Below are 531,102 nucleotides of genomic sequence, written 5' to 3'. Positions count from 1 at the left end.
TTGGTTGGTTAGTTATGTTTTGTTTTTTTAAGAGTTCCTGATTCCTGCAAGATTCAGCCAAGACCCCAGGCCTTTAGTATGGACTAAATTGGCACAGGTTTGCAAAGTGAGGGAGAGGGTACAAAAAGTCTCCCTCCTGGCATCCCAGCATAGGGGCTAGTCAGTCATTGAGCTCCCTGGGCCTAATCCTGCAAGGTCCTGAGTGCTCTCGACTCCCATTGGAGTTGAAGGCAATTTAGTACCTTTTGCAGGTGACGCTATGTAAAGGACATTCTGCTTAAAGGCAGGGGTGTGACTGCCCCCTTCTGTGGCCGTCAGCAGAGATGACCTAATACATGGGTACTGCATGCATTCCCATAGGCACTGTGCCTTTTGGATGCAAAGTCAGTAACCAGACCTAGGGATCATCCCGTTCTTTGTAAAGTTACCTGTTTTCAAAAACCCTCCACTATATATGATCCCACCCCACCAGCACAGAGTTTGATTCAACCCTGCTGGTGTGTAGAGTTGCAAATTGCCCCTCTCTGAGATAGCAGGGACTGCTGCCTCCCAGGGGGAACTCACCCAGAGGGGAAAGCTGTCAGTGTTTTCATTGCTCCGCTTGTGCAGCACCTAGCATAATGGGGCCCCAATCTTGGTTACATACACATAAAAATGGCCAGTGGTCCATCTAGCTCAGTATCCTGCCTTCTGACCGTGGCCAATGGCAGATCCGTAATGAACAGAACAGGGCAATTACTGAGTCACCCAGTCTCAGCTTCTGGCAGTCAGAGGCTTAGGGACATCCAGAGCATGGTGTTGCCACTCTGAACTTCTTGGCTAATAGCCATTGGTGGGTCTATCCTCCATGAACTTTTCTGAACCCAGTTATACTTTTGGCCTTCACCACATTCCCTGGTAAAGAGTTCCACAGGTTGACTGTACGTTGTATGAAGAAGTACTTCCTTTTTTTTGTTTTAAACCTGCTGCCTATTAATTGCATCGGGTGACCCCTGGTTCGTGTGTTATGCAAAGAGATAAATAACACTTCCTTATTCACTTTCTCCACACCGGTCATGATTGCATAGATCTCTATCATATCCCTCCCCCACCCTTAATCATCTCCTTTCCAAGCTGAACAGTCCCAGTCTTTGTAATCTTGCCTCATACGGAAGCTGTTCCATACCCCTCTTCATTTTTGTTGCCCTTCTCTGTACTTTTTCCAATTATGTATCTTTTTTGAGATGGGAAGATCAGAACTGCATGGAGCATTCAACGGATAGTCGTATCACGGATTTATATAGTGGCATTATAGCCACTATATAACTATCCACAATGACTCCAAGATCTCTCTCTTGAGTGGTAACAGCTAATTTAGACCCCATCATTTCGTACGTGTAGTTGGGATGATTATGTTTTCCAACGTGCATCGCTTTGCATTTACCAACATTGAATTTCATCTTCCGTTTGATTCCCTGTTTTGTTGGTTGGTCTCTAGGAACTCCGATAATAAACATGAATAATAATCATAATTAATATCTTCTTTGGGGGCTCCATCAGGGATGGCAGCTTTAATTTCCACAGGAGCTCCAGAGCAAAGCCAGTGGCAGAGGCAACTGGGGGATGGCTACATCAGTACAGCCAATCGCCAGCAATGCCCACTTTGGAGACTGCATCAACTGGCTACAGCTCTTCCAGTGACATGGGAATTACAGGGGCCATTTGCTGCTACAAACTCTTCTCCAGGTGGACTTCTCTTCATTCGGGTTTCCAGTGCCTCCTTCCAGCACAAACCCTGTAACAGGGAAGCCCAAGGATTACAAATGCTAATCACTCAGGAGAACTCAAAATTCAGAGATAAGCATGTTAAATTAATGGAGATATCCTATCTCCTAGAACTGGAAGGGACCTTGAAAGGTCATCGAGTCCAGCCCCCTGCCTTCACTAGCAGGACCAAGTACTGATTTTGCCCCAGATCCCTAAGTGGCCCCCACAAGGATTGAACTCACAACCCTGGGTTTAGCAGGCCAATGCTAAAACCACTGAGCTATCCCTCCCCCCTTTTGTTGCTTTACAATGAGATGTAACATCAAAAAAGAAAGGAGAGTGCACAGGCCATTATCACATCGTGCTTCTACGGGATAATGTTACACTTAGCGTAGATGTTTTCTTTGTGCAGGATAGTTGATTTATACTATCTACAGGCCCAATCCACTCCACGTATAGAACTCCCACTGTCTCCAGTGGGAGTTGTGAGCTCAGAGCCACTCCTGGGTCAAGGCCTATACAAATCCAGTGCCACTAAATTGCTGCACTACTGGGATGAAGGTACCAGCCAGACAGGCTAATAGTTCATAGCGCACTCCATAACAAAGTGGGAAATTTTTAACAAGGATTAACCCTGATTGATGCATCACAGGATCTTATGATTTATTTATTTTTGTCATTATTGGTGAGGGACAAAAAGACAATCCCTCTGCAAGAATCAAGAATGGGAACAAACTCAGGGTAATAATAAAAACATTAATAGCAATTCCTAGGACCTGATTCTGTGAGGCCTTTATGATCTAATTCTGGCATTGTATTAGTGACAGTGATTCTTATGAGGAGTTTGTGATGCAGTTTGGATGAAAAGCACAGTACAAAATAAAACCTGAATTGTATGTCTACATTGCAAAGCAGAATCCGTTATCCCCTATGTATGTATACCCAGGTTTGCCTCAGTTATACTGTTGTCAATGGAAATTTGACTCTTTGCAAGAGAGGACAGAATCAAGCCTTTCCTGCATTGTAACCATACCATTGCTGCTGTCATGCATGATTCTGCATAGCGACGTTGTTCCAGTGTCCGGAATGACATACTCATGCACTATATCAGGGGTCGGCAACCTTTCAGAAGTGGTATGCCAAGTCTTCACTTATTCACTTTAACTTAAGATTTCGCATACCGGTAATACATGTTAACGTTTTTTAGACGGTCTCTCTCTATAAGTCTATATTATATAACTAAACTATTGTTGTATGTAAAGTAAACAAGGTTTTCAAAATGTTTAAGAAGCTTAATTTAAAATTAAATTAAAATGCTGATCTTACGCCACCGGCCCACTCATCCCGCTGCCGGCCTGGGGGTCCGTTCACCTAGTTCGGCAGCGGGCTGAGTGGGGCCTGCGGGACCCTGGCTGGCAAGGGGCCGGCAGCCGGGACCCCAGACCGGCAGCGGGCTGAGTGGGGCCAGCAGCCGGGACCCCAAACCAGGGGTGCAGGTGGGAATGTGTGTGTTATGGGGGGGGAGGTTGCAGGAGCTCCCATTTGGTGCTCAGGGTGGGAGTGGGGATGTGGGGGGATGCAAGAGTCAGGGCACGGGGTGTGGGGGGGCTGGGGATGTGTGGGGAGTGCAGGAGTCAGAATGGGGGCTGGAGGTGTGTGAGGGGGTGCAGGGGTCAGGGCAGAGGGCTGGGTGTGTGTGAGGGGGTGCAGGGGTCAGGGCAGAGGACTGGGTGGGGGGGTTCAGGGGTCAGGGCTGAAAGCTGAGTGTGGGGGGGCTCAGGGGTCAGGGCAGAAGCCTGGGTGTGTGTGGGGGGGTCTTCAGGGGTCAAGGCAGAGGGCTGCGGTGCTCGGCTCGTGGGGGTGCTCACGGCAGGCGGCTGGAGGGGATATGCCCCTCCCCACCACTTCTTTGCCTCCTCCCCGGAGCAGCAAGCATGCTGCAGCTCCGCTCCCCATCCCCCTGGCAAGGGTGATCAGCTGATCGGCGCAGGGAAGGAGAGGAGGAGGGGCAGGAAAGCACCACGCTGGGGGAAGAAGCAGGGGATGGGGGAGCTTGGCTGCTGGCAGGACCAAGCTTCTGCCTCCTGCCCCTGCAGGAGAGAGTGGGGGGGTCTGAGTGGGGCCGGGACCCCGGCAGGCAGCCATGTGCCATTAAAAATCGGCTTGCATGCTGTCTTTGGCACCTGTGCCGCAGGTTTCCAACCCCTGCACTATATTTTGCCACACTGCTGCTCCATATATGTTGATGCCAAAACTAACAGGAGTACTTGTGGCACCTTAGAGATTAACAAATATATTTGAGCATAAGTTTTCGTGGGCTACAGCCCACGTCATCGGATGCATAGAATGGAACATATAGTGAGGAGATGAGATATACATATATATGCAGAGAACATGAAAAGGTGGGAGTTCCCCTACCAACTCTAAGAGGCTAATTAATTAAGATGAGCTATTGTCAGCAGGAGAAAAAAAACTTCTGTAGTGATAATCAAGATGGCCCATTTAAGACAGATGCCAAAACTGTGATCAATCCACCAGCTTGATAAAAATAGAAGTTGACACGTATAAAGGCTGTTGGTCTTAAGGTACTTAATTCATGTGTTTAAGTTTGTCTGAATAACATGACAGTTGTGCTACAAACAAGGCAAGTTTGAGTTGAAGTTTCCCACTATACAGTGCCCATTGTCCATGGCTGTTACAGATGTATGAGTAAAGAACACAGATGTTTCATTACATGAGTGCTGGAATGCTTGTCAAAATACTAATAAGCCTGGGCATTATCGGTAGTAGGGCTGGGCCAATAATGTAAAAGAAGTGCCCAGTAACATTCGTTTGCATAAACCCCACAAATTCGCTTCAGCATTTACGACCCTTTCTCGTCCCTTTTCATGTCAACATTTTATTTGCGAGAATAAACTATGAACGAGTGTTGCGAACCCTCTTGTGCGTATTTGTTATTATTTATATTGCAGTAGCACAAGTCCCAGCCAGGAGCCCATTGTGCTAGCTTAGCTTAGCTTAACATCTCCTCTGCCTAGTGGCAAATGGGGCAAGCAATTTTTCTGACTGCTGTCTGTCCAGAGAAAGATGTTTGACTCCATTTTAAGTAGTTTCCGTGGTGGGTGCATTCTTTTTGATTGTCCTGTGATAGGTCATTCTTTGTCCTCCACACCTTCTCTTCCCTCCAGGTGGAATCCAACCTACGACATATCTTGTGCTTCTGCCATGAGGTAGTAGGGTGACCAGACAGCAAGTGTGAAAAATCAGGACAGGGGGTGGGGGTAATAGGAGGCTATATAAGAAAAAGACCCAAAAATCAGGACTGTCCCTATAAAATCGGGACATCTGATCACCTACGAGGTAGCCTGATGACATGGCCAAACCACCATAGCCATCCCTGTGTGATTATTGAGTCCCTAGTCTGCTGACCCATGCAGTGCAACACTACCATTTCGGTTGCACAATCTCGCCAATTAATTCCGAAGATACTTCTCAAACAACACTGGTCAAATGCACTCAGCCTCCTGTTGTGAACTTCCACCATCTGCTATGTTTCTGAGGTGTACAGTAATGTTAGAAGGATGATCAGAAGAACATTGTGCTAGGCGGTGTACAAACAGAAAAAAGACAGGTCTTTGTGCCAAAGACTATTTTGCATGAGCATTCAGGGAACGTACACATGGCCATTTTGAGAGTTATTTATGGGTCTGGGAGGAGTTGGATCAAGAAACAATGTGACTCAGGTAATCATATGCACCTTGCAAACAGCAAATTCCAAATAGCAAACACCCAAAGCAGTAGTCTTGGCAGCTAGGTTGTGAGCATTCAGGTAAACCATTCATCAAATAATTTGGAATGAGGAACGTCTCTGTAAAAATCAGAGTCTTTGCAGACAATTCACACACAAAAATAAGGGAGTTGAGTTTTCAAATTAGTTGTTCACTGCATATAATTCGCTGCTTCCTAACTGAATGCCAGGCATAAAAACGAAGTTAAGGGAAAGAATCAGTGTGGTGAGGCTTTGACAGAAAAATGTAATTAGCAGTTCCCAGCATACGTGTTGGAGCTATATTGCAGGAACAGATCTGTCATTAAAAGACAAAACAAAAATACAAAATTTGTATCAGTCCCCTTTCCCCTTCTCTCTCATATCAAAATATAGCAATTAGCAAAAATAGACACTCAACGGTTATCCTATCTACCAAAGATAAGCCAGCTATGCCCGTACCCACAGGATGACACACTGTTATGTCTACATAGCAAAGAAGAACCTGCAGCTGGCGCGTGCCAGCTGACTTGGGCTGCGGGGCAGTTTCGTTGCTGTGTTAACTTTCAGGTTGGGGTGGATGGATCCCAGAGCTCGGGCTCCAACCCAAGCCCGGAAGCCTACGCAGCAATGAAACAGTCCGAGCCTGACTCGGCTGGTACAGGTTTTTCTTTGCTGTGTCGACAAACCCCCACACATGCATACGTAGTCTGACTGAAATGCTCAGGACCACAATGATGGGACCCATCCTTCTTCCTCCAAAATATTACAGATTGGGGCCAAACATCCACCTCCTCCCAAATAATATTCCTGCAGACAATCAGCATTTCACATTCACTGCTCATCTTCCAAAAGTTTGGCTACAGGTGCAGCTCCCCAGACATAGCCTAGGAGTGACTCCAGGCAAAATAAACAAATAGGAAACCAAAGATTAAGAAAATCCTTCAATACAGAATAAATGTCCCTGATAATGACAATGGCACCTGGTTACAAACGTTTTGCATAGGCTGGTAGTTACAACTTAGTAGCTCTTTTAGCTCTAATGAGCTGTTGGAACTGACTCCACAGGAATTATTACAAGTGAAAGATCTCAGCTCAGAATTTATGTACAGAATGATTAATTGTCCCTGCCAGTGTCATTTTCCGGCCTGAGAAATAGTTGGGCAGTGGCCAAATGTTTTATCCGCACTGGGATGGATTCAGGCCAAATATGGCTCAGATGTCTCAAAAAGAGGGACCCAGGGCCAGTTTTGGCGCACAGGAGTTTCTGGTGGAGTTGAAAAGGCAACTGGGAGCAGGCAGTTGGGAGGGTGGGCATTTGAGACTTGTCTACACTTGTCTTCACTAAAACAGTTCCTGCCGGTGTTAGATCAGTGGGAGCCCTAGCATAGATATATCTCCCATGAACATCCTGTGTTAACCTACTTTTCAGCTGGCTTAACTAACAGTGGTATAAGTCCTGGAACCACAAGAGAGTTCTCTGCAGTAGGCTCCCACCAGTCTCTCTCATTATTCTGCCGAGCAAATCATAGCACTGATGGGAATAATTTTATAACATGTTGACATGACTTGGGGTGTTGTGCCCACATTGGCTGATCCATTCCGTCCTTCCTCTCGCTGGCCTGGGCTCTGATCCCGATCTCACTCAGACCAATGGCAAAACTCTTGCCAATGTCAGTGGGAGCAAGATTGAGGCCTTCTTCTTCTGTCTCTGTGCCAGGCCTGCCCGTTGTATAGTGTCTAGCCAAGTTTACCTTTGCCCACCTACTGACCACTTGCCTGGTGCCCGGCCCATTAGAAACGTCTCCAGATTGTCATCCTCTGTGCCCATGAGACATAAGAATGCTTAGCAGCAGCGGAGCTGTGCTTCCCTTGGCCACATTCCTCATGTCCTGCCAAAGTCATTTACATCCTTCAAAGAGCAGGAATCTTTTCTTGACACTTGGCTTCATTTGCAAAGTAAAGCCAGCTCTGCTGCTGTCCTAAAGGCTAGATAGAAGCGAACATGACTCTACTGCCTCTTGGAAAACAGATGGTTCAGCTGTTGCCCATTTTTGCAAACACAGGGAGAGGATGCTGTGTCTGGCTTAATGCTTGGGCTGATTTGTAACAGTGACATGGAACTGGCTACTTTCTTCTTCTTCTCAACTGCCACCTTTCCCATGCATATATCAGTGCAGACGTAGCCAAAGTGCAGCTATCTGCAACCCTCATCTGTGTAAGGTACATTACTGCCGTTTATGAGCATCTCAGTCTTTAATGTATTTATCCTCAACCCCCCTATGCAGGAGGGAACTGAGACCCTCCCCATTTTACAGGTGGGAAACTGAGGCAGAGAAACTAAGTGCTGTAAGAAAGGTAGGATGATCCAGTGGTTAGGGCACTAGCCTAGGGCCTGGGAGAGTCAGGTTCTATTCCCTGCTCCACCACAGACATCCTGTGTGACCATGGGCAAGTCACTTAGGCGGAATAACATATGCAAAAGCTCTTAAGTGATTTGGAGCCTAAGCACCATTTGTAAAAGTGACTTGAGCACTTAGGAGCCAAAGTGACTTCTGAAAATGGGATCTACGCTCCTGCCCTTAAGTTATTTAGATGCTTTTGCAAATTTTACCCTCTGTGCCTCAGTTCCCAGTCTGCTAAATATGTTACAGATTGGGAGGCGCTCAGATATGATAGTAATGGGGGCCAAAAAGTACCTGAGATCAATATTACTGATCCAGTACTGCTTTTCCATCTGATGCCCCAGTATCATAGTTAGGGATGCCTGAAAGTTCTGTTTTTAATTCCATACCTCACTATATTACTGTGACATTTTGCAGGGTACGATCTGGACCGATGAACAGCTGTGTCCCCATAGTTCTCTCACTTCTTTTCACTCCCGGGCTGCTCACACACAGCCTCCAGCATGTAAGTTATTCCAGTTATATTGAATGAGTGCTTTAGCCAGTCACACCTGAATTACACAGCAGAACAACACCAGCAAATTACTAGTCCCAAACTCTCCCCAAAAATGTACGTCTCATACCAGCCAGCTCTCTCCTGGACAATACAAGCTCATCTAAAGTCCATCATTTTATTAGTAGAAAATGACATGCACAAATCCTGTTACGCCAAATGGAGTTTCCCAAACACTTCAATCCAAACACATTGATTTAGATAAAATGGTAAAAGAAGTGTATTAACTACAGAAGGATAGATTTTAAGTGATTACAAGTGATGAGGCACAAAAGTCAGAATTGATTACAAGAAAATAAAAGTAAAACACGACTACTGCCTAACTTAATGAGCTAAGCAAATCCAAAGTGTTGTTGATGCCGTGGGTAGAGAGAAAGGGAGAGATAATTTGAGACATTTTCTTCAGCTGAGGTTGAGGAGACAGAAGGTCTGTGTGGATGAGAACACCACTCTATTTCTTTGTCAAGATGTAGATTTTTCACCCACACCCTCCTTCCTGCCAAAAAATGGCCACTTAACCAGATGATGGTCCATTTGATTTTGTTGACACCTGGCTGAGACATCAGCTAATCTTTTGCCTCTGAGAAACTGGATTGTGACTGCTCCCCAGACTTGGAACCTGTCTTAGTAATGTCATACAGTAGAATCTTATATCTTTACATACAATATTGCCACACATATTTTACCAGGACAATAATGTTCAGCAAATTATCAATTTCAAATGATACCTCACAAGGCATACTTTGTACGAAATTCATTATAGTCCGTAAAAGGGGTGAACATAGGGGTACAGACTGTCATAGTTAGAATTTCTTTTTTAAACTACGGAACATAATAGAATTGGTTCTCTGTTTAATGGCATTTAAGAGTCCAGCGTAATGAGTAGGGCCTGGATGGAGGAGAAAAGTCGAATGAGTGGAGATACTACCTAAGCCGTTCTTTTGCTCAAAGTGAACGTTCTTGACGTTGTTCGGTGATTCATGATTAACTCATTCAGGACACTGAGTAACTGGGGAAAGTTCTCTCTAAGAAATATGCATGTCATTGATGATTCAGAAGCTGGCAGGAGTGACACCAGAACACTAATTGTTTTAAGTGTCTTTTTGGCATTTTTATGAGACGGTCAACCATCCCTCTCCATGCCCCCTTGTGCACATGGCCCTGCAGGTACATGGCCCTCTACTCCCCTGGCTGGCTATTGGAAGCCATCACTCGCAGAATATTTTAAACTGCAATTTCCTGTGAAGGGTCTAATTTATGAAGTCTCTTACAGCATACTGATTACTCTTTAGCCCAGGGATCGGCAACCTTTGGCACGCAGCCCATCAGGGTAAGCCCCTGGCGTGGGCCAAGGGATGTGCTGGCCGCCACTTCCCGCAGCCCCCATTGGCCTGGAACGGTGAACCATGGCCAGTGGGAGCCACGATCGGCCAAACCTGCGGACGCGGCAGGTAAACAAACCGGCCCGGCCCGCCAGGGGCTTACCCTGATGGGCCACGTACCAAAGGTTGCTGATCCCTGCTTTAGCCCCTCAAGTGCCCCCTTGTGTCCCCTTGATTCAGAGGTCTCACAGCCCTCCTCTGAGGCCTGTGTATGCCATTTCCCATAGATTCTCCCTCTTCGGGCAGGAGTCTCAAAGCCCTCCTTCTGTGATCTGTGATGTTAACTCAGGCTAATGCCAGCCCTCAAGCAGGTTCCCCGAGCTGGCCCCCTTTAATTCTGTCCCTTCCCCCTAGGCAGGAAGGCCTCCTTAGAGTTGTCTGTCTGCTCGCTCTCTAATGGCTTCTCTTTTATCCCTGGGCCTGGGTCTGATTTAGCCACATGATCTACCTCCCATCTGGCTGCAATGACTTTCGCCACTTGGGGCAGAAAACGAGTGAGGCTCAAGTGGTGCTTAAAGGGCCCAGTCACCCTGTGACAATGTGAAGTTTATTATTCTAAAAAAACATTGCCACAAACGTTTTGTCACTTTTTTTTTATTGTGACAACATGGTCACCCTATGTGGAGACAACAGCATCAGCGTAAAGCCAGAGTTACTCCATTGATGTCAGTGGAGTGGGGCCGGATTTACATCAGTGCAGTAGAAAGCAGAATCCATCATAGAATCATAGAATATCAGGGTTGAAGGGACCTCAGGAGGTCATCTAGTCCAACCCCCTGCTCAAAGCAGGACCAACACCAACTAAATCATCCCAGCCAGGGCTTTGTCAAGCATGACCTTAAAAATCTCTAAGGAAGGCAATTCCATCACCTTCCTAGGTAACCCATTCCAGTGCTTCACCATCCTTCTAGTGAAATTTTTTCCCCTAATATCCAACCTAGACCTCCCCCACTGCAACTTGAGACCATTGCTCCTTGTTCTGTCATCTGCCACCACTGAGAGCAGTCTAGATCCAGTCTAGATCTGTCAGGCCAGGGCATCCTCCAGGCAGTTCTTCTGGCAGCAGAATGCAGCTGAAAGCACTAGCCAGTGCACTCCAGTGCAATGAGACAAGGAATATATTCCTTCTCCTCACTGGGGTTCTGCTTTCACCCTGCGAACAGGCGGCTCTGATGCCGGGGCTAACGAAAACAGGGCTTTTAGAGCCCTAGACTGGTTGGTGCCACATTATCGGCTTCTAATGTGGAGCCGGCCAAGTATCTGAGGCGGCCTAATGCTCCTGGAGGACTATTTGATTTCGGCACGTCTGGCCTGTTCCTTCGCCGTGCAGGAGTCTGCAAGCCCAGAGCTTTCTTTCCAACTGCCTGTTCCAAAGCAATTACCACGAAGCTGTGCAGTGACGTCAGAGACGTGGGGGAAATGTAGAACCCACGATTATAATCAATGGGAAATAGATTTTTGTCTTTTTAAATTAGCCAGGGGCCTGCTGTACCTTGGTTCTCAGACCTCTGGGCTTTTTTTGTTTTCCTGTAGCAACTCTCCACTGAAGCGACACTTTCCAGAGACTGGGGGCTAGATTCTGCCCCCAGCACAAGCCCGAGTCATCCTGAAGTTAGTCAGGATTTGCACCGGAGTCAGTGCAATCCGAATCCAGCCCGGTGTGTTAAGGGCGTATTTCTGCGGTGGGGCAGCACTGTCTTTATTGTACATGGCTGCATGTGAACAGCACACTAACATAACTGTTTAAACAGCAGCAGCTGCACATGAATATCGCCGGGCCCTGCTGCAGAGATGCTAGAAATCCTCGTATATTTCAACGGCGGAACGGAGCATGTCTGCAAAAGAGCGAGGAAAAAGGGAGGCTGCTAGTTGACCCTCCCCATGTTTTTTTCAATGAGCAAAACGATCTGCTCAGGAGTGAGTTTGCTGAGCCCGCCGCCCTCAGCAACACTAGACACTGTTCCCCATTGGTGCTCCTCCCGCCCCTCCAGCAGACAACGCTGGGACAAGGAAAACACATTGTTGTGTGCTCCTCCTGGGCTGAAAACTGGAGGAGACACATTCTCTTTCCCACGCAATTCCCTGACACAGCTGCACAGCCCTAGCTGGTGATAGTCATCTCATGGTTGACACGACAAGCCCAGTACAATGGCAACTACCCAGGTGCACAGGACAGCTGTATCCTTTGGAAAATGAGGGGAATCCACCAGGATCCAGGAGGCTTTAACAGCCTGGAGTACAGTGAGGAGAAGGGATGCTGCCCAGCTTTAGAGAATATTGCATAGCCCCTTTACGGGCTGAGTGAAATTCACCTGTGCAAAGGTCAGCACAAGGCACAGGTACAAGTCCTCAAAATAGGGCTGTGTGGTGCATAGACCTTGTGCAGGCTTTCCGCGTGGGGTGAATTGCACTCCCTGTGCAAACTGTAACCCCAGCAGACATCATTGTTAACTGGAATCGTGCAGGAAGAATAAAATGTGGCTAGAGATAAATCTCCTAAAGGAGGAGATGTGGGGAAATTTCTTTCAAGCCATCTCATAAAACAGTCTATCCATTTTGGATAACCCGAGAGCAGGAGCACTGATGTGGGACACTCCAGAAAGCCCGGCTCTGCCTTGCACCAGACTAGGGTTACCATATTTTAATTTAAAAAAAGGAGGACACTCCACGGGGCCCTGGCCCTGCCCCAATCCGCCCCTTCCCTGCCCCAACTCCACCCCAACTCCGCCCCTTCCCCAAAGTCCCCGCCCCAACTCTGCCCCCTCCCCTGAACGCTCCACCCCCTGCTCCTCCCCCTCCCCTGCTTCCCGTGAATCAAATGTTCGCGGGAAGCCTGAAACAGGGAGGCAGCAGGTAAGCTGGGACTGGGGCAGGGCGTTGCACGGCCCCTCCGGCCGAGTGGCTCCCTCTGGCGGTTGGCCGGCCCAGGCCAAGAGGCTCTGGCCCCGGCGTCTCCCGCCCGGCTCAGCTCAGGCCCTGGGGCGCCGGCCCTGGTTCCGGCCAAGCGGCTCCGGCCCGCCCTGGCCCCGGTGGCCCCAGCGGCCCCGGCCGAGCACTGCCGACCCCAGCGGCTCCGGCCCCCGGCCGAGCACCGCCGGCCCCAGCGGCTCCAGCCCCCGGCCGAGCACCGCCAGCCCCAGCGGCTCCGGCCGGGACCCAAGCCCCATGACCCCTCCCTCCCTATTTTCCTGGACATGTCCGGCTTTTTGGGATTTCCTCCTGGACGGGGATTTGAGGCCCAAAAAGCCGGACATGTCCGGGAAAATCCCTGCCCAAGGCAGAAGCTCTGCAGCCTGAATGCAGTCCAAGCCTGGATCCAAAGGTGCAGCCGTCTCCGCTAGCAGGACTGGAAGGTTCTCTTTTAGCAAATAATTTGGCAGCTGCACCTGAATGGCTGGGAGCTCCCTGAGGGGGTGGTGGAACCCAGCCGGTGCAGAGTGCCAGCGTATAAGCCACTTACACAGGGCCGGCTCCAGGCACCAGACGAGAAAACACGTGCCTGGGGCGGCACATTGTAAGGGGTGGCGTTCTGGCCAATCTTGGGGTGGCCAGCCCAGCCCTGCAGGGGCACAGACCCCGGCTCAGGGGGAGCAGGAACCAGCGATCCCTGCCGCTCATCGTGCCACCGGGCTCCCCGGGACGCGCCACTCCCCACCACCTGCACCGGCCTCCACCTCCCGCACCACTCTGAACCCGGCCCAGCCAAGCCACCTTTAAAGGAGCGGCTGATCCAGCACCTCCTGCAGCCCCTGGGCACCGGAAGGAGGGAGGGAGGGTTCTGCGGCAGCTGGCAGACAGCTGAGGGGTGGGCCCCACTGATCCCAGCGCCGTTTGCACTGTGCCGAGCCCCGCTGCAATGCCGGACCCGTGCGGAGGTCGCAGACCCCAGCCAGCGCTACCTGTGTCAGCCCCCTCGGAGCCTGCCAGGCTGGGAGAGGCACCCCAAGGCCGGAGGGGGGAGCCCCTCTCGCCCGGCTGCGAACGGGCTGCAGCGCCTGGCTGCCCATGAGCGGAGGGAGTGGGCGGGTGCCGCCCTTCACCCCCTGCGAGCCGCCTTGACCGCCCTCCACGCGCTCCCTGAGGCTGCCAGTTTATTTTTATTTTTTGCTTCGGCAGTCCGGCCGCCTTTTTTTTTTTTTTTTTTTTTTTGCCTGGGGCGGCAAAAAAGCTAGAGCCGGCCCTGCACTTACGTCCCATCCAAGCCCCAGGATGAGGATTTAAGTTAGACTTAAGTGGGGTATAAACCTTGGGGGAGATTGTCTCACCTCCACCCCCAAAACCTAAGCCGCCGTACAGTGCCTCCCCTCACAAGTCCCAGTGCCGAAGCCACGCAAGGGAGTCTCTCACGTGTCTGGAGCGTCTGGGCTGCTCCAGATAGCAGAGCAGCCCACAAGCAGCTCCTGGGAGGATGCTGGAAATTAGAGCATGTCAGGGGCTGCTCCACTTTAAGATGGGGCTATTTCAGCTCCTAGAGCGGCTCCGAATCCTGAGGACACCAAGATGGCTGAAAAGTCTTTGCCCAGTCACCCCTTCACCCCAGCCTACACTGGGGTAAATGGCACCCGGTGAGTGGATGTGGCTTTTTTTACTTATCCTGCCATGCTTACAAGTTACCTGGTGTTGGTTATAAATAAAAATACCAACATTTAAAAAAAAAAAGATGGAAGGTTTTTAGGTACCCGATTTGGCTTGCCTTACTCTGCTTTCTCTGGAGAACTTAAACTCTCCATTATCCCGGCGTAACTCTTTTTTTATTACTATTTGTAAAAAGCATGCGTGACTTATGCTAGGTCCTAACATAAATAACGACACATGAGTCCCTGGAGCCTTTGTCTACTACATGTGCTGAGTTGTTAATGTTTGAATCGAGCACTCCCGTTTGTTCGGTTTTAATTTCAGAACATCTGCAGAATGGACTATGGGCCAGATTTTGCTCTGGGTTACACAGGTGCCACCCCCTCTCCCCACACTGATGGAATTATTCCAGATTTACACTGGTGTTGCTGTCTGCTGAATGCGGCCTGATGGGTTTTGCTGCAGTAGGAACATCTGCCCGTAGCTTCTACACTCCACAATGGAACCAGTTCTGTTCCTACTAATGGCCAACCTCCCAACGCTGCAGAGGGAACGCTCAGAGCTTGGTTTCGAAGGCTGGTGGCCCCTTGGACTTCACCCCACCCCTTTGGCTGAGTTGTGTCCCCAGCATCAGGGGAATCAGGAATTTTAAAGCTCTAGAAATAAAAACTCCCCTTTGAATTAATATTATCAATAGGCAAGATAACAACAATGGCCCCAGACACTGGAGACTGCAGCAGTGTCACTGCGGAATTACAGACCGCTACCACAGGAATAATGGAGTCCTTTTAAAAGAGAGCAGGTCGGCAGCTGAATCATCGGCTAACACCCTCTGCTGTCGAAAGCGGAGCATGGCTTTCTAGCTCAGCACTAGAAGAAGCTTCTCTAAGCACAGGCCTGTAACAACAGCTACTAGCTCAGGCCCCGCTCCTGCAATGAGCATCATAGATAGGTGGCCTTGGGGCTTGGCTCAACGGTCTTTCTCCACTACGGGATCAGAGCCCAATACGTTGACCGTATGTGTGCCAGCGCCGAATTTGTGCCGTCGGGTGCTGCATTTTAAGCAGACAGAAGAGAACGGAAGCAACAGGGCTGAGGCAACTTTCCTCCTTTCGCTGCTTGGTTATCAATCATTGATGATAAGTCAGTCACAAGATAACTAAATATTCTCCTCTCCTAATGGCTTCTTTGCCTTTCTACTTCATCAAATCTTCTTTCTCGGCTCCTGCACAAACCCCATTAATCTGTCAAAAACACTCATCCTTTTCCCCACCCTTTTTGATTTACTTCTTTTTTACGGCCTTAAAATCAACTTCCAGTCACATGGCAGGGCGCGTCGGTCTTGTTCTGTTTCTGGTTGAATTGTGAATCCGTAAGCTCAGTAGTTAGACATGCGGATTGATATCTTGTTGAAAAATCCTCAGATTATGGCCAAATGACATTAAGGTTAAATGGATAAACTTAGAAATGCCAAACCAAGGTTGCTTCTGCATCCTTAACTCTCTAGTTGGAGCAATGTATTGCATGGGCCTCTTACCAGTGTATCTGACTCCATTATCATGGTATCTTAATGCCTCCCAAGTATTTATCACTATCAAAGTAATAACATAATTCTGCAGTGCCACATGTATGCAGTCAGCTGTTGTTTTGATTTCTGTGTACTGCACTGTTAAATCTCAAAGGAGTCTGCTGTCGGCAGAGGCAGGCTTTTTGCATTCAGTGCCGACTCATATCTATGGACTGATTCTAGTCTCGCTTATCCCAGTTTTACCCTGACGTATATTCTACTGACTTGACAAAACTCATGATATCAAACAGATGTAACTGACAGCAGAGCCAGGCCTACTGTGTGTTTCTCACAGAGACTTTACTTGTGTTCTTTCTTGACTCGTTCTTCGGGCCTAATCCAAACACACTGAAGTCAACTAAAAGACTCTCACAATCTGATCCCTACATTAGGTCTCTAAGTCATTCTCACAGAAAGCTGATTGTGGAAAGACATCGCCTGCGTGGCTACTAGATGTACCATATATTCTGCAATAGAGATACACACTAGAGGAGGAATGTTCCTTTGGTCGCGGGGTGGGTGGAAAGGGATGTATAAAAGGGAGCAGAGGGAGAGTTTCTCTTTACTCCTGCTGGGCTCAGTGGCTTGGGAAGGCTTTGTCATAGAAATGGGAGGCCAAAATCCAACCAACCCAACCAAACCCTTTAAGAAGGCCTCCACACCATCCCCAGACAGCTGTGTTCCTAGTTCTCCTAGGGGTCTACGAGGCAGGCAGGTTTTCTGCCTTTCCCTGAGGCATCAGGTTGGGAAGGAGCAGTTTAACCAAATCCAAAAAGCCCTTACCTCAGACCTGTGAGTCAGTAACCAAACAGATAGTATCTAAAACCCAGCTCAGGCTAGGATCATGGGACCTGCAACTTCTCTCAGTCAGCATGACTTCTAATCTCCTCTCTCTCTTGCCTTGCTCAGTTTCCTTTCCCTGTTTTTATATATAGCCCCAAGGCGGGGCAGGGTGTTTCTTGACTTTGCCCAAGCAGTTTTGGCCAGAAGCTCTAACCTGTTCCTTTAAAGGGGTAGCACACAATGTCCAGTTTGAACTGGTCCGTATGAGTTTATATAGAATCTCATGTGTGCAGATGCCTAGATCCTGGGATAGGAGCAGATGAAACACCCCAGTAAATAAATACATTAAATCAAGTCACAGCTGCTTCTTGCAGAGAGGTGTACACACAGCTGGGATTATGGTGCTAAAGCCTCCAAGGCCACAGTGAGTATGTCTCCACTGCCAGAAAAAACCCATGGCACCAAGACTCAGGTCTTGAGTCACAGGGCTAAAAATAGCCGTGTAGACCTTAGTTCTGGGGCCCGGGCTCGGAGACCCCTCACAGTTCCACCCCAAGCCCGAACATCGACACTGCAGTTTTACAGCCCCATGGCCCAGTCCCACGAGCCCAAGTCAGCTGACCCAGGCCATGTTGCGGGGGTTTTATTGCAGTGTAGACCTACCTACCTACCTACCTACCCAGTGAATTGGGCTGCAAGAAAATGTCACGTGAACCTCTCTGGGCTTTGAGAAACTTGTTCTAGTTCCTATGGCAGGAATGGGCTATTGTAGCCCCAGACCATTCCAGCCCCCACCTCTCCAGCCAGTACTGGAGGACCCTGGATGGAAAGTGGATTGCTGCTGCTTTCCTCCAATACAACCTCCTCGCGGTCAGATTTTCTGCCACTGGGGCCTGGGTTTAGATGTTCCCTAACTTCTGTTAGTCTTAAAGGTGCCACAGGACCCTCTGTTGCTTTTTACAGATTCAGACTGACACGGCTACCCCTCTGATACTTGGATTAAAACCGTGGTTATGATGAAGGTCCTGCCAACACTACACAAGTCCCCTGACTTTTTTGTCCCCTTTAGTCCCCTTATGTCCACAAGGCCATATTCTCATGCAGTTCACAACAAACAGGTTTACTCCTCATGGGTGGCCAGGCTGGCTCCGTGAAGGGACAGTCTAATATGAGCCTCAGCAGGGAATGCTGGAAGTGTTGAGATGAAGGGAAGGACAGCCAGGTGGCAGCAAAGACTTACAGTCACTTTTGCCTGACGTTTCCCTTGCTAGTGGCAGATATGCTGTGAGAGTATCAGAAATAGGATGAAATTTAATAGTGAAAAGTGTAAGGTGATGCACTTGGGGACGAATAATAACAATTTTAGTTACAAGATGGGGACGCATTGGTTAGAAGTAACGGAAGAGGAGAAGGACCTAGGGGTCCTTGTGGACCGCAGGATGACTATGAGTCGGCAATGTGACGTGGCGGTGAAAAAAGCCAATGCGGTCTTGGGATGCATTAGGCGAGGTATATCTAGTAGAGATAGGGAGGTCCTGCTTCCGTTGTATAAGGCGCTGGTGAGACCTCATTTGGAGTACTGTGTGCAGTTCTGGTCTCCAATGTTTAAAAAAGATGAACTCAAACTGGAACGGGTGCAGAGAAGGGCGACTAAGATGATCAGAGGAATGGAAAACCTGTCGTATGAAAAGAGATTAGAGGAGCTTGGGTTGTTTAGTCTGACAAAGCGAAGGCTGAGGGGGGATATGATTGCTATCTTTAAATATATCAGAGGGGTTAATACAAGGGAGGGAGAGGAATTATTCCAGTTTAGTACTAATGTGGACACGAGAACAAATGGATACAAACTGGCCGGGGGGAAGTTTAGGCTTGAAATTAGACGAAGGTTTCTGACCATCAGAGGGGTGAAATATTGGAACGGCCTTCCGAGGGAAACGGTGGGGGCGACGGACCTGTCTGGTTTTAAGATTAAGTTGGATAAGTTTATGGAGGGAATGGTTTAATGATAAAACATAGTAGCCAAGGAAAACCAAGCAATGGTACATGAACAGCATAATGGCCAACAAGGGTCAGGCTAGAGACTCTTGCCTATATGCTCGGGGTATTACTGATCGCCATATTTGGGGTCGGGAAGGAATTTTCCTCCAGGGTAGATTGGCTGAGCCTCTGGAGGTTTTTCGCCTTCCTCCGCAGCATGGGGCAGGGATCACTAGCAGGAGGGTCTCAGCCGATTGAAGTCACTAAAACACAGGATTGGGGACTTCAACGGTAGAGTCCAGGGAAGGGTCTTGCGGCCTGCAGCATGCAGGGGGTCAGACCAGATGATCATAATGGTCCCTTCTGACCTTAATGTCTATGAGTCTATGAGTCTATGAGAGAGGCAGCAAGCTCATTAAAGAGTTAAACACAACAGAAGGGCCCTGCTGTCTCTTTTCCTCTCCCCTTTTGTGGCTCTATTTTTGTCAGCAGCTCAATCACTTCATTCACCCTGCTCTTGTCGGGTGCGCCGTCAGAGACCACGGCGTCAAGAGAGAAGGCGCCAGACACATTCATAAATTAAAGTGCAGACAAGGGGCCAATAATGCTGTGTCACTGAAGTCAAGCTGAGCTTCGCCATTGACTTCAATAAGAACTAGATCAATCCCCAAGTCACTGGGATGTATACACCCAAGAGTCCTGAAGGGTCTTTTAGAATGAACTGGTTGATCAGCTATCTAAAGATACGCAATCTCTCATTAAAATCCACTTCTGTGCTTTGAAAAGGCACTCGAGGTGATCTTGAGAATTACAGACCCCCATGAGCATTACTTCTGTCCTGTCTACATTAATTTTAATTCTCATTTCAACCAGAGTTATCAGATTTCTAGATCAGGGTATCAAATATGCCACCCCGGGCCAGTTCCTGCCCACTTGATGTGGCTCCACAGGACATATTCAGATTGATCAGAATCTTGGCTTTCACTGAAAAAGCAAAGTAAGTTTCCAGCCCTCATGGTTGATCTCTCCGCACACCCCCCAGTGACAGCAGTGGAAAATGCTGTGGGCTAAGGGGAATATAGAGTCTTACATGTATATCCCAGTCCCTGGGGATAATTTAAGACAGAATTTGGCCCTCAGCACCAAGCGTTTGAGACACCCTGCTCTGCATGAACATGAAATGACAGACTTTGCCAAAAAAAATCATGCTTCACTAATCTATAAGAGTTCTTTAAGCCTGTCAACAAAATAGTGGCTAAAGGAGAACAGGTTGATATAAAATTTCTTTGGATTTTCAAAAAGGCTCCAAGAAGAGGCTATCAAGGAAACGAACTAGTCCTTGGCTGAGGCAAAGTTCTGTCATGGATCAGAAACTGGCTAAGAGACAGAAAACAAAGAGTAGGAATAAATGAAACGGTCAGTTTTCATCCTGGCAAAAGATCAACAGCAGGCAGCTCCAGGGCTCTGTACCCAGGACTGGTGTTGCTTAATATATCCATTATAATCTGGGAGAGTGATCGGAGAGGTGGCAAAATGTGCAGAAGACACATACATTTCAGTTGGTTAAGGGAGGCTGTGTGGCACTTCGGAGAAATACACAACTTGTAAACGGAGTAAATTTGAGCTGGAGTTCTTAAGAGACAATAGAGTCATTTAGAGAAAAACTGCAATTAAAGCCTCCCCGTTAACAATTTAAGGCCCAGACCAGCAAAGCACTGTGGTCCTACCAAATTCACAGCCATGAAAAATGCATCATGGACCATGAAATCTGGTCTTCTGTGCTTTTACCCTATACTATATAGATTTCACGGGGGAGATCAACATTTCTCAAATTGGGGGTCCTGACCCAAAAGGGAGTTGCAGGGAGGGTCATGGTATTGCCACCTTTACTTCTGCGCTGCTGCCTGCAGAGCTGGGTGGCTGGAGAGCGGCGGCTGTTGGCCAGGTGCCCAGCTCTGAAGGCAGCGCCCCACCAGCAGAAGCACAGAAGTAAGGGTGGCAATACCATACCATGCCATCCTTACTTCTGCGCTGCTGCTGGCAGCGCCTCTGCCTTCAGAGCTGGGCTCCCAGCCAGCAGTCACCGCTCTCCAGCTGCCCAGCTCTGAAGGCAGTGCTGCCGCCAGCAGCAGCGCAGAAGTAAGTGTAGCAGTACCACAATCCACCCCCCTATCCACACACACACACACACACTCCTTTTTGGATTAGGACACCTACACTTATAACACCATGAAATTTCAGATTTAAATAGCTGAAATCATTAAATTTACAATTTTTAAAATCCTATGACTGGGAAATTGACCAAAATGGACTGTGAATTTGGTAGGGCCCCAGCTTTAGCGCTACGGCTAGATCAGCAGAGCCACCTAATGTAGTCGCAGTGTATGTCGACAGGAGGAGTTCTTCAGGTATATTGACACCACCTCCCTGAGCAACATTAGCATGGCTGACCGAAGCCCTCGTCCCTAAGCTGCTTCTGCCCCGGGGGGTTGGGCTGGCATAGCTACATCAGCAAAGACAGCCTTTCTCAACATTTTCCCCAAATTGGGCCCCCACAAGGTTTCAAAGCGTCACATGGCAGGTCCTCAGGGCTGGCTGGGCTCAGCTGCCAGCTCTGAGCATAGTAACCTCTGGGATCACAGCGCCGCTCAAGTTTGGCCCAGCCGCCACGATGATGGGGGAGGGACAAACAGGTCAAATTCGAGTGAGTGGCGCTGCAACCCCATGCATCAGGTCACACCACCACTCACAAATTTGGCCCAGCTGGCCCCCCAGCACAATGCCCGCAGCAGGAAGCCAAGCTGAGCCCAGCCAGCCCCCAGGGGACTGGAGCTGAAGGAGGTACCTCTAGAGAGTGAGTGTAGGGTGGGCACTAAGCCCCCCCAGGCACAGAACCTGACCCCCCCACACACCTGTTTATTGGGTTGAGACAGGCCATTCCCCCCCATCCCCCCCATGTACTGGGTCACAACAAGCCATTTCTCCCCCACCCCTATTACTCCTTCAACATTTACAGACAGACCCTGAGTACAAGAAGGTTGTGAACCACTGAGCTGGAGGGGTGGGGGGTTTTTCACACCCTTAAATGGCAGAGCTAGTCCAACAAAACTTTGTAGTACAGACTTGGCCTCAAGCATGTGTTTAACATGTAAGCCCTATTGAAGCCATCTGTACCACTCGCATACTCAAGGTTAAGCCTGTCCTTAAGTACTTTGCTGGCCCATGATTCTAGCCCTTTGCAATGGAGTGAATTAATCCTTCTGGAATATCCCTATTAAGCCACTCCCGCTCTCCTTATGTTTCCTTCCTGCAGGGGCCAAAGTGACACCCATTGGAAAGCCAAGCCCCCATTGTTATCCCCTGCACATGCCGGGAATGAAATGAGCTTAGTCACCTATTATTTCTTCCCTCAGCTCAGTTTTCCAGCCCGCATTTACTGAACTGCTCGAACACTGGATGTTCTGTTCGGAACGGATTTTTAAAAGGTTTCAAGGTCAGCCACTCGCTCTCTTTGGTTGCGGAAGCTATTTACGGCAGACCTGTGGTGGGACAAAAAGCCAGTACTTTTCAATTGCTGCTGGAGATTCTATGTGGTACATTCACCAGCTCTTACAAAAAAAACAGGAACCAAAACATGAAGGCAGAGGAAACACACAAGACAGCACGATGGATGCAGCAGCTATTATGGGAAGAATAGCCACCACTTAGTAGAACAGCGATTTGCATTTCTCCCACACCCTCCATCCAAGGATCTCAAATGTTAATTATTTAAGCCTCCAACATACATCATTAGCCCTGTTTTCCAAATGTGAGATTCAGACAAATTAATTCAAGGATTTGCCTAAGGTTGCAAAGCTCATCAGTGGTCAAATCCAAGTCTCTGACTATCTGGCCTATGCTTAAAAGCACAGGCCCATCCTATCCCCTCCTAAAAGCATGTGCAAATCCTTCCTGGACATGACTCCAGGAATAGCTACAGAGACATCTTTGGCTTATTCCTATTGGGATTTCCCCCCCCCCCCGTGAAGCTGTGCTGACTTTTGACTACTGAGAGCAGCAGGGTCTGCAGCGATATGGAAGTGAATAGGTAAAATTGACACAAATGTGCCCTCAGAGTCAACTTATGGCAGTGGGGGAAATCAGTGCAAGCACAGCCTAGCCTGAAGGCTACCGGCCATTGTCAACGGTCATGTTGTTACTGAGTGGAGAACAAGAGTAGGGAGCATGGCAAAACAAAGGTCTAATACACCCCTTACAAAGATGCTGTGCCTAGATCATTGAGGAACATAGGACTAGAAAGGACTTCCTAGTTCATGGAGTCCAGCCCCTGGCTATTTCAGGCAATCCCTTCATCTATCCCATTCATAAGTTTATCAAGCTGCATCTTACAACTAGTTAGGTGTAGTTCTGACTAAAGAGAGAGGTTGTCACAACCAGGATTTCTGTGACAAAACCCAGCCTATTGCGATTTGTGTTGTTTAAGCCATAGAAAACTACCCCTTTGTATGAAAATATTCTTAGACAGATTTATGCAGCCATCAAATGTAAAGATTCACCACATTGTATCAACACGAGGCATGGCAAACAACGTAATGAAACACTGGTGTGTCTCCTTAAATACATTTAAACTGTTAAGGGCAGCTATTCCTATGTCCTTCTAATGGAAAAGTGTAATTAAAATACTGTGGCAGGATTTTCCTTTCCTGAAAAAAGGAAATTAAGATTATACTTGTGGGGACAAAGCCATGACTTCCTATGACAAATAGGCAGCTTTAAGCATGACAGACTGCACATTAGGAATGAAGAGGTTCACAGGTCAAATGTGAGGCCCCAAATCCTGCAGATTTATGCAGGGAGGAGGGGGTTAAAACATGTGCCTGGTTGCAGGATCAAGGCCTCAAAACTTTAATTTAAGATTGTTACCTTATGAACAAGCATGTAGAGCCTAAGTGTCCTTTCCCACCCAGGAGTTCCTTCCCTGATAGTCAGAGGATTAATCCCTGTTTGGGGCGACTCATACCCATCCAGGTCTGTTTATCATCTCTTAATTGGGCCTTCATTTTGAGGCTAGATGAATCATTTGAACGGTCACTGGTATTATGGTTGCACCTAGTAACTCCAATTAAAAGTCAGGACCCCACTGTGCACTTTCCCTTAACATTCACACAATATGCATTGCCTATTCTGAATGCGGAAAACCCTGTACACAATACAGAAGATGCATTAGCTACGGAGAGCCAGTGCTAGGCATAAGTAGACTAAGCAATTGCTTAGGGCCCCAAACAGCTCAAGGGGCCCCCCACATCGGTTGTGGGGGGGGGCTAAAATATTCCTGCTTAGGGCCCCCAATGGACTAGCACCACCTCTGATTGACAGCCACATGTTTTAATGCTCAAGAATTTTGCCTCACCTTCCAAGACAAACCAAAGAAATATCCACAATGGTGAGTGATTCAAAGAAGCTAAGGAGACACCTGGTAAAGCTCTTGACCATCCAGGAGCTACACACACGTAGCTATCCTACGTCCCAATCCTGCCAAGAGCTCTTTGCAGGGCATCCCCTTTGCAGGATCGGGGCAATAGGTTAAGTCATCTTTTGCAAGTTGCAATTTTGTCTGGAATATTGGCTGTATTTTGTTGTGAAGCGCAGCTAAGGAAAGATCAGACACACGTCAGATTAAGGCACACTTTACAAAATGTTTACTAACCCAGGCACAAGACCAAGTCACCCATCCTTATTACGTATCCCTCACCCTAGATGAGTAGAATTTTTGTGAGGCTGGTGTAAGTTGTATGGGCCTGATAGTCTGCAGTTCCCTTTGAGGTCACAAATTGCAGGTGCTTCTGCTCCATCTGAAGAGGGGAGGGAAATTGGCCCAAAATAAAGAAATAGATAAATAAATCACACGATACTTCCCAACTTAAGAGTGACAGCGCTTGACCAAAGATGAGGCCTTACGTGAGCAGACACTATGTCATGCATGCTTGAGTCTCAAGGCTCTCATTAATGCCCATGACAGATGGGCAGCTATAACCCTAAGCAGAATAATCCCTAACCCTGTACAGTTATTAGTTCTGCAAACTGAAATCAGTGACTAATGTCTGAATAAACCAGGCATTCTATTTCTCAAGGAAAGCCTTTATTTTCATTCCTCACACTCATAGTTGTACAACAATCACCACTGTAGGAACAACACTTTGTTGCATACAAATATTCCCAAGAGCACAGAAGAGGTCCATTTCAGTGACAGCAGCTGCATTTATTGGATGCTGGCTCTTTGCAGACACAGCCCTTGGCACAATTATTGCATCCAGTTGGGCAACAGGAGCAGCAGCCTAAACAAAATAAAAATAAGAGAGAGCTTATTGACAGCAACAAGATGTTGCATTCTCTAGAATCTCAGGAAATGCAACATATGAAAGATGTCTTGATTGTGGTGGTGTCCCCCCCCCCCCTTGTGATCTGTATCTAGGAAAGAATACTGTACATGGCATATTTCTCCCTGTTCTATACTAAAAGATTAACCTATTTACATTTAAAAGAACATCTTAATATAGGTTCCAAGGGCCTTTGAGAATCAAGTCCTATAAAGGTCTAGTTCTGCTCTCGGCCATTCCTTTGCAAGGACCCAATTCAATAAGCACATGCTTAAGTACTGGGCTGTCTGGGGTCCTATAACCAGAGTATCTATTGACTTCAGAATAGTTTCTCTGCTTTTAAACTGGAGTAACAGAGCAGAATGTGGCCCTGAAACTTTGGGCTATCCCACACCACACTGGAAACAACCTGATTACATCTCACTGGGTCCCCAATGCTTCAGCAATACCATTTCCAACGAAATTACAGTTTATGTGTTATGAAAGTGTCAAAATACTTCAAAAAAAAAAATCTACTCACTTTTTTTGCAAGATCCACATCTACAATTTTTGCATTTGCAACTGCCAGGACAGCCACATGAGCCGCCTTGGGGGATAAAGAGAAAGGAGAGCACGTCAACATTGTTCAACTAGAACACGGGTCAGACACCAAAAGGAGAATTTTATCAACAATCATGTTCAGGTTATACAAAGTTCCAAAGCTCCATCCTAACCAGTGGCTCAATTTTCATTGTTTTTTCCTGTTACCTGGATCTTTCCAAAAAAAAAATAAAAAAGTTACCTGAAGAATCTTCTCACTCTGAGGAAAAAAAGGGTATTTTAAAACATACTCGGCCCACTTACTGGACATTTAAATATAGCCCACCTTGCTACGGTAAGACCAGGTGACATTTAAGTCTGGGAGTTTGGTTTCCACGATCTATTTTATGGCCCAGAGGGAAAAGCCAGAGTCACTCCAAGATCTAGAGATTCTTCCCCCTGCCCATGCTGATTGCATGCAATGCCGGGGGCTGTTTCCCAGTGAGGGGAAAGCAGAGGCCCTCCCCAGTGCTTAATTTGTAATGCAAGAGGTGCAGGAGCTCAAGCAATTTTTTTTGCATCCATAACTGATGCAGCAAGACCACAGGTGCCAGAAACTGCCCAGCCTGAACCCCCCCTGGCAGCTGTGTAGCCCGGGAGCAGGGAGGAGTCACTCACCGGAAGCACAAGGACAGCCCTGGGGATCCATCGCTAGCTTGGCTCCTTCAGTAGCTGCTCAGTCAGAGGGAGACTCGGGGATCAGAGCAGAGTTTGGTTCAGGAGCTGCTGTTGCCTCTTATTTATCCCGGCGGAGGGGTGAGGGCGAGCGCAAAACCTCCGCGAGCCCTGCACACGGTCCTCGAAACACCAAAGGGGGCCGCTGTCTGCAAACTCCTCCACCGAGTGCATTGCACGGTGCTGTATCCGCACAGACCGACCAGGGCGCTGTGTGCAAACCCCCCCAAGTGCATTGCACGGTGCTGTGTGCAAACCCTCCTCCCCCACCCAGTGCATTGCACGGTGCTGTATCCGCACAGACCGACCAGGGCGCTGTGTGCAAACCCCCCAAGTGCATTGCACGGTGCTGTGTGCAAACCCTCCTCCCCCACCCAGTGCATTGCACGATCGTGTGTCCGCACAGACCGACCAGGGCGCTGTGTGCAATCTCCCCGTGCATTGCACGGTGCTGTGTGCAAACCCCCCCAGTGCATTGCACGGTGCTGTGACGGCACAGACCTAGCAGGGCGCTTTGTGCACCCCCCCGTGCATTGCACTGTCCCGCACCTCTCTCCCGGGGCACGCGGACCCCCCCGCACCGCCCCTCCTTTCAGGCTTAGCCCGTCCCACCCAGGGCACGGAAGCAGGAGCCTCCCCCCTGACCTGTCCCGGGGCGGAAGCTGCGGCCCGAGCCCCCGCAGCGGGTCTGTGGGTCCGTGCGCAAAGCCGGGGCTCGGCCGCCCAGCGTGACTCAGGCGCTCCCGGGCCCGTGCGGCGCTGGACTCCCCCTGCCGGGGAGCGGGGACACGACCCTTCCCCACGTCCCCCGGGGCTAGCCGGGCACCGCGCCCCCTGGGCACTAGGAACCCGCCTGGCGACCCCTGCTGGTTCCTTGGCCTCCCTCTGGGAGCTGCACCGTCTCCTGCCATCAGTGTCGCTGCTGCAGAATCTGCCCCCCCCCCCAGCACTGCAGTGACCCCCACGCACCCCCCGCCTCGTGCTGAGAGCGGGGCTTCTCCTCTCCCTGGGGCGGGTGCTGCCAGCGGGATAGCGGCCTCCTCTGTGAAGCCCTAGAGCAGCGACCTGCCCTAGCCTAGGACACTGGGGGAAAGGGGGAGAGCAGTCCCTTAAAAGCAGGGTTGGCCTCATCTTTTCAAAGTTAGGGCCTTGATTCCCTTAAGATACATGAAGTTGATTACGCTCATGGCAGTCGGTGCTGGGATTGTAATAGGACTCACTGGAAGGCCACCCCAGGAAAATGGCTGAAACCCCACTGTACCACACCCCTCTCCCCCGCAGACTGAGGGCTAACCCAAGGAACTTCCCTGGCTGGAAGTTGAAGCGAGACACAATCAGACTGGAAATAAGGCACGTGTTTGTAACAGCGCAGGTTAACCCCCCTTGGAACAATTCGTTCCCATGGATCTGGGTGGATTCACCATCACCGACAGCTTTTTAATATCAAGATTGGATTTTTTGGGGTGAAATAGGCTCTGGTTCAAAGGGAATTATTTTGGGGCAGTTCTATGGCCTGTTACACACACTAGGTCAATCACAGGGGTCCCTGCAGGCCTTGGAGGTGACAAGTCATTCTGAACATGGATATCAGCTGTCAACTGCAGCTCCATCTGCTGCTTCCTCCTCCCCTTGCCTACTTTCAGGCTCTCCTCCCCCCACCGCAGGCAGCATGAAGGGTCTCAGCCTACGTGAGACTAAGGCCTGCTCTCGCTGACCCACTACCCCATCTTCAGTTTTCCTTGTTCGTTCTCAGGGGACGCCACTAACAGGTCTGTTGCTGGGGCAAGAAGAACCTGCAGGGAAAGGCAAAGAAAACCCTAGAGCATGGGAGAACCACTGAGGAAATTCCTTTACCCCAGTGGTACAGCAGGTTGGGTGCAGGCAGGGAGACAGCCAGAAGTTGTTCAGGAGGGGTGGAATGGGGAAACTATCCCTCTGCTCTGGGAAGTGAGGGGATGATCGAGCCTGGCACTGCCATTAGAAAGATGCTTGATTATGACAGGTCTCTGTGGCAGATGAGTGGGAATCTGTTACAGCTGGGCACGCCAATGTGGACACCTCATACCATGCAGGGAGAATCACCAGATGCAGTAGCTTCAAGCAGGACCTGGTCACATGCAGAAATATCAACTCAGTTTTAGCAAAGCCCTTTAGAAAAAGAAGATCTGGCTTCTGTTACATCCATACAACCCCACTGCATCCCCCAGTGTTTGTACAGCAGAAGCGGTTGGATGCAGATGATCAGACAGACTTCAGTGGGATCACCTGGGTACAGATGAGGCCAGACTGTAACCTTGTGTTTACTGCCCACATAGTAATTACAATTAAAGGCATGCATTTAAGGCACTCTGAAGAGGCCTAGTGCTGGATAAGGGTAAAGAAATATTGCACCATAGCAGCAACAAATCCTTTATCAAAACAGCCAAGTCTCAGGGGGTTTCCTCCAGCTCTATTCCCCTAAGTGAGCCTGGTCACCGTTCAGAGCAACTGCACCCATATTCCTCCTCTGTCCCCTCTCAAGGGCACCTACCCTAGGCTCCCAACTCCTCAGCTCTCACCTCTTGGGTGGAGGCCCATCTCGCACTCTCTCCTGAGTTGGATTTTTCTAGGCTGTATAGTTCCCTGTCTACCCTATGATAGCCTCAGCAAGCCAGGCTGCCTAGTGTCTGCATTTTGCAGCCTCCAAAGATGATGAGCAGCCCTCATGTATAGCAGTTATATGTTACCATGCAGCTCTAAGCAAAGAGATTAGTTTTTAAGTACTACAAGGAAACCATAAAAGTTCCTATACGCACGCTAACAACTTGCTACAAGCTCCTGGAGCATAGGAAACCTACCTCCTGGGTGGAGTAGGACCTGGCCTAGTGGTTGTGGCAGCAGTTCAGAGCAATGGCAAGTGTAGATCCAGGTACTGATCCCATAGTAAAGCCAGAGTCAGAGCCAGGAAGACAGTGACTACACTGACACATCCAGGAGTAAAGAGCTAGAGCAGGGCAAATACAGATATAGATAGGATATACAATGACCCATCTCTATACTGCTGCCACTGCTGGGCTTAAGTAGCAGGCTGCCGGCTCCCCTGCCCAGTCAGGAAGCACAACCATTTGTAAAAGGCCCATTGGGCCCAGCTGAGTTTACTAGGTTGCCTAGCAACTAGGCTGGGCAGTGGCTGTGCACCTCACACTTACCAGAAGTCATCCATCAGTCTGATGCGGCCGCAGTAGACCAAAGCCCTGCTAGGAAGGTTTGGGGCTCCCTGTGACAGAAGATCCTGCTGTTGGCCGGACAAGAAAGAAGGCCCTGAAAAGGTGGGTAAGGTATTATCTTTTATTGGACCAACTTCTGTCAGTGAGAGAGACAAGCTTTCAAGCTTACACAGAGCTCTTCTTCAGGTCTGGGAAACGAACTCAAAGTGTCACTGCTCAATACAAGGTTTGAACAGATGGTTTAGCACAAGCAGTTAACATATTTCAAGGCACTATTCAATAGGTGTTTACTTATGCTAACCAATCTATTCAAATCTTGTATTCAACAGACACACTTTGAGTTCCTTTCCCAGACCTGAAGAAGAGCTCTGTGTAAGCTCAAAAGCTTGTGTCTGACAGAAGTTGGTCCAATAAAAGATAATATCTCACCCACCTTGTCTCTCTAATATCCTGGGACCAACAGGGCTACAATACTGAATGCAAAGAAGGCCCTGCGTCAGTTTTAAGTCAGGCTTTTCATCCAAAAGTCCTTTCTTTCTCTATTTGTCTCTGGAAAATCCAGTTTGAACTACTATATTTGAGTGTCTCCAGTGGGGAGGTGTTACACCCTCAGTGAATTTGTCTAATTGTCCCCCATTCTTAGTTCCTGCAGGAGCTGTGGTCACCCTCCCCCATGGAATTACATCCAGTCCCTGGTTCACAGTGATTCATAAACATAACAGAGTAAGATCTCCCAAAGAGGTCAATTTCCTGTCACAAGCCTTACAACAGCTGGGTCCCAGTGAGAACAGCACTAAGCTTCAGAAAAGGTGGCCACAAAGCTTCTAAAATCCACAGACACTGGGGAAAAATGATCTCCTTGGGAGCCGTCCCAATTAATGGATTTTCTGGATTCAAATGAGCATCTTGTATTACCTGGAAATAAATTGCTCCAGCCAATTACACCCTTTGTCAGCGTTCTGACAGATGAACAGGGAACCCGACCCTTATGCTTGTATTACTGAGTCCCTCGTGATTAGGGTTACCACCTGGCAGGGCCAGTATTTGACTGGTCTGGACAGTTTTTTATGACATTGCCAGTTGGCAGAAAAATAATTTAATCTGCTGGATTTTTTTTACATGGGTCTAAAAATTTGCATTATTATCACAATACACTGGGATACCCAATGTTAAAAGTTTCTGTCCCGCTAACGATGTGGTAGTGCTCCCAGTTCTGCAGTTTAAGAAAATGATGTCATCAATCTAGCTCTCTAGATGCGATAAGTGGCTGTTGAAAGGGAAGGGAGATTGCGGAGTGGCCTTGTGGTTGGGGTTGCATGGTTGGCCGGGATGATGAAGGAAAAGCCACGACCGACATCAAATATAAAACATTTTCAAAAAGTGCCCGGATACGGAGTGTTGCCATTTTGGGGCACCAATCCTGCAACACCTCGGGCTAATTTTCCAGGGCACTGAGCATCCCCTGCTCCCACTGACTGATATTCAGCTCGAACGTTGCCCTTCTTAATTTCCTCCTATTGCCCTCTGGATGCTCCCTGTTTACTGTGCTCAATAATCCCTTTCCTTCCTTGGGGTTTACACCCTTCAGATATTAGCAGCATTTCCTCATGCCCACCCACCCCACTTTAGCCACCCCTTAGCCCAGTTCTATGTATTGAACCACATTTCCAGTCAATCCTCAGAAACCAGACCCTCTCCAGCCTCCTGATCATTTTTGTTCCTCTTCTCAGAGCTCCCTCCAATTCTTTCTTATCTTTCCAGTAACGAGAAGCTCTGGCCTGAACACAATATTCTACATGCCATTGCCTTAATGCTGTGAGGTAGGAAGCTATCATCTCCATGTCCAGTGACAGGTATCCCAGTATTGCATTCATGCCTTACTGCACTGCCAGCTCATATCTAGCATACTCACCCGGAGGGAGCCCCTGGGAGGCTGTAATCTTGAAAGAGCCCGAGGGCTGATAATGGGCAGCATGTTAGCCAGAAGCTAGCCTTTGAGAGGAAGGATGGTGAAGTGGTTAAGGGTGCCACTTGGGAGATCTAGGTTTAGTTTTCTGCTCTGCCACAGATATCCTTAGGCTTGGTCTAAACTGTAAGGCATCTTGCGTCAACCTGTCAGTGTCCACACTACAACGTTGTTCCCGCTGATGTCAGTCACCCACTACACTGACCTAATAACTCCCCCTCCACGAGAGGCATAGTGCTTAGGTCGATGTAGTTAGGGTGACGCAGTGTCTGTGTTGACACTGCGTTACGTACATCGCCTGTTAGCTGTCAGCCCTGCGCAGGGCTCACAGCTGGAGCCTGGCCACCCCAGGGATGACAGCCTGACCCACACATCCCTGGGTGGGGGGCTCCCATGTCCCACAATGCCCCACACAGTTAAGTTGGCGGAAGTGCTCCTGGGGAGGACATGTACCACCAGCGGGGGTCGGGAGCATAGTGTGGACATGAACCACTGCAGTAATTACAGTGGTGGCTGTACATCCACCTAACTTAGGTTGACTTAATTTTTTTAGTGTAGACAGGTTCTTAGTCACTTAGTCTCTCTGGGCTTCAGTTTCCCATCTGTACAGGGGGGATAATAGCACAGCCCCCCCAGGGATGTTGTGAGGATAAATAGACTAGAAATGCCAGAGAGTTGAGTGTTAGACCTCACTTTGCTTGGCCAGCCAGGCTATGGAATTGCCGAGCAGCAAGAATTAGGACATGGATTCTGGTCAGGTGCAATGGGAGGACGTATTAAAATCTAGCAGTTTAGAAGGGAGTGCGAAAGCAACAATAAACAATGTGACTTCCCAAGGGACTCCTAGTGCCCTGGAGGGGACAAGGAAGCCCTGGCTTCCCTCCACATGTGGAGTCCAAAATGACACGGGCCTTCTTTGCTGCCACGTCACAGCTCAAACTCTATTTATCTTAGTACTTTTATGGCCCCCATTACTGGAGCACCTGAGCACTGCACACTCTTTAGCTGGCCATTTTCTAGAGTGGTAGATTTTAATCTTTCCTCCCAGGGCATTCTCGTCACTAGATTTTTTAGTTCCCCAGTTTGCCATCCTGAAATCTCATATCCTTGTTCTGCCCTGCTCCCTCCTCCAATTCCTTGCAGTTGCACATGGTCACTCGTTCTCAGCTAGCTCCCCTCTCGTTCTCGTAGTCATTTCTCCCACCTGTTGTTAAAAAACAGCCCCAGGAATGGCTTTTCCTCTGGCTAGGGTAACCACTTTCCATCTCATTCTCTTTTAGAAGAGTCCCACTGCAGACAAACGGGTACCCGTGCCACCCCCCGGGAGGCTGCAAGCTCCAGACAAGCACCCAGGAAGCCAGCAAGCCCTGATACGACGATCGAAGGGCCAGTGAGCCCCTGCTCTTTCCCAAACAGTTAAAGGTTTGCAGTCTCTAACGAGCCCCTGGTTTTTAATTAGTGAGACTGTAGCTAACTCAGCTATTTTCCCTTAATCTTTGTATGTCCATGTCTACTATTGTGGCTGGTTGTATTTGTATTGTTGCATTCTGGGCAGCTTGCCCACAGGGCCCCATGTGAATAGAGTGCCTACAGGACATACATACAGAGCAACGCCTACAGCAACCTAGTCTGGGACACCCTGGCCTAGTGCATCGAGCTGGAAAACTAGTCAGATCAGTTACCCCTGGAGAGTTGGGGATTCTATCTAGACTGTAAAGCAAAGGCTATCAAACTGTGGGGGAGGTCAAGACCCCTCCAGGTTTTGAGCCAGCCCTGTCACTAACTGGTTATAAATGCATTTGGAAGTAGCAGTGTAAACAGGCCCCAAGTTGATGTAAGATATGTGTTAAGACAGGGATGGGTAAACTATGGCCTACGGGCCAGATCTGGTCTTTGGATGTAGTCTGCGGGATTGCCACCCCCATGGCACCGCAGGCCCCGCGTCGCTCCCAGAAGTGACCAGCCCTATGTCCCGCAGCCCCTGGGGAAGGAGGAGGGCAGAGGGCTCCATATGTTGCCCTCACCTGCCGAGCACCACCCCCCCAGCTCCCATTGGCTGGGAACAGGGAACTGTGGGAGCTTCCGGGTGGTACCTGCAGGCGAGGGCAGAGCCCTCTACCCCCACATCTCCGCCACCCCCTGCTGCACACCACTGCCACCCACGCCACTCCAGGTAAGTGGTGCTGGGCCAGAGCCTGCACCCCAAACCCCTCCTGCACCCCAACCCTGAGCCCCCCCACACCTCCTGCCCTGAGCCCCCTCCCACACCCCCTCCCTCACCCCAACCCCAGCCCTACATTCATGGCCCCACATGCATTTTCCCCACCCAGATGTGGCTCTCAGGCCAAAAAGTTTGCCCACCCCTGTGTTAAGAAATCAGGATGAAGGTATGTTACAGCAGCTTAGACTCCACTCCTCCCATACTTAAACTCTCAGCCTTGGACTCGCTTCTGAATTTGGCACAATGGATTGAGGGTCAGCGTTGTGCAGATCTAGGCCCGGTGTTCTAGAAACAGGGATTCCCAGGCTGCTTCCCCTTGCTACCAAGAGGCAAAAATAACTCTCAGAGCCAACACTACAGAAATATTGGGTTTGAAAACGTTTTTCCTTTTGCCTGGAGCTCTGCCTGGCAAAAGCCAAGCCAAGCCAGTGCAGGAAGCTTTAGTCTCCAGGCTCTTGTTAATGCTCCCACGAGATGTGCTGCTAACACCCTGTGCAAGAACTAAACTCTGAACAGCTGGAAATCACTGAATTGAATGAACATGCGGAATAAATCAGACATTACATTTGTCAAATCATGGCCTTTATTTTCATTCAACTTCAAATCAACATCTCTGAGAAAGGTACAAAATAGTCTCTGCTATATTACAAACAAAATTAGTTTCCCCTTTCATACAGAATATTTACAGAACAGAATCCAGCCACTTTAGGGGCAGCAGCTGCATTTCTTGGATGCTGGATCTTTGCAGACACAGCCCTTGGCACAGTTATTGCATCCAGCGGGGCAACACGAGCAACAGCCTGAAAAAATAAAAATCAAGACAAAAATTATTGGAGATGCCAGACAAAAAAACCAAACAGCCCTCCCCCCTAAGAATCTTAGGAAGGAGCAAAACGATGCTGTGAACTGGACCTTATGAAATGGTAAAGCATCTCAGTTGTACTGTTAATACATAGTCCTCACAAAGACTTCACATAAAAGTCAAGATTGGATGATCCTGGGTCATTTCCCACCTTAATATAGGTCAGAATCCCTTATCTGACTCAGTTTTGTTAACACTCTGAGCGTATGACAAAGAAACTACTGGTTGGCATAGGAAAGAATAGACGTTTACAAATTATACTTCTGGAAAGGACACTGGTTCCACCTTTCAGGCCCACACTTTTAAAGCAAGTATACAGCTTAACACAACAGATGCCCTGCTCCTGCAAAGCACCTGCTTATCTTAAAGCATACGCTTAAATCCATCCCCATTCAGCAAAGCACTTGCAGCCTGATCCAAGATCCCACTGAAATGAAAGGCAAGACTCACGTTCCCTTTGATGGGTTTTGCAGCAGGCCCATAAAGCACAGCCCTAACTCCCACAGATGAAAAGTTGAGCACACGCTTCATTGTTTTGCTAAAATCAGGGCCAGAAATTCTAGCTTCTCTATTCCAGCTTCCATTCTGCGGCCATGGAAGCCAGTGACACAACCCTCATTCATCTCAGTCTGAGCAAGGCAGGCAACTCCTTTGTGGACAAAGCATTTTCAAAGGAGGGGAAAATACTCACTCTTTTGGCAAGAGGTGCAGCTGCAGTTTTTGCATTTGCAGGAGCCAGCACAGGTACACGAGCCACCTTGTGGATAAAGAGAGAGAGAGGAGGGAAATGAGCATCACAGCTGGACTAAAAACAAGAGGACAATGAGCAGGCAAAGGGAGAATTGTATCAGCAGCATGAAAACAACCAACAGCAACAGGGCAAGTCAATAGACAGACCGTGGGCCAAATTTGGATCCCCAGGCGTTTAACAGACCATAAATCTTTTTATTAATTTATTGTTATTATTATATTCTTTTCTCTTGAGTCTGGACCTTGACTATACCTTGACCAAGAAATTTGGACCGCGACAAAAAATAATTGATTACCCCCAGCAACAGGTTTCATCTCAGTCAATCGCTTCCCACTGCTCTGCTAAGGATAAATTACCGCCAGGTTATCCCTTGGTTTGATTTTTTCTGTTACACGGATCTTACAAAATTCACTGCAGAATCTTTTTCCCACTCCACGAAAATATATTTGAAAGTTGCCTAAAAACCGATTCCCACCGCCAGAAAAGGATATTTACAAGCCAGCCCAGGGCGCTAAGGTAAACACAAGTGACATTGAAACCAGGGAGCTTGGTTTGCAGGATCAAGTCACCCTGATTTCACAAAATCAACAAGGAGTCTGGTGGCACCGTAAAGACTAACCCATTTATTTGGGCATCAGCTTTCGTGGGTGAAAACCTCACTTCTGCAGAGTTCACAGCAGCCCCGAGGGGAAAGCCAGAGTCGCCCCCCGTGCACAGATCTTCCCCCCTACCCCTGCTGGTTCCAGGCAAGGCGGGTGGCTGGGTCCCAGCGAGGGGAAAGCCCAGCCCTGTACGAACCCCCCACCGCAGGGGCTGGGGGTCTCTGCAGCGGGGAGGCGTCACTCACCGGTAGCACAAGGACAGTCCTGGGGATCCATCGCTCACTGGGTTGCGGCGGCGGCGGCGGCAGCTGCTCAGTCACGGGAAGGCTCGGGAGAGAGGTGAGGTTTGGAGCGGGGCTGTCGCTGCCTCCTATTTATCCCGGCGGAGGCGTGAGAGCGAGCGCAAAACCCCCGCCCCCGCCTGCCCTGCACACGGGCCCCGAAACGGTAAACAACGCTGGGCGCTGCCGGCGGGTCCTATCACCGCACAGACCCCGCGCCGCGTGCAAACCCGCCCGTCCCGAGTGCATTGTGCAATGCTTCGGGGGTGCCCCCGCGCCGCGTGCAAAGCCCGCCCGAGTGCATTGTGCAATGCTTCGGGGGTACTAGCCCCGCACACACCAGGGCGCCGTGTGCAAACTGCAAACATCACACACATACACTGCATTGCCTGGTGCTATCCCCGCACAGACCCTGCGCCGCGTGCAAAGCCCGTCTGAGTGCATTGAGCAATGCTGGGGGTGCTAGCCCCGCACACACCAGGGCGTCCTGTGCAAACTGCAAATATCACACACACACACACTGCATTGCCTGGTGCATCCCCGCACAGACCCTGCGCCGCGTGCAAAGCCCGTCTGAGTGCATTGAGCAATGCTGGGGGTGCTAGCCCCGCACACACCAGGGCGCCGTGTGCAAACTGCAAACATCACACACACACACATACACTGCATTGCCTGGTGCTATCCCCGCACAGACCCTGCGCCGCGTGCAAAGCCCGTCTGAGTGCATTGAGCAATGCTGGGGGTGCTAGCCCCGCACACACCAGGGCGCCCTGTGCAAACTGCAAATATCACACACACACATACACTGCATTGCCTGGTGCATCCCCTCACAGACCCCACTTTCTTGAAATCCTGGGCAGAGTCTAAAGGCCCCTCCCCCAGCCTTGCGGGAGGGACCACTGGCCCCCGGGGAGCCAACTGAATGTGGGGGACAACTAATGAATAACAGGGTCGGGAGTGATGGTCACAGGTTCAAAACTAGGGATCCAGAGGGGGACACCGAGCAGAGAACCCTGGACACCACCCACAGCCCCTCAAAGCTGCCTAGGGAGCCAGCAGACGCCGCCCAGAGGAACTCTGCCAGATGTGTGACACCAGCGAGGAGCGGAAACAGGCCCCACAGTCGCAGAGCACCCCCTCATCTAGCATCCTCCCTCTGGTGAAGACGGCCACTTTGGCCAGGGCCAGGAGGTTGATGAGGTCTCACGAGTTCATGGGACCAGGGACAGGGTGTGAGAAGATAAACAGGTGTGGGGGAAAGTGCAACCATAGGGGCTGCAACCTGGCGCATTCGAGATACGTGTGTGCTGGGTTCTCCCTCATGCTGCAAAAGGAGCAGGTGTCGGGGATGGGGGTGAACCGTGCCAGGTACATGCCTGTGCTCACAGCTCCATGGAGGAGCCGCCAACCGATATCCCCGGCAGGCCGTGGTGGAAGAGAGGCTGCCCACCGGGGTTCCTCACCCTCCACAGGTGATAGATAGATAGTCCTGCCGTTTGGTATTAGGGCAGGACACGCAGGTGAGGAAGTGGAATGTGTGGAGCATAAATGTGTAGAGTTGTTTCCTCGGCGCGGATCGGAAGCTAACTGGCTGCAGGGCGCGCAGCCGGCTTGTATTGTGGAAGGGAGGGGGCTGGGAGGGGCCTGATGAAAAGGCCTAGAGGGCCTGGGGTGAGGCGTGGGTGGGGAGCACCCTCTCGCAGTACCTGCTCAAGGAAAACCCAAGAGGTGGGCGACCAGGCTGCCCCCACCTCCTGGAGCACGCGCGGGGGGTCAGGAGGGTGGAGAGCCCCATGCGCCGACCGAGCGTTCAGGGATCCACCCAGTCCCTCCGTCGTAGTCCAGGAGGTCTCCGATTCTGGTGGTTTCTGCCAGGACCAGCCTCCGGCGCAGCGAGGGGGACTCCGCCACCTGCATACGTAAGTTGGGGTTGTGTAGTAGGGGCTCCGTGAGGAGGTCCGCCCCCTTGGTGGCCACAAAGGACCTGGTCGCCAAGAACAGCTTCCATGTCTGGAGGGGGTCCTGGTAGAAGACTGGCAGCTCGGAGAGGTCTTGCGGAAGACCCCTCGGGTGGAGAAAAAGGAGCAGCCGGTCGTATCGGAGCCCTCGGAGGGGTGGAGGAAGGCGTGCAGCAACGTGCTCTGTGCCGACTACCCGCACCGTAAAAGAGTCTTTGCAGGGCTTGGAGGCGGAAGACATGGCCCTGGTTACAGAGGCAGACCAGGCCCTGTCCTCCCTCCTCCAGGGGAAGACTCAGGACCCTTTAGATACCCAGCACAGTCCCAGCCAGAAGAACTCCAGAGCTGCCCTCTGGAGCCGGGCCAGTATCCCCGGGACCCCTCACAGACCAGGGCGCTGTGTGGAAACGCCTGCATCCCCAGCGTATTGCACGGTGCTATCCCCCTCCCAGACCCTGGCACTGAGTGCAAAGCCCTCCGCAGTGCATTGCACGGTGCTATTCCCGCATAGACTAGGGCGCTACTGAAAGCACCTGTGTCCTGGGGTGCATTGTACGGTGCGATTCCAGCGTAGACCCCAGGGCGCTGAGTGCAACCCTCTCCCGCTCCTCTCCCTCTCCGAGTGCGGTGCACAGTGCGATTCCAGCATAGACCCCAAGGCGCTGCATGCAACACTTATCCTTAGTGTGATGGTTATTTTATTTCCTTCATCGGGACCATGGTACTAGAGGGCCTGGGGGGCAACTGTTCCAATAGCACGCATCGATCAGGGCCAGCTCTAGGGTTCACACAGGTGCTGGGAATGGGGGGGGGCTGCCCCACCCCCTGGCTTGACGTGGTTTCCATCAATACAGGGTTTACAATTTATTCAGTGGCTCTCAGCACCCCCTCTATACAAATCGTTCCAGCCCCTCTGATTTTGTGCTGGCCGAAGCTGTGTCTGCGCTAGGAAATGGGCCTGTCTGTGATCGCTTTACCTGGGCTGCCTGGGGGCTGTAACACAGCCCAGACTCTCCCCCGAACTATGCTCTGTGGGCCTGTGTCATCCTGACCTGAACCCTGCCCCCCGCATGCCAGGTGTGCCAAGCGGAGAACGGAGTGGCCACACACACGTAGAATTCTGCGTTAGCTCTTTGCAGCACCTTTATGTCCCCTGTATGCCACACCCTGGTAGCAATGGGAAAGTGCTAGTGGCAGCAGGGATCAGGAGTTTTCACCATCATGTCATCTCCCACTCCAGCAGGGTTACATGGCAGGATGGTGAAAACACCAGGGTCCCGTTTGCACTACAGCTTCCAGTGTTGCCTCACTGGTGGTGAAACATGGCTACCAGGCGTGCTAATGTGCACTCAAGTGCCCTCCCCCTTCCCTGTGGCAATGTGAGCCAAAGGGTGCAAAACGACAGATGCTTCTTTGGCCACAGATCCAATTGGCCGAAGCCGATCAGCCATTAACTCAGAAGCAAATCCACAAGTTTTCGGTCACACATTTATCCCAGTTCTCATAAATTGCAAAAATAGCTATACAAGGTTATGAGCAAACCAGTAGATCTTTTACATGTCAGCAGCTGGGGTGTTTATGTTTACTCTGTTTGCATCATTCAGGACTTTCTCTGCATTCAAAAACATTGGGCAGTGATCAACAGACATTTCCTCACAGTCTGTCATTTCAAGACTGTCTCCACATCCACAGGTATACAATTTTCCTACAGAGAAATGAATCACACATGTTAGCCAGGAACCGAGTGTAAGAGTGTGCATAGGGCAGGAAGGGGAGGATTGAGGATAGAGGGTAGAGTCTGTGTCACATTCAGCCCTGTTGCAAATGGGCTTTTATTCCTCTGAAATCAATAAAGACTGGACTGTGATATCTTTACCCGCATTGAGTAGTACCCTACTCCTCAAACACTTATAGAGTAAGATGCTATTTGACTCTTTGAGAGCACGTGTGAATCACTTGCTATGGACCCCTACCCAGAAAAACACTGAAGCACATGAGACTTTGAGAACAAGAGTAATCCCATTGATTTTAAGAGTTTATAATTCATATTACAGTAGTATGAAGAACTCCCAGCTGAGATCAGGACCCCGTTGTGCTAGGTGTTGTACATCCACATATAAGAGACAATCCCTGTCTGTTAGAGACAAGACAGAGAAAGGGTGGGAGGGAAAACAGGCACAGAGGGGAGAAGTGACTTATCCAAGGACATACAGCAGGTTAGTGGCAGAGCTAGGAATAGCACCTGCTTCTCCTGACTTTTAGTCCAGAGCTCCCGTCACCTAGGCCACACCGACAATGAACATGTTCAGCATGCGCCTCAGTGCTTCGCTGGATCAGGGCCACAACCAGTTCACTTGTCTCACGTGGCCTCATTTGGAAATTGTAATTAATATACCCCACGATTCCTTTTTGCAAATACCTGTACTGAGCAAAAGGAGAACTGGTACACAAAATACACTTGTACCTGGAACTATGATTCACCCTTTGTCATGCATCCAAATGATCTGTACTATGCCCCAGCTTTTAAATAATCCTTTAGAGGAACCCCTTCTGTGTGCCAGCCCCCTACAGGGTCTCACTCTTCCTTAAGGGTAGGCTGTGTGGTCTCAATGCCTTTGAGCTGAGCCTCTGGGCTCCCGCACTCCTGTTTCACACCATGAGCTCTGTCCAGTGAGCCTAACAGAGACTTTTACTGTCTTCAGGGACCAATGCACCTCGGCAAGTATTGGTAGAACCCTGCATGGATATAAAATTTGTATCCGCATCTGATCTGCAAACATGGTCCCCAGATATAAAGCATATATCCACAGATTTGCAGGGCTCGAAGTATTGCAGTGACACCCGGCAGCTTTTTCAAAACAGAGCAAGGTTTATTAGACAACTGGAACACAGCATTGGGAAGTCCTTAGGTTAAGACATAGTCCATGCTCACCGAGCCAGCATAATCAGCCAGCCACGATGCTGTGAAATCCATTTCTGGCCCTGCCTCTCTGTGTCAGTCCCAGGTGAGAGGCCACTGTCGAACTCCTGCAGACCCATGCTGAGTTCACATGTTCTGTTTGCCGGAGATTCCTGTGGATAGGTGTCAGTTGCTCAGTCCATTGTCTTTGTGGACCCTCCATTGATGTGGGTTGGTTGCAGCCAGCCCTTTAATAACCCATTAATTCAAACCCAGTGAGCCAACACCATATCTCTCCTGCCCTGCCCCAAGAGCAGATTTAACACTTCTGCAATGGGTAACAATGCAAAGTACAGAGGGAAACTGAGGCACGCATAAGAAGCATAAAAATATTACAGAAAGTTTCTACTTCATCACACCTTGTCTACAAAGCTCTCTGCAGTTGAATGAGGAGCTTGCGTGTTACAGCAAGGTGAGTGTGACATCATTAAATAAGCACATGGGTAATCTGACCAAAGGTGTTTAACAGCCACATACAGTAGCTTTAAGCAAACCCAGGTAAGTAAGAGTGTCTACAGCAGTGCTCACTGAGTGCATATTTGCCGACGAACATCACTTCGTTCTGCTTGGACTGGAGATAGAAAAAAAAAATCAAAGTGTTTGGTTAGTTACCCAAACAGTGATTGCACTTCACAACACAGAGGACATGAAAAAAGACACTCTGTACCAGGGATTACATCACTCCAAACAGTTTCATGGAGATTAACAGGAAACCAGACCCTTTCTCCCAAAGTCAGAGTATTGCGCCATCCCATAACAGGAAGGAGTAACGGAGAAAACCCAGCTGTATACTTGCTATGTCTGAATTGCCATCAGAAGTCCAAGGGGCTTCGCCTAAATGCCAGACATCAGACAAGAAGGGAACGGAGAGAAAGGGTGGGAAAGAATCTTAACTCCTGGAGGTGGAAACTCCATTTTTCCAGGAACAAATCACCATAACTCCCAAACATGCTAGTGTAACACAAGGGGTGTAGGTTACACTAGTTAGGATAAACATGTATTAGGGATATCGACCGTTGGGCTTCAGGGCGTAAGGCAGACACTGCCTGCCTGGGATTATTCAGAGTTAGTGTTTAATAGTTATATTCAGGACCCTGTGTGTACTGTGTGGTGCAATGTCACAAACTGCTTCTGTATTCCTCACTCATGGTCCAGCAAGAGCACTGGGTCCTCAGCTTCCACCTCTCTTGTGTCTCTCTCCTTTCAGATCAGAGTTTTTCCAGGCACAGTCCCCTGCCTATACTGTGAATGCCCAAGCAAGTCAGATGGGTAAACAGGTCTACTCTGCTTTGTCTCCAGAGGCTATACACAGTGTAATCGCCTATAGTTATACGCCGCTCTTTCTAAACAAGCACATTTATTCTTAAGGTGAAAGCATGACAGAGAAAAGACTTTAAAGCAATAAAAGAACCTACATGCATGCCAGTAAGCTTACCAGAAATCACCCCCAACTTCAACTAGGGCTCTGGTAAGAGTCAGTGCTTCAAATCCCACCATGGGGGGTTTCTGTGGTTACAAGTTCATAACAGCTGTTAGCTCAGAACAAGTGCCCCCGTGAATAGGTCAAGTCCTTCCAATTCTTCTCAGGAAGGATCGGGGCCTCCCTTGGACAGACGGTCCTGTCCATTTGCTGGATCAGAAAGAAGGCCCCGAGTCAGTTTAAACTCGGGTTATTTGTCCCAAAGTCCTTTCTTTGTCTGTTGGTCTCTAGAGAATCCATGTGAACCAGTATATGTGAGTGTGTCTGGGGTGGGTACCTCTTGGGAGGTGAATTTGCCCAATGACTCCCCACTGTTCTGAGCTCCTGGGGGCTGTGGTCCCTCTCCCCCAGGGAATTAAACATAGCCCCGGCACACAATGAAACATAAACTTAATGTAGTAAGATCTCCCAAAGACTTTACACAAAATTGCTGAATCTGTCACACAATGATCCCAAATTCTGCAGCCAGGACCTCTCCATACATAATACACATGGTTAATGTGCTACAAAACTCCATATACAATATAACTACCATCACTATTTGTCCCCATAGGTGTAAGGTCCCAGGTCGCTTTTGGAGTGGAGGTGTTGTGCCTTGTGTGGGAAAATGCTGGATTGATCCAAGTGTCACTGAATGCTGCCAGAAACTGTGTCAAACTGGGTGACATTTGTTGTCAGTAGCTACCGGTGTGGTGCTCTGCTCTTGTTCAATGATGATAACAGTCGGCTGCGTGCGTGTTCCCTCTGTGTGCTGCCCCAGTTCTGCGCAGATCGCTGACACAGCAGACCCCGAGAGAACCCCCAAAGACCACAGACTCTAGTAAGGTACGAAGGAACCCGAGCCAGGTTTATTGTCAAACGAAACACAGTAATAGTTTCCCATAGACTCTACAAGACATACTACAAATTTGTGCCCCCTGGCAATGGACCGGCTCAGTCAGTGGCGGGACTTTCCACTGCCCCCTAGGCCAGACAAAGATGTGCACACCTACTTTTATAGTTACAGGACAGATTACTCATCCCTACTGATTTATTGAGGTACAGCCCTTTGGCTCATTAGGGTGCTGTCTCCTCCTTTGATCATGTTGTTTCAAACAAACAGATCTATCCATCATGCTGTCCTTTTGACCCTGTCTTTAAGATGCACCTGCCTGTTCCTTGTTATCTCTGTGGAGTGTCCTCGTATTGGGATGTCCAGGTGCCATCTTGGCACAAGTTCCTCTTATTAGCACTTATATGTGGTTGCACCTGCTTCTAGCAGCCCTCTTCTTGCCAGCTTCTGTGAGTGGGACCTGCCTCTGGTTCACAGCCCAGCTTTTGCTTAGCAATGCCTGGAAGTACTTTGGGTCAGGCTTCAGGCCTCAGACTGGGCCTTTGATACAAGAGTTTATGCTTCAGGGCCTCGTCTTTCTACAACATTGACGATTGATTTAATGACTGTAAGGTCACAATAAGCCCGCTGATGTGCCCCCTCCCCACGGCTGTAACAGACATTGCAGTTTTTAAGCTAAAGGCTGGGGAAACCGACAGATGCGGAGGAGCACGTTGTTCTGACAGACACATCCCTTAGGGGAGGCTCTGTTAATGGAGATTGTCTATGTCCTAGTAAGGAGGAGAGGATGGAAGATAATAAAATGCAGGTAGGAGCTGATGAGAAACAGTCAAATGAAAAAAAGTCTCTTTCAATTACATCATGAGCCCAGGCTCCAGCCCGAGGGGAACATCTACCCTGTTAGTTTTAGCCCCACAGCACGAGCCCTGCATGCCTGAGTCAGTTGACCCAGGCTCTGAGATTTGCTGCTGCAGGGCTTGGGGTTTTTTGCAGTGTAGACGTACCCTCACAAATCAGTCTGCCTTGGGTCAGCAAGCACTCAGGACCCGCGTCCTAGGACCCTGCTAAGGGGGATGGGTCAGAACCCGAGTCCCGCAGTGGCTTGGCTGAACCATGTAACAAGCGCTCCATTGCCAACTGCAAAAATCCACTTCTACCTTCCCTGAGCATATGCACCAGCCACTCCCTAGCCTGTGTAACCCTTCAGTGCTAAAATATACACAGCCACCCTGCACTCCTGTTCAGACCTCTATAGGCGTCACCCTGCTACTTCTTCCCTGTTTTTAAAGACAGTAAACAAGCATCGTTCTTCCCTCTCATTCATCCTCAGAGTAACTCTTTCATTGCCAGACTGCATCCACTCTCTTTCTTGTCTCTTTTCAGATAACGATACTGACATCCATTGTCAAGTGCTTTCAGATCTATTGATGAAAATCACTACATAAGAGCTAAGTGGTTATTGTTATTATTCAGCACCAGAGGGCAAGCACCAGTTCCCTCTCCTTCCCATTCACTGAGCTTTAGGGATACAAGAAATAATCCCAATACAATGTTTAAAAATCTCTGTAACATTCCTAAACTAGTTTTCCAGGGGCATACATGGCTTATGTAGACTACATGATAGTGGGGTGTGGTGGAAAGGTTTAATGGGCAATCTTTAGTGAGGGAAGGAATGAGTTAGGTATGTCATCCCAAAAGAAATGCCCATAAAACCTTTATAACACATCACACCGTCATGTAGCCCCAGTCACGTCAATGCTCTGTGCTCTGCCCTTTTGAAAATCATTCCATTCCTGTAGGTGCCTGTATATGGATTTAAAAGCCTAATTTTTAAGGTCCTACTTTTTAAAACCTTGGGCACAGTTTTTCTAATCTGTGTAAAAGCAAGAATAAAATACAATAAACAATTGTTTTAAAGTGGTGATTAAGAATTATTAGAGTGGTGACTGAGTAGTAAACATAATAGCTAAAGTCTTGATCCTGCACGGACTTAAGCATATGCATAAATTTATGCACTGAGTACCCCTAATGTAATCAGTGAACCTACTCAGTGTGTAAAGTTAAGCATGTGCATAGGTCTGTGCAGGATTGAAGTTTAAAGTTGCAAAATGCTTTCCATGATCATACCTACTTTGACCCCTCCCTAATTTTCTAAAGGAAAAGCATCTTTCAGAATAAAATTCCCATGCTTGGTATCTATAAAAAATTATTATTTTTGTTGCTGGAAATGGGATGGAAAATCTTTAAATTCCTTCTGCTCTTCATGAGATAAGAAATAATGTTATCCATTTTTGACCCGAGTGCTGAGCCAAAATTCAGGGTCTACTGGATTGTTTGAGTTAAGAGGAGAACCTGATGACGAAGTTAGGTACCTTCCATGTAATCCTGCTTACTTCCAAAGAATGTACGAAGTCCTGTTTCCCGGAACACAGCAGTAATCAAACAGCAGGGAACAGTCCTTTTGCTCACCATCCCAAGCCTCTTTCTAGCCAGCCCTTAGCCTGAAAGCTCTCTCTCTAGGCTTTTCCTTAGAGTCACATTCCCAGTGCTTCTTCTGGCTGTATCTTTGGCTTTCTGCTGCTTTTCTTCCTGTTTCCTCCTGCTTCACTGACATGCACAAATACATACAGTAGAACCTCAGAGTTACAAACACCTCGGGAATAGAGGTTGTTCGTAACTCTGAACAAAAGGTTCTTTCAAAAGTTTACAACTGAATATTGACTTAATACAGCTTTGAAACTTTACTATGCAGAAGAAAAATGCTGCTTTCTCCTTTTTTTGAAGTAGTTTACATTTAACACAGCACTGTACTGTGGGGTATTTGCTTTTTTTCCCTCTTTCTCTGCTGCTGCCTGATTGTGTACGTCCAGTTCCAAATGAGGTGTGTGGTTGACTGGTCAGTTCGTAACTCTGGTGTTCATAACTCTGAGGTTCCCCGGTATCACTTCAATCCAATCAATCCCCCACCTCTGAGTTTACCGGGTCACTGTAGAACCCACCTTCAGCTGCCTGGTTCAGCTTTTACTCCAGCCCTACATATGGCTTTGTTTTGGATGGAGACCAAGATTGTTTCAGTTTCCTGGTTCCATACAGGAGCTGAATTGTTTCTTACATTTGTCCCAAAATGGTTGGTTACACCAACCAATTTCAATGAGGTTTAACTTAAGATAAAACAATTAATAAAGATTCTTTTTTCATTTAAAAATCCTCTATGACAGGGGTCAGCAACCTTTCAGAAGCAATGTGCCAAGCCTTCATTTATTCACTCTAATGTAAGGTTTTGCGTGCCAGTCATACATTTTAACGTTTTTAGAAGGTCTCGTTCTATAAGTCTATAATATATAACTAAACTATTGTTGTATGTAAAGTAAATAAGGTTTTTAAAATGTTTAAGAAGCTTCATTTAAAATTAAATTAAAATGCAGAGCCCTCCGGACCGGTGGCCAGGACCTGGGCAGTGAGAGTGCCAGTGAAAATCAGCTTGCGTGCCGCCTTCAGCACGTGTGCCATAGGTTGCCTACCCCTGCTCTAGGAATACTTTTTAGTTGGGGTTACATTAAAAACGGCTGGAGTTTGAAAATTGATATGGTCTTACTCTGCAGTGAGGGTTTAGAAAGGAATATAGTCAGCAGCCCATTCTGTGTCCAAGATTTAGGGAGATGCTATGCGGTGACACTAGCTGATGTTACTTGGAAGCTAGAGAGAACTACAGTATCTGTTTGTGTCCAGGAACCTCAACAAAGAATCCCTTTTATCATCATCACTACTGAATCCCGCTTCTTCCTTACTGTGAGAAACACTCAAAGGACTCAGGTTTCAGAGCGGTAGCCATGTTAGTCTGTATCAGCAAAAAACAAGGAGTCCTTGTGATGCCTCTTAACAAGGCTGGACTGTAGGAACCTGTTGGGTTGTTGGCTGGATACCAGCTAAGGGAGGAACAACTGAGCTGCAGATGGAAGACAACCATGCAAATATCAAAACTCAAGATCCACTGAGGCTGAAAACAGCAAAGCTTGGAGTGGCTGAGGATAAATAAGACGAATCAGAGAAAGGTTCTCCAGAGAATAAATAAGACTGATATAGTGGAGGAGGGACATGTACTGACCGAGTGCTTTTAGCGTTGACCCGCATAGAGGAGGTGTTTATGGAGTCCTGCCCATGAGACTGCTGACACGTGGCACAGGATGACCATGGCATCATGTGATGATGGGGGGGATGAGCATTGGGTTACAGTTCTGCAATTACAGAGTAAATGGCTCCTGCTCAGTTGCACAACTCCACCCCACTTCCCAATTTTGAGTCAGGTAGGTAGGGGTAAGGTCACATATCTGGAATGTGCTGGAGTGCGCCTACTTCTATCAATGGGGCTGTGCCTCCACCCACGAGAAGCGTTCACACAAGGCAGAACAGCACAAGATGTAGAAAGCTGTGACTAGGGAATATGGGAGAAATACAACTTAAGACCATAAGAACGGCCCCACTGGGTCAGACCAAAGGTCCATCTAGCCCAGTATCCTGTCTACCGACAGTGGCCAGTGCCAGGTGTCCCATAGGGAATGAACAGAACAGGGAATCATCCAGTGATCCACCCCCCGTCGCCCATTCCCAGCTTCTGGCAAACAGAGGCTAGGGACACCATTCCTGCCCAGCCTGGCTAATAGCCATTGATGGACCTATCCTCCATGAACTTACCTTGTTCTTTTTTGAAGCCTATTATAGTCTTGGCCTTCACAACATCCTCTGGCAAGGAGTTCCACAGGTTGACTGTGCATTGTGTGAAGAAATACTTCCTTTTGTTTGTTTTAAACCTGCTGCCTATACAAGATCATCAGGACCCCATTATGGATCAAACAGCTCAACTCTAGATCACGGCTTGTGATAGATGACCACGATGAGGGAGCATTACGGCAGGTGTTCAGCATGGACGGAGGTATACACACTAGCCTCTGCCATGTACATATTATACTCAGAGCATAACCCCTCTTTAGCACAATTATTGCTTTGCACAGGGCCTGATCCTTCAAGTGCTTTCAGCTCTCCACTGAAGCGAGCAGGAGTTGAGAATGCCTAGCAGCTTCCAGATTGTCTCTGGGCTGGTGTGGTGATGTCCTACTGGGACTAGTCTGCATGGAAAATAAAGCAAGCAGAAGGGAAAAGAGAATACTGTGATTCTTACAGGTAACATAACCAGAATGCGGATAGGGCAAATGCTGATAAAGGCATTCAACTTCCATGGACTGCAATGGGAGTTTTACCCAAGTAGACCCTTAAAGCCTCAAGAGTTAGCATCGAGTTGCAGTGAGCACTTGTAATTAGGATCTTGCCTTTGGCCCTGGGGGAATTTTGTCCCAGGAAGGGCTACAGGATGTGACCTTAACAGTGCTAGAAAAACATTTAAAGAAGGAAAATTCCCCCCATCTTGAATGGTAGGTTTTAATACGTAACAGAAATCGAAAGTGTCTTGCTACTAGGGAGAGGAGCAGTCATTTGTTTTGAAAGAGCTGGGAAATACGTGACACTGAGCTTTATGTACAAGCTATTTTGCATCTTGTATGCTGTTTTGCAGGGGACTTGTTGTGTGCCAGGTGGGGAGGAGTGCAACAGGTGAGAGACATGTGCTGTCCAAGAATGAAGTGACCAGCAAGAGATTTTAAGGTACATATATACATGTAATTTTATTGGTTTAAGTAGCTTATGCTCACATCACAAATACTGTCCGTATTTGGACAAATATACAAAAAGCACAATAAGGTTATTTTCATGTCACCAAATATACAGATCATTGTCAGGAAGGGAAGTTGCATTCATTATTTGCAGCAGCTGCATTTGGTGGATGGTTGTCCTTTGCAGATACATCCTTGAGCACACTTGGCGCATCCAGGTGGGCAACAGGAACAACAGCCTGACAAGGAATAAAACAACAAAGCAGTGTCAGAATTTGCCCAAGCCAAACAGTGACCCTACCCTGGAGCCGTGTGTGGCGCAGGCTGAGACAGATCAAATAAGCATCCACAGCCAAGGCTACATAAGAACCCCTATGGGAGTTTTGCATTGAGGGTAAATGATAACCTAACCATATTCTAACACTTGGAGACCCCAATCCCATAGTTCTTATTCAAGTTAAACTCCCATTGATTTCAACGGGAATTTTATCTAAACAAGGAATACGGCGTTGAGCCCTTAACTATTGCATTCACTGTGGGAAACGATAGAGCAATATGGGGAATCACTGCTATTTCTGCCTTCCGTTCCTCTTCCCATGTGTGCCGAAACCCCTCTCTATTCTTTTCTCACCCTCTCCAGTTTAGTCTATTCATCCCCCACCTTTCTATTCCAGATCCCCAATTTAAAACAGCCACCTCCTAGGGTATATTCTGGCTTTAGCATCTTCTCTCCAACCCTCTTCTATCTTGCAGGTACCTTTCATGGCTACACATACTTTGGTCTTTGCAAGGCAAGAGATGTGGACTAATATTTTGAGCAGTTTATCAGCCCCCCTTTCTGCACTTCACTGTGGAAGAGGGGAAGGAATTACTAGGACTTGCAGGGAGCATGGAAGTGACCACAAAAAGAGGCCGACATGGCTCTCATGTCAGTTTCCCTCGTGAAGCCAGCTCCCTTCTGCAGCCGCTGAAGAGACCACACCGCAGGGAGAGCTGAATGGATAAACTGGTCGCGCTGACAGCGCCCTATGGTCTGTAACAATTAAAGAAGGAATTTGTTTGATGTTAGTTTGGAAAAGATTTTTGAAAGGGGCCAAATTCATACCCGGTGGGGTGTGTGTGTGTGTGTGTGGGGGGACACACACACACAAGGACTCATTTGGCTTACTGTATCAAGCAATGGGTTCTGTTAAAAAAAGTTAGAACTGCACATTTTATATATACAGGGACTGTAAAGATTATAAAATGCTACCTGCTAGGTTGGTTACTGAGATCTGTTGAGCTACTCACTTTTTCTGCACGATGTGCACTTACAGTTTGTGCATTTGCAGTTGTTACCACAGGTGCAGGTGCCACCTAAAATGAACAAACAAGGGGAAAATATCCCATGAAAACACATTGGGGAGAAGCCAGACAGTTCTCAAAAGTTATATTCCAGGACCCGAACCATCTTTATAAATAGCCACATGTTCACACTGCCTTTGAAACTTGACCATCAGCCCCAGAGAACTCAGACAGCAGGTGCAGTTTTAATTCTTTTGTCTAAGGGAAGTTTAGCAACAAGTCTCCGGGACGAATCTATTCCCGATGCGCAACGGATGGCAGACGTGGCCCCAGTACCACTGAAAGTAAATAGAAAAGACTCGTTTTTTTAAATGCAGGGTGCTACACTTTTGCTTCCAACTCTGATCTCTAGTTCAAGGAGCAAAACAAGAAGTTGTTAGTAATTTCTGACAGTTCGTGGGCCTCCAGAGGGTAATTGGACACCTTACAAGAGAGTTTATAGGCTCGAGAATAAACAACGCGGCAGATAACGAAGGGGTCGGAGAGGTTAAGCACACCGGAAAGCCAGGCGCTTAGCAAGGAGAATACAGCCCGCGGGGAGAGGAGACGCCCGCCTGTCCTGGTCGGACAACGCTGAAAATCCTCCCCGGTCCCTCCAACAGTGCGCAGAAGGGAGCTCCTGCCCCGGGTGAGACCCCGGCTCTGGCAGGTACCGTGGGAGCAGGGGGCGGAGGGGATGGGGAGCGGGTCACTCACCGATCGCACAGGGACAGTCCTGGGGGTCCATTGCTCGCTTGGCTGCAGCCGCCGGCTTTGCAGAGACGCGGGGAGCCCGAAGGAGAAGTTGCTCAGGGGCGGCGGCCGCGGCCCCTTATTTATCCAGGCCCAGGAGAGGGAGCGGGTGCAAAACCCCCGCCCCTGCCGGCCCCGACCATTGCGCACGGCTGGGCTCCGGCCCCTGCCCGGGGCACTGCTGAGCCAGGCGCCTCGGCACGGGGGCCGGTCTCCGCTCCGCACGTGGGGCTGGCGGGGCACCGCGCGGGCCGGCGAGAGACCGCCCCGCCCCGCCTCCTCCCTCCAGCCCGCCCGCAGCCAGAGCCAGGTGCGCGCAGCCCAGCGCGAGAAACCCGGGCAGGGATGAGCCCCGCCTGCCCGCTCACCGCATGCGGGGAGATAGGAGCGCTGAGCTCCGTCCAGAACGTGTCTGTATGAGCGCAGAGCACTGTGTGCACTCATCACAGCAGTGACATACAGCTCCACATGCACCAGGGGCTCTAGGCTCCTTCCAGAGCGTGTCTGTATGAGCGCAGAGCTCTGTGTGCACTCATCACAGCAGTGACATACAGCTCCACATGCACCAGGGGCTCTAGGCTCCTTCCAGAGCGTGTCTGTATGAGCGCAGTGCTCTGTGTGCACTCATCACAGCAGTGACACACAGCTCCACATGCACCTGGGGCTCTGGGCTCCTTCCAGGGCGTGTCTGTATGAGCGCAGAGCTCTGTGTGCACTCATCACAGCAGTGACACACAGCTCCACATGCACCTGGGGCTCTGGGCTCCTTCCAGGGCGTGTCTGTATGAGCGCAGAGCTCTGTGTGCACTCATCACAGCAGTGACACACACAGCTCCACATGCACCAGGGGCTCTGGGTTCCTTCCAGAGCGTGTCTGTATGAGCGCAGAGCTCTGTGTGCACTCATCACAGCAGTGACACACACAGCTCCACATGCACCTGGGGCTCTGGGCTCCTTCCAGAGCGTGTCTGTATGAGCACAGAGCTCTGTGTGCACTCATCACAGCAGTGACACACAGCTCCACATGCACCTGGGGCTCTGGGCTCCTTCCAGGGCGTGTCTGTATGAGCGCAGAGCTCTGTGTGCACTCATCACAGCAGTGACACACACAGCTCCACATGCACCAGGGGCTCTGGGCTCCTTCCAGAGCGTTTCTGTATGAGCGCAGAGCACTGTGTGCACTCATCACAGCAGTGACACACACAGCTCCACATGCACCAGGGGCTCCGAGCTCCTTCCAGAGCGTGTCTGTATGAGCGCAGAGCACTGCGTGCACTCATCACAGCAGTGACACACACAGCTCCACATGCACCAGGGGCTCCGAGCTCCTTCCAGAGCGTGTCTGTATGAGCGCAGAGCACTGTGTGCACTCATCACAGCAGTGATACAGCCTGTCTCCCTTTACTCCTTCCTCAGAGCTGCCTCAGGTTAGTGGACTCTGAGCTCATGGCAGTCATGTGTTCGGATCAGCAGCAGGCAATAGCACAGAAAACCATGTGTACTCAGTCCGGGAATGAATGGCCCAGCCTGCTCCACTGGCCACTTACGCCTTAACCCAGGTTAGGGAAGCTTTATGCTCCTTCCAGTGCTACATTGGTCAGATGTCCATAACTCTCCACAGTGTGTTCACGTGGAAGTGTCAGCAGCCGTCAGCCCAGAGAAAATGCAGTCAATGCAGGACTGATCAGAGCCATCCTGCACCCTACCCTGGCAGTGCACAGCTGAATGTTAGGTATGTCACCTCTAAAGTGTGCAACCCTGTTCATCTTGCAGTCACATGGCTTTGAAGGGGACTGGGCATGTGAGCTAGGGGCTAGAGCAGGGGGGTTGTTCTGTATCTGCTCCATCACATTCCTTTTAGTTTATTCTGGAAACAACATAATTTTTTTTAAGAGAGTCAGGAAAACCAGATTCTCTTCCTGGTCTGCTCAACTTATTGTGTGGCTCAGTTTCCCCACCTGTAGAATGGGTGGTCTTAGGCGTTGTTAATGTGTTGCAAAGGGCTTTGGGAATCTTGGATGGAAGGTGCTGAATAAATGACTTGCTTTTTAAACAGGAGCAGTTTAGGCTGAATTGAAAAGCACACGTCCAAGATATATTTTCAATGTGGGAAAATCCTCCAGCAGTAAACACATTTGTTTTGTTTCCTTCCTAGACCCTAATGGTGACCTGCTGCTTTTGGCCAACATTTTCAAAAGGGAGTGGTGATTTCCTATGCCTTCATTTTTGGGGACCCTATTTAAGATGCCTGGAAGGCACCTGATTTTCAGAAAGTGCTAAGCACCTGCCCTCTGAGAACCAGGCCCCTTTAAGGTGCCTCGAAATGGATACCCCAAATCACTAATTGCTTTTGAAAATCTTGGCCTTAGTCTTGTCGAAGCTGGGCAGAACAAGATTTTGTATCCGTCAGCGCTCCCTCAAGGTCGAGGAGGATCTTTCGCAGGTTTTATTTTTGATGGGTCCTTTGGTGACTGAGGAGTCCGATTCTTGAGCCATTGCAGGAGGTGTTGGAAGTCAGGGTTGGGACACAGTTGCTGCGTGACAATTCTTTCCTTTCTTTTCTGGTGTTTTTCTGTGACCAAGGCAAGGCGATTTTCCTCAACAGTGGACGTTCCCTCTCTGACAAGTCTTTGCCAGTTATCCCTGTCCTGGGCTACTGTCTCCCAGTGTGTGGTGTGGATGCCACGTCTCTTGATGTTTATCTTGAGGGTGTCTTTAAAGCATTTCTTTTGGCCTCCCCGTTTCCTTTCTCCTTCAGTGAGTTGGGCGTGCAGCAGTTGTTTTGGTAAGTGTACATCAGGCATGCGCACACAGTACCCGCTCCACCTCAGCTGGTGCTGGATAATCAGGGCCTCAACACTGAAGATGTTGGCCTCTGTGAGGATACTGACATTAGTGTGATGATCCTCCCACTTTATGTTGAGGATCTTCTAAAGAAAGCACTGATGCTGACATGCCAGGTTTTTCAGGTGTTTTCTATAGGTCACCCCAACTCTCCTCTACGGCTGTGAGACTTGGATTACGCCCGCTTTATAAACTAAAAGTCTAGAGTGTGTTCTGATGTTGTGATTGTTGAGCACCCGGCGAGACAGTCTGCCAAAGGCAAGGCTGGTGCAGCGGATCTGTGCTGAATCTCGACGCCTATGTCTGCCCTCTGTGAGAGATGGCTGTCAAGATAGGCAAAGTCTTCTACATTTTCCAGTTCTTCTCTGTCAATGTAGATTTTCCTTGCTGGGTCTGATTATTAACAGGGGACTGGCTGGTGGAGATCTTTTGTTTTGCCGATGTTCAGAGTTAGCCCTAGGCTTTTGTAAGCTCCAGAGAAGCAATTAAGGGCTGTTTGTAGATATATACCACTATAAAACACTACTCTAATACCACTGTTGGTGTCACTAGGCATAGCTACCAGGTAACTCGGGGGAATGGAAGGCCATAAGTGCCGATGAAACCCCCCTGCTCTGGGTCTAAGTGAGCCACAGTAACTCCATCTTGTGAACTTTAACCAGCCTCCATGCTAACAGCCTAAATGCTGAAGCAGAATATGTAACGGCCAGCTTTTTAGCAGACAGCTGCAGTTTTGCTCACACTAGCACAAGCAGTTGTGATAAGGATGGGGAAAGGGAGAGGGAGAAGCCTACTACGTCTTAGCTTGCAAGGCCAAAGATAAGCATGCGGACGAGAACTTTTCTAACACACCACAATGTACTGCCTGCTGTAACTGCTGTTGGGAAGGGAGGGGTAAAGGGAACAGAACAAAGGCTTGCACACACACAGCTTGGAATATAAAATGGGAAACTTGCTTGTATTTGTTGCGCTTCTGATTTGAGACATGCTGGTCTCCTGAGTGCCTTTTCGAGATCTCGAAAAAACTTGGTTTGCTTCTCCACCCTGGTGTGTCTATTGGTGCGATGCACACCGGGCAACGAACCCCTGTTGCCCCCTCGGGCCCTCTGGGCCGGCAACACCACTATAAATCACATAATCATATCTAGAATTTACAGTGTTGTTTTTCAAAGCATTATATGAACCTTAACTAAAAAAGCCGCACAATAGTCCTTGTAAGGCAGGCAAGTGTGGTTATCCCCCCTTTTGTAGAAGGGGCAGGCAAGAGGCAATTATGGCAGAGTGTTTTAACCTGGGAGCCGAAGGTTAGGCACCTGTATGAAAATGACCCAATTTTCAGAGCTACTCAGCCCCTGCAGCTCCCATTGACTCTACAGGGACTTGGTACTTCTGAAAATTGGGTCACTTCTAGGTGCTTAAATATAGAATTAGCAGCCTAACTATAGGACCTCGGGTTTGAAAATTGTGGCCTAAGTGACTCTTGCCCTAGGCTAGACAACGAATTAATGTCAGAACCAGGCTCAGAGTGAGAAGCACCTATATCTATCTCCCAGGCCCATGCTCTCTCCTCCAGACCATGCTGCCGCTTACGTACAAATTAGCTGATGAAGGGAAAAAATGGCTGTGCTGTTTGTCCTGCAGGTTCAAGCAACTCTTCTGTGTTTGATCCCTTTTAATTACGTGGTATTATACACCTACAATATAATTTAGCACCTAGTGGGCAGGCAAATGTGCTTTCTTCGCACACGGCTCCCTAGAGGAGTGATGAGTAAGCCAGCGGCATTACAATCACCTCCTTCATTCGTTCGCTCCCTCACCTAGCCCGCTCATTTGCAAAGCAGCCAGAGGCGCTTTCACACACGTAGGGGTTTTGGTCAGGAAGCTCCTTCGCACTGATTGTTGTTACATTGAGCTGTCGCTTCAAGTTCCTCACTTGTGCAACTCCACTGGAGGTGACGACGGATGGTAAGAATGCCAGCAGAGACTGGGCGCTGATGGTACTTTTACTACCAGGTTGTCTAGGCTTGTTCTGAGCTTGTTAGACGACACAGTAGTAAAAATGATGGTGGCCTGTTTATACTCCTACTCCCGTGGGTGGAACGGTACCAGTGCTAGTGCATTGGTGGGAAATTTTTAAGTAAAAGCTCAGTATAGACACAGCCTGAGGGGCCAATTCTGTTCTCAGTTTCACTGATGGCACCCCAGCCTCCTGCACTGCAAGGGAGATAGAGATGGAATTGCATCATCCAGTCTAACTTCCCTCGTTTTATGGCTCTATGAACCCCACTCGATTCAGTAGGGTTTTGCTGGAGGAAATGGTAGCAGAATTTGGCCCAGTATGTTTACAGAAGGAGAAAATGCTCCTAAGACTGTAGAACTGGCTGTTCTCTCTGAGGGCCTAATCCAAAGCCCACTGCCTTTAATGCAGTGGTCCCCAAACTTTTCAGGGTCTTGCCCCCCTTTCTTCCTGTCCATATCCTCCCCCCAGCTGTGGCTGTGGCTGGGGGGACGCAGACAAGGGTAAGGGGGCCAAGGCTGGGGTGGGGCTGGGGCTGGAAACGGGGCCAGAGCTGGGAACAGAGCCGCGGCCAGGGGTTGAGGCTGGGAAGGGGGCGGGCGGGAGCGGAACTGCAGCCGGGCCATGGTGCGGGCTGGTAGCTTGACCTGCCAGGTGCAGAGCCGAGGCTGGGGCCAGGAGCCGGGGCTGCGGGTGGGGCCGGAGCAGAGCTGGGGGTGAGGCGGGACTGAGTGGCCCTTTGTGAGGGCTGGCCCAGGCCCCACCATGCCCATGCCCCCGAACATTCCTCTGTGCCCCCCAAGGGGAGCATGCCCCACAGTTTGGGGACCTCTGTTTTAATGGACTTTGGATCAGAGCCCAAGCTTGCAGGAGCATACGAAGAGGAAAAGAGGTGCCAGATGCATGTGAGGCAGGGAATGGACGCCACTTCACCCGGGAGGAAAAGTGGTGTGTGAAAATGCACATGTGAAGATGCACAGGCTGCTAGCAGGAGATGGTATGTGAGGGTCAACAAGAGCGAGGCTAGAGTAAAAGGATGGTAGGCTCATAGGAAACCATCACATCCCCACCCCTGACACCAGCAGTGCGAGCACCGTATGTTACTGCCCCAGGGAAGTTCAAGATGCCTGCAGCTGCTATAAAGAGAGGGTGGCTGGCTGTTTACCAGTTACCCACAAAGCATCTGAAGACAGATTGTAGTGTCCAAACCACTATGTAGCCCTGAGGGACGTTAGGTCATATAGACATTAAGCTGCTAGGACATTGGTGTGTGACCCTATGCCCTATGCAGTATCCATAGTACCAAGCATGTGCCAAGGAGATTACTGGCGCCAAACGCACTAATCACCCATGATGCTGACAGCTGGCTATTGGCCAGAGATACTGTGCACTGGGTGGGGAGAAGGAAACCTGACTGCACAAACCAACATGCCTAGAACCACGGGATGGAAAATGCATCAAGGACTCAGTGCGGGTGGCACTGCCGAAGCACAGGCCACAGGATGATTAAAAGTTACCCCATATATTCAAACATGAGTCCACCTGGGGATATCGACTCATGTGCCTCCCAGCAAAGGCAACGTTGTAAGGCACCCGCTTATCTATCTGTCTGGCATGTATACGGCACCCATAGCCCTCAGTACCATCACCCCACTGAACAATGAGTAATGAACCACAGCTCCTTGGTCCTGGCTAAGGCTGTGCATGTTACAGCTGCCAGCAGGGCCGGCTCTAGGATTTTTGCCGCCCTAAGCAAAATCAATTTTGGCCGCCCCCCGCCCCCTGTTTTTTTCTTACCCCACCCCCGGCCCCACCTCAACTCCGCCCCTTCCCCAAATCCCCAGCCCTGCCTCCTCCCCCCAGGCTCTCAAGCCTGGGAGGGAGGGTGAGCAGCGGCGCGCGAATCAGCTGTTTCACACGCCGCGGCCGCTCGGGATCTCCCCCTCCCTTCCAGGTTTGAGAGCCTGGGAGGGAGGGGGAGCAGCAGCACGTGAATCAGCTGTTTCACGCGCCGCAGCCACTCGGGATCTCCCCCTCCCTCCCAGGCTTGAGAGCCTGGGAGGGAGGGGGAGCAGCGGCGCGCGAATTGGTGCGCGAGCGGCGGCAGCAGTGGAGGTGAGCTAGGGCGGCAGGGGCACATTTTTAGGGGTGGCAGGGGCGGCATTCTGGCGCCGGCCATGCCGCCCCTAAAAATGTGCTGCCCCAAGCACCAGCTTGTTTTGCTGGTGCCTAGAGCCGGCCCTGGCTGCCAGCACGTCAAAGAATGACTCCCCGGGCAACCAGTCTGCTCCTGGCATAGCAACTGTCACAGTGGTCAAACCATTCCAACGATACTCCACGTGCCCCAGTGCCATGTACTCAGGCAGATGCATTCAGTAACACTGAAGGACATAAATCCACACCGTGTAGTGGTCAAAGCATAGGGGTTTATTACACACAGCGCTGGCGGAGTGTCACCTGGCTTATTAGGCTCAAAGACACTGTCAATTAATTGATTACAATAGAAGATATAGATTTTCCATGGGCGGGGGAAGGTGACGGGGTAGGCAGTTCCACACCCCGGGATAGGTTTTGCAGCAAGACAAGATAGCACAATAGTTAAAAGGTTACACAATGTCTCCGCCCATGGTCTTAAGTTAGCAAGTTAACATTTAATTAATACTCTGATAAAATGTTATTAGTATAAAATATATATGTTGGATTCTGATTTGGGGTCCATAGGAATGGAGCAAGTCCTTTGATTGTCCGACAGGTACATGTCTAGGGGATAAAGCAAAGAAACAGTGAAAGGATATGGTAATACAGATTGTCTTCTTTATGTCTTAAGGCAGAGCATTGGTCCCTTGGAAGGGAGGTGGAAGGATGCCATATTATTATGGTGACGTGCCAATTTTCATAAACTCAAGGTTGGATCTGTGGGTAGACTGTTTTCCCTTTAGGAGAAACACAATAGGAACAGGAATCCTTTGTTCAATTTGAAACATTGGGCGAAACATAATTATTCAGTTATTGCCTCAACATCTGGCATTTTTACTGACCAAGCATATCTTAGCAAAAGCAATGTTGTCTTGTTTATTCTGCTTTCTCTTAGCTGATCACTATTAGCTAGGCCTCTGGTCTCTTAACCAAACTCTGGACTTTGGGTCTGGAGAAGAGCTGGCACAATCCATATACCAGGTTGTTCTATAAAATGCACATGGATTTTAACCCTTCAAACACCGTTGCAGAAAGGTAACTGATTGGAAAAGTCAGCTCCACTCAGTGATTATGATGCCTAATTGTGACCCAAGTCCATAGCTACATCCCATGTATGAGAACGGCACCAGTTTTCACTGGTTCCAATAAGAGCTCAATGGCTAGGCATGGGAACAGTCGGTATGTGGGTCACTCACAAGCCCAACGTAATGAGAGTGTAGTCCTCGCCCCCGCCAGACACAAGGAAAACACACACATGCATCAAACCAGCAAACAGCTGGATCATAACAGTGCAAGGATGGAAACGTGTCTCATCTGAGTCAATGGACACAGCAACATACACCACTTGGCATATTGCGTAAATGTACACAAAGGTGCAAGTGCTCGGGAAACACATCACACTCCTCAGACCTACGTAACACTCAGGCACCAAGTGAGTGGTGTTCTGTCCTAGAAAAGAGACGGCGTTACAAGCACACGGAGCAGTTTCCCGTCACTCTCCTTTGACGGCACGGGACTGCGCTGCTGGAGATAGTGGTGGCAGAGGACAAGACACAAGGAGGAAAACACCTGAGGGTAACAAAAGACCCACTCAGAGCCAGCAGCTCTTTACTGAGTAATGGGGCCCAGTACCAAAAAGAGCATGAGACCAAAAGCGACAGCACTAGTCATCACTAGAAGACTTGCAAGCCATGTCCCAGGAAGGGAGGAATAAAGTTCATGGCAGCATTGCTGGCCATATACATGCGTCGCTAGGAGCGTTACCATTACAAAGAGATGGTCGAGGGGGCACATATCAAAGGCTGGTGTAATGAGGTGTACAAACCCACATTGGACCAGACCAGAAAGGGGTTAACAATCTGTCCCAGAAACAGAAAATTAAATCAGCCCTGCCCTGCAACACCTGCCAGAGACATCAAGCCTGGAGGGAGAGCTCTCTAGCTGTATTTAATAATGAGGGCAGAACAGAAAATAAAAGGCTTCCGAAAGCTGACAGCAAGGATTATAAACCTGCAAGAAGGGTCTTGAGACTCATAGCTACTTAGCTTCTCTGGGAAAGGCTCAGCTCAGGGACAGACTGACCAGTCAGTTAGTGAGTGGAAGAGAGTGTCCAGGTCTCCTTGAGGAAAGTGAAGGCAAGATATGAACTAGATGGTTTATATCCTCTGGCACTGACCCCAGCCCATACCCAAGTGGGGCATGAGCACCTTCTTGATTGCTTTGCTTGATTTTGGGTAAAGAGGGTTTTCCCCCTCCTACAACACGATCTACATGTGTGATCTTTTTGGCTCCAGCTGAAGCCAACATCTATCTAGTCAGAGGAAATGGAAAAATTGGTTAAAAGAGCAGGCTGATAGATCCTTGTGCAATGAAAATTTTGGTATGGTTGCCTCTTTGATCTGAGCAGGTATCCAAAATCTGGGGGCCTGCAGGTTGTTTCTGGTAGGAGGAGAAATTGATGATGGAGGCAGGTGTCTTTGGTGCAATCCTATTTTCTTACAAAAAATGTACAAAGTGCCATTTACCTGAATGCAGCACGAATCCAACAGTAGGAGATAGTTCCAAGCCTCTTTTAGCCAGCACTCTGCCCAAAAAAATACTCTCTTTAGGCTTTCTCAAGGTTGCACTTCCAGTTCTTGCTCAGGCTGCGATCACTCCTTCCTTGCTGCCTTCTTTCTCAGCTTCTCTGGTCTTTCTGCTGTCTTTCTCCCAGACAAACACAAACTAACAGCCTGTGAAAGCCCTCCACCCACATGCACCTTTGCTTTGGGTGGGGACATGTGCCCGTATGCAGTTTGGAGGTCCCTATTTTTTCAGCTACCTGGTTCCATAAAGGAGCTTAAAGGCTTCTTACAACAATATTAAATGAAGGCCAGTAGTTACACCCAATCCTTAACATACCATTCAGGGTCTCTGCCAAGCCCTGTGGTGTCCTATACTCTAAAAGGCAGAATGTGTGTGTGTGTGTTGTGATGTGCCACTCATATCATACTGATCTATTTGGAAAACCAAGGGCCAGACTCTGATCCCATACCAGTGTAGCCCCACTGATTTGAACGGAATTTTTCCTGACTTACATCAATATAAGTGAGATAAGGTCCAAGATCTATACGGGTATTTAGCTACGTCTACAGACTGAGCGCCTGATTCACCACTGAGTTATTCCAGTTTAACCACAGTGGTACTCACGGAAATCAATGGAGTTACTCCAATTTTATGCTGGATTAATGCAGTAGTGAATCAGATCTTGAATGTGCATGCATAGACCATGCTGCATTGGGGAACCATAAAGCAGAAGGCATTTCCTACGAGCAGCAACTGAGTAAGTATTGAAAGTAAGGAAATGTACCTAGTTTCTGTGACGCTGGCAGTCCAGGCGCCAGCTCGTGCCAAGGCCCATAGGCTTCAATTGAACACTGACGAATGTATAGCTGGAAACCAGTCTGGATCACCTGGGAGTTAGTATTGTTAAAACTGGTATTGGATTTATAAAAATGTGTTTAGACTTTATGAAATGTTTGTAGGATGCTGCATGTCTTAATCTTATAACATCTGTACCCTGTGTTATAAGGCAATATTTAAGTATTTGCTTTGTAACTAACAGTGTTTGCTCTAAAACTGTAAATGCCTACAGTCAGGAGAGAAGCATTACCAAGTGTGTAATGCTAGTTTACCATAAGAGGTGTCATCTCCTCTCCAAGAAAAGAAGGCCCATAGACGCCAGACAAGCCATTTTGGAACATCAGCGGACAAAAGACTTTGTTGATTGCTCCCAACACACCAATGAAGAGATGGGACAAACACATGTCCCATCACCTTGAACTCTGGGGGAAGGGAATAAAAATCCTTGTTAAGAAGAAATTATAGCTATGATGCTGAAACTCTGAGGGGTGAAGATTTCTAAGCATAAGCAAGAGTTCCCCAGTGCTTGGCCTGGGTTAGGCCTAAAGGCTTGCATATTACAGCAGCTTCTATTACCCTTTTGGAATGTAAGATTGTAACTCATTTGTTCGTGGATGTTTACCTGATTTAACCTTCTAAATAAGTCTCATTTCTTTTTCTTAGTTAATATCTCTTTAGTTAATTTATTATATGATTGGCCTACAAGCATTGCCTTTGGTAGAGGAGCTGAGGTGCAATTGGCCTAGGATAAGTGACTGGACCTTCTGGGAGTAACTTGAATGTTGTTGTGATTTTTGAGGTAAGGGACCATCTATCGCAAAGGCAAGCTTGCCTGAGTGGCAAGATAGACTGGAGTGCCCAAGGGGACTGTCTGTGATTCTATGGTTAGGCTGTTATAGCACATTTGATACGTGGTTAGTGAAATCTAAGTATAGAACTCACAACCAGTTTTGGGTTTGTGCCCTCCTACTTCACAGTCTGCCCTGAGGTTGGTCTTTATACTTGTGAGCCACTCTATACTGCTTGACAGTTGCTATAAAAGATCTTATGACCAATCTAGGGATTCAGGACTTTGTTTCTAATATCTATATTGAGGGGTGATCAGAGCCATGAACCCACAGAAAAGCTTCCTGTCTAAAAGTGTGACGCAGACTTGCATTCAGTTAGCCCGGATATTAAGTAGGCATCATTCCAGCAGATTGGCTGTGTGGCTCATCTAATCAGCACTGGGAAGGGCATTGAATCACCTAGCTCAGAAGCATTACTAGAGATCAGTACATTATAGTAAAGAGACAAGGTGGGGGGAGGTGAGATATTTTATTGAACTGTTGGTGAAAGAGACACACTTTGGAGCTTACACAGAGCTCTTCTTCAGGTCTGGGAAAAGTACTCTGTGTAAGCGCCAAAGCGTGTCTCTTTCACCAACAGACATTGGTCCAGTAAAAGAGATCACCTCCCCCACCTTCTCTCTCTAATACCCTGAGACCAAAGCAGCCACCCCCACACTGCAAACAAAACTAAAGTAAAGGCTGTTAATCACTGTACAGAATTTGACAGCAAGAACTGCTGATAAGGAAAAGGCAGTGACAACCCGGCACTGAACAATGGCAGCTACAGTACTGAGAATCAGAAATCCACATATAGTGTAAGCTACCTTTGAGTGCAAGTTCTTGTTCTATACACGGCACCCTTCCCCGTTTGTACACTGCCAGGAAATAATCCAGAGAGAACCAGGGATTTCCATGAACACCAGACTGACAAGGCAGTGCACAAGTCATGACCAACGTTTCTGCAATTATAGAAAGCTCCACAAGGATTAACACAAGTACTGTTCTCCCAACAAAGGTGGTAGCCTGCATTAGCTCTGTCCAAGCCATGTTGTGGGGGTAGACTACAACCCACACTCAGAATAACACGTGGCTGTATCCTACAGAAAAAGATCATTACCATGTGATTACCATTCAGATGTTGCAAGAGGCAGGAAAGTAGGCCACACCTGTAGGATACCAATGGAGAGGTACTCCATAAACAATTGCTTGTCTGCTTGATTACCCTAACCCTCCGCCACCGTCAGTCATGTACTAGGATGTGGGAAGAGGCCTGGTGAGGCACCAGTGGTCAGTTGTGCTGCACATACCCCATGAACAGGGGTATGAGACAGTAGGAAACATGACATACAATAATCACACCACAGCCCTTACCTGTAAGACGCAGTGATAAACAGGGGATATGAAAGAATATGGAACAATAGCTGGGGCCAGGCACAATGTCTCATGTGGCGCTTAGGGCAAAATCCTGTGCCATTAGAGTGTGATCAGAAATATCTATAGGAACCATTAAAATATTACGTTGTTATGAACCACTACAGACTATGGCATGGCCTGCATTCCCTGCACACTGGCTGTTGAGTGTGCTGCAATACAACCACAGCACAGCTCCAGGCCCAGGCAAGGGTTCATGAACAGACATATTGCACCAGTGATATATCAGCAAACAGTACTAACGAGCTAGGGGGAAGGATAATCGTGTGGCTAAAGCACTAGAGGTCCAATCCAGCATCCATTGCGGCCAATGGAAAGACTCTCATTGATTGTAAAGGGCATTGGATCAAGACCTAGGAGATCTGGCTTCTGTTCTTGATTCTGCTGTGAATTTGACTGGGACAAAGAACTGGCCACGTCCAGTTCCGTTTGTAGCCCTTACCTCAGGGCCTTGTTTAGTCACAAAAAGGGAATGTGGAACAATAACAAAAAGCCACAGTCCCATTCTTCACTGAGATTGTGAGGCTCTCTGGCCTTCTCTTGCTTAATGGGCTGGATCTTCTCCAGCCTCGGGGGTGGTCTTCAGTGCTTGCCTGTCCTCTCGCAGACTTCTGCTGCTGCCACAGAAGAATCCACTCCCAACCCTCTCCTGGTCCTAGGCTCCCTCAGAGAGGGGGGCCCTCCTTTGTATTCCCCAGCTAGGAATAATCAGACCCAAATCACTTGATGCTATTATCTAGCTGGTTCAGATGATTCTAAGCCCCTGCCTGTTGGGCCCCTTTCCAGAACACATCAGCTGCTCCCTGGCTTTTAAAGGGACAGACGACCCCATTATAGTGACCCTGGGCAAATCATAGCCACTCCGTGCCTCAGTTTCCCTACTTTGAATCAAGATTGATATACCTCCTGGGGTGCTGTGAGCACATCTATGTGAACAGTGGTGGAAATTATCTGAGAACTTTTTTGTAAATTCTGAAGCATATTGTGACAGGTTCCCCCCGGGTGCCACTTGGAACTGGGGTACCACTGAGCCCTCTGACAAACCAGCCTGGGCTCCCTCTCACACTGTGCTGCTGTGACAAGTTGCAAAGCCCTCCAAGCTTACACTTTCACCAGCATTCACACAGGTAGGGACACACCCAGCTGCAGTCACACGCAGGCTCCCTAACCACCAGCCTCCCAGCCTAGAACCCCAGAGCAGTACCGTCCTTCCCTGGTGAAATCTGGCCAGTTTAACACCCAGTCTGCCTCTCCCTCAATGTGAAGAGGACCATGTATACTTGTGGTAACCAAGCTGAGATTTTCCCCAGACACCTTAGTCAAATGCACACTGGTTTGGATTAAAACATAAAATAAGTTTAACTACTAAAAGATAGATTTTAAGTGATGATAAGTGATAGAAATAGATCAAAGTAGATTACTTAATAAATAAACAAAACTGCAAACTGAGCTTAACCCACTAGATAAGTAGGATATGAATTAGCAAACTCTCACCCTGAGTGATAAACAGGCTGGCAGATTCTTAAGGCACAAGCTGCCTTGGCTTTGCATCTTGGGTTTCCCAGGTTTTCATACCCAGGCTAGCAATCCCTTAGCCTGGGACCATCAGGTCCCCCCCTGTTCAGTCTTTATTCCTCAGGTATTTCCAGGTGTGTTGTTGTAGGGAGAATGAGGTACCAACATGATGTAATTTTCCTCCTTTTATATCTTCTCCCCCATGCTGGAAAGCTCTCTTGCTGTGACCTGGGTCAAACAGTTCCCATTGTGTAGTAATATCTTTGAGAGGTTTCTATTGTACACAGTTCTTGGGGTAATCCTTGTGCTTGTGTGCATTTCCTCAATAAGCCATTAACATTGTTTGGCCTTTTTACTGTTGTACCTGAAAGGCTGCTTGTGGGTGTTTTCAACCTTACAACATGTTTCAGTAACACATACATAGCCAAACTTCATAACTTCATATATGACGATAGCACATACAATCCAACGAGATATTAATGTCTAGCGGATCAAGACTTTTAGAATGATACCTCACAAGGTGTACTTTGTACAAAACATATCCTAATTACATGACAATGGTGAATACTAGGGTGCCAGGGTGTCACACATATATCCTGATGGATACATCCCATGTATGCCTACAAGTTTTATACAACTAATAAATCTATAGCATTTCTATGGCAATTATGAAAGCCCCAGGAAATTCTTTTTATTCTTGTAATTTTTCACTTTACCTTCCAGGAATTACATTTTATTTTGTTTTGTCCCCTCTGGGGGTGTGGCAGGGCTGGGGAGGGGATGAAACAAAAGAAAATGAAATTTCTGAAATTCCCGGTGAGGAGGGGAGGCCCTGGGGTGGGGGAGGGAGCTGGAGAGTGAGATCATCCCACAGCGCTGGGTGGGGCTCCCCACTCCAGGCGTTGTGACTTGGTGCATGGGGTTGCTGCGCTGCTCAAGTTTGGCCAAGCCACCGGTCCATCATGACGATGGAGGGGCAGCCAGGCCAAACCTGAGTGGTGCTGCGACCCTGTGTGTCAGGTCTTTTGTTTGTTTTTTATGTATTTATCATTTTCTTTCATGTTATTTCACATTTGTGAAAAACATGGGGCTCCAGCAATCATGACTGAAGTATCACCAAGAGCCTCTTTTCTGACTGCTGTGCAGATTAACTAGAATGAGTCTGTGAGTCATACCCTGGAAAGGCTCCACTGGAAAGGACGCTGCTAACTGCTGTGTCAGGGCTAACACATAAACGGCTGCATGTTGTGACTGTTTGCTCACACTTACATATGATAGCTGCATGCACTGAACAAGCATGTATGACACTGATGCCCGGATGTCTACAAGATACCTGGCATCTTGTGGAACGCTGAAATGCACTAAGAACCATGATTCACTGGGACATGCCCTTGCCCTGAGCCACCCTGATCACTGTTGGACATGTTACTGCACAGCCACTTGATGGGTTACAAGCCCTGCTGGCAACCTGTTTTCACATAACAGAGACATCATTGTTAAGAGGAGTTTCCTAGAGTACATGTTAAAGGACGCTATTATTTTGGATGTGATGCATACAAATATGTGATCATGCCACAAGCAACCCAAAGCCATCAGCTACGCAATGGTGACAACAGACACAGTCTGTGAACAGTATTGCATGAGGAAACTTATCAAGGGAAGGCTGGCAAACCACCACCAGCCACTCGTAGGTAGATCTGAGGGACACGTAGTCAGACAATGAACCATGTGCACTTACCTGCTGCAAAGCTATTCAGAAGAGCATGGCTGGAATACTGCCTTGTCAAACTAGGATTAAAATGTACCAGTCCAGATACAAAATCTACTCACTACAATTCTGATATTTTGCCTGCATGCCCAATAAATAAATAAATAACTTGTCCAAGGCAAAAATAGGCAAGCAGAATTTTCTAACCCTTCCATTCTGTATCTGTGGTGGACATGCATGGATAAAGATACAAGGTGATTGAATGATTGACTTACTGATTGCATACCCATCATCACAAAGTATCTGGGCAGAACAGCAAAAGAAATACAAATTAAACTGTCATCATAATGAATCCATGGTGATCTGCTCAATAATTCTGTGCAGCTCTGTACTGATGGTCTGTATATATCACACCAGTTCTGTTTGCCTGCACTGCGCATTCAGTCTGTATGGACAGGTTACTCTTGTAATCACTACTGAGATAGCATGCTGGACCTGATAGCACTATTACTTTCAAGTAGCCATAATCTCATCATGGGCAATATTCTCTGGGAGGCATTTTGTTACCTAGACAATAGTCACTCTTGACCATAGTTTGGTTATTGGAGGAGGCTGAACAGATGCCTAGATGCAGTGACTGGAACACATTACTGGTAGTATGGATTATAGCTGAGGCCTGGCCTGCAATGAATAATTAACACATGGAGGGAGGCGTGATTTTTTGGAAGACAGAACTAGGGACATAAATGAATCATCAGTTTGAAAACAGAATGTTTGTGCTAAATAAATAGGTCAGCAGGCTAAGAAGGCAGAATGTCTGAGCCAACTGAGATAAGTGGGAGAACATGTGCAGGGCACTATTTACTATGAACTAGATAACAAGGGACAAAATAAGTTAGGAATGTAGAGATGAGGTAAAGAGGAAGTTGAAACATGGACAGTGCCTGCTGTACAGGGATTGGTTCCTGCAAAGTAACCCAGCCAGTCCAAGATGCAACCTATAGGAAATGCAATGAGATGTGTAATGTATATAAAGGGAGACGCTGTGACGTACCCTGCATCCATCTCCCCTGCACTTGAGTCTGATCAACTCAGAGTAGCACTGCTGTATGCCAAATAAAGCTACCTAAGTGACAAAGGCTGGAGTCAAACTGAGTTCTTAGGAAGCCGAGTGGAAATAGGTCTCAGCTCCACCTTCTGTTAGCCATATTACTTCCTCCAGTCATATGCTCACATCCTTCTGTCAACGCACACTACAGACAATAGATAGGTCTGAAGTCCAACTCAGCATGTATGTTCTTGAGGATTGATAAAGACCCGCTCACATTTCATACCATTGAGGCACACACCATCATATCACCACTCTTATGTGACACCCTGTGGGACCCCTTCAGTATGTTAATGAAGTACTGTTTCATTGTCCATCAGCACCAACACCTTGCTGGATATATTCATTTGCATGCCCTATTTCATGAAAGACTCATCTTCATTAGAGGTATGACTCACGTCTGACCTCTAGAACCAAGATTGCATCTGAGTAGCGGGATCACATATTGACCGTGCAAACTTGTCTATAAGAGGAAATATTAATGGATGAATTCACAGGCTATGTGGATCCCACAGAAACACAGAATATTGCTTAGGGCCTGATCCAAAACTCATTGAAGCCAATGAGTCTTTCCATTGACCTCAGTGGGCTTTAGATTAGGCCTTTAGATATTAATATTTATTATTACGGATATAGAACCATGGGTTCACATGCTACAGTATAGTAGGACAAATATTTTGTGCCAGAGAAATAACAGTCTCTGCCTCAAAGAGCCTATTTTGAAGGCTACATGCCAGGGCACTCCAAAATAAACAGAACAATGTGAGAAACAGAATGACAAGGGAACGTGCATTTGGCATGTGACACAGAATATGTGACTTTGAAGAGGAGCTCTGTAAATGATACTTGGGAGGTGGTTTCAGTCATAGAGAGGGGCATGGAACGACGTGGCAAGACTGTCTGAAATGACAAGATGGCGATCGATACAGCAATGACTTAGTTATGGTTCTTGCAATGACAATTGCCAGGTGGACAACACCCAATGCACAACCATGTAATAAGTGATGCATGAGCACCAGTGATTGTGGGAGAGATGATAAAAGTCTCCATTGTGGACTAAGGCTTGTGGCCTTAGTGAGGTTCCATGGAGACAGATACTCCTGCTTGAACTACAGTGTCATTTACCGATGTCTAAGATAGACGAGACGTTAAGGGCCTGATCCAACTCCAACTGAAATCAGTTGCTTTATGGGAGCTGGACTGTGCCCTTATAGCCGATTTTTTCAGAAGTCCTATGCACTCACAGCCCCGGTTGATTTCAACCAGAGTTGTGGGTGCTCAGCCCTTCTGAAAAGCAGAGCCCAGTGCTACTGACATACTCTGGCACCCATCCAACAGTGAATAATGAAACTGCTATTGCTGTCATCATTAATCCTTATTGTGTCAGCTCTTCTGTAACATGCACAAGCTATCGATATAGGTGATCTCTGGACGTTAACACACACAGCCAATGCTTTTCGCATACACCTCTAGCTTGATATAATGCTGTCCTCGGGAGCCAAAAAATCTTACCGCGTTATAGGTGAAACCACATTATATCGAACTTGCTTTGATCCACCGGAGTGCGCAGCCCCGCCCCCCTCCTCCCGGAGCACTGCTTTATATCCGAATTCGTGTTATATCGGGTCGCGTTATATCGAGGTAGAGGTGTATTATTGTAAACAATAAACATTCATCCTGCCTACACAGATATCACCATAATCAACCTCCACACTCCCTTAGGTGTGGAATGCATCTCAGTGTGAGGACGCTCTATGAATCCTCTCGGGACATTCCTCTGGAGATACTTCCTACCATGTACATCATGTACAGATGACATAACTTCGATTCTAGCTGGAATGAGCTATGCCATATGTGCTTTTGACTGGTATGCTCCCCAGTGGGTTGGCTGTGGCCTGGTGGCTATCAGCCATAAAACTAAAGGCCAGAATGATGCAACCAGGCTAGCATGTGAGCAAGTAAAAGTGAAGGATGCACCTATTGTAGGACCATCTAATTGTCACACAAACCACCTTGGTGCATAGCATCCCAAAGCTATATTCTTACCAATACATGTTTTTTGCACTTTAGGTGATACTAACAAAACTTGAGCATATGGCCCATCAATTACTGGAGCACCGACACTAGGGCCCAGACCCTCAAAGGTAATTAAACCCTAACTTCCATTGAAATCTGTGGGAATTAGGCACCTAAATACCTCTGAAGATCTGGGCCTAAGGGCTTGTCTACATGCAGAAGTGGCACTGATATAGGAGTTACTGGTATAGTGCCACTGGAAAAACTATTTCCGCAGAGTTTGTTCACACCTGCCGTTTGGACCAGCACATGTCGCAAGGCTTGCATCCACGCAGCTGTACGCATGGTGCACTGTGTCCCCCACAATGCCTGCAGGCCCATTGCATCATGGTATTCTGGGATACCTGCTGTGCATTGTGGGAGTGTTGACTAGGGAGATTGGCTCAACTCATCCTTGCCCTACAGCTTGTCTAGTCATTTACAGCAGTGCAAAATGGGTGTAAAACACCATCAAGTCTGAACGGTAGCACGGTACATCCACTTTGGAGCGAATGACGAGATAAGATACAGGGCAACGATGAACTGGCCGATCTTGCTAGCAACACACACACACACACAAGTCTACACATGACAGATAGAAAGGAATTTGGGTACAGATGAACATGTCTTGATCACATTTATCATGTGCAAACAGAATAAAGTTCAGACCAGTGATATATATGCTGGTGGTTTAAAAGGGCCAATTTCACAAAGCTGAAAACAATTATGAGACAAATCAGGTTGGAGGAAGAATTTAATCAGAAAAAAAATGTGAATGATAAAGTGTTCTTAACAATTCCAAATTACTAGCTGCCCAAACCCCACAATCGAGAAAGAAGGCTGTATTGGTTTTAAAAAATGATTTGGTTTAGTTAGTTTGTTTGTTAGTTTAGTTAGTTTGTTAGTCTCTAAAGTGCAACAAGTACTCCTGTTCTTTTTGCGGATACAGACTAACACGGCTGCTACTCTGAAACTTGGTTTAGATGGGAAGAGTGGGCAGCTATAAAAAAATAAAATATAACAAGTGGAAAAAGGGGAAGTTGATAGTCATTGTAGCGGGGTGGACACCTGCTCCTGCCCTGAAGGGTAAAAGCAGCCCTGGAAAGGGCTTCAGCTCTAAAAGATGGGCTGATTGGGGAAGCAGCCGCAGCTGGGCCACGCCCCAATCAGGCCTTAGCTGGCCCTATATAAGAGGCTGGGAGCCAGGAGCTCAACAGTCTCTCTCTTGCTGTAGAGGGAGAAGGGCCTGGTTGCAGGGAGATAGAGACAGGGTACCTGAGTGGCGCAGGGCTGGGGAAAGGCAGAGGAGCTGGGAAGCTCCAGCCTGGAAAGCCCCAGGCTGCGGCCTAGCAGAAGGCCAAGGGGTACAGGGGGTTGCAGAGGGCAGCCCAGGGGTAGGCAATGGCAGCAGGTCCAAACCCAACCTTGCCTGTGATGAGTGGTGTATACTGCAGTCTGCCCCAGGGCGTGGGGCTAGATGGTGACTGGCAGTAGCCTTACACTGAGGTGGGGTTAGTGGGTGGGGGTTCCCCTGGGTGGGGAGACCCAGAATGTGGGGGTACTGCCAGGGGGGCAGCAACCCAGAGAAAGGGGCACTGGGGTCCTGGGAGGGACACGGGGGTCAGAGTGAGGTAAGGTGGATCACCAGCCTGCAGAGGGCGCTCCTGGCTGGAAAATGAGCTAATTCCCGAGGACGACCAGCAGGAGGTGCTGCAGGAGTGAGTCCAAACTCCTTACAGTCATGGAAATAAATCAGATGCTAGGAATTGTAGGAAATTGATAAGGGAAGCAAAGGAACAAAAGGAGAAATTTATGGCCAGCAGAGTTAAGAACAATAAGGAGGAGTTTTTTTAAGCATATTGGAACAAAAAGGATCCTAACAATTGTAGTGGTCCATTACTAGATGGAAATAGTAGAATTAACAATAATAATGCAAAAAAGGCAGAAGTGTTCAATAAATATTTCTGTTCTGTATTTGGGGAAAAAAACAGATGATGTAGTCATATCCTATAACACTCTTTCCACTCAACTACTATCTCTGGAAGATGTTAAACAGCAGCTACTAAAGTTAGACATTTTTTAAATCAGCAGGTCTGGATAACAACATGCATCCAAGTTTCAAAAGAACTGGCAGAGAAGCTCAACGGACCATTAATGTTAGTTTTCAGTAAGTCTTGGAACACCATGGCAGTTCCAAAGACTGGAAGAAAGCTCCTGTTGTGCCAATATTTGAAAAAGGTAAACAGGATGACCTAGGTAATGATAAGCCTGTAAACCTGATGTCAATCCTGGGCAAAACAATGGGAGCAGCTGATACGGGGCTTGATTAATAAAGAATGAAAGGACAGTAATATAATATATGCCAATCACATGGATTTATGAAAAATAGATCCTGTCAAATTAAGCTGATATCTTTTTCTGGAGAGGGTACAAGCTGGTTGATAAAGTTAACAGTGTTGAGGTGTTATACTTAGACTTTGTAAGGCTTTTGATTTGGTACCACATGATATTTTGGTTAAAAAACTAGAAAAATATAAAATGAACATGGCACACATTAAATGGATTAAAAACTGTCTAACTGATAGGTCTCAGAATATAACGGTGAATGGGGGAATCATCACTGAATGGGTGTGTTTCTAAGGGGGTTCTATAGGGATTCATTCTTGGCCCTGTGCTATTTAACATTTTTATTAATGACCTGGAAGAAAACAAAATCATCACTGATCAAGTTTGCAGAAAACACAAAAATTGGGTGAGTGGTAAATAAAGAAGAGAATAGGTCAGTGCTACAGAACAATCTGGATTGTTTAGTAAGGTGGGCACAAGCAAACTATATGCGATTTAATATGGCTAACTGTATGCATGCAGGAACAAAGAATGAAGACCATACTTACATGACAGGGGATTCTATTCTGGGAAGCAGTAGCTCTGAAAAAGATTTGGGGGTCATGGTGGATAATCAGCTGAACATGCGCTCCCAGTGCGACGCTGTGCCCAAAGGGCTGATGCGATCGGTGGATGCATAAACAGGGGAATCTCAAGCAGGAGGAAAGTGGTTATTTCACCTCTGTATTTGGCACTGGTGTGACTGCTGCTGTAATACCGTCCAGTTCAAAAAGGATGTTGATAAATTGGAGAAGGTTCAGAGAAGAGCCATGAGAATGATTACAGGATTAAAAACATGCTTACAGTGATAGACTCAGGGAGCTCAATCTATTTAGTTTAACAAAGAGAAGGTTAAGGGGTGACTTGATTACAGTCTAGAAGTACCGACTTGGGGGAACAAACATTTGATAAAGGGCTCTTCAGTCTAGCAGAGAAAGGTGTAACACAATCCAATGGCTGGACATTGAAACTAGCCAATTCAGAATGGAAATAAGATGTAAATTTTTAACGGTGAGATTAATTAACCATTGGAACAATTTACCAAGGTCACGGGGGATCCTCTACCACTGGCAATTTTAAAACCAAGATTGGATATTTTTCTAAAAGATCTGCCCTAAGAATTATTTTGGAGAAGTTCCGGGGCCTGTGTTACACAGGAGGTCGGATGAGATTATCACAATGGTCCCTTCTGGCCTTGGAATCTACGAATCTATGACCCCCTTAGGCATGATTCATAGCAGAGGTTGGAGCTGTAAAGAGAGGATCTATTATTAAGGCTTCTTGATTTTTACAATGTAATTTAAATAATGTGAACACTGAAGAATTATTCTTGAAACTAGATGGGCAGGTAATACCTAAAATGCAATGTTTCAAGCATCAGGAAAATGGCGACGTGGAGAATGAAATTAGAGCGAAGATAATAAATGCCTGGCTCAAATGGAGAGAGAGAAGTGGTGTAGTATGTAACAGTAAGATATCACTAAGATTAAAAGGGAAAGTCTATAAAATGGTGGTCTGTCCAATTTTAATATGGCACTGAGCATTGGGCAGCAAAGAAGAAGAAAAAAAAAGTGAATGTTGAGATGGACGAATGGTATAAGCAAGAAAGATCACATGAGGAATGTGTATGTTAGAGACATGCTCACAGTAACACCCATACATGAAAAAATGAGGGAGTGCAGGCTCAGATGGTTTGGTTATGGTCTGGCACATTCCTCACAATGATGTGTGTAAGAGTCCAACAAATGAAGACTGAAGGAAAAAGACAGAGGCTGACTTAAGAAGAAGTGGTGGGATGTCATAAGGGAAGACATGTTAGCATGTGGCATTATAGAGGATGTGACGTTGAACAGAGCACTTTGGAGGAAGAGGACTTGTAGAGCAGACCCCTCTGATGGGATTGACTCAAGGAAGAAGGTACTAGTGAATATTCGCTAGCAAATTAGGAAGTATTATTATTAAAACTAAACTACACTTACTCAATGCATGAGCAAGCCACACAAGTGGTTGTTTCACTCCCCCACTAAGTCTCAAAACCCAGTAATTCACAATGGGTCTCCCAGTCCTTAGTGCAAATTAGCAATATTTTACTGTACGAAGGATATAATCAATGATTTGTTCATAAATAACAGTTCAGGGTGCAACATAATACAACATACTATTTTGATTTTATTTGGGTTACTAAGTACTTGCAGTGTGAACCAACAGGTTGCACGCAGGCTTGTGAATCACGTAAGTCCCGGGTTCTAGTCCCAGCTCTATCACTGACATGTTCTACAACCCTGGGCAAGTCACTTTACCTTTCCTGCAGTTCAGTTTGCAAACCGAAGATCAGGGTGCTTATCCCCCTACAAAAGTACTTAGAGAGCAATAGTAATTATTATTCTCTTTTAGGAGGAGAAAGCAAATTCACACTCGGTGTCAGTGGAGTTAGTTATGTCAGGGATGAACTGATTACTTGATCTAGAGGGAAAACATTGAACTTTTTTTCTCTAGGCCTCAGAGACTTGCCTCATCTCTTGTGATGCTACAAAAGGGGGTCAATACCTTTTCTGCAGTAATGGCATTTTGTGTGTGCGCCTAGGGTGTGTATAGTGAAACAACTAAACAACTGAGATGGGCCTCGCTAAAGCTATACTGTCATTAGCACTTTCTGGGTTGGGTGGTGTGGGTTTGGACATGTCTCGCTGATTAAAGTATTTATTTTTCCTTTGATGTGTGCATGTAACTCTCATGTTAATGGGAGTTACATCAGTGCCGGATGAGGGGAGAATTTAATTCCTCCCCCATATGGAAAGGAGGTGGAGTGAGGCTGGAAAAGCAGCTAGTAGACAAAACGTAGACCTGGAATTTACCTTGTATTACATCTTTATGAACTTCCATCCCCACCAGCTGCCATTTCAGTCTCCAGTCACTGGCTTGGCATCAGTTGAGGGTGGATTGATGCTAGGTCAGCCACAAAATATTTCCAGGTGGCCGAAGAAACTAGTGTTGGGGAAGGGACTACCAAAAAGAAAAGGTTTGTTCCTGACTGTCTCTCCTTTCACTCCCTATTCCTTTGCTGCTTGACTTCCCTTACTCTTAAATCATCTATCCAGCTTAGTCCTTGAATTCCCCTTCCACATCGGGTTGCTTGAATCTCTCTTCTACCTCCCACTGCCGAGAGCCCTCTTCTGGTGCTTGAATCTCCTTCCCTAGATTCTCTGAGAAATCCTGTTCGCTTGAATCCCCAATCCCACCCACTGCCCAGCTTCTCCACTGACAGGAACATAGGGGGAAGAGGGACTTCCCCTCCTTTCTACTCTGAGGATCTATCGCCATTGGTGGGAAGTCTCAACTGCATTCGCCCCATGTGTCTCTCTGAGTGTGGGAGCCAGGGCTGGCAGTGTCCTGATGTGATTCCTCATGTGCTATCTATCTAGGTTTTGTATACTGGTACTCATAACAGTAGAGTCTGAGCACCTCATTACTTCTGGCATCACGCTGGGGACAGGCGCAGTAGAGAATGGGCAGGCTGGTAGGGTCTTGTGGCAGCAGGTGCTTTCTGACTGGCAGGCTAGTGGTGACTTACGGACTGCCCTTCCACCACTGCATGACACTCCAGTCTGATTGGGGGTTTAGCCTCAGCCACCGTATGCTTATAAAACTGACATTCTCCTTATGTAGGATTTTTACTTTCCGCTCTTCCCTTCTGTTCTTCTCTTTCCCCTCCTCTCTTGCAGACTCCCATGTTCAGACTTCAAAACTCATCCATTAAAGTTGTCACCTGACTGAAAGGTGACCTGAAGCTTCCCAGTATCGTTACACTGGATGCATTTATTTATTTTTCCTATTTATTAATTTTCATAATATATGCAGCCTGTAAAAAGCCCAAACAATTCAATAAAACTTTACAATGTTGAGAAGATGCTTGTTTGAGCTTGTAAAACACCAACGTAAAAAAGACTCCAAATTTGCATGCAATATACTTTGTGCTGTCTTCATTACTCTGCACTTTCAATGTAATAAAAAAAAGTGCATACAATATACTCCATGATGTCTTCATTACTCTGCAATTGTAAAATGACCAAAGCTCTTACAAACTATGACCCTGATCATGTGTCCATGGAAGTTGATGGAGATTTTGCCACTGCCTTCAATGAGAGCAGGATCAGAGCCCTAAATATACAAATCAGTGGGAACCCTTCATTCCTTCACTCTAGCTTAAGTTGTTGAACAGAACAAGGGAAACTAACTAGTTACTAGACAGTCTCAGGCAAGAACATATTACAAAGAACACTGAGGTGCATAGTTAGTGTCTTTCACTTTCCCACACTCCTCTCAACCCAGGTGGTTATTCCTGAGAAGATCTCTCCTTTGAGGCCAGTGATTATTAGTTTTACATTTATTTAGCCATCGGTCACCAAGATATGTGGGCACGTTACAAGGCTTAAGATCTCAACAGAGACCAAATGTCAAGATCCCTTGCTCCTTGCCAGTCAAAAAGGAAAGCATGGGTTTTTATGGTCGGGAGTTTTTCAACAACTTTTTTTTTTGGGGGGGGGCTGAAAAATGCCTATTCATTGAAACTGAAATTGTTCACGAAACGGGGACGGTTTCAACGCATCTCCTGAGTTGAAAAATTTTTGAGAAAAAAGTTTAGAAAACATCAAATTAGCCCTTATTTGGTGTCTTTGCCCAGGAACAATAATTACTGGTCAGGCAGAGTTCTCATACCTGTTCTATTGGTAAGCTTATCAGAATTGGATTTTTATGGTCTTATAATTTTGTTGGATAATGTTGAGGTTTATTTTTAAGCATTTTCACAGTTGTGGGAAAGTATGAGGTGGTCATACAATAATTACTTAATGAGAGTAGACGTTGAGATTCAAAAAGATAAAGCTTTATAACCGTTAAAACACAAATTGTCAATATCACATGTCAAGCTACACAAAGTAAATATCCTTAAATCAAACTGTAATAAGCTCATAAGCAGCATTTTTCTTACTCTGCCTATCTATAAATGTCAATTATCATCCATGGAAATATTTTTTCATTGGTTTGTGAGTACGGTGAAATCAACATTTACTGATAAAAATCTAATCCCCAGATTAATACAAGGCAACTCACTTATTAGAAGACACTAAACAGCCATTAGATGGTAACAACTTCCATAACGTAGCTCTGATATCCAGGGTCTGAATGGAAACAGTGACCTAGAGGTGAAAGACTTAATAACCTATTACCACTCACCTGATCCTGCAAGGCCCTTTTTAAGATTACTATATTAAATCTTTGCTAAAGTGATATAGGACCATCAGCCATTAGCCATTCCCAATGAAGTCCCTTGCAATAACCACATAGTTGGGTCCCTTGTGACTCTAATGACAACGCGTAGCTGGTCAGTGCGTTTTTCAACAAGTACGAAAGTTGAAACATGTTTCAATAAAGAGGAGAAGATAGCCATATCAATATAAGGAGACAATTTGTGTATAAGAAATCTTGGAATTCTAGCTTTCATGCAAGAATTTTTTGAGATAGATAGGAACGTGCTGGATTGGTTCCTGCAACAGATGTGGCTTTAGAGATGTTTTCACTAAAATCTGGGACATTGTGTGTGACAGATAGGGCAATTTCCCACAGTATCCTTGGGAGACCTTACTGAATTAAGTTTAAGTATCTTTGGAGTCCATTGTATTAAACGCAAAGGTTATGCACTATTATGGGTCTGAATGATCAAAGGACTATACTGAACAATGTGGCAGTCAAGAATGGTCTTTTATGACAATACGTATGTAGTGACTTTCCTGGGAAATATCTAGAGGGAGGTGAATGCAAATTTCCCACCTCTGCTTATGCAAAAAACTCGGCCTTTTGAAACTATGCCTGGAGGAGCAGGTGATTGTCTATTATTTCCTGTTCCAGAAAGCTGGAGATCAAAGGCCAAAGCTGTATTAAAGAAACATGTCAAGCTGCCCAGTCAGTGTGCCTGTTTTCACCTGAGGCTGTTATGACTCTGTAACCACAGAAGAACCTCTTGCTGAGGTTGGAAGGACTGACTCCTACTAGAGCCCTTGTTGGAGAGGTAGGCAGAGGTGTGTGTGTGTGTGTGTGTGTGTGTGTGTGTGTGTGTGTGTGTGTGTGTGTGTGTGTGAGAGAGAGAGAGAGAGAGAGAGAGAGAGAGAGAGATGTGGTAAGTTTATTAGTATGCCTGTAGGTTCTTTTATTGTTTTATGATGTTTTCTCTGTAATGCTTTCACATTAAGAATAAATGTGCTTGCTTATAAAGGGCGGTGTGATAACTTATAACTGCTGGCAATCACCACTGTTCATAGTCTTTGGAGAGAAAGAAAAGCTCAGACACTGGCCTCTTTAGGCAGTCTGGCTTGCTGGGGATATCACAGTGTAGCCGGGGAACTGTGAAGCCTGGAAAAACCCAGATCAGGAGGGAGAGAGACACAACGGGGCTCTGCCCAAGAGAGGTGACGGGTGAGGATGGGTGACAGCCTGTGCCCTCATGGCATTATGGATGGAGAGTATAGATGCAGTTGCCCTGAACTGTGACACTGTGTAGGCTTGAAACAGAGGAGGGGAGTGAGAGCATAGATATAGGGTCCAATCCTACAACCTCCTTTGATGAACTGGTATCCCTGAGCATGTAAGGTGCTGAGCTCCTCCTGTGAAATGCTGAACCCTCACCTCTGATTGAAACACCAACCCAACTGGCACCTTTATTGGCAGTCTCAGCCCTGGTAACCTCTGGAGATTGTCCCTCCAGATCAGGGTTGAAGCAATGGCCAAGCTTTCTTGGAAAGCTCTCGCTATTGTTACTGATATTGCAAGTGCTGGCATGTGCTATACATACTGTGATATACGCCCAAGTAGTTTAATTAGTCATGGTCCTTTATTTGCCTGCCAGTTTGTTAATTAATACATTTGCTAATATCTACATGTGCTCACAGAGTTTTTGATAAGCTAATTTTAGAAATCAAAAGAAATAAAATATAGGTGACAAGATCATCCACTTATTTCAATCACAAGAACAGGAACACACTAGTGTAAAATAGCAAAGCAGCACTATATGGGAAAGAACACTCCCACCACAGAGTGATAACATGAGATAATTCCAATTCCACTTTGAAATCTTCTGACACAGGTTACAGCATTACAAGTTGCTATATCCTTTGGAAATCATCACCACAGTACCCCAAGTGCATTGGAAGCCCAGGTTGTCCACTCTTAAGATTTGGTCCTGGGTGGTACACTTGTCACTGTTGTAAAGTCTACAATAGAGGTAGTACAAGCACCATGAACCGTGGTGTGAATTCATGAAGGACACTGAGCCGTTTAAAAATCTCATTACATTGGTTCAGTTGCTTCCGAGGTATAGGCTTGCACTATATTAGCAATGACTTTGCTTTTGCTGTGGGATATTCTGTTACAAAGCTACAGTGAACCCCTTTTCTCTAAGCTGATGCCTAAAGGCTTCTCTAGGGATTTAAAAGGAAGTAAAAGTAGGGGAGAAAGGTCCCTAGATAGACGCTGTGATTTAGAACAGTTCAATAGCTGATAACATTTCATATGAAAACCTTTTTAAAAAATGAAATCAATGCCTAATAGATTAGAAGACTGAGCTCTGGAATTGAATTAACAAATTTATTTTTTTTAAATGGGACAAAAATCAGTTGCTTTGAGAGACACTTAAAAAAACCCTTTTATTCAAAGATGTCTTGTATGAGAAACACATGTAGAATCTTTACCCTCACCTTTTTCCTATGTAGCATGTCCCTCTAACATTTTGTTTGTAGATCTATGAAAAGATTTTAAAATTATTTTATTTTCAGCAAACAATGGATGGTATGTATTTTGTAGGCTGTTCTCTCTTAATGCAATTAATTACCGGATCACATGGCTGTGACCGTCTCCCTCTTCTGGCTTACCTACAAGGCAGATAAAAGCCTGCTACAACTGCTAGCCGGTATAGATTCTCTCTTAGTTCCATTGTTTCTCATGTGTGAGGGGAGCTGTGTCTTTGCGGCCCACGTTCCCAATTTTCCCCCCAGATGCTGCATGAGTGCTAGCTAACTAAAGATGCTGATATCTGTATGGAGGCAGCCAATGGATTTGAATGCACCTACTTATATACCAAAACCTGCTTGAATGCAATAAATAATAATGCAATAATGCAAAACCATTTTAGGTTCCAGAGTGGTATTTCAACTACTCACACCTGAGAAAACGTCAGGATGGTGTCATATTTATAAATAACTAGCTGACATTTATTTTCATGGGAAAAAATAAAGAATAAAAAACTAAGACCCCAGTCTTACAACTGGATCTGAGTGGGAATAGGGGTCTGCCTGCCCAGATCCAGATGCAAGCTTAGAGCCTAGCAGAACTGTGATTGATACTGCACTTAAGATAGCCACGTGCATTTAGCTGACTGCTCTTATATGTATACAGGATCACACTTTTTAAACCCAGGGAAATAAATTCAAAAATGACAGAAAAGAAAAATTACGGTTTGGATTTTAAAAGCCACAAAGCCTGGAAATTCTAAATTACAACTCTATGAGCAACCATAATTCATCCAGATTATATACATTAACGTCTAAAAGTTAACATCCTAGAACAGTGACACAAAATAATATATATGTTAGGCCATATTTTATATAATGAGAGAGAGAGCGAGAACACACTATAACCTTGAATTTCTATGTGTTTAAAATAGTACCTATCTGTAATATTACATTAGCATAGCTTTTTCCTTTTAATAGCTCCACTTGATTGGCTTCACACCACCCTGAAAGAACATACTCCAAATTTCCAGGGCTTGGACTAATGATTTTGTTGTTACATTCCCTGAAAGGACAGTAGTAGTTTCTGGACTTTTGAAACAACCTGTTGATGATTAGAGTTTATGCTGACATTATGCCCATAGACTGTTATGCAAACCCTTACTCACACGAGGCATCTCACTGGCTACAACAGTTTGCAAGACTGGACTTGAAAGTTGTACTTATCCACAACAGTTACAAAAAAGGAAAACTTCTCTTTAATATGCTACATACAGCACATGCCTCATTATTAGACAACATAGTGACACATTTAGATAGTTTCCAGAAGACTTCATAAAAACTATTCAAAAAGCAAAAGCTTGTTTCCACATTTAGAGTCGCATGATTTCACCTAAACTTGAACCAAAGCCAGGCCTGCAATGTGCAACCCAGTTTGTATTGTTTGTTTTGTTGTTTTTCACATGAATGCTCCCTTTGAGATCTTATCATTCAAATTCAGAACAGTACAGCTACTGTTGACCAGTGTCCTACAAACACAAAATTACAGGGTTTTATAATTCAGTCCATAAAATTAGCAACCAGGGGGTTATATGCTACCTATTTCTAGATGCGAATCAAGAAGTACTAACTGGCTTTTCTAAAAGCAACTTAACTTTTTCATGCAAGTGATTTGAAAGTCTTTTTAGAGAAAGGAAGAAAAATTGAGTAGGAACAAAGACTTTTCCCAGTGGACCAGACCACTAGTTTATCGAGCTCGGTACAGTGCTTCTTGCAGAAGCCAACAGATGATACTTGTGACAAAGATGAAAACCTTCCATAATGCACCTCGTCAGTTGTACAATGCAGATGGAGGAAATTTTCCTTCTTGATCTCTGCAGACAACTGACTCGTACCCTAAAGCCTGAGAGTTGAATACCCTTATAATTATGTCAGCTACAAAAGTTATTCATGGTAATTATATTGTTCTGTTCTTTTTAAAACCTAACCATGTTATTGTTCAAAGCATTTCAGATCACTTCTAACATCCTTATAAAGACTGCTCTTCATAGCCCAACCTTACTGGATGGCCTGATTTTTCCTGCCAGCCAACCCCATAACCTGGCTTTGCTTAACAGACCTTTGCCTCCTAGCTCTGCTTCAGAAATATTCCTTGATATTTTGCTGCAGAGAGTAGATTGGACTCCAGCTCTTCTGCCTGTGCATTTTAATTAAGCTTCTTGATAAATCAGTTATTTTTTCTACCCCAATTTGTCTCTGGACCCTCAAACATTTTTTACTTCAAATCCAGTACACAATGTGAATACCTGCACCAACATAATACTCACCCTTATGTGTTCAGGTGCCTTGTTTCAATCCTGTCCCAAGAACACATGCTCATGTTCTGTATTGACTGTTGGTAGGCGAACAACAACTGTCAGTAAAAAATGGCAACATCATGTTGAAACGTTCTCAAATATGGCTCTGAAAGGTGGGTTAGCTAAGGAATAGATGGTTTGATGGCTAAAGCACAGAACTGGGCATTGTTAAAGCTTGTACTATTCCCAGCTGTACCACCAAGTTGCTGTGTGACCTTGGGAAAATCATTTAGGCCCCATTTCAGCAAAGCAGCAAAGCACATGCTTTAAGAAATGTTTAGGGATGGGATTACTCACATATTTAAAGTTAAGCACTTGCTTCAGTGCTTCACTGAATCTGGACCAAATAGCTGTGTGTGGTAGTTTTTCTGTCTGTAAAATATGGATAATACTTTCCTAGCACATAGGGACATTGTGAGACTTAAGTCAATGAGGGTGAAATTTACCCTGGTACAGATGGTTGGAGTAAGGCCCTCCACTCCACCGAAAACCTGCATAGAGACATCTGGCTGATGAGCAGGGATCCTAGGTTTCTGTGATTAAAAAACCCAAAATTCTCCAATAAAAAAACATAAAAATCCACGATTATAATGAAATGGGCCGTGGGGGCTCGAGTGGTCAGCCCCGGACGACTGGGGCTTGGGCTGTCAGCCCAGGCGGCAGTAGTAAAAACTAAAGATTCTCTGTAAAAATGCAAATTCTGTGTTTTTTCCTGGCAAATGCATTTATAGGATCCCTGCTGACAAGTGCTCCTGCTGTGGCAAGAGTCCCTATATCGGCTTTATATATGAAAGGTCACTTTGTGGATGGACTCAGGGAGGGCCACTGATTCATGTTAATACTACCTTAACCTGGGCAACTGTTTGTGGAGGGAGGGGCTGTGTTTGCTACTGCAGTCCAATAGGCTTGAGGGAACAGCAACCACAGGGTGCACTGCAGGGAGCCGTCCATCCTGGCCCTGGGTTGGGGTTGGATTTCACCTCTCCACTTCTATGTATTTGGGCTTTATGTGAGCAAGTGAATTTCCCCCAATGTCTGTAAAGTTATTTGAGGGCCGCAGTAGGGAGGAGCCCCAGAAGGGCAAAGTACTATTATTAATCTATATAACTCTTCAGATTTATACTGAGTACTTGCCCTATGGAATTTAGATGTGTATGTTTTTCCTAATGCTAGACATTATGGATTCGGTAAAAATCGACATATAGCCTCATAAACAGAACTAGCATAATTGCAAAATTGCTTTGAAGTTGCTCTTTCCCAGGCTATATGATATATTTTAATACACGATCTGTTTCTACTCCCTTTTTTCTTGGCTTGAAATTTTCTTGGTAAAGAAAGATGGAGTGCCAGTAAAAAGGTGAATACTGTTAGTAAATGTTACCCTGTGAGGAGGTTTTGTTAACCTATTTTACTGATGGGAAACAGACAGGGGGTCAGTGATTTGCCCCAGGTTATACACTGTCAGGATTAGAATGCAAGAGCCCAGGGCACTGGCTCTGAACGGTCACCCCACTGGCCCTGGCTGCCAGCCTCGGCATCATGATGCTCTAGATTGGATTAGGATATGGCTATTGGGAAGAATGCTATGGACGTTACCAGGAGATTGTCCTGAAATCGGTACCTGAGTAATTTGGAAGAGCAGAGCTGGCTCTATTGTCCTAACTCCATTTCTCACTCTTAATTCCCCTCTCCATCATACACTTCCCCAACTCTGCCCATTCTTCCTTTGGCAGCTTTCTCCACCAGTCCGCTTCCCTTGCCAACTGACCCACCCCACTGCCAATTGCCCCACCTGCTGCTTTCCTTGCCAACTGCCCCCACCCCTCTGCCAATTACCCCACCTCCTGCTTTCCTTGCCAACTGCCCCCACCCCACTGCCAACTGCTCCACCTGCCGCTTCCCTTACCAACTGCCCCCACCCCTCTGCTAACTGCCCCCACCTGCTGCTTCCCTGGGCAACTGCCCCCACCCCACTGCCAAGTACCCACTTCCTGCTTTCCTTGCCAACTGCCCTCACCCCTCTGCCAACTGCCCCACCTCCTGCTTTCCTGGTCATCTGCCACTACCCTCTGCCAACAGCCCCACCTGCCGCTTCCCTTACCAACTGCCCCCACCCCTCTGCTAACTGCTCCCACCTGCTGCTTCCCTTGGCAACTGCCCCACCCCATTGCCAAGTACCCACCTCCTGCTTTCCTGGTCATCTGCCCCCACCCCTCTGCCAACTGCCCCACCTCCTGCTTTCCTTGCCAACTGCCCCCACCCCTCTGCCAACTGTCCCACCTCCTGCTTTCCTTGCTACCTGCCCCCACCCCATCTCCTGCTTTCCTTGCCAATTGCCCCACCCCTCTGCCAACTGTCCCACCTCCTGCTTTCCTTGCCAACTGCCCCCACCCCTCTGCCAACTGCCCCACCTCCTGCTTTCCTTGCCAACTGCCCCCACCCCTCTGCCAACTGTCCCACCTCCTGCTTTCCTTGCTAACTGCCCCCACCCCATCTCCTGCTTTCCTTGCCAATTGCCCCACCCCTCTGCCAACTGTCCCACCTCCTGCTTTCCTTGCCAACTGCCCCCACCCCTCTGCCAACTGCCCCACCTCCTGCTTTCCTTGCCAACTGCCCCCACCCCTCTGCCAACTGTCCCACCTCCTGCTTTCCTTGCTAACTGCCCCCACCCCATCTCCTGCTTTCCTTGCCAACTGCCCCCACCCCTCTGCCAACTGTCCCACCTCCTGCTTTCCTTGCTAACTGCCCCCACCCTCTGCCAACTGCCCCACCTCCTGCTTTCCTTGCTAACTGCCCCCACCCTCTGCCAACTGCCCCCACCCTCTGCCAACTGCCCCACCTCCTGCTTTCCTTGCCAACTGCCCCCACCCTCTGCCAACTGCTCCACCTGCTGCTTTCCTTACCAACTGCCCCCACCCCTCTGCCAACTGCCCCACCTCCTGCTTTCCTTGCTAACTGCCCCCACCTGCTGCTTCCCTGGGCAACTGCCCCCACCCCACTGCCAAGTACCCACTTCCTGCTTTCCTTGCCAACTGCCCTCACCCCTCTGCCAACTGCCCCACCTCCTGCTTTCCTGGTCATCTGCCACTACCCTCTGCCAACAGCCCCACCTGCCGCTTCCCTTACCAACTGCCCCCACCCCTCTGCTAACTGCTCCCACCTGCTGCTTCCCTTGGCAACTGCCCCACCCCATTGCCAAGTACCCACCTCCTGCTTTCCTGGTCATCTGCCCCCACCCCTCTGCCAACTGCCCCACCTCCTGCTTTCCTTGCCAACTGCCCCCACCCCTCTGCCAACTGCCCCTGCTTTCCTTGCTAACTGCCCCCAACCTCTGCCAACTGCCCCACCTCCTGCTTTCCTTGCCAACTGCCCCACCTCCTGCTTTCCTTGCCAACTGCCCCCACCCCTCTGCCAACTGTCCCACCTCCTGCTTTCCTTGCCAACTGCCCCCACCCTCTGCCAACTGTCCCACCTCCTGCTTTCCTTGCCAACTGCCCCCACCCCTCTGCCAACTGCCCCTGCTTTCCTTGCTAACTGCCCCCAACCTCTGCCAACTGCCCCACCTCCTGCTTTCCTTGCCAACTGCCCCACCTCCTGCTTTCCTTGCCAACTGCCCCCACCCCTCTGCCAACTGTCCCACCTCCTGCTTTCCTTGCCAACTGCCCCCACCCTCTGCCAACTGTCCCACCTCCTGCTTTCCTTGCCAACTGCCCCCACCCTCTGCCAACTGCCCCCACCCCTCTGCCAACTGTCCCACCTGCTGCTTTCCCAGTCAACTCCCCCCGGCCATTTCCCTTGTCAGTGCCCGCCCGGTGCCTCCACAGCCAAATGCCCCTTTCCCTCCCCCCCCGCCAGCTCCCCCCGCAGCCCGGCTCGCCCCGCGGCTGACGCTGCGGCGTCGCCTCGGCGCCTTCCCTCGCCGGAGCGGGGCGGAGGCAGCGCTAGGCCCGGCGCGCTGGCCCGGCTGCTGCCCCGCCGCGATGCTGGTGCCCGTGTTCACCCTGAAGCTCAACCACAGGATCCTGCCCCGCATGGTGGCGCTGGGCAAGTACGATGGGACCCACCCGTGCCTGGCGGCCGCCACCCAAGCGGGCAAGGTAACCGCCCACGGGCCGCCTCCGCTCCGGTCGGCACGGAGCCGCCACCCGCTCCCCGCCACGGGCCCCCCCCCCGAGACTGCCCCCGCCACCGGGCCCCCCCCGAGACTGCCCCGCTCCCCGCCACCGGGACCCCCCCCCGAGACTGCCCCCGCTCCCCGCCACCGGGACCCCCCCCCCGAGACTGCCCCCGCTCCCCGCCACCGGGACCCCCCTCCCGAGACTGCCCCGCTCCCCGCCACCGGGACCCCCCTCCCGAGACTGCCCCGCTCCCCGCCACCGGGACCCCCCTCCCGAGACTGCCCCCGCTCCCCGCCACCGGGACCCCCCTCCCGAGACTGCCCCCGCTCCCCGCCACCGGGACCCCCCCCCCGAGACTGCCCCCGCTCCCCGCCACCGGGCCCCCCCCCGAGACTGCCCCCGCTCCCTGCCACCGGGACCTCCTGAACTCCCCGCGAGACTGTCCCCACCACCGGGACCCCCCCCGAGACTGCCCCCGCTCCCCGCCACCGGGACCCCCCCCCCCGAGACTGCCCCCGCTCCCTGCCACAGACCCCCCTGAACCCTCCCCCCAGATTGCTCTGCTCCCTGCCACAGGACCCCCCCCCCCCCAAGACTAACCCCGCTCCCTGCCATGGGATCCCCCCGAACCACCCCTGGGACTGCTGCCATTTCCTGCCAGGGGGACACCCCCCCAAGACTGCCCCTTCTTCTCCCCCATGGGGACCCCCAGGTAGACAGCCCTGCACACTGGAACCCACCGAGACTGCACCCGCTACCTGCCACAGGGACCCCCTGAGACTGCCCCCAGTCCCTGCACACGGGGACCCCCAGGGGGACAGCCCCACTTCCTGCATATGGGAACCCCCTCGAGACTACCACCACTTCCTGCCACGGGGACTCCCCTGAGACTCTCCCAAGCCCTGACACAGGGACCACCTCCCCATGGACATGGGGACCCCTTTGAGACTGCCCCCACTCTCTGCCATGTGGACCCCCATGGAGACAGACACAGAGACACCCACCTCCTGAGACATCCCCGAGTCCCTTCCATGGAGAAACCCCTGGATAGAGGGACCCCTGAACAGAGGGACCCCTCCATGGAGACAGCCATAGACACGGCCACCCTACCCTATGGATACTGCCCCCAGTCCCTGCCAGAGACACCCATAGACACGGAGACCCCCACCCACTTCGGCATCCCCAGTCCCTGCCACGGGGACACTGCCTCGCTGAGGCACCCCGAGGCACAGGGACCACACCCCCTAGGCACAGAGTCTCCCCGTTCCCCTGGCATCTGTTGACTTCAGTGGGATCTGTGGGTGTTCATGACTGGTGAAAATCAGACCATTAATTCATACCCACAGTAAACCTTGCAAAGCTTGCATTGGTCGGAGCAACAAACACAAACCCATTTCTTTCCATGCCAATGGCAACAGGCACAAATATGGTGTCAGCTGCCACACCTTCCCTCACAACCCTTCGCTGTGAAATGACTTTTCATTGTTTGTCATACACAGTAACTTCCAGGGGAGAAAAACCCAAACTGAACAATGCTCCTAAATGAAAACGCCTAATCTGAAAATGATTTTTGGCTCATGTCTGCCAGGGTTTTAGTGTCAGCTAAAAGCCTTGTTTTTCATGCACATGAATCTTACAAGCCTCCCTTTTCTTCTCCCTGATGTGTCCCTAGTGGCTTTGGCTTGCCTTTTACAGAAAGAAGGATGAGATGTTGCTTTCATACAGCTTGTACTGCAGAGCAGCGCTGCTTGTGGATGAGTCTGGCATTGCATAAGCCAGCTCAGCAAAAATACATGACACACACACACCTCTTTCCTCTTCTAGTCCCTTTAAAGCAGTGGTTCTTAACCTTTACTGCAGCCTGCACCCCTTTGGTTCTCAAAATATGTTCTCGCACCCCTTATCAAAAATCAAAATATGTTCTTGCACCCTTAAACCTAAAAAATATGTTCTCACACCCCTTAAACCTAGATATATTTTTTGTTTGTATATTACATTAATCGTTAAAAATGTATAATGTTAATAAATACATAGGTTTGATGAAACAAAGTAGTTGTATTTATGTGCCTGTGCTTAATTTGTGTTTTCAATGATTTACCTTCTAAAAAAAATCTGCCATGTCTCGCACCCCCAGAAAGGGCATCTCGCACCTCCAGGGGGTGCATGCACCCAGGGTTAAGAACCACTGCTTTAAAGGATGTCACTTGAGGACCAGGGAGCTGATCCTGTAATCAGTAAAGCCAATGAGAATTTTGGCTTTAACTTCAGTGGGAGCAGGATTGGGCCTGGAAAGATTTGCCATTTGCTGTGGTTGATTTTATCGTACCTCCTGGTTGCTGAAAATTGACTCATTCTTAGAAGATGGAAATGTGAAACCATAAAATAAATAAATTATGCTCAAAACCACCTCTTTTCTAGGAGCCTGTACAGTATTATACAGGCTGATAGCCAGAAGCTCCTATTTACCATTAATATATTTGGCTTTTGTATCTTGGCAATAACACTGCAGCCCTAGAATTATTGTCTACACTAGAATTATTGATCTAAAATTTCCCACTGTTGCATTCTGCTGGGGTTTAACCATTGTATCGTCTGCAGCATTAGATGAAACACTGGTTAAAACACCAGTGATTGGTCTGCATTAGCTCTCCCAGCCATTGCTGCCTCCAGTGGAGCTGCCACAGTGAGGAGATTGAGTTGTGCACGTAAAGGCTAGTGTTGACCCCCTCCCCCAAGAGCATGATTCTGCAATGTGCTTAATATCTGCACCCCCCATTGCCTGAACTGAGGGTGCTGAGCACCAAATGGAATATGTTTAGCACATAGCAGGATCGGGCCATAAAACAGTTAAATCAATGTACCTAGGTCACTTTAGTTCATTTGGCATCTTAGCGATATATTAAAGATTTGCGCTAATGTATGTTGTTAGATTAGACTCTAGATTCTGGAAGGTCATGGGACTGTTTTCTCACATTTTAACTTGTTTGTTTTACCCCATAATAATTCAATATTTTGATTGCTTCTGATGTTTCATTTTTTGTATTTTAACAAGTTATAAAATATGTACATTTAAATCAGTGAAGCTTTTTTTCAGTTCTGGTATGGCTAAAAGCAGACCTACCTTCAGTTGCTTATATCAAGATTTTTGGGTCCTGATTTTCTGTAACTTTCTCCAGTGTCTGTATCAGTTAGTGCTCCTAGCTTTTTTGAAATAGCAGCTGCAGAATGAAATTGTCACTGATGTCCACAGGATTCTTAAGGGCCCTGCAAAGGGCTAGAGTCTTGTTAATTTCATTGCGCTGCTGCTGCCCGAAAGCCATTAGCTGCAGCAGAGGCACTGAAGCTGTCTGCAAACATAGAAAGACAACACTGGAGACTTAATTTTTTAAAATGAAAGGTAACATTATGCAAAAATGAATGACAAGTCCCCACACCACTCATCAAAGAAAGTTTATACTTTTCTATTGGTAAGCAGGCAACTGTAATTTTTCAAGTTATGTGTTTTGTTATACTGTTCTCAGTTACTGTAATGGACATTAGCATCCTCACTGACTTAACTCTGGAGATGTTGCAGTGTTAAAGGAAATGCATGTTTGTTGTAAATCCTCAGATGACTACTTTGCAACACTGGAAAACCTTATTAAGTGCAAGCTCTACAACAGTTTTAAACCCAACAAAGGAAGTTTAACACAGTTATGTTAGAATAAAACATAGGCTGAAATACAAACCTACAAAAGCATAGAAATGTTGCACTTAGGCTGCTGCAATTTGCACACGGTTCACCCCTGTAGTTCCCAGGCTTTCTGTTAGTATTATTATTTATTTGCATTATGGGAGTGACGAGGGTCCAATCAAGAACAGGGACTCATTATACTAGGCACTGTACAGTAAATGGTCCCTTCCCCAAAGACCTTGCAATCTAAATAGACATGGGTCTATTTAGAAAAAGGATAGGGGAAAGGAATATAATATATTTTAACAAATAGGCAGGAACTTGTTGAGAATTTGAAAGTGGAAGGCAGCTTGGGTGAAAGTGATCATGAAATCACAGAGTTCACAATTCTAAGGAAGGGTAAAAGGGAGTACAGCAAAATAGAGACAATGGATTTCAGGAAGGCGGATTTTGGTAAGCTCATGAGAGCTGATAGGTAAGGTCCCATGGGAATCAAGACTGAGGGGAAAAACAACTGAGGAGAGTTGGCAGTTTTCCAAAGGGACACTATTAAGGGCCCAAAAACAAGCTATTCCACTGGGTAGGAAAGATTGAAAATGTGGCAAAAGACCACCTTGGCTTAACCACGAGATCTTGCATGATCTAAAAAATAAAAAGGAGTCATATAAAAAATGGAAACTAGGACAAATGACAAAGGATGAATATAGGCAAACAACACAGGAATGCAGGGGCAAGATTAGAAAAGCAAAGGCACAAAATGAGCTCAAACTAGCCACAGGAATAAAGGGAAGCAAGAAGACTTTTTATCAATACATTAGAAGCAAGAGGAAGACCAAGGACAGGGTAGGCCTACTGCTCAGTGAGGAGGGAGAAACAGTAACAGGAAACCTTGAAATGGCAGAGATGCTTAATGACTTCTTTGTTTCGGTCTTCACTGAGAAGTCTGAAGGAATGCCTAACCTACTGAATGCTAATGGGAAGGGGGTAGGTTTAGCAGATAACATTAAAAAAAAAGAACAAGTTAAAAAGCACTTAGAAAAGTTAGATGCCTGCAAGTCACCAGGGCCTGATGAAATGCATCCTAGAATACTCAAGGAGCTAATAGAGGAGATATCTGAGCCTCTAGCTATAATCTTTGGAAAATCATGGGAGACAGGAGAGATTCCAGAAGGCTGGAAAAGGGCAAATATAGTGCCCATCTATAAAAAAGAAATAAAAACAACCCAGGAAACTACAGTTAGTTTAACTTCTGTGCCAGGGAAGATAATGGAGCAAGTAATTAAGGAAATCATCTGCAAACACTTGGAAGGTGGAAAGGTGATAGGGAATAGCCAGCATGGATTTGTAAAGAACAAATCATGTCAAACCAATCTGATAGCTTTCTTTGATAGGATAACGAGTCTTGTGGATAAGGGAGAAGCGGTGGATGTGGTATACCTAAACTTTGGTAAGGCATTTGATACGGTCTTGCATGATATTCTTATCGATAAACTAGGCAAATACAACTTAGATGGGGCTACTATAAGGTGGGTGCATAACTGGCTGGATAATCGTACTCAGAAAGTAGTTATAAATGGTTCCCAGTCCTGCTGGACAGGTATAACAAGTGGGGTTCAGCAGGGGTCTGTTTTGGGACCAGCTCTGTTCAATATCTTCATCAACGACTTAGATATTGGCATAGAAAGTATGCTTATTACGTTTGCAGACGATACCAAACTGGGAGGGATTGCAACTGCTTTGGAGGATAGGGTCATAATTCAAAATGATCTGGACAAATTGGAGAAATGGTCTGAGGTAAACAGGATGAAGTTTAATAAAGACAAATGCAAAGTGCTCCACTTAGGAAGGAACAATCAGTTTCACACATACAGAATGGGAAGAGACTGCCTAGGAAGGAGTACAGCAGAAAGAGATCTAGGGTTATAGTGGACCACAAGCTAAATATGAGTCAACAGTGTGATGCTGTTGCAAAAAAAGCAAACATGATTCTGGGATGCATTAACAGGTGTGTTGTGAGCAAGACACGAGAAGTCATTCTTCCGCTCTACTCTGCGCTGGTTAGGCCTCAATTGGAGTATTGTGTCCAGTTCTGGGCACCGCACTTCAAGAAAGATGTGCAGAAATTGGAGAGGGTCCAGAGAAGAGCAACAAGAATGATTAAAGATCTAGAGAACATGACCTATGAAGGAAGGTTGAAAGAATTGGGTTTGTTTAGTTTGGAAAAGAGAAGACTGAGAGGGGACATGATAGCAGTTTTCAGGTATCTAAAAGGGTGTCATAAGGAGGAGGGAGAAATCTTGTTCATCTTAGCCCCTAAGGATAGAACAAGAAACAATGGGCTTAAACTGCAGCAAGGGAGGTTTAGGTTGGACATTAGGAAAAAGTTCCTAACTGTCAGGGTGGTTAAACACTGGAATAAATTGCCTAGGGAAGTTGTGGAATCTCCATCTCTGGAGATATTTAAGAGTAGGTTAGATAAATGTCTATCAGGGATGGTCTAGACAGTATTTGGACCTTCCATGAGGGCAGGGGACTGGACTCGATGACCTCTCGAGGTCCCTTCCAGTCCTAGAATCTGTGAATCTATGAATAACATACAAACAGAGTGATGGCCTTTTTTTCCTTCCTTTTTTGAAAGGGATGGGGATTGGTCGGTATTTTATTATTAAAAAAACTGTAGCAAAGGCATTCTAATGTGTGAGTAGGAGTATAATAACTTTGTCTTCATAGTTCTGCTTTTAAATCGATCAGTTCCATTTGCAAACCAAGATTCCAGGCCCTGAATCAGATCTGCTTGAGTGAACCCTTTTGCACACGTAGAGGGCCCTGGATTACAGTGGGTCTTGACACAGGCACAGTGCTTTGGCTGTATGGATCCAATTGCAGGATTGTGGCGTAAAACTTCATTTGGGTTTTAACACAAGAAACGTTGGGGGTAAACACTGCTTCTAGGCATTTGTGTTAATTGGGCTTGGATTAATTATACTATTAAAGCATTTAACCTTGAAGAAGATAAGTACAGAAAAAGGAGGCTAATGATTTTCCAATCTCATGTGATATTGCGCTACTTGCGTATAGCACATAAATTACTATAATAGCCCTGTTTTTGCTAATACCATTACCAGGAGAGATGGGGCATAACTTTCTTAATATTTTAAAAATAATCATTCTAAATACTAGAGAGACAAGGTGGGTGAGAGAAACAGGCTTTTGAGCCACACAGAACTCTTCAGATGTGAAGAAGAGCTCTGTGTGGCTCAAAAACCTCTCTCTCACCAAGTTGGTCCAGTAAAAGATACTACCTCACCCACCTTGTCTCTCTAGTATCCTGGGACCAACATGGCTACAACTACACTGCATACAACATTCTTAATACTAATCAGTCTCAGTTTTCAAAACTGCTTCTGAATATACATGGTGGCTAGCAGGATTTCGAACAATCTTTGAAATGTACATTTTGTTTTTACAGGTTTTTATTCATAATCCTCATGCCCGTGGCCAGCATGTAAGTGCAAATCGCATGATGCAAAGCAGCCAGGATTCAGATATTTCCCTTCTCAACATTAACCAGGGGGTCAGCTGCCTAACAGCCGGAGTGCTGAATCCCCAGCTCGGCTATGATTGTCTTCTAGTTGGAACACAGACTAACTTGTTGGCTTACGATGTGTACAACAACTCGGATTTGTTTTACAGAGAGGCAAGTTAATTTCACTCATAGTCTTCATGTCTTTCTTTCCTATAAACCAGTTTAGGAGTCATAAATTCTAAGTTAATTTATTCAATTGCCGTGCTTTGCTTTTTGCACATCAGTGATCTAATTAGATTCAGGACTTTCTGAGCAGAGGACTTGCATGTTTTGAAAATCAGTATTAAATTTTTAAGAGGACAGTCTAATGCTAATGTGACACATTGTCTGAGAGCGAGTGAGAGAGTTTTTTTTTTTTTATAATATGCTATACCAGTTGCAAGTCAAAACTTAAAAGCCTTTGAAAATATTCAGAGCTGAAATAAAATCATTAGAATAGAATTATATATTCCAATCTGATATCCTAACTAAGTCTGCTTGGAACAGTATTTTGGAAAAGCCGTGAGTTTATCATTGACTCACAGATTTTGTAGGAAACATTTACAACATTACATTATTCTGGGCATACTATTCTTTATTTTTCAGTTAAATATCTAAAACTAGTTCATTAAATATTTCACCATTTTCTTTGTTTCTTTTAAAAATAGGAACAGGATAATAAAAATTATAGATTTAAAAAAAGACTAACAGGGTGTGCAGGTGGGGAAAGGAGTTTGTACATATAAGGTTAACGACCAGCCTGAGTAATTGCAGACTGACTGACCTTATTGTAACCTTCATCCTAGCCAACGTGAGTAACTGGGTTGACCTACCTTAGTACTGTAACCTCTCCCCATTGTTTGTTACTCTCACTTGTCTCGTCTTATAGTTAGGCCCCAATCCTGCCCTTGAATCTGTATGGCCACAGGGGTCAACCCATGGAGATTTGATTACAAGGTCAGGGCCTCCTATGGCCTCCATCCCCCAATGAGATGCTAGGAGTGAAAGGGTTTGCTCGTGCGCAAGTCTCATTCAAGTCTACAGGCCTTTGCACATGCCTGGGGGAACACTTGCACAGATCTCATTGTCAGATTGGGACTTCAGATTATAAATTCTTTGGGGGCAGTGAGCATGTCTTTGCTAAGCACTTCACAGGTAACATTCTTTTGGGTATGATAAAACAAGAGATACTAAAAATGTAACAGTTCAGGTTACTTTCTCTTACTCCACTACAGTGGATGTAAACAGAGCCAATTTCGTAAGAGTACATGCTCAGTAGGTTATAAAGAGTGTTAAACGTTATGAAAAACCCTAAAAGTTGCATTTTTATCATGAAGCCGTAGATGTGACGTACATACAACCTTCATCGTGTACAATTAAATACAGCACAGATTTTGCTGTTTATGTTTGAAGTTTGCAGTTGGTTATCTCGATTTTGTTTAATTTCTGGTTATTGCTTCAACCTTTTAGGCTACAAATACTTTATAGTAACTGATGAATAACTTCTGAGTTATTACATGCAGTATTAATTTAATGTAATGCTGGATGCTTTCTCTTTGCGTGTACAGTATGCATATGTATATCTGAATCTTTGCTATGTTTCTATATTCCTTTAATGTTTCTCTGCAGGTTACAGATGGAGCTAATGCGATAGTGCTTGGAATGCTAGGAGATATTTCATCTCCTCTTGCTATTATTGGTGGAAACTGTGCTCTGCAGGGCTTTGATCATGAAGGAAATGATCTTTTTTGGACGGTAAAGATACACACAGTCCTTTTGATGCTGCTACAAGAGTATTTTTGATAGATCAAAATTATGTTTAATAAAATCAATATGAATTTGATTTTTGAATAGCTCAGAAATCTTTCTTAATTTAAGATTCATGATAAACTATGTGTATTTGTAATTTATTCAGTAAATACAACAATTTGAGCCTGAACCAACCATATTCTAATAGTCTTTGTTCTCTTGGCAACTCAGAACATAAAAGTAGCTGTCATAGGCTAAACTAGCATAAGTATTGATGACTCCTTTCTTTTAATTTTAGGTTACTGGGGACAATGTTCGTTCATTAGCATTATGTGATTTCGATGGTGATGGGAAAAAAGAGGTTGGTTTATTTGTGGATGGTTCTTCTGTGAATTCAGCTGTAATATTGTCCTGCGGTGAATTTATGTTGAAAGAAAATAACTGAGTTATCATATTTGACTCCTTTCTGTTGCTGGTTAGATTTAACTCTGCTTGGAGCTATAGTTCTTTCTTAGGCCCCGATCCTGCAAACACTTATGCACGTATTAAACTTCACTGTGACTTCAATGCAACTAGTCATAGTGACATAAGTCTGCAGGATTTGGAGCCTTGCTTTGGATGTGTTGATCGCTAATCATAATTCTGAAGCAGTTCTTTGCAGTTTACAGTGTGTATTTTCTCTCAAATCCAATTAAATATACGTAAAAAATACATAAAGCAGACAGATTGCTGGACCCCCTAATGACTGATATATTTAGATATAGTTTAAATGGCAAAGAAACCGTTAGTTAGAACCCATGTTATTCATTATAGTGGACAATTATAAAAGTGTATTACAAATAATCTCATTTATGGTTGAACTTGTTTTTGATGTAGCCATTCTCAAATCCAATCACAGTGTCAGTGCATCTTTTCAATAATGACACCATGGTTAACTGTTACCCACTGCATTGGTGTAAGACTGAAAATAATTTTAACAAGCTTCTTGCTGTTGGGACCTTGTAAGACAAGGGTAAGGAAAACTGTTATGCCCAGCTGGTGCAATTGACAGTGTGTGCATAGGCTATTGCATCAGTGTGCAAACTTCTAGTTTCTAAAAAACGGCGTTTCTGTCTCTTACTGATCTTTGAATTTTATAATGATCACTTCTTCTTTCCTCCTTATTACCTGGGAAAACCTCATTTTTAGTGGGCTAAGGACTTGTACCATGGACCTGTGCATACTACAGATGTACTCCAAGTTTCTTCTGCTTTCCCATGATGCAGTCTTACAGATATACAGACCCTTCACCCATAGGGGTCTCACTGACGTAATCTATTTGCAGGATTGGTGTCACAGTCTCACTTCTCTTCCTCCATCTTATTTGCGGGACCTGAGCAGGCTGATGGACAAGTAAAGCCATGTACTAAGCAATGCTGGAGCTGATTCTAGGCTAGCAAGGTCCAGTGGAGACGGGCGCCAGAGAGGGGGTTAGAACTGCATTGTATTCTTGGTTCTGCCACTGATTCACTGTGTGACCTTGGACAAGTCACTCAACTTCTCAGTTTCTATAACCTGAAGGTGATGACATTTGCCCATATTTGTAAAATGGTTTTCCACATTGCCTTCTTTAACACTCCCTGTTCCAACAAGTCGGGTGCAGGAAAGGAACTGAGAAAACTGAGTGCATGAGCAGTAAGAACCAGGGCCCAAGTCAACATTGTCCTGCACCTCATGCAATCATTTACACTAAATCAGAACAGTAGCATTTTGCACCCACTTTTGCACTGGTGTAAAGCACTAAGGTGCAGGGCAACAATGAACTGGACCCTGGAATTAGCTGATTTGGGGTCAGCATAGAACAAGAGGCCTTTGAATGCGGGATGAGCAGTGCTATTAAATAAAATGGCATTCATCTGTCTGCTCATATGAGCGTGGTTAACGCTTGGCATTGCAGGTCATGATCTATTAGAATCCACATGGCTCTTAGAGAGTTGCAACTGAGCTGCAGATTCCCTACCCCAATACAGTGGATATAATTTCTCTTATGTATGTAACGACAGTTATGAATGCTAATACTGAGTTGTGGACAGTGAGACCAGAATATATCCTGGCAGTACTAGAGTGCTTTCCCTCATCCTTGCCTTAGGTATTTTAGTATGTGTTCTTAGAGTTTACACTGCCAAAACAGATGTAAATAATACTTGAACAAAAAGAGAGTCTGTGGCACCTTTTGGTCCCAAAGCACTTCACAAACTTTTCATATCACCACTAAATACTCTTGAAACCTGGGCCTAGTGTATTTGTTTACTCAGTAAAAACTTTCTGCTTGCCTCTGAATTCTTGTCTGTCTTTGTTTTTTGTTACTGTGAGTTAAATAAACTATTTTAAGATTCTTTCTTTCTTTTTAGCTTCTTGTTGGGTCTGAGGATTTTGACATCAGGGTTTTTAAAGAAGATGAGATTGTGGCAGAAATGTCCGAAACAGAGGTAAATTATTTCTAAGCAGTGTTTATTGTATGCTCAGATGGAGTACAAAATATTGCCCACCATAAATTTACAGTGGCTTAGCTTTACTATGATGACCAGTTGAGTTAATTATTTAATCTTACCGATTTTATTAGCATTTTAAAAGTTACAATTTAATAATGGATTTAAGCCATCTGGAGTGTGATTTTTGCTGTGCTGTTTTACAGATAGTCTGCCAGGTTTTAAAAAGAAAATATTGTTTGTCAGAAAATTAGGGCTCCATCCAACCACCCTGAAGTCACTGGAATGATCCCATTGACGTCAATTGGCTATGGATCAGACCCTCAGTCAGAAGCTGTAAACAAGAGAGCTCATTCAGTTACAATATTTTCCCCAAAAATCGTAGGATAGGTAGGGTCAGATCATGGCTAAGAAGTCAGTGCCTGTATCTCTTGGGCAAGAAGTTCAGTAGTTAATAAGACAACCTCAGTATTTTATGTTGGTATTGTCTCAGATTAGTGGCGCAAGATTTTTCTAGAATGCATTGACAGAAACACGAGTAAGCAGCTTGTGGATGCACAAATACAGATTAAGCAAGGTTACATTTAAAAAAAAATTCATGCTGTATGGACATAACTGAAGGTTGTTTGTTGTAACCAGGTCAGATAAGAGTGACATGCAGCAGTTAAAAAACATGGCTGCACCTGTAGCATAGACAGAGTCTAAATTACAGTTGTGGGACAGGAAGGCTTTTAGGGAGGGAATGTGTATGGGTAGAAAGTAAAAGGGTGTGGGGTTTTCACTCTTCAGTTTAGTGGCAGAGAGAGGATCCCCACTATTAGGGATTTGTTGCTTTTAGGGGGGAAAAGCGCCTTGTTGTTGAATTTAGGAATATTCTTAATTCTACCACTTGCAGTGGAGTGGGAAGGACACCCTAGAGACTTCCCTCCTTGAAAATCTGAGGAGAACTGTATTGTGTGAGGAAACTCGTTGCTGGAGTTAGGGATAAAAGGCTTAGCTACTAAACCACTTATGAAAGAGCTATTAAAGCTAAAGAAGAACAGTTTTGTTAGGTGAGGGTGGCTAGAATTAGAATTTAACAGGATATCCTGGCCTGGAATATTTTATGCCATTTGTACTTTTGAAGCAGTTAGATATGGCTGCTAGGTTAGCTGTTTTCAGCACTTCCCAGTGCAGCAAGACCATGATTTAGCTAGCAAAGCTGTGTAGCATTCAGCAGAGAATATCTGTTAAAATGCCTAAAGCTGGTCAATACCTGAAGCCAGGTATTTAATGCAAAGTTATGTTCTGGAGTAATATTGTGATTTATAGTTAAAGGGGAAGTTGTACAGAGTTAAGAGTAGATCAAGCTCATACATGATTTATTTCTTAACCTACATGTTTTAAAGCCATGCTTACAGATTCTTTAAGAAGCTTGTTCATATCTTATAGTTCTAAATTAAAGGGACACTCAACATTCCACAAACTCTTCCTTGGAGGAAGGTAAATTCCGTGCAACATGTTTGCATGATGGCTTTTATATAGTGTACTCATTTTAAAAGACTGCAGTGTTCTGTTTTTTTAAATATTATTTGTGGTCCATAACAAACCAATATGTAACCTTTTGGTGATGAGTATATGGAGTAGGAGTAGACGGGTTTTGTCTAACCAGAGCAAGTCAAAATGACACCATGTTATAAACACCAGTGACCACAGGCATTTTCTCACTGACACAAAACTTTCGCCAAAGACTCTTAGTAAGAAGGATGAGCCCATAATGATTTTAAACTAATCTTTGGTATACCTAGTGTAGTAATATTCTTTAAGGGGGAAAGTTATCCCCAATTAAATAATGTGTAAAACAGCTAATTTGGTACAGAAATTGCATGCGTTCTATTATCAGTTACTTTAAACTCTAGAGGTAGAGATGCATTCTAACTCTTACATATTCTTTTTTCAGACTATCACTGCACTGAGCCCCATGTATGGCAGTCGATTTGGCTATGCCCTATCCAATGGTACAGTAGGCGTTTATGACAAGACAGCCCGCTACTGGAGGATTAAAGTTAGTACAATCAGATACGTTCTAAAGAAAGAAATTGGAATGTTATTGCTGCAATTTTCAAAGTCAACTTGCAGATTTGGGTGCCTGGTTCTTGTTAATTTTAATGGGAATTGGGTGTCCAAATCTCTTGGTTTTGGAAATCTCAGCCTATGTGTACTGTGGAACTGGTTTTTTTATATGTATAAAATGTCACTATACAAAATTAGTAGCACATCAATTAACGTCTGCCCTGCTTGGCCAATTGCTATTGGACTACCCATTAGGGCTGCAATCATATGGGGGATTTTGAGTTCCTTGTTCATACTGGATTCATTCAGTGGAGATACTGTTGACAAATATTTCGGAGGTACAGCCATTTTACATGGCATTTGTGAGGGACTTGCAGCGTTTTCTATAACTACATCAGTGCTGCTGGCAGGTGTGCTGGTGATCAGGAAGTAAGCATGTTTGTATTACTATTCTGCTCACAAAGGAGGTGAGAAGTCTCACATAATAGCTTCAGTATGATTTGTGTATTGGTTACAATGCCCAAAGATAAGGCTTTGGGAAAGGCCAGATAACAGAATGCTGCTGTTCCCAAGACTTCTCTGAACACAGGTTGGTCTCCTATCTTAGGATTCCACCCACCTTGCACAACTTGACATGAGATTGTTTCAATACAAATGTGTTTCTGTTTGGACTGCTGTTGATTTGACCAAATGAAATGTGTTTTAACAAGAATACAGCAAACTAAATGATAATGGACAGGTGGAAATACCTACTAGTTCATCTAGTCCATTTCCCAGAGATCAGCACAGGATTGTTCCCTGCACAGTAGGTTTCCAAGTGCTCTAGCCAGTGTAGTTTTAAATGTCTGAAGTAATGGGGCTTCCCCAAGTTTCGTTGAGGGACTGTTCCACAGCCTAATAGATCTTGCTGCTAGGAAGATCCTTTCCGGATACTCAGTTTAAATTTTCTTATTGCCACTGACTGGAGCAGTTGTGATATTAAAAAATCATGTGGAAATGATTTCCTTTGTGCTAAGGGTATTTCCCAACTGCAAACAAGATTTATAAGAATTCTGGGACTGTAACTCTTGTCTCAGAGAATCAGGCTCTTGTACGGTCCACTGTTTTTGTGGGAGGAGGTGGGCATTGATCATCTTGGATGGAAACGTATTGGAGGGAAAGATGACATCCTTGGAGAACACTGGCCTGTATCTGTAATGCAGGTGCTCAGATTTCAGAGGTACATGATTTATAGGTACAGATGCCCTGACACTCTTTTAGGAGACATCTTGTTACTCCTGTATATAATCTATATAGATACGTACTCCAGTACCAATAGCAATAGCTTCATGCATTTGTTCTTTGTTTTTTCCCCAGTCTAAAAATCATGCAATGAGCATACATGCATTTGACCTTAACTCTGATGGAGTATGTGAATTGATTACTGGATGGTCCAATGGGAAGGTGAGTTCAAATGGAGAGAAAATGAGTAGCTGTGAATTGAGAGATTGCATTTGGACAAAGCTGTTTAGTTGTACAAGGCTGAACAGAGAAACTATTCAAAAGACTAGACTGAGCTCTGAAGAAATATTACAATGAGCCTAGCTCAGCTTCTGAATCCCCTGTCAAATACTCCATCATTTACAGGAAGAACAGTCCTCTGAATATTTTCAAAATCAATCCCTACGGTGTAGTAGGTTGTTTCTGTAGTAGTGGAGATTGCAGAGTTCTTCTGAGGGGCTACTTCCACTTCCAGCCCTGTATATTGAGAACACCCTAGTATCCTTCTCCCATGTTTCCTGGATGTTCTTAAATGACAAATGAAGGAAACGTATTAGATAATAGAGAAGGTAGCGTCAATCTTATTACAGCTCCATAATAAATCCATCATACATTGGATAATATAATTAATATGTAACTCATTATGTAAAACTCAATTCCGTTCCCTTTCAACCCAGTTTCTTAGCATTGTCGTTTGCTAGAAATGGCTGATTTAGCTGCCAGGTCTCCCATGGACACCATTTGCCAATGTTTTCTTGTAAATCTACACTCCTTTCACAATGTCTTCTTTCATTATCTCAGGAGAATTTGATTTCATTCGCCTCAGGTTAGCAACCTAGAGCCCCAGGATTCATTGGAACCTTTGATGTGGAGCTGCTAGACTTTATACAACATTGTTGTATAGGAAACCTCAACACACGTATTCCTCCTTTGTCTAGTCTTTCATTTACAGTATCCTCACTGGTCATTGATTTGAAAGACTCCAGCTCCTAGAAAAACATTGCTGTGTCCTGTGCCTTGGAAGAGCAAAGCTACGCAGAACTGAAAAATCCCCCCATGGAATGATCATTAAAGGTCATGATATTTGTGCATAAAAGTAACACATTTCATCAGACAAAGACTATGAATAAGGCTGGAGACTGTAAATGGTGCCTTAAGGTTACTTATAGTTTGGTCCTGTCATTGCTGCTTCAGTAGTGTGTATCACCTTGACAGCACAGGCTTGCAATTCCCCTCTTTCTTTCTCTTTTTACGTTGCTCAGGGGAAAGCGTCTCTGAGGAGCAGCTCACTTTTACGTGTGTATCTGGATCTGTCATTTCATTGCTAGTTAATTTTTGGTGGTGTTTTCTTTATCTGATCAACGGAGCTGCAAGTTCACCTGCAGTTCCATAAGTGCAGCGGGATTCCTCAGTTAATGTCCCAGAGAGCTGCATAATTTATCCAGTGAGGTTAGCTTTCATTTTCATCCCGTGTCTTGGGAATGTTCTTCTTTTCCAGGTTGACGCACGCAGTGACCGAACTGGGGAGGTCATCTTTAAGGACAACTTTGCTTCCTCAATTGCAGGAGTGGTAGAGGGGGATTATAGAATGGATGGTAACACCCAGTTAATCTGCTGTTCAGTTGATGGTGAAGGTAAGAGCATGAAAATTCCTTTGCAGCATCAGTGTATTAGTTTAAGCTAAGCAGAAATGCCAAGAGCATTACCCACAAAGTATTAATACTAATACATTCTGTTGTTACAATACCTGCTAAATGCCTTTTGAGTTTGCATGGTTTCAGAGTAGCAGCCGTGTTAGTCTGTATCCGCAAAAAGAAGAACAGGAGTACTTGTGGCACCTTAGAGACTAACAAATTTATTAGAGCATAAGCTTTCGTGGACTGTAGTCCACGAAAGCTTATGCTCTAATAAATTTGTTAGTCTCTAAGGTGCCACAAGTACTCCTGTTCTTCTTTTTGAGTTTGCATGTATTTTTGCCTGTCAAATCTGTCATTGTCCTTTGCAAAATCCAGGGACTAGAAGGGTCAAGCTTTCCAAAAACAAGATTTTGAATACTGCCTCCTGGACGATAAACAATCAAACCTGTTTTCTATATGATGACCAGTGGGCCTACAAAGTTCAGTTGCTTAGCAGAAGTGATCTTCCACTAAGAGTGAAGCAGAATATTCTGCTTCATATATGCAGGGATACTTCAAGCCATGCTGCTAAAATTGAATGGCGAGGGAAAAAATAAATATGTGTGGGATCTCTTCAGCTTCTTCAAGATAGATAAAAAAGATCTGAAAGAGGTTTATTTTTTAAAAATATGTATGTTTTTGCTTGTTTTTTAATTAGCAATTTAGGAAATAACAACCTTGTGTTTTATGGAAGACCGTGTGGTTGACTGGAGATCTTGTAAACTTATATCGTCAGATTCTAAGGAAGTGAAACTTAGTTGAGATGGGAGGTATTTTTTATTCAAACTACTTAAATACATTTTCTCAAACTGAATATACAGATAAGCATGGGGGTCAAAGGAAAGGCTCACAGGTGACTGTCTTAACCATCTGAAACCCGCTCAGCAGTAACACGTGAGCCTGGCACAACCTATTTGGAACACAAGTCCAAACATATTAGAGAAAGTAGCACAGCATAGCACTCTTTATGCCTACTCCTGAGTGCTTTTACCAGACGTCATTAGGAGAACCCCCTGCTTATGTTTGGGCATGTAAGCCTTTTTGCTGGGGAGTAAAGAACCAATGAATAGGGCCATATTAATAAGGGCAACTCATCTTAAATAAGCCCTATAGGTTAACATCATAGGCCTTGATCCCGCTCTTTGAGGCATGGGCTGCTGTCTTGCTTGCATGTATTTAAATATACACAATACATGGCAATGTGGGAGCCTTTATTTTCATTGCAGCCTCTTGGCACTACTGTAGTTCAGATACTAAATGATGATAATCCTGCAATCAGGTGCATGTGCGCAGAACCTTACACCCTCACAGGGCTTTATGCAAGTCATTGGGGCTCTGCATGGGCACAAGGTCCAGCCATGTTGAGCCAGTTACAAGATCACGGCCATTGTTCTTCTGTCTTTCAGTGTTCCCTCTCTCCCTCCCTCCTTCATCTGAATTGAATTGTTGACCACAAAGGAAATAATGGGGTGTGTGTGTTTCTCTTTCTCATTGGGGCGGTGTGCCTTTAAACTCAGAATCACATGGAGTTTTTCAGCTTCCTCATACCTTTTTCTTGGCGCTGCACAGTCAGGCAGAACATTCAACAGGAGCGCTGAGGATTTCATCTTCTCTTACACACAGAACTAACAGAAAGGACAGGGAACAGACCTGTTGTAAAATGAAAGGCCTTTGCAAGCAGTTCTGTGGTTCCTAGCTTGCTACTTGAACTCTCCTGCCTCAGTATCCCCTCCCAGATTCTTGGGTGCAGGGACTCCCTCTGGATCCTGCCTGGCTGGACCCAACCCTCCGTTCATCCTGACCATTATGAAACAAATCTTAGCCCTGAAGCTAAGTCTCCCTGAGCAAAAAAATAGCAGCTAGGTTAGGAGGGTTGGCTAGCTCGAATAGATGGAAATGGCGAGTTGCAGTCATACCAAGACAATAACAAGAACACTTGGCCCCTGTAAAATTCCCAGACAGAAGCTTGGTCAGGATGGAGTAATGTTGAGAGTTGCTTGTAAGTAACTTAAACCTCACCTAAACTAAACTAACTATAAAATAAACTAAAAGAATTCAGAAAAAGAGATCTACATTGTTCTGTTACTCATTCTGATCAGTGAGAGTCAGCTTTAAGGAGGCAGGAGACACTTTCATGGAAGTCTCCAAATGCACTAGAAGTCATCAGTGTCCCTTTAAATGTCCAGCCACGTTGTCATGGTAAGTATAGTGGGCCATGTCCTCAGGTGGTGTAAATCAGCATAACTCCATTTACTTCAGTGGAGCTACCCCCATTTATGCCATCTGAGGGGCTGGCCCGATATTATTTCTACAGTCGATCTGTTAGTAGTGATTCATGCTGCAAAAGTGGAAGTCTAGAGATTGCTGCTAAAGACTTGCTTGAAATGCTCTGTGCTTTACGTTTGTGCAGTGCGTGGCTACCTGCCAGGAAGCCAGGAGATGAAAGGAAACTTGATGGATACCAGTGTGGAACAGGATCTGATTCGGGAGCTTAGTCAAAAGAAACAAAATCTGCTGCTGGAATTACGAAACTATGAGGAAAACTCAAAGGTACTTCTCAAAACAAGATGTAGGGCCTGACTCTGGTCTCTCCCCCAGACCCATAGGCTGTTAGAAGAATTAGAGTGCAGTGACAATGTACAATAGAGACATCGGATGCAACAGGCCTGCTCCTAGCGTGTATTCAGCGCCAGCTCTTCTTACTTTAATACCTAACGTTTTCCCTACTTTTTTACTCTACTGACTACATTGGCTCTGCAGAGCTAGTGGAGAGGGAGCTGGATTCTCTTCTGGCTCAGGCAATTGAATGATTAACTTAAGTTCTGATTGCAGGATCTTTATTGTTGGTAATGCATGGGTGAGAAGAAGAGGGCACAGAGGTGATTGGGTGGGAATCTGACAAACGGCTGTGGTTGGGAACATGGGCAGAGTTCAGTGGATCAGGGCAACCTTGACAAATGGGGGATACGTCGCAAAGGACAGAGTTATGTTGAGCTTTGAGAACAGGCAGAAGGAAGAGTAGATCCATGCTGTAGGTGTAATGGTTAAGGCCTGGATTCAGCAAGTATGTGCTGATGAAGTATGTGCTGCTGTCCCATGGGACTTAAGTATGTGCTTAAAGTTTAGGGTTGTCCCAAGCAACCCCTCTCATGCTTTCCTAAAGAGAATCACATTTGGCAACAAGGCATTGTAGAAGTCAGATTCAGCCAAGAGAGTTTGAGGAGAAGCCTAATCAAAACATTCTTCACAGATGTTTAAAATGTCTGAAGGCTGCTGTAATAAATCCCTTCCCATGGTGGAGGGCTCGTGGCTGTATCTTCAGAACTGCTTTAATGAAAACCTTGCTCTTGTGATACTGAGCTGGAAGTGTGTGTTTTGCAGCAGGCTGATCTGAGCGCTCAGGTGAACGAAGCTGACGGGCAGAGGGGAGTGATTCCAGCTAACACCCAGCTGCAGACAGCCCTGTCCGTGAACCTGGGCTCTGACAGTCAGGCTGCCCACGTAGAGTTGTGTATTTCCACATCTAATGGTGAGAAATAATTTGCAGCTGCTGATGATGGTTTCTTGTAACCTCACATGCAAATGTTTTGGTGCATTTAGCCAGTGGTTTGCCTGTCCCCTAGTTGGTCTGTCATTCTCAATTTCTTCTGTCTGGGTGCCTTCCTTTCACAGAGTTTTGAATCAACCAATGTTCCATCCATCTGAATAGGTTCTTCTGTGACCCTCATCACCACGGTATCCAGAAGTCTTGTTAGCTCCTTACGGCCTGTTCCTTCTTCCATGCAATTGATACCTGAAGTGAAGTAAATTGGTCTTGTTGATCCCTGCCGCCTCCTCATGTCACCTTTAGGAGTGGCTGGAGAATAATGCAGCGTGTGCCAACCTGAGGTTGAGCAAACTGCCAAATCTAGGTCTCGGCATGGAGGCTAAATGTCTGTAATCCAATATCTTCTCCCCCACTCTGACAGAAAACCCTCCCCTACTTAATTTTGAAAGTGAAGCAGAGTTATTGCCAGTGGAGAACTATTAATTAATCAACCACTTTCTCCCCTTTCCTAAGACACAATGATCCGAGCCGTGCTGATCTTTGCTGAAGGGATATTTGAAGGCGAGAGCCATGTGGTTCATCCCAGCCTCCAGAACCTCTCGGGTCGCATTCAGGTTCCCCTTACTCCTCCCAAAGATGTCCCTGTGGATTTACACATCAAAGCCTTTGTGGGTTACAGAAGCAGGTGAGGTTTGCAGTATAGTACAGCGTCAAGCCCCATTTCTGACGTCAGCAGCGTTTGGTGTGAAACGGAGCAGTGATGTAGCCTCAGTAGCTTTCTGTGCCCTTGCGTTGTAGAAGGTCTGTGACAAGTACAGTCATTAATTTCTTCAGACCTAGTTCCTGTGCATTCTGACTCCTATTTAAAAGAGAATTGAAATGCTTCTTTAGAAACACAAATGAGATGCCTGATTTCCAGAGGTGCTAAACACCTGCAGCTCCCAATGACTTCAGCTGAAGCCGTGAGTGCTCAGCACGTTTGAAAATGGAGGCTTAATTTGCATCAAGGGTTAGATATTAGGAAAAACCATCTGACTCTAGGGGTCGTTAAATGCTGAGATGGGCTTCCAAGGGACGTTGTGGAATCCTTGTCATTGGAGGTTTTTAAGAGCAGGTTGGACAAACACCTGACAGGGATGGTCTAGGTTTACTTGGTCTTGCCTCAGCTGAGGGGGCTGGACTTGACCTCTCAAGGTCCCTTCCTGCCCTACATTTCTGTGATTGCATATGGGCTATACTCTGTCAGCTGCTGACTGTCCTCAACTCCTTTTGACTTCAGCACAAGTCCTGGATCCATGTTTGAGCGCAGAATTTGTCCAAATCACTATAAAAATAAAATGCATCTGAAGTAACATTTGAGAATCATTTTGTCTTTTCGTTTGCCTGCCAAGACCAGAGTTCAAGGTTCTATTTCCCCTGCTCCAGCTAGTGGTATCTCTACCAAAAGCGTAAGGCATGTTTGGACTAGAGCTTCCTTTACTGTTTCAGGGGCCATCAATCCACTGCAGGAGCAATGCAGAGAACTGAATTCAGGGGGTTCCATTCATCTTTAATGTTACTTATAATAAGTCTTAATTGTATTTGTTAATAAAAAGTCTCCAGTTTTATATCTTCTGTGTATAGTCCTAATGAATGTTATATTCATTGCAGGGATTGTGGTGACAGAATCTGTGATGTAAAATGAATGATCCTGAATTTGTTAATGAAAGGGTGCAATAGACAAATCACTGGTCTGTTGGTAAATTTCTCTCTCTCTTTTTCCTTTGGATTCCTTCCAGCACACAGTTCCATGTCTTTGAACTGACAAGACAGCTACCCCGCTTTTCAATGTATGCTTTGAGCAGCCCCGACTCGGCCACTGAACCTCTAAGCTTTGTTAACTTTACCATCAGCGAGAGGGTACAAAGGGTGAGTTTATGCTCTACATCTTATTTTCTGGTCCTGAGCACAGTTGCTGCTTTTGTATAAGGTGGAGAGTTTGTAATTAACTTGGGAATCCCTAGAGCAAAGGGAAATAATGTAATTTACTCCACCACTATCAATAAGAGTCTGTGTTTAACAGCTTACAGATTGAGTTCATGCTTCTTCTTTTTAAATGCTGGCATAGCAGAAACATTCCCAGAGTTTCTATGCATCTGCAGGAAATAGCTGCTTAAGCCCAGAAGTTCTAGTAGTTACTCGTCCCTTCATTGTACTTTATCTAGTAGAACTTGGCCAGCTTGCACTAATGGAAGGGCCACGGAGTGAATGACTGAATTTTGTAAATTAGCAAACGGGGAAAAGTGCAATAAAGTATCTAGATAATTAATCTTACTTCATGGGTTCAATTCAGCTCAAATTCATAATGGATCAGAAAATGTTCTGTAGTGTGTCTTGGAAATATGATGGGATGGCAGCTCGCTATAGCCTGCGCTGAAAATTGGCCAGTTCTTGGGAGTGGCTTAGTGAGGCTCTCTGGAGCATACGTAACTTTTATTGCATAGAAATTCCTGGGACAAAAATATTTCTAACTTGGTGGTTGATGGCCGATTGATCAGATGTAATACTCTTCTCCAAGGAAAACTTTCTGGCCCTGCCCCTCTGAGCTCCATCTATCTTAGGTACTTCTATGGCTTCTGTTACGTGAGCGTCTCACAATGTGTAATGTATTTATTCTCACATCACCCCTGTGAGGTAGGGCAGTGCTTTTATCCCCATTTTACAGATGGGGACCTGTGGTACAGAGAGGCTAAGTGGCTTGCCCAAGGTCACACAGGAAGTATGGGACAGAGCAGGGATTTGAACCCTGGCCTTCCAAGTCCTAGCTACTGTCTTAAGCACTGAACAATCCTTCCTCTGTCAATTTCTTCTTATGTATTATTTATATTAGTGTAGCGCCTAAGAACCTTGGTCATGGACCCAATGTGCTGGGTGCTGTACAGACACAGAACAAAAAGATGGTGCCTGCCCCGAAGGGCTTATGTGACTTTCTTACATACTTGATTCTCTTATTCATAATATTATACAAAATCATGCTTCGAACAGCCCAGGTATAACATAGCAAATTGTCCCCATTCCACTAGGTGGGAGAGAGCAAAATTAATCGTGAGTCATCCTGTCCTGTCCAGTGGGGGTGCTGTGATCCTAATAAACTCCCAGTTGGGTTCTGTTTTCTAATAGAGACACTTCATTCCACGACCCAGAGTAGGATTGTGCATATGATCACAAGATGCTCTGAGCTGGGTGCTTTGCAGCTCTTGTCTTGTCTAGTGTATCCCATAATGTCCACTAGAGCAAATAAATTGAAGACAGTTTCTCCATGGGAAGGATAATGTTATGAATTTATTTTTCTAGGTTGTCATGTGGTTGAACCAGAGCTTTCTGTTACCAGAGGATGCAGAGCTCCAAAGTGCACCTTTTCAAGTCTGTTTCACTTCCCTGCGTGATGCAGGACAGCTGTGCATAAAAATCAAACCCAATGGGGAGGTAATTTTTACTCTTACCGTACTCTATTTAGCTCTAATCTTATCAAAGAGCAGTGGAACTGGGAGGAAGTGCCCACATGAGAAAGTGAACAGGGAGCCAAGGTACAAAGCGGAGGAGGGACCAAGCCATTAATATTTCCACTAGCTTTACGCTATTTCTGTCCCGCTAAGAATGGTTATATTTAGTCCAGGATTGCAGGAGACCGGACTATATGACCTCTTGAGGTCACTTCCAGTCCTACGATTCTTTGCTCCTCTGATTATTATAGCATCAAAGTGTCTCATGGTTTTATGTGACTGCACAGGCAGATGAAATGCTAGTGTTTTAAGCAGGATATTGTCCTCAATGGTAGTGCCCACTTTCCTATCTGGGAGTAAAATTCCAAGCTCAGCCAGTGATATGGACAATACAGCGTGGTGGCCCTTCAATTATGGTGAAATTCACTGTGGTGCAGAGAGGCAGAACAGAGGCTCTCCACCACTTAAGCCCTATTTTGAGGGCTTAGATGGGATGTAACTAGTGCATGATCCTTGTGCTGGCCCTCTGCATAGCGATGCATTTCTCCCTTAGGTCCTGATCCAGAGTCCCCTGAAGTCAGTGGAAAGATTCCCATATACTTCAGATCTAGCCCACAGTGCTTAATTCTAGCAAAATGTAGTATCAGCTTAATAGGCCTTCCAGTGGAAATCTTGCAGTATTAACTGTTTTGAGCATTAGGTTGAATATGCTGCAAAAGGGGTCCTATTTAATGGTTGTGAAGGGAGAATTTTGAAGAGAGGGGAAATCTGAAACTTACTGTTTTTATACCTGTTAGATTTCTATCAGCACGGATGATATAGATCTAGCCGGTGACATTATCCAGTCAATGGCCTCCTTCTTGGCAATTGAAGACTTGCAGGTGGAAGCAGATTTCCCTGCGTACTTTGAGGAGTTGCGGAAAGTGCTAGTTAAGGTGAGGAGGCACCAAGCATGTCTAAATGGGGGTTGATTTGATGGTGGCTTCAGGATTTGATGCCTTTTTCTCTCTTTCTGTGTCTAAACTTTCTGTGGCTTTCTGCCATTTAAACCTGCAACCATGGCTTACTGTGCTGTGAATTAGAGAGGGTGATAGCCCCCCTTTTCCAAAATGTCTTGTTATCCAAAACAGGGTCGGGTCCCCTCCTAGCTGTTGATGATTAGGGCAATTCCCTCATTCTGTAAACGGGCCAGGAAATTCAAAGTCCATTGAAGTTGATGGTGTGAATCAGGGAGGTCAATAGGCCCTGAAAGTGTCATCTAGCCTTCCTCTTCCTGGGTAAGGATCCAGGTGGAGGGATAGGAAGCTGTTCCCTATTAACTTGGTGCAGTCTCTACCTTTCAAAGCGAAACTCTCCGATTTGCACGGACTTCACAAAGTGCTTGGGTGTCTTTACTCTTAATAGGTGGATGAATTTCATACAGTCCATCAGAAACTCACTGCCGACATGGCGGACCACTCCAACCTTATCCGCAGCATGTTGGTTCGAGCAGAAGATTCACGCCTCATGGGAGACATGTGAGCTGCCATTGCATTTCTGTATAATTCTCTGGCTCTGGTGGCCAGTCATAGCTTTTTGGTAGAGAAGAGCACCTTTAGATAGAAACAGCTGCGTGGATCAAGGCTGCATTAAATCTAGGTGCATATTATTTACACATGATCATTGTGTTCCTGACCTATTCTTTAGGCTGGGAACCCGCAGGTGGATGACTCAGTGCTGGGCGGGCAGTGTGAATCAGCTGTGAGGTAGTGTTGTCAAGCTCTCAGCTGGGCCAGAGGGAGTCCGTTGTGTGAAGAGGAAGGGAGTAGTAGCTGGGCAGGGTGGGGAAGGACTCTGAGCAGGAGGTTGAGGAAGAGTTTGTTCCCTGTATTTTCAGGGCATTAATCTTTTGCTCTGAACAGCTCTGTCCTCCTGAAGCTAAGGGCTAATGTCCACATCACAACTGTCTATTGCAAGCAGTCGACGGATCTAATGCAGCTAATGATCAGCAAGACTAACTCTTCTGGGGAAACTAACTCCTTTTCCCAGAGCTTCCAGTCACTAAGAACATACATAAGAGCAGCCACAGACTGGGTCAGACCAAAGGTCCATCTAGCCCAGTATCCTGTCTTCCGACAGTGGCCAATGCCAGGTGCCCCAGCGGGAATGAACAGAACAGGGAATCATCAAGTGATCCATCCCGTCACTCATTCCCAGCTTCTGGCAAACAGAAGCTAAGGACACCATCCCTGCCCATCCTGGCTAATACCCCTTGATGGACCTATCCTCCATGAACTTATCTAGTTCTTTTTTTAACGCTGTTAGTCTTGGCCTTCAACATCCTCTGGAAAGGATTCCACGGGTTGACTGTGCGTTGTGTGGAAAAAATACTTCCTTTTGTTTGTTTTAAACCTGCTGCCTGTTAATTTAATTTGGTGGCCCCTAGTTCTTGTGTTATGAGGAGTAAGTAACACTTCCTTATTTACTTTTTCCCCACCAGTCATGATTTTATAGCTCTCCATCATATCCCCCCTTAGTCGTCTCTTTTCCAAGCTGAAAAGTCCCAGTTTTAGTAATCTCTCCTCATATGGCAGCCATTCCATACCCCTAATAATTTTTGTTGCCCTTTTCTGAACCTTTTCCAAGTCCAATATATCCAGTATTGAGGAGCCCAATGCTAATGGGGGGAGGGATGTGAAAAAGAGAGAGAGAGAATAGAGTAAATATATTGAGTGACTTTGTTTTCCTGGTGTAAGTAATGAGGAATAACATATATGACTAGCAGTGGAGTTATATTGGATACCCATCTATCTCTGATGCATTCAGCCTTCTAGCTTCAGACAACTTGAGAACAGCAGGTAGCCACAGTAACCATAGTAACTAAATATTATTGCTTTTTTACATTAACAAAACATGAATTGTCGCCTGGTTTCCTTGTCCCTTGAGTCTCCTTTGTCTCTATTGTTCATTTTCACAGGAGAAATATGAAGAAACGGTACATGGAACTCTATGATCTTAACAGAGATTTACTTAATGAGTATAAAATTCGCTGCACCAACCACACCGAGCTATTAAACAATCTCAAATCCGTAAATCAAGCTATCCAGCGAGCGGGGCAGCTGCGTGGTAAGTCCAGGGCAGGGTTCTACTTTGGGGACTCCATTTTTGGCTCAACAAGCCAGGGTAGAGAATGGCACATCAAAGAGCAAATGCAGGATTGTTAGAGCTTGTCTTGAAGGCCAGATACATTTTGCTGTATGGTCCAGGACTTAATAGTGGGAATCTTGCTTCAATTTTCAGCTACAGAGGAATATGAAATCTCTCCATACTTGTTTAAACTGTAGTGTTACTCTCATTTTTAAAAGACAAATACAAATTATCTCTACAAGGTATAAGATATATACCCTAATCTCAAGGGTCCCAGGAAATGCTGTTCAAAAGTAGGTAGACTTTGGCCCAGACCCTGCGTGGCATTGGGATCAGCCTGCGCAGAGCAGCTTCCAAATTAGCACCTCTCTTTCTGTTGCCCATGAAACTTGAAACTTCCAAGTATGGCTAAGTACAGAAAACATAGGGGGGCTAAACCATAAATACAGTCTGAAAATCAGTCCAAATTCTCTTTCTAAACCCTATCGTACATTTATTTTTAAGCTTTGTCCAACTTGGTAAGTCATCAGCCCTATCACTATTGACACGTGCAAACTCAAATTCGATAGCATATGTTCTGAAAACATGGAGGTTGGTGAGAAATTGCTGGGCTGAGGACAGAAATTCAATATCAACCCTAATTTGTGTTTTTCTAGTTACTTGGCTGGAAGAAGCACCAAGTGCAGTCCCTTAGTATTTCCATCACACGAATTACTTGCTAATGAACTGACCCTGAGTTGCTGGGCACCCTAGATTCTTAGGAAAGTCAGGGAGTTATGGGCTCAGCATGACTTTGGGGCAACAGTTCAAAGCACTTATCAGCATTTTGAATCGTGTAAGACTTACTGCTTTTATTAAAACCATTTTTACAATGTAACATTAAAAGTTACATTTGAATTCTTCACTTCTGGCCCAGAAGTTTAAAGGAGGACACTCTCAGGTTAAATCAGACTATTGTAAAGTTTACCTACATTACTAGCAACACCTTAAATTATTAAAACTGACCTTTAAATATATTTTAGCTTTTGCTGTTGTGTGGTTTCTTTCTGCTTTTCTCCTTGTACATGCACAAGCACAATGTTCCAGTTCTTGCTTGCAAATAGGGAGATACTTATTTAAGCTATTCGGGGAAGGAACTGTTTTACTGCATGTTTGTATGGTGCCTGCCACGATGGGGCCCCAGCCACGTTGGGGCTCCAAGGCACTTTTGTAATACAAATAATAGCCCCCCCCCCCTTGATGTGGAATTAAGAAAAAGGGAAAGTAGTCCTACTGTTTTTTTTTATTTAAAAAAAAACCAAATGACAATTAATTTTTTTACAAAATCTAAATTCTGAGAGACCAGCTCTGACCTGTAAATGTCTATTTAATGTCTCATTCAGTTAAATACGTTAGTGCTGATTCTGTGTTTTTTTTTCTTTCCAGTTGGGAAACCCAAGACGCAGGTGATCACTGCGTGCCGGGATGCCATTAGAAACAACAACCTAAATATGCTCTTCAGGATAATGCGAGTGGGGACTGCATCCTCGTAAAAGGGGAATAGTGACTGCCTGGCGATGATACTTCCTTACAACAGGTGATCCTAGACCAATGAACAGATGTCATAGGAGCAGATCCCCTGTAGTACTTTGTTTCCGACTGTTCCCCAAGTAAGCCGTTGGGAGACAAAGGCAGGGAACTTGATGTGTAGCAATGTATAAGGTACCAATACTGAGAAGCAGTTAAATCAGCCTGCAGCCCCACTATAGAATGAAGTAAATGGAAAGATAGTCCGCTTTTATTTTAAAGTAAGCCATCAGTTGGGACATGCTACTTTGGAGGCTAAAGGATAGGAAAATCTATGGAGAAAGGCTCAGAGTTTTAAAGTGCAGATGTGGTATTTATGTAAGTCACTCAAGACACTTGTATAGTCCTGGAATAGTTATTTTTCTTACTGTAACTTTTATTTATGGAATTTAATATATTTTGCAGTTATGGTATCAGCTTTTCCATTAAAACACAGAACTGTAACACTTTCGCAGTGTGTGTGTTCAGTTGAAGAGATGCAGAGTTATTTTTGTTACTTATTTTATGTTAATGAAACACATTTCAGGTTTTGCTCTATAATTGTCAGGTATTTTGATCACAGAATCTACCAAGCAAGAGGCATGTCTATTAATACACCACCCTTTCAGCTCAAAAACCTTGAGTTCAGAGTGGGTCTAAACCAAAACCTTGGCTCCTAAGGCACCCTTCCTTTGGGGTATTCGAGATCCATAACTGATTTGTGCAGTTTGCTCCTACCCCTAGTTATCAGCTGCTGACCTGTGCAGCACAGAGCTGCTCTATGTCAGTGAATCCCTGGTTTCAGCCACTCCTTTCAGGACAGGTCTCACTGGGAAGGCCAGGTGGGAGAGGTGAAGGGAGGAGTCACTGCAGGCAGAAGTCCCAACTACAGCACCCCTTGCTGGCTTTATAAAAAACAAGGAAATTAACCAGTTCCTAGGTTCCATGAAGCTAGGAATTGGTAAGTTTTCTAAAGTTAACACTTGAGCCTCGCTTTGCTTGGTGGAAATTCCACCTCCAACTATTCATTCTCTGCAACTGCTGGATAAAAGAGCACATGCTGAGTGGGTGGGAGGCAGCAAGAAAGTAGCATGTATTTTATGAAGGAGCAAACTGATCCTTGGTAGCAGCACGTGCAGGAATAAAAAGGGGAGCAGGGAGAAGTATCTAGGTACAAGAGGTAGGGAGAAAAATCTCTTGGACTCTGGCACAAAGAACTGTCAGAAGAAACAGTATTTTGGGCCAGTATTAAAGGTGGGTTTAAATAATGCAGTAGGATGGTGGATTGGAGTGTAAATTTTTATGCCAAAGCTGATTTTTCCTATGAGCTAAACCAGTTAATTGATGTGCTTGACCTGAATTGCATCCTCAGGATTTGTTTCCTCATGCTGCTTCAGCAAGCCCCTTCCCTATGTAATTATCAGTACCTGCATACAACAGGGCAGGGAGAGAGGTGTCCCTTATCTCTGTGGGGTTATATGCGCACATGGAAGGGGATTCTTGGATAGCTCCTCTATAACTAACAGGCTTCTTATGCAAGCTCTGAAATAGAGACAATGGTGCATCATCCACCATGGAGAGGCTAGGGAGCCCATAGCTGGCTAAAAAGGAAATTAATTCTTGAAATCTGTTTTAATCCTGAGAACGGCCCCTATCATTGATACAGCCCCCTCAGTATGAATTGTGCTGGCAAACACAAATCTGCCATTTCTGATTAACAGGGTCTAATGAGCCACCCATTCCATTCTGGGTTGGTGAATTTTAAAACTTTATTATGGAGCAATCTCTAGGGTTAATAAGCCTTGGGATCTCCGCCAGCCACTGTATTTGGAGGAAAAGATTCCCATAGCTCCAGTCTCACTTCTCTTGTTCTACTTGCCAATTCCTCATGCTTGATTAGTTTTATAGTGAGTGCAGTTTGTTCAACAGCTAGACAGTGGCTTAGCCCATGTTGTTGTAGCCGGACATGCTGATTATCAAAGCTACATACCATGCACTTTCACGCCATCCTGTCTCCATTTTTGTATCTGTGGGCAAGCTGTATTCCCATAGCATTGTCAGTTCCTCAGTACTAACAGTCCAGATCTGTAACTTGGCCAATTCCCCACCTGTATTTGGTACGAACACAGGAGATTTGATACTTGCTGTAGGAACATATTTTGAACTCCTCTTGCCTAACATCTCTTATCCTAAAGGATGAGCCAAGTTATGCAGCACCGAAATAAAGCGATTCAGCTGGCATGCCGAAGTAGGCAACAGTTCAAGATAAGAAGAGCAGAGTTCAGTGGAACCTGCAGTGACCCCCAGGAATTCATAATGCTAGAATGACACTCTGGTCACTACATGCACGTGTGTGTGAACCTATTAACTGTACTGTGGCTTTGTAACTGCACAAGGGACTAGCGCTTCTCCACACCCCAACCTACATTCCACCCCCTATATGAGAGAACTCTTGGGGAAAACCTGGCAAGCTTGTCTTTAGAGCACAAATGTCCTCTCCCCCCCCCTTCTCCCCTCCCCGAAACCTGATGAGAAATTGCACCAGAACCAGTGCCCTCTTAACAGGAACATCTACGCACGAGTGATTTTTCAGTGTCTCCAGTTAAGTTTCAGCTTGGGGGAAGTAATTAGAACTGACAATTGACAAAAGGCGGTTCAGTTCCGGTCCTGACTTCTCCAAGTCTGAGGATGCTGTGTTATCTTATTCCTCGTTTCAATCAGGAAGAGATGTAAAATCAGACGCCCACTGTGATGTGTGTATGAATGAGGATTTTTTTTTTTAAGTCTCCTTCAATCTAGGCTATAGCTACTTTGCTCTGTCTTGCTCCATAACAAAGTGGTCCTTTTGTTGTCAGCTACTTGACAAAACTGCTTCCATCTAATACAAATGAAATTGCTGCATTGCCAATGCTTGAATTACCCAGAAGCCTGGTTGTATGTTTCTAGTGTCAAATGCTGGACTCTTGTCTCTTCTGCAGTAGAGGAATCTGGTGAGGAGGCTGAATGTCCTCTTAGAATCATTAGTCTGAGCAATTTAAATGTTGCATAATGGTTTATTGCCTGGTATGTATCCCTTCACTGCAGCTCACAGCATGTCCCACTTTGTTCATGTAACTGCTAGTCACTAGCATCTTTTGTTCTTCCTCTGTGTCACTCTTCCTACTCCTTCTGGGGCATGGGTACGTTTCACATTGATGGTATCTTTCTTCTGAGGATCAGTGCATTTTACAAGCAGGGCCAATTTGAACTACCTTGCCAGAATTTCAGTATTAGAAAACAGAGCCTGTAGCGAGGGATATTTGCTGTATAGTCTTTGTCAAGATTAAACAAAATGTTTTTTTTTTTTATTTAAACATTAGCTAATGTGATTTAAAATACCACTTAGAAAATCCGGTATACAGTAAATGCCAAGTGCCTGCCTCCTGCATTTCAAGTAATCTTGGGACTTGTTCTTTCCACCCCAAGGCCCAGCTTAGAGGGAGCAAAGGGAGCTGTTGATTTTTTTTAGCTCCCTCAGTGCCAGTTGTTTCTAAAGTTACTTTATGCCATACAGCTGAGACGCACCGATATTTCATAGAGCACAGAGGTTAGTTTATCTAGTACAGCCCGTGGAGGCTTGTTTCCTCCACTGCAGTATCTAGGCTGGTTTCACACAGGTTCAGCTTCTAGCCCGTCCTTTGAGAGGCTATTCCACAGACTGCTGGAGCTCAGCCTTAGGAGAAAGTAGTTGTTACACAGAATAATCAGCTTTTCCATAAAATCAACCTTTCACTTCTATTTCCAATGCCTGGCTGCCCTCTAAACATTTCCTTGTACTCTTGGTGCTTGCAGGCCTCACATCCTTGTAGGCCATTACGTGCTTCTCCCTTATATTTTAAGCCACCTGATCAACTTTCCTTTTATGCATGGAAAATTGCACTGCACAGTAGTTTCAGCTTTGGCATCTCAAAGACTGGACAGAATCTATTTCTCAAGGATAACTATAGACCAGGAAGTGATACCCAACACAGAAGAAATGCAGCTTGGCTTGGCATTTAACCTAAAGTACCCATTCAAGATTTGGAAAGCGTCCTGACCTCCATTAGGATTTGTTTCTAGTTTTATACTCATCACAACTGGCTTAAAACAGCACCATGGTTTAAATGTTCAAACCAGCTAAGAAAGCCTTTTGGATTATTTTTTTCTAAAAGATCTGCTATAGGAATTATTTGGGGAAAGTTCTCTTGCCTGTGTTATACAGGGGGACATACTATATGATCACAATGGTCCTTTCTGGCCTTGGAATCTATGAAACCAGTCTCTACCTTGCACAGAGAAACCAGATCATGAAAGCAAGTTAGTTAGTTATACGAAGCTCTGGCTAAAGCTAGATCATGTGCAGAGAGCAACCGGCTCGCTGTGCTCCAGCACTTCGCCATTTCTGAGCCCAATAACAGTCCTGGGTTACATACCCCGAGGAAGTCGCAGATCTCCACAGAAACTGGGGGGTAGCAGGCTCCCTCCCTATGCTGCTTCATCCCACACCGAGTCGGTATGCGAAGGCATGGACGTGCATGTTTCTCTCCCATCCCCTTGCAAGCCCAGGGGCTATATTCCAAGGCTTAGATGGATTTGCAAAGGCATTAATTGCAGCAAAAGCACAGGTGTGTAAGTCAGTTACTACTGAAGGTGCAAAACACCTTCTAGGCAATGCAAAATAAGCTCAGCACCAGCGTGTGCAAAGCAGTAGTTAGTCAGCTGTACCGAACTCAGCCACACTGTTCCTTCCTGAGAGCCAGCACGTTCTGTGACAGCACCAGTGAGTGGGCGGATAATGCCTGACTGCTTCAGCAACGTGGTACGCCTTGCAAAGTCAGAACTGCACCTCGCGCGGGGACAGCAGGTCACGCCAATCTGCTTTTAAGATTTTATTTTAAAAAACTTAAAAGCATGTACTGCTCCTGTCATGGCTGAGCAACCAGTGTCCGAACTAGCCTCCTGCAACCCCAGGGGCCTGGGGTGACTAGATGGAACAAGCTGCGCAGAATGCAAAATTAGGTATTCAGCTACGAGAGTGATGGAGACCACGCCCCTCCCCAGCTAGAATTAGGCTGCAGCTTGAAGGGTGATGGTGAGAAGACACACTGGGGATGGCAACCCCACCTACTGTATTTGCCAAGGAGACAAGAAGGGGGGATAGGCCCTTAACTATGTTTTTTCCACCAGCCCACATTATTTTAACCCCTGCTTATATCCTCCCACTCCCCTTTCCCTGCTCACTAAAATCCTACAGGTTTGTTCTTTGTACCAGTACAAGTAGAGTGAGGCTGAAGGCTCCCCCTCAACTATCATCTCTCCCCACCTCGTCCCTTCCCAGATATACAAAGTTTCACTTTTTTCGTGGGGGGGGGGGAACTATGTTTTTGGCAGACATTTTCACAAGCTTCTCTCCTGTACCCACCAGCTCCTAGACAATACAGCAGTTATGTGGCAGGACGCTTTGCATGTACTATTTCTCACTGCAGAGGGAACAATCAGGCCCCAGAAGAGAGATGGCTTGCACATCGGGGAAGTCAGGAAGCCCTGGTTTGGAATAAAGCCTGGTTCTTTCCTCCTGATGATCAGTTGAAGGCTTTGGAGTATAAATTTATGCAGTGCTCACAGCAGTCACCAATTTGGGGTTACATAAAGTCTTGATGTGTCTCATGGCAAGATGTACATTCATTGCAGGGCTCTTCAGGAGAGCTGGGCTGGAACGCTCTGCAAAGAACTATTCAAGAGTGGAGTGTTACGGATCCAAGTAAGACTCCCTCTAGTGGAGCAGCACCAGAATGGGAGAGTGAGTAAGAGTTAAGATTGGACAGCAGAACAGTGCTTCCATTTGTTAGTTATTAAAAAAACAACAACCTATGAAAGTCACTTGGACTTCAACACCAGCATGACAGCTCGTATGCTGTCAGGTGAATCAAATCTAGGCTTAGCAAATGGCGCCAACTGATCCATGCATTACAGATGCACCTACTAAGAAGCCAGTCCAGGAGCCTATTCAAAACCCATTACTGTATCACTAAGCCATTCCCTCTCAGAAGATGACCATGCCCAGTGCCGTCACTCATAGTAGACAAAAGAGAAGTCCCAGAATCCAGCTCTGCTCTGTTTTTTTGGACGCTCCAAGCTACGATGGTTAACATACTTCACAAATTTCAAAGTCTCTTTGTCTCTGTAAACCAAGGCCAAGCAGTTGTTCTCTGGATTCACCGTCAGCAGCTAGAACAGACAAGGGAGATCTTGTTTTGGTGTTTTTGGAGGGGGAAAGCAGGAGTTATTTTCACAAAAACAAATTTTCAAGATCTTATTCACATCAGAACCAGCGCCAAAATAAGTTATATTACAGCAAACAGCGGGAGAATATCGTGAGAGCTTTTATGCTGAATACTGCCACCAATGGCAGGACTCCAGCAGAAGCCTGAGAATAAACAACACAGCCTGCTGCATATTAAGACCCATCAGCTTAGGTTCTTTATTAGACAGTTGTCACTTGCCTCATCTAAAAGGGGCCTAGCACTGACCCAATATTACCATTGTTAGTATGGAAGCACTCAGGGGCCTCAAACAGGACTGGGGACCCTGTTGTGTTAGGCGCTGTACAGAAACAAAGGCAGAGATAGAGTGTAAGCTCTTTGGGGCTGGGACCAAGACAAGCAACCCTGAGAAAACATGGCAAGTGCGCAGTTTTTACAGACACACACATTTCGGGCCCAGCTGTGCACAATAATCACGGCCTACAGCCAAGATGGGGCGTATTTCATTGCTCCCCAATCCTGGAACTGCTTCGATGTTCTCCACCTCCCCAGTGTAGGTTAGAGCAACCTCCGTGCTGCTCTAGCACTATGCCCCTAGGAACAGGTCTGCTGGCCAGGGCTTAAGTAGCATGGTGTGTTCAACTCTTACCTCTTCATCTTCACCCTTGGCAATGTAGGATGTAAAGCCACCATACTCTGCATCCCAATCTGAAAAGGTGAAATAGAAGAGAGAGACTTAGAAAGCACAGGGCACTCTTGTACTCCCACGGACCCACTTAGATCAGTAGCATCTCCACCCTGCTCTCCAAAATTCTTGGATACCATACTACCTCCAGTTACCTATGGCCAGTGTTGTCATGCAGAGACATGGGCTTGAATCAGTATCCCTCACTACCCACCAGGATCCCACACACCCAGGGGATTACTGGCCCAGGGAGTCAGAGGATCCATTGGGAAGTAACCTAACGCTACTGTGTGGTAGTACAGAGCCAACTACTGTGGGACTGACCTACGTCAGCAGTCCGAATCCTGCTGCGAATGACTATTAGCAGGGACGCCAGGCAACATCACTTAGAACTGGGAGAAAAGTAGGAAGGAGCCTTCTATTTAGAGAACAGCATGAAAGGTTTGGTGGCTTCAAAACTGCTGAAAATTTAACAGATGAGGCTAGATGATTCCTAACAGAAGTCCCTTTTCTTTCCCCTTGGCAGCAAGGAAAGGGAAGGCTTGGATCTCCCCCCACATACCTTCGCAGCTGCAGAAGAACAGCATGTCCAGGGCAAACTCTGTGATTTGGGTGTCATGGACTAGAGTGTAGTGGCCATTTGTCCAGTGCCTCAGCTCCCCTATGCACATGGGGACACTTGAGCCTAGGTAGGAAAGCAAGAGTCTAACCAGCCTGAGAGGATACAGCAGCTGCACAAGAACTAACATCTACCGCCCCAAAGGAGAAGGCAGGCAAACAAGCTCTGCATCTTTATTTAGCCTCTGAAATACCTCCTCTGTAAAGCAGATAGATTTGGGTCCGGAAGCCCCGGTGGGAGATGAGGAGAGGAAAAGGCCATGGCCACCATCAGTTTCATTCCCAGTTCCCAGCAGGCATGTGCCTTGTTTGAGGGGGGCCGGGAGCTGCCATGTGATAAACCCAGGCAGGGCTAACATATGGAGTCCAGCAATGCTCTTACCAGCCTCTGAAAAATGGAAGCGCTCCAGGTGGCTTTCCTGTCTGTGGGGCTTTCAACTCGAAACTTCAAACCCAGCATCCTCTGTGCTCTGCACGGGCACCCAGGCGCTTCAACAGGAATAGGGTGTTGCCCCAGACTCCCCTCCCTGCACTGGGGTAATACTTAGCCGGCCCAGGGATGTGCAGATCAAGTTGGGGAAAGTGCTTTGGGATCCCTCAGGATGTGGAGAGACCTTCCGATTCTGAGGGTTTGGCAGCCCCAATTTATCATTCGCACCCTCCCTCCCCTACACCCCATGGCCTCTTGCTTCCTCAGTCAATCACAATGTTTCACAATAGCCAGAATGAATGGGAGTGGTTAAAAACACAGAAGGGGAGGAATGGAAGTAGTGGAGGCCATGGGCTAGGAGTGTAAGAGAGGAAACTGATTTCCATCACCACCAGTGCCCACCAGGAACCTTAGGTAATTTAGGGTGCAACAGGGTCTTTCAGAGAACAAATGTACTTGTAAGAGACTAGGAAAATGTGGGTGTAAAACCACATTACAAGTGGCCAAGGGTTCAGGACAGGTGTGGTTCCTGAAGCTATTTAACTCTTTCTAAACAGTTTGACTAGATTTCAACTTGATGAGGTGACTTTACAATTCTGTTACTCAATGTGTCACCTGCAGAAAGTCATTAACTCAGGCCAAATGCTTTCAGAAGCAGCCACTGATTTTGGGTGTCCAACTTCAGACATCTTGAGCCTGATTGACACAAGTGCTGAGCCTCACCACTTCCAATGAAGTCAATGGGAGCTGTGGGTGCTCAGCACCTCTGGAAATCAGGCTTAAGGTGGGCACTCAAAATCAGAGGCCATTCTTAAGCTGACTGTAGCCTGGGGTGACGTCAATGGGAGTTCTGCCATTGACGTCAATGGGGACCAGGTTTTCACTCTAGTTCTTTTAGCTCCAGCCCTGCTGGCTTTACTTACTGTTCTTTGTATCACTTTCTTTGGTTTGGGGGTCATTTTCAGGCTGATCTACTTGGTCAGCACAGCCGTTGGCCTTTTGACTGCTTTCTCCTTGCTTGGGTTTGGAAGAGCTGTGTCCAGTGCAATCTGCAGCTCTTCCTTCTTCTCCCTCCTCATCCTCATCATCAGAGGAAGCCAGGAAGTGCAGCTTTAGGCCTGTGAAGTTGGAGAGCAGCAGGAACAAGGCCTCGGAGTGGAATAACTTGAGGCACTTCCTCAGGACATCCGGAAGGCTCCCCTCCTCAGCCTTCTCATAACATCTGGAGGAGAGTGGGGATGTGATGAGCAGATAGCTGGTAAGGCTCCAACATTCAGACTAAGGAGACTAGCTGGTAGGCACCTCCCCAGCAGAACATGGCTGACCTAGTTAACCAGCAGGAGGCAGCAGCACAGACACAACACTACCTTTTATTGGGGGGTCCTCGGCTGCTCCATTTGATGTCTTCTTTCTGCAGAGCTTCACACACAAGCTGAAATTTCTCTCCCTAGGAGCCAAACACATTGCAGAACCCTTTAACACACATCTGCTCCACAACCTTTCCTGGTGCATTAATAATAGCCGCTCAATGCTGTTGTGCAAGGCATCCAGCTTTAGTTCTCTGAACTGCATTTGTCCCCCCCAGCCCAGCCGGGGCTAGATGAATCCGGGGGCTGGGGTGGTGGTTGTGATCCTCCACTGCCCTGCAGCTTGTATTATCAATTACACCTGTGCAGAACGGGCATGAAATGCTACTAGATTAGCATCCTCTGCGCCAATACAAGTGAGCGCATTCCCCACTTTACACAGGTATATGTGACTGCACAAAGGGCCAGGCAGGGTGAATCAGACCCAGGACCCACAGCCTCCATAGGGATGCCAAGTCACAGAGCATAGCCTCTACTGGTCATGTATTTCACAAGTGGTGTAGCAACCCTTCCTCCCGCCCAGTGCTTCTTGCCCAGGAGACTAGCCTATATGACACAGGGACTCAGGGTAGGGATTCCACCAAAAACAGGGCTAGGGGACAGGCGGCAGAGCAGGGACGAGAGAAGGGACCACGAGGAGGTGGAGCAGTGTTTGTGGTTCAGTCAGGGTGTCCCTGTGCAGAGGAGGGGCTACAATCTATATAACTTCACCAGGATAAATCGGGGGTGGGTGGGGGGGAAAGGGTTGCAGCCGGCATTTCCTCCATTCCTGCCTGAAGCCACTAAGAGGAGGAAGAAAGACCAGCTGGATCTCGGCTTCTCAGCTGCACAAATGACCCACCGCATTCACTACCAGTTCGTGTTCCACGCAATGCCCACCAGCACCACAACTGGGGAACAAGCCCACACACAGCACATGATCCTGGACCCACCTTCAGGAAGTTCTTCAGGAGAAGCTCTGATCGCTCCTCAAATTCCTCCTGGATCTGGGCTTGGGAATCCATGTCCAAGTAAACTGGGTTGATCCACTCATACAAGATTTCATGCTGAAATAGAAACGACATCTCAGTTTGAATGCTGGATTTGAGATTACACAGATAATGGGACTTCCCCCGCACAATGGCGTAGGGCTGGACCATCCCCTTACTGCCCACGGCATTTGCTGCAGACATTTGCAATGGGCACAGAATTCCTTACACAAAGCTCTCACTAGACCTACCCCCACCACCAAAATAGAACTCTCCAGCCTTCTCCCCAAACCAGTCGCTACTAATACAACCGTGCACTTTTCATCCTTGGTCTCAAAGCCAATGAATGGATGGGAGAGAGGAGGAAGTTAACAGTTCAGTTTTAAGCATCCAAGAGATTGCTGAAAACAGTGAGGAAAAGAGGGAGTTGTAAAATTCTAGGAACCCACTGCCTCAACTGTGTGCCTTCTAAGTATCCCACAGACATGAAAGAGGCTGGGCGGGGGCGAGCAGATCTCTGCTTTTTGCTTACATCGTATGGGAGATGTGGACTCCGGGGCAGGAGGGATTCAATGTAGCGGGGAGGCCTTGCCACCGACGGGCCATGAAACCAACCACTCACAGACAAGCGGCACTTCCCTTTGGTCAGAACTTCAGACACCTGAAATGAAAAGGTGAGAATCGCATTACAATTAGCATCTAGTATGTGTGTATTATGGCAATGCCTAACGGCCCCAACTCAGCTCAAAGCCTCATTGTGCGAGGTGTTGTACATGCACCTAGTAAGAGAAGTCCCTGCCCCCAAAGAGTTTACAGTCTAGGCAGACAAAGGTCTGGAGACAGGAAGGATTATTGTCTGCAATTTAGATGGGGGAAACGAGGTAAGTTTAAGTGTCTTGCTCAAGTCTGTAGCAGGACCATGAATTGAACCCCAGTCTTCTGCGGCCCAGTCCAGAGCCTTAACCCCTCAACTATCTTTAGAGCCCCTACTCCCGGGGCAGAGCAGGAGCCAACAAGAACTACGGGATACGTTTTTTGCTGCTTGGTTTGCTAGATTATTATTTACCATGATCTGCAAAACGCAGCTGTGATGTGGCTAGCCAGGAAACACAAAAAAGGGTGCCCAGGACAGGTACTATGGGAAGCAGTCACAGTTCATGAGCAATAGCCACACGCTAATTTACATATGTTTGTTTTTACCTTTAAAAATATACTGTAGAACCCTCTCTCATCAGGATGCAGTTGTTCCACTTGCTAAGGGCGAAGTCACCTCTGTGCAAAAGACCCAGGCATTTAATAGACTTTAATAGGCTCCCTGCACTGGGGTGAATTCCAGACTGGTCAGTGGAAGTCAGGGGCTTCTGTATTGTGATGCGAGGACGGATTAGTGCAAAATTTGACAAGAGCTAGTCACCTCCATGTGGCTCAGGGTGAAATTAACTATAGGTGTTAATTCCACATTTCAGGATATATAGTGACCTAGGGGGCTTTGAGTAATTTGGGGTGGTGGCAATAACTCCCCAAAGCATTTGATAGAAAACAAAGATGCCACCAATATGCTAAGTGTGCTGGGTCACTGCTGTGCTAGGAGATGCTCTTGTATGCCAGCTCACTTCCAAACGATGAAAAAAAGGAAGCTTGGACCAAGATTCAGAGATGTGTTTGGCAGTAACCGCAAAATGCTCCTTGCTGGATGTTTGAGAAAAGGGATTTTTGCTGGCTTCTGCTGTGAGGGGTTTGTATCATGCTGACCCTCACTCAGCCATCCAATGGCAACACAAAGGCACTTAGATTCATCAATGAAAGGGTCAAATGCAGAGATTCAACGATTGCAAGTACTCCAGGGGATAAGTGGTGAACTCTGTGTCTGGAAGCCTTTGACAAAAGCACTCCCAATACAGTCAGCTGGTTTTTTAAAGCCTATATTAACAGTGTCAATGACTGAATGCAGGACTTTGAATGTTGCTAAACACGGGGCTAAGTTTCAGTTAGCAGGAGGCAGTCACAAGGCTAAGCTATGAATTCACATGGCTTTACATGTCTACAATAAGTTGCCAACGGATAACAGCTCGGGGAATGACCAGTAGGGCTTTCTGTTATTTATCTCACTTGTATCTTAAACAAAACCCTATGCCACATCGCTGAGCCCACGGCTGGCCTATTCTCCTTGCTGGTTCCCCTTCGACTCCTGGCTGCTGCGCGCTCCACCCCGGGGTATTTTCTGGTGTCCGTGAGATGGTTTTATTTAGAACTCACAGAAAGAACATGACGGCGGACACTGGAGCCCGGATGTTATTCAGAGCCCTTGTCCTGCTCTGTGGTTGTACAGCACCTAGCACAATGGGGCCTCCGTTCTGATTGGGGCTCCTTAGGGTGTTACCACAATACACACAATGGATGCTTACAGCAATCACACTTGGTTGAAGAAAGAAGAGCAGCTCCTTGCCTGGTGGAAAGAGACAGGAGACACTTCGAAGAAGACCAGGGAATTCCATGAAGGGACTAACGACTTGACGACCCGCTGCGGCTGAAAGTGGCCTGAGCAAGAAAAGACCGCACATGCTCTTTACAGTCAGACATGAAATCCCCCTCTGCCCCCACAAGCCCCTTTGTGCTGGTTCCAGAACCACTTGGGACTGGTAAGTCCTGCAGGCCACATAGGAGGGAGCTTCAGAGTAAGAAGCTGGCCTGGGAGGCCTAAATGCCCACCAGAGTGGGCATCTCCTCCTGCCTGGATCTCAGTCACTGAACAGTCCAGTCCACAGAGGGTACTGGGCAGAAGCGTGGCTACTGGCATCACCCCCATCACCTCCCTCTGAAGCTACGAGTCAGAAACAAAAGGTTGCCCTCTTCATCTACACACTTCATGCCCCCCCCCGCCATCTGCTTCACCCCCCAAAGGCTAGTCCTCAAATTGAGCCATCACCAGTAGCACAATCCCGAGTGACAGCTTCACTTGTCTCACTCTGAGACATCGGTCACTGCAACACACCAGCCTCCACCTGAACGAAGCTGCTTCTCCTCACCCTTAACGGTGGCTGCTGTGAAGACACACAGAAGCGAAGTGTTCCAAATTCGTCCCTATAACTGACATCCTCAGACATACAGAGCCAGGGGACCATGAGCCTACCGTCTGTGCTGTACAGGTCCAGAGTGCCCCCGTCGCTCTTCTCCCACGGCGGAACCAGGTACAGGATGAAGGCAATTCTCCGTCCCTCCAGCTCGTCGTCATGGCACAGCAGGGCATCTGCAATCACAAGTTTTAGCAGGCTTGCATAGGGCTTGCAGAATTCATTCATTTCAGTGGCCATTCCCCATCCCTGCACCTTTGAAAGAAAATCCACCCCCTTCCCTGGGGCTGCACCCTCACCTGGCCACAAGCCCATCTGATTCACAGACCTCGTAGGTGTAATTTCCTTGGACTCCATTACGATGACATCAGCTGAACCAGTCCATCAAAGTGCGTAGCTACAGGGCCCTTCTGCCACCTTCCTCTCCTCTCGCTACTGCCCAGGGAGAGGAAATTGCTCAGCTTCCCTGAATGATTCAAACACTGTCTCTTAAAGCCACAGTGGCATCAAAATGCACTTTGAGCGAGTTCCCCGCTGGCAAGAAATGCTGTCCTGACAGTGCTGGTGACTGAAGGTCTACTCAGCCAGGACAGCATGGGCAGTACCAGCGCAAGCTTCCTTCTCGCCACGCCATCGATTTGACTCAATCTTAGTCCAGGAGAACCACTTCTAGGGGGAGTCTGGTGTCTGACCCACTCAGTCCTGGGCCAGCACGGGGACCCACATGACAAGATAAGATATTAGTGACAAACACCAGAAAAACCTTAACTTCCAGAATTTGAACTCCTAGCCATCCTGGGGCCATTGGACTGGCCACAAACACTGGATTTCTTCAAAGACGGGTGGTGGTGGGGGGAAGCTCTTGAGTTCACTGGGCCCAGTTTAAACTATTAACAGCAAAAATACCCAGGTATGTCACTTCTTCCATTTTTTGACTTGCTTCTTGCCTGAATCTTTGCTTTACTGGAGGACAGCTTCCAGGAGCAGGAGTTCCCAGGGAGCTTTGAAACTGGGGTCCCCTTGGCAATGTAATGCTCTCCACCCCCTGCTCACTCACCTGTATACTCATACTTAGCACAGGACAGGTCAATGGTTGGTTCCAGCTCCACCTGGGTAACTGCAGCCAGCCACTCCCGGAACTCTTCAAACAGAACTTTCCTGAGAAGACAAGCACACAGCAAATGGGACATGCAGCACCTCAGCATTAAAGGTTTCCTAGGTTGAAGTGCTGCAGCATGGAGTACATGGTCATAGAATTCCTGCCAGGAGCCCTGCATTCGTGGGCAACCCTACAACAAACCTCCAGGAGTGCAGCCCCTGTGCTGCTGAGAAACATTGACAGCAACAAAGCAGTGAGGATGGAATTAGTCAGTAAGGAAAGAGATGAAAGTTTCAGACTTCTAAACAGCAATTTTACAGTGCTAAAAAATAAGTGTTTGGGGGGAACGGAGGGTGAGAGGATTGAAATGCTAATGGGGAAGCAATCAAGGAGGAACCTGAGATGATCATTAGAACTAGGTGGATGGGGGAATCTATGCAATTTCTTCCCCCTTCCCCCAAAACAGTAAAGCATATCGTATACAGCTTGAGTTAACTGGCCACACAGTTTGGAGATAAACGGGGGTTTCGTTAAGAGACGATGTTCGATTTAACAAGAAAAACCAAACCAAACCAAACAGATGCATCAGGCAGGTTAGATATGGTGGATGGTTACATTAACATGGCAAAATATAATTAAAATGATCCCATACACAGAAGTGACATGCCACTTTACCCCATCTAAAGGATTTGTGTGGGCCCTGGACATTTTGTAAGTTTCTGAGTACACAAATGTCAGTTATGAAAGCAGGCTGGGGTGGGGGACGACCCTCAATTAGCAAGTTAAATTATTTTTTATTCGACCACTGGGAAGTAGAGAGGGGACAGCCTCCTTTGACAGATATGGCAATTTCCTGAAATATCTTTGCGAGATCTTATTGAATTAAGTTTAAATAGCTTTGGAGTGATGTATTATTGTAGGATAGTATGTAACTTCTCTAGAGGAGAGACGTAGCCAGTGTAAACCCTGGGAAGTGTTATGAGCTTCGAAGGTCTATTTTAAACAATGTGCCAGACAAGAACACACTTTTAGGATAATAAAGCTAAGTGGGTTTCGCAGAAAATCTCTAGGGAGAGGCATATGCAAATATGTCCCCTCTGGTTATGCAAGAACTCAGCCTTTTGAAGCTTCACCCTGAGGAAGGCACCTTTGTCTCCTGCTCACCTGTTAGACAAGAACAAGATCCAAGGCCCAAACCGTATAAAGAAAAGCATGAATGATTCACAGGGGTTCTTGTTTGGACCTAACAGCTGTTATGAACTTGTAACCACAGGAAACCCCTTTGGTGGGATTTGAAGGACTGCTCACCTGCCACAGCCCTCAGAGTTGGGAGGTGATCTCTGGTAAGCTTATTAGCAAAAATGTTTTTAATATGTTTTAATACGTTAATAACTTTTCTCTGTAATGCTTTCACCTTAACAATAAATGCTTAGAAAGGGCTGTGTGGTAGCTTATAACTGTGGGCAACTACACTGTTTATAGCCTCTTAGGAGAAAGCAAAGCAGCCGTTTAGGCAGTCTGATTTGCTGGGGATATCACAGTATAGGCAGGGAACTGTGCAGCCTGGGAAAACCCCAGTCAGGAGGGAGAGAGATGCAGTTCTCTGCCCAAGTGAAGTGACAGCTGAGGAGCCGGGAGCTTAGTGGGTGCCCTTGTGGTACCACGAGGAGGCAATACAGGTGCAGTTGCCCTGAACTGTGACACCTCTTCCTGACCTGAAATGGCCAGAAGTAAATTGTCTCTAACGCCAAATCCACCCTTGGCCTCTCCGAGACTGGTACTAATTTGTTATCTTGTGAGCAATCTCAGGAATGATTTTTGTGGTGTGGGAGGCCATTGTCCAGCCATCTAATGCCAAAGACTTTCCATTAATATAGACTCGGGATGGATCTGAACAGGAACCCTTGAGTTTAAAGCCCCTTGGGCTATTAAACCCCTCTGTCAGAAGAGAAGTTGATAATAGAAATGCTGCAAACTCTTCACTACAGCATTGCTCCGGGCTAAGCTCTCACTTCGGTGTCACTTCAAAGAGGGATTTCAGCTTTCAATCTATGTCTTAGATTTTCCCTTCAAAGCTCCATTCACTGACCTGTCCAGCATCAAATCCAATATTTCCTTAGCAACTGCCTGCTGTTATAGCCACCTCTACAAAAGAGTGAGATAATCAAACTGGCAAAGCCAGTGCTGGATCTGTTAAGGCAAACTATCACGTTAGATTCATTCATTAACATATACCTTACAAGGCGAGGGATGCACAACTTCTCTGCTTTGCCTTAACTGTACTCTCCTGTAACACGTGTCTCTTTAATAGGGTATTACACGAACAGCTAATTGAAATTTTTTGAACAAAATGTTGTGTCATGGAAAAAAATTGCCTTTTCCCAAAAAGGAAATTTTAATGAAAAGCTCACAAAAATTTTGACAATATTGATAATTTTTTTTTTTTTTAACTGTGCCTTTTTTTTCTGGTATTTTTTCCTGAAATGTTTACTGTAAACATTATAAAAATAGTTATAGAAAGTTTTTGGTAAACAAAAAATTCTAGCAATAGTCTTTTAAAAAACGGTCCCAATCCACTTAAAAATATATCAGAAAAATAATCACGAAACATTTACATAAGAGAGTCCATTTTGAACAACCCTGAAACAGGATTTTTCACAATTTTTTCACAAAATTATTTTCATTTTCTGGCCATGTCCCTTTTCTAGAAAAGGGTGCCTGATCATTTGCCATGATTTACAGGAGCTATTTTACCTTAATGCCGAGATGTGAGGCTCTTTTCTCTTCGTCAGATCATCAGACTATGGACATGCATGGAAAATAAGAAGAATTATTTCATTTAGACTGTGCTCTAAGTTACAGTTGAAATGATAACTAAGGACAGCACTTAAAATAAATATTTCTAGGACCATCATCAGTGTAACTTTTCTGGGAACAGGAGTGCAGAATGGATAGCAGAGGGCCCTCGCAGGCAAAAGTGGAATTAAATAACCCAAAAGTTATTAGGCACAATGCCACCATCACCGATGCAAGTTAAAGGTCTCAGGGCACCAGTCCAAGACTGTGTAGCAAGGTTGAGTCACTGACATGCCAAAGAAGTGTCTGCACTTGGGAGGAGAGTATCTGTATTCTAGAGCTACCACACCTCCAAAGAACCTTGATGTTCAGCATTGTACAGGACATAGACATAGGAATTTCTCATTCAGATGACAGAGATGGAGTGACAGCCAATTTTCCGAGGGCCAGGGGTGGAGAAACCAGAAAAGAACTACTACTGTCTAGTATTTAGGTTTAAACCTGCATTCTCCTGCAGTTCTGCAGAATTAGAGCTGCAGATGGACTCATCAGTAAATACTATTTCATGTTCATATGGGTATAGACAGACTAGCAACACAGCACATAAACAACCCAAGAAGAATAATCTTCCTTAGACTGCTTTACAATTATAAACTTCAGAGTGCAATAGGAGGGAGCTGGTAACATGATCAGAGCAGAAGACTGGGAACCCCTAAAGGGGTTTCACTCCCAGCTTTGCCATTAACTTGAGATCCCCTACAGACCACAGAGACAATCATGGCACATATGTAGGCTTGGCAGAATTCAAATTTTTAAAAAATAATTTTAACAGATAATATTGATCAGGGGTTCTCAAACTGGGGGTCAGGATCCCTCAGGGGGTCACGAGGTTATTACATGGGGGGGTCGCGAGCTGTCAACCTCCACCCCAAGCCCCACTTAGCCTCCAACATTTATAATAGTGTTACAAATTAAAAACACTTTTCATATATTTAAGGGGGGGAGGGTCGCATTCAGAGGCTTGCTATGTGAAAGAGGTCACCAGTAAAAAAGTTTGAGAGCCACTGATATTGATTGTAAAGATTTTTTTCAATGTTTATTCATTTGAATTTTCCCAATTGCAGGAAACTGAATGGGACTGGACAATAATTATTTAATGACAATAGACATTGATATTCAAAAACTTAAAGCTTTATAACCATTAAAACACAAGTTGTCAATGTCACTTGTCAAAATATACCAAATAAATATCCTTAAGTCAAACTCTAATAAGTTGTCAAGCAGCATTTTTCTTACTTTGCCTATCTGTACATTTCTATTATTATTGGAAATATTTTTGTTGTTTTTTTGTGTATGATGAAATTGAAATTTACTGATAAAAATCGAATCCTTCCAAGCCTAGACGTGTGAGCGAGATATAGCCACGTTTTCCAAAAGCCGTCACTGATTTTGGGTGCCTAACTCAAAGCGGCTTGGTTCTGATTTTCAGAGATGATGAACACCCCAGACTTCAGTTCAAGTCAGTAAGAGCTGCGCATTCTCAGCACTTCTGAAAACAAGGTTTAAAGTATCTCAAATCCGGCATCTAAAACCGGAGCCACTCAACAGTCAGTGGCAGCTTTTGAAAATATCGGCCCTAGAATGGGGTCTTGCTCATCATGTCACAGCGCGGCCCGCTGTTCCGTGGGGGCAGCCACACGTTCTGCAGGGGCGGTCGGAGGCTCAGCTCCTGTCTGGAAGCACTCAAAGAGGCTCTGGAAATGCCCCGCGCCCCTCTCCGATTTGTGCCACTGGGATGAAGACGCCGAGAGCCTGTCCCGGAGCAGCACCTGTTTGAACTTGTACAAATCGTTGCACTTGGGGTGGAAATCCAGGTCCAGGAGCTCCCGCTGCAGCCCGTCCAGGAAGCCCGGGCACGGGAGGAAGCCGGGGATCACGCCGTGACAGAAGGGAGCAGGATCCACCGCGATGGCCTCTGAGGGCGGGAAATGAGACACGGTGAAGCCCGGGACGCGGCCCCGGCGCTCGCCCCTGCCCTGCCCAGCCCCGGGCCGGGCTCCTCAGCGAGGGGGGCCCGGCCCGGCTCCCAGCCCGGCCCGGCTCCCCGGCCCCGGTACCGTGGGTGAGCGGCTCCCTGCGGCCCCAGGCGGCCCCCGCCTTCTCCTTCAGCGCCGGCTCCCGGATGGCCGCCGCGAACTCCCCGCGCACCTCCCGTTTGCCCCGCTTCTTGCCCGGCTCCCCCTGAGCGGGGTCCCGGGCCCGCGTCCCGCTCATGGTGAAACTGTCCCCGCTCCGGCACGCGGGGCTACAGCACGCCCGAGGAGGCGCCTACAACTCCCATCATCCCTCGCGCAGCCAGCGGAGCCAATCGGCGTGAGCCGGGAAGGGCAGGGCAAAGCTCTGAGAGGCCTGGGGGTGGGGCAGGGCAAGGCTACAGCAGCCAATGGGGACGCGTAGGGCTCCTGCCTTGGGAGCGGGTTTAGCGGCTAGAAGGGCGGGCGGCGGAAGACGAACCGTTGTCGCTCTCTATGGTCCAGGCGCTCTGTGCTCCCGTCTCTATGGTTCCCCTTTCCGGCGCGCGGGCAGGCGGTTCCGGCGCAGCCATTGGCGGTGTGTGAGGCCTGGCGGGGATGTTAATGGTGGAAGCTGCTCCCGCCGCTGAGTAGCAGTGACCCAGCCCCTCCCCCCCGCCCGCCGCGCTACCATGTCGGTGGTGCCGCCCAACCGTTCGCAGACCGGCTGGCCCCGCGGGGTGAACCAGTTCGGGAACAAATACATCCAGCAGACCAAGCCGCTCACGCTGGAGCGGACCATCAACCTGTGAGTGCCCGGCCCCGCGCCCCATCCCCCGGCCCCCGCGGGACCAGGCCGCCCCCCGTGAGTGCCCGGCCCCGCGCCCCATTCCCCGGCCCCCGCGGGACCAGGCCGCCCCCCTGTGAGTGCCCGGCCCCCGCGCCCCATTCCCCGGCCCCCGCGGGACCAGGCCGCCCCCCTGTGAGTGCCCGGCCCTCGGGGGCAAGACCCCCCCCTTCCTCCCTGGGGGAGACACCCCTTCTCTCTCTGTGAGAGACCCGCCCCGTAGATCTCCCCCGGGAGAAAATCCCCTCAGTCCCCGGGAGCTGCAGACGCTGGAAAAAGGCATCAACTCTTCCTCCCCATCCCCCTGTTTATACCTCAGCCCCACCTCCCCCTGGGGGGACCCCCCGGCCCGCAGGAAGGAGGTCCCGCCTAACCCCATCCGCTCACGCTGGGGAGGACTGAACTCTGAGTAACTGGGAAGGCCTCTTAGTCTGGAGGAGACCGTTAGTCTGGACTATCCACCTCTGAGTAGCTGGAGGTGTAGCTATAGTGCTGCTATCTAGTGAAATTGAAGAACACTGTTACTTTCGGAGCCCTGCACATCTGTTCTACTTAGGTTTTTGTACTGCATCTACCACTGTAGTATCCGAGCTTGAGTATGGGACATAGACGTTTGTACCCCGCGTGTATTCACTGTTTAGTGTTTACTGACTGTACAGTAAAAATATTTAATATTTGGACTACTGGGAGCTGCAGGATGCAGCATGGTTTACACTGAGTATCAAAGATGCAAGTGCTAATGTGCAATAAAAATAATTTCTTTATGTAATGCCTTAGTGGGCCATATTCTGAAGCAAGCCTTGCTTTACAATGGACAGCACATTCTGGTACTTTCCTCTTTGATAGGGAGATTTGTGAAGTTGCAGTAACAGCAAATAACAAATGTAATAGTCAATACTCAACAGTTAACAATTACAAACTCAAAAAGACAGTCATGCATCACTTTTTATATTGTCGAGTTTATCCTCACAGCCCAAAGGGATCAGACTCATTTTAAAAAGTGAAAATGTTAATGTTCGGGGTTTCCTTCTGGAGGAAAAAAATATCAGCAGGAAGCTGTAATTCTTTGGAATTTGTGTTATCAGTTCAGGTGGAATTTTTTTTGGACCCAGGTTAAAGAATGACACATTTATAAAGTGAACAGCATTGCTGTATGGTAAATATAACCTTATTTTAGAGACTGAATTGGAATTTAAGATTCTTGGAATAAATTAAGTGTGAGAAGAAAGTAGTGATGAAATCCTAAAGCTACAGATAAAGAGGAGAAAATGCAAGAAAATGGTAATGCGGGTAATAAAGACACCAGTGATCAGAAACAAGGGACCTGGATTTGAGAGGATGTTCATTAAGAGCTTCTAAAACTAGAGTTGCTTATAGAATAGTAGTATGCATGAGAGCAGGCTATGGTATTCAGAGTGCTAGCCTTTGTGGTTTCTGTGCGGGGGGGAATTCCAAAGTAGCACTGAATTTGGGAAGCTGTCTTTAAGATTAAGGTTGTAGAAAAGAAGAACCTAAAAAAGAGAGATTTCAAGTTGAATGTTTATAATCACATTAATAGTCATTACATTGAACTTATTTATAAATGTATATTGGCATATTTCATCAAAGCACCTGCATACCACCAATCAATAAAATCAAGTACAAATCATCAAAATATAATGGAACATCCCCTGCTTATTAACAAACCTATTCCCTGTTATTAGAATGAGTGTTCAAAAGTCTGTTAAACAGATTTTTAAATCACAAGTTTAAAATCTCTCCTAACTCAGGCAGGTGCTGAGATCCAGTTGGTCACAGAGGTATGGGCTCTTTACTTGAGTCTCTTACTGCCATTTGCAGAAAGCTTCAAACCTTGGACCAGCTACTGTGTGTGACCCAGAAGTTAACTCTTGTGGTGGGAGAGGGACAGTCTACAGTCTCTCACATAAGTGGAGCCCAAATAATTTAATTAGAATATTTCATCATAAATATTTTGAAATCTGTGATTGCTAACTGTGCAACTACAGTAGCTGACCCTCAAGTTAAGTACTATGCACTTGTGCATGTGAGATCTGGATTAGTCTTCATGATATAGTAATATGTGGTGTTTTTTTTGTTTGTTTTTCCCCTCCTAGGTATCCACTTACAAATTATACATTTGGCACAAAGGAGCCCCTTTATGAGAAGGACAGTTCAGTGGCAGCCCGGTTTCAGCGCATGAGGGAAGAATTTGACAAGATTGGAATGAGGCGGACTGTAGAGGGTGTTCTGATTGTACACGAGCATAGGCTGCCCCATGTGTTACTGTTGCAGCTAGGTACAACGTTCTTCAAACTGTAAGTGTATATTGTTGGAACTTGACATTGCAGTAACATTTAGTAGAATCACAAAGCATTACCAAATAACAGATTAGTCATACAGCAAGTATACAAGCTGCTCAGCTGTACTCATTGAGCATGGATTGAAGTGTGAGATCCAGCTGTTGCAAATGTTTATATGGGGAAACATTCTGAATCCTCTCTTTCCTGCAGAAAGTTGATGATGATGTGCTATTAAGTGTGCTGACTTTTAGTCTTCACTGTAGTACACATTATCAACAGGCGATGTTCTTAGAATTCATCACCAATAATCATTATTGCCCTTGAATGAAGGGACACGATGAAGGGAAATCATGTATAAACACACTCACTTAACATGTTAAATCATTGAGGCTGAATTTTAAAAATCTAGCTGCCTATAGATCATCCTGTTTCCTTGCTATGCTTTTCTTGATATGGAAAGAGAAAGTAGACTAATTCTTGTAAATTTCACAAAATTCTGAATTAGAGAATTCCCAACGGAAAAGACCTGTTGGGTTATCCAGACCACCAGACTAGTGTAGGATTATCTCCCCACAATGGGTTACCTTCTAGTTTTTGTACACTCCTACAAGTGGTGTTTTTGGGGTTAAAACAAATGAAGGCACAATTCCTACAGCCAAACCTACCCGTTTCCTTTTTTTGCATTTTTCTAAAATCATTAGGCCCTTTCTGTTAAATTTTGTAGCTAAACTGTGTCCTTTTCAAAAGTCCTTGTAGGAACAATGCACGTTATTGTTTATCACGTCTTACTGAAAATAAGTCATTGTAGCCATGAAAAAACTAATTGGAGGTGATCGCTTCAAAAAATCATAGTGACCATGCACGCTACCCTGTTTAGTTTTGAAGTTGTAATAAATCCAGCAAGGTGAAATTTGGAAGTTCAGACTTTTTTTTTTTTTTTTTCCTATTTCCTCTGTCAAGACTTGAAAGTGAGTTTGTAAATCCCTAAAACTGAAGAACTGAGACTCCCTTAAACTTACCTGTGAATATATTTATAAATAAAATAAAAGATATAACATTAGCGCTCATCATTAATTTTTCCACAGACCAGGTGGTGAACTCAATCCAGGAGAAGATGAGGTAGAAGGTCTCAAACGTTTAATGACAGAGGTATATTTTCTTCATTTTTCTTTTGTTGTTAATTTTCTCCAATGCAATTGAATGTTGAATCGTTCTTGAACGTTTTTGGACAAAACATTATAAATAGCCTTTTTGCCATTCCTAGCCTTTTGAGTGCTTCAGTGATTCCCAGCTAACTTCTTTCTGGTAGTTCATATAGTGTGATCTACTACTTCATTTGTATATTTGTATTATGATAGTGCCAGAGAGCAGTGGTGGATTAGCCACTGGGCGAACAGGGCCCGTGCCCAGGGGCCCCAGCCAATTGGGGGTCCTGGAAAAATGGGCAACCTGCTCTGCCCGCCTGGTGCTCCTGTGGGAACAGGTCCAGGCGTGGGGGCTTGCCTCACTCTAACCACTCGGCGCTCCTGCTGGGGAGTGGGGCAAGCCCCCGTCCTGCGACCCCGTCCCTGGCTGGAGTGGTGAGCGGAGCGGGGCAAGCCCCGTCCTGCGACCCCGTCCCTGGCTGGAGTGGCAAGCGGAGCAGGGAAAGCCCCGCCCCTGGCAGAAGCTGGGCGGGCGGAGCAGGGGGCCTCCACTTGCTCCTGGCCCGGGGCCTCAGAAAACTGCAATCTGCCTCTGCCAGAGAAAAGTAGAGTTGTCCAGTGGTTAGAGCACTAGCCTAGGACTTGAGGGACCAGGGTTCAATTCCCTGTTCACCGCAGACTTTCCTGTGTGACCTGGCACAACCTTAGACAAGTCTTCCCTTAGCCTCTCTGTGCCTCAGTTTCCCATATGTAAAATGAGGTTAACACTTCTCTACCTCACAGGGGTATTGTGAGAATAAATCAGATTATGGTGCTCAGATACAGTGGTGGTGATAGACCCAGTCAATGATAAGGGCCTCATTGTGGATAACTCTGCATCCAATTCAATTGTCCTCTGCTATCCTGAACTAGTTGCTTAATTTGTACACCAGGGACAATCCATTACTTAGACAACTCCTGCGAGTTCTGATTAAATGGCTTTATATTCTAGCTCTTGGGGTCAATTACACTCAATTGCATTTGTGAACCATATTTTCAAAAAATGTTTCTAAAGGCTGATCTACAATGAAAAGTTACATCAGCATAGCTGCTTCTCTCAGGGGTATACAAAATCCCACCCTGAGAGATGTAGTTAAGCCTAGTTGTATACCTTGTCTGGAACATGAGGACGACTTACATCAGTACATCGGTTAGTACATACGTATTCTAACTCTAATATAAGACTACTTTAGCTTGGCTCTGAATTGCATTAAACCCTTATTACAGCATCCCTTAATGCTTCCAGTATCTGGTTCCTAAGAGTACTAGCAATGGAGCATGTAGAGGTTTTCTGACTGCAACTGGATTTTGACAGATACTGGGACGTCAGGATGGAGTTCAGCAAGACTGGGTGATTGATGACTGCATTGGTAACTGGTGGAGACCAAACTTTGAACCTCCACAGGTGAGTGTCCATGCCTGCATAAATTTTGATGATTAAAAATAATTAGCAAGGTGTGTTTCTGCAAAAAACTGAGTCCATTTACTAATCAACTTTTTTGGGCAGCCATGGCATATCAGGTTTCCTTTGTTGTGTTTTTTTTTTTTTTTTGTTTGCTTGAAGATTTGTTCCTTTTGCTGGCTGCACTAGAGACTCCAACTACAGCTGGGCCTTTAGTTTTTCAGAGTGTGGTGTAATTAGTACATCTATCCTGTAAAGAAGATAAGTTCCCTTTAAACTTTTATTTTTAATTGTTTAGTGATGATAACGTGCTTGGCAATGTGGTTCAATTTCTCTTGCTGTCCTTGATTGTTCTTACCTGTTTCCTAGTTCAATGTGGTAATCTTATTTTGAGACTGCCAACACTTTCTAGACTCTGAAAATTTAACTCTGGGGGCTTAATGTCTTTCTTAATGTTTTATAATATTGTTTTTTTTTTTTTTTTTTTTAAGTGAATAAAGGTGTATCAGATGTAGTTCCTTTTCATCATGTGGTGGTGTCCTTCTCTGTGACTCATTCACGATTCTTTAAGAAGCACTTACAGATCACTGTGTACTTTCAGAGTGCTGTACAAACTAATTAAACTTTTTTTTTCTCCCTCAGTATCCCTATATTCCAGCTCATATTACAAAACCTAAAGAGCACAAAAAGCTCTTCTTGGTTCAGCTGCAGGAAAAGGGTAAGCATTTGTAGCAGAGATTCTAATCAGTGTTCTATTTTTTTTGTGTGAAACTACTGAGACAACAGTTTCACATTTCATATTGAAAACAAATGTGGTGTTAAACTGATTTTAATGGAAACAAGCTTGTCATCTGTAAAGCAAGGCCCATAAACAAAGTTTAATAAGTGTTCTGCTAAAGTGAATGGGGTGAGAGAAATAAAGGATCTCATGCCCCGAATGCAAAATAATTAAAATATAGTAAAAGAAAATGACTAGTCAGTATTCTTTAAAACTTGGCAGCAAGCATGTACTGTTTATTTTTTTTTGTATTTAATTTAAATTATTTTAATAGATTATAAGAAGATTTTAGGCCTTAACATAAGTTGACAAAGTGGGTGATGTAATATCTTTTATTGGACCAATATCTGTGGGTGAAAGAGAGAAGCTTTCAATCTTCCACTTTCAAATTTAATTTTAAATAGGATATTTATATATAATTTAATATCCAATTATTTTTTTTAATCCATTCTGATTTGGAGTCCTCATAAACTGGGATCCTTTGCCAGGATAATAGGTGGGATAGGCGTGCATATGTACAAAGTCTCAGCATAAGAGCTCCACTTCTAATTGTATAAAATAAGCCCATTGGAACATTGTCGTTTGGATGACAGTGAAGTGATTTTGTATTTAAAGGGGGGAGGGACCCTAAGTGAAACCTTAGTTCGAAATCGTTAGTATTAACAATGGAAAAGTTGTTTCAATCTTGGATTCATTTTTAGCTTTGTTTGCGGTCCCAAAAAATTATAAGCTGGTAGCTGCACCGTTGTTTGAGCTCTATGACAATGCCCCAGGATATGGACCTATCATTTCCAGCCTTCCTCAGCTTTTGAGCAGGTATAGTATGCAGCAGATTCACAGTATAAGCAACTACTATGTGGACTAATAAATTTCTCAGCGTTTTTTATAATATATTTTAGGTGCATCACTGCCATTCAGATAAGAAATGTGCATTCCTTAGCCTTCTCCTTTACTGAAAATAGTTTCTACCTCATCAGGCTTGAGAGCTCAGTGATCTTACTCTTCGTGTCACCTGTGGTGTCGCTGAGCATCTAACTCAAGTAACTTGCCATGCAACCCACAGGTTAATTTGTCAACTGTCAGTGAAAGAGGTTCTATTCTTTACCAGTCACATCCACCTGCTTGCATGGAAAAATCTCTGAGATGTCAGAACTGGTAGCATCCTAAAAGGCTTGTACCAGTCTTACTCTATTTTTATCTCCCAATTTATCTGCTGTCAGCCTTTGCAACTGCTGATGTAATTTTCCTATATAAAGACCACAAAGGAAGTCTCTTCCAAAAAAACTAACAAAATGCTGATCTTTAAGCAGGCACGGGTTGTATTACAGTTAGTTACTACTCTTTCAATAGCTTAACCAGAGCTGAAGTCTCAAATCTCTAAACCTGGATCCTAAGCAGTTAAAAGCAAGGACATCTGAAAATTGAGATCAATACATACTTGACACAGTACAAATTATTTCTCGCATAATGGTCTCTGTTCACTCTGCAAACTTCAGTTTTAAGAGTTTATAATTCTTATGTGTAGCTTCTTGTTCATGCCTGACTCCTGACATATGCAGTGTTTGTCCAATAGCAATTTTCTTCCACACTATAAGACTTGCCCTCCTCCTCTCCCCCCGATGGAAACAAAACTCACATTGCCATTTCTCTGCCAGAGAAGCTATTTTGAAGGTTCAAGAAAAATTAGTTCTGTAGGATTGGATCCCTTAGTATACTTGTGTGTAAAGCTGAGATTAGTGTCTACCTGGTGTAGACAATTACTGGTTGAAGTACAAATACTTGTTGACTGGAAATCTCATCTTTGGTTTCTGTCAGGTGTGTGTTTGTTTAGCTCAGAAATAAAATATTGCGTGCACAACTGATTTAATCACTTTCTACATATAAATGATGAAAATAAATCTCTTGCATGGTGCAACTATTTTTTATTTTAGATTCAATTTTATTTACAACTGAATTCCCATATACTTGAAGAGTGTGATAGAAGAAGCCGTCTCTGTGAGCACAGCTTTAAGATGTAGAGGGAAGAATACATGTGACGCAAGGATTTTTTTTATGTCTCTTTTTTTCCTGAAAACCGCTAAACTTTCTATTGTCTGAATAGCAAAGTGAATCTCAACTGTTTAGATAGTGGGATGGCGAATGTGATTCAGTGTTTTAATCACTTTTCATTGTAATAGTCACCAGTTTTTTTGTACAACATTAAACAAACTAAATTGGATTGTTTGTCTATTTCTTATATAATAGCTATTTGGAATATCTTACTGAAGGTGGGTAAAAAATTAAGGCTAATGCTTTCTTCCAGGTACAGGGGAGGGCAACAGTAGATCTAGATAATGGAGGGGGGAGGGGAGAAACATTTCAGGGTGGACCTAGTATGTTAACTGAGCAATCAAGCTTGTGCTTTCCTGAGCAGAGAGCATGTGGGGAAACTAACCTGAGAGTCTGAAACCTTTAAGAAAAAATAGTACTCAAAGTCAAGGTATGAGTGACTTAAAAAACAGTAGCCCAGTAATCTGCCTTATGATTAGAATGGAAATGCTAAGTGGCAAGGTGGGCCATTGCTATAAGTGAAACTGACCTTGACTGGTGTGGGAACTTGACTGCTCATTACTGGTGATCTCAATGGAGTTATCTAGAACACAACTGATTTCAGTCAGAAAACCTTTCATGGGACTGTCCTATATTAACTAATGGGATCCAGGTAAAATATGAAAATACCCTAAAGAGCCTTAAAGGAGCACTTTTCTGATTGGTCATGGGGGCAGGGCTATAGAACTGAATTTAGATTGGTAACTGCATTGAAATATTTATCTGCCCAATCCCTGGGAGCTGTCTCCTTACTGAGCAGAGCTCCTATAGTTTAACTGTATACCTGTTCCTTCTTAGAAAGGATCCTTGAGACTCGGGGATCTCGTTTTCTCAGTTTACCTCAATCTACTGCCAGTATTAAACATATCCAAACAACTAGGATTTCTCTTTTTGGGTGTGTCACCTTTTAAAAAATAATCTATCTTCTAAAAATTGGGGAAAAGGGTACACTAGGAAATCACTGGACATGTATTATTTTAATGGTACCATATCCATCCATAGTATGGACTAATGGCTAATTTACACTATGTCTGAGCTACACTAGAAACAAATAAGACAATTTAAACAAAACTGCCTTAAAATATATTGTGCTGAAATGTTGGAGGGAGGAGATAGGGGGACTCCCTTGTAGGAACTTTATTTAAAAAAATAAACAAAAACTGACTACAGACTTGACGCCTAAAGCTAGGCTCCTGAATAAATGGTTTTATTTTTGGAGGTGTAGAGCACTCACAAAAGTCCATAGGAACTGCAGCTGCTTAGAATCTCAAGTCACTTCTATTTAGGAATTTAATTTTAGGCATGCAGGTTTGAAAACTGCCCTTGGCTTCCTGCCCCATCATGAACCTGTGTTAGGAGGTCTCTTCTCTGTCTCACTTTTCCTTAAGTTACTACTGTACTTACTCTTCCACATCTAAACACTCTAAGGAGAGGCAGCATTTTGGGAGAAACCCCCAGTTGGGGTATTAAACTTAGATTAATTCTAAATTCTGTTTTGGCTGTATTGCTCCCTAAGACAGAAGCTGGTTGCTATTGTAGTTGTCCCCAGAAGAATTAGCTAACAGTCTGTGTCCCAGTTTCTAGCTTTGGATAACCTACTGGCCTGCGCTCCAGCTCCAGGCTCCGCTCCAAAGCCAAATGCTACAGGTGAGAAATATGCACCTTCTGCTAACCTGACAACTTTGGAGGATCTGTCTTGTGATGATGAGCAGGGGAACTGAGTCCTGCACGCTGTGGGAGTTACAGTTGAGGGTATTTTGTGTGGATGTTTGATGCAGGGTGAGGGAATATGAACACAAAGTGGAAAGAGTATCTAGTAACTTCTGTAACAAGGAGAGAGAGAAATCTTTGACCCTTTGAAAAGCCCAAGCCCAGTATGAACTTAATGTAATAACGAGCTTCAATTTCTGATTCAACATTTTTGAGGAATGATTTACCATACAAAAACAAGGGAGATAAACTTGGGCCTAAAATAAGGGGTAGGTGATTAAACATTCTATGCTTATTGGAATTAGTATTGTACATTTGCTGTCTGAGAGGGTTTACAGAATGCCTGTTGCAATTTTTAATTCACACTTTTTACCATTCTAGACCTGAAAAGGAGTGTAAGTTGTCATGTAGCTGCTAAGGAAAATCTATTGCTGGACTGTAATAAGCAAAAAAGAGAACTGGAAAAGCCAAAGCTGCATGCCAAATAAATTCTTACAAATGGCATTTAAAAATAAATACTGAGTGTTCAAGTCAAGAATTGCCATGATGGATACATGTAATTAAGTTTGACATAACAGCTTAAGAATGGTAGGCATTTTAATATTACATGAGCCTCACAGTGGTACAGAAAATGAGACTACTTAGTTTTAAATACTTGGACGATGTGGTATGATGATCTGCTAATTTAAAGGAACAACCAATTATTTTTTCCATTATGGTGGAGGCTAACCAATATTGACTGCAAAAATAAAATTGCAAAATGGACTACTGCTTTAGTGCCACCATGTGGCAAAAAACATAAACCCAGTTCCTCCAAATTAGCAATTAGGTGACCATTTTAAAAGCTACGAAAACAACACATAAACCTTGCACGTGGGAGTTAAAAATAAGCTAGGGCTGTGAAGCGATTAAAAAAAATTAATCACAATTAATAGCACTGTTAAACAATAATAAAATGCCATTTAAATATTTTGGAAGTTTTCTACATTTTAAATATATTGATTTCAATTACAACACAGTGTACAGTGCTCACTTTATAGTTATTTTTGATTACAAATATGTAAAAAACAAATAGTATTTTTCAATTCACCTAATACAAGTAGTATAGTGCAATCTCTATCATGAGAGTTGAACTTACAATTGTAGAATTATGTACAAAAAAAACTGCATTAAATAATAAAACAATGTAAAACTTTAGCATATACAAGTCCACTCAGTCTGCCTTCTTGTTCAGCCAATCGCTCACATGAACAAGTTTGTTTACATTTGCAGACGATAATGCTGCCCGCTTGTTTCCTATGTCACCTGAAAGTAGGAACAGGCATTCGCATGGCACTGTGGTAGCCAGTATCGCAAGATATTTACATGCCAAATGCACTAAAGATTCATATGTCCCTTAATGCTTCAACCACCATTCCAGAGGACATGCATCCATGCTGATGATGGGTTCTGTTCAATAACAATCCAAAGCAGTGCGGACAGTCACATTCATTTTCATTATGTGAGTCAGATGCCACCAGCAGAAGACTGATTTTCTTTTTTGGTGGTTCAGGTTCTATAGTTTCTGCATCGGAGTGTTGTTTTTCTAAGACTTCTGAAAGCATGCACTGCACCTCGTTCCTCTCAGATTTTGGAAGACGCTTCAGATTCTTAAACCTTGGGTCGAGTGCTGTAGCTATCTTTAGAAATCTCACAGTGGTACGTTCTTTGCATTTTGTCAAATCTGCAGCAAAAGCATTGTTAAAATGAACAACAGGTCCGAGACTGCTATAACATGAAATATATGGTAAAATGCGGGTAAAAGAGAGCAGGAGTCATACAATTCTCCCCCAAGGAGTTCAGTCACAAATTTAATTAATGCATTATTTTTTTTAATGAACATCATCAGCATGGAAGCATGTCCTTTGGAATGGTGGCCGAAGCATGAAGGGGCATATGAATGTTAAGCATATCTGGCACATAAATACCTTGCAATGCCAGCTAAAGAAGTGCCATGTGAACACCTGTTCTCAGTTTCAGGTGACATTATAAATAAGAAGCAGACAGCATTATCTCCTGTAAATGTACACAAACCTGTTTGTCTTAGTGATTGGCTGAAGAAGAAGTAGAACTGAGTGGACTTGTAGGCTCTAAAGTTTTACATTTTTTTGTTTTTTGAGTGCAGTTATATAACAAAAAAAAATCTACATTTGTAAGTTGCACTTTCACAATAAAAGAGATTGCACTACTGTACTTGTATGAGGTGAGTTGAGAAATACTATTTATTTTATCATTTTTACTGTGTAAATATTTGTAATAAAAATAATGTAAAGTGAGCACTGTACATTTTATATTCTGTGTTGTAATTGAAATCAGTATATTTGAAAATATATAAAATTATCCAAAAAGATTTAATAAATTTCAGTTGGTATTCTATTGTTTAACAGTGCAATTAAAACTGCAGTTAATCGCTATTAATTTTTTAATCATGATTAATTTTTTGAGTTAAGCATGAGTTAACTGTGATTAATCGACAGTCAGCTGGTGGTGGTTTGGCCTATGTGAAATGACTTGGATATCCGTCTAGTTCACAACGGAGATTTCACTCGTTTCAATGATGTTTCATAGGACAGCGACTAATTAGGACAGCAATTTCCTCACCCCTATTAGTGGTTCCTTCAGGGCCAGGTTGAGGCACGCTGGTACGGCTGTATGTGGAAAAACCACTGTCACGTTTAGTGGAAAAACTTCAATTCTCCATGGCTGTCATGCCAGCACCTTGACACACATATTTATTTTTAAGCAGTGGTTCTCGACCAGGGATACACATACCACTCGGGGTATGCAGCAGTCTTCCAGGGGGCATGTCAACTCATCTGCATATTTGCCTAGTTTTACAACAGGCAGCATAAAAAGCAATAGCAAAGTCAGTACAAACTAAAATTTCATACGGACAATTGCATCTGAAGAAGTGAGGTTCTTACCCACGAAAGCTTATGCTCCCAATACTTCTGTTAGTCTCAAAGATGCCACAGGACCCTCTGTTGCTTTATACGGACAATGACTTGTTTATACTGCTCTATATACTATGTCAATGTTTCTCAACCTGGGATGGGGTTAGGGGGTGGCAAGCAGGGCAATTATCTGGGGCCCCACACTACAGTGGGCCTCGTGGAGCTAAATTATGTGCTTCAGCCCCATATGGTAGGGCTCTGGCTTTAGCTTCATCCCTGGGCAGAAGACTTAGCTTTGCCACCTGGGGCTGAAATCAGACTCCTGAAAGGGGTACAGTAGTCTGGAAAGGTTGAGAACCAGTACTTTAAAGGGTGTTAAGTGGGAAGGATTGTGAAATAACTCTATTTGCTCTCAGCAAGTCCAGATTTTTTGTAACAGCATCTCCACACTGATGGTCAGCAAATAGGTAGATTTGATCCTGATTTCTTGATGGTTTGGATTATTATTTTTTATACATTATTATACCTCTAATGTATAAAGAAGTGTTGAAGCACACTAATTAGAGAGGGAGAGACTAGGTCTGGCTTCCCTGCCTTTGCCATACCTGCTAACCTCCAAAGGACTCAGGGCCAGACTTCCAAAGGTATCTGGGTGCCTAAAGATGCCCTAAAGGGGGCATAGGGAGATTTTCAAAACTACCCGGGTGCCAGTTAGGTGCCCAGGTTCTTTTGGATAACCCCGCTCGGTGCCCATCTGCATCTTTAGGCACCTAAAGACCTTTCAAAAGCGGACCCTGAGTTCACCCTAGTGTGGAAAACCTCCAAGTCTTTCACATCCTCATTTTCCCTTCCAGACCCGGCCCATCCTCTCTCCCTTCTCGGCCGTGGCGCGGCCCCAGTGCGTTGCATTACCCCGCGTTGTACACAGGCTGCAGCTTCTCTCCGGAGCCAGCCCCGACGGGGAACGGGGCTAATCCACCGCCGCCGCGGCACCCCGGTGTGCGGAGGAGGGACGGGGGAGACTTTCCTTGGCCGTTTGCTGTTCGGCGCCTCAAAGCGCATCCGCCTCCCCCCCCGCTACACTTCACACCCGCGGCCCCTCCGGCCCCTCCAGCCGGGGGCGGTGCTGGGCGATCGGCGGGCGCGGCAGGCCCAGGGGGAGGCGCCCGCCCAGGCCCGGCGCAGGCAGGAAGGAGGAGCCCGCGGAGGGCCAGCGAGTCGGGGCCCGTAGCTGCGGCCGCGGGAGTGTGAGCGGGAGCCGGGAGGGAGCGTTAGGCCGCGGGCCGGGCCGAGCCGAGCCGAGCCGGGGGCGCGGGGGACAGGCCCGGCTCAGGGAAGCGGAGGGGGCCGCTGGAGGCCCGTGGCCGCGATGCCGCTGCTCTTCCTGGAGCGCTTCCCCTGGCCCAGCCTCCGCACCTACACGGGGCTCAGCGCGCTGGGGCTGCTCGGCAGCGTCGTCAGCGCCTACCGCGCCCTCAGCCAGGGCCCCGCCGGCGAGTCTGCGCCCGGAGCCGGGCCCCAGCCCCTGGACGTCGCCTACTACCTGCTGTCGGACAGCCTCTGCGTCTGGGTGAGAGCCGGGCCGGGCCGGGAGAGGGGCGGGCAGTGGGGGGAGAGGGGCCCGGGGGCGGGCAGTGAGGCTGGGGGGCCGGGAGAGGGGCCCGGGGTGGGGAGGCCGGGAGTGGGGGCAGTGAGGGGGGGGCGGGAGAGGGGAGTGGGGGCAGTGAGGCGGGGGGGGCGGGAGAGGGGCGTGGGGGCAGTGAGGCGGGGGGGGCGGGAGAGGGGCGTGGGGGCAGTGAGGCGGGGGGGGACACTGAGGCTGGGGGGGTGGGAGAGGGGGCAGTGAGGCTGGGGGGGTGGGAGAGGGGGCAGTGAGGCTGGGGGGGTGGGAGAGGGGGCAGTGAGGCTGGGGGGAGTGGGAGAGGGGCCCGGGGGGGCAGTGAAGCTGGAGGGGCGGGAGTGGGGGGAGAGGGGCCTGGGGAGGACTGGGAGTGGGGGCAGTGAGGCTGGGGGGGGGCGGGAATGGTGGGAGATGGGCCTTGGCGGGAGCAGTGAGGCTGGGGTCCCAGAAAGGGGCCCTGGATCTGGCTAGGGGCGTGGGGGGAAAAGGGGCCTGGGGATGGGTAGTGGTTTGGGGACACAGAAGGTCCTGTAGGACAGGTAGCTGGGCTGGAGTGTGGTTGGGGGGAGGGAGCGCTGAGGGTGGGTAGCTGAGCTGGGGAGGGCTAAGTATTCCTGAAGGAATGAGTGATGTTGGGGGGCTTGCTTTGTGGGAGGGTGACCTGCAGATCCTAGGGGTGCAATTGCCTTGATGCCCCAGGGATGAGGCCCCAGGCTTGACTTCCAGCTCCCTCTGGGGATAACAGAGTCCCCCAGACTTGGAGGATATAGTTCCCTCCCCCAACTAGAAGACTCTTGTGTAAATAGCACAGCCATGGTTCAAACATACCCTACTGTAGTTCACTGGTCACTGGATTGAATCTGGACTAGGTCTGTAGTGACTGATAGCTGAAGAAGTGGGCTTGTAGTCCACGAAAGCTTATGCTCTAATAAATTTGTTAGTCTCTAAGGTGCCACAAGTACTCCTGTTCTTTTTGCGGATACAGACTAACACGGCTTCTACTCTGAAATGTGTGATGAGGCTGGCCATTGGTTTGTCTGAAGTGAGTCTGCTGGTCTGAGTCTGGTTTCCAAGGTCCAGTTATAGAGGTTAGACTCAGTCACTGAACAGAAGTCCTCTTTATCAGTTTCTGAGCCCAGTAGTGTGATTTACACCAGGATTTAAACTGCATTTAAATTACATGTTAAATAGGTGCAAGTTTGCACTGGTAAACTTTAGTTTTAGACCTTGCATTCATTAGAGAAATTGTTCAACATTTCTTGCGGCTACTAACACCATTTTGGCTTCATCAGCATTCACAATTTTGGGAGCTGTAGAGTAGGCGGAGTGCCGTTTTGAGTGCTGGTTTGGGTCTAAACACTAGTGGTCTGTCTGCTGTCAGCTTCCCGTGTTGCTAAAACAGGTGGACTTGAGCCAATGCTAGCAACATTAAGAAACTTCTATACAGCATTGGGCCTTGCATGCTGGAGGCTGGAAGAAAACTTGCCTAGAATTTAGTCCCAATGTCTACATTACAAAAAATTGCTTCCCTGGTTAGGCTCCCTTGTTAGCTTCAGCAGAGAGGACAAAGAGTGTGAACACTCCACAGGAATTTAACTCACTTTGCCCTTAGAACTGGTCCCTCCAGGTCAGTATTGAGTCAGATTGGGAGAGGCAATCTGGACACCATGTTCATAGTGCATCTGTTGTGTTGCTAAGCAGAGATTTCTCTATATGGCTGTCTGTTTGGCAGATTTCAGTTTATAAATGAAAAAAGGAGTTAAAGCCAGTTACTCTTATGTTTTAATGTTAAAAACATACTTTGCTCTTTTGCCCTGGACCCAATTTTTAATTTTTTAATTTTGGGCCCTGATCAAGAAATCATGGTTTACTAGTCTTTACTGATCTTTTAAAGGATTTTGTATGTATTTTTTGAAATTGGCTTTGTTCTCTCTCTCTCTCTCTCTCTCGATCCTCCAGGCTCTGCAGACTGTGTTAATTTACATGAACTTGGTGTAAAACGAAACAAAAGTCAGATTGTAGACTGTCTTTGTGGTCACTAAGATAGTAATATGTTAATTGTCGCAGCGTACCTGTGTGTGTATACCACAGTTTGTACTTGGATAAAGTATATGCTTTGTGCTCAATTTAATATTTTAATGTCTTTCTTTAGGTGGGAGGGATAGCTCAGTGGTTTGAGCATTGGCCTGCTAAACCCAGGGTTGTGAGTTCAATCCTTGAGGGGATCACTTGTGGATCTGGGGCAAAATCAGTACTTGGTCCTGCTAATGAAGGCAGGGGGCTGGACTTGATGACCTTTCAAGGTCCCTTCCAGTTCTAGGAGATGGGATATCTCCATTATTTTTTTTTTACATTTCTCTTTTTACACGAAAATTATTTTTAAAGTTAAATTTTTAAAGGGATGTTGTCAATTTAGGTATCCGGACACTACAAAACAATAGTGTTTACTATGCCTGTGACGCTTTGGGATTAGCCAATGAGACAATTCAAAACATTAAACATGATACTCAGTAATAAATGTTTGTAAGAGAGGATTATGTCTTTTGCCCAAAATTTTGAAACAAAGATTTTGCAAAACCTAAGGTGAGTAGAAATGTTTCCATAATCTTAAAAAGAAAAAAATCACCTGCAGTGTCAGAAACCAAAACATGCAGCATGAGAACCTGAAAATGGAAGTGACTATAAATGACTACAATTTATTATTATTATTTGTATTGCCATAGTACTTAGGAGACCTAGTCATTGACCAGGACCCCACTGTGTGAGGTGCTGTACAACCAGAATAAAAAGACTATCCCTACTTCATTGATTTTCGTTGTCCGTGCCTACTGAGATTAAAAAAACCTCAACGAAGAACATAAATAGTGACTGGGTATATTAGATTTTTAAATTCCTTTGTGTTTAATAATCCAAGGTGGTGGTACCAATCTGTAGGTAAACAATATATGATTTTTAAATTGACTATGGGTAAATTTTCAAAAGTGCAAAAGACATTTAAAGGCTCTTGAGTCCCTTTAGAAAATGGGATTTAGGTTCCCAAGTTGGTGAGGCGCTTTGAAAAATTGTACCGTGTCCCTTTAAGTGCTGTGTTATTGGAATGTATCCTCTCATCATTTCTCACTTCTTGTGTCCTATATAGTTCAAAAGTTAATCAAAAGGACTAGTTAGCAAAAAAACGAGAAACCAGTTTAAGCGATACAGTATTTTCTACTCATTACGATTTTCATTGAAATGGCTGTCAAGAGCTATAATCCCAGAGAGATTTAACTGGCGCAGTTCCAGAAAGCAGATAGGTTTTATTTATTAGCTTTTCAGGCCTGGTATGAATGATGTCACTGTGAACATGTTCAGACTGGAGTATTCTGACTTGTATTCAGCAATTTAAATATCAAGGTGAGATAGATTTAGAAAATTTCAGCACAGACCAACCTAGAGCCTAATTTTGCTTGATGTCTGTGTTATGCAAAGCATTACCTGTGACAAGTGTGTAGTTAGACTTGCATGTTGGCAACAGGCATAACCAAGCTTTTATGGCTTCTGTAAAATGTTTTTTTGGAAACTAAAATATACATTTGTAATTTAGGAGGGAAACAACTTGATCATTTTAAAAATAATTCCTTGTAAAGGACCCTGTCAACTTAAATTTGGCCCCAAATTTAAAATTTGCTAGCATATTTTTATCAACCCTGAGACTAATGGAAATATTTCACAATTTAAAAAAAAAGTTCAAATGAAAACAGTGTATTTTAAACAAATAAGTATTCTCCCGTGTGTTTGGGTGGCAAATATTCCCAAAGTAAGGACTTGGAAATGACACTGACTATAAGCAAAAGGGAAACTGACTTTATTGATTTTTATTGTCTGGGCTGAGAGAAAAGCAAAAAGTCAGAGCATAAACAGTGAAAAGTAAATGGATTTTAAAAATGATAACTTTGAATAATCTATTAAGGTGTTTATAGTAAGATATAAATTTGTTTGCAGCATATATGATTTTTAAATTGACAGTGTCCCTTTTAAGTACTAAGTATCAGATGGGTAGCCATGTTAGTCTGTATCCACAAAAACAACAAGGAGTCTGGTGGCACCTTAAAGACTAACAAATTTATTTGGGCATAAGATTTCATGGGTAAAAAACCCACTTCTTCATCAGTTATTGGGAGTGGACCACATCCACCCTGACTAAATTGGCCTTCATCATTGGTTCTCCAGTTGTAAGGTAACTCCCTTCTCTTCATGTGCCAATATGTATTTATGCCTGTATTTGTAATTTTCACTCCATGCATCTGAAGAAGTGGGTTTTTACCCAGAAAAGCTTATGCCGAAATAAATCTGTTAGTCTTTAAGGTGCCACCAGACTCCTCGTTGCCTTTTAAGTACTGTATTTTTAAAATGTTAAAGTTTATGAATTTTATTCTAGAAAATGTTCACAATAATTTGTACTAATTGGTAAATCTGATGCAGTTTTAAAAGTTTTTGATATGTTGAACCAGTCCAGTTAAATGATGATTGCTAATCTAAACTACGCTCTTAGATTTAAAAATGTTTTGAACGACTCATTAATCATTTCTGAATGCCACTGACCTGATGATGTGGGGCATCATAAATCAGCTGTTGCTAAAGCGTAAAGCCAGTGGAAACCAGAAAGTAAAATTTACTGGGAACAAAAATGAATTTGACTAGTCAGTTTTTATTGTCTAAGCTGAGATGGATAAAATAAGTAAACTAAATAAATAGTGAAAAGAAAATCAAATTCTGACATTATTTCATTTTTAATGATGTAAGGTATTAATGATAACTTGGGTAAATAAATCTGTTTCCTTGCAAATGTAGGTGTGGTAGCTTGGTTATCTGCATAATGATGCTGTTGCTCGTAATGACACAGATCAGCGTTTCCACAAATGAAATGATAATGACATGTATTCTACTGTACTGTGCCTAGAAGTTAGGCTTAGGAAGGGGCATATTTTACAGACTAACTGAAACAAATACTGTACTGCACAATAACAAGGGGGTGAGATATAGTGCTCTCTTTTATGACTAGGACTAAAATATGTTTAATTTCTTTTTAGGTACTGGTAAATACTGCCTGCTGTTTCCTGATGTTGATTGCTAAACTAATCCAGTGTGCGGTGTTTGGTCCTCTTCGTGTTAGTGAGAAGCAGGTAAGTAAAACATATGAGGTTTCTAGACGAATTGCCTTGCTCTCAGATACTTGTTTTCTTAATCTGTCTCTTATTTATCTTCACATGGGGTTTTTTTTGTAAGTGAATGGTTTTAATATCCCATCTGGGAATATTGAGAGGTGCACAGATTAACATTTAGCACCCTAACAGTTTTTTAGAGATACAAATGTAGCTCTTATGATTTACAACGATTTTTTTAAAAGTAAGATTGATTTTGCCCATCTTTCCATCAAAATTGCTTCCCTTTTTAACCCCGAGCTTAGAAGGTGATTTGTCCATGATTTGGAGATATCCCCTTTTGATATTTTGAAAATGCACATTCAATAAAATGTATGGAAGTTTAAAATAAACCAAGAAGCCCTTTGCAGTTCTCTTATGGGTAAACTACTCAGTTCATATATAAGCATCCATAAATCTTCTGGCTTGTTTCTGAAGAAGAACTTTAATTTTGGTGAGCTGCTATTTTATTTTAAAAGGACACCTATCAACTAAGAAATTACACTTCCATCAAAAATTTTGTTCCTGTGCGTACAAGTGCTCTTAATTTTAAAGGGAATTAGAGGAAAACAATTCTCTATTTTTGATTTTAGTTTACTTTGTGCACTTCACAGTACTTTTTTACATAGTCAATTTCACTGTTTTAGTACTGGTCAGCTACAACTCTTGCCTCATGCTCTGGCATGATGACATAATTCTCATGTACCTTCAGCCTCTGCAAGAAGAGGAGGTGTCCCATCAGTGTCAGTCGGCAGACACGTGCACAGAGAGGGCAGGAGAGCTGAGCCCAAGTCATTTGTTACTGGCCCTAGGCTTGCCCCTCTTCTAAACATCAGCAAGGAAGCACGAAAAACATTTTTTAAAGGATTTTTAAAAAGATTTCAGGACATACTATTTAAAACCTGTTCTATCAGAAAATAGTTATTTTGAAAATTAATTTTCAAAAATCAAGTTGACTGTGTCCCTTCAAAATATGTTTTCTTTCTCTCTCTCTCTCTCTCTCTCTCTATATATACACACACGCATGCAGTCACTGAAAAAAATTAAGCCATAGAAGTTTTAATGTAACAGGCATGCAGTGCAAATGGGGCACTATTATTTACTTGTTCACAGATCTCTTGCAATCTATCATATTGGTGATTCACAAACCTAAAGACCTCTGACTGCAGTGCCTATGCTTTAAAGGTGAGGCACTCTCCCAGAGCTTTGCGCTAGATTTTTTTCAGTTGTCCGTGGTGACCATATGGACATGGAATTCAAAGCAGTGTCAATGCTAGTTTCTACTGTGTTCACTGTCCCTTTAAAAATTGAAATGTACTTTGATAGCTTCCTTTGAAAGACAGGCTATATATGTTGGTAGGTCAAAAATGCGATCACCCTGAAGGAATTATTAGCCTTCTTGCTGATGATTTCATTGTGTTTTTATAAAGAGGATTGATTTTTTTTTCTATAAAGCCTCCCCATGCCCTGCAAATTGTACAGTGGCTTTTATCCTGCAGTAACTAACCAGTGTACTGTCTTTCTTTCTGATTGCATGTGTGTGGGAATGATTTTCCTGTCCCACTGTTGCTCATCTCCTCCCTTCTTGCATGTAGCCATTATGTTGGAGACCAAGCGTCTTATACATTGAGTGTTTTTAGAGGGTTAGATTTTTGTGACTTTTATCACATTGCTATGATACTGAGGATCCAGTTGAGATAAAGGCCCCATTGTGTTAAGCACTGTACAAATACATAGTTAAAAAAAACCTTTATCTACAATGCTGCACTGTCTTGTTGCAGTGGTACAAAAGGAAGATCATTTAGTCAATACACCTTAAGAGAAATGGGTGTCTAGTGGAGGCTAGGTAGATGACAGGCAGCATGGATAAAAATGGATGATAACCTATGTTAAGGCTTAAATTTACTATAATCTATTTAAATCACTTAAAATAATTAAAAACATATTAGAACATGTTTGTCACCAAGTTTTAAAGAAAGTCAAACCATTGAGCTGGTGGGAGTGACTGGCTAAAAGCCTGGAACCAAAGTTTGTTGACATGCTAAAGCATCTTTGACTGACAGCAGTAGCCTCTTTTGCAGGTGCAGAGAGAATATTTTCTTCGTTTCAGTGTATTCAGGTTCAGTTCAGTGACAGATTCATTCAAGTTAAGAAATCAATTGGGAATTGGAAACACAGGAAAGCTTGTTTTCTTCTTCCAATCTATGAACAAAAAGTAGGTATGAGAGGATGAGATCTACCAGTTCTAAAATCTTGAAGGGCATGGTGACCAGAAACAATCATTCAGTTTTCTAATTAAAGATAAATAGTTTACATAGAGAGAGAACCTGTTTAATAAATCAGTTTTAGATGCAAAACATGTTTTGATAAACGTGTTTCTTATGTATCCAGCACAGTTAAGGTAGTTTTATTTAATTAAAAAAATGTTGTTTTTGTGCATTTTTAATTGTATTTGACTTTCCATTCAAATAGAGCTTGACACAAATCCCAAGTTCAAAAAAAAAAATCACAATTTTCTAACATAATTTAAAAATATAAAAATTAACTATCTAGATAAATGTGAGTTAAGTAATTTAATTGCTTAAATTAATGTTTTTATAGTGTATCCTCCTGGTTAGCAAAAAGAAGCACCAAATTTAATGTAAAGGCTGTATTTGTTTGCAAATAAGCATGTTTTAATGGCTACCAACCAATGGGAATCAGCCTTCTTAAAAAGTACAGATGCAAATCATTAAAATTGGTGACTTAAATCCATCCCCCTTGATGGCAGGAATTTCTAATATTTCTCATGTTTGTGTTATTTATATCCTGTTATTTTAAAAATAATACAAACTATCCCCATCTAGCTGTCCCTATAGCTGGCCTATCACATTTTCATACTTCTGTTTCCTTCATCTTCCCTCCTGCCTATTATCTGTTGCACTCATCTTTTGCTTCTTAGCTCAACTGAGACCATAAGCTCCCTGGAGCAGGGACTGTCCTTTTCCTCTCTCCAATATCTAGCACAATGGGACTTGTAAGTACTGTCCTAAAGCACGTGCTAAATGATAGTAGCAGGTAATGCAAGTGACTGTGAGTTGGGGTTTCTACTCCCCATTCTACCACTGACTTGCTGTGTAGCAAGTTTCCTACTTGTGAAATGCGGATACTTCCCTGTCTCATGGGTGCGTCATGAGGATTAAATAATTGTGAGACATGTCGAAGAATTGCACATGATGAAGAAACTGCATAAGTTGAAAATTATTATAGGGTTTTTTTATTAATAAAATAGCCAGGGTGGATAATTTTGTATTTGAGCTTTGTGTAACTACTTTGATTACCTACAGAAATAAATATCTTCCTTTTTAGCATCTGAAGGACAAATTCTGGAATTTCATCTTCTACAAGTTTATCTTTATTTTTGGTGTGCTGAATGTTCAGACAGTGGAAGAGGTGGTCATGTGGTGCCTCTGGTTCTCTGGGCTTGTGTTTCTCCACCTCATGGTTCAGCTGTGCAAGGATCGATTTGAATATGTAAGTTTTTCCTAATGCCTGTGTGTTGGGAGATGAGTTCTGCTCCCAGTGCCAGCACTGACTCATTGTGTGGCCTTGGTTGTGTCACTTAAGGCTTGATTTTTCAGAGATGTTGAGCACTCATATCTCCCACTGACTTCAAACTGAGCTGCGAATCCTTAGCACCTCTGAATATCAGGCCCTTAACCTCCCTGCTACAGTTCTCCTATCTTAAATGATCATCCCATGTTAAATGATATTTATCCTTTTTCATAAAATGCTGAAAGATCCTCAGATGTAAAGCTCCGTGTGTTCTTGCCTTGCCTAGAATTACTGCTATAAATCTCCTTTTTTAAAAAGTGTCCTCCTCAAATTGCCTTAGCTAAGAATTCTAGAAAATCGCCCTCAGTTTGATGCCCAGTTAGGTAGTTTTCTGAGGGTAGTTTGAAATTTTTTTTGATCTCTCAAAGTGAAATTACAAAGAATAGAGCAAAAGGAATTGGATTTCACTGCGTATTTATAGTTTCTGTGCAGTTTTCATGCTTTGAAATAGTTATGATCCTTGTGCCTCTATCAAGAACTGATGGCACACAATGCATCTTTATATGTACCGTATATTATAAACTGTATCCCAAACGATATCTGTATTAGAGAGTTAAATAGTGAGTCACAGAGGGGGAGAGGAGGAAAGACAGTCTTCATCTGGGAAATTAAATGAGATGGAGGATTGCAGAGAGGCCGTACCAGGTGGCTGGAGCTGTAGAGGACATGGCTTTTGCACCAATAGCAATGAGACTATGGAGAGCTAAGATGGTTCTAAACAAGGATAGGGAGCAGAGTAGTGAGAAACAATGCCCTTGAGTAAGTTATTGGAGTGCACATTTGATAGGGGTCTTAAAATGAATGAAGTGTCAGTTCAGTTTTAGTTAAATAAACAAATTGAGCCTTACGCACACTGTTGTAATCTGATCCCTCGAACTGGGCCAGGTCTGTTTATTATGCTGGACATATGACTAGCGATATAATGTAGATTACAAAATTAAAAGCTTTCACATGGTAGTGTGTGTGCCACAATATATGTTTCCTGACAAGCACTTTAATTCTCTTTTTTTATGGACTATTATTGAGATTAGAAAAATCAGCTTTGTACTTGAGTAATTGTAGACACTTAAATATCTATAAAGTACGTGCTGCTTTCTTTGCTTCAGTGTCATTAAATAAAAGCCTGAGCCAGACTGAATTCGCTGGTTTACCCCAAACTCTGTATTTTAAGGCCTCTTGTACTCCCCATTTTTTTCCCATTTCACCACCCAGGAAGGGTTGCCTTTCCAGCAGTTTGATAGTGGCCTTGAGTGAAATGAGATTGAGTGGGGTGGAATAACTAAACCAGAGATCAACAGGAAGGTTATCTAGCAGTTCTTGGTGTACTGAAGTTATCTTCTAGAAGGCTAAGAGAGAGCAGACTGTAAAGGTAGAAATGCTTATTGTGTTTGAGCGAGAGTTCTTAAGAAAGGAGCTCTGGTACTGGGACTTCCTTTCTTGTTGAAGGAAAACATTAGTCTGGATTATAATACTTTTCTTGATAAATGTGTGATTATGAAGCTGACTCCAACTCAAATGGGGAAAGAAGAATGAATTTAGCAACTGAATGCATGAAATATGTGAGCCAACTTAATAATTAACCAAACACCCCAGACTGAGAGTTTCATCCTTAAATTAAGATAACTTTATTTTTGGTATAATCTATAAGCAAAGCATATAAGAATTTTCAGTTAAAATTATATGTAATATAGGAAATATTGTTCAGTCTTCTGATCAAAAGGTGAGCATGGTCTACCAATACCTGGATGGGGAGAGATTTCTGATGGCTCTTTAATCTAGGAGAAAAAGGTATAACAAGATCCAGTGTTGGGAGTTGAAGTTAGACAAATTCAAACTAGAAATAAGGCACAATTTTTTAACAGCGAGGGTAACTAATCATTGGAACAACTTACCTATGGTAGTAGTGTATTCTCCATCCCTTGACATCTTTAAATCAAGACTAGATATCTTTCTAAAACATACCCTCCAGTAGGGTTGCCAACTTCCTAGTCGCACAAAACCGAACACCCTAGCCCTGCCCCCGCTCACTACATTCTCCCTCCTTTGGTGGCTTGCTCTCCCCCCTCACTCACTTTCACTGGGCTGGGGCAGGGAGTTGGGGTGCAGGAGGGGGTGAGGGCTCTAACTGGGGGTGCAGACTCTGCGGTGGGGCCAGAAATGAGGGGTTCAGGGTGTGGGAGGGGACTTCAGGCTGGGGCAGGGAGTTGGGGTGCAGGAGGGAATGAGGGCTCCTGCTGGGGGTGTGGGCTCTGGGGTGGAGCTGGGGATAAGGGGTTTGAGGTGCAGGATGGGGCTCTAGGCTGGGGGGTTGGGGCTGAGGGATTTGGAGTGTAGGAGCAGGCTGTGGGTTGAGGCAGGGGGTTGTGGTGCAGGAGGGGAGGAGGGCTCTGGGGTGAGGCCGGGGATGAGGGGTTCAGGATGTGGGAGGGGGCTCTGGGAAGGGGGTTGGGGTGCAGGGGGGGCTGAGGGCTCTGGGGTGGGGCCAGAGATGAGAGGTTTGGGGTGCAGGAGGGTGCTCAGGGTTTGGGGGGGCAGGCTCAGGGCTGGGGCAGGGGGTTGGGGTTCAGAGTTGGGGTGTGGGCTTACCTTAGGTGGCTCCCGGTCAGCGGCGCAGCCTGTCCTGGCTCTGTGCTATGCGCATCCCAGAAACAATCAGCAGCTCCAGGTCCTAGGCAGGGGGACCAGGAGGCTCCACGTGCTGTTCTCACCTGCAGGCACCGCCCCAGCTCCGAGTGCGGAGCCGGTGCTCAGGGAGAGGGCAGTGCGCAGAGCCCCATGGCCCCCCTGCCTAGGAGCCAGACCTGCTGCTGGCCGCTTCCAGGGTGCAGCGCGGTGCCAGCCAGGACAGGTAGGGACTAGCCTGCCTTAGCACCGTAGCACCGCTGACCAGACTTTTAATGGTCCAGTCGGCAGTACTGACCGAAGTCACCAGGGTCCCTTTTTGACCGGGTGTTCCGGTCGAAAAGCGGACGCCTGGTCACCCTACCCTCCAGCTCAAACAGAAGTTATGGGCTTGATGCAGAAATGGCTCGGTGAGGTTCCGCAGCCTAAGTTATGCAGGAGGTCACTCTAGACAATGGTCCCTTCTGGCTTTAAAATCTGTGAATATAAATGAAAGCTAGAGTCACAAGGCCTTAGGGAGTGTATGTGCGCGTTTTGGTTTTTTTCTTTCTCCCTGCCCTCATAGCTGCTTGGGTTAGCTGGTTGAGGTTGCAACATTGGTTATATTCAGGAAGTAATTAGGATCAATTGAATATGTGTGGGTGAAGGCAACAGGGAGAGGACCAGTTTGTTAACACTGTTTTGTATTTGTGTTTTAGCTTTCCTTCTCTCCCACCACCCCAATGAGCAGCCACGTCCGAGTCCTGACTCTGCTGATTGCCATGTTACTCTCCTGTTGTGGTCTAGCAGTTATCTGTGGCGTTATTGGCTATACGCATGGAATGCACACTCTAGCTTTCATGGCAGCAGAGGTGAGACGCACTTTGTATGCAAGTTGATTTGCACTTTGGTTTTCCTCTTAACTTTGGTTTATTTGGGGGCTTCTGCAGTTTGGTTTTTGAAAGTCTCCAGCCAGAAAGAATTAAAAGAATTAAAATAAGTACTATCCTATTGCAAAGTAGCCAACAGATCTGTGTTTATCCTGGTTTTAAACTTAGGACTGCAAATCGTCTTTGCTTGAAGAGGTGATAGCTATGATAAATCCATACAATGCTGCTTACTTTCGGCACAGCTGAAATCAAGACATCTGTATATGAGAAAAACCAATGGGCACGCTTCATGAGAAATACAGGAAGAATTAGGTGAAGTGTCTATTAGAATGTATTTATTTTTCCTGTTCAATGTGGACTAGAATAGTTATCTAAATCAATTTCTCCAATGTAGTACAGGTTGAACCTCTCTAGTCCGACACCCTCGGGACCTGACCGGTGCCGAATCAGAGAATTTGCCGAACTACAGGAGTGCCAGCGGGTCTCCATAGGCGCAGGAAGTAAGGGTGTAGGGGGTGCTACAGCACCCCCAGGCTTTGCGCCCAGCGTGGCCCCCCGCCTGGGGGCCTTGCTGCCACCTGGGGTCCTGGCCACCAGCCCCACGCCAGTTGGTAAGTGCAGGGCTACCAGCGTGTGAGAGGCACTAGGTGAGGAGCGCAGAGGGGGGAGCTTGGCGCCGGTGGATGCTCTGCATCCATTATTTTTTCCCTGTGGGTGCTCCAGCCCAGGGGCACCCACAGAGTTGGCGCCTGTGCCACAGAGTGTTGGACCAGGGAATGCCAGATTAGAGAGGTTCAACCTGTATTTCTCCATTTATTCTTTACTTATTAGGGGTGGGACAAGTATATATTTTCCTTAGTTCATGTACCACGTAGTGGTTATCTGGACCATCTTAATATTAAATCAATCCAAGCTGGAAGTAGGAGGCTCTAATACTGCCTGACATAGTGGAGCGAGGAAACAATTGGGGATTTCTGGGGGATAGTTGGAGACACCTAGTTAGAGCAGAGGCAGCTACTGCAGGGCTGTGGGCATTTCGGTATTTGACACTTGTATTAAAGTTTCAGCTAAGATTGACCTGAACACAAAAATGAGCCAGACAGCGTGCAGAGTGAAATGGAACTGAAGATTTGTTGCAGTAATGTTTCTGATAGCTGAGCTCTTTCTAACATTGCCTCTCATATTCTAATAGGCACCTCAGCTAATTCTTCCTCTTTCCCAAGAAGCACGCTCATTAGTTTTTCTCATACACAGATGTATTGATTTCAACTGTGCCGAAAGTAGGCAGCAGTGAAAGGATTTATCATTGCTACCACCTCTTAAAGCAAAGATGATTTGCAGCCCTAAGTTTAACACTGAGATAAACACATATGTATCTGTCTCATACCAATGTATTTTTAAAAACAAGTTCTGAAAAATCAGATGTCAAATGAATTGATATAGCTCTTAGGCATCTGATTAACAAACCAGGGGCACTGTCCTGCCAGGACTTACTTGCATGAGTAGAGTGTTCGATTTCAGTGGGCCTGCACTCATGTGAGTGAAATTACTCATGCGTGTCTGCAAGTTGAGCCTCAGGAGATGCACTCGTGTTCTTTTCTGTATGCCTCCTATCATTGACATCCAGCGGTGATCCTCGCACTTAAAGGAAAAAGTAGTAAAACTGCAGCGAAAGGCTTTTGAAATGTTTTCCTGCTGACAGTCCATCTGATGCTCTTTAAAACGGACACTGCCAACTATATTGCATTTGAGTATATGTAATTATATTGGATTTTTAAAAGTACCCTATTAGTCTCTTTCCTGACTTTGCAAACATTGATTTAGCTTTATTCTCCTGTGTTTTCAATACAGTGATGTGAATGTGATTCTCGGGTTTTAGCCAGGCTTCTTCCTTCTCTTTGTGTTGCCTAGCCCCTCCTCTTCTCAGCAGGATGACAGAGATGTGTTTTGGGAGGGATGTGAATGTGGTAAGGGAAGTAGGTTGTGTTCTGAAAGGGCCTGGCAAGTATAGCTCAGTGGTTTGCGCATTGGCCTGCTAAACCCAGGGTTGTGAGTACAATCCTGGAGGGGGCCATTTAGGGATTTGAGACAAAAATCTGTCTGGGGATTGGTCCTGCTTTGAGCAGGGGGTTGGACTAGATGCCTCTTGAGGTCCCTTCCAACCCTGATATTCTATGATCTATAAAGGGCAGTATGTTGCTTCTGAAAAAACATTTCAAATGCTAAAGTGCAATGCTCCAGATACACAACCAAGCATATCCTGTGAAATGAGTCCATTTTTTCCCATGACTTTTTTTTTCTTCAGTTAAAGGAAATTTAATTTAAAAAAAAATTACATAAATGCAACACAGGGTTGAAATTTTAAAATATGAAAGGCAGGACATTCAGGTGTTGTTTGGACAGCAACCGTAGTTTGGTCATATTGCATGTGAATAGTAAAACATTCAAGTTAACACCCTGTCTGATACATTTGGAATACATTTCTAGGATTATTTTTTTTACAATAATACAGCCATTTGTCTGACTGAAATCTTCATATTTTATGATCAGCAAATCAAGCAATATATACAGGTCAGACTGAAAGCAAGTAATGTCAACAAATCGCTCAGTACTGTCTCATGTTCTAATCAGGACCCAACTTTCATAAAAAGTTACGTCAGCCACACAATCTGCTCCTGTCACATGACAATTAAACCTTCCTACGTTGCTGATGCAATCACATACCAAACTACAGAAACAGAAAAATTACTGTACTTTGTTCCCAAGAGGTCTTCTAGTTACAGGGAAAATTTCTGAGCAAGCCAATGAGCAAAAGTAAATGTAACACAAATTAAATCCTTCTGGTGAAACAGAATGATTATAAGATCTGCTGGATGGATAAACTGTTGAGCACAGATTTATGTCAAAGCCAGGACATGGCATGAAATGCCTGATAAGGAAAACATCTGTCAAGGGAAAATCTGAAGAGTTTAGGCCCTATATTTTAGCTACTGTAAGAATTGTAATACGATGGGCTGTGTGCTATGGAGTCTAAATATCTTGTTTTAATTCACCACTTTGTTGTAAAGATATTTGTACTCTTCAGTGCTCAGGCAGCAAGGACAGCAAAATTAATCCAATTGGCCAATTGAGAGTTGGGTTAAGTGATCCGTGTATTGTATGTAGAATCCATAAACACACACTGATCTTTCAGGATGAGAGAGGCTACATTGAAAACAAAATATTATATAGTTGGTTAATGCAAATCTGTAATTGAAATTTTAAATGTAGAGAAGGACATTTACATTCCCCTGGCAGCTGTAACAGCCCAAAACAAAATATACTCCCCTTACTTCTACCTCTGGGAAAAGGATGAAAGAACAAATACATTAGTTATGTTGCTTAATGCACTACTGGAAGGCACTCAGATTCTACAATGAGGAGTGTGGTACAAGATGTAATTCTATGCAGCTTCTTGTATCTACTGTTACATAACACTAGAGACAGAAATTATTCCTGCAGTGATTATGTCCGCCTCAACAAAAGGAATGAAAATGACTTAGAGGTGCTTTCTTAGTCCCACTTGAAACTTCTAGCTACTAATAAGCATCAGTGGGTTTCCTTGAGCTTCATACTTAGTTCCTACCCACAGTGGGATGAGAACTATGCTATGTATGGCTGCAGGGAGCTAGCAAAGTTCTGATCCCAGCATAGACAGGGCTTTAGAACATTAAGGTTTAAGGAGGCAGTATGGCCTATAAGACAGGGGTGGAGAGTTGGGAGTCAGGAGACCTTGGTTCTATTCCTGGCTCTACCACTGGTTCACTGTTACCCTTGTCTAGTCGCTTCCACTCCCTGCCTCAGTAGCCCTATCTGTAAAACGGGGAGGAATTATATTAATGATTGACCTTTTTTTCTTTACAGTCTCTACTTGTGACAGTGAGAACTGCTCATGTGATTTTACGGTAAGTAGCATATGTTTTAGGTGATACCCATGCCGAGATGTTGGTGCAGATAGGTGCTTCACTTCGAAGGTGGTGCTTAGTTATTTTGTTTGTTTGCAAATGGGACTTTTTGAGAGGGACAGAGATTATTTCTTGTAGATCATATTTTTCAGTAAAGATCAGTAATACAGTAGTGAGCATACAACTAAGGAACTTGTTAATAATGGTGTATCTGAAGCATGGACTCAAATATAACCACACAGGGCTTAAAGTAGGCTGAGATATCCCAAGACCAAGGGCTAAATTCTGATTGCCTTGCTTATCATGAATAGCGCTGTTGAAATCACTGAGATTAATTAGTCAGGTGAATAAGAAAGACCTAAGTGTGATGGAAAGAGGAGAAACAGCAGCAGGAGAGGGAAAAAATTGTAAACAATGTTGTTAGAATCAAATTCAGTTTCTAAACTTTTTTATAAATAACTTTGACGTCTCTTACAGTTATGTAATTCATCTCTGGGATCTCAACCATGAAGGAACCTGGGAGGGCAAGGGAACGTATGTGTATTATACAGATTTTGTCATGGAGCTAACCTTGCTTTCGCTGGACCTGATGCATCATATTCACATGCTGGTATGTAACATTGAAGTCAGTGCTAAGTAAACAGAATTGTCTTAATATAAAGTGACCTGGCCACGCACATTTTTAATTTGTAATGGACTGAACGTTACACAGAAGGTGTTTAAGTAAAGAGATGGAAATGTAATGTTGCTCTGTAGGCATTGTTTCTACCTATATCATTTAACTCCGTGGAAGCCATTTTGTTTTAGTGTTTTAGCTCTCTGTATAATTATGTTTCGCAGATGTTTCACTTCAAATTGATATGTACTTGAGTAATGTCAGGCTTGATTTATGAAGAAAAATAAATTATTTCCATCCCCAACAAGAGACATCAAATTGGTCAGGAGTGAATGTAATGTTTTTGTTGTTGTAAATACTTTACTATTTAAGTAGTGTTAACAATGTAAACTGGAGGTGGTTCTTGTGATTGTATTTGAACATGGAACACAAAATAACCTGGGCTTATATTGGTTTATCTCTGTATTTAGATCTTTCTTCCTGCTCTTAAGAGCCTGATCCAATTCCCATGGTCACAAATCATCTTCTAACTGAAGCTTTCCTCCCTCCCCAGGTTGTAAAGACTGGGTAAATGTTTCTCTGAAAACATAAATTACAGGCAAAATTTTCATGTCTGAGGGTGGAACAGCTGATAATGGTTTGGGTTTTTCTGGAACAGCCAGATTGGAATTTTCTGAGCCCTTCAGACTGGAACGCTCTACTTTGCTAGCCATAGTGACTTGTACGATGTATATTATGTTTGCTGCTATTTTTCAGCTCTTCTCTTTAGCGTCTTGGTATTCACTTCTGAGCACCGTTTTGTTTTGTTTTAAAGCTGTTTGGCAATATCTGGTTGTCAATGGCCAGCCTGGTGATTTTTATGCAGCTGCGTTATTTGTTCCATGAGGTTCAGCGTAGAATCCGTCGTCACAAGAACTACCTGCGTGTGGTTGGAAACATGGAAGCCAGGTGAGCAAATGATGAGTGAGTTTAAAGTGCCGAGTTGGATCCTGAAGAGCCTCCTGATAAACAAATGGGTTTGAGGAGGTTGCCTTATTTACCACGGGTTAATATAAAGGGCTTGTGAAAGACAAATTTGCTAATCCAGCTGTTAAGTCTTCTCACTTACACTATGTCATCATACTGATTCTTTGTTTCCCCCTCCCCTCTGTTACAAGTAGACCCCTCTTAGTGCTTGTCTACGCCTAAAACGCTACAGGGGCACAGCGCTGCCGCTGCAGCGGGTCAGTATAGACACTACCTACGCTGAGAGGAGGGATTCTTCCATTGACATGGGTAATCTACCTCCTCAAGAAGCAGTAGCTAGGTCGACGAAAGAATTCTTCTGTCTACCTAGCGCTGTCTACACGAGGACCTAGATCAGCTTAACTATGATGCTTGGAGGGGAGGGAGAGGGGAAAGATTTACACCCCTGATCAATGTCGTTCAACTGACCTAATTTTCTAGTGTAGGCCAGGCCTTAGGCCTAACAGAAATCTGAGATTGATTTTGTTATAGCAGTGGGAGCAGTAACCAAATTACAGTGAAACCATGGTGTTTTTTAAAACACTGGAATCAGGAGTGGAGCAAGAGCTTCAAAGTTTTAACTCTCAGTTATCAAATTTTGGTCTTGTCTATGCTAGAAATGCACTGGTTTAACTAAAATGTTTTAAAAGTAATCCAGTTAAACTCCTAACATTGACACTCTGAAACCCAATTTAAGCAAAGTTAAACTGTTTAGTTTGTGTCAGTAAGTTACTGATTTAGGCTAAATCAAAATCTTAAATAGCTCTGCTCAATCTTAACTGTGAAGTAACTAATACTACCCCATAAAGTTGGTAATTTACCAATTAAAGCTAAATTGATTTAAACAAGGTGTGAACTGGTTTAAGAACTTCTGTTGTGGAGGTTTGCACTAATCCGGTTTTAAATTAATGTAAAATCCGGTTTTAAATCAACATAGTTCCAGGCAGGGGTGAAAGTAACCGAGGACACTTACCAGTACGGGGCAAGGCGGCTCTGGCCTCTGGAAGGGGTGGGGCCTTGGGCGGAAGGGGTGGGGCCTCGGGCTGCCTGGGGCTCCTGTTTGTTGATTGAAAGGGTCCGGGGCTCCGGACACCACTGCTGCGGTAGTGGCAGCGGCGTCTGGAGCCCCGGGCCCTTTTAAATCGCTGGCCCCAGGGCAACTGCTCCCTTTGGCCCCCCCGGCCTGTCAGCAGCCAGGGCGGACAAAAGGGGCAGGGGTTAAAGTGCTGCAGAGTCCCGCTGCTGTCGGTGGGGGCGCAGCAACGTCAAAGAGCTGCCGCGGCAAAGGACCATCCTTTAAAGTGCTGCCCCTTTCTTCTCCCCCCCCCCCCTCCCCCCGGTCGGCGGTCCTGCCGGTTCGGACCCTACCAGCAGGGCTGTCGACGGGAGGCAAAAGAGGCTGGGACATTTAAAGGGCGGCAGCGCTTTAATGTGGGCTGAGTGTGGGCCGGTGCAGGTTCTCACCGGTACGGAGCACTGGCCCCTACTGCCTCACTTTCACCCCTGGTTCCAGGGCTAACGCATGTTCAGAGAGAAGCCTGATGCTCCATCCTTAACCCACACTATTACCAATAGAAAAAGTGCCTGTAGGATGTTAAATCACCAAAGATTACATGAGCTCTTCACAATGGTCTTCCTTATTTTCGTTTGTGGGTTTCAATAAAATTCTTAGTTTGTTTTTATCGGTGATTTTTGTAGGCTTAATTTTTTTGAAAGAATTTTTGAATTGAGGTGGTATTGAGTCTAAAAGTGTTTCAGATACTCCTTCCTTATAGTCAGTGTCTCCTCACTATGGACCTAAATGACTCTGATTGCTTCTGGGGTGTTCTAGTTTGTGGTGATGGACTGGACCCTTAGTCTATACAGTGTTTTGTGTCAATATGACTGCTTTGTGAGAGCACTAGTATATTGCCAGAATCTTTATGAAACTGCCAATTTAAATTTGCACCATGCCTATCTGTGGATTGTCACTTAACATCTTCAAAACAGCATATTCTACACTCATTTTATTGAAAAGCTTTCCTATGGCACTCATCACCTTAGCCTCTGCGCTTGGCTGCTAGAACTCTATGCAGACAACTAGTTTCTATCTTAAACTTTTTTTAAAGTGTATATGGGGCATTGTAAAATTGCCTGAAACAACAAATGATTACACCAGATAAGAGAAGGACTTCCACTTTGATGTAAACAGCTGAATTTGGTTTTAAAAAGTATAACTTATTCTTAAGTCAAGACTCTGCATGCTATACCTTGTGTGTCCTCAGCCTGACAATGAGTCTTGGAGGAGTAGCAAGGAGGTCCTTGGACACCTTCCCTTTTCATAACTAGATTGGACAGGGGTCTCAAAACCAATGCAATGAACTCCAGAACTTTCTTCTCTTCTAACTGTGGTCGTGTTATGGAAAAAGCTGCAAACTACTGCTCTACATCAACCCATAGTGAATGGCTAGTGCAGTGAATGAGGGTTTCTAATGGAAGATCTTTTAGGTGTGTAGCTGTGCTGGGGTTGGTGTGATCATTGTTTTGTCTGTTCCCATTGTAGGTTTGCAGTTGCAACTCCTGAAGAGCTAGCTGTCAATAATGATGACTGCGCCATTTGCTGGGACTCCATGCAGACTGCCCGTAAACTCCCATGTGGGCACCTCTTCCACAAGTATGTATCTGGCGAATTGATTGCAGAAAGTACCTTGCTGTATATAGATGCTTGGTTTGAGCAAGCTCAGCTTTTTTCCTCTGTCTCCACCTTCGTTTCCTCCAAGAAGATTTATTATTTTTTGGGTGGTAAATAAAAAAACAGAGAAAACACCTTACCCTTGTGCTTAAAACAAACAAAGCAGGAGTTGGGTAGGGAGGCTGGGGCTTTCTGAAGTACCTGTTGACTAACTTGAAGGGTCAGTTAAATGTTTTGTCCATGTGTTGTATGATCACGTTTCTTTTACTAATAGCTCCTTCCCTGGCTCTCTCCTGGCTGTTAGTTATCAAATCAGAGGTTATGATCGGGGGCTAATTTGTTGTTATTCACTGCAAACCTTTTCATAAATATTTATTTGCATTCCATGAAGCCTCTAATGAGATAATTTGTCGCTGATGCAGAAACTCCTTTTACAAAGCTACAGAACCCTATGAATATTTAATCACCAGCCATGCACTTGAGAAGCAGAGGCTCTCTCTTCAGAAAGTTGTTTTCCATGTATTTAAAATGGTATCTTTGCATTCTTTCTGAACTCAGGTTACTCTGAGCTGCATGGTGCCAGCTAATTAGTGTGAAAGGCAACATGTTAAATTGGATGACTTAAACTCAGGTGTAAAAACCTGATCTAATAAATTAACCTTGATACCTTCTAAGAATTAATTATCTCTTCTCATCATTGTCCTTTTTTTGCTACTAGCAAGCTAAACATGAAGCTTTCGTTCTTGTTCTTAGATATGTGGGAGTGCATAGCTCTTTATTTTTAGAGTTGGGAGGTGGTGGAATAGCTTTTGTTTGCACAAAATCATAACCTGTGTCCGCATATTCATAGATTCATAGATTCTAGGACTGGAAGGGACCTCGAGAGGTCATCGAGTCCAGTCCCCTGCCCGCATGGCAGGACCAAATACTGCCTAGACCATCCCTAATAGACATTTATCTAACCTACTCTTAAATATCTCCAGAGACGGAGATTCCACAACCTCCCTAGGCAATTTGTTCCAGTGTTTAACCACCCTGACAGTTAGGAACTTTTTCCTAATGTCCAATCTAGACCTCCCTTGCTGCAGTTTAAACCCATTGTTTCTGGTTCTATCCTTAGAGGCTAAGGTGAACAAGTTCTCTCCCTCCTCCTTATGACACCCTTTTATATACCTGAAAACTGCTATCATGTCCCCTCTCAGTCTTCTCTTTTCCAAACTAAACAAACCCAATTCTTTCAGCCTTCCTTCATAGGTCATGTTCTCAAGACCTTTAATCATTCTTGTTGCTCTTCTTTGGACCCTTTCCAGTTTCTCCACATCTTTTTTAAAATGCGGCGCCCAGAACTGGACACAATACTCCAGCTGAGGCCTAACCAGAGCAGAGTAGAGCGGAAGAATGACTTCTCGTGTCTTGCTCACAACACACCTGTTAATGCATCCCAGAATCATGTTTGCTTTTTTTGCAACAGCATCACACTGTTGACTCATATTTAGCTTGTGGTCCACTATAACCCCTAGATCCCTTTCTGCCGTACTCCTTCCTAGACAGTCTTTTCCCATTCTGTATGTGTGAAATTGATTTTTCCTTCCTAAGTGGAGCACTTTGCATTTGTCTTTGTTAAACTTCATCCTGTTTAACTCAGACCATTTCTCCAATTTGTCCAGATCATTTTGAATTATGACCCTGTCCTCCAAAGCAGTTGCAATCCCTCCCAGTTTGGTATCATCCGCAAACTTAATAAGCGTACTTTCTATGCCAATATCTAAGTCGTTGATGAAGATATTGAACAGAGCCGGTCCCAAAACAGACCCCTGCGGTACCCCACTCGTTACGCCTTTCCAGCAGGATTGGGAACCATTAATAACAACTCTCTGAGTACGGTTATCCAGCCAGTTATGCACCCACCTTATAGTAGCCCCATCTAATTTGTATTTGCCTAGTTTATCGATAAGAATATCATGCGAGACCGTATCAAATGCCTTACTAAAGTCTAGGTATACCACATCCACCGCTTCACCCTTATCCACAAGGCTCGTTATCCTATCAAAGAAAGCTATCAGATTGGTTTGACATGATTTGTTCTTCACAAATCCATGCTGGCTATTCCCTATCACCTTACCACCTTCCAAGTGTTGGCAGACGATTTCCTTAATTACTTGCTCCATTATCTTCCCTGGCACAGAAGTTAAACTAACTGGTCTGTAGTTACCTGGGTTGTTTTTATTTCCCTTTTTATAGATGGGCACTATATTTGCCCTTTTCCAGTCTTCTGGAATCTCTCCCGTCTCCCATGACTTTCCAAAGATAATAGCTAGAGGCTCAGATACCTCCTCTATTAGCTCCTTGAGTATTCTAGGATGCATTTCATCAGGCCCGGGTGACTTGCAGGCATCTAACTTTTCTAAGTGATGTTTAACTTGTTCTTTTTTTATTTTATCCGCTAAACCTACCCCCTTCCCATTAGCATTCACTATGTTAGGCATTCCTTCAGACTTCTCGGTGAAGACCGAAACAAAGAAGTCATTAAGCATCTCTGCCATTTCCAAGTTTCCTGTTACTGTTTCTCCCTCTTCACTAAGCAGTGGGCCTACCCTGTCTTTGGTCTTCCTCTTGCTTCTAATGTATTGATAAAAAGTCTTCTTGTTTCCTTTTATTCCCGTAGCTAGTTTGAGCTCATTTTGTGCCTTTGCCTTTCTAATCTTGCCCCTGCATTCCTGTGTTGTTTGCCTATATTCATCCTTTGTAATCTGTCCTAGTTTCCATTTTTTATATGACTCCTTTTTATTTTTTAGATCGTGCAAGATCTCGTGGTTAAGCCAAGGTGGTCTTTTGCCACATTTTCTATCTTTCCTAACCAGCGGAATAGCTTGCTTTTGGGCCCTTAATAGTGTCCCTTTGAAAAACTGCCAACTCTCCTCAGTTGTTTTTCCCCTCAGTCTTGATTCCCATGGGACCTTACCTATCAGCTCTCTGAGCTTCCCAAAATCTGCCTTCCTGAAATCCATTGTCTCTATTTTGCTGTTCTCCCTTCTACCCTTCCTTAGAATTGCAAAGTCTATGATTTCATGATCACTTTCACCCAGGCTGCCTTCTACTTTCACATTCTCAACGAGTTCCTCCCTATTTGTTAAAATCAAGTCTAGAACAGCTTCCCCCCTAGTAGCTTTTTCAACCTTCTGAAATAAAAAGTTGTCTCCAATGCAGTCCAAGAATTTGTTGGATAGTCTGTTCCCCGCTGTGTTATTTTCCCAACATAAATATGTGCAAGATGTACAAAAAAGAGATGGTAGCCCAGATTCACATGGTTAAGATCAGCCTTGTGCCTTTAAGCTGGGTTTTCAAAGGAGTCAAATCGTGTTAGCCCAAATCCTATTGAATTTCACTAGGAGTTATATACCTAACTCCTTTATGCTCCTTTGAAAATCCCATCTTTAATTTTTACTAGAACTTTGTTTGAATTCACTGTCTTACAATATCCAGCACTTGTTTGCTACAGTAAGTGATGACTTTATATCATTGGCACCACTAACATGCTTCTTGGTACATTCTTCTGAGGAGTAAGCTGATGTATTTGGCTAGATTTTCATTATATCTACTTTAGTGTTACTAGTGTGCTCATCGCCATCATATCTAGATATTTATTCATACATCTTCATCATATGTAGATGGACAGCTTGATCCACTGGAATAGGGCCTTGCACTGAGTCTAGTGGGTTATATTCTTGACTTTGCCATTGATTTGTAGTTTGACATTGAACAAGTCTTCTTTCACCTGAGTTTCACTGTCTGTAAAATGGGGGTGACACATACTGAGACTCCTGTAAAGTGCATTGAGAGCTTCTGATTAAGTGTATTATATGAGCACTAAGTATATGTTTTAAGAAAATGTATTGAATTTCTGCAACAGAACACAATTTTGAATTCTGTGTGATTTCTCATTGCGGTCTAGGCAGTCTGAATCAGAAAGCAGACAAAGAGCTTAGTGGATCCCTGTAAGTCCTGGGACCCCAAGAGTTGTAGATGTAAATGAATCTAGAAAATAAATGCATTATTGCTTGCATCAATAAATCTTAGTCTATAAAATTCTCACAGTAATAGGCCCCTGGTCAATAATATAAGTAAGGTTAACTGTCTCAAGAAAAATTTGAACAGTTCTTTGGAATGATAACTCCAGACCAGCCTGGCTAAAAAGGCCTTGAAGATTTACCATCACAGCCACAAAATTTACTCACCTGCTCTTTATAATGATGATCATTTGACTTCCCCTTCCAAACTAAAATTTACTTGCTCTGGGCTACTTGGGCAAGTAAATCTGTTCAAGGCTTCTCTAGACATGAAGAGGGTCTGTCTGGAAGCGTGGGTATAAAAGCAAGGTAGGAACACTTTCACTTGGGTTTCTTCAGCTGGAAACAGATCAAGTGATGTGGTCATCAGAAGCTAATCACATAGTCTATCACTTCAGGTAACTGTAAAATATAACAGCAATCAGACATATTAATGTGTTGCAGAGAATATTGTGAGGTGTGATTGTTACACTGCAGCTTCTCTGTGCACCTGTGATCTTGATATCTCAGACAAATGGTGTATGCTCACTATGGTTTTCTGTTGCCTGGTTTCTTGTCAGCTCATGCCTGCGTTCCTGGCTTGAACAGGATACATCCTGCCCCACCTGCAGAATGTCTCTCAATATCACTGACAACCACCGAGTTAGGGAGGACCACCAGAGGGAGAACCTAGATGAGAACTTGGTACCTGTGGCAGTAGCAGAAGGCAGACCTCGCTTGAACCAGCACAATCACTTCTTCCACTTCGATGGTTAGTTAACCAGGTTTTACAATTGATATTATCCAGAAAAACAGAAGAGCAGCAGCCTTCTATAACTGGATCCTCAGTGTGGTCCAGTATAAACTTAAACTGTACAAAAATTTCCTCTCCCTTTCAGCTTTCTCAGACAGACAGTTCCTTCTCCTAGTTACAGGTGAATATCGGTTCGTAGGGTATGTCTGTATTGCAGTCAGAGGTGTGACTGCAGCATGTTGTGACATGTAACAATAACCATGAAGCCACAGCAAGCAGCACAAGCTAGCTGCTCGAATATGTACCCAGGGTCCCAGGCGGGCTTCACTGTGACGCTATTGCTAGCTAAAAGCTAGCTCAGGTATGTCTACGCTTGCTTTTGTCACACCTCTGAAGAGGTTTGAACATACGCTTCTAAGACCATCCAAAGCTATAGAGACTTCTGAAAGCTCCCTTCCTCCTGTATGTAACTCAAGGAAAAGGGAGTAGCCACTTAGTTCTACCAGGTTAACAAGTCTAGAACTGTTGTTTGTTCCATAAATTCTCATTCCCATTGGCAGAGCAGGAAATGTTTGGGGTTGTCTGCCTACCCAAATTGTTTGCTAATCAGTGGCCGCTTTTGAAAGACCGTTACATCTTACCAGGCATGTGTTGAAGGCTTTCTCCAAAATTATACTAACCATCTAGTCCCCATTTATCAGCCAAAAGTTGAAAGAGCCTTGCAAGACCTGAGTCTCATGAAATCCTATAGAGGCCTAAGAAAGTTTGGTCTTAGCTAAAAGCATACGTTGAAAATAGAATTGATCAGGTGGTCCTGGTGGCTTCATTAATATATCTTATGATATATGCACAAAGCACATGGACTTCTCAGTGGTCCTGGGTCATGCTGTTCCCTCAGCATGCTGGTACAAAAGCTGTTTCTGGTGCAGAAAAAGCTCATTAGTGCAAAGGTTCTTCCAAATTTTTGTTAGCTTTGACACCAGCATATGCCTTCTTTCCCCCGCTGACGGGGAATTTTGCCACATGTGGGGAATTTTAAAGCCTTTTCAGTTAATTGTGTGTCCACATTGGCAGGCAGCTGCGATTGGGCCTGCTCATAGCAGGCATTCTAACTTAGAGGCTGCACTGTCACACAATGAACCTTTATTTATCCGTTCTGTTTTCGTAATCTCCCATCTTTCAAATCAAGAAAACCAAGAGAAGAAAGGCTGGTCCCTGTTGGGTGCATCCAGGCACTTCACTGCGGACAGCGCCCTGCACAGTTTCCATTTTCTGGGTTGATTTTGACTCTCCTAAGGACACTTGCAAGTAGAAGCTCCCCTCCCCCACATTCTCATATGAGAGACCACTGAGGTTGCTGTGGAGACAGCAACTGCTATCTCTTGGAGCAAGGCATGGACTGAGTATCAGAGAAATAAGCAATGAGGAAGGGAATGGGAATGAGGATTTATCCCTTTTCCATACTCAAGGCGGCCTGATCCTGTAATTGCCACAGGAAGAGGTGGAAGATCACTCAGCGCGATTGCTGCAGGCTCTTGCACGGCAGTATGATTGTGAAACAATAGGGGCCAAAGGTAGCTCTTTATAAGCCGGCATGTTTTTATTGAAATTGGTGGGGTTGCACCCACTTACACCAGAGCTGAATTTGACCTTAGAGTTTTCCCTTTGGCTTTGAGCAGGTATTTTTACTCCACAACTTAGAACTTACCTGTAGGTTACTGGTGCTGTAACTGAGTTCATGTCCTGTTGATTCCCTGATAGCCCCCAAACTATTAAACATTCCCTCCTCCTCCTCCCGCCCCGCTCCGGACCGGGTTTTGTTTAAAAGTAAAAATATTGTGACAGATCAGCTGCAGATCAGTAGTGGCTGGTTTAGTGAAACGTTAATATCTACATTTCAAACAAATAGTGACGGTTATGGTGAGAGGGATATGTTTGTCTTTGCTCCTACTTTCTCCCCATTTGGGAGACATGCTTAGAATGGAATCCATTATAGAATTCACCTTATTCATTTTGTGTAATTAGAGATGATGGAATTAATCACACATGGAAAAGCCCAGATTGCTGAAAACCTCTTTTATTCCTGCCTGACCTTCCTTTTGGTTTCTTGCTCTCAGGCTCTCGTATCGCTAGCTGGTTGCCCAGTTTTTCAGTGGAAGTGATGCACACTACTAATATCCTGGGTATTGCGCAAGCGAGCAACTCACAGCTCAATGCTATGGTAAGACCGATTAATAGATTCTACTCCTATGCCTGCCAGTCTGTGTTGGAGTGAAAGGGATGTATGTGGACTGAGAGTGAGTGGGGACATTGAAATCTCTAGCAGGTGCCAAGCTCAAGGCTTCACCACAGAGACGCCCTAGCTTAAGTGGGTGCAGCTCTGTTGTCGTCTGGAGCTGGGTTTGCATGTTAGCAGTGCTAATGTGTGAAAATAAATGGACAGTGGAGGAAACTGAAGTGAGGGGAGACCATAACTCAGTGTTAACATTGTGCACTGCTTGCAACAGATGTAGTGGATGAGGATAGATAGATGGGTGTGACTTCAGAGATTGGGACATAAAGCTGCTTCTCTCAGCTTGCTTGGTGTTGCCTTCTTATGGCCCTCTCCAGTACTTCATTCCACACACAGTTCATAGTAACAAAGGTTCTGATTCTGCATCCTGAGTGTTTTGCCATTGACGTCAGTGGTAGCAAAATCAGGCCTTAAACTGACAAAACTGTCTCTGCAGTAGTGTTGTAGTCGTGTTCGTCCTTCTCAGAGAGAGACCGTCTCTGTATGTTTCTTTTCTTTTAGAACTATAGTTCTCATCACTGTTATTAATGGTACTGAGCACTTACATAGAGCTTTGTGTTCAAACACGTACAAATGAGATGGTGCTCTCTTAGTACAGCAGAACCTTGCTAATTCACATTGAGGACTGGGACACTGATTATAAATTACCAGATTTTGTTGATTAGTGCATAAATGATAGCACATGATAGAAAAGGTCAAGGAAATTGCATCACAAAATGTGTTTAGTTCATTTAATCGAACAATCATTTAATCTGAATTATGTATGATGCCCAATTTCATAGCATATTAGCAATTGTTCATCAATGTATCTTGTAAAAAGAATGACATCTACCTGCTACAAGACCTGACGGCAGTGCCACCTCTGCTATTGAATCAGTGTGGGGTGAGACCACAGTTTTTGAATATTTTTGGGTTTGCAGACTATCGACTGTAATAACTTTATTCAAGTTAAATGTGCACAGAGTATTTAAGCAGACGCCAGCTATTCTTTTTTTCTGAACAGGATGACACAGGATGGAAGTTATATTTAGGATGACTAATAATGTCTAAGGGTCATGCATATTTGAATATATTTCAGTATTGTACTTTAAATTGCCTAATGTAAGGAAAAAGACCAGTGTATTAGTAAACCCAAGGATTATGCATTTTAAATTGGAAACTAAGCAAAATTCTGCTTCGTGGGGGAGGGATAGCTCAGTGGTTTGAGCATTGGCCTACTAAACCCAGGGTTGTGAGTTCAATGCTTGAGGGGGCCATTTAGGGATCGGGGCAAAATTGGTACTTGGTCCTGCTAGTGAAGGCAGGGGGCTGGACTTGATGAGCTTTCAGGGTCCCTTCCAGTTCTATGAGATAGGTATATCTCCATATATTATTAATAAAAAGGGAAGTTGTTGTTACGTGTACTGTACCTCTGTTGTTGCTTTGTGAGCTATTTGAAAGTGCCATCCAGTATGTGCCTAGTTTTCTCCCCACTATCCAACATACCATTTGCCATGTTTTTTCTTTCTTTCTGAGCATTGGAAAGGTTTACTGATCCTGAAAGCACTTGTACTGGTCATGTCATGGTTTTTTTTAGCCCTGGCATTTATCAAGACTTTTTGGACCTTTAAAAGCACATTATTTTGTTTGCCCTCTTGCCTTTCTTTGTTGTATATCATTTAAACAGCTTGAAATCCAATGAATTGTTAGTTGCTCATGCTTTAATCCATTTGAAAGCTGTTTTCTCAGGTTTTCAGATGATGATAGAACATCCGTTTCTAGCCTGAACAGCTTGAGAGAGAGAGAGTAGACTATTTAAAACTGACACTACTAGTCCCTTGGGTTATCAATGCCATGTTGGTGTTAATTTGGGATCGAGTATAGTAAATCTTAAACATTGAGTTAATTTTCAGTCACTGAAAGATTAAAATATTGATGGTATAAACACTCATGAAAAAATACCTTGATTAAAAGAGTATATGGGAGGTTTTTTTCGAAGCCTGTATTCTTTCAAGGGCTAAGTTTCATAATGAAATCCAGGCTCCATATGAGTCAATTGGAGATTTGCCGATGACTGTAGTGGCATCAGAATCTCACCTCATTCTGTAAGTAATTGTCAGCCTGGTCTCATCTTTCTGCATCAGGATGTAAGTTATTACCGGCCTCTCTAGTGTGTTATTCCTGTAACTTTTCTTGCTGCATTTCCCAAAGTGGTGACAGCTACAGCTTCTCATCTCTTGTTCCTGGGAACATGGGACATGCACAAGGTTGCCGTCAAACAGTACAGTTGTTCTGATGTTTTTCTGAGAGCGAGAGAGACCCAGAACTGGTGTTTCCAATTTGCTCTTGCAGTTATTGTCATTGCATGCACATTTACCGCAACTGGAATGGAATTGCTGTCACTACAGGTTCAAACTAGGCATATGTATGCCCGGTTCTGAAAATCTGTGCCTTCGACCTTCCATTATGACTTTTTTTTAGGCACTTCGCATGCAGATTTTCACATTATAAATTTTGCTTTTTACAGGCTCATCAGATTCAAGAGATGTTCCCTCAGGTTCCTTACCATATAGTTCTACAGGATCTGCAGCTGACACGCTCAGTAGAAATAACAACTGACAACATATTAGAGGGGCGCATCCAGGTACCTTTCCCAACACAGGTCAGTCATGAGATCATGTTCTGACAGGACCATACTTTACCAGTTGTCTAGATTCATCACCTGGCTGAGAATGTTAAGAACAAACTAGGAAAATGTAACATTAATTCTTCAGTTCTTCCTTGTTTATTATCCACTAGCAGTATCAAATGTTGGGTTAATGCAATATCATTGTTCAGATTTCTCCTGCATAAAAGTCAGGAAATTCCTACTGCCAGCCTAACTCAGGCGCCCTTGCACAGAATATAGCATTTAGTATTAAAGATAGGATTTAATTTGAATGTCTTACTGTACTGTGTAAAATTGACTGGCATCCTGATCCTGTGGGTTTTGTGACTGCGATTATCTCAACTTCTGTGCCTATAAAATCTCAAATGTATTGTTGTATTAACCCAGGTTTTTCATGGAATTTCCTTGCTTTTTTAAAGCTACAGATACACCATTTTTTCGCTCTCATATAGCAAAAATACCGTATATGTGCTAAAAACACACATAAGAAATTCATCTTCAATGGTAATTTGCTCAGAATGTTACAAAGCACCTCCTTGGTCACGTTGCTGTAGCATCATAACATTTGCAGCTGCTTTCTCTGCTGGTGTATGATTGAGCTATCTCATTGGAGGGGCGGGGGTATTACAAAGAAAGCAAAATAATGTCCAGGTCTTATCACTTATTGTGGACTGCAATAAAGCAATCTGGGAGCCCCGTTTCTGTTAGTACGAATATCTAATTCTGGTGCTGCACACATCAGATACTGGTGGGTTACCTGGTATGTACCTTCCATCAGTGTGTGTGGGGAAGTGGCTGTCCTTCTGTCTCTTTCATTCTCAGATGTGTATTCTCTTTCTTGCTAACTTATCTTATTTTAAAGAAAGCATAACATGTTATGGGGTGTAAGGCAGATCTTGAATTTATTCTTAGAACTTGCCTTGTATTTATCTATGCATTTCATGTAGCTTATTAAATCTGTGGTGCTTGTATTGCAGCGTCCAGATAGTGTTAGACCTGCTACAAACAGTCCAGTGGAAAGGCATAATTCGGATCAGGAGGAAGCAGAAACCGCTACCCAGGTAAGCTGGCACAAAAAGCACAGGAGCACGATAGTAAAAGGAAACCAGATTAACGGAGAAATGAACTCAAAACTGCATAGGGTACCAGTAAATTCTGCCGGTGGGTATTCCAATGCCTGGGCTGCTGGTGCACATTGGTGACACCTGTACAGAAAATGTCAGGCTTCCGTTCTAAAGCACAGTAGTCTTATGTGACTGGGACAGGATGGTTTTTCAAGGAGTTCTTCATCTTGTTTCATGTCTGAGGAAGGAAGGCTGTTGGGGAGTTGCAGAGCAGGGTTTCTCGCTATCCCTGGATTCTTTAGAGTGATCACTTAAAGGGGATGGTGGGAGCTCCACTCTTTATTTTCTCTGAGACTTTGGGGATGTTGTCCCTTTAATGAGTGGATTTTTTTTCAGGTATGGGTTTTTTTTCATGTGGTTGTGGAGGGGCAGGGAGTGAGATAGATCTAGGGGGCATGGGGTGCCTATGAGTGAATGGGGTACAAATGCAGGGGGAGAGAAAGGGGAGGAAGGTAGTTAATTCTCTTCCTTTTGCTGACTTTCCCCAGAAGCAGAAGGAAAAACATCTTTCCCTCTTTAAGGAGTTAATAGAATGGTGCAAGTCGGCTAAACTAAAACTTGGAGGAAAGATTGGAGTTTCTTATTTGATTGGTTTTTAAGATTCTGTTTTTCCCTGATCTGAAGTGGTTTTACCTTCCTCTGTAGTTGGATTTAGAAGGGAATGAATCATCAGATACAGAATCTTCTGGCCCCTGGCAGTTTTTAATAACCTGAATAGCCCAGCTGTGGCTAATTTAAAGGCAAGGTGCAGCAGTTTGCCATTAGTAGACCCTGAGGTAGCATAGGGTTTTATTTATATTTAAAGCCCTGAAGTAGAAGATAGAACAGGGTCAGTATAGGCATGAGTTTCAAGTGGGAGGAAAAATCACAGAGGTGGAAAATCTGGAGTTGGCTATAAAGTACTTGATTATTCTTGAGTGACTTAAGGAAACCTCATCCCATGTTTCTTTTGGGTTATTCTGATTTCTTTTGGTGTGTTAGTAAAATCTTTTTAAAGGATTGTCCTCTCATGTTCAGGAGCATCATTTTACAAATTTGCTCTAGCTTTGAATGTTTTGTGTTAAACTTGAACCTTTTTGTTTTCTGTACTGACAGTCTGGATCTGTGTATGCAGATCTTCTGTCTTGCTAACTGTAGTAGGTCCTAGCCGGGGCTCGACCCTTCCGGGCAGGAGGGGAGCCACACCGACTCACTACTCTGGGAATAAGCAGTCAGTTAGTCCTGAAACTCCGGCTCTTTGGTGCAGAGTCGGAGCAACCACAGTTAAAGCTCAGGAGCCCAGGCCCTGGATCAGGGCGGGGCAAACACAGTTAGCTCAGACCCTTGCTTGCTGGGCTGAGCGGGCAAATAGTTCAGAGCCCAGGCCCTGGATCAGGGCGGGGCAAACACAGTTAGGCTCAGGTCCTTATGGCAGGGGCTGAGCGGGTAAATAGTTCAAAGCCCAGGCCCTGGATCAGGGCGGGGCAAACACAGTTAAGCTCAGGCCCTTGTTTGCAGGGGCTGAGCGAGCAAATAGTTCAGAGGCCAGGCCCTGGATCAGGGCGGGGCAAACACAGTTAAGCTCAGGCCCTTGTTGCAGGGAGCTGAGCGAGCAAATAGTTCAGAGCCCAGGCCCTGGATCAGGGCGGGGCAAACACAGTTAGCTCAGGCCCTTGTTGCAGGGAGCTGAGCGAGCAAATAGTTCAGAGCCCAGGCCCTGGATCAGGGCGGGGCAAACACAGTTAGCTCAGGCCCTTGTTGCAGGGAGCTGAGCGAGCAAATAGTTCAGAGCCCAGGCCCTGGATCAGGGCGGGGCAAACACAGTTAGCTCAGGCCCTTGTTGCAGGGAGCTGAGCGAGCAAATAGTTCAGAGCCCAGGCCCTGGATCAGGGCGGGGCAAACACAGTTAAGCTCAGGCCCTTGTTGCAGGGGCTGAGCGAGCAAATAGTTCAGAGGCCAGGCCCTGGATCAGGGCGGGCCAACACAGGTAAGCTCAGGCCCTTGTTTGCAGGGGCTGAGCGAGCAAACAGTTCAAAGCCCAGGCAAGGCACGCCTAGGCTTGCTGTAGCCGAGTGTCGGGTGAGGGGGATGCCTGCCACCCGTGAGTGGGGGTGGCAGGGGGGAACGCAGGCCCACCCACTCCACTGCGTTCCAGCCCGGGGCCCTAACAGCGGTTGCTGCCGCTGCTGGTCAGTGGGGTATCCAGACCGCAACACACTGACATAGGCTCACACTCAGTTGCAGCCGGACCGGGGTCGGCTACCCCCGGGCTACTTCCGTGATCCCCCTCACAGCCTACCTCGGTCGTTGCGCCGGGATCGGGCCAGTCCACCTGCATGGGCTCCTCTCTGCCCGGGCTCGGCGGCAAGTCTGGTAGCTCTGCCGGGAAGTCCGGCCAATGGTCCTCAGGCGGCTCCTCTGGATAGCAGCAGGGGCTGAGGGGTTCGGGTCCAGTCTCACCCTCAGGGTTAGCGGGGTTCGGTTCCCAGGGGTTCTCCCAGTGGCGGGCGTGAACGGGCTCCGGCGGCTCCTCCTCGTAGCGGGCCCGGGGTAGCTCAGGCCAGCTAGGGTCTTCGACGGTCTCCCGACCGGGAGCTCCCGGCCGCACGTCTGCTCCCTGTGGTGGCTGGCCGCCAACTGAGCTCTGGCGGCCGGCCTTTATACTTCCTGTCCCGCCCCTTGACTTCCGGGGGGCGGGGACAGGCGGTGGTGGTCCCACCCACTCTGGTGCCGGCACGTGGGCTCCCTCTTCTGGGCAGGAGGGGAGCCACACCGACTCACTACACTAACCCACCTGAAAAGCTTTAACAGTTGCATGTATATGCGATGCTTTTGAAAGTGCAAGTTCAAAAAGTGGCACACTTCTTGGTTTGATTTAAAATACAGAACTTTACTCCAATTCAAACACTTTAATCTGAGCATATTGATTTGGGGGAGGATGTGTCGGCTCACTTGCAGAGTTAGTAATGGGCTTGGGATAATGATCTAGGGACCTTTTCTCCTGTAGGTGACTGGATGTGAATTTCATCCCAGGTCTATCGTGACTGAAAGTTATCAGCGATGGCTGTGGGAAGTGAGTTGGTGGTCTCCAGCCTCTTCCTACTGGACAGGCATCCACAGTGCAAAATGAGCACTTCTGACAATCTTATTAGAGGCCAAAACCAGTAAATGGGCCACGGAGATTGAATTTCCCTCCCAACTTCCATATGTGTTTCCATCAGGTCAGGCTTGAATCACGTTGGGGTAGTGTGAAGGAAGCTTTCCGTGCTGCTACTCAGCCTGTATCTGTTCTGTGCTTATGGAGAAGTTTAGTCTCCGGGCCGTCAAGCCAGCCCCTTCTCTTCACATTAAATTTACCAAAACAATCGGGACCGTTCTCATTAGGACAAGAAGAAAAGGGCTTAATCTGGAGCAAGGGTGATTTGGATTTCTAACCATAAGGATAGCTAAGCACTGGAATAGATTGCCAAGGGAGGTTGTGACTCCCTGTCCTTGGAGATTTTTAAGAACAGGTTAGACTCCTGTCAGGGATGGTCTAGGTTTACTTAATCCTGCCTCAGCACAAGGGACTGGTCTAGATAACCTCTTGAGGCAACATTTCTATGATTCTGTTATACCAGTTCCATGTTAATTCTTTCGTGGCTCAAAGTGGTAGGCCCAGAGAGAATAGCCATGTCTTGCAGGGATTTCTTGATTATGTTCATCCCCTTTTAGCTGTGGTTTCTTGCTTGATGGGGTAACTTGTACATTATGGGTGCAGTCCCTTCTCTCTCTACATCTTGCCAGAAGCACACATTACCATATGTGTCTCCGTACAGACACAGAAATGCTTGTGGTTCTTACGAGGTTCACGTTGTGTTTAAAAGGCTGCTTAAGTGCAGAGGGAATGTAATATGCCAACTCACATACCCAGCGGTATCCTAGGGGTGGGACTCAGACCTCCAACAAGTATTTAAATTTAAAGACAAACTCTGTGGCACAGAGCACCATGGGGAAACGCCCAACGAGAGACAGCAGCCTGTTAGTCTGCCTCCTCCCTGATGCTATTGGGTTACGGCTTTAGAGTGATTTCTGCAAACTCTCTAGCTCTGATGGTGCTACCCTCTGCCTGGGCCTTCCTTCATCACACACCCTTCTCTTCCTTATCCAAATACTGCCTCTGTAACCTCTCTGACAATGACTCGCCTTCCCTCACCAGCCCTCAGAATTTCCATTTATTGGATGTCCTGTTTTTTAAGGGCACTAAAATACACTTGAAAACAAGCAACCTCCTGACTTAGAGAAGTGTAAGCCTTCCTCTCCCCGTGCAGTACATCGTAACTTGCTTTGCATTAGGTCCTTTAGGCAGGGGTGTATGTCGCTTTTAAAAATCTTGGCTTAGTGATTTTGAGTGCCCAACTTGAAATACTTCAAAGGAGATTTTCAGATAATGCTGAGCACCTGCCCTCTGTAAATCAGATCCTTTCAGATGCATCAAGCTGTGCACCCAAAATCGCTCGCTCCCCCAGAAAATCTTGGCCAGGCCTTTATCCTCTCTGTAAGGCGACGTGCTGGCTTCATTTGTGGGGTCATATCAAAATGGCAAGTGAGATCAGCAGTGCAAACAATGGTCCTCTCCCTTTCTTTCTCCTTCCTCACCATTGTGTAGTTTTTCCCTCTTGGGTTTTTCTCCACTCTTGGCCCAACAAAAAAGTGTTGAAGTGTCTCATGTCTCCCTGACTCTAGTCAGCTCCTTCAAGCTTATACTTCCATTCACATTAAAATCCACTGACCTAGTTTAAGAAAATGAATGCAGTCTTTGCTTCTCCGAAGGTAAGTGTCCTCTCTAAAGAGATTGTCATAGATCCTTAGGAGCTGACTTAATAGTGAGATTTCAGGGTAAAGCTGAAAACCCTCTGATGGCACAGTTGACATGCCTTGAGAAGTGAATGTACTGGTAATGCTTAGATCCTGTGGTAATGAGTGCTACAGAGAACCCTGGCAGGCATCACAAATTCTCCTAGTGCAATTAACAATTTTTTCTCTTGAAACCTGTAAGAGGAATTGATTCTAAAGTGTGGAAGTGGTTTAATTTGAGCGCTGGTCTGATCTTTTGGCTTGTCATAACCTTTATTGTGTTTTGGGATATTGTGCTCTCTCATACTACAATAGCTGAGATTTTAGTTAGGTTACCAGCTTCCTTCAAGAACAGTTGTCGGTCCCCAGCTCGAAGAATAGACTTTTGATGTTGATGGTCTTGCCTGTCTCAGCTTTCATTTTTTGAGTAACAGGGAGAAGGTTTTGGCATGGTATTCTTCTACCCTTGGGCACTTTCATTTTCCCTCCCCTTTTTTAAGTCTTGCTTTAGTCTTCAGTATGGCATAGATTCTTAGTCTCACTGGCTGATGACTTCCTAGCCATGGGTAAAGGTCAAAAAGACAGGAGGTGGGGGTCCATACTGATTTTTCTAGGTCTGCTCTCATCTTTTGAGACTGTTGGCTGTGAGTTTGTGGTGACTCTCCTGTGGACCCTGGTTGAGGTGAATGAGATCATTCTAGGGTGCTTCCATTCTTTCATCTTAGAGATCCAAGAAAGTGAGGTTGCTCACTTGCTCCAAGGCTTTCTGAGGGGTCCACGGAGTTCTGTTACATCACTCCTCCATCTCGATGTGTATGCAAGGACTGCTAATGATATAAACCCCTCCATACTGTTAAATGGCCCAAGAAGGCCATGTCTTGGTTTTCATAAAGAGGGTATTTAAGGTTGCTGCAGTAATTGTTGACGTTTCATGTTTGATAGGCCTCTGTTGACAACAGATTGGTTGATGCATTGCTGCTTATGCTCCGAAGGTATTGGTATCAACAAGAAGGGTGCACTGATTTGTCCCCTGTGATTTAAAAATGACTTGTTTTGCTCACCAGCTGTTGAAATCTATGCGTTCCACAGTTTACAGCTTACATGTCCAAACTGTGGAAATTTATACTGTCAGCAGGCTGCCATCAGCACAACTGGATGTTGAAATAGATGCAGTTGATGATTTGGAGTCATAGCAGCTAGGCTGTAGAAACCGCCATGAACAATGTTTTACCTCTCTGATGCATTTCAGTTGTCAGGGCAGTCTGCCTGGATGGCAAGTGATACCAAAGCTCTTAGGCTGTTGGCTCAGGTAATGCATTTCTTGAAGTTTACCATGGTTAGCACTAGCTAGCAACTTCCTTTTTTATGCTGACCTGATATGATAGGACATGATCAGTATAGGCTGATTACTTCACTTAAAGCAGTTTAGCTGTGTCATTGTTCATCAACTCAGTTATCACGTGAGCTTTGGTAGGCCGTCTGTCAAGGGGGGTGAAGTACTGAATGCTTTGTTAGCAGTGACAGTCGAGGCAGGTTCCTTGACTACTTCGCTCAGTTGGAAAAGCTGGAAAACTCTCCCAAATGCATGAGAATTCAAACCACAGCCTCTGCAGAAATCCTGCAAGTCAGGCTGTGGACAACCCAGTCCTAAGCTTACGGGGCTTTATGTACCCTCTGCAGTCCTGTTCACAGCGGCGTCATCAGAATGGTGATTCTAAACTTTACTGTTGTGCCAGCATGCAAGAATGAGCTCACTAGAGGATCCTGCTTTCAGAGAGCTCTTATTACAAGCAACTAATTTTTTATGTCTCCAAGACTGTCATCAAATATGGTACAACAACTTTGTGCCGTGCCCTCAAATTCCAGTGGGAAGCAGTGGAGTCCTTCATGCCACATTTTGAGATGAAGGTTGGATTCCGGAATGTGTGGTGCTCAGTAGCTCTCATCACAGTTGTATCTAAGTGCTTCCCATGTAAATTAAATCTCCAGGCTGAGACCCTAGCAGACTTCATGGAGATTTCTGTTGTTCTCCCCTCTCTGAGCAAGGAGACTCTTTGGAGAATACATTCCATCATCATACTGGAAATGCTGTGTCAGAGGAGTACCTGGAAAGTGGTCAGCCTCTATATTAATCTGATCTCAGGAAGCTCATTCCACAACGTCACCTCATAGAGAGCTTTATCTCCAGCTCTCATGCCCTTATTCCTGGACATTGTAATCGGAGTCTTTCCAGAGGTGTCTTGGCAGGGTTGTAGATCAAGATGTAGTTGCTGATGTACCTGGGTCCTTTCGCATTAGAGACTTTGAAGATTGGGGCCAATATATGCCACCATCACTAAGAGTACGTCTAGACTACCCGCCGGATCAGCGGGTAGCGATCGATCTATCGGAGATCGATAGACCGCGTCTCATCTAGACGCGATCTGTCGATCCCTGAACGCGCTCCCGTCGACTCCGGAACTCCACCAGGGCAAGAGGCGGAAGTGGAGTCGACGGGGGAGCCGCGGCCATCGATCCCGCGCCGTGAGGACGGGAGGTAAGTCGATATAAGATACCTCTACTTCAAAAAGAAGAACAGGAGTACTTGTGGCACCTTAGAGACTAACAAATTTATTAGAGCATAAGCTTTCGTGGACTACAGCCCACTTCTTCGGATGCATCCGAAGAAGTGGGCTGTAGTCCACGAAAGCTTATGCTCTAATAAATTTGTTAGTCTCTAAGGTGCCACAAGTACTCCTGTTCTTCTTTTTGCGGATACAGACTAACACGGCTGTTACTCTGAAACTCTACTTCAACTACACTGTTTCCGTAGCTGAAGTTGCGTATCTTACATTGACACCCCCCTCCCCCAAGTGTAGACCAGCCCTTAACATAACAAACTGTGCAAGGTATTGCAAGTAAAAGAATTACTCAGTCAACTTATTGTTAGCTTTGAATTCAGTTTAAGTCGTCCCAACCTTTTCTTCTTGTATTGCTCATTATAAAAAGCATTTTGGTGGTAAGAAAAATTCTGGGGTTGAATTTATTGTATCTTAAGGCTCTGTCCTGCAAGGTGTGGTGAGTGCTTCCTTCAAAGAGTGGCTGCTTAGCTTAAATCATTGAGAGTGGAGAGTGTTAAACAATTTGCAGAATTAGGGTCCCTGTGATGATTTTCCTGTTTATCTGGAATAGTTCTTTCTGGGGGAAAACAGAAATAGTTCTGTCTGGAGAGATAGTGTAGCCTAGTAGGTAGAGCACTGGATTGGACTCAGGGGAGTGTGTTCTATTCCCAGCTCTGTTGGGTGACATTAGATAAGTCAGTTCACCGCTCTGTGCCTCAGTTTTTCCATCTGTAAAATGGGGGATAATGACACTAAACTATGAAAAGCACTATGTAAGAGCTAAGTGGTGCTGTTATTGTAGACTCGTAGACTTTAAGGCCAGAAGGAACCTTCATGATCATCTAGTGATTCTAGTCTGATCTGCACGTTGCAGGCCACAGATCCTCACCCACTCACTCCTGCAATAGACCCATAATCTCTGGTTGAGTTACTGAAGTCCTCACATCATGATTTTAAAGACTTAGAGTTGCAGAGAATCCACCATTTACACTAGTTTAAACCTGCAAGTGACCCATGCCCCACGCTACAGAGGAAGGAGAAAACCCCCCAGGTTCTCTGCCAATCTGACCTGGGGGGAAATTCCTTCCCGACCCCAAATATGGCGACCAGTTGGACCCTGAGCATGTGGGCAAGACCTACCAGCCAGACACCCAGGAAAGAATTCTCTGTAGTGATTCAGAGCCCTCCCCATCTAGTGTCCCATCATCAGCCGTTGGAGATGTTTGCTACCAACAGTCACAGATTGGCTACATGCCGTTGTAGGCAACCTCATCATACCTTCCCCACCATAAACTTATCAAGCTCAGTCTTGAAGCCAGTTAGGTCTTTTGCCCCCACTGTTCCCTTTGGAATGCTGTTCCAGAACTTCAATCCTCTATGATTAGAAACCTTCCTCTAATTATGATCCCCCCACTCCATGGTGGAATGCAAGATTTCTCAGTTTGCAGTATTTCAGGGATTGAGATTATTGCTGATTTCAAGAAATATAGTAAAATGCCTTTATCATCAGAAGAGTGACTGTAAAAAAGAGCTTAATGTTGCTATTATTCAGTTAACAAGTCAAAATAATATTTAAATGCTGTCTCCAGTTGATGTTTGATCGTCTAGCTTTGTCATTTGTGCCTATATAGTTCGGTGAATAATTACAATAGAATTTCTTGGTAACTTGGATGCATTAATCAAGCGTTTGATAAATGATAGCAGATACAGGTAGCTTCACTGAGGTGCATTTGCTCTTCCATGTTCAACGTACTAAGCAGATCCAGCTCACTCTGCAGTAAACAGAACATATAACGGTTTCTAACTTAGCTAGCACTGGAAATTTACATAGACCTTTACAACAGGATGTGGGTATGATATGCTAAATAGAACGCCAAGACTGCAATTCCTGCCCTGAGGAGCTTACAAGTTAAAGGCACACCCGGTACAATTCAGGTAACAGAGTAGAGGGAAGATCTGATTCTGAAGATACGCAGGAAATAGAGATGCAACAACAAACTACTAGTGGTAGATGGGCTAGAGTTCCTTTTATAACCTTTATCACACTCTTGTGGGTCAGTTACAAAACGGGGGCCTGATTCTGCAGATTTTCTCCTGGAAAACTGTTGAAGTCAGTGGCAGTTTGTGTGTATATGGTCTATAGGCTCTAAGAATTCTAAGGCCTGGACTACACTAACCCCCCAATTCGAACTAAGGTACGCAACTTCAGCTACGTGAATAACGTAGCTGAAGTCGACGTACCTTAGTTTGAACTTACCGCGGTCCAGACGCGGCAGGCAGGCTCCCCTGTCGACTCCGCGTACTCCTCGCGCCGAGCAGGATTACCGGCATCGACGGGGAGCACTTCTGGGTTCGATTTATCGCGTCCAGACAAGACGCGATAAATCGAACCCAGAAGTTCGATTGCCTGCCGCCGAACCAGCGCGTAAGTATAGATAAGCCCTAAATCTAAAGGCATGAGCCTGAGACCCAAGGAACTGGTGAATGCTAGTACTCATGAAATAGTGTTTTAGCAAGAGTGAATTGCTGTTGGGGGTGGTCCACAAACAATGTATGAAGTACATTGCTGTGCCTTAGCTAGAGATTTTCTGTAAACTCTTTTTGCCTTTGATATTTTTTTTGCTTCTGTGCTGTAAAGTGGGTCAGACGAGACCCTTCATTACAGCACCTTTTGTGTTTGGCTTTTTAATCATCTGTAAAAAGCTGTGATTTGAGGGTCGGTTGTTTTGTTTATTTTTAAATAGGGCAAGAGGTGCCACATTTTTGCGTTTGGAAATGAAACCAATCTCATAGCTAGTCTGTGACCTGAATCCACAACCAAAATAATGATCTGACAGCTTAGAGGTGCTGCAGCTTTATAGAATTCTGACGCTTTTTAAATATGTTTTCACTTGACCTGCTGCAGATTTTGACTGGAATTTGTGAAGAAGCCTAAGGGAATTAGCTACCTAAGTTGGGTGCCCTTTTCCCTTAAATTCCTTGAAAACCCCTGCACTTATTAATAGCTCCAAAAGGCTGTAGCTTGCTCTGATATAGAAACCCCCTGTTATCAAGTTTTACACTCTCCTATAAATTCCTTCTTTGCTTTCTTATCTTTATCCTAGACGGAGAGAGTGCCACTTGAACTCAGTCCGAGACTGGAAGAGATGGTGGAGTTCAGTGAAATGGAAGCAGAGCCCAGTGAGACAGAAGATTTTGAGGCCAGAGGAAGTCGCTTCTCCAAGTCAGCTGATGAAAGGCAGCGTATGTTAGTTCAGCGGAAGGAAGACCTGCTGCAGCAAGCTCGCAAGTACGTTCAATCCCTGACGCACAGTACTGCTCACTTAATGAGAGTGGTACCTTGTCAAGTGGAGTTTGTCTGGACTGTAACCACTGACCGCCCCCCCCCCCCATCTTTATGTGTTTATGCACAATACAGTGAGAGCAACAGCTGTATCTGCTGCAGCGGGATCAGGACTCTGTCTAATACAGCATCATTATCAAAAACTCAGTTGTGAAGTGATGACTTAGGCCTATTTCTCAACAAGATGTGAATATAAACTCCTAACCTAGGGCCTTATCCAGAGCCCCTTGAAATCAGTGGAACGACTTCCAGTGACTTCAGTGGGCTTTGGATCAGGCCCTTCATAAAGAAGAGACCCCAGTATTGTTTACAAGTCTGCTGAGTCCAGTAAACTATCATCTTGCGTCCTAGCAGAGGCTGTGGCTGCATACGTACATTACTATGCCTGACACCCCATGTCACACACGGTTGTTTTCAAGTATCGAGCAAGTTTCTGTTTCTGCTAAACACCGAGCGACATAGGTCAATTATGGTACCGCTTACAAAAAACTCTACACGTCGTTCAACCCCACTCCCCTCCCTTGCCCCACAAAATATAGTGACAGGTTGTAAACTGATTCTTTTGGCTGCTAATAAATGTTTGCCTATTGAACTTTTTTTTTAAATACATTCTGTTCATATTAGTGAAGATTGATAAATTCTGATAAATGCCAGGTGAGCATCAGTTGTTGATGCCCAGTGAGACCGAGTACCATACAACAAGATTATTATTATTATTATTTATTATTATTATTATTATTATTTTTTAGTGTTCGGTTCATTTCTATTGATCTAGTTTCTGTGCCAACCTTTTACAAGCACTAAACATGAAACGGGCCTGCAAGAAGTGTATGCATGTTATTTGCAGGTGCAGCCCTTTTTGTCAGCGAACAGACCCCGTTGTGTTTTTTAAATACCCCTTTTTGTGTTCAAATGGAACATAGCCTGAAGACTTGTAGGTGCATTTGAAGAGTCTCTTGAGAAATTTGTTCTCAAATATACCTGTCCCCAGACACATCTTCCTTCGAATCCTAACTTTTGCTCAGAGAGGCAAATTATTTTTTCTTTCCTATTTAAAACTACTAGTTCATTTCTTGTATCTTTAAATCTGTGGGATTCAAAGCTGTTGCTTTTAACACTAATTTTAAAATGCAGCAGGATGTCATCTCTGGAAGCTGCTTTCTTGTATATTTTTGATAATCTAACACTTTACATCTTTAAAGCACCTTCCATCCAAAGCTCTCCTAGAACTCTCACATGTTAGCGAACTGATCCTTGTGAGATAGGTACTACCACCATTTTACTGAAGGGGACATGGAGAGACAGAGAGGTTAAGTCACTTGCCCCAAGCCACACAGTGAATTGGTGTGAGACATTGGAATAGAACCTGGATCTTCAGACTCCCAGTTTCGTGCTTTAACCATAAAGTGCATGGTAGATGCTATAGTCCTCTTCCTGGTAAGCATAGCAAGAGTCTGAGTTTACGCTGCTTGTGGATCTGCAGATGAGGTATTTTTCCACTTTCCCTAACCCTAAACCCGCCCTTGCTTTTCTGAATGGTAAACCCTGAACGGCCACTTTTCAGAGCCAAAAGAAACCAGTCTGTTCTTTTCACCATCTTTTCCCTTTATCCTCGTAGGCGTTATTTAAACAAAACCTCCGACGAGGACTCCATCTCCGAGAGCCCCTTTCCGTCTGAGGGTGCTGCCTCTGACCCCGTCACCGTGCGCCGCAGAATGTTAGCCGCTGCTGCCGAACGGAGACTGCAAATGCAACAGACCTCGTAGTGCCCTCTGCTGCTGCCACCACCACCGCCTCACGAGCAATGTTTAAATAAATAAATAATAAACCCTGCACTCTTCAGACCAGCAGGAAGTCTCTCTTCCGAGCTCAGCGAGCTGTGCTGACGAGTGAGCTGGCTGCGTCTCTGCTGTATAAAGCATGTGGTCTAATAGTGTTTGGACAGCTGACCGATTAACCTTTCGTTTGGTAATATTTTCTATGTGACACTTCTCCCCTTCACAAACAAATGCAGTTTTTAAAGCTTGGGCGTGATTTCTGCTGCTAGCATAAGGTGCAGGCCCGCGGCAGAGGCAAGGGAAAGGCTGCAGCCTAGATTAACAGCTATATGCATAGGTCACTGAAGGTGCTTGCTTGAGATCATCCAAGGGGAGTATTAGAAGAAAGAATTGAAGTGTTGAGATTCACAGGGAACCCCATCTTAAGTCAGCAGGCAGCCACGGCCAAGTTACTGTACATATCAAGAATGAGTTAAAAATGTTACATAGGCCTGCTCGGACCTCGATAAATGCTGGAATGTGGGAAAGCGAATTCTTAGAGTGGCTGGTCAGAGTTGTCTAGCTACGAAACTTAAAAGTAAAGCATGGGTTGTACAGTGAGGTGTTAGTTCATGTTGGTCTCAGTAAAACAATTTCTTTGACCCCTTCTGAGCTCCTTCTCACTTCCCATTTCTAGCTCTGCTCACTCCCTGGAGTTTTTATTTTTCTATGCATTTCATTGCCAGCGGCAGATGGGTGGCTGAGAAGAATAAAGCTAAAAAGGGGTCACAAGGCAAATAGATTAGACATTTGAAATCAGTGTTACAATATGTTGGTGGAATGTAGTTGAAACCTACAAGTTTGGTCTCTCAAGTGACATGCAAAGAAGGGTCCATACACGGATGGATCGGACTTTATTGAAGAGATGAGTGATAGCTACAGTATCTTGCTTTTTATTTTTTTAACCCTGCATTGTGTAGTAATATACCCATTAGTTTAATCGAATGTACAGACACAAGAAGAATCAAGGCTGCTGGACTTCAGGTTAGCTGTGAACAAATCCCCCAACTTTTCTCAAAAAATTTAAAGACCTTTTGACTTTAGACACATTTGAAACCTACAATCCTAGGTTATATAGCTCAGTTTTACATGGCAGTGGCTTAATTTTAAATGTTTTGATGAGTGTCTTCTAGTATCACTGTCCTTTGGAAGGAGCCCAGTATTATCTAGAATTATTGGTAATTTTTTTTTTTTTTTTACTGCCGGTTTTTAGGACATTTAAGGGAATTTAATGAAAGGATGAATTGCAGAAATGTTTTGGTGAAGATAATTTATTTTGATAAATCTCTTTGGAATGCCTTACCTCGCAATGCTGTTAGTAAACTTTAAAATATTTGTGTGTAAGAGAGATTCGGTTTTGCTCAGAGCACAGCTGATTGTTTTATTGTGTAAAAAAAAAATTAAAAAAAAACCCCCACCCTTCTTGATCAGTGTTGGAAATTGTCCTGAAGTTTCTTTAATGCAACTTTCCTTATTCCCAGTGCATCACTGTTATACAGGTAGCCCGGTTTAGGTCTTGTGTAGCAGTTAAAGTAAGGTCACCTCCATTGCTAAAAGGAGAGGGAACATATTTGCTCAACTCCAGGCTTTTGGAGAATTTCTCATGATTTCAGCTGTGCAGAAGCTATTGGTGCTAGAACCCATGAGTGTTACAAATGTGAAAGTGATGGAGGAGGATTAGTGTGTTGTCCAGGGAGGCTGCATAGAATGCAGCTTTTGAACCTCATGTTAGTCTGAGCTCAATTAAAGGATATTTTGTGTTTTAAGATTTGATGTCTTCTCTCAAATGGCAGAGATTCCCAGGTTCAAATGGTGACACAAGTCAGGTGCAAGGAAAATCTCAGGTTCTTCAGTCTTCTGTTGCAAGCTGATATGAGAGGAAGAGCTCGTTCTATCTGCCTTTGGGGAGCTGGAGTTCCTTGTAACCAGGCAGAAGGGTTTCCCATATATGCTGTGGGTCTGCAGAGACATCGTCATCTGATTTATTGCCGGTCTCCATACCTCTACCTCACAGGAAAAGGACAGCCAATCAGAACTCCTGCATGCGCTGAGGGCCATGCTCCTTACCCTGCTATATACTAAGGCCTGGGAGCACTACTGCAGAGTCCATCCCTTATTTCTTAGTCAGCTGGGAAGCCGCTGCTCTCTGACAGCTCTGCATTTCCCTGCATCAGCCTGTCAATTGCTTAGTACAGTTTGCCTGCTAGGGACAATTGTTATAATATATAATGTACAAAATTCCTCTTGTAATTTACCTCTGTGGAACTCATCCTATACATGATCCTCGTACATTCACACTGGCATGAAAAGGTAAACGGGTGGTGCCAATAAATTGTACTTGAACAAGCCCATCTCTCAGCCTGCTGAGGCCCCAGTGTGGGACACTGAGTGACCTGAGATGAGGGGGGACGCAAATTAGTCAAACGGGGAAGCTAAAATGGTGTGGGGCTCCTTCCTCTAATGTAAATAACTTCTAATCACAATGTCATAATTCTTTGTGAGGTAAATAATTTTCAACAACTGAGGGGATACCCCAATGAGTAGCCGCCCCTCAAAACGAGGGACATTTGAGATATGAACAAAACCCGGGGGCTGTTTCTCCCTCTTGGTGCTTTCATCTCGACCCCTTTCTGTTCACCAGGGATGGTGCTTCCTTTATCCCACTGTCCAAAAGTGCCGCTCTCCCAGCCATCCCCTGGGTGGCAGCCTCACATTGGAGCACTCCTTCCAAGTGACCTACTTCAGCAATAATTGGCTTGTTCATGGCTGGAGGAGGAAGACGAGTGTTGCCTCTTTTACTGTGGTTCTCTTTCCCTTGAATGGAGTCCATCCAAGGAGAAGACCTTGTGCTGGCCAACTTTGCCATGGCCAGGAAGAACTACTATGTGTGTTTTCCTGAAATCTACTGTAAACACCAAGGATCGTGGAGAGATAACGGAACCTTCTGAACAAGACTCGCTGCTGTGGGAAAGAACTTCCTTTGCTGACGACTGTTCTCTTTCTCAGCTATGCCCATGTTAGGGCCAGTGTAAAGTTAAGGTCCTGGCTGTTTATATATCCTGCTCTACAGCTACTTCATCAAACTCCTTGGCAGCAGGGTGGGCCCAGCTGGTTTGGAATCTGTTCTTGGCAAATGTTCCTGCTGGGTTGGGGGGCACCAGCCATGGGCAGGGAGTGCCAGCCTCATACCCCTGCTTCTACCAATTGCTGGTGAGAAGCTAGCAGGAGAGTATGTGGAGCTGCCAAAGGAGAGTCCCGAGTGGGCAGCAGTGTGCTCCCTTGCTGCAGGCCAGAAGGTTTTGTTGCCACTGCATGCAAGCCCTGCGCTGTGTAGTGGTTACTTGCCTTGGCATGACCCAGGGGGAACATTGTACAGTCCAAAGCAGTGGGACTAGCAATCCCAACAGTTCCCATACTGTTTTTCCTGCCTAATGCAGCAATTTAACACTGATCAATAATCCTTTGCTACAGTGTGTATGGCTGGCTGTAGCTGATACCTCCGTAAGATCTCATGGGGAGATCTCAGCGTGCTCTGCCTGGGAGGCTGTTAGCCCCGTTTCAGGCAGAGGAACAGCCTGTGGTTAGTTTCGATGGTGTTCTATAGCTGATGTGTCTTTCTTCCACTACTTGGCATTAGTATGCCTGGCTGCAGAGCTGGGTATAGTAGATTAATAAAAGTTGTGGGATATTTAGAATCAGATACGAGAGAGCCAAGTCATATGCCTTTGTCTAGCCCCTCCCTGGGGGGAGTTCAGGGCCGTTCCCTTACCCTACATTTACAAGTGGCTTGTCCAGCCTTGTTTTAGATGCGTCAACCAATGGGGCTCTTCCACCACATCCCTTGGCATTGCACAGCTTCACAGATCTCTCTGGCAAGAAGCTTTCCCATGATGCCATCAGTAATTGCCCTGTAGGCTGGTGAACAGATTCAGCACAAAACCCCCCAGCGTCCGGCAGTCACGCTCCCTGCCCAAGGGAAACTCTTGCAGTCGCAGGACTGGCTCACGCAACACCGAGAAACATTTTCCATCCTGTTTCTAGCTTAGTTCCTAAGCCAGATCTGCAGGGCTGGGTTCAGAGTGGAGCATGTGCTCCAGGAACAACAGGTGACCTGTGTGTGCCACAGTGGTTAACTCCTCATTTGCTAGGCACAGAGTAGTGCCTCTGTATTCTGCATGCCTCTCTCCTAACCCAGTAGGTTTCCAATAAACTCAGCTAGTATTAACTCTCCCTCTATACCTTTGAGGCCCCATCACCAAGACAGAGAACACCCATGCCAACATAGTCAAGGGAAGCTGACAGTGGACTTTACTCCCTTGGCTGCTACCCCGAGTCTCAATAATGGCCCAGTTTCCTTGCAGAGCCCAAAGTTCGGTAGTGCAGCCATGCGCTGCTCTAACGTCAGTCAAGTGCAGGAGCTCCTTCCCTGGAGGGGAGAACGAGAAGGAGATTCTACAAAGTGGCTCTTGCTAAATCTAGAGAGGCTCTTTATAAGGAAAAGAGAATCCAAGGGGAAAACGTCCGTCTCTGAACCCAAATCCCCCAAGATAGTTTCTCCGCCAGTTCAGATTCGGTAAGAATGCTGGGACTTCCCGCCAGACTTCTTCCTGGAGCAGCTTTTTAATGGCCAAGTCGCAAAGCCCGTGGAAATGCTGACATTTCATTAGCTATTGCCACAGTACAGATGTGCCTCTGCAATTGCTGTCATTTAATCACAGGGCTGTTCTTGGCCAATGAGCAGAGACCCATTCAGCTTCGTAGCTTGCTGAGAGGTAGTGATATGAAACAGACACGTGGAATAAAAGCCCCATTGAGCCCTGACAAGCCCCGTGTTGCCATGGCAGTAAAACTGAAGTGTAGGCTGTGTGTGAATCGGCTCCTCCCAGCAAAAGTCATCCCTCTCTCATGTCCAGTACCCCTCAACACCCCTATGCTACCTCCCAAGGCAGCCTTGCAGCTGAGAGACCATGGACTTTGGTGGATGGGAAACCTGCGTGATGTGCCCCTTAAGAAGATGCTAAGTGAACACAGAAGGAGCAAAGGGCTTGATGCTTCCTTGGTGAGGATGCTTCATGAGCTCTCTGCAGGGAGGAGCCCAGGATCACAGAGGGATAGTAAATACCTTGGGCCTGAGTCGGGCCTGAAAGGAGATGGGCTCTTCTAAGCTTACTGGAGCTGTGTGATGGACAGATTGATAGAGGCACTGGTGGATGTATCACTTTCCCAGGGCATCTGGATTGCACTGTCCCCAGGCTGCAGATTGTCCCAGATGTTGGAGAACTATGGAAGTTTGCTTGGTTGAAGAAACCCCATAGAAGATCATGGATTTGGTCCTAGTTGGTGCTAATTTTACGTCCAGCTTCATCTGTGTCAGATAATCGCAGTTGAGCCCTGTGCTTAAAGTGTAGTGAAGAAGTCAAGGAATTAATCTCTGAACTTGTTTTAGAACTAGAGAGAGCAGCCCAATTCTGCTCTTGGTTCCAGTGGTGTAAATCCAGACTGATTTCAACGGAGGGTGTTTGGCACATCACATTTTTTTTTTGTATTACATTTCTCCAGCTAATGAATGTTTGGGCAGCACTTTGAAGCTGGAGACCAATTCTGCCCTCTTATGGTGCAGATCCTTTCGCTGGAGATGCTCCCGTGCAAGTGACAGCAGGATAAGGACAGTCGAGTTCTATAAATGCAAAGTATAATGGCATAATATGTTTCTCTTTCTTCCCTGTCTCATTTCCTTCTCACAGAGGGATATGATCTGGCAGAGTTTTATTTTTTTTCAGGCATTTTCTTTTACACCACCTGTAACAGTGTAACTGGACTCTGAGTCGGGAGTCCTGTACGCTATTTCTGGCTCTGCCACTGGTCTGCTGGGTGACCTTGGGCAACTCACTTCGCCTATCTGTGCCTCTGTTTCCCCACACATCCTTTAGATTGTGAACTCTGCAGGGCGCAGGAATTGTCTTACTCTGTGTATATCTAATAATCCAGCACCTCTGCCCAGCTCTACTGCTGTGCTTTATCACTCTAGGTCCCTTTCCTCTCTCAAACACAGCTCCTTTCCATCTCCTTGTTGTCTGGCCAGACTCTGGACATCTTGATTCTTTCCTTGATTTTGGGCTCCTTCATTAGTCTCAATTACCCAACCACTGTGGGATACACAAGAGTCACGAAGCAACTGCATGTTTGAAGTGGGCATGTCCCATTACTTGCACTGAAAGAGGCCCTGCCTGCAATGATGTCACATGCCACCTCTGCATGTCCTTCGTAGGATGTGAGTGGCTAGAAAAATGTTGGTGCAGAGAGGGTTAAGTTTGTGTCTGCCCCCTCCCCCCCACCCCCTATCACTGTGTGTGATCAGAATAACCCCACAGAGCATTGCATTCCCACACCCAACCTGGCTGATTAACGTATCCAGTTACTGCACATGCTCAGAAATGCTCCAGAATATCAGTTTGTTGAGCTGAAATGTGCAACAGTGACATGAAGCTATCAGCTTTCCTTAAAGGACAATAGCCACTTATCATTTCAAAAGGGATTGCTATGATCTGCGTTCCTGCAGTGGCTAAGGATGCCAAATGAGATCGAAGCCCCATCCTGCTGTGGTTACTGAGAATAAGATCCAGTCCCTTCTGCAAAAAGTTTACAATCTAAACACATAAAGGAAGAATTATTATTTCCAGGTACAACCACAGCGAGAGTAAGTGACTTGCCCAAGGTCTTACGGGAAGTCTGTGGCAGAGTTAAGACTTGAACCCTCATTTTCCGAGTCTCTGGCAAGTGCCTTAACCACAAAACCATCCTTTAGTGTCTCAGTCAGCAATCCTCCTCCTTCATCATCATCGTCTTCTAAGGCTGAGCAGCAATGCCAAGAACTATGATCAGGCTTCATCCAGTAACGATTCAGGAGTTATGGTGCAAGCAATAAATAAATAATGACAATAGCGTTGTGATACCTAGTGATGGTTCTCCAATGAACCTGACAGTGAGTTTGGAAGGGAGAAGGGGGGGAAGATGTGCAAAGGTAGAGTCAGGCATGAAGTGGGAATTTTAACAGAAGGAAATAAGCCTAGGTCTTTGGAGCTCAAGTCCATTGTCAGGAAGTTTGCCTGTAGCAGGGAAAGATGCTTAGAGAGTTTAATCTTTGGCATCCGAACACTGGGTCTGAAGCATGAGACACTCTCATTCCTCTTCTGTCATTGGATATGTCTTCCTGTGGATTTGATTTGAGACTTGAATTTTGGTCTACAATATGGCCAGTGATACGGTACCTTAACTTTCCTAGTCTTTGGAAATACACATAGGCAGATTCTCTTTGATGCTTTTTGAGCTGCTCTGGCAGTGCAAAGGGGCTGGACCTGGACAGCTGAGAATTCCTCAATGTGTGGTTCCCCGCGCAGTCAGGCCCCAGTATAGAGTTATGGCTTGAGTATGGTGCACACTGGCAATCCAGCATAGACACCACTCTCCGCTACAATCAGACTTTGGTTGATTGGCCAATTGCAGGCCTGCCTTTCTTCTCCCGTTGGCGTAGTTAATCCACCTGCACAAGAGGCAGTAGCCCTCCCGTCAACATAGCGCTGTCTACGCCAGTGGTTAGGTTGGTATAATTGTGTTGCTCAAGGGTGTGGATTTTCACACTCGTGAGTGATACCAATGTAAGTTTATGATGTAGCCCCCTACTCCCAGTTTCCAGATACTTCTAGAGTCCCATCACTGCTGCTACTCACAAAAAGCCTTTCTACTTCTGCTTGCACCAGGTTTGAGAGCAATGTTTCTCAACCACTGGGGTGGAGGCGTCTCATGAAATCCAAAATGGTGGCGGAAGGTGCCAGGCATTGAAAATTTTATTACATTCTAAAGCAAATCTCGCTTCCTGCACCCCTTACCCTTCCAGGTCAAATATTCTCTGCCAGCCTCTTGAAACACAAACAAATGATATGGGCTTAGTGTTGCTATCAGGGATAGATTTTTTTTTTTTTTTACTCCTACTTTTCCAGTAAATGTAAGGGGGTTGTGAACATTTTTTACTTCGAAAAAGGGGTCACCTACCTGAAAAGTTTGAGAAATTCTGGTCTAGAGTAAGACCGCTGTCTGAGGCCATGTCTACACTACGGGGACTATAGCAGCCTGGAGATGGTGCTGTAGCTCTGCTGGCATAGTGTAGACAGACTACAGCACCAGAAAGAGTTTTCCCATTGCTGTAGGAATTCCGTCTCCCCAAGTGACAGTAGGTAGCTAGAAGCATTCTGCTGTCAACCTAGCTGTGTTTACACTGGGGTTAGGTTGGCATAGCGACACTCCTGAACAACATAGCGATGCTGACCTAAATTTTAAGAATAGATGAGCCCTGAGTGTTTTGAGATTCTCCAGTGTGTTTAGCCAGTTGTGTATCAGAGTACAGATACCCTGGGCTGCTTATTTCTGTTTGGAGCAAGTTTTGCCTTACCAGAATGGTCACGTCCGTGGTTTCAGCCCGTGTACAAATGTGCTGTGTATGCTTTTACTTCAGGAGATTCTTTCTGGATGTTCTTCAGACATAAAGACTTGTACAAGTTGAAGAGTATTCCTTGTTCCATGTGGCGGGGTTTTAGTCCCCGTTAGGATGGAAACATATTGTTAGATTTTGGATCTCACTTTGGAGAATGAGCTTTCAGGAACATCTTCACAAAGACCATTTTTTTCACTCTATTAGGACATAACCCTGAGAAGTTAATGGAATTTGGAGTTTAAATATGGTGATAACTGTTCATATGCACGGGTTTAACTGACGGCTACATTTGGGGTTGGGAAGAAAATTTCCCATTCAGGCTAAACCCCCAAAGTCCCTGCAAGTAATACCCCTCGACCTCAATATAACGCTGTCCTTGGGAGCCAAAAAATCTTACCGCGTTATCACTTCTGACCAAACCATTCTGAAGCATCCACACACGCAACTGTGGTTGGACCCTGGCCTTCTGGTTCTCTGGATGCACCTTCGTGCTTGCCCCCTACTGCTGCTGGGAATAAGGGCTTGAGGGTCATTTCATAGACTCCCAGGACTGGAAGGGACCTCGAGAGGTCATCTAGTCCAGTCCCCTGCAAAGTGAGGCTCTGGTGTTGTGGTATGGAGAAAGCAGGGCCAGAGGAACTGATGGAGCGACAAGACTTGTGACTCCACATTCACACTGTGGAGACAGGGTGCTAGATTGCACCGTTCAATAAATATGTCAATTCTCTGCAGGGCTGAGGGATTCTAGTGGCTACGTTCACTTCAATACTCAGAAAGGTTTTGTTTGCTTCTGAAACCATGTCAGAGAAGTATAGAATTTATGGCCAGAAGGGACCACCAGGTCATCTCATTCGACCTCCTGTATATCATCCTCCACCTCCCTGCACCAACCAACATGTGCCACATAGGAGTGCTGGGATGAGGCAACAGATCTTTATTACTTGTCTCCACTAGCTTGATGTGTGTCAGGCTTACACAGATTAATACTCCTCTCATATAACAGGAGTGAAGTATTGGCTAACTCTAGTGATTCCTGTTGCACACCGGTCCCCTGGCCCTGCTCTACAGACCTTATCCCAGGGATTGTCAAATGACTCTTCTGAAACACGCTGGAGATAACTTGTCTATACATGGATATAAGGCATCATACTCATGTCACAAGCTCAAGGAAACTGGCCAGCAGTTTGCTGAAACACCGTAATACTTGTTAATTATTGTTACTACCTGATCTTGTGGACAGAGCCTCAGAACGTTGGCTTCCTAGTAACAATCTGTATCTAATCTGGTAAAGAGAGAAAGGTAGAGTGTTTAAAAAGCAGAATAGTCCATACACTGTCCCAGTGGGCTCCTCTCCTAGGCATAGAAAATGAACCCAGGCCTTCCCAAATGGAAGCAGTTCTTTTGAAATGGGATGCCAAGGAAAGGGCTTATCCTGGAAAAAATTAATGTGCATTTGGTTAATCTGTTTCACTCCTGCTTATAGAGGTAACCCTTGCCTATTTCTCTGGGCTGATTGGGTTATTTTTACTTTGGATTCAGAAAATGAGAAGAGCTTTCAGCGTTGATTATTAAATTCTGGGTTCTGGTAAAAAAGACTATTCCTTTTCATCTTCTTTTTCCGATGCTGGTGCCGCTCCTGGAAGAGGTCAGACTCCAAGTGCACCTCTACCTCGATATAACGCGACCCGATATAACACGAATTCGGATATAACGCGGTAAAGCAGCACTCCGGGGGGCGGGGCTGTGCACTCCGGTGGATCAAAGCAAGTTCAATATAACGCGGTTTCACCTGTAACGCGGTAAGATTTTTTTTGGCTCTCGAGGACAGCGTTATATCGAGATAGAGGTGTATGTTAAAAGCTTGGGTTAAAGTGGTATTTAAACAAAACGAAGTCATTTTTCTGTCTTTTTCCCTCTGAGCTCCCCCAAGGCCAGCAGGTTGCAGTTATACACACCTTTACATCACCAAGGTCGGTCTGGTGGGTAGAAACTTTACCTCATTTTCTATGCAGCAGGGGAGAGCAGCATGTTCCATAAAAAAAAAATCATACTCCTACAAATGGATAAGACCTTCATTTCTGCAGCAGCAATTTCCTGGTTTGTGGCCAAATAATGCCTAGCTAGCAATTTGCTCAATGGATTTCACCTTTTTTCCTCTTTGCAAATTTTCTGCAAGGAGCTTAACAACTGTCATAAATGGATCCATTCTTCAACAAATAATTTCTAAATAAAATTCTTGGGTTTTGGACTATTCCTGAGAGGCTTAAGAGAATTCAACATTTGAGATTCAAACTTTGCTGGCTAGTTGTAGCTAGACATATAGGTCATGAAGTATTGTTTCTGTTCCCTGATTGGATGAGCGTAACTCTTGGAATCACAGGTCCCCAATGCAAATAATAGCATTTATGCATTGAAAATTGGCTCTCTGTGAATAGTCTCTAAACATTTTCTTAGAATTCACTTTTTAGTGGATGTTTCTGCTGATGAACTCATTTGCTAGAATATTTGTGGGGGGTGAACAGAAGAGGGATGCAAATGTAGTCAGTTATTTCTAATTTTCAATCTGAGCCAGTATCTGCCAAATGTTTTTTGAGCTTTTATGTTCAGATTGTCTATTGTCTTTTGTCCTGCTTTAGTTGATTTTGCCAAGTATTGAGGGAGAATAGATATTTAGGCCCCAGCTGTGTAAACACTTAACCATGTGTTTAACTTTAAGCATGTGAGTCATCCCCAGATGCTTCAAGTTACACATGTGGGAGAACACTTGTTGGATTGGGACTGTAACTGCCATCGCACCTGCGCTTGGTGAGCCCTGCAGTTCCGGGTCAACTCATGTCGGTGGGCTGGGGTGGGAAAAGGCCTGTACATTACTTCCTTAGGGGACACACTGGTGACTCCAGACAGGGCCGGCTCTAGGTTTTTTGCTGTCCCAAGCAAAAAAAAATGTTGGCTGCCTCCCCCACCCACTTGCACCCTCCTGCTGTCCCAGCCCTGGGTCACTGGTAACTCGCTCCCAGGGCAGGTCATTCAGCAGGAATTTTGGATGTGCACAGAGCACAGACTGGTTTGGTTCCCATATGGTTACAGAACTGCAGTAAAGTGGAACAATTTTCAGCTTGTGTGATTGGAGGATATCTGGATGCATATTATAAGACTGTCCTACATAAATGAGGAAAAGTTGAGGTGCCTTATTATTCTTTTGTTCCATTCTTTGTTTCTATGGGGAATTTGCCAATGCAATATCACTGTCTTCCTTTTAAACAAATAAAACTAAAACTTAAAATAATAATAATAATAATAATAATAAAAAAAGGCAGTGGCTGTTGAAAATAGCAATTCCAGTCCTAATAACCACTGGGAAGCATTTCTTGCTCAATTTATTCTACTTTTTCCTACAGCAAGTTACAGTGGATCAGTATATTTGATTTGGGAGAAATGAAGTAACAGCTGCCCAAATTGAGCTTGAGCATTCCTGAATTTTGAGGGTGTTCAAATCTGGAAGGCAGGCGCTGGATTCCCTTTCTGAATATTCGCTAAATCTGGAAAAGAAAAGTCAATTTCTGCTTCCATGGCTCAGAAGGGTAAATCCTACGTGCCTGGTACTGTATCTAAAGCTGCCCAGTCTAGTAGAGCCTCCACTCCCTTACTTTTCATTTTAAATTCTAGTGGGATCCACGTACCTGCCTTGCTAGGCTTCAGATAGAGAGGGGCACTGTCCATTTAGTCCACCCAATTCTTTCTTTGGGGGAAAGCCCAGGGCTGGGGCAGCAGGCGGTGCGGGGGAGGGGGGAAGAGCCCAGGGCTGGGACAGCAGGGGGTGCGGGTGGCGGGATGGGGCCAGGGCTGGGGCGGCAGGGGGTGCGGGTGGGGGGATGGGGCCAGGGCTGGGGCGGCAGGGGGTGCGGGTGGGGGGATGGGGCCAGGGCTGGGGCGGCAGGGGGTGCGGGTGGGGGGATGGGGCCAGGGCTGGGGCGGCAGGGGGTGCGGATGGGGGGATGAGCCCAGGGCTGGGGGGGCAAGGGGGTGCGGGTGGAGGGAAAGCCCAGGGCTGGGGGGGCAGGAGATGCAGGTGTGGGGCAGCAGGGGGTGCGGGTGGGGGAGAGTCCAGGGCTGGGGCAACACAGAGGTGTGGGGGGAGCCCAGGGCGGTGGCGGCAAAAAACCTAGAGCTGGCTCTGTTTCTACCATTCACAGCAAGCTGCAGATTTCAGTTCCATGCTCCTTCCCCCTCCCTTTCCAGTTGCTAGTGGCCAAGGGAATGCTGGGAAATGTAGTTCTTTCCCTGCTCCAGGGCTGGCTCTATAGGCAGGGAGCTAACCAAGGAACTACAGCTCCCAGGGCCCCCTGTTGGTTCTCAGCTCCCATGTTGGATTCTTGTGCCCCTGCAAATTTGCCGCCCCAAGCACCTGCTGGCTTTGCTGGTGCCTAGAGCCGGCCCTGACTCCAGAGCTGTCAGCCTGGCACCTTTCACAACCAAAAGCTCTGATGAAAAACAAATTTTAGTGGATTATCCAGTTTCTGTGATTAATTTTTAAAATGTAATTATTAATTATTATTACTAATAAATTCCTAGCTTTTCCATAGTGCCTTTTAAGCCCTAGATCTCAAAGCATCTTACACAGGAGGTGTATGTATCAACACCCCCATTTTACAGGGCATTAAAATGTTCCACCCACTTCAATGCTGCTGAAAGGCATGTGGTTGACAGCCTTCTGAGACTCAAGGTGTCGCTTTCTCCAGCACGCCGGCACAGCAACGGTGCTGACAGTGACAGCTTCCTCCCTCCACTTTCCAGCCTCTGTTCCTCAAACCTGACCTGGAGGCCCTCCCGGAGGGAGCAGAAGACAGTTCAGATTCTATGTATTCCATCCTGGGCTGCTGTGCATGCCCAAGACGGCCAATGAGATTGCAATGAGTGTCGCTGACGGTGGTATTTCATGGGATACTCGCTCAAGCCCACCAAATCCATTTCACATAGGCTACCAGCAACCATCAGATGGCAACGACATCCAGATGCTTCTGCCCTGGGCATTGATCGTGCAAGGTGTATTGCGTGGGGAGATCCCTGTGCCTGCGCAGAGCCACGCTGAAGCCAATAGCGATGTGCACAGGTGCAGTGGGCTGTCTATATGCGATGTAACTTGCAAGACCAGGCCTTGGGCTGGGAACGATTAGCTTAAAGCCAAAAGGCCTGTGATTCCCAATCTCCTGAGCCACATAGGGCCCAGATGTTCTAGTGCCCAGCTTTCGCAATTGGGGCCAGACTTCCAAAAGCATCCAATAGGCTGAGTTCTCGTCACAGCCTAGCCACTGATCCCAGGACCTAAATGGGAGCTGAGGTTTTCCTAAAAAAAATCTGTCTCCAAGGTCCTTCGATAGCTTTTTGCAATAACACAAGAGGTGCAATCATTTGAAGTGGTGCCGATTTGGAAGGGGCTGGAGGCCATGTGCCCCCTCCCCTGGGTTTTTACACTGGCTCAAAGTTCCATACGCCACAGAGCCAAGGGGGGTGTGGATGGGTGAGTGGCATGGTCGGACCACTTTTAAGCAGTGGTCCTGCACTAAATCTGTACTTCTGCTGCCAGGGAGTTCCAAAGCATGGCTGCTGAAATTGGATGCAGCTGTCCTGTCATACCGATGGAGGGGCGACTGAGCCAAGTTTCAGTGAGTGGCCTTGCAACCTGCCACAGGGAGAGTCTGTTCCTGGACGGTGGAAGACCCCGGGTTCCTCTGTGTGTGTGTGTGTGGAGGGGTGGGGGAAGGGGAATGGGATGACTTACTTGGGACCGGAACTGGGTCCCTGCTGGGAGTGGGAGCGGGGGATAGGGACCAGAATTTGTCCCCTTCCCCCACATCCCCAAGAACTATCTGAATTGGCACAACCGTGTTCTTTTTTCTTTTCTCCCCCCCTTAAAGAAAAATAATAATAAAATAACTGTAGTCTGAAAACCAGAAGGTGAAAGACCAGGATTACAGACAAACATTCTCTTTATTGAGCTACACATGAATTTTCCATTAGTCAGAGAAAGAGATTGGCAGTGTCTAATATATCACAGAAACCTCACTGATTGGTAATAGAAAGGCTTAGAAAGACCTGGCGTTTTATATATATATATATTTAGTTTCCTCTTTATTTATTCATTTTATTTTAAACAGGTGTGACTGGTTTTCTTCAGCAAAGGTAACTCTGAAAAGTGAAACTGTGACGATGTCTGATTACTAATCAAAGTAGAAATGACGAAGGATTGGTCATGAAAACGGTGGCTTTAATGTAAACACTACATTTGATTTTGTTGTTTTTTTTTAAATTTTTTTTTTGTGATTTTGTGTGTGTGTGTGTGTGTGTTAAACTTTTTAAACATTTTCTTTCTTTCTTTTTTTGTTTTTGGGTTTTTTTGTATTTTTTTTTTGTATTTTTTGGGGTTTTTTTGTTTGTTTTTGCAGCACAAACATCCCCACATGAGAGAGAGAGAGAACACACCATTCACTAAAAGGAAGGATCAGAGGAGGAAAAAAGCAGCACAAAAAAGCATTCACTGGAAAGAGTTAAAAAAATAAATCAGAACAAAACAAAAACCCAAACAAAAATAATCCTTCTAAGGTCCCCCAAACCAACCCCCAAAACAATAAAAGAAAGAAGAGGAAGCCTATCTGTATGTAATACACAGTATTCTTCAGAGCAAAAAAGTCAAGAGAGGGAAAATCTCTGGATAATTTGGCCGCTACAGGCCAGTGACTGCTGTGCTTTTTGATACAAACCTGGAGCGTGAAAGAGACAATTCAGAATAAAGAGTCGTTATTAAACTAGGGAAAAAGAATAAATAAATATAAAGTAGAAAGACATCCCCTGCTGGATACCTGACCCACAGTCATGGTCTTGCATTGTAGTCTTATCACTCCAGGCTAATAAAGACCCCCTCCTTTTCTCTTTTTAAAGAGGCAGGGCACAAATAAACACAAAAAGGGAAATTAAATGAAAACAAACGCAAATTCATTCCTGTTAAAATGAGGAATGGAGAAGAGGAGAATACCTCTTAGCACGGTTGCAAAAGATTTTTCTTTTCTTTTTTTAAATAAAGGGGGGAAGGGGAAACGGGAAAGGAATATTTTCTCCTTTTTTTTTTCTTTTTCTTTTTTTTTTTTTAGCTACAAAGCACATGAAAAAAAACATTTTTTTCATTTTTCATTTTTTTCTTCTTTTTTAATCTTTTAGCTTCTAAATGTAAAGACTCAGCTAAAACCAGATCTACAGCAGTCTACAGAAACACACAGCCATCATTCCATGTTCAGAACATTATACATTGACCCAGTAAGGAAGGCTGTGTCTTATGCAAAAGGCCAAAAGGTCATGCTACCGGTAAGGAGAACGCCAACAGGAGAGTCGGTGAAGTGGTCTGGAGAGAGAGAGAGAAGGGAGCCCAGGCTTGAATACATTAAAAATCAATCAAGAAATCAATTAAATCATAGGGGGAATCCCTCACTGCCAAGTAAAACAGTATCACAATGGTTAATGTCCCTAACCCTGTTTGAAAATAAATTGCATCTCCCCTCCCTTGCCCAAAGCCCACCTGAAAGTGAGGTTGGCACTGACACACGGGTTGAATTTGATGGGCAAATACATCCCCCCCCCCCCCCCCCCGTGTGTGTGTGTGTGTGTTGGGGTGTGACTGCCACTAGGGGCCCTCCTCTTTCTCACAGAACCTGCGCTGGTAAAAAGCCTGAAGCTCCCCATCTTGTGCTTTAACTTGGGGAAGTTACATTCCACAAGTGAAGAGCTTGTTACATAAAGGATGCTTTCCTGCTGCGTCCCGGTTAAAAAAAGTCCTAAAATATTGTGGCTTGGGTTTGGTTTTTTTGTCCTTTTTTTTTTTTTTTTTTATTATTTGTCTTTTTTTTTTCATTGGTTTTTGAAACCCACAAGAGCTGAACAGAACCGAGAGGCCCTGAAAGCCCAGCCCAGATGACCCAGACTGCAGTGCAGCACCAGCTGACTTACAGCAGTACCTAAAAAATCCAAGAAACTGGAATGGGGAGAAAGAAAGAAGAAAAAAAATTCCCCTTCCCCTCTACCCCTGAAGTCCCTCCCCACAAAGAAGAGTTAAAAAAATAACATTACCGCTCTTTGTTTTAAGAAAACAATCCCCTTTAAAACTCATAGGATACCTTAGGTTCAAAATGCGGGCAGACCATTTAGCAAACGTCAGAATAATTTATCTTGGCTTATTTAATTGATTTGATTTCTATGACTAGTGACAATACCAAGGAGGGCTGAAGCCTGTCAGAGAAATCAGTTCTGTCCACAGCTCTTTGAGACAAACTAAAAAGATTGTTGTTGTGGTTTTTTTTTAATATATATATATATATATTTATATATATATAATTTGTCATTATGCCTTTTTATTTACCAGCTTGCATTATTAGTATAATGATTTTGTTTTTTGTCGTTTGATTCGGTTTTTGTTTTGTTTTGCGCTTTTTTTCTTTTTTTTAAATTTTTTCCTCACGCCGTGATCATACCAAAGGAGTTGCTTTGCTATACAAGACGAGAAGGTGTCAGTACAAGCCACAGCCTCGGAGGTTGTTGGCAATGATGATATCGGTGACAGCGTCGAAGACCACCTGGATGTTGTTCGTGTCCGTCGCACAAGTCATGTGACAGTAAATCTCCTTGTTGGGGGAGCGGTTTTTGCTTTCAAATTGTGCTTGGATATATGCCGCTGCATCCTCATAAGTGTTAGGGCCTGCGGGCAGACAAACAGGAAAAGAAAGAGAATCCCGTCAGAGAGCTTGCAGGCATGAGCACGCTCTTGGGCAGTCGTTCTCAACCTATTTACTATTGTGGGCTGCCTATGCAGCTCTCTGTGTTATGTGCATTCACACAACATATATACTACCGGTATGGCCCGGAGGATGTCACATGGACCGCAGCTGTGTGCTGATTGGGTCGCAAGAGACAGGTTGAGAACCACTGCTCTAGGGAGATCAGGAAGAAAAGGGCTGGGAGAGGGGTTGGTGTATTATCCCTTAAAGGGATAAAGGGGAAAAGATGGGGTTGTGATACATGAAGAAGGCATTTTGTACTGCTTGTAGTTCACATTAGAAAATCAGGTCTCATCTACCCACTCTCTTTTTCCCCAGAAGAGTCTATAGATAGCTGGAGAGCTAATGGGATAATAACATTGCAAGTGAAACATGAGCAACGGAGAAGAAAAGGGATTTCAAAACTCTTTGGGTCAGATCCTCAGCTCGTGTAAATTGGCTAGCTCCATTGACTTATTTACACTAGTTGAAGATCTTGCTCGTTGTTCTTGTTTTTAAACACTTATTTAACTCAAACACCTGCGTGAACAGCTGGGAGGAAGAAGCCTCCCTCTTAAAGATTCAGTATTCTACAGCCCTTTCATGGAAGTTCCCACTCCAGTTCTCTGCATCACCAGGAGACTTCCAGAAAACCTAGGGAAGATGAGACTTGATGGTCCTGATATTTCTGAGGTGAAAAATAAGCAGAAAAATTAAAAAGCAAACAAACTAGCCAAGCTTCAAGGCTGCCTTTATCCTTTGCAAAGACACCCAAAAGGGCCCAACCTGATGTTTGTTATTTTGCTGGTCACATCAAAGATTAATGCACTGAAAATATCTTGGAAGCTCTGATATTTGTATCTCCAAGTGGGAGTCACATTCTCAATGGGGGAGAACAAACAAAGAGATGGTGCGAGAGGAAAAGTATCAGAAAGTTAGTGCTCACACCTGCTTTGTACCACACTAACTTTAATGGAGTCATTTCTAATTGACAGCAGCGGTAGGGACAGCAGGGTCAGGTACAGTGATTTCATGAGAACTGCTAATCAGTGCGCATCGGTACAAACCTGGAAAATGAAGGCCAGGTCTACACTACAAACCGACATTGGCATAACTACATCACTCGGGGGTATGAAAAATGTACACCCCCGAGCGACGCAGATCTGCTCACCTAACCCCTGGTGTAGACAGAGGGCTTCCCCATCAACAGAACTACCGCCTCTGCGGGAGATGGGTTAACTACGCTTCACTAAAACCGCTACAGTGCAGTTTTTTAAGTGTAGACCTGCCCTAAGCACCAATAGTGCTTGACTCAGCCAAAGCTCCACCCAGCCCCCAGGTTACTACAGTCCAAGCTATGCTGTGGAATCTCACTATTTTGCCCCGGTTAATGCATTGGGAAAAGAAACTGGGCCCACGGAGATCATCTTGCAACATGTTGGTCCTTTCCACAAGTGTTACAATGGGAAAAAATGATGACGGTTGAGTCCGTGTAACTACTGCTACAAGCTGAAATGAAAATGTATTTCAAGGCTTAAATGTGAGCTTGATTTTCTGCATTCCACCTGCAACTCATATTCCTACAGCAAACCTGGGAGCTGCATTCCCCATGCTCCTTCTATTCCTGTAGTGGTTATAGAGACATAAGGCTACAGGAAAAGTAAAGAACCACGAGGCACCAAACTCAGGTTTGGACACTAGGCCCATCTGCACAAAGTTTTCGTAATAGGGATAATGGTGCTGGCCTTAGAGTCTACGCTTCATAAACCTAGCAGCAATTTCTTACCCTGTCTATGCCTCCACCAGGAACATTATACCTTAATTAGATGGGTCTCATCTTACCGCGACAAAAGCATCATTGTTCTGAACAAGTGAGCAGAAGCTCACTTTATATCAATAAAATAAAAGTTTATTGAAATCGGTGGTGGTTCCTTAACACTTTTGTGAATCTGGCCTAGGCATTCATTATACTCACAGTTACATCACTATACAGCCAGAGTAAATCCCTTAATGTTCATAGACTTCCTCCAGGGTTACACCTGTGCACTGAGAGTGGCACTCAGCTGTAGGACTCCCACAGAAGTATCTAGCATTTCCAGCAATACCCAGTAAGTGGATTATTAAGGTCAGTGCTATTACAATGGACACTATAATAACCTGTGAGAAATGGAGGATGCCTATGAATCACATCAGTAGCATTTCACAGGGCATCAGGCACTTCTAATAATCACCCTACAACACTGACCACCAGAGCCAGTTTCTCCTCCCTTGGTACAATGGAATTACTCCTGATTTACATTGCTGAAACTGAGATCGGAATCAGGCTTGTAACATTAATCAAATAGATTGGGGGGAACAGACTTGACAGGAGCAACCAGATGCAAAACCAACGCACACTCGGCTAAGCACTGACTAATAAACATTAACTACAAGATGGTTGCAGAGTAGTGTTCCGTTTTGATGGACAGCCCTGCCTATCCTGCACAAAGAGGAAAGCAGGAAGAATTGAATGGCTCGGGGCATTGGCAAGGGAGTGATGATGGAGACTTTCATCTCCAGTTTGCTTGTTTAAATCCAACCCAGCTTTGCAACAACTGAAGAAAGATGCTGCCATTGTGGAATGAGCAGATGGTCTCTAGTAGCTACAGAGGGTCCTGTGGCACCTTTAAGACTAACAGAAGTATTGGGAGCATAAGCTTTTGTGGGTAAGAACCTCACTTCTTCAGATGCATCTGAAGAAGTGAGGTTCTTACCCACGAAAGCTTATGCTCCCAATACTTCTGTTAGTCTTAAAGGTGCCACAGGACCCTCTGTTGTTTTTTACAGATTCAGACTAACACGGCTACCCCTCTGATACTCTAGTAGCTAGTTAACCACCCTCTCTAATGAGCAGACACAACTGGGAGCCCAAGGACTGATGGTGACACATGGAGACTGATCTACTTTGTCACTCCTAGCAGTGGTCTTTTCTGGTCAGCATTGGCAGGATAGATTGCTGTGCAGCTCTGGCCTGTACTTTCCCACAGTTCAGGAGGGTTGAGATTTGGGGTTTAGGTTTCTTACAGAGTTGGGGCCAACTACAAAATTTTAATCAGGATCCCAACTTTTCCAAAGAGGGGAGACACCCAGTTTTCAGACTGGGCCTGTCTCTACGTCGGGGCTTCACTCTCCAGAGCTGTCAAGGCTGCATCATTCAGCAGCATTGACATTCACTAAAATGTGGCTAAGAAGAAAAATAAATTGAACAGGAAGTTTGGCCAGACATGGAGCTGATGTGTGAAGATGGCTCAGAGTGACGCTTCTGCTCACTTGTTCAGAACAATGATGCTTTTGTCACGGTGAGATGAGACCCATCTAATTAAGGTATAATGTTCCTGGTGGAGGCATAGACAGGGTAAGAAATTGCTGCTAGGTTTATGAAGCGTAGACTCTAAGGCCAGCACTATTATTCCTATTACAAACCAAGAAGAAGGAAGTTTCCACAAACCACACATGCAGCAGAGACCTGCTACTACTGCTTTCTCAGGACCTTCCAGGGACATCCTGTTGTGGCTCCTGGCTCATGTGAGTACGTTGGAGGCAGTGAATGGTGTAGCCAAGGAATGAAACACCTGCACACAAGAAGCCAGATTCTAGCCTCTGTTCTAGCTGCTTAGTGGCACTATGGCCTATCTGGGAATTTCCTGGTATAGCACCAAGCAGGCAGAGTGGGTCTAAGCCAGGGTGATTGAGACCCCCCCTTCCCTTCTCATAGTGGTGTGTGTGTGTGTCCTGGCTAGATCTCAGCTAAATGGGAGGGGAGCCTGCTCTAAACCATCTGCCCTCCTAGCCTTCTGGGCAGGGGCTTTGGCTGGGATGCCCCTGTGCTCCTCTATTGTTGGCTGTCGTCATGGACACTTGAAGCTGTGGGCAAATGGTCAGAAGTCAGAGCAGCCCAACCTATGCCTGACCCTGGAATCTGGGGGCTGCAATAGTGGCGTATAGACTGGACTAGCTATACCAGGCTAACAGAGAACCCCAAGTCTGTTCCTGTCTGGAATGCACGTAGGACAGACCCTGCCCAGCTGTGAGGTATAAGGAATCGGCAGTGAGAGCAGGCGACAGGGGTTAAAGTAAACTGAAATAAGAGGGGGATCTTTGCTTTTAGCAGCTTCCCCACTCCGGGCTCCCCTTTACGTCTAATCTCTGAGTAAAAACAACAAGGGAAAAACCACTGTCCCTGATACCACCTTCTGGCACTGTGAGATAGCAGTGACAGGTACCAGTGCAGCTCCTTCCCCATGGGCACCTTCCTTGGCATCTTCCTGCTTCCTACTAACTCAGTCCAGTGCAGGGTAACTCTCTTCCCTCCCTCTAGCCTTTCTGGGAGGTGGCCCTTTAAATCCAGCAGAGCCAAGCAGCCGTAGCCCTAAGGTGGCCATTTTCCAACCTGCAGCTGCTCCCTGCATCTCCTTTTTTTCAGAGCGGGTAAGTGCCTGTTACGTTGCCCCTCGCTCCTGATTGCAGATGGCACATTGCAACATCTATCTATCTGTCTGGACTTGGGCTGCCAAACTCAGCCATATTTGAATACTCGCCCATGTAAAGTCACCAGGTGTCCTGTTTTTCCCATAGACAATCCCATTTTCTGGTAGTCAGTCGTGGAAATTTGGAGCCTTATAACAGGACTCTTCAGTGTCTTATTTTGTACTCAGCACCCTCTCCAGCAGGGGGCACTGCTGTGGCTGCGGGAAGCCACACCCTCCAGGTCCTGCCATTGGGAGAACAGCGACAGCTGTGATTCCGGGCATGGGCACCACCCTGACCGGGGGCTGCTGGATCACACCAGCAGCATTACTGTCAGGCTGGCAGGTGGTGGCATCACCCAAGCTGACAAGAGTGAGGCCCTGCCTGTGGTAGACCCAGCCCAGGAGTGAGGGGAGAGGACACGTGTGGACTCCCCACTGGGGAAGAAGCACCAGTCTCCTTTCTAGGCGGGGGTAGGGGAAATAGCCCCTTGACTACGGTGAGACAGAGCTCCACCCTCCATCGGCAGCCTGGTCCCACCCAAGTGACAAGTCTCACCTCTTCCCCAGCCGGTCTTCAGTGACAGGCTTCTGGGGGTGCATTTTGAGAACCTAGTCACCTTACCCAAGCCAAGGGGTGGGTGGAGGCCAGCGTTGTCTTGGGCCCATTTTGAGGTCCCACGCCACATGCTGCTGCAACAGTTTGTACTGTGTAAATAAAATGTCCAGAAAGGCCTGTGTTCACTAAGGGGCCTATCTGGCTCCTACAGCCTATTAGACAGGGCAGGACTCAAAGTCTTTGTCAAATGTTGGCTTGATGGTCAGAAGAGAGCAGAGGATCAGTTTTTACAGCTGAAAAATACATGTTATTACAGTAAGCAGCTTATGATGGTGAGAGCGTCGAGGCCTGGCCCCTTACTGAAATGCCCTGAGCCAGTCATCTTCTGAAGAGCTGCTATTATCTGGAGATTTATTTTCCTTTTCAAGCTCTCTTTCTCTGGCTCCATTCCTTTATTTTAATGCTATTTCTTGGAGGAGCCAAGATCCCCATGTTAGCTCACATCTAAAGGAGAGAAGGCGGTTGGCTTAAGCCTCAGAGGGACGGTACATAGTCTGCTGTGCTGTATCCTAAACAGGAGGTTGCCATTTTCTTGGGAAGGGGAACACAGCTGGGGCCCAATGAGCCTGTTGGCTGCCTGCATCCAAATCCCAGGGAAGCCCATATGAGGGGATGATCAGTTCTCAGGTATGTTGGGAGCTGTAATCAGCAGTCGCATACAAGATCATGTGGATTATTGTGCTCTGTCAAATGGAGCATTGATCTGATTTGGACAAAAATTTGGCACCCATGGAAAAGCCTCTATGCCAGCCAGAGCTCTCCTTCAAGGCCAAACTTAACTCAGGAGGGGTCTGTCTTTCCTAAAGCTCTTCCATTGCCTTCTCTTTCCTCATCTGCTCCCCCACTCTACTGGCCCTGCTCCACTCTGCTCAGCATCTCCTTTGAGCACCCGGCCCATCCTCTGGAGAAGTGCAGTGCTGGGGAGGGGTGAGAGAGGAGAGAAGGGGGAGGCTATTTAGAAAGAAGCTGAAGTCACTTCTCCTTCCAGCTGAGGAAGGGCTGTGGGGGATGGGTTAGCAAACGATGCACAAGAGGATTGTTGAACAGGTGCAGCTGATTATCGCCTCCAATCCATCCCTGGGTTTCCTCAGGACCAGTGGAACTACTCTCTTGGGAGGATTAATCCTGACTCTGTTACTTGTATTTGATTTGTTTCAGCCTTGTTACCATTCATCTATGGGATAAGTACGCGCTGAGACACGGCAGGGTGTGCGCTGGTGCACACACCCAACAGGTGAGCGATGATACGTGGGTGCAGCTCATGGGTCAGCGCACCCACGGCACCATCCCTGGACTGCTGTAAAACGAGCACCCTGTAAAATGGCTGGTGCGTGCGGGCAGGCGCCAGGTGTCGCCTCTGCTGCCCACCCATTGGCCCTTGACATGCGCCCCCTCTGGCTGTCCTCTCTCTGCTTTGCCCCTTCACCCCCTGCCCCAGCCCTGCCGTGCCTCCATATCCCCCTGGATGGGGCGCGTCCTGCTCCCAGGGCTGTGTGGAGAACCAGCCCCTGCTCGGAGTGCTCAGCTCACCAGCAGCCTGGCCGACAGGTTCCTTCCCTCCCCCACTGCCTCCGGCTGGGCTGGTGTTCTGGGAAAGCCCAAGACCCTCTGGCCTGGGGCGCTGGCCAGGAGGAGCTGAACCCTGCATGTACCAAAGCCCTGCACAGCGCTGGCAAGGGGAAGCCTCTCCACCCCTCAGCTAAGCTCTGGGGGGGGTGGGGGCAGCGATTTCCAGCCTGTTCCTGCCCCAAACCTGCAGGCTTCACAGCAGCCCCCTAGGCAGGGGCTTAGCACCCTCTTCACTCTCCCCACACCTGGGGTCGTGCCCCCAGGGAGCGTGGGGCTGCTCCATCCCTAGGCACCCTCCCGTGCTGAGCCACCTCTCTGGCCCGGTTGGCTGTAGCCCCTGCAGTCGGGTTCCCTGGGGCCTGGTGCACAATACATCCTTAGGGCTTAACCCCTTCTTGCCTGCGCTTTAGCCGGGGGACAGGAGGTGGCTGGGTTATGTCGGTGGCCAGCAGCAGCCTGCAGGTCTTAACTGCCTTTCGTCAGTGTGCGGCCGGGAAGGGACAAGCTGCTTCCAGCCATGGGGGAGCAAGGGTGGGGTGGGGGTGCAGAAGATGAGCTCTGCAAAGACACAGGCCAGGTCATCCCTTCCCCCACCTGCAGTTGGAAGCAGCTCCCATCCCTTCCCTCCTGCACAGTGCCAAAAGGCTGCTGCTGGCCATATTCTGGTGTGAATCCTGGCAGAAATCTGTGGAGGGGGGGCATGTGACCCTGCGTGCCCCTCCACAGGATGCCTCGGGAAGATGTGGCACCAGGTATCAGGATCGGTGGATGCGTCCCGGGATCTCAGACAGACATGGAGGGCAGAGAGCGCCTGGCAGGGAGGGTTGGATCAGTTAGTCACCTCCCCATGTGAGAGAGGTTTTCGGGAATGTGTGTGTGTGTGTGAGTGTGTCACCTCTCCCTGTGTGAACCCTAAAGCCTTAAAGATAAGAAGGTAAATAAAAAGAAATCCAGCTCCGCAGTATTTCTTTTTAACAAGGGCACAGTCAACTTGATGTCAATTTGTGTGTTTGTACTGCATAGTTCTGATTGATTGCCATTGAACTCATTTGAATCTGAGTAATGTTCCCAGGTGTCCCATATTCACCATCGGGAAATATGCTCACCCTACTGATAGGCCTAATGGCTGATGAAACCCAGCTGGGGGAGGAGCTTGGCTAGGCTTACAAACGGAGGGAGTTGGTGATAAGAGAAAAGGGCTGCAGGAAGGTGATCTGTAATCACCCCCTAGAGAGAGGGGGGGAGTTGGCTAGGGACAAGGAGGAGTTCTAAGGGGACAGTAAGCCCTGGTATCTTGCCTTGGACTACAGACTCTAGCAGGAAGTTGAGAGGGGTGAAGTAGCCACAGGAAGTGGAGGAAGCTGCAGGGATAAACCCAGAAATGGGCCAGAAGATGAGAAGAGAAGAGGTAGGGAAGAGCTCAGGGACACAGCAACAGGGCCGGAGCTTGAGCAGACTCTGGTCGCTGGTTATAGGGTCCCTGGGCTGGAACCCAGAGTAGTGGGTGGGCCTCAGTTCCCCTACTGGCCACTGGGAAAGTGGCCTAAACTTCAAATTGGGTCAGAAGATTGACAAAACCACAGATAGACAATTTGTCCAGTGGGACTTTGATACCCCAGAAGGGGAGGACTATTGTGACCTGGCTGGAGGCCCAAGGTATGAAGAGGAAGCATCTCGAGTTCAGAGAGAGACCATGGAGCGAGCAACTAATGGAGAGGGCATCAGACCAGGTGAGAGCTGATCCCCAGATGTAGCCACAACACGGTGCCCCAGCAGTGTAGAAACCTGTTTCAGAAGGCTATGGAGGATTATTTGATAGCTAGCAGTCCATTCCATTCTTGCTTATTCCTGACTAGGACAAAGGGAGACCCTGTTGGTGAGCACTAGGCAGCATTGGCTGTGTTAGTCTTGGAGTCAGAGAGAATGACCAGAGGGTCTGTCTGTGTCAAGCAGCCTTATTAAAGAATCTCCTTCATGGTCACTAAAGCCGAGCTCTAGAAGAGAGATTTCAGAGGTGTGCGAAATATTCACAACACATTTTGAAGCCTTCAGAATCTTGAGCAGTTTTGCCTCTTGTTGCAAATTCAGAATTGTTTCTTGGTTTCCAAGATCTTTTCATGCTATGTTTTCTAAGCCAAGCTGTTTTCCCTGGGCAAACCTGGGATTTTGTGATTTCACAGCTTTTTGCCTGCAGAATGCCTTTCTCCTGAAATTTCACAAAACCTAACAATTTTCAAGGGAATAAATATGTGAGAAACAAATTAGCGCAAAATTTTGTAAAAACATCCCTGCACTTGCTAAGAACCACTGGGCCCAATCCTGCAGCCTTTCCTCACATGAGTAAGGGCTGTAGGCTAGAAACCTTACCAAAGACACGAAATAACACAGTTTAAGAAGTATGCAGTGTTATTGTAGCCATGTTGATCTCAGGATGTTAGAGACAAGGTGGGTGAGGGAATAGCTTTTATTGGACCAGCTTCTGTTGGTGAGAGACCAACTTTCATGCTTACCCAGAGGTCTTCTTCAGGTTGGTTTAAGAAGTGCAGCCATAGGGCTCAGTGTATAACTGGTTCTTCCACAGACTGTGAGTGTTTCAATGAATGACTTGAGCCCCTTATTATCCTAATGCCATAGTGGTCCATTGAGCTGTCAGTCATATGGGTTAAGTTTCTCCCCCCTTAATTTATTAAAGAGAAATAGGATTTTGCCATTAATAAATCATTAAGAAGAGGGATAACATATTTTGTTCTGGTTTGTGACTGAATTGCAGAGAAGACTTTTTTATTTTCATGATTCACAATCATGTCCTCTGCAAAATTCAAATGTTGTCCTCATTATTCAAGAAGGGGAATGATTGGCCAATTGGACTGCTCGATTGGCTGACCATTCCTAACTATATAATTGTGGGTGGAAGCCTCATGTTCTCTCTGCTCTGGGGCTGTTCCATTTTAACTATTGGAATGTTCTACATTAAAGGCTTTTGTCTTCTTTCTGTCATCCGCATAGTGTGGGAGTTATGTACTTACCCTGCATTCTGCCCTTTAATGTACATGGACCTGTATGTACGGATTTGGTTGAGGGCGAGGGTAGCATATGATTTAGCTGAATGACGTGTAAAAGTGTAGTGAGAAAGTCCCTCTGCAGCACACACATAGGCTCAAGAGCGTAAAATAATCTTGCCAAAGTCTGTTGTGCTTCTCACTCCTTGAACTGGCTCATTCTCCATCTGTTTGGATGGTAACATAACTAACATTGGATTTTTGCTAAAGATGCCAATTCTGGGGCAAACCATTCACTTCGGCACCATGGCCTGGATGGATGAGCATGGGACTTGCAGTCAGAAAGTCCTGCGTTCTCTGCTTTTGTTTTGCTATGGAGTCTTGGGCAAGAGACCAGAAGGGCCACGTGGTCTAATAGAGTAGGCGGGACAAGCAGCTGGGGAAATATGCCTTCTAGACCCAGCTCCACCACTGACTTATTGTGTGTCTTGGGGAAACTGAAGCACAGAGAAGTGCCCAATCTGTAAAATGGAGGTAATCATACTTATCTCACTGGGGTGATGTTGATTATTTAAAGATTGTATGTTGCTCTAAACATGCATGTCAAGTTCTCTCTGTACATGTATCAATCTGAGATCTCTCTATATACGAGACCTAATGTGGGGGGCAGATTCTCCAACATCTGCCTTCTTATGAGGTTATTACACCTTACATCTAGTACTGGCCACTGTTGGAAGCCCGATACTGGTCTAGATGGACCACATGTCTGATCCAGTCTGGTAACTCCTATGCTCCTGTCGGAGAGACGGGGCTGCCGTAACTACGCTGTATGGTTGTCACAGCCATTACTTCTGTTAGAAAAACACTAACTTTTAGGGGTTTTTTCACTCTAAAAATCATTGGTCCTTTTCATCCCAGCCATCCTGCTACTGGAGCAAGACTCCATCATGAACCTCTAGACAATGTAGCTGCCTATCATTTTAATGCAGTCTGGTTTTTTTGTTGTTTTTGAAGGGTTTAAATTGTTTGGTAAACGTTACTCAATGGGGTTCAATAGTTTATATTGTATTGTAAAGGATATTTATTTGACTTTTTCTCATAATTTCCCACAACAAACAACTTAATATCCATTAAACCAGTGTTTCTCAAACTGGGGTCGCCGCTTGTGTAGGGAAAGCCCCTGGCGGGCCAGACCGGTTTGTTTATCTGCCCCGTCCGTAGGTCCGGCCGATCGCGGCTCCCACTGGCCGTGGTTTGCTGCTGCAGGCCAATGGGAGCTGCTGGAAGCGGTGGCCAGTATGTCCCTCGGCCCGTGCCGCTTCCAGCAGCTCCCATTGGCCTGAAGCAGCGAATCGCGGCCAGTGGGAGCCGCAATCGGCCGGACCTGCGGACAGGGCAGGTAAACAAACTGGCCTGACCCGCCAGGGGCTTTCCCTACACCAGCGATGACCCCAGTTTGAGAAACACTGCATTAAACTATTATGTGCCATGAATTTCCCTTAAAAACAAAAAATGACCTTTTGTCACTTTTTGCTCTGACAACCAACCAGCTGTAGCCAAAGCAAACACCAGAAGATGGATTGCTCTGAAGACCCCACCCTCTTGAAGAAGGGGCCATACTGTCAGTAGGTAACTCAGGCCCCAGTCCTGCAAACACCTACACATAGATTCATAGATTCTAGAACTGGAAGGGACCTCGAGAGGTCATCGAGTCCAGTCCCCTGCCCACATGGCAGGACCAAATACTGTCTAGACCATCCCTGATAGACATTTATCTAACCTACTCTTAAATATCTTCAGAGATGGAGATTCCACAACCTCCCTAGGCAATTTATTCCAGTGTTTAACCACCCTGACAGTTAGGAACTTTTTCCTAATGTTCAACCTAGACCTCCCTTGCTGCAGTTTAAGCCCATTGCTTCTTGTCTCTATCCTTAGAGGCTAAGGTGAACAAGTTTTCTCCCTCCTCCTTATGACACCCTTTTAAATACCTGAAAACTGCTATCATGTCCCCTCTCAGTCTTCTCTTTTCCAAACTAAACAAACCCAATTCTTTCAGCCTTCCTTCATAGGTCATGTTCTCAAGACCTTTAATCATTCTTGTTGCTCTTCTCTGGACCCTTTCCAATTTCTCCACATCTTTCTTGAAATGCGGTGCCCAGAACTGGACACAATACTCCAGCTGAGGCCTAACCAGAGCAGAGTAGAGCGGAAGAATGACTTCTCGTGTCTTGCTCACAACACACCTGTTAATGCATCCCAGAATCATGTTTGCTTTTTTTGCAACAGCATCCCACTGTTGACTCATATTTAGCTTGTGTTCCACTATAACCCCTAGATCCCTTTCTGCCATACTTCTTCCTAGACAGTCTCTTCCCATTCTGTATGTGTGAAACTGAGCGTTCCTTCCTAAGTGGAGCACTTTGCATTTGTCTTTGTTAAACTTCATCCTGTTTAACTCAGACCATTTCTCCAATTTGTCCAGATCATTTTGAATTATGACCCTATCCTCCAAAGCAGTTGCAATCCCTCCCAGTTTGGTATCATCCGCAAACTTAATAAGCGTACTTTATATGCCAATATCTAAGTCGTTAATGAAGATATTGAACAGAGCTGGTCCCAAAACAGACCCCTGCGGAACCCCACTCATTATGCCTTTCCAGCAGGATTGGGAACCATTAATAACAACTCTCTGAGTACGGTTATCCAGCCAGTTATTCACCCACCTTATAGTAGCCCCATCTAAATTGTATTTGCCTAGTTTATCAATAAGAATATCATGCAAGACCGTATCAAATGCCTTACTAAAGTCTAGGTATACCACATCCACCACTTCTCCCTTATCCACAAGACTCGTTATCCTATCAAAGAAAGCTATCAGATTGGTTTGACATGATTTGTTCTTTATACATGTAGTGAACTTTACAACCCTGAGTTGTTCCATTGATATCAGTGGGATGACTCACAGTAGTAAAGTTAGGCATGTGTATAAGTCTGACTGGGATGATATGTCAGGGTTGCCTGCTATAGCAGGGGACTAGTCTCAATGACTTAGGAGGTCCCCATGCTCCTATACGTGTAAGTGTTTGCAGGACTGAGACCTTACAATCATTGGCTGGTGATTTCCTCCAAAGTTAAACCTACTAAACATATCAGAAGTAGATCCATGAGCAGAGTTTGATCATGAGCTTATAAGAAAGGAGAAAATACATTCTTAATATTACTACAATTAACGTTGTTCTATTGTTCCATTAGTTATTGGTGGCGTTTTGTATTTTGGTGCTTCATAAGTTCATATGGTGTCTTGAGGTTTGCGTGTCCCATTGACAGCATAGGACCATTCAGTGTCACCCCCACAAGAACTGTCCGTAAGACACCCATCGATACTAACCCTCTCAAGGCACCATCTAACTTTAGGGCACATCAAGTGTCACTTCTCATCTGCACCCCAGTGTTGCAAGATTACGTCTTTCGTCTTTTGCTTCCTGACTGGTAGGCTGGGCTGTCCGAGTCATGACACATACCTGTATATTCAGGGAAGCAGATGGTCAGGGCTGATTTCTTGATCTTCTCGGCAAATAGGTCTTTCTTGTTGAGGAAGAGAATGATGGAGGTATCGATGAAGAATTTGTTGTTACAGATGGAGTCGAAGAGCATGAGAGACTCATGCATGCGGTTCTACACCGGGAAGCAGGTCAGAAAGGAAAAGAAAGAGACAGGCAGGGGGGGAGAGAGAGAGAGAAAGAGTTAGGTTTAGGAAAGGAGACCATTTACCAAACCAAACTCTGGGGAGTGGTTAGAAAGCAGGTTTTCAAACACAGGACACTCAAATAACACAAGACAGTTACAAAAGACATGGAGACAGTTTTATTCTCGTCAGATCAAATCCACTTGCAGTTACTTAGTATTCAAAAGAACAGAATCCTAGTAGAGCGCACAGGACAGCAACAGAGCCTCCCATGATGACATTGCCTCCCATTTGCCATTCTTGATTGGACCAAAGGTCTGCTTCTAGCCGTCACCAATACCTGAAGCTTCAAAGAAAGATGAAAAGCCCCCATAATGTATCTGACCACCTGTACAGTGCAGAACATGGGGGTGGAGGCGCATACTTCCTGAATCTTGCAGTTATCCATGGGTGCCCAGAAGCACGACATTTCATTAGTCTCATCTAAGTCTGCAGAATTACAAATTGTTGTTATTGGTCATAAAGTGATCTATCTTGCTTTCAAATTCAGGGGAACTAGAAAATGGTCAGGACTGGAGAATAAAGCAGACGGCAGGCTCTTCCTCACCCCCATCAAATCAACCTATTTATTGAAATCATAACCATGTCCTTCCTCAGATACCCAGGCCCCACATTGCATGGCCTGTCTTTTCTGCTGGGTGGAATGGCGTAGCCCTCACCTCCTATGAGGCAGAGAAAACAGAAGCTTCCATGCTCAGTTATGCATCTTGCTGCCCACCACTATGCAGTGGTGAGTAAACGTTTTCAAGAGTTTGCTGTTTTCCCCCACCTCAAATGAGGACAAAAAGTCAAAATCTCAAATATCTGTGAACTGAAAAACTGGGCTTTTTGGTCTTGGGTCAGTTGTAACTTTTTTGATTCTTTTTTAAATGTTTCATTTTGATTTTGACCTTTTTTTGTCTTTTTTTGAACCCTTTTGGTCCAGTCTGACTAGCTTACATTTTTGTTTAAAATGAAAAGTTGTTCTGAACCAGATTTTTTTCATTTAGAAAATGTTGAAACAAAACATTTGAACAACTTGGACACTTTTTTTTTTTTTTTTTTTTTTTTTTTTTTTTTTTTTTTTTTTTTGAGATGGAAAATTTGTCAAACCCAATCCTGTTTCCAGAGCAGTTTTGGTTGTGATGAATCAGTTTTTTTTCAATGAAAAAAATCTGTCAAAAACTTCCCAGTGAGCTCTATTGGTGACTGCTCAATTGCCTATCTCAGCTGAGCAGCAGCTGGTCTGGCATTCGCTCTGCAGGGCAGCATATGTTTTCGGTTGCATGGGGAGAAAAGGGTACAGTGGTGAAACTCACTACTGTAGGAACGCCAGATCAGGGACTACTGAGGCTCCAGGATGGAGTGGAAATTGAGGTATGTATTGAAGTAGCCCTGTGCTCCCACAGTGTACACAGTACCTATGTATCAGCCAGTAGATACCAGCCAGCCAAATAGCATCAGACACATGGTATTACTCCTCCATAACCACTCTGGGCTATATTCATGCTAAATAAACCTCATGGTGATGCTCCTACTTTTCAAAGGAGCAGAGTTGTTTGTGTCCGCGCTATCCTATGCCCTTGTCCCCCTTGAAAGTCTTCAGTCTGTCTCTGAAAATCTCCTAGTAACAGCAGGCATTGCTAAGAGTCCTGGCCTTAAAGGATTCAACATACTGAAGATGTAAAAAGAACCAAACTTCTGTTCATTGGCCAGTATCACAGCCCTCCTGATATCACTCTGTTGTGGGTTCCCTGAGAGACGGTGCTCGTATCGGGAAGCTCTTCCGTGCCAGGACTCTGACTGTGAGGGGTATTTACACAAACAATTTGACTGTGCCAGTCTGGGGTGTGAATCTACCCCACACGAGCCTGCCATTGTCTAGCTGTTTGTGTGCACCCTGCTGACGCGTGCTAACAGTTCGTTCGAGAACTTTGAGCTAGCCCCATTAACGAACTGTATCAGCCGCGTGCACACGAACAGTTGGATCACGTCGGGTTAGTGTGGAGTAGATTCACCCCCAGCTTGTCGCAGTCTTATTGTTCGTGTAGATAAGCCCTAAGAGAGATTTTGGGTGAGTCTCTTTGTATTGGATGCAACTCCTAACGCTGCGTTTGGTGGCTTTTCGGCAGCTTCTTAATTAAATGTCCCTCTCGTAATCTGGTGAGGGTCACATGAGGTCTGTTTTTTTTTTTTAATGATGCTATAGGACTTGTCATCAGAAAGGGATGAAAAGAAAAAAAGACCAGATGAGGTTGAGCTAGTGTGAATTAGCTGCCAGAAGCCACAGAATGGAGTGTTTTCACTTTTTCACTGCTTCAGTTGCATTCCATCAAGTTCAATGGCTTGAGATGCGTAGTTTATATGAACAATTATATACACAAGTCATTAAAGCATGGCCTGCTGGGACCGCAGCAAAGACCAGAATATACGGTAACACAGGCCCTTTCAGCAGTAAGAAGATTTTTTTTTCTCTGCATAAACTTACCTTAAAAAAAAAAAAAATCAAAATGCCATTTGCTATCATTCTTCTAACTATCATAGGCCAGATTTTAGACACTGGCCACAAATTTTGTGTCCATAAATTGCCAGTACAAGTTTGCCTCTTTGATTATTGTACCGACAAAACCACAAGCGCAAAAACAGGGCCCCAGTTAAGGCTAAGATGAAAATGTTGTCCTCTGTCCAAGTCATACAGTGCAATAGTTACAGCTGCTCAGCAATGAATTCTATTACATTGTGGAATAGTCTCCCAAGAGAGCTGATGGCATTTTTACTGCCTAAGTCATTTAAATTGAAACTAGACACAACACTATTAAATGTACCACTTGGAACAAACCTGGACTGGAGGGACGTGGAACCGGATGTCACTGAGTTAAGAAAACCGAGATATGGAGGTTTTTTTTTTTTTTATCCCTTTAACATTTTACAAGAGAAGAGCAATGAGATTGACACATACACTGGTCTGAGAATCGACCTCTCGGTTGTTTGTGTCCTGGGTGTTATGAGAGTAATTTATGAATTTGACGGAGCTAGAAAAATAACCTTGTCAATTGCAGACCCCAGAGCTCTGTAACCTATTCCCTAGGTTGATCAGTAAGAATCCTACCTTTGCCATCTTCAGGTCACAAAGCAAGATTCACTGTTCAGTAAAACATTTCCCAAAGAACAAGAGCAGAAGCAAGTCTGGGATCATGTTCAAAGGAAGGAGCTAGTTATTATTTCAGAAACTATGATGGAGAATTGACTGGCCCTTCTGGATAGATCCAATTGTTTTGTATAACCTCCACACTGTATGTAGTTATTACTTGGAAAATTCTCTAGAAATGCTGCTAGATAGATGGAGGACTGATCAATATACCTGCATGGGCAGGAAGATGGTAGGTCTTTTCCATCTCTAACTTCTGTGATTCTACAAAACATACAAAGCAGCTGCATGAAAGTGAAGACATATAGACCTTATGGAGTTTCCAAAATGTATCAAATGAACCAAACTAATACTTACAATGTGTTGATTGAAAAGACTTTAGGATTAAAAATACACCAATTGCATCAGAAAGAGAGCTCTGGATAAAGGAAATCTATGTATGAAGAACATCAATGAGAGAAAACCAGAGCTCAATGACCCTATGTACACATTAGCCCAATATAATGCCATTACCATTCTCCTGGAGTCAAATAACATTAGCACAGTGCTTTGAAGATGTACCTTACTACATAGGCATTATTATTATTTTATTTACTTCTAAACATTACTATGGCAGTAATCACTGTAGTATTAAGTAGCAGAGGGGTAGCAGTGTTAGTCTGGATCTGTAAAAAGTAACAGAGTCCTGTGGCACCTTTAAGACTAACAGACGTATTGGAGCATAAGCTTTCGTGGGTGAATACCCACTTCATCGGATGCACTGTAGTATTGTTACTGTATTGTGCTTTACTTCCATCCCCACCAGAGAGATCGTTGTCAGCATTCTCTGAAGCTAGCAGACTACATTATGAATTTAAATATCCATGTAGGTTAGATATTTATTTTTTTGTTAGGGCAGAGATTTGTTTCAACGGGAGAGGGGATGTTGTGTCATACAGACATTCATCACCTGTTGCTGTGCTCTGTTAAAGGGGCAAATGTTTTTACCCGAGTGAAGTTAAATAAATAAATAAATAACAAGGCTCTCCTTACTGCCATCTATTAAACGTGAATTGAAAAGGAAATAAATAGCCCTGACTGAAAAGTATTCATGTAGAAATTTTCTGATGGGGGAGGGGGGAAATACATTTTTCATGCCAAACTTTGTTCACTGTGGGATCAACGCTATAGCTGGTGTTCACTGAAGTATGGTGTTCCTGTAACATACATTCTGAAAGTCCTGCTTTCTAACGTGGTCAGGTATTCCACAATACACTAGACTGAGGATCTGATCCTGAAAATCCTCCATGCACAGAACTGTGATTGACTTTAGGAGCATGTGGCCTTCTTGCAAGACCGGTCCCTAAATCTTTCCTTTGGAAATACACGGAAACCCCTCAAAAGTGTTAAAATATAAAGCAGTTCTTGAGCAGGTGACTAACATTTTTCATTGAATTTAGCTGCAACCAGTCAGAATGCACTTATTTGCATATATGTGGTTGCCCAACTCTGTGGAAGTAAATAACAGAATCTCGCTGACTGTCACATGGCTCTTTTCAGCTAACCACGAGCCAGGTTTGTCATCATGGATGTAAATATTATTCATTAGCCAATGAATTTATTATGCAGCATCACTACATAACATTGGAAGCCACTCTAAGCGAATTTTAGTTTAAGAACTATTAAGAAAGTCAATGCCAGCTCTTTCCCACAATAGTGCCCTCATTCTCATAGATGCATTCCTTTTTAAAAACTCAAACCTATAACCTAAGCCACTGAGTGGGGACTGGGGGAAGAGAGCAAGTGAGCACTGTTATCTTTTAAGTAATCGGAGACATTCGGAAATAGTGATAAGTAACTGGACAGATAGGCAGGCAAGACATTTTATCCATTGATTAATTCAGCCACAAAATTTGGCTCTGTATAACTCTGATGGCATTTTCTTAGTTCATGAGGTCGGCAAGAGTTGTTAACAAAATGAGCACTTTCTTCTCTGTAGCTGGACGTTAATCTTTATGTATTGGGGGGGGGTGGGATAGCTCAGTGGTTTGAGCATTGGCCTGCTAAACCCAGGGTTGTGAGTTCAATCCTTGAGGGGGCCACTTAGGGATCTGGGGCAAAATCAGTACTTGGTCCTGCTAGTGAAGGCAGGGGGCTGGACTCGATGACCTTTCAAGGTCCCTTCCAGTTCTAGGAGATAGGATATCTCCATTAATTTTTTTTTTTTTTTTTTTTTTAACCTAGCAGGATTGAGCAGCTAACATTAGTGTCCTATTGCAGGACAATGGAGAAACACCAATTAACATGTCATATTGTGGCCCACGAGGTCCGGTTGCATGGCAAGAGCAGTGCAAAGGGCCTTACAACTGGCCTAAATGGGCAGCTGAAGATTCCCCCAGCATGGGCTACCCTGGCTGTATGGCAGCCTCTCTCAGTTGTTTCCCTGTCCCCTTTAGCATACGGGATGGGAAAAGGCCTTGTGGGGGCAGGAATATACTACATAATGGCCTTAGGCTTTAAGTCAGGGGGACAGGGAGCTGCCCTATTGGGCAGCTTTAAGTCTCCGTTGTACAGCTGGCATGGCACAAAGTGGATTTACCCTGTGCTAAGGTTCTGGCTCACTATGTCTGCTCCGCCTGCCGCTCATGAGAGCCCTGGAGGCTTTAATAATCGGGCTCTGGTCCTGCTCTGACACAGCGACTGGCTGGCTTGAGACTCTCAAGATGGCCTGATTAACCAATTTAGAGTCCACACACTCTGGAGACTTAATGGCATCACACGAACAGGCTCTGTCTTGTGAGAGGCCTAATTAAACCACATAGATTAATACAGATCCTTTACTGCCTTACTGAGAACCCTGTAGATAATTAAACCACAAAGAATTAAAAAAAAAATTGAGTTGACTTGTCCTTATGTCTGCTCACAACCTTTTGGTCATGTTTGTTTCTACCCTGCATTTCACTGAACTTGGACCCTGAGACCAGCTCGGTTTGTTTCACTCCGTTTCTAGTCCACTTCACTTTCTGTTCTCCTGCACTAGCTCAAAAGCTGTTGTGTTTAGTGCTCCCAACATTTCAGGGTAAAGTTTAAATCCAAAAAGTCTAGTTTCATTGATGTATTTTTAAAACATCAGTTAAACATTTCTACTCCTATTAGCTGTTGTTAATAATCCTATAATAATAAAATAGAAAACCTTACTTCCCCTCTCCTGCAATTTCCTTTGAAAGTAGCCAGAATTATGCAATGAGCACTGGAAGTCTGAGTAATAGGTGCAAATAGTTCCACGTTCAGCCTCATTTAACATCATGAAAATGAATGTATGGGGCCAAATTCATCCCTGATGTAAGTCCATTGTCTAATACAATTACATCAGGGATCACTGGTTTGGCCCATGCTGCCTTTCTATCCTTAATGCTTTTTCTTCTCACTCCCCATCCCTGTAGTAACATTCTGAGTAGCGCGTTACCTGATGTTTGTACAGGAGCACTTCAAAAATTACAATGGTAATTACAGTGCAATCAGAGAATGCCGCGTACAGTACTTATTGGGCCATAGTGTCACCGATGAAGGGAAAAACCTGTGTTAGGCCCAGGAAGCGCCAAGAATTTTAACTCCTGGAGTTCCTCCGAATCGTCCCATCAAAGTATGAGTTAGTGGGAAGGGTGGGGGGAGCTGGCCCTCCAAACCTTTGATGTCTCAAGATCTCTGGGGTTTCCCCAGAGAATTTAGGATCATCAAGGATGACCGTGAATTTGTATTTCTCCTTGCTCCCCGCTAGATCTTTCCCCATGGCGGTAGGTTTCCTTCAGGAGCCCTGCCATCAGTCTTTATCTTACTCCAGCCAGAGTATGGTACCCTCCTATGTTCCTGCTATAATTTGTGAGTTAATTTCAGGTGGGGTCTTGTAGAAATGATAGCTTCAGCATCTAAATTCTCAGCACTTTTATACAACTCCTCTGTTCTACAAGCTCTAAAGCCTTTTTCCCTGCTTTTGCGAGGCTGTTAATTTTGTTGCCATCCATTCTCAGTAGGTACATAAAGACCATTGAAATAGATATAATTAAGGGACAGCTTTTCAAAAATTCATGTACGAAAATTTGAATGCAGTTGGACGCTATATTTGCATGTTGCATACCGTCATTGCTGATAGAGAACTGGATAAATTCATGGAGGTTAAGTCCATTAATGGCTATTAGCCAGGATGGGTAAGGAATGGTGTTCCTAGCCTCTGTTTGTCAGAGGGTGGAGATGGATGGCAGGAGAGAGATCACTTGATCATTGCCTGTAAGGTTCACTCCCTCTGGGGCACCTGGCATTGGCTACTGTCAGCAGACAGGATACTGGGCTAGATGGACCTTTGGTCTGACCCGGTACGGCCATTCTTATGTTCTTATATAATTCAGTAGTCGCATGCTTAAATGGCTAACTTATATGTACAGCTACAGAAACTGATTATGCACATTTGGGAAACAACTGGTGGGGTCATTTTTGGTGTTGATCCATGGCCAGCTGGGACTTCTGTTACCTTGATCGCCTAGTAAAACATCACCACTTCCAGGGAGTGTCTTAAACATGGCCACATGTGTTTCCTGTGAAATATACGAAGAGAGAGTTGCTTGGTAAAAGTGCACATGGGGGTAGCTGTTGTGTTATGATTTCAATGGAATAGCAAACGCTGCTATTACTGATCACAACAGATTTTGGAACAAATGTTATTTCCACCCTAGGAAATACAAAATCTAGTGGAACTTATAGGAGCTTTGCTAAGTTGATGAGTAATGACTGACTGCCAAAGCACACATTTTGTATTTACTGTAATGTCTTTGGGAACATGGGATGTGTCATACAAGATCAGCTCAAGTTTAGTATTCTGCCTCTGGCACTAGCCAGGGTAGTGTCAGGAGGCAATATACCGGCGCAGACCAAAGTAAGGTAATAGCAGGAATCCCATTAAAAAAAACCTTCTCTCATATAGAAATAAATCTCTAGTAAAAATCTTCCTACTAATTAATAATATTAAAACATAGCTTTTATATTTCACCAGTAGGTCTCAAAGTACTTTACAAAGGAGGTCAGTATCATTATCCCCATTTTACACATGGGGAAACTGAGGCACAGAGAAGGGAAGTGACTGGCTCAAGTTCGCCCAGCAGGCCAATGGCAATGCTGGGAATAGAACCGAACTCTTCCAACTCTCAGTACAGTATCCACTAGGCCACACTGCTTCTATCTATGCCACTGTGGGGCAACCAGCTGGTCAGTGCCATAATATGTACGTATATGCAGGGCAAAAAGTTGCTGCTATTAATAATACTGATCCTTTGTTATACATTTTGGTAGACCCTGCTGCACATTACTGATTCTCAGTTACTACAAGCCAGCTGTTCACCTTGCCTCTGGGACTGTTTAGGGGCCTGCTTGGCCCCTGTTGAAATTAGAGCAGCCACAGGGCTGCTCTAACTTATGCTTGGTCTGCTCTGGCTCCGTAGCCTTATGTAGACAGCAGAGAATAGCCAGGCTGTGTGTGTATTTCTTAACGAAAAGATGACCCAGTTACACATTTAGGAGTTGTTTTAGTAATGAATAATTCTACGAAGGGTGGATTGAATGTGAATGTCACATGCAGTATTTAGCAGATGTCTGATTTCATCTTACTAACCCTGTAACCCTGGGATTGCTCTGTAGTTCTCTAACAAAGACCAGCTGTAAATGCAGAGCAGTAATTTTTCCATGCTCCAGAAAATCCATCTCCAGCAAAAAAAAAAAAAATGCCAAAAGCATTTGGTGCTTCTTCCTGGAAGCCTACTCCAACTGCCACCACTCACCTCATTTTGACTGGTTTCTTCAGGCTTCCATAACACATGTGCCATATGATTTTTCCTGGTCCCTTTTGGAGTCCCAGTTTGTTTAAGGGATATCACTCATGGAGGAGGAATAGATGAGGCAATAAACAGCATTTGTGGGGAATTAAGCCCCCAAGTGAAACTGAAATGACAATAGCGTTTGATGACTTCAGGCATTGGCATAAATAGCTCTGGAACTTTATTGCTATTATAGGACATGATTTAAAAAAAAAAAAATCACAACAGAAACAAAAATGTTTTTTTTCTTTGGGAGGCCTTGACAGTTTCCTCATAGGTCAGGTTTTGATCCTTTTTGTTGCTCTACCCTGGACTCTGTCCAATTTCTCCACATCTTTCCTACCGTGTGGTGTCCAAAACTGTACACGGTACTCCGGCTGAGGCCTCACCAGCGCTGAGTAGAGCAGGACAATTATCTCCCGTGTCTTATGTATGTCACTCCTGTTAATACACCCCAGACTGATATTAGCTTTTTTTTTTTTTTTTTTTTTGCAACTGCGCCACATTGTTGACTCATATTCAGTCTGTGATCCACTATAGCCCCCAGATCCTTTTCAGCCACACTACAACGAAGCCAGTTATTCCCCACTTTGTAGTGGTGCATTTGTTTTTTTCCTTCCTAACTGTGGTGCTTTGCACTTGTCTCTATTGAATCTCATCTTGTTGATTTCAGACCAATTCTCCAATTTGTCAAGGTGGTTTTAAATTTTAATCCAGTCCTCCAAAGTGCTTGCAACCCTGCCCAGCTTGGTGTCATCCACAAATTTTATAAGCATGTTCTCAGCTTCATTATCCAAGTCAGTAATGAAAATGTTGACTACCAGACCCCAGAACAGACATCTGTGGGTCCCCACTAGATAAGCCTTCCCAGTTTGACAGCAAACCATTGATAACTCTTTTAGTAGGTCTTTCAACCATTTGTACAGACACCGTATAGAAATTTCATCTAGATCCCATTTCCCCAATTTGTTTATGAGAATGTCATGTAGGACTGTGCCTTACTGAAATCAAGGCACATATATATCATGTCTACTGCTTCCACCCTATCCACTAGGCCAGTAACCCTGTCAGAGAAGGAAACTAGGTTGGTTTGGAATGATTTGTTCTTAACAAATCCATGCTGGCTGTTCCTTATAACCCTATTATCCCCTGGGTGCGTACAAACTGATTGTTTAATGTTGTATAAAGAGGATGGTGGTCAATTGTTCTCCATGCTCACTGAGGATAGGACAAGAAATAATTGGCTTAGTTTGCAGCAAGGGAGATTTAAGTTAGAAATTAGGAAAACTTTTTGACTATAAGGATAGTTGAGCTCTGGAATAAATTACCTACAGATACTGTGGAATATCCCCACTACTGGAGGTTTTTATGAACAGGTTAGCCAAACACCTGTCAGGGATGGTCTAGGTTTACTGGGTCCCCCCTCAGGCTGGGGGTGGAACTTGATGACCTCTTGAGGTCCCTTCTAGCCCTACATTTCTATCATTCTGTGGTTATCTGTTTAAAGTGACATGATTGGATATGGGTACTGGCAATAAGGTTAAAGTTCAGTCTTTCTACGCTGCAACTTGTGGAAATCCTTCTCTTTGTGTCATCCAAATTGTAAAAGGCCTTTGATCTAAATTCACAAAACTGATTTCAAGGGTTATTTTCAAAAGAGAGAAATACTCTACCTACTCTGTTGTGACGGTAGGAAATATCCTGATTTACTGAAGTTAAACAAAGTTAGATACCTGTTTAGCATCCTTGAGACCATGTCAATAAATGTGTTTCACCTCTGTGGCTGCAAATACAAATATCCACCATAAAAGTGTGGATCATACTTAAGACAGAATTAAGAATATAAGTGGGAAGTTTCCCATTCCTAAGTTCACAAATGAATTATTTAAGGAAAATGAAGTGGCTGAAATGAATTGATTAAAAGCTAATGACTGCTAACAACTTTTATAATACCAGCATAGACACACACTATTTATTTGGAAAACAACCGTATTTCTTCCCAACCAAAAATCATGCCATTATATTTAAATGGATTTTCATGCATACAAGTACACTGGATATTGAGTAGTACCAGGGACCACTACAAAATGACAAGCTTTGACCAAAGGTGTAAGAGAGCCAGAAAATCACACTGAAAATAGAAGACCACATAACCAAATTATAGACTTAGGAACACAAAGGCTATTACACCCTGTCCATCAAACTATGATCTACAGAGCATCAGCTAACAAATACGCTGCTTTCTGTATGATGATTTATAATAACGTTCTGTTTATTTTATGGGATGGACACGCAGCCCCTTGTCATGAGCAGTTAGAGCCAATCATGACATGGAAACCCAGGGGAATTATTGAGCCAAGAAAACAGCACCTATGTTGAAATCTCCACTTGGATCAGCTAAAGGCATTTTCCGAAAGATCAGACATTGGAACAAAGCTCAGGAAGTTAAAGTTTCCATGGCAATATTTAACTCCACCACATTGCCCTCGGTGTGTATGAGTATACCATGAACAGAATACACAAGGACTGCAAACCAAGGTGCATGTACACACTGTAGGTGAAGCCTTGTCTACACATAAACTTGCATTGGTTTCATTAAACTGGTTTAGTTAAACTGATGCAAATCCCTTCCTGGACACTCTTATTTTGCTTTGAGAGCCCTACTTTGGTTAGCTCCAGCCTGTTCCTAATCAACGTAAGCTAACCCGAAATAAGTGTCTGCACAGGATTTTGCACCAGTTTACATAAACCAGTTTAAAATCACTTCTTAAATTAAACTGGTTCAACTGTGTGTGTAATAGTCATCATCATAATACTTAGCTCTGATAGTGCTTTTCATCAGTAGCTTAACAAAGAGGGTCAGGATCATATCTCGATTTTACAGATGGGGAAACTGAGGCACAGAGCACCAAAGTGACTTGTCCTAGGTCACCCCGCAGGCCTGGGTACTGAATCATGTAGATGAAGAGTTAATATTGCCATGGGGGGCTTAACTTTTGAATTTCTTGAAGTGTGTGTCTTCAAATTATCCATGTTAATGCTGCACTAATATAAGGGTGGTTTTTTTTGCATTTAATATACATGCTTATTTCAAACTTTCAGGTCCTTGTGCAAGACAACAGCTGATACCTGGCTCACCATGTAAGTAATACACACAAATACCCCCAAATTCTGACAACTACCACCCACTCAGGTGCTTACAATCTTACTGACATGACCACACAGTGTTAAAATATTTTTGTAAGGAAACAGCCTTCAATTTCAAGCTTCCACAGAGTGATTGAAAACAAGGGTAAGTTCAAGAGAAAAAGATCTGATATACATTATTTTTACAAAATACCTTTTGTCAGCATCCTCTTAGAGCTCCATATTTCCAAGAGCACGGAGATCTGGCAAACATTTGTAGCAGCTCAGTGATGGGTCCATCAGTGTCATGGCAGTAGCTCCAGTTTTGTGTGTGTTTATTGTTAATTCAGAGATTTCTAGGGCCTCAAAGGGAGACACAATAAAACCCTCTCACACTAGAAAAGAGCTGGCACTTTATTAACATTTTGTAACTAATAAATACATTACTGACAGCCAATAAATTATGACAAACGCTAACAATCTATTAACCAAATGGACAGTCACTCCCCGTACAAAATTACAGTTAATACAATTTGGGCCATTGAACATGCAAGAAAAAAGATTCAGCAAGGAATCGACAAAAGAAAAATCTTAGCAGATGTCCGTGTTCCTTAACAAAACAAAAGGCCAAGGCGCTGCTGTGGGGGAGGGGAGGCGGTGGGGAAGTTGGAGGACAGTTATGGGACACAGTTGCCTGTGACTAGAAACAAATGGGGTGATGTGAAAGCTGCTATTCCGCTATTTAGTTGGAGGGGAAAATGGAATGGGTGGGAGGGAGGGAAAGGAAAATGGCAGAGTTTACCTCAGTCAGGGGAGTGTTAGGTGCAAGGGCCTAGATTACAGAGGGAGACACAGGCGGTAACGAATGAGGAATACATTAGGTAAAGAACAAACTTTTCAATGTAGTAAATGGCCTGTCTTTAAATATCCTGATTTGTTTCCAAAATTAGCCTGTAAGGGGTGACTTAAATTGCCAGATCTACATTAAGGTTTGAGGGGGGGAATCTGTAAGGTTTGTTTTGCGGTGTCTCCAAACCCCCAGTTGTCCGCCCCATTTGCATCATCTGCCCATGACAGTGCTGCATTGTGGGAATAAATTGGTGACGCTCCCATTGCCCTGAGGGCTGGGCACAACAGTTGTGGGAGAGACCTGTGACAAATCAGGCCTGCCCTATGAAATGCAGGATCGATTGTTGTCCTTGCCTCCGGGAGTCCTCTCAGCCCTACGTTATTGCCATAGAAGGTGTGCTGTGGGGGACCACTGTTGTCCCAGGTTAAAGCGTAAAATGGACAGCAAGAACCAGTGTGCTGTCCAGTTGGTCAGTGCTGTCCAGTCAGCGTGGCACTGGAAATGCTGATTAGTCTGGTTACCAAGGCAGCAGTGAAAGTCTCATTGTCACCCCCCTGTGGGGGATTGTTGGCACAGTGTCACTTGTTAACATCACGTGTCAGTCGGGTGTTGGCCGTAAACCTACTTTCTAGAGGCACTTGGGGGGGTGGGGGGGAGGAGAGGGGATATGGCAGCAAACCTCCACCTTCCCTGATCACCGCTCTCCGCCTCCCATTTCCGTGAGGTGGAGTGGCTTTGAAATGCATTCACCCTTCCGCATTGCCATGTCCCCTTGGATCTCTCACAATGTCATGCTGCCTAGTTTGGCTGTGGGACCTACAGCGCTAAGCCGCCATGACAGGCCATCCCGTACACCACCTCTCTGGTAGTCACATGAAGTCAGTAGCTCCTCTAGGTCACCCCTTAAGGCCATGGAGTTGCACTGTCTATTCTTGTGCCTGTTTCTGACATCTCTCCTGGCAGGGAAGAGTGTGACATGCCCTCCCCCTACAGTCCTCTGACTCGTCCCCTAAGTGGGAGCTGCCCATCCTCCCCCTGAATCTCAAGGACATCAGATGGTTTTTGAGGTTCCTGTCTTTGGAGGATTAACATGCAATGCAAAGGGTAAAAGCCTTCTTACTGCAGAGCTCACATTGCGGGGGAAGCTGGCTCAATGCAAACAATCAACCCTCCTGTCAGCTCAAACTCCAGATTCTTCCCAAATCCTTCTACCCCAGAATGCAGGGTGCTGGCTGAGAGGTTTCTTTCCCACTTTGATCACCAAAACATCAGCAGTCACAGCTGAGAGACCGTAGCGCTTCAGGGCAGGTACTATGATGTCCTTCTGTTGCTGCTGGAATGTGTCAATAGTTCTCTGACCTGCCTTCAGCTATTTCCCTCAGCATGACTGGGTTTTCTTTTGAGTCCTCCCTGGGGGAAATTGGAGAGAAACACACAAGGCCACCTTCTGACAAGGAGCGCCACTCGGCCTCCAAATCTGCAACCTTAGCATGTCTGATGGACATGTGCAAAGGCAGGTCGTGGGCATGCAAAATGGAGGTCTCACTATTAGAAGCCACGTTTGAGGATGTATCCCAGTGCTGGAGTTGGAGAAGTGACACAGCTGTGTCCCTACAACATACTCGGGTCCATTAGTGGCCATGTGTCTTTGGAGGTATGCTACAGTGCCAGGTCCGTTCTTGTGGATCCTTCTGTTCAGAGGATCATTTCATTGCTCATGCAACTGGAAGGAACACCATTGGCTTGCTGTGCCACCTTCTATCCAGAGTCAGGACTTGAACCCAGTTCTCCCAACTCCCTATCCACTGGACCACGTCTTCCAGTGATGGTACTACCAGTCACGATGCCATAGCTAACGCTGTAAAATCTTTACTATTCCATTTTGAAACCCTATTCCTAGTTGTTCTGAGGCACCCCAGACACACTCTCTCTGTTTTGGGGATAATAGAATACCTGGGATAAAACAAGTGCTAGGTAACCCCACACTTACAAGTAATTTTTTGGTCAGGAAAATCTGATCTATTTATTGATCTATTTCCACAAGCCACTTGGATGGAGCTAGGGTGATATTTCATAATGCTGCCTTGCCTGGGCCTCTAACGCTGACTCTGCCTGCGACCCCACGCTGAGAGGCGTGGCCAGCACATTGTGTATATCTGGGACTGCATCCAGATCCTAGAGAAGAGCTGGCTGTGACGCGTACAGTAGCCATGATGGCAGAGGCAGCAAAGTGGAAAGTTCAGTGGGGAGGAATTCACAGTCCTCGTGGTATTGCTACACATCATTCCATTGTAGTTGGTGGGAGGTAGAAATGATCCACAAGGAATTAACTTCTCCACTACAGCCTCACAAGCCAGGTATGCACCTCCCATACCAGAGATGTGAGATCACAGCAAGCGCAACAGAACGCCCCCGCAGAACAGACTCTGGAGTGTGGAGGAGCGCACCGGCAGAAGAGCGGTTAAATACCATATATCCTAGTTCAACAGGGCTCTAATTGTAATGAGGCCACTATAAGGTAGAGAATAACAAAAAGGCTTACTTCCGCTGTGAACTATGCATTCCTGATTTAGTGGAACAGTGGACTCCTGGGTAAAAATAAAACCAAACCAAGAGGGAGGATCATAGATCCTCCTAAGCAAGTATGGTCTTCTACCACTCTCGAGACCGCTGGCTGTGCCAGTCGCTCACTGTTCTCTAGGGACTATTGCTTTCAGACTGGATCCTATCAGTGACTATCTGGGCTCTGGTCAGATTCAGACTCCTGGTTCTCCTACGTCAATATGTTTTCTCTGTGGGTCTCCCTTATGCCAGAACAGGGTGTGAAGGTTTTGTTTTCTGTGGCTTGTCCCAACAACCCAAAGGCCAAACGTGCATCTCAATCCATATTTAAGAAGTGGAAAGAGGCAGTTTCCATTAGTGCTTAGTAAAAAGAAAGGAGCAGGCTGATATGCCCTGTGGTGGCCGGTACATCTGAACAGCTGCTGTCTCCACTCCTGCTGGTGTCCATGCAAAGTCTGAGCTACAGCCAGGTACAAAGGGGAAATCTATCTTGAATGCCCACAAGGACAGAACGCCTGGACCAGAAGGGGGAAAAGCTGGCTGGCTATTCTAGGATACTGTGTTCCTGAAGGCAGTTGCAAACCAATAGCATCCAATGTAGGATTGCAACAGAATCCTTCACCGTGTCCCTGTCCTGAAGTACTGCTGCAGGGAGACAGAAGGAGCCTGGGTAGAGATGAACACATTTAACGTCTGCTGCGACAGATCCAGTCTAGAGCTGTGTTACATTTCACTGTTATGAATCACATGCTACTTGCTCATCTGGGACAGATCCCTTGCTATGTCCTTCACTGCATTTGAGATTTGCACAATCCCACTAGTAATTTGAAATCCAAGTTATAGGAGCTCTAGCATTGGGCACCAGACAGCCCCTTTAATCTAGAACTGGTCCTAGTGAAAAGACTTCAGTTTCTTTCTTCTAGTTCAGTAACATGGAGCTGGCTAAGTTTGTGAAGAACCTGTTTGGGCTGTGACAAAAAATATCACTGCCCAGGAAGCGGCAATGAATAGCGTTGCCTGAATTGGCTGCAGTTTGCACACGTTCACCATACTTTTCAGTGCGAGGGAAAGGTCCCTCTAGTGAGTTCTTGGGTTGCTGGCTTGAACACAGAATTGTCTAGTTTCAGAATCACATTCACAGCGTAATATCTTATGTGGGTCACGGGCCTGCATCTGCCAACATCCATGCTATCCTATAATGGCAGCAGCTCAGAAACCATGACTTGCAATAGGACGGTATTCCCCTCTGATCGTTCCTGATGGAAAATGAAATGGGGGCATAAGCATGGCCAGCTCTTTCTTTTTTAAACTGGACCTGTTCGTATTTCCCTTCAGCTATGGTGGGCCTCTCGGGAACCCTGCCACGTGTGTGTGGTGTGGTTGCTGCGGAGGTGGTGCACAAGTAAAATGGGCTTGAGTGTGTGACCAGCCTGGGAGGCCTGATCCTTGCCTAAAGGCCTGATCCTGAGAGGTGCTGAGCAACCACTAGTCCATGGGCACCAGGCCTCTCAGTATCAACTCTTTAACAAGCATGTTCTATTTATTCCCCCAAACATGTCTTGAATTCTTGGTCACACTCCTCAAGAGTCACCTGCCTGGCACTGATGAAATTGTGGTCCCAGGTATTGCACTCTTTTTACCCAATCAACCTCATTTAATAACCAGTCCCGCTTCCTTTGAAGTCAATGGCAAAACTCTCATTGACTTCAATGGGGGCAGGATCAGCCCCTTAGTGTGCATCTGTGAGCCACAATATCTTTGGCATAAATCACAGGATATTGCTGCTTGTGTGGTTTGTTCAACAAAGGCCCTTGGTTACTGTCTGTGGAATTCTCATGATTTCTGGCACGTACTCAAATTTAGCTCTTCTGAGGTGGCATCCTGCAGTCTTCCCAGGGGCAGAACTGGTCAGGGAACTGCACTTGAACTGACTACATTGCTGGGTTCAGTAATGTTGGCAAGCCTTTGTTAAAGGTGGAGGTTGACATGCTCACCTTGTGATGCAAGAGTGTGTGTGCGGGTGCGTGAGAGAGCCCGAGAGAGAATCAATTCTGTGATTCACCTAGATGCTGAGATGCAGGGCAGTTTATACTATCAACAAGAATTGTGGATGGGATCTGTCTTCAAAAGACAAGTGGCAGATGCAGTGGGAAAACTCTGGGGTCAAGAATCAATACCTGATGACGGATCCTACACACCAGCCTCCTGCCTTCACCACCCCACATAAGATGTGGATCATAGTGCACCATATCAGAATCTCATACAGATGCTGCAGTTACCTGCTACACAATTGGAAAATGAAAGGCAGCCTGATATAACGAAAGGCAGCTTTCATGGAGAAGCCATTCAAACCATGGGAAATCTAGTGAACCGCTGCCCTCTCAGATCCTTCTCTGGAGGGACAACCTGGATTCATTCCATGTCATCAGAAGCCATAGAGTGGAGGACAAATATGAAAGAAGATGAATGGGTAGGATTTTCAAATGCCCTCAGTGCTGGCCTCTCTCTGCTCCCATTGAAGTCAATTAGAGTCTTACCCAACAGAAATAGAATGAACACTCTACATATCTCATTCTAAGCAAAATATCCTTTCAGTTTGGCTGATGATTGTACCAACTGGCTGAGAACCAACTACAATAATACGTTCTTTCACAGGGCGCAGCCTTCATACACAGCAACTATTCACCGATTAGAGTTGGCTGTGGATTATTTAGTTATAAATTAAAAAAGCCATGTATAGTTTAAGAGAAAATACCATGTAGACTCCCATCATTAATAACTAACTCTATGGCTAAATTAACCCTGTACGACTGATTGGTAGTTACTCATGTACTCGCTAAGACCTGCTCTTGCTCCCATTGAAGTCAGGGCAAACTGATTCTCCTCCCATTTACACTGATATAAATCAGCAATAAGTCTGTCACGAGTCTCACAGGCAGACTTGGAGCAGCTAGCAGCATTCCATCTGCACCATCAGTGCCAAATCCTGAGCATAAAGTGGTGTGACTTTGGGCTGGTCCACACTAATCCCCCACTTCGAACTAAGATACGTAACTTCAGCTACGTTATTCACGTAGCTGAAGTCGAAGTATCTTAGTTCGAACTTACCGCGGGTCCACATGCGGCAGGCAGGCTCCCCCGTCGACTGCGCCTACTCCTCTCACGGAGCAGGAGTACCGGTGTCGATGGCGAGCACTTCCGGGATCGATTTATCGCGTCTAGACAAGACGCAATAAATCGATCCCAGAAGATCAATTGCTTACCGCCGGACCCGGAGGTAAGTATAGACGTACCCTTTGTGTTAATGTCCTAATCTTGCAGAGATCTGGCCTTCCTTCTATCACTCAGTATATTCAAAAGCGGCGTTGCATGCTCTTTGGCCATGGTGGCAGGTGTTTCTGTCCATCCTGACAACATCATGCTCTCAAACTGTCTATCAATGCACAAATGGTTGCATTCCCTGACCCTACCTGGCGCCGCCCATGGGGCTGCCCCAGAGGTTCTTGGATTCACAGAATTGCGCCAGATCTGGGAACTTCACTACACAATGCCTGGTGCAATGCCATCATTCATGGTCACTCTGGCTGGTGCAATCGTCCTTTGTAGAGTACGTGTGATGATGAAGATGTCTGTTGAAACCATTTCAAACATCAATAGTTAAACTAATGCAAAATTAGGGGAAGTAAATGAGGAGTTTTGCCACAGACTGCAATGGCAACAGGAAGAGAGAGCTTACATGTCACTTCCTTGTAACTTTGCAGGAAAGTGTAACTACTATGTAATTACAGGTTTAATTAAGTAAAGTGTGTGTATTAGCCACGAAGTTGTTCTACTTAGTCTCTGTAATACAGAATGTAATTTTCAGGTTAAATCCCATAATAATAGTAATTTTGAAGACAACAACCAAATAATTACTCCCTTAGAACTTGGCTTGTAATTACGCAGCATGTGGCCAGTACGTAATTATTGAGTTATTACGTGGGTATTTGTGTCCTGTAAAACAAAACTGTAACGATTGACCATACAGCACAGCCCTCCATCTCATCCCTATACTGGCCACTCTCCACTGTCATGGAACAGCTTTGTAATATGACTTGGGCAAAATTCAGCTGTCGTATAAGTGGACACAGCTCCACTGAAGTCAGAGGCACAATAAGGCTTAATTTGGCTTTGTGTACAAATGCCGGGTAGCCTGTGAGGTGAGTCCCAGACAAACAAATGGGAAAGCCTACATGCAAAAGAAGGCAGCCTACTGTTGGGATGTCCTGTCTCTTTAAATGTTTGAGCACTGCTCAGTGCAAAACCTCACTTTCGTGTTAGATTCAGTTTTGCTGGAAAATAAATAAAGGGAGCACAGCAGACAGCTGTGTTTCTATCTGTTCCCTTTGTGTCTACATCTCTCTCCTTCTCTGCTAGCTCTAAATATAGCTATGGCATGAGCTGGTCCAAAGAGGGATGGGACAAAACAAGGCAAAGGAAGATTTAGAAGTTTGCCCAATATTCAAACAGAGAGACCAGTTTGATGGTGGACCAGTTTCTCCAAGGGAGGTGGTGGAAGACGGACCAGCTGATTGGACAAAGCTCTAGAGCAGAAATTGTAGGGAACAATCCTGCGTTGGCAGGTGGAAGGGTTAGATTACCCAACAGATCTTTTACCTTTCTTTGATTCTAGATTAGGCTCCTCAAGCTGTACTGAGGTGTGACTTCTGCCTGTTAAAATGTTTATTAATATCTAGTATGTACATTTCCAGTGCCGTTTTATTACTACTCCTACTATCCGAGGCCCCAACTGTGCCATCTTTACCCATGGTGAATAGTACCTTACTACATGAGTAGTGCCACTGAAATCAATGGGATTGTGTGCGTAATAAGTTACTACGCATTGTGAGTAAGGGTGCCACAAGTAGCAAGTAAGTAAGTATTTGTGTGTCTACATTCAAATCCTCGCTCGAACATAGTGTTCTTTTGTATATAATGAAACCACGATGGCTTTAATCCAAGTACATAGACCGTTGCATTTTTACGGAGAAAGGTATCATAGAATCATAGTAGTGTAGGACTGGAAGGAACCTCAATAGGTCGTCTAGTCCCCTGCACTCAAGGCAGAACTACGTAATAACTATGTGCTACAAAGCCATGACATTTAACTGCACACGCAGCTGTATATAGAACGTGGGCATAAATCAGCATCGCTCTATTGATTTCAGTGGATCGATGCTGACTCACCCCGGAGGAGGAATTGAACCCTGTACTGAAGGCATGGCAAGGCAAGGGCCTCAGATAGTTTTTTGCTGATGCTGAGAGCCCATTCCAAGATTGCTAATGCGACTCCTGCCTTGTGGCATCTTCACAGGGGTTAGTGATATGGTGCTGGGGACTTGTCATTCAAAACATATAGAGCTTTCAAAATACACTAGCAGAATAAAAAAACATCTGTGGCAATTTTCCATACTAGCATCCAAGAGCAGGGAGGTATACATTTAGCTGATTTTCACTAGTTATTAGATGTCATGGCATCCCTCCCCGCCCCCCAGCATAATTTTGTTGTGATGTCAAGTACCAATGTAAAATACATGTTACACTGTGTGTGTGTGTGTGTGAGAGAGAGAGAGAGAGAGAGAAATAAAAATAACTCTGGGGACTGTAAGGGATTTGAAGGCAGAAGGATGCAGCCGTAGTGCAAGGACTGCCTTATTGTGCGCCAAGAGGGTTTTGGTAAGGGTGGGGACTGTATCTCACTATTTTAGTTATACATTGTTCCTGCAATTTTAACCGTTGCGTAAGAAAAAGAATAAGCATTGGGCAAAAGGTTGACTGCTCAAGGCAAACGCCCCAGAAAAGAATTGGGAGGAATGACCGAGTCTATTGATGAGTAATGCCCTGGGACAGATTTTGGAGACAAAGTCTGTATAAGACCATCAAGTAGAAATCATAATAGTATTTAGTCCTTTCATCTTCCAAGTGCTATGCAAACATTTATTAGTGAAGCCTCACAACTATGCAGATAAGGCAGATAAGGATTAGAGCCAATTTAAATTGGAGAGGCTGAGGCAGGCAGGTTAAGTGATCAGAGTCCAGAGATACAGGGGGAGCTGTGGGAACAGAACGCAGAGCTCCCATTCCTGAGCTCAACCTACTTGGACTCTACCATGTTTGTGTTTTAAATGCATTATTATGACACTTAGGAAGCTATCGTGTTTATAATAGTTTAGTCCAAGTTAACTTAAATCCAATGATTTACTTCACCCTGATGTATTTTACACTGGAAACCCCATATAGTATCAGCAATTCTATAAAAAGGGAAGAAAAGTCTAAGAAAACATGCCTGGCTAAAAAGGATCTGATATCCAGTCAACATAGAAACCATGAAAGATGCTTCCTGGCTGGCTCTGAGGTGGTTTTGAAGGGGATCAGATGCCCAAAGGAGACTGACTCCCTTTAAGGCACTGTGTATTAAATTAATTCTCCCTTCCCTTGCTGTCTTCCCCATCAGATCCATCTTTGTTAGCACAGCTGTGGGAAGTACCCAGCTTGGGGGTAATTTTCACAGTGCATTTGTGCAAGCTTAATAGTGAGCCTCCTTTGGGTACAAACGATCTGATTGGTGGGTACAAAATGAGATTTGATACACCCAGTGATGAGCTGCCAAAAAATTAACAACCGGTTCCCTCCTCCTCACCCCACGAGGGAGTCGTGGCCCCCCCTGCCCTCCAGGACTCCTGCCCCATCCAATCCCCCATGTTCCTTGATGCCCCCCCCCCAGGACCCTTGCCCCATCCACCCCCCTTCCCTGTCCCCTGAATGCCCCCTGCTGCCCCAGCCAACCCCTCCTCTCATTCCTGATGGGACCCCTGCCCCAGCCAACCACCCCTTCTCTCTGTCCCCTGACTGCCCCCGGAACCCCGTCCCCTGACTTCCCCCCACTACCCCATCCAACCCCTGCTCCTTCCTGACTGCCCCCCCAGGATCCTTGCCCCCATTCAATCCCCCCTGCCCTCTGACCGCCCCGACCCCTATCCACCCCCCTCCGAACTCTGCCCTCTTCCAATACCCGCTCCCTGCCCCCTTACCGCGCTGGAGGCTGGGCTGAAGTCTCTCCGCCGGGGCAGGACTGGGCTGGGCCGCGTCTCCCTGGAGCCCTCCTCGCGCCTCCCTGCCCCAGCTTATTTTGCGAACATCTGATTCGCGGGAAGCAGGGGAGGGGGAGGAGAAGGGGGTCAGAGCGTTCAGGGGAGGAGCCGAGGAAGCAGAGGTGAGCTGGGGCCGGGGAGCTAGAGCTTTACCAGTTGTTAAATTTAAAAGCCCTTTTAGAACCAGTTGTCCTGCGTGGAACAACCGGTTCTAAAAGGGCTTCTAAATTTAAATTCCTGCGAACCGGCTCCAGCTTACCACTGGATACACCTGCATGTGACTAATTAGGTCTCCAGCCATACAAGTATGCAAATTTTCATATTGTGTATGCATTCATCCATGTGTGTATGCAAAGCAGAAATGCATAGGTACAAATATGGGAGAGACTGAAATGGGACCATATTGAGTCAATTGTTTCTTGAGGTAGGCTGTTGGGTGGTGTATTTTTTTTCTCCCCCAATTTGCTCTGGTTTTAAATCTCTTTTAAAAATCCTTTTGAATATAGTGTTCATTACAGACTCCTGTATTAACCAGGGCCAAATCCGGCAGTCTTTATTGACAACTTTCTCAAGCAAAATCCCCCATGAAGTTCATTGGAAATTTTGCCTGAATGAATTCTGAGTCAGGATTCAGCCCCTGGAGATCAATCCATGCTGATTACATGACACGCACATCATTTGCTACACTGTAAAAAAAAACTACAGGAGAGATTAGTCTGATCCAGAACACTGTATGTGAAAACCCCTCAATCTTTGTAGAGGTTTGGATCTGGATCTAATTCCAGATAAGAATTCCATGGCCTGACACTCCATTGCCCTGCATGTCACAATGTCATTTACAGCAGCGCAAAATGCTATCAATCAGATTGGCCACAACTGACACTCACACTGCACAGGTGTAATTGGCTACACAAGGTGCAGGGCAGTGGAGAATTAGGCCCTGTGCCTCAGAGCCATCTTGAATAAGAACACAGATTCATTACTGTACTTATTAAACAGGATAATACTGTACCCCAACAATGAAAAATAAAAAGGCCCCAAATTGTATGTGCTACTGAGTAGCTGATTCTGTTAAACTTCAATGAAGTCTAATGCTTTTCTTGCCAGCTGTAATGAGATAAAGTCTTTGGTGTTCTATGCTATGTATGTTTGGCATTTCACTTTGTGCTAAATAGTTTTATATATAGGCATGTGTGTGTATGCCCCAGTAGCTATCTATACATTTTTAGGTAAATGGACGTTATTTCATAGCTCTGTTCTTTAAATTATAGGCATCTCCTTCACATTAGTCATCAGCACAAGTGCGTAGCACTATGTACTGAATGTCATATTCAGATTTTTGGCCCAGATTTTAGAAATCGGTACAAATTAATTTGTCCAAGGGCAAATCCCTGCCATCCTCATCTGCCAAATCACCTCTGAAAACCAGAGAGCGGTGGTGGTCTTTTTGGACCATGCAGACTTATTTCCTGGCAGTACTTTCCTCAAGAATTGAAATTAGAAAGGGTGATTGAATTTATCCCCGGGGGGAAGGGGGGCATTGGAAAATGACTAAATTGGCAACACTGCATGTAATTAGTTGACCACTGAGAGGGGATGGAGGAGTTGGGGGTGGGTGTAGGAAAATTCCTGCTTCCTGGCCCCCAAAAGCCTTCCACTGGAAGAGGGGCCCCCAGATTCCCATTGTATGTCGTCTTGAACAGGAAGGCAAGGAATTGAGCTCATTAGTTAGCTTTCATTTTATCTGTAGCTGCTGCCAAATTTTAATTTTCCCTTGTACAACCTCACTGAAATCAGTGGCATACAGCCAAGAAGCCAGCATGGCCCATTTGTTTTGGCGGTCTTAACGGGGTCCCTTCTGGCTCTAAACTCTATGAAGCTTCCCTGTAGTTGATCTGTTTTTCACATTGCCCACTATGGCCCTGAACCTGCACCCACTTGCTTAACTCTACTGCCATGGATTTCACAGGGATACGTTAGGCCCCGATCCTGCAAAGACTTACACAAGGATCTACTCCATGATTCCTGCAACTGAGGTTCCAAGGTTGGCACAGGAATACTAAACGCACTGGCTGACTCTTCATGAAGCTGTCCCCTGGGGAGCTATTTTGAGTTCCAGGCTGAACGTTGGTGTTACAGAGTGGGGAGAAAGAAGGCTATTCCCCTTCGGCAGAGATGAGCCAGGACAACCCTACAGTACAATGGAACTGCTCCCGCTGCTATGGCAGATACCTGCCCTGCAGGCCGTGAGGCTTGCCTATAAAATGACAGATATTATTTAACAATTTAGCACTATTTGATTATCATTTATACAGCTTTATACTAGTGTAAGCTCTGATCTAATGGTATAGGGTAACTGCTATCCTGCTTTTATAAGAAGGTGATGCCCTGGTAACTTAATGCAGCCGGAGGACACTATCAGGATAAACTATTGGTGCGGTTTTAGTCACACCGATATCCTATGCGCGCTTTTTTGTTCACCTGGAAGATCTAAATCTTCCCAGATTGTGAATCTTCTCCAGCCCTCCCAGTATCACTCTTCTCCTCATCCCCGCCTTCCTGCCACCTCAACCAGATCCGTCTCCTTTCTCCCGACCTTACGTTTCTGTTCCTAACGCCAGCTCCTTCCTCCCCGACTGTCCCCTCCTGCCATACTTGTTTCTTTCACTGACTCCTACATCCTGAACCCAAACAGTACCCTACTTGCTCTGTTGTGCAGGTCAGTCAGGTCTGGCATTATCTTTTCTGGGTTTGGGGACACAAGTTGTATGAAAATCCAGGTCTTATCAGTGTTGGAGATACTCCAGAGTGCCCCAGGGAAATCTCAGGCCACACAAGATACGAGTACAACATTCGTGCCAGGACCCACAGAAAGAATGCTAGATCTCCCAAGCCTCTTCGCATTCATATGTGTCTCCCTGCTGTGGCATTTATATAGCGCTAAACATGGTGGTGTGTAGCTGTAACCATACTATATTATGACTGTCTTCGAAGGCAGGGCGTGCTTGGGTCTGGTAGAGAACCTGGCGTTTAGAGCTTGTGAAGTAGTACGGGTTTGATCTGGTTCTTGCTATTTAAGGAAAGAGTTTGGCCCTTTGTAGTTAGTATAAATCAGGGTTTCTCAAACTGGGGCCAGGGAAAGCCCCTGGCAGGCCGGGCTGGTTTGTTTACCTGCCCCGTCCGCAGGTCCGGCTGATCACGGCTCCCACTGGCCGCAGATCGCTGCTCCAATGGGAGCTGCTGGAAGCGGCGGCCAGTAAGTTCCTCGGCCCGTGCCGCTTCCAGTAGCTCCCATTGGCCCGGAGCAGCGAACCGGGGCCAGTGGGAGCCGCGATCGGCCGGACCTGCGGATGGGGCAGGTAAACAAACCGGCCCGGCCCGCCAGGGGCTTTTCCTACACAAGCGGCAACCCCAGTTTGAGAAACACTGGTATAAATGGAGAGGAAAAAGAACATTTAAAAAAACGTGAAAAATATTTTGATAGTATCCTGTTCAGCTGATCGTCAGCTCTCTCTGTATGAAGACCAGTGTGATCGCGCTAGACCGTAACCCAGGCCAGAGACTTCCAGGACGGGTCACATAGATGAGGCTCATGGGCAGGCCTATGGGTACACATGTAAAATATAGTAAAGAGTTAAGGGTCAGCATGGTCCTCCCTGCTCGCTCCCGTGAGCCCGTGTGCCTGGCCTAAGAGCAGTGGGACCCAGCAGGTGCCCTCCTCACAGAGCCACCACTAGGGCCTCCAGAAGGCCTTCTGGGGCAGAGCTTGAAACCTTCCCCTCCAGAGGCCTCAAGCCACGGCCATCACCTCAGCTGTACAACTTCAACAGACCCCCCTGCACTGCAGCATCCCGGCAACTCCAACAAGCTGTTGACATATTACCCCCCTCATCTGCTTTCCCCTCAGTGGCCCCAGTCTTTGTTCTCCTGATCATCACCAGTGCCCTTCCCTTCCCCTCCACTCCTGCAAGCCTGTCTTCTCCACACCTTTCACCCTTGCCCCCTGCCTCTCCTTCTCTCCATCCTCCCCTGCTCTCACATTCCCTTCCTACCCCCATTTCCCTAAGAAAATTGCATTAGTGTATCAACAACCCATAGCATCATCTATGTGGTTAAAACATGACACTGAAAAGGGATCTTTAAAAATGGCTGCATGCACCTGTGCACATCCATGTATAGAGGTGTGTGACATGAGCCCCACACAGAATCCCAGAGCTGAACACTACCGATCTGTGGGACAATTTGGATCCATATCCAAACGTTGTGGTTGGCCGTTATCTCTACTATGGACTAAACTCAATCCTGGGATCTGAACACCCCCGCATCCGAAATGACCTCCTTTGGCCCATCACCAATTTCAGTCCTGACAGCTACCAGCAGTTACAGCATTCTAATATCACATCAGTCTTTGTTGTCCCACTCCATGGGGTGTGAATATTTGACCCCTCACCACTTAAACTGAAAGAACCAATCAAAGTGAGGTGTCCACTAGCCAACTGGGAAAAGCAATAAAGAATGCTTTTCTGAGGAACTGCTAGGTACCCCACAAGCAGCTGTAAATTATTTTTCTAATTCAAGGCCTATCATTAAGGAAAATTGAAAGATGTTCCACAAAAATCTAGTATTGCTTTTCCTGGGGACATTGGTAAGCAACAGCACAAGTGAACTGCATGTTTCTGGTATTGCTGAAGAAGCTAAGTATTTAGGACCCTAATTTTAAAGGCATTTAGGCACCTAAAGATGCAGCTAGGTGCTTAGTGTGATTTTCAAAAGCATGTACGTGCTTAACTCCCAATGAAGTGGGATGAAAATCCTTCTAGAAGCCTATCAGTATCTTTAAAAATCTGGCCCTAAGTTACTTTTGAAAATGGGACATAGGCCCCTAAGTCACTTAGGTGCTTTTGAAAACTTTGCCGTAAATCTCCACCACAGCTATAGGTGAATGTTTGCTGTTAAATACAAAGGGAATGTTTGCGTGCGTGTGAACATAAGCAGGTAAACTCTGATTTTCTGAACACTTAATAGCTACATTTGTGTTTGCCAAAGCTGGTATCTGGTCCTGAGTTCAAAATCCTCTAGAAATCAGAAATTTGCTTTTGTGAAACTTTCTGAAGATTCTGGGTGGCCCCCGAGACCTTTGTAAAATATGGGTTCTCCTGCATTGCGCGCGCGCGCACACACACACACACACACACACACACGCGCTCAACGCACAAAGCAGGCTGATTTCCGCCCCCCACCACGCACACACACACGTACTCATGCCTAGCCTTAGAAAACCTGGTGTCCCAAAAGAGACTGAATTATGGCATCCCCCCAACCCCCTATGGGGCCAGAGATGGGATGCTTACTTCTGGTTGTGGGCCACAGTCTCTGGTCTGCTCTGTACACTTTGTACTGCTCATGTAGGGCAAAGTGGACGGATTTCATTTAGAAATGTCCCTTTGAGAAGGGAAACTTCCTGCTAATGCAAACCTGGCACAGATGGGTCCTTTGCCAGCCACCTTCCCCTGCACCCACATAGGAGAGGGGAGAGGGCATGGTGGGGCATGCCTTCTCCATGCTAATCTTCTGCTGGCCTAAAACCCCTCAGGGCCCTTAGGCCAATGGCATAAGTTTGGGCCAGGCTGGCACTGCATCAGGAAATCTTAACTAGCTCCTAGAGAACCCTGCATTTAACAGAGCTCGGATGCAGGCGGAAATTGATCCCAATGTCTCTTGCGCCTTGGTCACCTCTGAGGGACCTTTAAAGTGCCCCTTGATGCCTGCCAGTCCGACACCCACACTCTCTCTCTCCCTTCTGAGGAATGACTCCATCCACATCCGTACTCCTTTAGCTAGACTAGGAAATGTACACTACTCAAAACCTTTGTGCAGGACAATTCTTGCCACTAATGTCTCATTCCATGAGTGTTGTTAACACGAATGCCCAGAAACTGCCCACTTACAGTACAGTAGCTCTGTACTATCAAGCAAAGAGAACAAGGTTAGACTTAGCGTAACAAATGGGTTATTGAAAACATGCTAGAGAAATATTTTCAACATTAATTTTGAAAGCGTGAGGTAAAACTGTTATTGGCAACGAAGGCCTTTAGACAATGCTTAGTAGCTTCTGTTACTGTGTCTTTCTTAGTAAAAGACACCAGCAATTCTCAGTCGGTCTGTTTTAACCGTTCAAACTTTTGCCCTTCCCCGTCTCAGCAAAATTTCAGAACTCCACCTAACCTGATCTTTTCAGCTTTGGGATAGAAATTGGAGCCAGAATGTGCCTCCAAAGTCAATACTGTGCATCTGGAGCTTCCAAAAACAATGAAAGAAAAATAATGAGAATTAAAAATATCCCTCAAGTTTACAAAGAAACTGCTACTTTGATGCCAAATATTTTTAAGGTTTTGAAAAATTGACTTTTCTTTTTTAAAATGAGCCTTTTTTGGTAGTTGAAATACATTTTTAGTGGCTCTATTAGTCCGCACTACAGTATCATGAACACTGGCTGCCAATCCTAAAACTGAATCATGGAAAGAGACATAGAGGGGATTAAAAAAAAGGGGTGGGGAGGGGAGGGAGAGAGACCTGGGGAAAGCAGAATTTTCTGCAAAGGTTCTGGGGGGGGTGGAGGGGGGGATTTATGTAATTTCTTCATCTTCATCTTTTGGAGAAAAAAAATGGAGCAACCCTTCCACCTGAATGGGAGAGCGTTTCCTGGAGAGCGTGGGGAGAGCAGCGAGAGGGGTTTAGTAGAGTCCGCATCCACGCAGGTTGTTGGCGATGATGACATCCGTAACAGCATCAAAGACAAACTGGATGTTGTTGGTGTCAGTGGCACAGGTGATGTGCGTGTAGATCTCTTTGTTGGGGGACTTGTTCTTGCTCTCGTACTGAGATTGGATGTAGGACACGGCTTCGGTGAAAGAGTTAGAGCCTATGAGAGAAGCCAAGAAGAAAGGAAAGCACGCTTTAAAACAGTCCCAAACATCGGGCCCGAATCTGCTTCAATTGAAGGCAATGGGAATTTAGTAGCATTGTATCATTGTTCTAACATAGCTAGTTCTTTCTGGGTACCCTAAGCAACAATCTATGGGTCTGACCCTCCTCTCACTTGCAACACTGAAGATAACAGGGTTACACTGATGTAAAATTAGCATGGGAGCAGATGCTTTCCTGACTGTGACACCATTCCACTGTGTGATCCCAATGACATTTTCTTTCTGGATTACTGGTACCTTGTACGATCGTCCATGAAAGTAAAATGGACAGGATAGTGGGTGGCATAGAGGTTGAGGGCAATGAGCATTGAAGTCATTTTAAAGAGGGAAGCAGAAGGAATTCTGTATAATCTTGCCAAAGGGCAGTGATTGTCCAGAAAAGTGGACGCGATTCGAGCTGGCCAATGTTTTCCAAATTTTGATTTTTTTGACAACATTTTTAATCAACGTTTCCAATTTCAAAGCCAGGATGAATTGTTTGCAAAAATGTTCATGAAAAATTCAGCCCATTTTTTTTTTTTACCTTCTCTATAGCTGGTCAAAAGAATTCAAAATTTCTGTGGGAAAAAATGTCATTCACGTTTAAAATGTCAATGAAAAAGTGGATGAATTTTCACCCCCAAATTTCCCATTTTTCAATCAGTTCCAGAAATTGTTCATCATCACTGCAGTGACATCTGCTTGCGGAAATAGAGCTAAGATTGTGTCAAATAAATCACAAGGGTTTACACCTCTTCCCTAGCCAAATGTCTGTGACAAAAGCCTATTATTTGCTTCTACAGATTTTGTTTTAACTAGAAGCAGGAGTGTGCAGAAAATAATAAACGTTATTTTTTCATTCTTTTGCTGGCCAGATTCTATGTTAGATAATTACATTATTTGGATGTACATTTCCACTTGGACGTGAACTTGGATACAATAGTCTTGATTTCTTGTCCTGAACTGTTTCAGAGTAACAGCCGTGTTAGTCTGTATCCGCAAAAAGAAGAACAGGAGTACTTGTGGCACCTTAGAGACTAACAAATTTATTAGAGCATAAGCTTTCGTGGACTACAGCCCACTTCTTCGGATGCATATAGAATGGAACATATAATGAGGAGATATATATACACACATACAGAGAGCATAAACAGGTGGGAGTTGTCTTACCAACTCTGAGAGGCCAATTAATTAAGAGAAAAAAAAAAAAAAAACTTTTGAAGTGATAATCAAGCTAGCCGAGTACAGACAGTGTGATAAGAAGTGTGAGAGTACTTACAAGGGGAGATAGTCAACGTTTGTAATGGCTCAGCCATTCCCAGTCCTTATTCAAACCGGAGTTGATTGTGTCTAGTTTGCATATCAATTCTAGCTCTGTAGTCTACAACAGAAAAACTTCAAAAACAGACTCCAAAGAGAGACTACAGAGCTAGAATTGATATGCAAACTAGACACAATCAACTCCGGTTTGAATAAGGACTGGGAATGGCTGAGCCATTACAAACGTTGACTATCTCCCCTTGTAAGTACTCTCACACTTCTTATCACACTGTCTGTACTCGGCTAGCTTGATTATCACTTCAAAAGTTTTTTTTTTTTTTTTTTTCTCTTAATTAATTGGCCTCTCAGAGTTGGTAAGACAACTCCCACCTGTTTATGCTCTCTGTATGTGTGTATATATATCTCCTCATTATATGTTCCATTCTATATGCATCCGAAGAAGTGGGCTGTAGTCCACGAAAGCTTATGCTCTAATAAATTTGTTAGTCTCTAAGGTGCCACAAGTACTCCTGTTCTTCTTTTTGTCCTGAACTGGTGTGTCGCAGTATACTGCGGCTGTGTATCGTCAAACAGCAATTTCACTAACTCCCAGAGGTAACTGCATTTCATTGCTGGGCAGGGGTGGAGAGGAATAATTCCACTGTTTCGAGTCAGTGAAGCACTCAGGGTTCCTTCTGGATTGAAGGTGCTTTATAAATGTGAACTATTATTACATGTTGTCAGAGAAGGGCCTTGCTTGAGCAGGGGCTAAAGCTCTGATTCAATAAAGCACTTAAACAAGTTAATGAATTCAATGGAACTTAAGCATGTGCTTAAAGTTGAGCATGTGCTTATGTATAATGCTGGGCAGAGACAGACTGCTGAATCGGGGCCTCTGTAAGGCTTGCAGGACTGACCATAGGTTTTGGTTTTGTTTGTGCCAATAAAAATATGTGCATATTTTTATAAAAAGAAAACTTGTCAGTAGGATGCAGAAGGAAGTAGCCACTGGACTCCCACTGAGGGCAATAGGGGATAAAGTATTGAGACTCATGATCAAATGTGCCCACGTCACCCTGTCACGGCTTTACCAAGGATTGTGGATTAGTTGAAAGCATGGGTAAATTAAGGAGAAAGAAACTGACCGTGCCTTAGAATACAACGGCCCCTTTGTGGACGCATTCTTCTAATAGTTCTGTGCCAGTCAGCAGAACTAATGCACGTTTGGATCTTCATTGTAATAAAAGCACTTTGTGTAACCAACTCTTCATCTTAAAACCCCCTTGTTTGATTTCTACGCTCCTCAATGAATTATGTAGCAGCAGAGCCCCCTTCCATTTGAACATTGCTTTTCCACCATGCCACAAGGCCAACTTGCAGGTGTTTCTTGGGTGGGTTGTTTTCTGTGGCATTTGCGAGATGAATGTTTGAGGACACGAATAAGCTTCTCTCGTCCACATCTTCACTTTGGCCCTAAAGTCCCAGTTCAGCAAAGCACGGAAGCCTGAGCTTAACTTCAAGCATGTGCTTAAATCCCAAAACATGTGCTTAAAGTGAAGCACCTATTTAGGTGCATTGTGGAATTGGGTCCTGAGCGAGGTGCCTACCTTCTAGCAAGATGTTAACATGGTCACGTAGAACCAATGTCCTGACTCCTATGCCATTCGGCTCCTGGCTGCTGGCACAGGGGCTGCGGATGGCAAAAAGGAGTATGGCTGAGGTTCCCTTACCTCCTGGCAGTTCCCAGCTGCCAGAAAAGTGCCTCGAGGCTGTGAGTGACTGGTGCAATTTAGAACAGTCTTGAGGGTCCTCTAAGTTCTGAGAGGGACTGGCATGGTTCCCAGCCAGGCCCAGACTTGGGATGCTACAAGAAGGCTTACAGCCACATTTGTCTTCCTCCCTCTTAGCTGGTGGAGGCCTGAGCAGCCACAGACAATCTAGCCATTAGTATCTGTCATACCTATACAGGGAAGGGTAACAGCCCTCCTGTGTACAGTACTATAAACTCCCTCCTGGCCAGAGACTCCAAAATCCTTTTCCCTATAAAGGGTTAAGAAGCTCAGGTAACCTGGCTGACACCTGACCCAAAGGACCAATAAGGGGACAAGATACTGTCAAATCTTGGTGGGGGGAAGGCTTTTGTTTTATTTTGGGGGTTTCTCGCTCTTGGGACTAAGAGGGACCAGACATCCATCCAGGCTCTCCAAATCTTTCTGAACAAGTCTCTCATATTTCAAACTTGTAAGTAAACAGCCAGGCAAGGCGTGTTAGTTTTATCTTTGTTTTCTCAACTTGTAAATGTCCCTTTTACTAGGGTGTTTACCTCTGTTTGCTGTAACTTTGAACCTAAGGCTAGAGGGGGGTCCTCTGGGCTCTTTAAGTTTGATTACCCTGTAAAGTTATTTTCCCTCCTGATTTTACAGAGATGATTTTTACCTTTTTCTTTAATTAAAAGCCTTCTTTTTGAGAACCTGATTGATTTTTCCTTGTTCTAAGATCCAAGGGGATTGATCTGGACTCACCAGGAATTGGTGGGGGGGAAAGGAAAGGGGGGGGAATGATTAATTCCTCCTTGTTTTAAGATCCTAGAGGTTTTGGATCAGTGGTCACCAAGGAGTTGGTGGAAGAGTCTCTCAAGGCTACCCAGGGAAGGGAGTTAGCCCATTGGGAGTGGTGGCAACGGACCAGATCTAAGCTGGTAGTTAAGCTTAGAAGTTTTCATGCAGGCCCCCACATCTGTACCCTAAAGTTCAGAGTGGGGAAGGAGCCTTGACAGTATCTAATTCGTTCCTGTATTGAGATTCCTTTAGCATGAAAGACTCTCTATAAAACTAAGTTCTATTCTGTTCTAATTTCGCTACTATCGGCATCGCCATGTAATTAGAAATAGCTATAAGAATTCCTTAAGAGGGGGGCATTTCTGTGGCAACATAAGTCATTCTACAATATGCCTAAACATTCATAATCACCTTAGAAGTTCATTCAAAATTGCCCCGATGGACTTTGAGCTTTGTTGGCTGAAATGTTTAGTTAGCGAGATAACTAGCTTTACCTACTGGCTGGATTCTTTCCTGTATCTCACAACCCCCATCCCCAAATAAATATCTGATCCTTCTCTGAGAGTAAGCTGCAGAATTTCTCTTCAGTCACAAAGGGGGCAGTTCAGCTCAATATTAATGTACCGTTTGGCACAGCGAAGGAATGAGAGATTCTCTCTGCCCGTTCATGGTGGGAATCAAGTGCTCAGCTCTGTTTTGTAGTTTGTTGGCATGCCCCAGAACTGTGATGCTCTTGGTACACTCGGTTCGCAACCACGCTGACTGACAAAGAGATCTGCCTTTCTGTCTGTCAGCTTGATTCAGCCGGATGTCTCCAGCAACACTCAATAATTCATTACTGTAAAAGTTGATTTTTATGCCGGCTTGGAATTTTAATGAAGGTTTGTGGAAGACCGTGAGATATGGAGTGGAGCAGCAGAGCGCAACCACCGACTTTGCAGGAGGAAGCATTGCCAGTCATCAACAGGTCAGACTTGAGGCAGTCAGACAAAAGAGGCGCTTCCTGCATGCTGTTCTGTTGCAGCACTTCAGTGCTGATCTCCAGGATAAGCTAATGTCCATCTTCATTTAATATTAAGCACATCTGCATCAAAGGGCTTAGTATCAGCAGGACAACTGCCCCGACTGACGCTGGGGACCTCCAGAGCACGAGTGACAATCTGCTACGGGCTGAGCTAAAGAGCTCCAGCTCTGTGACTGGTGGCTGTAACAACACATATCCTCTGAGGACTGGGTTCGAGAGGGACCTGTAACACACTCACCAGTGGGCTACTGCAGCAGCAACCTGGAGGCAGTGTGGCCTAGTGGATAGAGCACTGAACGAGCACTGATTCTGCTACTGGTCTGCTAAGTGACCTTGGGCAGTCACTTCAGTGCTCTGTGCCTCGGTTTCCCTATCTGTTAATTGGGGACAATTATACTGACCTCCTTTGCAAAATGCTTTGAGATTTGTAGATTTTTAAGGCAAGAAGGGCCCATTAGATCACCTAGTCTGCCCTCCTGCATAACACACAATCTCCTGATGAAAAGCACTACATAAGAGCCAGGTATTGGCATTATAATTATTAATGCCTGGCATATGAAAACAGAGTTGGCTACCTGAATCAGGGGAAATGGAGTGGCTTTGTGCTATGGACTCATTGGCTTTATTTGTCAATGGCATGGCATGTGTCTTCTATACTGTGTGTCCAACAAGCTGTAATTACTTTTTTATCTGTTGGTTAATAAGCCAGTTGAGTCTTTTCTGGGGAATCACAGTGCTCACGAGAGGTGTCATATTCCCAAGTGGTTATACAACCACTTATTCACAAACAGCACAGGTTCTTCAAACCTCTGCCAAATTGCCCAACCAATGAGCCTCAAGAGGCGGGAGCTTCTAGAGGTGGGAGCCGAGTACCATCTCCATGCTCATTCAGGCCGTGACCTTCCCTCTGAAACTGCCAACAACAGGTCAGCTAGTGGCAATTGTGGTTATTTTAGTGATAGTGATGACTTGTCCCCTAGGGACTTGGCTTAAACCAATCAACACATTTTACATGGGCCACTCACTGAACAGCTGTCAGACAGTGGAAGCTGCTGGAAACTGATTCTGCAGCCTTTATTCAAAGAAAACGTCCACTTGAAGTCAACGGGAGTTTTGCCTAAGGGTTGCAGGATTGGCACCTTTATCATCATTGCCTGAGATGTACCTTAAAAACCAACAACTTCGATTTGAAAAGCTGTATATCCCATTACCCTGAGCCACCTGTCTCTTTGCTGGGCATTGGTGTGCACATGGTTTAAAAAGGAACCCTAGTTTCTCATTACCTGTGTACTCCGGAAAGCAGATAGTCAATGGAGATTTCTTAATTTTCTTCTCAAATATGTCCTTCTTGTTTAGAAAGAGGATGATGGATGTGTCTGTGAACCATTTGTTGTTACAGATGCTGTCAAACAGCTTCAATGATTCATGCATGCGGTTCTGCAATATAAAGGAGAGAGCATATCAGGCTAAAGACGGTGACCGTGTGGTGTTCAACATGTAGGGAAATCTAAAATATCTAAATTGAGGAGGAAAAAAAATAAAAACTACAGTATATGTAATAAATTTATGTATACATACAGGTGAACATATACATACACAGATGCAATCCCTATGATATTTGACATACAGTTAGTAACAAGGGCATTTCATTACATAGAGCTGTTTATTTTGCACAGAGTATAGTTTACAGGATTTCAGCTCATATAAATGATCATGCACCATGCATGTAGGGGGAAGCTACTTCTGCCCTTTGGTGAGATCTATGTGTAGGTGCAGGTCATGCAGATTTTCTAAAATGTTCTTGTTAAAATTTTTCACTTCATTGTTGTGTGTGTATGGCACACAGTTGGTTGGATACATTAACCAAGGACTGGTGAGATCCTTGAATTAATCCAGAGTTGGAAGCAGACAGCAAGGTGACATCTTCTCGTTATTGACCTTGACGTGACCTTTGCCTTGTTTTGTTATTTTGTTTAGTGGGTTTGCTTTTTTTTTTAGTGGGGGTTTCTTTGGAAGATGGCTCAACAAAAAGTGTCTAGCAAAAAAAAAAAAATTTAAGAAAATAAGAAAGAAGGGGGAAAAAAAACCCTATGACAGAAGGTACCTAAGAAGAAGGTACCTAAGAACAACCAAACTACAAGTCAGCAATTAACCCATTGATGTTAGCTCATGCCTCACGGAAGAACATTAGCTTGTTTGCCAATAAAGGAACCACGCATTCAAATACACACACAGGGGGAAGGCAGCTTTTTAGTTATAGGTCATGCAACGACAAAAAGATACAGAAACAGATAAAACAAACGAAATTAAATGTATTGGTTAGGAAGTTGCAAAGTCCGCCACGTGGTCTATGGTGGTGGAAGGAGCTCACGGCAAAGTCAACCAGTAGTGTCATGTTCCCCTGCTGCTTTCAACTCTTAACTCATTTTTCTCGGTTCAAGAGAAGCTTCATACCTGCCAAATTTGGTGGGTCTCTCAAAATCTCATTTTTTGGCCTTTGTTTGGTTAGATAAGGTCAGACGGCCGAGGAAAAGTTGTGAAGGTTCTGAGGCTTGGTGCTGTTTGGAGCGAGAGGCCGAAGCCGGAATGCGCACGCCGGTTGCGCGGCCACCTCCCAACCGGGAACGGGATAGCAGAGAGAGCAGGCATAATGAGGACGAAGCACACCCAAAGAGTCATGGGATTATCAAAGGCAAATCAGGTTACAGACCAGACCACTTGCTTGGGTTTTGTCATTGGGAGCACCTCAGAGAATGCACCCCCGGTCCACCAACACTCATACAAGACTAGCAGCTGGTACAACGAACACAGGGAATAGGCTAGATACAAAAGTGGTACATAATCTCATCCGTTCAATTGTTTCGGTGGTGGGTGTGGCACAGCCCATCTGCATGTAGCCACACACAATTACTTGTACAGCACTTGTACAGTGGGCCCTATTCAGCAGCCACTGCTTGTCTACATCTCCTGCTGAGGCTTACGCGTAAGTGGCTGCATCGTTGACCCCAGTGTTTTATTTATTAGCACTTTCCTTTTTATTGCTGCACATCCTTTAATGGTCACTGAACGTTTTATTTAGATACAGATGATTCCGTGGACAAGGGAACCTGTAATCAGATATAGCATCAACTGAAGTACTAGAACTGCAACGTTACTGTTTTACTGATACCACGTATCTTGGATTAGAAGCTGTGGCTTCTATTAAATTGGTTCGCTTTCCCCTCCAGCTTGTATCGTAATGACGTGGGTGAAGAGGTGGCTATACACTTAATCATTAATTTATTTATTGAACTCCATTGTTTTTCCTGGATCCTTGAAGATGCTAGTAAGATGGCATCTTGCCATTTAATGGTGCACGCTGCAAGAAAACAGTCAACACCCTTTGACCACCTGTGAATGAGTTGGTAGGTTTGGCTTGCATATAATTCACTGTAGCACAGAAGGTCAGAACTACCCCATTTTCTTAGCTGCCTGAACCCTCATTTGTTTCCTTTTTCTTTTTAAAACCTCACCTGTGAATACTGCACTGTGTAGGTGCTCAGACCTCTCTTTTTACTGTGGGATATGTAAGACACAGAGCATGGTTTCCCTTTGCCAGAGGTGGAATCAAAATCAGAAAGCTGTAGAAATCTGAAAAGACTTTGTTCAGATGACCTTTGGCTTTCTAAGACCCTTTGTGAGGGGGAAAGAAGAGGACGGAAGGTGGAAAGGGGCAGGAGCACAAATACACATAGTCACTTTTAACCAGAGCCCCTTGCAGAACATTATTTGTGCCATTCTCTACTATCCTTAATTGTTAAAACAAGAGGCATACACAGCAAGATGTAAACACGGCTTCTGGGACTGAATGAAGAACAATCAGAGACCAGATATTTCGGACTGTCATAATACTTACCCTTCTGGTCATCGTCTCATAATTAAAGAACAATCAGAGCAGGTTAAAACAGGGGCATTTATACAGTACTGCAGTCAAAGCACATCAAGTAATATATGGTGAACACAGAAATCTTGGTTTCTAAACAGAGCAGAGGCTTTCTCATCAGGTGGACCTTTTCGCTAGTGCTGTCATATTCCCACTGTAGCCAGAGTGTTCAAAAATCCCATGATGATTTTTTCCCTTTAAATTTACATCAAAATGTGCAGGGAAATGGCACGCTTTCCTTGAGTAAGTAATTGATGTCATTGAGTCATCACCATTACGTACATACAGCAGAAACAATTAAATGGCAAACCCCAGTAGAACACAGTACTTGCAATAAACATTCCTTTATATCCTACAAATTCCAGGGCCAGGATTGGACATTTCTCCTGGAATCCCCAGAGTGAATGAAGCTAGTCTATTGTCTCTTCTGGGTTTGGGACAGCCTTCTCCCAACAATATCTAAATCTGTTTTCTGGCTCAGTATTGCCACTATTCTCCTGAGCTTTCTCTTTCCACCCACTGTCTCAACTCTGCTTCTCTTGTAACGATTGGGGCAAATACGGTCGTTCTCACATAAGTTAAGGGCTGGGGAACCATGACATTTCCCGCTGTATGACTCCTCTTAATATTTCCACCTCTTTTACCACATTGTGCCTACTTCTAGATGCATTTGCTTTGTCATTTTGGTGGAGCAGGAAGGAAAGACAATCTTCTAGCCTCTCCCACCTTGTTTCCTGCCAGGAGTTCTCAAATGCAGCAGGTGATATTTCTTATTTTGTGCTCTGGTGGCAAAGAAGAGGTGATTGCTTCTCTGATCTTGCTACTGTCCTGATCAGGACTACTGTGCATCAGTACTTCTCTTCTGCTCCCCAATGTATAGCTTCTAGTTATATTTTTCTACAGATGCCAAAGATCCTTGAAACTTGCTCTTTGCTTCTAAGCAAATGGACGACTGGTGCAATTTGCACATTTATAGCCAGGAGAGCACATTAACCATATCATTCAGTGAGTGCCAGTTTCTATAGGTCCAACACTAATGCACAGCTAAGGTCAACAGCACCAAGCAATGAGCGTGTTACACATTCAGCAACTAGGGCACCAATGGTATCTTCCTATACCAGCTAGATACAGAGGAACTAAACAACAGTTTAATTCCAGAGGCAGCAAAGTGTACCACGTGCATCTACCTTTTCCCCCCTAGCATGTACAAGGGGGAACTGAAGAGGATATTATAGGTTCACATGGTAGATCCCATGCCACCATTGTCTTAAAAAGTGTCACAGGGAGCAATAAAAATCCCCACCTGCTTATGGTCCATTCCAGTGTTGTATATGAATGTTGCTAGTGGGTTTTTCCCCTACCCGTTACCTGGGATTTGGATAAGGCCTTGGGGTTTTTTCATTTCATTGTCTTGTGAAGACTAAAAAAGTCATTGAACTATCACACTGAGAGCCTGACTGGGCAAGGATGTCCTCTGAGCTGCTCAGTCCCTTAGCAACTGAGTATTGCCATCTTTGTATTGTTTATTCAGTACTGTGGTAGCAACTCGCAGCCCTAGGGAGGGACTAAGTAGATGTCTATTGCCCGCTGTACGCCGCTGTGTGAGACCCATCTTACCATTTGGAGGAAAGCTTTTGTGAACTGTGTATGGGAGGATTTCGGGGAAAACTTGGCATAACATTTCATTTTGCTTTCTCTCTACCTATGGTGTATGTATGAACCAATGGAATTCCACAGCATTCTGGATGTCTACTCCTACATTTCATCCTTCTGCTCTGGAGTGCTTTGCACAGTCAGGTCATGGGTTGGACCATCATATGAGGAAGGCTTTGGATGTGCTGACAGTGGAGCAGTGCCTGGCTGAATTCAGGAAGTTCAGATTGGCTACATATGCAAAGCTTGGATTGGTACTTGAATGTAGGTCTAGAAATCTCATGAGAAGAAACCTTCTCATGAGATTATTAGTTCAGGCTGAGCTGGACATGCAGAAGGACTAGCCTTTCTTCTGGTTTTCATGTATTTCTTACTGTTCCTGCCTGAAAATACAGAAGTGGAGACGCGTCCCTTACCGAAAATTACGACAGTACTATAAAGCAGTGGTCTCAAATGCTACAGCGCATGCTAGGTGCTGTGATAACAGAGAAGAGTGGCGTAGTTTTAAAACAAGGGTCATGACAAGTATATTAAAAATGATCAACTTTTCTGAACTTCAAGCAAGGTTTCACTTTGAGGGGAAGGTTCGGATCAGTTCTTATTTTACCTGCACTCATTTGCCCATTCCTATTTGACAAGGTTCCACAATGAACTTGTTACTTAAGGGCTGGCTCTCCAGTGAGATGGCTACTACAAACTTCTTGGGTTCAGTCTTCTTTATCTGATAGGATTGGCCTGAAACTGGAAGCTGCCTGGAATATCTAGCTCACTGACAGAGCCCTCAAGGGGCTGCTGCTTTAAACACCTGGTTGCCAATTTGAGCCCAGTGAGAGAAATCTAGTCATTAGAGACTGCTTGTATTGTAACTATAATTTTGTCCACATAAAGTACAGTTTTATTCAGAAAAGTATAAAATGGCATGGTGAGTTCTCATGATTATTGTCAATGATATGCTCGGCTTACAAGGAAAAATATTTTTTCCAAGTGCCATCTTTGCTAACGTGTTTTAAGACCTCACACACGAGCTGGGTTCTTTCTTTCTCATGTATCATCACCAGGAATAAAGATTTTGCCCTTAGTGACATCTGTGCAATCTCAGTGCCTTCAATGGTTTTGCACAGGTTTAAGTGACTGGAACTTAGCAAGGGTTTCTATAGATGATGTGCAAGGAAGAAATCCAGTTTACTTTCTTAACTGTGTTGCCCTTGTGCTAACCAGCATGAAACAGTAAAAGCTCATTTTTGTCAATAAAGGCAGCTGATGTGACTGATGCACACAGGGGCTGAATCACCTGACCTAGGCGATGCCATTTACACAGTTAGTTTTAACGCTGAACTATACTTTAAGGAAGGAGATTGTGGTGACTAAAGCTGTAGGTGAAATTGTTCCTGACAGAATGGTAGGGGTGAAATTGACTGAAGCCCATCTGTCAGCACAGATGTATTTTCAGCACGCCACTTGCATAGGAGATCTGAGTTAGGGAAGTAGCAGGGCCGAGGATACTGACTTTGTTATTTTCTTATTTCGCTATTTGTGTTTGAACTCAACAGGAGTTGTTTATTTAGGCTAAACAAGAGCATCATCTACATTTAATTTGCCTTTTGTTTGCAGTGTTGTTGTAGTTTGTTTGCAGGGTTGCCAAGACCCGAAGAAGAGTTGTGTAGAAGCTCGAAAGCCTGTCTCTTTCACCAGCAGATGCTGGGTCAGTAAAAGATGTTACCTCACCCACCTTGTCTCTTTAACGTGCACTGACAACTGTCCCGTCAAGCGATCAGAATCTGTGTCTTTTTTCCTGTTGCCCAGAGTACCACGGAGTGAATTGTGAAATGAAATTTACATAGAAAAAAATCCCAGAACAGCACCTCAAATTAATCCAAAACTAATATTCTTAACAAAGAGAGTGTGGTGCAACTGGGGTTACAGAAGCTGCTGTTCCTGCCTACATTGGGGGTTCAGAAAATATAGTCTGAATTAAAGACCTAATACAACACTAGTAAGGCTCCCATTGAGAATCATCATTGTATTTCTGTTCTCTGTTAGAGAGGCCATTGATGTGTTTGTAAGTAGGGATGGTGTGGGGAGCAACAAACATTAAGTAATATAGCCTCACAACACTCCTGTAAATCAATTTTATCCCCATTTTATAGACAGTAAACCAAGGTTAAGGCCAAAGCACTAAAAGTGGTCACGAATTTCAGGAGCTTCAGTTTTTTGGTGCCTAACAAGAGGACAACATGGACCTGATTTACAGAAGTCCTGAGCATCCACAACTTCATCTGACAACTGGAGGTAATCAGCACCTCTGTACCTCAGACCCTAGGCATTTTTGCTAATTGAGTCCTTCCTAACCTGCATATGCTCCTCCACCTCGTGTGACTGGCAGATTTCCCATTCCAGAAGGGGCATCACCGTCTCAGTGGGTGAGTCTCTCTTGGGAGCTATGGAGACATGTGGTTCACAAACACACACAGAACAGAGTTGCTGTACCCTACTATTTTAGATCTACATAACAGCTGACACTAATGTTATTACAGAAAATTGACCACAGAGTTGACGGGTAGGATTTTCAAAGAGTTTTAAGAGAATTAGGTGCCCAATTCCCATTGACTTTCAATCCCTTAGACCCTTGAAAATTCTAGCCAATAGCTGTGATACTGGGATAGATACATAGGAAGCAGAAAACACATGTATAGGAAGGGTTCTTAGTTAATACAGATATTATAAATGTGCATCCTAAATGTTTTCCGGAGGAGTGTGGTGTGGTAGGGTGATTCAGAATCTCAATCCGAATCTGCAGATCTAGGGGGATGCAGATATGAGGATGTTAATAGACTAAATTCTGGTGTCAATGTAACCTAAACTCATGCAATGCAGGATTTCAACAAGCAGGTGACCTCTTCACCAGAGTTCATGAATCTGACCTAGAAGATGTAAAATATCAGTGCCCAAAAAGTCTCTTCGTGAATACATTACTGACTGCAAGTTACGAACTCTTTTCAAATCCTTCCCCACCGTGTTATCCATTCTAACTTCTGATCCTTTACAAACAGGAAAAACGGAATAAATGTTAGCGCCGCCTACAGAAACTGGTGACAATAGCCTCTCCATTGCATTGTTGCACATTGTTGGGCATGCACAAAGCATTTAGGAAGCTCTGACTTTTGCTTCTTCAGTGCTGGGCAAGACAATACCTGGTTACTCCTACAACTTCTTGCCTTTTCTGTTATTGACATTCCATCTTCCCAAATGCACAGGTATCTTTCTTACTGCATGCCTTATAGCTGGTGAAAAGTGCTAGTGACTATTCTCTCACCCTGTATATGCCCATACATCGAACACATTCAGATTAATGGGAATGCCACACAATCATCCGGCAGCTAGTGTATCCCGATTTCTCTTATTTTCAATTTCCATGCAGTATTTCAGGCCTAGTATCACAGTGGGAAGTTATAGGAGATAATCCCATCCCCCATAAAACAAATTCCACCAGAGTTGAACAGTTCCCGTTTCTCTCGGGAAAATGAATTTCTTTTGCATTTAGAAGCAGGTTACCCCAATAGCTTGAATCCACCTGAGGAATTTGTGGTGTTGCTACACCTTTGTGTATCTGGATGTTCCAAGTGCTGCTTATTGATTTCCTTAAGTTTGTTTCCAAAAGCACCTATTCACTGCTTATCACTCTACGCTCTGGGTTCAGGATCCTCTATGTCCCATGGCACTTTGCACTGATCAACTTGAGAGAAAAGAAAACATTATAACTTAATCAGAGCAAGAAACTTGTTACCTGGGTTAACTCCACCCTGGGCAATGGAAGACTTAATTTCCAAGGGTTGGGGGAAGAAAGGATCTGCACACCATTTCAGAATCAAGGGAAGACGTGTGATTAACAAGTCCATTGATTTGGTACAAGCCAATAAGACAGTGTGAGTTGATCACTGAGCAACGGCAGGCTATGCAATAGGCCAGCGATGAAGTGTCGGGGCCTGCGTCGCCCCGTAAGCACTCACCGTGGTTTCGTCTTCATGGAGCACCTGATCGTAACCACTCAGCGCGACACAAAAAATGATCGCTGTGACGTCCTCAAAGCAGTGGATCCATTTCTTACGTTCTGACCTCTGACCTCCCACATCGAACAGCCTGTGCATGAAATAGGGACGTCTCTTCATTTATTCTTTATTAACAAAGGGAAAATATTAGTAATCCCTTTTGTATTTCTAAGTACTCATCCCTGGAGGGCTCCTAGCACAGGGCAACAGAGTCTGCAGCGACTCTCACTTCTTCCTTCTCTGAGGTTTGGAACCCCTCTCTCCCCAAGGAGGAGTTCTGCGGGCAGTGGTGGTTAGGGGAACCCATGACCGCATAAGCTCCTGAAGATTGTCCAGGGGCTTGGATGCTGTGTGGGATTTGTTGGCAGTGCATGGGCAAGGGGCCTCTCTGAGGACAGCTCTTGCTTTCCAGAGAGCCCTAGCAATCTGCATGGTATCTTAAGTGATCTGTGGGTTTAAGAGGCCGAACTCCCAGCCCTGTTTAGTGTGTGTGTCTTAGAAACCTCCGTCTGCCCTGCACTTGAGAGTAGAATTACTGGCAAACTCCAGGAGCATCAGCGTGACTATCCCATGTAGACAACAAATGGCCGAATGTTTTTACCATATGCCATTCCGGACTGGAGCAGAGTATGTTTGTTCTTGTGTCACGTCTCCAACACAGGCAAGTACCAGAGGGTTCAGAGGAAAAGGCAAGGAACCCCATAATGGGCAAATGTAGAACAACCTGCTCATCAGGGAATTTTTTTCTAAACCAGCCATGAGTGGGTACGTGTGCAGTGAGTGTACTCTGCCTCAGTTACAAACCATTTTACATACCGTATGCTAGTGCCCACAGAAATGCAGCCACCTCTGGGGTGGAGGATAGCAGCTAGTCAGACAAGTATACTGTGGGAGAGCATGTGGCCTAGGTAATATGGTTGCAGTCATACAATGCTGATATTTGCACTGCCTGAAAATACAACAGTGGATTCACATCAGACTTACCTGAAGTGGAGGTTTTTGAATGTGAAATGGGTTTCTACAATGCCGGTGGTTTTGACCCTGGTTCGAAGTATATCCTGCTCTGTTGGCTGGTAGTCTGGAGCTCCGATTCGATCTAAGCTGTCTAGGTAGCTGTAAAAGGAAAAAAATCACAGGAGAGTAAGAAACATATTAATTGTTGTCAATCTCATTTTTCTGTGCTGTTTGTACTTTGGTTAAGGAAAAAAATCCTCTCTTGAAAAAAGACCAAACCCACTGTCTCAAGTATTAGATCTCACACTAACCCGGAAGCAGGAAATGAAATGATCAGGTTCTGCTTGATATGATTCTTGATAAAGGGATTCCAATCTGTGAAATATGTATTTTTGTTATTTTCTATTTGTACTGCAGTAGCATCTAGAGATGATCAGGATCTCACTCTACTTGGCACTCCACACACACAACAAAAATGCTCTAAAGAGTCTCCAAATAGCTTTTTCTAAAACTCCACAGCATTTTCAAATAATGGTGCAGAAGACTATAGTAAAGCTCTCATCCATTGCAGTGTTTTGGTCCATTACTGTAGAATATTGTTGCATTTTCTTATAACACTAATTTTTTTTTCAAATGGTAAGCTCTTTGGAAATGTCCTCTCCTATATCTTTACAGCCCCTAGCCCATTGTGCGTACTCCTGTAATATAAATAATAATGATATAATGATAGGGGAAAGTGGGAAAAGAAGAGAAAGGCACAAAGAGCATATACAGAAGCCTAAGCCTTAGACTAGGGAATTAAATGCCAGATTTTCAAATACCTTTTATTTAGGTGCTTAATTTCAACACCAAAGTTCGAAAATTTTGTCTCATGTCACTGCCAGTGGCTTCATTTTACACGGCATGTGTATAAATACCATTCACTAAGTGCAGGATCCTGCTAGGGGCTGCACAACCTGGGTCCTATCCACCAGCAAAGCACTCAAGCGCATGCAAACCACCTGAGTAATCCATTTAAAATCAATGAAGCTACTCATGTGCTTCAAATTGGGCACAAGCTTACAGGACTGAGCCGGACGTATGTTCATCTAGTGAGAGAGAACTGTGTGCAACACTGCCGAGAAATAAGAAGGCTGGAAGCAAATCGATTGGCTTTTCTGAGGGAGAAGTTACTGACTCTCTGAATTGGCCTTGCAGAGTTATTTCATTTAGGAACCAGCTCAACGTCTGCAAAATGTTCTCTTTGAGGTAAGGAGATAGGTACAGTGGTTGCCATTAAACGTTTTACAATTTCACTTTTTTGCCTACCCATCGTTCCTGAGGTATTGGTGGTATTCCCTTTATCTACCATAGGTACCAATGCAAATACTGTGGTAGTGGAAATTACTTGCAATCAGCAGTTGTAAAGATTTTTATTGTGTCCACTTTATTATTTGGGCTAGTTGAAAAAACTTGATGGATATATTTTTTTTGGGACCAGCTCTAGTAGTTATCCCCATTGAAACCTAGGCACAGTGGGGCCTGAATCAAAGCCCATTGAAATCAGTGAAAAAACTCCTATTAATGTCAATGGGCTTTGGATCAGGCCCTAAGTAACTTGGCCAAGGTTGCATAGTGGGGGCAGTGGCAGAGATTGACATTCAACCTAGGTCTTCAGAGCCCAAGTGTCCTGCTCTAATCCTTAAGCCATAAGTAAAATAAAACCCAAACAGAACACACGGTGGTGGTGTAAGCAGAGCAAAAATAATGAAGGAGGTCAGACGAGATGATCGTCAAGGGTACAATTCTGAAAAGCGCCCAAGTCATTTATGAGCCCACTTTTGACAATTGGATTTAGGATCTTAAGTCATTTAGGTGCTTGTAACAGGGTTGGCACCCACCTCTCAAGTGCCCCCTTCTGGTTGGATGTGTCTGCGTTCTTTAGTTCTGGCGACCCCTTTCGATGGTTGTCAAGCGACTTGTCAGACACACAGTGCTCTGGCCAAGTCCCACTGTCTGCATGTTAATCAGCACAACCCCCTTCTGGGATATATGGTCCACCAGGGCCTATCTCAGTACCCCTCGGTTAGTGTCTCTCTCTAGCCCTCCATGGGCTTTGGTCTTTAAGTAGTCCAGCACTGATATGGGGCTGTATCCCCAGGGCTTCCTCCCTGGAGACACTATCTTCCTGCAGCCCTCCCCAGGCTCAGTCCGAGCAACCAGCCAGGTGCTCCCTCAATGCTCCCCCGGTTCCTGCTAGCAAACTCTGTGGCCCTGTTGCTCTTCCAGGCAGTCAGGCCTACAGTCCTTTCTCCTCCTGCTCCAAGCAGCAACTAATTACTGCACTGCTCTGCAACTCCTTTTATATGGCCCTCCCAGGCCCTGATTGGCTGCTTCCCCTGCAGCCACTCTAGCCTGCTTGGAGGACCTCTCCACTGCTCCTTCCCTGGGATGGCTGTGGCAGAACCCTGAGGCCTCCAGGTCTTTGGGCCTAGTCCACCCCATCACAGTGCTTTAGAAAATTGTACCCAATTCTGGGTTTAAAATCTAGGAATGTTTGTCACCCTTGTCTCGAACCCAGGCCCACTGGGTGTTTGGGAAGTAGCCTTGGCCATCGTGTCACCAACACACGAGAGTCCCTGGGAATTCAGATTTGGGTGGGCCATCTTCCAGGGCTCCACAACCTGCTTCCTGGCTGGCCACATGGTCTTGACCATGATTGGTTGTTGACTATAGATGCACGTCCTGCTTCCCTTCTGGCTTTGTCTGAGCAATGAGCCATTGCCTGCTCGTTGCTACTCAGACCCACCTGACCCTGCCTTACTGGCTTGTCACCTCGTTTGACCTGGGCCCGCCACCCTCCCTGACCCCACCTTGCTGTACCTTCCCCTTGGATTGGATCTCCTGGGGATTGGACCCCTTGCGTGAACTCTGACCACTGATCGGGACTTCCCTTTGACCCTCCTGATTCCCGGGCATTACAAGCCTTCATCATATAGCCTGGCCTAACACTCAAACCTGAGGCATACAGGTTCAGTTTTTTTGTATTAAATCAACATCCCTTTCAATCAGGTGAAAATATCCATCTATCATTGGTTTCCTGAGCTGCATATACCCGCGATCCATTTACTCACCCAAACGCAGGTTGTAAGGTTTAAAATAATTCAGCCTGATCAAATGTAGCACATAGAAATAAGGTGAATTTAGTTTAGATGAAAATGTAGTAAGTGTTTTCAGTTCTCCGCTGTACCATGCGGTGAGATCTTTTCCATTGTCAGCTTGCACACACCGTAACTCCTATTGAAGTTGATGTGGGTTACATGTATGCATGAAGAAAGGGCCCCAGTGGAATTAGCAGAAAATGCCCAAGATGGGAAGAGAAATGGTGCAAGATTGTGTAAGGAAAGGATCATATCACCCAGAATGAATATGAATTTACTGCTGGGTGGAAGAAAGTTCAAGTTTGAGCCCTCCACATTTGGATGCACACAGAGTCTGGTTTGAGCGTCTCCCTCAATTTGTGCTAAATGTACCTTGCTGGACGCTGAACATTTTGTGAGTGGGTTTGGCGCTCATGGAAGAGGAGGACTCATAGCATGGATGTGATAGTACGTGAGCTTCCCCATGCAGCAATGCTGCCGCACCTCAAGTCTGACCTGTAACATCTTTGGCTGGTTAATTCTGGGTTCTCATATAACCTAATACACATCAACCCTGACCTGCAGCACATCCTGCTGGTCCAACTGTAGGCACCTCATAAGGCTGTGCAAAAGTACCTGAAGCCATATTCGCAACACTCCCTGGTATTGCAATACTGAGCTACCACGCAACTCTACTCATGCACTCGTAACTGGACCTGAAACACCTCTCTTCCAGCCATGGGCCTCTCTTCACACCAATAAACAAAGAAAACTGCAGAGCCAGCTATTTCTTCTACAGGGAAGGGAAATAGAGATTAGGGTGAAAGCCTGGCCCACTGAAATCCCCATTGACTTCAGTTGGGACAGCATTTTACTTCGTCAGTTTCTAAATAACTGGAAAGTTTTCAGACTCTGGTGATGGTGGCCATAGAAGTACCTAGATAAATAGATAAGGGCTGGGATTTTCAAAGCGCCTAAGGGAATTAGGCACCCAATGCCCATTGAAATTTGATGGGATTTGGCCATGTAACTCCCTTCTGCACCTTTGAAAATTCGAGCCAAGATGAATTCGTGGATGCGTGTAAATCATGCTGAAGTGGTGTCTGATTGTGTGGTGGTTTTGTGATGTGCAACAGATGGGAGAACAGGATAAAACCTACCAACTAATTTTTATTTGTGTCCTGAGTTTCTTTTTGACCAGAGGGCTCTTGAACGGAAAGACCTTGGGCTCCATTCAGTTCCCTACTCTTACGGTAGATTCCACTACACTGGGGAAAAAAAGCCATCCTCCAAACTGAAAAACAAACCCGTTGCTAAGCCTGCTCTTGTCATCTTATATGTTTGCCACTGAATGTTTTCATTCTTCATTTTCAGTGAAGAATCACAAGAATTACGTCACCCAAGGAAATTGCAAGGTCTAAGTAGAATTATTTCTACTGTGCCCTTTGTCAAGCATTTAAAAAACATAATGCTTTTGTGATAGATGCTCCCTTAATAGACTTGTGATGGGCCCTGGATGTATGAATGGGGGCTGTATCAGCACATCCTTGTAATAAGATTCCTCGCTCTGATGGCTGCAGACATAATCACTCATGTTCTATTCACAACTGGTTGTCAGCTTGTATTATTTAAGAGATGGCTGTCTGAAGAAGTGCATTTCTCTACATTAGCGTCTCCATACATAGCCAGCTTTGCAGTAAATTAAGTTGCTCATATACACCTGGAGGTCTATGCCCTCATGCAAAAAAGCTATAGAAAGTAGGGGTGTAAGAGTGGGGATGAGGGACATCTCCCTGGATATTTTGTTCTGAGCTGCACACGGGAGACTCATTTGCATGCATTCATCTTTGTTTCTTGCAAACTGCTCAGTTCTCTTCACCTTAGCCTGTTTCCTGATAGGTATTACAATTTGTTCTTTCCCCTGGGGGATTACTCTCCAAATCCAGGAAGTGAAAAAAGAAATGATATTAAAAGAACAGGCTAAGAAAAGGAAGACGCTGAGATCTAGCCCACAACTTGCAGCCTCAGCATGCTGCAAATTGCCAGGAAGTCAGCTAGCCAGCCAGCATGTAGAAGGCGTAGCGACACAGGAATTGACATAAAAGAATAGACCCATGGTCCATCTAGTCCCCTATCCTGGCTTGGACAATGTCCAGTAGCAGTAGCTTCAAGAAGAACTTCCACTCTGCCCGCACAGTGGATAATTATGCCTCTCACATAGGTAGGGTTACCATATTTCTACAAGCAAAAAAGAGGACACTGGGGGGGGGGAGGAGCCCCGCTCTAGCCCCGCCCCAGCTCCACCCCCATCCACTCCCTCCCACTTCCCACCCCCTGATTGCCCCCCTCAGAACCCCCAACCCCCCGCTCCTTGTCCCCTGACTGCCCCCTCCTGGGACCCCTGCCACTAACTGCCCCCTAGGATCCCACCGCTTATCTAAGCCCCCCTGCTTCTTGTCCCCTGACTGCCCCCTCCTGAAAATGCCCTACTACCCTACCTGTCCCCTGACTGCCCCGACCCTTATCCACACTCCCACCCCATATTCAAACCCCTGCCCCCAGACAGACCCCTGGTGACTCCCATGCCCTATCCAACTGCTCCCTGCCCCCGACAGGACCCCCAGAACTCCTGACCCATCCAACCCCCTCTGCTACCTGCCTGCCTCGACCACTCTCCACACCCCTGCCCCCTGACAGCCCTCCCAGAACCCCAGACCCATCTAACCCCCCCTGCTCCCTGTCCCTGACTGTCCCAAACCCTCTCCACACCCCTGGCCCCCTGACAGCCCCTCCAGACCCATCTAACCCCCCCACTCCCTGTCCATGACTGTCGCAACCCCTCTCCACACCCTTGCCCCCCTGGTAGCCCCCCCCCCCAAAACTCCCGACCCATCCAACCCCCCCTCCCTGTCCCCTGACCAGGGCCAGCTTTAAAGAGCCCAGGAATCGGGCTGCGCTCCGGCCGGGGTTGCAGGGCTTGGGGTCGGGCCGGAGGTGCTCAGCCGGCGCTGCTGGGGCCCGGGCCGGGTCCGGGCCGGGGGTGCTGGGGCCCGAGCCGGGCCGGGGGTGCTGGCGTGCTGGGGCCCGGGCCGGGCGTGCTGGGGGCCGGGCCGGGGGTGCTGGGGCCGGCGCTGCTGGGGTCCGGGCCGGGGGTGCTGGGGCCCGGGCCGGGGGTGCTGGGGCCCGGGCCAGGCTGGCGCTGCTGGGGCCTGGGCCGGGCCGGGTCCGGGGGTGCTGGGGCGCGGGCCGGGTCCTGGCCGGTGCTGCTGGGGCCGCCGGGCGCCGCTTGGCCAGGGCCGCGCCTCCCCGGAGCTCTCCTCCTCCTCCCCCTCAGCTTACCTGCTGCTGCCGCCGGCCTGCCCCTGCTTCATTTCGAGCTTCGTGGGAATCAGGGGAGCAGGGGGCGGAGCGTTCAGGGGAGGGGAGGAGGGGGAAGATAGCTGCGGGGCCAGCGGAGTGGTAAGGCTGCAGGGGATGGGGGGAGCCGGGAAGGGGCTTTGGCTGCCCAGCGGCACTTGGCCGCTGCTTTTCGATCTATAAATAGCCGACTGGGGAAATCCCGGACATTTTTAGATTTTTAAAAATCCCCCCCGGACGGCTATTTATAGAACGAAAAGCCGGACATGTCCGGGGAAATCCGGACATATGGTAGCCCTACACATAGGTGAAGTTCCTCCCAATCTCCATTAATTAATGGTTAGCTTATGCCCTGAACCATCAAAGCGTATAGCCCTAGCTTTTAAAAATTCTCATCCACTGTACCTGTGTGTGTTCTCATTATGCATTCACATCCTTTTTGTTTGTCTTACTAAGCCCTAGGGCTCGCTGTCTTGTGGCAGTGAGTGCCACAAACCAATTTTGCACTGTGTAAGTGGTATGCCCTTTAATCACTTTTGAATGTCTTACCATTCCCTCTCGTTGTGTAGGGAGAAGTTTAATAAATGTGCCTGACATACCTTCTCTACACCATTCATTCTTTTGTATACCTCTAGCAAGTCTTCTCCTATTTGTCTCGTCTCTAAATTAAAGCCCAATCTCTTCAAGCATTCCTCATACGTCTTAAATTATTTTCATTCCCTGTCTCTGCGCCCTGTGTATTTCTGTTATTCCTGATGAGGGGGGACCGTCACTTTATATGAAGGCACAATATTTTCAGTATTGATTTTCAACCCCATTCTTTATACAATATTGGTGGCTGTGTTGGCTTCTGGGGTTTGGAATTTCCTGCATCTGGACCAGAATCCTTTCCATTGAATTTGCAATTGAACTGAGTGCACTGGGCATTGACAAAACACTGCATTTCCATCTTATCAAGCTTCGTGGTAGGAGCGCATGAGCACACGGGTGTCACACTAATATAGAGCTGTAGGAATGGGAAGCGGTCTCCGTTGGATGGCCTGTTTTAACATTTTTATCTTAGTTCAGTTCCCCACTGCCTGAGGTCTTTAAACCTTCAAAGAATAGCAGATCCTAATTACACACAGTAATAAAGACCTGCCACAAGGGTCATTACTGTGTTACGTGTCACACACACTTATTGAATGCTATTGTGATGGGACTGCGGTGCACTGTAGATGCTATATACGGCAAATGGAGGCGAACTCTTCCCTTCCTATGGAACTTACATTGTTAATGCTTCTATGGTAAGAAGCCCTGCTGAGAAACAGGGAGTCAAGTTCCACTTTAGTGAGGATGGGGAGAAATCACTACGAAGTTCAGCCAGTGTGCAGCGATCCTGAGAAACACTAAGAACTGTAACTCAAAGGCCAAAATATTGCGGTAGATAGTTGTCACGGCCAATAGTCTTGATGACACAACCCCATAGAATGCCAACATCCATTTAATGACGCTTTGGAGGATGTGCGGTGACCATATGACTCTACGTGATAATGGCATTGGAAATTGGGCAACTTGGGCACCCGGGTATTGTAAACTGGAGTGCAACCACATCGTAAGGGGCAAACCAGAGCTTGTTTGCAGGCTGCATTGCTCTGGGCATGCAGGAATCAACCAAAAAGCTGCAGAAAGGATAGAGTTTTAGGATACATGAGTAAGCCTCTGGCATTTATACTCTTGAGTTGAATGGCTCATTTACTGAATGCATCTTCTATCTTAAAGGCTTTGTTTGGCAGCAGATTGCTGATTCCTGAGTCATGCAGTTTATGAGGCTTTAGGAGGCAAAACCCAAATATATTGTGCTGCTAAAAGTAAAGTCCACAAAGAACATAATTTCCTGAGGTACGGTCAGAGAAACAGGTTTAACAGCTGACGCGAACAGGTAAAGAGTGGTCAGTCTTGGATGTCTTTACACAGTAATGCTTAGAATAATCCAGATTACCAGAAGCACTCTGTGGAGAACACCGGTAAAGCCTCTTGTCACTTCTTTAACTTTCTGCAACAGCACGTAATACCAGTCCACCAATACTATAGGTAATGATGATTTTGCCGTATAGGAATTACCATAAGAAACAGACCAATGGCATCCTGTCTTGCAACGGCCAATGTTGGATGCATCATAGGAATACTTAAAACCTCCCCAATGCATTAAATTGGGTGATACTAGACCATGGGGTAGGGGGCAGATTTCTTCCTGAGTTTAAGTGACTTCGTTAAAGCCCCAATCAATAGCTACCTTGGGTCAACATATACCACAGGCACCTGGCTCCAAAATCGGTTGGGTCTATTGTCAAGGAGGAACATTTTTCAGTACAGCTCATAGGAATTCATACTTGCAACTGCTGACATTAATGAAAATGGAGTGGGAGCTCTAAAGTGATCTTTTAGCAGCCCACATGTGGATTAAGATTTGTATGTTCTCTATGACCAAAGGGCTGTATGTACTGTACCCAGCAGCCAAATTTGCAGGCATTTAAAAAAAAAATTAGTGTTAGCTAACAGTTACTATAGCTATTTTCTATTTTAAGTAGAGAGTTCATCTGTGATCATCTCAGTTATTACTGTGTGATAACTAATGGAAAATGTTGACTTTTTAATAGTGATCATTGTATCAATTTTTTTCACATGATTCAAGCCTGGATCCTAACTTCTTGTTTTCTTTGATCAATGGACAAATACCCTGGTGTGTAATTAACAATAGTCCTTATTTGGTATCCCTGAAATTAAGCAATAAACAAAAGGCGCTTGACTGAAAGAGCATTGATAGCTGCCCTGCACAAGCCTCTAGTGATATCTTCCAGAGAAACAAAAAACAACCGTCACACCAAAACACCGACTGTGCGTAATGCCTCTAGCAGGCATGAAACAACTCAATACAGTTATTTGGGATGGCCTGATATCAGGCAGACATATACTATGATACTACAGCATCTCCTCCCCTTCTCTCCCTCTCCCCAGCTCTCTCTGACACACACCCTTTACCATATCTGTCACACCTTTCCCCAATAATCATTCTGGAGAACAGGAAAAACCACAGACATGCTACTATATTCTCTTCCAATCAGTCTGGAGCACAGGAAACACACATGTTATCATTCAGATGAATCCTGACCCAGCCATATAATACCGTATCTGCAGTCAGTCATCAAACACACACAACCATAGCATAACATGCCCCTTAATTAATCATCACATATGAAACCCTGGAAACCTATGCACACCATCACCTTATGCCCCTTTAGAAATCCATTCCTGAGCATGGGAACCACACCACACATGCTCCCATCCCATTTCACCCTTTAATTCTAGAGGATCTTGAATATTGTTCTTCACTTATCTAACAATGAATTCTCATAACGGACAGGAAAAAAAGACCATAGATTAAAAAATAAAGGGCAGGAGCACCAACGAGGTGCCTTCTGATTCCCACTCAGAGGAAGGAGGTTTTGAGAATGCATTATGGAAATTAGACAACCAATCTGCTGTTTTCACTCATCCTCTCCGCTCCCCCTCAATTTCTCTTTTCATGTAATTACATTGATTTTTTTTTTTAAATACAATCTCTCTCTGCAGCACCTGCATTTCATCATCCTTCTGCTGCCGCAGCTGATAAATCCCCATTTTGCAGCCGAACAGATCATATTCCAGTGTGATCAAAGTGTGATAATCATAACGCTGTCCCCTGCCCCCAAAGCCCAGTTACAGAACCAAAAATACAGGCAGCATGACAGCCCCACTTGACAGGCTGGCTACCTTTGGTGGGGAGAAGCTAATTAACCACTGGGTTGCATCTGGAGTCGGCCAGGGCTAATTACTGACGACACCCAGTTGAGGATGGGCCGGGTGGTGCTACAAAGAGAGTATGTTTGGAATGGAAGGGGGCTGCTGGGAGAAACTTTGCGGTCACTCTCCAGTAGAAGGGAGTGAAGAGACGTGTAGGGAACAAGAGGACTCTTGCAGGGTGAGGGGAAAGGTTTGGGAGGAAGAAGTCCCAGGAGGTGGCAGTAAGGGGTCCTTTGGGAGTGAACCTTGACTGCCTATCCTAGGGAACCCAGTGCAGAGGTTAGGCATGGGTTCCCCTACCAGCCACTGGTAAGGTGGGGTGAAACCCCTGGGAGAAGGATGTTCAGACTACTGGGCCCAAAATCACAGGTGGCAGGCTGGATAGAGAGATTGGACATTTGTTTCTGTTGGACTTTCTGTTACCCTGGAAGGGGTGGGACTAAGCGTGACTTGACTGAAGGGAGAAGAGGTAACCATCACCGGATGGGAGCAACCGTCAGTGGGGAGACCTAGGGGGGAGAGCCTGCAGTGACGCAATTCTTTTTAAAAGTTTGCATATCACCAGTGATGTTACTGGTAAAGCCCAGCTGACAAAAATCACTGTGTAGAGCAGAGCTGCTGACCGCAGGATGCAGCTACAATGACTGGGCTTACCAAATAATAAATAGCAGTTGTAATAGTAGCTGATGGGGGGAGGGATAGCTCAGTGGTTTCAGCATTGGCCTGTTAAACTCAGGGTTATGAGTTCAATCCTTGAGGGGGCCATTTCGGGAACTGGGGTAAATATCTGTCTGGGGATTGGTCCTGCTTTGAGCAGGGGGTTGGACTAGATGACCTCCTGAGGTCCCTTCCAACCCTGATATTCTATGATGGGTGGGGCTCTCTAAGAGCTCCCAGATGAAACATACTGGAGACTTGCAGTTTGGTATTGTCCTCATCTTTTGTAAGCGACAGGGAACAGAACAAAACTGGACTCTGGAAGAATTGTGTCCTGCTTTTGGTTGATGACTGACAATGACTCAACTGACTTCCTTTTCCCACAGGGGTTCTGCACATAGACCGCAGAGCTGCCTCATTTTGTTAACAACGCCATTTTCATGTCAGGTTGTTCTCCAGTTCTACCTGATCTGCTTTTCCTAAATGGGAGGAAGATGGCAATGGCTGATTTCTGGCCGTTAGACCCTTGAATCTTCCTGGATGAAGCTGACTAGGTCGCCCCGTCTTGGGATCAGCTCAAGAGGAAAACAGCAGAGCCGGAGTCAGGACCAGCTCTGCGCTGTGAGGCTCAGCACAGTGTGTCTCATATTTTTAAGATGGGGTGTGTGTGTGTGTGTGTGGAGTGTGAGGATTCTCTCTCTCTCTCATACATATGCTTCAATTTCTGCTGTTAGAAGCCTGCTAACCCTTGGAGCTGGTGGCTTTCCACACTGCCAGAGAAAGTTTAAAAAAAAAAAATTGGCAGGGACTTCGAGATAATAAAGGCCTGTTCTGATTAATAAAACCAGAACCTTAATCGTAGAAAGCATTCCTCTATGCTCCAGGACGAGGGTCTGGCATTGGAGCTTGAGGCAGCTGATTCATCCACATGGCATGATAGCATTGCCATTACGGTAAGAGAAGTCCCTTCAACCCAGACACAGGAGAGAAATAAACAAACCCATCTTGCTGTAGAAAATGCAGTCTGCTTGATGATGAAGTCTGACAAGTTACAAAGGCTCTCACTATCAACAGAGCTAGCCAAGTGAAATCCCTACTCCAGTTCATTTTCTTTGTCCCCAGACAACCTTCTCCAACTCTGGAAGGCAAGCAGGTGTGATCATAGGTGTAACTAGTCCTGCTGGGTTCAACCTTTTGGCCCCTCACTGGCTGGGTGAGAGGTCCCAAGATCTGAATAAGGACATGGGACCTCTGCTTTTTGTTTTTAAACTCTTGGGTACTGTTGGGTAGCAACTTTAGTTTCTTCACACCTAAGCAAAACAATTCTTGCCCATTTAAAAAAAAAATCAGATCATTCATGGCAGAGACGCCATTTCAAAAGATCAGATCCAGCGGAGTGGTTTAGCTTTAACTGGCATGGGAAGGAAAACTTTAGCTAATGAGATCTGAGCTCTAGTGTCAATCAAGTACAGGAATCCTAGGATTTGGTGGGAGGACAATTGTCAGACATGGGTTTCTACGCCTGCCTGAAACTGGCGTGACATAGGTCCCTTTTTCATGCAGTCATTCATCTTGTCATTTAGAAAGACAAACTGCTGCTACTGGGGCCATGCTACTAAGTGTCCAATTCTTTCCTTTCCTGTACAGTAGGTAACCTGACCAATTAACTATCGGCCGGGAATTTTATTTGCTACTCACATTGCGCGTCCATCATAGATACCGTGTGTGACGAAATAAGCTAATTTCACAGCTCTGTTCTATTCCAACATCTTATCACATGTCTGGCATAACCCCAAACTAGTGATGGGCAAACCTCAGAAGGCTCTGATATGCACCGAAATGTGTCAGTTATCCCAGATGCATCTGGATCTCTTGGGTCTGCAAACCCGTGCTAGAAATTTCATGCAAACCGGCCAGAAATACTTGGCAATGACTCTTCTCGTGCTATTTCAGCATTTTGGTTTCAGTCCAGCTCAGAACCCAGCAGAGAGAAGAGATAGTACAACTAAAAATAATGGGGGAGAAGAAGAAAATGATCCAAACTTTTCAATACCTTCAAAAAACATTTGGGCTGACTATTTAGTGGGTGAAGATCTCGGTCTGCTGTTATTCTAGCTGAAACAGCTCATTCGTTCCTGCACACGACAGACTATCACCGGAGCAGCCCAACTCATGAAAATGATGCCCATGCCTGTGTCACATTTTTCTATCCCCCCAGTTGATCAACTGCAGAGTGGCCTGGAAGATGAAGGAGCAACTTTAGCCTTTTGTGGCCATTTCAAATATACCTGAAAGACTTGACCCTGGCCTCCACTTCACTTCGCCTGGCCTGACTCCAGAGTCTGTGCTGCCGGAGGCTGGTTCCTGTGTAGCTGCCTAAGAGTACTTTGACCCCTTGTAGGTATGGCTTTGATTGACAGGTATCATTTACTATGTCATTCTGGTAGGCCTCCATTCCTAAAGAAACTTATCTGCTAGAGAATTTCCTCTCACAGATGTTACAGGATGAGGCAGTTCTAGGGTTACCATATTTAAAAAATAAAAAAAGAGGACACTCCACGGGCCCTAGCCCGGCCGGGCACTTCTCCTCCCCGGCTCCAGCTGCTCTGCTCCGGCGGCGCAGGGTCCGGAGGCACGGGGGCTGCCCGAAGCCGGTAGCGCTGGCTCGGGCAGCTTGGCTCTTAAACAGAGCCGAAGTCTGAGTCCGGGGAGGAGCAGAGCAGCCGCGGGAGAGGAAGTGCCCGGCAGGTATTTTTCCTGGACATGTTCGACTTTTTGGCAATTCCCCCTGGACGGGGGTTTGATTGCCGAAAAGCCGGACATGTCCAGGAAAAACCAGACGTATGGTAACCCTAGGCAATTCTGATGCCCGGCTGGGATGCCTTACAAAATGTCATCGCAACGACTACTGCAATTCTGATAATTGCAATCTTTTCCCTTGTCATTTTGCTAATAATCCAAAAATCAACAAGCATACTCGATTGTACAAAAAAAGTAGCCAAATGACTTGCCTCAGGGGAGTAACGGTTCCTTCAATTTAAAACCCCCCAGAGAGAAAGGAAATGATCGAATCAGCCTGGGGTTAGTCAATATGGGACAGATTGAGATCGCGGGGGGCAGTGCAGGTTTGTGGGAGATTTGGTGGGGCGGGATTGGAGAGCTGAAGTTGCCTTTTACTGTCCAGCGTTTCCCATGCAAGGGCTAGCGACAAGTGCAATCCTTGCACGGAGGCTGTGCGGGAGCTTTCACATGCGCCTCTGGGATCCATCCACGCTTGGAAAGTGGAGAAGGCTTTACCGGGATACGCAATGGTGCAGCCTGTACGCTCTTTGCATGGGCCAGGAGCGGCTATGCGTCCTGGAGGGGCGATGCCTCATGAAGTGCACCATGAGCTGAATCGCTCCACATGTGAGCCAATGGTTAAACAGCACCGTCCGCTCAATTCTATGTTTGCAACAATCATCTACGCGGGCTAGGCCAAGAGTGTGTCTGTCTACGCAGTCTATCATGAGAGGAGTTTGAACTGAGAGTAGCTTATTTCCAAAGGGAGGATGGAGTTAGCATAAAGCAGTGTCAGGCCTGGAAAATATCAGTGGTTCATCAGACCATGGTTTCCTTTGTTTCCAATAAAAAGTCCTTGCCGGGCCTTCTCATGGCCGTAGAATTGGAGGGAGTGGAGGGAATGGAGCATCCAGGGCAGTTAATGTAAAACTCTCCTTCACCCGTCTCAATACTTGTATCACGGTAATATCTGAAGGCATCATGAACATTGAATTTGTCTTCACAACCTCTCCCCACCCCGGTGAGTTAGGGAAATATTATCCTCACGTGATTTATGGGGAACCGAGGGAAGAACTGACTTTCCTGAGGACCCGACAGGAAGGCTGTTGCAGAACCAAGACGCGAACCTGAGATCTCCTGAGTCCCAATTAAGAGCTTTAACCACAAGACTCTCCTTCCTTCCTCCATGCTGCAGTCCTTAGCAATCCTCCTCATCCTCGTTGACTTTAACTGGGTATTTTGTCCAAGTAAGGGCTGCTTTCATAGAGTCCCTAAGCAGCAGTTCACACCACACATTGTAGGTGGTGGTGGTAAAAACCTGGTGATTTGTCGTAAGGAAGCCATCTATTAACCAGAAAAAGAGCAGTTAATAAAAATATGTTATGATAGTTGATGATACAATTTCAAGTTACCCCAGGAAGCTGAATGGAGATCATACACATTGGATTTATTTTGTGCAGACTGGAAGGGCTGAAAAATGGTTGCTGTTGTGTACTTCACGGCTTCGTCCAATAATATTTCACGCTTTGCTCTGAGGGTTTTGTTGAATTCTGCAGATCAGCGACAGTACATTTAAACCCAAGCCACGCAGTAATTACAGACACGGACGAGTTTTACAGATTTGGTGGACCAGCACCAGTTGATGGAAAGACCAGCCATGTCTAATCGAAGCTTCCTACAAAATAAAGAGACTTTGGCTCTTGCTGCAAAGGAAAAAAAAAATCTCGAGTCACAGGAATGATGCTTGTGTTAAAACCTGGGATATTGCAGGATGGTTTATTCTTGTAATATTGCTTGCTGCACATGCTAGTTTGTTGTTGTACGGTTGACTGTGTTGGCTTAGCTTTCACACATGGATGTGTTGTTGGTTGTGAGGAAAGATGGCACACGCTCATTTGTTATTGCTAAGAGCATGAAATTACACCCCTCTTTCCACAAAGGCCTATTTCTCACAATGGCAGGGCTGAAGAACAATCTAGAACTTACTAGGGATAAGGGCCAGAAGAAGCTGGAAGGTAAAGTAGGTTGAAAACTAAGAAAAAGGGGTCACCACCCTCCCCTAAGAATTCCTGAAGAGCAGCGCTAGAGAGCAGAAACCTTCCTGAGATTGAATTGCACTCTTTCCATATTTTGGTGCCTCATTAGTGCTATGATAGGAGCATTATAAATACCTAAGAAGATGGAGAGGTAGCCAAGAGTGAGCGGGAATGAGGTGTACACCCCAATTTGGCATTGATGGGGTTCTCAGGTGGGATAGGAGAGGTGGCAGTGATGTTTTATTTATTTACACCAATGAAGTATTTATTTTCAGTGCAAAAAAATAAGAATACTTGGATGGAATAACATAGTGTTTAGCACACACACACACACACCCATAGGCCTATGAACCCTGAGACTCTGATGAGAGGAGGTTCCCTGAATACACAATCAAGTAGAAGTGTCTTAAGAATTCTTGGATGAGATTCTGCTCCCAGAAACCAGGGTGTTACTCTGCATTTTCACTGGTACATCTGAAATTAGGATCTAGCCCATTGTCAGGGGAGTTGCTATAGTTTTCATGGAAATCAACTTGATTTTCTCTTTATCTTAAGCTGCTTTTATGTCTGCTCGGAGAGGCTTTCAAGGCCAGGCAGCTGAGCAGTTGGGCATTCAGTCCCAGGTGCAGAACGACCGAGCTGTGAGGCAGGGCAGGAGGCATTGTCACAACAGGCCTGCTGTAGAATAGGGATAACGTTCTTGCTGGGGGATTGTCCTCATGCACACATACAGTATAGTTCCATTGTTATGGCAACAAGCAGCAAGCTTCCTCAGAGCAGAGGAGGAGCCCAACATACCCTACGTCTTCAGAGGATGCAGTGCGGCATACTGAAAATCAAATACTGGGTGTCAGTTCCTGGCATATTTTTATACTCTCGGCTTTACTGGCTGTGGAGAGCTACACATATGAGGTGGGCCCTTGTTTGTCCTACCCGGCCCTAGCTAAGAGGTGCCCTCAGGAACCCCTGGTGGGATGGCTAGCTGTTGAGGGTGGGGGTTGCTGATTTGTTTTTTATCTGTTGTTTCATTATGGGGCTATTAGAACTCTCGTTGGGCTTAGCTGTGGAAGTGTCAGAGCTACAGTGCCCCAGTGGGAGCCTACAGCACACAATCCCTTGTGAGGCCAGCCAGCTCTGCTGTTTGGTGGGGGAAGAGGACCATTGCTTCATCTTTTGGTTGGGTAGCAAGCTTGTGGAGGGCCCTTGTGTGGAAGGACCAAGGGGGAGACAGGCTGCATGGGCATTGGCCACAATCTGGACCTTTAAAAGTCCCATCCCTCCTTCCTCCCCCCCCATCATAATATTGACCATGCAGCCAACTGGGCGGGACTTGCAACTCCCCTTTCTAGTTGCTGCCGAGGCATGTATGGGAGTGATACATCTGTCAGAGACCGGAGGGCTGCTGGAATCTCTCTTTTATCAAAATTTGTAGTGTCTTATTTCTGAAGATTGGGTTGATTAACGCCGGAATCTGAAGTCCTTTCTCTAGGCCCAGTAAAGACGCAGCCTGGGCACCTGTGGCAAGAGTGACCAAATGGCCTTGCATTACTAAGCAGATAAGCAGTTTAGGTCAGTAACTATAATATTGGCCTTGGGCTGTAGGCCAGCTTCTCCCATGCTGCCCTGCCAATGTGCTTTTATTTTGACCCCCAGTGACCACCTCCAAGGGCAGTCTCCATGGTAACCCAGTCTGTAGCGCCGCTGTTGAGAATTCCAACCGGGGGACCAATGACCGTGCGAATGGTGGTGGCAGGGTTTTGAGATGGAAACACCTTGGCTAGTACTAAGCATGGATTGGGGGAGGTTCCTGTCAAGCTGATAGAAAGGGATGGACTGATAACTCAGGCTGATGCAGCAGTGTAAAAGCAAAGGCTTTGGCACTGTCACGTGGCAACACTAGTCTACTGGCAGTGGAGGATTAAGATGCAAACCTAGTGCTCGGAGGGCCCCCAGATTTCAGACACTCTGACATACGCACAAGTTTGGAGCCCCGTGTTTGTGGATGACTTGGGACACATTTAGCACTAAGCCACATCAGTATTCCTTGCCTGAGTCCCAACAGCCTGCCTTGCACTCTGCAGTAGCCCCTCTCCACTACCGATTGATCCTGCCAGGTGGTGCTGGGGTTCTTAGGTGACTGATGTAGAGGCCATTTTCCCTTTCATTCTGCTCTGTGACAAGTGCCAGAAAATAGACTTGAGAGGTATTTAGGAGCATACCAAACTTCCCCAGGCAACGTGAACTCAAAGAAACCCCCAAGGAAGATGTAAGATAAAGAGGTCACACGGGTCTATCTTTATCACATTTTCTATTTACTACCAATCGTTTTAAGCAGCTGTTCTTAAATCTCCCATGACAGTCACAGCCGCCAGAATAAACACAGGCGGGTTGAGCCTTATTTACCTTCTTGCACACTCAGAAGTGAAAGAAATTACAAATCCCATTGATGTCGGAGGTGGTCTGGGAGGTGGGTTTGCAAGAACGAAGTCCCTATTCTGCTTTGCTTACGTATCGCATTTATTTTTTTTTAAAGTGAATTTTGTGCAGCTGTATGGTGCTGGACCCAGGGGGGACTGAAGTCCCCTAGCTATCTGTAGATCAGGTGCAGGTTGGCTGCAAACATTCCCCACAATTCCACACCCAAGTCCCGTAACCTCGGGGCCATCTCTAGATGTCTGACCTAGGAGGGAGATAGTTGATCTCCAAAACCCATCTTCTCCTCGGCCTCTTTGTCGGGACTGCTCACAAGGGGACTAACTGGTGCCATTTGTAATGATGGGCGATGTGATGTAGACACCTGTCTACCGGGAACTGGTCTGAGACTAACAATTCAAAACACACAGGCCACCAGATCAGAAATGGTGTTGACATGAATCACTTGTTCTGGGCTGGACGGCAGGATCATGTTCTCAGTCCCCCAGGAGATTTAAACCTGTCTTGAATTCACTCCCTGAATTTTTAAGTGGGTGTAATTAATAGTGTCAAAGTGGCAGATTATGTGCTACTTAACCCTCTAAATGCTGCTGACCAGAGAACTGTCTCTGCAAAGCCCTCAGTCTAGCAGGAGGTGCAAGCTGAAAAGCCTCACAGAAAGCCGTAGCAGAGCACAGTATGGCATCTCTGGAGGAGTTGCTGCTACACTTTCTGCTTGTCAGAAATAATATGCCAAATAATCCGCCTAAATTGTGCATTTATTCCACCGAGTAAACATTATTCTATACAGTTAGGGGGTTCTTGAAAGCAGTTAAAACAGACAAGACTCCCATGGAAATGTTGCAATAATTTTACTTTATAGGCCTCTTTTCAAGACATCAGGAGCCTGGAAATGCACATAAATGTGTGCACACAATTTATGTATGCAATTACTGTAACTCTGTGCACAAGTCTGCGTTTGTGCTTGAAAATGGCCAGTTAGTAGCTCAACTTGCTTGCGTCTCTCTCTCTGAAAACATCAGCAGAAGCCGAGAGTGCATGAGGCTTCAGATGTTTTTTCCTGTTGGCTATCTATGACTGTCAAGACCGAAGCTGGCAGAACCCCTGTATGATGAGGAGTAAGGCATTCTAGAATTTGTACGATGAGATGAAACTCTTTGTTATGGATGGACAAGATAATATGAGCTTCTGATTTCTTTAGGGTGTCATGACGTGAGCAGCCTGAAGGTAGTTTGGGTACCTTAACTGTGAATTTGTATACTTTAAAATATTGTTTTTTTTTTATAAGTTTAACTTTAGCTTATTTTCTGTCTTCTTAGATAGTTGGTTTTTACAAACGACAATGATCCTTTGAGGATTTTTCTTTTGAAGTTGTCGATATGTGCGCTCAACTAGAGCAGAGGGAAATATTTTTGGTGAACAATTAGCTGAAAACACACTTTGGGGGGCACTGAAGCCATTCACGAATTCGGGTTGAATTTGGCAAATACTTTCAACCAAAACAAAATACAAACAAAGAAGGAAAACAAACAAAAAAATCCAGATTTTTCCCTCAGAAATGTCAAAACGTGATTGGGCATCAAACTGAAAAAACAATTATTTGCTCAGCTCTACTGTCAACCTTAACTTTGGTTGAACAATGTTTTTTATCTGGATTCCATGATAAGATGACTAGGTCTTTTACAACATGCGATGGGACTGAAGTGGGAGGATGGGCTTGCAATTGATTTCAATTTCCAGAAGAGGGAAGTCAGGTTTCAAAATTCGGGAAATGTTGCTCTAAATCATCTTAACTTGCACAATGCTTGGGTCCAGAGAGCAAGCTTACAGAGGGGGAGTGCTGACCTACACTTTAAAAAGAGCTATTCGAACCCCAAAGTGACACAGATCACATGGGGCTGCCTTATCTACCAGACGTGATTTTGGAGCATGTATATTTCCGGCCCTTCCAAGCGAAACCACCACATTGCCCAGGAGCGACAAAAGAAGCCAGCAGTGAAGGGGTTAAAGAAATGCTACAAGTGACTTAAATCGTTAGCAAGAGGGAAATTCAGACTGAACAATGAAAAGCTGACATTTCATTGGCTTCAACCCATGGAGCGGTTTGTGCCTTGTTTCTTTTCCATGTATTTATTCATTTATATTTTTGCTCAACCAAGAGAACAAAGACAGTTCAGCCTAAAATTCCAGCCTTAACTGAGGATGGAGAAGGGGCTGCAGGACCAATCTGTTCTCTGTGAACCATTCATCCCAACACATTCTGACTGTTGCTGGCAAAACAAACGGTGTGGGCTTGGATCTTCGGTTTAAAGTAATGTTGAGAATCCAGGGAGCTTATTTGGAGAAGGTATTGTGGCTGAAAGTCTGTGGGTTTTTAGACAATCCCAGTGTGATTCTTATAGTCTTAACTCGATTTTTTTTGTTTTGTGGGAAATTCAGTTATTCCGCCATTGACCTGTAATTTCAGCTGCGGTCTGTGATGGCGCTGATAGAATGCTAGCACAGCCTTGATGTGTTTTGCCCTTGCAGAGTAGCAACCAAAGAATAGGGCACAAGAGAACTCTCACCTAATGGGATCCTGTCTTCAGCCCACCTGTCCCCACTACTCCTTGAATTCTTGTCATCTTTCCAACAGATGGGGTGCGAGTGGGAGGATCCTTCATGCACCCAACCCCCAATAGAAATCAAGGGCCAGCTCCTCAGCTGTTGTACATCATCGACTGCAGTTCCATTGACTTCAGTGGAACTACGCTGATTTACGCCCCCTGAGGATGTGAGTCTTGATATTTGGAAACACCAGGACACAAAGTGGTTGGGTGTAAAATCCTCTGAAGGTTTGCTAACAAAACCTGAAGGAAAGTAAGAGTTCCATACACTTGTTCTGACTTGTTATGTGCACATGTGCCACCATATGCATTGCACAAGCTGAGCCCAAACACACAATCGTGCCAGGATTCCCAGGCTAGGTCTACACTACCTGCCTGAATCGGCGGGTAGAAATCGACCTCTCGGGGATCGATTTATCGCGTCCCGATGGGACGCGACAATCGATCCCCGAATCGGCGCTCTTACTCCACCAGCGGAGGTGGGAGTAAGCGCCGCCGACAGAAAGCCGCAGAAGTCGATTTTGCCGCCGTCCTCACAGCGGGGTAAGTCGGCTGCGATACGTCGAATTCAGCTACGCTATTCACGTAGCTGAATTTGCGTATCTTAAATCGACTCCCCCCTGTAGTGTAGATGTACCCCCAGATATACATCCCTTATGCCACCAGACACAGAGTGGTTGGTATGCCATTAAACGTGCAGTGTAAGGTGTGCCCTACAAATGCAGCCCTTCTGTCCCACTGAATGTACAATACCAGGCATGCCCAAATGCATCCCACCATGGATTCTGGATGTCTGGCACCACCTGGGCCCAGCAAATGCCCACAACCCTATGCAGCTGCATATACTCTACCAGTGGAACATAGAATTCCCCATATGTCTGAAATCACACCTCTCCTGTGCTGCTGACGGGACCCTTGCCATATGTCACGGATACCATGTGAGTTGCAAGGAAGTTGGTGAGGATGCACCAAAGAAATCATGCACATGTTGTTCTGGGGCACAAAATACTCGTGAGAAAGTGCCCTGCATCTGAGAACAAACTTGAGGCAAACAAGCGGCAGTTGCACTGAGAAGCATAATATAGTCGTGAAGCAGCCAGGCAGCTCTAGCGTGTCAATTCTGGCTCTCTCAAGGCTACAGTACGGAATTTGTCCTTTTAATCTGACTCAAACCTCTCTGCTTCCTAAAGTGAGGCAAAGGATTTGGAATCCGCAGCAACGTTGATTGGCAGGGTGAGGAGGGAAGGTCCTGCTGGGACAAATAACGTGCTGTGTATTAAGGCGTGGGAAAAGCCCAGGCTTGCTCTCTTTTCCAAACAAGAATGGTAAGGCAGCAATCCGAATAGGTTGAATAATCGGATCAAGTCTAGACCTTGATAAATAAGAAAGAAAAGTGGGGTTTAGTTAGGGATCATCAGAGCTATTAAATCAATTAATGTGTGAAATGATTATTGCTGGGCCCTGGGCTCCCAGAGGCAAACCCCGACCTTGGCATGAATGTTTTGGCTGAGCACTGGGGATTGGGATTCTCTCCTGAAATGCATATTAGCAGTGACGCTGCTAGAGTAGCTCCCACAGACCTTACTCTGCCTACCTACACAGGGCCAAAGGTCACTTTTGTTTGCCTTTTCTATTGCAGCCTTCAGTGCACCCCATAGACATTAATGTATTTAGCCTCACAAGAGGAGGTCGGGAAGTATTAATAGCCCCCAATGTACAGAGGGGAACCTGAGACACAGACTACATAGCTTGTCCTAGGCCACTCAGGGAATCTGTGCAAATCCACGTGCAGAGTCCAGATCTGTTTTATCCTAGCCCAGTGCCAGCTCTCATCATCATACTGTGAGTCTCACCATATTTGCTGTTTTTTCCTAAAGCCCCAGCCCCTGGAGGCATGTGAGAATCTCAGCTTTCACAAAAATGAAAGGCAAGTTTCTAGCTCTCCTGGTTGCAGAGAACAGCTTGAAAACATGTCCCGAGCAGACACTGAAGATGCAAATAACTGCTCCCCCCCCTAATTTATTCTTTAAAAAAACCCTGATTTTTAAGACAAATCTTATGGTTGTTTGGACCTGACCATGATCTTTGAACACTTGGTCATGCCCCGCCCCACTCCAATGCGATACTGTTGCAAAAAAAGTGAATGCAATTTGGGGTGGCATTAACAAAGGTATAGAGCATGCAAATCATGGGAGGTGATAGTACCGCTCTACTCGGCGCTGGTTAGGCCTCAGCTGGAGTACTGTGTCCAGTTTGGGTCACCACTGTATTGAAAGGATGCGGAGAAACTGGAAAGAATCCGGATGCGAGCGACAAAGATAATCAAAGGGATGGAATGCAAGCCATGTGAGCAAAGGCTGAAGGAACTGGGTATGTTTAGTTTGGAAAAGTGGAGAGTAAGGGGGTACATGATAGCGGTCTTTAAATACTTGACAGGCTGCCATAAAAAAGATGGAGAAAAATTGTTCTCTCTTGCCACTTAAGGCAGGACAAGAGGCAATGGGTTCAAACTACGGCATAGCAGATTTAGATTAAATCTCAGGAAAAACTTTGTAACTGTAAGAACAGGAGGACAATGGAACAAACTGCCTAGGGAAATCATGGAATGTCCTTCACTAGAGGTTTTTTGGATAGCTACGATTGGCTGGACCCCCCTGTCCGGGTTGTCACCTGATGTGCTAGTGTCCCACTGAGCCTGCCCATTCCACCAGCTTGGGTTTCCTCACCCTGCTCTTGCTGTGCCAGACTCTCAAGCCTTCTCCAGCACACACACAGGTAGCGCCACACCCAGCTGCAGATGGACCCAGAGACACTGAGATCAGCTCTGTGTGGGAGGAATCAGCTCGGGGATTGCCAAGCATTCACGTGCACACCCTCTTTGGGGCTGTAAACCCAAAATAATATTGTCTTGTGTTGTATAGAGAAATCTGCACAGCACAAGCTCATAAAAAGCGCCCGCTCCCTCCATGTGGAGAGAGAGATGCACAGCCTTTTGCTCCCCCCAGATCTGAATGGGCACAAACTGGGTTTTGGAATAAACAAGAAATAAGTTTATTAACTACAAAAGGTAAATTTTAAGTGATTCTAAGGGATAGCAAAGAGAACAAAGCAGATGACTGAGCAAATAAAACAAAACATGCAAACTAAGCTTGATTCACTAAAGAAAAGGTTACAAAATGTAATTTCTCACCCTAAGTGTTGACCTAGGCAGGATGCAGAGTTTCTGTAGCTTAGCGTTCCAGTTATTTCTCTTTCCAGACTAGACTCCTCTGTCTGTCTGGACTCAGCCCCTTCCTTTCCCTCAGCTTAGTTCCTTTGTCTCTTCAGGTACTTTTAGCAATCTTCCTTCTTGGGTGGGAAGGTAGTGAAGGGAGAGTCCTGATGGCCTTGCTTTCCAGCCTTAAATAGAATTTACATAAGGTGGGAAGCCTTTGTTTCCAGTGGAAAAGTACAGGCAGTGTCCAAGGTGCTATTTTGCATCAGGTGATGATATCACCTGAGCTTGCAGTGTTGAAGCAACCATAAAACCAGGTTTATTTGCAATGTCCACAGGAAGGAACTCCAGGAAGATGGGAGCTCTACATCTTTAAAGACTCATTGTCTTTTTCTAATGACCCATCAAGCCTGATTGCTTACTGTCTGGTGGGCGTTTCCCCAAGTATATACACAGTTGTAACTGTTACATAGTTAATATTCCTGCCTCCAGATACAGAAATGATCCATGCATACAAATTGGATAGTCACATTCAGCAAATCAAAACCTTTCCAATGATATCTTACACGAGCCATCTTGCATAAAATATCTTAGTTATGCCATATTTAGATCATAACCATATTTTGATAAAGAATATGGAGCGTCACGTCACAATAGCCATCTGTGGTTGGTTGGGGTAGACACAATAAATCCTGCAGCTTGGCAGGGGGTTAGACTAGATGGCCTTTGCAGCCCCTTCTAACCCTGTGGTTCTATGATTCCATGATAACATGTGTGTGGGACCTTGGGAGCTGAGTTCCACAACCACCAGTGGGTGCCTATCCCAGCATGGGTGACCTACGCCTGCTTCTCTCTGTGTTGCGGTATCTTGATTCCTTATCCTCAAGAAAAGGCCCCCACACACTCAGAGAAGGACTTTTGGGCCAGGTGAGCAAGTTCTGTGCACCAGCTGCTCCTCTTGAATGAATTAAAACGAGGATAATATGACTGTTTCGCTGGAGCAAGAAAGTAAGAGGGAGAAAAAGGCTGATAGCGATGAAATGCAATGGGGAGACAGACGGGGAGAGTAGAGAGATGAATACATCACGGGTTCAGGGAGCTGATCAGGCCTGTTCTACAGTGCTGTCCCTGACTTCACTACAGGTACTGTGCTTTAATCTGCTTTGCTCTGCTTTCTAGGTTTGACCTGCATTAGGAGAGTCACCCTTCTTTAGCCTCTCCTCCCATGCTCTGGCTGCAGCTGGGCAAGAATTCCCCTTGCTTTCTAGTCTCCTACTAGCTGATTCCCAGCTTGCACCGGTGCTGCAGCAATGTTTGAATTCTGCTTTTCCGTCTCTTCACTGCGGTCAGCTCCCCACCTCGGACCTGCAGTACTGCACCCTTCCCAGGGACCCCTGCTTTCTAGACTCCCCCCCCCCCCCCCCCCCCCCCCGCGGCCTGCTCTCTAGCTGAGGCCTCCACTCCAGCATTACAGAAGCTCCCCTTTCAGGCTTCTCTAGTTCCGCTCCATGCTGCACCCTCACAGTTCTCCCCCTTTCTCCTCTCTTCCTGTGTTCTGCTCCCCAGTTCAGCCCCTTACTGATGCAAGGATAACAGCCCCATCCTACTCTGCCTCTAAGAATAAAGACCCCTAGCAACCAACTGTCTGACAATGACATTCATTTGCTCCACGACAGCCTTGTGCCCATTAGCGAGTTTCCACTGAATAACATGCTTTAATGTGTCTGCACATGACAGACGCTGCCAGATTCTGTCTGAGCCCAAGGCAATCGCTCTGAAGTGGCTCAGGGAGGGAGGTAAGCACATCCTGCAGGAGTGTAGCACGGCCCTTGGTTTAGGACTCTGCACCGCTGTTTTCCTGATCCTTCTTAAAAATCAGGATGAATGGGGCTCAGGACGATTACTGTGCGAATAACTGAGTACTTGGTTTGGGTGCAGGTCTGAAGCACCAGGGTATGGGGGGGAGGGGGATTGTTGAATTGTGGTTGACCCAAATTTGCATTTTTTTTTTTTTTTGCACAAAACCCTTTGCCTTGCACTACTGAGAACATCAGTCTCAGGCTGAGTGCGTTGCTTTAATGAGGAATAGACACAGGCCAGCAGCCAGTGGTGGAGTTGCCACCTTTACCATATTGCCCTCTGCACTCATCATGTGGTCATGTTGTCTTCATATCCCCATGCAAATGTGAACAAATCACAGAGTTGCATTGGCTCGGGGAGGCTTTCAAGAGCTCTCAGAAAACGGAGCGCTCGGAATCTGCACCTAAAAATAATTCAGTGGGCATTTAATAGCACTGAGCCTAGACGCACATGCAAGTCAGGTAACCAATCGGGACTGTGTTATAAAATAGGATCATTATAAAGACCCACGATTATTTTGAGGTGCAAAATCAGAGGCTGAGGTCAGGGTCTTTAAAAAATCAGGGCCTTAATTTCCTGGCTGCTTGTTTGTGTGGCACGGGAGAGCAGCCCCCTCAAAATCCGGGCTATTCCTATGAAAATCCAGATCTGTAACACTTGCTGACTGAACGCTAGGCCAGAGACCTGACAATCATATGGCAGCTGCAGACACACGAGGAAGTTGGATTGCTCAATTTAAATTCTGGCTAGAGAGGATTCATGACCCTGCTATTCTCAGGCGTTTAACCATTCTGACTGAACAGCAAACACTTAACGAATCCTAGGAAACCTCGGCGTGTGTCTCCAAGAAACTCCCTTTGCATAGAGCGGTCTGGACCTGTGCCACTGTATAAATCAGCACTCGGCCATGTGGCTTAACAATGAACCTTTTTCTTCTGCCCTTCTGCATGATGACGTGACATGTATGACACTGATGACACATTACATGTTGGCTGTGTGTTAATACTCTGTGTGACACTGGCCTCTTCGTTTTTTCTAAAAAACCGACCCCAGTAGCCTCTAGTAATGGCCCCAAACCTTGCTGTATCAGGACTGTACGAGGAGCGTGGTTGGGATCGTTACTGCAGAGTATTCCATGGGCTAGATTCACCCAAGCTGGCACAAAGAAGTATAAATCACACCTCCTTGTGCCAGCTACTCCCCCGACATCTCAGGGGGATAGTCACCTGGTTGCCACAGCGTGTTTTCCCTTATGGTTCTAGTACGCTAAGGGAAGGCAGCTTTAAATTGCAATTGGGACTCCACGAGAGCCTTGTCACCAGAAATCAATGTATTGCCTGCCTGGTCGCTGCAGCCAGTGCTGCCCGGCTTCTTGGGCCCCAACGGGTCTCCCCGCAGAGGAGACAGGGTGATCGTTTTGCTGTGAGCTTTCTGTCACCATCAGCGGCCTCCACAAGAGTTTGACAGCAGAAACGGGCACAGACCTGAGAATGAATTGGTGGAGCCGAGAATAGAATTTCTCCCAAGAACATGATGGACCAACGACCTGTGGCATCAGTCAGTGCATCTCCCTTAAAGGTTCTGAATTCTTGGGGCCAGATCTTCACTGGGTGTAAGTCAACACTGCTCCACTGATTTCAGAGTCTGAAGAAAGGAGGCCCATTGACTTCAATGAAGCTACGCTGCTTTGCAGCAACTGAGGGTGACGTGTTGAGAGACATCACAGAGATTACTATTTCTGGAGTCGCACAGCTGCCAAAATTAGGACATCTAAATGGCCCCCCAGTGCGGAAAACATCCAGTGGAAGCCATTTGGGGAGAAGGGTACAAGACTGAACTAACGAGCACACTGTTGTAATGTGAGTGGCTAGTGCCGAAAGGCAGAGCTGATGGAAAACGGGGTCTGTGAACATACACGTAAGGGGCAATAATAATTTAAAAAAAAAACACCTATCGCCCCACCAAAAAACCAAGCAAAAAAAAAACACCTTGGTGGCAGATTGCCAGTTCCAGCTGCTTTAAGTGTATTTCAGAATAAAAATACACAGCCAAACAACTAAAATATCCCTGCACCAAATCTGTCACCAGCCCTTTCAACAGAACATTCTCACTTTGTTGTAATCTGTCAGCCATAGATGTGAGCAGATTACATAGCAGTTAGCAATGGGACTCCACGTGTTCCTGCAGGATAAAACATAAACCTAGCTCCTTGATCTGGGATTTCTTGACCCAGGGCTACTCCCTCTCTCTGACCAGCAACTCTTTCCCAAAATGTGAAGTCCATCCCAGGATAGGAAGGAAGGAAAAGCAAAAAGATGCAGAAGAGTTTCTGAAATATGAAGTGTTATACTTAAAATCCCAGCAGCCTGGTATCACAGACAACTTTGTGTCTAATACCTGCATTTTCCTAAGTCTACATAATTTAAACTTTCTGGTCATCTTAGATTTAAAAAAAAAAACACAAGATAATCCCCATGGGGGAAAAAGGTTAATTTCGGCTTGATTCTGCCATTGTATTTATGCTGAGTAGTTACTATATAAGTCGTCTACTGAGTTAAGGGACAGCAAGGTACTACTAAACATGAGTAAAGGTGGCAGAATCAGGCCTTCAGAAATGCAGCCACTTCTAGGTGGGCACATAGCATAAGTTCACTAACCCCCAACAACAATAATTTAGGACAGAATGAAAAGAGTGCTGTAGTACATTTTTCTGGTATTTAAAATGCTGGAATGTGGTTTGTTTTTTCACAAACGTGTACAGAATTTGAATACCCTCTCTCTCCCCATCATTTGTCAAATTTCTTTTGCTACTAAACAAGGCATTTAAGGACAACACACATGATGTGGTAATGTACGGTTCCCTCACTGTGGGTTGGAAAACCAGCTTAAGTCCATTAGAAGCCCTGTAGTCCTGTCTTGGATCATAGGTATTGAAACCAAAGTCATATATTCATAGAGTCCAAGGCCAGAAAGGACCATTGTGATTATCTAGTCTGATCTCCTGTATCACACAGGCCAGAGAACTTCCTCAGAATAATTCCTTTAGAACTACTGCATATTTTGTTAAAAAAATCCAATCTTGGTTTAAAAATTGCCAGTGATGGTGAATCTACTATGGCCCTTGGTAAATTGTTCCAATGGTTAATTACCCTCACTGTTAAAACTTTACATCTTATTGCCAGGCTGAATTCGTCTAGCTTTAACTTCCAGCCATTGGGTCTTTTTACACCTTTGTCTACCAAATTCAAGAGCCCATTAACAATATTTTTTCCCCAGGTAGGTATTTATAGACTGTGATCAAGTCAGTCCATTTAAGCGAGGCACTGTAACTTCAATCCACAAGGGCAAAGAAGTTTAGCTATTGTACTGGAAGGCTGTATGAAATGCCAGAGAGGTGGACGTTATCACAAATGCTTTATTCATGGGGAATTAATTATCCAGACTGGGCTATCTACTGGAACTATTCAAAAAGACCTTTGAAAACCTATTTGTTTCTGGGAGAAAAGGTAACACAGTGTCCCCACTGGTCTGCAGGGGATACAGATAAGACAACACTACAGGCTTGGTATTTACCTTTCTGTTGTGCTGGCTGGTGAATTTGGTATCCCCTGCTACAGAATGCAGAGCCCCAAGTGATGGAATTCTGTTCTAGCCAGTGATAACTTTAGCTCCTATCAATACCTCTCCTTTAACCCACACAGGTAGAGCGTCCTCTCTTCAGGGAAGCTAGCGATTAATCTAGGGTGATGTCAGCTTAGCCACGTCTCACATAGAAATCTGTCTGCACTGCACATAAAAGATGGGTCCTTAACTCGTGTTTAGCTAATCGTAGCTTTGGTTAGCAGCTAAAGTTAAGGTCTATAACAGGAGCCTGGGGTTGAACTTGAGCTGCTAACCCGAGTTAAAAGCTGGGTTGCTGGGATTTCCCTGTGGTTTAACCAGAGTTAGCTAACCCGAGTTAAGAACACACCTTGTTTTGCAGTCAAGACACAAGATGGCTTTTGCATGTAGAATACACCTGCCCTAAAAATTCAGGAGCCATCTGCCAGCTTAAAGAAGCAGGTCCTACCACATTGCTTTGCCATTTACTCTCTTTAGGCAGCTGCTCTAATGAACTCCTTTATTAATGAGGCCAGCAGGAGTCCATCTGATTGGGTCATCCTTTGTGAAAACGATTTGTGCCTGTGCTTCTGAAAGGATGGATGGAAGAGCCCACTCAAGGAAATAAGTTTGCAAATGACTTCTCCTCTCCTGACAGACCACCCACCTCATGAAAGGGCTTGCCAGGAGCTGACTGCAGAGTACATGCCCTTCCCTGTGACTGCCAAGGCCGAAAAGGGAGCCGAAAAGGGTAGGCTGAAAGCAGGGTCATGCCCCCAGCCTCTGTTCTGCAACAGCCAACAGAGCCGGCTGGGCTTGTATTAGGGAATGTAGTAAATCCCCTCCAAGCATGATGGAGATCCTGCTCTGCCCTGTCTCCGTTGTGAGTCCCCAGGAGGAATTCTGGCTGACTCAGTAGCCTGGAGACCTCGTGTTCCAAGATCCTTCTCAGCATGAATGTTTCAGAGCTGAGTTGGAAGCGTCTGAAGACAGTTTAGATGAGAATTGCTGACACAACCTAAACTGCAGTTTATTAGCACAGATGGGATCATTATAAGAAATGGGTACATCTGATGCGTATTGATTTCCCGCCCGGTCAGCGTCTGGCATAGACTAAGTGCACTGCAGGCTTCTAACCCTTCCTACTGTGATTCAGCTTCTTGTCTGGTAACGCCAACAACAGAGAAAATGACATTTCTTAGTGCTGGTCACCAGCTTGTTTGGTGTTTTGTTTGGGGGTGGGATGGGGGAAAGATGGGCAGAGTTATCTACATCTCTCCACTCTTCCCTTGTTTTAACCCCTTCCGGCTTTGAGACGTTGTGCCAAAGCCACTATTCTACCAGCTCAGGAAGACTGGACCAGACTGTCCATGATGCCCCTGAACTCAAGGACAATGCCGCGCTACATTCAGCACACACATACAATGCTCACAACAGGGAAGATGGAATTTCAAAGGGAAAGGCAGACAGTGCCTTCATCTGGAAAGAGAGTGGCTTAGGTGAAATTGGTTGGTGGGCCTCAGTCTAGTATTGAACAAGAGTCTCTGTCACAAAATCCACCGTTACATTAGGTGCTCATTGGCAAACTTATTGGAAGTCCAAGCAGAGAGGTGAGCGGAGTTTGAACTAAAGGGCTCTGGAGTCTGGTTCCTCTGGCTCAGGGCTGAAGCATTTTGTTGGGTTGGTGTAGAAGACACTTGCTCTGCTGCTGTCCTTATTGTATCTGCTCTGTGCATACATAGAGAACCTCTGCCTCCAGGGCTGTGAATCCTGTGCCTGTCACAAAGCACTAAAGTCATGTATAAAGTGGGAAAAGTGGAGAACCAAGGAAGCAAAGGGTAATGAGGGATATTCTCTTTCCTCCCTCTTCCAAGCCCTCTCTACTCCTAGATTCATTCTCGTGAAAATGGGCCCTTTCGCTGCTACCCTGGCTTTTCTGTCTTGTCATTCATATGGCTAAATCTGATTTTTCAGTAGCTTCAAGGGAGGGAGTTGAGAAGACAGATGAACCCTTGGACAACGGCAGTTGTTTGCAGAGACTCGGATACCATTTGGACACTAGACATCATGGATATGTTCTGAGCTCTGATAAACTAGTGCGATTTCTCTGTTGTAAATCTTGCAGGTGTGTCACAGTATCTGATTACTTGGGCAGTTATCCTGTTTTACAGAGAATTCTTGCCCATGTGCTGGAGGTATCCAAAGCAATGCTAGCTCAATGGTGTAACTCAGCTGAGTTGTCTAAATGGCAAGAAAGGTTTATTACAATGTGTTCTTGCCTCTTACATGCTGCTCTTTCAGTGTTGCCGAGTGCCAGGAAAAGAATTAATCCATAAATGTTCATATATCCAGGGAAGCCAGGGTGGGAAAGTATCTGCATCACGGCGTCGCTCTCTGAAGCTAACAAGACGGACCTTACACAGCTCTTTCCAGGTACATAGCTGTGCCATGGTGCCAGGCCCTTCCATGCTCCCTTGTGAAGTAGGGTGAACCTGAATTCAACTTTCACTATTCCTTGAACCAGTGTTCAAGGCAAGGGCTGTTTGGGAGACAGAGATGGGAGGATACTGTTGGGAAGCTGGGCGCCACATGTAGGCCCTTAGGACTGGATTCAACCCTAAGCTCAGAAACCTTCCCATTTCCATTTCTGTTTAAATTAACTTATTCTAGTCTCATATTATAAGCGATGTCTCTCAAGGAAAAGACCTTGCTGACTGCCATGGTAACTTCCCCTCCTGCTGAGTTAGTCTCCCAGCTTACAGTACTTAATATTATTGACTTGTATTATGAGAGTACCTAGATGCCTCAGCCAAGATCACAACCCCGTTCTGCTAGACACTGCACAAGCGCATGGTAAGTGACAGTTCTGGAGCCTGAGCACCTCTGAATTGGAGCCATAGTTACCTCACAAGGCACAAACAATGTTATTCCACATCGGCCTTCTCTGGACTTGATTGAGCTTTCCCCTTCTGCAGTCTGTTCACCTCTGACTGAAGTAAACGGCAGTGAGCAATACTGGTCCAATCAACTGCATTTGGCGATCTGAGTTTTATAGGGCGGCTTGGTTTTGCTCATCATGTAGGGAGCTTAACATTCAAACTTGAGCACCGAAGGCAGGAATATTTACTTGCAAGCAAAGATAAGTCAAGCCATAAATCCAGCTAAACGGTATCTACAGCTCCGACTTGAGTAATGCAGCAAATTATCCCTTTTGGTTTCATTGGTACTTGTGGCCTAAGGTGTAAAGGTGGATTGTTCAATAAATAGCTCAACAGACTCACCCCAATTAATTGGATTGTTCACTTACGCTGATATTCCTTCCAATTAAACCTAAGTGAGGTTGAGCGATGGGATAGACAGAGGAGGGAGCATGTCAAGCACATTTTAATGGACAAATGTGATGAAAAAATGGAATCTGCCCATCTGATGGGAATAATAATGGGAAAACATGACCTATAATATTTCTTTCTTGAATCGGAGAGGACCTTCTAGTAATCGGAGGGCATTAAAATGTGCATTGTCTTGGAATTTATGTGTAAAGCTATAGTGCCCAGCTAGTCATCCAAGCTGAATCTTTACTTTGCTGGTAAAACTAATTTCACAGTGCTACCCAGTCCCAAAGCACGTGGCACTTGTACAGGGGTAATAAAGCACAAGAATGGTACTTACACAAGCAGTAAATTAGACCTGATGTGTTAAATGGAAATGAATATCCATCTTCTAGCCATGTTCAGCCTCTGCCCTAGTGTCCCTAGCAACACTCCATTACTTTCATGTCTGCAGCAGGATTCATTACCCTCCCTCCTAGTCCATCCACCACAGAGGATGGGCTAAGGAAAAAGGAGGATCCAACAATCAGTGTTGAAGGGGAAGGGAGAGGAGGAGAGAGAGTTTTCTGAGGAATAATCATTGGATCCTTAGAATCAGAGTTAGTGATGACAAAGACCTATGGAGTACCTACCAGCGTGGGATTGTCCACTGCATTCTCCAGTGCTTTATCCACAAATCGGCACTGGGCATCCACCCTTTCCACTGGGCGACTGTTGCTCAATCTAACAGACTTCTCTGTTAGGAAATTCTTTTTGATAGTCAACTCTAAATTGTCCTTCTCTTAATTTCAGCCCTATTAGTCCTTTTTTCTAGCCCCTTGTCTGTCAGTGGCTTTGCTTCGGGGACAGAGTATATTACGCTATGAGCACCAGCCTTCTTTGTCAGAGCAGCTGTGTGACCTTGTGTTTAATAATGGCTGGCTCCAGCTGCAGCACGGGAAGGGAAGGGGATGGAACGCTGGAGGGTGATAAGCTCTGCTAAGGTTCATGTGTGGTGACCTTTGAGACATGTGCTGTCCCCTCTTCCTTTTGCTTAATCCAAGGCTCTGTAACCCAGTGTGATGGAAGAAAGGGACGTGTGGGGGAGGGAACCCAAGCAACCAAGACAAATAGAGCTGGCAACGAGAAATTCTGCTGCATCTGACAGGGCTGTGTGCAGCAGGGCCAGGCCTTTGGGAGCAATAATGGAGAGATCAGGCTCCATTTTCCAATGCGCTGCAAATTAGCTAGCTTAGAAGATAGCCGGGTGATGGGGAAATGTGCACATGTTGCAACCTAGTTAAAGCTTCATGGTCTCTAAGGGGACTGGGGAGGAGAGTGGTGTTAAGCAGTGAGGTGGGGGAGGAGATTGGAAGGAAGCTTCCCACAGCGTAATCACCGGACGAATTTTCACATATGCTCCTCTCAATGCTTTCCTTTCGGGGTTAGTATGAAACGGCGTGGCTCTGGGGCTTGAGGGATCTCAGGCTGGTTCCTCAACACCACAAAAGCCATCATCACAGCCGGCTCCCTTGTGGAATAGGCACTGAGAATAAATTATCCTCTGACTCCTGGAGTTGGTCCATCCAGGGCAGAGTTGAGTTTGATGGGACAGTGCAGCCTACTTTTATCTTATCTGCACACATACCAATGACCGCAGTGGAAGGTTAACAAGGCGGGACTGGTGTTCTGTAAATCATTCTAGGAACTGCAGTCTGCGGTGATATTGCACTGACTAGTCTGCAGAAGAGAAGAGCGAGGGGGGATTTGATAGCTGCTTTCAACTTCCTGAAAGGGGGTTCCAAAGAGGATGGATCTAGACTGTTCTCAGTGGTAGCAGATGACAGAACAAGGAGTAATGGTCTCAAGTTGCAGTGGGGGAGGTTTAGGTTGGATATTAGGAAAAAACTTTTTCACCAGGAGGGTGGTGAAGCACTGGAATGGGTTACCTAGGGAGGTGGTGGAATCGCCTTCCTTAGAGGTTTTTAAGGTCAGGCTTGACAGTTGGAGATTGGTCCTGCTTTGAGCAAGGGGTTGGACTAGATGACCTCCTAAGGTCCCTTCCAACCCTGATATTCTATGATTCTATGACTAGGAAGATATTACAGAACTGTTCCAGTGTTCTGCAAGTCTTGCTTGAAGGATGTTAAACAGGCTCACCAATATGGGAGCTGTCTTGGGAAAACAGGCAGTTAGCAGCCATCCGTATGTCCTGGTTCCTCTCTGGGGTTCTTTTAGAGCAGCGTAATCACTAGGCTGCCATTCAAGAGATCGCTCGACTCCTTCTGTTCCTTATACAATGATTTAAGTTAGCAGCGTTTTGCAGCATGTTCTAACACCTCTGCATTCTCCATACAAGGGGTTGGTTGGCGTATGTGGTACAGTAATAGTTTGGAATGAAGGTTATACCAATATGTCAAGCAGATTCCCCTTCAAAGAGAGCGGAGCTGAAAATATTCTCTGGAGGATTGTGCAGCTGAGGCCGTAAGCATGATGCCAATATTTTACTCTGAACTCAGTGTAACATTTCCAAAATTCATTGCCAAGAGAGTTCTTGACCCTGGAATGTTAAGGTGTCAATAGCCGCTGGGCATGTTGCTAAAAAGTCAATACATCTTTGTATTGTACATGTCTGATGATTGTTCTGTTTCTTTGGAATAAGGAGGAGAATAACCTGTATATCTGTGTCCACCTGAAATGGATTCTGGCCTTTTACTGTATGTGCCATTGCCCATCTTCTTACCTATCTAGCCAAGAGCATGTGCTACTTCAGGACTCAGTTTGTGTGCGCACATCCCATAGGGACATTCAGAAGTAGGCACCCAGTCGTGTGTGCTGAAAATCAGGTTCTTCCCGTGCAGCTCCCCGAAGTGAACCTGCCTAGTTAGGAATCTGATGAGAGGAAAGACCTTTCGCTTTTATAATCTGATCCGAAGTCACAGATTAAAGAATCCCAAAGGAAAACACCTATTGTATGATTTTTGAGCACAAATGTGGGTCTACAAATACACTCCAATTGAAGGTGTCCTGCTGTACAAGAAAAAGACACGAGGAGTGCCCAAGCCTTTTCTTTCTGAGCAGGGGTCGCCGTAGCTCGGAGGCATCAAGATTAAAAAAATAAAAGTGGTGGTGGGGAGGACAAGGAGATGGAGTGGGAATGAAAGAAACCAAAAGCAGGTGATTAGGGATACAGCAGTCAATCCACAAATAAATTTGCCTGGAGACAGATGAAAAAGCCACCACCAAATGACAGAAGCATTTGCAGTGTTTTAATGTCCTTCCCTTTCACTCCTTTGCCTATTGCTTTACTCTTAATGGAAGATGCTATCTAAGATACCAGAGGCCCCTTACAGAGGATCAGTTATTTCTCTCATTTTCCTCCTTGCAATCAGAACTTCCCCCCACTTTCCTCAGCATGCGTGTGAGACCCTCCATAAAGACAGGCTGATTGTATAGACTTAAAACAAACCAAACCAAAACGCTTTGGAAAAGCCCTATGCAGGGATATGTATAAGTTAGATGTAGAAACCCAGATCTTTTCTGCTCATCTTTGATGGAGAGGAGGAACTGCAAATGCACATCGTGTTTAGGGCAGTACAAGAGTGTACAATCTGTGAGTACTGGGATGGAATCAACCATAGGAAAATTTAGGCTAAAAAAATCCCATGCTGGTGTGTCTCTCTCTCTCTCTCTTCTGTGCTATTGATTAGATTGTGGATTAGTCTCCCAAGGGAAGCAGGAGGAGGCTCCTAGCTTATGTTATTTAACACAATCCTGGACAAAGCACTAGAGGCCGTGATATAGGGAACAATTCTGCATTGGCCAGTGGATAACATAATGAGGCAGTTACTTTTCCAGTGGCTTAGATTCTAGGGAGGTCGCTAATGTAGACGGTAAGAGATTTCCTGGTACATGTAGAAAAAAGCAGGGGACAACCATTGTGCCCTGGCTAATCCATTCAGTTAATAAAACAGATGGTAATGGCTAGGGCTGCGTCTGAGGGATTGCGGCGCACATAACAGCATAGAGAGGATAGCGCCTTTGAAATGCCTAAGTTGGACAGATAGCTTGGGACTCTCGGCGTTTGAGTGGGAGATCTACCCTGGACTGCTAAGGGAACAGAGTTAGGCCAACATGAGTGCTTTGGAAAATTCCACTCATACAGGCTGCTATGCTATATAATGACTGCACTCGAGTATAGAATTCAGTGGGTTCAGAAGTGCCTTGGACTACTCTGGCATCTGAAACATATTTCTGTATGTCAACTCTGTTCTGCTACATCGATACCAGGCTACATGTTTAAGACAAAGATGGGCCCAAACCAAAAGACTGTCCCCGGATCACTGCATCCAAACACCTGCAAACTTTGGGGAAGTTCAGATTCGGATCTGATTTGGAGTCAATCCTTCTCTGCATTAAAAGGAAATAATATCTGTATGTGCTGGTGATTTAAAGCCATTATTCGCTACATTAAAAAATGAAACAAAAAAGGTGTTCAAGGGTTAAATGAAAAATGTGCCCTTAAAAAAGAGATTCATTGAGGGTTAATAAGAACCAATTGAACTGTCACTTGTGGTACCATCTGGCACAGTGCACCAGGGCCTAGGGGAGGACCAGAAATGTTACAGTGTCCTTGTCCTATGACAGGATCTCTGCTTATGGTGACTAAACCATCAGCAACTCCTAAATGGCAACAGATCTGAAAATGCAAAAGACTTCATTGGGTTAGCTGTTTAAACTAAAGGGAATGCTGAATTCATAGAAAAAACTCTCCAGCCACAACGCAGTCCCCAGCTGGTATTATGAGAGAGGTGAGGATTTTATCTGGCTAGAGTAGCTGCAGATGGGACAACTGAAGAGAAAGAGTGAAGGCCTTTAAAGCTACGAGTTTCCTTCACTGGTGACTGATGTGCAGGAGCGCCGCCAGCTTTTCTGCCGCCCTAGGCGGCGGAAGGTCCCACCCCAAAATGCCGCCCCCCACAGAGGCAGTGGAAGGTCCCGCCGCCGAAATACCGCCGCGGTCGCCGCCCCCCAAATTGTAGCGTCCTTGGCGACCGCCTAGGTAGCCTAATAGGTTGTGCCGGCCCTGCTGATGTGCATGAGCGCGCCTTGCTGACCTAGAGATCTAGATCCTCCAACTTTTAGCTGAGTAGTTCCATCGTCTTCAAGAGGTACTCCGGTGTGTAAGGGCTGCAGGATCAGTCCTTCATTCTTCTGTTCCTTCCACTCTTTAGTTCCTCCTTCTCTCTCTTTCACACTCTGTGTGTTTGTGCGTGTGGGTGTGTTGGAGATTTTCAAAGCACTGTAGAGGAGTTAGTCACACATCTTCCATTGAAATGAATGCTGATTGGCTGTGATTGTAATACAATCCTTGCTGAAAATATAGCATAGAGATTCCCAATCTGTTGTCGGTTCACAGACCACTAGCTGATGGACTCTGCAGAGTGTGCTGGTCATTTGGTGTGGGCGACTCCCCCTTAATTCCAGCCGCTAAACAGCATTAAAAGAAGATTGAAAATACAGGAATACTTTCCTACTGGTACTTTTCCATGGAGGATATCTATCTATCTATCTATCTATCTATCTATCTATCTATCTATCTATCTATCTATCTATCTATCTAACATAAACACCAATGGTTTGGCCAGCACAGCCGTAATCAGAGAATCATGAAAGTCTGTGTTGGCAAAAATGGCTGTTTTATTGTTAGTGAAATAGATTAAATGTGAATATCCATACAATAAATATTTGGAATTGGCATAATGTTAGGGTCACCTGCTATTTATAGAATCAGGCCTGGAAGGGACCTCCAGTCATCTAGTCCAGTCCCCTACATTCATTCTGGAGTACAAAATAATTGCATCTTGATCTGAGGATGCCGGGTCATGACATCACAATATTTGCATGTTCCCATCTTGACATGGGTAAGCGCCTGATCACACTGCATCGTTATGCCGTGATACAACATAGTGAGATCAGTTGAAATCCCAACATTTTGGTGTAAAGTTCTGATCTATATTCTGATCTCAGGCTTTATCACAGAAGCTAAACAACCCAAACAGCATCATTGATTAAGTTGCAAAATGAAGTTGTTTTAGCATCAATCGTTAGGTAGAAGCCGACAGATTTAGTGTTGGATGGATAACAATTAAAGCTGGGTCCAAGCCAAAATGCATCAAATGAACACACCCAAACTCTGGGAAATTCATATCTAGATGTAGGTCCAGATTAGAAGTTTGTTGGTGGCCCTCCTATCTTCAGAATGAGGTGAACCAAGACCCTAGACTCGAACACTTGTGATCTTTGTGAAAACTTGGATCTGATTCCTAACTGTGCACCTTGAGCGCATTGTTAAGAATAATACTAATAACACAAGGAAACCAACACCACTGTAACAGCAAAGAGTTCACCTATTTTTACTATAATCTGTCTGTCTGTCTCTGAATTTCTGGGAGGCCTATCACCATAATGAGCTCTGTTAGGGAAGTGGAAATTGAATCAACTACATTGTGCTACAATTTGTCCTATTAACCAGGTAAACAAACTGTCCTGTTATCTATCAGACTGTCCAGAAGTCAACTATCCCCATGAGCGGATCCACTAGATCAGTGTATGGAGCAACCTGCTTTGAGACATTCCCTTTATAACATCATGATCAAGCCCTGGGGTGAGCTATTCTGGGCCAAGAGACTAGCTCCGGATAGATCAGAATTAGATCTGTATCGGAGTTCTGCATGATACGTTAATAGCTTGGACACAACACTCATCCCAATCTTTAAACAACACCCCCAACAGAGTCATTGCCAAGACATACCTGAGCATTTTAAAGGACACTTCAGACCAAAGTTTAATGAGCCCAAATGCAACATTTCCTTTCCTTCTGATATAATAACCTTTGGAATGGGATACTCACTATTGGGCAGAGTCATTAAGTTGATATTCCCGGGACCGGTTGAAGCACTCCTGGATTCCAGAATCTGCCCAGAGTCTCATCATAGCTGACAGCAGCTCTGGAGAGAAGGGCTCTGTGTCCTCCATTCGACTTACTACATCACAGACCATCTTAGCATCAGCCTAGAGAGGAAAGAAGCAACAGGTCACATGAGTTGCTGAGATGTATTCTGGAACTGGAGAATTGTCCTCTCCTTGAGACTCCTAAATAATAGAGAGAGTCCTCAGCTAAGAGCCCACATGTTTCTGACTCATGTTTTAGGATTCATAGCAGAGCCATCCAGTAGAGTGGCCGGAATGAGGATGTGTCAAAGAAGCCATTAGGAAGTGATGGTCTCCTAGTACATATTTGCACAATTCACATTATGCAAAGTTATGGTAGCGAAGTATGTCCAATTAGCAAATGGACCAATATGTACAATGTATGTACATCACATGGGCTATTCAGCAACACAAATAAACCGGATACAGTGCAGTTACGTATGCATGTAAATTACCAGTAAAGTGAGGTATGGGCTGGGCCAAATTCTGTTTAGTCATGTGTCACCCCACCACAGTAAAGAGGATTATCGTATGATAAGATAAGTAAAATACAGCCTATTAGACTATTTCAGATTTGTCTACTTCTTCTTCCTCTTTCCCTTTCACTAAGGGTTTCCTTCTTCTTCCTCCATTATTGATAGGCTGGGCAGAATTCAATTTTCATTCTTTTGTAATTTTGATGGATAATATTGATGTTTATTTTTAATCTTTTTTTTCAGTTTTCATCAATTTAAATTTCACGGTTGTGCAAAATTATGGGTATTAATCTTCCCCCCCCAATTTTTATTGATTTCAATTTTCATAGTTGTGGATAATTATGGAGGGGGGGTGTCAGACAATAATTATTTAATGACAGTAGATGTTGAGATTCAAAAGGTTGCAGCTTCATAACCATTAAAACACAAATTGTCCACATCATATGCCAAAATACACAAAGTAAATAGCCTTAAATCAAACTCAGTTCTCAAGCAGCATTTTTCTTACTTTGAATATCTGTGCATGTAGATGATCATCAATGGAAATATTTTTTCATTATTTTGTGTGTTCTGTGAAATAGATATTTATCTCCGTTTACCAATAAAAAACTAATCCTTCCAAGTCTACTTTCTCATGAGCCTATTTGCCGAGTCCTTATGCTCTCTCACTACCCATCCCATCCCGCCATGTGCACACCTATCCCCACAACAGAGTTGGCAAGGAGCTACAAGGCTTTGGAAGTAAGAATTCACATAGTTCAGTGGTGGCACTGAGCAGTACAGCTGAGGCGTCAATCTGGTGTACTGGTGCAGCAGATCGGAAACCACTGCTCTAAGAGAGCCCTCATGCACTTACGTCCGCTTGGGTGCCGTTTGCTGCTGCTGTTCTCTGTTCTAAAGTTGTCCACCGAGGCATAACTTGTTCTGTAAACGTGCCCCTGTAATCAATAGTCTATAACAAGAACAGAGGACGCAGCACCTGCAGTTCTTCATTAACATGCGGGTTTTTATGTCCCGGCTCATATGTGTGGTCTGATCTCTTTGCCAACTGGACAGTTCCTAAAGCTGTTGGGCCAACATCTCCTACCCAGAGTGCCCTGAAACTGCTTAGGTTCACTGTTAAACTTCATCAGCTGCCTGCTTCTAAACACGAGTTCACTAATTGTCATCAATTGCCTCATCCCCCCGAAGCTGGAGCACTTCTTCTGAGAGGGACCCTTCTTAGCAGCACAAAAAGGGGACTGAATAGCCTAGGGGATTGGCACTGCGTTATTAGAGCTTTTCCTTGCTAGGTCACCTGTTCAGATCCAACCTATGTCAGTAGTGACCGAAAGTCATAGCCCTCCAATGCCTGTTTGGCGGCCCAAATCTAGTTCTCAATCAACAGGTGTCACTATCCCAAAACATCCAGCCAGATTGGCAGTCTCAGCAGAGATGCTAAAGACTTCAAGAGCCCGGAGGTGCAAGTTGTATCTGGAGAGAGTGTAGGCAACGCTTGTACTGCCTGTGCTCGTATGGCACAGATCCTGTGCACATAGAGTGGAATTCAGTCTCTGGGACTGTCACCCTGACACATTTCCTGAGCACTGACATTGTTTGAAAAATAAATAAAAGATCAATACTGGGCTGCAAGGTATCAAGCTCTGGTGAAGTCAGAATGCTTCTGACTGAGCTCTAGTGGGCTATATTAATTGATAAGATACTCTCTATTTGGTTCCATAGCCTGGGACCCGTTTGGTAAGCAGTTCCTAGATGTTCTACTGGCTGCATTCTGTAGTGTTTGCCTTGGAGACGCATGCCAACTGGCTGACTGTAACAGCTGAGCAAAATTTTCCAGGTGAATAGTTTTATTCACTGAAAATTTCAGTTTCAGGTGGACCAAAACTATTAGTGGATTCAAACAATTTGGTGAAGAGTTTCAACCAAAGAAAAAATAATTGAAAGAAAAATTCAAAAAAGTCCTAAACGTTCCATTTTGACATTTTTCAAAGGAAACTTTTCAACTTTTCATTTTGAAACAATGGTTCATTTGAAAATTGACTTACTTTTAATTTTAAAAACAACAACAAAATGTATTGTTTTGGGTCATATGAAACATTTCTTTCAACCCAAAACTAAATTGGGGGGGGGGGGTCGTCTCAGTGAGAAAAATGGAAAAATATCATTTCTGGATTGACTTGAAATTAATATTTTTTTCTGATTTATTTGGTTCAGCCACCCAACTGAAAACTCAATTATTTCCTCTGCTCTAGATTGCAAGTCAGAATAAGATTCTAGTATCGCTTCCTTTTTTATGGCTGTTGTCCAAAGATCAGTTGGAACTCATCATGGACAATATATTCCTAAAAGCATTAAAGGTGTAATTAGCGTTAGCTGGTTTAAATACCAAGAAGCTTCGCTAGGATAACAAATTGCATGGTTTCAAGACCTGGTTCATATCTGCCAAATCAGAATCCTCTGCTCACAAACTGATTTCAAGAGGGCTTCCCCATGATCTAGTTTCATGTATTTTTATTGATTTCCCTTCCCTATTTTAATAACAGGCAATTTTTCTTTCTTTTTCTAAAGAAAAAGGATTTGGGTGACTTTGGCGTTCATGAAAGTGAGAGATTAGCAGCCCACGCTAGGGCCCTGCGTGGTGTAGGTGTTCAACCACCTTCTCAGACAGAGTCCTGACAATGCACTTTGCTCTCCATTTGCAACTCTCACCCTAGTCATGGACTTCCACATTGCATCGCAGCCTTGACCTGCCACCCTCGTCCTCTATTCCAGTGCAGCATCATACTAGCATCCTTCATGCCTAACCCATCAGACCCTGTGCTGTCACAATCCTAGATGTCTCATGAAGAGGACGCTGGACACTAGCGTCATGGATGAGCAATCACAAGGAATTTTCAGACACGTTCTGGTCTCATTTACACCGGTGCAAATCTGGAGCAACTGCATTCACTTCACTGGAGGGTTTTTTCCCACTGGCCTAGCCTGGATTAGCATGTGGAACCTGGAATTTGAACTCATCTTTCCAGAGGTGTGACTAGTTAATACTTTATCCCATGGCATCAGTCCAGTTCCTCAGGAAGTTTTTCTGAAGGTTTTGGCACCCAGAGGAATTTTCTGCACGTAGGAAATGTCATCTGCATTTCGACAATGCCAAGTGAATGAATGCATTTTGCATGTAATTCACCCTTGTGCAGAGAGCCAGAACAGGCTGTATGCAGCCCTCAAAACAAGGCCTAAGTGGGATTTCAATAGTTAATAGGCTTTGCGCTGGCCCTCTGAATTTTTGGACAGCTGTAAATGGGTCACATTGCAGTCCATTGTGCTGAGAACAACATGCAGCAGCAGAAGGATATTTTGGAAAGTTTTGCTCTTGGTGACTAGATTGCTGAATGTTAAGACACCGAAACACAAACAATTGCAGTGAGAGCTTGTTCCGCACAGCTCTGCTGAGAAAGCTGTTCATTAGACTATATAATTAATTTCTTGCTGTGGTCTCTGGCCTCGCTGAACCTGTTGAGTGACCTTCGCTTGTAACGCTTTGCCTCAAGTGCTTAAACTGGCCCCAGGGAGAGAGTCCAGTGCATCAGCGGCAGGGTAGTTGGTTATTCCCAACACAGCTGCTGCATGAGCTGAGCTTCAGACACGGAGCATCCAAGCAGCTGGCAGGGCAGAAGAACAGGATAAGGCATCTCGCAGTCAGTGATAAAGTGAGACAAGTCGCTAGGGGAAATGGAGAGGAGGGGCAAGACTTCATTGCAGAGACGTGCGGAGCCCTCAGGGCTACTAGCAGATGCAGGGCCACATCCTCAGCGGGGATAAATTGTCGTAGCTCCATTGAAGTCAATGGAACGCGGAGAATTTACACAAGAGGAGGATCTGGTCTGAGGATTTTACAATGTAATTCAAAGGGGGAAGCAAGCCGTGGCCCCTTACAGCCTGTCAGGGGTCAGGACACTCTCCTACCCGTCAGCCTTTTCTTTTCTTCAGTGTCATCAGACAAAAAAGAAACACAGGGATGGAATTCTTTCTGATGGCTGATTTTTGAAAATGATTTTAAAGAGCAGGTTAGACAAACACCTGTCGGGGATGGTCTAGATAATAACTAGATCTGCCATGAGGAAGGGGACTGGACTAGATGACCTCTTGAGGTCCCTTCCAGTCCTAATATTCTATGATTATAAACTCTCTGGACCGAAATCTCTAGGTAACTGCAGGGACGTCAGGGGAGTTACACAAGTTGTGAACCTGACCCTCCTCATTCAAATATTGCCTGATTTAAATGCCCCAAAGACAGAAAATTACAAACGGTGCCTTTGTTGCCAGCGTTAATTCACTACACTCGCACCGAAGGGTTTTCGTGTTCTCAGAACGGTGAGCAGCTTTGTGAGTCGCGCACGATGAATTGTGCAGGCGCAGCTGAATTAAGGATGAGTGTGAACCCCGTCAAGGAGTGTGTGGGGTGCTTTACAACCCTCCTGAGACCCATGAGACCCCCAGCCAGCTGGGCTGGGGTCATCCAGGTAGCCCCAAGTCCCAAACCTGGTCCATTCCAAACTCCTGCAGAATTGGCAATGAAACCCAAACTTTAGACCTTAGTTCTGTCTGGATGACACCAACCCCACCACGCAGTGGGAGCCAGAGAGATTATTTATCACGTCCAGGGGGTGATTAGAAAGGAGGAGAGAGAGGGTGGAGTTTAATGTATCCCTCAATGACATTTCCCATTACCCTGAATGCCCAAATGACTCAGGTTTATCTTGCTGCTTCTCTCATTGGTTCAGAACTAAGGATGTGAAAGAAGGCACCTGAGATATCATGACACAGTAACTGCTATGGCATAAGGGAAGCTGCAATTTCCCCCTCCTGCTGGAGAGTTTTACACTAGAGTCAGCTGTCAAATTGCAGTAATGTGTCTCTTCACCGCAACCAAATACTTCACACCAGCGTCAAGTGATAGCCACTGAGCTACAAATCCCACTGTCATTGTTATTTATAATTTGTCCCGCAGTAGTGCCCAAAGGACCGAATAAGGGACCTGGCTCCCATTGTGCTAGGCACCATGCACACCTACGACAAAAAGACCTTCGTGGTCCCTGCCTCAAAGTGCTTACGGTCACTTCTGCACAGAAGAGCACTGCAGGATAATGACTAATAACCAGACTGGGAGACACATCATCCGTGATTCAGGCGGTTTTTGTAAAAAGACGCTTGTACAACTGTGTTCCAGCAAAAAGATTGTATCTTTGGTATTTCAGATGACCACAGGGATGGGATAACAGCCACTTTGAGTGTGGTCAAGTTAACTTCCACTAGCTTCATAGTTATTTCTCCCATTGCTGAGAACCTGCCATGACCCCAGGATATAAAGTCTGACTGTGCTTCATCCTGCCGAGGTGCACAAGTATTTTCCCACCCTTTGCACATCTGTGTAGGGGCGAGGTATAATGCACTCCTTGCAATCCTGTGAGTATACCGACTTTGCAAAGCTACTGCAATTGCCAGTGTTGATAAGAAGGGATAGGGAGCACTCTGTCTCTCTCAAACAGCCAATGGCGCTAGTGCAGTGGTTCTCAAACTAGGGCCGCCGCTTGTGTAGGAAAAGCCCCGGGCGGGCTGGGCCAGTTTGTTTACCTGCCGGGTCTGCAGGTTCGGCCGATCACGGCTCCCACTGGCCGCGGTTCACTGCTCCAGGCCAATGGGGGCTGCGGGAAGCGGTGCAGGACAAGGGATTTGCTGGCAGCTGCTTCCCGCAGCCCCCATTGGCCTGGAGTGGCAAACCGCGGTCAGTGGGAGCCGCGATCGACTGGACCTGTGGACCTGGCAGGTAAACAAACCGGCCCGGCCCGACAGGGGCTTTCCCTGCACAAGTGGTGGCCCCAGTTTGAGAACCACTGCTCTTCAAGTATGGTTCAGTAGTGAGGCCATAATGGAGCTCCCATCGGGGCTCGGCACTTCCACAACATCCCAAATGCAGAGCTCTGCCTTAAAGGCACCATACAAAGTCTTTATCTGCTGAACACATATGCTCCGTGAACATATGCTGAGTACATACAGATTTCAGCAGTGGAGACTTAAGCTGCTGAAGACTCTAGCATTCCAGACCAGGGCTTGAAGTCTACAGCACATAAAGTCTTTATGGGCTGGTGAAATCTCATCACAGCTCTTGAAGACTTCAGTGCATAAAATACTATGGGCTTAATTCTTTATGCATTGAAGATTTTGTGAACATAAAGACTTCATCACAGATCACCTAGATTTGAATTTAGTAGCCAGAAATATTTCTAGCCTCTTAGAGTCTCCACCAATTCCAAAAATAGTGTTGGATGCATCCCCAAACCAAGACAAACGAAGAGCCTTGGTAAGTCCAGTTGATCTTGGTGGCTTGTTTCTATCCTAGAGGTCGTCTTGCTCCAACTGATATATTCATAAAGAATCCATGTAGTGCTGAGAATGTGAAATTCTTTCCCTCTTCGCAGACTTTTGTAAAAGTTACAAAAACTGCCAGTAGCGAATCTACCTTGGACTGTGATTTTGTTAGCTCTCATAGCCTTACTTAGGGAGCACAAAGGAAAAGAGAAGAGCTGCAGGAAGTGCTGGCGATCAGCTGATGTCCCTGTCCTCTCCAGGTCATTATTAAACCAGCATCACAGACTCCTGACTAGTTATGGTCTTAAGGATTCCATTGAGCCTTCTGTAAGAGTCAGGATGCTATAAGGCTTTGACCTGGCCAAATTCCAACTCAGTATAGTAAGTATAGTGAGTATATTTTGCCTAATTACGCTGGTCTTCCAGTGGTTTCTACTGGACACAGTGTTCGTCCCATTCCATCCCAAACTGTTTTGCAGAGTTGCTGTGTGCTTTCCACCAGCTGTCATGTTTCAACCCTGGAGAGGACTGCAATTCAGTGGCCGATGAGAAATGATTCCTTTTAATCAGTTTGTAACACGAGCTGGGATCCTAATGGAGGAAAGAGACTAAATATAAGTGGTTACCATGAACTCTGTGGTGTCAAAAATACCGTACCTTGCCACACTGTCATAAACCCTGCTTGGCTTTTATGGGAAATGCTGGGGATCCTTCTGCGCCTACTCTAGGGGCTTGTGTGCCGAACTAGAGGACTTCCAGTATTTGGACTGAAGCAACCCCTGCTGTATTATTATTTAAGAGGAGGCCTCTTACTCCAGAAAAGATGTCATTGCATATCTGATTTATGACATGCTGCAGTAGGATATAAACTGCGGACATAAATGAACAGTGATGACGCAGGAGAAATGGAAACAAAACAAGATTGCTGATAGGGCTCCTGTGATAGTGACTGTTTGATCCTTGTAGGGGTCAGATGCCCAGATAAGAACTCAATCTATGTAGCTTAACGAAGAGAAGGTTAAGGGGTGACTTGGTTGGAGTCTAAACGTTTCTACACGGGGAACAAATATTTAATAATGGGCTCTTCAATCTAGCAGAGAAAGGTGTAACGTGATCCAATGGTTGGAAGTTGAAGCTAGACGAATTCAGACTGGAAATAAGGCATAATTTTGTAACAGTGAGAGTAATTAATCATGGGACCCATTTACCGAGGATCATGGTGAATTATCGATCACTGGCAATTTTTAAAATCAAGATGGGAGGTTTTTCAAAAAGCTCTGCTCTGGGAACTATTTTGCAGGCAGTTCTCTGGCTTGGGTGATACAGGAGGTCAGATGAGATGATCACAGTGGTCCTTTTGGCTTTGGAATCTATGATTCTAGAAGCACTCAGGACAGGGAGGGTTTTTTTGGCACTGACTAATAAGCAGAACCTGCAGCTCTACTCCACCCAGGGGAATTAACTTTTGGGGAGATAAAGCATCTCTCCTAGTGGCTCTGAAGTGGAGAAAATAGAACCTTGATGGGCAACAGAAGGGGAACTGGAGCTGGAATCGTTTAATGTTTCTGCTGTACAAGTTATCCACCGGAAAAAAAAGTTTAAAAATAGTTCTTATTTTCCTTTGAGAGATATCAAACAAAATCCGGGTTTAAAAAGATCCAGATGTAGCGGGCAAAATAATAATATAAAAAGCCACTAAGCCGAGACTGAAGGGTATGGGGCCATCCGTCAATGTGTGTATTTGTTAGCTGACTTAACAAGCAATTAACGATCCAAGAGGAGAAAACACACCTTTTTTTCTCTCTCACTCTCCAGGACACAGCTCAAACTGTGAATGACCTTAACATCTCCAGCCCCCTCTGGGCCCAGCAGGTAGATTTTTAAATATCGCCTGGTTGACTTTTCCCCTCCCACCCCCTGCCTCCTCCCCGAGGCCTGGCTCTCCCTCTCTTCCCAAGGTGTTGGGATTGGAGCCTCCCACCATGATTTGCCATCTGTACTGAAGCGAGCAATTAAATAAAACAAAAAACCCTAACAGTTCCCATCCCACGGGGGTTTTATCTAATGAGTATCCCGGTGGTATTTCAGATATGCAGGAGCTAAAAATATACGGCGGGTCACCCATGGGACTGCTGGAGCGAGAACAAATGCACTGGAAGCTGCAGCGGTTTTTTTGCTCCCTTTCCTTCTCTGTAAGTAGAGTTTTCCAGCTGCTCCACAACTGACTCAAGGGCAGAAGCACAGGGAACTGTTAAATGCCCTTCTGTCATATCATTCAGCTGATCAGACCTCCTAGCTTCCTCTGCAGCTCCTTAGTGTTGGATGTAGGGGATTTTTGTGGGCAAAGCTGGCTTGCAAAGGTGCAAAGTTTCATTACTTTTATGTTTTATGCATTTGCTTTGTATAAGGGAAGTTAGGGCTGGCGAAAGGCACTAGACGGACAGCCCAGGAGATTAAAGTCTCCTGGTTACTCCCACATAGGAGTTACAGCGTGGCAGAACTGTGTCAGCTTTCTCCCATCCTGTGTACCTTAGTGCAGCTCCGGAAAGGGAAAGAGAGTTTAGCCTCTATGCACAGACAGTCATCAGGGAAACCAACTGGGACCACTAGCCTTCTCCCCTGTCCCCGGGGAGGATGGCTCTTGGCACGACACTGCTCACGGAAAGATCTCTGGGGAGGTATTGCTTCTCTCTGGCCCCCTCCCTGAAAGGCAGATATTTGTGGGGAGCCTGTTCTCACCCGCTTGGCAGGGTCTTGAGAGGCTGTGAATGTCTGTTCTTTCCTCTGTCTTCTCTGTTTCATGAGGGTGCAGGGTTGTTCAAAAGCAAACTTACACCCCAGCTGAAGAACTGGAAAGGTTCTGTATGGATAGTACGGGTTAGGACTTCACAAGACAGTGAAATCCATAGACAGTGGTAAAGAAATGGTTTATTTATTTACTGGAAGGGAATGATGTGTGTGTGTGTGTGGTGGACAGTGAGTACAAACTCAGTGAATACCATTTGAGTTCTTGGGTGAGTGCCATCTGGTCCCGGTGACTTGTTAATGTTAAGTTTATCAATTAATTCCAAAACCTCCTCTAGTGACACTTCAATCTGTGACAGTTCCTCAGATTTGTCACCTACAAAAGCCAGCTCAGGTTTGGGAATCTCTCTAACATTCTCAGCCATGAAGACTGAAGCAAAGAATTCATTTAGTTTCTCCACAATGACTTTATCATCTTTAAGTGCTCCTTTTGTATCTCGATTATCCAGGGGCCCCACTGGTTGTTTAGCAGGCTTCCTGCTTCTGATGTACTTAAAAAACGTTTTATTACCTTTGGAGTTTTTGGCTAGCTGTTCTTCAAACTCCTCTTTGGCTTTGGGCAAGACCCAAAAGAGTTTGGCTGTGCACCAGAGAAGCATTGAAACGTTTGGCCCATTAGCAGAACCAAACTCTGACCATTTTGAAATTTGTGGCCGGAGCATTGAGGGTTGAGGGAGTTGCAGCAACATGCCCCTATTCTTCTCTAGTCTGTGTCCTCCTTATCCGTGCTTCCTTCTGCCTTTGTAACATTTTCTGATGGCTTCTCGCTAAGTGACACTTGAATTTATGGGTGCACAATCTGAGACCCCGTAAGACACCTGATTTGTAACAAGTGCTTAGAACCTATTTTCTTAAAGTCAGGCCCATTTAAAGTGTCTCCAGCAGGGCACCCCAAAATTTATAGTCACTTTTGAAAATTCAGGCCTACATTCTTGTGGCACTTTTGTTTGGAAAGAGAGGAGGAATGCACCTGATTTCGATCTCACTCATCCTGATGTCCATTAGGAATAACTCTGCTGAAATCAATGGTGTTATACTGGGGTAAAACTCAAGATGCTCGCCGGACTAATTCACATCACACAGCAAAACAAAGCCTAACAACAACATTCAACTAGAGTAAACCAGCTGTCTATATGTCATGCTAACCACCTTGTGTCTTGTTTGTATAAAACTGTTCACAAGACATGCAGACTACGTAGGCACCAAGGGAAAGCCCTTCTGTCTCTGTTGACAGCAGAGGGTATCACCATAATTTTATAGAACAAACATGAAACAACGGCTACAGATAGCTTCCTCTGAGGCTGTGCCTTATTCCCTTACTGACTTTCATATTCTACAGGAGATAAGACAATTCCACTACTTCTGGCTCTGTCTTTTTGTCCCAGCAACTTTTTTATGTTTAGTATTCACTCCATAATTTCTATGTTGAAGCCTGTTTATTGTACACCGCAACGTACAATGTTCATTGTTTTATACTTAGGGAAATAATGAAATGCAATAACATTACATATTCATAGATTCCAAGGCCAGAAAGAACCATTGTGATCATCTAGTCTGACCTGTGTAACAGGCCAGAGAATTTCCCCAAAATAATTCCTAGAGCAGAGCTTTCTGAAAAACCTCCAATCTTAATTTTAAAATTGTTAGTGTTGGAGAATCCACTATAACCCTCGGTAAATTGTTCCCATAGTCAACAACCCTCACTGTTAAAAATGCATGCCTTATTTCCAGTTTGACTTTGTCTAGCTTCAACTTCTGGCCAGAGGACAGTGTTATATCCTTGTCTGCTAGACTGAAGAGTTCATTATCAAATATTTGTTCTCCATGAAGATACTTCTAGGCTGTGATTAAGTCATACCTTACACTTCTTTTTAAGCTAAATAATTAGAGTTGTTATAGTTCTAAAGGATTCCAAAGCACTATGTAATATGAAAGAATGGCTTCACTCATTGCTAAAAGTGCAGCCACCTCTGGGCAACAGCAGTTTAACAGCAGATTGCAATGCAACAGGAAGTGCATTTCGAGGAGAAGAAAGTGATCAGGAACAGTCAGCATGGATTCACCAAGGGCAAGTCATGCCTGACTAACCTAATTGCCTTCTATAACGAGATAACTGGCTCTGTGGATGAGAGGAAAGCAGTGGACATGTTATTCCTTGACTTTAGCAAAGCTTTTGATACATTCTCTCACAGTATTCTTGCTGGCAAGTTAAAGTATGGGCTGGATGAATGGACTATAAGGTGGATAGAAAGCTGGCTAGATCGTCGGGCTCAATGGGTAGTGATCAATGGCTCCATGTCTAGTTGGCAGTTGGTATCAAGCGGAGTGCCCCAAGGGTCGGTCCTGGGGCTGGTTTTGTTCAATATCTTCATTAATGATCTGGAGGATGGCGTGGACTGCACCCTCAGCAAGTTTGCAGATGACACTAAACTGGGAGGAGTAGTAGATACGCTGGAGGGTAGGGATAGGATACAGAGGGACCTAGACAAATTAGAGGATTGGGCCAAAAGAAATCTGATGAGGTTCAACAAGGACAAGTGTAGAGTCCTGCACTTAGGACGGAAGAATCCCATGCACTGCTACAGACTAGGGACCGAATGGCTAGGCAGCAGTTCTGCAGAAAAGGACCTAGGGGTTAAGGTGGACGAGAAGCTGGATATGAGTCAACAGTGTGCCCTTGTTGCCAAGAAGGCTAATGACATTTTGGGCTGTATAAGCAGGGGCATTGCCAGCAGATCGAGGGAGGTGATCATTCCCCTCTATTCGACATTGGTGAGGCCTCATCCAGAGTACTGTGTCCAGTTTTGGGCCCCACACTCCAAAAAGGATGTGAAAAAATTGGAAGGAGTCCAGTGGAGGGCAACAAAAATGATTAGGGGGCTGGAGCACATGACTTATGAGGAGAGGCAGAGGGAACTGGGATTGTTTAGTCTGCAGAAGAGAAGAATGAGGGGAGATTTGATAGCTGCTTTCAACTACCTGAAAGGGGGTTCCAAAGAGGATGGATCTAGACTGTTATCAATGGTAGCAGATGACAGAACAAGGAATAATGGTCTCAAGTTACAGTGGGAGAGGTTTAGGTTGGATATTAGGAAAAACTTTTTCATAGGAGGGTGGTGAAGCACTGGAATGGGTTACCTAGGGAGGTGGTGGAATCTCCTTCTGTAGAGATTTTTAAGGCCCGGCTTGATAAAGCCCTGGCTGGGATGATTTAGTTGGGGATTGGTCCTGCTTTGAGCAGGGGGTTGGACTAGATGACCTCCTGAGGTCCCTTCCAACCCTGATATTCTATGATTCTAAGATGAATACCACACCTAATTGAAACGGAGAGAGGAATATAGTTAAGCAGCATGTCATTACCCAAATTACATATATTTTGGCCAGGACACCAAGAGTTAACACTTTTTCTTGATTACAAGTGGCAGGGAGTTCAGAATGCTGTCTTATCTGGGGGACAAATGTTGTATGCAGCAGATTTAATATTTCCAAACATGGAATTATGGAAGGTGTTGTTCAGTAAGAGAACTGGCTGGCTATTCATGCTATTCCTACTACTCTTAGATTCATAGATTATAGGACTGGAAGGGACCTCGAGAGGTCATCGAGTCCAGTCCCCTGCCCGCATGGCAGGACCAAATACTGTCTAGACCATCCCTGATAGACATTTATCTAACCTACTCTTAAATATCTCCAGAGACGGAGATTCCACAACCTCCCTAGGCAATTTGTTCCAGTGTTTAACCACCCTGACAGTTAGGAACTTTTTCCTAATGTCCAACCTAGACCTCCCTTGCTGCAGTTTAAACCCATTGTTTCTGGTTCTATCCTTAGAGGCTAAGGTGAACAAGTTCTCTCCCTCCTCCTTATGACACCCTTTTAGATACCTGAAAACTGCTATCATGTCCCCTCTCAGTCTTCTCTTTTCCAAACTAAACAAACCCAATTCTTTCAGCCTTCCTTCATAGGTCATGTTCTCAAGACCTTTAATCATTCTTGTTGCTCTTCTTTGGACCCTTTCCAATTTCTCCACATCTTTTTTAAAATGCGGCGCCCAGAACTGGACACAATACTCCAGCTGAGGCCTAACCAGAGCAGAGTAGAGCGGAAGAACGACTTCTCGTGTCTTGCTCACAATACACCTGTTAATACATCCCAGAATCATGTTTGCTTTTTTTGCAACAGCATCACACTGTTGACTCATATTTAGCCTGTGGTCCACTATAACCCCCAGATCCCTTTCTGCCGTACTCCTTCCTAGACAGTCCTTTCCCATTCTGTATGTGTGAAATTGATTTTTCCTTCCTAAGTGGAGCACTTTGCATTTGTCTTTGTTAAACTTCATCCTGTTTAACTCAGACCATTTCTCCAATTTGTCCAGATCATTTTGAATTATGACCCTGTCCTCCAAAGCAGTTGCAATCCCTCCCAGTTTGGTATCATCCGCAAACTTAATAAGCGTACTTTCTATGCCAATATCTAAGTCGTTGATGAAGATATTGAACAGAGCCGGTCCCAAAACAGACCCCTGCGGTACCCCACTCGTTACGCCTTTCCAGCAGGATTGGGAACCATTAATAACAACTCTCTGAGTACGGTTATCCAGCCAGTTATGTACCCACCTTATAGTAGCCCCATCTAAATTGTATTTGCCTAGTTTATCGATAAGAATATCATGCGAGACCGTATCAAATGCCTTACTAAAGTCTAGGTATACCACATCCACCGCTTCACCCTTATCCACAAGGCTCGTTATCCTATCAAAGAAAGCTATCAGATTGGTTTGACATGATTTGTTCTTCACAAATCCATGCTGGCTGTTCCCTATCACCTTACCACCTTCCAAGTGTTTGCAGATGATTTCCTTAATTACTTGCTCCATTATCTTCCCTGGCACAGAAGTTAAACTAACTGGTCTGTAGTTTCCTGGGTTGTTTTTATTTCCCTTTTTATAGATGGGCACTATATTTGCCCTTTTCCAGTCTTCTGGAATCTCTCCCGTCTCCCATGACTTTCCAAAGATAATAGCTAGAGGCTCAGATACCTCCTCTATTAGCTCCTTGAGTATTCTAGGATGCATTTCATCAGGCCCGGGTGACTTGCAAGCATCTAACTTTTCTAAGTGATTTTTAACTTGTTCTTTTTTATTTTATCCGCTAAACCTACCCCCTTCCCATTAGTATTCACTATGTTAGGCATTCCTTCAGACTTCTCGGTGAAGACCGAAACAAAGAAGTCATTAAGCATCTCTGCCATTTCCAAGTTTCCTGTTACTGTTTCCCCCTCTTCACTAAGCAGTGGACCTACCCTGTCTTTGGTCTTCCTCTTGCTTCTAATGTATTGATAAAAAGTCTTCTTGTTTCCTTTTATTCCTGTAGCTAGTTTGAGCTCATTTTGTGCCTTTGCCTTTCTAATCTTGCCCCTGCATTCCTGTGTTGTTTGCCTATATTCATCCTTTGATATCTGTCCTAGTTTCCATTTTTTATATGACTCCTTTTTATTTTTTAGATCATGCAAGATCTCGTGGTTAAGCCAAGGTGGTCTTTTGCCACATTTTCTATCTTTCCTCTGTATCTCTGATCCAAAAATGTGGTAATTTTTCTTAAAAGTATGTTGTGAGCTATTAGTTGCAATGAAAGGCAGGTCTGAAATGCTGTCATAACTACCATCATTTCTTGTTGGCCAATAGAATTAGAATACCTGCCATAGCTGTTACCAGCAGAGTATGCACAATGATCTTTCTGAGACCGGCAGAGTGTAGAAAGGGTAGATGGGATGATGAGCGTGAGCTAACAGCTGGACTGCATGTTTGCATGACAGATAGAAACATTTCCTTGCTCACCTTGGATATCATTATACTCTGGATTGTTTAAATCCATTCTTCTCACTGCAAGGCAGTAGATGAGAGGAGGATACTTTAGATTCTTAGAGGGTGACATGTCACTGCTTAATACATATTGGAAAGCGCTCAGATACTCCGGTGATGAGGGTGGCATAAAAACCTACAAGGGCAGAGAATGAGATCCTGCTAATGTGGTTCTGCTACACTCCCTCCTCCTCTGTATGTTGTGGTTTTAGAATTCTGATATGCAAGATAAGAAAGTGTCTATTAAATTAAACAGCTTTGACGTGTTTATATTGGAGCAAGCGTTAAGGAATTATATGGCTTTCCATCCTGGGAGAACAGAAGGGGAATCTGCATTATTGTATTTGCTCTGGATATTATATGCCTTGAGAAAATAAACCATTGTATTGCATTTATATAACACCGTGCAATCCAAAGGGTCATAAAGCATTTTACAAACCACATGCACATACAGTTTAACTGTGAAGGAACCTCCTGACCACTGAAATGCAGCTAATTCTGGGGTGGATCATGGCAGCTGTTTAACAGTGCACAACACTACTACACAAAAGTTTAGGGCCTGACAGAATAGTAGATCCGTTTGAAACTAAGGTGGAATTTAGGCCAATAATTTATAAAATATAATTGCCGAAATTAGAAAATAGTTAGGACACCAGCACTAAAATCCCCAATTTTGCAAACAGTAGGATGGTTCTTTATCTTGTTGTAAAGATCACAATATCTTCAGCACCACAGTGTCTCTAGCAGCATGTTGGGGTTTGGTTCTCTATGACTCAGAGGGAAGAATCCCACGTATACTGATTCCTGAATGCCACTTGCTGCAGAATCTGTGTTCCCTTTGGGGGAATATACCAGGCCCCAAACTTCCCAGTTTGAGCGATCTGAAAAGATCACAGCTGTAGGGGCAATGCTGGGTGGGGTGAGGGTGGTATATAATAGTTACGGGAAAGGATGTAAGGAAAATGGCTGATGGTCAGCTATATGGAGAGAAATAATGGTTCTAACTGAAGGCCAGCAAAGATCTTGGCAGTTCCCAGAAGTTGATTCTAGGTCCAGTATTTAAAGGAAGATGACTGCTTTTAGCCTGTACAGTTCTCATTCTTTTAGCCTTCTTAAGAACTCCCATGTTAATGATCTACCAGGCAATTGCTTATGGATGACGGACAGGGATAACATTGATTTTGATATGAGAGCTTCTTTATCCTATAGGAAAACGGGGCACTGTCTTTTGAAGAGAAAGGAAAATGGCACCCAGAGAGGCAGTATTCAGAATACAAAGCAACTGGATATTTAGAGAGATACTGACATTTTTTACATCTGTGGCTAAATGCCGCTCATGTATGATGATTTATAGGGCACTGTCATCCTGCTGGGAAGCCATGCAGTGCTGGAACCTAGTAATTAGTTTAATGCTCAGAGCTGGATGCTGAAAGGTGGGTACTAATATCTACTCTACAATTAATGTAACAGATTTGTCAGTGCACAGCACGGCTCTGGACAAAGTCTGTGGGTTGCTGCGGACTGCCCCTGAGAAAGCTTCATTAGCATGATCAGAAATACTTTCCCCGTTTTTTAATCCTGCTTCTGCCTGGAGATGAGGGGTGAGGGCAGTCTTTTCAGGGGACAGGGTGGATAGAAAGGAGAGTGCTTTTTCCTTTACCCTGGCTAAATTTCAGCTCTCTACAGGAAACCATCTCTACCTCCCTCCTCTAGACTTTGTGAACTCCCCTTTCCTCCTTGAGTATCTGTAGTGCCCATCACTGAAATATCTACAACAGTAGGTTTGTGGTGAAACCTCTTACGACTTCAAAGAGGTCTCTGGCTCATGCCAAGCCAAATTGACTATTTCTTTTGGGTGACTGGCCTGAGGTGATGTCACTTCCTGCAGATATTAACTCAATATGGCAAGGGACCAGTTACCAACAAGACAAAGAATAATTGCTTGGAATTTGTTTTGTCCCCCGAGCTTGGTGCCGTTGCCTGGAATGAATTCTAATTTTCATCTAGACTCAGCATACAAACTCCTCTGTTCCTCATAGTCCTGCCCTCCCTAGTCACAACACTTATAGCTACACAGAAGCGCTGACATTGAGGCATCTTAGCTATTACAGCTGATGAGATTTAGCATTAAATTGCATTAAAGGGAAGCTACAAGTTAAAACTATTAATGGGTTCAAAGAGGATTAGATAAGTTGATGGAGGGCAGGTCTATCAATGGCTATTAGCCAAGATGGTCAGGGATGCATCCCCGTGCTCTGGGTGTCCCTAAACCTATGATTGCCAGAAGCTGGGATTAGATGACAGGGGAAGGGTCACTGTAATTGCCCCGTTCTGTTCGTTCCCTCTGAAGCACCTGGCACTGGCTGCTAGCAGAAGACAGGTACTGGGCTACAGGGACCCCCTATGGCCATTCAAATGCACGTAAGTTAAATCTTTAAGGGACAATTTTTCAAAGAAGAGCTCATTTTAGTCTTCATTTGTGCACACGCAACGATGTTCGTGCAGCTTTTAAGCATTCCCCCTTCGGCACATCGGAGGCACAAGTTACACAAGTTATGCCTGCCCCCGGATCTGTGGGAGCACAGGCAATTCGGGGTGTGTAAAGTCTAAAAGGGGGGAGCATGGCTGAACACTTTGGTCCCTAAAAGCATTTTAGGTCCCTGGGTGACCACCAGAGTGACCAAAGTAACTTCTTCTTACTCCTCCTCTGATGAGAGCAAGGGTTAGCACACGCAGAGAAATCCACCTGCCCCCCGCTGAGTTACCTCACACCCATGTCATTTAATAAGAGACGTGACCGGGTTAGTGTATGGTGTAATGGCATGGAGGTCACGGCAGTTCACCCCTTGTGGTCAGGCGTGGCACTGCAGGTGACCCCCTGCCACCAGTTCCCCTCACCTGGGGTATAAACGAGTCCAAGAGTGCCCTCTTCGGAGGGCCTCAGTGAGGGAGCTGCCTGCAGGAGACTCGAAGCCTAGGTTTGCTAAATGAGCTAATCAGAGACACCAGAGGGAGCCTCAAGCAGCTGGTTCCTTATAAGAGAGCTGAGCAGTTGATGGAGGGAGTCATCTCCGAGCAGGACAGCTGCAAGCCGAACCCCAGGGCGGGTCGCCCCCTAAGAACTCATCAAACAAGGACTCCGTGAGGGAACCTTTCGCTCAGCCAGGCGCTGAGGTAAAAGCTGTGCCTCGGGGCCTGATTTTTGGGACTTGGAGTTTTACCTTTGCGTTATTTGTCTGAATCGACCCAGACCCCAGTAAGGGTGGTGATTGAACAAGTGTGTGGAGTATCTGTGAAAGGGCCCGGAAGAGGGAGAAAGAAGAGCAGAGCAGTGCAGAGGCACCCTGGCCACAAGAGGGCGCACGGGGGCCAATTCGTTTACAGTTTCACTTAGCTAAAAGGCCAACACGAAAACGTAAATGAAAGCTTCAGACGGCTGTTCCACCGGGAACACTCTGCCCTGGGGTTAATCAATCTCGCGTCTCGCCCCTCAAGCATTCTCAGGCTGAATTCCCTGTCCGGATATTGGTGCTACACTGGGCGCTTGGCCAGATGACAGTCTTCCCCTCCCCAGTGCGTTGCTCTCTGCTGAGCCAGGAGGTCCCATGCCCAGTTCATGCTCCAAACCCTTTATTAGGCCCAGGTGCTGCTTACCTAATTAACTGTCACCCCGCTGCCTCGGCAACTAGGCACAGGTGGATTAACTAGCAACAGGTGGATCTGCCTTGGCTCATTCCCCTTAGTGGAACCTGTCACATGCAGTGGCAGATTACTGCACGGGCCAGTGGGGCCCGTGCCCAGGTGGGTGTGATTCCCAGCTTCTGCAGAGATAAAGCTAGTGTGCAAAAAACAGTCGTGTAGCAGGGCTAGCACAGGCCGCGGCGAGCGGCACTATGGCTTAGCTGAGCTGAGAAACCCGCCTGAAACCTGTGGCTATACACTCCACATGGCTACCAACGAATCACCAGCTCTCCATCTAGTTTTGTTAACATAACCATGAACAATCCCAAAGAAGCAATGATGTAAGCCCCGGACATGTTAGCACCATGCACGGGCGCTGTCTTAACAATGACAGGTAAAATCCTCAGAAGTGTCTAAGTCACGGAAGTGCTTCTGGAAAACGCGGCCCCGTATTTCTTCAAGCAATCAGAAAAGGGCATACTGTACAATGGGAAGCATTTTGGCATCATTGTTTTGAAATGCCTAATTTGTAGGATAAACAAAATGGATTTACTTTCCCCTGAACTCTACATGAATGACCCGGGAAGAACAGTCCAGGGAATGGAAATTATTTGTGCAGAATACAAGTGGGTTGCAGCACTTGTGCTGCGTGCGATACACACTAACTAAATGAAAAACACATCACACAGTTGGCTTGGGATGTGCAATGCCTCCATTCAAAGCTATGTCGGTAGCTAGCAGTCATCATGTCACAGCCAAAAGTAGTTGTGCGATATGCTTTTCATTTGACTGCATGCAATATACCACACAATCTGTAACCCTTGCTTTTGAAACCTACCCTTTGCTGATGAGTAAACGTGAACTTATAAAGGTTCCAATATAGGAGTTTTATGACTCTAAGCAAATTGGAAAACATGGTCTTTGAGTAACTCAGCGTGGAACAATCTTTCTGCCTATCTCTTGTGATCCTGCTTTTTAATGCAGATATAAATATGTGTCAGATCATTTTAGCCCTGGTCAAGGTGAGATCCTGCATAAACTCAGATTGGAGTCAGATTTCAGAGTGGTAGCCGTGTTTGTATCAGCAAAAAGAACGAGGAGTACTTGTGACACCTTAGAGACAAACCAATTCATTTGGGCATAAGCTTTCATGGGCTAAAACCCACTTCATCAGATGCATGCAGTGGAAAATACAGTAGGAAGATATATATACACAGAGAACATGAAAAAATGGGTGTTGCCATACCAACTCTGAGACTAATCAATTAAGGTGGGCTATTATCAGCAGGAGAAAAAAAAACTTTTGTAGTGATAATCAGGATGGCCCATTTCCAACAGTTGACAAGAAGGTGTGAGTAACAGTAGGGGGAAAATTAGCATGGGGAAATAGTTTTTACTTTATATAATGACCCATCCACTCCTAGTCTTTATTCAAGCCTAATTAAATGGTGTCCAGTTTGCAAATTAATTCTAGTTCTGCAGTTTCTCATTGGAGTCTGTTTTTGAAGTTTTTTTGTTGAAGAATTGTGACTTGTAATGAAAGAGGTCTTTGGTGGTAGGGAACTACAGGTAAAAAAAGGCATTTTGAACCCACAATATGTGCTTAAACATAGTCCCCATAAGCTAGCTTTTGGCTGGAAGTTTTTGAGCACTATAGAGCTGTAAACCTCTTCCAGAACCGAGATCCAAATACATGTTACAGGCAGGAAATAATTAAGTACATGGGCCTCATGACAGTAGAATTAAACCCTGATGAGCAGGGATAAGCAAGCTGCCCCTTAACCTAGCTCAGGCACTTCACGCACTAACTGGCATTTGCTTATTTGCTTTTTTTTTTTTTTACACTTCTGGAGAAACAATCACCCTCATTGTCACACTTCATATTTTGCAAGACCGATAAAACCTTTTCCCAATCCCTTGGTGGAATTAGAGTTGGATGGGTAAGAAAGAGGCGAGGAAGGAGGAGGAGGAAATCTTGTGGGTTTTAGACAATCTGTTCTTCAGTCAGAGTCTGTCTCATCTCATAAAGGGGGCAAGGCTTGATTTTTTGTCTGGTGTAAAATTAGCCTTGGGGCCTGCTAACCTGGTGAGTGCTATGCCAATAATGTTAACTCCCAGGCTTCTGAACATCTAGTCTATCACAGCTGCTTCTAAAGTCTTTGGAACCAGATCAGTGCCCATCCTTCCTCCAACCGGCTCATAAGGAGCGGTAAGATTCCGTGTCTGAGGGTATGACGTCACTGTGGGGTTCACTCCGTCTCTTACTCAGCAATTGCTTTGCATCCCCCTCCGGCTCACATGCAAAACCTTCTCGCCTGAGTTTGGTGGAGCTTTAGCCCAAGATAGCTGCCTTGTCTGGGACCATAGGCTAAAGCCCAGGTGAGGCTTTCACTTGGGCTGGTATCCTGCTCCCTTTGCAGAGAGAACACAGGCTGGATCACTTGAGTGCTGATTGTCCTCCAGTGCCTTCCCATAATTCCCTCATATGCCCAGGGCAAACAAGTTCTCCAACAAAAAGCAACAGAGGGTCCTGTGGCACCTTTGAGACTAACAGAAGTATTGGGAGCATAAGCTTTCGTGGGTAAGAACCTCACTTCTTCAGATGCAAGTAATGGAAATCTCCAGAGGCAGGTATAAATCAGTCTGGAGATAACGAGGTTAGTTCAATCAGGGAGGGTGAGGTGCTCTGCTAGCAGCTGAGGTGTGAACACCAAGGGAGGAGAAACTGCTTCTGTAGTTGGATAGCCATTCACAGTCTTTGTTTAATCCTGATCTGATGGTGTCAAATTTGCAAATGAACTGGAGCTCAGCAGTTTCTCTTTGGAGTCTGGTCCTGAAGTTTTTTTGCTGTAAGATGGCTACCTTTACATCTGCTATTGTGTGGCCAGGGAGGTTGAAGTGTTCTCCTACAGGTTTTTGTATATTGCCATTCCTGATATCTGACTTGTGTCCATTTATCCTCTTGCGTAGTGACTGTCCAGTTTGGCCAATGTACATAGCAGAGGGGCATAGCTGGCACATGATGGTATATATAACATTGGTGGACGTGCAGGTGAATGAGCCAGTGATGTTGTAGCTGATCTGGTTGGGTCCTGTGATGGTGTTGCTGGTGTAGATATGTGGGCAGAGTTGGCATCGAGGTTTGTTGCATGGGTTGGTTCCTGAGTTAGAGTTGTTATGGTGCGGTGCGTGGTTGCTGGTGAGAATATGCTTAAGGTTGGCGGGTTGTCTGTGGGCGAGGACTGGCCTGCCTCCCAAGGTGTGTGAAAGTGAGGGATCATTGTCCAGGATGGGTTGTAGATCAATGATGATGTGTTGGAGAGGTTTAAGCTGAGGACTGTAGGTGATGGCCAGTGGAGTTCTGTTGGTTTCTTTTTTGGGCCTGTCTTGTAGCAGGAGGCTTCTGGGTACACGTCTGGCTCTGTTGATTTGTTTCTCTATTTCTTTGTGTGGGTATCGTAGTTTTGAGAATGCTTGGTGAAGATCTTGTAGGTGTTGGTCTCTGTCTGAGGGGTTGGAGCAGATGCGGTTGTACCTCAGCGCTTGGCTGTAGACGATGGATCGTGTGGTGTGTCCGGGGTGGAAGCTGGAGGCATGAAGGTAGGTGTAGCGGTCGGTGGGTTTTCGGTATAGGGTAGTGTTAACGTGGCCATCGCTTATTTGTACTGTGGTGTCTAGGAAGTGGACCTCCCGTGTAGATTGGTCCAGGCTGAGGTTGATGATGGGGTGGAAGCTGTTGAAATCATGGTGGAATTCTTCCAGGGTCTCCTTCCCATGGGTCCAGATGATGAAGATGTCATCAATGTAGCGTAGGTAGAGAAGGGGCGTGAGTAGACGAGAGCTGAGGAAGCGTTGTTCCAGGTCAGCCATAAAAATGTTGGCATATTGTGGGGCCATGCGGGTGCCCATAGCAGTGCCACTGGTCTGGAGGTATATATTGTCACCAAATTTGAAATAATTGTGCGTGAGGATAAAGTCACAGAGCTCAGCAACAAGTTGTGCTGTGTCATCATCAGGGATACTGTTCCTGACAGCTTGTATTCCATCTGTGTGTGGGATGTTTGTGTAGAGAGCCTCTACATCCATGGTGGCTAGGATGGTGTTTTCTGAGAGGTCACCAATGCATTGTAGTTTTCTCAGGAAATCAGTGGTGTCACGGAGATAGCTGGGAGTGCTGGTGGCGTAGGGTCTGAGTAGGGAGTCCACATATCCAGACAGTCCTTCATTGAGAGTGCCAATGCCCGAGATGATGGGGCGTCCAGGATTTCCAGGTTTGTGGATCTTGGGTAGTAGATAGAATAACCCCAGTCGGGGCTCTAAGGGTATGTTGATTTGTTCCTGTTTTAGTGTAGGGAGTGTCCTGAGTAGATGGTGCAGTTTCCTAGTGTATTCCTCAGTGGGATCTGAGGAAAGTGGCCTGTAGAATTTGGTATTGGAGAGTTGTCTGGCAGCCTCCTTCTGGTAATCAGACCTGTTCATGATGACAACAGCACCTCCTTTATCAGCCTCTTTGATGATAATGTCCGGGTGGTTTCTGAGGCTGTGGATGGCATTGAGTTCTGCACGACTTAGGTTATGAGGCAAGCAATGTTGTTTTTCCACAATTTCTGCCTGTGCACGTCGGCGGAAACATTCTATGTATAGGTCCAGACTGTCATTTCGACCCTCAGGAGGAGTCCATGTGGAGTTCTTCTTCCTGTGTTGTTGGTGGGAGGGTATCTGTGTATGAGTGTGCTGTTCAGTGTTATCTTGAAAGTATTCTTTGAGTCGGAGGGGGCAAAAGTAGGCTTCCAGATCACCGCAGAACTGTATCATGTTCGTGGGGGTGCTGGGGCAAAAAGAGAGTCCCCGAGATAGGACAGACTCTTCTGCTGGGTTGAGTGTGTAGATGGATAAATTGACATATTGCTGCGTGAGTTAGGGGTACCCCTGTTGTGGCCCCATGTGGCAGGTAGGATTTTAGACAGCTTACGGTCCTTTTACCTTTGTAGAGAGGTGAAGTGTGTAACGTAGATCTCCTGTCTTATTTTAGTGAAGTCCATTTGTGTGGAGGGTTGGTTATTTATGAAAGTCTCCAAGTTGGAGAGCTCTTTCTTGATGTTTTTCTGTTTGCTGTATAGGATGCTGATCAGGTGGTTCCTCAGTTTCTTTGATAATGTATGGCATAATCTCTCACTGTGGTCTGTGCAGTATGTAGATAGCAATGGATTTTTCACCTTCAGTCCATTTGGTATGATGTACATCCGTTTGCATTTGGACAGGAATATGATATCTGTCTGTATTTGTGCAAGTTTCTTCATGAGGTTGATAGATTTCCATTCCATATGGCTAAATGCGGTGCCTTGCATGGTGTCAAGTATCAGAGAGGTAGCCGTGTTAGTCTGAATCTGTAAAAAGCAACAGTGTCCTGTGGCACCTTTAAGACTAACAGAAGTATTGGGAGCATAAGCTTTCGTGGATAAGCACCTCACTTCTTCAGATGCAAGTAATGGAAATTTCCAGAGGCAAGTATAAATCAGTCTGGAGATAACGAGGTTAGTTCAATCAGTGAGGGTGAGGTGCTCTGCTAGCAGTTGAGGTGTGAACACCAAGGGAGGAGAAACTGCTTCTGTAATTGGATAGCCATTCACAGTTTTTGTTTAATCCTGATCTGATGGTGTCAAATTTGCAAATGAACTGGAGCTCAGCAGTTTCTCTTTGGAGTCTGGTCCTGAAGTTTTTTTGCTGTAAGATGGCTACCTTTACATCTGCTATTGTGTGGCCAGGGAGGTTGAAGTGTTCTCCTACAGGTTTTTCATTGGGATAGAATCATAGAGTGGCTCGACTTATTGCAGCACAAAGAACCATGGGATGTGTCCCCAGAAGTCCTAGCGACATCCATGGGGGAGCGCAGCACCAGTGAGGACACAGGCCTGGCTAACCTGGGAGCTCAGACCTAGTGGCTGATCACCCAGAGTTAACGCTGCGGGGAAGACATACCCTTAGGGGCCTTGCCCTTTTCCTTTTTAACTGGTATCTCGGTGTGCTGTGGAGAGCACTTCCCCCTTCATTCTAATCCCTTTTCTACTGTTGTGTCTTCCATAAGAATCATACAGATCAGAAATGAAAAAGATCTACGCCCCCAATGCACCTCCTGCAGTCAGTATAGGATTGTTCCCTATAGTATATTCTCCACTGCTTCGTCCAGTCTACTTGTAAATAACTCAAGGGATGCAGCATCCACTGCTTCTCATGGCAGGCATTTGGAATTGGATGGCAGGAGAATCACATAATTATTGACAAATAGTGTTCCATATAACCACACTCGTCTAAGGCAAGGCACAAACGGATTTCAACTTCAATATTAGATAATGGGACAGTCCATAAAATAAGATCAACAGACAGAGATGTTGTTTTTATAGCAGCTGAGGAAGGGGAGGCAGAAGTAGGTAATGGGCCCTTTGTGTTTGGATATCTTTGATGCCATTCTATGTATTTATTATTTATCCTTCTGGCACACAAACAGTATCAAAGAATTTCAGACACAAAGGGCCTGTAACCTACTGTAATTGTGTTTGTCCCACACCCCTATAACCATGTCATTACATAGCTGTAGGAGATAAAGCCAACAATGATCTGAAAAGGAACCCAGAGTTTATTTTACCCTGAGTGAATGAGGAAGACTCTCTTTCTGTAACAGGGACGCACCCGAGCAGATTTACACAAGTAATGGAGATCACAAAGATAGCCTTTTGATAGGCTGGACTCGCCAATGTGGTGGCCCAGGCGCCATCTTGCTGGAGGAGAGCTCTGAGTAAAGAAGAGGCCTTGTGCTATCACAAGGACAGCATGGTGGCTGGTGAACTTTGGGTCAGGTGGGATATAGCATAAGAAAATAAGCTTGGTGCCCTGGGTAGGGTGACCAGATGTCCCGATTTTATAGGGACAGTCCCGATTTTTGGATCTTTTTCTTATATAGACTCCTATTACCCCCCACCCTCTGTCCCGATTTTTCACATTGTCTGGTCACCCTAGCCCTGGGTAACCTACCTTGGCCCTGGAGTCCATGCCAGTTGCACTGGGGCATGGGAAAGCTGGTCCCTGCAGTCTGTGCCTGGAGTGGAGGGGTGTAAATTGTAGAGGGCTCTAAAGTTTTATCCAGCTCTACATTAATGCAAGCTAAGTACCTTTGAGAGTTGGCCAGCAAGGTCTGCATGGGGCCTTAAGAGCTCGCTACAGTCCGAGCAGCCTGCGGTTTGGACGATGAATTGAGGGCCACAAATCCCACTGCAAATCTCTAGGGCTTCACCTCCTGCCACTGGTCAGAAGAAGGGGACCATTCCCTGAACAACAGCAGCTGTGAGTAATCTAAATCTTACAGCAGCAACACTAAGTCCCCCACTAAAAGGGACTTCGTGGTCTGTGTTTAAGTTGAAGTTAAGGTACCTCATGTGATTGGAGCAGCAAAAGATGTGCTCAGTTATTAGGCAACTGTACATGGTTATCTTAAAACGATCCAAATTCTGGGGTATAAAGTGGACCCCATTAAACCACTAACATTTCTTACCATACCATGGCATCTAAGATTCCACAGTAAGGCCATAGGCACATTACAAATGCCAAAGATGCAGACAGGTACAGTAGTTAGAGGAAATAAATGCAATATCTCAGGCACTCTGGTGTGGTAACTGTTGGTGGATGTTGTCTTTTTAATGGCATCCACGGCAGCTGTTAACATTTTCATTCCTTGCACTCTTGCTTTCATGTCCATTCTAATTTTAATCCTCCTCTGCCACCCCCTGGCCCTTCACTTCTTCCTAGGAGTGTATCCCCTGATCTCCATTTTATTCAGTTGCCAGGCCAATAAACATCCTACAGAAGTTGTATTGCACATCCAGAGAACACTGACAAAATGAATAACCGGGCATAGGCTCAATAAGTTATTGATTTTCCTTAAAAATAATGTGTGCTCATTTTTCCATAATGCTCTCCTCTGGTTTGGAAATAATTTCAGTGCTAGTATGTGACTACTTATCTTCTTGTAATCTTTTTTACCATGTTTGCGCAGGAAGGAGCAAAAAGGTACTTAGAATTTTTTCTGATTGAAAAATCCAAATCAAACCCTAAATGAACTGTTGTCGGTATCATTCAGACATAGCAAGAAATTCCTTCTGAGATCTGGTTGGTTAATGGTATAACATGGAAGCTAATGGACTGGTAATAGCATAGCAAAGTGGATGGGATCCATGTTGTGATTTGAAGGACATGACTGCTGAAATACTTTTAGCAGAGTTGGAATCTTGTCTATCGGCCTGTGGTACTTATATGGTCCTCATCATCATAGCAAGTGAGTGCCTCACTATCTTTATGTCATAGACTATAAAGCCAGACATGACCACTTGATCACCTAGTCTGGCCTCCTGCATAACACAGGCTGGAGAACTTCCCAGCATTCATTAATTAATTCCTGTTGGAGCTAGAACTTTTAGAAGAACATCCAATCTTGATTTCAACGCTGCCAGCGATGGAGAATCCACCACAACCCTTGATAAGTTGTTTCAATAGTTAATTACCTTCACTGTTAAAAATTTGTGCCTTATTTCCATTGTGAATTTGTCTAGCTTCAACTTCCAACCACTGGAGCTTATCACAGCTTTGTTTTTTGTTTGTTTGCCATGCGGGTACATTATAACCTGCCATAAAATCTCCCTTAACCTTCTCTTTGTAAGGCTAAATAGATTGAGCTCCTTGAGTCCCTTGCTATAAGGCTTCTGTCTGAAATGGACTCATCATCGTATTTAAATATAATGGGCTTGATTCTCCTCCAATTTATACCCGTGTAAAGCAGGAATAACTCCATTAGAGTCAATGGATTTACATTGGTGTAATACTGGCACAAGTTAGATAACAATCAGGCCCTCTGAAGGTGAAGGTGGAGAACAAGAAAAGACGTTTCTAAGAAATATACGAAGAGCTGAATAAATTTACCCACCCAGTATGCAGCCAGAGGGAAAGAGAACTGCCAGTAATGGCCAATCTAATCATTACAGAGCAAGAATGAACAAAGCTGAATACTTTAATTAGCGCTTCCTTGGCTGGCTCACTATGAAGAAATATGTATATTAGTAACGTAACTCTGGGATGGGAAAGATTCATTCCGGAGTGGCATTGTCTGTGTCTGCACATGAGATCAGTGGCTAGGACTCTAGCTTATTATTATAATAATAATCCTCCTCTAAATGCCTGTTATTGATTCCCTTTACCATATTAAATTCACCCCTTCCATCTCAGAACACACTTTGGACCTCCTAAGAAGGTTTGACACTGTTCAATGGGTTTCCGACAGAGTTTTGTTCTCAGCCTTTTCCCCTGGCCTAGGCTCTCCTGTGAAAACTCTGCTTAGGGTTCTACTCACAATTGCCAAATAAGAATGAGTGCGGATTCTTTTGTGCACAGAGGACAGTAAAACAGATGGAGTCCTTCTAGGGACTCTGAGATGAACAGCATCGCTACCTATTTCCAGAAAGCACATCTGTCTGTCTTGTCCTCATTCCTTGTTAACTTTTTCAAGATTTCCCTTGATGAATACTGGAGCTTAGTATTAAGCTACAGGTAAGGTACTGAAGTCAGTTCAGCTCTCCCTCCAACATTAAAGATCCTTCTTAACCAATTCAGAAAAGGTTTTAGTTTAATGGTTATCTACTTATAGTAAGTAACTCAGTCAAATAATATTCTGATCCCTGTGGAATTTCCAGAGGGCTCAGCACCTACAGTCAAATGCCAGATTTCCATAAGAGCTCAGTTCCTTCTTTGGTATCTAAATCATTGGCCATATGTGCAGAGCAATTTTGACAATCTGGCCATAATTGTCATAGTGGTCACTATTGGGTACTGAGCAATCTTGAAAATCTGTCCCCAGTTGTGGGCACTGTGCACTTGAATACTTAGCCCAATCTCCACCATACGTTACCAGAGACATAAACAAAGAAATTAGAATCAAATACTGTATCATGAGTCATTTCAGGCTTTGAAAATGACTGCATTAAGTCCAGCTGGATTTTTCTGGATAGACTGAAAGTCTCCCATAGCCCTAAATGAACCCCTCGTGAACACCCCCACTTTAGGCTGACCTGTCCTCATCAGGGAAGGATGACCTCAAAAGATTGGCCTGGATTAGCTGCAGAAGGGGCACTTAAAAGTGACAGAAAGTGCTCATTCCAGTCACAGCTGCCAGCTCTTCGAGTGTGAGAGAAACTGAGCTTGAGGTCTGAAGTTACACCTCTTTGTATTATGCTGTGCCCAGAGTGCTGGGCTGACCCAATCATGTTGTTGTCTTACTGAAGTCAGAACTCATGTGTTGTTCACTAACATTTCTTAAGCAAAAACCAGAGGCGCGGAAGAGTTTTGCACGCCATGAATTGAAGCTTCAAAACAAGGTTGTTTGAGGCTATTACCTGTTTTAGAATATTTAAAAAATATTATAGCAGGAGCAGGTGCAGCATCAGCAAAACCGGCTTTACCGAGCATTGCAAGACCCAATGACAGGAAGCGGAAGTTGGACAAATTCAGACTAACAATAAAGTAAAAAATTTTAACAGAGGATTATTCACCATTGGAACAATTTACCTAGAGATGTGGTGAATTCTTCATCACTGAAAATCTTTAAGACTGGACGTCTTTCTAAAAGATATGCTGTAGTCCAACCAGAAGTTATGGGTCTGATGCAGAAAATACTGGGTTGGTTCTTTGGCCTGTATTATGCAGGAAGATGATCATATGGGTCCCTTAGAATCTTAAAATGAAGAATCTACAATGGTTTCCACTCCAGCCCCAATTTCAGTGGATTCATTTTTTTTTAAAGTGTCACTTTCTGGCTTGGTCTGGGCCAGAAGTTGGAATTTGTTTTGTGTGGAAAGTTTGAGTAAAAACAATTCAACCATTTCCCATGATAAAAAAAATTACGTGACATTTGTTTACGTATATTTGTGTAGCGGGGGTGGAGTCATTGAACAAAACTGCAAACCCTGTATCTGATGGAAACCACTACAAGCCAGGGGGTGTGGCAGCAACCTTAGTTCTAGCACCTGTGGTCCTGGTGCCTAAATGGCTGATGGCAGAAAGCTGAGATTTGGCTGAGAAATAGTTCTCATGAAGGAGAAATGCCTTTGAGTGTTTGGTGAAAACTGGCTTTGATTTGACTGAGTTATGAGCCTTTGAAGCTCACTTGCTGTAGATGCACAGGAGATTTGGAGCTCCTTTTATTTTCATTGTCGTAAGAGTCCAGGACATATTTATGCATTTAGAGCCACACCGTCAGATGGTAGAAATTGGTGTCACACTGTTGCAATCACCAAAACGAGGCCAATTGACTCCAGTGGAGAATCAAAATCTACTCTCAGGGACATTGGTGTAAATCTGGAGTAAGTCAGTGGAATTCTGTGGAGGGACCCTAGCTTTACACCAATATCAATGAGTGCAGAAGTTGGCCCTCAGACTTTTCCTATGATCCGTTCTCTTCTCTCCAAGCTTCTGGGTGCATTTGAATAATGCAGGGACCGAGGGGGCCATTTGGGCACAGCCCAGAGTAGGAGAGGTGTGGAGTGGCACTCCCTCGGGGAGAACGGGGACTCAAGGATCCAGAATGCCTTCAGGAGCTCTCAGGAGTGCAGAGGGGTGGAGCTCTGCTTGCTAGTGTTTAAGGAGGTGGCCCCATAGCTCTACCTCCTCTCTGCTCCCTTTGGTAGGGTTACCATATTTGAACATTGAAAAAAGAGGACACTCCATGGGGCCCCGGCCCCGCCCCAACTCCGCCCCTTCCCCTCCCCCGGTCCCACCCCTTTCCCCACCCCCGGCCCCGCCCAACTCCGCCCCTTCCCTGTCCCCATTCCAACCCCTTCCCCAAAGTCTCCGCCCCCTCCCCTGAGCACCCCACATTCCCCCTCCTCCCTCCCAGCCACACGAAACAGCTGCACCAATTCTAAAGTCAGGCACTCCACTAGTATAGACTCCCATGACTTTAATGAAGCTGCTCAGTGGAGGATCTGCCCCGGCCCTCAGTTTTTGGGAGCGGTCAGGACACGCAGCTCACACTGTTCTGTTTCCCAGCTCCCCAGATGCCTTGGAGCACCCAGTTCTCCTCCCTGCCCGGTAAAATCCCGGACATTTTGAGCTATTTAATTCTTTAATTCTAAAACGTAATTCTTTATATGTAGTGAACTTTGTATTTTCGTTTTGGCATTGTGTTTGCTCCTAGGATCAGGGGCAGCCAGGGTCTCCACGTGCTTGGCCCGCCACAAGCCAAGCTCAGAGGCTCCCATTGGCTGGGAAAAGCTCCAATGGGAGCTGTCGGAGCCAGCCCCTGCAAGCCCTGCCCCCGCAGCTCTGATTGGGCAGGTATTTCGCAGTGATCCACCACACTGCTGTGTCTCATCACAAATGGGGAGCTGAGTGCCATACAGCACACCCCAGCCCCAGGAGCTCTGATCCACTTGCAGGCAAGGCAGCCCGATGCCCATCGCAGCCAGAGCTCTGATCCCTCTGCACACTCCTGCCTTTCTCACACTGCCCTCCCCTCCTCCCCCACCACAGTCAGTGCTTTTTGGCGACTCCCCGGAGCAGCTCCCCCAGCGCTGCCCCCCACCTGTGCAATCAGCGGCGCATGGTACTCCCAGCTTTGCTGCTCCCTGACTCTTCGGCTCTGTTTAAGAGCCAAGCTGCCCTAGTGCTACCGGCTTCAGGCACTTCTCCTACCTGGGCTCCACCTGAGCTGCTCCTCCCAGCTCAGACTGTAAGAGCCGAGCTGCTGGCTTCTGGCAGCCCTCCCCTACCTCAGGACCCAGAGCTGGCTGGACACGTCCCTTCCCCCGGCTCCAACTGAGCTGCTCGGCTCCGCCCCCTCAGACTTACAGAGCAGAGCTGCAGGAGCCAGCGTTACCGGCTTCAGGCAGCACCCCCCCTGCCTCGGGACCTTGCACCGTGGGAGCAGCTCAGCTGGAGCCAGGGAGAAGTGCCTGGCTGGGGGCTCGGGGTCCGGAGGCAGGGGGGGGGGGTGCTGCCTGAAGCCAGTAGCGCTTGCTCGGGCAGCTTGGCTCTGTAAATCTGAGAGAGGAGGAGTGGAGCAGAGCCACAGGGGGAGAGGAAGTGCCGGCCATTTTCCCGGACATGTGTGGCTTTTCAGCAATTCCCCCCGGATGGGGGTTTGATTGCTGAAAAGCCGGACATGTCCGGGAAAAAGAGGACGTATGGTAACCCTACCTTTGGGATGCCCCTGGGAAGTACGGCGCTTTCCTGAGCTCAGGGACTGGAATTCTGCCTGGCTTTTGCATGGGCTGCACAAGCTGGAGATACCTTTCATTAAGCACCAGGCATAATCCGGCCCTGAGTCAGCAGCCAAGTGTTATATATTAGGGTTACCATATTTTGTGCCTCCAAATGGAGGACACTCCCCGGGGCCCCGCCCCCGTCCCCAGCCCCGCCCCCAGCCCCGCCCCAACTCCGCCCCCTCCGAAAGTCTCCGCCCCCTCCCCTGCTTCCCGCGAACATTTAATTCGCGGGAAGCCTGAAGCAGGTAAGGGGGGCGAGGGGAGGAGGCGCGGCCCAGGCTGGTCCCCCCGCGGCTCCAGCCAGGGTCGGCTCGGGCCCTGGGGTGCCAGCCCCGACCGACCACCCCCCGGCTCCCAGCCCCGCACGCCCGGCGCACCCCCCGGCTCCCCGACCCCGGCGCACTCCCCGGCTCCCCGACCCCGGCGCACTCCCCGGCTCCCCGACCCCGGCTCCCGGCCCGGCGCACTCCCCGGCTCCCCGACCCGGGCTCCCCGACCCCGGCGCACTCCCCGGCTCCCCGGCGCACCCCCCGGCTCCCCGACCCGGGCTCCCGGCCCGGCGCACCCCCCGGCTCCCCGACCCGGGCTCCCGGCCCGGCGCACCCCCCGACCCCGGCCCGGCTCCCGGCTCCGCGGGCCCGGCCCGGCTCCCCGACCCGGCTCCGCGGGCCCGGACCGGCACCGCGCCCCCGGCTCCGGCTCCCGGCCCGGACCCCGGCCCCGCGCCCAGCCCGGCCCGGCACCATGCCCCCGGCCCCGGACAAAGAGGCCCCGGCCGAGCCTCCCGATTTTCCCGGACATGCCCGGCTTTTGGGGATTTCCCCCCGGACGGGGATTTGAGCCCCCAAAAGCCGGACATGTCCGGGAAAATCCGGACGTATGGTAACCCTATATATATTTCCTTTCTCACCAGCAGCACAGCCTCCTCCAGTGCAAATCAGGGAATGAGGTGGGTAGTTGTGATTCCCTTACGCACGTGTGCACAGCACAGCCTTCCTTGGTGCAGCTCAAGGCACAAGAGGGGTAGCTGCCAAGATAACTGGCCTATGTGTGCCAGCAGATGTTCAGTCCGTGTCGTTCTAATCACGCCGTACCGTGATGGGAAAGTGCTTTGCCGTGCATAGATCATGAAAAACAGTCTGAGGGGGTTTGGTTTGTCTCGTGCGCAGAATGAGAACACGCAATGTGTGTGTCTCGCACTATAGGATATTATAACAGAGTATTTGTAAAACAAGAATGTGATTATGCACTTAAAAAGCTCACTTGAGCCATGGAGGCACGGCCAAGCATTAAGGACAGCGTGGAATGACACTGCCTCCCCCTGAGCTACCCAGGGCAGTGCGTACAACTTACTTCGTCACCTAAACTGTCTTGCTGGCTGGGGGCTGGGCCATGGCCTCCGCTCACATTTATTCCCCGTGGGATGCTGTGCACCTCTGGGGAGCTGGGATTCCTGGAGGCGTCTCCCACACTGCACATGCATGTCTGTCCAATAAGCATGCTGACCAGTACTGACTCATTGTTTACATGTATTCCCCATTCTGTCTGTATCCACCTGTTGTCTCTTGTCTAGTACGTAGATTGGGGGGGCAGGAACTGTCTTTTTTTTTTGTTCTCTGTTTGCACAGCACGTAGCACACTGGGGTCCTGGTGCACGACGTGTGCTAGGCACTATGGTAATACAAACATCTGTAATAATAATAATTAATAACAATGTCCGAAGGCTGTATTGGAATGCATACTTCCAAGAGGGCAGAGTTAAGGCTCCATATGACTTTTGAGTGTTTAACTACATCACTTGAATGTTTGCTTTGCACAGCTTTTTCTTGATGATATTAAATGTGCTTGCCAGGCTGGTTTATAGCAATGAGAGCGCTTTTTGTTTAAATGGGAAAACAAATGACTAGATCCGCCCCCGCCCAGTGCCTTTCCCCTCCTGCCTACAATGACATCCACTCCTGCTACACAGGGTTTATTTGAAGATAAGGGGAAGAGGGATTTTTGACTGAGCCCCTTTGGACATATATTGGAATATGAAATCAGTTCTTTCCAGTGAGCAGCCACATTGATATGATAATTTTGAGGAGCAGAAGATGTTTCTGTTGCTCTCTCTTTGTTCAGTGATAGTCAAGTTATCTTAGCCTGTCTGAATCCTTAAGATGATTTTGTAGCAGTCAATGGATGCAATCTTACACTCCATAGAGTATTTAATAAAAATCATCTTTGTAACAGAGACACAGACCTTAGCTAATAATGTCCCCGTAATAACTATTATAGATCTGATTCTGGTCTCACTTAGAGCAGTTTTATACCAGTGTAACTGGAGTTACTTCAGTGGATTTACTCCTGTTTTACGCTGCAATAAGTGAGATCAGGATTGTAGTTTTTGATTATGACTTCAAACAAAGCTGCCTTTTAGCACCTTTAAAAACCAAACTGGGGAAGAGCCCAGTGCTACAATCACTGAGGCCAAGAAGAATCATCCCCTTTTTTGCACAGATCCAGAAATCCTAAAAACTGACCAGCCAATCCCATTCTCTTTAAAGCCATTTTCCAACACTGTGTAGGTAGCGAAGCCCTGCTATATACATGATCTATTACACGGACAGATCAGCTGACAGAATAATTTTCAGTGCGAGAAACCATGTTCTATAATTAACACCATCTGAGGATATAGCCCATTATTATGATTTACTGTGCAGCACACTGAGGGCCACATCTTTCAGTGCTCAGCACCGAATATGCTAATTTCTAAAAATCTGGCCAACAAGTCCCCAAGTCAGGTTAGAAAATGGCACTTAGGCTCCTAAGTCACTTAGGTGCTTTTTGAAAATGTTACCCACAGCTCTAGTCCTAGCAATCCATGGATGTCAATGCACCAGTAACAGAATAATGGCAGCACAAATAGGTAACTGCGAAGACCAGCTGCGAAAGTGTTAAAAGGCTAGAGATGTTTTTTTTAAATTTGCAAATAACTCACTCTTTTTACACGTGTCTGCTATTTAAAGGGAAGCACAACAAGTAATCGATTGTAGGAGTCTCTCGAGATTGTAATCATAATAACTAGCTTCTATATATAGCACATTTCATCCAGAGGTCTCAAAGTGCTTTACAAAGTGCTCAGCATCAGTGCCCATTTTACAGATGGAGAAACTGAGGCATCAAAAGGGGAAGTGACTTGCCCAAGATCACCCAGCAGGCTAGTAGCAGAGACAGGAATAGAGCCCAGAGCTCCTGAGTTCTAGGCCAGTGACCGAGTTACTAGACCACACTGCCTCCGAGAAAGCTGAGCCTGGCTCTAGTGATACTGAGCAACTGTGTGAGCCTGCTCTAGGAAGGGGAAAATGGGGAATCTGAGGAGAGGCTAGAATGGTTTGGAATGGCTAACACACTGACAGGGAAGAGAGGTAAATGGGAGGAGACTGGCTATATTCCAGCCAGGCCGATATTCTGAATGCCACAGTCATAAATCCAAATGTGGTGTGACAAAGTGCTTTTGAGTAGCCTGGTCCAATTCACATCTCTCATCTGATTCACATCGCTCTCAGGTTGGGGTTACATAATGCACGTCAAATACAGACCGCCTTCAAAGCATTTCTGCTTCTCCTAGGCAAATGTAGAGGAACACTGTAAAACTAAATGAGCTGTGCTTAATGCTGAAAGGACTCCATGTTTCTATGAGTTATCTCCAAAACAAGAACAGATTTTTATCTATCATCTTTTACAAGCCTCATCACTATAGTATCTGAACATCTTGCCCTGTGACACACAGTAGAGCTGCCAAGCTGAGATATTTAGAGTTATCTCATGGATTTAGACAGCCAATTTCCATTGAAGTTAATGGAAACTGGGCATCAAAATCACCTACACAGCTTTGGAAATCTCAGCTGTGGTTTATTTACTACGTCACTGCACTGTCTTTGTTTTCTCTGTAGTGCACCTTTTACAACTGCTAAGGGCTGAGGCAGGCATCCATCTTTGTGTTCCATTTGCTGCAGATTGTCAGACACACCCGCTCATGGAGAGTTTCCTTGCTGTTGTTATCTTAGGCCTTGGCTACACTTGAGAATTCACAGCGCTGCGCTCTCTGAGGGGAATAGCTTGCAGTACTGCACTCGGGGGGGGGGACGTTTTCACACCCCTGAGCGCAGCAAGTTGCAGCGCTGTACAGCACCAGTGTAGCCAAGGCCTTAAACTAAAACAAAGTACGTTCTGGCTGAAGGGATCTGTTCTTTGTGTTTGGGGAAACCACAACAGAAGCCAGATCATCTGACTAGAGCCATGTGAATAGTTGATTTTTCAGTTGGGTGGCCAAACTGAAAAATAAAAATAAACACTAAATAATAATAATAATAATAAAATTGGTTAGTTTCCAACCAAAATTGCTTTTAAAAAAAAAAAAGTTTTATCAGAAATGAACTGAAAAAAATGTCATTTTGGATCAAACAAAACATTTTGAATGTTGATTTGAAATGACATTTTTAAGCCAAATTTGTGAATAGTTCCAGTGCCCTGAAAAAAGCAATTTTGGGGGAATTTACTATTTGTGAAAAAAAATTGCCCTGATCTAATCCTGACACTCTTCCTCCCTCCCTTCTCTGACACCTCTTCTTCTTTTCTCCCCTCCCACTCATCCCCTCCTCACATTCCACTCCATTTTCCCCTCTCCTTCCCCTCCACCTCCTCCCAGCTTCCCCCCTCTCTTCCCCTGAGCCCCTGTTTGGTTTTTGCTCTCTCTCAGTGTGGGAGACCACTAGCCGCAGTCAGGATTGCTGAGACAGGACAGCAGACTGTTCCAAACCCCTGCACGCCAATCAACATACGGGTCCGGGGTCTCTTCTCACTTCCACACAGGTGGAAATCAGGAGCGGCATCACTGAAGACAGCAGAATTACCCAGCTGCAAGCTCAGCATAAGCGAGGGGAGAGCAGGCCCATGTTTCTTTTGTTGCTAGCCCTGTTATTTAGAAGATGACAGAGCTGTGCTGTATAGCCGTGATACTCAGACAGTGGCTTGCGAGCTGCAAGTGGCTCTTGAATGTGTCTCCTGCGGCTCTTTGCAGCACATGATATTCCAACACGGTGTGATTGAATAATTAACCAATCTAAGTTATTAACCAATCAGGATGCTTTTACTATGTTATCAACCAATTCTAGTTGATAAAATAATAACACTTGGTCTGTCATTTTGCCGCAAGAATAATACATATAGATACACTAAATATTTCCCCCTCCTACTGTTTACATATGAATCTATAGTACTGTAGCAAAGGAAACAATGAATTCACACTGCTGTGGCTCTTTTGGGTAACCTTGATTGGTAATTTGGCTCCTGGACCACCGAGGTCTGAGAATCGTTGCTGTATAGTTTGGTGATTTGCCTCTCTCCCTTGCATACAGCGTCTCAGTTTCTAATCACTCTCTGTTCAGCTCCCAGTAACACCCGGGTGTGAGTCGTATTCTCGGGAGATGCAATTTCTTGTGCAGACATTAAGTCAGTGGTGCACTGAAAAGAGGGTGGGGAGGAATGGCCACTGGGAGTGCATGGTGCCAGAAAGACACACGCTCCTCCCCTCCATCTCCCATGGCTACTTTCTCCCTTAGCTACCAGCCTGCTGCATCTTTGTCTGGCTAATAAAAATAACCTAGAAGTACTCAGGAGCAGATGCAGTGATCCCAGAGACTCCAAACATCTAAGGGGCTTGGTTACCAAGGCAACATCTTGTCTCCTAGCTGCGAAAGGCCACGACAATGAAAGCAGCCTATGGAAAATGAATAGAGCAATGACAACAAAAAATCAGGCAGGGAGGGGGCTGGGAGGGGAGGGAAGAAGGGGATTTCTTGGGCCAGGAAAGAGAAAAGCTAATTGAACCAAGATTAGCTGCACAGAGCACATGAAAGCAAAGGCAGGCACAACCCTATGCCCGTTGAAAAGCATGAATTGACTTGATGGAATCAGGAGAGGGCACTAAGCTTGCACAAATCAGCTATTTTTTTTTTTAAACTACAGTGCTTAGAGATCCCAGCTAGTTAAAAACAATGCGCTGGCCAGGTCAGCAGCCCTCCGGGGAGCCAGTCAGACAGGATTGCAGAATTCCCTTGATTTTAAATCATTCCGGGCTCCCACCAACATAGCCATCAATTACAGAGCAGCCTTGTTAATTACACATCGCAGGCAGTCCAAATGGGAGGCACCGTCCTTCCTCCTCACAGAATGAATCTCTCAGGCCTTTCCCACAACATGCTCCTCCCCCGCTTAATTAGGCTCCCAGGGGTTAGGCAGAATGGTACACCTGAAATATCTGGCTGGAAAAATCCTCCCTTGGTCTGTCTACGGGCACGTCGCCACTGGAGCTGGAGGAGTGATTTCCAGCTCGGTAGCTGTACACGCATTAGGTTTGACTGAGCTAGCACACTAAAAACAGCAGCACGAGTGGAAGGATGGGCCAGCTGCGCCGAGCGTGTACCTCGGCTTTCAGGCGGGCCTGTCCTCGAGGCAGCTAGCCTCTCCTGCTGCTATTTTTTACTGTGGTAGCTCAATCAAAGCGAGCGTGGGTGTGTCCACATCACCCCTCCAGCCCCAGTGTAGATATTTTCTATGCGTCATGGGGTGGATTGAAACCTCGCTGGACCAGGGCTAATGGTCTATGCTGAAGCCAGGCCTGCCAGGCTGCACCGGAAAGCACCGGAAAAGCTTGATTTTGCAAGGCTTTGGAGCTAAGCTGCTCTGGCAGAGGAGTCTGGGTCTCAGGCGCAGAGAAAACAGGGTGTAGGTTGAGCCCACCCCCTTCCTCTTCCAACTCTTCTTCCCCTCGCCCCCTCCTTTTGTGCGACTAGTGCCAGCAATAACAGTCGTACACCCTGGAGAGCACCTCGGCAGCCATTTTGACCAGCCGCTGCCTGGGTACTTAGGGTGAGGGAGCGTTCCTTGTCCCTTTCTTTGCCTCTCTGCTCACAGGACCTGTTTCTCTGTTGCCCTGCACGTGCTCTAGTCATTTACCCCTGGGCAAAGCGGGTGTGCAGTAATCCGAACGGCCGCATTCTACGCCCACTCGGCACTGGTGTAAGTGACAGCACAAGGGAGAGTGCAATGGAGAATCAGGCCCTTGATCTCGTCCTTTCTGGCAATCAGACTTGACGTGAAAGGCTCGCACCAGTGCACGAGGAGAATTTCGCCTGCAGTCTCCCCAGGCTCTTTCACTCACATTGCAGGACCTCCAGAAAGCGTCAGAGCCACGTTTCCTTCAAAGCAGAACGAGCTGTCAAGCCTTTTACATCCTGTTTCGGAAGGGAGCATTTAGGCCCTGATCTGAAGCCCACTGAACATGACGGGTTTTGGATCAGGTCCTTAGACCGAGGCAAGCTCCAATCTGGGGCAAGCTGACACTTCCCGCTCAGGTGAACAGCTTGGGACACTTCTCCTTCTGCCTGACTCCATGTCCTCTTCTTCCTTCCTCTCCGTTTGTTTCCTTCTGCCGAAAATCTCTTCTCACTTTACTGCTGTTCCGGCGTCCTGCTCTCCCTTTCCTTTTCCCCACAGGCTCTTTCTGATGATAAAGAGCTTTGAAGTCAATATGTTGCCTGATGTTCAAGCATTTTATTTGACTAAAGTCTTTACTTTATACCCCACTTGCAATCAATACGACATGAGCAACAGACTTGCAAAATGAGCACTGTTGGCTCAGGTTGGCATAGGAATTGTTTCTTGCTTGCTCCAATGCTGTGTGCAGAATTAACCTGTCTGCATCCAGCATCGTTGATTACTTATTCGTTATCCAGATAGCTACGAGGTGCAGGGTGCTTTCCTGGCAAGTTTGGAGATAAAGGGTTGTCTTCTCCTCTGCATTATTTATAGTAGTTTGAACCTGGAGTAACTCCACTGAATTATTCGGGAATTCCACCAGTATAGCACGATCACAATCTGGCCCCAGGGCGTCTGTCCTGGGCAATGCACAACAGCGCCAGTTTCAGCAACAACCCGGGTGAGATCTCTGTGTGCAGTAAAGAGAAAATACAATACACCTGGTGGCACGAGTGAATTCTTGGCAGGGATTTGCCTATCCAAGTGCTTGCTGACGTGTGAGTACTTCTTGAATATGACTTGAGAGTCATGCAGTTTATCATGTTTCCTTCAGGGTTCGATTCATGATGCTCTGGGTATTCAGTATATCTCAAGTATTCAGTAAGCAGAGCTATGCTTGTTAGCCAATCCCTTTTGCTAACTGATCAGGCACTAACTGTGCAAAATAGTCTCTCCACTTGCGGTCACTAAACATAGAGAGGAGGGGAGAAGCATAAACCCTTGGCAAGTTTATTGGCAAAGCTGGAAATGAAAGGACTGAAGTTTTGCAGCCTCCCCTTTACATGCAGGAGATATTTCAGGGTGGATAGTTTAATGAAAGAGAGAGCTCTTGGGGGATGGGGAAGGAATGAGGAGAGGAAGATGGGACTTTAGGGATCTGGAGCTGTTACCTTGTAATGAACCCACTGTTGCAAAGCTTGAAATAATGAAATCACATGCAGAATTTGACACTTTCTGCTGGATCGAGTGGCTCCAAAAGGCCCCGATAAATCATAGAAGAGAATGGGGTGAAGCTAAAGGAATGGCTCGCCTTCCCTCTGCCAGAAAAGAGCAGCACGTGTGGATTTATGGTCCACTCCAAGAAGTGGTGTTGGGTATGCGGTAGGTACCACTCTTCCCTCTGAGACAGCACTGAACCAATGATAGACACTAGCTGGCACCATGCTGCAAGTTGTCATCTTTGGCATGAGACATATCCCCAAGATCCTATCTGCCAATGGTAACTAAACATTCCATGGCACTTTTTGCAAGTATAACAGTTTTTCCAACTAGAGCAATTTCATTATGTGGCCCCAAGTTTTCCTGCAGTTCCAAATGGATCCAGTCGTCTTTTTAGCCTACACTGTTGTGTAATGTTGCTGTGTCCTGTTGAACAGCCTCACCACACGGTGGCTGAACTTCTTTGTTGTTGGAAATGACACCTACTTAGATGGCATTCTGTTCCTTTGTAAAGTACTTTGGAATTCTTTGGGCTATCCAGCACTATATGAATACAATAAATCATCAGTTGTTATGGCATCATTCATTCAAACTGGACCATGTTATAGTTCAGAGTATGAAAATGTAGGGTGAGATTTTCAAAAGGACTCAGCCTTGGTCTAACCCTGTTCCAACTGAAGCCAACAGTAAATTGATGTCAGTGGGAGCTGATTCTGAAAATCCCACCCATAGGATATGATGGTTAATAAGAATAATACAAAAAGTAAACTTTTCAGATCTGTTTGGGTTTTTTTGGTGTCTAATTTTGCACCAGTAGTCACTTGCATGCGTGATAACACATATACCCCAAATCAGCAAAGCACTTAAGCATTGCTTAACTTTAACCCATTGACTTCAATGAAACTGAAGTATTTACTTAAGTTAAACAGGTGCGTAAGTGCTTTACTAAATCAGGGTCTAGCCTGCCATGTGTGAGCAGGCAGTTAGCTCTGTAAATGCTCTCATTTATACCCACATTTTAGTTGCACCCACAGTTCATTGCAGGCACAAAATTAGATCCCAGGGTTAAATACAGAGCCCTTCCTTTTCAACTGATTGACGTTAAAAGCAAAAGGCTTGTGATTTCAAGAGGGACCACTCCAACCCGGCAGAGCAGATAGACAAGGTTCTTCTCTAAGGGCAAGGGAAAGACTATCGGACAGTACAGAAAGGAAATATTTTTGACTGGAGTCGACTCTTAGTCTGATATTAACAAGTGAGTCCCAGCCGAGAACTGGTAAGACCTAGCCGGTTCCCTTTTGTCTCTTCATTGGTTTGATTTATTAGTAGTATTTATTTGTCTTTACAATCAGCATAGTCTGTGACTAGCTTTTCCCCCCTCTGATAAAACTGATGAAGACAGCACTGCAAAAACCATAACAAAATCTTCAAAATTGATAGAAGGCGTTATTCTGATTCATAAGATAGATCATTTTATTTTTCAAGTACCCCCTCACCTTGGCAAAACCCCTGAGGTCTCTGGATAGAATAAAATAAGCTGTATATGTCTAGGAAGAGGTCCAGCACAGGGTCAGGGGAGTAGAGGTGGAATATTAATCCTAAATCACCCCAATGCATGTCAAAAGCCCATCTCATTTCCTGTCCCTTACAGGAAGTTGGCAATGGATAGAATTTTCAAAAACACCTAAGTGACTTGTAGTGACGCTATGGGTCTTATATCATAGACTCATAGGACTGGAAGGGACCTCGAGAGGTCATCTAGTCCAGTCCCCTGCCTCATTGCAGGACTAAGTATTATCTAGACCATCCCTGACAGGTGTTTGTCCAACTTGCTCTTAAAAATCTCCAATGATGGAGATTCCACCACCTCCCTAGGCAATTTATTCCAGTGCTTAACCACCCTGACAGTTAGGAAGTTTTTCCTAACGTCCAACCTAAACTGCCCTTGCTGCAATTTAAGCCCATCACTTCTTGTCCTATCCTCCGAAGGTTAAGAAAAATAATTTTCTCCCTCCTCCTTGTAACAACCCTTTATGTACTTGAAAACTATTATCATGTCCCCTCTCAGTCTTCTCTTCTCCAGACTAAACAAACCACATTTTTTCAATCTTCCCTCATAGGTCATGTTTTCTAGACCTTTAATCATTTTTGTCGCTCTTCTCTGGACTCTCTCCACATCCTTCCTGAAATGTGATGCCCAGAACTGGACATAATACTCCAGTTGAGACCTAATCAGTGCAGAGTAGAGTGGAAAAATTACTTCTTGTGTCTCGCTTACAACACTCCTGCTAATACATTCCAGAATGATGTTTGCTTTTTTTGCAACAGCGTTACACTGTTGACTCATATTTAGCTTATGGTCCACTATGACCCCAAGATCCCTTTCCGCAGTACTCCTTCCTAGACAGTCATTTCCGATTTTGTATGGGTGCAACTGATTGTTCCTTCCTAAATGGAGCACTTTGCATTTGTCCTTCTTGAATTTCATCCTATTTACTTCAGATCATTTCTCCAGTTTGTCCAGATCATTTTGAATGTTAATCCTATCCTCCAAAGCACTTGCAACCCCTCCCTTGGTATCGCCCGCAAACTTCTCTATGCCATTATCTAAATCATTGATGAAAATATTGAACAGAACCTGACCCAGAACCCACTCGTTATGTACTTCCAGCATGATTGTGAACCACTGATAACTACTCTCTGGGAACGGTTTTCCAACCAGTTTTGCACCCACCTTATAGTAGCTCCATCTAGGTTGTATTTCCCTAGTTTGTTTATGAGAAGGTCAAGTGAGACAGTATCAAAAGCTTTACTAAAGTCAAGATATACCATGTTTACTGCTTCCCCCCTATCCACAAGGCTTGTTACTCTGCCAAAGAAAGCTATCAGGTTGGTTTGACACGATTTGTTCTTGACAAATCCATGTTGACTGTTACTTATCACCTTATTATCTTCTAGATGTTTGCAAACTGATTGCTTAATTATTTGTTCCGTAATCTTTCCAGGTACAGAAGTTAAGCTGACTGGTCTGTAATTCCCCAGGTTGTCCTTATTTCCCTTTTTAAAGATTGGCACTATATTTTCCCTTTTCCAGTCTTCTGGAGCCTCTCCCGTCTTCCATGACTTTTCAAAGATAATGAGATAGGCTCTTTTGAAAATCCCATGCAATTTGCTTCTGAATGCTGCTTAAGTCATTAATTACTGGTACTTCTTGCTGGAAAGTCTTTTCATTGCTTCCAGAATGGTCAGCAAATGGGGACCGCAGCTAAAGTGCAGCAAGTTGATAATCTGTTCATGCAGACAGGGCCCGAAGAGGAGGGGTTAGGAACTGACTTGATTCACACTTTGCACTGGCTCTGATTAAAATGCATCTCTCTGCACCTTGTTCCCGGAGGCATCACAATACATGGGACACAGTTGTTAACTTTGCCCACCTCCTTCTTGCCCCCTCAACATGGCATGCCCTCACATACACAGCATGCCCTTCCCGCAAAGATCTGCAGCAAGGTCCAAAGGAGTAGGCAATGAACTGTCAGATCTTTCCCACAGATACACAGTTCGTTTTCCACTGTCTTCCTAGCTGCTATCTCTGGAGCAAGAGGCCAAGCGGAAAATTCCCTTCCCTTTCTGGTTTGCCTATCAGAATTAAGCTTTCTATAAACCTTCTCATTTCTTGGGAGCTATAGAGCCTAGCAATGAGGCCCTTGATAGAACAGTACCATGTTCCTCTTGTCCCTGCCAGAATCCGACCCTCCTCTATTCAGCTTTTCCAGCAGCAAGAGGCCAGTTCTGCCAAGTGCCCCCTCAACTGCCAGGCGAAAAGTAGCTAATCGAATGAATGAAAGCGCTTGGGCGACAGAGCACTTGTGCCAGTCTGGAATCCCAGCGCTAAGAATGGAGACACGCCTGGGTCTGATACTCATGGGATAAGGCCACAGTGCGAGTGAGCGCATGAGCCAATCCTGCTTCGCCCCCGCTTCCTCTCAGAAAGAGCAGAGCGTTCTGATCGGCGCGGAGAGGCCGGGTTTTTCCAGTCCCGGTAGATATTATTGCTGCCTCAATTAGCTTGCATCAAAAAGACTGCTCCATTGATCTCCTTAAAGGCACAGCACGGCCAGTATTTGTTAGTTTTTGGTTTTGTTTTTTCCTTTTTGCAAGGCCTGGCTTCCTATCTTTCCAGATGACCCTCCCCACCTCCCATTTCCCACATTGAGGAGAAAAAACCCCATGCTGTTCCTTTCATTTCTTCAGACCTGTCAGTGGGGGAACATGTTTGAAGTCAGATTTCTTGCCTCAGTTTTAAACTCTGTTCGGTACCAGAATTAAAGAAGAATCACTGTTGATTTTCAGTTTAAATATTTAAAAGATCACACTGATGGTTCTTTCATGTCGTTCAATTACAGACGCTCTGGATACCCCAGGCTGGAGTAAATTGGCCTCACGCCATAGACTTGATTCCCACAGGGCTGATTTACACCAGCTGAGCATCTGGCCCCTTGGCTTCAGTTGCATTCTAATGCTTTTTCTCTAGGCCATTCCCCCAGGTCTTCATTTTTAGCACTGACATTAAATATTTAGAGCACAAAATGACTAATTTGTCTCTCTGCAGCCGCTACATTTTGCGATGGTTTGGGAATTACTAAAGTTACTTGTCACCTGCAGTACTGGAAGTTTAACAAAAATATCTTACGTTTATGGAGTACTTTCAATCCCAAATAACTTTACAAGCGGCTCACGGACAGCAGAGCAATCACTTTGCTCACTACTGAAATGCAGCCCTCTCCAGAATGGAATGCAGAAGCAATTTAAAATTATCCAGTAACAGTGTACAATGGTTTAGGATGGGAAGGGAAAAAGACCAGTGTGCCAAATTCTCCTCTTATTACAACCAATGTAGCTCCACTGACTGGTGCTGCTCTGTTACTTTAGACCTTTCTGTAACTAATAGAAACTGCAAGAGATATTTAGGGAGACAATGTAATTACACAGATTGGAATTTGGCCAAGGCACAGTTGTAGGCTCCACTCCATTCTTACAAAAAGTGCCACGGGCTCTTTAAAGACCACAAATGATCAGGATCTGAGTTTTACATCTGTCTTCCAAGACAATGCTTCCTAGCACCACATAGGACCTTAGTTCAATACTGGCTTGCAGAGGGTGCTACACGTGAATCGCCTTAAACCACTTCCTCCATAGTCATTTTTTCCTTAGAATGTTTTCCTTTAGAGATCCCTCTTCCAAATACTGGTACTGATTTAGCCTGGGACATCTGATGAGGAGGCAGCTCTATGTGGTATGGGTTAAAATGACTCCAATCTACTGGTTAACTAAATGTACTAGATTTCCAGATTTCATGATGTTGGGATGCATGCTTAACACACAAGTGGGGGAGCAAAGTCAAGCCACCAGAAAGTAGTGATTGCTCCCACTAACTGAGAGAAAAAAAATGTGTATTGTGCTGATCTGTATCCAAGTAGGGTCATGGAGGTATCTCCATAGCCATGCTAGATATATAAACTTCTCGTTATACCGATAGCTGTCCACGTTAAACCAGTTCTGGAAATAATGGGCCTGATGCTCAGTTACTCTAGGGTCTCTTTATGCAATTTTGCAGCATAAAGGGGTCCTTACAGTTGACCAAAAAGACCCTATGGGAAGAGGGGGCCTCCCAGCAAGTGTAGAACTGGCAAAATGGCTGTACACTGGCCCTGCTTCCAGCACCCGGCATAGTGGGTAAATTGGGGACATGTCAGCTGCATGTTCTGGGTTGGCTTGCAGTGTACTGCAGTGTGTCTATTCTCTGCTTCCCAGGGGCTGCGGGAAATAGAATGCTAGTTGGAGACACCCTGAGCTGCTCTAATTTAAATTGGGTGAACTTCTGGACAGGGCCCTGCCCAGGGAACCCAAAGGAGACTCAACATTAAGGCCGGTCAGGAAACTTAGGACAAAATGTTTTTTTCATCAGAAATACCAATTTGTCAAAACTGAAGCTGTTCGCGGAAGGGTCAGTTTCAACTAATGTCCCATTCCAAAATATTTTTGGAAAGTCATTGAAATGTCACGTTTTGACATTTTCAAACTGAGTTGTTCCATTTTTTTGGTTTGAAGTGACATTTCAGTTGAAATTTACATTAATTTATAGTAAAAATAAAAGTTTAAATAATAAAAAAAAGTTAGATTCAAAAGGAAAGATTTAGATTGACCTGATCCAAACGTTCTTCCGCTTTTTGGTTTGCAAATTTTTTTGAGGTTTTCACTTTTTCTCCCAATTTGGGATGGGAAATTTTTTCAAAACGTTGAAAAGTCTCATGGGACTGAAAAAAACATTTCCCATCCAGCTCTTCTCAAAACCACGGTAGCCCTTCCTGTCCCTCCATTCCTCAAATGCGGGAACATAGTAAATAGGAATCAGGTCAAATATCATGGATTGACTGCTAGGTTTTATTCCCCACGCCTGTAGTACAAACATATACCTGCACAGGATATGATACGTGTAGAGTAGATGAGATAGTATAAAGCTATTCTAATATTAAAGGATTCTGATGCACTATGCTGGAAAAACGCCATCGGGAGAGCTAACGTTGGCTTTCTCATCCTGCTTGCTGTGGAAAATCATTTTAAAGCTGCAAACATTCTTGCAGGGAGTTGGATTCTTACTCTCATCTCAGCGAGAGGAAAGCTTCCAGCCCTGGGCATTATACCACGACTGATCTAGTCACTCTAGCTCCACCGCCTGCTAACAGAAATCACAGTAGTGTGGAACTGCATTTAAAAACTGAAGCAACGTGTGTTCATTTGGTGCCCTTTTCTCTCAGGTACAAACAGCTGTATAATAAGAGTGCACAACAAGAGGATGAAATTCACCTCTGTGCAGAGGGCTAGACCAAGGCCTATGTATCTCTTATGGGTTTCACTGGGACCTAAATGATGCAGAGTTTGTTCTTCTGGTCCTCTCCACAGGGATGAATTGCACCCATTCTCCATATCATTCAGGGAGTCTCAGTAAGGGGTCGGAATTGAATTCCACTTAGAGCAGTGGTTCCCAAACTTTAACAACCTGTGAACCCCTTTCACTAAAATGTCAAGTCTCGCGAACCCCCTCCTAAAAATGAATATTTCCAGGATTTTCTCCTTTACCTGAGTATAAATTATAAGAGCAGTGATCTTGGAAATATAAAATGTGTTTTTATGACATGCTTATTACACATTATTTATTATTAATTATTATTTATCATTACAGTATTTTTATTACATTATGAAAATGGCAACACTCTTCCAAGATCTCACTTTCATAGCTTGTATCACTTTGAATAAGCCTGTTATAAGACAAGGCTCCTATGTTTCATCAAGGAATATCAGATGTGAAACAGCATGAAGGTATTTAAGAAGCCAACTCAAAAAGTTCCTCCTACACAAGCATTCAGGTCTTGAGCAGTCCAGGCAAACAACGCACGTTACAACAAAGCTTAAATTTGTTCTTCATAATAATTTTAAAAACAATGTTAGCTGCCAGTTTAATTTTAAAACGAGCAAAAAATATCCACCTCCCTTTCCATTTCTTATAAGGAGTCTTGAAGTTTAAATCTCCCCAGTGTGATAGATGTGCTTGCTTTGATCTGCTTAGCTCTTGGAAGTCCAGGGGCTCCGGGCTGCTGGCTCTGGGCTGCCCGGGGTCCCTATGGACAACTCTGTCCGTCATTAGGGAATTTTTTCCTGAGAACCCCCTGTAACATTTTGCGAACCCCCAGGGGTTCCCGAACCCCAGTTTGGGAACCACTGACTTAGACTATTAAGAGCAGCTGAAGGTCTGTACTGGATTGTCATTGGAAAAATGATTTCCCCTAGATTAGCTATAAGGTGACCTAAAACCTTGGGGCCAGATTTACAACGGTATTTACGTGTGCAGATAGACACACTGGAGTTTACAAAAGCACCCAAGTGAGTGAAGCGCCTAACTCCCATTGACTTTCAATAGGCATTAGGGTCCAGGTCCTCAAAGGGATTTAGGAGCTAGGTGCTCCCACTGAGGATCTGGCCTAGGTGCTGAACTTGCTTAGCTGCTTCTGTAAATCCCACTAGGCTCCTATTGGTGTCTCTAGGCACCTAAACACCTTTGCAAATCTGGTGGCCTAATCATAAGGTCTAAGTGAGACACAGCTCTGCAATTGTATTTCTTTATTCCAAGCATCTATTTAGACTTATTTAAAATATGCCCATCCAGAGGTCTGGGCACACGTCCAAAATGTATTTGCCACCACACAGAGCAGAACCCAGTGTGCTGTACAAGCACTGCCCTGAAGATGTTGCAATATGTACAGACAAGACCGACACAGGGCGGGAAGGGAAACTGAGGCACGGAGAGATGAATTGACTTGTGTAAAGTCACATGGCAGGTCAGTGACAGAACAGGCATTAAAACCCAGTCTCCTGACTGCCAGTCTAAGGCCTTGGCTACACTTGCAAGTTACAGCGCTGTAAAGCCTCCCCCAGTGCTGTAACTCACTCCCCGTCCACACTGGCAGGGCACTTGCAGCGCTGTATCTCCCTGGGTACACCGCTGAGGTACTCCACATCTCCGAGAGGAATAACAGCTGCAGCAGAGTGGCTACAACTCACAGGTGTGAGTGTAAACGCTTGCAGCGCTGTACTAATCACCTTGTCAAGTGACCAATCCTCTCCATTGTCATGACCGGCTGCAGGAATGCGGAAGTGCCGGTTTCAAAGCTCGTACCACAGAGAAAAGCAAACAATTTGCAGCTTGCTTTGAGTGAGTAAACGAATGAGCAGGGGGCTGGGAGTTTGGAACTTGCAAAATAGAGAGCTGACATGCTCCAAAAAGCACTCTCTCTCCCCCCACACTCCCTGTCACAATCCACCCCACCCCCCATTTTGAAAAGCACGTTGCAGCCACATGAATGCTGGGATAGCTGCCCATAATGCACCGCTCCCAACACAGCTGCAAATGTTACAAGTGTGGCCACACCCCCGCGCTGGCAGCCGTCAGTGTGGACAGACTGCAGCGCTTTTCCCTACTCAGCTGTACGAAGACAGGTTTACCTCACAGCGCTGTACAGCTGCAAGTGTAGCCAAGGCCTAAAGCACACTCCATTGGACAACACTACCTTCCCAAGTAATAGTTGTATACTCTACTGGTTAAACCAATTCCTTCATCAAAAAATAACAATTTGCAATTTCTCTTTTTTCATTTGTTTGGGTTATGTTTGCTACCCCTCCCCTCGCCCTGCAATGATTTAATAGGTTGCCCCTTTAAAGTAACTGTCCCACTTTAATGTTAACTGTTTTCATTGCCCCAAGCAGGGTAATGAACCCAGCCAGGATTTCCATGGGCATGTCTGTAAATATCTCCAGATTGCTTTCTTCATTCTTCTTATCGTGGCAAGATGGCGGCTGTGCCAGCTTGCCATGCAAATGTAAAAGCATTTTGAAACCTCTGTCCTACATAAATATGAATGTATTTTCATCTAAGAGGAATCCATGATTGGAGAAGACGCAGTGTTTAATCATTCAGAAGGTTATTGTTTGAAGTGTTTACAGTCAACGGCGCCTTGAATAGTACAGCTAAAAAACCACCACCAACAACAAAACAACTCAAAAAAGAGGAACATCGTTTAACTTTCCTTAATGATGCTGTCTGTATGCAGAATCTTAAGTACGCTCATCCCCACGTGCCCTTCTCAGGCCCCTCTGTCCCCCACATGCCCTTCCCAGGCCCCTCCATTCCCACGTGCCCTTCCCAGGCCCCTCCGTCCCCCACGTGCCCTCCCCAGGCCCCTCCATTCCCACGTGCCCTTCCCAGTCCCCTCCGTCCCCCACATGCCCTCCCCAGGCCCCTCCGTCCCCCACGTGCCCTCCCCAGGCCCTGTCCTGTGGGCCAAACTCAGACATGGAGGAAGGGAATACAATTCCATTCGTTGTCTTTCCCCAACTTTGGCCCTGTGAGGATGCTAGAGCAGTTCTACCATAATTCCCTGGCAATCCGTTTCTCTGCTGTTCTGACTTATTAACACTCCAAAAATATTTTTGAAGTGTGTTTCTTTAAGGAAGATAAAGGCAGAGGCTCTGGAGGGAGACCGTTGGGCTGACCCAGTATGGCCATTCTTATAGGCACATACATCAGAGCAGCTTCAGGACCATTAAGTCTATATTAAATGCTGATTTAAGACATTGGCTTGAAAATATTAGCAAAATTCCTATAGCTTTTACCAACAGAGCTGATAATTGTAAATAAGAGCCCCGGCCAGCTTCATGCTCTAGTGCAGGAAACATATGGCGTCATTTTTATGCTAGTCCAGGTGGGCTATATTAGCAAAATTTAATGATGAAGGCTATCAAAAGAAACCCAGGGGTAGACACATACAGCCCAGAGCAAATCTCAGCTCAGTAGTACTGTACTCCATATTGAAGTTTAAATAAAGCGCCATCCATCCAACTTTTGTGTGAAATAATAATTAACATCTGATCCAGTCTCATCACTATGGCAGTTTTTAATAACGCCGGATCAATGGGGCTTCAATCTCGATTGCAGTGACCTTCGGAAAAGCATTACTAACTTCACTAGACTTATCATCAGGAGATTTATTAATAACATCAGTGACACGGTCCGAATGGAACCCCTTGGCGACTCCTGGTCCATTGGATTAGGTAGGAATTATTCTTCAAAAGATCTTATTAATCAGAGTAATATCAGTGTTGCTTTCAGTGGACATTTTTAGCATATTTCAGACTATCATAAAGAGAGCGCTCCAAGAAGTCCAACCAATCAGATCCACTGGCATGGTTGACCATGCCCTAGCACTTATGGAACTCGGACATCTTAGACTTTTGTATTTTAAAGTCATATAGAGAGAGGGAAAATGACGAGAAATCATTTTTAGTTTTGTTTAATCATTTCCTGCATCAGTGCTTTATTTTGCATGGATAGAAATCCCTGAGGGTGTCTTCGTTTGCCCGAAAGTTCTGGGACAGATGCTCTCAGTGTCACTGTCTTATAACTTGGAAGCAACATTGTTCAGGAGCCAGAGTTTAATACCAGCAGAGGTACACCTCGAGCATTAGATACATTTTGTAAGATGGCGTTTATTATTCTGCTCTATGACTCCTGGGTTCTATTCCTAGCTGTGTCACTGATCTGCTGTGCTGCTTTGGTCAAGACCTTTAAAGCTCTTTGCCATCACAATGGTCACCTTATTGGCAATCTTAGCAGAGACACAAAAGATTGAATAAGCCATAAAGACCCGACTCTCCCCCTCAGAGGTCATCTTTTCATATCGATGAGAAAGCACATAGGTGGGGCACTTCCTCTGCCTGGGTTGGACCCGTAGTGAAATAGAGACGCTCAGATGAGCTCACTGAGGAACATGGTGTAAAGAAATCTATGTAGATAGGCAGGTAGATGACTTTGAGTCTAAAGTAATCAATCCAGAGCCTTTCCAAGGCCTACATTAATTTAAAAAAGAAGTAAACAACAGGAGGCACAGTGAAGAATGACCCTAAGACTAGGCTTCATGTGCTTTTAATTGTGGATGTGATCCAGGATCTGTATCCTGGGGCAATACAAGGAAGTCGACTGTAATACTGTACTAGCGCATCTGCCGTTCCCTCCATAGCACCCCAGCTTTGGACACAGCAAGCGCATGAATGTCGTCTTCTGCCAAAGGAAGGGCTGGTTCCACAAAGTGGGCAGGTAAAGGTTTGGAACAGGTTTCTATGCACTGTCCTATCTCAGCCCATAAACCTCAATGAAATAAAGGCCCTTTTACACCTTACTTTCCAGCTTGTGACTGATTTGATTAGTCTGGCCTCAGTGGGCCTGATCCTGCACAAATCTCCCACTGATGTGAGTGGGTGTTTTGGGGGTGCCAGGAATGCAGGACCCGAACAAATATGACACAACAAAGGGCGAGCGCCTGGATTCCATGTGACAACATCTCACACAGTATTAGGGCTATTTTCTATTGGATCTATCTACACATTCATCCCAGGCTCATCCCAGTGATATCTAGCCACTCACTGCTCCCCTCTCATCTCGGAATAACATTCACTGGGAAACAGTTCAAACAAGTCCTTCCATCACACAGTGCTTGAGACAGAAATTAGCAATGGAATTCCAAGTTTCCATTCAATTGGATGTGAGACTAGAAATGCTATAGGAGGGCTTCAATGATGGAGACTTGGACAGTATAGGCTCCGTATTTGTGTGTTGTTTCTTGTCCAGCAGCTCTCTGTTTAAATTGCTATTACCAGCCCTATAATGGGAGATGTTCTGGCAGATTCAGCACGGATTCAGTCTTGCTTTGCAGGGCAATATGAACTAGAGCTGGGCCAGAGCCACAAAGTTGGGATCTGAATCCAGATCTGAACCTTCCCCAAATTCAGAGTTGCTCAGTTGTGAGTTCTGGTTTAGCTTTTTATAGAGGAACAGCCACATACCTGCCCACACCCTCCACAACCCCCCACGTTAAATGTGCATATATTTGCACTAGTCATCCTTGCTGGTATCTTAAGGATATTTTATTCCTCTGCCAAGATCTTTTGCTTTCACCTCTATCTGGTTCTCAGCCTTCACCTCCTTAGGGAAGGTCTTCCTGCAGCTGGGTGTTGCATCATGAATGATGAAGGAGAAAGGGACAGCTAAGCAGAGATGCTAGAATCTAGTTGTGGTCATGCTGGGGTTTTCCCCATAGGTGATGGGTTTAGACCTGTTGTGGGTTTAGACCCCATAGACTCGTTGGAGGGTTTAAACACCAATAGTCTATTGAGAAAATCCACAGAGTTGGGAAGGCTCACCCACGATCCTGGATTATTTGCTTTCAGGGTTTTGCTTTGGGCCCAGCTCTGATATGAAGTGGTTCTTCATAATCAGAACTTTTGCCTCTTCCCATCTGGATTGAAAGGGCACCCTGCAGCACTTTAACACCATGCCAGTTAATATTTATTTTTTAAATGACTGAAATGGTTTGTTTCACTGATCAGGAGTCAGGGTTCTGTTCTGTAGACAGGGCTTCAAGTAAGACGCCTCTCATGCATCACAACACGGCAAAGCTATTAAAAAACTGCAACTTCATTTCGGTTTCTCTGTTGATCAGCCAACCGGGAATTCTAACTTAATCAAAGTTTAATGTCTCCCTTGTAAATATCACAAAATCAGTAATTGGTTTTATAATTGAATTTTCAGATCACGTATCAAAGGAATAATGCTGCACACAAGATAAGTAATGGCCTGCCTCTGAAAGGCCAAAGGTCTGATATGGAAAATTCTACAGAATTTAGATAAAGATTTTAATATACCACTGTAGTACTAAGAATAGCACAAGTTATTTATATTGTCAATGGAAGCGGCTGAAATCACAGAGGTCTTTGGAGTGTAAAGCTCCTCCGTCCATTATGCACAAGAATCGTGTTCATGGAGCAGAAGCTGAAAGCTTACATAGATGTGTGGCTCATAACAGATTAAGTTCTTGTTCTGGGCTCTGTCCTACAACCCCAAGGTGCTCATGGAGGATACACCTTTTGTGCAGAGGGGGAGCATTACCCTTTTCCATAAACACAGTAGAGGATTCTCCAGGAGGGAAAGGGTAAGGAGTAACAGCCCACTTCACAATGGGATCCCTCATTTAGAGAGGGCCATACGCTAGCTGCCAGTTGCAGCAACAGGGGGAGGTGGGGCTGTCAGGGACAGAGAATCAGAGCCTTTCGCTTCTTACACATCTGTGTGCACCCTGGGGGGATTTGCAGGATTGGATGATTTCCAGGCTGTTTCCTCCTGCAGATTTTTCCATGGGAGTGATAATCCAAATTTTGTATTCCTTCCTTAATCAGGCAAACACCCACTGAAGTGTGCTCAGCACCTCTCAAGATTTGGCCCGGTGGAAGTTAGCATAAGTAAAGGGGCTGATCATCATAGCATCTGAGCATCAGCATCCACAGGGGTTGGAAGAACCACCAAACGGGGCATAGTTTGACCAAACGTGTGTAAGATTAAAATATAAAAAATACCACTAGGCTCCGTTATACCATCTGAAAAAGATGGAGCTACAGGAAACTAATTGCGAGGCAATTGATGCCAATGTCATCTTGAAATACAATGCCCTCTGCAGCTTCTCCAGATACTAGGGAGTTGTCAGCTAAATCACAGATAAAAATGTAGCGCTCCAGAATGTTATGGGGCATTGGTTCACTCCTGACTGGGACAAAAGAGGGATGCCCCCGACTTACTAATAACACTTCTCAGATGACCCTGGGGACCAGATTCACATCTCATATAGGCAGATGTAGAGTCATAGACTTGACGTCTGGAAGGGAACGTTATCTAGTCTGATCTCCTGCACATCACAGGCCACAGCATCTCACCCACCTACTCCTGTAACAGACCCCTAATCTCTGGCTGAGTGACTGAAGTAAACACTTGGAGTTAGGGAGGATCCACCATTCACAGCCGTTCAAACCAGACTGTGACCCATGTCCCATGTTGGTGCAAATGAGATCAGAGTTTGGCCCTGGGGTTTTACTGGTTATTTCCAGGGACTCTAGAAATCTGTTTACTACAGAAAAACGTGGACAAACATGGAATTTTTACAGAGACACTTTAGTTTTTACATTTTGTGAAAAAATGAAAGCAGATGCAGTAGAACCCCGTTTATCCGAGCCTCCATTATCCTCTCTCCATATTAACCGAACCACCGGCCGCCCAGGGCTGACAGCACCTGGGGCTCTGGGTGGTCAGCTGGGGGCCAGCTGGGTGGGGCTGACAGCCAGAGCCCCGCCACGGTCAGACCCAGGTAGCTAGTGGTTTGGTTAATACAGAGAGCTGGCTAATGGAGGCTCGGATAAACGGGTTTCTACTGTATATCAATAAAACATTGTGCTCAATTGATACCTATCTATATATTGTGGCTAGGGAAACTAAAGTTCAGCATTTCATTTTAAGTGTGGAAAAAATGTGGATTTTTGTTTTTTTTTTAATCAGAGAATTTTAGGTTGTTTAGCACAGAAAATTCAGATCCCTGGTGATTTCCCATCCAATTATTCGTCAGGCCCAACCCTACTTAGAGTTTGATATCTGACAAGATCACAAAAACAAGCTGGAATGGCTGCAGGCAAAATCTAAAACATCTCATTTAAAAAAAATATCTCCTATTAACGACATGGATACTTTTGTTGTCACATTTGATCATATTGGTTTTTAATGGTGGCCCAATGCTTAAATTCTTTTATAACTGTGCCGCTCTCTGCTGTGACTATTATAACAGGCTTAGATCTTTATCATATTTTGGCCAACATTTTCATACTCAGTGATATTTCCAAGAGTGCAATAAACATCCACTCTGAAGCCTTACTTAATTCTTTTAATCTGTTCCATCTTTTTATGACTGTATTTCGTATATGTATGCTGATCTTTCCCCCCCTGCTAATTTAGTGTGAATATCAGCAAGTCTGAGCAGTAGTCAGACAAGGAGGGGGCCTGTTTCTCCTCTCACAACATTTTTGAACGGGTGCAACTCCACCACTTTCAGTAGAGTTGCTCCTGGTTTACATCAGTGGATGAGAGATGAGAACTAGTGCCAAGGAATCAGCTTGTATGATCCTCCTTTGTTCTCATCATATTCCACCTCAGGCAATCTGAGGCAAGGAAGAGTATGGGAGAAGGAGGCTGGACAACTGTACATGGCAGATGTCCACATGTCATAGATATTGGTCACATAACTTGATGCACCACTGGGAGACACAAAGATACTCCAGTGATGAGGGTGATATAAGAACTGATATAGAATAGAGCGTGGTTATAACTAAAGCTGCTCAGAAATTCTCTGCTGGAACGTTTTTCCATTGAAAAATGCCCGTTCATCTAAATCAAAACATGGCATGGAATCAGTGAGGTTTCAACAAAGGTCTGACAGAAAGCTGGCAGGTTTCCACCAGAAACCTGTCTAGTGTCCTGCCAGTTCACCCACCTGGCAGCCCAGCTGGTGGGCTGACGGGGAGCTGAGAGTTTTGGGAGTGCTGGTTCCCTGGCTTGTATCTCATCAGCAGACAGAGCCCCTAGGGTTTCGAGGGTATGCAGCTCCAAGGCACTCCGCCAGGTGGAGTCTCTCTGGGTATGTCTGCAGAGGGGTAAAAGACCCTTGGCATGGCTGTGGCTAGTCCAGGTCAGCTGACTTGGGTTCGCAGGGCTATGGGGCTAAAATTACCATGTAATGTTTGAGCTTGGGTTGGAGTCCAAGCTCTGGGACCCTCCACCTTTGCAGGATTCCATAGCTTGGTCTCCAGACCAAGCCCCACAACCTATCCAGCAATTGTTCAGCCCCAGAACCCCCAGGGCCTGAGTCATCTGACAGCCACATGTTTTTTTAACCCTATGTAGACATACCCTCTGGACCAGGGACTCCTGAGCTTCCAGGGGTGCGCTGGTCTGGGGGAGCCAGCCAGGTGGACCGCCCTAGAGTGGCAGACCGCCAGGCTTTCCCTTTTGTGGAGAATGTTACAAATTTTGCCTTTTGTTCCACATCAAAAGGAAACCAGATTTCAAAACATCAAAATCCTCTGCAAAATGGAATGACCTTTCTCTGCGCCGCTCGAGTTACAGCGAGGAGTTTACCAGCAGAGTATGTGCAATGGAAGCACCTTCTGCACTGGTCGGTTTGTGGAAAGGATGGCCAGAGCCTCAGCTGGTTTAAATCCGCAGAGTCCCATTGACGTCAGTTTTAGACCAGCTGAGGATTTGGTTCCTGCCGACTGAAGATGCCTTTGGACAACACACTGTAATGACCGGGCACATAAGAATTTGTTGTACATGCACTACGGGGGTATGTTTACCTTGCCACTGGAGGCGTGATTGCAGTACGGGAAGACGTACCCAAGCTATCTTTGGTCTAGCTAGCATGAGTACCAGCAGTAGTGAAGCTGCGGCAGCATGGACATCAGTGTGGACTAGCCACATGAGTAAGCACCCAGTGTCCCGGGCTGGTTTGTACAACCTGCACTGAAACCCATCCTCACTGCTCTCAGTACTTGAGCTAGCTAGATCAAAGCTAGCTTGGGTATGTGTACATATGCTGCAATCACACTTCTGATTGCAGTATAGACAGACCCAGAGTTAGGCCAAAGCTGTTTTATATTTTTCTGCTTGCTGCCCATTGGGATCCCCAACAAGCTGTTAGTTAGAAGCGGTTGGGAACGGGAATTTCTGTTGCATGGAATGAAAACCAGCCATTTAAAAATTTCCAGCACAGTGAAATCTCCAAAGATCTTGACATAGGCCTATCTAAACGCTTTGTTCTGATAATGTTGAAAGGTTTTGTTTTGAGATGGCAAAAAGTTTCATTTTGACTTTATTGTTTTGGTTCATTTTGTTTTGACATTTATATTAGTAAAATATTGCATATTATATAGATGCATATACATATGTATGTGTGTGTGTGTGTGTCTGTGTACACACACACACACACATACTGTATTTTACAAATCATTCTAATCGTTTCGTTAAACAAGAGAGTCAGAACAATTCTTTCATCAAATTGCCACGTTCCTGTGAAAATCCTGTTTTGATTTTGATACAACTGCATTTTTTGACAGAAAACTGTTCTGTCAAATCTGTCAACCAGCTGAAGTGTTGGTTTTAACTCACCTCTTCCTTCGATATAATAGATGGTGTGGGCTGGTTTTTTTTTTAATTTGGATGTACAGTATTAAAAAATAAATGGCTGTTTTACTTGAGCTAAGTCTCAAAAAATGGAGTGATGTATTACTTACTGATATTTTCTTCCTGTCGTTCAGAACGGGTCCTTATGAAACATCAACAAAGAGAAAGTTTACCCTTGATCAGCAATGTTATAACGTGAAACTAGCTAACTGCAGCAAAGAGTGCTATTCACAATAGCTCACCCTAAATGTCCATTTACGACACTGGGCACAATTGATATGTCTAGGTAAAAAGATTCCACAAAGTTGCAGACACATCAATCCTGAGATCCATAAATGCCTCGGTTTGCAGTAGGTAGCTGTTATTAATAGTTCCCACAGACAAGAAGCCCAGAAATTATTCAGTAATCAATATACTGGGCAACTTTAGCTGATAGTATGCATTAAAGCACAAAGAATGTCTCAGCTAGACTGGCACAAATGATGAAGCACTGGGTACGCAATTTATTTTTTGTGGGGAAGAGGAAAGCAAGCTTGACCTCATCATTCAATAAGGACCACATTTTTAACTGCCACGCTATTTAGCATGTGTCATTGGAAATAAAACATCCTACCTTTTCATCTTTCAGAGACCAGGACAGTGCCATCTGAAACATGGACAATAAAGAGTGGAGGCAGCCAGCAATTTAGAAGGTTATAGAAATCAATCTGTCATCATCTGCTACACGCATACATACAAATTAAACACCAGCTGATGCTAATGATTTCGATCGTTTAGAACGTTGGGCTGAATTCTCCTCTTGCTCACATTGGTTTTTACACCAATAGAACTCTGTTGATTTCAGTGGGGTCATTCCCAATTTAAATCACTGGAATAGGGCCAACTGAAACTGTTGTGGTTGGCAGGACAATTCTTCTCAGGGCAAAGACTGCACCTTCTGTTAGATGCCACTGCCTCCTTTAAGAGAGAAGCTAACCCTACATTATTGTCGACTGGGCCAAGGATCATAGAGGAAAAAAGTAACCGGGTCAGAGTGTCTTCAATCTTTACATGAGTTTGTAAGGGAGAGAGAGGACCCAAGACATCTCTCTGCATTGGCATCCTCCATAAAGGGTAGGGCACAAGGGAAGTTGTTGCACTCCGGGGACAAAGGGACTCCATGGTGGCTCCAGCCTGTATAAAGGGAGGGAGCCAAGCTACAGAAGCGGTACTCCCAGGAAGCCTGGGAGAGCTAGGGGCGCTGGGATGGGCTCTTCCTGATAAGCACCAGCGGCACCAGCAATAGTGTTCTGTGGGAAAGGTTGATGTGGGTGTGCAAATTGCGAAGGTTGCTTTAAAGTGTGGGGTTTGGAGATAATGCCAATGAATGGGGAAGGGGGGGAGGGGAACCTCAATGCAAGCACCCCAGTGTGGTGTACGTATCATTGCGCATTGGTTGGCAATAGGACTATAGCTGTGTGCAGGGCCCAGTCTGGTCCCCACGGGGCAGGATTCACACCGCAAGGAGCCTACCAACATCTAGATGCTCATGACACCCTTAAATGAAAATGGCTTTAGAAGGGCAATGCATTATTCATTATTATTGATTATATATGATGATATACGTTGTATTTATTCTCCATAAATTCTTAGGACACTTTCATGCTCTCAGAAGGGGCTGGCACCACACCCCTGCGGCCCCCAGGTGGGGGGTCAGAGGGCTCTGTGCATTGCCCTTACCTCCAGGCACCACCCCCCTCAACTCCCATTGGCTGGGAATGGGGAACTGTGGCGAACGGGAGCTTTGGGGGAGGAACCTGGAGGTGTGGCAAGGTCAGCGCACGCGGAGCCCTCTACCCCCCATTCCCCAGGGCTGCAGCGCTTCCTGGAGCAGCGCGGGACCGGGACAGGGCAGACGTGCAGGGAGCCTGCCCTGGCCCTGGTGCACACTGCTGCCACCCCGGAGCTGCTTTAGGTAAGCGGCGCTAGGCTGGAGCCCAAACCCCGCCTGCACCTCACACCACTCCTGCACCCCAACTCTCTGCCCTGAGCCCCCTCATGCACCCCACACCCCTTCTGCACCCCAACACCCTGTCCTGAGCCCCCTGCCTGCACCCACACCCCTCCTGCACCCCAACTCCCTGCCCTGAGCCCCCTTGTACACCCCGCACCCCTCCTGCACCTCAACCCCCTGCCCTGAGCCCCCTCCTGCACTCTGCACCCCTCCTGCACCCCAGCCCCCTTCGGAGTCCCCTCATACACCCTGCACCCCTCCTGCACCTCAACCCCCTGCCCTGAGCCCCCTCCTGCACTCTGCACCCCTCCTGCACCCACCCCCTTCGGAGTCCCCTCATACACCCCGCATCCCTCCTCTGCCCCAATCCCTTGCCCTGAGCCCCTTCCTGCACACCGCACCCCCTCCCACACCCCACATTCCCTCCTGCACCCCAATGCCCTGGCCCGGCCCTGCATACAATTTCCCCACCCAGATGTGTCCCTCAGCCCAAAAAGTTTGCCCACCCCTGGTCTAACACACATTAACTGAAACACAACTGGTTCTGCATCTATAGTGTGTTTGTGCCCAGGAAGTATAGTTACAGGATCTATGTCCCTGGTACCAATAACCAGCTGCCTCACAAGAAAATAAAGAAAAAATAACATTTGTCTGCAGGCTTCCTGCCAAGAATGGGACTAATTTAGTGGTGGCAACACCAATCGGCACGGGTTCCGGAAGGCAGCAAGCAAAGAGTTAATTGCCTTGGTGGAGGTGCTAATTCTGCACGCTAATAGCAAGGGGTCACAATAGGTTTGTTGGACAGACAGGTGAGAAGCTGCAAGAATTTGTGAGGACACAGTGGCTGGGCAACTGGTTGTAATCAACTTCTAATGAGCTTCAGCTAACGATTGGCAAGCAGGGGTTTAGTGCCACATAAAAGGAGGGAGTGGCTCCCTCCTTAGAACTTTTATTTTTCCTTGGGGGAAGGGTAGGAATGTGAGCTCTGGGGAGAGCTTAGCAAAGCTAGGTGAATACTTGCCTTGGCCTTTCTGTTAGCCTTTCACTTAACCCAGGGGCTGTGTAGGAAAGGGCAGCCCCTGCTAAAACACAGCAGGCAGGGCTGGTTTGAGAAGGTTCTCAAAGCTATAACATGGGATTGGCTGAGTCCTTAGGAGTCCAACTTTACTGTCTGTATCTTTAAAAAGCAACAAAGAGTCCTGTGGCACCTTATACACTAAGAGCTGTATTGGAGAATAATTTTGTGGGTGAATACCCACTTTGTCTGATGCATGGCTGTATCTCATTCATCTGGCTTTGCTGAGGTTGGCACGTTGCAACCCCCCAGGAACAAAGAAATGGCTCTGCAGGGCTCAGAGTGGCTCTGAAACTCTTTTCATGTAGGGATTGTCTACAAGCAAGCCATTTAAAGAGGGGGTGGGGGAGAAATGGCTAACTAGGAGACTCCTAGCATGCAGAGGGAGCCACTCTAGACATCCTTGTGGAACACTTAGTCATATGTTCATTATACAGTGAGGCAGGAAATTTTGACTTATATTATTCCTCTAAGCTTTTAGTTGCCATTATTTAAAATGGCTATTGCAGTGGCATCTAGAAGTCAACTATTGTGCAAGGTGCTGTACAAACATCAGGAACAGAAGCATGATGGAATTACAATGCAGATGGGAATATGGTATATTGTAGGGCTAGGTATTGCTCATTATCAAAGATGCCTCCTGTCTGTCTAACCTGCTGCCCTTGAATTTAGCCACCATAATCAGAACTGCACAATAATTTAGCCAGGGAGACCCTTCTCCTTCAACCTCCCTATGCTGATTCAGCAGCTGGTGTTTGGTTGATTTTCCTGTATTTCCTTTAAGTATCCTTCCTCTTTTTTACTTTCTAGAGACTGAGTAGAACCCTACCCTGTATGCAGGATATCCTCCTAAGTAATCATTTGTCTAGCAGTCTGGAAAATGCCTGGTTCATCAGGGGCTAAATTAGCTTCTTGGAACAACTGCTGCCATTTCAAATCTGATCTTTTTTTTTTTTTTTTTTTTTTTTTTTTGGACCAGCTGTTTGCCTGATCAAGGTAAATGCCTGATTCAGCTCTGAAGAAACTTTAGAAACCTCTCTGAAAACATCAGGAGACAGAAAATTAAAGAGCAACGGGACTTCCCCTCACGGAAAAACCTGCTTTTGTTTTTGCGGCTCACAGAAAGCTTTACACAGATGAGTGGGCATTTAATTTTCTTCTTGCTGATGGCTGCGTGTGCAAACATATTTCCTTAAGTTGCCACTGTTGCACAAAATAGGCTGACAGCAAGATGTACAGGAGGGACCATCCGGTTGTCGGTAATTTAAATGAGAGGCTCTTCCAACTGCTAATATGGAGGTATTAAGAATTCAGCTGTGGGTTTCCTGCCACTGGCTCAGAGCTTGCAGAGCTCTCCTAGAAACAGATCAGCAAGCGGATTTCCTGGTTCCTTTCTGTGGAGGGTGGGGAGGTAATCTGCACCAACTATAGACCTGGTGTGGATTAGTTCTCCTGGCATTGGTTCAGCTGAGCTTCTCTTGCACTGTTTGGGGGAAGTATTTCTGATTAACAGCAGGGTAACTAGACGTGCATAATCATCTCATGAGACCTGTAGGTGAAATTAAAACCGCTCCCCCAATTAAAGTCAGCCATATATGTCTTATGGCAACTATTCATAACAAATAACGCTTTAGGGTTCCTTTAGCACAAAAATATAGTATAGCTAAATTGGAAATTTACTGAGTTTTGGATTTCCTACATTTCAGGGCTTGTTTTTTGAACCTTGATGTTACATTATGACTAGCCTTTTGCCTTTAATTTCCCTGTTCATTTGTTGGTTGTTTTTCAAGAGAAAAGAAAAATATTCTTCTCCATGCAGCTTGTGATTTATTCCAAATTACGCTGGCAGACTTGGTAGCGCTTGCAAGTTGCTTGATCCAAAGCTTGTCACCTGATATTAGCCAGAACACAGATATTTCCGACACTGCAGTGCCCTTATTTGAAACTCTGCTACAGCAACCCCCCCCCCCACAAAAAAACAAAAACAAAACAACCCCCCCCCCACACTTAGGTTGCTCTTAGCCTTTGGGGGATCTTAAACTGCATAAGCAATGTTTAAACCTTCACAGTAGTTTAATGGGAGCCGCAGTTTAGGTTGATTCAAAGCTACAATACTTCAAACCCCTGTAATGTTCTAAACTGCTCTAGATTGGAATCCATTTAACACCACAAATCCAAAGTGTCAGCTTGCCAGTTATACAAGCTTGTAACTTTAAAGCCATTGGACTGATTTCTTTCTAATTTGGCTTTGTTTTATTTTTTATGATCGCTACAAAGCAAATTTGAACATTTGCTTGCTTTTTGAGTTACCCAGGTGCAAAATTTCTAATTGAACATATGCGAGGAAAGTCAGGTTCACAGGCTCTCAATGGTGGAACCAATTTTTTCCTCAAACTTTGCATAAAAACTCACTTTTTGGCTGAGCCCAAAGCCTGAAAATTTCAGCACTAAAAGAAATCGCTGGAGAGAGTTATATATGGCTGAATAAATGGGCTGGAGGGGTAGCTGGAACCTGGAACTCAACCTTCGCTATTATGTGGCCAACATTTTCAAAGGTGGTTAACTAAATGGAAGCCACCCAATTTTTTTTAAGAAGTTCTGAGCATTTGCACTTGGATGTCAGTTCCTCAGCAACACTGAAAAAGCAGGTTAGCCTCCTAGTTCCCTAAATAGGGATTTAGGTGTCTAACTTGAGGCATCCTGGTGTGAAAAAATGACCTGTAATATGTATTTTGTGTGGGTGGGTGTACACACCCACACCCACCAATATAAATCCATGAGTATAAAGTGTTACAGCAAAGCTACATATGTTAAGGGAAATCCCTTGTTTTGGGAGTTAGAAACGTGTGAAGTTTGAGTGACCCACATGAGAGTGTCAACAAAGGAAAGAGTATGGGCAGAATTAAGGATACAGATGAGCAAAACAAGACGAGTCAGCACTCTGAGCAAGGCCTTGTTCCTAGAATTTCCTTTGTATGAAGCACACATGCTGTACTGGTATATTTCTCCTTACCTGGCCTGACTTGAGGTCATCTGGAAAATTTAGGGGTATTTCTCTTTAATTCCTTTAAACGATTTCATATTCCCAGATCCCACCCTATAAGGCATTATAGTCATCAGCCAGGTTTCATTTTACCCTGTATATTAGACATTGAGATCTTTGTATTCGCCATGCACTCAGTTCTGGAGTAGTCCCAGCTCTCAACCCCCCCTTCCTTCACACACACTGCTATGCTGTATATTCCTATACTAAGATTCTTTCAGTGCAGCATGTGCTGCACTATATTGTACATACATGCAGATCCAAGTAGCATGCACACACAGGTACTCCTGTATGTACAGTTCATATGCTCAGACCTATGAGGCAAGCCCACAATATATCCTGCCACAAAAGTATGGCAGCTTTGTCATCTTCTGTCTACAGAACCCATTTTTCATCATAAACCAATATTACCTTAAGGCATATCTACTGCGTGTGATTTTTTTAAGAAGTTTTTCCCCCCAGATACAGAACAGCCTATTTTAATTGTTCACATACAATTCATTTCCTTGCAACTACCATACTAGGTGATGCCACCATTGAGAGATCTCTATCCATCACCTTCTTGAGTCCAATCTGCTGTTTTCTGGTATTTACCTTGAAAGGTATTTGCTTATTACAGGAAGTCAATACAGGACATGCAGGCAATACAAGCAGCCATTGGGGAAATAAATGGGGAGATTCAGTCAGAAAATACAAAAATCTAGTGCTAGAAGACAGCTCTCTCTGCACAAGGGTCAGGCAGGCAACACTGGCATCAGCGGAGACTGACCAGGAAATCGTTCCAAATCTGGTAGTAATGAGAATTCCATAGCTAATTTGTTGAAAAGAAAACAGTCGAGAAATCCAGAAGACAGCCAAAACATTTTAAGGTGAGGGTATCTAGCAGATTAGTACATGGGAAACATTCTCTACACACACAAACGGAGTAGGTGTAAACATATCAATCAGAGTAAATACTTCACTACAGTTAAGTGAGAGTCATGCTGTCTAATAGTGGTTTGAGGAAATGATGACAATCTCTCCATCACATTCCCCAAAACCATCATGTTCTGGGGCAATTTAACTGCCCAGGAATTTTGCTTTTCATAAAATTGGTCTTTGGTCCATCCATCTTTTGATGCAAACATTGTCTCACCTGAATGGATAATTGACTTTAACTTGAAAACATGACCATTTAAAATAAAAATGGGCCTATTTTCATTGAATATTAGACTTATTTGACTTATTTCTCAGCAAAAAGATTCATGGTTGCATAATATTTACACAGACAGGAAGGTTGGTTGGCTTTTGGCAACACCGCCTCATTGTCACAAATGTGCTAATATCTTATTTTAAGGATTTTGCACTTGCTTCATATTTCACATCGCCCTGCTGTGCAGTGATCCACTAATCCTTCCGTGATTTAGGCTCTCCCTTTGAGGATCTGCTTTGCTGTTGCCAGGAGATCACTAATATTCCAGCTCATTTTCAAAAATTTCCTTTTCAACCACTTCCAGAAGCTGTATTAATCAGCGAGCGTTAGCTCATCTGATGTGACAGCCTTTGGGTCCTACTACAACTATATTCTACTCACAATGTTGCTCCTTTCACACACAACCCTGGATGGATGATCATTTGAAAGCTTAAACTAGAAAACAGCAGTAAGTCTAGTTTATGACCCAAATGTAATAACTTTCTCCATTAGTGGGATGGCTAAACAAACAAAACTGAGCAGACTAACTGCACTAGATGGTGATATTCAGAACAATGTTTACTAAATAAGCAAAATTCCTATGTTCCTTGTGTCTCACTGGGTTCAGGAGTTCGTTGAGCGGATAGAATAACATGAAATGTGCTTAGCAGTGTATTTATTAACATATTGGCTTCCCAGATTCAGCTGTAAATAGAGAACGCTAATATCTCAAGGTCAATCTGGTGGAATTGCACCGCTCTTTAGGAAAACTTTTTTTGTAAGAAGCATCCTCTAATGAGAATATTTTCCATATCACTCCACCTACTTAGTAAAAGAATCATCCTTAATGAGATGTTTTTTTCAAGAGGGTTTTTGTAATTTGTAGTTAACAATTCCTTCTTCCTGGATCACCCGGTTTTGGGGTCTGATTCTTTTCATCAAGCACTTTGGTCTTGGCTGAGTACTCTTAGCATGAGCTGAAATTCCTCTCTTGCCTGAATAAAGTCCTTGATAGAAGGGGCTGGGATTGTGTGTTGCAGGATGCTGACATCTATGCATAGACCTTTGCACTTCCTCTAACACTTTCCCTGGGAGTATCTCAAAACAGTTTGCTATTAATAAATCATAGTCACCATCATGGAGTCTAAGGCCAGAAGGGACAATCAGATCATCCAGTCTGATCTTCTGCACATCACAGGCTACCCACACCAGCCAAGCCCCCGCACACTAAACCCAACAAGGGAAATGAGACCAAAGTAAATGAGACCCACAGGAGACTAGACTATTACGGGCTACAGACAGAGAATAGGAAAGGCCAAGGTGCCCCTGTGCTCGAGGCACCTGTAATAGCAGGAAAATGATTAAATGAAACACCCCCAGATAATCCTGGCAAGTGACCAGCACCCGCACACTGCAGAGGAAGGTGAAACCCACCTAAGGTCACTGTCAATCTGATTTGGGGAAAAATTGCTTCCCGGGCTCACATATAGTGATCAGCCAGACCCTGAGCATGTCTGGAGTATTAGGTCCAGTTTTGGGCCCCCCACTACAGAAAGGATGTGGACAAATTGGAGAGTCCAGCAGAGGGCAACGGAAATGATCAGGGGTTTGGGGCACATGACTTACAAGGAGAGGCTGAGGGAACTGGGCTTGTTTAGTCTGCAGAAGAGAAGAGTGAGGGGGGACTTGATAGCTGCTTTCAACTACCTGAAGGGGGGTTCCAAAGAGGATGGAGCTCGGCTGTTTTCAGTGGTGGCAGATGACAGAACAAGAAGCAATGGTCTCAAGTTGCAGTGCGGGAGGTCTAGATTGGCTATTAGGAAACACTGTTTCACTAGGAGGGTGGTGAAGTGCTGGAATGGGTTCCCTAGGGAGGTGGTGGAATCTCCATCCTTAGAGGTTTTTAAGGCCTGGCTTGACAAAGCCCTGGCTGGGATGATTTAGTTGGGGTTGGTCCTGCTTTGAGCAGGGGGTTGGACTAGATGACATCCTGAGGTCTCTTCCAACCCTAATCTTCTATGATTCTATGTGAGCAAGAGCCAGCCAGCCAGCCAGGCGAGAGAGAATGCTCAGTGCCTCCTCAGAGCCCTGGTCCTCCCTATCCAATGTCCCATCTCCAGCTATGGGCATCCCTAATGCTTTATTTAACAATGGTCCTGCCAGGTAGGAAAGTATTATGCATCTAGTATTATGCGGATGGGGAAAGGAAGTCAAGGGGAGATTAAGAGCCTGGTCCTGCAGTTTTTCTGCATGCAGAACTTCAGCGGAATTTTTGCTTAGAAGACTCACATGATCAAGCCCTATGTGAACTTCGGTGACACATAGTGAGTCAGTGGCAAAATCGGTGAGAGAGCTGAAAGATGCCAACTCACAGTTCTGTGTCGTAACCCCTAGACAACACTTCTTCACCTTCTCTATGGCAATAAGACAGAGAATGCTTATTCTAATATCTACCTGGAAGTAATGGTTCTCGCCATACTCCTCCCTTGAATTGGCATAATTCTAAGCCACTGAAGAATGATCAATCAGATTGCACGGTAAGTTTTTCCAGTACCAGTGCCTTCTGCATAAAGAAATATCTGCTGACTGTCATTGCTAGAGAAAATGGAGTCTGTGAAATCTATTTGTGACATTTTAATTATGAATAATAAATGCATTTAAAAAACAACAAGCAAATGTCCTTTAAAGGAACTGTCAAGGTGGTGGCTGAAATACTAGCAGTCCCAGCAATATGGAGATACGTCCATTCCATTGAAAATAAAGGAACTGTGTTCACCAGCTCATGATCTGGCCTTGTATGTCATCTTTCAAGCTTCCACTGCCCCTCTTGTGATTCTTTTTGGTGTGATGCTGGTACACCAGTAGGGGGTATATTCCTCTGAGTGAAATAGTGCCAGTGTGGTGTGAGGGAGCACAATACTGCCAGAGGAGGTGTTTCTTTAATCAGATGTAAAGCCCAGGTCTTGACCACTTGCTAATAAGTAGTCATTTCCCCCAAGGGTAGCAATATTATCTCAGTGTCCTGGCCAAATTCCAATTTGAATAATTACTTTCCTCCTAGCTAAATCCACTCTCCAGATTCAATGCAAGGTGCATTTTTAAATATAGGATACAGTCCTCTTCACATCATCTCCTAAGCTGTTCTGTAGTGCTGATGTTTCACCCCAGAAGTGGCTGCAATTTCAGTGGTAGGTAAAGAGATTCCGATGTATAAAAGGCACAGTCCTGCTCGTTCTCAAGTCGGTGACAAAATGCTAATTCAGTGGAAGCAAGTGTTAAGCATTTCAGGAAGAAAAGTGCTCCATACATGTAAGATATTGCAGTCCATTATGGCTTTGAAGATCTCCTTGCTTCAAATCAGTTTTCTATGGATGTATTATATATTAAAATCCTTTTGGGAAACATTAGCAAGGAACTTGCACTATTACAAACCTCTGCCCGCCACTGAAAGGAACAAAAATCGACATTTCAGATAACAAACAAATGCCTTTGATTTCCTTTCTCTGCCAAGGAGCACTGATATTTTTGCCCTCTTGAGCATTCTTCAATGTACTTCATTAGAATTTTATGAAATGTTGCAGTACATGGTCTGTTGTAAAGCCACAAAATGGGCCCTGGGGCCAGACTGATTTCAATGGAGCAACTCTGGTTTATACCAGGATCCTGTAGGTCTGCAAAGAGCTCCAAAGGAACCCTCTTGGAAACATTGGGGACCAAGGTGACTAGAGATAAGGGTGATGGAACAGGAAGGTAGAGGAAAGAATTTCTCTTGAACCTATTCATTGTTGAGCAGCTTCCTTCTCATCCAGCATTTCCACTAAGGAGGGGTCTTTTTTGCTTATTTTAGTAGCGGATCCTAATTTACCTTTCTGTCTCTTGGGTAGTTAACAACCCAGGGCCTCAATAACATAAATCCCACTTTCCTATTATACACCCACAGGGCCTGAAGGGTTGAGTCTCAAGGATGGAGGTGGGGTGGCACGCAGGGAGGGGGAAAGGCAGGCACAGACATTTAAAACGAGCAGCTATTTTTCAACCTGACCTTCTTGCTAACTAGCTAAGTGCCGCTCCTTGAAAGAAAAACAAAACGTATAGAAATCAGAAGGGCGCTGCCAGGGATCCTATCCTACTTCTTAAACTCTGCTTGACCAGACTACAAAAGCCTCATGCAAATGTGTTTTACATTAAAGTTCAGATTTTCAAGAGTGAGAATCCCAGGACACTATAGTAGAATGTGTGTGCAATTAGGTATGTCATTTGTCTGCAGAAATGAATCCATGTCCAATTTGCCTGCCCATTTAGCGCACACATGGGTGCTACTTTAATATTTTTGCAGGGAATCGGGCCATTTAGATGCACAACTTGGCATTTGCACATCCAATCACAATTATTCCTTGTATACACAAGATGCACAACTGTGATGTACATGTTGACACCTAATTTGCGCACACAAATGATTGGACAAGAACATGCCTAATTTGCATGCATGGTTTCTGCAATTCTATGTGCCAATTAATTACGCCGAATTTGACCCTGGCAAATACTATGGCTGGTATTGCACAGACCAATAGGGCAGACTGTGTTTCAGTAGCTTTCAATATCTCTTTCCAGTAATTCAGTTTTCAAGTTTAAGCAAAGGAGCCTTGGTGCTTCCTATTGGGGGGAGTCCAAGCCACAATGTTTAGATGCAGATAGGGACTACCCCAATATCAGGGGGCCTTGACGTTTAGCCCATTAAAAAGGTATGGGCTGACCTGGATTTGGATTTCAAATGCTCCCAAAATTCTGGGGTGTTCACTTCTATGGATTAGGTTATGGCCTTTTTTTTTTTTTCCTTGATGGGTGATCATACCAGATAGTGTAGCTCATAATTTTCTCTCTTCATATACAAAATTATGGGATATTATTAGCTTGCTTGTCGTTTCCCAAGCATGTTGGACCAGTCCACCCCTAGTTTTAGCAGGATTCCAACAGTGACTATAACCCAGAATTTTCAAATGTTGTACTAGACTGAACTCCCATTGACTTTGAGTCACTGACTTGAATCCCTTTGCAGATTTCTCCTTTCATGACATTTAATAAAACTTTAAAACTTTTGTTTAGAATAAAACTCCAGTGAAATAGAAAAAGGGGGTCTAATCACTACATCGAATTTCAAAGCATCATATTTAAAAAAAAATTAAGCATCTTAAATATAATAACAGACGAATAATGGCTAAACAGGAAGTTGTCTTCTTGATGCAAAGTACAAGTTAGACTTGGCTTCCCATCAGAAATCAGAGAATTCCAATGTTCTATTTTGTTGTTTTTGTTTTGAAGAGATGGAGCCAATATGTAAAGTTTAGATCCAAGTTATGGATTCACACCTAAATTTTCCCAAAGTTTGGGGGTAGTTTGAATCTGGAGTTTTTGATTCAGGTCCATCTCTAATAATAATAATAAAAAAAACTGGGGGGTTAACTTAAGACTTAACCTTCTGTTAAAGTCACTAATTTGTTCTAGATACTGCACATTACAACAGCTTTGACTCATTCTGATTTCCTTGGTGCTGATGAGTGTAGCAAGTCCACGGTGCCTACAAAGACCCCACGATCCAGATAGACCATGTAGGGAGGTATAAGTGGGGTCTTACTCCCCTGTATGAGTGCATCATTCAAGTCATAATCTCGTCCCAAATCAACAAGTAGAGTTTTTCAGTGCTATTTTTCCTCCTCAAACCGATCTCCTGTAATCATTTATTTATTTGGATTTTGATAGTACCTAGAGATCAGGGCCCCGTTGTGCTAGGCACTGTACAAACATACAATGAGATTGTAAACTCTCTGGGTCAGGGACTAAGTGTAAGACTTGAGACACCAGCTGGCTACAACAAACAGACGGGTGGAGCAGAAGGAAACAAGACTGATCGGCATAATACACTATCACTGCTGGCCAGCTGCCCGATTGTTGTCAAGCTTTTCGTTAGGCATCACAGCAGAGAATAGTTTGAAGGAGGACCGGGAAGGGGCTTCACAGATGTTTGCAGGGAGCTGCTCTCATGCATGGGGCTGCAAGGGTGAAAGTGAGAAGGTGCTTTATTAAAAAAAAAAAAAATGTGATCAAGACTGTCGTCATTCCCAGATCAAAGGTAGGGGTTCATGTCTTGATAGCATGTGAGACAGAAGAGTAGAACCAGGGTAGGCCATAAGCGGGTTTGAGTGAAGCCAAGTAGCTTGTGTTTGATGCGCTGAAGCGGGGGCAATGGAGGAATGCCAAGAAAGGGGAAACGTGGGTGAAATGACAAGCCAGGAAAATGATCTTGGCTGCAGCATTTTGAATTTATATAAGGCCAAGATTGCATTTATCAAAGAGGCCAGAGGGGTGGGTGTGGCGTAGTTGAGAGGAAATAGTGATGGGGGATGAAATATTAAATGGCCGCCCACATAGAGAATGATAATGTTCTTTTCACTAGTCTAGTCTAGCCCAGCTGCCCTGTGCTGAGGTAGGACCAAGTATACCTAGAACATCCTGATGGGTGTTTGATCCAGCCTCTTCTTAAAAATCTCCCGTGATGGGGATTCCACAGCCTCCCTTGGAAGTCTATTCCAGAGCTTAACTACCCTGATAGAGTTCTTCCTAAATCTCCCTTGCTACAGATTCACCCATTACTTCTTGTTCTGCCTTCAGTGGCATGGAGAACAACTGATCACCATCCTCTTTATAACAGACCTTAATGTAACAAGACTTTATTTATCAGGTCGTCTTTTCACAAGACTCAACCTTTGATCACTTCTGTTGCTCTCCTCTGGATTCTCTCCAATCTGTCCACGCCTTCCTTAAAGTAGAGTGCCCAGAACTGGACACAATACTCCCGCTGAGGCCTCACCAGTGCCAAGTAGAATGGAACAAATACCTCTCCGTGTCTTACATGCAACACGCCTGTTAATATATTCCAGAGTGATAGTGAATCAGGCAATAGTATGCATGCTTACTCCCATTCTACTGATTTCAAAGAGACAACCTGTAGAGTAAGGTACTATTCAGTGCAAGTAAGAGGCACCGATTCACGCCCTTAGATATTTATGGTAACATCATCGCAAGTTTTCCTTTAAAGGCACAACTGAAATCCATTCATTTCTCCTGACATTTAAAACTTCTCCCAATCAGGTATGAATTTGCCCCCTGCAGAATATACCCCAATTTCAGTTTTCTCTGTTATCTTGAACAGCCGGTGGAACTGTGGTCAATTTCACTGCTTGGTACTGAGGAGAGACTGGAGGAAGTCTAGGAAGTGTTTTTTCATGGATTTTGTTCCTATCAAGGCATTTTGCTCTGAGATTCTTGATCTGTGGGAGGGAGAGGGACGGAGGGGGAGCTGCTACTGATGAGGCCTAAATATTGGCTCTGGTCCCATAATCATTCTTTAACTGACTTGCTGGGTGGGATACAGACTATGCATCTTCCCAATAAAAAAAACAAAGCTCACCTCCACTTTCATCTATAATTAACTGTATGCAGGTCAAGAAAAGCAAATCTCCCAGAGTAGAGTGAGGCTTTCATCAGCAGCACAGCTCCTTTAATTAAGAAAAATGCACTTCTGTAGCTAGGAGGCTGGCGGGGGAGGGGGAGGGCAGAGGGAACGAAAGAAAGAGATGTCTCATGTTGAACAATAAGCTTGGAGAGGCAGTGTGGTCCATTGGATAGGGCATGAGTCCAGTCTCAGCTCTGCCACTGGCCTGCTGTGTGACCTTGAGCGAGTCACTTTGCTGCTCTGTGCCTCAGTTTCCCCTTCCCCTCACTGTCTGTCTTGTTAATTTAAATTGTAAGGTTTTGGGGGCAGAGACTGTCTCTCTGTGTTGGTACAGCACCTAGAACAATAGGGCCTCTCTGTACTACTGTCAACTAAATAGTATGTTCTCTCGGATTAAACTTGTGTAATGGAGGTGGAGGCACAAAAATGAGGACTGGCGTTTGTCTGGGGTGACAGCCCAATATAAAACCTGGAGCAGCAGCATGCACACAGACAACAGGAAAAGCAGCATTTGCTCCAAGCAGGAGGAGGAGGGCAACTCCTTGAAGCTGTAGGGTTAGACTGGTCCCTTATCTGACTCAGCAAAGCAGGAAAGTTAGACCCGCTCCCTCACTCTTGCTCCCCTATACTTAAATTTAAGCATGTTTTAAATACTTTCTTAACCGAGGTCCAATAAATGCAGCAGCTCCCACTGGCTTGAGTCAGCTCTTGTGTTTGAGTCTTTGCCATCACCAATATGATCTTCTAACTCCGATGCCACCTCTCTTTAGGCTTCTCGGCAAGTTCTTAATAGGCCCCTGCTCCTTGTCCTTTCTTTCCTAGCCAACCAGTCCTCTTTCGCCTCTATCTTAGCTGTCTCCTCCAGGTCTCAGCTCCTCTGTCCCTGTCGCAAGAGAGGGAGAGACGCCTTTGTTTGGTTAGCTGAGTTGTACAGCTGGATTTTTACAGGGCATGCAGGCCCCTGCCCTTATTGACCTATTCAGGGGATGGCGCCAATCTCACTTAGGGGTGTGGGGAGGTTCACTCAGCATCTCTCTGGTTGGCATATGTCTAGTTCAGGGATAGCCTGGTACAAACCGTTTTATCCGCTGGATTAGTCTGATGATGTCTTTCCACTAAATCACTCTGTCTTCTAAATAAATGGAGTGGAGTCGCAGTATGAGTCAACTCACCGTGCAAGACTTACCCTCAACTTCAGAAGTAGGCCTAACTTTGGAAAACATCCGTAAGAGATTTCAGAGTGGTAGCCGTGTTAGTCTGTATCAGCAAAAAGAACAAGAGGTCCTTGTGGCACCTTAGAGACTAACAAATTTATTTGGGCATAAGCTTTCGTGGGCTAAAACCCACTTCATCGGATGCATGCAGTGGAAAATACAGTAGGAAGATGTATATATACAGAGAACATGGAAAAATGGGTGTTGCCATACCAACTCTAATGAGAGTAATCAATTAAGGTGGGCTATTATCAGCAGGAGAAAAAAAACTTTTGTAGTGAAATGGGCCATCCTGATTATCACTACAAAAGTTTTTTTTCTCCTGCTGATAATAGCCCACCTTAATTGATTACTCTCATTAGAGTTGGTATGGCAACACCCATTTTTCCATGTTCTCTGTATATATATATCTTCCTACTGTATTTTCCACTGCATGCATCTGATGAAGTGAGTTTTAGCCCACGTAAGCTTATGCCCAAATAAATTTGTTAGTCTCTAAGGTGCCACAAGTACTCCTGTTCTTTTATCTATGAGAGTGATCTACCAATATTAACTCTGAACTCTGCACCTTAGCTAATGACCAAGAAGATTGTATTGGAAGTGGTATATTGAGCATCAGAACAAGAGGTGGAAGGAAATGACAGAGTGATATGGTAATGGAAACTGCACGAGAACCCACCTGGTAATAAGTGGAGTAAGATTCTACCCGGGACAAGCAGTATTGTGCAAATTGTATCTGAGGGCCCAAAACAACCACAGCTAGGGTCTTATCCTCAAACAAAACACAAGAGCGAGTGGAGAAGTTTCAAAAGAGAGTGGTTTGGTTTATCTTGGGTCGAATATAGAGAAATAATGATTGCCGCTTACTGCTTCCCAGGCAGGTTTTTTCCAACATCCATTGTTATAAAAAAAATCTAGTTTATTGGTAATGACTTCAGCAACTGGGGGAAAAAGCAATGGCAAAGGATGCAGGCTTCTGGCAGTATGAAAATCGTCGGAATCACAAGAGCTGTCAAGTGGTATGGACTTCAAAGCGATTCAGTGAAAAGGTGATGGTCTTTCAGCTCAGTTGCAAATTACCGAGGCATATTTTGCATTAGCGCGAGAGAACGACATGGATAGCAACGTTGTGGCAGATGTCCTGCCACTCTTTGCAGCCCGAGGGATTACTCAAAAAGGATAAGAGGAGATTGACAAGGGCAACCTCCTGTAGCTCCTGACTCTCCTATCGAAATACAATGATGTGGTAAGAAAGAAAATTAGAAGTGGACCACACAATGAAAAATACCCCCGTTCGTCAATACCAAATGAAATCGTTCGCATTGACAGAAATGATACTTGAATGCATAAGCTAAGAAGTTAGAGAGGAGAGCTTCTCCCGTCAGTGTAGTTAATCCACCTCTCTGAGAGGAAGTAGCTCTGTTGACGGGAGAAGCATTGTCTACACCCAGGGGTTAGGTTGGTATAACTACGTCGCTGAGGGATGTGAAAAATCCACACCCCTGAGTGACACAATTATATTGGTATAAGTCTGTTAGTGTAGATCTATGCTAACTTCATTTCCTAGACCTGAAGAAGAGCTCTGTGAAAGCTCAAAAGCTTCTCTCTCTTACCAACAGAAGTTGGTCCATTAAAAGATATCACCTCCCCTACCTTATCGCTCTAATATCCTGGGACCAACACGGCTACAACACTGCATAAGCCAAGAAGTGAAACAGGCTAATGTTTTCTCTATAATGGTTGACGAAACTAAAGACATTAGCAAAGTAAAACAAGTGTCAGTTGTGTTGAGATTCTTTGCATGATACTGTATGTGAAAGATTTGTTGGTTTCCATCCTGCCGAGTCACTTGATGAAAAGTCTCTTTCAGTACGTGAAGAACACTTTGTCATGGTGTGGCATTGATATACTTAACTGCATTGCCCGGACTAATGGTGCCGATGTTATGAGTGGAAATCTTAATGGCATGCAAACTCTCTTATGGGAAGAAATACCTCAAACATGTACATTCACTGTTTCAACCACAGGCTCAATGTTGTTATTGTTGATGCTTGCAAAGGAAACAAACATGCATTGAATTTTTTCACTATCCTGGAGAACTGGTACACTTTGCTCTATGGATCAGCTATACACACTAAATTCATAGTACAGTGAGCGTCACCAAAAAATAGATGAAATTGTCTTTTTCACAGCATTACAAGCAGAAAGTTGAGGTGCCCATCAAGTGTTAGAGCTTCTTCCATTTTATTTTTGGGTTATGCTTTTTTTTTGAATGGCTATCTCGAGATATGTCAAGAGGTAACAGGGCATTGGGTGCAAAGGTCTTAGTTCAGTATTAGACTTGGCCTTTATTGTCCTCCTTTCCACGTTCACAAACATTTTTCAACTGCTTAACGTAATATCTGGCTACTTGCAAGTAGTTGAGTGCATCTTGTCTCTGGCATGCTTATCTGTGGACACCCTGATCAGTGAATTTCTGAACATGAGAGATTCAGAAGAGGCGTTTTGATGAAATATGGAGTGAAATCACTACTGTAGTGTCAGAAAATGATTTGAAGTTGCTACAGTTGTGTACAAAAGTTGCCTTTGCTGACTGGACAGTTCAGGAATACATTTTGAGTGAAGAAGTGTCAAGAGAACAGTTCCTTTTAGATAAAGGAGACATCAGCACTGGCAAAATGGTGTGTTTCCTGGTCTAATAACTGGAGCACTTCAAAGAAGATTTTCTGAAAATAAATCTGTTCCTGTTGGTGTCAATTGCCTTAACCCAAAGTATGAGAACTTTCCTGACTTTCTACAATTAAAACCACTTGCAGAACACTATGGATGTGATCTGGACAGTGTGGAGATAGAGGTAAAACTCTTGCCAAAAGTAACTCAATGCTATGAAGAAGAGAGAGAAGTTCAAGATTGACTGTTTGCTGCAGTTAAGTTTGTTTTGGATAAATACAAACACACCTTCCACAAATGGCACAAATGATGTGTGATTGCTGCATGCATTCCTTCGCCAAGCATTGCATGTGAAAGAACATTCTTGTGTCTGGGATGGGGGAAAGATTAATTACCTGAGGGACTGCATGACAAGTGACTGGTTAAGGAACTTGACTGTCATGGCTATTGGGGGAAAAAAGGTTGTCTAACTCTCTTGATCTGAAGAGTGTTGTCACAAATTTGCTGCTGCTCATGACAACAGCGGTAGCCAGCTTCAATGAGATACATAAATGGTCACCAACGTTATTTATCCTCATTCTGTAAAGTGCATGTAGCAAAATCCTTGCTTCCCCAGTAATGATCTCTGCCAGCCCTTCACTCCCCTGAACTAATTATTCCAGCATCACTCCTGTAGGACAGTTCAGGAAGGGTCCTTTTTCTGACAGCTCAAGCAGTGGAGGAAGACTTAGCCCGGAATGTTATTCCTGATCGTAAGCTTGTTCTATGTAGACTGAACTGTCCAGTCAGCAAAGGGATCTTCTGAAGAAAAGGCATTCAACTTTTGTGACTGTGCTTAAACGATTGCAAACAGAACACATACTTTAACGGTATGTTCATAGTCATCAGAACACTGAAGCCAGCAGGAGCAACAGGAACATTAGCAGTTCTCTTCCACCAGGGGGCACTGCAGCATTTGCAAGTTCAGAAGCCGAATGGGATCTGGGATGCGGCTACAGTGTATGTGACTTGTCTGCCAGGTTGTTTGCTATTTCTGAAAAGGCAGAGCCAGTTCTCAGAAAGTTGCAGTCCACCATTTTTGGGGCTAAGCCATTCCCTTTTGGCTGGAACAACTCTCAGCAGCATTTGCTTCAGCCAGCTCTGGCTGGAGGCTGGACGTGCAGATGAGAAGAATTGCCAGCATAGAGAATCATTGGCTAGGAACAGTATGTACAGCTCTGCTCTCTAGAGCAATCTCTGTCCAGTGGCAGAGATACTGCATTAGGGCCCAGATATAAAAACGCTTCCTAGACTTCTTGATGATGGAGCTGGAAAGAACCTCCTAGTCACCTACTTCACTATCCTGCGCAGGGCGCGGGATCTCTCCTTTCACTCTAAACTTCAAGTGCTTTCTTTGATTGCATCTGGAACACCTTCAGCGACAGTGCTTAAACTCCAAAGCAGATCATTCTGTTGTCTACTGCTGTAGAGATCAGTGTTCTCCCTAGTCCGTTTTAGGCCATAATTATTGTTTCAAACTTTCTGGATGTATGGTTTTTATTTTGTGCCTGCAAAGGTTTTGAAACTAAGACCAGATGCCCAATGTAGCCTTCAGATCGTTGGCTTGAATCTAGCGCAAGTTGCCAGTGACCAAGAGCTGTTTGGTGGCCTCTGTGAAAGGAGCTGGTGACCTCAGTCCAGGCGGAGAACTGAATGGAAATGGAAAGTGAATTATTCTCTTGCTGTTCTACGTTGTTCCTCCAGGCCAGGGATGCAGTGTGCGGGGAGCGAAGCTTATGTAGGCTTTACAGCTTAGCATGTTGGAAAGACATATGTCTCGGCCAACGTGTCTTATCATTGATCACAGCCCCCACCCCAGGGAGGCTTTGCTGTTGGCACAGGAGAGGGGGGAAGGCTGTTTGACACTTTTCTCCCAAGAAGAACTTTTTGTCTTGTAGAAAGTTGGGAGGAACAGGCTCCCCACGTAACCGTGGTGACACTAGGAAGGTACGGAGGTGATAATCATTTGGCCCTTCAAAGATCATCCCATCACCAGAGGGGGAAAGGAAACAAAGGCACAAATTCCAGCCGGTTGGATAGAGTGGCAAAGTAGGGAGAAGCACTCCCCCGGCTATCTGAAAGTTTGGGTAAGCCGCTGAGCAAGCTTCCCTGTGCTGCCTGTCAGTATGTTTCAAACGCAACATGGATGGAATCAATCCAGATCTAGACGCCAAGAGAGCAGTTGAGTCTCCCTGGCCCATTCAATCTTCGGCCTCTGCTGAAACTGCCAAGAAAGGAGCCAAGTGCAGTTTATCCACTCGGACCGTCACTGACATCATTCACAGGGATCAGAGTAGCCTGCTGGACGTAACAGCTCCTGGCCCCTAGTAAGCAGGGAAGGATTTGAACCAGTAATAATACATTTGCTTAAAAGGAAATGTATCTTCCTGGACATGGGCATTTTCAAGCTAGAGCTCATTTTTCCCAATGAGGCAATAACCTGCAGCCCTTGTAAACGAGGATTTATAATGGATGTGCTGGCACCAGCTGAATGTACCGCACAGCTAGCGATGGCTTGTGGGGATAATCGCTGTTGACATCCAAGCTGGAATTTAGCTGGCAGAAGGCGAGGGTTTGACTGGGTCCAGCACTGACCTCAGTCTGGGTCCTTCCTTCTCGTTAAACACTCATCAAAGTCGGAATAAATTCCTGGGAATAGCTTGAGTTTCAAGGAAAGTCAAAGGAACAAGGTGAGAAGATGCCCCACAAGCCCCCCTCCCTATATGCTGAGTGACGTGAAACGAGAAGGGGGGGGAGACAATAAAGGGGGCACGGCAGGAGGGCCTGCCCATTTCCTTACTCCTCAGGATCCTCTGTTGGGTTTAGACAAAGGTATCTGGGGGGCTGGATCTGAGCACTGACAAGCGGCTTAACCTTCAGAAAACCTCAAAGCAGAACATTTCCTCCCCTTCCCAAGTGGGCCTGATGCGGCTAGAGGTGAAGACTTTCTGACTACATGAATTATTTGTATTGGCAGATGTGCCCTAATAGTCCCGCCTCTCACATAACTTATGGATTGATCCTGTTCATTTTAAACACATGGGGCACAACTTACTCCTTGGGTTCTGCTGGTGGGACCCAGGCTGAGGTGATGAACAGTCCCCTGGAGAATGTGTAGGAGCACAAATGGCTTGAAATCCCTGCTCTGCTGGAGGGAGTTAGATATTGATACACTAGGGGTCTGATGCAGGCTGGCGTGGCCGACAAAATGAGTTTGAATCTGCAGCTGGGCCCCAGAGGACCCTGGGAAATGTGCTGAATCAGCACATACCCTTGGCATCCTGTGATTCCTGCCCCTCTCCATGTGCAGCAGAGATGATGGTGTTCGTGCCACCTATCCTCTGTCCGGGGAGAATGTCCTCTTACATGCAGCTGCCACCGTGAGTACTTTTGGGGTGCAAATTGAGATGACTCAACCCTGGTTAGTTCAGTCTATTGCCCGTAATGGCAAGAGAAGAACAAGAAAAACTGTGTCTGGCCCGGAGAAAGGAAGACCGCATTTGGAGTGAATTTAATGTTGGTAAAATGTGTCCTGTTGCCACAAGTTCGAATCCATCAGGTACAGCCTGGGCAGAACTGTCCCACCAACATGCCTCAACTGGGTTTCTAGAGGTGCCACTAAGTCCTTGGTGCCTCTGCTGAAATTGCCAACGAAGGTCACGTTTGTGATGTAGACACCTTCCCACTAGAAACTGGCCTGATTTTGCTTGGGTCACCAGAGGGTAGTGACTTACAGTGCATTTGTGACCTTAGAAGTAAGAGGCTTTGTAGCTCATTACTAATTGCTCAACACATCTGTCTCCCAAGATTTTGTTTCTTTAATTTGCTTTCTAGAAACGTACATTTTGCCTTTTCAGACCACACACAACTCCAGCCTGCGGTTGGCTTTTAATCCAGTGTAATTCTTAAAACAATCTTTCCAGTAATTCTGCCTCTAAATAAAATGAAAAACCTTTCAGTAGCAAGCATACTCCAACAACACACACTGGATGTCAGATGTTACAGTAACTGAAGATGATAAGCATGGCTTATCAACTGCTAAGGATAATTTAATACATTAAAGAAAACCTATGTAGGATTTTTACAGTGACAAGGCATGCAAGTTACTTGGGAGTATAAACCAAACAGTCGAAAGCCAAGGAACTGTTGCAAAGGAACTAATCCAAAGCCAGATTCAGCACAAATACCACTGTGGGATATCCTTTACTGGCATGATTTATAGGACTCCAAATCTTTGTAAGAGAATCTTCCCTGTGCCTTACCATTACTGACCATGGATCGCATGTCTATTAAGGAGAATAAAGAATATAGGATAGGAACGTCTATATGGTGTCTTTCATAAAGAAGGACCCCAAAGCATTTAGCAAACTACAGAGGTAGGGTCAGTTACACATTGGTGAGGGACACCTATCTGGGGCACAGTATGGTAGATGTTTTATAGCACACTGCAGTTTAGGACATAAGAAGAATGCTGTATCCAACTGAAAAATCAGAGGAGATTTAGGTAAGTGGGGTGGCCGTTATTGAAACTGGAATTTGGTCAGAAGCACAGGGCTGAAAACCCATCTCTTCATTCTACAGTGATCTTTAATCGCTTGTTATCACTGCATTTTAGTGGTTTTTTTTTTTAAACTAAGAGCTACACAGGTTGAATGAAGTTGAGTGAATTAGTCCAAGAATGAGGTGTCAATGACACATGAAATTCAATGTTGATAAATGCAAAGTAACGCATATTGAAAAACATAATCCCAACTATACATACAAAATGATGGGGTCTAAATTAGCTGCTACCACTCAAGAAAGATCTTGGAGTCATCGTGGCCAGTTCTCTGAAAATATCCACTCAATGTGCAGCGGCAGTCAAAGAAGCTAACCAAATATTAGGAACCTTTAGAAAAGGGATAGATAATAAGACAGAAAGTATCATCATGCCACTGTATAAATCCATAGTATGCCCACACCTTGAATACTGCGTGCCATTCTTGTTTCCAAAAATAAAATGCTTATGGGTATGGAACAGCTTCCATACAAGAGGAGATTAAAAAGACTGGGACTGGTCAACTCAGAGAAGAGTCAACTAAGGGGCGGGAAGGATTAAAACAGTGGTCTATAAAATCATGACTGGTGTGGAGAAAGTGAATCAGAAAGTGTTATTTGCTCCTTCACATAACCAAGAACCAGGGGTCACCAAATGGAATTAATAGGCAGCAGGTTTAAAACAAACCAAAGAACGTACCTCACACAACACACAGTCAACCTGTGGAGCTCGTTGTGAAGGCCAAAAGTATAACTGAGTTCAAAAAAGAATTGGCTAAGTTCATGGAGGATAGGTCCATCAATGGTTATTAGTCAAGATGGTCCGGGACACAATCCCATGTTCTGGATGTCGCTAAGTCACTGACTGCCAGAATCTGGGACTGGACGACAGGGTCTGGATCACTCGATAATTACCCTGTTCTGTTCAATCCCTTGGAAGCATCTGGCACCAGCCACTGTCAGAAGACAGGATACTGGGTTAGATGGACCATTGGTCTGACCCAGTATGGCCATCTCCCTCAGGGGGTTCATTGGGAAGTAGCGTGCCCTCAGAGAGAGGCTGTGAACCTGAACTGCCATGTTTCATTCTTGGGAGCCGCGATTTTCTACCCCAGAGCTTATGGGCTGCAAATGGGGTGGGCGAGGTACCCCAAAGTGTGCACCAGTGTGAGAACACAGCAGAGTATGGCCCTAATTGTCCAAACTTCTTAAATTTCTCCAGTGCCCAACTATTTTAGAATCATCATTGGTTCCAGCCCCCTTTTTTATTAATGGGCTTATTTTCTCTCTCCTATTCATTTGCTCCCACAATAGCATATTCCTTTCTTATTCCCCATTACCTGTCCAGAGAGCATTATCCCACACTTAACATCCTGTCTTGTGTGTACATGTGTGACACACATTCCGTTCAACACATTGCACTGGATATACTGGAGCCTATCATGCTGTATATGCATTAAAAAATCCCTGGCATATAAAATAAATAAACCCCCCCAAACCTTTAAAACAGCTCCGTGTGTACTGCCCTGTGATGGGGATAAATCACAATTGGTGGGGCTGTTCTCGCAGGATGGAACACATGTTGATTAAAATGAGATTTCTCCCCCCCCCCCCTTCCGATCCCACCCATGCACACAGCCTGATTCTCCTTTCACTGACCCCGGAGTAATTCCACTGAAGCCGGTGCAGTCGGACTGGTGTAAGAGCAAAGTGAGTGAAGTGAGACGCGTGCTCGTTCCATTGAAGACTGCACTGTTACTTATAAATGGCCGACGTTGCTGGCTTTTAAGGGCCAGCGCCTCCAGCAGCCTTCATGCCACCAAATAAGAAACGCCTACAAGCCGAAGCCTCCCACAGATGTGAAAAAAGATCACAGAAGAAAGGAGGAAATGTGTGCTCGCCTGAGCCACAGCGTTTAGCCCTTGTGGATGAGATTCACTCTGGCTTTAACGAGCTCTCGGTGTCAGCTCCCGGGCAGGCTTTGACAGTTTGGAAGAACGTGCTCCATGGCCCAGAGTGGTTCAAGGGAGAAATGCTGAAGCCGCAGATCTCCAGTATGAAAGAATGGGGCGCCTCGGAGCCCTGGGGGACTAGCTATCAAAGAAACGAAATCGGACACACAGACAGATCGTATCTCCTAGTTTTCTGCTCCGTTTCTGTATCTATCTTAACCACAAGGTTAAACATCATCGTCCTGCAAAACGATACCGTTTCACAGCAGCTCTTTGGGGCTTTTATACGTGACTGCAGAATTTGTGTCCTTATTCCTGCCTCGGGACAATAGCCAAGGAGACTCGGAATTCCACTCTGGAAACTGACTCAGGAGCGTGATTGCTTTCCCATCTCCCATGTGCACAGGCCCCCTGAAGCGGGGCACTTGCCCCCTCCTGAAAAAGGCTGGGCTGATTGGGGAAGCAGCCACAGCTGGGGCCACACCCCAATCAGGCTGCAGCTGGCCCTATAAAAGGGCTGTGAGCCAGGGGCTGAGTCAGTCTCTCTCTGGTGGTGGAGCGGGAAGGACCTGGCTGCCTGGGAGCTCAGGGAACAGAGCAGAGCTGCGGAAAGGCCAGAGGAGCTGGGCAGCTCCAGCCTGGCAAATCCCCAGGCTGCGGGCCTTGATAAAAGGCCAATACAGGTAATGGGGGTGCAGAGGCTGCGGCCCAGGGTTAGGCAGAGGCAGCTGGTCCGACCCCCTTGCCAATGATTGGCCATGACAGACTGCAGTTTGCCCCAGTGAACGGGGGCTAGATGATGACTGGCAGTAGCCACTGAGGCAAGGGGAGGATAGAGGGTTGGGGGTTCCCCTGGGAGGGGAGACCCAGAGTGTGGGGGCACTGCCAGGGGGCAGCATCCCAAGGTAAAGAGGAACCGGGGGCTGGGAGGGAACATGGGGGGCTCTAAGGCAGGCCAGACACCGGCCAGGAGGAGGCGCTCTGTACACTGGAGAGCTAATTCCCAAGACGACCAGCAGGAGGCGCCACACCAGTGAGTCTTGGCTTTGCTACACCCCCGCTGAAGTCAATGGCAAAACAGACACTGACCTCCTTGAGGCCAGAATTTCACCCACATTCTTTTTCTTCTCCATCTCCCATCAGTAGCAAAGCTCTTGGTACTAACTGGGTCTGTCCCTCTAGCTGAATTTCTCCATCAGCTCCCTCCCAGGATTATCTCCGCTGAAGCCCACGAGCGCAGTTGTTTGTCGGCGTTTCCATGCTGCTTTGCAATCGTGGGCACAAGTAATTCTACACCCCTGTGCCTCAATCATTTCAAAGCACTTCCCCTTCCCCTCAGGAGGGTTGAGAGGCTCCGACAGTGTGGAGGTGCTAGAAGTGCATCTGGATCTGTCACTAGCATGGTGTATTTATACCACAGATAAGAAGGGGTATTTCCTCTGGGTGGCTAAGCAGAGGGCAAAGAGGAGAAGTCCCTTCCTACTAGTCGCTTAACCAGACTGAGGGCCCCACAGGAGAAGCTGGGCTTGCTAAGAGAATTTGGTTCTGTTCCTGTAACTTAACTGGTAGCTCATGCTGAAGCATTAGATGAGACGAAGTGTGTGTGTGTGTGTGTGTGTGTGTGTGTGTTTTCTCCTGACACTTTGTTCCCACAACTGAATAAAAATACTTAGTTTTAAGAAGTCTGACCAATATCACGAGGTGCAGATTGCTGAAGGGAGGGTCAAGCAGGTGCCCAAACCGAGATGGGTGTGCTCAGTAATAGGCGGTTGATATACTGGTGGGAGTGTATCCAGGTCCCAGTGGAAGGAATGAGACATTCGTCCCTCAAACAAACAAGGCTTAAAGACCTGAGACCTCAGAGACCAGAAAGAGGACGGACAGCGAGCTCTGTAATCCTGACAGAGGTTTAATTCACTCAGTCAAAAGCACTTCAGCATCCTCTGCTGGAAAGCACCATATAAGTGCAAAGAATCATTTCTTCAATCCATGATCCAGGATACTAAATATTTATCTTTTTTGTATTAGATGCCTTGAGTTTCATCTAGCTTCATGTTCCAGGATACCTTGAGGTCATCTTCTCTACAAGATCCTGAATAAAAAAAAGAGTTGCTGTTGGTTCTTTGGTCCCTCCGAATGTTTGACCATCATTGACACCCTGCAAATGTACAGTACCCTGCAGGATCTTCTGCATGGAAATAGTGCAGTATGTTTTAACATGATGCATATTTAATCTGTGAAACTCACTGCCACAGGATCAGAATGAAGCACAAATAGCACTGCATGTTTAAAAATTAATCAGATGTATGAATAAGAACAGCATTTATTACAAGGGCTAGAAAGCTTCATGATTTGTGGTATGGGGTGTCTGCCCCACACTGGCCCATAAGGGGTTAATAGGGCCCTAGGGAGGCTGTGCAGGAGGCAGCCAATCAGGGTCGGACTTCCCCATAGAAGGGCTGCGGAGCGCCTTGCAGGGGGAAGAAAGCTAGCACTTTGAACAGAGCAGTGCTGGGCAGAATCTGGCATGCTGAGGCCCTGAGACAAGGGCGGAGAAGGTGCTGGGGCTGCGCGGAAGTGGTCCAGGGAAGTAGACTGAGAGGTTCGAGGGGATGCAGTACATGGCTGCCCTCTACAGGATCCCTGGGCCAGGACCCGGAGTAGGTCCCTCCCCACCCCCACTCACAACTGAGGAAGTGGCTGGACAGTGGAAGCGGGGAGCACAGAGTGCGGCACAGCCAGAGGGTCCTTGGGGCAACACGGGTCCAGAGCAGAGAGGACGGTGGGCGAGATACCACCAGAAGAGGGCGCAGAGATAATTCCCAAGACAGCCAGCAGGAGGCGCCACAGTGGTGAGTCGCACCCCATCACACTGGGATATAAACTGCCCAGCAGATGAGGTTTACCTCCTTGGTGTAATATTGCTCACTTCCCTGTATTACTCTATGGTGTCTTATATTAAGTATTCCTCTGAGGTGTCCAATACTGATTGTTGAAGACAAGCTATTCCTCTCCCCATGTGTGGCAGCTCCTATGCTTGTTATCTGTATGGGGGCAACTCCAAAATGACTGATGCAGCATTACGCCAAAGGTGTAGCAGGGACCTATGAATACAACTTGAGTCACTCTGCGTCTCCTTTCCAGTGAAAGAGAGACGGTGACCAGACAGCAAGTGTGAAAAATCGAGACAGGGTGGGGGGGGGTAGTAGGCTCCTATATAAGGAAAAGCTCCCGGTATTGGGACTGTCCCTATAAAATCAGGACATCTGGTCACCCTAGTAAGAGAGCATATCTCTGCGACAGGATGCACTAAGTGCACTCTGGGTCAGGAAGTTGAGCTCTAAGGAGTGAAAGCTGTCCGTCGTATGGAGGGAGCTCGTCACAAGGAGCTGCTGGTTATCTGACAGAGGAAAAGGGTAGAATGGTTCTTGGATGTGGCAGTGTGATTTCTGAATGCAGAAGGACGGAGCATTGGCTGGAAATTCATGGCCATTTTTGCAGTCTCCTTGCTCATCAGTTCAACAGGATCTCGTCTCTGGAAGGCTGAGGCTTCTCGGCCATGAAATGGCTTTTTCATTTCAGCCTCTTCACCCTGTCTCGGCTCATCTCAAACGTCTGGCGGATCAGCCATCATTCAGATTTACAGGCAAGGCCCAGCAGGAGCCTCCATTCCCTGCAAGCACACCAATTAATGAAACGGATCTCCACTGAGTCAGAGGTGGTCATGTCACTCTGACCCTGCTGCAGTCAAAGGGAGCAAGAAAGAGCCTTCCACTGGGTGACGTGAGCAGGGATGCAGGCATTACCATAGACGTTTGAAATGCAGTGTGGCATGCTGGCATTTTCTAGACTGGATTTAAGGAATGCTGCTTAATGGATGTGAGTATGTACGAACGTACGGAGAGCGGGATTACAGCCTGCAAAGGGTTAACATCAGTAGCATTGTCTTCCTAACATCCCCAGTTTTGTGATCCAGTATTTTGTATATCAAAGGATGAGTAACAAAAATGGGGTAGGAACAGATTTGTGCTGGATAGAAGTAGTGTAAGGGCTGCAGAGGAGGGTGGCAATAGGACTGGAATCTGGATCTAGGTTGCCCCGGCAAAGGCTCTGGTCAGGGCAAAGGATACAACAGCAAATGATGAGGATGGAAAAGGAAGAAGGAAGTCCTAGCTCCGCGCAGAGTGTGCCTGCAGCAGGCAGGAATAGAGTCCAAGGGATCTGACTTCCACTCATCCCCGCTGCCTCTCCGAAGTAAAAGCCTTTTGAATACATGGCAGCAGGTTGCTCTGTTGGACTGCACGCATTCTGTGATGGCTGGTCACTGACCTGTCTTCCTCCCCCTCTCTCAGTGTGGGGGGAGGAGTTCGGGTTGAGTAATCCCGGCATTTTTCTGTTCATTGACACCAATGAAGGATTTGGCCCTATCTCCCCAAATAGTTAATCAGCCAAGCTCCATTGACTTCAGTGCAGCAGCGGAGAATCTGGCCCCTGATATTTACTTAACATCTCACTGTGGAGATGCTGCAATCAAGACCTATTGCTACCACCAGATTTCACCATCTAGAATGGGACCCAGATGCCTACAGCAAAAATCCAGGGTCACAGGATGACATGGCCCCTTTCCAAATTACCTACAATTCCTTGCAGAATCCCAGAAATGCTATGTGAAGGGGGGGAAACCTGCTATTCTGTGGCTGTCTATTCCTGACATTGTTGAATCTTGGATGAAACTTCTAGACTCTACCCTATGATTCACCCCTCCATCTCGCATTCCCAGTTTCCTCCGGTCATGGGAATAAAGAGTTTTCAGGAACACATCCACTAGGTCCCTCCTTGCCTATTCTTAGACTACAAAGCCCCTGGCACAGGGTCCATGTCTATTACTAGTTGCAACAAGCCTAACACACTATAAGCTCTGAATAAACGTTAAATAATATTAAATGAGACGAGCAAGAGGTTTCCTCCCTCACACACACGACTTAAATTTTAAGCTGTTCTGAAAGTTATTCATGAGAGAGCTATTAAAGACCAGGGTTGCCTCACTAAATATTTTCAATTCACATCTGGAAACAGTCAAATAATATGCATGTTATTTAAGGCATTTAGAAAATAAATATTGCCACTCTTTAAAAATGACTAAGCAGAGTGAATCAGCTGTATTTGGAAATGTTTGAAAATGCTGATGAAAATAAATTCAGTTAATAAGGGACATATATTTACAAATAGCTGAGCGGTTTGTAATGCTCTGAAATAGCTGTTGGACAAATTGACTCACATTCTGTGTGGAGCAGTCCCAAAATGCCCAGAACAGGGATAACAGGAGAATTCTGTGCTGGAGAATTCTGAACCCGGTCACACATGGAAACAGACCTCTTTCTAGATGGAGTTTATTGAGATCAGAATTCTTATTAACACGGTTGGCAATGCTGGGAATTTGAATGACGACCCACCTCCTCGCCAATCGCCAGTCCATCAGATTTCAGGCCACAAGATGATCTCTTGCCAGTTTCATGCTAAGTGAGATCAGAATCATGCCGATCGTGTGGAAAATGATTGGTACCAAAGACAACATCCAGGAGGAAGCAAGGAAGTGGAGTGTCATGGGACAAAATGCAGTTGGGTGGCAGTGGAAGGGAGGGCAGTAGGGTCCAGAGTCATTGTGGGAGCCTTTGTAGACTGGAGGAGGCATGAAGAAAACGCATGAAGAGGGAGATGGAGAACCTAAAAGAAGAGATCTAGCCAGGACTCTGCAAACAAAGAACAGAGAGAGAGGAGTACAAAGCCATGGAAGATGAGGAGGGGGCCCCGGATGGAGATTTTTGAAAGATCCTGGTTGACTTAAGAGCACAAGACCCATTGCCTCCCAATGGAGTGTGTGCTCCTAAATCACATAGGTGCTTTTGAAAACCCCACTTGAAAATAAGAGCAGGATGTATGCTTCATTTCTCAATTGTGTGGCGTGCATGACCCCTGTATAGAAATTCAGCCGAGTTTGGGAAAGGGCGAAGGTTTTAGATGCCAGTGGGTCACTTTGCTGAGGCCAAGCAATATTTCTAAGTGGCACTTCCTGTGCTGTTGGCCATTTATTGAACTGACTGGAGGAGGTGGAAGGACCAATAAAGGGATTCACCACCACCAAGTGTGGGGCTTAGTGGCAGAGATGATTGTAGATCTCCACGTCTGGTTTGATGCAGTAGGCAAGGAAGGCAGAGCAGACCTAGTGCAAGTGAATCAGGAGTTACCATGGAAAGCCATTCAAGCAGGGCACATTTCTTGATGACTTTCCTGTACATCTTGCTTTCCATCTGAGGCTAGGTCTACACTACGGTGGGGGGGGGGGTCGACCTAAGATACACAACTTCAGCTATGTGACTAGTGTAGCTGAAGTGGCGTATTTTAGGTAGACTTACCTGGCTATGAGGACGGCGGTGAGTCGACCGCTGCCGTGCCGTCGTCGACTCCGCTTCCGCCTCTTGCCACGGTGGATTTCCGGAGTCGACGGAAGAGCCATCGGGGATCGATTTTATCGCGTCTTCACTAGACGTGATAAGTCGATCCCCAATAGATCGATTGCTACCCGCCGAATCGGCGGGTAGTGAAGACGTGCCCTGAGGCTCAGTCCCATCTCTTTATCTTCTTTCCACGTGGACCTCAGCCTTTTCTCTTTGCCTTCGCCTGGCGCTGGGTATAATCAGGGGTTTGGAGGGGTAGCTTTGGAGTGGCATACAGTGTATTGTGTGGGGAACCTCTGGTTGAGAATTTACAAACCAATCCCTGTCTGCTCTTTTGACAAATTACGAGAAGGAGCCCTTGGATAGTCTCTTCCTAAAATGCCATCAATGGGTTTGCATTCAAAGAAATACTGTTGCCTTCTTGGTGCTCTGGAGAGAAACCTTGTTCAAATGGGTAACAGAGTAAGTCTAAGAGCCCTCACTCCCTGCAATCTGGGGTCGGGGAGGAGAAAGGCGGGGAAGGAAAGTAGAACACAATTATCCTAATGGCTTCTACTTGATGGATCATGTATCGCGTGAAAGCTTTTAAGCACTTTGCTATCAAGGGCTCTTAACAACCACGTGGCTGCTAAACAGACACATGCCACCACTGTTCGTGGGCCTGTGTTTCAAAACCAGCATTTTCCTATCGTTTGTTTGAGCCTTTGCCAATACTGACAGCCCCGGAGACCCAAGTCCTGTATTTCTCCACTCAGCAGGTACAGTATGGGCAGTATAAGTTCCCCCCATCGCCCCGCCCTCATAACCCTGCTGATACTGCCCATAGGGTCGCCAGTTAGGGTCGTTTCTGGTGGTTCTGTGATGAGCATCCTCATTCCCAGGGAAATAGGCTGAACCCCCGGCTTATTTCACCCAGGCTGCTGCACTGTCATCACAAGGGCACTGAGCTGCAAGTCCTACTCGAGGCTGATGGGAGATTTGAACAAAGGTTTCAGTAATAAACCAAGAAACTGTGATGAAGGCATTTAAAAACTCTAAGTACTGACACCTCTTCCTCCGCCCATGTCAGTAGCCAGCCCATTTGTCTAGGGCGAGGCATTAGAAATACAAACTGTGATTCAGGACTGCTGGGGTCTATTCCTGGCTCTGCTAATGAGAGGGTATGGAACTGAGCAAGTCCTTGATTACATATTATTTGTATTACTGTAGCTCCCAGGAACCCCAGTGATGGACCAGGTTCCTATTGTGCTAGGAGCTGTACAAACACAGAACTGCCCAACTTTTCAGTAACAATGAGCAGTCTGGTGGCACCTTAAAGACTAACAGATTTATTTGGGCATAAGCTTTCATGGGTAAAAAACCTGCATCTGAAGAAGTGGGTATTTTACCCACGAAAGCTTATGCCCAAATAAATCTGTTAGTCTTTAAGGTGTCACTGGATTCCTCATTGTTTGTGTGGATACAGACTAACATGGCTACCCCACTGATACTCAACTTTTCAATAGCATGCACTGACCTGGAGTGCCTCTACTTGGGGTGCTTAACTGCTCTGTACCTCCATTTCCCTATTTTGTCAATAGCTATAGTAATACTTCTCTACATCCTAGGGAGGCTGGGAGACTTGTACGTCACACTGAGGTCTGGGAATGAAAGGCGCAGCTGAAGTGTACGTGTTTATCTCCTGCGCAGTGGGTGATACCACATGCAGCCTCCAGCCAAGTGGCTTTCCGGATAGCACTCCGCAGGGGGTGTGCGGTGCATCGCCGCCGTGGCAACGAGGCGTGGTTCTGTTGGCTTGGGAAATCTTGCGTGGTAGGAAATGGGGTGCTGTGGTGTGGAGGTGCTTGAAGCATTAAGGAAAACGTTGCAGTAGTGCCCCGCCAGCCTCGGCCGGCAACTGCATCCTGTGCTCCTAGCACACGAAAGTCCAGAGACCGATCCACCGACTCAGTGTTTGTGATGTTCTAATTTCCATCACAAAGCAGGCTATCCCCTGAGGTCTGCTGTGGTTTCTGAAGTGAACGTCATCGTAAGCGTCCACGACCTGCCTCGGAAGGAATACGTTCCAGAACAGCTGCCCTTCTGAGCTGAAGCGTGATGATGGCACAACGGTGAGAGTCACTCCCGTTCGGTGAGGGCTACACGGTACATCGAGACGGCTCAAACATGCAGTACCTGAGCCCCACGCTGGGGCCGCGCTGTGGAAATGGAGACACGGCAGCTCTGCAACTGCTGCTTGTCTGCCCCTGATGGTTGCAATTGCATATTGGATCCAATCCTCCTCTTTTGTAGCGACGACCTGCTTCTAATTAGTTCTTGCTTAGTTAGACGTTCTTGCCAAGAGGTGTTTGAGCTGCCGCTGCACTCAATACTTGAGCATATGCATGAGCTGATCAGACAGATTCCTGTGTCAGTGGCTTTCAGTGTAGCACTGGTGCATTGGGTTCTGACATAGGGGCCTGAGATAGAAGCTATTTCTCATGTACTCTGAGCGCCACATCTAGGCTTGGCCACTTCATCTTTGATTTTTAAGGTCAATTATTTCCCTTGACCTTCTATTTAATAGCAGATCTCAAAAAGCACAGTCAAGAGAAGTACATTCTAGGTGCCAAGCCATGAATGACGCCCTAATCACCTTACGTGCAAAGGAATAAAACGGATCCAAATCTGGAAAGGACTGAATCGGGTCTGTGCACCATGTGGGAGACCTGCAGTGAGAATCCCTTTAAAAGGTCGAACGCCATTATCCTTCTCAAACCGGGTGTGAGGGCGTTTCGCAAAGCCAGGGCTTCAGAGGCAGAGATTCAGACGCACCCTGTGCAACTCCCCAAAGGAAATCTGGAAGCATGAATGAAATCTTGCCTGATGGCCATTTTCCCTTTGTAACCAAAGTAACTCTCTGGGTTCAGGCCAGGAAGTAGTGCTTAAAGGGCCAGATTGTGATTTGGGAGAGCACAGAGACTGATCCCTCTGTGAGCTGCTGGGAGAGCATGATGCCCCCAAGTGAGTGGAGAGAGGTGGGTCCATGACTCTGACCTCTCTCCCCTCCACGCCAGCTGGGTGCACATGCAGGAAACAGGTTGCATTGCTGTGAAGGACAGTGCAGCCTGCATATTTCATCCACGTGTTTTCCTGAGGCATAATTCCTCTCTGAGCCCTCCCTGAGCTCCCCCAGTACGAGCCAGTGTCCTAACAGCACATTCTGGTCCTACGTACGCAGGAGCCCACAGAAGGGAGGTCAGCATGTTGCCCTGTGACAACTGCTAAGCACGTCTGCGTTCTCTGCTAAATCGCCACCAGTAACACACGTCCTGTAGCCAGCCTAGCCCAGCTGAGGAGATCTGGATAAGCATCTAAACTTTACATAGATAGGAACCGATCCTGGAGCCTGATGGGGGAGTCCTTCCACTGACTGCCGTGGGGTTTGGATCCGGTCCCTCGTGAGGCTGACCCGTCACTATTTTTTGTCACTCTCTTGCCCCTTGTATGCCTGGCTTTCCATTTCCATTTTCTATTGCAGCCCAACTCCATTATTTTCCACTGGACTCCAGGATGAGTCAGATGCTGCCGCTATCTTTGTAGCGGTGAATAGCTACACCACAGCTTTCTCATCATTAATCTCCCGTTAACGACACAAGCTTCAGTCTTTTTTAGCCCTCTTTTGTTGTGCCTTTGCCTCTATTTTCAATCCCACAGTGGCAGCTCTGACGTGACAGGTATATTTTAAGAATAAATCTCAGAGTAAAACAGTCAGCTGTTCGGCAATTCAGAGAAGAGCCCTGAGAATGATTAAAGGATTAGAAGATGTGTCTTACTGTGATAGACTCAAGGAACTTAATCTATTTAGCTTAATAAAGAGAAAGTTAAGGAGTGATTTGATTACAGTCTGCAAGTACCTACGTGGGGAACAAATATTTGATAATGGGCTCTTCAATCGAGCAGACAAAGTGATTCGATGGCTGGAAGTTGAAGCTAGACAAATTCAGACTGGAAAGAAGGCACGTTTTTAACAGGGAGGGTAATTTACCAAGCGGCATGGTGGACTCTCTCCATCACGAGTGATTTTTAAATCAAGATGGGATGTGTTTCTGAAAGATCTGCTCCAGGAATTATTTTTGGGGAAGCTCTTTGGCCTGTGTGTATAGCAGAGGTCAGACTAGATGATTCTAATGGTCGCTTCTGGCCTTGAAATCTATTAATGAATTGGAAATAATTAAGAACATTTTTGTTTGTCACTGAGACATCCTCTCCAATCCATTTAAAAAAAAACCCACAAGAAACCTCCCCACCTCCAACATTTGCCAAATGGAAAAGGGCAACACTGATAGGGAAGTAGGGGATAACGGTATCACTGCCTCTTTCAAAGGGGACTAGGGATCTTGGGTGTGTTCATTTCTGGATGCCCACCTTCAGACAGCTTAGAGGGGCTTGATGATTTTCACGAGGCGAGTGCTCAGCACTGTCTAAAACCAGACCCTCTATAGGTGTCTGAAATTGAGCATTGAAACACTGGGATGCCCCAATTTACTATGAAGATGTAGGTCCCATGCTTAGCCTGTGTTTCCATGGCACGGTATTTGAGAGCTGGTTTGAAAACAATTTTAAAGACGGTTCCAATCCTGACACAGAGTGACCAGGGAGCTTCGTGAAACCTTAAAGCAAAAGAAACTCCTCAGTCAAATGGATTCCTAAATAGCTGAACTTTTTTGCTATTATTTTTTTTTTTAAATACAACTTTAGCAAAATAGAGACCAAACTCTTCTCTCCGTGACAGTGACAGTGATGTCAATCTGCAAGGGGCTGAGCAATCAGGCCTTGACCCGGCAAAGCACTGAAGTGTACTTACATGCTTAACTTTAAGTCCCATACCTTAGCACCTGTTTAAGTACTTTGCTGAAGTGAGGTCTGCAGCAGGTACATGAAAGTGTACACACATATTAGAAGGCTGTGAGTGCCAAAGAAGAAGAGCAATTATTTAGCATAATAAAATAGGTATAATTAGAGTTTACAGGTTGAAATGAAGAAGGGAAAATGGATACACCTCCTGGCAATGAATTTCCAGTAAAGTGGTTAAAACCGATTTATGTAGCACATTTAAAGTTACACTGGATATAGCAGTAGGAAACAATCCTGCATTGGCAAGAGGATGGCCTAGAAGATAACTGACCAGACCTTTTTCCATCTCTAATGTCTCTGGTTCCATGATTCCTGGACTTTGGCAACTTGGCTGTGCAATATGCTTGGTATTTGTGGCTGCATCTTCTTCACACTTCAGCAACCCTCTGCTGCTTCCTCCATGGAACCAGACAGATGCTACTGACTGCTGCCAAGGTCTAGGTAACCACCCTCGGCAGCTCCCGCTGCAACGTGAATCAATGGTTACTGTATATTTTCAGCTTTGCATTTGGAAACCAAGGTCTTGATCCAAAGCCCAGTTAAGTTCATTGGAATCTTTTCATTGGCTTTGACAGTTTTCAATCAGGCCTTAGATGCATAACTCCCATGAATGATAAATGGAGTGGGACATTTATTTCTCTGTGAAATCTGCTGGAAACCTCCCTTCCTTGAGTTACGATGACCTGGGGAAGGAGAGCTAGCATTCCTCACTACACATTTCAGTTGCTAGCGGTACTGACTTAATACAATGTGAACGATTCAAGTTCACACGTAAACATTCCAAACCTAACGATGAGACCGTTTAAGTGCAGTCATGTAGGCAAGACCTATGGTGCTTCTTTCACACTTACAATTGTACCAAATCATAAATATTTCAGGGGCTTGTGTGTGGAGCTGGATGAATGCTGTAAATAATCATCCTTGAATTTATATAGAATTTGCTTTGATCACACTCAAGCCCCATCTGCATTCATTTTCTATGAATGCTTGTGCCAGCAAAACCACCATATGAATGTTTGTGGAAAGCAAATTTCAAAGCCACACATGTAGTATTCCTGGAAATTCAGTTCAGCACTCAAGTATTTGCACCTGAAGTGTTTACACTTTTTCCTCAGGCAGGGAACAGAATCAATATGTTGGGATTTTATTTCATTTCTCTCATGATTCTCCAGAGCTGATGGCAAGTCCTAACATTTAAGTCATGTTTAGAAAATATCTGTACCTTGAGTCATCAAGGTTCCTATTACACATTTGTCAATGAACCTTCCCACAAAACAACTGAGTCTCACCCACCCAACCAGTTCATGCCATAAAATTCCACTTACATCCATCTTCAGTCTCCAGACCCTCCACCTAATAACTCCCATATCTACTAAGGGCCTGACCCAAAACCCACTGAAGTCAATAGGAGTCTTTCCGTTGACTTCAATGGGGTTTAAAGAAAAGTTAGGCATTACCACACACCCAGAAGGTTAGCAAATCCAGACACTGGCAGACCAACAAGGGAAATGAATTCCAGAACCAAGGACCCTCAGAGCAGCCCCCTATTGCTGTATCAAAGGAGCTCCAGGTTATGTGTCTCTGCTTTTAGCAAATTGTGGCAAGCTGGTCCCAGAAAAGAGATGGTCCCACAGGTGAGTGGGTCTCAAACCATTTAGGGCTTTATAGGGGAAAACCACAACCTTGAACTCCACCAGGAAACTAATCAGCAGCTCTGAGTAATGCGCTCCCTGTATGATGCCATTCTGCACTAACTTGAGCTTTTAAGTGGCCCCAGTCTGCAGCCTCCTAGAGAACATTTTGTAGACATCTAGTCTGCAAAGGAATTTCTGATGCTAGCAGGTCCACATCTGAGAGAAAAGATCATACTCTTCTAGTCAGATGTCAATTGGAAAAAACCCTCCTTTCTGGCCTTTCGGAAGATGGTGAATCTGGGTCACAAATGGTGGCTGTAACTTCCTCGAATTGGGGTGCAGATATCCCCCTCACTGATTCCCTACAAGCTCTTTGGAATTAGCCTTCATCCACGGTTGGATTTAATAAAGACATTGATTTATACATAGATCTGCTGTTACGGGAACCTAGACCTTGACGGAAGCAAAGAAACATGTTTTTTCTCTTCCCTGTGCTCCTGACAAATCATCACCAGCATAGTGAAAACCACATACTTGCAGAGAATGGTTTGTGATCAAAACAAATTAACCAACCCCTCCCCACCCCCCAAGTCAAATCTGGGGAAACTGCAAATCGCTTCACGCTATTCAGTAAGCAGTAAAATAGTAAAGCTCATCAGCTTAAAATGTGCATTTGTTAAAACCTAATAATTTGCATAAAGGGCCAAATTCACTGCTGGCATAAGCAGGCCCAGCTCTGAAGACAATGGAATGGCACCTGCTTGTGCCAGCTGTCCATTTGGCCCGTTATAATCCCATTATCCCATGCTGAGGTTCCTAATGTTACGACTCTCTGACACCCCTGCTTCCTCTCAGACATCTTATATAAACTGTGTGAATTAAGTAGCAGAATTGCAGATACTCAGGCCCGCAAAGACCCCACTATCGATTTGATTCACAGAATCTACTGACCTCTCTGCTTTGAGGAAAATAGAAGATTCTTATGCCAGACAAACCATTTTCTACGTGATACTATTTATTTCTGTGTGGAGAGAGCCTGACAAGGGTGCGAGGGGATCACGTGGGTTTTCGCCTCTGTTTCATTGGTTTAACTGGAGTGATGAGGAGAAGGTGGATTTTTGTAATAAAATGTATCTCATGCTGGATTGACATCCTCCAGCAGTGAACTCCTTTACTGGCCGTGTCTAGAGACGAGCTAACGCACCAGCTCTGCAAGGTTTCCATACTGTCAATGTGCTTCAGCCCTGAGAAAAGACCATCTTTTATCATTATTACTGGTAGGACAGTAGCACCTAGAGGCGCCTGCAGGGAGATGGAGGCCCCGTTGTGCTAAGCCCTGGATACACACATGGTAAGAGACCATCCCTGTTCTGTCTACGTTAAAACAGACAAGACAGATGGGGGAGAGAGGGAGATGAAATGACTTGCCCAAGGTCACACAGCAGGTCAGTGGCAGAACGGGAAATAGAACCTGGTTCTTCTGACTCCCAGTCCAGTGTCTTACCCACTAGACTGTGTTGCCTTATTTTCTCTGGGAGATAGGGTAGTTCAGTCTCCATGGCTCATCCCACCCTTAGCCCATCTGCTGAGATTGGAAATAAGGCCTCAGTTAGTGCCAGTTGTGATAATACATGGTGCACTATGAGTGTTTGTCCTTCGCCAGAGGAGACGATTTAATGGGTTGTGTAAGACCGAGGCTGCTTGGAGCCACTAATTCAAACCTTGGCAAGTTCAACTCACCCCCTGGCCTTCTGAAGTACTTCAGCTGAGGACCATCTATTTAACTGTTTGTGGATCTGTTAGAGAGACCAGGCGGGGAAGGGTAATATCTTTTATTGTAGCTTACATAGAGTTCTCTTTCAGGTCTGGGAAACTAACTCTGTCTCTCTCAGAGAGACAAGGTGGGTGAGGTAACATCTTTTATTGGACCAACTTCTTTTGGTGAAAGAGACAAGCTTTCGAGCTTACACAAGAAACCTTAACGAGTGAGATGCTAAATGCACAGAATGGACACAAAAGGTCTTATGACTCTTTCTATAAACAGGTGTTTACCTAGTGTTCTTGGTACGGTTCCCCTTGCTCCATTCTTCTGCAAGCGTGCTGTAGAGAGTGGCCCTGGCCGCATTTTAGTGGTACTGCATGTACAGCAAAATGTATATTAAGTGACCAGCCAGAGGGCCAACAAAATCCTGGCACCGATGGATTTGAACTGCAGGCCATACAAAATCATATTGTGGCTACTCTACTAATTATTCCTTATGGCGGTATTAAACATGGCCCTTGTTGTCTGTTTCACTGGATAGAGAAGTGAAGCACTTTGAGATGCTTTATAATGAAGGGCGCTACATTAATATACTGGGGGGTGGTGGGATTTTGGAGCTGAGCTGTGAGAAGTCCAACTCATTTTCACAAAGGTCACCAAACAGATGCCAAATGATGACAACTTTTCAGTATGGATCCTAGCGCTAGAGGGGAACTGATGATCATGTGATCCCTTTCCCATTAGTAATCCCCTGAGAGAGCCAGTTTCCTTCTCTGTTTTCTTTAAACCAAAATTAAAAGGATAATTTTAAATGATGCCATCTGTTCTGTCCACTGATTATCCAGATGTGCACTACAAAGCTCCTTTCAGAATCGGGAAGACGTACGTGTGTAATACCACTGATCGACAGAAAACTAGCCCATGGCAGATAATTTGCCTAGATTAGTTTTATCTGAAAGACACATACCTGAAATTGTTTCCTAAAGTGTGATTGAATCCATTGGCCCCTCTCCTATCATCTGGCCCAATAAAGTGATGTTTATATGCATCAGCACAGCTTATTCCTAGAGATTAATTTTAAGAGCTGAACTCTGTGCTCCAAGCATCACTAGGAGAGCTCTTCTATGGAATGGAGGAACTGTTATCAGAACTTGAAGGTGTGGGTTGCGCTGATCCTGCAGAAAAACGAGTCCAGTTCTGCATGGCATTCCACAAGTCGTTCCTGCTGCACATTCACCACCCCGGCACGGATCTATAGGTTCACAGACAATCCAGAAAGCAGACCAAATGTTTACCTTTAAGTGAGGATTAACATGTTGCCATGACAACACAGTTGACACCACAATGTAGAACAGACTTCTGAGAGATCATGCTGGCACTTCACGTGCTTAAGAAGATGGCATTTTCCAGAAAGCAACATTGCACATTTCTGTCTCATCTCTTTGATCTCATTCCGCATTGCCCTGTCTTCCCTTATGGAATTTAACAGGGTTTTTTTCTGTTTTTTTTTTTTATCACAATATGGAATTTCAGAGAGGAGTAGGCTCTGCTGTAGAATTTTATAGGATGGTTCAAAATTCCTATAGAACGTATCCTAATCTCTCCCCAGTACTACAGCTTGGTGGAGTCATTACTATACAACTTTATTAGCTTTTTATAGAATCCTATTGGATCCAACCCTATGAAATTGTATAGGACGTTTCCACTTGGGTTCTTCCTCCCATTCTCCAGCATTGATGGTTTTTCTCTCTCCATCACAAATAATCACCGGGGATTTCTTCTATCAGACATTTATTTCCCTGAACAAGCACAGGCACGTTTCCTAAAAGACTTGGATCCAAAGTTTGCCCGTTTATTATTACTGCACTATGGAAAAATAGATACTTGCAATCAATACGATGACAGTTATAGGATCAAATTTTGGCCCGATGCTACATGTCAGTTTCTTTCCTGAATATCCCTGTGAAGTGAGACAAACAGACTAACTCAGCCCCACTTGAGTGCCTAATGATTACTTGGTGCTAAGGCAGTCTCTAGCCTGTCTATTTAATCGGCTCTCTTGTTGGGCCAAAATCTGTTCTCCGGTTGTGGCCCATGCTGCCAGCTATGACATGATGATAGAATTTGTTTCCACTGTAAAATTAACATGGGCTTATTAGTAGAGTGACTGTGTAGAAGTGGAACCTCCTAGTATAGAGAACTTTTCCCTATGTGAGAATCATTCTCTATTTTTGATTTACTGACCAAAATCTAAGCATTGTCATCAACGCAGAACCAATATACTGCAGCTGAAGAGAAGTGAACTCATACATCAGCCTTGTAGAGCATCAATAACATGGCCAGCTAAATTCTGATTCTAGACTCTCTATTGGTGGCAATGAGTAATTGATTCGTTGTAAGGAGCAAAGAGAACACACAAGGCTGGATGGTCACAGGCCCTTATGCCTGGCTCTAGGGTCTATAATAAACCATCATTTTTAAGACCATCACTTTCAAAAAGTCCCATTTTAGGGCAATGGGTTGAATGGATTGAATCAGCAGGGTTGCGCTTCAGTCTCAGATTTAAAAATTTATTAAGATGACGTTAAAAAAATAGTGAACAGAGTTTGAGCATAGAAGTTTCTGGTTATCAGGGAATAACATACAGATTATCGAGGGTGCTAAGTTTGGTTTAAGATAAGGTGTCATGAGGAATACATAATCTGCAATATCCCCGATTGGGGGTAAAAGGTTGATGAGTCAAAGTACAGACATTGAGATATGAGGGTATGAAGTTCATAAAGTGGCTATGTTCAGGTGTGGATAATAATGAGTGGATATGATGATGAGGATAGATTAAATCTCACCAAATGAGGGTCAATGTTCAGGGAGTTTATGGTTCCAGGTCATATAATCCAACGGAGAAGGTCACTTGGTCCCTTTCTCCTAGTGGGAGAACGATGTCACTCTGGCTCACGCCTCCTGGTACTGTCGGTGGCCGGTGATGTGCTCGATGTAGATGTCCCTGGACCATCGGTATTACTGGTAGAACTTAGCCCTATCCCAGCTCTATCCATCTGGACCGACCTACTTTGACACAGAATAACCCGACTGGTATTTTAGAGGCCTATGGGAACCACCATTGTTATCACCTCAAATTCAGGCATCTTGTCTATCACACTCTGCCCCGCCCTATCACTCTTCCGCCCAGTGTTCCTCCCCTGGCGCACCATTTTCCCACATAAACACCCCCGTGCCTTCTTCCAGGCTGCATGATCTGAGCTGCCTGAGGTCCTCGACATTTAAATCACTCTCAAAGATTCACTGCTGCCAAGCTGCTTATAGCGAATCTAGCTGGCATGACTGTTCCTGCTAACCTCAGCTTGTCTGCCTGTCTCTGGGAGCTCCCTGGGCCAGTGGCCGTTCCTTCTTCTCTGTCTGCACACCACCTAACCCACTCTAACTGTTACTGTGAACAAATAAATAACAATCTCAAAAGACACCATTTTTATACCCCCAAATCTCACAACTCGGGGGAGTGGCGAGGTCGGGGGAAGTTTGCACTCCCACTCCAAGCCTGGCATTTGAAAGATGTATTGCAGCGCTTGTGAGCCCTTCGGGATTCCAAGGCTCAGATTTCACCTGTCGTTTTCTCAAGTCCTTTTTTATAAAGACGCTGACCTAAAAACTAAGGTGCTATGATGACCCCCTCATCCGCCCCCCAAAATAGGGAGCTGGAAATATTCAGCCTAATGCATCTGCTCTTGCTGTGGTCAGTCAGCAGGAAACAATCTTAGTGCTGTGGTGAGCATGCCAGGCTGTCCCCATCTGGCAGATGGCAGCTAGGCTAAGGGAACAGGCTTGAAGGAATGACAGCAGCTGCACAGGTCTGTGTTGTGCAGAGTAAGAGGAGAAGAAAGGTAAAAGCATCGAGGGGCACACACCTGCCCAAGGCAGTGGACAGAGAGGTCAGTCATGCTCCCTCTAGGGATTGTCCTAATGGACGGAGAATGCTTGATCTGGAAGAATATGGGGGTGAGCATCCTCTTAGATGATTTTCAAGCTGGGTGGGCCAGTGAGACACTTGATGCCTATGTTTGGAAAATCTTCAGCAATGGAATAAGGTTTCACTTTGAATGATATAGTTAGGGCTATAGCCTAGATTAGCCAACAAGCGGAAAAGTTTAACAGCAGTTAAAACCACAGAGAGTAGGGCATCAGTTCACTCCTGCTGAGTCTGTATTGTCCCATAAAATGTCCCCAGGCAGCACTGTGCATCTGAAGGTGCCATCTTCAGGGTGTTTGGATTGATAGCTCATCCAAACCACTTGTGGTTAGCATACATTGAAGAGAATTTGATACAGGAGAAGGGATATTAGACCCAGTATCCTGGCCAAATGCCGGTGAGCGTGACTACATTCTGCCTACCTAAATCCCCCCTACAGTTGGACATGGCATTCTTGTGTGCTGTAAAACAGCTATCATGCTCCACTCCAGAGTGGGCCGCATTTCTGTGATGGTGAAGCGATTACTTGCACTGGGTGAAATCCTGATGTCTTTACTCAGTCCTTACTCTGTGCAGCTGAGTACGGACTTTGGGATCCCTGGGGAGGAAAGGCCCTATGGGAATGTGAAAGTCTATTGTCTGAAGGTCAGTTGGTCTTAAATGATTCTTTCCCCCTTTCCCTCTTTTATTAAGGAAAAATCTCTGGGTGATGGCTGCAATTTTCCTCCTTCATTTTCACCTAACTTGCTGTATTGAGGCTCATGTTTTCTCACTTAAGGTCTGCTCCAGCTCCCACTGGGATCAGGGGAAGCCTTTCCATTAACTTAATGGGAGCTGCACCAGGCCCAAATCCCCTGGCATAGGGCCTGGTGGCTGATTTTGTGGGGTTTTATCCTTAGGAATCTTACTGCCTGATTTTGAGCGGTGCTGGGTTCCTGCTACTCTCACTCACTTAGGTCCTAATCCTGCAATAGGATTTGCTAGCATGAACCATTACCCCCGGTGCAGAATCCTGCTGAAGTAATGGGCTGCATTAGTAAGCTCCTGTGCTACTCTTGGGGCTGTAGATTTTGATCTGTTGGGCACGCCTGTACACCAGTGAGGTGCCAATGCAACTGATGCACAGATATTATGGCCCCATCCTGCACTACTCAGTGCAATGAGTTTTTTAATGAGTTCAAGGGGCACAGGTTAAGGCTTTATGTAAAAATAATGGCCCAAATTTTGCTCTCTCTCACACTGGTGGAAAACTGGAGTAACTCTCTTGACTACACTGGAATCACTCCAGCTTTACACCCGTGTAACTGAGTCTGGTCCATTTATCATTTTAATTTTAGCATGAACATACAATTGACTTTTAATAGTTAGTATTGCCTTAGCAAAGCCACCATCTGATTGGTTAGTCCAGAGGGTTGCCTTTCATCAATAAATGCCTTATTCCATCCCTTGTTACCCAGTACGTTGCTGTGATTAATTCACGTATTCCCATGCACATGCTAGCTAATGGCACAGCTATTTAATCCTAATGTTCTCTGATTTTAAACACTGACCCAGAAACAATTCCAATACTGAGTCCCAGATGAAATGTGCTATATCCTGGATATTGCTGCTGGATGTGCTATGGAGTTGAGCCCAGCAGAGTTCGCTCTGTGAGCATTGACTATGAACTACCTTTTTCCGGTTGAGGTTTGGGTTCTATAAACATGAAACACCCTATTCCATCCATCTCCCCCACATGGGACACCCACTCACCTGTCCCTCTTTTTCCTCCAGGTTTTGTCCCGTGCTTGCCCTGAGATGACTTGAGGGCCACAAAGGCTTGTCCTCTCTTGGTGGATCTCCTGACCTTCAGAGGAGTGCTGTGTGGTCACTCCCCATTCCCTCTGCAGGGCCTGGAACTTGCCTACTCAGAGGAGGTGTGGGGTCAGGCTGTGTGAACCCAAAGCTTGCAGAGCTTTCATAGGCTGAGGTTCATCATTTTGATCTTGGGTGCAGTTGGGATTCCGTGCAAAGAGTTCATGAAGTCCTAACCCTACCCATTTTATTCAATCGTGGCAATAAAATAATATACTCCAGAGCTATTACTCATAAACAAATCCAGAGCATGTCTGCACTACACTTTCCATTTATTAGTTCTTTCAGTGCCAACAGTTCTAAGCACACTTAGTGCCAGCCAGTTGGTTTTAAATATTAATTGATGTGAAATGTGTCTACATGGGCTGGGCAGAGCCCTCTTTCCTCTTGTGTTGGAGACTATACCACTTCATGTCCCGCCTCACCATTAAACAGCCAGGACTGAACTGAGGGCCAGTCCTCTGCGGGTGTGAATCAACAGTAGCTCCACTCAAGTCACTGTGAGTATGCCAATTTACACTAGCTGAGGATTGGGTGCAGAGACTTTCCCAACTGCTCTCCTTTCGAATAGAGACTGAAATGGCTATTTCTCTTTAGCTCTATTGTGCTTCCTGAATTCCACACCCAATAATCTATGGGAACAGCCGCCCCTTCAGGCTAGGTCTACACTACCCGCCTGAATCGGCGGGTAGAAATCGACCTCTTGGGGATCGATTTATCGCGTCCCATCGGGACGCGACAATCGATCTCCGAATCGACGCTCTTACTCCACCAGCAGAGGTGGGAGTAAGCGCCGTCAACGGGAAGCCGCAGAGGTCGATTTTGCCGCCGTCCCTACAGCGGGGTAAGTTGGCTGCGATACGTCGAATTCAGCTACGCTATTTGTGTAGCTGAATCTGCGTATCTTAAATCGACCCCCTCCCCCCCGTAGTGAAGACCTGCCCTCAGCTCTAAAAGGACAGTTCCCTACCCTTTATTCAGTGAATGATGACCTATTCTGCTACTGGGAGGTAACGCTGCGTATTAATCTGGTTTGCTAAAGCCAACCCAGACTTCACTGAGCCACCTGTTCCCCCCCAGCTCTCTGGACTTTCATGCTTTCTTTCCTCTACAAACGTGTCACTGAGCCTTTCTCGTATGGCCCTCCTGATAGGGAATGGGACCAAGCGCATCAGACCAGGGTGTGAATAGACTCAACTTAGTTCTTTTAACACATTAAGGATGGTAATGACTATCTGTGCACAGGCTCTGGGGGCTGCTTTGAATGCATTCCTCTTAGAATTCATGACACGGACTCACAGAAGGGCTCTGGGGAACAGACGTTCGGGAAGAAGACGGACTGATGAATCAATAATGGAGCAACCTTGTATTTTAGAAAGTTGTGGTTTTTTAGGTTGGTCTGTGCAAGAGGCTGCTGAGATCCAAAGGAAATTCAGCAGCATATCTGGACAGCTTTTGAGTGACAGCGGGATAGTGCCGGGTAGAGGGAAAGGATAAAGGAATATATCAAGGAAATACGTCAGTGCAGCCTGTGAGAATGAGCTCTGACTGCAGCTGTGCAGAGCAACAAAGACCAGGAGAACCTGTGTCCTCAACAAAGCAACTGCCATGAAGATCCCCTGAGCTGAGCTGGAATAACCCCATGGCCTAAAGCCACTCACTGCTGAGGGCTTTCAGCCCTGTGGCCCTCACTTCTCATTGGCCATTGAAATCTGACCTCCTTGCATGATTTACAGAACTGTCCTGAGGAGGTGGTTTCCAATGCCTAGCGTCCTGACTTCTCTTTTTACAGGAGCATTTTTACACTGCACAAATGGAGTTTTCAATGCTCTTTTGCTGGGCAAGGCATGGATCCGATCCCTGTTTTGTTGTTCTTTTTTCCTGAGAGAGATTTCCCTCAGTATCAGCACTTTGCAGGGGACCGGGGGAGGGATAGCATGGGGGAGGACAGAAGAAGAAAAAGCATTAACCTAATGTGTGTCAAGCAGCTTTCCACTTCAGAGATTCTTGCTGCATTTGTAATGGGGCATTTGGAGCGTACACTGTACACGCAGAACGTATTTCCCTTCTCCAGTATTCACCATCAGTTCTCTCTCAATTGCTCTCGTTCCCTCACTCCCTTTTTCTGTGAGTTTAAACCAAATGCATTGGCCATCTCAGCCAGAGTCCCTGAATGAGCCAACCATCTCCCATAGCAACAAGACAGACTGAGAACATAACAAGCGCCTTTTTCTTTTTCCCTGAGAAACTCACTGCATTTTTTGATTTCCCTCTGCTGCCCAAAAATGTGAATGATGGTTACGGAAACATACCTCATCATATCAGGTTTTGCAGGAGGAGGGGGTGGGAAGGTGAGAAAGGGAGGTGTGGCTTAGCCATGGACATAAAAAAGACTTATCAGCCTATTTAATTTAGTATGGGGCACCTGTCCCTAAAATTGCTGAGTGCCAGATGGATATCCTGTGAAGCAGCCCTAGGTAATGTGTCACCATGACACTCACCATGGTGGAAATTCCTTTTAGCTACAACAGAATATAATGGTTGATGTTCTTATGATAAATCTACCATAGAAAGGGGTGGCAGGTCCTGTCTGTATTCTCCACTACATGCAGCAAAACTGGAGGTCCCGCTGAGGTCCAGGTCTCATTCTATTGAATAAATACTGGCAAGAGAAAGTGTCATAGCTGTCTGTGGTTAACTTGAAAGTCACATGACTTGCAGGCTAGCTTCACTGTCTATCAGATCTAGATTCTGTCCCAAGTTACTGAAAGCCTTTTTAATATACTAAGCCCTCAATAATAAAATAAAGAGCAACTGGATACACATAGCATGACCCCTCATCAGCCAGAAATTAAATAAAATCCCCAAAGGTCCTGAGCCAGCGAGCAACAAGTTCCATTTAAAATGGATTATTTCAAGGATCGTCTCTTTTATGGTCTCTATAAAGCCCTGCTATGGAACACGAAGCGGCATCTTTCCAAAACATTCCACGTCATGTAGGAGGGTATAACAGTGCTGTCCAGGCCTTGGTATAGTTGAGTTTTAAATAAACGTGTTGGATTTATGCAATTTCACCCCTTAAAGCTTAAATTTTCCACCCAGTAAAACTGTCCTGCATACTCACAGCACCAAACTAAATAGGGTGTGTGAGGCGCTGTTAGACCTTCCTTGCACCTTTTCTGGTTCCTCAGCATGTTCATGACTCCCTTAATTACACACCAGATAAACACGTGTGCAGGGCTTTAATGGGTGTCTATGTTAAAACTGGGAGTGAATGGCTTTATTTAACACATCCTTTCACCATTGTCAGTTGCTTTTCTTGCGACATTCCTGTCTTGTGGCTCCCAAGTGTATTAGTTAAACGAAGGTAGAATTCTTTCTACTTATAGCGTTAAATTTAAAGATCATTTCATGAGGGAGTGTCCAAGTTGCACCTAAGCAGACAGGTGTGACTATAAGTATGGAGGCCTAAGTGAGCGTTTTGTAGAAATTTAACTTGGTGTCAGGTTTCAGAATAGCAGCCATATTAGTCTGTATCAGCAAAAAGAATGAGGGGTCCTTGTGGCATTTTAGAGACTAACAAATGTATTTGAGCATAAGCTTTCGTGGGCTAAAACCCACTTCATCGGCTGCATGCAGTGGAAAATACAGTAGGAAGATATATATATATATATATATATATATATAAAGAACATGAAAAAATGGGTGTTGCCATACCAACTATAACGAGAGTAATCAATTAAGGCGGGCTATTATCAGCAGGAGGAAAAAAAACCTTTTGTAGTGATAATCAGGGTGGCCCATTTCCAACAGTTGACAAGAAGGTGTGAATAACAGTAGGGGGAAAAATTAGCATTATTTTGTGTAATGACCCATCCACTCCCAGTCTTTATTCAAGCCTAATTTAATGGTATCCAGTTTGCAAATTAATTCAAATTCTGCAGCTTCTCGTTGGAGTCTGTTTTTGAAGTTTTTTTGTTGGAGTATTGCGACTTTGAGGTCTGTAATTTGAGGTTTGGCGTAAGGACACATTTTGTACTAATTTGGATTGTCAGTGTAGTCTTGGCGGAATTGAATCACATTTCTCTTTTCTTTCAGATGCTACTTTGATGGTGTGAAAGCTGCTTGGTGAATGGGTAATATTAACTGTTCACAGCAGCAAAAGATATCAGATTACTACTGGCTGTTACTAGAGCTTCTAACATATCAGAAAGATACATGTTTATTCGAGAGCCAGATCCAGCAGTGGAGACATCCTATTCCTCCACTGACTGGAGCAAGTGTGTGTTTGTCAGGAAGACCCAGGTGCAGTTGATTGATCCAGCAGAATCAAAAAGAGCACATGTTGGATCTGGCTATCAAACAATGTCAGACACTTTCATAAGCTGAAGGCACTTCCCATACAAATAGATCTGTGTAGATTAGATGATAGTGATAGTATTGAAAAGACTCTGACCAAGAACAATGGATGTTGGCACAAATCCTGCTATATCAAGTTTTAACGTTATCACACTTAAAAGGGCTGAGGGGAAAAAAAACCTGAGAAAGTTGTGGATTAACCCAGATGAATTGCAGAGGAAATATGCATATTTAACTGAGCAACATAAAGGCCCCCCCAGAAAAAGAAGCGTGCTTTATTTGTGACATGAACCTATTGTCAGAAGGCTTCCATGAAGCTTCTACCTTCAGCATTGATCTTCGAGTCCACAAGTGTGCACTCAGCTGCAAGACCAGAGCTTGCTTGCAAAACTAAGTGCAAGAGACTTAGTGGCCCAAGAGGCAAAGTATCATGCAAGATGTTTGGTGTCTCTCTCTAACAAAGTCAGGGACAAGAAAACTGAGCAAACCAACATGGAGAAGATGTTGCATGGGATTGCCTTTGCTGAACTGATGGCATACACTGAAGAGACAAGACTGAAGATGTGGCTCCAGTCTTCGAACTAGCAGATCTCCCAAGGCTATATACAGCTGCACTAGACTATCTGGAAGTGACACTGGCTGGGTGCATTCACAGCACTGAACTAAAATCCTGTATACTTTGACACATTCCAGATCCTCAAGCGCACAAAGAAGGACCCGATGTGGTCTTTGGCTTTAACCAGGATATTGGACATGTCCTCCAAAAAGCATGTGAGGAAGACTGTGACGAAGAAGCATGTCACCTGTCCCGAAAAGCAAAAGTTATTTGAAGGCACGTGTTTCAAATGAAAACACAGGATACTGCATCATTGGACCCAGGATGCCGGAATCACTATTGCCACTGATGTCTGTGATATTGGATGGTCCGAACATTAAAATACAGTCAGAACAAGTGTCCATTAATACAGCTACCCTTGCTGTTGTACTGCACCAGTTATGCTAAAGTAACATGCAATGCCGTGAAGGCACAAAAAGTTTGCACTACAACAAAGCTTGAGACATGCTTTTACCAATCTGTGCTGGTTTGAGGCTTCATGCACAGACATGAAAAACTGAGCTAGTAGATAACTTCTTGAAACTTGGATTGTCCATCTCCTATGACAGTGTTGGCCATCTCTACCAGCAAGGCAAACAGTGCATGCCAACACTTTGAACATGAGAATATAGTCTGTCCTCTAAAGCTTTGTGATGATCTGTTTGCTACTGCGTCCATAGACAACAGAGACCACAAGCCCATCTCTACTATAGCAACAGACTCCTTCCACTTTCTCACGATCCAGTACTCAAGTGGAGGGAGTTGTCCATGGAATTCCTACCCAGGACTGAGAGACTGCAGCATCAGTGAAGAAGACTCTCATCACTTCCTGAGTCTTACACAATTGTCCCTCCATTGATCTTGAAGAAAACCATCCCTGCTGCAAATGTTGAAATCAAGACTGACTGCCAACTGATTACCTAAGCCCTGCAAGAAGAATGCAGAGGGCTTGGACAAGTAAGGCAAGCAGCAAATCTGAATACCTTTAATGGAGATCAAGACATTCCATGGCCAGCTTACCATGACAGCAAACAGCCAGTGCCAGATTTTGCCCCAGCCCTTACTGTGCTTCTTCCTCTCTTTCCAGATGATTCCAAGTCTCTAGCAATGATTCACCATGCCACAGATGTGATAAGGAATGCTGTACACCACCTAAACCCACTGTGGGTCTGCCCCTTTTCACCATAACCAAACAGATACAGCTGATACCTGCTGGTTATGGGGAGGAAAAAATTGTCCTTATGCTGGGTGGTCTTCATCTGGAGATGGCAAGTCTAAAGCTGATTGGAGATTGACTGGAAGACCGTGGATGGACGGAAGCCATTGTTGAGGCCAAAGTGGCCTCTCCAGGAATGGCTTATTCCTTCATGAAAGCATCTCATGTCACATGAACTAGGTGTGCCCAACTGCTAGTACTCTGTATATCTTGCTCCAAAATGCATACAGACAGTATACGCAAGGTCTCAGGGAAGATGAGGCACTCATGGGTATTGTCATGGTGTGACAAGAAAAAACTAGAAAACCTATTGTTCCACGTCTGGCATATCACACTTCATCCGGAGCTCCTTGTATTGACCCCAATGTGTTGTCAATCCACAGGCACACTTTGCTCTCTACATTGAATGCCACAGAAAGCTGTCGCCCTGGTTCTTTGCGTTAGATCCGTGGTTCCCAAACTTGGTTCGTGGCTTGTTCAGGGTAAGCCCCTGATGGGCCGTGATACGCTTTGTTTACCTCGAGTGTCCGCGGGTACAGCCGTTCCCAGCTCCCAAAGGCTGCGGTTTGCCGTTCCTGGCCAATGGGAGCTGTTCATTGGGTGCCTATGATATGGTAAAGTCTTCACACAATGCTTCCAGACACAGCTAGAGAGTCCCTAAAGGAGAACTTTACAGTTTGCACAACATAGCACATTTTCTCTGCAATTGAGCTTTACCAAGCTCATGAGCAAAATGATGCTACAATCAAAATAGATGGTGGAGCTGCTGGAGTAACACAAAGGCCAGAGGACCCTCAGCACAGGATGACAGCGAGACCAGAAGTGGCCAGGTTGACAGGAGAATTTGAAGCCACAGCAGAGAAAGGAACCACCAGAAAAGGGTCTAACACAAAGCACCATGAGCAGGTAAAAGGTGTCCAGCCTTCTTTTGCATGGCATGTCAAGGCACCTGTTGAGGTCATAGAAGACATGAGCAACCCCTTCTCAGAAGAGAGTGTAGACTTAGTTAAACTGGACACCAAAGACATTTGTAGGCCCTGCTGTGATTGTCTCTGTTACGGACACTGAGAAGACTGGGCAGAAGCAGTATGGCATGTTTGTAACAGAGAGATTGCAAGATAAAACCAAGCCATTAACAGAGCTTATCAAGTGAAATAAAGTCCCCTTGTTCAGCGGACCTTCGTGAAGGAGACCTCCAAGACCAAACTGCAGCTCTCCTCCTTGAAAAATGTGGGGAATGAGATGTTTCAATATACTGAAGACTGGGAATGTCCTTCTTGTTTCTTCATTCATTTTAGGCTGCATGTTTATGTAAGTGGCCTTTTCCATCTTTTTGAGACACATCAATATCCTGTTATGCATCGATCAATCTTTGAATTATCATTATTAGAGAAATGTGACTTTCTGTTCATGAACAGATGTTTGTAAACTTATTTATTTTTTTCTGTATAATCAATATTTTAGTAACTACTCTCTGGCAACATACTACCGAGCATGTTAATTTTCACTATTTTTGTATAACCTCAACCCCTTACACTTCATTGCTTTAGTTTTTGGGACTCCTAAGACAATAGGAATCTAAATGTACAAACACAAAACCCCACTGGGATGGTTTAATACCATAAACAATCGGTATCCGAAAAACATCAGTAGAAAAAATGCATTCAGAATTTAAAATGGCTGCTACAGTCAACATGGCATGACTTGGCCATAGCCCCATATCTGAAAATCTTGATTGGGTCATGCCCTAAGACTCATGTTTTTACATATCAAATTTCATGTTTTTATCATAAAACCCACAATTTTTTCACAAATCTGCTAAGCTAGGATGGCTGTGCCAAGGAGTGCTCAGAGCTGACTGGTACCAGACTGACCTAGAAAATCATTCCTCTCCAGAGGCAGAGTGGGATATTATATATTAATACAGCTCCTACAATTCTGAGGATGGAGAGATTTAACAAAATATAATCCCACTAGTAATTGGCAGGTGCTAATGCTTTTGCTGGGAATCTACCAGCCAGAAGATTTCCATGCTGAGGTTCCTAACTCATTCTTTCTTTCACGAGGGGCTGGAACTTGGTATGGAAGATGCAAGACCAGGAGCAATTCTTTATTCCTTTCAGAATCACATATGAGATGCTCTTTTTTTTTTCTCCCCGTACTTGCTTAACTCAAATGACTGCAACATAAATAGTGAAAAGCTGCCAAGTGATCACATGTGTTATGGTCCTGTCACTTGTGATATAGCCCATGTCTATGGGCAGGTCTACACTACGGGGCTAAGTCGACCTAAGTTTTACGCAACTCCAGCCTCGTGAATAATGTAGCTGGAATTGACCTACCTTAGGTTGACTTATTGCTGTATCTACACCGTGCTGGGTTGACGGGAGAAACTCTCCCATTGACTTACCTTATGCTTCTCATTCCAGTGAAGTACTGAAGTTGACGGGAGAGTGATCAGCGGTTGATTTAGCAGGTCTTTACTAGACCGGCTAAATCGACCCCCGGTGGATCAATCGCCAGGCATCGAGCCCCCAGTAACTGGAGAACAGCCCTATGTCACAGACCCTAGGCTGGTATATCTATGCCGGCATAGCCTCCTAGTGTAGATGCAGCATATGCCAACAGAAGGAGTTCTTCTCCCGGCATAGCTCTGCCACCTCCCCCAAACAATGTTAGCTAAGCTGATGGAAGCACTCTTCGGTTTGTATAGATGTCTCTACACTGAGGGGTTCGCTGGCATAGCAGTGTCAGTTTGGGAGTATGATTTTTTTTTGTGGTCATACTCTTAGCCATCATAGGTATGCTGCCATAACATAATAGGTAGGTGTGTGTGTGTGTGTATATATGAGAGAGAGAGAGAGAGAATGTGGGCTTTCAACTTTTAAAACTGGCTGTTCTACATGTACAGTAACAACAAGGAGTCTGGTGGCACCTTAAAGACTAACAGATTTATTTGGGCATAAGCTTTCGTGGGTAAAAACCTCGCTTCTTCAGCTGCAGCTGAAGAAGCGAGGTTTTTACCCACGAAAGCTTATGCCCAAATAAATCTGTTAGTCTTTAAGGTGCCACCAGACTCCTTGTTGTTTTTGTAGATACAGACTAACACGGCTACCCCCTGATACTTGACTACATGTACAGTAATGACCTTTGAGGGAATTTCAATACACAGACCGCTTCATTTCATGGGCATTAAAAACACTTGCTTAAACAACAGCCTCTTAGGGAGTCAGATAAGCCAAAGGCTAATTGGGCAATACCATGCATTTAAAGAATGTTTAAATATGTATGGTCAGATTAGACTGTAGCATCTCCAGATATCTGGTCAATAACCTGCATTGTAAAGAAGTCACTTAGCTCACAGTGCACACTTATAGGCTTAGACTATGTAAATATGCATTTTATACACCATCCTATGAGAACTTTGATGACGATTTACAGTCCATTGTGCCAATACAAACCTATTTTAGCCTGCACTCCTTTTTTGTGAAAATACCAATAAAGAAGAGGAAATCAAAACACAGAAAGAATTACCTCAACCTTGTGAGAGTGCATGTATGGCTATGCATGCCTGTGAGTTTGGGTCACTAAAATTTATAAACTCATCCAGATTCTCTCAACATGGTTACAAGTGTAGAGTTTCTACTGAGTGGAAGCATACTTCAAACGTATTCTGAGGGCAGCATTGACCTGTACTGCAAAGTATTTTTCATGACCAATAGCTCAGATTTTTAACCTTAGACTTCACCCACTTGTCTCTCTCCCAAAGCAAGAGCTGAAAACCAACCATCTGCCCATAATTATGGTCGATCCAAACACTTGCATTGATTTGTTTTTTCTTTAAATTACTAACTTTAGACTTCAGGTTCCCCTACATGACTTCACTGATCAGTGTGATTAAAAGGATGAGTTAAAGAGAAGGAGCATTTTTCAGAGACGCTGGCACTTTGAAGGGCTGTCTAACGTGTAGGCCTACATTTTATGGCCTGAACTTTACTTAGTTTTCCTGCAATGAATCCAGTTAGAAAGGTAATGACGAGAAATACACACATGTTCCTTCTGGGCCAAGTACGGGTATTTGAGCAGAAATTTAGCCCTCAGTTACACTCATGCACACTCTCTGAAATCAACTGTCTCACACACGTGACCAGGGGCAGAATCTGGCCATCAAAATCCCCAATCTATATAGTAAGATTCTAGGATTGTCACTCTGAAGCCTAGAACGTCTGAGTCAGTGTGAAGTGATGGAAACAGCTGCAGGCATGTGGAGAGCTCTTTTTGTTTAGAATATCACCAGGTTTCATGGTCTGGTCTGGTCCAATTTTTAAGTTCTCAGCCATTTTGACTTTACAGATTACACCTGTGCAACAGCTTGGGCTTCCAGCTAAAGTAAAGGCTGTTTCTACGCCGTGTCAACAGTCCTAGACCAGTGTAACTCAACCAATCACCAGCCTTACTCTACAGCTAATTTGCATGTAACAATCTCATTGGTTGTATGAGGGAGAGTGCATAGATGGTGGATTATTTGTCCCAGCTGCCACCATTCACCAGGTTCAATCATCACTGGAATTCACAGTCATTTATGTCCAATTTTTAAGTTCTCTGCCATTTTTGGCTTTTTTTCACACGTAACTCTGACAGCATGCACTTCCAACTACTACTAGTAGTAATAATGAACTACTGATGAGGCGACTCTGGAGAATCTATAAAAGAAAATTCTTCCTGCCAATGGACTCTTCTGTTTGGCCTCTAGTAACTTTAAAAATAAATTTGATGCATATAAGTAAGAACAGCATCTGAAGCTAAGATAATTAAAATAACATCACAAGAGCCCTTCATCCTCTTGCTTCAGGGCAAACATTGATCACCAGTTGGGGTCAGGATGAAATTTCCCTAGCAAGGTATTGTACATAATTAGAGTACCTTATGCTGTTAGTACCCTTTCTACTGAAGCATCTGGCATTAATCTTTTCAGAGACAGGCTGCTAATAAATGGATCTCTGGTCTGGTATAGCACTTACTATATTCATCTTCTGACCTTGACTGACAAAAGCTAAGGGATTCAGTTATGATTCTTCTTTGAGGCTTAATATTTAGCCTAATGGAAGTGTCAGGGGTGAATATGAACAAGTGATCTCATCTCTGAAACCACCCATGAGTCTTACATCAACAACAAAACCCAAGATCATTCATCTCAGTCACACTTTATAAATGAAATAAGTTCTTTGGGGCTGAAAATTTACAAATGTCAAGTTTCCATCTCTAAAGAACCCCAGGTGAAATTCACGCTGGTGCAGAGGGCCACCACAAGACATATCCACTGCTTCTTGTGACCTAACTGGACGGCATAGGTCTTGCACGTAGTAGTGAACATCACCCTAAAAGAACCGCATTTTAACCTGCCCTGTTATGGAATGATTTAAAATGGAAAAGCATTGCTTTAAAGGGATGAATTGTGTAGGTAAAATTGCCTGTTTAATGCTCCAAACCCTCTGTCTGCAGCACCCGTGCACTAATAAATGCAGGAAAACAAACTGTATAATATTTCTCTTTCTTGCAAGATCAAAATAAATTATTATACCAATAATTTTTGCAAGGGGTAGCTAAGAGAAAGGAACAAATGGTAAGGAAAGGGCAGGAGAACTGGTTTCTACAATAGCCAGATCAGGGAGAATGAAGAAATATTATGAAAATCAGCTAACAGAAAATGTAAGGATCTGTTATGAAATATCCCAGACCATGTTTCTCCTTGATCTTGTGCTTTTTATTAATAAACAGATAAGCTGCTGTCTGACCACAAGGCCCTTATTCTGATCTCACTTACTCCTGATTTACACAGGTGTAACTCGAGGGAAGTCAATCCAGCCACCCCGAGTGAACCAGATCAGCGAGAATGGACTCCAGCCTGATTATTTGATCTTAGAAAGCCTATCAATATCCTCTAGGCTAACAGCCTTTGGCAGGTGCCCAGCCAACGGCAGATCGCCTTTCTCTCTGCAACAGACTTCAAAATAAACTTGAGACCTCTCTCCTGGAGCTAGTATGGAGCAATTCTCAGAATTCCCACCAAGACCACAACATCCGGAAAGGAAGTAGAAATACCTGAAGCCTATGGGACATTGGTAGCTTCTTCACATGAAATGACGTCACCCTTTTTCTGCTCTTCACCAATAGCGGACTCCTGAGAACCTATCCTTGGGATTCTTCCATTTGACTAGAAACCACCCCCCAATTTTTTTTATTAACTGCATTATTCTAATTCTATACACTTTTGATTCTGAGTGGGTTCTTTTTATGATTATGATGAAAATAATTGAAGGGGGAAAGAAGTCTGATACACTTAAATCTTTTGCATGTATCTCTGAAAGTGACATTGTCAAGATAAAAATCATGGGCCAAAAGTTTCACCACTTAGTGTAAGATCCTATAGATAGTGCAGGAAGTGGAACAAGCATTGATTTGTAATACCTATTTCTAATATGGGCTAATTTTCACCTTCCTCTGGAGCATGGGGCAGAGGTAACTTGCCAGTATGAACTAGAATAAATAGTGGATTCTCTGTAACTTAAAGTCTTTAAATCATGATGTGTGGACTTCAGTAACTCAGCCAGAGGTTATGGGTCTATTACGGGAGTGGCGGGGTGAGGTTCTGTGGCCTGTGATGTGCAGGAGATGAGATTAGATGATCATGATGGTCCCTTCTGGCCTTAAAGTTTGAGTCTAATTGGCTTAAAAACAAGATTTTCTCAAAGCTGGATCCAAGAGTTGGTATTATGCCAGATCACGCTTTGCAGTAACCCATTGCTTCGCAGGTTCTAAACTCACATGCCTGTTGCTTATTTCCAAAATCCCGTGATGGGACATACACACGCTGCGTGTCAGAGGCATTGTTTTAAAAAATGTCTGTTCATTGACTTGTGTATAATGAAGATATGTGCAAAATTACAGGGGTGTCACTGGTACATTGCTGGGTGTCCTCATGTTCAAAGAATATTTTATTATTTATGGACCTGATCTAATTCCCAGAGACATCAACGGGAGCCTTTCCAGTTACCTTAAGGTGGGAGAGGCATTGTTCAAACCCTATATCTATAGGACCTGATCCTTAGAAGTCCAAAGGGGGTTTTGGCTAAGTAAGGGCTGCCAAGATTTGGCTATTAGCTCAATGAAAAGTGGGGCATGCACCGAAAACAAAGAATCCCAAGCCCACGGCTTCACCCCTGCCTCTGCATTTCTGTACACCCACCATTCAGATTGTGTGTTCAAACTGTGATTTTGTGTGTGGGAGACTGAGTGTCTGCAGTTTAGAGGCAGTCTTTAAAAATTTGGCCCAGAATAGCAAGGGGAGCGGAGTTAGCAACAATCCAAGCAAACCTCAGCTTCTGGTCACCACGACACTGTTTCCGTGAGGCAGGGAGAACATGAGGGGTGGTCCTCAAGTCCCCTTGGTGTAACAGGAATTCTCCACGGGAACAGTTGGCACCTTCTCTGCAGGAACAGGAACTGACATAACCTTTAATGCTATACAAAGGTTTCAGGCAGCAATTTTTCATTAGTCATAGTCCTGATTACTGAGATCCTCCATTAGTTGGTAAAGCCAGAGCCTAAGTGGAATGGGTTTAACCTCAGAGAATTAGGATTTCGTGCATAAAAAAATTAAATTTTATATTTAAAGCCATCTGTCACAGACTATTTATCAGACATGGAGAATGATCCCCCCCCCCCGCGTGCATAGATTTTAGCAAAGACAAGCTATGTGCATTGGTTAGAGCTGAGTCACTGACTAATCAACAGATTAAAGTATTCCGTTCAAAGCCATCATGCTGGTTCTCAAACTGCTCACAAGATCTCCAATGGTATATAGTCCCTATGCTGTAAGTCATGGTAGAAAATATCACCAGGATTTAGTTTCCTTATGGAAAAACCAGCAACACTGACACCTCCTTGCTGTGGGCAAAGTGATATCGGGTCCAAATGACCCCAGAGCAGTAGAGGGCACATAGGTAAACAGACATGCCAATCCAAGTGAGAAGCTAAGCAAATGGATAGCAGCGGTAAGACTGCCAGAAGTGGAGTAGTTAATCTGAAATACTACAGTTGCTGCATGCCTCCACACACACCTTATTCTGGGGGGGAAACCCTCATTCCAGAAGTTATTTCACTTCCAAAGTAGATTGTTAATGCAGAATAAGAAACCAGATAATTAAAAAAAGAAATTTTTTTTGCAGACACAAGGCCATTTACTCTGAAAAAACTAAAATTATTCTGAAAAAAACTTTCCCACGTAGACAAGGCCCAAGGAAGACACCTGAACATTAGCAGAACTTTCTCTGTGAAATGTTTGATTTTTTTGCCTCAAGCAACTTTCCAATGGGTAGAAAATATCTACTGTACTGTTATCACAACTTTGTTTGCTCATATCTGTATTTTGGACCTTTGTAGGAGAATAGGAACCTATTTGTGACCTATAAAAGAGACCATGCACTGCCGTGTCCAGAGACGGCTGGGTTTTGTAATATGGAAGCACCTATGGCCCCATTTTCATACTGTTTAGAGAGGCAGTTGTGCCCATAATTACCACAATTGCACGTGCATATTAGTAATTGCACATGCATATCTATTTAGTTAGCCACTTGCACATGCAATTTGCACAAACTGATTAAATTAGTCATGCAATTGCGTAACTAAATGTCTGAAAATCTTCCCCTAGATGTGTTTGGGTTGTGCAAATATGCCTCTTCTCGTGCTATGTAATCTCTAGTTTTTCCTCCAAATCAGCTCTTTGCAAATCATTCAGTCCATCATTTCAATTGGATATTGACCTACCCTTCGCTCCTTATCACCGTATTCAATGCCCAAGGTATCCATGGCACGGACGATAGCTGCCAGAGACTGAATAGTGTTGCTATAGACCACAGGCTTGTACTGCTTCACGTCTTCTCCGGAGAAACCATCTTCATGAATGATCCTGCATAAAAAGAAATGAGAAAGACCTGAGACAAATGTCATTTGCATTGAAGCGTTAGAACAAAGTTGTTTAAAAACTGATTCAATAACTTGATTGGCCTAATTTACTTGGCATTTCTTTTACTAGACCAGTGTTTCCCATTAGCAGTGCTTCAGGCTTTTGAGAGTGACATTCTAGTTTTCTTCTCACTGGCTTCATGATGAGACCTCACACCGGGACCTGGTTTACTGCAGTTGTCTGCCTCCCATTTAATTGTACGCATTTGAACCTGGAGTGGAACTTGAACGGCTTCATATTCCAATTGTATGACAGTAGCAGCCATTGGGAGCCTAGATGAGGTTTCAGGTCCCAATCCACCTCACACTGAGGTCTATGGAAATGTTTCCCTTGATTCCAATGGGAATTGGATCAGGCCTGTAGACAGCCACAAACACATCTATAATATAGCACTTACCAGGGCCGGCGGGGGTGGCAAGTAAGGCAATTTGCCCCAGGCCCTGCAGGGGCCCCCACGAAAGTTTTTGGTGGGTCTTCGGCGGCAGGTCCTTCAGTGCCTCCGAACACACCCAGAGCGAGTGAAGGACCCGCTGCCGAAGACCCGGAGCTTCTTTCGCTCCGGGTCTTTGGCGGCGGGTCCTTCACTCACCCTGAAGACCCGGCGTGGAAGGACTCCCGCTGCCGAAGACCCCAGGCCCCCTGAATCCTCTGGGCAGGCTTGGCACTTACAACCCATTGGAATCACCTGCTCAATATACAAGTTTACCATAAGGAGCTCTGCCATCTGCACACCCTAAGAAGGGCTAATAACCTGAGTTAGGTCACAAATTTCTCTTGACCCAAGACTGCATAGAAATTATACTTATGACAATAAGAACGAGGAGTCCTTGTGGCACCTTAGAGACTAACAAATTTATTTGGGCATAAGCTTTCATGGGCTAAAACCCACTTATCTGATGAAGTGGGCTGTAGCCCACGAAAGCTTATCCCCAAATAAATTTGTTAGTCTCTTGGGTGCCACAAGGACTCCTCGTTCTTTTTGCTGATACAGACTAACAAGGCTACCACTCTGAAACTTATGTCAATGTATCAGTTCTGTGCACTAGAAACCATTTGTATGGCACTGAATGCACAGAAGTTCTTTATTCTCTATTCACATGTAAAAGGTATTAGAACACCACTACCTATTCCAACTCAAACCAGAAAATATGACTTTATACTCGTTAATATAAAACCATCCAGATCTATGCCATAGATTTTTCTCTCACTAGCTTTAAACCAATGTAGCTTTATTTGCTTTAATGGAGCTACTCCTGGTTTTCTCCAGTGTTGGAAGATGATCAGGTCTATAGATCTTATGCTAAACAACTGGTCTAAATCCAAGCATATGCCGGTCTTCTTTGTTTAGGCCATAGTAATAATTTAATAGAACCATCACTGCTTACTCAATTTGTATTCCCTCATTCATTAGTCTAGTTGCTAAAACAGACCATAATCAGTGGGAGCTGCTGAGGTGAAGCAGTGGCTGGGGACTGTGAGGGGCCATGGGCCACGTTGCGCTCTACTACAATAACTAAGAGGAAGAGTAACAAAAACACCCATCTGGAATTGCCATTTGTGAGACGATGTAAACATACTGCAGGAGCCAAGGGATGTTACTGCAAATGGCAGGTGGTGTCTGGACCTGCCACAGCACCAAGGGAATAAGACAAAAACAAATGTATCCGCATAAAGGTCTGGCGTTAAGAAGAAAAGGAGAGAAAAAAACAACCTCCAAACCAATCAACACAGTCACTAATGTAAGAAATGGTGCCACCATCCAGACAGTGAAATGCTGCTAACGATGTCGCTGGGGACAGTATGACGCTTTGGGTAATAGGTCGCACTGAGGATGGATGGCTCATCGCCAAGCATGTGTGCCGTTTCTGTGTTCTTTAATGGCAATAAGTGTGACTCTTGGAGAAAGGATGGACTTTGCTCTCACCCTGGAGTGGGTAGGGAGGGGTGGGATTGAGGACTGAGACCTCCCTGATGTTTTTGCAACCCTGACCAGATGACTTTCCAATGGAGCCTCATGCACTTACCACTCTGCACAGCCAGAATTTTATATTCATGCATGCAAGCCAAGGAACTTCATAGACCGAGCCAAACCCTGGGCCTGCTACGATGCTGTCGTACTGCTCTGGCAGAGCCACGGGGCCACCCAGTCAGCTTGGCCATCCCGTTGCGGGACTCCTCAGGTGATGTACCGCTGGATATGCTGACTCTACTTTACCACCTGCTCGCTGAGGCAAGCCGCCCGTCAGGCCATGGCTAGAGCTTGGGGACCCTAAGTTGCCAGAAAGGCCACTTGGATCCGCTGGGGAGTGATCAGAGCAGCGCTGAGGCTGTTGTGCTATGTGGTAGGGACTGAACCAGCCCTTGGAGACTCCCAGTATTGGGAGGCAGGAAGGTGTCAGAAAGCCTCTGCTCCCCATCTCCTGGCTCCAGTGCTAAACAGAGCTCACTTGGACCCACCCAGTGGACTCATCTGTGGGTCCAAATATGAATTTGAGTGTGTGTGTGTGGACAGGGGGATAGGCACAAAAACTGGTACATGCAAAACGGGTGAGGGCTATGTATGAGGCAGCTTTGATTAGCTTGGAGAGCTTTGCAGGGTGCATGTGTGAGGGTTGAATGGCAGATGTACAGCCTGGGACGTTTGATTTCGTTTGCTGAGCCGCAGTGCTGGCTAAAGAAACTCCTTGAGTCATTGTAAAACCAGATGGTTGTAAAGTCCCATGTTGCGAGGTGTGTGTGTGTGTGTGTGTGTGTGTGTGTGTGTGACGCTGGAGAGGATCTTGCCAGATGTATTCTGTAAACCACGCGAATCTATGTAGAAGCTATATTTTAAACAGAGGGAGGGAAAGGTAGTAGTAGATGTGGGGGAATGACTGCATCAAATGCTTTAATGGCTTTTCATTTCTATTGTCATGGCTTTCTTGAATTAACACTTCAACTCACACAACCTGGTTTTATTTGGGGAGGCGGGGGAAGGTTCTTCTTCCTCCCCCTATGGTTAGAGATGGAGATGCAGCAGGACTTTAAGTGATAGAATCACCATGAATTTAGCCCTTGCACTTCAGCAAGTGCCCCAAAAACTGATCCTCCCCTTGCATTATCAGCAGAGGTGAAAGTAAGCCGGTCTGGTCCAGTACGGCAAGAGCCATTACATAGCCAACCGTATCGGCAGAGGGCAGCTTCCCCAGACGGGCAATTTAAAAGAGCCCTGGGCTCCCGGCACTGGCCGGAGCCCCGGACCCTTGAAATCACCGCCAGAGCTCCAGGGCTCCCAGCCGCAGCTGCAGCTACCATGGGGCTCCGGCAGTGATTTAAAGGGCCCGGAGCCCTGGGGTAGCGGCAGCGATTTAAAGGCCCCCCCCTTCTGCCTGAGGCCCAACCTCTTCTGTCTGAAGGATCCCCTCCCCCGCCTGTTCAGGACCCCAGCCCTGCGTACCAGTCCCTTAAGTTACTTTCACCCCTGACTAGAAATGAAACTCCCTTGGGTCCCAGCTTGATGTACAGTAGTTGAGTCATTACTCAAAAGCGATGTGAGAAATTCACAAACCCCTGGGCAAAGTCCAGTAATTAGGACCATATTTGACATGAGTCAAGTGGAGGGTGACACAAATCAAGGACTCCTGTCACTAAGGTCTCTGCTCTTATTGTGGTGCAACTGATGTGCAGAGCTGACTTTCACTATCCACCTTTTGCGCTTTTGGAGAAGCAAGTTCTTCCCTTCAAAAATCTATGCTGCAGACACCGGAAATATGCAAACATAGGGGTGGCCTTTTCCTGGCGAGGAATGAGAAAGGAATTAAGGTTTTTCACTTGTTCAGGTGCCTTTATGGCACATGAGCCTAAACCCCTATATGTAGAATTTCTGTGATGCCAATTTCTTCATGAATAAGGGGAACAGAACTACAGAGGCACGTACTGTAATAATCCCTTCCTGGTCAATGTGTGTTTCCCCCCTGAGAAGCAGCTTCAAGAAGGATTTAAAATGAACGCCCCTAAGGTGAGCCACAAAAAAGCAAGTGCGACAATGCCTATTTAATGTGTGTTAATTAAGACAGTGGCTTTAGATTCCAACATTTCACCATATAACTTAATAATAATAAAAAAATCACAGCTTAACAATGCAGAGAATAAACAGAGAGGACCCGATTCTGATCTCACGCTGCGGTACCTGAGTAAATCCACTGAAAGCAACAAGAGGCGTGAATTCAGTCTCCATGCCCATCCAGTCCTCCATCTCTCTGCAAAAACTGCCATTGCTGATGATCTAATTAATACTAGTTTGGATTTACACAGCACCTTTATTCGAAGGATCTTCAAGCCTTGCACAAATATTAATCATTAAACCTTGCAACACTCTCGGAGGAAAGGGAGGAACCTGAAGTGCCTCACAAGAGAGACAGGGTTGTGTTTTGCTTTTCATGGTGTTGACACACGTCTGCTAGGGCCTAGATTTACGGCAATCAGCAACGTTGCCAAGAAACACAGCTCAAGATATTGCTCTATGCCACGGAATCAGACTGGGATTGTACCACCTTAGTTCAGAACAGCATGTAAATGAATGCAAACAAATTGCACATCACTACTTTGTTCCTGCTTTAGTTATTGGTGGAACAGCCACTGAGCACGGCCAGCTTTAATCACTGACATATACAGAGTCCAACATCTCACCGGTTCTGTCTGCAAAATAACTGAGCCATATTTGTGGCATAACTGGGATAAGGTAGGGGATGAAGGCATCAGAGCTCAACAATAAAATTGAGAAGTTAAAATTGTTTTTTTCAACGCATTTTAAGGCATAATAATATTGGGTCTGATTCTAAGCTCCCTCACTGGTTTACACTGGTGCATCTCCCTTTACTTCAGTGGAGAGGAGAATCAAGCTCACTTTGATTCATGTGGCAAAAAGTCCCACTTGAAGGTGGTAAGAGATTTGGTGCCATCCACAATGGATGGCTGAGGGCTGGATCACTGATATCCCAGAATGCTGTTCCTGTAGACCGGCTTCCTTCCAGAGTAGGAGGATGAGATAGGAAAACATACAGTTTGACAAGTACATCTGAGATGCTAGATAAACAGTTTAGAATCAAAATTTACAAGGGGACTCAATCCGGCCTCCAATTTTGCACCTACCAGTTGCAGACAAAATAACTGTGGGCACAAATTGTGGCAAATAGATGTCTGTCTACCTGAGCTGTGGAGGCAATTAGAAAGTTAGATGTCTTGTTGCTATTATTTATGCCCACAAAATTGTACCCACAATTGATTGTGGGTGCAAAACTGGAGGCTATTTAAAAAATGTGGCCTATAGTCTTACTCACCAGATAGCAGTTGTACAGTGAATTAATGTACACACCACAAACGTCAGGTAAACCAAGCATTACCTCAAGCCCACTCCAGGGAAACCAAAGAGTACATCAGAAAGCATAGCTTGTCTGTAAAGCCTTAATTATGACTGTGTAGATGCAAAGAGACCTTCAACAAGGAAAAGCCTGATCAGTAGAACTCTGGAGCAAAGCTTTGCTACTAAATCTTCGTCCCTAAGTACGGCATGGCCGTAAAGGACGATTTTAAGTCACACGCTGTTAAATAATTTGGAAGCAGAAATAATCATTAGGCTTAAATGTTGCAAACAGGGAACCAGACTCTAGCAAGGTGTCCTCATGACACACACTTACAGTTTACAGCATGCTCTGGTATCACAAATGAATTATTTCCAGGGGGCTGATTCCTGCAGTCTTTACTTAGTCAAAACTCCCACTGGAGTGAATGGATACGACCCAGGGAGTTAGAATACTATTTCCAGATAGCCAAAGAGCCGTAATTAAATATCCAGATGCCAAAATCCTGCTTGGGGTTAACGTCAGAATAGTGATTGTGTAAATATGGTTCCTCACCCATGCAATATTATGCGCTTGCAGTAGGTCTTCAAGTCCTAACCTGCTCTCTGTACTGACCAAATCTCTAGTTATGATTTCAGTGAGCGCTGCAAAACCAGTACAGCTATGAGAGAGTGAGCTGGATTCTAGTTCCATCTGTGCACATCTGTCTCTTCCAGGCGCCCGGCTGAGTTTGCTGGGTCGGACACCAAGTAATTTTAATCGCTCCATCCGCTGGAGTTTACAAAGTGTGTCTGACAATGCCCCTTACCCAATTCTGAGCTTCATTTCTTAAGTGCACATTCACCGTTTAATTTGTATAATTAGTTGCTGATCTTGGACAGACATGACTAGAAAATCAATATTAAGGAGCAATGCATTTTCTCCTTTTCGAGATCTGTAGCCAGTCTTTAAGATACATGAATCATTATTCCCTTATCCTGTAGTAGCACATGGCTGCTGCCTGGGAAGAAGATGACTCCTATAAAATCTTAAAAATCTCTAAGTATCTCAAGAATTAAGCTCTGGGTGCGTCTAGAACAGATCTAGGATTTGCAGAACTAATTCTGTTGTTAAGAATTCCTCAAAATGAAGACCTGTCAGATGTGATCAATTACATGTCTATAAAACCTAGCACTGGGATGATCTACTTAGTAAAAAAAAATTAAAAATTGTTTATATACCATTCTCTGGATCCTAGGGGACAATTGGCAGTGCCCACAGATGGTTTTAATTTCAATCTTATTCTTGAGCTCACCCATTCTGAACACTTACTGGCCTTATTTTTATGTTGTTCCTGTCTCCATATGATTTGTTCCCAGTCGGGGACACACAAACCAATCTCCTGACCAAGTTTTGCGCAGCTGATGGCATGGCCTGGGCTTTGAGCGCTGGCACTGCTACAGCCAGAGAGGCTAGCAAATGCGATATGAGATTGCAATATGATATGGCCAGAAGGCAACAGAATTCGGGGCTGAATGCCAGCTGTTTAGTATCAACGGATGAGCAGTAGAGCAAAAAAGAAGCTGATCTCAAATATCAATAACGAGACATAAATCCGCTTCCTTTCGAATGAAAGTGTCCCCGTGCTGCAGTGCCTGACTCACGCCTTTCCCTTCTTTAATCTGAACCAGAGTTCATTTAAACAAGAGGAAGCATTGAAACCGGGTCAATTGGCCCATGAAAGCCAGTGGCGGGGAAAGCTCTGGGGCTAGACTACCCCATTCTAGGAGTTCTGCTGCAGACAGAGACCTGGGGAACACACGGGTAGCTGCTGAGGGAGATGAAATAGTTCCAGATGAACAATTGGTGTCTGGAAAATCCCCAGGTTTCTGGTCTCTTTAGGACCCAGGATCTGGACCCTTGTAGTGTAGGGTGGGGCAGATCTCTCCTCTTGTCCTGAGTTCTAGGAAGGAGGGCAGAAGGGATGGCTAAGTTCTGGGAAGGAGTGCAGCCTATAACCTGCTTTTTCCCTCGCTATGGGGAGACACTAGAAGGAAGAGGGTGGCCTGCTAACCTCTCCTAGGCCAGGAAGAACAGAGCTGAATCAAATTAAATTATGGAGATATACACCTATCTCATAGAACTGGAAGGGACCCCAAAGGGTCATCAAGTCCAGCCCCCTGCCTTCACTAGCAGGACCAAGTACTGATTTTTGCCCCAGATCCCTAAGTGGCCCCCTCAAGGATTGAACTTACAACCCCGGGTTTAGCAAGCCAATGCTCAAACCACTGAGCTATCCCTCCTCCTTTGACTCTACCTCCAAACTGTGGAGGAGGAGCAATGGGAAAGCCACACCTCTAGCCGAGGCACCTGGGAAGAAGAGGATATTTTGTTATGAAGGGTTTTTTTCAGTTGTGGTTTATATGAGAGTTTTTGCACCAGTCCAGGAACTGGGGAAGGGTAAAGCTGACTTTAGTTCTAGCCAGTGCTGTTAGTCTTGCCCTTAAAGTCAACTTTACCCTTCCCAGGGTCTGGAGGATCTGAGGGAACAACTCCCAGTGGGCCTTCCTAGCTGAAGATCTCTGCTACAGCATTCCAACAATGCCTCCTTCCTGGGATGTTTCTAGCATGTCCCTGGAGCTAAGGTTGGTGTGCTGGCTTTTTGTCACCTGGAATACCCTTACATCAAAGGTTTCAAAGTCGCACAAAGCAGGCAGATGACAGGAGCCATGATCTAGCCCTATAATTTATCACATTTTAAATTCTGAAAGAAGAGCTTTGGAGAGTTTAGTGGGTCCCTCATGCCGAAATATATTATTTTCCTTTTGTTTGTTCAGCTGAACATTTCATGAACACTGTCTTCTCCCAGCACTCTGATTGCCCCGCTTTTCCCTATCTATCATTAGGAAACAAGTCATTCCCAGGAAAACATCAGAGAAAAACCTGTTGAGGGCTCTGATTGCTGAGATCCATGAGCCAGACAGTGAAATCCCCTGAAGATCAGTGCAGATGTAACACTGACAGGCCCCAGTCGTCGGGATTGAACCTGGGACCTCTGAAGCTTAGTGCATGAGCCTCTACTGCACGAGCTAAAAGCCATACGGCTGTTATGGCTGTAGAGCAGACTTGTGAATCTCTAAGTGATCTCGGTGCCCCTAGATGGGACAGAACACCACACCCAGGAGGTGTGTGGGTTACACAGAGTCTATGTATTACCTTCTAAACGTTGTGTCTGCACCTGAAGAACTAGTGACCAATTCTGCTCTCACACTACAGTAAACCAGCAGTCACTCCGATAAAGACAGTGGAGTTACAGCGGTGAAAGACAAGATCAGAATCAGACCCTTACTGGGCGTGTAGGGGGGATTTGCAATCAAAAATACACATTTTCTCTGGCTCCAGAAAATGGCTGGACTACAGTAGATTTGAATCTCTTCATACCAGCCCTAGACTTGGCTCGGTGTATCTACAGTCATCAGCATGGATGTCCTTGCACTGATCTTCCTTACCATGAGTGAATCTCATTCTCACTGAATATTGCATGAGTTGACCCGATATGCCTTGATTTTCATGTTCAAATTCTGCATTTAGGCATTTCAAAGGGGCCTACGGGAATTAGGTGCCATGCTCCCACTGACTAGGTTTTGTTTGGATAGATCTATTTAAATTCAGTATTGAACTATAGTTTCTGATTCACCTGTAACAATGGAGACGGAGGCAGAGGTAGCACATTCAGGCATTTGAAAGGTTAAGTTCATTCCATTTTCCACAGATCATTTAATGTTACATCAGACTTCTGATGCAATGTCAACAAATGATCAAAGTTGTTTTGAACACCTAGCATGCTTTCAACTTCAATAGATGCCGCAAGTCAAAACTGTCTCATCTGCTCATATCTTGAAAATGTCCTATTAGATCAGAGCTGAGAAGAATCTTCAATTCTCAAACGGCTGATGCTGAGCCTCGAGCAGTAGCATTTTCAGTTTTAGCAAGTGGGGGGAAAAAAGAGTGAAATATTTAATAATTTCTGAATTTTCGCGCTGACAACTCACCAACGTTCTGGGAAATTTGGATTTTGTCAAAAGCTACAACAAAATTTAATAGCAGCCACATCTGGCAGAATAGTCTATATCGATGCTCACCCCAACTAAACAGCAAGTGTGTCCTGCAATAACACCTACCAATTACAAGCAAGGAGGTAATCAGTTATGCAGACCAAGAATTTATTTATTTTGGAAGGTTTTGATCATTATTCTGATTCTTTTTAAAAAAAAAGATGGTTCTGAGGTAGTCAGAGAAGGAAATTGAAGGCATAGTTGGAAGGAATTTGACATGGGCAACATGAAGTTACCTTGTTCCTGAACAAGTACAAAGGATGATTTAATACTTGCAACAGAAAAGATACTCCAAGTTGAATGCCTCGTTCAGACGCATCACATGCACAACACACACAACCAGTTATTCCACGCTGATCTTGCAAACAGTGTGTCCAGGTTCCCAAAGAGGGAGAGAAAAAAAGTCTAGAATAGCTTGACACCATTATATTCGGCTCTGTTGGACGAGTACAGAACAATCTTAGTCCTCTGGGACTTATTCTTTGATTCAAATGACTATATACAGACCCCTTTCTGTACCAAGAGCACTGTAAGGCTGTGTGGAAAAGAAGATGAGCCTTGTCCTTCCACAGAGCTGAAATGCTTTATCCATATCCCGGTATAATATAATGTACAGAAGAAATTCTGAGATGTGTCACAAAGGGGCCAGGCAACACAGCACACCAGATATTTAAATAGCTATTTATTAAAATGTTCTGGATAAAGGTGAACTCTTTTTTTTTCAAGATGCAGTATTTTCACTTCCTTTAACCTGGGAATTGCAAGCACCTTGACACCTAGCTTATGGAAGATTCTCTAACGTCCCTCTAGTTTTTGTAAGTTGTATTATAACTTCCAATGAAATGCTGCATGGTAGCCAACCTATTTATTGAATATCCATGGTCCATGCGTGTTGCAGATGCAGAATTAAATAACGGAGACTATTTTTAGCCCTCTTTGATGATGGGCTGTGATGATACTGCTGACTGGTCAACATGGTGATATCATTAGGTCCGGTGTTTTGAAGTAGAGGCATCAAAATTATTACTTTTTAATAAAAGCAAATCTAAATATTCCTATGTGGATTTCAAAGCTGGGAAGATACTTGTTTCCAGCACAGCAATGAAAACGATAGGAGACAACGTTTTCACCCCGCAGCTCACAGAGAGCCGAGAAGCACTATAGATGGTCACAGTTTTGCTTTAGGATATACCCACTGATTAATAGTTTAGCAGTCACGCTCCTAAAATATTTCCATTGACTACATACTACTTGGGAGGTGAAACTCCGATTAGACATCCTCTGGCTATCTAATGCTTGGACAGCCACATCTAAGACTCTACCATTTTATTTTACTATATGGGTTAGCAATTCTTCCTCTTCACTTTGTTGGTATATTTGATCACTGAAATCTTGTTGCAACTTTTTTCCATGGTTCTTTAACACATTCATTCAGCCACTTATATATTTGGGAAACACATTGTCATTTAAAGGTATATTGTTGCTATTTACATCATTTTCAAGAAAATGGGTCAACTTCATGTTTTTCCAGTTTTCCTGAAAATGTTTCTTTGAGATGTCCCATTCTGATTCTGGCCAGCCCATGCGTGTGAGGACACAAGGAACAGCATCGTACATACTGCAGCCATCTGCAATCATTAAAACAGGAAAGTGGGCATGGCGCTAGTGAAAATGAGCAGTGTGTGGATGCAAGTGAAAAGCAGTTCTTAGAGGTTTCTGAAAATTAGATCATGATAGGTCTGGTCCTTGAAAGTAATCACAAAAGTCAAGGGGAGCTCAGTACCTTGAAGATTCACATCCTGTATTTTTAATGGCTTATATTTGCTTTCTTTTTATTAGATTTCTAAATACATTTAAATGCAAAGAAACCTCTTAATGGGCAGGTTCCTCTTCATCGCTCTACAGTAAAGATGGAAAAAGAGTGTGGGAGTGTGATAGAAAAAAGCCATTTTAATTTTATAAGACTTCTGAGCAATTAAGAAAAAGCATTTCATTCACCAAGCGATTAGTAAAGTGCACTATGTGCTGAATGGAATGTGGCGAGATGATTGAAACAATCGGGTTGCTATGCACTAGACATTACTAGAGTGCATTAGCCAATCACCCAGTACCAACAAAATCTATATGCTATGGATTACGTCGTTTTCATCTTACAATGACAGTAGCAACACTGGTGAAGGACATTTCTTGGGGATCGATGGCTCAGCTGCAATCAGATCTTCCAATACCTCCCAGCAAGTCATAAATTTTGAAGAAATGCTCAGTGCCTCAATTATTGCTTCCTTATAAAATAAATGGAATATTCAGCAGCAATGGACACAAATTGATTGGCTAACTTTGACCCCAGTTTATTAAAGCACGTAGGTGCTTAAAACTAAGCACATTCTTTTGTGCTTTGCTGAACCTTGGGCCTAAATAAGTAGCTAACACCAAGTGGGAGGCACTATTTCTTTAAATGCGTCCAGCTGATGACAAAGCATACAGTCCCCTCTCATGCATGAGAAAAGATGGGGTTTCTTGTGGTGGTTGGGAGAGTGGGTATTTATAGGGATCTAGACAAAGAGCATTTCATGAGATTTATAACTGAGCTTGGGTTATCTGTGGTCATCACTTCTTCCTAGACAGCTATTAATCCCCAGTTAATGCCTTGGGCTTTAGCTGTTAATGATTAAATACACCTTCCCCTTGACCTTTTAGGGATTTTTTGTATCAAGGAAAGTGAGGGACAGACTGTGGCGACCGGAGTTAGGTTTCATTCAGTATTGCAATCTATGGGACAAACTCAATTTTCATGGATCAGCCCACAGACATTTAACAAGTCCCAAAGAATCCAAACCCCAGCTCTGCGCGTTCCTAAACTTTCGAAAAGTTCAGATCACGACCTAAACTTTGACCCTCATCCTGTGCTAGCTTTCAGCTGGACTGAACATGGGGCTATGATGATTTCATGTGATCACATTACAATGGAATGTCTTGATGGTTTGTCAATGCAAAAAAAACCCCAACAAACCAAAACTGGGGGTCGGGGGTGGGGGTTCATTGCTTCGTCAAGGCCAAAAAAGGTCCGTTTTGGCACACAGTTTTTAATGCATTTTAAGTTGTTTGTCAAGGGAAATTAGGAACACAGTCAAATATTCTTTATATTACAGTAAAATTTGTTTAAATCGTTTAATTATATTTAACTCTTCATATAAAACCATTAAATAACCCCTACTCCATCACACTGATCCAGAGAGTGTTCAAATTAGAGGGTTCTTGCTCAGTACTACATTGGCCAGACTGAGAGATCACTGGCCTTATTCTGTTCACAGTTAGGCCCTGATTGAGCAAAGCACCATAAACCTTTGTTTAATGTTAAGCACGTGCTGAAATCTATTGACTTCAGTTGGATTTAAGCACACGCTTAAAGCTCTGATTCAGCAAAGAACTTAAGCACATGCGAAACTGTAAGCATGAAAGTAATCCTATCCCTCTTCAGGAAATCACTTAAGAACATTAAGTCCGATTTACTTCAATGGAACGTAAGCAAATGCTTAAAGTTAAGCACGTGCCTAAACGCTTTGCTGAATAGGGATGGACATAAACACTTCTTTAAAGTAAATTCTGATGTAGGGGCTGATTCCAAACCATTTGAGATCAGTGTTAGGCTTTCTATTGAGTTCAATGGACTTTGGATCAGACCTGTACAGTGATTCAACTGAGACTAGAATCAGACCCTATGGCTTTTCAATTGAAACAAATTAAACAAAACACACCCATAAAAATCAGTGTTTGCCACACAAGTCACAAATGGCACAAACATAGAGCCTCAGTCATGATACGGAGAGGGCTAACGTTTTCTCTTGTCGGTGGTAACCCTACAAAGCCACATAAAATGTAGCCAGGAGCTGCATTAGCACCAATCGGTCTAGAGCACAGACTGTGCGCTACAATTGTGATATGGACAAATGAAATGTCCACTACGGACTAGCCTGAGGAAACCAAGCTCATTTCAGGTTCAATGACGACTCTTAGAATAATGACTTCTATATAGCTTGTTATCCCATGATGGCAAAGTGGGATACACATTTTTATAAATATGGAGACTAGTCTCGGCGCTGGATCCATATTTAAGATTGGTAAACTGAGGCACTGGGTGCTTAATTATCAAAGATCACAGGGCAAATCCAGTAGCAGAACGGCAAACAAAAACCCAGGAGTCCTTGCACCTATTTCCTGCTCTGACCACTAGTTAACACTCCCTCTCAGTTTGAGTCATGTGCTGCAGTGATGTTAAGGTTAGAGCACAGAACCACCCTGCTACCCAGGCTCACAGGTCTTTATAATATGATCTTTATCCCTCTTAAGATCCTACTGAACTAAGCTGGAATAGGCCATACATACATCAACCAAACTTTAGGGAGGGCAGATCCCCACCTGGTGTTAATCCTCCGCTGAGGATCTAGCATATGATTTGTGACATTGGGTTTTCAAGTCATGGCGTCCAACAGGCATGAGCAAGAGGCCGTGTAGGTTTCCTACTAGAAAGGAATTTCGTTTATTACACCCAACTCTCCTGAACAAGTGTTTCCTTAGCAAAAGTGAGAGATGGCTGGTGGTGTTCAGTAAGTGGAGCCCACTGCTGAGACTTTGATTCCAGGCTCTTGCTTTTGACAGAAAGCAGTGGAATTTAATTTCCCCACAATTTTCACAGCTTTCCTGGTGACTTTTTTTCTCCATCGCTGACACAGCCCTGCCTCATCCTTGTGACCTTTGCATCAGGAAATAGCTGCTGCTGATTTCATTGTCATGAAGCCCAATAACAAAATTACACAAGCGTTCTGCAGAAGCCCGGCCACAGAGAAGTAGGAATGCGAGCTGAGCTGAGATGCAGAATAACTGCACAACTGGCACAAGACTTGAGTGCGCTCTGTCATATGGTGGGCCCTCAGCTAGTTTCTGTTGAAAACAATGTGTGTGTGCGATAGTTGTTGTCACTATTTGACACGGATGACACCCTTGTATCTTGGTGTTATCTCAGTTATATTACATGGTATGTATTGGCTGTCCCCACTTCCTCCCCACCCCGCTACTGTAAGTATTTTTCAACGACCGGTCCATGGACTGGCACCAGTCCCTGAGACCTCCCTGACCCAGTTGAGGAAGGCAGCAAGCCAGTCCCTGGTATCAAAAAGGTTGAGAAACACAGCTGTATATGACTGAGGGCCTGAAAATAACTGTTTCCTGGGCAAAATTCACCCTTGTGCCGAAGGCCACCAAAAAGCTTCGGCACTTCTTATGTCCTCAAATGCTACTGATTTCAACAAGACTTGCGGACACTGATCTCTTCTGAGAGGATTATGCCCTACTATGGTTTCATCCCAAAGCATTCCAAGCTTGCCTAGCACCAACGTTTGTACTGCTGAAAAGAAATACTGCAATGACCTGTCTGTGATTCCCTTCATTCATCCTTCTTCAAAAATACGAAGGGGCACATCTTCAGCGGCTGTCTTTCAAAGGGTATGTCTACACTACCCACCGGATTGACGGGTAGCATTCAATCTATCGGGGATCGATTTATTGTGTGTAGTGTAGATGCGATAAATCGATCCCCGATCGCTCTCCCGTCGACTGCTGAACTCCAGCTCGGCGAGAAGCGGAAGCAAAGTCGACAGGGGAGCCGCAGCCGTCGATCCCCACGCCGTGAGGATGCGAAGTAAGTAATTCTAGGTCGATCTAAGATACGTCAACTTCAGCTACGCTATTCTCATAGCTGAAGTTGCGTATCTTAGATCGATCCCTCCCCACCCCCCCCAGTGTAGACCAGTGTAGACAAGTAGAACAGTGGTCTGCAAAGTGGGTTCACAAGAATCACAATATTAAGAGCCAGTTCCTGTGCAACTTCAACACCCAGCAGGAAGTGCTCAGCACTTAACAACCTAGTGGTATTTTTCATAACTTCAACCTGCCGAAATGATTTCAAAAGACAACATCGGCCACAGCTTCCAAATGCCTAACTTAAAAAAAATATATATGAAAAAAACCATCCCCAACCAATTATTGCATCTCTTACTTAGGGTGATTCATTTTTCAATTGAGTAGATGTTTCCTACTGAATTGGGTTGTGGACACATCAATATACATGTTGCAAACAACAATGTTTTCTTTAATAAAACTGACAAGAAATTGACAGTAGGATATTATATTTCAAGTGTATCACATTCAGACAAAAAGCTCATGAGTTAAAGGTCTAGCTCCCATGTGAGTAGTCCTTACTCATATGAGGGAGTAAGGGTTTATAGGATCCATCTCTAAAAGTTATCACTCAGTCTACGCACCCCTTAAATTAGGACTTTAGTGGTGCACAGACATTCTGCAAGTGGTGAATTTCACTCCTTGGTTCCATTAGTATTGTGTATGTCAGGGTCCTGAATGATGGTAGGCAGGACTAGTGGCAGGAGCTTGGGAACTAGGAACTGAAGCCAGAAGTCAGTATCAGCGTCAGAGTCAGGAATCAGGCCAAGGATCAATACCAGGCTATGAGGGTCAGTGTTGTGGTCCCAGGGGTCGGTCGGGAGTCAAAATCCAAGTTGGAGCCGAGATCAGTATTGGGAGTTCAGAAGCAGGGAAGTCATGGAAACTAGGGAGGGATTGACATTGTTGCCTGGACACTTCCTGGTATGCCCCAAAGGCTTCTACAGGATCAGGGAGTCAATCAGGGATCGCTAAGACAACTGTCCATCACATCACTCGAGGCGGAATTTCCCATGGCAATCTCTGCAGAATGTGGATTGCACAGAACACCCAGGGTACAGTGGCTGCTCTGCGGAGGTGGTTGTTTGATAGCCCTACAGGCCCACATTAAAGTCGTGCTGATCTTTACATTGTATAACATAGCTGTCAGGCCACAAGGAGAACAGTGAAAGAGACTTTTTTTTTTTTTTTGGTTCAAACTTGGATGGAAATTTCTCCACCAGATCTAGTGAGACTATTTGTTTCCTTGATACAAGGTTATAAAAGTGAGGTCAGGAAGCTACAGTGCCCTCCATAAGGTTAAAATTTCAATGGCTCCATTGCCACGCATTCATCTGAAATAGGATTAAAAACCCTTGGATTATGTATAGCTAAACCAACACATAAGGCCAGATGCTTGTGACCTTGTGGTTCATGACCACAACGATACAGTTCGGAACTACATTATATTTCAAACTATCGCAATTAACGTCCTTCCGCTTCCCTAGCTTTGCTTGAATGGCCTGTCCTGCATCCATTCATGCTAGAAAGTATCTGAAACTGATATAAGCTTATAGGCATATTCAGTCTTCTATTTCAAAAGGAAAAATATTTTTCCTAATTGGTGTCAGCTTTAAAAATCTTAAAAACTTGAATCCAATTGGGAAAAAAATTGGGTTTGATAGACTGGTTTCCTCAGTTCAGTACCGTATTACACTAAGGACAGGTCTACACTGTGGGGCTCTGTCGACCTAAGTTACGCTACTCCAGCTATGTGAATAACGTCGACGTACATCAGGTCGACTTATTGCGGTGTCTACACTGTGCTGGATCAACGGGAGAAACGCTCCCGTCGATTTACCATATGCTTCTCGTTCCAGCGTAGTATCAGAGTCGACAGGAAAGCGATCGGCAGTCGATTTAGTGGGTCTTCACTAGACCGACCTCTGGTGGATCACTGTGCGTTGATCCCCCGGTAAGTGGAGACAAGCCCTGAGACTCTCAGATCTTCAGCTGGTAAAAACTGGCACAGCTCCTTTTGTGTTAGTCTTAAAACAGGTCAGCAGGGCCATGCAAAAGAATTCTTACCACTCACTTATTTCTAGGGTTCGAGGAACTCCAGTGTAATTGACAAACCTCTTCACATTAAAAACCAATCAAAAGGGTGAAATATATTTGGTCAAAACTGCCAGTGCCAAACTCCATGAAGTGTTCACGCCTGCTTTCATTGAAGTCAATTGCAACCTCCCGCTGACCTCAATGGAAGTGAGATCAGGCTTTATGGCCCCACTTGAACAAAGTATTTAAGCACATGTTTGTCTACACAGACTCCCGTTTCAAAGCTGGCTACGTCAAAGCACACTAGGGAACAGTCAGAGGCAGCATCCAGATGGACACTTAGCATGTGGCAGGCTAACCTCCGGCCGTGTCACAATCCAGGTTCCCCCCTTCTGGGGAATTCCTTCTGCAACAGTATAGCCGCTCCTCGCAGCAGCTTGGCAGTCCATAGCCTGGCCACTTATTCAGCGGAAAGTGGGGGGCGGGACCCAGGCCCGCCCACTACTCTGGGTCCCGGCCCAGGGACCCTGTGAACAACAGCTTCTCGCTGCCCCTCCTTTCTTTCTCCACTAGTCTGTCTCAATTCCCTGGGCCACTTCCCCACAACCCTAGCACCTTCGGTTCCTGCCTCTGGCTCCTTCACCCTCTTCCTAGGGCCTTGGGCCTGCAAGCCCTAGCAGCCCTGTTCACGGTGCTAGTGTCTGCAGCCCTCTAGGAAGCCAGTCCCCTCCCTTGGGCTTCCTGCAGCAGACTGACTCGCTGTGGCCTGCAGCTTCCTTTTATACGGGCCGGCTGGGCCTTGATTGGCTGTTTCCTTGCAGCCCTCTAGGCTGGGTTTTAACCCTATCAGGACCAGTGCGGGGCAGAGGCCCTGTCACACACACGTATAAGTGTTTTCCTGGTTCAGAGCCAGCGTTCTGAGTACTAAGCGTGTGCTTAAATGCTTTGCTAGATAGGGGCCAAAGTGCTCAGCACCTTACAGGGTTGGCAAAGTCCTAGAGAATGTAATAGTGATAAAAACCAACAGGGTTCCATAGACATTTCATAAAGATCTATAGACACTGTAAACCTATAGAACTTAATAGAGAATCCATCTTCCTTCAATCATCATGGAGATTTCTACAGCAGGGCTACCATTTTCTGTTAAAAGTGACAGGATTCCTCCCTGAGGGAGAGTTCTGTATGTAAAGGGGCTTGCAGGATGGGAACATGGATTAGCAATGTCAAGACCATGCCACACCAATGTGTTGGAGTTGGAGCAGGTGCATCACTAGGTAAGGAGGAGGGATAGCTCAGTGGTTTGAGCATTGGCAGGGCCGGCTTTAGGCTGATTCCACCAATTCCCCCGAATCGGGGCCTGCGCCCAGTGGCAGGGCCGCCCGGGGGGCGGCAAATGGCCGAGAATCTCTTCCCTGGCTAGAGGCGCCTTTTTAATTTTTACTCACCCGGCGGCGCGCCGGGTCTTCGGTGGCACTTTGGCAGCGGATCCTTCAGTGCCGCCAAAGACCTGGAGCGAGTGAAGGACCTGCCGCCGAAGTGCCGCCGAAGACTTGGAGCGCCATCCGGTGAGTACAAGCCCCATGTGTTTTTTTACGTGGTGTTTTTTTTTTTTTTAGTCATCCCTGCCGGGGCCCCGTCAAAACTGTTCAAATCGGGCCCCGCACTTCCTAAAGCCAGCCCTGAGCACTGGCCTGCTAAACCCAGAGTTGTGAGTTCAATCCTTGAGGGGGCCACTTAGGGATCTTGGGCAAAAATCTGTCTGGGGATTGGTTCTGCTTTGAGCAGGGGGTTGGACTAGATGATCTCCTGAGGTCCCTTCCAACCCTGATATTCTGTGAGTCTATGATAAACCACCTGATGCATCATTGCTTTACTCCAGCTTCACGCTCATTTTACACTGTACACGTCTAGAATTAGTGTAATTACACCAAAGTAGCATAGTGATGAATCACATAACCTTAGAGCTCACTAATGCTACATTTTTAGGCCCTTATTCAGAACAAATGTAAGCACAGGCTTAGGTGCATGCCTATTCAGAAAGGCACTTAAGTGTGTGCCTTCAATGGGTCTTAAGCATATGCTTAAAGTTAAGCACCTACTTAAGAGCTCTTCCTGAATAGAGATGCTTTCCGGAGTTGGAGCCTTAGTTCTGCTAGGATTACTGCATTCTTTTTTTTTAAATTATATTTAGTTTCCTGGTAATTTTTCTTTAATTTAATTTTTGCATCATACAACAGAACATGAAAATGAACTATCCTGTTAGGAAATGTTAATGATAAATAGCAAGTTACAAAGCAAATAAATGATTACAAATGTAAGTGATGGAGGAAACCCTCTCTCTCTCTTTAAAATATACCTGTAAACTGAAAACAAACCATTTCCTGATGCAAGTCCTAGGAGGTGATGGGGAAGGAAGTAAATATAGTAAATGGGCAAAGAGATCCGCCACTAAGGTCAGCATAGAGCACACAAATAGAAATCAATTATTCGTAACAGTGCATCCAAACTTCGTCCGAATGTACCGGTAATCATTCTGTGGAAATTAGCAACGTGGAAACAAAACCAGGCCTCTGAGACATACACTAAAGTCAGACCAGTGAGAACAGTTGTTATCCATATTGAGCTTGATCCTGCATAGACAACGAAACATTTCACCATTATTGAAATTAAATGGGAAAGTCCGAACAAGGCATTTTCTCTTCTCATAAAAAATGTCAACAAAATTGACATATTCCTGTGAAACGTTTCGATTTCAATGAAACTGCATTTTTTCAGCAGAAAACTGTCTTGTCAGAAATGTTTCTCCTGGTTGTAGTAAAGAGTGTGTTCGCTTCCATTGTGTTCCCAGCCAGTAACGTATACAAACATTTAAGCAAAAAGAGTCCCTTCTTTGGGTGATTTCAGAGTAGCAGCCGTGTTAGTCTGTATCCGCAAAAAGAACAGGAGTACTTGTGGCACCTTAGAGACTAACAAATTTATTAGAGCATAAGCTTTCGTGGGCTACAGCCCACTTCTTCGGATGCAACCTTTCTTTGGGTGACTATTTGCTGATCCTATAAAATGTGTCACATTGTCAATCTGCTTTGTCCACTCCTCCTCCAGGAGAAATGCGATCCCTGGAGGAAAAAATCCGCTGGCCAGCGATGACCCACATGAGTGAATTTTCATTAATTCCTTGTTAATGTTACATAATGTCATTTTGCTGAATTAAACTTGTTTGGATTAATCCTCTTCAATGATCTCTTAGATGCAGGGAAATCCAGCCGCAGTTGAATTGTCCCACACCCAGTTCTTGAAAGTCAGAACGATGCTTTAAAACGCTACTGGTTTAGTTAAATGTATCCAACAAACTGGAAAGATACAAAGCAGCTTTTTATGGCTTTTTTAGATCATTTACAACTTCTGTAAGCTGCCATTAACCATCATCAAAGCCAGAAAGCGAGGCAAATGGGCCGGATACTGATTTTATCGCCCAATCCTAAATAATATTCCTAGTTTCCTGTTTGTCTCGTCTGAAATATTTGTTAGGTAGACCGTGACTTGGTTTTCCAAAACCACTCTGACCTGCTGTCATAACCAAGTTAGTGCTGATATTCTGTATGTAATACAGAAAATAAAGGACACACATAGCTTGTTTAGCAGGCTGCATTTTTATTGAGAGGTTTATAGATATTGCTAGACCCTGAAGATTTAAAAAAAACAACAACAATAAAAAACAGCCTTACAATGAATGAAATTCCCCCAGTGCCAAAGACCAGCATGCACCATGTTCGTTCCACTTAAGATTTCAAAATCAGACTTAAATGGGACTTAAGTGGTAGGTAGGTCTAGGGGTTAGGTTGGGGCCTCAAAGGGGTTGAAACTCAATGGGAGTCAGACGCCTGACTCCCATGGGTTCCTGTGGGCCTCCCTACACAGGCATGAATTTCTCTCCAAATCCTAGCTGTAGTGTCATTTATTAATGATGAATCCACTGCCAGCAAAAATAAAAATGGACTCTTAGGGCTTGTCTAAACTATACACAGGTTCAGACTATGGGGGAGGGGGGAATGAATAGCAGTGCGCACTAAAGTGCTGCGCTGTAACTCTCCCAGGTGGACACTGCGGGCGTGACCTAAAAGGTTCCTAGTTTGCATTCATGTAATCCTCAGACGTGATTATATGAATGCGAACGAGGAAACTTTTAGTTTGCATCCACACAGGGGAGTTACTTTGGTGCGCACTGCTACAGTATTCACACCCCCGTAGTCTGAGGCTACGTCTACACTGCCCCACAGTTCAAAGTAGACTTTTGGTTTGAGATCTGAGACTTTGCAGCACTAACTGCCTTTGCTGAATGTTTGTTTGAGCAGCTACCAGTGTTTCTCTTTGCTCTGCCCTGATAGTAAATGTGATGTTTTTTGAAAAAGCATAACACTTTTACTATATTTTACACATTAAACAGAGAAGGAAATAGTTTGACAGACTGTGGAAGCCATCTGACTATCTGCAGCTCTGAGTATACTTGATATCCCATCACAACAATTATTCATTTCCCAATTGCCTTCCTGATCAACACATTCATTCAAATCAATGGAAGCACCAGCTGAACCAACATTTGCGTCTACACTAACTTCAGCTCACAGGCCTTAACACCCAGCTCCCCAGTACACTCCCTTTGAATTAGAATCCAATGCATGCATCCAGTTCCTCAGAACCACTGTCAAACACACTGTGACTCCGTCCTGAGCTAGTTTAAGATAAGTTACCTATAGACATTGATGCAGTGGGATAGCCTATAATGTGTTTTTTGCAAAGAGGAAATCCGGGGGGAAGCACACTTCCAATGTACTGAAGCACTGACACTTGAAGTGTGCATAACATTGCTGCCTGGTGCACTGTGGAGTTGAAACACAATGCTAGGGAGAGCACAGGCTGTGTGGTAGGCCATTAGCATTTCCCATAACAATGCAACTGCTGCTGCCCATCACACCAGGCCGCCATGCCCTGGGTAGCTCTCCAAGCACCAGTGCCTCACAGGTGTACAAACTGGTCTCCATCCACACCAGGCCCCTTACACAGACTTGCCTTTTCCCTCCCTCCCTGCCTCCCCAACCCACCATCACACCTTGTTTCTTACCACCAGCACATCCCACTCTCCTTCGGGCTCCCTGCTGCCCAGCCTGCCTGCCTGGCTCACCAGGTACAGAGCAGTGTGTGTGTGGGGGGGGAGTGGCGGGGGGCTGATGGGCAGACTCAGAGGAAAGCTGGACAGCACTGAAGTATGGAAGTAACTAGGCAACTCCCTTGGCTCGCCTTTGCAGCGCTACCTTTGGTTCTGAGGAACACCTGAGATGCTCAGAAAGTGTATTTGTGTAAAGCCGGGGGCTTCCAGTGACTGCACTTGTTTAGCCGGAAAAAAAACCTTAAGGTGTCAGGGTAGATTTTAAAAAGGGCTCATCTTTAAATCTTTCTTCTGCCAAAGTTAGGAAAGCTTTGACCAAATGGGATGTTGTCCCCAGGAATGTGAGTGTATTAAATATGGAGATGAACTTCATTTGTTGCAGTATGCAATGGAGGGATTTTAATCCAGTTTAAGTGAACAGCTAAACAGCCCTAATTGTGAAACTGCTAAGGGTGCCTGCATATGAACAATTAACTATATTGTACAGGACATACGCCTCCATTTGAACCTACATGCTATTGGGATTAGAATACTAGGGACATGTAGATAGCTAGAGAGATTTTTATGTATGTTTAGTTCTAGAATTGTGTTTCCTATAATTCAGCAAAAGGCATTACCATGATTTCAGTTTCAATTGGATAGGGTATTCCTCAAGACCTGTCCTAAAGTGTTCTATAAGTATTGATGCACATAGCTAAACAGCTGAATGTTTCACTCCAGAGGTGACTGCATTACTATGGTGGGTGAAGTGATCGCTATATACATATAGTTCTGGGGTTCTCAAACTGGGGGTTGTGATCTCTTAGGGGGTCGCAAAGTGGTTACATGGGGGTTGTGAGCTAAGCCCCCATTAAATTAAATTAACCCCACCCATTTTTAATTTATGGGGTGGGGGGTCACACTCAGAGGCTTGCTGTGTGAAAGGGGTCACCAATACAAAAAGTTTGAAAAACATTGATATAGTTTCTGAAGTGTTTTAGGATCATTTGAGATGACACATGCTATATTACTGTGAGATATTATAATAACAAAGTTGAGTTCAAATTGATCCCGGTCTACAAGTACCTACATAGGGAAGTGACTTCTGATTAACAGATAGATCTTTAATCTAGCAGAAAAAGGCTGGATGAGATCTAATGGCTGGAAGCTGAATCTAGACAAATTCAGGTTAGAAATAAAGGTGCCCATTTAACAGTGTAGGAAATTAGCCCGTGGAATAATTTACCTAGGGAGATAGGGGCGTCTCAGTTGCTTTCTGTCTTAAAAAGAATTGAGGCTGGATGTCTCTCTTAAAGAATTGTTCTAGTTCTAACAGGCATGATGGGCTTCATGCAGAAAATACTGAGTGAGATTATATGGTTTGTGTTATAGAGAAGGTCAGACTTGTTGATCCCGTCTGGAAAAACCTAGGAAATCGTGATATGTCTTGTGACAGTGAGACAGATCCTCTGCTGGTGTGGTCAGCATAGTTCCAGTGAAGTCACTGAACAGCTATGACTTACTGAAGCTGAGACACTGGTCAATATGTTTTACAGCTCTAGGAGATGACAACAACCTCTTAAATTACAACACTGTAAAAACTGGCTTCAGACATGGGTGTATTATATAAATACCTATCTATTGTGGAGGTCATTATTTGGCCTTTGATAATCTTGCTGCTTAATTTTTGCGACTTTCCAAAGTTATGCATTAAACTGGAATGCGGCAGCTGTGGTATTTTAGGTTTCCTCCCATTCACTTTATTAATAAGGCCTATCGGCAGGAAGGAGGTTATTTTGTACTTGTGATTAATTACACTGATTTGGTTATATTTAATTCATAATTTGTAAGCTTGCACTGACAAAACAAGTCATCTGATGCTAAGACCAAAGAAGAGTTTCCTACTAATGGCTGCAGTAAGCGATCATTCAACCCTTTTAAGAATGCTATAATATTTACTGAAAGGAAGATCAAACCCACCTGGGGCTGGATCTTTAATTGGAGTCAATCAATGTTGAAGTCAATGGAGCTACACAAATTGATCGTCTTGCCCCTGAGTCGAAATGGCCTTTCTGAAGGTCAGTCCTAGAACTTTGGGTATCTCCCACCAACCCCATGAGATCTGTATCCAAGATGCTGAGTTAACAACTCAAGGGACTGGTTCTCTCTATAGCACACGGGACAAGTACTGAACATCAATGGCAGTGACTGAACAATCTTTGTTCAATTGTCCTGCCAGTGTGCTTCAACGCTCACCTCTTCTAGGGATGAAGTTTAATCACCATGGAAAATTCAGTCCATGGACTCACCACTGAGACTGCCAGACTGGGTACACTTTGTGACATGGACACTTATCTATTAAATAAGAACATAAGAATGGCCGTGCTGGGTCAGACCAATAGTCCATCTACCCCAGTATCCTGTCTTCTGACAGTGGCCACTGCCAGATACTTCAGAGGCAATGAACAGAACAGGGCAATTTCAAGTGATGCATCCCCTGTCATCCAGTCCCAGTTTTCTGACAGTTGAAGATTTAGGGACACCTGGAGCACTGATTTGCATCCCTGACCATTTTGGCTAATAGTCATCGATGGTCCTATCCTCCATAAACTTATCTGAGTTCTTTTTTGAACCCAGTTATACTTTTTGCCTTCACAACATCCCCTGGCAACATGCTCCACAGATTGACTATGCATTGTGTGAAGAAGTACTTCCTTCTGTTTGTTTTAAACCTGCTGCCTATTCATTTCATTGGGTGACCCCTTGTGGAGGGGTAAATAACACTTCCTTATTCACTTTCTTCACACCATTCATGATTTTATAGACTTTTGTCATATCCCCAGTTAATCATCTCTTTCTAAGATGAACAGTCAGTCTTTTTAATCTCTGCTTGTATGGAAGCTGTTCCATACCCCTAATCATTTTTGTTACCCTTCTCTCCACCTTTTCCAATTCTGATATCTTTTTTGAGATTGGTCAACCAGAACGGCACACAGTATTCGAGGTGTGGGGGTACAATGGATTTGTATAGTGGCATTATGATATTTTGTTTTATTAACTATCCCTTTTCTAATGGTTCCTAACATTCTGTTAGCTTTTTTGAGTGCCGCTGCATATTGAGTGGATGTTTTCAGAGAGACATCCATGATGATTCCAAGATCTTTCTTGAGTGGTGGCAGCTAATTTAGATCCCATCATTTTGTATGCATAGTTGAGATTATGTTTTCCCATGTGCATTACTTTGCAGTTATCAGCATTGAATTTCATTTGCCATTTTCTCACCCAGTCACCCAGTTTAGTGAGATCCCTTTGTAATTCTTCATAGTCAGCCTTGGACTTAATTATCTTGAGTAATTTTGTATCATCTGCAAACTTTGCCACCTCACTGTTCACCCTCTTTTCCAGATCACTTATGAATATGTTCAACAGTACAGGTCCAGTACAGATCTTTGGAGGACTCTGCTATTTACCTCTCTTCACTGGGAAAACTGACCATTCATTCCTGCCCATTGCTTCCTATCTTTAAACCTGCCTACTGTATTTTCCACTCCATGCATCTGATGAAGTGGGTTTTAGCTCACGAAAGCTTATGCCCAAATACATTTGTTAGTCTTTAAGGTGCCACAAGTACTCCTCGTTGTTTTTGCTGATACAGACTAACACAGCTACCACTCTGAAACCTGTCTTTTAACCAGTTACTGATCCATGAGATCAGTACATGAGATGAGTTACGTCCCTCTTATTCCATGACTGCTCACTTTGCTTAAGAGCCTTTGGTGTAGGACCTTGTCAAAATCTTTCTGAAAGTCCAAGTACACTGTATTGACTGGATCACCCTGGTCCACATGCTTTCTGACACCCTCCAAGAATTCTAATAGATTGGTGATGTATGATTTTCCTTTACAAAAGATGTATTGACTTTTCCACAACATATTGTGTACATCTATCTGTCTGATAATTCTGTGTGTATTTTTTACTATAGATTCAACCAATTTGCCTGATACTGAAGTTAGGCTTATTGGCCTGTAATTGCCAGGATCACCTCTGGAGCCTTTTTTTAAAATCAGCATTACATTAGCTACCCTCTGGGTATCTGGTACACAGGCTGATTTAAGCGTTAGGTTACATACCACAGTTAGTAGTCCCGCCATTTCATATTTGAGTAAGGAACTGGACTGTGCCCACCACCATACTTCACATGGGATTCACATTTTTATAAATATGGAGACCAGTCTCGCCCTGGCACAGTTGGCATGGAGCCTGGGTAGAACTCCAAGACGTAGCCCAGTCTGACTCCATGGCCATGCAGCTTCCTGTGGATCGTTAGCTTCACGGACACATACTTCAAAGGGGAAACTATGTATCATCTACGCGACCTCCTTACACTAACCCTCTCCCAACACAGTCCATGCTGGAGCATCACAACACAATGCCCCCCTTAGCTCTTCAAGGTGGATGGGGGTCAGGCTGCTGCCAGTTGTTAATCATCTGGGCAGATCGACTGATGTCCTGGTGGAGAGCTCCAAGCAGATGTGGCACATCTCAAGATGAAGGTCACACTAGAGACCCCTAAAATCCACACAGGTACCCAGAGTATATTGGAAAGCCCTGATCTGCTCCCTGCAGCTGCTCTGTTTCTAACTGCAACCCAGGGCTTCTTGTGAGTCCTGTGGGTTTGGCAGGGCAGGGCCTCTGACAACTAGGACCTGGACAAGGAGCAAGCATCAGTTATGCTGATGCAAAGAAGAGTACAAGGCCTTGGCTACACTTACCAGGTAGTTCGACGGCTGGAAATCGAAGTTCTGGGTTCGACTTATCGCGTCTAGTCTGGACGCGATAAGTCGAACCCGGAAGTGCTCGCCGTCGACTGCGGTACTCCAGCTCGGCGAGAGGAGTACCGCGGAGTCGACGGGGGAGCCTGCCTGCCGCGTGTGGACCAAGGTAAGTTCGAACTAAGGTACTTCGACTTCAGCTACGTTATTCACGTAGCTGAAGTTGCGTACCTTAGTTCGAATTGGGGGGGGTAGTGTAGACCAAGCCCAAGAGAGCAAGGAGCTAATGCACACCTTAGTCTTAACCCTGGACCAGGCTTAGGCGCTGCGAAATTTGGAAACAATGGCTAGAATGGTCCATCACAATGTGAGCTCATGAAAATGACAAGTAGAACTACTATCCCGGTTATCCCTTAAATTAACCTTGGCCAATGGCTTAACAGGACAAGTCTATGCAGAATCCAGTCCTTTCAGAGTTAGGCTATTCTAATTAAGTTTGGCTTGGGAAATGGCTCAAAGACTACCGTACCCAAAGCTTTGCTTCTTTTCCTGACATTTGTGGTATCAAACCCAATAACCTTCTAGTGATTTTTTTCCTAACTTGGCTGTATAGAAAGGCGGGGCTGTTTGTCCATGGACTTCTGTACAGGGAGCATAATCCTTTTGGAGTTCCCTGCACAAGGAGTATGTGTTACCTCAGCGCAAGATAGGGCATTAACTGGAGCTTGGGATTGCATGACAATGTGTCACAAAAATATATCTCCCTCTAAGTGCGCGGTGTGCATGTTACCTTTTCAGCAATGCACTCCGTAGCTACCGAAGAACACACGCATATGCCACAACACAGGCATGAACTGCCAAAAGACCACAAATAATTACTTCCACCAGGCTCGAGTGAATGTCCTAAATGGATTCTTCAGCTCCGCCTGAGAATGAATAAAGCAGGACCTGCAGCTCTGCTTGTCTTCCAGAGGCACACTCGCTGCTCTCGTTCCAAAGCCAATTACCCTTCCCACTTAGAAATGCTCAGCAGCACGCCACTGCCATCACCCTCTCTCCCTCCCTCTCCCCTTGTTGTTAGATCTGCCACATAATGGAGCGCAGAAACACAGCAAATGCTTTTCAAAGGCTAATAAACAAGGTTGTTTCCTTCCTACACAGCCTGCCGCATGATAACTAGGGACTGGCAAATCGGGCTGTGTTGCAAAAGGAGCACCTTAAAAAAAGGGAGAGAACAATCTTCAGACCACGTTCCATATGCCTCTAGACAGAGGAGGCCAAATTCTGGGGCTTGGAAGTGGGTGCGACCCCACTGAAAACAGTAGGGAGTTTCTCCCGCTCACACCAGCTGTGAACTTGGCCCACCAAATTCATATTTTAGACAGCTCTTCTCAAAACTTCGGGGGCTGGCCACTTTGGAAGACAGAATATTAGACCATTGGTCTCCACTTGTGAAATTGTGGGGTTCATCCTGACCACCTTCAAGTCCATGAGACCTTTGCCTTGGAGGGGAGGAATAGCTCAGTGGTTTGAGCAGTGGCCTGCTAAACCTAGGGTTGTGAGTTCAATCCTTGAGGGGGACACTTAGAGATCTGGGGCAAAATCAGTACTTGGTCCTGCCTAGTGAAGGCAGGGGGCTGGACTTGATGACCTTTCAGGGTCCCTTCCAGCTCTAGGAGATAGGTATATCTCCATTTATTTATTTGGTTCCAGGCTTTTTTATGTTCTTTGGTATGAAAGAAGGAGGCATCTGACAGGCGCCTCCAGGCAAGTTACCCCTGAACAGCCCATCACTCCAGAATGGTCAAGTTTGGTTACAGCCAGAATGCTGGGATGCAAAATGCATCATTTTAATTCAAGCAGAAATTAGCTTTTTCCTTGTTCTTGGCTGCATCATCATGGCAATAAAAGGTTCAGAAACTGCACAGTGGCAAAGATTTGCATTCATCCTACAATGTCTTCACACCACTGTCTCCTGCTATTTGTCATGCCTCTGTTCCTACACCATGCCCATCACCATGGAAGCTGAGTGCCTAGGTAGCCACACTTCACCGCTGTGTGTCATTTCACTCGGAAAAGCATTTGGAAATACAGCGTGTGTGAAAAGGACTAAAGGCTAAATGATGGCTTGGAGTGACAGCTTAGCACAGCGGGAGGCCAGTAACAGTCATGGCATCTGAATCAGCTGAGTGGTTGTGGCATTATGTCTCCAGGGGAGCTTGGGTAGGATGACTATATTTCCCAAAGAGAAAATGGGACACTGTGTGGGGCTGGCACAAGCCGCTCACCCAAGCCCTGCCCCCCACCCCCCGTGTGTAGAGCTGGCCCATGCCCTCCCCCCGGCCCCCTTGCACGCAGGGCTGACCCAAGCTGCTGGCCTGAGCCCTGCCTCACCCCCACCGCTCAGGGTTCTCGTCTGAGCCAAGGCTGCCTCCCGCCCCCGTGTGTGGCTGCCATCGCTGCTCGCCCGAACCCTGCCTGCCCCCCCCCTTGCGTGTGGCTGGCATCGCCACTCGCCTGAACCCTGCCTGCCCCCCCCCACGTGTGGCTGGCATCGCCGCTCGCCTGAACCCTGCTCCCCCCCCCCACGCACTGCTGGCATCGCCGCTCGCCTGAACCCTGCCTGCCCCCCGGCACTGATGGCATCGCCACTCGTCTGAACCCTGCCTGCCCCCCGCGCACTGATGGCATCGCCACTCGTCTGAACCCTGCCTGCCCCCTCCCGCATGTGGCTGGCATCGCTGCTCACCTGAACCCTGCTTCCCCCCCCCCACGCACTGCTGGCATCGCCACTCACCCGAACCCTGCCTGCCCGCATCGCCGCTTGCCCGAACCCTGCCTCCCCCCAGCGTGGCTGGCATGACTGTTTGCCCGACCCCTGTCTGCACCCCCGTGCGGCTGCCATTGCTTCTTGTGGGGCCCTGTTTGCCCCACTCCCCCCGAGGGCTGGCACATTGCCACTCCCCCTCCCCCCAGCATATTCCTCTGCGTCCAGTTAGGGGTGCACGCCCCACTTTTTTGGCAAAAGTGGGCATTTGTCCTGTTTGCTCTTACCAGCTGATCAGCAGTTGGCAAGAGCAAATGGAACAAATGCCCACTTTTGCCAAAAAAGTCAGGATGGCCAGGACAGGGCTTCAAAAAGGGACTATCCCGGGCAAAAATGGGCCGTATGGTCACCGTAAGCTTGGGGCACGCACTCAGTGGCAGTACTTGCTACCTCTTTACGAAAGGAGTAGCTGTATATCCTCTCCAGTGTTGGCCTCTCTGCATGAGTCAGTGGCAGAGAAAGGGGCCCTTCCCAGCTTACCCCACACATGCTCTCCACAGGACAGTCCCACGGTACACAATCAAATTGTGAAAGGTGAGAGCACTACATAATGCCCCTGCTTTAGAAGTGGATCTATATGATACACTCTGTAACCATTGCTGAGCACTTCCTGCTAACCCCCTAATGGTCTCTTGTCTCCTGATTGCGTCTTAATCTGTCAGGGCCATGGCTTTGTCTCATTGAAATCAGTGCAAACACTCCCACTGAAATCAGTGGACCAAGATCTGGCCCGTAGTAAACAAACAGCTACTCTGCTTAACCTTGTGGCATCCTATATAATCACAGCTAGTGCATGGTGGCCCAGAACAGCTCTCTGATGTCCCCAGCATACATTGCCAATTTCCCTGGGACCCACACAGATGGTGTTCACATGTGCCCTCAAATATTTGTACCATCAGTGGTTTATTCACAAAAATGGATGCAGAAAGTGAAAGTCTCGCACACACTTCTGCAAATATGTAGTTACATAAAGGATCACACTGGAAACGGCCACTTTGAAATGTATTTGATTTCCCCTCCTCTTTTTGAATAAAAGTTTGTCATCTAATCTCGGAGCAGGAACAACAGCATGTGACTTGGAATCAGACACCACGAACAGTCAGCCAAAGTCATAGGTTGGAATAGGTTCACATAGAGTGTCTATAGAATAATTTCAAATACCGAAAAAATCAGTAAAGTCCAAGTCTGCTCACAGATACTTCACGAAAGGGTTATAACCATTATCAGATGAACGATTCACCACGGATAGCTCCCCCAGTCTTTCTAATGAAGTTTATTAGTGGTAGCGAGGAGCTGGAAATGGTAGGGAAAAGTCTTTATATACGGTAAGGTGTCACCCTGACCAGAAGACCTCTTGCCTCTGAGAGCTTGGCTGAGAGCCACACCTGCACTTAAATCTTTTTGCCAAGCTCCAAGTGCACTCATATGAGCCATGTGAACTCCGTGCAACCAAGAAACCACCCAGAGAGTTATGGGAAACGAATCTCTTGGGAGGGCAAACAAAGAGCCTGCTTGGCCCCCAGGTACCATTACGTTACTTGATAGCCATTAGAGCTGCATGGAAGATATTGGGCTCCTTCGAGGAAGCTGTTGTTATTAGAGGTCTGCACCAGTTCCAACTCAGCTTTGTGTGGAGGAGCTCAAAATTGGCTTTTGAGGTGGATCTAACTGAAATCGACATCAGTGTCACATTAAACGGCTGAGATTAAAACACTTCCCCCTTGTACCAGGAAACACGTTAGATCAGAAAAACAGATATGTGCCTCCTGCTCACATGTGCCCGCAAATATTTGCACTAATCTTTGTCATCCGGTCTTATACTGGTTTCCGATGGAGGTGTAGATTCCTATCGATATTCGATTTTTATATAAGCCTATCCCCATGGTATGGAAACTCATCTGGGAGCAGGATGCATAAAGGTCCAAGTGATTGCCTTAAATTCATTTCAAAGGTATCAGACTGGACCCTGGTGTACCAGTCCTATAAGAATAGTTACACGCTCGGGTTGACTGGATTGAATGTATTGTAAAGCACACACCAAATATTATGAACCTTCCATTTATGTAACATTTTTTTCCCTTCGAGTGAGGTATCTCTTGGGTTTGGTAGGATTTGTACAGGCTGGGATTTAATTAGCTTAGGCTGATTTGAATCTTTCCTCCCCCGTAAATTCAGCACGTTGCCGGCATTCCAAAGATGCAATGTTTTGATTTTGCGTTGTAGGCTTTTAGTTTTCCAAAGAGCAAATTTGTGAACGTTCAGAGTTCTCGCTAGTAAAACATCGGTTAGAAACCTTGAAGCACAAAAATCCCACCAGCCCCAATGACCCCACTGATTAAGTAATGTGGAGGACTGGAAGGCTCAGGGAACTGGTAGTGGATAAGGAGTCTCTTGCTTTCGGATCACGGTGACTCAGTGTGGTACAAACGAAAGACCATTATCAGCTGATGACTGTTGGTGGCCCTGCTGAGGGAGAGTTTGCTGTGGAGGGGCTCAAATTCAGTTCTTTGTGGATAATGCACAATGCAAATGCCACCACCCTGGTTGGTACCAGAAATAGGGTTACCATACGTCCGGATTTTCCCGGACATGTCCGGCTTTTTGGTCCTCAAATCCTCATCCGGGGGGAACTGCCAAAAAGCCGAACATGTCTGGGAAAATGCCGGCAGCCCAGTCCCCTGCTTACCTGAGCGGCTCCGGCAGGCTGGGATTCCCCGCAGCGGTGGCTGCTCCCCCCAGACACCTCAGCTCTGTGTAGCTGAAGAGCCGAGCTGCCCTAGCGCTACCGGCTTCACAGTTTGCCGGGCAGCCCCCAGACCTCCAGACCCGCTGCGCCCCGGGCCGGGTGCTTCCCGGGTGCAGGGTCTGGGGGCTGCCCGGCAAACCGTGAAGCCGGTAGCACTCAGGCAGCTGTTTCGCGTGGCTGGGAAGGAAGAGGGGGAATGCGGGGCGCTCAGGGGAGGGGGCGGAGTTGGGGCGGGGAAGGGGCGGAGACTTTGGGGAAGGGGTGGAGTTGGGGCGGGGGTGGGGCGAGGCCAGGGCCCCGTGGAGTGTCCTCCTTTTTAAAACCTTAAATATGGTAACCCTAACCAGAAAGACCAAGACTGAATGATCACAGACTAAATTATCTTCTCACCACTTGAGTTAGTCCCTACAGAGCAGGTTGAGGCCCATTGTCATGGCAAGCTGTGCACTTATGCTGTACCTCTCACTAAAGGGCTTCTGTTTACTAAACACTCTGGTTTCCCTCCATCTCACCTGCACATTGGTTACTGAACACTGCCCTGCACGCACTGGATGGCTATTGTAGGGTTGGTTATAAGTGCAGGCTGCTGACAGTAATATTTGATTTGTTGTAGAAAAAAACACACAGAAAGAATTACCGGGACTTTGCAAACACAGATACAGAAAAGAGAGAGGTCAGATTTTGAGTTGACTAGAATTGACAATGTCCCCTTTAAACAGTGACAATTTTAGTTTACTAATATCTATATAATAGCGTCACAGCCCACAAGATATGGGAAAACGTGTGACCAAAACATCCTCTAATCTATAAACATGGACAATGGCGATGAGTAACCTAAGGCAAACAAATGGCTCATTAACCAATCAATTGATAAAACTAAATGGAATAAATCAAGCTAAATGCTAATCGGCTGGTTCAGCAGGACATATCTCGGTCTGAGCAAGGTAGGTTCTAATGCCAGGCCTGTGGAAGAGGAGACTTGTATCGCTAGGAACTTTGGTATGTAATACCTCTTGGAACTGAAGGGAATTTAGTTACAATGGACTTTTATTCTGACGTGTTAATGTTCATAAAGAATACGGACACAACAGGCTGAATTCATGCCTGGTGTCACTCCATAATAGTCAATGGAGCTAGACCAAGAAGGAATGTCTGGCAACCTAGCTACTATTATGCCTTCTGAGTTGTGGGTCTAATTCTCCATCGCCCTGCACCTTATTTTTATCTCGTCAGGGCTGGTAGCATGGGCAACCGTAATTCTGGCATTTCCTAACTTCTGAGTGCCTGACTTGGCAACCTTAATAATCAAATAACGTAGGCACTTTGGGGTAGCACTGAGGAGCCCCAGTTATGGGCCAGGATGCCATTTTTCCACATGCCGTACAAACATATTAGAAAACGAGGATCCCAACGTACCATCTAAGGATCTTGTGCTATCACTTGTCAGGACAAAGTGGGTGTCAATTCTTACAAGAGTAGATTACTAGCGTATCCAGTCATCTTGCACTCGCTTTGCAGTGCTGTCAATGACCACACAAGGAGTGGGGCCACACTGAATGAGACCGTGTGTTTTCAAGGGTTCAGGGTGGTGCTATGGCATAGGGGGTGTGACGGGGTGGATCACAGAAACCCCCTGGGGGCTGCCCACTGATGTGCCAAGGCTACTACTGCCCCTGTTTTCCTGCCCTGACAGCTTGGGACTCCAGCACCCTGTCTTGTTGAGCCAGGCACGCCAGTCTGCACCAACACAGACCCAAGGTCTGAACCACTTGACCCAAAGCTGCAGACTTAACTGAAAACAACTTAAGAAGTGTTCCTGTCTTTAACACTCAGATGCCCAAATCCCAATGGGGTCCAAACTCCAAATAAATCTGTTTTACCCTGTATAAAGCATATACAGGGTAAACTCATAAATTGTTCGCCCTCTATAACACTGATAGAGAGCTATGCACAGCTGTTTGCCTGCCCCCGCCCCAGGTATTAATACATACTCTGGGTTAATTAATAAGTAAAAAGTGATTTTATTAAATACAGAAAGTAGGATTTAAGTGGTTTCAAGTAGTAAAAGACAGAACAAAGTGAATTACCAAGTAAAATAAAATAAAACCCGCAAGTCTATGCCTAACACAGTAAGAAAACTGAATACAGATAAAATCGCACCCTCAGATGTTTCAATAAGTTTCTTTCACAGACTGGACGCCTTCCTAATCTGGGCACAATCCTTTCCCCTGGTACAGCCCTTGTTCCAGCTCAGGTGGTATCTAGGGGATTTCTCATGATGGCCGCCTCCTTTGTTCTATTCCACCCACTTATATATCTTTTGCATAAGGCGGGAATCCTTTGTCCCTCTGAGTTCCCACCCCTCCTTCTCAATGGGAAAAAAAAACAGATTAAAGGTGGATTCCAGTTCAGGTGATATGATCACATGTCACCGTAAGACCCCAAGCCTTCATTCCTCCCAGCCTGACTCACAGGAAGGCCTCCCTGCAAACAGAGCCATCCACAGTCAATTGTCCTGGTTGATGGAAGCCATCAGGATTCCAAACCACCATTAATGGCCCACACTTTGCATAATTACAATAGGCCTTCAGAGTTATATTTCATATTTCTAGTTACAGATACAAGAGTGATACAGTCAAACAAATAGCATGACCACACTCAGTAGATTATAAGCTTTGTAATGATACCTTACAAGAGACCATTTGCATGAAGCATATTTTAGTTACATTATAGTCACACTCAGCAGCATACTTTCATAAAATCATATAGAGTGCAACGTCACCGGGGGTATGTTGGGAGCATGTCCCGGGGGAGTGGGCATGGCCAGAGTGCAGCCGCACTCTCCGGTGTAACAACCCTGGGACTATTACAAGCTGACACAGGTTAGAACTGCTGTAGCTTCCCCGGGGACCAAACCAGCCCCAGGGAGGAGAGGAACTTTCAGGATGTACAGTTAACAGAGCTTCCTAATCGCTCTGATAAGAACACCGAAATGTCCCATGTTGCTATGGACTGTACACTGTCAGACGTGCAATACGGAAGGACTTCCCTCTCCCACCGCGGACTACTGAGCATAAGCAAAAGCAGGGAGCCTTTTAACCTTGGCAGCTTAGTGCAGGTTCTCCGTGGTTCCTCGGGCCCTTTATGGAGATGGAGTGAACCTACTCATCTTTCAAATATTTCTCTCAAGAGACAGATGGCGACTGTATCTCTCCAGACACCTGGAGGTCAGCTAGGAGCAGCTCCCCAGCCGTAATCTCAGTTGGTGTAAGGCAATTTATCCAGTCGGTGATAGAACAGAAACTGCCTCTGGAGCAGCCCGCGTCATGTGCTGTGGTGGAGCTGAGCGGCTGACCTAAACCCATTGTGACTCCAGCAATTTCTGCCAGATAATGTGTGACAGTGTGTACCATGTGTATGCTTGATACGACAAGCCTTTGTGCTTTGAGGAAGCGCATCATGTAACATTCAGGCCTGGAGTTATTCGCCCTCTGAATTTCCAGCAGAACTGACTTGAGCTTTAAATAGAAGAGTTACCCTGGGGGTTAAAAGAACGGGTAAAACTGAAAACCTCAGCAAGGAATTTACATCCAAATACCCTGCCTCTTACATGTGCCAGTATCACAAGTTCTGCATGGCTTTTGGTTCGCCCCAGCAGCACTCACTAGCGCCACCATCTGTAGGGGACCCTCAGCAATTGACAATATCAGAGGAATGGACTATGGGAAATCCTACTGTGCATCCCTGAAGATGATGCAACACTGTTCCCTACATTCTATTCTTGCATTTTTTTGTCCTGTCTACATTAAAAGATCTGAAGCAACTGGGGCTTTGCCTTTCAATTCTTCCCCAATGAGGCTAATCCACACTGTGACAGGTCTCTCCATTAGGGATATTTCCTGCTATCCAGTCTCAATTATTCTTTGATCAGCTAACAGCTGGTTCACTCAACTGAGCTCAGGTGGTTATTTATAGTAACAGGATCATTAGTAATAACAGAAATAATGGGTTGGATTTTCAAAATGAGGCCCTTGAAATTACAGATGCAAAAATGCATGCACAATTAATTGCATAGCTAATTTTTCATGAGTAATTGCCAGGACTGTGAATGCAAATTTTGTGCTGATATATTCTGGGTGTCTGACTTGCAATTTGCTAACACAATTACCCAGTTTCCATGTGCAATTGCGGTAACTGTACACAAACGAGGTACACATTTGCATGAAGGATTGTGTGCAACCAGTTTTGAAAATCAGCCTCCAATATTGGGTCTAAAAAGCACTGTTCCCTGCCCTGAGGAGCTTGGAATACTGCACAATCAGTTAGATTATCTATTTTAGGATTCTTTTAAGTGAGTGTATTTTAACATAATCCAATTGCAAAGGTAAAAGAAAAAGGAAATTATGCTTTCAGATTCTTTCTCTCTGTCCAATAATGTAAAAATTGCCTGAACATAGGAAACAAGCCGAATAATATTCTGTGGCACAGGAAAGTTTTGTGTGTGCCTTTTGATGCTGGAGTTTTTTAGGAGCAGCACTCAGTGTCCATTCATAGTCATTAATGCCCAATGTTCACAACAGCTGTTCATACTCAGTAGTGTGTAGTTTTCCAGGTGTATGGTATAGGGTGTTCTAAGGTTAATTTCCAAATACCAAACCTTATTACCATCCTAAACTACCGCCAACTGTGGGTACAATGCACAGATGAAAGCTCCCTACGTGCAAACTGACAGTGAGCCATTAATGCATCATTGATCCACAGCCTAGAGGAGAGCCCTGTGGGCATTTATTACTTGGGAGGAGAGGGGGGAAGACACAAGTCATTTTTAAGTGCAGATGGAAAGATGTCACACTAAAGTTCTGAAGGATTTAGTTCTTCATCTACAGGACACCTACCAGTCAGTGGTGCATTGTGGGAAAATTCATGCCACTGCTGTCTAACATGGCTCGACCCTGCCCTGGAAGGACCACCTCTGTGGATGAGAAGGCAGTTCAGCCTCCTTGGACTCCCTTCTGAGCCTGCCAACAAATCAGCCAATTAAAAACAGTTGCGGCAGGGTTTGGTGATGATATTAAAACATGGCTCTCCCCTAAAAACCACTGTGGAGTTACATAAGAACATAAGAATGGCCATACTGGGTCAGACCAAAGGTCCATCCAGCCCAGTATCCTGTCTGCCGACAGTGGCCAATGCCAGGTGTCCCAGGGGGAGTCAACCTAACAGGTAATGATCAAGTGATCTCTCTCCTGCCATCCATCTCCACCCTCTGACAAACAGAGGCTAGGGACACCATTCCTTACCCATCCTGGCTAATAGCCATTAATGGACTTAACCTCCATGAATTTATAAACCCTGTTATATTCCTAGCCTTCACAACCTCCTCAGGCAAGGAGTTCCACAGGTTGACTATGAGCTGTGTGAAGAACAACTTCCTTTTATTTGTTTTAAACCTGCTGCCCATTAATTGCATGTGGTGGCCCCTAGTTCTTGTATTATGGGAATAAGTAAATAACTTTTCCTTATTCACTTTCTCCTCACCACTCATGATTTTATATACCTCTATCATGTGCCCCCTTAGTCTCCTCTTTTCCAAGCTGAAAAGTTCTAGCCTCTTTAATCTCTCCTCATATGGGACCTGTTCCAAACCCCTAATCATTTTAGTTGCCCTTCTCTGAACCTTTTCTAGTGCCAGTATATCTTCTTTGAGATGAGGAGATCACATCTGTACGCAGTATTCAAGATGTGGGCGTACCATGGATTTATATAAGGGCAATAAGATATTCTCCATCTTATTCTCTATCCTTTTTTTAATGATTCCTTACATCCTGTTTGCTTTTTTGACTGCCGCTGCACATTGTGTGGACGTCTTTAGAGAATTATCCACGATGACTCCAAGATCTCTTTCCTGATTAGTTGTAGCTAAATTAGCCCCCATCATATTGTATGTATAGTTGGGGTTAATTTTTCCAATGTGCATTACTTTACATTTATCCACATTAAATTTCATTTGCCATTTTGTTGCCCAATCCCTTAGTTTTGTGAGATCTTTTTGAAGTTCTTCACAGTCTGCTGTGGTCTTAACTATCTTGAGCAGTTTAGTATCACGTGCAAACTTTGGGCTGGTCCACACTAACCCCCCACTTCGAACTAAGATATGCAACTTCAGCTACCAGGGGGTAGCCGTGTTAGTCTGTATCTACAAAAACAACAAGGAGTCTGGTGGCACCTTAAAGACTAACAGATTTATTTGGGCATAAGCTTTCGTGAGTAAAAACCTCACTTTTTCGGATGCATCCGAAGAAGTGAGGTTTTTACTCACGAAAGCTTATGCCCAAATAAATCTGTTAGTCTTTAAGGTGCCACCAGACTCCTTGTTAACTTCAGCTACGTTATTCAAGTCGAACTATCTTAGTTCGAACTTACCGCGGGTCCACACGCGGCAGGCAGGCTCCCCCGTCGACTCCGCGTACTCCTCTCACCGAGCAGGAGTACTGGCGTCGACAGCGAGCACTTCCGGGATCGATCCCAGAAGATCGACTGCTTACCGCCGGACCCGGAGGTAAGTACAGATGTACCCTTTGCCACCTCACTGTTTACCCCTTTCTCCATATCATTTATGAATAAGTTAAATAGGATTGGTCCTAGGGCTGACCCTTGGGGACCACCACTAGTTACCCCTCTCCATTCTGAAAATTTACTATTTATTCCTACCCTTTGTTCCCTGTCTTTTAACCAGTTCTCAATCCATGAAAGGATCTTCTCTCTTATCCCATGACAACTTAATTTACGTAAGAGCCTTTGGTGAGGGACCTTGTCAAAGGCTTTCTGGAAATCTAAGTACACTATGTCCACTGGCTCCCCCTTGTCCACATGTTTGTTGACCCCTTCAAAGAACTCTAATAGATTAGTAAGACATGATTTCCCTTTACAGAAACCATGTTGACTTTTGCCCAACAATTTATGTTCTTCTATGTGTCTGACAATTTTATTCTTTACTATTGTTTCAACTAATTTGCCCGGTACTGACGTTAGACTTACCGGTCTGTAATTGCCGGGATCACCTCTAGAGCTCTTTTTAAATATTGGTGTTATGTTAGCTATCTTCCAGTCATTGGGTACAGAAGCTGATTTAAAGGACAGGTTACAAACTCTAGTTAATAGTTCCACAATGTCACATTTGAGTTCTTTGAGAACTCTTGGGTGAATGCCATCTGGCCCCGGTGACTTGTTACTTAAAATTGTTAAGTTTATCAATTAATTCCAAAACTTCCTCGAGTGACACTTCAATCTGTGACAATTCCTCAGATTTGTCACCTACAAAGGACGGCTCAGGTTTGGGAATCTCCCTAACATCCTCAGCCATGAAGACTGATGCAAAGAATTCATTTAGTTTCTCCGCAATGACTTTATCATCTTTTAAGTGCTCCTTTTGTATCTCGATAGACCAGGGGCCCCACTGGTTGTTTAGCAGGCTTCCTGCTTCTGATGTACTTAAAAAATATTTTATTACCTTTTGAGTTTTTGGCTAGCTGTTCTTCAAACTCCTTTTTGTCTTTTCTTATTACATTTTTACACTTAATTTGGCAGTGTTTATGCTCCTTTCTATTTACCTCACTAGGATTTGACTTCCACTTTTTAAAAGAAGCCTTTTTAGCTCTCACTGCTTCCTTTACATGGTTGTTAAGCCACGGTGGCTCTTTTTTAGTTCTTTTACTGTGTTTTTTAATTTGGGGGTATACATTTAAGTTGGGCCTCTATTATGGTGTCTTTGAAAAGTGTCCATGCAACTTGCAGGGATTTCACTCTTGTCACTGTACCTTTTAATTTCTGTTTAACTAACCTCCTCATTTTTGCATAGTTCCCCTTTCTGAAATGAAATGCCACAGTGTTGGGCTGTTGAGGTGTTCTTCCCACCACAGGGATGTTAAATGTTATTATATTATGGTCACTATTTCCAAGCGGTCCTGTTTCATGTTCATTGTGTCACACTGGCAGTCCTGTCAAACATATTCAGCTTTTTTTCTAACTGCCAGCCCTGAAAACTCCCCCTGGCCTCTGACAGTCAAGCTAGGTTCTTCTCAGCTCATGCACCATCAGCAGTGATCGAGGTTCTGCAGGCTAAATTAGACCCTTGGTGACACCTGTGCAAACCCTTATCTTCAGAGGATGCTCTCAATGGCACCTGGGTAACGCCACTTAAGTCTCCTGGGCTGCAAGGAGTCATGGAGACAATCTGAAGACAATTGCTGTTACACTGATGTAATTGATGGCAGCATTTGACCCCCCAAAAACTTAACTCATAAAACTAGGAAATTCAGACTTCAGGTTACAACTGTCTCATCCCTTTATTCTCAAGTACTGATGCACATGCAGTAGGTAACACTGATCTACCTAGGCCCAGTGACGTAGAGAACAACTTTGGAATTTCCTGGCTTTTCGAGGTGTGCCTGCCTGAACGCTCCAGGGGTAAGAGGCACGTCTCTCTGTACCGCTAGAATTGGAAATACAAGTTCTTCATTTCCACCCTGCTGCTGGTGGCTGCTATCTTCCTGAAAACTACGACTGGTAGAATTTGTGACTCTGAGAATAGAGGGGGACCTAGTACCAGAGTGCATTCACTTGGGGCCATCCTGGGAAAGCCAACCAATTGAAGAGACCCAGCAACTCCTTATTCTCCCAGTCTATTTCTGGACATCTAACTGGAAAAGGGAATGGTGCTGTGCCAAGGAACTGCTCCTTGAAGACTTTTCTTCTTTCCCCCACCCCAAGCAAATAGTGTATCATTTCCCAACGACTGATCAATTCAAATCTCTCTTGATCAAAGTTATCTCCTTATTGAGGTTTTTCCTCTCTGTACAAACATTTCCTGCTTCACTTCCTTTTCACTGCCCCTGGGGTCTATTGCCACAGCAATTGGCTGACTCTGCTCACTCAATATCACTCCTCACTAATGAGACTTTCATTCTGCGGTTTTACTTTACCCTGTCTCCTTGGTAACCCTTCTTTGATATTTCATATTCCTTCTGACTTAATTCAGCCAGCTCGCGCTCATCCCAAGAATATGACATTTATTTTTTTAACAAATGAAACTCCAGTTCAGCTTCATGTTACTAGCAGTCAAACAGAAAGTGCATAGTTTTCCTCTGCTTGACTTTATCTTTTCACAAGTCTGCAATGTTAGCCACTGGTTACAATACATTATCTTGTTATCTCGGCATCTTTGGAACAGGATGGGTGGCTGGATAGATAGATTCATAGATTATAAGGCCAGAAGGGATCACACTGTGATCATCTAGTCTGACCTCCTTCAGACCACAGACCTTCTCTGAATTAAATTTGATTTGAACTAGAGTTTATATATTTTTTTTAATCTAATCTTGATTTAAAAGAGGCCAGTGGTGGAGAATCCACCATAGTAATTTGTTCCAATAGTTAATTTCCCTCATTATTAAATATGTTCCCTTTCTTTCTCATCTGAAATTGTCTAGCTTCAACTTCCAGTCATTGGCTCTTGTATGTCTGCTACACCAAAGAGCCCTCTGTCATCAGATTTTTGATCGCCCATGTAGACATGCCCACTTCAGTTCCACTCCTCCTTCCCGGTGATTCTAAAAAGCCAGACTTTCTATGCTTTGAATGCATTTCCAGTTCTCTTTTCCTATACCAGAAATGCAGCCCTAATGTCCCCAACCTTATACAGTCCCAGGTATCTAGGAGGTGTCAAACTTGAGATTAGCACCAATGGGATATTCCTCAACCACTCACTCATTCTCAAATTCCTGCCTATAAGCCTGTCACACTGGCAATGCCAGAAAACACAACAGTGTAACTTTTCAAGCAAGCGGCTAAATCATATTGGGACATACTGAGCCCTGGTGTCATTCTATTGAAGTCAACGGAGCTCCGCCAGGCATGAATTTGGCTTATTGAGTTTGTCAATATGGTGATCTGCTTCTTTTGCCATGTGCTCCATTGCCTTCAGAATTGGAACAAATTAGCAACAACATTTTTTTCTCAAACATCAGTCTGAGTTGGGTTGAGATCCATACGCCACTCGGAGTGTACCTGCTTATCAGTGAAAATAGCAACCCTGCTGCTAAGAGGCAAGAGTGGGAGTGTAGTTAGGGTAAAAAATGCAGATGACAGACCCGTTAGCAATGAATCCAGCATGGACGATCAGAAATGCTGAAGGTTCCAATTTTCTGAATAGATTTAATTCCAGCTCACTATCTGCAAGCCCATTAGCTGACAATTGTGTGAGTGGAGGGGGGTGGAAATAAAGTTCCAAGTACAAACACTTGTGCATGAAGGATGTTATTAAAATGTCCTGCTGAATGCTGGCATGTTGCAACCGAGAATTTCAACATAGAAGCGCTCTTCCTGACACGTGCTGTGGCCAAAGTGCAAACTGCTTGTCAATTATTTGGCAAATGCTAATTGCCTGTTATCAGAATTAGGACTGGCTGGACTCATTTTGCTTCATTTAGAACCCACTTGAACACGGTGGGTTCAGAAGTTCAGCACGAACTCAAATACTGTTGGGTTTGCAGGAGTCACTGGAACAAGCAGCAGGAAGGGAAAGCGGAGGGATAAAAAATCCTGTTTAATTTATAGGGTGAAAAAGAGAGCGGGTGTGGCAGAAGGAATAAATTAAATGGGAGGAGGGGAGAAGGGAGAGAAAAAGGGTGAGAAAAAATCCAATGAAAAAATAAGTACAGTAGCCCAGACCCTCGGCTAGTATAAATCAGTGTTTTATTCGATTCATTTCAGTGGAGTGATACCCACTTACACTGGATCTGGTTCTATATATATGCTAAATAAAAGGCTAAATTGCTCCACAATGGAGCTCTGTCAAATTACTCCAGCAGAGAATTTGGCCTACAGAATACCTATCTGTAATAAGCCTCTTTTAATGGGCTTCTATCCCAATACAGTACTGTACACAGAACAGGCATGCCAGTAGCTAGGAAAACATGGACCCTGATCCTTGGGTCTGGTGGCGCTTCACTCAGCAAAGGTCTCTAGTGGGGTGGGAAGGAGTCAAAGGTACTTTTACACACCATGTTTGCTGCTCCCTGATCCAGGGGCCACTGTATAGTTAAATTGTGGCACTTGTGCTTCTGTCCTGGCTAGAACCCAGAAGTGCATAGGTGAGCTGAAATAAAACCTGAAGAAAACACAAACCAATCTTTCTTGAGCTAGAGATGGGTCCATACCAGAGTGGTTGCTGCACTGTGCCAACATTTGTCCTGCAATTTCTGCATGGCCGAGATACAGGCCTGGTGAAGTGAGTGGTAACCACAATTCAACTGGAGGAGGGAGTGGGGTGCTAAATATATATTCAGCCGGTGCTATTCCTGTGGCTATCACAAGACATATTACAGCAAACTGATTGGAAGTGGCCCCATTAGTGCCTTTGTACAAGGAGCTATTCCGGTTAATTAGAACACTTTCCACCAGTGTGCGGCACAGGGAAATCCCGGCCTGGTTTTTTAATCCCTTTCTGTCCTGCAGTGGATTCCATCTCTGCTGCTCTGTACAAGCTTAACAAACCGAAGACTGTTTGGAAGAGATCACTCCTTAATCTGGCTTGTCATAAGACCACTAGAAGGGTAGAAAGAGAAGGTCATACACATCCGATACTGGCACAGAGCTGTAAACATCCTTATTTATCTGAGCTAAACCATTCCCAACTTTAACCCCTTCACTATCATTTGAAATCATCAAAACTATCATGTTTATGATGTAAAATACTGAGGGAGGAATCCTGGATCCTGAGATGCTGCAAAATTCCTCAGCAAGTACCACTCCACTTTCCTTTTAGGGATCAATGAGTCAGCCCTTTTCTCCATCCTCTTACACTTCTCTGCTGTGGATGGGCCTGATTCAGGGATCACACCAGTGCAACGCTGGGGGATGTGAGAGGAGAACCTGCCTCTAAATCTCCATAATCCCCTTTGGGTCCAAGTGAAGAGCACACTGCTGAACAGTCCACCTTATATAGGGGCCACATTCTGAAACTGGGCTCGCTAATCCTTTGCACATCTGTCTGGGAAAAGCGAATGCAGAAAATCAGGCCGACTACGACACACACAATATAGTCTGCAGGCACAATTGGGGACTGGGTTTAAGGCTGGCTAAAAATGTGGCCATTCCCTTTAAGGGTTTTTCCCAATGTACTGACAGGAGCGAAACACCGAGTAACTCAGCATGAAGCAAAATTTCAACATACAAGGCTTAAGCATCTGCATTTGTAGGCTGACACCTGTTAGTCACTCACCCTCCAAAACATGCTCATCCACTATGAATGAAGGAGGAAAGAAGGTAAAATCAGATAAGGGGAAAGAGATGAAACCACTAATGTGTTGAAGAATAAGTGGGCTTTCAAAAGAAAATTAAACAGAAGCATAGAAAAAGGATGGACAAGTGAATGTGTGGGGAGAGGTCAGTCACTGAAAAAGGCAGGAGAGTGGAGATTGCAAAGGAAAAGGGAAAGAAAGAGAAGCCAACAAGTAGTCAGGTTTTTCACGGGAGTCTTGCTTTGAACAATATTAGATGATAAGATCGCCAGGGTCGGACCATGGCTTCCTGCAGGTGCCGCCGCCTCACCACAATGAGTTGCTGGTCCTGAATGGGCATTTGGGTACCACTTCCATACCAATCATAATTTTGTATCTCTGTCTTCACAAGGATGTGACTGTATTTTTCACCGATGAAAAAAGTAGAAAAATGTCCCCAGCTTTTCATGGGGAAAGTGTGACCCTTTCTTCCACCCCGGGACAGTATGCCCTCCCCCACTTTTCTGTTTCAAAAGCTGCCTGCTTACTCTCTGAATTTCTCACTCTAACTCCCAGTTTAGTGGAGCTGCTCAGGGAAATGACATTTCACCAAAGGCAAATGGGCCCAATCCCACAAGCACACTGCCTCTGGGACTCCCATTAAAACCAATGGCAGCTCCGCGCTTGCAGAATTGGGCCCCTGGACACAAAATCATTCCATCCCTCCTTCTTCCCATGTGTGTGAAAACATCAGCACAGAAATCCGGGGTGGGGTTTACCCATGAGAATCCCACTTGGAATGAGCTTTCTAACTACACTTGCCTTTCCACCAGGGAGAGGTGGTCTTAGGTACTGTAGAGCTTTAGAATGACCCTTCTCTCGATCTCACCTATCTTAGTGCATGAGCCTTCTTCCCTCCAGCTCAGGCCATCCAGGACAGCCTCTCTACATCCCTCTGCGTCATTGGCTCTCCGCCTCTATTTAACTGCCAGCTGCGGACATCTTTCATCTCCTAATTCCTCCACCACTCTTCTATTGCCCCTCTGACCGATTGCACTTTCATTGTCAACGTGGGCTTTCCAGACGTCTTCCCCACACTCGCGCTTGTATTACCTGATCCTGGAAAGTGTTTTGAACGATACTGTTTAACACCACGTACCAAATCAAGCTGCCGTTTGGATCAGAGATTGAGAACCTAGAATTGCGTGTGCATACCCACCTGACATGGCCTCCCCTAGGGACTATATGGGGAAGCCAGCTGTAGCTGACGTCCTCTGACACATTGAAATCGTTATTTAGGCTGCAGCTTTCCCAAGATATCTCCCATCGAGCTGAAGTAATGCAGTCGACCAACATACCATATCTCACACAGCCCTTCTCAGTGCAACTGAATCTGTGAAATACCGGAGGGGAAAGAACACCGAGAACATTTCATTAACATGATCAACGGGCCAGGATATTAGCGCAGCCTCAGCGGGCTGCATGAAATTCCTTCTTCTTGTGCTTTAGTTGTTTTTCACACTGGAGACGTTACTGCCTCTGTTCCTCATCGCACAGCGCTAACTTAGGGCTCCGATACTGCAAATCTTTCCTGGTCTGAGTTGTCTGTACTTGATGCCAGCGGATTACTCGTACAACTAAGGATCACATGCATGATCTGGCCTTCTATATTATGGTAAAGGAAAACACTGAACTGCATAACCTGGCATTGGATAAGCTTTAGGAAGAGGACTGATCACGCGGCATTTTTCTGGGGTAGACGCTTGAGCAAAGGTTTGTTTGTTTATTTTGTTGGTTGTTGAAATGCAGCTTGTGACAGCAAAATGTAGCTGGACTAAGGGGTTGGTTGTAACAGCAGGACAATTCCTGAGGTCCTTACTCAGGTAAAACTCCCACTGAAATCAATGGGAACTGGTCTAAGCAGAGTAGCTACAACTTGCAAAACAACCTTCATGAGTACGCCCAGGAAGGGTCTGGTTATTTTGACTACATGAGTGATCCCAGGCTGCAGCATGCAGATATCCTCTGGGTTTCTCCTGCTCTCACTTCTGAAGAAACAACTCTGAAGTCAGTGGCATTATTTTGGATTTACACTGGTAGAAATGAACGCAGAATTTGTCTCATAAAAACTCATCGAGGCCCTGCTCCTGCTCCCTTTAACGCCAATAGCAAAACTCTGATTGGTTTCAATGGTGCAGGATTGGGCCCAGAATGCAGAGCGTGAGGAATTTTGTCACCTCAGCTAAATGTGCCTCTCATCACACAGACGGGCTATGTCTACACTTACGAGGGTGTGTAGATTACAGGTGCTACATGCTGCAGTGAAAGGCAGGCAGCATCCACTGCGTTGGGTAGCTGGTTGTCACAGAAAAAGGCTACGTCAGCGGAGAGGCAGCGGGGAAAGGCTCCGGCAGCAGGACACTACACTGCTAAATAGCAGTGTAGACACAAGAAGCACAGCTTGGGTGTGTAGAGAGCCATGCAGGATACATACCCTTGGGGGCCCAGGCATGTAGAGCACTCGACTCACCTAAGCCATGTTCCACCATCTACACTACGATTTATACCCGCAAATGCAGACATACCCATGAGCCTGCCGTGACACAGCCCACTCTCCTGCTGTTACAGCAGTGGATGCAGCACTCACAGACCAGGGAGGTAATGCAGTTCCCTCACACACTTCCTCCCCCCTTTGGAGAAGTCAATGGGATCTCACGTTCTCTTACTTTACGGTTATTATTTAGATTACAGTACTGACCAGAAGCACTGACAGAGCTCGGGCTCCCCCAATACAAACACCTTATGAGTCTTGCTCTATCAAAACACTTACAATATCAATAGACAAGAGACACCAACGACAGGAGACACAGGCACAGAGAAGGGAAGTGACTTGCCCAGGGTCACCTGGCAAACAAGTAGCAGAGCCAAGAACAGCTCCCATCTCTCTCTACTCCCAGACCAATAACTTCTCTTCTGGCCCATGCTGCCTTTTGACAATCGGGGGGAGGGGAGGAGAAAGGGTACAACAATGAAGCTGCGTGAGCTTATCTTGCTATCGCTCCCGAAAGGCCTGCAAACCCCACAAGCTTTGCCATTTACTTTGAAAAGAAAGGCTTGGATAAGGAAAACAAAAGTACACAATATGCAGTCTTCGAAAAGCCGTACATGAAAGATCACACACGGAAAATGCACTGAGAGTCAAATCCAATTGGCCTAACTACTCACAGCCGTTGATGGTATCACCTTAGCCAATCGACTTTAGGCCAAAGGCTGCGAACGCTGTTCTGGAAAGGTTTAGGAGATGCTGTGACGACTTCAGCAAGTGAGGTAAACAAGATGAAAATATTCTAAATGTTCAAGTGTTTAAGTAAATGAAGCTCTTACACATTTTCAAAATCTATTATGCATTAAATACCCTGGGCTTTGTCTGTGTCACCCATCACATGGATAAACCCTGCAAGTGGGTAAAAGGATTGGGTTCTGCCACTTAACATGTAAAATCATCTTCCCACCCTGTCCAATGAGATGAAGGTTAGCCAGTAAAATTGTCAGATGGACAATCCTCCTTTATAATGCAACAAACCGAGTGACCAGCTACAAGTGATATTTTGCTGTACACAGAATTTAGCAGCAAGAGCAGAACTAGGATTTTCCATCTCCAAACTCAGGTACCCCCATCACGTGGCCAAAGGGAACTTTCCCTTAGCTGTTAACAACTCCAGGTCTGACACACACATTTGAGCAAAGACCATCTACGGCAGAAGGCAGCAATCCTCACAAACACTAGTCAGTTCAGCACAATGAAATTAATCTACAGGAGATTAGATTATCAACTTTGTAACTGTAACTTAAAAAGCGCTTTTGTGAATTTGATCATTCTAATTGATTGAAGAACTAGAACAAATCTGTTCTGTAATCCTATCAGGATGGAGATTTCCAATAATGCTACAGTTGGCAAATGTTACTCTCAATACATCAAGATAGACCCTCTGACTTAATGAGAATTGCACTGCCTAATGACTCACTTTTTTCATACGCTCATTCATTGGAAAATAACATTGTCAAAGCTCAAATGTCTCCTGTTTTCCAAACAAGTGTCCCAGCTGCACCTTGGCTTTTCTTTTCAAGCCCAGAGCCTATTGCCTCACCATATCAAACCATCTATCCCTTTACTCATAGACTTTAAGGTCAGAAGGGACCATTATGATCATCTGGTCTGACCCCCTGCATGCTGCAGGCCATAAAACCGTCCCTACCCCTTCCCTGGACTCTGCTGTTGAAGTCCCCAATCCTGTTTTTAGTGACTTCAATCGGCAGAGACCCTCCTGCTAGAGATCCCTGCCCCATGCTGCGGAGGAAGGCGAAAAACCTCCAGAGGCTCAGCCAATCTGCCCTGGAGGAAAATTCCTTCCCGACCCCAAATGTGGCGATCAGTAAAACCCCGAGCATATAGGCAAGAGTCTCCAGCCCGACCCCATTAGCCATTATACTATTTACCCACCATTGCTTGGCTTTCCTTGACTACTATGTTTTACCATTAAACCATTCCCTCCATAAACTTATCTAACTTTATCTTAAAACCAGACAGGTCCGTCGCCCCCACCGTTTCCCTCGGTAGGCCGTACCAATATTTCACCCCTCTGACGGTCAGAAACCTTCGTCTAATTTCAAGTCTGAACTTCCCACTACTACTTAATTAAATTAAGCACATTTTATTTGACAGGCTGTTAACCCTTCCCTGCATTAAGGAAGGCAGAGCCGCACCTCAGACAGAAAGATTAGTCCACAGTGGAATCAGAAGAGCAAATCCTGCAGTGGTCGTTTAATGCCTCTGCTTAGATGGAATCAAACAGGATCAGTGTTCCTTAGATTCGTTCCCCACATGCAGCCCAATTCTTCAATGGCAGGGAGCAAAGGATGCTATTCATCTCATGTATGTTTCCAAACGAAAGTTCTCCCTGCTTGTCAGCGTAAGAAAGAAGGTAAGTAGCTAACAGTCCTGGTGAGAGAGACTGTAGCTGTTATGGATAGACAGACCGTAGTTTGAAAAGATTATGGGCTTGATTTCCAACAGTACTCACCACCCATAGCTCCTGCACCTTATTTCTAATCTGCTGTGGGTCCTTGGGAGCTGCCAGGTGCTAAGCATCTCTGCAAAGCAGGCCACATACCCTTTCCACAGCTTCTGTTTTTATATCAGTACAGAAGTTCTGAAAGGCTTTCAATGAATAATGACCTCTCTCAGGAAGTTTGCAGATGACACTAAACTGGGAGGAGTGGTAGATACGCTGGAGGCTAGGGTAGGGTTACCATATCTCATAAATAAAAAAAGAGGACCCTCCACGGTCCCTGGCCCCGCCCATTTCCCCGCCCCAACTCCGCCCCTTCTCCACCCTAACTCCGCCCCCTCCTCCCTCCCACTCCCAGCCAGGGGGAAAGGGCTGCCCCAGTGCTACCGGCTTCAGGGTTTGCCGGGCAGCCCCCAGACCCTGCGCCCCCAGCCGGCGCTTCCCCAGCGCAGCTGGAGCCCGGGAGGGGAAGCGCCCAGCCGGGGGCGCAGGGTCTGGAGGCTGCCCGGCAAACCATGAAGCCGGTAGCGCTCGGGCTTTGGGCAGCCCCTATGCCTCCGGACCCTGCGCCCCCAGCCGGGCACTTCCCCGCCCGGGCTCCGGTGGCGCAGGGTCTGGAGGCAGGGAGCTGCCCGAAGCCGGTAGCGCTCGGGCAGCCCGGCTCTTAAACAGAGCCGAAGAGGAGCAGAGCCTCCAGCTGCGGCGGCTCTGCTCCTCCCCGACTCTTCGGCTCTGTTTAAGAGCCGGGCTGCCCGAGCACTACCGGCTTCGGGCAGCCCCCATGCCTCCGGACCCTGCGCCGCTGGAGCCCGGGAGGGGAAGTGCCCGGCTGGGGGCGCAGGGTCCGGAGCACGGGGGCTGCCCGAAGCCAGTAGCGCTCGGGCAGCCCGGCTCTTAAACAGAGCCGAAGAGTCGGGGAGGAGCAGAGCCGCCATTTTCCCGGACATGTTCGGCTTTTTGGCAATTCCCCCCGGACGGGGGTTTGACTGCCAAAAAGCCGGACATGTCCGGGAAAAAGAGGACGTATGATAACTCTAGGCTAGGGACAGGATACAGAGGGACCTAGACAAATTATAGGATTGGGCCAAAAGAAACCTGATGAAGAAACCAACATGGACAAGTGCAGAGTCCTGCACTTAGGATGGAAGAATCCCATGCATTGCTACAGACTAGGGACCAAATGGCTAGGCAGCAGTTCTGCAGAAAAGGACCTAGGGGTTACAGTGGACGAGAAGCTGGATATGAGTTGACAGTGTGCCCTTGTTGCCAAGAAGGCTAACAGCATTTTGGGCTGTATAAGTAGAGGCATTGCCAGCAGATCGAGGGACGTGATCATTCCCCTCTATTCGACATTGGTGAGGCCTCATCTGGAGTACTGTGTCCACTTTTGGGCCCCACACTACAAGAAGGATGTGGAAAAATTGGAAAGAGTCCAGCGGAGGGCAACAAAAATGATTAGGGGTCTGGAGCACATGACTTATGAGGAGAGACTGAGGGAACTGGGATTGTTTAGTCTGCAGAAGAGAAGAATGAGGTGGGATTTGATAGCTGCTTTCAACTACCTGAAAGGGGGTTTCAAAGAGGATGGATCTAGACTGTTCTCAGTGGTACCAGATGACGGAACAAGGAGTAATGGTCTCAAGTTGCAGTGGGGGAGGTTTAGGTTGGATATTAGGAAAAACTTTTTCACTAGGAGGGTGGTGAAGCGCTGGAATGGGTTACCTAGGGAGGTGGTGGAATCTCCTTCCTTAGAGGTTTTTAAGGCCCGGCTTGACAAAGCCCTGGCTGGGATGATTTAGTTGGGGATTGGTCCTTCTTTGAGCAGGGGGTTGGACTAGATGAGCTCCTGAGGTCCCTTCCAACCCTGATATTCTATGATTCTATGACCTATAGACCACGATTCAGCAAGGTGCTTACTTACTTTTTGCCATAGATTCATAGATTTTTAAGGCCAGATGGAACCATTACATCATCTAGTCTATATTTCTGTGTAACACAGCCCAGAGAAGTTTACCCAGTTATCCCTGTATTGAGCCCAATACCCTGTGTTTAGCTAAAGCATTTTTCAGAAAAACATTACTTAGATTGTGACCACGTCCCTTGTGTAACTTTGGGCATGCTAGCCGTCCAATTGACTTTGCAGCCTTAATACTGTTCAGTTAGTGTCGTTTCGTGTGTTTTTATATCTATAAATCAAAACAAAATGAGCCTAGCAGCAAAGAAATATACTGCTGCTCAGTCTGAGTTTCAACCGTCTTTCATTTCCAAACGTTGCGTTGTCATTTGCAATATGGTTTACATTCATTTCAATTCTTGGTGATGAATTTTCTTTTCATAAAGTCTCGATTCCACTTCCAATAGCTGGACTTGGGTCACTGAACAGAGAAAGCCTCCGAAGTATGGGCTACACTGGGCTAGCTCTAACATGGCTTCCCTGGGGAGTAGGGACTTCCCTAGCATGGAGTAACCCCATTCCTCTGTGCAGGTGTGTTAGGACTACCTGGATAGTGCTGACTGCGGGAAGGGGGTGGAGGCTGAGTCCCAGATGCTCCCTCCAGGGAAAAAAATGGCTGCTCTCCCCTAACATGCTGGCTAGCTGACCATGCTGGGGGGAATAGACTGCACCCTGAAAAGGGCGTCTTACAGTACTCCTCACTAGGGCCTGGTCTACACTGGGGAGGGGCGGGGAGTCGATCTAAGTTACGCAACTTCAGCTATGAGAATATGAAGTCAACGTACTTAGATCGACTTACCATGGTGTCTTCACCGTGGTGAGTCAACGGCTGCCGCTCCCCCGTCAACTCCGCCTGCGCCTCTCGCCAAGCTGGAGCACAGGAGATGACAAGAGAGCGCTCCGGGGTCGATTTATCGTGTCTAGACTAGATGCGATAAATTGATCCCCGCTGGATCGATCGCTGCCCGCCAATCCGGCCAGTAGTGAAGACATACCCTAGTACAACAGGGGTCTCGGAGAAGAAATTGTGCCTCTGGGTGGTGTCTCTGAGGCACCCTGCCTCCCACTGCTCACCATGGGGCAGTGCAACTACACCGCCACCCCTTACTCCGGGCTGAGCCTGAAGGCACGATGTAGCCCTAGAGCAGCCGGCAAAGGCATACTCGCTGAGTCTAAGGTTGATTAGGTAACAGTACCTGTTGGATGGCATTACCTATTTTTCCTAGCGTCTGAACTAACCGATAGACAAGGGAGAGGCAGATAAATAAAACAGATGAGTAATCTAGTGACTACGATGTCATCACAGTTCACGTGGGATCATGGGCCCAAGCCACAAAACTTAGATAGATAAGAGAACATCCCCAATTTGGATCTCCCTGTGCTACCTTTTGAATACTCACCCATGAGCGCTGACGTATTTTAAAGAGATATCTTGTGTCTCTCTGGGATGATCCAGGAGTTATAGATGCCTATCTACTTGCATGGTAAAGCATCCAGCCCACTTTTGAGTGTTGTAAAAATAAATAATAACTATAATATTGATATACCCTGAAACTGACCTACTTCTTGCATTGGCCTCATCTGCATGCTCTCATCCTCTGGAGTCTATTGATGTGCTTATTTTCTTGGGTGATCTAGGCTTACTGTGTGAACTTAACCAAAAAGATGACATGCATTTGTCAGACTAAAAATAAACAAGATGAATGGCCCGTCACTCTCAGATGCAGACCCATGTGTTCCTCTGAATAGTGTTGGCACATTACCATCCATTGCCCATTGTCTAAAATCACAGCAGAAAGTTGTGTCGTTCTTTATTTAGGTCTGGTCTCACGAACGGATCTGCATTTCTGTGGGACTCCACAGGGACATAAGGGCCAGTTATTAAGAAATATAAGGCCCTTGATTCAGCTAAGCACTTATCTATAAGCACCTCAAGACTTAAGTAGTTGCTTAAATGTTTTGCTGGATAGGGATAGACCTAAGCTTAAAGTTAAGCATATGCATCAGTGCTCTGCTGAATCAAGGCCTAAATTTACAGATGAGGCTGAACGTTCAAACACTGCATTGTATTCAATGGAGTTGCACGTATGGAGGAGGGCAACCGAGGGAAGAATTTGGCTCAAGATAATTTAGGAAAACAAATACAGGCTTGTACTCCAGAGAGTAAGACCTTCCCGATAGGACTAGTTCCAAAGCAAAGGTGGATGGAGTGTTTGGTCTCACTACCTTAGTGGGGACCCTTTGAGCAAAAAAGAACCAGGAGACTAGGAGGCATGCTGACACCAATCTCACAAACACAGGCACTTGCATGATTTTACTCACATGAGCCACCCCATTGATTTCAGTGAGCCTCTGTAGGTGAATAAGGCTAGGTGTGTGCCAAAACATTTGCTGGATCAGGGCCAATGTTTGTAATTTCCTAATAGGTAAGGCCATTAAAGAATAGGTAGCTACAGGCCAAGGTGACTGCGTAATCAAAGAAAAAATTAATTGCAGAATAATCTCAATAAGCTTGTAGGTTTTTCTTTCCACCCATTTCTCCTTGGTTTTGTGATTAAAAAAATCAGATTATACAACATTTTCATCATTAAACTACAAAGGCAAAAAAGACCTTGGGCGTGAATAGTTCTGATGCTTTGGCAAATGAGTTGCTGTGTACAATAATCAGGATACAAATCCAAGCACATTTAAATGTTATGTTGTTGAAATGTCTAAACAAAAGCTGAACCTCTGAAGATTTGTATGCTAATCTACTGGAGATCACCTCCCTTTCTTAAGACACTAGTTTAAAGTGTCCCAAAGTTTCCTGTACAATTGTATTTGATTTAAGCAAACAGTGCATCTTTGTGTCAGCAAATAATAAAGGAAGACAGGGGTGATAGCCTCACCCCCTCACTCTAGACCCTTTGTGTTGGGGAAAAGGTTCGGAGTGTCGGAAAGAGACCCTGAAAGCCCTGGTTCCTGCAGGGTGAGGATTTCCCCAATCCAGGCATTGTGGAAGACAGACATAAGGCTGTCTTTTGAGGACTCCTTTATAAGTCCTGGTGCATGGCAGGGGCAGGGCTGGGAGTGGGAGCTGTGTTCTGGGGTGTGTTGTGGAGATTTCGGACTATAAAGCAGCCCAGAGGACAGTTCAGGGAAACTGCTGTCACTTAAACAAAATACCAACCATTTGTTTTCCCCACCAAAAAAGTGGAAATGTTTTTTTATGAAAAATGTTCACCATTTTATGACTCTGTTCTGGGATAACTGAATCCTGCTGGTTCTCTCTTAAACTTCCCCTGGAATCCTCTAAACTACTGGGGGAGAGGAAAGGAGGGACCACGAAAGGTAGGTGAACCCTTAAGAGTTCAAAAGTTTCATTCATTTTGATTAAAAAGAATGTTGATCCTTACTAGATGCTCAGGGGAGTTTATTCTAACCTTGTTGGTCTATTTAGATTCAACTTTAGATTTACATTAAAAGTAACTGTTTGAAACAGCACAGAGAGTGAAGATGAGAAGATTGGATCTGATCAGAGCAGGAGCAGACTTCTCTTCAGCATCAGCACTGACTACACATGCTTCCCCCCGGATGTCATTGTACATAATTTATTCCATGACCACTACTTTCTGATTATGACTATAATCAACGAATAGCAGGTGTAACTCCATCGACTTTGAATTTTGAGTCAGCTATTGAAATGGAAGGCCTCTGTTCTCCTGGATTTGGGCAAACTTTTGTAGTGATTTAAATGGGTTCATGACTCAAGCTCATAACTATCTAAGCTTTCACCTGTTGTTCACTGCCTTGAAAACCACATCTGATCAAATTAAGGCAACAGATGTGAATGCTTTCAAAAGACACCGCAGTGCTCATTGTCTGCAGTGAAGAAGCCACGTGAGAGACCATGTGAAGTGACCTCCAAACATTTACCAGACACTACAGCTGGTTTTGAATGTTCACAGCTGAGTCGGTGGCCAATGGGGCTACAATGCCAGATGGGTCTGAGCCACAAGACAAACATGTCCCCATTATGGATCTGCCCGTGCTATCTTTTGAATATTTACCCCTAAGTGCTGATGTATATTCAAGAAAAATCTCACCTATTGCTGTGCTGATGTTTGAGCAATAGAGATGTCTATGTGTATGGGGCCTCTGCTTATTCCTAGTGGTGGTGCTGTCAGATCCATGCCCAATATTAAAAATAACCAGTGTGCTCAAGTGAAAAGATATCCAGTGATTTGGCTGTGTATTCATGTGTCAGTGGTAAACTGTTTGACGGCACCCTTTATCTGAATGAGAGCATGTCTGACGATGACCAGGTTATAGACATTCTAGGTGGGGGAGAACAGCGCGGCTAGGCATGTCTTAGGAGCCTTTTGAACCCAACATCTTCTACAATGGACTATCGCGCCAATGAAATATTTGGCCCTTTTTCCAAAATCCTGGTGTGGAAATGAGACTTTCCATCGATATGCCCTGGGGAATTCTTGTCTCCAGGAGATGGGGAACGTGTGGGTGATGCTTGATGGCAATGGCATAGCATGGTAAGTAGTAAGAGACAGCGGGGCACTGGATTGTAACTTGGATTGTAGGTGCAGAGTGACTTTGGGCAAGTTATTCCATTCTCTGCGCCTCAGTTTCTCTGTCTGTCAAGTCAGGGTAATGATACTAATTTCCTTTGTTAAACCGTTGGAGCTCTACTGATGAAACACGTCATATAAGAACTAGGGGGGTTGAATATTATTAAATGGTGACAGTGGAAAGCAGGAGGCATTTCTCCTTCCCTGTCTCGTTCACTATACACAGCTATGCTGCCACCCAACAACCAGAGGATGAGTTATGGCAACAAGGTCTTGGAGCCAAATATTTGATCTGGATGATTGTACTGCTGAGGATCATTCTGGGAGTGATGCCCTGATGATCTACTCCCCCCTACCCACCACTTCAATGTATGTGAATTGGCAGTGGACACAGACAACTGAGCGTGGATTGTCGGGGCTGTGTGAGAAAGATCACTCCAGACGTGGGATGCTGAGCATCTCCTTTGAGAAATGCTCACTGGTGCTTTGGTAGCAGGGGGCAGAGAAGATGTTGGGTATCTTCTTGTGAAGATTAGTGGGGCTAAAGGATTAATCAGGAGCGGCGCCAGGGTTTTTGCTGCCTCCGCAGAAGTGCCCCGAAGACCGGGAGCGCGGAAGGAACCCCCGCCGCAGAATTGCTGCCGAGGGTGGCAAAATGCTGCCCCCAAATCCTGCCACCCTAGGCGACCACCTAGGTCGCCTAAATGGAAGCACCGGCCCTGGGATTAATAGTTGAGAAGAGGACAGTTTATTTTTCTTTGAGTAAGGAGGCCAGTCTCTTAAAAGTGGACCCTTCTGGGGGAAGTGGAGTGTGGCACATTTCAATTTCATAGCCAGCTTTGGGGATGGTTTTGCAGGTTTATTCCCTCTGATAATCTATCCCAGTATTAACATTCCTCCCAATACTCATTGAGAGGGTCACAACTGGTATCCCCCACTACTGCATTGAGGCTTGGGGAGAAGGCACAGAGAGAGGAAGTACAATTCAAAGGGCACATTTAGAAAAAGATGAGGAACATCACTTTGACCTCTAGCAATTACTTCTTTCTCGACAGAGGGAGGGTACTTCCATCTTTTTTTTCCTTTTCTTTTTTTTAGGATGAGGCAACTTTAGTTCTGAGTCTGAATTAAGGAGCCCATATCTCTGCATCCACCCCCACACCACATCAATGTAAGTTACGCTCATTTGTACTCATTTTACACACCCACGGAATGCCAGAGTGTTGCAAGTTCTACTACTGTACTATTTACGCCCACTTACATCAATTTCCTGACCAATTTACACCTGACGTGTAACTTACAACATCTTCTATATCGCTTCTGAATTTGGCTTAAACTGTTGAACGTGGTAGGCCTCATCCACTATTAAAAAGCAATTGATCTTTATTATATGGCATACATGGTTTGCAGCTGACGTGATTCCAGATAAAATGAGGAAGTGGTTAAAACAGGGGACTAGGAACCAGAATTCTAGATTATATTTCCAGGTGTTCAACTGCCTTGCTGTATAACATCTGTAAGTTGGTATCACAATATTTACTGGAGCGGGTTAACAAACAGAAAGTAGTTTTCATGTAAAAGTTTCCACACTTTCTGTCAAAAAAACAAACAAACCTGTTTCAGTGGAAATTTGTCAAATCTTCGCTCTATTTGCCCAGCTCACAGGAGTAATTATAGGGTTAGTTGTTTGTAAAGTGCTCTGGAATCCTGGCCCATTGGCACCACATAAGTATTCTTTAAGGTTTACATCAGGAACTGGAGAATCAGACAGTGTGTAAACTCTTTGAGGCAGGGATCATCCTTTTGTTCTGTGTTTGTACAGCGCCTTGCACAATGGGGACCTGGACCACAACTGCAACTTCTGTGCTATGTACTACACGTCATCAGTAATAATAAAGGTGCACAGCTCTCTTCACCTGTTTCCCTATGGAATACAGAGTCCAGTTTAAGCTCTCTGTCCTGATATTCAAAGCCCTCCATGGGATTCATCCCAGCTACCTGAGAAGCCCCCGTTCCTCCACAGCCATGACCTCCCACAACAGCTGCATTCCACTGGAACAATAAAACACTCAGCCGGCAAAGGCAGGCACAGGATTATGGGGAAAAAGAATCTTCACAACAGCTCAGGTCTCACTCCTACAAGAGATAAGCAAGACAACTAACTTCGTCACATACAAAACTCTTCTTTACTCATTGGGGAGGCACTCAGGTGCTACAGTGCTGGGCATCATGAATAGGAAGATAGGACATTGGGATTATCCCACTTTGCTTTTGCCCAAAGCGCCATGGGATCTTTAATGACCACAAGTGGTCAGGACCTCGGGTTTTCATACTTGCTCTGGCTGCGTTTCCTTCAGGAGCACTGTGCCCCCAAACGTCGTGCCCAGGTATTAACTCAGGACCGAACCAAAGGGAAAGGGTTCATCTATTGAATCATCAAAGCCAACGCTTGCAGCACACCTGAGTTCTCCCATCCAAGTCAGTGAGTGACCAGTACCGAAAACCTCATTTCACACAAACCAATGAACACCAAGAGATGGTAACAGTCAGTTACTACTGATGTGGGCTAGATTTGAATTTAATATTCAAGCTGATATTAAAGGTAACACGAGCGCCAGGGCGTACTCCATGCTCAGACTTCTGCAAGTGACACCACTGTTTTAAATATCAATTCACTTGATATTGGTGCAATGTACTGACTAAAGAACTTGCTCTGACAACAGATGTCTTGTGGTGGTGTCAAACATTCTGGTTAATAATAACAACAATAATAATAAAAAAAGAGCATGCAAGAGGGTGGATTTGCCTGGATATGAACTGCAGGTGCAAACTGGGTATCTATGCCTGTAACTGCTTTAACAGTGGTGCAAAAATAGAATCCGGAATGGTGCTCGGATTTAGGCCGCACGTTTATTTTGCTGACACAACCCACGCCCACAAATGAGACATGCAGCTTCAGCCTGGCCATATGTGTACTCGCCACGTCTTCATTTAGAATACTCTCCCATTCAGCGACTTCCCTTACCTGTGGCTAGATTGTGCCCGTGGGCACAGCCATAAGCAAGGAGTGCCCCAGGAGCCACTGTTTCTCAGAAACCCCACCTATAATCCCACTCTTTCCTGTCTTCCTATTTGCTCCAGGGAGTGCTACTTCCTGCTGGCCAGTATCAACAGCCAAATTATGATATTCCCCAATGCCAGCTCAGGTGTGCCAGCTGAGCTCTATTTTCCACCTCTCCCAAACAAAATGCAATTGAGGTAGTAAGTCGTCAATGTTTTTTCTAGTTCAAACAGCAAACTGCTACCAAGGAACTAGACATTTGATACTTCTCTGCTATCATCTCACCAAAAAAACCAACTCCTTTTTCATTGACTCTCCATTACGATCAATAATGTTCCCTTGTAATGTTACATTGATAATCACAAAAGAAAAGTCAAAAGGTTAAGGATCAAGAATAATATTGTCCCCAGTTTCTTTTAGGAAATACAGACTGTGTACAGTGGAAAACAGGTTAGTAAGAAATAATGAATATACAAATAATATTAATAATGGAAATAAGCAGAATAGTTCTATTTCTATACAGAGTGTTTAGCAAGCCAGAGTGTATTTAGAGATTCACTCAACGTCAAGAATAAGAAGAAAGGGATAGCACTTTTCAATCATAACTAGAAGTTTTTGAGTAAACTCTACCACAGAGAGCAACAAACCAAACAAAGGGCTCCAAAACACGCATCATATTAGATGATCCTGAAGTTCAGACCTATTGTGTGGACCCTATGGTACAGAGGCGAATTTGACCACAACATTGTTGTCATGTAGTCAAATGACACCTTTGAAAATGCCTCTGGGTTTTACTGAAGCCTTATCAACCAATTCCACTTTTCTATAATGCGCTGATCCTTTGTTGCAAAGCGTTGACGGAGTATCTATACTGCATCTGGCTTCTGAACAGTGGGATCATTATGATTGTGTATTTTTAATATCCAAGGAAGTCCCCTTCCCAATGCCTGATCACAATTTTGGATAAACAAAACTAGACACGTCTCCCAAAGAATCCATCTCTGATTTTACACCAGATTTTGAGTAGGCTGGTCTAGGACACTTTGTTTGCTTCATGGAACTCACTGATAAAACAGGATATATTATTAACTATTAAAACCCGAGTTGGGATAGGACTCCACAGGGCTGAGTGCTGTACAAACACATGGTCTCTGCCCCAAAGAATTTACAATCTAAGAAATATTCAACAATGATGGAAAGTCTGATAGAAAACAATTGCTCTTAAAATAAGTATTAATAAAACTGCAATGTCTTTAAGTTAATAAGAATTGTGTGTATTCACAATAGGTTCCCAGCAACCTAAGGCATGATATCAATTTTCATCCTTAAAAAACTGAAGATCCTAAATTTTCTCACTCTGAAAATGAAACACCTGGACATATCTGTTTTGCAGGTGGGAGTGGAAGGTCAAAGGGGGAAGCTACATTTAATTTTTTAAGAGATCTCTTGATTTTACATCTGCTGCAGCACTTCCACTTTAAGCATATTTGGCATTTACCCTTTTCCTCCCTAGGTTCATGTAACAAAGTATTCTGTCCTTTTTTGCTCTACTTCAAATGCAGCTCCAGTAAGATGAATGCCATAATGGGAAAATTAGTTAAAAGAATACTTCTGTGTACACACAAACATTTGTAATAGTACTTTTCACCTGAGGCGCTCCAAGCACTTTGTGAGCATTGACAAAGCCTCGTATCTGGTGAGGGTGGCTATTTGTGCATTATTCTGGGAATGCATGTTCTGGTACTTCCAGGAATGGCCTGGACCCACCCCCCACTGGGGTGATCCCCTCCCCACCTTGTGACCTTGCACACACGGTGTATATAAGGTCATGCTGGTAGGGGCGGAGTGGCATGCTCTTCAAAACCGAGTCTGGTTTTGTCTCAGTACTGGACAGGGGACAAACCACCCAAAAAGAGGATTGTCCAGGTCCAAACCAGATGGCGTATCTAGACCTGGACCTCTGAATCCTTAGTTAGCAGCCAAATAGATGAGACAAAATCTGAATTTGAGATTGCACGTAAATATTGCATGTGTCGAGCTCTATTCTCAAGCCCTTGACTCACACGTACATGCCCCTACCATCCACCTCCTGATTCGCTCTGCCGTGGAATGGGCCCTGATCCTGAAACAGGCTCTGCATACAGCCAGAGAGCTGCCTGTGTTGGAATTATTAATAATATTAGGAATTATTAATATTAATACGGGAGACCACCAGACACTAATTTAACCATAAATTCCTTTATTTAGTCCAAAGGCCAAATGGTATTTTATATATCTGATCTAAACATGCCTAACAGCCTACAAAGAAGCAGTCACTACACCCAATACAGTAACAAAGTGTTCCTAGGCATGTGATCGGTATACTTACACAAATAGGCCAGACCTAGAGAAAACTGTCTCATTCTGGCATGCTCCAGCATGATCAGGTAGGATCTGACAAGGAACCCTCACATTCAGAACTCTTATTATACCCTTTAACAAACAAGTGATGTCATTGCCAGTTACTGACTTCCACTAAAAACCAATTGGAGACAGTTCATCCTTATTTCCAGTCTTAATCCAGGCAAGATTTACAACCTCCTCTCTTCCCAAGGCCTTTCCTCCCCTCCTTCTTGCTCACCAACAGTTTTTCCAGTGCATCTCAGGCTTTACTTTTAAAATAACACAGGTATCTGGGGTGGGAAGGGCCACATTGGCTCCTTTTAAAACAGATTCCTTTTATCTTATTTAAAACCATCTGCAGTCACCCTATCGGTCAGAGGCCTTCTCTTCAGAAACTTCCCCTTATTTCATTAGTTATTCTTTGAACCAGATGTCCGTCCTGCTTCATTCCTTCTGGCCTTAAAACTCATTATTTTCAAGGTCTTCCTGCTACTTGCTAGTTTGGGCCTTTCTTTACAACATGTACATATTTCTTTAAACAAACTTAAGATAACTCTGATACTTTGATTTCATATTTATCCTACTGCCTGCATGTAGCCAGTTCTAGGACTGGGCCCTGAGGCTGGGAGCTGCTGGCTGGATGTTCTCTCTCCAGATCAGTATGTGGATTTATACTTGGGCGATGAGGGTTTTGCAGCAGTTGAAGTGGAAGAAATTTTAGTTTTGTGGGCCGGCTTCCTTTTTTGCAGAGAAAGATGGCCTCTAACCTCTCTAAGTTGGAGCTGGTGGAAATTCTGGATAAAAGATTCCAATGACACATCATATTGCAGGGTGAAAATACATTCTGACAAATGTCCACAAAGGGTCACAGGACCATCATACCAGAGCAATTCAGTTGGACACTCTTTGATAATATAGAACCAATGAGGTCTCAAGCCTTGGGAACATGAGTCCTTTTGATATATCCCTGTAATTTTTTTTAGAAGGCGGTGGGGTTGGGGGGAGTACTATCTGAACAGTCCAGCTCCAACTTAACCAGCGACAAAGGGACTCAGACTTGAAGTCAAGATGAACCTAACAAAGGCTCTTTATGAAAATCCAATGATGTCAACAAAATCCCCAATACTACAGCTTGATTCACCCCCTCCCCCCGCCCCCACCATGAAGGGCTGATTCTTTTCATTTTCAAAAACAAATGGGATGACACCAAAAAACAATGTGTTCCACAAAATAAAAAAAATATTGCACATTAGCAAAGGCCAGTTGAGTGTCAGGGAAGGACAGGCTCTGCTTAGCAGGACAATATTGATATTGGCATGCAACCACTCTCCTTTCACTGGCTCATACCAACACTGCGGTGGTGCTGTGTGGAATGATATTTCTTCTGCTAATGTAAGTAAAGAGACGCCACACAGGCTACAGGAGTGTTAAAGAGCAAATCACAGAAAATGCTCTAATAATAATAAAAATAATAATATCCAGTAATTTGAGGAGTAGACACAAGGAGTTTAATGAATGAGCCAAATCCCTTTCACTTAAAACTCAGCAGCTATTCAACTCCCGATTTGGGTAATTAGTTATTTAATATATTCAGGCTTTTAAAATGAACTAATCATAAATCACTTAGCATGTACACATTGACTGAATGCCAATAAAGGACCTGCCCATTGACACTAAACTCCACACCCAATTCCCTTTCCCCCAGCAATGCCTGGCGAAACAGAGATCCTTTGCAATATGCCCTGAAGACCATCAGATCCGAGCTCCGACAGGCTCTAGTTAGTCAGTCCCAATCAGCAGTCTCTTGTTCCATTTTTTTCTTAATTGTATATAAAGAGATAGAACATAGATTTCCTTTTACAAAACACGTAAAGCAGTGGTTGCAAAATGCAAGTGACTCTCCTTGAAAATGAGAGAGACAAGGTAGGTGAGTTCATTTCTTTTATTGGACCACCTGTTGGTGAGAGAGACGAGCTTACACAGAGCTCTTCTTCAGGTCCAATACAAGGTATGACCTCACCCAATTTGTCTCTCTAATATCCTAGGACTGACATGGCTACAAAAACACTGCATATCTTCTTGAAAATGGTTAGTTATTGATTTTGCCGAGAACAGCAACCTTGTAGCTACACCAAAAAGCACTTAACTAAACATGCTAATAGGGCTGTCAAGCAATTAAAAAAATTAATTGCAATTAATCGTGCTGTTAAACAATACTAGAATATTATTTATATAAATATTTTTGGACATTTTTTTCCATAGTTTTCCACATTGTCAATTATAACACAGAATACAAAATGTACAGTGCTCACTTTATATTTTTATTATAGATATTTGCACTGTAAAAATAAAGAATTTGTATTTTTCAATTCACCTAATACAAGTACTGTAGTGCAATCTCTTTATCATGAAAGTTGAACTTACAAATGTAGAATGATGTACAAAATATAACTGCATACAAAAATAAAACAATGTAAAATTGTAGAGCCTGCAAGTCCACTCAGTCCTACTTCTTGTTCAGCCAATCACTCAGACAAACAAGTTTGCAGGAGATAATGCAGCCCAATTCTTGTTTACAACATCACTTGAAAGTGAGAACAGGCGTTCGCATGGCACTGTTATAACCGGTGTTGCAAGGTATTTACGTGCCAGATGCGCTAAAGAGTCATATGCCCCTTCATGCTTCAATCACCATTCCACAGGACATGCGACCATGCTGATGAGGGGTTCTGCTCGATAACCATCCAAAGCAGTATGGACCGACGCATGTTTATTTTCATCATCTGAGTCAGATGCCACCAGCAGAAGGTTGATTTTCTTTTTTGGTGGTTCGGGTTCTGTAGTTTCCGCATCGGAGTGTTGCTCTCCTAAAACTTCTGAAAGCATACTCCACACCTTGCCCCTCTCAGATTTTGGAAGACACTTCAGATTCTTAAACCTTGGGTCGAGTGCTGTAGCTATCATTAGAAAATCTCACATTGGTACCTTCTTTGCATTTTGTCACATCTACAGTGGAAGTGTTCTTAAAATGAACAACAGGTGCTGGGTCATCGTTGAGACTGCTATAACATGAAATATATGGCAGAATGTGGGTAAAACACAGAGCAGGAGACATACAAATCTCCACCAAGGACTTCAATCACACATTTAATTAACGCATTATTTTTTTAACACGCGTCATCGGCATGGAAGCATGTCCTCTGGAATGGTGGCCAAAGCATGAAGGGGCATACGAATGTTTAGTATATCTGGCATGGAAATACCTTGCAATGTCAGCTACAAATGTGCTATGCAAATGTCTGTTCTCACTTTCTGGTGACATTGTAAATAAGAAGCGGGCAGCATTATCTCCCGTAAATGTAAACAAACTTATTTGTCTTAGTGATTGGCTGAACAAGAAGTAGGACTGAGAGGACTTGTAGGCTCTAAAGTTTTGCATTGTTTTGATTTTGAGTGCAGTTATGTAACAAAAAAAAAATCTGCAGTTGTAAGTTGCGCTTTCACGATAAGGAGATTGCACTACAGAATTTGCATGAGGTGAATAGAAAAATACTATTTCGTTTATCATTTTTACAGTGCAAATATTTGTAATAAAATAATATAAAGTGAATACTGTACACTTTGTATTCTGTGTTGTAACTGAAATCAATATATTTGAAATGTAGCAAAACATCCAAAATAGTTAATAAATTTCAGTTGGTATTCTATTGTTTAACAGTACGGTTAAAACTGCAATTAATCATGATTAATTTTGTTGAGTTAATCGCATGAGTTAATTGCGATTAATCAACAGCCCTACATGCTCATTGCAGTTAGTGGTCTGTTTTTGGGTTGTCCACAAGTAACAATACTTTGCATTTTGGGCCTGACCAAAAGCCCACTGAATGGAAGTCTGTCTACTAACTTCACTGAGCTCAGATCAAGCCACCACAGAACACACCATCCAACAATATCAGGTTCTCAATGTGCATTGTTACATAGCCTCAGAACTCCATGTAAGGGCGGTAAATGTTTTCTCCCTTAACCGCAAGAGTATCCTCCATGCTGCAATTAACAGTCTTTTAAGTACACATATGACCATATCCCAATAAAAGCAAATCACCCGTACAAAAAAAGTTGGGAAGAACATGTGTTGAACGAGTCTCCCAAACAGATAGCAAAAAGCAAAATGAAGTCAGAGCAAAACCATGCCAACCATGTCCTGAGGTGCTGAGAGCTTATCCTGACGGAGCACAACCGGCTAACCCTTCTGTTACAATGGTTTTGCACTGAACATCTGCAAACTCCTCCTGCAGAACAGGAACAAAAAGCAATCATACACGAGCTAAGGCAGACATCAAGCTAAATACCCTTTGGTTTCCAGACCAGTTATTGACCCTGCACCTTCTCCACCAATGTAAAGCGAGTGTAAAACATTACCAGTCTTAGCACACCCACTCAGCATTCTCTTTGCACTGGCTGTAAATGACTAGCGCAGGGTGCAATGGAGAATTGGCTTCATTGTGTTTGCCAAGACTCATATTATATGAAATGGACAGTATATGCATTTAGTAAGGGGGAAAAACAAACATCTTCTGCATGTGCTGTCTGTGGCCCGTTCAGCAAGCTGCATCATCTGCAGCATGTGCTGTCTGTGGCCCGTTCAGCAAGCTGCTGAACGGGCCACAGACAGCACATGCTGCAGATGCAAATCAAACAACTTACCTTGGAGTCGTTTAAAGATTTTTATCCGCGTGAGCATCTAGGTCCATCAGGGAGGCTTTCTGTGTGCGTGCCAGTGCTGCCCTCTTCATGTGTTAGATTTGGAGATGAACGTGCAGCTCACAGATGCTAGATAATATTTAGTCCTGCCTTGAGTGCAGGGGACTGGCCTAGAAGACCTCACAAGATCCCTTCCAGTCCTATGATTCTATGCTCTCAGCTCTCTCAGCAGTCGTCAGCAGCCTAAAGCGAGGCATCAGTGCTGGTTGGAATTTTCCTTGTCTTCTGTTTAATTGAATTTTCATGTGTATCTCCTCAACTGTTTTTCCTCCAAGGCCTATTTGCACCCCTCCTCCTCCCGCTCTCCACTCATCCATGCAACGTTTCCAGCAAGCATCAGCTGCAGAAATTAGGAGTTCTTGGGCATCTTCTACTTTTATAAAACCAGCAAGCAATTAAATGACACCAGTGATTGTTCGGTGAGGCTTGAAGCCTTCTACTTGAAAAGACCAGTTTCTTTATTAACAGAAAAGCTCTCTCTGAATCTGGATCATGCGCCAAGATTCAGAGGACTCGGTTCAGAGGCGATGCCTGAAGGGATGCAAGTTACGCATTGGCTAAAGGGTGGAAGTCAAGGGGAGTGTAAAATGCGATGTAACTTACAGGCTAAGGAGGTGGGAAAAGGTGTTGCTATGTGACCTGATGTCTCCTTATTGGCGTCTTAGCACAGCCATGCTGAGTCCCGGGAATAATGACACTGGCACAAGCTCAATTTAGCAATAAAGCTACATCTATTTGTAACTGGAGGAGGCTACAGAGGCAGCTCCCCTCCTGCTCCTGGCATAGAATAGGAAGCACACACCTCAGCTTCCTCTCAGAGTCACTTTCTGAGACCCTCATACCCGCTAGGTAATTACAGCACAAATTACACCATCGTGGATTCACTTAGACTCATCGGTGACATTGGCCCAAAGTAACTGTACCTTCCCTCATCTATTTGTTTAAGCTCCTTACCAGTCTGGTTTCCCCATTGCCATGGTATCAGAAATGATCAGACTGTTTCCATGCTATGCTTTCAGCTAAACGGCTGCATGCTTTGACGCAGTTTGTCACTTACTTACTGACAGTGCTCTGCGACACAGCGAGCAAGACTTTTCTCTCGCTATCCCCCAATCCCAAAGCGGGACAGAGCTCTGCACCCATTTCCTATCATTCTGCGGATTCAACAGGGCTTTGCAAACTCTCCATTACATTTCTGAGCACAGCTCTCCTCTCCTTCAACACAGATCTTCAGCATAGCAAAGATAAAGTTCTCATTGACTTCCCTGGGGTCAGGATTTCACCGCTGGACCTCATCACAGGATACTGGTCAGGAAAGATGCTGTTAGGGGCTTTACCACCTTTATATTTCCATTCCAGGCTCAAATGTTGTTTAGGGTTGTGTGCACTGGACAATAATTAGGAAGAAATTAGATGAAATTAAACAGAGGAAAATTTAGGCTGAATTTCAGGAAAAATTCTCCAATGGTGAGATCTATTAGATCAGGGGTGGCCAACCTGAGCCTGAGAAGGAGCCAGAATTTACCAATGTACAGGGCCAAAGAGCACCAGTAATAGTCAGCAGCCCCCTATCAGCTCCCCCCCGCCCTGCTCCCAGCGCCTCCTGCCCACTGGCAGCCCCGTCGATCAGCGCCGCCCTGCACCTCCCAATCAGCTGTTTCATGGAGTGCAGGAGGCTCTGGGGGGGAGATGGAGGAGCGAGGGCACTGCAGGCTCAGAGGAGGGGGCAGGAAGGGGTGGAGTGGAGGCAGGGCCTGTCGCAGAGCCAGGAGGTGAGCAGTGAGCACCCCCTGGCACATTGGAAAGTTGGCTCCTGTAGCTCCAGCCCTGGAGTTGGTGCCTGTACAAGGAGCCGCATATTAACTTCTGAAGAGCCGCATGTGGCTCCGGAGCCACAGGTTGGCCACCCCTGTATTAGAAGCTCAAATACTACAGCTACAGCGATGAGTGTGGCATAGTGCTGAAACTAGACTGGATAAAGCATGAAGAATATACAATAGAGAACAATCCTGAATTAGCAGAGGGATGGACAAGATGCCTTTACTTGATCTCTTCCATCTCCAACTTCTGTGACTGTTTGTAATTCATTCTTAAACTGTTTGCCATTTTGTCAATGACAAGGGCAATTTCCATCCATTCATGGTCTTGGAGGTCCTCAACACCCTCTACCAAAGGCGCTTTCAGCACAGAGGTGCTTCTCATTGGAAAGTCCACCTTTCCCGAACAAGGGACTTGATCCATTTCTGAGAGATCGTCACAATAAAAGATGTCAGCTTCTCAGTATGATACAACCTGAGGGACTTGGGCGTATATTTTGGTACCAAGTGAAAGACGGCAATGTTGTCAGCCAATAATATTTCAGCATGACTTACCCATTGGATACAAGATCTGATCTTAGGTGAGGTTTTTTATTGTTACACTCATTCAACTTCTGGTTTGGCCATGCTCAGTGTGTACATCTGGCAGCCTATCTCAGTGTTTATCCCCTTAGGCTAATCAAATTGAAGTGGTATTTCAAAGGCTAATCAAAGTGAAGTTTCCAGTCCTGTAGCTGGAAACATCTGACCTGTCCTGCAAGAAGGAAAGGCTTGTTTTTCAGGAACTCGTTATTCAATAGAATTCACCCTAGGGCAGGGGTTCTCAAACTGGGGGTCAGGACCCCTCTGGGGGTCGTGAGGTTATTACATGGGGGGTCGCGAGCTGTCAGCCTCCACCCCCAAACTCTGCTTTGTCTCCAGCATTTATAATGGTGTTAAATATCTTTAAAAGTGTTTTAATTGATAAGGGGAGGTCACACTCAGAGGCGTGCTATGTGAAAGGGGTCACCAGTACAAAAGTTTGAGAACCACTGCCCTTGGGCAAGGAATCTTAGGATCAATAGGTGGACGTTTAGGACTATTATTTGCCAGTATTTTTAGAGTGTTTTTTTCAAAGGTGCTGTGCATTGGCCTAACTCTGGTCCCATTGAAAGCACACTTATACTAATTTATCAGCCTGACTATACATGAACAGCAAGTGGACAGTCTCCTTAACAAAGCTCCATCTAAACTATATACACACAGTCTTCTGAGACGTCAATAGTAGTAGTTCAAGTTTTGCGGCATTTCATTGTTTCTCCCACTGTTGCAATTTCCAGTAAACAAGTGCTATGTCCACTGAAAGATTAGGGCTTGATTTTGATCCCAGTTAACACCTTTTACACTGGAATAACTCTCTTGACTTCACTAAAGCTACTCCCAATTTACGCCAGTGTAAGTGAATAGACAGACACTTGGGTCGGCCTTATCCATTTTGTTCATTCAGTGTCACTATCTGGAAGCATTTCCTGCATTAACTATTCGCCCATGATTTGCATGAATAAAGACGGTCTAATTTCCATCCAGTGTCCACAGCACACTGGCATTTATCAGGTGTGGCTTTAATCATTCCTATGCTTTTTCTCTGAACCCTCTCCAATTTTATCAACATCCTTCCTGAATTGTGGAAACCAGAACTGCACACAGTACCCCAGCACTTTCACCCTTTGGCTGGCTGGCTTTCCATTTCTCCTGCCAGTCTCTATCCTCAGTAAATGCTTTTATCACTCTGATTTGCTTGCTTTTAACAAATCTCACATAAAGGCTTCAACATCAAGACAGCAGGACGCTTTAGCGCCACACCTTCATGTCAAATGTGCCTCTCTGTTATCTGTAGCAGTGCTCTGGATGGGCATTTAGGGAAACATTATCGAGTCTTTGCAAACCCTTTTTATTATCAGAAAGCTGAATTCTCTAATACTTCCTCCTTTGACTCCTATTTCAAACATGAAAGGGTCTTTCTCAAGCTCTTGTTTTATGCTTTTCAAGGTCTCCTCCACTACTCTAGTGTTGTCCCCTCTTTTTGGTTGGCAATGCCCAAACCTCTCTGCCATGCTCTTTACTTCCATCCTCTCTGCTTAGGAGTGAAATTAACAGTCAATTAAATGAATACAACACGCCTGAATCTCCTCTTCCTTGGGTGCAAATCAAAAGTAACTCTATCAAAATTGATGGAGTTACACTGGTGTGAAACCGACGTGAAAGGAAACTCGGATCCGATATGAAGCAGTGGATGCTGGCTTTATGGCAGCAAGAATGTCTACTGCTCTCCTGCCAATACATCCTCATACTGTCTCCCGTTTAGGCCAAGGTTTCCTGCAATGCCCCACACACTGTCACCCAGTTCTGTCCGGTGTAAGGGCTGCAGCTTGTCACATCCGCTCTTTATGGCAGCTTTCCCAGTTTCCAGATATACTTGCTGGCTTTTCTGTAGTGTTCTTTTAGTTTACTGTATAACGAAGAAGAAGAAGGATGCCTGCCTTTAAAAGAACTGTGTCCTTGTATAATATTCTGGGGTGCAATCCAGACTGTTGAGGGGCTGTGTCACCACTTGCCTTGCAACCTGGGGCCTCACAGAGCTTTGCTGCTGTAACTCCCATCCTGGGCCACTCCCAAACAGGCGAACAGCATGGAGGTCACACCCTGAGTGTCTGTGTATAGCTGCAGCCTGCCAACACATTCCAGTCAGACTCTGGCTTCCACCAGCCTTTGTCACCACTTGCAAGGTAACCCCATCACACTCCCAGTCCCAAATTTCCCCCCAAAATGTGTATTCTGCATGGTCCAGCGCTCTTCTGGACAGTTCAGATATTTTAAGTCCACTGCCCCTCTGAGGGGATCAATATCCAATAGTTTGCTACTTTAAATGGAGTTACCCACACAATTCAGTTTAAACAAAACATTGGATTAGTTTTGATTAAAGAATAAAACAAGTGCATTTAACTACAAAGAGAGAAGTTAAGTGAGTACAAGTATCGGGCATTAAAGTCAGAAACGGCTACAGGAGAACTAAAGATAAAATGTTTCCTAGTATTAAAACTTAAACTCGACTTGGTTCAAGGTAAAATCCCTTCCCACATGTTCCCAGTAATACTGCTGACCAAATTCTCTGGCCAAGATCTGCTCCCAAACACCAAAGGCTGTTTCTTTTGTTGTCTTAGGTGAAAGAGAGAGAGATGGATAGGGAGAGATACCTTGGGGTGTTTTTGCTCCTCACTTCATAGTCCAGTCCTCCTTTTGAAATGCAATTTCATGTGGGATACTCCTAGGTAAAGTTCATTCCTGCTGTGAGGTTGGAGTCATGGAGGCTCACGGTGAAAGAGGTTTCATGCTGTCGTTGGCTAAGATACAAATCTGTTTGTTCCTACCCCCCTTCCTTACCGAAGAGTGGCCACTGATGACACCCGGCTGGAGGCGTCAGCTTATCCTTTGAGCAACTGTTTGCCCAGACTTGTCTGGTAAACAATTTCAGACCTAATTTCAGCATATATTTATGCCTTTACATATAACGTTGCTACACGCATTTCATCATGATATTATTGACCAGTGAGTTATTAGTTTTCAATGACCCCTCACCAGGCGTATTTTGTACAAAGATTATTACAGTGGTGTGTGTAGGGGGTGATTACAGGAGTGCATTCCATCATGTGTAATATTTACATAACAATAGCCACTGCAGTCAACGGACAACGATCCTGCCAAGTGGTAGCAGTATTAACGGTTTGAAATCCTCTGTCAGGTGACCTCTGTCAGCCTCCTGACTGTCATACTGGAAACTAGCAGCTTCAAGGCAGCCGTGCAAGTGGCCCCTCCCCTCAGTGTCCCTTTTGAGTCCCCAGGAACTTCGTGGAAGGATGTACTCAAATCCACCATCATTTATTAACCAAACGTAGCGCAAAAATCCCAAAGTATAGTCCATTTCACCTCAGTGCAAGCTGTCCTTAAAATCACATATCTTCCTGGATGCTTACATAATACATACCACGTTTTGGTGTCCTGCACCACACCCAGACTCGGTCAATCCTCCTCTGTCCTTCTACCAGGACAACCCCTCCCAGCCCTCTGGGGTGCAACCGCCCTCTTCCCAACGGGAGCCTCTCATGGTTCCTCTGGGGCCCAGTTCTCCTGCAAGGAGACACCAGCAGGAAAGTCCCTCCGCTGCTCCCCCTTCTTCCCAGTCTTCTCTGTCCCTTGGCTCTGGGTCAGAGCCATCAGGCATCTCCCTCTACTGCTGCTGCTCCTCCAGCCCTCTGGCTCTGGCTCAGGGATGCCCATCAGCAAACCCCTTGCTGCTCTGCTGCCTTCAGGCCTCTCCCAGGAACCACCTTCTGTCTGGCAGCTCTTATCTCCTGCTCCGTCGCCAGACTAAGGGCTTGACTACACTGAAAACGCTACAGCGGCATAGCTGCGCCGCTGCAGCGCTTCAGTGTAGACCCTATGTACGCCGAAGGGAGAGGTTCTCCTACTGGCGTAGGCAATCCACCTCCCCGCGAGGCGGTAGCGAGGTCAATGGAACAATTCTTCCATCAACTTAGCGCTGTTTACATGGGGACTTAGGTCATCTTAACAACGCCGCTCAGGGGTGTGGATTTTTTCCACCACAGACAAACCGACCTAATTTTCTAGCGTAGACCAGGCCTACCTCAGTCTGCTCTGACACACTGAATCTCCCCAGTCTCCTCAGAGCTCCCCAGGCGCTGTCCCACCCTCTTAATTGGCCCAACTGTGCCCAGTTTCATTGAATGGGCCCGCTACCCCCCACGCATACCTCATTACCGTTTGGTGGTGTCACACCCTTCTCGTACCCTCTCTTCATGCCAAGTCTCATATTTGCTGCCCTTTTATGTCCACTACAGTGTTCTCTGCTATAGGTGAGCAACTCTTCATGGTGGCCCTCGTGATTTGCTTAAAGAGTCACAGACTTCCCCTTCCCAGCACTTTCTGATTTGTAATAAAATGTAATACTGATGAATCCTGTTGTACTTAGGGCTACAAGTTTGTTTCTGGTGGCTCCTCTAGCAGGGGGCACTAATAATCTCACTGATGCACCATTCTTGCTGGGCAGTTTGGTGGTGTATAAGATCTTGCATTGCGACTTTAAGATTATTATTGTAATTCCAGGGTTTAAACAAAATAATATATTGCCATAGGTTTCCAGGGCTGGAAAAAGAGTAGGTGAAATTTCAAATCCCCTTGAAAATTATAAGACAGCAATAAGTACCTGTTGCTTCAGAAAGCAAAATAAAAACAACAGCTTCCGAAAGATTCTTGTCCTGCCTCTTTTCCTAAGCTGGTAACAAGCAGCAACTTTTATCTGGCAAATCTGGAAAAGCAGGTTGTTCTTTGGAAGGACCTTTGTGGAAAAGAGGAGATGTAGGCTCTGCTTACGAACTGAGAGGTTATCAGGACATGAAGAAAACGGCCATCAACCTTTGAGGACAGTAGGCCTGCACGAAGAGCAGACTCTCTTTTCTTTAAAAAAAGAAGAACAGGAGTACTTGTGGCACCTTAGAGACTAACAAATTTATTAGAGCATAAGCTTTCGTGGACTACAGCCCACTTCTTCGGATGCATATAGAAGTGGGCTGTAGTCCACGAAAGCTTATGCTCTAATAAATTTGTTAGTCTCTAAGGTGCCACAAGTACTCCTGTTCTTCTTTTTGCGGATACAGACTAACACGGCTGTTACTCTGAAACTTCTCTTTTCTTTGAACATTAGAAGCATATGTAAGTGTAAGGCCAACAGACCCCAGTCATCGGTGGTCAGAATTGAACCTGGGACCTCTGGAGCGTAGTGCATGAGCCTCTACCGCATGAGCTAAAAGCCAACTGGCTGTTAGCTAAGGCCGTAGAGCAAACTCATTTAACTCTAAGTCAGGGGTGGGCAAACTTTTTGGCCCGAGGGCCACATCGAGGTTGCAAAACTGTATGGTGGGCCGGGTAGGGAAGTCTGTGCCTCTCCAAACAACCTGCCCCACCCCATCCGTCCCCTCCCACATCCCGCCCCCGATTTGCAAGTTTTGGCTACAGTTTGCATAGTAAAGACTGTAAAGCACTTGGGAGCCAATTGGATAAAGCAGACTCAATAAATGATAACGTTTGGGTGCAGAGCGGAGGGAAATTGGGGGAGAGAGACGCCTCCAAAGCCCAACCCATCTACTGCCTGTGACGGGATGGACGCGATCACTCTAGCATAAAGTGAAATTTAGCTGTGCATTAAAAATGTAAATGTAATCGAAATAGCCTAATCAAAATGGATTTGACCTCCACTAGCAGAAGAGCTGGTCTAATTAAAAGAAGTAACAACAACAACAACAACAACGACAAATACTTCCAAAGCACTTTCTTCTCCAGTGCACTACGGGTCACAGCAAACTTGTTTACTCAACACTGGAATTTGTTGCCAGTGGAAGAATTTGCATTTCTTTTACAGCAGGTAATATGAGGCACTGGGGCCCAGATTTTTAAAGGTATTTAGGTGCCTCAAGGCATCGAGTGGGATTTTCAAAAGCAGGGCCGGCTCCAGGGTTTTTGCCGCCCCAAGCAGCAAAAAAAAAAAAAAAAAAAAGCCGCGATCGCTGTACCGCCGCTGTACCGCCGCCGCTTCAATTTTTGGCAATTCGGTGGCTGGTCCTTCGCTCCGAGAGGGACTGAGGGACCCGCCGCTGAATTGCCACCGAAGAACCGGACGTGCTGCCCCTCTCCGTTGGCCGCCCCAAGCACCTGCTTGCTGGGCTGCTGCCTGGAGCCGGCCCTGTTCAAAAGCACCTAACTCCCCACTAGACGCTTTTCACAATCTGTAAGAATCTAGCACTGGGAAAAGTGTTAACTCCAGGGAAAAGAAATGGGCTACTTCAAAGTTATGAGTTTGGCTCCAACTTGGGTCTATAGCGGCCAAAAGTCATCACCGTGTAAAGACTAACCATCACAATTGGCATCTATTCTGGCAGAGACACGAAAGGACTGAATGGGCACGGAGACGCCAATCCTTAGATAGCCTGTCCGGGTCAAGCTGAGGTATACGAAGTGGGCTGATTTGGGGGAAGCCGCACTGTCTGTACCTCTCTTCCTTTCATTCTTCAGAAATACTATTCTGGTATCTTTCACCCACTAAATGAATCTCATCTAAATACTCAGATGACTGGCACTCTGATCTACTCACAGCTTCCGTTAAATGTAACATTAAAGGGCCCAGTTCTACCCCTTTACTTCACAAGGAGACCTGTGGTTTTCAGTGCAAGTGTTTGTACAGTGAGGCTATGTCTCCATTACAGCCTATGTGGGCAAAACTTACGTTGCTCGGGGTGTGAATATTCCAACCCCCCTGAGCGACGTACATTACACCAATATAAGCACTCGTAGGCACAACGCTGTCAGTGGGAGAGCTCCCGCTCACGTAGCTTATGCTGCTCACAGAGGTGGGGTTTTTATGCCAACGGAAGAGCTCTCTCCTGTCGGCAAAGAGCGTCTTCACCAGACACACTACACCGGCGCAGCTGTGCCGCTGCAGAGCTGTACGTATAGATATAGCCTAAGACACTATTCATTGTGAATCAGGGTGATAGAATCCAGCCCAAAACAATTCCAGGTAATCTAGTTTCTTCATGTTATCTAAAAATACACCTCTACCCTGATATAACACGAATTCGGATACAACGCGGTAAAGCAGCGCTCCGGGGGGGCGGCTGCACGCTCCGGAGGATCAAAGCAAGTTCGATATAACGCGGTTTCACCTATAACGTGGTAAGATTTTTTGGCTCCCGAGGACAGCGTTATATCGGGGTAGAGGTGTATCTCCTTTAAAGGGGTACTGTCAATGTAAAAACCTGACTGAAAATATTGTACCTGCTAGTGTTAAGTAACAACTAAAATGATTAACTGCAAAAGATTATAGTGTCAGGGTCTGATTCTCAGTTGTGCTAAGACTTTATATTAACAAACCTGGCAATGTAAATCTGTCTTAAAGTGGATTCACTTTAAGACTCCTTTAATGGCTGGGGGACATGACTTGTTCTGATTTGAATTCACTAAGATCTATCTGAAATACAAAGACTGGATATTTGTGTAAAGGCTGGCTGTGCAATAGGAGACCAGCATGGGGCAATAATAATATAAGTAGAGCTGGACTTGGATTACATCCAGATATGAACTTCACCAAAAATCAGGAGAAGTTAGATTCAAGGTTTTGGTTCAAGCCCATCCATGATGATGTACATATGGGTCAGTATTGTTTATAGGAACTGCATTGTTGTTTGGGGTTTGGCATTTGAGTACTGAGTGAAAGCAACAAACATCAGCCCTGATTTTGCGAGGAATTACACAGGAACCCAACTTTCCATGCTATAAGTAGTTGTGCTGACTTCAACCAGACTAATGGTATGGCTTGGTTTTCACAGGTGCTCAGCATCTGTTACTCCCGTTGAAACAAATGGCAGCTGCAGCATCTTAACCCCTCTGAAAATCAGTCCAATAGTACAGAAAGTTAAGCACTGCACAAGTCTTTGCAGTGTCGGGGCCGTCGTTTTTGGTGAACCTGGACGATTATCCGGGGAAGAGCGGAAGTAACAGAGTGCACTAGAGAGTGTCAGGTTGGTTCTGTGCTATGTGGATAACCTTCTTACCTAGTTTTAACTGACGTGTGAACAAGCCCTTCCTTTAAGACAGTTTTAAGAGACAGCTAAGGGGGCACACCTAAAACAAAGCCTAACAGTCTTTCCAGGAACTAGCACCACGTGAGAGAGGGTTCCATTGGGTATTGTAACCAGGTGGGGGAGGTGGCTTTGAGGGAAACGAGGACACACAGAAACTGGGGACAGACAAGAACAGAGAAAGAGGCAGAGTGTGACCTTGGGAAAAGCAAGAAAGAAACTTTGGGGTCTGTTGGCTAACAGGGTTTGGGGCTGTAAGCTAAGAAACTACTCCTTTTGGCTTTGGTTCCTCCTGTATTCAGAGGAGCGGAACTTTGTAATACATTATAAATAAACAAGGCTGCAACAAAGAAAATAACCAAACTCCATCCATTTCTACTTTCACCTGGAAAATCCCCTGTGCCCCAAAATTTGACTAGCTGCTCAGGTCAAAAAGGATCAGCAGATCTCTTAAGACGTATGTGCTGCAGCTGCCATGTGTAACTGAGGAGACAGCCATCAGCAACTCTGCGTCTCTCAGCCATTCTCTTGATTCATCACATTCCAAAATGTAAAATGCCCCCAAAGCCTTCAATCGGTTTGGACTACCTCTCCCTTCCAGGTGGGTAGGTTTGGAGCACAACTATTTGCCAAAGAAGGGCTTAAATAGAATTTCATTCTTGTTCTGCATCTGTGTTTGTCCATGTGAAAGAACCTACATAGCAAACAGAATCTGCCTGCAGAATCTGTATGAGTATTTGTGAAAAACTGAATCTTAAAGTCATATGAGCAAGGATTCATGCTTGCACATTTATCGAATCAGAGAAGAGTAAAATGTGGCATTGTTTATTTGACCAATCGCAGCCAAGTAACCCAGCACAAGTGCTGAATATTCATGATAATTTCACAGGTAAAAAAAATACTAAAAATGCTCATTATAAAAATGTGATTGAATAATAAATTCAGAGAAATCAGAACCTGCATGGAGTTATTCCCCAAACAGAAAAAGATGCTACATTGTAGATTATTTACTCAGCTGTAAGGGGTTTTTACTTGGATTGCCCTGCCTAGCATCTGTTGCTCACTGGCAAGAAAAAATGACAAGGAAGGGTGTTTATTAAAAAAGCAAACATGTTAGAAGTCCTGGCAGAACATTTTCCATTTGTAGTGATTCTTCCACTTAATTTCTAAAAACATTTTAGATTTGCCCTAAATTATTTTTTCCTCTTGTCTTCATGTTCCTTTCCTTTGAATTAAGCTGTGGCCAAGCAGGGGTAACATTGTATGTAACATTAGCGAAGATGTAAAAAGTCAGTTTCCAACAAGGGATGCAACCTCTGGAGCAGATTGGGCATGTTACTCAACAGTGACACTTCTAGCTACTTAGGGAAACACATCTCTGAAGTTGAACTCAATGGTGGCCAAGATGGGTTGGTCTCAATGAAAATGTGTCTCTCTGCTCTTTTTTAAGGTGACAGTGATGTCATTAAATGTTGCAAGAGGAATGCAGAACCCTTGAGCTTAGATCTTGGCAGGAAAAAGTGCTCCCCAGTTCCCCCTTGGAGTTGCTTTATGAGGTTTTAGTGCACACAGGGAGGAGGAGTTTAAAAATTCAAGGATTATCAGCTCAAATGTCTAAAGTTCAATTTAAATACATTTTGAATGCAAACATTTAGAAGAATCAGGCTTCCTGGCATGCAGCAGCCACCTTGAAATTAACAAGTTGATACAGCACTTTGCTTTTTGCTGAGCTGTAAATCAGGAGAATATCAATTTATCTGTAGTTAAATTGAGGAAAACAAGGGCATGCTACTAGAAGCCTTCTGCTTTATTAAGTAAATGTTTTCTAGTTCAAGTGGAAAAATTTGTCAAGTCTGGCCAAGTAATCAATCACAAAAGCTATTTAATGAAAAGCATGATGACATTGTGGAATATATGTATGTAACTGTAACTTTCTTTTCTTCTTCTGGCTTTTCGCACTTATACAACTGCTGTACACTAAAGGCTCCATAATGTCTTTGATGTGCATATCTGCATTAATATTAATGTCTATTAATATCCATTATCATGAATAGGCTTTACAGGCACAGATAAGAAGTGACCCGCAAAATATGGAAAGGAGTATAGAGTTGAGAGTTACTCCTATTAAGGTAAGAAAATGTTAATTACCTTAGTGGCAAAAGGCCAGATTAACTTTGACAACATTTTACACCACTCTGACAGTGTGAAGAGGCCTTATAATGGGAGTAAATTATATTTAGACCCATCTTCAAGGCGCCTAGAAGGATGTAAAGAATTCGTAATTTAAATGAAAATCTGGCCCAATATATTTTGCGTGAAATACTCAGTCCTGCACCATTGAAGCCAATGGGAGTCTAGTGGTTTATTTCAATGGGAGAAGGATCAAGGTCTTAGGGCCAGCTCATGCCCTCACTGGTAAAGTCAAGGAATGGGCAAAGCTAAGCAGAAAACTCCATGGTGATAAGTAACAGTCAACATGGATTTGTCCAGACCAAATCTTGTCAGACCACCCTAATATCCTTTTTTGACAGGCTAACAACCCTTGTGGATGGGGGGAAGCAGATGATGTGATATACCTCAACTTCAGTAAGGCTTTTGATACAGTCTCACATTTTGTATCAGGGGGGAAAGGGATAGCTCAGTGGTTTGAGCATTGGCCTGCTAAACCCAGGGTTGTGAGTTCAATCCTTGAGGGGGCCATTTAGGGAACTGGGGTAAAAATCTGTCTGGGGATTGGTCCTGCTTTGAGCAGGGGGTTGGACTAGATGACCTCCTGAGGTCCCTTCCAACCCTGATATTCTATGATTCTATGACCTGCCCATAAGCAAACTAGCAAAATACAGCCTAGAGATAAACCTACTATAAGGTAGATGAACAACTGCTTGGAAAACTGTACTCAGAGAGTAGTTATCAATGATTCACAGTCAAGCTGGAAGGGCATATCAAGTGGGGTCCTTCAGGGATCTGTCCTCGGTTTGGTTCTATTCAATAGCTTCATAAATTATTTTGATTATGCCATAGAGAGTACACTTATAAAGTTTGTGTACAATACCAAGATGGGAGGGGTTGCAAGCGCTTTTGGAGGACAGGATTAAAAAAAAATGATCTAGATAAACTGGAGAAATGGTCTGACTTAAATAGGATGAAATTCAATAAACAACACACAGTACTACACATAGGAAGGAATAATCGGTTGCACAAATACAAAATGGGAAATGACTGCCTAGGAAGGAGTACTGCAGAAAATGATCGGGGGAGGGGGAGGGAGTTAGTGGATCACAAACTAAATATGAGTAAAAAATGTAACACTGTTGCAAAAAAAGCAAACATCATTCTGGGATGTATTGGTAGGCGTGCTTTAAGCAAGACACGAGTAATAATTCTACCACTTTACTAAACACCGATAAGGCTTCAACTAGAGAACTGTGTCCTGTTCTGGGCATCACACTTCAGGAAAGATGTGGACAAATTGGAGAAAGCCCAAAGGAGAGCAACAAAAATTATTAGAGTTCTAAAAGACATGACCTATGAGGAAAGATTGAAAACATTGGGTTTGTTTAGTTTCAAGAAGACTGAGGGGGAACATGATAACAATCTTCAAGTATGTAAAAGGTTGTTATGAAGCAGAGGGTGGTAAATTTTTCTTATCCGCTGAGGACAGGCCAAGAAGTAATGAGCTTAAATTGCAGCAAGGGAAAATTAGATTAGACATTTGGAAAAACTGCCTAACTGTACGGATACGTGATCTCTGGAACACATCAGCTAGGGAGGTTGGGGAATCTGTCATTGGAGGTTTTTAAGAACAGGTTAGGCAAACACCTGTCAGGGAAAGCCTAGATAATACTTAGTCCTTCCTCAGTGCAGGAGACTGGACTAGATGCCTTTTGAGGTCCTTCCAGACGTATATTTCTATGAGTCTATGGTCTTGAAGCCACAGGATGGGATAAGCTACTTGTGCTGGGCTTATGGAGTTTTTTAGACGGTGGCCCTTCAGCAGGATCGTACTGAACACATTTTCTATTTAGGTTCTTATTTTGAGCCCATCACTGAATGCTGACAAGGTGGTTCTCACCTCCCTGAACAGGCTCCAAACCATCCTTTTTGTTATCAGCTAAATGTGCTGGCCCCATTGCACTACAGAGACATTTAATAGCTATTGGCTGGTCCAGTTAGCTCATTAACAGAGGTTCCGGTCCTGCAGTTTTTACTCAGACAGAATTCCTTTTGAAGGCCGATGGGAGTTTTGCCTCAGTAAGGACTTAGAAAAAAATTCTCCCAGACACGAAGGAGCCAAAATATGGCGAACTACCCATTGGCTATAACAGCAGCCACAGCCCAACTGAAGGGACATCGCACACTTTGCTTCTGGGCTGGAGGGAAGAGTTATTGTGTTCCCATCAACTCTGTTTGCCTCCTGCACCAAGCCCATTTACTCAGGGGACCAGCGTGTCAAACTAAGGAAGGATGCAGGATCAGGCCCTAAATAGCCCGGAGACTTTTGCTTGTTTGTTTGTAACGTCAAAATTATATTCACATTAAAGCTCTGCTGTGGAGCTAAAAGTAAACATTTTGGAGTAGATGGAGACTGACAATGGTAGTAACGCAAGTTCCAAAAGCAAATTTGTGCATTTCCTGGCCCTCCCCATCCAGCTTCTGTTAACGTCCCACAAATGTAAAAAAATATTATGATTGATCTCTCATTGAAAACAGACCGGATATCAAATATCTCCCCAATTCCCATGGCGGCGTTCTAAGTGGCTGTGAATATCCTTCAGTTCTTTCTCAATTCGCTCTAGAGCTCAAGAAGCGAAACATTTCTACTAGTGCCCTAAGAAATATTTCTAAGAGAGTTTTTATTGTATTACAGACAATAACTGAGCCTCAGACTGGAAGGCCCTTTCGCTTAGCGCTAGAGGTTTGTCAGTTTCACCGATCAATGCCAGATACTGGCATTCTGCGGCAGTAATTGGCACTTGCGTGTTTGGAGTTGAATACAGACTGCATCCTGTAATCTGCTCTGTAATCCTCTGCCCTCCTCTACCCATGCAGCTTGCATGAATGGTTTTAAAAAGACAACGTGCTTTCATTAACAGTTTTGAGGGATTTTTCATTCTCTCAGATCATTTCTTTGCGTTATGGAATATTAATATTTTCTATAAACAAAATGAGGCCAAAAGAAATTTGAAGAAGAGGAAAATGGCACTAGGTCTAAAATGCCAACACTCTTTTCTTTTACTTGATTGCTGTACGTCCTCCTTACATTCACCATCTTCACAGATAAAGGAATCAGTATGGGGCTCAACTGCATCCATTACTCTCTGTTACTTGTCAGATACTTCAGAAATGTCCTGGACAGATATTTGCTTTAAAATCACGTTTCAGCGTAAGAATTCTACATTAAGGAATGAAGAGAAGAGACATGGCTGAACCCTAGGCAAGAAGAAAGTCCAGTCAAAAGACTCTGGTTTTAAAGCATTGTGCTACGGGGCTCAACCCACAGCCATTTGAGGTCAATGGAGAGACTCCCAATTGACTTTGGATTGGCCTTAAATAAAAAAAAAAAAGAGAGCGAGAGAGATAAATAGATTAGTTACCAGTATTGCCAACCAAAACATTCAAAATCAGGAGTCAGTGCTCCCCAAAATCATGTGATTGGGTAAAAATCATGGGACTTTAAAAAAAATTGGGGTTCATTTTATTTTCCGTCTAGTTTTTGAACCTTTAGGTTACACTTGGATCACAGTTTCAAGCTTTTCTCCACAACCACAAGGACTAGAAACTTACTTAAAGAAACAAAAACAAACAAAACAAAAAAACCTGCGATTCTCAAGTAATGACCTGACTCTAAGAGCTGGGGCTTTAAGGAAAACACCAAATCTTGGGAGGCTTGTGATTTTATCATGAAAATTGCAATGCTGTTAAATGTTCTGATGTGTTGACGTTTGGGTGCCGGTCTGAAGAGTTTGTTTGAATCAGTTATTCTCATCATTTTCAGTTCTTTGGTAATAGTAAAGGCCAAATCCCACCCACCTTCCTCACCCTGAAGTTCACAGAGTAAAACAGGCAGGATTTGCCCTTAGATCACAAATGATCTGATCAGAATTAACCAAGTATTTTACTTCTGCGAACTTTTTGAGTTTGGGATGGATTTTTTTTTTTTCCATTTTTGATTTGTGTTGTGTGTAACATGTTCATTTTTCTACTACTCATTACTGCCCAAGAATTGGACGCTCCTGTCCTTTTCCACTTGCAAAATTGTTGTCTTCACTTGTGTTCTGGATGGAGTTGAAATTAAGATTCTCTGCTTCAATTAACACTCTCTGTTTCACAATTTCAACAAGGCCTTATTTTGATAAAACATCCTTTGTTTGTGCACTATCTTTACTCCCTAAAGGTCCTTCAGGAGCTATGTAGCAAGATTTTAGCTGTCTTTGACACAGGTCTAATTTTGGATCTCAATCCCTGAGTGCATTTCATAGGGCATGTCTACACTAGAAAGGCTACAGTGGCACAGTTGCAGCTGTGGAGCTGGAGCGCTGTAGTGTAGACATTTACTACAGTGACAGAAGGGGTTCTTCTGCCAGTGTAAACCCACCTCTCCAAGAGGCAGGTGCTAGGTCAGCGGAAGAATTCTTCCATCGACTTAGCTGCGTCTGCAGATGTGGGGTTTGGTGAACCTAACTATGTTGCACAGGGCAGGAAATGTTCACAGCCCCAAGTGATGTAGCTATGTTTTAGGTGTAGCCCAGGCCTCAGTTAATTTTTACTTAGTCCGGGGTCAGCAACCTTTCAGAAGTGGTGTGCCGAGTCTTCATTTATTCATGCTAATTTAAGGTTTTGCGTGCCAGTAATACATTTTAACGTTTTTAGAAGGTCTCTTTCTATAAGTCTATAATATATAACTAAACTACTGTTATATGTAAAGTAAATAAGGTTTTTAAAATGTTTAAGAAGCTTCATTTAAAATTAAATTAAAATGCAGAGCCCCCCGGACTGGTGGCCAGGACCCAGGCAGTGTGAGTGCCACTGAAAATCAAGTCATGTGCCGCCTTTGGCACGCGTGCCATAGGTTGCCTACCCCTGACTTAGTCCTTACTCAGGCCAACTTCCAATACAAATAAGGGCATGGTCCAGTAGTAATTATCATGAAAAATTCTACCTTATATTTTTTAATGTCAATGTCTCCAAATTAATGAAGCAGCTGTTTTCTTTACCGAGCTGTTTATTCTATTTTGCTCTTGTTGATGTCGTTGGGTTCTCCCTTTACTTCTGTTTTACGCACTGCTTTCTGAAACGCTGGCCTCCTTTATGTTCAGCCCCACAGAATTCCCTGATATTTAAGGCCGTTGAGAGCTGAACTTTGCGAAGTCAGGCTATGCAGACAAATTCCCTGAGCTAAAAGTATCAATGAAAGGAAAAGTTTGAAAGATGGGATTTGTGGTTCCTGCCAAGGCCATGATATCTTCTCTCTGAAACGGATGAACTGAGAACACAGCGTTGGAGCGCAAAGGGGGTGGGAGGCTGATATGACGAGGGTGAATTATGCGGTATCTGTGCATATACAGTACACCTGACGGTCTGAGGGTCCAGTCCGACAAGGTAGTGAGCCTGCTTGCCTCCAGTGGGAGCTGAGGGAGTTCAGCGCCTTGCAGGATCAGCCTCTAAGGCTCTAGGACTCAATTCTCCTCTTTATATCAGTTTCACCTGGGTGTAACTCCACTGGCTTCAACAGAGTTACTCCTGGCTCGCAGCGCCGTACGTTAGAGAAGAATCAAGAAGAACCTGCTAATATGCTTTTAGGACTAGAGCGTAACTTTACAAACTGCCCTGAGTAAGGTAGCTCTGCCCCAGGAGTGGGCAAGTGAATTGATTGAGCGTCACAATTCACCGCCTCGTTCCCTCACCTTGCTCCAGGTGAGATGTAATCTAGAATTGTCCTTGGCTAGCAGCAAGTCATTTCCCCCTCTGTGCCGGCACAGCTCTGCTGGGCAGTGTACTAAGATGTAGAGTCAAGGCTCTGCTCATGTCCCACCCACGCCCACCTCCACAGATGTAGGGAACAAGTAATAGCCCACAGTGTCTACTCTCCTGACCCCCACCAGCAATCTGGAGCCAAGCCACCTCCCTCACTCTCCTGCGTAAGCACCCTGGATAGGTAACAATCGTGCCATTGATGTTTAGGGGTCTGATTATCAACTCACACTGGTATAAAGCAGCATAACAGAGGGCAGTCAGGCCCTAGAGTTTCTGTTCAGCTGTGTGCTCAAAGAGCAGGAAAACGGTTGAATCTTTTTAGCACATGTAATGATTCAGTCTAGGTTTTTCCCTCCTCTGACAACCTGCTGGTTAATCACGCCAAAAAAAATCACAAAATATTCTCTAGCTTTTCAGAACTCATCAAGGGAACGACTTGCAAAGGTCTAGTTAGTTTTCTAGAACATTTTCTACACGACTAGATGTTTCATGTCAGCCTATGACTCACTGCAAAGGGTGCCACTCTAGATTTCAAAGAGAGAGAGCTGTGCAGTTCACAACTGCCTCTGCAAGCTATCAGAGGGACAAGGTAGGTGAGGTGATATCTTTTATTGGACTGATTTCTGTTGGTGAGAGACATGCTTTTGAGCTACACAGAGCTCTGCTGCAAGATACAGGTTTTCGCATTTCGAGAGGCGTGAACAAGAAACAAATTAAAATCCATTAGCCAAAAAATAGAAATAATGTCAGAGAAGCCGAAGAATGATTTCTTAAGTATTCTAACGTATCACCCACACAGTCGACATATCTATAAGTGTGAAGAAATGAAAACAAAAATCCAGGGTCCAATGCTGCAAAATTTACTACCAAGTGCAATGTTTGCTACTAAGAGTAGTCCCACAAAGTTACTACTGCTGGTAATGTGCACAAAGGTACTACTGGTGGTACTGTGCACAGATGTTTGCTGGTTCGGGTCTAAAGATACAAAGCAAGTTAAGGAAAGGCAGCGTGGAACGTGAAGGAAGTCCCCAGTTCCAGTACAGCGAATGGAACAGCACTCCGAGACTCTTCAGAACAAAGCTGGCAATACTTTTCCCTGTCGCTTATTCAAATTCACTTCAAAACCCACCCAGGGTTGGATCATTACAGCCCTTACTTGAGCATACAGAAGAGTAAGAAGCAACAAGGCCCTGCCCAGTTTGTCACTCTGGCTGCAGTGGAGAGAGAAAAGGCTAAGTGATGAGCAGAGAGTGGGAGGACCCCTGGCTCTACCCTCATCACTCATTGACCAGAGTCCCAGGCTGGATGCTCAAGAGCAAGTCAGCAGCTCCATGACCAAGGGTGAAGTAACTTAATTGCTCCCCAGAGCAAGTGGGGTAAGGGGAGGAGGTGGAATAATGACTCCGCACATCACAAATTGTTCCTGGTGTATTCCTAGGGAGATGCAGCTATATTCCAGCACGTGCACAGGGCAGATTGTAAATTTACAGTCGAGCCAGCTCTCTGGTTGCACATGCCACCCCTCCGAACCAATGTATTCAGGGAGAAAAGTTTGTGCTACACATTCAGGTACCGATGACCGTGTGAAACCACCAAGCTTTGAGGCCTGTTGCCTTCTTGAAAGGAGCAAGGCATCGAGCAGCTGTCTGTATGCATTGTTTGCTTCCAGGGTCACTTGTCATGATATTGCTTAGGCTGGCTGGAAACACAGTGGGTGGGGACTGCCTATTGCTTTCATGAACTTTTACAGTAACTCCCCACTTGACGTCCTCTCGCGTAACGTTGTTTCGATTTTACGTCCCTGCTCAATTACAGAACATGCTCCATTTAAAGTTGTGCAATGCTTTGCTATAACATCATTTGGCTGCCTGCTTTGTCCACAGCTGGCAGCCCCCACATCAGCTCCCTTACACCCTGCCCCCAGTGCCTCCCGATGGCCAGCAGACCCCGCGGATCAGCGCCTTCCCCCTCCTCCCCTGCCTCCTGCCCGCGGCAATCAGCTGGCTTGCGGCGTTCTGGATGGAGGGAGGAGGAGCGAGGACTCGGCGCGCAGGCTCCCCCTCCCTCCCGAATGCTGCAAACCAGCTGATTGCCGCGGGCAGGAGGGAGGGGAGGGAGGGGGAAGCCTGCACGCTGAGTCCTCGCTCCTCCCTCCGAACATCGCAAACCAGCTGATTGCTGCGGGCAGGAGGGAGGGGAAAGAGGAGGGGAGGAGCGAGGATGCGGCGTGCAGAGTAAAGGAGGAGAAGGGGGAGAGAAGAAGAGGCGGGTTAAGGGTGGAGGCTTGGGGGAAGGGGTGCTGTGGGCAGGCCCAGGGTTGAACCCCCCCACCCCTGGTGCTTGCAGAGTAGGAGAAGCTGCCGCTGCTGCTGCGCAACGTGCTTCTCCTAGCCTACAGCACCTTCAGCCTCCTTGCCCGCCTCATTGTCTCCAGTGCCAGTGGGCTGGGCCTGTGTGGGGTAAGGTGGGGACACCTCCCAACTATTGTACTGTACTGTACGGAAAAAAAAATTCCCCTGGAACCTAACCCCCCCCCCCATTTACATTCATTCTTATGGGGAAATTGGATTAGCTTAACATCGTTTCACGTAAAGTCACATTTTTCAGGAACATAACTACAACGTTAAGTGAGGAGTTACTATATTAGGTTATAAGTAATTCACTTACACAAAGAGCAAGGAGAGTTTATGACTATTTTTGGCGTTTGAGAAAACTTCGAACCACTATACCATATTATTTTGATGATTGGGAAGAGTATTTAACTAGATAATAAATGAGAATGATAAAACTACAGTATAATCATAATTTGTATTTATTCTATAGCACTTCCAAAAATGCTTTACAAAAACTAACCAATTAAACCTCAAAAAACCTCTGTCAAGTAGGTAGTGGAATCCTCACTTAACAGTTGGAGAAACCGAGGCAGAGTGTGACACTGAATTGGTAGCCGAGCCCAGCACTGAGCCCGTACCTTCTGACTCAGCCCTGTACCTTAACCATTAGGCAATGCATTCCTAGTAACTTCACGCAGATCTGCAAAAACCCAATAGCTATGCCAGCATGCTAATTATAGCTCACAACTGAACCAATGTTTAGGAGTGTACTGCCTGTGTTCAACTGTGTCCTTGAGCAGTAGGAAAATGAGTGAATCTTTTAAAAATTTGCAATGATTCAGACGAGGGCTTTTTGCATGTCTTACAACCTGCTGGTTAGTCGAGCCAAAAAACCCCACTGTAGTAAATTCATACAAAATATTCTCTACTTCTTCAGAACTCATCAAGGGTAGTACTTGCATCCAGTTAGTTTGCTAGAACACTTTCAATAAGACTAGATGTTTCGTGTCCACATATGACAGCTGAATTCATTGCAAAGAGTTCCATGCTAGATTTCAAAAGAGAGGAAGCATTGCAATTCACTATTACCTCTTCAAGATATCGGCTTTAATATTTAAAGTGCAGAGAATAAGAAACAAATTGAGATCCATTAGCAAAAAAAACATTATTTTGCAGCTTGTCTGACATGTCATTATGCTAATTATGGCTCACAACTGAACAGTCATATTCAGCAAAGCACTTAAGCACGTGTTTAAATGTTTTACTGAATAGAGATGGACTTAGCCATGTATTAAATACTTTCCTGAACTGGGGTCTCTTTGATGAATGTTCCAAGCCACACCCCATTATCTAAATATCCAATTATGCTAAAAAAATTGTCTAGATTTCACACTGCATTACAGATAGTACAGAAAGAAAAGTTGCATATTATAACTTAGCACTACATCTGCATTTATTTTAAGATTTAAGACACAAGATATTGTCATATTTATTTGAAGCCTAAATACAAATGGGTGATTCCTTCTCTTGTAAAATAATTCCTCACTGTATGCTTTATTTTTCATAACCAAATAGATCAGCCATATCCATTCAAAATACTCATTAGTTTATGCTGTAGCAAAGCAGAGTTGAACCCGGGCCTGATTCTGAAAAGAGGGTGCCCTATGCTCACACTGACCTGAATGGGGATGAAGGGTGGCAGACTGGTCCCCTTGACGGACTGGTGCCCTGATCCTGCAGTTCATTGCATGGGTGCAGCAATCTGCCCATATGCAACAATTTGAAGGATTGGACTGTACAAGAATAGTAAGAAAATGTAACGAGTCAGACTACTCTCGAAGAGCCAAATAATTGTAAACTCTACAAATACAGCTACAGGCATGGGGTTATAGTGCATCAAAATTATCTTCATTGTTAGATTGCAATTATAATGATTTCCATGTCTGCATTTCAAATGTTTGAAATGTACTCTCTCAAAAAACCTATGCTCTAAATCTATCAATCACCAGAACATCCTTGTTCACTGAAAGAAAACCATCACACCAAAAGATACATCAAACTCTCTCCAAAGTCTCTATAATTAGGTTTTATAAAGGCATTCTAATCCTAATCCCAATTCTAAATACAGCTCTTAAATTGCTGTAATTTCTATCTGCCACGTTTTATAGCACTACTTATCATTCCAATGATTAACTAGTCTCACTGTAATGCTCTCAAGCCTCTATTACCAGCATATGCTATCTATTCCTTTATTTTAGCATTCATCATTCTAAAAAATTCTAGGCATATTGTCAAACCATATACCTCGGTGTGAAAACTACCACAGTCCCTTGGCTTTCTGGTGTAGTTCACTAATTGGAAGCACCTAATAATATGTGTAGGGCCCTACCAAATTCATGGCCATGAAAAATGCATCATGGACCATGAAATCTGGATATTGTGGGGGGGTGGCTGTATTGCCAGCCTTACTTCTGTGCTGCCTTCAGAGCTGGGTGGCTGGAGAGTGGCAGCTTCTGGCCCGGCACCCAGCTCTGAAGGAAGCACCACCACCACCCGCAGCTCAGAAGTGAGGGTGGCATATGGGGGGGTTGTCACTTTCGGGGGGGCAGGGCCAGCCTTAGGGGTGGGAGTTCACCTAGGATGCTGTAGTCGGAGGGTGTGTGCTGTGGTAACACCCTCCGTCCCCCTCCACACAGTCAGCCCAAGGCCCCTTGAACTCCCGAGCGCTGGACCTGGAGCTGGGGAGGGGCAGGTCTGGGGCTTCTACCATGCGCTTGGCTCCAGCTGCTAGGCCTAGCCAGGCTGGGGAGGGATCGGACTTCTTCCCCTGTACGGGCATTCCCACGGACGGGTCAGATCCACCTTCAGGAACCTCCCTGGCTGCCGGAAGCTCCGTGGCTGCTGGCTGGTAGCCCAGCTCTGAAGGCAGCACCACTGCCAGCAGCAGCACAGAAGTGAGGGTGGCACGGTATGGTATTGCCACCCTTACTTCTGTGCTGCTGGCAGTAGCGCTGCCTTCAGAGCTGGGCTCCTGGCCAGCAGCCGCCACTCTCTGGCTGCCCAGAACTGAAGACAGTGCGGCCACCAGCAGCCGTGCAGAAGTAAGAATGACAATTCTGCCACCCCCCTACAATAGCCTTGTAACCCCTCTATGACTCAATTTTGGGTCAGGACCCCTACAATTACAACACTGTGAAATTTCAGATTTAAATATCCGAAACTGTGAAATTTCAGATTTCTTTAAAATCCTATGACCGTGAAATTTACCAAAATGGACCATGAATTTGGTAGGGCCCTAAATATGTGATATAAAAGTAATATCAGTCTCCCTCATCATAGTCTAACAAACATGCTGTTTAGCTCTAGTCTTTTAAGGATTCATTAGGTTGTCATCAGGCCTGTGTGATTAAATCAGGCATTACTTTAGAATATTATATAATGCTGCTTGACTGGGTAAAATGCTAATTTACATATTATTATTTAATTAACCTCCAAAATATAAATATCAGCAAGTTGTTCATTCTACAGTCATAATTCTCGATGCCAGAGATTTTGAATAGCTCTCTAAATATGCCTCCTGCCGTATTCATAGCAACACTGCTATCTTCACCCTACCCAGGGTACAGTTTCCACAGTAAAAGACACCTCCCAGTTCTGACGGCTGACACCGTAAGCAGGTTCATAAAGACAGGTTTCTGTGAATTTTTAACTCAGGTATAGAACTGCAAGCAGATCATATATTGCTTTGAGATCTACTGATGAAAAGCACTGTATATCAGCTAGGTATTATTATCATTATTACTTAATAAACTGAGAGCAGCTTCAGATCAGTGTATTATCTTGTTCCGTCTTGCTTTCAAAATGCAAATGCTGCTGCTGTACAGTAACTTTATATGCCTACATAGTCACATAATGTACATTGCCACAAAGTCGTCCTACTATTCATCTTCTCTAAGGGTGGTTGGGATGTGTTTTGGCTGAAGGGAAGTGGTAGCTATGTGGATGTCAGCACGCACACACAAAGCCGTTCCTGTATAGGTCTATTGCAGACAATCTAATAGATCCCACTGACACATTTAACAGTGTAGCGGTATTTATTTGCAGTAGCCCCGTCCCACTCCAAATTTGCCAATAAACCAAAGGGCAAAACGGTGCGGACTGTTTGCAAAACCGCCTTTGCAAGCAGCGAAAGCTGAGCGTGTAGTCTTGACTGAAACACAAACATATCAATATAAAAAAGCCATTTGAGACGCGGAGGGTTGCCAAAGCTTCTGGAGACAGGGAGAGTTTTCTTCCTAGATCTCCTGCCCCAGTACAATCACTGGGAACTGGAAAATGTCACTTCCCCTCTGGAAGAAGCCTTATTTTTCTCGGAGTGACTGGGAGGTAGGGCCTGGTTTTTCTGGGTGTCAGCCCAGATCACAGTGTCCCCCCCCCCACTCCTCTCCTGTGTGTGGCATCTCGGCAGAGAGCAGGGTGGGCCCGGGAAGAGATGGGCCCGATCCTGTTCCCGTTTGCGGTGGATCGGGCCCTTCGTTCCAAAATGCATGGAACGCCGAGCGGCCCCGAACCCCTTCGGCCATTTCCGAGCCTGTTCGGCTTCTCCCGACCGCTTCCGAACGCCGCCGAGCCTTGCCGAGCGCCGCCGAGCTTCCCGAGCCAATCGACTTTTCCAGGCTCTGCTGGGCGCTGTCCACCACTTGAACCGCCTGAAATCGCCCCGCCGCGCGGGGACCGGCCCGGGGCGGCAGCTGCTCTGCAGGCGAAGTCCCCCCCCCCCTCCCGCTCAAACCCTTTCCGAGCTGCAAAGGGGGGCCCGCCCCCCATGCAGGTGGCCAGGAGCCGCTGGCAAATAACCGCCCACCACACCCTGCCTGCACACCCACTTCTGGGCATCTCTCTCTGAGCAGCCCCCAGGGGAGCAGGGGAGCAGCGGGGCCCTCCGAGCAGCAGCTCCTTTTGCAACGATCCTTGTGCAAAGAAATAAATAATACCCCCCCACCCCCGCCGTGTCAAATATCACAGGACAGGAGAGGGACTCCCAAGGCTGCGATCAGGGGCTGTGCAGTGATGGCGCCACCTCGACCGAGCTTGTCATGTCTGTTCCAGGGTAAAGCTGAGATTTATTTCTTTTTAAAGGACTTGTGAAAGGAGAAATCCCCTCACCCCTTTCACGAGCCGGCCCCACCTCGCCCAGGGGAGGCACTCGCTCTCCAGCCACGGTGCCAACTGGGGAAAAGAACCAGTTTTTGTCTATTGCACGGCAACTGCCTCATTAGCAAACGTGTGTGTGTGTGTGTGTGTGTGTGTGTGTGTGTGTGTGTGTGCAAAGGTGTCACAGCAGAACCCCCGGGCAAGTCCAGCACCACACAGCCATAGCGGTTCGTCACTGGCTTCCAGACAGCCTCGGGAGATTTAAAACACACCCGAGAAATGGTTGAGGGAGGGGAAGGAGGAATCATGTTCCGAAGTGGCCAGTGCTTTTATAAAGGAGCCGGTTTCCTTGTGGCTGAATTATTATTTTCTGTTTGTTGTTTTTGTTTTTAAATCCCCGTTTAATTTTAATTGGTGATCAGGAGCCAAATTCATCTCTAATTAATTAAGAGGAAAGGCTGAAACCTCGGGGAAAAGGGGCTTTGAGTGGCAGGAAGCCTTGCTTTAAATCCGCATTACAGGCAGATTTTTGTAAAGAAATAAACAAATAAATGCCAGAGAGCCAACCCAGCAGCCCATGTCAGGAGATCAAACACCGAAGGGAGTGTGTACGTTGAGGGGAGGGAGATATTAATCTTAATCGACAGTGGTATGTTTAATGGTGATGCCCTGGTTACACCTGTGCCAGTCACATCATCTGGGAAACCCACCCTGCCCCCCCCTCACCTGACACACACCTTGTGAGAAAGAAAAGAGAAACCACGCCACCTTCAATTCAGCACCAACCCCATGAACAGCAGACACCTGATCGTCCATGGTGAGCAAAGGGCTGGATCCCCCTCCATCTTCTTTCCCAACCAGAAATCACGGCTACAGATGTGCCATGCCAATGGGTCCACAAGCCACAAAATAATAACAATAACGCTCAGCTAAATATGGCGGTCAGAGGCATTCTTACAACTAAAGAATCGCCTTCTTGCAAACCTCCCCTCCTCCAAAAAATCAACAGGGGAACGCCAATTTTTTTAAGGCAAACGATCAACGCTTTTAGGGCACTAGCCCCAAAGGACTTACTTCATCTGCTTCACAATGGTGCTTTTCCCAGATTCTCCAGCCCCTGTGGGGACAGACACAGAAAGGAAAGAGCCGGTGAGTGTGAGAATAGAAGGAGATCAAGGAGATTACATAGGAGGGAGAGCAGCTGGGTTAATGGATTGCGGGGGGGGGGGTGATCTTGGTGAAAGACAGAGTTTCTCAGGGCAGAATGTGCACAGACAGGGATGAAGCCTGACTTCCCGAGAGGGGCAGGGAGGGTCGGGGGAGCCGCTGCTTACCTAGCAAGAGTAATTTCACGTCTTTGGCGGCGGTGATCCCATCCTCCTTGAGGTTTTTCTCGATAGCTTTGCTCCTCTCCAAGGCGGCTCTCTCCTCTGCGCTCAGTGTACATCCCATGATGGCCCCCAAAAAAAACCACCTCTCGGCGGGCGCCTCCCCCCCTTCTCAGACACTCCGAGGGAAAGGGGGAAAAAATCACCCCCCAGGAAAAAAAAATCTGGGCAACCAAATGTGTCCCCCCCTTTTTTCTTTCTTTCTTTGCTGTCCTCCCCTCCTTTACCTCTCTCTCTAGCAATCAATGCATCCAAGTGGGAGCCGGGCAGGGCTAGGGCTGCAGGCAGGCACTGGGGCTGGTGCAAAAAAGGCTGAGCTCTTCCTGATGGAGGAGGAGGAGGAGGAGGAAGAGGGTTTGGGGGGGAGGGGAAAGGGTGGATCCTGCTCTTGCGGGAGGGTTTTTGTTGGAAGGCAGGCGGGGGGGGGGTCTCTAATGGGCGGCGGCGGCGCTGGCTGCGAGCGATCGCATCGTTCGGCGGCTCCTGGCGGAGAGAGAAGCAGAAGGGGAGAGAGCGCGAGCGCGGGCGCGAGGGAGGGAGAGTGCGCCAGGGGTCCGCACTCACGGGCTCGTCTGCCTCGGTGACGTCCGCAGCGCCCACCCGCGCATGCGCCCGGCGAGGCGCTGCTGCTACAGTGTAGCCGCGCGTCCGCGGGGGGGGGGCGGCTCGCGCGCCGTCTCCATTCCCACAGGTGCAGCCCAGCAGCGCGCGAGGCCGGGGTGATGGGCGGCGGTTCTTAAAGGGGCCTCGCCCTAGTGGAGCAGGGTCTAGAGGGAGGGAGTCTGGGCTAGGAGCCTCTGGGGGGGACAACTTGCCATTGTCTCCCAGGCAAGCTCCCCCAGGCCCCACAGGCTACAGGGACGTTTAAAGGCGTGTCGTTCCCTTTAATTCCCCCAGTGCAAACGCTGGCAGGGGACAGGGATGCTCTGTGTGACCTTGGACAATCTAGAAGTGTAACTTCTGATTCTGGTGATGTAGGTATTTTGTAGCTAATCGGTCTTTTCTATTGCTAACTTTGATAATTAGGAGAGGAAAGACTCTAGCCTGGGCTGCAGGTAGGTATATTCCTACCTTTGTCACTTCCTACGTTGGCCTTGGACAGGGCATTTACTTTTTTCCGTGCCTCAGTTTCCCCTCTATAAAATGGAAAGATTGCTTCCTTTCTCCCACCCTTTTGTAAACTCTTTGGGGCAGGGACTGTCTCTTTTTCTACGCATGTACAGTGCCTAGCACCGTGGGTTCCCTGTCTTGGTTCGAGCCTGTAGGTGCTGCTGTCATATAAAGCATAATATAATATAATATGTATATAATATAAAGCATGCGTCTGACGAAGTGGGTATTCACCCACGAAAGCTTATGCTCCAATACATCTGTTAGTCTTTAAGGTGCCACAGGGCTCTTTGTTGCTTTTTACAGATCCAGACGAACACGGCTACCCCTTTGATACTATGAAATATATATGATTGCAGGGATGAACCTTTTTAGGCCTAGGCAAAATTGTTACTGGGGGTGAATGAAGTGAGAAAAAGGTTCCCTAATCCCACCTCAGGTTTATACACCAACGTGTTAATTACGTTGTTTCTTTTTCTTTCTTCATGTGGGTGTGTGCAGTTTTAGCCAGGGATTTTTTGGGGGGTGAGGGGAGTTGGAAGGGAGAGTAGTTAAACATTGCTTGATGTCATTAGATTAATCACCAAAAGGGACTCTGTCAGTGTTTGGGCACAACATTTAGATTTTTTGTTTTGTTTTGTAAACCCCCAAATATTAATAGAAATAGTTCATAATATTTAGAAATAATCAGTGCAAACAGTTTGTTTGTTTTTTAACCTGAAAATGAATCTCCACATTGTTTATCACCCAGGTTTTGCAGCATTATGCTATTGCACTGGGGAAAAAAATGAAACTGACTAGAAACTAAAGTAAAATTGACTAGTTTATTTCCATAATCCAGGATACCAAAAAAAAAAAAAAAAAAAAAAATTAAAAAAATAGAACATTTATGGTGAAAAGTGAATTAAATATTTATCACTCTCTCTGTTTTAATCATCCAGTATGTTAGTAATAATAGATGATTATTTCAACAGAGAATTTTTAACTCAACAGTCCCTTTAACGTGTAAAATGATACACAAGAATGATCATTTGATTTATTGGATTTTATTAGTTCCAATCTTTGCATATAAACTGTCAAATCTTTTTGACCAATGCCGTTTAATCTGACAGATGTAGGTGCCTGACTTTAGATACTCTAGTTTCACAATTTTTGTTAATATTTTGGATATGTTTGGCATCAGTACGATGAGCAGGATTAGTCTCCTCGTGGGCCATCCCATGCAAGCTAACCAAAAGAACCCTCCTTGCTGGATTATTTTTTGTTCTAATTTGTATTATTATTCTCCACACGCAAAACTGACAGTTGTCTTGGAATTCCAGCCAGCTACATTCTGTATTTCCTGACTAATTTTATCAGTTAGATTCTAAATAAAAATTATGAAACAGAAGAGAACAGAAAGCGTTAGTAGGGTAAATAATGCTATTGTGTAAATCTCCTTCATGGTATTGCAGCCCGGTGATATTTATATTCCATTTTAACCCTAAATTTGAAGGCGGTTGTGATGTCTGAGCATGAATGATATCTAGAGAGATAACACTGATGAATGCAAGCATAGAAGGTTAGTAAGGATAGGTAGAGATAAAATGCACCACACAGGCCAATGAACAAAATGGAGGGCTATTGACAAAGGATGTAAGAAAGAACAAAAGATCATGTTATAAATAGATAAGACACAAGAAGATGTCAAAGGGAGGTCTGCTACCTAACAGTGAGGGAAAGCAAATAACAGATGTGAAAGGGAAGGCATGAATGCTCACCAGCTACTTTTATTCATCCGTCTCTAAAAATGTTAATCATCATATGAGGCTTAGTACAAACATGGGGCCAAATCCTATGAATCATGCCTTAGAAAATCCTCAACAGCTACCACTGTGCTGCATTGCCCCACCCAGACAAACAGGGCTTGCAGCAGAACAGATCTGGAAAGAGGAGTGGCCAGCCCCACATGCCCAGGTTGGTAAGATGGCTGGCCTTCCACATTCCCGACTGTTTCCTTGCCTCTTCTGGCTTTCTTCTCGATTCTGCTGCATTGATTAAGGTAATTCCTTGGGCCCCTGCTTGCAGCACTAATTTATCATGCTTGAAACACTGAATTTCCTGATTATTTGCAAGAGGAACATGCCATGTACAATGGCTACTCCTCTGGCTCCTCCACCTTTCCGTTGCCCACATCCCTTCCCAGTTATGGGAATCTGATCTCCATCACAGCAACCATGGAATAAAGAGAGGAACATCTCTCACGTGAAGAACATCTCCACACAGCTTCCCTTCTGACCTTCCCTGCTTCAGACCTGGGTTGTCTATCTCCCCTTCTGACATCCTAGGTGGAGGGGAAGAATATGGCTGATAGTTATTGAGGCAAGGGAGAGGTTTTAAGGCAGAATCAGGAAGAGAAAGATTAAAGAACACCAAATAATGTGAGCAAATTCAGATCAGTATAGTGTGACCCAGGGCCGGCTCCAGGGTTTTGGCTGCCCCAAGCAGCCAAACAAAAAACAAACAAACAAACAAAAAAAGCCGCGATCGCGATCTGTGGCGGCAATTTGGCGGCAGGTCCTTCGCTCCGAGCAGGAGTGAGGGGCCGTCCGCCAAATTGCCGCCGAACAGCTGGACGTGCCGCCCCTCTCCAAAGTGGCCGCCCCAAGCACCTGCTTGGTAAGCTGGTGCCTGGAGCCGGCCCTGGTGTGACCAGATAGCAAGTGTGAAAACTCAGGACAGGGGGTGGGGGATAATAGGAGCCTATGTAAGAAAAAGCCCCAAATATTGGGACTGTTCCTATAAAATTGGGACATCTGGTCACCCTAAATGATTAGGACTCAACAAAGTTCACTGCAGAGTCTTAAAGGAACTATCAGAAGTAATGTTTGAACTCAATTATTTCTTAGAACCTATGGATAAGAGATAAGGTCTCAGAGAACTGGAAAGGGTAAATATGTTCAATTATTTGTGCAATTGGGAAAACACTTGCAGAATTACAAACCAGTGAACCAAATTCTTCTCCCAGTTGCACACCAGTGTTACTCCAGTGAGTGATGTGAACGTAATAAGAATTTAATGTCAATACCTGATCAGAGCTTGGAAAACTTACCAACCTGAGGATTAAAACTACCAGCCTGATATCAGTATGAAAAGTGATGAACCCTGAAAACTGTTTGGTTTCTGGGTTTTTGTTTTGGACAAATAGTTGAAAATGTAGATGAAGATTAAAAAAAAATCACTATAATTTTCCATGGAGAAAAAAACCCATTCTCTGACCAGCCCTACAATGAAGCTTTTTGTCTATAGACTTAAGAAGACAGCACCGTTACCAATTCACACTTTGAAGGTTATCTTCCTGAACGTAAAGGCTGCACACATTTTTAATGAAAAATTAAATTCTCCAATACGGGTGCAGCACCGACAGTTTCGTACTCACCTTAGATGAGTGGATTTTTCAACCCCTGTGCTAGAACAATTAATATAGCAATCAATCTGTACACAGCTGAAGGATAATAAAGTGGTAAACAGTTGACACTGTGGATTCATCTGAAACCTATCATGCCAAACTAACTTAATTTCTCTCTGTGAGAGGATAACAAGCGTAGCTGATATCGGAAATGCAGCGGAGGGTTAGCATTTCAGTTTCAGCCTGATATTTGATACAATTACACATAGCATTATTGTGGGGAAATGAATGAAAGGCAGACTGGATGGAATTACTATAAAACTAATGAATGATTGGCTAGCTAGAATAATAAACATGCTGAAGTCTTCACTCAGAGCTACACTGTGACTTTGAGCACACACCCTCGCAAGCGGGACTGCTTGAGCAGCAGCGAAGGTATTGTTTCCCTTTCAGTTTGCCTCTTGTTCTGGAAGAAGAGTAAGCTATTTTCACGCGTCCATGGGGCAGCTTACTTCTCCCTGTGAATCTGACTGGATACTCTGGTTGGTGAGTTTATGGGACGGGGCAATACTAAAACTCTTCCACTTTTCCTCTCCACCTGCTCCCTGCCCCCTTTCTCACAGAGGGGGAGTAGTGGGGAAGTAGCCCGGGCTTTCTCCCTCATGCCCGGAGTTATAACCTGATCAGAGTAAGCAGGAATGCAACGGAGGACATACTCTCTCTTACTTCCCTGTGTAGCCACGTAAGGGCGGTGAGACACTCGAAGCCTCGGTTTTCACTCAGTCCTGATGCAAGGCAAACTCCAGTGGGATGTGCGTTAGTAATTCCTCTAGGTCATTGGGCAAAATTTTCAAAAGTTACATCAGTCCCTGAGAGGTACTTAGTCACCTAACTCTTGCTGAAATTGAGGGGATTAAGCCCAAATACCTTGCGAGGATCTGGGCCTGAGAAAGTAGGGCACTTAAAAATGTTACCCTTCCCCTCTGTGTCTGGAAAGTGCCTAGGGTCTTTTGGATGCCACCACAATCTAAGTAATAAATAATAATAATATTGGGAGGAGGCATCAGTTATGTCCTAGGTCCAATATTATTATTACTCCTATGGCAAGATGGTTCCTTTACTATGGTGTAGAGTGTTTTTCCAGTTTAGGTTTAAACGTCTCTAGTAATAGAACTTCCGCCAATTTCACTGGGAGACGGTTACACATGCTAGCAGACCACACCATTAGGAAGCATCTCTGGCTATTCAGCCTAATTTTTCAGTTCCTCCCAGTTAAACCTAGTTATATTGTGGAAGACAGGATTAAAATACAGCCTGATCTCACTAAATTGGAGAAATGGACTGACATCAATACAACGGGAGACGATAATGCCAAAAAGGTTGAGTGGTTGACAGAGGAAGGAATAGTGAAATGCTCAAATATTTGGGCCAAATCACAAAGATTCTTACTTCTTACTCACTCTCCACACGGGTTGCCTGAATGAGAGAGAAATCCAAATGGAGTAAGGATCCATCAGGATTCAGCCCATTATATTGCAAAGTACCAACTGCACAAAACATGTACAAGCAGAGAGGATCGGGGTTGGGGGGCGTTGAGTTGAATATGACTCAAGAACGAGATTCGATCGTAAGAAACACAAATGCCGTATTGTTCCATGTATAGGAGCACCATCTGTAGAACAAGCACATTCAAGGGCCTAGATGGGGCCAGAATCTGATCGTGTTTAGAAAATACTGTAAAATCTTCCTCTTTGCTAAAGCTTTTCTACCCTCACCAGAATGACACTGACTACTGCTCTCGTCTCCTTTCAACCCCCTTAAAAAACAATCCTACCGCCAAGCTTCCTATAACTTCAAAAGGGAGCAAAGCCAGAAACTCCATGAAACCCACTATGGACTTTGCTATTGTCAATCACGTTTATAAGAAGGTTGTTGTTCATATACGAGGGTGATGGGACACAGTCCAAAACCCAAAGAGAGAGATTTCACTGCGCTCTGTACTGAATTTCCATTGAAGTTCTGCATTCAATTTTGGCCACCACGTGAAGAATAAAAAGGTATAGAGCTCTTGGAAAACCTCTCAGGAAAGCTGGAAAGAGCGGCTTTGGTTCTCTGTGAAGTAAACACTGAAGGAAAACAAGGTGACTGTCCACAAACACATCAAGGTGGTGATTGGACTGTACCATTACTCCATGCTATGTGCTACACCAGCATGTTCCCTGGAAGCCCCATCAGCCTCTGCAGAATTTAAGCTTTCATGGAAAAGAAAACAAGTTTCTGACTCTTCCAATTGTGGAAACACCTCCCAAATAAGACCCAGTGCATTGCCTGTGTGAGTCCACAATTAGCCCAAAATAATGACGTCTGGGGCATTACTCCAGATTTACAGCAATATAAGTGAGAAGAGAATTTGAGCGATTATTTCTAAGGAGCCATACGCTATTGCTATTCTCCTCAATAACTATTCACTTTGATTCCTAATGATTCTTTAAATGTCAACGTTATTATCATTTATATAATATCAGCTGGTGCAAGGCAGATAAAAAGACAAGGTCTTTGCCCAAAGAATCTCACAATCTAAATAGTTAACTGTTTTCCTGCTGATCATTTTTAGCAAAAACACCCAGGCCTGCTGTAAAAAAGAAATGCCTACACCAGAGGCTGGGGTTTGAGGTGAAGTTTAAGTAGAGAAGCACCATTTCCTACTCCTCTGACCCAATTTGGTTCCTGCATAATGTGATACTATAAAGAGGACAAGAGCTAAATACTCTTTTTGGTCAACAAGGACAGAACATTTGATACCACTGTGATTGTGGGCGCTGTGAGAACTTGAATAGAACAGAATTAGACGTGGTGAAGAAACGTAACTTCTATCAAAGTTCTGTATTAGAAAATTCTAAACCACGATGTTCAGCACTTGAGCAAGCTGCTATGGAAAGTTGTGGACTAATGCAGATAAAGATGTTCAAGGATAGTTGGTCCTGATTCCCAGTCATCAACAATGGTGATTTAGGGGTAATGAAATAAATCCTGTTCGAATTCAGAGGGACAGACAAAAAGACTCACTTGTGATTCCTGTGTGTACTTAAAGCTATCCTTCTCCAGGTGTGATTAAAGTAAATTTAAAGTACTACAACTACATTTTGAAACATTTTTATTTAAAAGATATTGACCATGCGGTTGATAGCACATGTGCAGCAGTTGGTCCATAACGCTATCATGAAACTCAGGATCAGGGTCTACCTTTTAAAATGCCCTATTACAATACAGGAGAGGCCTTTTTTTGTTTTTACACAGATCTTAGGGCACAAGCCCTTACTCACATGAGTTATCTTTACTTATGTGAGTGGTGCTATTGAAGGAAACAAATGTGTATACTATAAAAAACACTAATGTGTACAACCTTACAGCACATAAAGCTTCACTGCTAAGGCAAATATTCCATAATTGGTTAAACATAATGTGTACCATTTTTTTCACACTTAACCTCTCTCCATGTGTAATCTAGAACCATTCATTTGTGTTTCTGTATTAGCAATATGTAATAAAATATTTAAAATAAGCATTATTTTTCAAGTATAATATCAGCCTTAGTAATATTGTACAGTAATAATGCTTGATTTCTTTATTGCAACTGTTCTGGTGATATTTTATCCCACACCATAGACTCATCTGGTCTGGACGTTTTACTCAGATGCAAATGGAAGAATACAAACTACATTGAAGATGTGCTGACAGAGAGGATCCAGGGGATTCTAATGGATGAAAAAATTGAATACTAGTCAAGACTGGGATAGGACTGCAAGAAAGGCAAATGCCAAATTGCTTGCATTTGTTGGAGTATCAGCTGTAAAACAAGTGAGGTCAAAAGATTAGACAGAGACAGAGTCTGACCGTGTTTAGAAAACACTGTAAAACGTACTTGCATGTGCAAGGGCTACTCATCTCAGTAAGGTTTGTGGGATCTCATGCCCTTAAAGTTAATCCTTGGCCCCACTGAAGTCTAGGGCAAAACTCCCCTTGATTTCAATGGGGTCAGGATTGCATCCT

General features: G+C 45.2%; 6 protein-coding genes and 1 long non-coding RNA gene across 10 annotated transcripts; 3 read left to right on the top strand and 4 right to left on the bottom strand.

Annotated features, from left to right (window-relative positions):
* Positions 1 to 24,877: 24,877 nt before the first annotated feature.
* LOC128848696 (metallothionein) lies at positions 24,878 to 36,298 on the bottom strand. The gene is made up of 3 exons (XM_054048775.1): positions 36,239 to 36,298; positions 35,332 to 35,397; positions 24,878 to 25,089 (listed from the first exon to the last, which is right to left on the bottom strand). The coding sequence occupies exons 1-3, from the start codon at positions 36,267 to 36,269 to the stop codon at positions 24,995 to 24,997; spliced, it is 192 nt and encodes a 63-aa protein (XP_053904750.1). The 5' UTR covers positions 36,270 to 36,298; the 3' UTR covers positions 24,878 to 24,994.
* A 22,211-nt stretch (positions 36,299 to 58,509) lies between these two features.
* Positions 58,510 to 83,675, bottom strand: LOC128849027 (uncharacterized). 2 transcript variants are annotated; one of them, XR_008447150.1, is made up of 3 exons: positions 83,312 to 83,675; positions 82,836 to 82,921; positions 58,510 to 58,863 (listed from the first exon to the last, which is right to left on the bottom strand). It is a non-coding gene; the product is annotated as an uncharacterized LOC128849027 (long non-coding RNA). The 2 variants fall into 2 exon arrangements; XR_008447151.1 differs by lacking the exon at positions 58,510 to 58,863 and adding an exon at positions 81,811 to 82,037.
* A 3,088-nt stretch (positions 83,676 to 86,763) lies between these two features.
* Positions 86,764 to 115,591, top strand: BBS2 (Bardet-Biedl syndrome 2). The gene is made up of 17 exons (XM_054049367.1): positions 86,764 to 86,962; positions 94,126 to 94,353; positions 95,851 to 95,976; positions 96,269 to 96,331; positions 98,361 to 98,438; positions 100,378 to 100,482; positions 101,847 to 101,933; positions 103,249 to 103,384; positions 105,837 to 105,976; positions 106,808 to 106,955; positions 107,487 to 107,658; positions 108,752 to 108,881; positions 110,307 to 110,438; positions 111,253 to 111,390; positions 111,860 to 111,972; positions 113,412 to 113,560; positions 115,007 to 115,591. Exons 1-17 carry the CDS (start codon positions 86,846 to 86,848, stop codon positions 115,111 to 115,113), a joined length of 2,169 nt encoding a protein of 722 aa, XP_053905342.1. The 5' UTR covers positions 86,764 to 86,845; the 3' UTR covers positions 115,114 to 115,591.
* A 2,574-nt stretch (positions 115,592 to 118,165) lies between these two features.
* Positions 118,166 to 134,828, bottom strand: OGFOD1 (2-oxoglutarate and iron dependent oxygenase domain containing 1). The gene is made up of 13 exons (XM_054049369.1): positions 134,559 to 134,828; positions 134,271 to 134,416; positions 132,400 to 132,446; positions 129,604 to 129,704; positions 128,606 to 128,722; positions 127,922 to 128,013; positions 126,008 to 126,136; positions 125,440 to 125,553; positions 124,508 to 124,587; positions 124,064 to 124,362; positions 122,655 to 122,777; positions 122,057 to 122,115; positions 118,166 to 121,372 (listed from the first exon to the last, which is right to left on the bottom strand). Exons 1-13 carry the CDS (start codon positions 134,713 to 134,715, stop codon positions 121,214 to 121,216), a joined length of 1,623 nt encoding a protein of 540 aa, XP_053905344.1. The 5' UTR covers positions 134,716 to 134,828; the 3' UTR covers positions 118,166 to 121,213.
* Positions 134,829 to 135,022: 194 nt separating this feature from the next.
* NUDT21 (nudix hydrolase 21) lies at positions 135,023 to 143,182 on the top strand. The gene is made up of 7 exons (XM_054049255.1): positions 135,023 to 135,261; positions 137,415 to 137,615; positions 138,686 to 138,749; positions 140,100 to 140,189; positions 140,829 to 140,904; positions 141,666 to 141,780; positions 142,896 to 143,182. The coding sequence occupies exons 1-7, from the start codon at positions 135,146 to 135,148 to the stop codon at positions 142,915 to 142,917; spliced, it is 684 nt and encodes a 227-aa protein (XP_053905230.1). The 5' UTR covers positions 135,023 to 135,145; the 3' UTR covers positions 142,918 to 143,182.
* A 5,671-nt stretch (positions 143,183 to 148,853) lies between these two features.
* AMFR (autocrine motility factor receptor) lies at positions 148,854 to 194,689 on the top strand. 2 transcript variants are annotated; one of them, XM_054048663.1, is made up of 14 exons: positions 148,854 to 149,265; positions 154,386 to 154,478; positions 157,845 to 158,009; positions 161,411 to 161,563; positions 165,485 to 165,525; positions 166,003 to 166,135; positions 166,956 to 167,089; positions 169,689 to 169,799; positions 174,445 to 174,635; positions 176,735 to 176,838; positions 179,417 to 179,533; positions 180,535 to 180,618; positions 191,201 to 191,385; positions 193,058 to 194,689. In XM_054048663.1, the coding sequence occupies exons 1-14, from the start codon at positions 149,065 to 149,067 to the stop codon at positions 193,203 to 193,205; spliced, it is 1,860 nt and encodes a 619-aa protein (XP_053904638.1). In that variant the 5' UTR covers positions 148,854 to 149,064; the 3' UTR covers positions 193,206 to 194,689. The 2 variants fall into 2 exon arrangements, with proteins under 2 accessions (XP_053904638.1, XP_053904637.1); XM_054048662.1 differs by having other exon boundaries at positions 148,855 to 149,265; positions 179,417 to 179,551.
* Positions 194,690 to 207,713: 13,024 nt separating this feature from the next.
* Positions 207,714 to 523,100, bottom strand: GNAO1 (G protein subunit alpha o1). 2 transcript variants are annotated; one of them, XM_054048941.1, is made up of 9 exons: positions 522,501 to 523,091; positions 522,241 to 522,283; positions 428,242 to 428,383; positions 308,706 to 308,866; positions 269,030 to 269,158; positions 268,007 to 268,136; positions 223,759 to 223,912; positions 210,261 to 210,484; positions 207,714 to 209,137 (listed from the first exon to the last, which is right to left on the bottom strand). In XM_054048941.1, the coding sequence occupies exons 1-8, from the start codon at positions 522,616 to 522,618 to the stop codon at positions 210,297 to 210,299; spliced, it is 1,065 nt and encodes a 354-aa protein (XP_053904916.1). In that variant the 5' UTR covers positions 522,619 to 523,091; the 3' UTR covers positions 207,714 to 209,137; positions 210,261 to 210,296. The 2 variants fall into 2 exon arrangements, with proteins under 2 accessions (XP_053904916.1, XP_053904917.1); XM_054048942.1 differs by lacking the exons at positions 207,714 to 209,137; positions 210,261 to 210,484; positions 223,759 to 223,912 and adding exons at positions 252,553 to 253,539; positions 259,708 to 259,861 and having other exon boundaries at positions 522,501 to 523,100.
* Between the last annotated feature and the right edge of the window lie 8,002 nt (positions 523,101 to 531,102).

The sequence above is a fragment of the Malaclemys terrapin genome, chromosome 14 (assembly GCF_027887155.1).
Source record: "Malaclemys terrapin pileata isolate rMalTer1 chromosome 14, rMalTer1.hap1, whole genome shotgun sequence".
Lineage (NCBI taxonomy): Eukaryota > Metazoa > Chordata > Testudines > Emydidae > Malaclemys > Malaclemys terrapin.
This window is presented reverse-complemented; position numbering and strand designations above follow the sequence as displayed.

Bases quoted from the DNA above. Each gene is read 5' to 3' on its own strand.
- LOC128848696 (XM_054048775.1), bottom strand. From the start codon at position 36,269: ATGGATCCCCAGGACTGTCCTTGTGCTACCG. The intron at 35,398-36,238 runs GTGAGTGACGCC...TTTATCCACAAG, and splicing joins GGACTGTCCTTGTGCTACCG to GTGGCTCGTGTACCTGTGCT. The intron at 25,090-35,331 runs GTGAGTATTTTC...TATTTTGTTTAG, and splicing joins CTGCACCTCTTGCCAAAAGA to GCTGCTGCTCCTGTTGCCCA.
- BBS2 (XM_054049367.1), top strand. From the start codon at position 86,846: ATGCTGGTGCCCGTGTTCACCCTGAAGCTCAACCACAGGATCCTGCCC. The intron at 98,439-100,377 runs GTAAATTATTTC...TTCTTTTTTCAG, and splicing joins CAGAAATGTCCGAAACAGAG to ACTATCACTGCACTGAGCCC. The intron at 111,391-111,859 runs GTGAGGAGGCAC...TACTCTTAATAG, and splicing joins TGCGGAAAGTGCTAGTTAAG to GTGGATGAATTTCATACAGT.
- OGFOD1 (XM_054049369.1), bottom strand. From the start codon at position 134,715: ATGAGCGGGACGCGGGCCCGGGACCCCGCTCAGGGGGAGCCGGGCAAG. The intron at 134,417-134,558 runs GTACCGGGGCCG...TCCCGCCCTCAG, and splicing joins CAGGGAGCCGCTCACCCACG to AGGCCATCGCGGTGGATCCT. The intron at 129,705-132,399 runs GTAAAATAGCTC...TTGTCTTCTCAG, and splicing joins CCTCACATCTCGGCATTAAG to GAAAGTTCTGTTTGAAGAGT.
- NUDT21 (XM_054049255.1), top strand. From the start codon at position 135,146: ATGTCGGTGGTGCCGCCCAACCGTTCGCAGACCGGCTGGCCCCGCGGG. The intron at 138,750-140,099 runs GTATATTTTCTT...GGATTTTGACAG, and splicing joins TCAAACGTTTAATGACAGAG to ATACTGGGACGTCAGGATGG. The intron at 140,190-140,828 runs GTGAGTGTCCAT...TTTCTCCCTCAG, and splicing joins CAAACTTTGAACCTCCACAG to TATCCCTATATTCCAGCTCA.
- AMFR (XM_054048662.1), top strand. From the start codon at position 149,065: ATGCCGCTGCTCTTCCTGGAGCGCTTCCCCTGGCCCAGCCTCCGCACC. The intron at 149,266-154,385 runs GTGAGAGCCGGG...ATTTCTTTTTAG, and splicing joins CGGACAGCCTCTGCGTCTGG to GTACTGGTAAATACTGCCTG. The intron at 179,552-180,534 runs GTCAGTCATGAG...CTTGTATTGCAG, and splicing joins AGGTACCTTTCCCAACACAG to CGTCCAGATAGTGTTAGACC.
- GNAO1 (XM_054048942.1), bottom strand. From the start codon at position 522,618: ATGGGATGTACACTGAGCGCAGAGGAGAGAGCCGCCTTGGAGAGGAGC. The intron at 522,284-522,500 runs GTAAGCAGCGGC...CTGTCCCCACAG, and splicing joins CGTGAAATTACTCTTGCTAG to GGGCTGGAGAATCTGGGAAA. The intron at 428,384-522,240 runs GTAAGTCCTTTG...CTTTTTATGCAG, and splicing joins ACCATTGTGAAGCAGATGAA to GATCATTCATGAAGATGGTT.